Source organism: Mesocricetus auratus, unplaced genomic scaffold (assembly GCF_017639785.1).
Source record: "Mesocricetus auratus isolate SY011 unplaced genomic scaffold, BCM_Maur_2.0 Super-Scaffold_100015, whole genome shotgun sequence".
Lineage (NCBI taxonomy): Eukaryota > Metazoa > Chordata > Mammalia > Rodentia > Cricetidae > Mesocricetus > Mesocricetus auratus.
The window spans coordinates 3,430,724-4,007,439 of NW_024429198.1; the positions used below are offsets into that span (position 1 = coordinate 3,430,724).

Consider the following 576,716-nt stretch of genomic DNA (forward strand, 5'->3'; position numbering starts at 1 on the left):
TATTCTGTTGCTCTTGGTAGAATGAGAGAGATGTAATTTAACCAGAGGAAATATTGTGTGTTGTGGGATAATCTTTTTGTACACTGTGAAGATGTGGTTTTGCCAAAGAACCTTCTGATTGGTTTAATAAAGAGCTTTAGTGGCTAATAAGTAGGTAGGAGAGAATAGGTGGGACTTCCAGGGAGAGAGGGAGAAAGAGGAACATGGGATGAATCTAGGCACTGGGGAGACACCAGTGAGACATGGAGCATAGAATGGAAGAGAGTAAAAGCCAAAACAGGTTGGTTTGAGTTATAAGAGCTAGTTGGGAAGATGCCTAAGCTAAAGGCCAAGTTTTCAGTTAATAATAAGTCTCCACATCATTATTTGGGGAGTGGTGGTCCTGATGAGAAAGTACTACTACAGTTGTGGGCTGGGGAAACTTGGTAGGTACTGAGAGACAGAAATGGAAGAAGTAGGATTGCAATTTTGCTCTTCTGAACTCCTGATGAAAATGGGCATCCTCTGCTAGAGGGAATAGCTCCTTCTTAGCTATAGTGAGGTAAAGAGAGGCAATAAAAACGAAAAAAGTTATAAGGAAGCAAGACAAGAAAGACAGGTATTTTGATTTTATAGGTTAGTCAGAAAAAACTACAACAAGGAGCAGGAAGAGTTACATCTAGGCAGAATGTCTGGCTACAATTTTCATGCACAATGTTATTTCATTAAAAAGGCAGATTTTAAGAGTTTATCATAGATGTTGACCTCATTGTTTTGCCTCGGTAAAGCACCCTGCATATCACCTGCATCTTCCAGATGAAGACACCAAAGTGCAGAGACCCATGGGCCCAGTCGTAAGGTCTCTTCATAGGCAAGCCAGGATCTTTTCATGACACCATACCCTCTGCAAATCCCTTCTATTCACAGATCATCAGTCATTCAAAACAGTGGTTTAAGGTTTGTGTTCCTACATTCAATCATTTGTTTTCGCTTCAGCTTCATGCCTTTATTCCTGAAAGGCACCTCTGGAGATGAGTACAAAACAAAACAAAATCTTGATTTCTTTGACTTGAAAAGTCTGGGACTACACTGGCATCATTTTAATCCCAGTATCCCATAATTCTAAAGTCTGGTACTACATTAGTTCATGGGGTACTTTTTCAAGTCCTCATCCCAAAAAAATCACAGTGATTATGATGAATGGTGTTCATGCCAAATTCATTAGAGATTGAAAACAGGGCTATATTTTAGCTCTTTTGGAGGCCAAGAGAGAACTTTGATATTTTTTGCAACTGTGAAAAAAATCTTTCAGCTGTGCCAAATTAACTCAAAACATCTGAGCGTTCTGCCTCAAAGTTAGACATGTTTCTGTTAGCCTTTGTCTTCTAAAGGGGCTCTGTTTTCCTAGATGTTGTCACTGGAGGTTGGGGAGCTGTAGAAAGGCTGAGTGGGGTGACATTTTCTGGGTGGGCTGAAAGCCAAACTATTGTTCTTGCTGTGTCTCAATAAAGAAAGGAGAAGTGTTTACTGAGTAACCCTGGAATCTGCCAATTAGCCTGGAATTTGAGGGATTTTCCTGCTGAACCTTGTGGCAGCCATCTAAAGCTGGAGGCACAGGTGAAGATGTTTAACCCTTCAATGGAAGGTAGCTAGCCCAGAGCATCAGCCTGGATTGATATCCTCCTTCATTCCAATCCATCCCTGATGTGTCCTTACAGAGCAGTTACCTTCCCCAAGATAGATTCTCTAGCTGACCTGGGAGGTCACATACAAGTGCCTACACAGGGCAGCCTGAGGGCAACAGTTTTAGAGAGCAGGTCACAAGTTCAGACTCTCGGGTTCAACACCAATGGTGACCTCTTAATATTTCTGTGGGTGGTGAGGGGAATTTGTGTTTTAATAATCTGAGGTGATCTTTATGAAAATAGTAACTTGACAACCCCTGCTACATAACCCTACGGTTATACATAAAATACATATGCTCACAGTGACATGAAAGAAAATGGCCCCCATAGGGAGGTGTGGCTTTGTTGGAAGAAGTGTGTTGAGGTGGGGGTAGGCTTTGAGGTCTCTTTTGCTCTAGCTATGCTCAGCGTGATACACAGTTCACTTCCTGTTGCCTGTGATCAAGATGTAGAATTACCATGTCCTGCCACAATGATAATGGACTGAACCTCTGAAACGCTAGGCCAGCCCCAATTTGTTTTCCTTTATAGGAGTTGCTATGGTCACGGTGTCTCTCTACAGCAACAGAAGCCCTAACTAAGATGAACTATCACAACAGAATCCACCTCTTCTAGAGCCACAAATAGAAATGGAGTGGCCAGGTGCCTGACTCCCATGGAATTTCTGGGGAGAGAGGAAGACAGACCCTTGAGGACCTGACACCTGCTGGGACAGAGGAGACCACACTCATCAAAGAGATAAAGGTGGACAGGAAAGTGAGAGAATGGTGCTGACTGGGTGGTGGTGGAGAAAGTCATGATGTAGCAGTTCCCAAACTTGACCTTGAGTGTAGGAAGATGCAGACAGCTAACATTCTGCAAGGAGAGACTCAGCTCTGAAGATCTGGTGTCTTACAGGAGGTGGCTGACATGCTAATGAGATATTTCATTAAGGAGTTGCCTTTCTGGACCTCAGTAGGGAAGGAGGCATAGACAGTAACTATTTGGAGGCAAATCGTTTTTTTTTCTCTTGATAAGAAGCAAATAAGTAGAGAGCTGATGAAAAGATCTCAGGAGGAAGGGTATTCAGGCTTTCAATTTCTGAGGTAAAAGAGAGGTCTGGAAACATATTGGGGTGGTGAGTATTATGGGTCTGGAGTTGTTCAGAGATTCGCTAGTCTGTCCATGAATAAATTTTAACAAATAAGAGGCTTTATTAAATAGTGGCTGGGACCATAGATTCCGAATTACATTAGTCAGGGGATTATAAAGGCAAAGCTCACAAGGTTACATACTTCTAGACTTCTGTCCAATCAGGGGCAAACATACATACTGACACACTTTCTGTATTCATGTGATCAAGCACTTATCCTGTGCAGTTAGGGCAACCAAGCTTGCTTTCAGAAGTGGAAATACGAAAACACAAGGCTTATTATCTTATATGAACAACAGTTTCCAGAATTCCAAGAAGTTATCTGTTCCTGAGCAAGTGGGACTTATGGGTTAGAGATAATTTGCTTTACAGGTCTCTTAATCAAAGTAGTTTAAAACATAACATTGGCGTGTGAGAGAGTGAGGGGGGTGAGGGAAGATGAGCTAAAATCTAAAGGTTACGCAGAAGGGACAAGGAAGCAACAGGAAGGAGAATGTTCTGAGAGTTTCACAAAAGCCAGACAAAGAAGCAAGGGTGCTACCAGCCCGCCATCCTCTTCCCAGGATGGGACCTGCATTAGAATCCTGAACTTCCATCATCTTCCCCACAGAATTTCATCTTCCAAGAACTGTAGCCACCCCGTTTGAGGCTTGGTACCCTGACCAACTCTGGATCGCGTATAGGGAGAGCTGAATGTGGCTGCCTTTTAGCAGACATCATCAGTTGCCAGATGGTTTTGGAGACTGCATGGCTCTGACATAGCAGCTTGACACTGGTTTGCAAACTTCCCTTCATGGCTTCCAATTACCAACTTTCTTATCTCTGGCTCTTAGCTAGCAGAAGGAAGCCAACATGTAATGAGCACTGGAGGTCAAGCCATTGTTTGACCTGGTCCTCCTGAGGGGAGGAGGGAGGTAATGGAATCGTAGCTGGCTTTGGCGTATATAGACGTGCCTTCTACTCCAGGAGTTCATAGCCTGACTGTAAAAGCCCTGAAGGCTGTGATTATCAGGCTGGCCATAAATGGGACACACTGTGGCTTTGTTAGGGACTGTGGGGAGTTTGGGTACAAGTTTTTTTCTTTAGAGCCCCCTATGAAAATATTTGGGGAGTCAACGATGCCAGCTCAGCATTCCTCACCACAAGGCCACACTTCTTTTCCTTGAAGATATGTGTGGTGGCATTTTTACCTCATTGGCCACAGACAGTTTCTCAGTAGCCCTCACAGATCTGGTGGGTCGACTCCTGCTAGCGGGACACAAACCAGATGGTGTCCATGTCTGAACAAGTAGCCTCTTTCTCACACAGACTGAGCTTCCCGGTTGCAGGGGAATGGGGGCTGGGGATTGTTGGTTCCTGGAAGCTCACAGGGAGTCCTCTAAAGCGGTGGGATCTGTTTATTTAATTTCATTTTTTAAATATTTTCATAGAAATGAGGATACTGCTCATATTCAGAGCCCCACTAGTTTCTCCCAGGTCAGTAGAGGTCAGTAGGACAGAATTGGGCAGAAGTGGACCAGTGCCTCCTCCTCCCTTAGCCTGGGGCTGAGGAGCCAGTGGGCCAGTGCCTCCTCCTCCCTTAGCCTGGGGCTGGGGAGCCAGCTTACATTTCAGGTAGACACATCTGGACAGCCCCACTTCAGGCTAGGTGTGGAGTCAGAAATGTCTCACGCAGTCCCCAATCTTGGGAATAACAAAGGCAAGCATCTCACATCTGCTATTTAGATGAAGTGAAGATGTGGCTCTGGTCGGCTCCAGCTTGTATATTGTCACCAAGCTCAAAGGTCAGCTTGAGGAATTGCAGCCTTCAGCAGGCATAGCTCTCTCTTGGCACTGCACGTAGCATCATTATGAGCCTGGCCGGTGGTTGGGAGTCACTCATCACCTGGCTCCATACGATTCACATGTGGGCTCAGAGCTGCTGGTCATATACAGGGAACATACACCTGTTAGAGCAGCTCGGGGCCAAGGAACGTGACATTCAGGGCACAACACTCTGAGCCTTCCTTACTAGGAACCTAACCAGGTCATGGTGTTGCCCATGAGACAGGCCTGCCTGTCATGATGCTCCCTGATTCTTATTTTGCTTCATGTCTAAGGTCAATGCACAAACGTGTAGTAACTGACCATATTGGGCAAGGTGCTGCATGCTCATGTAATCCTGCCATTCCCATTTTCACTGTCTGCTTTTCAAGATGCCTCGGCATCTGTGGTTGCCTTGGACTTTTAGTCTTGCTGAACAGGCAGGTTGCAATGGCTTCATTAGCTGGAGGAGACGGGCAGTGGGTATCTGATGTCACAGAAGCAGTAAAAGGTAAAGGAGAGATGTGTCTGAGGTGGGGTGGGGGTCTGTGGGAAAGATTAGTCCATTGTATTTCATCCTCTTTGACACTCACAGGTTTGAGAGTCACTGTGCTTGTGTCTGTCTCTGAGGAATCAGGAGTCTAAGGCTGAGAAGATATGCATGTAGACCATGAGTCAGAGGTAGGGCTGTGCATCCATCCACACTTACTGTTTATCCTAACCTTGACATCTGCCTGGTGGTAACCTGTGACATTAAATGTATGACTACGAGTCAGATCCTGGCTATGTAAATTGGGCTACTTACTTACCTCAGTGTGCTAGCTTCCCAACTGTAAGATAGGCCTAATAAAAATTCTTGACACAGATGGTCAAGAACAGTTAGGGAGTCGATATTTGCGCAGTCTAGTGTGGGGCATACTATATATGTTCTGTCTAAATAAGTACTAATCTTTGCTCCCAAGATGAACTTGGACACATTGTAGAGATGAGGGTGTGGTGAGGCCATTAGCAGTTCCATCATGCACTAGCTTAAAGGGCAACAATCAAATTCAAGCATTCAGAGGTGATCAGCCTTGTCCTGATTGGGCAGGGCTATGCTGGAATCACTGTCGTGCTGCAGAATTGTTTGTGCACTTTGAGAATCAGAGAAAGCATTTGGCATCGTTTATTGTACTGGAAAATCAAACCAGTAAGGAAGGAGCCCCAAGCCTGGGGGCACATGGCTGGTTTGGCCCATGATGCATGGTTTATAGATCACACAATGCCTCCGATGTAAAAGATGTTAATGACCAACTCATCCACCCAGCATCTCCTTCGCAGATGAGGAAACCAGTGTTTAGAGAGGGAGGCACTAGTTAACAAACTCATGAGGGTTAGTAACCCTCCAGATTGCAGTCTCCTGTCTCATCTCTTAGAGTTCTGGCTTTTAGAGACTGACTGGTTGTGTTTTCTCCTAACTTTGGGCTGATTCAGAGCCAGTTCTAAAGTTCTCAGTGGGTTCTGGTATCCCCAGGAAGTTGGTTCTCTTTTTGTCTGGAGCACTGATGGTATCGCACAGAGAGCAGAGGGCTCTGGGTTCAGATCTCCTCACCCTACCCACAACCCTGTTCCTTCTGGAAACTAAGGAGGCTTGTCACATTCTAGGAGGATCTTATTAAACCAGCACTAATTTCAAAACATCCTGGGTATCATGAGAGTTCAGACAGATGATAAACCTCACAACCCGCGGTCTGTATGTACCTCAGTGGACTCAAGGCAGGGACAGATAAGCAATAAACTATGTTATGATATTTTCTTCTTCAGCAGGACAGTCCCTACCATACCCTCACCCACTCACTATACACACACACACACTCTCTCTCTCTCTCTCACTCTCACTCTCTCTTTCCCTCTATCTCTCACACACACACACACACACACACACATGCCCATTGTATACTCATACTTGTCTCTAAGTACTTATAGAGTTATTCAAATACCAGGGGGAACACTGAGCCCAGGATATTGTTCAGAGTGACAACTAACTTTGAGGTTCATTATGAGTGAAATGTTCCTATTATTCCTGACTCACAGAAAATCTGGTCTAAGAAATAGTAAAGGACATTCCCAGGGTAATACAAACAGACATAGGCAGAGTTTGGGTGTACTGGCTGCCATAGAGATATTTCCTCTCAACTGAAACATTTCCTCTGTAAGCCTGGGAAGCAAGTGAAGTTGACCAAACTCAGGAAGTGAATGAAACCTGCAAGTCTCAGGAAGTTCCTGAAATTGCAAGACTCACAAGGCCCCCTCCCTTAGTTAATATATTTAGTAATTCCTGGAAGGAAGGGTTCTCCCACCATGTGAGCTTCCTGTAAGTCAAGCAGGGAGCTCCAGGGATGTGACTTTCATGGGAGGTTGGTGATGTAGCTGCCTCTGATTCATGCACACTCCTGTAAGTAACTGGGATAAACACACTGATTCAGAGCCTTAACTCGGGTGGAATCTTTGGCTTGTTGTCAGTACCTTATCTGGAATGTAGACACGCTGCTATACTACTCCAGCTAAGTCACATAAACCACTGGTAGAAGCCTGAACAAGGACTCCTGCCTTTCATGCTACGCTCCACCACAGGCAGCATGCCGGTTCACCTGTCACACCAGCTCCACAGTGGCATGCAGCACAGAGACCCTGAAGAGTCACACTAGGGTGCCGTGAGTAGTGAAAGGCAGAGGCAACCAAGAGAAAGAGAGGCCCCATTAGACGTTAAGGGAAGAGGAATCACAATGCCAAACCAACTGAAAAAAGCACCAAGGTAAGAAAGGAACTGCGAGGGAAAAGCAAACAGGAGAAGAAAGAGCAAATGACCCCCTCCAAGTGGGGGAGGGGAGTGGGAGGCCTGCTCTCTGTAGTCCAAACCTTCTTTGAAATAGCTTTTATCTTTATAAGTTATAGCTGGCTGCAGCTGACTGTTTGCACAGTGTGTAGACTGGACAGTTTATTGCTTTATGGATGCAGTAAAACTAATGTGATTAGAGGCAGGAGTGACACTGCTGTCTGCTCCAGACCTTCCTTGGAGCCAGGAATTTTAATCACAGAACAGAGTTCTTCTTACTACACTTAGGCTGGGAAGAAGAAGCAGGGGCAGATGAAGAATATTGAGAGTCAAGGCCTAAGAAAGAGATGATGCGGGTGTTGGGTGAGAGTGGGAAGTAGAAATGGAGAGGCCTTATCAGGTCACTGTGGGAAAGTTGATGGCACAGAGTAGGTCTGACCCCTAAAGGAAAGATGGGGATCTGAAACACATAGAGATGGGAAATGTCTTGAGCACCCTAAGATAGGGGACATTTCCAAAACGATTAAGGAAGTCTGCTTCTTCACAGAAGAACATTCTCATCGGAGCACCATGAAGCGCCAGGTGTCCCCAGCAAGAGAAGGCTGCAAGAATATGAGCGACAGAAACAAGCAGGTGTGGGAATTAGCTCCCACAATCAGAGTGACTGGTCAATTCCAGCAGCTGTGGACAATAGGATAAGAGTCACTTTTACTATGAAGATCTCAGCTGCCAACCTGTCAGTTAAGAGCTATGCTGGATGCTGCAGGCTGGAGGAGTGGACGGTGAATAAGGATACAAAGACAGATCAGATAAAGGCCTTTGTTATGGATTTTATACCTTAGTGTGAGACCAGAACATCAGTTCCCACATTATATGGTGCACAGTTTAGAAAGAGAAAATGTAGCTACTTTAATGCCAGTTTGGACTTTGAGATTTAAGCCCGACAGGAATGTGGAGGGATTCAAGGAAGTTTTCAGATATAAGGTGAATTTTTAAGGCATTTAGAAGAATAAGAATCCTGGTCTGGAAGAAAGGAAGGAATTCCAAGATCATTACTCAGATTATGTAGCTGAAGAAGACTCAGGAAACAAGGAAGTAAAGTTGGCCTGCCTTTATCAGGACAAGGTAAAAAACCTTTACCAGAAGAACAGTGTCACAGAGAGCAGACTGCAGAACACTGTCACACTGTACATACTGAAGAACACTGTACAGACTGAAGAACACTGTCACACTGTACAGACAGAAGAACATTGTCACACTGTACATAATGAAGAACACTGTCACACTGTACATACTGAAGAACACTGTCACACTGTACAGACTGAAGAACACTGTCACACTGTACATACTGAAGAACACTGTCACACTGTACAGACTGAAGAACACTGTCACACTGAGCAGACTGAAGAACACTGTCACACTGTACATACTGAAAAACACTGTCACACTGTACAGACTGAAGAACACTGTCACACTGTACAGACTGAAGAACACTGTCACACTGTACATACTGAAGAACACTGTCACACTGTACATACTGAAGAACACTGTCACACTGTACATACTGAAGAACACTGTCACACTGTACATACTGAAGAACACTGTCACACTGTACAGACTGAAGAACACTGTCACACTGTACAGACTGAAGAACACTGTCACACTGAGCAGACTGAAGAACACTGTCACACTGTACATACTGAAGAACACTGTCACACTGTACAGACAGAAGAACACTGTCACACTGTACATAATGAAGAACACTGTCACACTGTACATACTGAAGAACACTGTCACACTGAGCAGACTGAAGAACACTGTCACACTGTACATAATGAAGAACACTGTCACACTGTACAGACTGAAGAACACTGTACAGACTGTACAGACTGAAGAACACTGTCACACTGTACATACTGAAAAACACTGTCACACTGTACAGACTGAAGAACACTGTCACACTGAGCAGACTGAAGAACACTGTCACACTGTACAGACTGAAGAACACTGTCACACTGAGCAGACTGAAGAACACTGTCACACTGTACAGACTGAAGAACACTGTCACACTGTACAGACTGAAGAACACTGTCACACTGAGCAGACTGAAGAACACTGTCACACTGTACATACTGAAGAACACTGTCACACTGTACAGACAGAAGAACACTGTCACACTGTACATAATGAAGAACACTGTCACACTGTACATACTGAAGAACACTGTCACACTGAGCAGACTGAAGAACACTGTCACACTGTACATAATGAAGAACACTGTCACACTGTACAGACTGAAGAACACTGTACAGACTGAAGAACACTGTCACACTGTACAGACTGAAGAACATTGTCACACTGTACATAATGAAGAACACTGTCACACTGTACAGACTGAAGAACACTGTCACACTGTACATAATGAAGAACACTGTCACACTGTACAGACTGAAGAACACTGTCACACTGTACATAATGAAGAACACTGTCACACTGTACATAAAGAAGAACACTGTCACACTGTACAGACTGAAGAACACTGTCACACTGAGCAGACTGAAGAACACTGTCACACTGTACAGACTGAAGAACACTGTCACACTGTGCAGACTGAAGAACACTGTACAGACTGAAGAACACTGTCACACTGAGCAGACTGATTGAAGGACAGCATTGTGTTTAGCATCCTCAGACAGAAAAGCTGTGTACCTGTAAGCCCTGTGACTATTCCTAAGAAAAATAATAAATCAGACCAAAAGGCAAGGAGAGTATGCTGCTAAGAAACTTAAATTTGAAAAGAGAAAGCAAGATAGAAGTCCATAGGCTCTATAAAAAGAAAAGAATTAAATCATTTGAAATATTCATTAAAAAGACTAAGAAGTCGTGAAACAGGCCAGCTAAACCTAACTTTACAAATTAAGTATCTTCTTCAAAAATACATAACAGAAAAGGTTAAAATAAACATTTTGTCTTTAAAGATAAAAATATTTGACAGAATAAAAGATAAAGCAACAATGAAAAAGACCAGGAGTTGGTGGGAGGACAAGGAGAGAGCTGTCCTGAAGTGTTTTCTAGTAGAAAGTTGAATATGATCCTAGAAGCCTTGGCTACAGTTCTGGAATTGGGAGTCATCCGTGTTGATGGTTGCAGCCAAGGGGTGGGTGTGACTACTAAAGAACAGGTGACAGAAGACGATAGACAGATTTGGTCAGTAGCCACACTGCAGAGGCAGAGGCAACTGTGAAGGATTCCAGCCAGGAGTGATTTGAAGCAAGTTAGATAAATCAAGAGAGAGGCGTCGAGAGAGGAGTTTTAGTGAAGAGGAAGTGGTCAACATTGCAGGTTAGCGGCAAACACAAGTGGAAGCTGACTCAATCATGCTAATTTATAGGGGACTGGGTGTCTGTAGTCTCAGAAATTAAACATATGTATGCATTGTCAATATTGTGGCCAGAAAACAATTAAAATGATAATTCAGAAAAAATAACTAGGTTACAGCTCTGTGATAAGACTTGCCAGTGTGTGAGACTCTTCACTCTTCAGCACCTACAAAAGCCAAAAGATAAAAGAGAGGAAGGCATGACTGATGGTATAGGAAGCAAGGCATTGTGGTTTGGGTAGGAATATTCTTTAGATCAAAACAATAAAATTCCTAATATACCATCATGAAACTCACCTCTCCCGCTTGGGAAAGCAGGTTGGTGGGAGATGGAAAAAGAAATAATGAGGGCGAGAATAATCATCTAATTACTAAGAACTGACATTCTAGCATAATCAGTGGGAATTTTGAATGCCACTACACAAAAGAAAGAACTTTATACAGCTAATGATCATAAAATTGTGGGTGAGACACATTAAAACTTAGAAGGGGGGTTTGTTATTGCTGTTCGTTTGTTTGTTTGAGATAGGGCCTCACATAGCCCAGGCTATCTTCAAACTCTCTATATAGTCAAGGATAACCCTAAGCTCCCAAATCTCTTTCCTCCACTTCCCAACAATAAGGTTACAGGCATGTATGCGACCATGTCTGGTTTGCAGCATTTGGGATTGACAACAGGGCCTCAAATGTAGTAGGCAAGCACTTTAGCACTGTGACAGATACACTACATTCTCTAGTAGCTGAAATGTTTTTGGGGATGTTGTGAAATATGTTTAATGTTATCTCTGAAAAAAGTGGAGTAAATACAGTATTCACAATAAATAATGACTGGTAATGTGACAAACATATACAATAATTGTGTGCTTTCTGCACACAGTGTCTATAACATATGTAAGCAGTAACAGCAGAAGGAGACTGAAGTAAATCAGACCTCTAGAACTCATCTGTGGCTGACAGGAAATAAGAGGGTAAGGCATGGGGATGAGACTGACTGTATCTAGACAAAAGAAAAATAGCACAGACTTGTTCCATTTTGTATATGCTTAAAATGTATCATACTGAAGAGTTTGTTTTTTAAAAAAATCAAAGAATAAACATGAATAGACCATAAAGTTCTTCCAGAACTATCTGAGGATTCACATGCAGTTTAAACATCATACCAAAATTTTAATTTTCTTTTTATATTGAATATCTTCTGGCTTTAAATGTTCCTAGTGAAGGAGTTTTCACTACTTCTTTTTTAAATTTTCATGTGCTGTGTGTGTGCGTGCATCTGTGTGCACTATGTGTCACATGTGTTTCATCAAATATGTATATGCAGGTGTGATGGCTAATTTTGGTGGTCAACTTGGCTACCTCCGGGATCAACTAAAATCTCAAGCTTATGGGTGCTCCTACCTCAGACTACCTGAAAAAGGAAGACCCACTCTAAATCTGGGCCATGTTTGAGTACAAACTGGAGTATACAATGTATTCCAAGCTGTCCAGGGCAATATAGCAAGGTTCTGTCTCAAAACAACAACAACAATAAAAAAACCTCATGAAAACAAAACAATAACAAAACAGAGGAAAAAGAGAGAATACATGGGGGTATACAGTATTTTAAGAGAATTAAGGAATGAGAACTAATTGCAAGCCCATTATTTCTAAGGAGATATTGCGTGTACAGACAGCCTAGATCCCTTCCATACAGCCTGCCACCGTCTTTGCATCCATCCAGATAGCCCACTGCCGTGCTTGCATCCACACAGACCACCACCACCCTTGCACCCACACAGAATCCATTTGTCTTCAGCTCTGCATATTAACTCCTTTTGCCATGTTCTTCGGTGAGGTACAAAGTTACTGGACCCATGCAAGTCCTACAAGTCCTGACATTGCTCCATTTCTTCCACATGTCATCAGCCTCAGCCTTGCAAAATGTGGGATCATCCCCCTTTGTGGGAGCATTGTTTTAATGATGGAGTCTAGGAGTGTAATTACCGAAGGAGATTTGTATAGACATTTGTCAAGACTTCCTGACCCTACATGTCATATGACAGCAATGAAGAGTCCAAGAGGTTTTATTGCCCTCTCTATTTTAGCATAATAAATGTTTTTTAAAGTGCTGATTTATGATATTTTGTCATACTAGCCTACTGGATGATTTGGGAAAGGACATCACTCCTCTTCCACAGACCATCCATTTTCTGACATCTGCAGTCTATCAGGATGCATCGTCACTAGGCAAAGGAGAGCTTAGATTTAGAGTGCTGCATAAAGTGCACACTGTCAGCTACTAGAATAACAGCTTCAAGGACAGCTTTTCCACTTCTTGTCATGCCAGCAGCAAGATGATCCCAAGTCATCTTAAAACAGCAGACCAATCCAGCTAACATTTCAGCATGAAGTAGGGAGGGAACCCCACCATGAAGAATTTAATGACAGTTGATGGCTCCCAGAGGAGGAAAAGTTGGTTACCTTTAAGGTCATACTCTCTGGAAAGTCAACTATATTCCAGTTAATGACCCTATATTCATGTCTATATGGAGTTAGACTCAGTGGGTTACTGAAAAAATAAAATAAAAGGGGACATGAAGTTGGGAGGAGGTAGAGAGGTCAAGGGTGAATCAGGGAGGAGTAAGGGATATGAATATTATCAAAAAACATTGTAAGCTAGTCTCAAAGAATTAATGAAATATCATACTAAAATAAATAAAATTAAAATATATCAGTCCAAGATTACAGTATCTTTGGAGGACCTTATTTTGGACTTTAACCATCTTATCTTGTGTCCTGTTTATCCAGATCAGTCCTAAAGATGTTATGGTTAACACAAGTAAGTATAATTACATCATAACAGATCCCAGACCTACTCAAGACATGGAGGAAAAAAATACATACAGTTGATCATAGACATCCAAACTCTAGACACAAGCTCTACTGAATATGGGCCAGAAGGCCATGGTCACACCTCAGACCTTCCATCTTAGAGAGCTTATGTCTAGTGTTTTTTTTTTCATGCTGTGTGGCAATATGCAGGCTTGATACTTGACCAAAATGTACACATGTATTAAAAATTAATGTGAGTCCTTCTTCACTGTTGAGCTAAGACCTACAGAGCTGGGGGAAAGGAAAAGAAACTTGACACATACTGTGGGCAGTAGAGAGACTTCATTCAGTCTAATTCTGCCCCCCTCAGGCATGGGATACTTGGTAGCTTCAACCACAAAAAGCTACTTGCTAAGGAAATAGCCCAGATCTGATGGTGTACCTTCTCCACCCTATGTAAGCTCATCTGCAAAACAAGTCTTGAGTGGTCTTCTAGTATATAGAAACAGGCTCCTAGGGAACACAGCTTGTTCTTCTGGAGCTATTTGTATTTTTTCTTCCCCATCCAGTCCTCTATCCTTTTCTGTCCTTTGCTCGTTGTCACCAATTAGACACAGTTTTCACCAACATATTTTTCCAGCAAGTGCTTTTTCTCTTGAATACAACAACAAATGAGGTCCTACCTCGGGTGACCTTTCTGTTCCTATTTTCTGGCTGTAAGCAAGATGTTCGGTACAGGCAGGCACCCAAAGTAAGGGCAAACACAAGGTTACCTGTATATTTTCTCCAGGATGCTAAGATGAGAATTCTCACTAGAAGATTTGGGCATCAGAGTCCATGATGTACTATCCAGTTATATAACCCTGTGTCTATTCTCCTCAGTTTGCTCAGGTAGGTTACTACTTATAATGCCTGCACTGCTTGGTTTGGAAGCCCGTCTTGCTGAGTCATCATAAAGATATATAGCACAATAGTATGGCACAAACATATCATGCAAGGTGACTTTTAACAATAGATAGCCAAAATTGTCAACCTCTTTTAAAAATCATATTTAAAACTTTTAACTGATTTTTCTGTGCATTATTACCAGCAGTTATATGGTTACAGTTATAGTCAGCATTCCAAACTCATGATCTCACTGACACAATTGCTTAGAAAGAGTCTTAGATACAATTAAGAAGCAAGGGCTAGAGAGGGGGCTCAAGGCTTAAAATCACACTCTGCTCTTCCAGAGGACTGGAGTTCAGTTCATTGTCAGGTGTTCACAACCAGCACCAGGGCATTGGACAGCCTCTTCTGGACTCCCTTGGAGCTGTACTCACAACTCATATGTGCATAACCACCCACAAACACACTCATGTATACATAATATAATTTCTTAAATTAAGAAGCATACCAAAACCATAAAAGTGTGTATATGAGTGTATTGATTGTGTGTGTATGTGTGTGTGTTATGTGATATAATTATGACAGATAAAATATGGGACATTGCAAAAACAGAAGTAATCAATCATCTGAAGGCATTATGGAAGCTGAACAAAAGTATCATTATTACTCCTCTATGGACTCCCAAGTTTTCCTATATACACAATTTGGAAAGTGGTAGGAATAAGCAAAAAAAAAGTCCCTCCTTCTCGGGTCCACATTCAGATGGAGGAGCAATTATAACCCCCACAAAACAGCTGGACATATCTGATGTGACAGTGTTCAAAGAAAGCTTAAAAATCTGCAAACTCTCTAACAATGGCTGGTTCCAACAATGTCTGGTATTGTTCAAGTGAGATGCCAGAGACAAGAATGAGAACTTGATTGGAGACAATCTAAAAAATGCCTGTAATCATGGAATAATTCCCTGTGAACCTTTGGTCAGAGAGGCCACAGAGGTCTCCAAAACAATACCAATGATTGCCATTGCTCTTGGTTACTCACTATAACTACATGAGAAGTCCCTATTGCTGAAGATGCTGCATACTTGGACTACAGTGCATAGAGAAATTGATCTCAAATGTGCCAAGAAATTTTCTCTTTCCTGACTAGCATTCATAGTACAAGAAGATGCTATGTAAGGTACTGGAGAAAATGTATTAATTATCTTATACAGCACTGAACCTTGCATGCTCCAATAACAACCTGCCATGCAGGATGTGCCCACTCTTCCAACTATAGCATGATTGTTAATAGGGTAACCAACCACTTTCTGATTAGATTTGAGGTATATTTCATTGGAAGGGATTCATGTCTGACACTGTAAATAGGGTCAAGAATCCATGGCTAGGGAGGTCAAAGACCCTAGATTGGAATATACTGTCATTATTTTTTTAAATACTCATGGTATCATACTGCCTTCTAAATATTTATGTTTATATTCACAGACTTAGGCTTCTCTCAACCTTGGTTAGAAAAACTCCTCTTTATGGCGGTCAACAGCAAATACAAAGACTCTTAACTAGTCAAAATGCTGAGATAAATGCTTATGGGTGCTCAGTCTTTATCAGCTCCCCTCCAAGGCTCAAGGAATATTGTAAGTGGAAAGAATGTAAGCACCAGAGTATGGGAAAGGAGCGCTGTGACATTCTGTCTTCTAGGCATGGCATGGATGTTACACTCATGAACTCATAGTAGCTGTAGTTTCTTATTAAGATCTCTACAAGGTCAAGGCAACCAAAATTCCAGCCAAGATGGTGAAGGATCTCATGATGCTTCACCCCTACATGAGGAGATACTAGCAGTTGATAGCTACTGATATATGGGTTACACTAAATGAATTTTGTGACAGAGGAGGAGAAGTTGGGAGGTGGATATGTGGGGAAAGTTCTGTTGGAAATAAGAGAAATTGGTAATGGATATGATCGTATTTCACTGTACATATGTTTGAAATTCTCTAGGAATTTATTTTAAAAGACAAAGTGAGCAGAAAACAATAAAAATAAAAAGAAATGCCTGACACAATGCAGGGAAGTGTACAATGTTGGCAAATGGAAATTGTTTTGTTTCTGTTGGATTTTCCTGTGGGGGAAATATCTGAAGATAACTTGCCCAACTCTTGTGCAGTGCAAGGATTTATTCCAGATACCGAATGTGGATCTGCAGAGTAAATCTGACAAGCGTCACATTGTGGCCATGCGTTACAGACCCCTCGTATCCCACACAGCTTGAATTAGCTTAGCCACAAAAGTATTTTTGTAAGTCAAATACTCTTCTGAAATCCAAATATGCAAACTAAAATTTGTTTTCCTTCATTCCTTAATCGTGAAGAGATATCCAAAAAAAATTAGCAAATTTCTTTGGGCTCGATTTCTCTTTTTAAATCCCCAAGGTAGCTTATTTGTTAACTTGCTCCAGTTGCCTGCTGCTTACATGTATTGCCTCCTTCCCATAAACTCAGATTGGCTACCTGACAGCAGTTCAAGGCCAGCTATTCTACTTGAGAAACTACTGCCTTTGTGAACTTAGTACAAATGCCCTGGTGGACTGAGAGTTAAGAGAAGTTTATAAGGCAGAATCGCTTTCAATCATGGGATGATTTGTGTGTTGGGAGACAGTCAAATCATAGACATTAGTAACAAAATAGCTATTGAGCAAAGGGTAAAAGTGGAATCTGGCACATGGAGAGAATATAATATAGAGCCAAAATGTGAGAGGAAAGTATTGTTGACCAGCCTGTGAATGAGATGAGTCAGTGTAACTTAAACTTTCAGACCCTCTGCAACTCTTTAACTCCCATGCTGCAAACTCTGTCAGTCAGTAACATTGTGTGAGATGATGGTATGGTTTGGCTTAAAAATAAAAGAATGTTGAGCTTATTTCCACTACTCCTACCAATGTCCCTAGAAGGCTTACAAATTGCACTTCTGTTCCTTGGTATCTACAGAAACAAATAAGCAAAAGTTTATGATTTTCTATTTTGATTAACATAGAAAGTGTTTGCTGCTAAGCCTGGCAACTCAATATGAAACTCATTGCCAAACAAGGCACTGTAATACCAAATAGGAAAGATAAATCTCTGAGAACAGAGAGCTCAGAGAATGCTGTCTTTTCCCAGCACATCCGTAAGTGGGAGGTCATTACAGTTACTCAACTATGCTGTTTTCCCTCTAAACATTTGGGACTCCTCTTGTGGAATTATCTTCAGAGCCTGTGGATCCTATTTCGTGCCAGGTCTTCATCCTTTGGGGTGGTGTGAGGGTGGGGGTCAGAAGAAGGGAGTGAATTTAATGATTTCTGGAAAGAGCCATAAGTCATCCAGAGGCTAATCTGGTAAATAATGTGAGTGTATCCATTTGTGGAGAAAAAGGGAAAGGAAAATATCTGTATATCAAATGTAGAGCCTGACATTGGTTCTGTGAACAGACTCCTTAAGGGCAGTCTTCCAAGCATCACTGGCCTATGATTGACATTCTTCTCATAGAATCTTCCAGAACCTTCCATATGGGCTACTTAGAAACATGGGGAGCACTGGATTCATACATGTGCATGAAAATCTGGAGTAGAGTAAACACTGACCAAGGATGCAGAATCAAAATGAAGATTGTCAGGCAAACACACTTTCCAGATATGACCTAGAAAGAAAAGACTTTGCTGTGCATAGGTTCCTTGTTCTTCTGCCTGGAGACTGACTCAGGAACCAATCATTGTTGATGGTCTACCATACATGCACTAGTATAAGGCAATGTCAAATATGACACAGCCATTTTCCAAATAAGCTCTCCCTTCACCTGACCAGGAAATTAAATTCAGGAACATATCTAAAACTCATAATTCATCTCTTTATAATTACTTATTTAATTGATATAATTATATGTATGTTTAAGTCACTTTGTATATCTATAAAGTACATCAGTATTAGTTTGAATAAGTATATTGTGTCATATTTCATATAAATTCCTAATATTGTATTACTTTCCCACTATCATAATCAATTTTATCCCAAGCCACAACATTAAGAAGTTTCTTTTACTCCCTCTTCCTAAAGTCGCATGCTCTCAGTGTCCACCATGCAGCCACTTACTGTAATACTTGAAGAAGCAATCTTTAAAAGCCTCATAACAAGACCCATCTTGAATGTGAGGCTCTTCACCCTGTGGAAGAATAATTAAATATTTATTAAAGTTCACCAGTTCTGCTTGGAAGCATCAGTAGTAACGCCCACTGCGGTTCTGTCAGGTTGACATCCCTTGAAGAACTTTCTTACTCAAAATTAAACGGCAAACAAACATTACATGGTGGGAAATGATAAAATAAAACAATATTCCCTCTTTCCAAAAGAGCAGCTTTGGGAGTAAAGTCTAACCTAGTATTTTTTTCCTTACAAATGCACTTCATTGTCTATTCATCATTCTTACATAGTGCACAGACATTCACAGGTCCTCCACATTGATATAGATATATTCACTCACCCCAGCCATATTCACTTACATAGATAGATTTTAAATCAATGAATAATATGTATTTAAATATCTTGATGATCTGAGTCATTGATTTCAGATGTAACTGCTGAGTATCTGAAAGCCTCAAATTGACGGTATGACAAGGAAAAGGGTAATACAAAATTAAAGTGCGAAAGCTTCGAACACTGAATGTGTTAATAAAGTTCTCACAGTTTAATGTTACTAAAGTATATTAGTGAATTGGGGAAAATATTTAACTCAAGAATACCTGCTGATTTTTAAGGGAGTCTCCAGAATTGGCGCCTTAAAATGATTTTTTGAAAAAATGCATCCAAGTCATTATTCCTCCCAGTATTTAATATTTCTACTGCTCTCTAACTTAGTGTGCAGGTTAGTTTTTATTGCCAACTCGGCAGAATATAGAGACACTGAAGAAGACACTCAAATGAAGAATTCTCTTACTCAGATTGCCCTGTGGGCACATGGGGAAGACACTGTCTTGTTGCTATCTGATGTAGGGGGGGCCCAGCCCACTGTGGGCAGTAACATTCCTAGGTAGGTGGTCCTGGAAGAGCAGCTGAGTAAAGCCAGAGAGCAGGACACTGAGCACTGTTTCTCCATGGTACCTACTTCAGTTCCTGCTTGAGTTTCTGCCCTGACTTTTTGTAGTCATGGACTGTGATCTGCTGCTCACCGTGCTTATCATGGCAACAGAAAACACAGTACAAAACAAGTGTACACAGGGTCAGTGATTTGCCTGTCACTCTGCAAAACTGAGCATCACCCTGTGTTTTTATTTCTACTGAAAGAGTTAAGACTGACTGCCACAGAAGTCAGAATCCAGGGGGGAGGAATCAAATAGAGAAGCATGTAAGGGACAGAGAATTTCTTTCCAGTGTGTTTAACTTTCTTTAGGCACACAGCAGGGAAAAACAAAACACAGTCCAACTGTTTGCCCCTGGAGAAGGGAAAGTACACACTGGATCACAAAGCAAGTATTTAAAAGCTCCGTATTTGTGTCTGTGCAACAAAAACCAAACAACGGAAACTGGCTGAAGGACACAAGGACTAGGGAAGTTAGCCTGCAGGACAAGAATCCATTTAGGTAAATAATGCTACCACTGTGACCAGGGCACCATAAACATCTTGGCTATATGTTTGTAAAAAAGCTACCAAGTTCTGGCATGTCTCTTGATGCTAAATACCACCTAAGCTCTCACTGTGTTTGCTATTGGGTCTGATCCTAGTGTTCTCGTTCTGGTTGGGCCCCAGCCTTGGTGACTATTCTTAAATGTTCAAAATAATCTCTGCTGTTGATTTCTTCAAAGAGACAGCTGCGTTCAGACTGCTTCCCCCATTAACAGCAGCCTGCTGGCCTCTGCATTTTGAGTTTAGAGATAAAGTAATGAGAGAGTCTTTCTGCTTGGAGAGCCCTGGTTTTCAGTTCTCCTCCTGTTTTTGTTACACAGGAATGATAGCTTTCGAGGTAATTAGCCACAGCCTGCTACTGGCTCAGCACACTGAACTAGAGTTCCGCAGAGAAACTGAACCAACATATAAAGAGATTTATAAGGTGCTGGTGCAAAGTTTAGCAGCCTGAGAAGATTCACACTCTACTGTCTGCAAACCAAACAAACACACAGGGGAGCAGATGGGGAGTGCGAAGGCTTGGGCACTCAGAAGAAGGATTCCAGTCTGCACCTGAAGGTGTGAGAAACCAGGGCAAGAATAGAAGATTGATACTGTCAGGCAAAGAGCAAATTCAGCCTCTCCCTGCCTTCTTGCTCTATTCAGATTCTCAAATGCCAGGTTGCTGCCAACCCAAGTCTGTACTCAGTCCACCAACTCAAAAGCTAATCTCTTCTGGAAGCGCACACACACACTCACACTTGCACACATACACACGCAGGGGAGGTAAGAAGGGTGGGAGACAGAGAGAGAGAAATCATACTTAACCACTATTCTGGGCACCCATAGTCCATTCAAACTGAAAAATAAAACTAGCCATCACGTATACATGTAGTTAATGCAATTTGTCATTTCTTCTTCCTAACTCCACAAGCATGTTCTCTCAGCATTTTGGACAATTATGTGCATGAGCTGGGCATGCTATTAAATCCTTTCAAAAGAGCTAAATAAATATATAATAGCTTTTGCTACTCTCTCTTTCTCTTGCTCTCTTCCTCCCTTCCTCCATTTCTCTCTTTGTTTTTCTCACACTATTGTGAGAAATACTGGTGGACTCATGGATTTAAACATGTCTTATATAAAATTTTCTTCTGAGCTGGGGTGATGGTTCAGAAGTTACAAATACTTACTGCTTCTGTAGAGGGACCAGGTTTGGTTCCCAGCACCGACACAGTGGCTCACCACTACCAGGGAGAAACGATGCCTCATCTGACTCTGCAGACTCCTGCATATATGTGCACACACACACACACACACACACACACACACACACACACACACACACACACGAAATAGCTTTTAAAAATATTTTCAGTTAGCACTGAACTTACATAAATATTCCTTTTATTTTCAGCAAAGTGAATGTGTGTGTGTGTGTGTGTGTGTGTGTGTGTGTGTGTGTGTCCCAAGGAGAATATAACAGTGGCATACAAGTTTGTGGAATATTGAGTTGAAATGTGTACTTGTCATTTCTTCCTCTCATTTCTGTAATGTGGCCTAATCACACGTCCCTCCTGTCAACCTGCCCCATCTACATGAAACAGGAGTTGACTCATTTGCCTCTGGGAAGGTCAGATTGGAGCCTGTTACATAACACTGAACAGTTTGAGCCACACTGTGTGGCAATGGAGATGGGATAGCTCTTTCAAATGGATTATCAAACACCGAAGGTCTTGCATATTACCAACCAGTTAAGCAATGCCCACGAGTGCAATGCCTCTTCCTTTGATTGGATTCCAATTAATGGAATAATCTACTTATTAAAGAAATGAGGCATAGATTGCAGAACACCAAGGGACTGAGTCATCTCCAAGTGCTTACAATATGCCTGTTCTTTTCCTTACTTGAGTTGTTAAAACTCTTCAGGGGATGGAGAGATGGTTCAGTGGTTAAAGCATGTGCCACGAGAGGGTGAAGACTGAACTCTGTTCCCTAGAACCCGTGTAGAATGTGGGATGGGCATGGCGGATGCCTGTAATTCCAGTTGAGGAAGGTAGAGACCAAAGGTCCCCCAGTATGCTGGATGTCGACATGAGCCATGTTAGCAATCTCTGAGTCTGATTAAGAGAACCTGCCTTAGTGAAAAAGAATAGAAGAAGAAGAATAAAGGATGTTTCCTGACAGCAACGTTGGGCCTCCACATGTCCTTGTACCTACACATATGCATGTGCAAGCCCCGACACATATGCCCACATGTATGCAAGAATGTACAGACAGCACGCAGAGACACACACTAGAATGACTAAGAGGAGACAGGATAAGACTCTTCATGACCAGTTATGGATGTTAGCCCACAGAGACCCCTCTTGCTATTTGTGTGTTGTCTCCTGCCTGCCCTGTATTGTTTCCCAGCTCCTAGCTCACCATAGCATCTTTCATCTTCACAATCCATCTCCCTCAGGTTTAGAAATGTACAGGTGCCTCTGGGCTGGCAATGATGATGTAAGCCCATTGAAAGCTAATACCATTTAATGAACATCACAGCTGAACTATAGAGCATATGTGTCAGTTGTCACATACACCCCACCATGATGAAAGATGATCATACCACATACCATTGGCCCACACAAAGACCAAAATTCAAACCTCCAAGCATACTTTCCACTGAATGTGTATCACTTTCACACTTTTGTAAAGTCTAAAAATCTAATGTCAGCCATTGCAGTAATATGTCAGGATCCAGGACTGTTTGTAGCCATTTTCATGTCAGTATTTTTTATTCAGATGAATGACATCATCTCATTCGTTTTCTTATTATATCCCTCTGCAGTGTATCTTGAGACTTGGCCATGTTACCCTGACGAATCTTGCTCGTAGCATTCATTACATGAGCTATTCTCACAGGATTTTCCTCAAAGCATATCATACCTTTTTTAAATTGACTTTCCTTATCAGCAGACATGGAAATTGCCTCAAATGCACAAACAACATGGTGAGAGTCCTCTCCATTGTCTTTGAATCTACAAATACTAAATTTCATTACACACACACTTAAAGATTTAAAAAATCACAAAAATGCATATGTGCTTTGACGTGTGTGTGTGTGTGTGTGTGTGTGTGTGTATGTGTGTGTGTGTGTGTGTGTGGTTGCAGGTGCCTACAGAAGCCAGAAGAGGGCACTAGATGCCTTAGAGCTACAGTTACCAGCCGTTATGAGCCATCTGGTGTAGGTTCCAACAACTGAGTTCAGCTCCTCTGCAAGAGTCATGCATGCTCTGAATCACTGAGCCATCTTGTCAGCTGCACATGTGAATATTCTTACTTGCTCTGAAAAGTTGTACCTTAAAAAAAAAGCTTCTCCACAGAATGGGAAGGTCATGATTCACCAGGTTCTCACTGCTGCTTGTTAGTTTATATAATTTTTTTAGCAATTTCCATATGATAAGTAGCATCTCCTTTCTGTTTATTTACTGCTATTACTATTATTTTATATTTTTAAGACACAGAATCTCATTTGCCTCCCAAGCTGGTCTCAAGCTCCAGGCAATCCTCCCGCTCCAGAGTCTTAAGTTCTGGGAATACAGGCATGTACCACTATGCCTGTTTTCATTTTTATTTTAATTTATATTCATTTGGTTGCCAGTGAAAAAGAGCATGCATCAATTACTACCTTGCTGGATCTTCCTTTTCTGATTTTCTTATTCATACCATTGCCGATTTTTTCTTACTATATTTTGTACTCTCCTAGTTTTTGTAATTATGGATTTCCATTTCATCTTATTATCTCATGTGATGAGTTATTGTGCTCATATTTTTGCCTTGTAATTTATTTTCAAAACTGAATTGCCAACATTCCTTTGTATTTTCAAAATTTTAATTATGTGTGTTTAAGCTACTGTTAGTATTTCCTCCCAGACTGCCATTTCTGTTGGTTTTATCAACACAGATTTCCTTCATTTATAATACACTTTGATATCAGATATATCTTCCTTTTATAAGTCTTAAAAATTTCCTTGTGAATATTTTTGTACATAAACTTTAAAGTAAAAATTTAAGATAAGTAATAAGCTTTCTGGTGAGACTTGAACTCTTATTACATTGAATCCAGAGATTAACACCCAAAAGTAACTATATAAAGGGAAAGCAAGCTTTTAACATGGTTTCTAGTGTTTCTCCTTTGGTTTTAGTTTTTCTGGTATGTGCTTTAATTGTTTCTTTTCTCTCTGTAAGATCTTGTGGTTTTTGTTTTTGTTGTCGTTTATGATCACCTTCGTTGTAGTTTTGTTACAAGTACGAAAGAAATCTCCCATCGTATTTTCCACTAAATTATATCTTACTTATAAGAACACCATTGGGTTTTGCATATTGATTTCATGTTCAACAAACTTGCTAACCTTCTTATTACTTTTGCTTGCTTACTGATTTTCTTAGTTTTCCGATGATGCAACTCATAGCAATTTGATCTTCTTCTGTCCCAGGATAAACACATTGACCAGGACCTCCTATTCTTTGTTGATGAGTGGGAGTTACACCCAGACATACATGCCTTTTTCTGATATGAAAGGAGATTTCATCTAAAGATTTAATATGAAATTTGATGACTTCAGGAGATCATTGTTACCATTGAGGAGTTTCACTTTAACATTGAAAGTAACATTATTCTATAGCTGGTTTTCTCTTCTTGTACTGAATTTAGTATCAAGATCACATAAGCCTCACAAAGTGAAGTGCATTCTTTCCATCTTGAAAATCTTACTATGTAAGACAAAGATTAACTGTAGAGCAGCTACCCTGCGCCCAGAAAACCACACAAGAATAAATGACTGCTGGTTCTCAGAACTGAAGTGTTGACTTCTGTCTTTATTTAACACCCTGATTTTATTTCTGAGCAAATCTTATCAGCTCTACCTTTCAAGTCTAGCCAAATACATCTCTACAACACCCATCTCTGCCTCCATCCAAGTCATTACCACCTTGGAATAATGCCACAGTTGCTTACCTCGTTTTCTTGTTTTCATTCTTCTTTGTTATAACTAATTCTCACCAAAAGCCAGAGTCACCCAACACATATATAGGATTATATAGCTTACATTGTTTCCTGTTCAGTCCACCGATGGGAGAGAGATTACCTAAAAACATCATGAGCATGGCCGATGGTACTCATAGCAGAGGAGTAGCATGTGCACGTGCACGCGCAAACACACACACACACACACACACACACACACACACACACACACCACATATGCCCATACAGGCATGCTCTTGACAATGGGTAAAGCAAAAGATGCAACAGAAGGCAGGGTTTTAGTATCTATGGGGCAGTATCTCCCTCTTGGTTCCATAAGAGGATGTGAAGGGTTGTCTGAACAACTCCACACATTGTGAGAGTACAGAGGCCTGCTCCTGGTAGATAACCAGAGTCCAGTTTATGAGAGGCTTGTTTAGGGACTTTTCATGTGGAAACAGAGTGGGAGAGAATTTGGAGACAGGTCCTTTGAGGTCCTTCTATTTCCTTCCCAAATGGTAAGGCTCAGCATTGTGTGTAACCTTATAGTATTAAGCCTAACACCACAGATGCCCTAGTTAAAATGTGCCAGAGCCAACTATAGACCCTGCATAGACAGCTGGTTACTTGTCTATCCTGATGTCCTATACCCCCACCCCAGAAATCTACTTGAGTTACACTTTACTCACTCAGGGACATCAAATGTGTTTTGGCTGAGCTTTAGGTACCAGCTTTTACTGCTTCCCTGGAGCTCTATTCTTCCAAACTTCTTCCTAGCTGATTTTCTCCTTGTCTTCATCTCTCTGCCCACTTCTTTAATATACAAGTGCTAGTGTTTCTCATATGTTCAAACTTTTCCTAAGAAATATCTTTCTATGCATCATTTCTCTTTATTGTATTTTTGCCATGTGTCCAGATTGCTGCTGTTGGCCTGTTGACACTGAAAGTTTCCTATCCTGTGAAAGCAACCACATTTTGCTTATCTCATTCCATAGGACATTTGTTGCCAAAATTTTCTCAATTATAAACAATGCTTCAATGTCCAGGATAGCTTTGCAAGGTCTGCTAGTAAGGACATAATGGGATTTTACCCTAGTATGTATTTAAGAATGTGCAATCAATGATCAAAGGGTAAGAGGGACTTGCTGGAAGCTGGTCTCGAGAGGTAGTGTTGAAAGTTGTACATAGTCTTCCTACTGATGGATAGTGCACAAGCTACTGGAAAGAACTAAGGGGCCCTGAAACCTAAATAAGTCTTGACAAAGTAAGTGTGAACAGTCGTCTCCATGGTTCCCTAGAGGAGCGTCTACTGTTTGAGAGCGTCATCTCTGGATATTGCCACAGGTCACCCTCTGTGAAGCACTGTCACCACTGACAAGGAGCAGCTGTGACAGATGGTTAAGTCTGGAAAATCTTAACCCTTAGATAGTTGGGTTTCCTCCCTGGGCCTTCCATGAGTCACTTTTTACCTACAGGGAGGAAAAGAGAAAAACTGGTCTTTGTTGACAGCTCTCAATGTGTTGGGAGACTAACAACTTCCAATAGGAATTTTTGGTAAGATTTGGGCCCCAGAAATGGTGGTAAGAAACTCAAAACAGCTTCAGAGCTTCTGAATTAATAAAATCCAGCTTCCAGAGTCCCGGTGTAGGGTGTGGTCTAGCAAAATTGGTTTTGTTAGCATGTCTATTCGCTTACCCATCTCTTGGGCTTATTCTATATTCCCTGTCATCCCCTCTCTCTCATTTTCTTTCTCTTTTTCTCCTTCTTGGTCCTCAGTATATGCATCAATAGGACTTCATGGCCACACTTTGGGGGTCATGAAAAGAAGAAAGGTAAGGTCTAGTGTTTCCAGAAACTATTAGAATGCAGAAGAAATCTATGTATACTGAACTAGCTAATGCCCTTGGTCTTGGCTATCGGCTTGGCTCTACAAGGCATGTTCTTGGTGTGATTGTCTGGATACACTGTAGAAATGATAGTTCCTTTCTGCAATGTTATCATCTAGGTCACAGGACCTCCTAAAGATCCAGAAGGGTAGCATTATGGTCTAGCTTTGAGTCTATAAACAAATTGGTATAACATTCTTCAAAATGCAGCATCAAAAACAGACACAGAGGTCAAGGCAATGTGGAATAAGGAACAAAATATCAAATTGCAACAAAAGCCACCGAATCTAGCCCTGCCATTATCTGCTTGATGATCTTAGAACACTGATTTGACTCTGTGGACTTCAACTATTTTATTACAAAGTGAAGACTTGAAGGTAGATGAATATCCATTTTAAGGATCTAACAGACTCCCAGGTAGATGTTAGTTCTGCACTTTCTTGATACCAGAAAGTAATATATATTATGTGTGTGTGTGTGTGTGTGTGTGTGTATGTATGTGTCTGAAGTCACTTGAAGTATAATCCCTTGACATCCAGAGTTTTTTACAGCTGCTGTGTTACTCAGAGTCTACACGATTTCTCAGCCCCGAGTTAATTCCTGAGCAGATAGGAGGATCTCTGTTTTCTCGGTTCTGCAATTACTGCATAGTTGTGGGATGGGACGTGCTTTGGGTCTTCTCCTTTGATGCATCTTCCTGAACCTGGCTAACTTCCCAGACGCGTGCTTTGGGGAACACAATCTTATTGGAATTAGGTCAGCTTTGTCTTACCGTACCCACATTTCATCCTAACTGCCTGTGACTCAGGGAAGTGTGCCCCAGGCCTACCGTTCTGCACCTATTAGGAGGCCACACTCAGCTTAGGGGCTTAACAGAGAAATGCATGGTTTTAATTAAGTATTTTTTATCTAAATAAGGAGTTGAGTCTACTGCAGTAGCTTCCCAAAGGGCATTTTCCATAAATTTAGAAGGAACATTCCATGAGAAGACACTAGTAAAGGAATTCACCTCTTACTAACCTTTGTGAGAATAGCCCACTTCTTGTCTATGGCTGCAACATTTAGCTTGTGGAAACATCAAATTTCCCCCATCCTTCCCAGCTACCAACTTCTATTGTGTTGTAAAATTCTAGTTTGTTTACCTTTTTCTTCTTTTTTTTCAAGAAAGATTTTCTATTCTCTGCCACTATCTTGCTTTCTTATCCTTATTTCATCGCCCTAGTCTCTATAAGTTTCCCTATTCTTCAATAAACATATTTCTATTTGGGGGGAGAGAACAGACTAAAATTTAATTGATTATTCACTAAGCACTAAGTATCATCTGAGACATTTCTACACTTGATACCTGATTTTATAGCTGAAGAAATCAGGATTCAGAGAGATTATAATACTGGCCAAGTCATGATGGGAAAACTGGAGTTGTTCTAGGGACTGTTGATTTATAAGCTCCTCATTGTCTCCACTGAGCCCATTCACTTAGTCTAGGGGTCCTACACCCCAGTCTGCTCTCCACCAGGAGTGTTCTGAGAGTCATTCTTAGCTGACCAACTCCACATCTGTTTCTCAAACCTTCCTATCACCGTTGTAAGCAACTATATCCTTTTATTGAACTTATTTCTGCATATATAATGTGAGTAACTTCTGAAACTTGACATAGCCTATGATAGGGGAAATTTTTGTTTAGATGACACTGACATTCAATAATCTCAAAGCTTTTCACCTTGTGTCTTCATTTTATAGGTGAGAAACAATAGCCTGGAGTGGTAAAGGAAATTGTTCAGAATCATCAATCTTTTTTCTTATAGAGAGATTATTGGATAATAAAAAAATCTTTATTGTTCAGTTTTGCATTAAAGTGTTTTTTCTTAATTTTTAGTTACTATAGAATGGAATATATTGCAAAATTCATATTAACTTTTAAGCTCTTTTTAAATGAGAGTTAAAGCTTTGCCCTCAATGTGAAGGTCCAAGGCATATGGAGCTTCAAGTGTTTCTGTCCAGATATGTGCAGGGCTAGGGTGCTCTCCCAGCTCATTGAATGATGGAGCCAGCCAACGACCAGAGTCTCTTCTTAGAGGCAAGCAGTACATCCCAAAGAGACATCTCTCAAGAAGAGGACTGTTGCTGTACACAAGTTACCATGTAAGGAAATGTGTGGATATACAAAGAAATTCATATGTCTTTTCGACAGAAAACATTACTGATAATATTTCTGACTCAGGCCCAGACAGAAAACACCACATTCCACATAGTAACCAAACATCATTTTAAAAGGAACTGTCTGTACAGGTATAGAATTGGAAGAGCTAATGAGTCACCAAGGGACTCAATGAGTCATACCTTGTGACAGTGAATGGTCATTACCATTTTTGAGGGCTAGAGGGGACAAGAAGAAAAATGAGATGTGCTGGAAACAGCAACAGCCGTCACTTGGGAGAGGAGGCTTCTGCTTAGAATGTGACCATGGGAAGAAGGACATCACACCTCAGCCCAACAGAGATGCAAGTCAGAAATACCTGGTACCTTTCTTTGCCAGACCCTCGCCTCTTACTAGTAACCACCATTGGCCACATCCAAGGAAGCCCTTTGTTATGCAAACTACATCTCAGAGTTCAGGGTAGGAGCAAAGGAAGGCAGAGACAGACTTAGGGGGACAAAGGGGAAGGATATAAGCCAGGATGGCCAATCTGCATGTGCAGAGCAAGGCATATGTTGTGTTTCATTCTTTGTTTTGCCTCAGTTTCCCCTGAATTGTCTTGAATGTGTGACTAATTCAAGCTATCAAGGGGAAATGTATCTGTCACATTCTTCTACTGGATCAGATCAGAAATAACCATTGGAAGGTCAAGCTTAATTCGCTCTGGCAGCACAATTCCCTTAGCTAACCAGGAGGACAGAGCCCATTTTTAAGTCATAGCAATAATCCCCAGGAATTATGTTCTGATCTTTATATGTTTGAGTTTTAGGGGCCCTAGTAAGTGGCATTTCTGTACTTTGCCAACATTGACAGAAGTTGGTCTGCAGAGGACCAAACGTGTGTGTGTGTATGTGTAACATAAATATAAAATACATATTATAAATATTTTAATATGAATGAAGTGATACTAGAAAGCAAGTAGTCAAGGCAAATTAGTTTGGTGGAGCTGAGTTTCTGCAGAGTGACACCCATGCAGACAGAAACCAAGCAGAGAATTTGTAGATCTTGACACAGGGGCAGGGTCTCTGCTGCTAACCTCTAAACAGTTGAAAATACAGGGAGACCCTGTCTCTTAAAACAAAAGGAAGAAACAGTGAGTCTCCATTCTTATCTCCTTGCCTCATCCTGGTTTAAATCTCTTTGTCTCCTGGTGGGAGAGTCAGTTGTCTGCTAACATTTTATGGCATCTGAAAACTAATCAGACAGACCTTTGGTCCATCCATATGGCATTCCCTTCCTGATTGCAACACCAGTGGGATTGAATGGGAGCCATTGGTCTCCCAGGCTTAGGGAATCTACCACTACCTTAAAAAGTTAAAAAAAAAATAACTTCCTAGAACACTTATTAGAAATGGTGATGCTGATTGGTACAAGTTTGGGATGGTGGTGGGGCACCCATGCCTCTGGATCTGCATCTGTCCTCCAGGTGGCAGGAGCACCTTCTAGACTGTTCTGCAGCCTGCAAGAGCTTTGGGCCAAGCCAAACATAACACTATGTACAGGCACAGGAACACTGTGTGATTTTTGATTCCCAGGAAACCAAGTCTTAGTGAAAGTCAATAGCGCTGATATGCTGCATGTAACCCAAATTTGGGTATGGAGGACAAAGATTGGGCCTTGGAACTTCCTCTGGCCAAGGACTCTTAAGCTGTCTCTTGGGCTCTCTCTATGTCATTGTTAATTTGGTTCTTTAGACTCTATTTACAAGGTGTTAGGAAGTCTTGGTCAGCCTAACTCAAGTATTCATGATAGAAAGCTACTCTAGTCTCCCAGAAGAACCAAGAGCCATAAACACCTTCATGTTCATACTTACCAACTGCTCTAGGCTTTCTGCCCCACCTCATGAACAGAATATCACCTGCTTAGCCTCAGTGTCAGGAAAAACCACCATGCCTGTGATTGCTGACTTGACCCTTCTTCCTGGAGGTCTGAAGGTTTTCTGCTACCTTCATCTTACGCCTGGTCCTTTGCAGGTTCCTGCTGCCAGTGATGCATCTTACTCAGCCAGGCGGCCAGGCTAGAAACCCAGGGCTCAGGCCTATCTCACCCACATCCTCATCATCAACAAGTCATTACAATGTTGTCCCCTATTTATCTCTATTCTCCCACTGCTCAGCCTCTTTTGCCCTAACTATCCTACCTGTGTTCATTTCCAATGTGCCTCCAGTTCGACTCCCCTCTGCAGCAAGAATGATTTCTTTCCAGAATGCAAATTCCTTCATTTCACTTCTCTTTAAACCCTTTCATAGCCTCCCACCACTCCTGGAAGGAAAAGGCGAAGTGCACAGACTGTCTCACTAGCCCTTCCTGACTCGGAAGCCTCCTGCGAGGTTACTGTTGTCTTGTTGGCCATTTGTCTCCCACCCTCTCGATTCCTGCCTCCTTTTCACCCAATGTGGGCAAGTGCCTGCTTTGATGTCGCTCTTTCTCCCCCTTTATGCAGACTGAGACTTAAGCTTGAAGCTAGCAGACACTTCCTGGGGGTGCCCTTCCAGACTTTCTCGGCAATCTCACCTCCCCGTGTCATCTTGTCGTGGTACTCCTGGGTATTCTGACCTCAGCAATTTCCACAGTCACCATTTGAACACAGGTGTTGTGTTTATTATTTTCTACCTTCTCCATTCAGATGAGTCCTACTTGGGCAAACATAACCTTTAATTTACCCATAAAAAATAGTATCTGCTACGCCTGCCTTGCGGATTGGTAGTGTGTCTGTAAATGTGTCATTGATTGATCCAGACACCCGCTAAAGCAGGACCTCTTCCCTGTGCTACCACTTCTGTGCTCAGCTCTTCTCCTCCAGCTCAGACTGGGTCCTCAATAATCCAGCTTCCACACGTGGGAGGCCTGTCCTTCAGCTCTACTCTGCATCACTCAGAAGGGGACGCCACTAGAGTGGACTAGGATAAAAGGGTAGAAGTTGCTTCTCAGTGGCTCTACCAACCCTCTCTGCACCCAGATCTACTTTCTGGAGTTAATTACTTTATTCATTGCAGGAACTTTCCTATTCCGAACTATCAAATTCTGCCCCCTGGTTGGGTGATTCATGCCAACTAGTGCTCTGTGGGTTCTTTTTGCTACTGAGGGCAGAACTCGGGGCTGTAGTTTTGTCTTTCTTTGTAGCTCCCCATGAACCATGTTTTTGTCCAGTAGAACTGAAAACCCAACCCTCTGCTTCTGAGCTGACTGAAAGTAAGCAGGTGAACCCGTGAAGCAGTCCCTCCTCACACATTCACAGGTTGGGGAGTGGGCTTTCTCTGATGCACACTGCTTTGCTCAGTGGTGTCTGTGCTTCCTAGAATGTGCAAAACTCCCACGGTTTGCCCACATAGAGAACGCACATATGTGTGCATGTATGTATCCACAGTGTGAGTGTTCGTGATATGAATGTGCACGTGTGTGTGTGTCCATACTTGGGCATCTTCGACAAGAGCACAAAAGCACATGTTTGTGCCCACGGTGTGATTGCACACAGACATGTGCATGTCCCTAGGTGTGAATTTGCATGTGTTCACTGTGAAGTCACATGAGTGTGCTGACAGTATGAGTTCACATCCACATGTTTGCTCATGTGTGTGTGTATGTATGCATGTATTCATAAGGTTTTCATGCATATCTGTTTGCCTGTTCCCTAAAGTATCTAGATCTGAGGCAGGGTGGACCAAGTCTGCATCAGCTTCTCTACGGGCAGCTTGATCAAAGTTTCCAAGGAGATCCTGAAGCAGTCACGAAAAAGCAACATACAGGCACCCAGTGTTGGGAACAAAGGGAATCCTGGTTTCTAGGACCTAAGGTTCATCTTTTTGTTTGGACTAAGTTCATGCTGTGACTAGCTGTTTGCAGCTAAAAAACTATGCATCAGGGACAGTAAGGCAGGCCCGTTGCTCTCTGGCGTGGAGCTCCCTTGACAGCTGACTTACAGTTGAGAACTACTTGATGGTCTAGACGAAACTTTTCAGACTGCAGTTATCTGGGTTCCTTTCTGTTGCTGGTTGTTTAACTCTTTGCTCGGGGGGGGCACTACCCAGCTCCCAAATAAATCACACATGGAGGCTGATTCTTATAAATGCCCGGCCTTAGATTGGCTTATCTCTAGTCAGATTTTCTTAAATTATCCCATCTGTCTTTTGCCTCTGGGCTTTATCTTTTTCTTACTTCTGTATATCTTACTTTTACTCTTACTCTGACTTGCTGTGTGGCTGGGTGACTATCCCCTAGTGTCTTCCTCTCCTTGTTCTTGCTCCTTCTCCCTCCTCTATCCTCTTGATTTCTCCTTCCATTCATTCTCTCTGCCTGCCAGCCCCACCTAGCCTTTCTCTATGCCCATCTGTCAGCTGTTCAGCTCTTTATTCGACCAGTCAGGTGTTTTAGACAGGCAAAGCATCACAACTGCACAGTTACAGATGCAACATAAAAGAATGCCACACATCTTTGCATCATTAAAGCAAATATTCCACAGCATAAGTGAATGTAACACATCTTTTGGTTTTTGTTTTGGTTTTGTTTTTTGAGACAGAGTTTCTCTGTGTAGCTTTGGTGCCTGTTCTGGAACTCACTCGGTAGACAAGGCTGGTGTCAAATTCACAGACATCTGCCTGCCTCTACCTCCTGAGTGCTGGGATTAAAAGTGTGTACCACTATCACCCGACTATACTTTCAGGGATCATTTTTATAGTTCATAACATATCTTAAAATAATATTCCACAACACCTTTCCCTTACACTTTTTCTCTCTCTTTGACCCAGGTGGGGGCTTGGTTTCCAGTCTGGTGTCTCTCCCAATATCAATTTCTCCTGCTCAGTCTCTGTCCGTTTAACGCTAGCTCATTGGAGGCCAGACTGATATATTTTTAAAGTTGTATCCTCTGGAATAGTAGTAGTCAGTTTTAGTACTAAAGAGGCCATGCTTCTTGAGATTTACTGACATTGAATCAGGAAAGGAAGAAAAAACATAAGCCAGGTAGTGGTGGTGCATGCCTTTAATTTCAGCTTTCAGAAGGCAGAGGCAGGCTGATCTCTGAGTTGGAGGCCAGCCTGGTCTATAGAATGAGTTTCAGGACAGTCAGAGCTACACAGAGAAACCCCGTCTTGAAAACCAAAACCAAACCAAACAAATAAAACAACTGCTGTATCCAGCATATATGGGTATCAGTGAGCCACATGTGATGCATATATATATATATTTATATATATTATAAATTGATTAAAATGTTACTAACAACAATCCCTAAAAGTAATGAAACAGTTTAACCACTGCTAGGGTACAGGACATTAATCCTAATCCTGCTGGATTTCTTCTTAGTTTGAAAAGTGCCTTATGCAGATCTTCCTGCCAGCCCCACTAGGTCCAGTATCTGCATATATAAGAGGGAGGAGAGGGGAGAGGGGAGGCTCCCTCAGCATTTAATCCCAGCTCTTCATACTCAGGACTTTGTGGTTTTCTCTTCTTCCTCAGGATCGGAAACCAGAAAGGAATGTTTCACATGACAACAGAAGGAAGAGTAAATAAATGGTGGGTTTTAAGGTGGAATGATCATAGCTGTGTTATAGAAATGAAAGAGGTGTGTGGTTTCACCTGTACATCAGATCAAGTTGCAATCAGAATGACTCAGTTACCTATACATGAAAGAATTTGTACTCATACAGATTGTCATGGTCAACATCTATAACAGAGTGCCTTAGATGGAGCAATTAATAACAGAAAGAACTTTCTTTCCTACTCTTCTGAAGCCTGGGAGGTGCATAGAACTCTTATTAACATCTGCCAGTAAGCTCCCACTGCTCTATGCCATGGCAGGAGGCAGAAAGGAGACAGGGAAGAGCACACAAATCTTGCCCAGAAGAGCAAGGAGGGGCCTGTCTCCTAATCCCTTCTCTCAGTAACTACCTCATTCCTATGATAATGACGTGAATCCACTCAAGAGGACAAAGCCTTACTTTCAAATCACTGTTTGTGAGCTCTGGAGTCATGTTCAAGCTACAGCACATATTCTCGTAAATGACTTTTTAATCTAGGAAATGAGTGTTCAATTATTCTAATCAGACAGTGTGTGATGTTATTAAACATGCAGCCTTCTTAATTGAACCATTGCTTCTGCTAAACACTATATTAACCACATGCTTATTTCATTTAATTATTAATTTACAGAAGACAACATTAAGTCACATGATAAGGTTCTGTACATTAAAGAAATGACTTTGTATGTTCAGAATTTTTTTTCTACCTGAGTTGATGCTTCTAACGCATTGAATCCATTGTCTGATCAGTCATGTGATTCTAAGAAGGAGAATACATGAGCATATCTCAACTAACCAAAGTCTGGAAGGTTCAAGAACTGATTCTCATAGGCTCTTCCCTTGAGAAGTGTCTCTCCCACTCTCGGCATTCCTTAGTTGCCTGCAGTTCTTTGTGTAGGGTTGAGGTCTCATGGACTTTCTCCCCTTCCCAGTGGCATGTCTGTTGTTGTTGTCCTCGTTCAGCTCATGGTGAGGCAGTCATGTTGGCGAGACTTTATGAGTATGGTTTCTGAAATTACTAGGAAACACAGTAACAACTTTTAGTGGGGGGCATGAATTTGAAAGAAAGAAAGGAGGTGTGTACCAAAGGGTTCAAAAGGAGAAAGGAAAGTGGAAAATGGTACAATTATATTATAATCTCAAAAGAATTAATTAAAAAGACTTGGCTCTGGTCACAGTGTATAATGGCAGAGGCAAGATTCTACTAAAGATTGTACAGTTACAAAGACTTCTGTTCCTTAGAGTAGCAGATGTCAACTGTAGGATTAGCTGTTTGATAAACAACCAAGGCCATTAGTAAAGAGATAGTTATGTGATCTGACAACAGCAAACAAAACAAAACAAAACAAACAAACAAACAAAAAACAGTGATTCAGCTGTTCAATGACCTTGACAAAGCAAACATTTCATAGAAGGAATGAGCTTGCCTTCTGGAAGGCACAAGTTGGTTAAAGATATCAAACACTCCCTCAGATGTACTCTTAGGAGTAAATAAATAATGGAACACATTATCAACCTTGTGGACCATGTAATTTCTCATATCAAACTGACACCTTCCTTCCTTCTTTCCTTCCTTCCTTCCTTCCTTCCTTCCTTCTTTCCTTCTTTCCTTCCTGAGACAATATCTCATTATGCCTCACAAGTTGACCTTGAACCCATAATCTTTCTACCTCTGCCTCCTAAATGCTAGAATTATAAGCATGGACCACTACACCCAGCAGTCAACTGATAACATTTCAGTTCTCTTAGGGGCACAAGAATCACATTATCATATCTGACTTATGCTTCCTTACTTCCTTGTGACCCCAGAAATTCCAAGTTGCAAATGAGCTTTAAAAAAGAAAAAAACCCTTCACTTCTTTGAAAACTATTCTCCCCTTTCCGCCTGTTTTCTCTTTGAGAAATATTTTGGAAGAGTGTATTTTGCTACCCCTATTTATAGCTTTCCAGTTTTGGCAGGTATGGGAATGTTTCTAAGTGGTTTGTTTTCCTTGCTATATCCAGTGTTGATTTAGGTCGCTTTTGCCACTGAAACAATTGGAAGCACTTTCAAGGAAGGCAAAGTCTGTGGGCCACTGATAACATTGTGAAATCCAGATAGTTAGAGTTTCTTTGGGTACTCAGAATGGGTAGAAAATGTTAGCGCTATCATTACTCAACAACATAGTTATCTTTTAGTCCGTGTGTCTGTCTGACATACATATTGTGGAGGAAGTCTGCCTTGACCAAGGTAGAACAAGGATTTTCTGAATGTATTTCCAGTCACTGTAACTCTGGGTTTGAAGTCAGGGCTGAAAGTACCTTCTCCCTGAGCCCACTTTTAATGCTTGAGCTATAACCAAGTTCTACTTTGGGCAAAAAGCAAACATCAGAGCAGCCTTTGTTTGGAAGAGATACCTAGAATGTCTGGCGTTTGTTTCATAAATTGCTGAACTAAATAAATATAATTGGAAGCCACTAGAATTATAGGCATCTTCCCATCTGGCATGTTTTTATGGGTGGTATATTTTGTTTTCTGGAAATTTCCACCCATTCACTCCCTATAATTTGTGGGGCTTGAGAAAAGTCACAGTTTGCCCCCTAAGTGCAGAGGACAAGCTGGCTTGGGGTCATCTCGCTTTCTCTGACCTCTTGGTTCTCATCTTTGGTGCTATTGGGAAGATGACCACAAGACATACAGACCCAGCACAGAGATAGACCTCTAACTTCAAAGGTAGCAGGAAACACTGCAGTGTCCCTGAGCCTAAGTGGCTTCCAGTCAACCTGTCCAGGGACAAGAGAAGAATGTGGTTCCTAGGCCAGTGGGCAGAAACCTGTGCCAAATCAAGCCTGATGACCTGAGTTCAGTCCCTGGGATTCATGTTGTGGAAAGAAAGAACCAACTCTGCAAGTTGTCCTGAGACCTCCACGGGTGTCTCGTGTCTCGTGGCAATCCTTCTCCTCAGTGCCTCTCCCCTCCGCACTGGATAAATAAGGCCTTTTGTTTTCGTTTTAAACTCTGGAGGTTGCCTGTCTGCCATTTGTGCCTTCAATAGATGGACTAGAACAGTATCACAGTTCCAGAAGATACTCGGGAGGCTAGGCCCCACCCATTAGTAAGGGCTGCAGACAAGGCAGTCAAAGAAAGCACTTGTATGTGTGGGAGGACGGCCCTTCGCCCAGTCAGGCCAGGTCAATTCCAGAAGCAGATCTGAGGCATGTCCAACTCCACCTCTCCTTCCCCTCCTCTAATCATCAGTTTGCTTCTTTCTTTTTCCATGTTCACTGAGATTTATTTCTTTCTTCCTTCTCTTTCTTTTGCTAGGCTCTCATGTATCCCAAACTGGCCAGGAACTTGCTATGAAACACTGGTAGTTTGAATGTAATTGGCCCCTCTAATCTCATAGGGAGTGGCACTATTAGGAGGTGTGGCTTTGTTGGAGTGAGTATGGCCTTGTTGGAGGAAGTATATCACTGTGGGGTTGGGATCTGAGGTTTCCTATGCTCAGGATACTGCCCAGTGTCTCAGTCAACTTCTTGTTGGCTTCTGATCAAGCGGTAGCCAGTAGCATATTTACCTGAGTGCTGCCGCTCAGTGATAATGGACTTAAGTTCTGAACTGTAAGAACCACCTCAATTAAAAGTTTTCCTTTATAAGGCAGTAACTAAGGATGACCTTGGACTTTTGATCTTTCTGTCTCCTGTTGGAATTAAAGACATACAGCAACATACCCAGCTTTATGAGATTGTGTGGTCTGAACCCAGGGTTTCACGAATGATACCAAATGAGGTTCTCACACTGTAGTCCAAACTGGTCTGGAACTTTCCACAACCCCCCTGCCTTAGCTTCCTTGGTGCTGGGAGTACAAGCATGATAAACACATCCAGTTCCCTCTTTCCAACTTTTAAAGTGAGTGCATTTTGAAAATTTTTCCAGTTTTGTTGTGGCATAATTAAAAAATAAAAACTATACAGGCATGTGATATGTTGTTTTGATATGTGTGTGTGTACCTTATAAAATCATTAACTCAAGCAAATCGTGGGACACTGGGGTAAAAAAATCTGTAACCCCAGCACCCCTGAAGCAAAGGCAAGGACATTAGGAATTCTAGACTAGCCTGGGGCACATGAGATGAGCTTCAAGCAGACATGAATAAAGGAAGCAAATTAATTAAAATATCCACCACCTTATATTCTTCTTTTTATTTTGTGTCTGTTTTTACTTGTTTATTCCTCTGTGAGTGTGTGTGTGTGTGTGTGTGAGTGTGTGTGAGTGTGTGTGTGTGTGTGTGTGAGTGTGTGAGTGTGTGTGTGTGTGTGAGTGTGTGTGTGTGTGTGTGTGTGAGTGTGTGTGTGTGTGTGTATGCATGCCATAGCGCACATGTAGAGGCCAGAGGACAACCTGTGGGGATTGTTTCTCTCCATCTATCACGTGATTCCTAGGATTGAATTCAGGTTGTCAGACTTGACAGCAAGCATCTCTGTCCACTGGGCAATCCCATCTGCCCTCCTCTTTCATCTTTTATTTTTAAAACATTTAATTGATTAATATTGTAATATTCCCCTTTATAATAAAATAAACACAATACTTTAATAAAAGGTTTCAATATTTTAAATTTGAAAAAAGCTCGAGTATAAAGAGTAGCTTACTGAGGTCCCTTTCCCATCACCCGGATTCAACAATCAACAAGTTTTGACCCAACTGTTCCATCTTTCTGTAGACCATCTCTGTAGACTTTCCCCTATTCACCAATGATTTGACTGAGCAAGCGTCCAAAGGAATGACTCTCACTGCTTTTGCTTTCTAAGTACCTTCTGCCTGTTTCTCTCTTTTTCTCCTTGTCATACTTTTTTAATTTTAATTTTAAATAGCTTGTTTTACATGTCAATCTCAGTTCCCTCTCCCTCCCCTCTTCCCGTACCCCCCCACCATCCCCCCCATCCTCCCACCCTATTGCCAATTCCTTCCGCAAAGGGGATATCTAGAGTCTATCATTTCACTCAGGGTAGGGTCCAGGCACTTCCCTAAGAGTGCAGGCAGAGAGAGCAACAGAAGTCCAGTCAATTATCTATACACTCATTTGTTTCTCCATGACTTTGTGTATTGCTTGAAGACAGAGGATCAGAAATCTTTTACGTGAGAACTCACTTAGCAACCAAGAAAGACCAAGAAAGAGTTAATGGAGATTTTTTTAAGAAAGAGAAAGAACATAAAGTCTGGATTTGCCCTGGTAAGGATGTATAACTAGTCTCTTAACTGGACCATGTTTAGGCCTTTAGTGCTCTCAATATTTCTGCCAAGACACTGTCCTTTCAATAACTTTGGGCAAATCCCATTTGTCCATAATCCCTGTAAAGAAGTAAATCTCTATACTGTGACTATGCTCTTCTTATGCTTTCTTAATCCTAGTTCAGATACATGGAGATCTGATGTCACCATTTTCCAATTCTGTCATTCTATGAATATGCAGCCCATACCAGTGGTGGTAGTGGTGGACATGGGCAGGGGAAGGGGAAGGCCCATTTAAGCAGTCATAGTGATAGCAATTTTCTATTAAAGGTAACTCACAATCTTGTGGATGTTGCCTGGAACTATAGAATAGTTGGAAAATCCTACTGCTTTAGTGACTATAACAGAAATGACCTCATGCTTGCTAAAGATTGGGCATACTGTGCTGAAAAGAGTGGTTTTGATGCAGAGGAGGGTGCTACTTAAGATGTAGCAAGATTCCCTCAAGGGGAGGGAAGTTGGAAGTGTTGATCGGTGGCCATAGCTACAGAGAAGAATTCCGGGAAGGGAAGAAGAAGGAAAAGCACCATTACATCTTACTCTAAATCCAGATGGTGGGGCAAAGTCTATGAGTCTTCCCCCTCCACCAGTGGAATGTGACCATTCCATAGGATGAGGGACATCTCACCACTAAGAGGCTTTTCATTCAACTAAGCAGTTCTGGTTGGCCTGACACGTGTTGGTCATGAACCTTCAGCTGTCTTCCTTAAGGAACTAAGTGAGACTATGCAGAGGGTGTGGCATTTGCTCCGGGGTCACGATGGCCATTTCATTTCTTCCTAGAATAATGTATTCTTTGCTGGTTGGCTTATTTTTATGTGCACTCGACCTTAGCTGCAACCTTGAACAACTAAAATAGAATGAACTCACTCTAAGCTACTTCAAAAACCTGGCCTTAAAAGTACATAAAAATAAGACAAAGACAGGAAAACGAACTAGGCCACAGCTTCAAGCAAAGACTCACAGAGCTTCTCCTCCGGCTGAGTTAAAATATCAGCGTCGTGCATATTAGATTCCGTCCTGTGCTTGATTATTTCTGCAGCGAGTGCCGCCTCTATCGATTGTTAGAGTGGAATGTTGAAGAGCATTACATTACAATCTGTCTCTAAATGGCTTTTCAGAAATTTCCTGTAACTCAGAGGCAGAAATTATGCAGGGAACTGACAGTGAAGAGAAATTAGACAGCCGAACTGCAGCAGCCCTTTGCATACAGAAAAGGAGTAGAGCAGGAGGAAGGGAGTGTGGATCGGCTTTCTTAGTAATGGAGTTCAGCTTGGGCTTATTATTATCCCATCACCAGAAACTGTGCTGAGTCCCATAGGAGGGCAAGTGGACAGGGCTTGTGGCTTTGAGGAGCACAGCATCCTAAAGATACCCGGGTACCACAGCCCCTTGGATCATGAGGTTCCCCTTTTCTCACTTCCATCCACAGCCTCCTGTATGCTTTTACCTAAAACTCAGCTCCTCCATGGAGCACTTCATCTTCCTTCATGGATCTCCACCTCTCTGCAAACATTGTCTTCTTATACTGCTGGGCATCATTTGCATGTTCGTCTCTAATAATTTCATGCACACTTATTATATTCTGTAAGAGACTAAGGGCAGGGTATGTCTTACATACTGACTGTCTTCCAAAGAGAATTATAATAGGGCATTATGTATCAATTAACTGCTATCCACATCCCTGACCCGGACCATACGTTAATTAATTGAAACGATCTTTGCATATATGTCAGAAGCTCCAACTCAGCTCAGCTTAAACTTAAAGGGGATGTGTTAACTCAACACAATCACAAGTTCTAGCTGTAGGTCTGATTCAAAGTGAGATTCAAAGATACACTTGATGACTCAGTGGGTAAAGGTGCTTCCTGCCAAGCCTAACAACCAGGGACCCACATGGTAGAAGGGGAGAAGTTACCCCCACAAGTTGTCTTTGGACATCCATGGAAGCAGTGGCATGTCCATCCTCCCCACCCCACAAAATAATAATAAGATAAATGTAATAAATTTCTCTTAAAAAATCATCAAAGCAAGGTTCAATCTAGTGCCTCAGGGATGTAAAAAAAAAAAAAAAGATCCTAGTTCTTCCATCTTTCTGCTTTATTAAGTATGAAACTGGCTTATTCCTGTGATTCTTTTGGCTGCAAGCTGGCATCTGTCAAATCCAGGGAAAATATGTCTACCTTTATCCTCGGCTAGATTAAAGATAGTATCATACTCTCCACAATCCCTGCCACCACCCTCAGAATCATTCTGCGTAGGGCATCTGGAGTTATTTGCTCGCTCTTAATGCTTCTGTGGTTACAAGTGGGGGCGTGTGCTCAGCCTAGCCTAACTGCTGTGGAACTGCAGATCCCCAAACCAACACAACCAAGGCCAAAGTAGTGCATGGCAGCTTGGGAGATACCTGGAACCAAACCGTCTGTGTTTGACAACTCCCACAGTCTGCCAACTACGGCACGTTATATAAGAAGGAACTGTTCACTCTCTTTTAGTTGGTTTAGGGAAAATCAAAGAAAGTAGACCATGATCTTGGCACCAACCGGCATTAGCAAACACTAGAGGCAAATGCTTGACAAACAGTTAAGGACAAAGCTGAGCTATGAATAAGGAAGCCTATGGCTTCATCCATGCTCTCAGATTCAAACACATACCACATGAATAGTTCATTCACCTATACATGGAAACTAGCTATTTTACATCCATGCACACCCTCTTAGTCTATATTCAGTCTGTATAGCAGATTATCTCGGGTGCGGTATTTTATAACATAAGTGAATTTACTCTCCACCATTTTGGAGACCCGTTCTCATGTCACTGTATCTCTAGAAGACTCTTGGGGGTGGTAGTTCCCTGCTCTTCACTGTCCATCACACAATTTGGACTTCACAAGAAAAAAAATGCAGAGGAAGAAAGAAGAAATTTTTAAAAAGAAGAGAAAGAAGGCAGATGGAAGGAAATGGGGGGGGGAGAGGGTAAAGGAAGAGGAGAAAGGAACGAAATGTATTTAGTTTCTAAATTAACTCAAACATCCCGGTGATGCTGTCCCTCACTCAAACTAGGGACACATCCTAGACCATGCTTGCAAGTTCCACACTAGGAATGTAAAATGAAGAGCTGCCATTGTTTGCTGGTCACCCGTGCAATTGCTACAAGTACTGTATATTCCTGAATGGGGGCCGGGTCCTTGAGGAAACGTTTTCCCCCAAATGTGAAGCCTTTAGGTTCTACAGAGATGCCTCATCATGAAGATGTCACTTCCGTATTCTACAACAAGACCCAGGGTCACTCCTGCTCTCTGCTAGAAGCCTTGGGCCAGCAGAAAAAGTAGAATGTGATTTCAGTCTTTGTGACGGACAAAGCAAAGCCAATGAAAAGTGATGAGAGTGTGCAAAGAAAGTCTTTCTTTCCCCAAAAAATGTTTTTGCAGAGTCAGTTTAGAGAGATGACTGAGTTGGAAAAGTACATGCCACACAAATGTGGGGATCTGCGTTCAGTTCCCACATAAAAGCCAGGCATAAAGTACCAGTACGGGAAAGGTGGGCACTGACAGGCTGGTTTTTGGAGCTCATTGTCCAGGTGGTGTAGACAAATCAGTACGTTTTGGGTTCAATGGCAGACTCTGCCTCAGAAAATAAAGTGGATCTAGGATGATACCTGACGCCCTCTTCTGGCTTCCACATGCACACATACGGTGCACCCACCCGCATGAACACATGCCTACATACATATCACACACAGAAACACAGACACACTCATGCGCATGCACGCACGTGAACACACACACACACACACACACACACACACACACACACAAAGACATTTTCAGGATGGTTAAATAGCAAAGTTCCCTTGGTCTTCTAAGATAGTCCAGTTCTCCACTTACATTTCTAGAATTGGTCTGTTGTGTTCCAGGGGGCAGATTCGATCTTTGGCAGCTTGTTTACGCTTGGATAAGAACACAGTGTGCTTGCTTCACCTGCTCAGAAGAACACTTTAAACAGAAGAGCACTGGAGCATGCCTCTCTGCAGTGCCTTGTTCAAACCACTTGTTCAAACCGCTGTGCTGAAAGATCCCTGAGCTGTGAGTGGTGCTTGCTCTGTGGAAGGAATCCTATCAGGTGTGAGATACAGATGGCACTAAAGCCAAAGATGTTACTAACATTGTTTCGTCTTCAGTAGGACTTGTCTGGGCGGGAAGAAGTCTCCTGGATGGAGAGCAGCTGCATCTTCTGGAGCCTTTCAGGCCCTGCCTTGGAGCCTGTGCAACCCGAATCAACCAAGAAGCAGTCAGGGACTTCTGTAACAGCAGGTATATTCTCATCAAGTACCCCAGCAGAAAGCAATTTGCACATTCTTGGTATTATGGCTTTTGAATGACTGCTAACTACTTTCTTTCCAAAATGCATACGGAAGCAGTACACCAGAATTGCAAAATCAGAAAATTCCTTTATAGCTAATGTTCAGTCAAGATAAGCCAGAGGTCTTTGCAGCAGCTAGCTGCTAAAAGATTATTGAAGGCTTCACTTTTTTTTTCCTTTTTCAGTTAGTGTTTAAGTTGTTTCAATGCAAAGGACAGAAGATTGAGCTCAGGTCTTATACATGTTAGGCAAGTGTTTTGCCTCTGAACGATAGCCCCAACCCTGACTAAAAGGTGACTTAAGAATAAGCGGTTGTTTCTGGAAGGTTATAAGCTTTGTAAAGTAGGTCCTAATGTGTTTTTAAGTTCTCAGAAAAACCACCACCAACAAATTTTCATGACATGAAAGTAACTGCACTATTGGCTTGCAAACACTTCATTCCCTTTGTGCAATTGTCTTGTCTGCATAGCTATAACACAGTAGAAATCTCGTCAACCAGATCTATTCCTCTATGGGGCATGACTCTGGAACCCAAAATACCCAAACAACTCCATCAGGTCAAGTGACAAGACTGGAAAAGTAAATTAACAAAACAGCTGATCTAAAAAAAAAAGGAAGGGAGGAAGGAAGGAAGGAAGGAAGGAAGGAAGGAAGGAAGGAAGGAAGGAAGAAAAAAAAGGAAGAACGGTCCTGGAATTGTTTAGCTCAGGGAGAAATAAATGTTGTGAGCTGACCGCTGATTCATTAAGTATTCACGTATGTCTTGCCCAATGCATGTAGGAGGAAAGTGTGCATATTAACATGGAGACCTTCCAAGATCAAAATCGATTTCACAGTGGTTGCGAACTGTTGTTTCTGTCTGGGGATCACTTATGTAAAACCATGTCTGACACTAGAGGAAGGATGATCCCTTGGAAGGCTTCATCTTACTCCATTACTTCTCTTTGCATGGTTCTCCTGTTTTGTTTTTAATCCTGAGAATAACATCCTTTTGAGTAACTGTATATTCACCTTGCTTTTCCTGTGAGAGTTCCAATGTATGATTTTCTTTGTCCCCTGTAATTATTAATAGCCCTGTTTGATGGGAAGTGGGGTCTATGGTTGTTGTAACAAGAAACACCACAATCTGAGTTTGGAAATTTAAATGGAGCCAAAGGCTAAACTATTTTTGTTAAATGTATTGGCTGTATGTGTAAAAAGTGAGTGTATGCACATGTATGCGCAGGAATGCTCACCTATGTGTGTAAGCATGGGCAATAGAGGTCAATTTGGGGTGTCTTCCTCCTTTACTCTTTAAGAAAAGGTCTCTCAGTGAACCTACTCTTTAAGAAAAGGTTCACTCAGCTAAAATGTCTGCCCAGTGAGCTCCACCTCACAGGAGTGTGATGTCACACCTGACTTTTACACTGGTAGATGGTGGAGGTCCAAACTGGTCCTCATTCTTACACAGTAAGTGCTTTAGCCACCACCCTAGGTCCCTAAAGTGGTTACACTTGAATACACACACACACACACACACACACACACACACACACACACACACACACACACACACCAGCAACAACAACAACATTTAAAGAAAAAGAGACCATGGATTTGGAAAGGAGTGGAGGTAGGGTACATGGGAGTGTTTGGAGGGAGGGAAAGGTTTGGGGAAATGGTGCAAATTTTTTAAAAAATAGATGGCTAGAGTAACAGCTCAGTTGGTAAAGTGCTTGTGTCTGAAGTCTGATGACTGGTATTTAATCCCCAGAATTCATATTTTTTAAAAAAATAAGCACTAGACATGGTGGCACAAACTTGTGACCCCAGTGCAGCGATTGCACAGACAGGTGGATCCCTGTGGTCACTGGCCAGGCAGCCTGTTCAAATTAGCAAGTTCTATGCCAGTAAGACACTGTCTCAAAATACAAGCTGAACAGCACCTACAGAAGGACATCTGACATTTTCCTTTGACCCCCCACATGTGCTCACACAAGTTCATGCATACTTGCACACACATACAAATAGTTCTTCAGACTCTATTAGTGGGAAAAGTGACCTGAATGTGTGACTTTTTGACCTGCAAATGTATATGACTCTATGACATCACCCAAAGCACCGAGAGTGACGCAAACAACCACCACTCACAACTTGCATCCTCACTGGAATTGGCAGCAGCAGTAACAAGCTTATGTCTTTGTTCAGAGTCTACAGGGACTGAGAGCTTTAACCTGCCATCTGAGAACCCAGAAATCAAGGTCTTGGCTGTGACTCTGGGGAAGGTGGTGTGGCTAGCAACATGTGATTAAGAGAGTTGGCCTGGATTCTAGAACCCAGTCACCAGGAAGAGCAAAGCACAAGGGGCCATTTTCTAACCCAGCCTCAGTTGGAAGGTGGCACAAGGACTGCCTCTGGGACTACGGATGCACAGCTCAGGTCACCAGCACCCAAAAACCATAGGATAGGCTCTACTTCCCTGGGGAGCTGGCTGTTCAGTTGAAGACAGATAGCAGGAATGGCGGGTGTGGCCCTTAACTCTCAGTGGGAATGACCACAAACCCTGTCAGAGGAAGGGCTGCTCCTATCCAGGGTTTCTATATCAGAAATAAAATAAAGCCAGACAGATGAAGGATTTTTTTCATTTTCCCCAAGAAATAATTGATAAGGCCCTCACCCATTTCATGTGTGTGATCACTGGACACAAGGAGCAGTGGGTGTTGGCACAGGATGGCTGGGACCTTAAATTTCCTTACTTTTTGAAGGATTCTGAAAAAACTATCTGAATTATAATATTCCAGAAATGACACACAAGGTGGAAGCTTTTAATCTAGATTTTTATAAACTACTTATATGCACATACATAGGCAGCACTCAGTTAATAGATAACTAATGAATAAGAAGGAACAGTCTTCTATGTTTAGAAAACAAATATGTGGTCATTCAAAGCAGTCGTTCATTCCTCCCTGCTTTGTTCTGGATTTGTCCCAAGACTTGTAGTCACTAGGTGTTTAAATATATAAAGATGGCACAATAGGTTCTATTTCCATAGAAGTCAACTGGACTCTAATTAATATACCAGAGCTGAGTCATTTTGTTTTTTCAGGCACATGAATGGAAATGCCATCTCCCTTAGCTGTGACACACTGCCAGTTAATTGATGTATAGTTACTTCCTCCCTGCCATCCCCCCACCCCGCAGGGATTAGAAAATAAACAGTATTCAAAGTTAAAACTCCCAGAAACCCAAAGACAACTCATAAGGAACAGAACAGCCTGGGAAGTTACCAGCCTTGCCCAATGTCAAGAATTCAGGCATCAGACATTTTCCCTCTCATAGTTAACAAGGGGATCTCTCATTTTAATGCAACTGTGTTCCCCTCACAACCTCTCCTTCTCACCCTTCATGGTTCTTATTTCAGTCATTCCTACTCATCTCCAAGTCTTCAAAACCATCAAAGAGCTTTATCTACTTAGTATCAGGTAATATGAGAGGCAGCAGAGGGGAACTCCAGTGATTCCAGTGGAACTTGCCCTACCCAATGTGTTACTCTGTATTCATCTTTCCCTGGGCTCCAAGTACCCAAGGAAGAAGTATTTGTGCTTGGGTTTCAGGACCATTTTCTATTAGGGCAAAAGACTCCATCTGTGAGGGCCATTCGTGGATGTTAACTTGACTACATCTGTGATTAACTAAGTCCCGCCCCCCATGGCTAGGCACACCTATGAGGGACTTTTGGCTTAACTGGATCATCCTTCCAGTCTAGATTTTGAGATGGGAAGGCACACCTTTAATCTAGACCTTTTGAGGTGGTAAGTCCACCTCTAGTCTGGCCACACCTTCTGCTTCCTCTTACCCTCACTAGCAAGTCCATTTCCTTCTTTGGCATTAGAGCTTACTTCTTCAGTATTCTGCCATATACCATCTGAGACATCCAGCCTTATGGACTGAACAATTACTGGATTATTAGACCTTCTGTACATAGGCAGCCATTGTTGGACTAGCTGAACCACAGCCTGTAAGCCAGTCTAATAAATCCCTTTTCTAATGTGTCTATAGAGAGATTCATTCTCTAAGTTCTGTTACTCTAGAGAACCCTGACTAATACACCATTCTTCCCCTATCTTTAGGAAGTTGACCCTTTCATGACCTCTATTTTTTTTCTGTATCTTCTACTCACAATAGAATGTCTGCAGATCTCTCCTACCTTTATGAAATTAAAACAACACTTCTCCCATGTAACATTTTTCCATTCTTTTTTTTTCAAGACAGGGTTTCTCTGTAGCTTTGGAGACTGTCCTGGAACTCACTCAGTAAGTAACTTTGTTTGTTCAGAGACAGTGTTTATTTTATGTTTTAAGTGTGTGTTTCTTCACACACATCTAATCATTTATCTGTCCTTTAAAATTCTTCAGAATCTCTTCAATATCTTTAGGGTGAACCTAGTAAACCTGCTTTGGTCTTTCTCAGTCTGTCCTGACCAGACTCACACGTTCTCATCTCCTAACCCTTCCTGTAACTTTCTATAGAAATCCCAGAGACTCTTCACAATTACACAAGCAAACTTCATTCTTCCTTGCTTCCACATCTTAAAATATGCTATTGATTTTGCTTAGAGCACATTCTTTTACTTGTCTTACTAATCAAATTCTAAGACTTTCTCCCAGACTCAGTTGTTAGTACTCAGGCATCTGTACTGGCCTGTCCTTGGGGGTTCTGATAGGATACGCTCTCAGCTGCAGCCACTAAGAGCACCACCTGTGCACATTTACTATTTTCCCATTTATTTATTTATTGGTTTTTTTTCTGAAACAGGGTTTCTCTGTATTGTTTTGGAGGCTGTCCTGGAACTTGCTTTGTAGACCTGGCTGGCCTCGAACTCACAGAGATCTGCCTGCCTCTGCCTCCCAAGTGCTGGGACTAAAGGCATGTGCCGCCAACGCCCCACTATACTATGTTCCCTTTTAAAAGGGCCCTCTCTCTCTCTGTTCTGCCTCCCTCTCCTCTCTCCTCTCTCCTCTCTCCTCTCTCCTCTCTCCCTCTACTCCTGTCCCCAGAAGCCATTCTACCCCCCTTTCCCTTTTTACAATCCTTTTCCCTTAATAAAAATAAAGGAAAAAAAAAACCTCCACTTGAACTCTTTTGCATAGTGTCTTTCTCTCTCCAGTCACTTTTTAAAATTAGAACATCAGTAAGTGTATCTATCACTGGTGTTAGTAACTCATGTTTCAATTCCGTTTACATGGCTGTTTGAGTTCAAGGTGAGGCTTACTTTGCTGGGTCTGTTTTCCCATTGTATAACATGTGCCTACATGAGCAATAAATTCACTTGTTGGAGGATTAAAAGAAGTGGGAGATCTCATTCTCCTAGGTTTCAGGCCTTGTACCTACCTAAGTCAAACTCAAGATATGGTTTGTTCTATCAAGGCTGAAGACATTTCTCCTAAGCCAACGTGCCTACCCTCACAAAATGAGGGGTATCGTTGTGAGTCTTTAAAATAAATGTGACTTCTATTGGTAGAAACATGTTTGTTTGGCCTTGTTGGTAGTCATGGAAATGAATTATGACCTTGGGTTAAAGGATATCCCTCAGCCAAGGGGATGTGGCATTAGCTGGCTGGGAGAGAGGGTGTCCTGGAGCTGGTGTCCTATTCATAGCTGGTGTTGACTCTTCCAGGCATCCTCCCCCTCTCTTGTGGCCCTTTGATGACACAAGCATTGAGGGAAGGTTTGCTCTTCTATTTTAGAACATCTTTGTTTCTAAGTTAAGAAAAACATTTGTTGGGGGCTGGGGGGAGCTTTGCTAAGGGCTCACTCTCTTGGAGGTTTCTGGGTCTTTCAGGACATCTGTGCAGCCCTTTTGGGCTCAGAACAGCCTAGGGTTCTCTCATCAAATGGCAATATGTTCAACAGTAAGAGGCCATGAATATCTCTCTTTTTGCAGTCCCCTGGAATAAGGTTAGCTCTCTACTTTCAGAGTGAAGATTAGCAGAGCTTAGTAATTATTTAGGAATAGAATCACCAATCATAAGCTTAGATGATTGATTTTGAATAGTATGAAATAATTGAAAAATCACCATCATAGTGTTCAGTGCTCCAAGATTCAAGAAGAACCCAACCAAGGGATACAATGCCAAGGCATGAGCTTTTTAAGCACACTGATATCATAATTTTTCAGATAACTTCTAGGGCTAAAATCTTAAAATAGAAATATTTCATTTATAATTAGAATATCATTACAATGATGAGTGTCTTCATTGAAAAAGCCATTAGAGTTAAACCATATAATAAGAAGAAAAATCAATGATTTTCAGGTGGTTAAATTATAATCACTTCCAAATTCTAGGTATGTATAAATCATGAGCCCTCTTTAGACATGGAGTTTACTATTAAGCTGATATGAACATTTGGTAGAACCATTAGTTTAAGACTTCTAGGTGTTTGAAACTACTCTACAGCAGCTAATTTCTCAGGTAATCCCAGAAAGCCTCTGCTTTCTGGTATCTTAAATGATGTGACGATGAATAGGTCTGTCATGCACAATCTACAGAGAATGGAAAGGATGCTGTATAACTTTTATATAAATGACATTGTAGTTTCTATCTCCCTCTTCGCCTATTTGCTTAGGGGGCAGCCAAGTGCTTTGTAATGAAGATGCTGCTAGACACCCATGTGAATGGTTGTGGGCCAGTGATTGAGACTTCTTACCGCAGGCACTGCCAAACTACTAGTGAAATAAATGAATGACCCTTTGGGGAGAATGTAGCAGGAGTGTTGGGAGGGTGAAGAATATGGTCAATATTGATTATGTGAGAAAATTAAAGAAAAAATAGGAGCTGAGCTGCAACAGCAGCAACATCAGAAAAAGACAAGCGAACCATCTTGGAAAATTGTTTCTCTGCTCCCACTCCCAACCTTCAGAATCTCTCGGGCTTGGCCAGCATCTTCTCTTCAATGGTGTGAGGGTTTTCGAACTACAACTAACTAATCACATTGCTTTTAAACCAGTGACCCACAGATGGTGAGATAATAAATGATCGTTATTGTTTTAGCCACCAAGTTTGGGGGAATTTCTCACACAGCAACAGACAAAACTTGAGTGTGAATGAGAATGAATTGAAGGTCTAATGTTATGATGGAGTTGCTTATGTAGGGCTAAGAGCCATCATTCAGCTGCTAGGAATACTTTTTATTAAGAATGTATAAATGTGTCCCTTACTAGAATCTGCCTTCACCTGAAGGGACAATGATCAGTTACTGTCAGGATTTAAAAAAAAATTCTGGCTCCATTCGATTTTCCCCTCCCCCAATTCTACTTTTCTTTATTCCTTAAGCATCTGCCGCTTTGGTGACTAACGATGTTGAACACTTCTTGAAGTGTCCATTGGCCATTTCTATTTCTTTTAGAACTGTCTGTTCAGTTATTTGGCCCATTTAATGGACCATACATTCTAGTTTTTGTGCATGTGTTTAGTTTTTGCCATTTTTTTTATACATTGCAGATACTAACTCCTTATTTGAGGTATAACTGGCAAAGATATTCTCTTGGGTAGTAGAGTGCATTAGATATGGTAGTGGGAAGGGGACTGTTGGAATAGAAGGATAATAAGGAAAGTAAGATACAGGGAAACAGGAAGAAAGAATGGAAGAAAGGGTGGGGAGGAGCAACAAAAACTGTGTATGAAAATGCCGTAATTAAACCCATTTGTTGCAAGCTGATTCAAAACACAACAACTGATCCCTTGAGTATGGCCCACAGAAAAACATTCTGCATGCTCTCCTTCTTTCATAATCTGGTTTCCAGGATGCTCAGCTCAAACACTTAATACCTGGAATGGACTGAGTGGACCTTGAAAAAGGAATGCAGCAAGTGGTCTGGTTAGTTGTCAGAAACTTGGAAGAAAACAACTGAAAGATTAAGGGCAAGGATGCCTTTGGAGGAGGTGTCATCAGGCCCAAGGAGATGATAGCTCACACGATGACTTTTTATTAATGCCTAGAAGACACCAAGGAGATAGCTCACACGATGACTTTTTATTAATACCTAGAAGACACCAAGGAGATAGCACATGATGACGTTTTATTAATACCTAGAAGACAGCATATGCTATAGAAGAGGTTCCAAATTATAAGCACATAGGCTAGTACACATTTGCTAGCTTTACCCTTTTAAATGTTTATTATTATATGTAGATGAATGTGGGTATCTGTGAATGTGTCATCTACATGTGGGTACCAGGGAGGCCAGAAAAGTATCAGATCCCTTGGGACTGGTGTTAGAAACACTTTTATGATCCCTTTGACATGGGTCCTGAGATCCATATCTGGTCCTCTGAGAGGGCAGAACTGAGCCCTCCCTCCACGGCCTGTTACCTCTGTGATTTTGAACCTGTTGTAAAGGATTTACGGATAGTGTGGCTGTGATGCCGGAAGTGAAGACTCACACACATCCCTGGTGTCAGACTGACAAAGCTGCTGTTGCTGCCAAGTGTCCATTTATGACCAGACTCCAGAAACGTGAACCAAATACACTAGTTAAAATAAACAAACAAGGCGGGGCATTGGTGGCACACGCCTTTAATCCCAGCACTCGGGAGGCAGAGGCGGGCGGATCTCTGTGAATTCGAGGTCAGCCTGATCTACTGAGCGAGTTCCAGGACAGCCTCCAAAACAATACAGAGAAACCCTGTCTCGAAAAACCAATAAAGAAAGAAAGAAAGAAAGAAAGAAAGAAAGAAACAAACAAACAAACAAACAAACAAACAAAGAAATAAACAAACCACCCAGACTCAGGGATTTGTCACAGCAATGGGAAACACAGAGTGGAACAATTGTCAACTCAACATTCAGGAAAGAAAAAATTGTCAAGTTTTGAGGTAGGAAAAAAGGGAAGTTCTCTGAATCATATTTTTAAAGTCATTACACAAAGCATTTTTTAAACTCCTAAAATCATATTTACAAATGAGCTCAATGGCTTCCTGGAAGAACAGAGTGTCTACTTGATGGGTCCCAGGGCACGGTGAAAGCAAAGTGGGGGAAGGGAAGTCCTGGCCCTAAGAGGATGACTTGACTGGGGTGTGGGGTCCACTTCCCCTATGCACAAGGGACAGAGACCAGGACAGCGGGAATAGATTCACTGTCTATGGCTTAGCTGTGCTGAGGTGGGTGAGCAGCAGGGACAGTGTGGGACACTGTGCTCACAGTGACCTTACCGCTTTCATTGCTGCTATCGTCGCTGATATCGCCATCATACAGAATCTTGCTTGCTATAACTCCTGTGGTTTGCGGATTTACTGTTTGTCAATTTCCCAGTAGGTTCCTGAATGGCTTATCGTCTCTTCAAGCAAAATACTGTACAATACAACTCTTGTACTTTTGCAGAAAGAGAAATATCGGTAGGAATGAGCAGGCTGTGGGTTCAGAAGAGAACGCCTTCTGAACTGATTGTGAAGGGTACCTGGAGTCTATACCCATCAAGATCAGCAGGTGCGTGGTGTCTTCCTCCACACCGCATCCGTTCTGTGTGCCGGCGATGGCACATCCCTCTGCTTTATCTGGCTCTTTACTCTAGGAGGGAACTAACGCTGAACAAAGGGAATTGCCACACAGGGAATCCAAGCTGATAGGCTCCTTCGGGCAGGCCTCTGGGAGCAAGCAAAGAAGTTGTGGAGTTACTTCCCCATTCATACCTCTCATAGGGTAGCCGCCCGCTGGCTGCATTTCCGGTGTGGTCTCAGCATCCTCCTGATAGCCCTGCTCTCTAAACAGAGCCCCTCTCCACTGGTCCCTCTTGGCTAAGGGTGGTAACTCTCCCCCGCTGTTGTTTGCTCTGAGATATGTTTTCCCTATCTCTTGTCCTGAGCAATTTTTTTTCTTTCTTTCTGGTGCATATTACCATAGAGTGGGAGTGGGGTCCTAAGACCTTACACTTGAAGATCTAAATATAATTTTGATTTGAATGAAGGAGGAAATAAATGTTCCACTTCTCTTCCAGGCTAAACACCCTGACTGGGCAGGAGATGTGGGCAATGGAGAACTGAGGACTCCAAGTTGCTCATAGGGAGGGGCTGAGCCGAAAGCTTTACAGAGGATGGCCAGGTGTCCCAACCAGACCAGGTCTATATCGGAGACTCTCTTCTTCCCACCTTGCCTTTACTCCAGTGTGGAGCTCCACTTCCTCAAGGTGGACCCACACTGCTGGGAGCTCTGGGAGGCAGGACCCAAGCGAGGCAGGCCCATGGGTCATTGACAGGTATCTGTCTTTCTCCTTCTGTGAGACTGCACAGGGAGAAAAGGACTGGGGAACATTGGAACATTCCTCCCACAGTAAGCAGCCCAGACCAATTTGCACCCAGCGGCTGAGCTGTAATCTTTTCATTATGCTTTGCATACTTGCAACCAAGATTTAAACTGCTCTGGTACAAATAAGATTGCCATCGGCCTGACAAAGGGGGCTTTTAAAAGCATCAGTCATTCGGACAAAGTGCCATTTACAGACCCTAAATGTCCTTTAACAAGCACAGCCCCCTCCTGTCTCCTTAGCTGGAAGACAGTCCCCAAGCTTAGTCATGAGAAACACGGAAGCCTCTTTCCATGCTTTCTTCAGAGCGGAGCAGCCTCAGCTCCTTCTATCTGCATGGCTTGGGGAGCACCAGCCTGCTTGAGCTGTTCCTGCACATACCAATCTCAGCTGCCACGTTTAATTTTCATGGCCTTAGGGCCTCCTGGGCTTTTTCTGCTTTTCTCAAGTGAATGAAAATAACTAAGGGACACAGAGAATGTTACCCTGATTCCAGTGTATATCACTTGCTGCAGATATGTCTGCTCATGCCCATGAACAATTGTTTATTTTTTGGCACATATTAATTGCACATGCTAGTGGGAGTCACTGCGATGTGTCTGTACATGCATTGAGTATATTCAGCCACCCTTCTTCCAACCCACACTGCCTCCCTCTCTACTGGTACAGTTTTCAGTCCCTAGTAATTATGAAGCTATTTTCAGGTCAGTTTTCTTATTTTTCAGTTTCCACATATGAGAAAGAATATGTAATACTTGTCTTTCTGTGTCCGTATTCTTAACACAAGAACTTATGGTTTCACCTATTTTGCTGCAAATGAAAGGATTCAATTTCTTTATGACTAAATAATACTCCATGGTAGATATATACATCTCCTACACCATTTATCTGTTGCTGGGCATCTTGCCCAATTTCCTATCTCAGCTATTGTAAATAGTGTTGCAATAAATGTGGCCCAAGCCCATTTATTTCAAAGAAAAGATAAAACATAAAGCAATACACTCTCGTATCTGTTTCCTAGATCATTGGGATTGAATTAAGATGTTGAGTTAGGGCAGAAGAAGCAAGTTAAATTACGTAGAGGCTAAGCGTGTGGCCAGAGGTAGACATGTGTTATGCTTCGCTTCCATACAAGGATCCATTGAGAGAAAAGTATCCAACCAACAAGGCTAGACTACTTATTGAACTTGGTGATGCAAAGCCAGGTCTCACCAGGATGAGCTGCTGTGACAGGAGAGCCGAAACAATGGGGACAGTGTGGTCCTGTTTCCCCCAGTGGATGCACATCTCAAATCTGAGCTAAACTGTGTCATCTTGGCACTGTCCCTTTAGCAGAGCAACTGCTACTGACAACTGAGGTGAGCCTGCAGAATCCTTAGGTTACCCTCAACAGGATCCTGTAGGAAACCCCTGCGGGGTCCTCACTGGCCCTCACTCAAGGAGTGGGGCTGTGCCAAGCCCAGCTGTCACCCCCATGATGCTCTCTGAGGTTCTTTAGGGGCCTGTTCTGGGGAGGGGCAGAGTCAGAGGGTGCACTTCTGCCGCTATCCTAGCCAGCTCTCAGCCGCCAGGGTCTCTCATGTCATAGTTTAGCTGTGAACACCCAAGATTTTCTTCCTGTGCTGACCACAGTAGCTGCTGGTGGTCACGCCGCTTTCTGGCATAGCCAGGCAGCAAGCCAGCCACCTCAGAGTGGCAAGAGGAGACGAAGAGGAAGGCTGCCTTTCCTTCACGGCCGAGGAGGGACTGTGGGTACCCACTGCCTGGACGCTAAGGCTAGAATCAGGCTGAACAAATTACAGGGAGTGATTCAGGGACAGGGCTGGGGACACAGGCCTCAATCCAGACCAATGTTTTCAGAGCCTCTGTTTTGTGAAAGGTACTGTAGTCAACTTGCCTTTCTCTTTGTGAGTGGATTCACTTGTGGAAATTTCTGAAGACAGGGGAGGAGGGAAAAAGGGAAAGAAAGACAAAAGACAAAAACTGGAGCCTACTGAGGACACCACAATCCCAGACCTTTACTTTCCTCAAGAATTTCTCTACAATCCCTACCAACATTTTGGTCCCTCATGTTTTTCTCTTTATGATGCCAGGATGACAGTCATGGAATTCTTTAGTTTTCGCAGAGGCTTGCCTCTGAGGGAAATCACCCACTTGCAGCCACTGGATAATATTTACCAAGCAGCCTTGTGCTGGGAACTCAGGAGAATCTGGTCTTCTCGGAAGTGAATCCATGCGTGGGACTTCAGGGGTTATCTGAATGCTGTGTCTCAACAGAAGCACTGGATAGAAGAGAAAAGAGACTTCAAATATTGCAAGAGAGAATTCTCTGGTGAGGATTGGTGGAGAAGGGAAATGAAGCAGAGGATTGTGGGAAATGCCGTATGAGAGAAAAGATTTTGAGTGACTTGATTGTCACTTAATTGAGTATATCTTGATCATCAGTAACTTCTTGCCTTTCACACACATTATGCTCATCTATTCCCTCTCTCTCTCTCCCCTTCCCCCCCTCTCCTCTCTTGTTCTTTCTCTCTCCCCTCCCCACTTCCCTCAAACAACATGTCATCACATCCCTTTATTCAATGTCCCCCTGAAGCATCAACTGGTCCTCCATCACCTCTTGTCTTCATACAGACTGTCTCAGCATTACCAGGCCACACTGATTCCCCTTCCCAGAAATGTCTGCCTACATATAGTCAATATGATATGGTTGAGTACTTAGCAGTTTCCATCAATTTGAAGTTATTTTGTCCCTCTTTCAAATGCTAAGGTCTGTGGGCTAAAGATTCTTGCTCTCTTCCCATAAGGCAGGCATGGGAAGATGCAGAAAGTCTGTTTGCCTCTCTGCTTTGGTGTATGGAATGTTCAGAGCTTTGTTTCTTCTTTCAAACTGTCACCAAGTGTGTTCTCATGTGGGTAGGCTTTTCAGTTCTTGGCCATTTCATTTGCATAATGACTTTTTGGTGTTCTCTCTTCTGCCCAGTGGGTGAGAGTTTGTTCCTCATAAAATGCTTGAGGAGAAGAGCTGCATTGCTCTTAAAAGACAGAGGGGACTGGGGGCCTACTTTAGGCACAAACATTTGTATGTGCTGTGAGGATAAAAAGCACTAAACTTGGAAACTGCTATCTGTACGAATGCAAAGGAACACAGGAAGATTGGCGATGTCAACTAACAACATCAGTGAGCCATTCTACTGGAAGAGCTGGGGGGAGTCACTCAGTATATGGGAACCCAAGGTCTTTGTTCTGGGTCACATCTCTCCTGCTAACTTCTATTATGTGTTGAAGTTTTAAGGTTTCTCCCTTAGGGTCATGGAGGAAACAGAGGTGATTAACAAAGGCTGCAGTTGTTAGTGGTGCCATCGTCCTGCCTAGAGACTCACGGGTGAGAAGGTTGACAGTTAAGTGTTCACGGCAGAAGTCCTGGGTATCAAGATCCCTTTGCTCATCAGTCCTCCCTCTCTGCAACTGGGTTCCAGGACTTCAGTTCAGTGTTTAGTTGTGAGTATCTGCCTCTGCTTCCTTAAGCCACTGGATGAAAGCTCTAGGATGTCATATTAGGGTGTCAGAGAGGAGGCCTCAGCAATCTATGGGGCCTCTGGTAGTAGATCAGTATTTATCCCTAGCATAGGAATGGACTTTGGGAACCCATTCCCCATAGTGGGATACTCTCTCAGCCTAGATACATGGGGGAGAGCCTAGGCCCTGCTCCAAAGAATATGACAGACTTTGAAGATTCCCCCATGGAAGGCCTCACCCTCCCTGGAGAGCAGAAAGGGAACAGAATAGGGAGTTAGTAGGGGGCAGGGGAGGAAGGGAGGGAGAGGGAACTCAGATTGACATGTAAAACAAGCTTGATTCTAATTTAAATAAAAATATAGAGAAAGGAAAAAATATAAATCAAGATTCAGGATTGAGTATTAGCCAAGTCTCCACTGCCCTGGAAATAAGCACAGTGAATGTCTGAAGGCACCATGGACCCCAGGAGTCTTTGAAATGCACAAGTGTTTTCCCCCTGTTTGTGTTTTATTCCAAATGATAACCCATGATATCAATTACTGAGCAGAAAGCAGCTGGAATATATCCAAGATTATCCCAACAAAGAACAACTTTTCACAGGAGAAATCATCTCCTTGTGGTACAGATTTTCAAATGGAAGCTCAGAGAAGTTGAGCAAACTTCATGAATTCCACACATATTGATTAGGAATTTACATTCTCAGACTTAGCATTGGGAAGTGGCCGAAGTGGAGTCCAGACCCAGCTGAGTATGGGTGTAGAACAGAGTTCTTTCCAGGGAATGGAAAGAGGAGTATGTCCAAGGGATGAAAAGCCACTTTTGTCTCCGTGTGAAGAAAAAAACTGTGGCTTCTGGAAGCCCTTTGAGTACCAAGACAGGACTGCTAATGTTTACCAGATGATGGTGAAACCACTGGAATGTGCCCACTCTGTTGTTTCAAAAGAGAAAGAGATGGTACAGAGGCTGAGGCAGGAGGATCGTGCAGAGGTTTAAAGTTAGCCTGAGCTACACAGCAAGTCCAACCTGGGCTACACACCCACACTGAGAGAGAAAGAGGGAGGGAGGGAGGGAGGGAGGGAGGGAAGGAGGGAGGGAGGGAGGGAGGGAGGGAGGAGGGAGGAGGGAGAGAGATTCTACCCTTTGTTTAGTGTTTTTAACTTGAGGATTGAATTTGGGAAGAAACAAGCTAGTCTACTTTGTCTAGAAGTACTATTAGCTGTGAAAGGCTCTACATCTAGTTGATTGGGCTCAAGAAATTAGCAATAGCATCGAGAAAAGGACTTATATGGACACCTGCTATATTCAAATACAGATTGTTTCCCCAAAGGTCCATATGTGAAAGTTTGATCCCTGGGGCACTGGTGGGAGATAATGTGGACCTTACAGGAAGTTTTTAGGTCATTGGTACATGTTCTCAGCACAGATGATGGGTCATCTGTCTGTCCCTTTCTCTTCCCCTCTTCCTCCTCCCCTCCTCTCTATACAGTCTCATTATACAGCTCTGACTATCACTGATAGTCAGACGAGATGTCCTTGAACTTATAGAAATCTACCTGTCCATGTGTGTCTGGAGTGCTTAGATTAAAGGCATGTGCCAAGTTCTTTGTCTTAATCTTAACTAGTCATTAAAATGTACAAAACTCTATTTAAAATTTCTCTTATTTTTGGATCAGTTTTATTTCTTGTCACTCTGAGGCTAAATATTTTGTAACATAAATAATTATGTAATAAATAATTAAATCTATAGCGGAAAACAAAAACAAAACAAAACTACGCTTCCTTTTTAGGTTGCTCTCCTGGGGTATCGTAGGGACAGGAGCTCAACCAATATAACACAGAAACTGTGTTCACTTCCTGGGACTCCAGGCTCTTGCAGGAAACCCCCCAGCCCCACAGTCTACAGGAGTCAACATCACCACCCTCACTATTACTTGCTGAGGAATCTGTCCATGCATGCTGCTACCCTCAGTTCAGACAGGGGCTTTTCTTGCCTGTATTTCTGTAACCACTAGAGCTCCCCGAAGACTCGGGCCTTTCCCTTCCCAATCCATTTCCTACACAGCTACCAGGAAAATACTTGGGATTTGTACATATGTAATGTGCATTATGTAAATCATGTCCCATTTCTTCCTTTGCAGCTTGCCATTAATTACTCCAGTATAAAACTCAGACATTTATCACCAAATTAAATTCCCTGTAATCTTGCCTGGGGTTGTACAATGATAGAAAACAGATCTAATTTAAAAATTTCTAGTAGCTGTATTTTAAGAGTAAAAGAAATGCGATAAGATGATTTTAGTATATTTTACTTAATCTAACTTAACCAAAATGTTATCTTAAGTGCAATTAGTAGTCTTAAAATTAATTAATAAGTAATTAAAATTAAATAATTAAAATTAATGAGGTGGCTGCAGTCTTAGGGTTTTTTGTTGTTATTGTTTGGGTGTTTGCTTTTGGTACTTCAAGTTGATCATCAAAATATGCACTCTAATTTTTAATCACAAAAACTGTCATCAAAGGGCTGGGGAGATGGCTCAGTATATAAGATTTCTTGCTCTGGGAACATGTGGCCCCGAGTTCTAATCCCAAGCACACACAGCAAAAAGAGTGGGGTACAGCTGCTTGCGCCTGTAAAACCAGTACTGGAAGAAACAAGTGGATTTCATGAACTCAGTGCCAGCCAGGTTAGCCTAAACCTCAAGCTTACAGTTCAGTGGGAGCCTCTGTCTATAGGGAATAAAGCAGAGGGGAATTAACACACCCAGTGCCCTGCTCTGCCGTCCTCACTGTACATCTCAAACACATGCATTCCTCACACAAAGTTATGCTGAGATACTTCATCGCGCTTAGACCTCCTAAAACTTACAGTTGAAAGAGTGATAATAACAGCAGGTACATAAGTACAAGCCAGGAACTAGTCTGTGTTTCTGTTAGTTAACTAATTTTTAAGTGTTTTATCGCGGGAAAACAATCCAGAAAGTATACCCTGCAAGTTCTCAATTTTATGGGACTGAAGATCAAGTCATAGGCAGGTTCAGTAATTTGTCCAGATTCACAGAGCTAGGAAGGAACAGAATTGGGGTTAGCACCCAAATAGACAGGGTCCAGGACACAGTTCTTTTTATTTTCGAGACAGAATTTCTCTGTAGCTTTGGAGCCTATCCTGGAACTCGCTCCGTAGACCAGGCTGGCCTCGAACTAACCTCCCTCTGCCACCTGAGTGCCTGGATTAAAGGTGTGCACCACCACCACCACCCAACTTTGAACATAGGCTCTTAACCAGAAGAGTAAATGCCTCAGATGCCTGAAGCCCCAAGATGCTTCCTCTTGTGTCCAGATTCAGCAATTTCTCTCTGATGGGGGTGGCTTGGGAATCCTCTTTCAATCTTTTGGAGAATGACAGTTCCCACACTGCTGCATTATTTTTCTGGTAAATGTTTTGTACTTATCTGCGTGGCCGGTAGAAGCAGTATATTATTAACACAATGTCAGGGTTCATGATAAATTCCATGGCAGAAAAAAATGTGTAATCAGGCATGCTTATCAATATACTGTCACCCCTCCAGAAATCTCCAAGCTGTTTTTAAGTTAATACTCTCCCTTTGGCCTGCCTGAAGCACTTGATGAACTTTCTGGGTTACATAACTCGGTGCAATCCAACCCCCTCCCCCACCCTCCTCTGGACATGGGGGACATGGTTCTCAGAGTGCCTGCATGGAACACTTCCTGTCCTTCCTGGATAATGAAGAATGGTCCTTCCAGGAAACATCTTTGTACGGTCTGACCTTAAGAGTGCACTAAGTCAGCCTAAGAGTGGGGTGCAGTTAAATATGATTGAAAGTGAAAGACTAAAACCATCACAAAAATATTACAACAGGAAATGAAAGAGAATGAAAACTATGAACAAGGCAGTTCTTGCTGTACTTTGACCTCAGAGGGAAGGTGTCCAGTTACATGGGAAGGTAAAGGAATGCCATTGCCACAAATCACTCTTAACATCCACATTAGCACGATTGCCTTAAAAAAATGAATGAGAAGAGAGAAAGCTAATTGGATTCTGGTCCGAACTGATTCGTATTCTGTTCACAGCCAGAAAGAAAGATTCACACACAGCTGCCATTGACATCTTAATGGTCCTGGTGAACAGTAACAAATGGTGAGGTCTAACTACCAGGGTGAGTCAGCTTCTTCATTGAGCCTCACAGATAGGGGCCAAGAAAGATTAGCATCTAAGACAATGATACCACAGTCTGGCTTTAGCTCTGCTATAAACTCTAAGCAGAAGATTTGAGCATATCTGGGACCTCAAAGCCATGAGAGGACAGCCTGTGACAAAAATCCAATGACAGGGTGAAAAATGGATTTTTAGAGAAATAATATATGGGTGGTGTTGTGAAAATCAGCTCCTAAGCCTGGGGTGGAAGCAGATTCTTCCCTGTTCTCCTAATGCACCTCCATGTGCCAAGGGTACTCCATTATCCACATATACTAAGGGGGAAGAAAGAATAAACATTTGGCATGTGCAGACCAGACTTCTGTTTCCAGATGGGAGGGTGTGACAAAACTACAATTACCTTCATTGATAAAACAATTCCAAACCTTAAACCAGTCCACAAACACTCATCATCAAGCAAGCCATTGTCAGTGAGACAGGAAACAGTGAGTCCAGCAACCATCTCAACTCAACAGAAAGGAACTAAAAGATGGGGCAGAGCTAGGTGGCTAGCATTCTCAGGAAAGAGTACTGGAGTGAGCCACGGAGCACAAACCTCAGAAAGAATTCCCTTTTGGGTGAGTATGCAACGGAGAAGAGCAGGTGTGCGGGACTGCTGCAGGCTGAGGAAGTAGTAGTGTTCTTCTCACAGATGGCCAGATGTCATGACTGCTCTTACAAAATGTGCTGACACAGTCCTGATTATAGAGATTTACATGGAGTAATATATGGGTCTCTCTGCAATAGTGGAGAATAATTATCTCTTGTTATTGAACACTGAACACTTCTAATCCCACCTAAAAATACTAAAAAAATATTCAAAATACCAGGCTTTTCCTCATAACACTAGAGAATAAACTCAGAACATATCTAAGGGAATACAAAAATATTTAGCATCTAATCAGGTAAGAATTGTAATGTCAGCATCCAATAAAAAACTATACCAAGAATAAAGCAAGTTTTTGGACCATGAAAACAGCAAAACCATGGGATTGCTATCCAGTCTATCTGGGGTGCTTCAGACTCAGTGACAGACTCCATTCAAAAAATTAAATACATAGAGAAACGATTGAGGAAGGCATCCTGATGTCAACATCAACCTTTGGCCTTCATATAGGTTGACACGAAGTCACACACACACACACACACACACACACACACACACACACACACACACACACACTAGAAGTGGGGGAGATGGAGGGGAAGACGTAGAGCACAGGGAGCAAAGGCAGAGGTTTTCAGATGTTTCAGAAAGGTAAGATTCAACTACATTTTTCTTATAATAAAATCAGGTGCATGAAGAATTGAAAATGGCATACCAATTACAAGAATTTTAGGGTGTACATATTAATATCAGATAAGATAGATTTAGGGTAAAAATATGACCTATGATAAAGATGTTTCAGAATGATAAGTGAGACAATTCACCAGGAAGACATAATAATCCAAACTCTTACACACCTAATTAAGTACATTAGAAAATACATAAATCTAAAGTTTATAAAATCCAAAGAAAATCAGATAAACTCACAATTAACCAGAGTCCAGTCTCCCTGAGTCAATAACTGATAGAATGAGTAGTCAGAAGACCCTGAGGAAATGTACCAACCATGTTGACCTCAGTGACATTGATAGAACATTTTTCTTACCAACAGAATGGTTTTTTTTTTCAAGTGCAAACAGAACATTTAACTAAGTTAGCCTATAAAAAGGTTGGCCACAAAACAAGCCTCCATAAACTGCATATTTCATGATTATAATGGAATTATATTAAAAACACAAGTCAGTGATAGAATACCATTGTAAAATCCCCAAATATTGGAAATTATGTAACACATACAAAGAATTTATGAAATTATGTAATACACATGAGTCAAGAATGAAACCAAAAGTGTTAGAACGTATTATATGTTGAAACTGGTCACGGTTTCTTACTCCTTTTATCCCAACACTTGGGAGGTTGAGGCAGGAGAGCAACCCAGGCTACAAACTGAGTTCCAGGCTAGCCTGGAATATAGAGTGAGACCCTGTCTCAAAAATGAAAGAGAAGAGAAGAGAACTGTGTAAGGAAAAAAATTAAAAGAGCTGATCAAATGTGAAGGATGTGTTGATTCATGTTTTAGAAGGATTTTTCTTGGAAAAAAAGATTTTCATTAAGTGTCTCAACTTTCACCTTGAGAAAGAAAAAGAACAAATGAAATTCAAAATCAAAATAACTTAAAAAGTTGGGCATATGGCAACTGATTCCAAGATTTAGTATAAACCTATAGTGATGCAACATTTTGTGTTGGTAAACAGACAAATAGGCAACTAGAACCAACTAAAAAGCCCAAAATAAATAGGAAAAACTAGACCTCTCATACAGTGCTCCTAGGATTATAAAGTGGTACCACCATTTTAGAATATAGTATGACAGTTTCATAGAGGGTTAAAAATCACCCATTATATATGCATTCAGTAGACTCGTATCTAGCAATAAGAAATGGACTACTGAATGAATTCATCACTAAATTGAGTTAAGACAAAAAAGATACATATATACATTATATATACACATTAAATGTGCTGGAGGTTTTTGTCATCTTGATATAAATAGAGTTATCTTGGAAGAGGGACTTAGATTTAGAAATTGCTTTATAAAGTTGGCCTATAGGCAGGACTGTGGAACATTTTCTTGATTGATGATTGATGTAGGAGGCCCCAGCCCACTGCGGGCAGTACTGCTGGATCCTGCCATGTACACATACTAACCAGTACACATATGCACATACACAGGTGAAACCATCAAACAACAGCCTAATAAGTATAAAAATCTCATACTCTGAAGTTTTGTTCATTTGTACTCTCATCCTTCTTGCATCGGGCTATCGCTTGTGGTCTTACTTCAAGCCTCATTTCATCTGCTGTCTGTTGATAGGTTACAGAACGAGTCAGTAAGCAGTGTTCCTCCATGGCATCTACTTCAGTTCCCTCCTCCAAGTTCCTTCCTTGACTTCCCTTGATGATGGACTTGGAACCTGTAAGCCAAAAACAAACAAACAAACAAACAAAACAAAACAAAACAACAACAACAACAAAAATACCTTTCTTCTCCAGATTGCTTTTGCTCATGCTGTTTATCACAGCAATAGAATGCAAACCAGAATACATCTACATCTGTATCTATATATTTCAGTACCATGAGTGTGTAAAGAATCTACATATTCCCAGGAACACTGCTACCCTTGACACTTGAATGTAGACATTGTTTTTTTTTAATATTTGAAATCTATTTATTCAGGCTTATCAAATAAATCCCATCATCTATATTCTGATGTCTCTTTTGGTGTCAATAAGATGTTGCTCAAATTTCATTTAATATGTTCAAAAAAAAGTAAAAATCAGACCTGTGATTCTAAGTCTATGAATAGTGTAACACTTCCTGTTTCAAAGGATCCCTTCTTCAATGATGAAGGTGAACATCACCAAGTGTCATGATAAAAATATGTATCTGTTACTGTTAGAGTCTGGGATGTCCCCCAAGACCCACAAGTTAAAGACTTGGTCCTCAACTTGATGTATTGGCGGGTGTTGAAACATTTAGGAGGAGTCCCACTGGAGGACCTAGGAACTTGGGGGCATCCTTAAAGAGGATTGCGTGTCCCCAATCCCATGCTTTATCATTATTTCATTTCAGACATGAGATAAATAGGCTTCCTCTATCACAAGCTCTGCCATGATAAAGGACATACCATAAGCCTACAAGCCACAGAAGTAACTGGTGATAGGCTGTTAGCTATAAAACTACAAGAAAAAGTAAAACTCTCCTCTTTTTAAGTTATCACAAATGTATTGTTACAGTAATGAAATGACAATGTAGAATTCTTGAAATGTTGAATGTAGACATTGTTAGGGACAACCTTAGTTGTAAACTTAATTTATAGATGGGTTTCTGAACCATGAACCTTTGTCAAGTGCCACATCTGGTTTCTTTAAGGGTTTCATGAGTATCCTCCATAAAATACAGTAAAAACAAACTAGAATGCTAATGCGATTCAGAATTGTTTGGGCTCTGGAATGAGACTGAAGGAGGCTTCAGCTAAGGGCATCCAGGAGGCAAGATAAAGGGCAGGATGTTTGCAGCCACTGAGGAAGTAGAACACTGAAGGTCTTCCTGAGGCCACAGAGGGGAAATTCAGCAAGAGGGTACAGCCTAAAGGCCAGGTCAGCGGGTTCACAGTGGTCACAGCCCAGGAGACATCCCCACCCTGTCAGGGAATTGTGCTTCTAACGATGTGGATATCACTTTGCTTCATTCTATGCTATCATTTGAATTAGAGATATCCCCCCAGAATGGCTCATGCCTTGAGCCCCCAGTATAGCTATTTCAGGGGTGGTTGGATCATGAGGGCTCTACCTTCATCGGGGGATTAGTCTACCACTGAGCTCATGGCTTGATGCACTATTGGGAAGAGTTAGAGACCAGGAGACGGAGTTTACTGGAGGATGTCAGTCATGAGGACACACTTTTGGAAGGTGTATCTTGTCCCAGACCCCTTGCTCTCACTCTTATTTCCTAGCCTCAGAAGGTGAATAGTCCTCCCCACAACACACTTGCACCATGATGCATGGCCTATCACTGGCCCAGAGATACTGGGTTAAGTGTCTATAGACAGAAGTACCAGAAAATATGAATCCAAACAGACCTTTCTTCCTTGAAGCTGATGCCCTCAGGTCTTTTGTCATAGTAACAGAAAGCTAACATGATTATTATCATGATTATGTTGTGTACTAAGTACTTTACAACTCATAAATTCTTCATGCCAGCTTCATGAGGCAGGTCACCAGGCAGTTTGATTTTGGTTGCATGTATGCAATTTAATTGATCAGGGTTCTTCTTTTTGCCATGTAACAGTGGATGTGGCAGCAATGGGCAGTTCACTACATCGGCTGCTCACAGATCAGGCCTTAGCTCTATGGCATGCCTGGCCACTCTGCCTGTTTCCAGGCACGAAGAAAGGTGGAAAGCAAAGCACATGTTAGTTGACCCTGTCTCTCCAGCCCAACTCCATGATACCTACTTATATACAGTTCACGTGCCAGAACTAGGTCACATGACTTGCTAGTCTGGGAAAGAGTGTCTCCAACTGGAAACATCCCTGATCTGAACAAAATCACAATATTGTTAGAAGGAAGAAAGGCAGTAGTGCCACTGAAGGGAAGCCAACATTGATGGCAGAGGGTAAGCTTCCCTTTACAGATTGAAAAAACTGAGGCTGAGAAGATAGTATAGTGACAACCGATAGAGGTGAGATTTGAACCAAACCACTGGCTGTAAGCTTGGTGTGACTCCCCCACTGAAACAGAGGTGGCAGGTGTGCCGGGTGCCATATCTTTGTCATACGTGCTACTGTCATTGGTAGTTGACAGCAGTAGTTCTCAACCTGTGGATCATGACCCCTTGGGGCTGAATGAACCTTTGACAGGGGTTGCCTAAGACTATCCAAAACCACAGATATTTGTATTATGATTCACAATAGTAATACAATTACAGTTATGAAATAGCAGCAAAAAATTTATATTTGGGGGTCATCACTACAAGAGGAACTTTGTTAAAGGGTTGCAACATTCGGAAGGTTGAGAACCACTGGTCTACAGAAACAGATACTTTAGCCCCATCTTTTGTTTGGTTTGGTTTTTTCGAGGCAGGGTTTCTCTGTGGCTTTGGAGGTTGCCCTGGAACTAGCTCTTGTAGACCAGGCTGCTCTTGAACTCACAGAGATCTGCTTGCCTCTGCCTCCCGAGTGCTGGGATTAAAGGCAAGGTCCACCACCTCCTGGAGGTCCCATCTTTTGTAACAATGACAAATATCCGTCCATTGTTTTCCTCCCTGCAGTGAAGTCAACAAACCCACCTGTTTTGTGTATGGTAATAAAGTCAGAGTTACGGGAATAACATGGACTTTATCACATGCTTTGACATTTGCTGAAGAGGTGCTGGGTTTTCCCTTTCTTTAGGATTAGGAGGGAGATCTTAGCTGAACTTTGTTCTTAGAGTAAGGTTACAGCTGTGACAATCACTTCAATTCTGGGTTTAGGATCAGGCATTTGACATGCACACTGTTTCTATATTAATAGGTGACAGCATCCTATCACCCTATCACAGGGCAATGTGGTTTGCAGAGTTTCCAGCTATTTATTTATATGTGAGGGAGAGAAAGGGGCGGGGGAGAGTAAAAGAAATGATGATACCAGTTTCCATTTCCTCTCTTCTTAGGAAAGATACCAGAAGCAAGATCCCATGAAGTCTCCTCCCAGTTTCATGTGGGTAGATCGAAATAGGCACCAAACCTGTTCTGCCAGCTCCAGGCCACTGGGCTGGCACAGCCACACTGTGGGCTCAACTCCAGTTCCTTGTCTTGATCTAAGACCTTGTCTCCTTGGTAACCATCAATAATGCCAGATCCACAAGTACTTTCAAAGTTACACTTCTGCCATCGTCCCCAGAGCCCTGAGTGTAGAGATAATGTTGCTACCCTCCTTATTAGGGAACTGAACAGGTTCAGGGAGTTGAGACATTTGGGAATCATGTATGAATAAGTGTAGGTTTGTTGATGTTCAATAAAATAAAATAGCTTCCTTCTTAAAGGATTAAGATTATTATTAAGATTATTTTAGACAGACTCTCATATAGACAAACACCTCTACTTCCCGAGTGCTGGGGTTACAAGTGTGCACCACCAGACCAGCTTTATATATTGCTAAGGATGGAACCTGGGGCTTCATGTCTGCTGGGTTAGCACTCTTCCAATGGAACCATATTCTTAGTCTATAAGATGATTCTGAGTTATTCTTTACAGATACAAATAAACCTATAAGCATGAGAGAAAATATGATGATGCTAAAGTCACTTTGCAAAATACAGAAAATGCCATTCCAGAATTTCCAGAATTAGAACTACCTCTCCCCCTCAGTTTATAATGTTGGTGTCCATACTGATCAGATTGGCAAAGTGGGTAGAAAGCATCCCTTCATTTGGTGTCTTCTATGAAATTTTTCAAAGTTTCATTTGGTTGAGTTTAATTTTGACCTTCATTATTTCCTTCCGTCTGTTGAACAGGCCACACAGAAGAGATCTTTCTTGTCTCTGGTTTGGTCCTTTGGACGCATGGGCAGCAAACGTTTGTATGTTTTTAAAGAGTAGTTTATTTCACCCCATGTGAACTTGACATTTCACTTCTCATATAAATAAATTGCAAACAGGGAAGTAGTAATTTAACCCTGTGCCAACCACAGTAGCTAGATGCAAGGACAGAGTCTACAAGTTTCCAAAAGAGCCTGGTTTTGTAGGAATGAAGGCCCGCCTTCAGAAGCACAGGGCTGAAGCGGTTCAAAGAAGTGACAAAGGACAAAGGTATTTTTCCGTTCATGTTCATGGCCCTCAATTGTGGTTCACTATAACAGTAATGAGACCTTTTTGACATTTTGGATTTACCTAAGTAGTGTAGGCTAGAAGCCAATAATCCTGGTTCTAACTTTGTGGTCCTTCCCTCTGTCCCTCCCCTTGCTGCTCCTCCATTTCAGCACACACAAACTTACTATTGTACACTTTTATACAAACAGCCTAACCTTTCTGAGAGTTTTTTTTCTCCTCTGAGAACTATTGATACTAGTTTGCTCCCAGAGATTGACCTGTGAGTGTGTTTTGCAGAGTCTGGACTAGAGTTCACCGACAGTAATCATCAGCACCCTCCCCGTGTTCCTCCTCCCCTCCTCAGGCCTGACTTTGTGTAGGGTCAACCTGTGGAGACAGGGCTCTGTGCTTCAAGGACTCCTGAAATTGCCATGAAATTTTTGACATTGTTTGAACAAGGGCATCACACTCCCATTTTACTCTGAGTCCTCCGGCCTCTGTTATGAGTCAGCTTATCCTTTTTATTCTTTCTCTCTGTTATTCAGCCTGTTCATCAGCTGGGTATTCTTTTGGTTGCCTATGCCAGTCCAGCCAGCCAGTGGCCTGGCGGGTACTCTGTCTATAAGGGGTGCTTGTGGCAGCTAAACTATTTTCTTTGCTTTAACCCACTTCTTTCTTGCAGTTTGTCACCAGGATTTTGTTTAAGGAGCATGTGAGTTGGTTAAGACGTAACTTTCAGATAAGGAGAGAGGACTCAGGAGTTAAGAGCACTTGTTTCTCTTGGAAAGGGCCTGGCTGTGCTCCCATCACTCACAACTCAGAATGTCAAAGCATTGTCACATTTTATTTCCACATTCAAACCCCTGGTTTTCCCCTACAATGGCCAAAGTCAGGTTTTGTAAGGCCTGAGTTCAGAAAATTCAGGGTCTCCCTTTAAAATGTAAGGCCTGCCTTCAAACAAGTCAGAAAACAAAGTATGAATGTAATGTTTTACTATGCTTAAACACAGAAAGATAAGTCTTATCTTTTTCCTAGATGTAACAAGAGTGTTACTTGTGATACAGGGCTCATCCCATTTGACAGGTCACCAAAAAATGTTCACTGACAGAATTACATGCTCCCTGGCACTTGTGAATTACCTGAGGTAACCGTGTGTGCCTTCATTAAGCGATCATCTTTTCAATAGTACCGTCTCATCATTTTCTTGGATGACTGCATAGCACTATCTTCTTTTGCAGAGTGCTCAGTAACTGTGAATGGAGACAACATTTATACCATGTTCCCACACAATAGGTCAGACAAAGCTAGGTGGTTCCTCTTATGAAAGGGTGTCAATGGGTGATCTATCTGCTTGGGAATTCCTAAATGGGAAAGAACTTAACACACTCCACAGGGACCTCTTTCATCTACTGATGGGGAAGCCTCGGGGAGTTAAAATGTTACAAATGAAGGAACTTAAAAACCTTCTAAAGAAGTATTATGCACAGACTAGAATCCAGGATGCTCAGATTTAAATCCCAAGCTTACTTCACTACAAGAGGAGGTGTTTGTGTTTGTAGGGAAGGTATTCAAGGTGAAGAGATTCTTGGACAGTGGAGAGGAATTTTGTTCTGTTGTGTTCATTTGTCAAAGCAGGGAATGATGGCAAGGTCAATGCCAGATTAATTTTGCCGTGTAAAGACTCCATTGTGTGGAAACAGGGAGTCAGCAGGTAGAATTAGGATGGTCATATTTCATGGAGATGGTATTTATGATTTATTATACTACCCCATTATTTTTCACAAGCCATAAATCACCCGAGGCTTCAAACTGGGATTGTTTTCTCTTTCTAAAGGAAAAAAGGAAGCATCTGTTTTTTCTGAATTAAGTGGCTAGCATAGATTGCTTGATTATAAATTTAATTGTTTATTTGCTCTCTGTTCCTTGTTTTAGTAAATATTGTTTAAGACTCAATCCCAGTCAAGATAAGAAAACTCTGACCCGAAGCACTGAGTCCTGTTTTCCTAGATGACCTAGTCTGACTACAAAGTTAACTGAGTGTCCTGCTGGAGGCTGGCTGTCCTAAAGGATGTGTAAATGGCAAAAAGACTAAGAGGGGTAAGGTCAGTTCTTTGGGGAGGTGTCTCCTCCACACCCCACTGAGCAGATGGCCAGGCCACAGGGTATTAGCTCTGGCTCTGCCACTCTTCTCTGGGGATTAAGACAGAGACCACAAGGTCCTCACCCAAGGCTGATTTAATTTGCATTCTAGACATGTGGGGTTTTTTTTTTAAGTTAGTTATATGGAGATTTTCTTTAAAGTGGACATATAAAATTGTGCGGTTCATTATGACATCCTCACACATGTATATTATAGATTTTGATCATATTCACTCCCCAGTAAATTTCTTGTCCTACCCTTCCAGTTCACGTTAGTCACTATCATTTCCCCAGAGGCTCCTTTCCCTTTCGACTTTCATGGTGTGTGTGTGTGTGCGCGTGTGCGTGTGCCTGTGCGTGTGTGTGTGTGTGTGTGTGTGTGTGTGTGTGTGTGTGAGGCTCCTTTCCCTTTCGACTTTCATGGTGTGTGTGTGTGTGTGCGCGTGTATGTGTGTGTGTGTATGTGTTTGCATGCATGTGTGTGTGCTTGAGTTGTAGAGTCCTCATATAAGAGGAAAAAATAGGATATTTGTCTTTTTGGATCTGATTTATTTCATTTAGCATCAAGATCACATGTTCCATCCGGTTCTTGCAAATGACATAGTTTTATTCTTCTTTGTGACTGAATAAAACTCCACTGTAAATATAAACCGTATTTTCTTTATCATTTCATCTGTTGATGGGTACCTAGGATGATTCCATTTCCTGACTACTGTGAAAAGAGTAGTAATAAACATGGATACACATGTTCCTCTGTGGTATGTTGACATAGACTCCTTTGGTACGTACCCGGGAGTAGTGGAGCTGGACTATATGGTAGTTCTATTTTCAGTTTTTTAAAGAACCTCCATATTGATTTCTGGTATTTTTGGGTATTTTTTAAATGGTAAATATTATGAACCTTATCACAGCCAGGGCTCAGACCCTCCCACATGAGTGGTTCTTCTGCCCAAGTAGAATGTTCATTTCCATCCTTCCCAGTGAGAGAAGGACCACATGCAATGTGGGAGGAGAGGTTTCTCAAGATCCTGCTGTTTTCTTCCAGCACTGGCTCAGAAGTGGGGATGTGAACCAAGGAATCTAGGTGCATGCCTGGGGACAGATTGTGTTTTGTTCTCTTCTGTTTGTAATTCTGCCAGAGACGTGGGAAAAGAGCAAGGACCTCCACTATCTCCTTGGGCTGAGTACTGGGTCATTGTTGGGGCTGTCTTGAGCCATGCAACGTGGTTAGCAAAAGTCTTGTCTCCTGCCTGTCAGATGCCAGGAACATTCCCTCTTCAAGCTGTGACAACCAAGTAATGTGTCTAGACATTGCCAGTGTCTCCTGGGCTGAAGGGCAGAAATTGTTGTCTTGAAGTTAAAAACATTGGGGCTTGATAGTGAGGTGAAGGTTCTGAGAAAACAGGGCAGGGGCCTGGAGAGATGGCTCAATGGCTAAGAGCACTGGTTGCTCTTTCAGAGGACCCAGGTTAATTTCCCAGTATCCACATGGCAGTTCTGTCTTTAATTCCAGTTCCGGGGAATCTGACACCCTCACACCAATGCGTATAAAATATAAATAAATAAATAAACAAACACACAATTAAATAAAAAAACTAGGTAAGGTGGGCCATGCTGAGGAAGACATGGTAATGTGAGTCCCATCAACCAACGTGGTCTAAAGGTAGTAAGTGGCCCAGTAGAGTGTGACAGGGACAACCTTACCTGGTCATCGAGGGCTCTGGATAGACAGGCCATACCAAAATGACAGGGGATCAGGAGACAAGGAGGAAGGCAGAATCAACAGAGATGCCACAAAGAAGGAAGATGTGGACCAGACTTTGCCTGATGCTCTCTTGCCCTGGGAGGCAGAAGACTGTGAAAGAACTCAACTCCGCTTTTGAGGGACTAATCAAATGGAGCCCTGGGGGTCTAGCTATCTGGTATCGGTCTGTTGAGGATAGCTCCTGGGAAATGCTATTGCAGTTAGGAAGTAGGACACTAAATCAACAGAGTGAGGATGGAAAGACGGCTCAGCAGTTAAGCGCAGGCGCTGTTCTTGCAGAGGACTTGAGATCCGTTCTTTGCACCATGTCAGGAGTCTCACAACTGCCTGTAGTCCCAGCCTCAGAGAATCCACACCTCTCAGCAGGCGCCTGCACTCATAAGCACAGACGCAGACACATAGCTTTAAAAATAAGGGGAGGAAACACAAGCGAGTTCTGCTCTTCTCAAAAACAAGATCTATTTGACAATATACTTAGCCGTAGGTGTCAAGACTGGACTTTAACAGCTGGGCTGGATGAACCTAGTCATATTTACCTAGCATTCTCTCACTCTTCAATGGAAGCGGAAAGGGAGGGCAGAAAGGATGAGAGCGAGCAGTTTCCAAAGCCCCTGAGATTAGTCACTACTCCACAATCTAAATCACATAATTCTTCCATTTAGGCTTGGAAAGATCCAGCTTTCTACCTGCGCCTTTGTACAGTGTTTTCCTAAAGACAGACACTGGCTGTGTCTACCCAAACAAAAGGTGTAAGGTTTCTGGCCAAACAATAGATAATAAACCTTTTCTAAGCACATGCATGATAGAGTCTCTCCAAACAAAGCTGAGGTACTGTCCAGAGTTGGCTCACTGCCTTGCAACTGCTACCTTTACACAGATTCATCAATGTTAAAGCAGAAAGTGGTGCCGGATGTTATCTGGTCCACCAAACTTCTATTTTAATAACAACTGTGACCTCTGAGCATGGCGCTTGGTCCAGTCTCAACTTTTCATTGAGCATGGATCTAAATGCAAAGGACTTGCAGAGTTAAGCTAACATTAATCAAGAGAGACTCTATGCTCCCATCTCTGCTACTGAGGTATGTAACCACCACCGGTCTTTGACCAGCTAAGGAAATGTACTGCTCACCCAGAATCTTCAGGTGTTTCAGTGGAAATGAACCAGTTGCCCCTTGGAAAAAACTGTTGAAAGGCGTTCAGAGAACCCTACACCTCTGTCTAGCTGGTGACATTCCAGGTCTCCTATCCGGTTGCCAATAGGCTGCTTTTTAGATCAGTTCGGCTTTCATGTACTTTTTTCTTGAGGTCATAGAAGCTGAAGGTTGGAAAAGCAAATAGAAAGGGGGGGAGAATAGCCCCATATTTTCTTCAGCTTAGCAATAAGCAGGAAAGTCAAAGAACATTTTCTTAACAATGAGATCTCTGTAATAATACTGGATAGAAATACAACAGGCACTGGCAGGAGTCCTGACCAACAGACACCCAAAGGTTCTGTGGTGGGTGGCTCCCTTTCTGCCTCCCCTTCCTCCACTGTGTCTGAGGCAGTGGGCAGTAAAGCTGATATCACCATGACAACATGATGCTTTTACGTATTTTAAAAATTGTTTCCAAATACATAGATTATATCTGAGAGAAGATCCTCTCAATACAGAGGCATATCTTATATCTTGAGAGGCAGACTGAAAACTAGCCTCAGTGTGATTCCAAGCTCGCTGTCATCCCTACCCCTGCACGCAACCTTGTACCTTGTATCCTTGGCCCTGCTTGTCTTCAGACAGTGCTGTCTCTAATCCTAGCAGTCAGTGAACTTTAGGGAAAGTTACTGGTTTTTTTCTGGGCATTGTTCCCTTTGTCTGCCAAAGGCACAAGAGGAAGTAGGTCACCTCTAGGGCCTCCTTCCACAGCATTCAACAGTCAAAATGAGTCAACTGCATGCGCTAACCCACTGTCCTGCTCCCTTCAAATACAGGTCTCTCTATCCTGCCAGAAGTAAGAGTATATAGGAATTTCCCTAGGGCCAGGCAAGAGAACAGGCTGTCAGTGTGTGGGGATGGAGTAGGTGATAGCAGAAAGAAGTTTTAGAAAGCGTGAGTGGAAGTAGGAACTTAGGAAAAATTCTGAGGTCCTTGTTTGGAGGGGCAGTCAGTTCTTCAAAGTGATAAGTGACAAGACAACAGTTGCAGCCACAGAACCCCCTCTGACCTCTGCAGGGCTACTCCTGAGATGATGACCTGAATCACGGGGCATGGGGCAGCCACGGGCTCTGCTGGTGATCTGGAAACATGTCACTGGATATTCCCAAGATGGTTCAAAAAAAAAAAAAAAAAAGGAAGAAAGAAATGAGCATTTGAATTTAAAAGCTTGGTAAGTGTTAAACAACAAAGGAAGGCAGCCCAAAGTATACTGATTGTGGTAAGGTGTGGTAAGAACATATTTACACAGATCATTTCTGGAATATTAGCTAACAGTTTGGGGAGTGGGACTCTTTGTGGAGAGGACAAGGGAGGAAGGACAGAGACTCATTGTTTACTGCAGTTAGAAAGAGAACCGTGTCAATTTCATTTTCTAAGGATTGTCAACACGCATGCTGGCTGACCTATGAATTGTGGTATGTGGCATATGAGCTGCTTTCCAACCAGTCAGTTATGGGGATATACTTAGTCATTCCTAAGTCACACTTGTCCTGTGAAAGAACGTGTCCCTGGATAGAGAGAGCTTGCATGTGGCAGTGGGATAGACCCTAATCTGGAGCCTGGTTCCACACCTAAAGTGAGTCTATGTAGCACTGAGCATTTTAGTCCTGGGTCCTGCTTTTCTCAGCAAAGCATGCAAAAATGATACCCACTTTGTGGATTCATTATAGGATGGGACCAGATAACAGAAGTGATAGCATTTATTGAGATTCCATCTCACTCACTCTGAATGCTATCATAATGAAAATGAATAATGACAAATGCCGACCAGAACTGGGGAAAGTAGAACCCCTCTTCACTGCTGGTGAGAATGTAAACTAATGTAGCCACTAAGGAAATCACTATGCAGTTCTCTCAGGAAAGCTAAACATAGGAATACCATGAGATCCACCTATACCACTTCTAAACATAGACTGTTAATCTTAAAGATTGGAGGAGAAAGACCATCAGCAAAAATCACCCTGGCCAATTAGTTAAACAATTAATTAAAGCAAACTTTCTTATTTGTATACATGGGCTGCCTCTCCCCTAAGACAGGGCTCCAGGGTCAGCATCAGGAATTATATAAACAAGGATTTTATGGCTCAGGGGCAGGGGATTTCCCCATTCTGGCAGGCAAAATGGGCGGAGTTAGAGGAGTAGAACATAACAGGTGGTCAAAACCGGGCAGTCAGAACAGACAGGCGATCATACAACCTTTTAAAACAAAGGTAGGGTGCAAAATGGTTATAACCAACTTTTTGAAAGAAAAACATGATTGTCATTCTTGGAACAGGCAGTACAAAATCATTTGTAGTTAAGGTTACAGGTAGGGCATAACCCACTCCTTGAAAAACAGAGATTTCATTATGAACAGGAATGAGCCTATTTTTTTTATAAGATGGCCTTTAAGTCTAAGATGGAGACAGGCTGACTCTTCAATACCCAAAGGACCCCAAGTTGTACCACAGAGATATTTGCACACTTATATTTGTTGTTGCACTATTCACACTAGCCAAGGAATAAAACTGGCCTACATGCCCATCAGCAGAGGAATGGCTATACAGAATGTGCTACATATACAGAATGGAATTTTGTACAACCATAAAGAAAAGTGAAATCTTGACATTTGCAATAAAATGAATGCAACTGAAAACAATTGTGCTAAGCAAAATAAGCCAGACTCAGAAAGAATAAAAAAATATTGTCTCTGATAGGTGGTACCAAGGTTTGTGGTGTGTGTGTGTGTGTGTGATGTATTTGAACTTAAAATGGTTTGGATAAATGTTCAATAGACTAGAAAGGGGTGAGGGCAGAGGAAGAGACTATAAGGGAGGTGAGAAATAAAAACACAATGGAATTGTTTACATTAGGAAAGCAGAAGTTAGGGTTAACTGGAGGAAGAAAGGGAACCAGCTGGTGGGGACAAGAGAGAGGGCATTGGGGGAGGGGACCGATAAGAAGTGTGAAGATGTCAAGACGAAGTCATCACTTTGTGTCCTAATTTTAAAAGTTAGTTTAAAAATATGAAAGTAAGAATCATAACAGCAATGGCAGCAATTTTTATGCCCTAGATACACAGATGGTGCACTATCTACATTATCTAGGCCAGGATCCTGGCTCTGCCCCAACACCAAAACTAATAGAGATTCATTGGTAGATTGATTGATTTCACTGACACTTACATATATTTGCCACGTGCCAGGTACTCTTTCAAATTCTACAGTAAACAGTGACTCGTAAGAATCCTAAGAGATATGGCCTGAGGTGTTATCACACCCATTTTACAAATGATTTGTCCAGATTACAAAGCCATGGTGGAATGAAGGCAGAATTCCAGTCCATGAAATGAGGACAGTCACTCTTATATAGAATCCACCTCTGCAAAATTGGAAACGCAGCCCATCATCTTTCAAACAATTGGCTTTCTGAGGAGGAATGTGCTGAGTGTATACCTCAGAGAGGTTTCTTCCCTCCTGCCCATGGCTCTGTGAACAAAATGGGAACTAGACCATCCTTTGGTTTCTGGAAAGCAGCCGTGATCGATCAGCCCCAGAAGCTACAGAAAACCTCCACAGAGTTTCAGCACACAGGGTTGCCTCTGGTTACATTCTGCTGCTTCTCTGCAGCCTCAGATGAAATAGGAAGAACTCAGCTGTGCTTGGTAAATTACTGGGTGCACCGAGAGAAAGAGGAACATCCACTTCCGTTGTCCAGGATAAAGGAAGAGGCAGGGTAAAGAGTGACTGCACAGGTAAAAGGTGTGGTTGTAGAGCTGGTCTGCTCAGGAGCTGACCACGGGTAGTGAAGCCTGAGGGAGAACTTGGAAGCATCAGCAAGCAACTTATGCCAAGGGGCAGAAGCCAAATAGTGTGCCCAGCATGTGCTTAAATTGTATCTAGTCATGGGCAATGAAAAGACACTGAGCCATGGAGTAAGATTCTCAACTTCTCCCTTGAGAAAGAAAATTCTAGAACAGCTTGGAAGACCAACTTGGGGGCTGCAACACTGGACATAAGTGACTGAGTAGGAAACCACTGCTGTGTCTAGATTAGAGATGACAACAGGCAAGAAGAAATGGGCAGTAGAGAGATCAAGTTACAAGTTGTCATAGGCAAATTGACTTTCTGATAAAAGAAAGTGGATGAAGTTAAGAGGACCCCAAAGTTTGGTTTATGTTGGAATAACAAAGTGGAGAACGGTGTTGTCATCCAGCAGAGAGAGCAGAGCAGCAGGACTTGGTATGAAGAGCCCAACTTGAGCTAGGTATCTGGGGTGCATCTATAGATGCACTTTCCTGTATGAAGGGCTGGAGATACAGATTTGTGAATTGTCGGTCTGAAAGGACCACCTCAAGCCCAAGCATTGGGTGAGATTATCCATGGAAATGCAAAGAATGAGTCAGGTACAGAACTATCAAGAGCAAATCTCAACCGAAATCCAAGGGAAAAAACAGAAGTTCCCCTGAAAGGATCCAGCAAAGCCTCATGGAAGACCTGTCTGGAAATCAGCACGTACATATCAAGCCTGACTCCATAAAGAGTACACTGACATAGGCAAGAGCCTTGCGTCCATCAGAATCAGGGAGAGAGTTCATGAGATGACAGTGGATCTCCCTGCACCTGGCCCCTGGCCCTTCCCAGATGGCCCCAGTCCTTAGAGACTGTATCCTGCTTGATTGTTTCCTCATCTTAACACAGGCTGCTGTTTCTAAAAGTCATAAGGGCTGGGAATAGAGCTTGCAGAAAGGAGGGATTCCCTCATGGTTGCATCCAATCCTAGCATATACCAAAGCACCCAGTTCATAATGCCACTGCCTAAAGGGGTTTGGTTCCTACACATGAATTGGAGAGAGGAAGAACACAAGTCAGTAACTTACGTTTTAGTTCAGTTTCTCCTGTGGCCTCCCACGCTACCTCTCACACCAACTAATGTTTGCATCTTACATCAACTCAGGGCCCTTTGTTACTTTGTCCAAGTGTGGCTTGGAACGTGTTTCTTTCCAAGTTCCAAAGGACTGAGCTCCAAAAAACTAGGAAGTATTTCTTGAGTTGAATGTTAGATTTGGGGTTATCCTTATACTGGCCACAATTGAGACCACAGATGAGATGTTCAATGTACAAATTGGAAGGGGGGAGGTGAGGGATGAAGAGAAAACAGGACAAAAATTTGAGGGAACTCAACAAAGAACACAAGTCAGCAAGGAGTTCAAAAGTCATCTTCAAGAAGACTGAAAAAACCCAAGAGCTACAGATACCTAAATGGAAACAGAAGATCAAAGTGCAAATTGACACTGTGCAAAGTTCTAAATGACATACATTGGCACAATAGGCCTAGTGGACGCAGGATTGTGGAAGTCTCTGGAAGCTTGCTAAATAGACATTGCAGTCACACAATGAGTGTGGAAGTCTTACAGTTAGAAAGCAGTAGGAAATCTCGCTCCATAAACATGATGATGGTAATCAAGTGCTGAGACAGCTTTTTTTTTTTTTTTTTTGGTTTTTTTCGAGACAGGGTTTCTCAGTGGCTTTGGAGGCTGTCCTGGAACTCGCTTGGTAGTACAGGCTGGTCTCAAACTCACAGAGATCCGCCTGCCTTAACGCCACCTTTGCTTCCATTGTTCTTTGTCCAGGGAGCATTTGAAAAGTGTGCTGTCCTGGGGATGCCTGTCCACTCCTTCTTGTCTGGCCTTAGTCAAGGTGAGCTTCAAGACCCAGAAGGAAAGGAGCACAAAAAGGTCCTATTCTTCCTCCTCTGGAATCCATACTCTTTCTCATGTGACAGGATCAATAGATAACCCAGAGGGACTGGATTTGACTGGGACATTCTCTCAGGCTTTTGGTGAATCCTTCACAAGGGTCCAGCATGTACTAAGAGTTGTACTGAGAATAAATGCATGCTCAAGAGTTCTCCAGGAACAAGAAAGTGGGTTACTTTAGCAGAGTGCGAGCCTGTGTCCTAGGAGTAGGTCCTCATGCCCCAGGAGTGAGCTGTATGGTACTCCAAGCAATCATCCTGTAATAAATGTGTTGAACAAGGACAATTCCAGATGAGCTGAGGAGAAGCAGCATTGCCTGGTCAGTGTCAGGAGAAGCCTTAGCCTGTGGCTATATCCCCTACAGATATAGCCATAGTAGACAATCCATTGTTGAGACTCTATTCCCAAGTAATTCTAGGTTGTGCCAAGTAGATAATTAAAGCTAACTGTCATATTATGTATTTCGGCATAGTTGTAGCTAATACATATATTCTTTATTCTTTTCACCTGAATCTAAGATCCAGTTTTTACCATCTTGGGATTTATGACCTGGTAACATCCATTCAGAATGAAGTCCAAGGATTATTGACCTATTTCCACCCACCTACTACTGTGCTAGGTACCCAACTTGTCATGTATCACTTTCTAGCTGGATTCCTTCTTCATCCCTCTAGGGGGTAAAGATGCTGAAGAAATCTGTTGAACAGGAATGTCCCAGGCTATGAAAGAATATTTCTCTTGTATGCCCCGAGACAGCAGCAACTACCCCCCACCCTGCTAAAAACAAAATGTGTCCAGGCTTTGCAGTGACCCTGATGGAATGCTTTAAGCCCTGGTCTCCTACTTCTATCAGGCAATAGTTGTAACATCTTTTCATCCAAGGAAGTGTTCTCATCCTTCTTACTGCTGCAACCCTTTAGTTCCTCATCTGGTGACCCCCAATCATAAAATTATTTCTTTGCTACTTCATAGCTGTCATGTTGCTACTATTACGAACCATAATGTGCAATCTTCAAAGGGGTCATGACCCACAGGTTCAGAACTACTAATCTAAGACGCAATGCAACCCTGGCTGAAAGGAAGTTAGGTAGGAAAATCCTTACCTCTTACATTGCAATCCTCTTGCCCTACAAGCTCTTTCTGTGTCTTTTCATTATAGAACATTCAAGTCTCCATCCCTGGCCTGTTGGTCCTAAGTTTATAATCTCATTAGGACTAATCCTGTTTACGGCCATTCCCTTGGCAGAAAAAAAATCTCGTCAGGACTGACCCTCTTTCCTTGCCACCCACAGTTCTGGTTGCTCCATTGTTCCTGGGGATCTGGCCTGGCTGTGGGTTAAGCTTTCACTGATAGGGTTTATCCTGTTTACAGGGTGTCTGCAGAAGGACCTCATCAAATACTTCCATCCCTTCCTTGAATAAATGGTTCCCTTTGATCTGCGCAGGGCAAAATAGTGTTTATCAAAAGCTTGGCTTCCTCTAGCTGATGTGGGGACATCCTGTCCCAGAATGCCTCCCCAAAATAACACTTTCTAAATTTCAGAATATCCACAGGTTCCTCTTTCTTAGTAAGCATTTTTTCCCTGCACACTATCTCTTAGGGCAAGCAAAGGAAGGGCTGGGTTTTAGTTTTTGAAGCTGAAAGTCACACGACAGGTTGCTGTCAATGCCAAACAAGAGGACAGGGCTGATATAATGTAAATATTTATAACCAAAACAATATACATGAATTCACCCTGGCAAGATGAAATTCCCTCAGGTACTGTCCATTTAAAATGACAAGTTATCTAACAAGGTGAGAGAAAGGTCATTGCTGTTAGTCATCTGAGTAACAGGGTGGGTGGGAGCCAACTCGATGATGCGTGTGAGCAAGTTAGCGTTTAAGACGTTACCTGGAAAAGAAAAGCATTTTAAACCAAGTGTTTCCTAAAGTGTGTTCCTGGGTCAACAGTAAGTCCAGGGAACTCCTCAGAAATGAGGGTCCTCAGAACTTACCCTAGGTACTGAGTTGGAAACTCTGGAGTAGAGGACCAGGATTGTTATAGCTAAGTAGAGCCAGTCAAGATACTGTCCCATCTACCATGGGCCCATTGTCTCCTCCACAAGGTATTCAAACAATTTGTAAATCACTTTCTGAGAGAAAGTTTCCCCTCTGGCTATCCTAAGCTTTAGACTTCCTTTCTCCACACAAGAGATTCCTGGGAGGCATGGGTGGGTGGGTAGGGGGAGATTCCAGTTTCTTAGAGTCCATTGTTTCAGTGGTGTGATAACCAAAAAGTAGGGAAGGAGTGTCTGTTTAGAATATCTTCATTCCTGCTAGGCTAGTTACAATGAAACACAGAGAGATAGGTGTGCTTGACCGAGCCCTCTAGGTGATACTGACACTCTTTCCCAACCAAAGAGAGAATGGCTTTGCTAACAGCAGCCGTGGTCTCAGACCCCCCCATGGTCCTCATACTCCCATAATCCTCAGACCTCCATAGTCCTCAGACTCCCATAGTCCTCAGACGCCCATAGTCCTTATACTCCCATGATCCTCAGACTCATAGTCCTCAGACTTCCATGGTCCTCAGACTCCCATGGTTCTCAGACTCCCATAGCCCTCAGATTCCCATCGTCCTCAGATTCCCATCGTCCTCAGACTCCCATAGTCCTCAGATTCCCATCGTCCTCATACTCCCATAATCTTAAGACTTCCATAGTCCCCAGGCTCCCATAGTCCTCAAACTCCCATAGTCCTCTGACCCCCATTGTCCTCAGACCCCCATGGTCCTCATTCAAACCCCATTCTGAAGAAGCAGGCTCACTTGGTCTAAGGTGGAGTTCAGCAATGTGTGTGAGTAACCAGATGCCTAGATGACTCAGAGACAGGTGGTCAAAGACCAAGCTTGGGAAGCCCTGGCCTATTCAGAATATAGTAGAAATTTTCCATCTGACTTCAGCACCCTTCTGGATTGACTCCCTCTCATGGCTGGCATTGAGAGGGTATCCTAATTCACAGCTCACTTCCCACTTGTTCTGTGAAGCAGGCTGCTAAGGTTACCTATTGTGGCAGGTGATTCTTTTTGGGATTACTAGAAGGCTACGCTGGCCCCAGCCACTCCTTTCACAATGACATCTGAAACACATTGCTAACTCCTAACCTGGGCTGGGTGCTAGCCGATGGTCTGGAAGGCAAAGCTCTTTATCCCATGGCTTGTTCCTTGAACCACAATCCAAGACTCAGCTTGGTTTTCCCAGGAGTTTTGTTTTGCATAGCTGATGCATTCCAGTCATTGCTGGGATGTGTTTCTCTTCTCCTCTTTCCCTTCAGCTTCTGGACTGTGCCATATATACAGGCTGCCCCTGTAACTTACTCTAGTCCTTCTCCTCTCCCCAAACCTGCCTGGCCTGCAGGATCCTACCCATTTGCTGCACAGAACCAGACTGGCTGAGACCCCAGCAACGTCAGATCCCAGCTCAGAGAACTCAGCCTGACAGATGTGACCTTCTAGGTATGGTATGCTGGTCTTTGCTTCTGTTTGCCTTTGAACTTCTGTTTACAATTCTTGCCAGTTTTGAGCATCTCTAGAGATCTGATAGTAGTTCCTCATTTTTTTTTTGTCCCACAGAACAGTATTCTTTGTGGGTTAAGTGTTGTTAGGCAGCCCCTTTCTCTTGTCATTCCTTGGTCTCCCACAGAGATTGTCAGCACTAGGGTAGAGACCTTCAGTAGTAATATGGGGGGGTCTATGTACAGTTTTACAGTCTGTGCAGTGCACAGGGAGATCAGGGGAAGAAGAAAATGGGAATGACATTCCAGTATGCATTCTGCTCACAAGGGTGAGTGAGTGACACTGTGGACACCTGGAAGCAAAGCACACTGTTTAGGTTGGTTTTTTTCTCTGACAAATATTTACACAAATGTAAGTAATAATGTTAGGTTATCAGTCGAAACCGAATTACTACATCTTGGTGTCATGTTACTGTTTGTGCAAATGTGTAAATTTTGAGTGCCTGAACGTATTTGATGGAAAATTGTTAAGCCATTTGTGATTAATAACTACTTAGAGCAGTTTTAGCCTTTAAAAAAAGAGAAAGTGTAGAAAGATCCACATGTCTGCCCTCCACCCCACCTCTGTGTCCTCTAACTATTCACAGCTTGCATTAGTGTGATAGGCCATTGCAGGTGACAGTATTAGGGAGGTTTTTGGAAATAATGACCACAGTACACATTAGGATTCATCTGTGATGTACCTTCTGTGGGTCTGGATGCATGTATGATAGCAGGTGTGTACCATTACTGAATCACAAGGAATAATTGATGCCCTAAAGACCCCCTTGTTCCACTTAAGTCATCGCTTCCTTCTTCCTTCTTCTCTCCTCCACAGACCCTGACAACCACTTACCTTTGTACTGTCTCCATTGTTTTGAGAAAGGTACACTTTCTGTGTTTTTTTTAAAGAGCATCTACAGCCTAAATGTCAGGGATGCTTCTGCCTAGAGGGGCATCCTTTTAAAGATTTGCACAAAGGCTTATAACAGATAGCCAAGGCCTTTATTCCCGGTCCAACCTAATTCGGGATCTTCCTAGGGATCAAATCCAGCGAAGCCCAAGTCTCTTACTCCCCTTTGCCAAGTACAGCCTTTTCTTGCTAAACGTTGCTGTCCAAGTCTGAAATAGTTGGTACAACAAAAACATCAGCTTAACGACTTACACAATAACCATAGTTGTGAAGCTTGGAGGCTCAAGATCAAGGCACCAGGCAGGTTCAGTGTCTGGTAAGGGACCTGTTTCCAGATTCATAGATGGTCATCTTCTCCCTCTGTCAAAAATCATAGAAAAGGGAATGAGGGTATTCTCTGAAGTTTCTTTTCCGATGGAACTAATCCTTCATCTCACTTACTCATCTCCCAGAGGCCACACCTCCCAACACCATCCCACGTTGGCAGTTAGGATTCCAACGTGTGATTTGGGAGGCACCCCGCCCACGGCTTGTCATTCTGTGCCACTTCTCTCTAATGCCTCTCCCAGGTGACTCCCTTAAAGGCTGAATCTTTTCAACATCTGTACAGCCCAGTGTAGCAGCCACTAGCTACACAGGACTTGTATGATAGGAATTGAATTGCTAAGTTCTATTTCATTGTAATGACTTGAATCTAAGTAGTTCATGTAGCATACAGCTGCTCTATTGGACAAGGTTAATATTTTAACTATGCCATACCCCTCACAGTGTTAGAATTCACAAACTTTCCCCCAACCTTCATATTTGATCTCCTCCATCTCCCTCAAATCTTTCCTATTTAGAAAACACACAATTGCTCCCAACTCTACAGTAAAAGTATTTCCCATGTTCCATTTCTGTATCAAATGGGTACATACACTACTATTTCACCCATGGTGATGTGTCTTATAAGATTTCTTTAATATGTGAGGTCGAAGTTACTTTTCTACACCTGTCTTATGTTTTCTTCTGTTGAACATTTCTATTCAAAATGCTATATCACTAGTTATATAACTATGCTACTTAATCATTCAGGGACTCAGGTTTACCCTTTATAAAGTGCAAAGTTCTGACAATACACATATACTTAGTCAACTTTGGAACTTTCCTGAGGTAGTGTTAAAAATAATGAGTTAAACAAAACTAATTAAAACAAACTTTGGTCATACAAAATAGCTCGCATAATCCCACCCACGCTCGCCACCCCTTTTGCCTGCCTAGCAGTGTTTTTGAGGAACACAGCAACTTTCCTGAGACTAAGACCAAAACAATATTTTAAGAAGCAGTAACATCCAGTTTAGAGTGAGTCATGGCTCCTGACTCTGGTGGCTACCCTGACCACAGACATTGGTGAAGAGTCTATAGGGTGCCCTGGAAACATCTGCACAAACCTTTTATTTCCAAAGCTTTGAACAGAAATAAACACAGTTGGTAAGCCAAGCTCTCCATTCCACAGAGCAAATAAGAAGTTAAAGCATAACTTGAGTCCACAGCCCAAGTCCACATGCCTGGCTCTGGCCAGCATGCCTATGTGGGCTGTCAGCTCTCTGTCTTACACAAGCCGTAGGAAACCTGTGCACAGAAGTATGAGCTGGGCTAAAGGAGGCACCATTCTGCACCTTTTACTGTGCCACTGACTGCCCCTTCAACTTTTTTATCTGAATGATTCACTAAGAGCAGCCAAATGTGACAGCCAAGCTGAAATAACTGATTCCTGACTTTGGAGGGTTTGAACAACTTTCTCCTATTGCTTACTCAGGCTTCTTCTTTTGCTAAGACGTGACCCTCCTGCCCCTGTGTAAAATAAGAACAGTGTTATCATGAAGATAAAATGAACCCAGAGCAGGTTCCCAACCCACTCCACATATACAGAGGTGGAGTTGGGGGTGGGTGTATTGAAACCTTCAGAGGCCCTGAAGGTTAAACATTTAGTCATCTTCCATCACCTTTCAAGTACTGTTTGTCTTTGATAGAGTTGAGATTCCCACACAAACAGGAATTATCTCAGCATTTTTTCAGCATTTGCACTCCTGTCCTCATAGGGCCTGGCACAAAGTAGGGATGAAGCAGAAAGCTTTGAATGACACATATTGGACATTTACGTTCACTGAGTTTGAGTTTGGCTCCTTCAACAAATAACTTGCCTCCCCATGCCCAACTTTCCTCTTTCTTAAAAAGGTGACATCCAGTTGTTTTTACAATGGTGCATGGGTCTCTAGAACACAAGGAGAATTTGTTTCCATTGTTTTTTTAAGGTAGCACATCAGAAGGGGTTTCTTCGTGTCATTTTCACATAGACTTTGTTCTTATCCACCATTCCTCCTCCACCATTCTCCCCTGTTCTCCTGAATCCATTGTGCTGGTCTCCTTCCCCCTTCAAGATGTCTCCTTTCCACTTTCCTACTTACTAATTACACATGTAACAGCAGTTAACATTTAGAATACACAAAGAACTGCAAAGCTAACAACAAATGAGTCGATAAAATGGCTTAACAGACTAAACAGACAACATTAAAAGTAGGAGCACAAATGGCCAAAAATACTTGAAAAGTGTTCAATATCCTAAGCCATTAGGGAAATGCGAAAGGAACTGCCTTGAAATTCTATCTTACTCCAGTCAGAATAGCTGTCCCCAAGAAAAAAGTAGCCAACAAATGCTGGTGAGGAGGTAGAAAAGGAGGAACTTAATTATTGCTGATGGGAATGTGTTGTTGTAGACAAAAATGAAATCGATATGGCAGCTCCTTGAAAAAACAGAACTGTCACATGATCCACCTGTACCATTCCTGGTTACATAGCAGAAAGACTCTAAATCCTATCACAGACACACTGTACATCCATGTTTATTACTAATAGTCGCTATTAATTAATAATAATATTTGATGAACTATTCACAATAACTCAAAAAGGGAATCAGCCTTTGTGTCCACCAACAGATGAATGAATAAAGAAAACATGATACATATACACAATGGAATTTTATACAGCCATAAAGAAAAATAACATCTCGACACATGCAGAAAAATAGATGCAATTGGAGGGCATTATGTGAGGCAAAATAAGCAGGACTCACAAAGACAAATACTGCATGTTTTCTATGCAGAACCTAGATTGGAATGTTTGTGCATGTGTGCACGTGTGCATGTGTGGGTGAGTACATGTGCTTGTGTGCACGTGTGTGTGTGTGTGTGTGTGTGTATGTTTAGATTATGAAACTAGAAAGGGGATCTTGACAGGGAAGAAGAGATCTTAAGGGTGGGGTGGGAGAAAGGGTAATGAGATATGTGTGGTATTTCAAGCTGTTTTCTCTTCCTCATCCCCCTGTTAGCTTGTCATACTTCCTCTCTCACCTGTGAGACCCTTTCCACTCTCTGACTAGTCTTCCCCAAACTTCCACAGTTAATAAGTTCCCTGGAAGATCTGCCTCATGCCTAACAGTCAAAGAAGGAAATCTGTTCTCACATGCACATAACTCATAAATAGAAAATGAATGTCTGAAAATCATCCTTGTATTCTGAGTACAGGAAGGAAAAAAATCACTGAAAGTCTTTCAGACTAATTCTAGATCCTGCATGCACAAAGTCACCTCTGGTAAACTAATGGATGAATTGTGTCACCAAAAAATCACCAATATCTGAGAAATCATTAATATGAGTGCAACCTTCTGGGGTTGTGAGAATTTGACAAGGTAAATATGAAAAGGACCAGTTAAAAGAATTTCCAAACTGTGAAAAGTGACAATTTCTCTGCTCCTAACATGGCAGTTAAACATCATTGTGACTTAATTTTTAATCACCTAGGACACAATCTTTTAGGAATATCTTAGAAATTGTTTCCAGAGAAGTTTAACAGAGGTAAGCCATACTGTACCAAGGTAGTACTACTTCTGCTGTAGTGCTGGATGGGGTTATGGGGTGGGGGAAGAAGAAAGGAGGAGAGAGGAAAACAGGAAAGGAGAGGAGAGGAGAGAGAGAAGAGAAGAAAAGAGAAAGAAGAGAAGAGAAAGAAGAGAAGAGAAGAGCAGAGAAGAGAAGAGAAGAGAAGAGAAGAGAAGAGAAGAGAAGAGAAGAGAAGAGAAGAGAAGAGGCAGAGCAGGGAAGCTAGCACCAGTGTTCATCTCTCTCTGCTTCCTGACTGCAGATATGATGTGGTCTTGAACTCCTGCCATGCCTGCCCATGCTCTCAAACCATGAAGCAAAACAAAATCTTCTCTCCTTAATTTGATAGTGTGGGGCATTTGTCACAGTACCAAGAAAATGCACCAAAACACTTGTTCTCAAACCTTGGTCCATTCCAAGTTCCAAATTGATCTAAGAGGTTTAGCAAGGGACTTTTCCTCTCCCTGCAGACTCCCTTATGAACTGATGGGTCTGCCTCCCTCTTGGGAACTGCAGAAGAAAGAGGAACTCTATCTCTCTCTCTTGCCACCCCCCCCCTGCCTCCAACACTGTCTCTCTTTGCCTCTTAGAAAGGCCTACTCTAACTTGTGGATTAAATTTTATACAGCGGTAATTCTACTTCAGTATTTGTCATATGCTATCCTTTAATGGAATAAGGTTGTGAAATCTTATGCTTAACCCTGGCCTCACTTTTTAAAAATTTAATAATACCATACTTGAATTTTATAGCATTTTCAGGAACAGATATTTTTTGGCCTTTTGAAATTGAATAATTTGTCATTTGAGAGCTGACTATTGTAAAATTGAATTATCTTTAACATACAGAATTACTTTAACCCATTTAATTGTGTTTTACAGTTAGGAGACAGTCACCATGTCTATAGTTCTTTGAAATATAATGAAATTATATTTCATTGCTGTTTCTTGTTTAAATGTGATCTAACAAGATTAAAAGCTAACCTCTAAAAAAAGTGAGAGAAAAAGTTAACACTAGAACCAACATTCCAAAGAACACAATTTCAAAACTGAGGTCAAGTTTAGGGAGTCCCTCGATGGTAGCATCCTGTCCTGTGGACAGACCATAAAAATGCATTAGAAGTGATAGATAGGGGCTTCAAAAGCAAACAAAGATCTCAGAGCATTTTGCAGTGCTTTGGGAGGGGAGGATTCTGGTATTTTGAAACAGTTTCTCCGTGTAGCCCTGGTCATTTAGAACTCGCTCTGTAGACCAGGCTGTCCTCAAACTCACAGAGATCTGCCTGCCTCTGCCTCCAAAGTGCTGGGATCAAGGGTGTGCCTTCTCCAGCCAGTTTTTGCATTGCTTCTTAAAGCACTGCTTTCTAGTTCTAAAGGAAAAACTTCAAGTTTTCATCAGCAGATCTCAGCGTGCCTCTTGTCCTGTTGGGAGTGACTCTTTCCTGAGTATCAAAAGGACCAGAGCCAGACTGGTCAGATGGTTCAGCATGTAAAGGCATTTGCTGACAATTCTGATGAGCAGCATTTGATGTTCAGGCCCTGAACAGTGAAAGAAAAGAGCCAACTCCCAAAAATTGCCCTCTGACTTCCACACATGTACCAAGGCATGACCCCTCACACACAACACAAAAAAAATCTAATAACTTTTAAAGGACAAGGTCTAAAAGCTGCTTCGTTAAAACATCCAAAGGATCTAAAGTTACACTAGAATACAGATCTTCTGCTGGAGTTTGTTTCTTACTCTTTAAAATCTGAGTAAAATTAAATATCTTTAAAGCTCTAACCAGATGTAGAAAACATAATGAAAAAAAAAGTAATGGAGAGAAATGGGGTTTAGTTGGATCTGAAAAATGAATTTCCTTTCTCAGACACATTGACTTTTATGGGGCTTTTTAATAGTGAGGTAGGTAACCACTCCCAGGAATACACCCAAGGAAATCTGGGTCAGAATGGTAGAGATAGCCCCCACAGCTATGCTCCCTGTGGCCCTGTCAACAGTGGGCAAGTTAGAAAATCAGCCCAGATGAAAACGCTTGGCATATGTGCACAGCACAGCTGTGAAGAAGGATAATTTGCCATCTACAGGAAAGCAGACGGAACTGGAGATCCTGTTAACTGAGATAAGCCACTTTCAGAAAGACAAATAGCATGTTTTCTCTCATTTATACATCCTAGGTTTTATGTAAATACATAAGTCATTACACGCATGTGCTTGCGCATGTGACATGGAAACAGAACAGAGACGGAGGCTAGGAAGGGGATTAGTGAAGCCGTGATTACAAAGGGGAGGGCATGGGATGGATATGGTCAAAACACGTGTGCCTGGATGAACATGTCTTCCTGAAAGCCATCCCTGTGTACAATGGGTATGTGTCAATGTATTTTCTATTTCCTTTTTCTGGGATCAGGGACTCAATCAGAAGAAACTGCTTAAATGGGAAGCCTAGGGAACAGATTCTTGCACTCTGGCCTAGAACTTTGTACCTGGGTGACTTTGGACTAGTGTCTTATTCCTCAGAACGTCAGTCTACTCATCTATATCCAGATGCTGGCATCAGGTTAACACTGTCAGCATTCAACCAGGCAAGAGGGATTTCTTAGGCAGAAAGCTTCCCTTACAACCCCCACTTGCAAGGAAATGTCACTTTTTTTTAAATGTCATTTTTATACAGTATTTCTTTAGATGAAAATAAAACAAGTCTTGAGAAATTTGGAATGGGTCAGAAACACAGATTTCCTCAGACGGACAGATAGCTCAGTCAGTGACATGCCTGCCATGCAACTATAAGGACCTGAGTTTGCATACTCAACACTCACATAAACGATGTGTTGTCATGACCCTATAATCCTAGCCCTGGGGAGGCAGAAGCAGGAAGATTCCTAGAGCTTCCTGTCTAGCTAGTCTTGCTGAATGGTTGAGCTTGATGTTCGGTGAAAGATGATTGAAAGAAAGAAAGAGAGAGAGAGAGAGAGAGAGAGAGAGAGAGAGAGAGAGAGAGAGAGAGAGAACAGAGGGAGGGAGTGAGGGAGAAGGGAGAGAAAGAAAGAAGGAAGGAATAAAAGAAATAAAAAAAGAATATGAATACAGGAAAATGCTCAACATCAATTTCTGGCTAACATAATCACATGTGCACCTACACACACACACACACACACAAGGGTATAGATTCCAAGTTCTATAGGGCCACTACAAAGGAGAGCAAGATCCTTGGAAACCCCACCCCTAGTGTGGGTACAGCCACTCTTGCTTTGGGACAGTCCTTCAATGGATGTGGTAGTGAGAAGGGACCTCGGGGCATGAAGCTGCTCAGAGTAGAAGATGGTGGATATGTGTGGACTAAGAGGAAAATGGTAAGAACGAATCAGGCCCCTAAGTTTAAATTTTCAGTCACTTTTAAGTGGTTTCATGTAAAGTTCCGTAATTTCTCAAAATCTGGGTTTAAATCTGTATTTTTTTCTCCCCATGTACTCACAGCCATCATCAACTTTGATGGCTTTGCATTGTCTTCAGATAAAGCCCAAGACCTGATCTGCACTTACTTCCCCAGTGTTATCTCCCATCCCTTCTCTTAGCTCTTCAGTCCTTCAGGGGCATTACCTGTCACTATGATGTCCAGTAGCATCTTGCCCCTGTGCCTATGAGGATTTTTACTATGTACAGTACCGATTTCTCTTTGCCTGACAGCACTTTTTGTACATGTATGATGTCTGTAGTGTATGCATGTGTTCATGTGGGTGTGTGTATGTGTGTAGAGGCCCGAGGCTGACGTTGAAAGGAAGTCTTCCTGGATCATGGTCTACCTTGTTTTCTTTTTTCAGACAGAGATTTTCCACAGAATCTGGTGGCCATGGATTCACCAATGGCCAGGAATCTGCCTGTTTCTGACCCTATCCCCAGTGCTTGGGTTACAAATTCCTGCCTGGAAACACCTGACTTTTTACATATGAATACTGGGGATCCCAACTTACTTCCTTATGCTTGCTTAGCAAGCAAAATATCAGTTGAGTCATCTCCTGAGCTGCTGCCTTTACAACTCATACTAGCTGGGTTAACATCTTTTCCTTAGGTCTTTTCTCCCATCCTCATCTAGGACAGAGTCTCCTACATATACCTAAGTTCCTTTGATTAGCTCTTACTCTGTTACAATGGTACTTACCCCATCAGACTATGAAGGCTTCAATATCTACGACTAGTTGAGACTGGGCTCCCCTAGGGGACATGAAGTCTAGGTCTTTTTGTGACTACGTTCCCAGAGTCTGGCCCCTGGGTGATCCTAGAACTCACTAAATGTTTGAAGTTCTTTCATCAGGATCTAACATGCAGGGTAGTTCAGAAATAACTCAGTGCATGCTGGCTGCTGTCAATACTACAAAAGCTTACCTGATGAATCTGTTCCTTTTCTATAGTGTTTAGCGAATGTGTTTCTAAATGAGAATGTTAAAGACAGATGAATATACTGCTTTGCACCCAATTCTTCTGAACTATTTGAATTCTGGTGCAGGAGGAGATGAAACAATGTACCCAGTCTAAAATTGGAGCCAGCGCAGAGGATGGCTTTGATGCAATGTGCCCAGTGTAATTGCATGTTTGCAGGAGCCTGGGGCCTGGCTGTGCGCCAGGAGCAAGCATCCATAACCCATCCATCAGTAAGATGTTACCACTTTGGAGAGCTTCTCCATTTTTAACAGAAATAAGGACTTATGACTATAGGAACCTGCATGGTAGCACTTAGAAAATGATTGTGGACGTTTTATATAAAGTACCACTTGCAAAGGATAATTATAAAACCCACTTGAAAGTCTTGCTTAAATCTTCTACCTGAGTAACCAGAGGCAAGTAGCCTCCAGCTAGAATTCTAGGGTAAAACTTTCATAATGGGAGCCAGGTAATGCAAATCTTGGTATAGCAAGCTGTATCCTCTTTCATTGATTTGTTTTATAGGAGTGGAACTGAACCTAGAGCCCTGTGCATGCCGCTCAGCACTCTGACTTCACTGAGCTACACATCTCGCCCTCTCTGACTTCTTATTTTGAAACGGATTTGTAATTTACTTAGACTGGCCATAAGTTTTTGTTTGTTGTGTTTTTTGATACAGGGTTTCTCTGTGTAGCCCTATCTGTCCTGGAACTCGCTCTGTAGACCAGGCTGGCCTCAAACTCACAGAGACCCGCCTGCCTATCTCCCGAACGCTGAGACTAAAGGTGTGAGCCACCACCAACTGACTGAACATTCTCTTAAATAATAAACTGAAAATCTAACTGAGGTAGGTAAATGGTTAAAAATTCTTAATGTTGGAAGAACTTTCATAAGTCAAAAGAACAAAGTTATAATGTTAGTTTGAACTCTATTTTCTGAAGCTCATCCAAAATTGCATGAGAAGTAGGTAATTATGAGGCATTTAAGAAACAAGAAAACATGAGCATCTTCTACCTTTCCCAAACTATTATTCCTTTACTCTGGTAGTCGACAACCCCGGCTTTTCTCTGACTGTCCTTGACTTAGCCTCCCTCAGCAGATTTGGTGGATGAGATAGTCCCGCGTGGATACAAATAGCAGAACATGCAGACAGCCATGGCTTCAGCAAGCAGGGACTGTTTTGAAAAGGGAGAGGTGGTTGTGACCATTGTTACAGATCATGCTGAAATCTTCCATGAGCCTTCCATGGTGTCCTGTCTTTCAGTATGCTTCCAGATATTTGCTCCAGATAATCCTGCCTCATTTAGACAGGAAATCAAAGGCTTAAACCAGAGCCAGAGGCACATATCTATATGAATCATGGTGGCTTAGGAAGTAAACATGTAGCTAGACAAATGCTTAGTGAGAAAATGGGAGGTGTGTTGGATGCATAACCAATGGTGATACTATAGCTGACTTGGTGCTATCATACGCTCCTGGTTGCAGATGGAAGGTCCGGAAGAGAACTCATTGAACTGGGTGAATCAAACATTCTATCTTGGTAGGAGGTGAATGAAAAAGAGAACTGACAAGCTCTTTCAGGGGACTTCAAATTTAGTGGATCAACTAGCAAGAGATCCCATGGGCAATATGGTGCTACGTTGAATAAAGCAGACAGTCATTCTAAGGCCAGCTAGATGCAGGAAGATGAGAATGGAACATCAATTTAGTGATTTTCTGTGTGACCATGTCCCCAGGCCTTCCTGATGTCTAGGTTGGCACACAGCCTTCCTGCCAAGTTGGAACAAGATCTGAAAATCCCTATCCAATTTTTAGGAGCCACCACAACATTTCTTCTTCTGCCCCTAATGGGAAGCACATGGAGATCATTGAACGTTGGGAGCCCTTATGCACTTAAATTATGATTTTTAAAGCAAGGGCTATGATAGAAAACAACCTCCAAACATGACCCTGGCAAAAGCCAGTAGCCTTGCTTATTCTGGCCATGTCCCTCATGTGAACCAGGGATCTGGAAGGTTTATTTTAACTATAACCTCTTTCACCCTTTCTCTCTCTGATACGCATGGTCTCTTACATAACATGCAGTACAGTTACCAAACTGAAATTTTCCTTCTTGAGATAATTAAATAGAGCAATCTGCACTTGGCTTCATTTCTTTTAGAGGATCTGGTTAGATCAGCATGTGGAATAGTTTTTCTCAGATATATAATTGAAAATTCTCCTTGAGTTCTGTGTTTGAGGGATGTGTTTGCTTTTCTGCACCAACAATTAACAAATATTTAAATGTAACTTTTCCTTTAAAATCCAGTATTTGTGACATGTTGCTAATGTTTCTTGCTGCTGTCAGGTTTTGGTTGGTTTTATTTGTTGAGACACAGTCCCAGGTAGACTTCTAACTGACTACATGTAGCTGAAGGTGATCTTGAACTCTGTATCCTCTGGCCTTTACCTCCAGAGTTCTGGGATTACAGACATGCACCATTATGTCTGTCCTGAAAAAAAATGTTTCTCTTAAAGGTAGTCATCTCTTCTTTTTTTAAATAAATTCCATTATTTATATTTGAGGTTTGCAACATGATGTTATATGAGATATATACATGTTAAGATGGTTACTTCAATGAAACAAATTTAACATATTTATCATCTCACATTGTTGTTTTTGTTTGAGAGATGATAGCAGCTCAGATCTACTTATTTACAAAATCTGTAATATAATCTTATTTACTAACTATGATTCTCAAGTATAATATGCTTTATTAACAACAGTTCTCATGTTGTACATTAGCCCTTGACACTTGTTCATCTTATGCCTGCTCCATTGTTTCTGCTGACCTATGTTTTCCCAGTTCCTTCTACTTAGTCCCTCATTCTATTCTAGTGGTGTGCTATCTTCTCGGTATGCATGTGATCTTCACACCTCAGATTCCATGTGTATGTGAGACCTTGTGATATTTTCTTTCCAGTTTGGTGTCCTTCATTTAGCATAATGTCATCCGGGTCCATCTATGCCATCGTAAATGATAAAATCTCCTCTCTAAAGGGTAAATGATATTTATATATGTCACAGTTTCTTTATCTTTGTCTATGGACACTTTGACTGTTCTTACGCCTTGGCTAATATGAATAATGCTGTAATGAACATAGGAATCCACAAGGTCATCACTCTACACACTTTAGAAGGGGCATTGCTGGGCCACATTAGTCCCTTTTTTTTATTTCTTTAGGCCTCACCTAGTATTTTACATGGTGACTGAACCAATGAGCATCCCCACCCACAGTTCATCAGCTCTTCTTTTATTCTCATCTTTGCTAACAGTTGACATGAGCCTTCCTAACAAGTGTAAAAGCAGTGTCCCAGAGCAGTTTGAATTTGTATTTTTTTCTGATGAAGACTATGATGTTGATGATGCTTACCATTTTTATATCTTCTTTGTAGAACTGTCTGCTCAGGTCCTTTGCTTGCCTTTTAATTGATTTTCTTTCTGCTTTTGTATTTTAAGAGTTCTTTGTAAATGTTCAATATTAACTCTGTATTGAAATGCAATGTACAAATATTTTCCTAGTCAATATGTTGTCTCTTCATGGTGCTAATCCTTTCTTTAGCACTGCATGAGCTTTCTAACTGCATGCAATCTGATTTATTTATTTTTGATTTTTCACAATAAACTTTCAGTGTGGACTTTTTCCCCCTCTTAAATACTTTAATAAATCTTTGGGAGAACTGGTTCACTTCCCAAAACTCTTGTATGGAACTTATACTTAACCATTAAAGTTCACTTAGAGACCACTATAAATAATCCATTCTCCACTGCTCATGGAAAAAAATGTGCCAGATCAAAATGTGCTTTAAATTGTGTCCTTACAGGCTACCAAATTTGCCAACTGCAAGCTTTGCCTTCAGTATAACAGCAGCTTGATGTAAAGCATTAATTGAGTGAGCACATTACTTCAATGTTAGCTTCTAGCTCTAAGAGCAGAGAATTAGATGATGAAATGTCTTGTGTCAGTGGACATTTGCTCCATTAAGAAAAAACATACACATAAACAAATACAGGTGATCCCAAGTGCACAATGGGGTTATGTCCTCCTAAGCCCACATTAAGTTGGTAACACATGTAACTCTCCAACATTGTGCATTAGTTATATAGTATGCAGTAGAACCACTGCTGTTGACCTTTGGGGTCCACTGGGACTTGGGAATTGTGGTTCACCACCACTGTTCTGCATTGTGACAGCGCCGTACTGAACATTTCTCTTCTGGGAAACAAGTAAAAATTCAAAATTTGGAGTGTGATTATTCCTGAATGATTATCACTTTTACATCATCATAATGTAAAAAAAAATATTCACCAAGTAATCATAAGTCTGGGATTGTTTGTGTGAAGAGACTGTACTCTGTTGGGGCACAATGACAAAAGGACCAGAGAGGTAATGCCTGATACAAAGATTTTTGTATAGTGAACGGAGCAGGACATTCAGAGGAAAACCCAGCAGAAGGTTCAGGGCCAGTTCCCAGAGGAATGACAGGGACTGAATGTAGGACCTGCTGGAGATGAATTGGGAGTAGATTGGATGCAAAGCCGAACCCCTCAGCAGTTCCCTGTAGTGTTTGCTAGGAAAACAAAAACAAACAAACAAGAAACAGTTCCCCAAACAAGATACTGGTGATTCATGAAGATAATTTTTATGGTCTTGTCTGTTTCATAAATCCTCTGATTTATAGCCAAGTTTGAATGAACCTTGTAAAAGGCATGATCTGTCTTCGTTTGAATAGTGTATACACCTAGCCCAGGGCTGTTTGCATAAACAGTACCTTTCCAAGGTGTTTGCTTTTGGTACATAGCAACAGACTTAAGGGAAAACAAGAAAACAACACTTACATTTGGTGGTGTGGAAAGAAAGATGCAAACTGCCTTCTTCTAGTTTTCGCATCTCTGCTGGGCCTGAATGAAGATGTGCAGTGTCACAAAAGTCCGCTGATACAGAAAGTGTTTCCTGCCTAGACAGGTACAGTAGCCAGCCAGCCGCTTTATTCATCCATTCTGTCAACATGTTCTGAGATGCTTGGAACTGAGAAGAGGGAAATCAAGATGTGATCCTTGCCCGCAAGAGAGATGTAAACAGATACTCTTAGTAGAATGTGATAAGCGCTTTATTAGAAGAGGGACCAGAACCTGAGCAAATGCAGACGAGTGAGATAACTTTGCCTACTGACCAAGAGTAAAACCTTAGTGCTAACTAACAGAGGAGGGACATGGGTGGCGTTTCAAACAGAGAACTTGGGAAGCTTATTACATTACTGCCCCTAATTATTTCTTCCACCTCTCTGTGATAAGTTTAGAACTCCCACCCCTGATCAAGGCCGGGCTTGGTCCTGTGATTTGCTTAGGACAAGAAAGCATTAGCTAGAAGAGTTTTGTGGGTTTCCAAGCAAAATGTCAAAATCTATCTAGACTTTCCAATGTTACTGTTTCCTCTCTGCTATAGGAGAAGTCCATTTCAGAAAGGAGTGGCTCATTATTTCTTTCAGAATAAAGACTCTGAAATAGAACTAAGGCAAGCCTGCAGATGTGTAATTAATACAGTAGGAACTAGACCCATATTGCTGAAGATCCATGGGAAGTGAGGATAGTTGTTATAGCAGTATGCCTTAAGAAAGCTGACTAAATGATAACTGGGGAATCGGCATAAGATCAAACCAGGCCCCCTGAATGTGGGTGTTATTGGGCACAGGGTGGGGGCTTAGGGGAAGAGTCTGTGGGGCCTCTGGCAGTGGAACCAGTATTTATCCCTAGTGCATGAATGGGTTTTAGGAGGCCATTCCCTATGGAGGGATACTCTTTCAGCCTAGATACACAAGGGAGAGCCTAGGCCTGCCCCAAATGATGTGACAGACTTTGATGATCCCCCATGGAAGGCCTCACCCTCCTTGAGAAGTAAATGGGGAATGGGATGGGGAGTGGTGAGAGGAATGGGAGGGCAGGAGGAAGAGAGAACTGGGATTTGTATGTAAAGTAAGGTTGTTTTTAATTTAAATAAAAAATAATAAAAAAGAAAGCTGACTAAAGCAGATGTAATAAGTACAAAGGCACGAAGCTAGGGCAGGCCAAAGAGTGTCTGAAGACAGTGAGAAATCTGATTGTGGGCCAGGGAATAAGTTTGGTGTACAGTGAGTAGGCAGTCAGATATAAATCTGGGACTTGAATGTTACAAGGTCTTAAAGATCCTGCTGAAGACCTTGCACTTTCGTCTTTAAATGGTAGAAAGCTACAGAAGCCAAGGAATGACATGACAGGGTTTGTGTCTTTGGAAGACAACTCTAACGGGAGTGAAAAAAGACCTGGATGGTAGAATAAGCTTAAACATTGTTATATTATTAATAACTACTATATATTGCACACATACTATGTAGCCAGACATTTCATACTTGTTTACCAAAGCAATCCTCTCAACAGCTCATTGAGGTAGATATTGTAATGTTCCCTTTACTTTTCAATATTTTTAGTAACTCTTTGAGAATTTAATAGACTGTGTTTAGATTACATTTATCCTGCGCTCTTCCCCCTAACTCCTTTCAAATCCATTCTGTCTCCCTACCTATGCCACAACTTCATAACTTCATGGTTTTCTTTTAAATAACCCATCAACTTCATCAACTCTAATTGGTGCTGCACACAAGCCCCTGGGTGTAGGGTCACTCCCTGGAGCATGGTCAACCTACTAGGAGCCATGCCCTCAAAGGAAACAATGGACTTCTCCCTCACCCGGAAGTTATCACCTGTCTTCAACCACTTCCTCTTCTATGCTAAAATATTGATTGTCTTGATCATGTGCAGGCAACCACAGCAGTTCATGAGTACAGTGGTCCTGTCATGTGTGCTCTGGTCTTCTCAGATCTGGCTCATATCATCTTTCTACTATCTCTTCCTCCGTGGTCCTGAGCCTTGGGAAAGAGATGTGATGTAGATGTCCCACTTATGAACGAACACCCCACTGATACGTATTCTCTGCACTTTAACCAGTTCTAAGTTTCTGCATTAACCACTATCTGCTGTGCACAGAGACTTCTCTGAATCTGTGGATTTAGATTTAGAGGTAAGGTAGATTTAGATTCAAGGTAAAGATTAGAGGGTAGTTGGATACAATGTTCACTTACCACAATAACGGTAGTAGTTTTGCCCCTGGGACCTCAGAGATCCCCAACCATGGGTTCTTTACCACATTTGCAGTGCCAGGCATGTGCTTCCTCCCATGAAGTGGGCCTTAAATTCAGTCAGAGAGCAGTTGGTTACATCCATAAGGTTCATGCAACTATTACCTCTATAGACATATCTTGCCACACCAGTCTTTATTTCAGTACCCAGAGTTCACAGCTGGGTAAGACTACTGATGATTCCCTTCCCCCAACCCCACCTCAACCCAGCAGTCTGCATAGCACCTTCTAGTACAGACCCCACTTCACTCTGGGAGCCTGCACAGCACCTTCTAGTACGATGAAAGCTGGCCAGCAGAGGGGAAGATTTCTGGTCAGTATCGACTTTATTCATGTTCTGTCACCACCACAGGTGCTGCATTGAGCAATAGGGGCTTATCATCAAGTTCTGATGGACACATGATTTATTCCTTAAGAGATAAGGAAACTGAGGCACAGAGAAATTGACTAATTTTCTTTCTTTTTTATTCCCAAGATTAGGTCTCATTCTGTAACCCCAGGCTAACCTCAAACTTGTCTTCTGTCTTAGTCACAGCTGTATTGCTGTGAAGACACCATGACCACTTTCTTTTCTTAAAGGAAAGCATTTAGTTGGCGCTGCCTGACAGTTTCAGAGGCTTAGTCCATTATCCTTATGGTGGCGCACAGGCAGACATGGTAGCTGAGAGTTCTACGTCAGCATCCACAGGCAACAGGAAGACTGAGCCTGACTTGGGCTTCTGAAACCCCAAAGCCCAGCCCGAGTGACACACTTCCTCCAACAAGGCCACACCTAATAGCACCACCCCCTGGTGACCAAACATTCTAATCTGTGAGCCTATGGGGGCCCTTCTCATTCAAACCATCACTTCATCCTCCTGCCTAAGCCTGACTATATTGAGATTATAGGTGGCTAGTCACCATACCTGGCTAGAAGTTGACTAATTAATCTAGGCCACACTATAAGAAGTGGTGGAGAGAGCAGTCTGGCACAAACAGAATGGGTAGCACAGTCTGTCCTTGTAACCATGATACTCTATTTAGGACACCATAAAAATGACATCTGTAACTGAACACGAGGGCATATGGCTCATATTTCCAAGAGCACACAGGCTGTTGGGCATACATTGGCACTTATGAATGATGGAAGTGGAGGGCCTAGAGATAATGACCATTCTTTTGTTTAAGAGGCACAACTGTTAGTAAAACTCTGGTAATAGCAGAAGGAATAATTGCATTTGGGAAACTCTGAGGTGAAGGTATGGCACCAGGTGATGATGACCTTGGAATATGGTCCCCATAGCTCAGGAGCAATGAGCAGTAGGAGACAGAGACAGCTGAGTAAGATGGCCAGAGAATGGATTCCTGCACTATGGCAAAGGCAGAGAGTGGCATCAGAGCAGCAGGGACAGACGTTGGAGGAACTCATTATTGAATCGATCAGGGAGGAAAACCCCAGGGAAATTAAGTCTGAGAGGGTGAAAATTTGGGACAAGACCAAGAAACAGCAGCAGAAATGCTAAGCATCATAGACCTTAGGAAGAAGAGGTGTAAGAGGTGCTTGAATGGAGGGAAAAGAAAGACAAAACTAGCTCCAACGATGTCAGGGGCAGACTCCAGTGTTTCTGTGCCTATTTATAACTACAGAGATGCTTGTGCATTTAAAGTCAAGTTTCCCATAAATGGGGAAACAAAGGTGCACTGCTTTAATTTACAGGAATTGTCTAATTCCAAACAGAGTAATAAAAAGGATTTAAAAGTAAAATCTTTTCTGGAACTATCACTTACCCGGAAGAACTGGCTGTTTAGAATCACCTCATTTGAGCTCTCCATTAACACTATTAAATTTCAACAGCCTGTAGCTAGTTAGCATAATATTAAAGATATTTGCATAGAATTCCCCAGGCTTTTTAGAAGACCTATTAGAATACTAGTTTTTTTTAAGATGTGAGGAACTCAAAGCTACAGTTTGTGGTGAGAAATCCTGTGGAGATTTCTCATATATACACTTATTTGTAGAAGACTGTATTGTGTCTGTAACACAGAGGCTTCCCTGGCTGGGGCAGTTCACATTGTTGGGGTGTATTAAGGTGTTTATTGGAGGTATTCAGCAGAAGCACACATGGGATTTAACAAGCTTAGTTATTTGTTTGTTTTTTCCTCCAATGCAGGACCATGGCCTTTTGTGTTGGTTTACACACTACAGCCTTAGAGGTAGTGCAGTATGTAACTAGTCCTACACTTAATTACCTGACCATTGATTCCCCCTCTTTATGAAAAGTCTTGTGCTGTCAGTTATGTGTCCAAAATATTTGTTGCTCCTCCCTGATGTACCCTTTTCTATAAATAATGTCATCTATTTTTCTTATTCCACTGAACACAAGAGTCGTCTGATCTATTTTGGCCAATGTAAGGTGCTGCTAGCCAACCTCTGCCATTGCTAAGTAGACACCTCAAAACCCGGTCACTGGCTACCTATTCTTTTTATCTTTTGCTCCAAAATTAGCTGTGTGTAGGAGTTCTGGCTTTCTGTTTTGTTTTCATCCAGAATTCTGGCACATCTAACAATGGAACTATAAGCATGCCTAAAAAAGAAACATTTGCAGTTGCTGGCCATTAATATTTTGAGTCAGTTGTTATCTCAGGTATATTAGCCAACACTGGCTAGTACTCATAACCTCCAAATAACCTGAGCTGTTTACATTGGTTCAGTTTCCTAAATGACGAAATATTCTTTCTTTATATTAGGCATAGCATAGAGACATCTGAGAGGGCAACCTGCCATTGAGAAATTGCTTACATCAAATTGATCTATGGCATGTCTTTTGGGAATTATCTTTGTTCATAATAGATGCAGGAGGGTCCAACCCACTGTAGGCAGCATCATCCCTAGGCAGGTAGTACTGGCCTGTATAAGGAGGCTAGTTGAGTATATGTTGCCCTGCAAGTCAACCAAGAAATAGTATCCTCCATCATTCTTGCTGTACCTCTTAGTTGTTAAGTGAGATCCCTGGTTGGAGGTAATGTGATGTAGAATAACAAGCAGGCCTGATTCTAAGCTCTGATTCAGCGCCTGTCCTGATTTTCCTCAATGATTTGCTCCCTAAGTTTCTTTTGGTTAGTATTCATAGCAACAGAATTAAACTAAATCAGACAATGTTAGGTAAACTAGAAGAAAAAGAATAAGCTCACCATATATATAAAAAAACACACACTTGCGCACACACACACACACACACTCACACTCACACACATCACACTGCAATGTTGATTAAAGTCTTATGTGCCTTGAAGGTACCTGGAATTTTCTCGAAAGCAGACATTCCAAGACCTGATTTCTAGACATTATGATTCAGTGGTCCTGGAGTGAGTCCAGAGAATATGAACATTATTTTATTTACCTAATTTGAGATAAGGTCTCATGTATTTCTGGCTGCTGGTCCAAAACTTGCTAAGTAGCTGAGGAGGACAGCCTTGACCTTGAACTTCTGATCATACTGTTTTGCACCTCCAGTGTGCTGGGATTATACGTTTGCACTAATCCTTGTTTATGCAGTGCTAGACATTGAACCCTGGGCTTGGTGTATGATAGGAATGCATTCTACCAGCTGAGCTGCAGTAAAAGTCAAGGAAAGAGATTTTTAAACTAAATATTTTTAACCTGTATAGCTTAAGATTGTTTGTTGAGTACACCTTGGGAATGTTGTTCTAAAGGCACTCAATCTGCTTCATGGCCATAAGACAGCATGCATTTGAGCAAGTGCCATTTGAATGTAATGAGGCCTCTTCTACACATATATATGAAATCACTTTAATTCCATTTTAGCTTATATTCAATACATTTTGGTGTAAAATATTTTACCCAGAACATAAGCCCGTGTTATTTTTAAAAGTGATCCTTAACACACTAAAAAAAATCAGTCTGCTTTTTGAATTTCTTTTACTTTTAAGACTATAATGTAATTACATCATTTCCCCTCTCAAAACCTCCCTTATGCCCCTCTCTTTCAAATCCATGGGCTCTTTTTTATTATTTTTTGTTACATTCATATATGTATACACACATACGTTCATAAATACACCCTGCTCAGTCTGATCAATGACTTGTTACACGTGATGGGAACTTAATTCAGACTGCCTTAAAATACAACTACGTGGTGACAAAATTAAGCATGCCATTTCAGGAAAGTGAAGGTACATGGGCAGAGCAAATAGATAAGACCTCCTTTTGAAAGACCTGACTGAGGGTGGGAGATGCCATGGGTGAGAAAGAAGGCAAGGATGATGTGTAAGTCCTCATATGGGAGAGACCAGGCAGACATTGCACTACCTGGATGTTCTGGGGATGGTTAAGAGATTATCAAGATAAATGATTTGTACTGGAAAGTTCGAGGATGGTGTGATCAGGGGACGTCTGGGAAGCTGTGCAGGAAATGACCAGGGCTATAGGGAACAGGGAGGTAAGGCAGAGTAGTCATCGGTTGAAAGTAGATCTCCACTTACAGTCGAATCTAAGTAGTCAAAGGTGACTTCAAGCATCCCCTTCTATCAATTAGCCCTGTGTTCTTCCACTACTGCCATCCTCTTGTAGACTTTCCCATGAGCAGCAAGATGGCATGGTGGCCATGGTGGTTGGTAATCCTGAACAAGTCTCACTGTTTGGCTCAGACCAAAAGCAATCTTGACCAAATCACTGAGGCCAGCAATGCTCTGTATATTGACCAGAACTGGGCCAAGTGCCCACTATAGACTCAGAAGTGTGGTAATGGGAATAAGAATATCAAAGATAGGTCGGGTGTTGGTGGTACATGCCTTTAATCCCAGCACTCGGGAGGCAGAGGCAGGTGGATCTCTGTGAGTTCAAGGCCAGCCTAGTCTACAGAGCAAGTTCCAGGACAGGCTCCAAAACAATACAGAGAAACCCTGTCTCGAAAAGCCAAAAAAAAAAAAAAAAAAAAGAAAAAGAAAAAGAAAAAAGAAAAAAGAATATCAAATATAAGGTGTGTTGTGACATTCTTTTCAGTAGCTTGGATATAAGTCCCCAAATGTATTAGAAACATACTCTCCAAATTCACACAGTAGTTTGGGAGGTGATCAGGATAAGCAGAGGCCATGAAGATACATTCCCCATCAAGTACTAGTGACTTTATAAGAGGAAGAGAGAACCAAGCTGTCAGATTGTATCTCATGTGCCTGTTGCCTTCTGAGTCCAAGCAGATGCTGGTATCATTGTCTTAGATAGTCTGGTCTCCAGAATTATGAGTCAGATAAACTCTTACTCTTCTGGTCTTTCTATTCTTTCTTTTACCCAATCTTAAGCATTTTGTTGTAACAACAGAAAATAGACTAAGACAGGAGATAAGAGAGAAAAGCAACTATAGTGTTCTCATCATAGCTTCTATCTGGATTAGCAATATGACAGAAAAGCATATGAATGCTGTTTTTCCAAGAAAGATCCTCAAAAAGATGAATTTTTAAATGTCATCCCAAATTATTTGAAGTAAGAAAATGATCCCACGTGCATGCTTTCGGCTGACCATTTGGTATTAGATATCCAGCTTATGTAGTCTTTCCCAGAAAGACCATTTCCCATGCTCTCAGCATTCCTCAGTTTACTGTAGTTTTTTGTGTAGGGTTGAGGCCTGGTGGGCTTCCCCTAATCCACTTTGGCAACACATACAAGTCATATTATACAGACTGAGCTAGTTATATCTAGGAATATATATGTACTAGGAACATGTATATATGTATATATATTATGAACTTATATATACATTAGGAATGTGTGTGTATGTGTGTGTACATGTAACAGCAATGAATAAAGAAAGAAGTCATAAATTTTGAAAAAAAGGAGCATGTGGGAGGGTTTAGAGGGAGGAAAAGGGAAGGGAGAAATTATATAATTATATTAAAACCTCAAAAATTAAAAAAAGGAAGAAAATGACCTCCCTTTTAGGGAAAATACCAGAGAAAAATTTAATATTAAAGACTGCAGTTAGAGCTAATTGGAGCCATGTGAAGTTGCATTTTCTGCTTCAGGGTTGCTAATGATTTTTTTCCAACAGATATGTTGAATGTGAATACATATTAACCTTGTTTTAGATTGACAATGATTTGGTTTGTATGGAAGCCAGATTTTCCTCTCGGATGTACAAATGTTAAGGAGAAAAATGCCCGCAACTTCTTCTTGTCCCTTTAAGTCAGTTACTAAAGGTCAGAATGAGAGCTGTTTGCCACCAAGAGTTCTAAAAATACTACCTAGGAAGGCAGATCCGTGTTCATCATGATTTCTATTGACTTCTGTGCTTTAGACCAAGACTCTCTGTACCAAGTCTCTTTACAGAAAAGCATTTGTAATTTTGTCCATCCTTTCTATCTGTAGTCCATGCTTCTCTTACTTGTCACAGTGGAACAAATTTTGGGTAAGGTGGGGACAAGTAGAGTGACTTATTAATTAGTGGCTCAGTACAGGGGCAACTTGGTGTGTATTGTGCATTCATGAAAGTCTGTGGAGTCATTCTTGAGGCAGCTTGGGGCTCTGTCAAGATCTTGATATTTGAGTTATTTTATCAGCAACTTGGGAAGTTTCATAAAATTAGGGTGTGTTTTTTAAAGGATTTCTTTTCTAAAACTATCTTCAAAACTTTAATTGAAACAGTGGTAATTCTATATATGTGTATAGTGTGTCCTTTTAAAAAGGGGGAATGATCTGAATAAAGAAAATACACTGACAAATGACCAAGTACACAAAAATAAATTCTCAACATCACTAATCATCAAAGAACTGTGTATTATGGGTCTAAGAGATGGCTTGTTGAGCTTGCCACACAAGTCTGACAACTGGAGTTCAAACCCCTGAACCTGTGTAAACAGCTGGTGGTGGTGGTATTTCCAGCACTCTTACAGTGAGACGGGAGGTGGAAATGGGAGAATTCCTCAGAAGCCATGACCCAGCAATCCTGGAGTGTAGTGTATGGTGTAGAAACAAACCAGAAGGAAGAGAGAAAGAACTGACTCCTGGAAGCTGTTTTCTGACCTCCAAACCTATGCTGAAACACACAAGAACAAGAACACTTACACAAATGCGCACGCACACACACACACACACACACACAGAGAGAGAGAGAGAGAGAGAGAGAGAGTAAATAAAATAAAGTACACTTTTAGAGGGTGAAAATATCTTTCTATAAACAAACAGAATAAAAATGCAAATTAAATCCACAATGGAATAGCATCTCATTCCAGTAATTGGGGGGTGGAAACAGGAGATAAAGAAGTTCGAGGACAGTCTTGGCTACTGTCTTAGTTATTTTTCTACTGCCTTGATCAATTGCCATAGCAAAGGCAAATTATAAAAAACAAGTTTTACTTAATTGCTTACAGTTGCAGAGGGTGAGTCCCTGACTACCATGCTGGGAGCATGGTAGCAGGCAGGGAGCCATGGCATTGGAGCAGTAGCTGAGAATTTGCATCTTGTCCCACAAGCATGAGGTAGAAAAAGAGGCTAACTGGGAATGGCATGGACACCTTCTCTAACAAGGCTACACTTCCTAATCCTACCCGAACAGTTCCACTAACTGAGAACCAAGCATTCAAACATATGAACCTATTGGAAGTCTTTCTTATTCAAACTACTACAGCTACATAGTGAGTTTAGTGACCACCAGAGTCACACTAGACTCAGAGAAAGAGGAACTCTTGTACACTGTTGATCAGAATGTAAATTAGTACAGCTCTCTTGGGTAAAAAAAAATGTGATTTCCTCTTTTTAAAACTAAATATAATAGCTTCCTTTGTCAGTGTTCTAAAGATAAAGTGGAACACAAGTGAGGTTTATTTAAGATGTTAAACTCAGCTGAGTGGTGGTGGCACACACCTTTAATCCCAGCACTAGGGAGCCAGAGGCAGGTGAATTTCCGTGAGTTCAGGGGAAAAGCCTGGTCTACAAAGCTAAACAGAGAAACCCTGTCTCGGGAAAAAATGGTAACCTTTCCTTAGTTGTTGTTGGAGCTTGCAATATGAATGTATAGAAAAACAACTCTAGTGTATACAATCCATATACAACTTGTGTCACCATGCACAACAAAAATTCTTAGCCCTTTTTTATTTCTCCCTCTGCAAGGTAGCTAGGGTCACAAGCATTCTGCTCATGACCAAATCAATGAAGAACATATTATGGAATGACATGGTTAGTGTTTCTATTGCTGCAACAAAACGCCATAGCCAAAAAGCAAATTGGGGAGAAAAGGGTTTATTTAGTTTAAACTTCTATATTGTAGTCCAATATTGAAGGAAGTCATTACAGGAGCTCAAACAGGGCAGAAACCTCAAGGCAGGAGCTAATGCAGAGGCCATAGAGCAGTGCTATTTACTTATAGTGCTACTGTCTTATAGAACCCAGGACCACCCACAATGGGCTGGACTCCTCCCCCATCAATCACTAATTAAGAAAATGCCCTACAAGTTTGCCTGCAGCCCAGTCTTAAGGAGGCATTTTCTTAACTGAGGTTCCCTCCTCTCAGATGACTTCAGCTTATGTCAAGTTGACATAAAACTATCCAGCATGCAGAAGCAACTAGGAAGCAGAGAATTTTTTTTGCCCTCCTCCAGCCTACTGTCTCTGTAGGAGTGAGAAAAGTGTAAGCATTTTGACGGCTCAGATGGGGTGGACAGGGATGGATTATGGCACGCAGGAGCCAAAGAATACTGAGTGTTACAGCTCAGATGGAAAGGTATTCTGGTAATTGGGAGTCACAGAACACTGAGTGTTGCAGCTTGGATGAAAAGGTATTCTGGAAACTGGAAACCAAGGAATACCACGGGTCATAGTAAGCATAGCAGCTTACAGCCTTGCTTCAGGGAAAGGTTTCCCTAGTGTATCAGTTCTGCTTCTGCAGGAGAGAGCTTCCCCAGCAAAGTTGTCACAGTTCAGATCCAGTTCCCCCGACACCCCCCACTCTGCCCCCATTCTGTTCTGCCCAGGGTCCTCTCTGCTTCCTGGAAAGAAAGTCTTACCCAAACCTCATTCAAGAGATTTATTGTGAGAGAAGAATCCAGGAGAGTAGCTGCCCTCTGCCAGGATGGCAGAGGAAAGCCCAGCAGCCTGAACAGACACAGGGCTTATATAGGGATTCTTAGGGGGCAGAGTTTTTTCAGGGTGGGGATTGGTCAGATTTCAATCCCTGAGCTTAAGATGGTTAGATCTCCTGCTCAGGGATTGGTTAGTTTTCTGCACAGGCTTAGGGTCAGATTTGGTTTCATGACCAAAGTGTGTTTCTTTCACTGGTCCTTTTTGGCCTTTTGGCTCCAGTTTTAGGGCCAGGATGTATTTCTTCCACTGGCTCTGATTCCAGGGGCAAAGTGTGTTTCTTTGGCACTGGTTTCAGGGCCAGGGTGCATTTATTTGGTTCTGGTTGCAGGGCCAAAGTGTGTTTCTTTGGTTGTGCTCAGGGTGTGTTTCTTTGGCTGGCCCCTTTTCCCTACAAAAAGGCTACCATCATGCATTAGAAAATGTTCAGAGACACCAGGAGGCTCATCAATGTCAGCTCTTTCTGTGGTTTGTCTGTTTGCTTCCTTGCTTTAGCCTGTGAACACTTCTAGAAATCAGAATTAGGAGAAAAGAGAGGAAGGTGAGAACTGGCAGGATGCCATAGCCAGATGTTCAGAAACGAAATCTCAATGGTCTTCTCAACCGGTACTCTTGAATGCTCTGGGCTTTTCACAAAATTCATACAACCTTGAGTATCTGTTTATATCATCAGTGTCAGTTCAAATCATCGATTCCCCTGACAGCCTGACGTATGAGCTTCAATTTTATCTCAGACAAATGCATTGTGGTTCAATCTATTGTTTTGCTTATGGAAGCACTTTGGGACTCTGTCCAGAGATTCTTTTCTAGTTAAAAAACTGAGTGTTCAGTGTTCTGTTTTACTATGTTTCACAAGATTGAGCCTTGGGCTGCATCTGGATTTTACCTCAAGTCCCTCCCCCCAAAAGGCGCGCAAGAAAATATCAGGTAGAAATAGTGGTTACTCGATCTTTTCTTATCACAGACAACTAGCTATTGTATCCAGATAAGTGTGTGCCGACAGGAGAGTACTGTGGTACTTGCCAACGAAGCTGTCTGATGTCATGTCAATGTGTTAAAAATGATGGCCAACCTGGACGCCCAGCTTCCTTCACTGGAAGCTGTGCTGCATGTTGACTCTTGGCACTTAGAGTTGTTTGCTTATTGAATGGTGTCCTGTTTCTATGGCTCCGAGTGCTGGCTCACATTACAGTCAAGTGGGAGCAAGAAAATTCAAGAGAGCCCTGTACGGAAAGACATGCCTGTCACAATGTCAGGTTTCTTGGTAAATGAACAGCGCACAGGGCGGTACAAGCTCTCGGCTCATCCCAGACATCCATGACAGAAAGCCGTGGTGGAGCTAGGGATGTAGGCCCATCATGCTAGAACTGGTGACCATGCTGACCCTTGTCTTTGGAGAAGAACTGTGTGGAGCCCTGCTGTTAGAAGAGGAGGCTCAAGGGTGGCGTACAGACCCAGCGGGAGCTGGGAGAGATAGCAGAAGGTAACAATGACTGCACAGTCTGGGGCAGGAAAGTGCCGCTGCACACATGCAGTCAGCACCAGGAAGTTTAGATAACTCTGGGCCAATGAATGCCTTAGTAGATAGACTGGAGGTAGCTATGGAATGGTGGGAAGCAGTAAGGTTGTCAGACTCATGAGCAAAATACAATGGCATGCCTGTACTAAAATGTCATAATGAGGGCTAGTGAGACTGCACGGCAGGGTTAGGCCCTTGCTGCCAAGCCAGACACCCTGAATTTGATCCACCTGGTGGAAGGAGAGAACTGCCTCGAGTTGTCCTCTGATATCCACATGTTTGCCCTGGCACACATGTGCTGCCCCCACCTCCCACACACAAGTAAATTAATGTTAAAAAGAAATCGTTCCAATGTCATAATGAAACCCCTTGTTTTGTACTCTACAAATTTTGTATTTTTTAAAGAGGCAATAGAATGCAGTAGTAAAGTACTTGTCTAGCTCACAAAAGGCCCTAGATTCAATCACTGGTAAAGCATGAACACACACACACACACAGACACACACACAGACACACACACACACAGACATACACACACACAGACACACACACACACACTAAAACTAAATCTTTCATAAGAAAACAGACATTTTTAAAAATTAAAAAGTGTAGTCAATGGAAGTCATGACATCTTCTGATAGGAAGGGAAAGCCTTATCATGGGCCCTGAGCTTAGAAAAAGCTGTAAAACCAGAGTACACTGATTAAATACTGAGGCAATCTCAGTTACAGCTGTGTTTGGGCTAGAGGCAGGAAGAGAAAGGCCCTGTGCTCACCCATTGTCTCCTGCATGCCTATCAGGCCTGAGCTGCCACATAGAGCTCATTCATTGAGTACCTTACCCAGGTGGTGACAGAAAGAATAGGTCCTAGGTCATGGGGATGCTCAGAGTTGATAGTGGTGGCGACACAGACCAGTTCTCTTTGATGTTCACAACCTCAGGCTTGGTATACTGTCCCTAAAGTGGAGATGGGGAAGCAGGCTCAGAGAGGAAGTGGACGGGGCAGCACAGCTGAGAGACCAGGGTGAGGGTGTGTGCCCCGCCTCTCTTCCTCTTTCACATTCCTCTGAACGTCTATATTCACTGAAGTGAACCAAGAAACACAGAGATAAGTTCAGGCCAGAGAGATGAAAATGGACTTAGCAAGTTCCCCTCCAGTTCTGCTACTCTCTGACTGTCTGGGAGAAAGTGATGGCACTGGACCACTCAGGCAACTGAATGCAGTTTACCCTTCTCCTAAGGACAGGACTGGCCTCAGAACCTGGAACACGATGAGCCTGTAGTTGGAAGGCATGCATAAGTAGAGATGACATGCATGAGGCATGGAGGACAATGTATTTTCTAGTTCCATATACTGACTCATCTCACAAGCCTGAAAAAAATTTGAAATAGCGAAAACATACTGACTTTCTCTGACCGTTATTTCTTAAACAACAATAACATAACAACTATCTTCCCAAAATTTACATTGTCCTAAGCATTATAAGCAATCTAGAGATATATTTAAAGTTCCGTTGTGTGTGTGTGTGTGTGTGTGTGTCTGTGTGTGTAACACTCAAGTTCGATGTCATTTTATATAAAGAACTTAGGGCTCTGTAGGGGATCTGGGAACCAATTCCTGTCAGGTACCAAGAGATGAAGGTTTACATTTTTGTTGGACATTTATGTCTAAGACAGAAAGAACAGAGCTGTCTTGATAAGATGAAAAATAAATTATTATAGCTAACAATAAAAACAATGTATGCAGATACAATAAAAATGAAGGTTAGAATAAGTTTAAGATTGAAAGAAAAATCAAGAGCTCCAAATAGAAAGGTCTACAGCTAAGGGTAGAGATGGGTATAGCCGTTTAAGTTAAGGAGAATGATGGAGGTAGACAAGTTACATTGTAGAAACTACTACATATGTTGGGGGAGGGGTTGGCATAAGGCCTAGTAGATAGTATAAGAAGAAGACATGAGTTTGATCTTACTCTGTCAAATGTGACTATGCACCAAGGGTGTGTTACCTGCTAGCTCATAGCCTGCACTTTACACCACAGAAAGTATAGACTGTGAAGTAGGTTAAATCTACCCATCCAAGGATAGATTGAGTAGCTACCTAAGGGTAGGGTCCTGAATAATCAAAAGAGAAAGGCCATTGTCCCCTTGGTCATTTAGCATGATTTGACCAAAGAAGAACACAGTAAAGAATGACTGTAAATATGATAAAGGCTGAGGGATTCTAGGAAACAAAACAGCTTGAAGGAATCCTGTGAAGGATGAGGGGTTTAGAATGTGTGAGGGAAGAGAGATGTAGTAGCCATATGTGATGGCATGCTCTTCTAGTCCTGTATCTGATGAGACAAGCGATAGGGAGATTCCTGAGGCTGGCTGGCTGGCTGCCATTTTAGTAGCATCAGTGAAATCTGCGTTCAAAGAAAAACCCTGTCTAAAAAATCAGGTGGAGAGCAATTGAGGAAGACATGTGGTTTAAACTGTGTGAAGGGGGAGACTAGGCAGCAGAGACAGGCGGGGCGTTGAAGCATTTTAAGTTGAGGCAGGGAGACAGCTGGAGAATGGAGGTGAGCGATAAAAAAACTGGGTAAGCATGAAAATATAGGTTGATTTGTGAATTTGCATTTACATGTTCATCCATGAATTCATTTGTATATGTACACAATAGGATGGGGGACTACCAAGGAACTCTGGTAATGTTTGAACTTTTTTCAGTGTAACTATCGAACGGACGAAGCTATTAACAGGAACTTACAAGATGTCTTTAAAATGTCTTAAACTAATTCCCTTTATGCTTCTTTTGGTAGATTCCCATTCTAGAAACATAGTTAACATTGGCTGCAGGTTTATGGAGCAGTGGATTCTGGTGTAAGCAACTGTCATCACAATGACCCAGAGAGGTAAAGAGTATCATTATCCCCAATTTTCTGATGGCGAATAGATATTGGAAAGTCCTGGCCTGGGATAATGCAGTTAGCAAGCAAAATCAAGATATACTTCGGCACAGATTCTAACCCACAAGTTCTCAATGACTACTTTTCCAAAAAGAGGTCACAGACAAGCAACACAAACATCTGGCTAGTTTGAATGAATAAATCAATTGTGTATTACACATTAATCTCTCATGAGTTGATCTGTATGACTCCATTCTCTAGGGGTCCATTCTCTTCCAATGAACTAATAAGGCTAGGGTTGCAAACGACAAACCCAGCTGTTGACCAAGGGCTAGACTACAGGAGAATGGTGGGAGTGGAGATTAGAAAGGAAGCAGAAACTAAAATATGCAGATCTTGACAGCAGGCAAATTCATTGAATTGTTTCCTAATGCAGAAGATAAGGATTTGAGCTCCTTTTAGATCTGCTTAGAGAGTTATGTTGAGGAGTAGCACTTTAATAATAATGGTTATCAAGTACAGATAAGAGTCTTACATAGATGGCTTGAATAATTTATTCTCTTTAATAATATAAAAGTTAAGGGAGGCTTAAGCTATAGCAATAAAATAACGCATTAGTAAATAAAACAATACTTTGCTTATGATAGAATATAGACACAGAATTGAACTTGATCTGTAGCTATCATGGGCAACTCCCTACAAGCATGAGGAAAGGGGCTTTGACCTTGTCAAATGCTCTGTCTCCCTTTTGAGATGTTAAAATTTCAGTACATTAAAAGAAATCTTAGTTTCCAAAGTTGTTTGGTCAACCAACTCTAATTAATACATCATCAATAGCATCACATATTAGTTAAAATTATATTGCAGTGCAATACTGTGATGCCTCATATTTGACCCTGGATTGTGAATAACAACCCCGTGGGCAAAGGAGAGAAGGAGACTAGAGTGAACTATTTCTTTGTTTCTTGAGAACACTTCTTGTGTCATGGTAACTGGCTATGGATATGGTAAGCAGGCTCTGAACCTGATCATTGATTTTGTGACAAATAATATTTAATTCTTATCATTTGAAGATCACGACCCAATCTGAACCCATGTTTTAAAGGGCCTTGAACTTGAACAACCCAGTAGACATAGAGAGTCTACAGATGTGACCCACTCAAAGAGCGCTAGGGCTCATTCATTTAAAAAGTTTCCAATTCCTTGTTTACTGTGTGGTACATAAAGGTATAATTGAATTAATAATTGTGGTAATTATCTGTCCTCATGTGAAAAAGTTAATTATGAGAAAAAGAAGATATTATGCCAAATCAGGATAAATTTTAAGTGAAACAATAAGTCTTAGGCATAAACAAAATTTCTTTTTTTTTTGTTCTGACAAGATTTAACAAGTTAGATCTATTTTGGTCCAAATTATACATACTGAAGGAAATAGCATCTTTTGGCTGAAAAGGACAATGTTATTGAGTAATTTTGTCCTTCAAGAACTTGGATAAGTTAGTCTGAATTAGGCAAGTCACTTAATCTCCTTGTTTTCTTGTCCCCTGGACTAAGAAATCTCCAGGGTTGTTTTCAGCTTGCAAGTGTCTATGAATCCATTCATTTATAAATATGATGCTTTGTGCTTTTCAAAAAATTTCCACATTGGAAAACTGCATAATGTTCATTAGAAAACCAGGTCTCTGTCCAGACTGACAGGGCCCCAGGAAAGCACAGAATTCCAGAGTGTTTTGCAAGAATATCTTCACTCATTAAAGAATGTTCCTGAAAGAAAACAAGAACCCTGTGGACAGATTTCCCCACAGAGCAGCTGTGAAAGGGCCCTTCATTGAGGTCATGAATCTCAGCAACAAGAGCACTCAGGGTGAGACTGTGGGTGACTATAACAGTTGGTGACACAGGCAGCTCCTTTATATAATGAAAGGTTATGCCTTCAGTGATCTCTAGGTATAACCATGTTCCAGTCCTAGCCTATATGCTGATTAAGGGCAATCACTGCTCTTACTATTCGACTTGGACTAATTCATTTGATCCTGACTATTACTATTACCATTGTCTTAGAGGTGGGCAAGGTAGAACAATTTGCTTAGGGTTCTAGAACTATTGAATGATGGAGCCAAATTTAAATATAAGTTTTTTGGGTCTAGAATCCTTCTTTTTGGTTGCTCCTCAGGGTATCTTCTAGACACTGAAAAAAATGGGATAGCCCAAGACAATCTAATATACTGGGAGGCTGTTCTGTGCTATGAGTCTAGGGATGAAGTGAGATTAAATAACATGGACATGTTGTTGCTCTTACCACACAATTCACACTGGGTAAAATGCAATAGGGAATCCAACAGAAGCTCGGGCAAAGAGGAAGACAGTATTGGAGCTAGTCTTAAAGAACAGGATTTTGCTAAGTAAAGTAGGAGGAAGGAATCTCAGGTTGAACTCTAGAATTTAGAGTCCTTTAGAATTAATGAGCTTGCCTGTCCAGTTTGTAAGATAAGCATTAGGTGGATGGTGTGTGGACATTAGAAGGTTCTAAGTGCTCTGCTATTATACAGCATAGATTTTTCTGCTACTCTGTGGGCAATAAAGAACCACTTGACTTTGACCACGGGGTGTGACTCTGATGATAGACTATCAGGCTGCAGGCTAAGTGAGAGGAATGAGAAATTAAACCAGGATAGCTTCAGTGACAAATCCAAAAAGTAGCAGTGTGGTACATGCCATGACATGGGTGCCAAGACTTCCCCTTCAATAATAATGGTCTTACTATTCAAGTCACTGGGAAGGCTGCCAACAAAGATCCCTCAGCTGTCAACTCCCTTCACCCAAGGCCATGCCTTCTTCCTCTGAGGGTTTTGCCGGATGATTGATCACGTTTGGGGTGTGAAGGACTCTGTCTTTCATCATGACCCAGGACAGCTCTAAGGGTCATTCCTACTACAAAATTCAAGACTCTGCATATTGCTGATGAACTTTCTCAGCCCAGTCCTGCCCCATTCCCTTCTCCATGGCAGATTATACTTTACTGGGAAAACTCTCTAAGAAACCTCTGCATAAGCTTCTGTCTCAGAAACTATGTGCTAGGAAATTCCACTTGCCTATGAAGGGTTATAACATGTACTACAGCAACAAAACCCACAGGTGAACAGACACTAGGCTGGAATGCAGCAAGAGAAGGACAGGGTTAAGTAATTATGTTGCTCCTCCAAAACACCTATAATGATGCTCATGAAAACCAGCATGGTCTCTCCCTCAGACAACTATGACAGGAACTCATTGGTTTCTCTTATACACCCTTATAACTCATTCTTCATAGACGGACCAGAGGGATTATCTTTCAAATACTCCCATTATGTACAGAGAAAATTAAAAGTCCTTTTCATGCTAACAATGTTCTTCCAGATCTAGTGTCCAGATGTCCCTCAATCTCCTCATGCCTGCTAGGCTCCAGCTAGCCTCTTCTGACAGGTCTAGAACATGCCTACCACTGCTTGTTCATGCTCCAGATAACCCCATGGCTCTTGCTCTCATATCATTTAGCCCTCTTGGCCCCAAACTATTCCATTTGAAACAACAAGCCCTGCCATTATGCCTTAAATAAAATCTACTCCAAAAATTTAGCCCTCTCTGCCCCCAACTACCCTATTTCCTACCGTTACTCCTTAAATATACTTAATTTATACTCCAAAAACACTTATTTCAAGTTGACAATGACCTGCCTTTCACATTTGTGTTCATGTGTCTTGTGTTTATGTGTTGTCTTTTTCTCTCTAGAACTGGTAATGTTGTACAAACAAAGTGCCGGAGTGCAAGAATCATGTCACCCCTTCCTTCTTTTATATCCCAGGTCTGGCACACTCTGAGTTCATGAGCTAGCAAAAAGCAGAGGCGTAGGTGGAGTGTGTTTTCAATAGAGAATGTGGTTCCAACTTGGAACCTACTGAATCTGAACAGTCTTTACAGTGGGTAGAGCTTTGGGTTACCAGAGAGTTACCAGTTCAGGTTGCTTGTCAGAGACAGAGGGGGATGTTCCCCAGTGTGAGTGAACTGTGGACTCCGGGAAGCAATGCACTCGAGCTGCCATTGCAGGCTTGTTCTTTTGAAAAGCTATTTGAATAAAAAGAAAAGATCATATTCTTTCAATAAAAAAACCAATATAGATAGTTTTAATAAAGGAAAAACTAATGACGCATCAAAAAAACAAAACAACCAAACAAAGGAGAACCAAAGGCTAAGGGAGGAGGGAGAGAAGGATCTGAAGGGATTCACTGTCTCATATAACTGCTGTCTGGAGGCTCAGGCTGGATCACATCCTATGGTGATCCCATAGTTTAGCTCTTCTCCGCTCTTCTCTGCTCTGAGTTGACTAAATTAGCAGGGAGGCTCTTTCCAGAGGACCCTTGTGACAGGTGTCTTGCCAGAAAATGCTGGAATTTCTTCAACCACAAACCTAGTGCCTCTTGCTTTGGGCACTATTTTATTTTATCAAAGGATGGTTCATCTTCAGATGATAAATGGTCTTTCCAACCTGCCCAGTGATTTCACCCTTGTGGCTTGGCGTTAGACATGATGAGTGTATTTACACTATGGAAATTGGTCAGCGCTACAAATCAAGAATGTTTCCTTTTGGAGGACTTGTCATTACACACCAGCACATCACCGGTCACATGACCACTACTGAGCCAAGGAATGAGAACAGACCTGCAAGAGTTTCAGGGACTAAGAGTCATCAGGAAGGAGTGGTCTTTAAAGGACGATCAGTATAAGTTACTTGAAAAAGGAAAGAATGGATTTTGGGAAGTGCCCTCCCCATGTGCAATGTTATGTTACTGTACATTTTATTATTGTATAATCTCGTGTTATAATTGAAGACCCACTCTAAATTCTGGCATCTAAGAAGCTTTGCAACTCATGAATTGTTTTTTGTTTGTTTGTGCTCCTCAGTGTTACCTCATCTTCAATTTTTAAGTGATGTTTCTTGGCTCTGGCTAGGTCCCGCCACTCTTCTCTGCCCCAAAGAAACACCCGGACGCTATATTAATTATAAAGCTGTTGGCCATTGGTTATGGTTTCTTATTGCTAACTCTGACTTAATTATTAACCCATAACTACTAATCCATGTATTTCCACGTGGTTTTGGCTTACCAGACCTGCAACTCCTTTGCCTGTTAGATGATGATGGCTGGCTCAGCGTCTCTGCAGAGAAGAGAAGAGAGAGATTTACTGTTTGCCCCTGCTTATATTCTGATTCTGCCCAGCTATGTCACTTCCTGCCTTACCAATCAGCCAATCAGTGTTTTATTCATTAACCAATAAGAGAAACATATACACAGAAGGACTTCCCTTAACATCAATAAGGATCTTTTTCTTCATAAAACTTTGTATAGCTTCCCAATGCCTTTGTAAAGGAGTGAACCAAGATATAATCATAGAAAAGGAAGTAAGGACAAGTTATTAAAACACACATTTACTGCTGTGTTAGCTTAGTTGAGGGGGGTGATTCTTCATGTTTCTTCACATTGAATAGCAATTTCAAAATACCAAAAATGAAGAAATAGCCGATTTTAAAACTATTTTTCTTTTCTTTTCTTTTTTTTTTTTGCTCTTTCTGGGGATTTGAGTAGTATGCCATGGCATACCTGTGGTGATCAAAGAACAGCTTGTAGGAGTTAGTTTTCTTGTCCCACCATATAGGTCTCTGGGGAATCAAACTCAGCTTTGGTAAGTGGCAACCTTACCAAAGGGACCCCAAACTACTGAGTTTTAAACCAGCTGATGTGTCTACAAACATTATTGTAACTTTCAGCCAATGAACAAGGTTTTAAAAAAACTAAATATTATTTTTTAATTTCTGATACCTTAATGACCTGCAATTAACCTTGGGTCATTTGTGAAATCAAATGTTCAGGTTTTAGGCATTTAGACCTAAAACTGCATCCACTGCTGGCAGGAACAGGAAATAAAGGACAGTGATAAAAATAATCAAATTTAAATTAGGGCCTTCTGCATGCTTGTCATATACTCTACTGGCCCACTATATTTCCCACATGGACCACATTTTTTTTATTTTTACTTTTTATGTCTTTTAAAGGCAGAGTCTCATGTAGCCTACACTGGCTTCAAACTCACCAAGTAGCTGAGAATGACCTGGACTCTTGATCCTCCTTTATCCATCTCCAGAGTACTTTGATTACAGGTGTGTGCCACTAACTTGGTCACCATTTTGTTGTTGTGCAGAGGCACCATGGCCAAGGCAACTTATGAAAGAAAACATTTGATTGAAAGCTTTCTTACAGTTTCATAGGGTGAGTTGACAACCATCATGGCGGGGATCATGAGAGAAGGCAGTCAGGCAGACATAACAGTCGAGCAGTACCTGAAACAGTACTTTGAAACTTCAAAGCCTGCCCCCAGAGACACACACACTTCTTTCAACAAGACCACACCTCCTAGTCCTTCCCAAACAGTTCCACCAACTAAGGACCAAGCATTCAAATATGTGAGCCTATGGGGGCCATTCTCATTTATATAACACCACAGCCACCATGCCCAGCTAATCATACCTTAAGAGATCATGCCTCTTACATGCTACCAATTTAAGAGAGTGGGGGCTTTGTCTGTATTGCTTATGTCATGGGCTTGGCATTTATAGTATTGAAAACTAACACATTTGTTGACTATTGGATTTAGAAGTCTAGTGATGCTGCCATGTTTTTATTCTTTGTGCATCCACATGAATATCATCGTTTCTTCCTTGTGTGAAATATGAAACCATTGCCTGTCCATCACAGTTTCTTGGAGTTGGGAACTGATCTTCCCTAGCCTTTCCTCATAACTGTGTAGCTTTTTGAGACTTTTGATTCTTTTAAAGTCTTTCTCCATTACCTAACTGTATTAAAAACAAATCAGGGTAGTGTTCATGCTGGTGCATGGAAGGAATCTTCATGGAAGAAGCAGTATTGAAAACTACACTGACAGAATACTGATAAGGCTTCCTTCTTCAACTGAAATTCCTTTTAATTTCTAAAGGTGAGCAAAAGTGTTGAAAATCCAGTGATCCATATTCAAATGTCCAACAATCCTAGTGCAATTCTGTCAAACTCCTCTGCTGCTAAATCGCTCTGTGTGAAATTAAGACACAAATACAGAGAATAAACTAGTTCACTGCCGGCTTTAGCGGATTTGAAGCACAAAGTATAAAGACAGTTTCAAGTTGAAGAAAGGAAGAACTCACCAAAGGTGAATAGCATCCTTAGAGATCCATGGGGACTCATGGATCGGGGAGGGGGAAGGCCCTCCAGAGAAACTATGCTGAACTCAAAGAAATAGCAGCCCATCTACATTGATGTATAATAATATTTGAACCAGAGCAGGGAGACAATTTAGTCTGTAAAATTCTTGCCAGGCACATGTGGGACCTCAGTCAGATTCCCAGCATTCACATAGCAATGACAACAATAACAAACCCCCTCCCCAAATGACACAAAACAGGCATGGTGATGTGTACTTGTAATCTTAGTGCTGAGGAGGCAGAGGTAGGAGGATCCCTCGGTCTCAATAGCTAGTCAGTATAGCCTAATTGACAGGTCCCAGATCACAGTCAGAGATCTGGCTTTAAAAAGTAAGGTGGACGGAACAACACCTGGGTTTGATCTCTGTTCTCCATACAATTTGCAAGTACCACAAAAACATATAATCACATGTACACACTGAGCTACATACACACACGCACAAGGAATACACAAGAGAAAGCAGCAGACTATTACTATAAAGGTCAAGGAAAAGAAGAAAATGGGTTGTGGAAGGTTGCCATTGCCAAGTTGCCAGAATCTAGAACTGCATTGGAGACACATTCTGAGCATGTCTGTGAGGGAGTCTACAGATTGATTGACTGGAGAGGGAAGGCCCAGAAGACTCTCCCTGGATACAGGCTGTGGTATTCCCTGGGTTTGGGTCCTGGGGTTGCATAAAGAGAAGAAAGTGGGTTAGGCAGCAATATTCATCACTGTTCATCTTGACTGCAGATGCAGTGTGACAGCTGCCTCATGCTCTTGCCACCATAAGCCATAAGTTCCCCACTATGAAGAACTGCACCCCCAACTGTGAGACAAAACAAACCTTTTCTTCCTAGGGCTGCTCTGTCACAACAATGAGACTAGTAACTAGCATGTGGACTACAGAGATGAGCATACCCTCTGGGGACAGCAAGGGCAAGATCCAACCTTACCTGCACAGGTAGCAGCTTGTGACAGCCTGGAGAAGCTAGAAATGCCAGGGGAAGCAAGTGGCCAGCGTAACAGCCATAACTCCACCTCCTGGGGTAGAGTCTAGGAGGCCTGAGGAGAGTGAGATTTAGGTCAAATGCCGCAGTTTGGGTGGTTGCGCGAACTCAGGCAAGTTACTGAGCATCTTTATCTTTGTGAAAAATAAAAACAAAAAGAGCTCACAAACACCCTGTCCCATAAAGCTCAAACAAATAAACAAACAAACAAAATAAAAGAGATGACAAGCTTTCCTACAGTTCATTCCAGGGCTAGAGGGTGGGATGAATTGGTACCCAACAGGCCACAAGTGCAGCATAAATGCTCTTTATTGTTATTAAATGCTTGTTATTATTATTTAGTGACTAAGGGCCTGAGACCTGCTTTTAGCCAATGTCTTCTAAATTACTGTAGATAATGATGATGTTGGAATTTGTTTGCTGTGAATAAATCTTTGCCATTCTATTTTTTTTTGAGCTTGTGACTATTCATGTAAATATGGTAAAAACTGTTCATACATAGGAAAAAATGATAACTATGACAAAAACTATTGCAGGAAGAGAATACCAGGTTAATAAGCTGTGAACTGTGACCTCTCACCCTGAGGTCTCTCATGGGTCATTTTTCTTTCCTAAATTAAAACCAGTGAGGTCAGGCTGGTGGGCTGAATGGAGCTCCATGTACGGTCAAGCTGGGTCCACAATTTGAGCATAAGATTTAACAATTAAACAAAATATTTTGTGCATGTCAGAGAAAAGAAATTCTAAGCTACAGACTTTTCCTTTGAGAGCAGTGACCTCAGTTACCTTATGTTCCAGTGGTGAAATCAACAACACAAATGTCCCTGTTTACCAGAGCTGTCATAGTGATGGCCACTTTTGTTTTCCGATAGGGGACCCAGAGGTGTACTAGATTAGGTACCTGAGGAAATCCCAAGGGGCATTCCTGATATTTAAATTAATTATTTAATGCATTCCTATTTTCCAGCCACCCAGTGTTTCAGTGACCTTGAGTCATGCCTGCTGGCAAATATGTAACCACTGCAAAGTCTCCATGCTCAGAAACTGCAAACAAAGCTCGTTCTGCTGTTTTGGTTTTAAAGAGAATAGTGAAGTCTGTGAATTAAGTGTATTAGTTAGAATAACATACCCAGGGATTTAGGGAATTTGGGTCAGGTTTTATACCAACCCTACTACCTCTTGCTGGTCCTCAGCTCAATCCTTTAATCTTTTGGCTTCTTGTTCCATCTGTAAGAGAGATGCCTCTGGCAAGGGACTGAGTGCAGTAGCTGTAGGAATAAATTAAATAATGGACTTAATATCACCACCGAGAATGGAGCAAATTGCTCTTTTGTGGGATCCATTAGCTCAACTGAGAATATTAGCACAGGATTCTGAGTGTATGATTGATGTAAGAAGTAAGATAGCATCCACTTTCATTCTGTGCTCTGCCCTGCCGAAATGACTCTGGGTAACAGATAAAGAATATGAGGTGGAAGGGAGGAGGCGACAACAGAGAGTGCTTGGTAGCCAAAGAGGGAGAGGGGAGCGGGGAGGGGAGGGGAGGTATGAGCTAAGAGTGAGACAGGTTTGGACAGCAGGAAAAAAGGAGAAAGAGGAGGAGGAGGGAGCTGTGGCGGCTGTGACTGTAGAGGCAGGCCAGACATCACGGTTGCTGAGGAAGAGGAGGGGGGGATGAAGATTCCAATCAGACGGGGGGGGGCTCACTGGAAGCCCGAGAGAAGGAAGAGGGGGTGGGAACAGACAGGCAGGCTTATTCCCCGCGGTTATCCCTGTCACCCTGGCCCCTTTCTCCTTTCCCCCAGTGAATCTCAGTCCTAGGCTCAGGACACTGGCTTTCACAGAGGCTGTCCACTCTCCCCAGGTTAACAAGATGCTTGAGAGGGGCTGGTCTTTGGGTGCCTTGGGGTGAGAGCCAACAGGAGGTGGGGAGAGAGTGTGCAGCAGGTATTTCAGCCACACTCACCGGTCCTCACATCCCCTCAAGCTTTGCCTTCTTATGTTCTACCCTCCCCATCTATCACCTCCGTGCTCAGATAGGCATATTTATTGAAAATAAAAATGCGCTGACATTCATAGCACACATCACGTGCTTTGTGTGAGGCACACATGCCATGTGTTTCTACAAAGGGAGTTTGAAGTGGTGTACAATAAAGACAGCGCATGGTGGGTAGAGAAAAATTCCTGACCAAGGAAACTATAGCAAAAGTAGACACAGTAGCGTGTGGCTTTATAAAAATTAAGACACTTGATTTTTTTTGACAACCCTCTGACATTTTTGCTTTTAGTTACTCTCATTTTAGAGAAGGAAATCGGACAAACTAAGATTTGATGTTATGTCTTTAGTTCAGTGATCAGTATGGGAAAAAAACAAACACAAAACCTTAGGAGATTCATTACTGACTTTCAACAATAGCAATTTCAAACTATTCACCATAAATGTGTGTGTGTGTGTGTGTGTGTGTGTGTGTGTGTGTGTCTGTGTCTGTGTCTGTGTCTGTGTTAGTCATGTTTGTATAAAATATTGGCTTGCCGGGCGTTGGTGGACACACCTTTAATCCCAGCACTCGGGACGCAGAAGCAGGCGGATCTCTGTGAGTTCGAGACCAGGCTGGTCTACCGGGCGACTTCCAGGACAGGCTCCAAAACAATACAGAGAAACCCTGTCTCAAAAAAAAAAATAAACCAAAAAATAAAAATAAAATATTGGCTCAAAACACTGGACTGAGTTCCTCTTAAATTAGACTTTTAGTATTCCTCACATAAAGACCCCTTTGACAAGGTTCCTTACAGATTTGGCACAGGAACAACTTTCTCTTAAATGAGATTATGACTTCTTCCACTTGACAATGACAGTTATAGAGTGAGAGTTATGGAAACTCCCACTTCCCCTACTTCATTCACGTTATGGGGAAGCCTGAAGTTTAGTTTTGTGTTCATATGCTATTATTTGCCTGAACCAGGTGTTTTTACTATCATATTTATACTTCTTAATGTCTGTCTTTCTATGTAAACTGGAAGAAAGCACAGTATAAGCGATAAAAGGACAAACAAAACGCAGTCCAGTCAGGGCCGTGCTATAGATGTATAGTATGCTACATGACACCCCTGAAATCATTTTATCTGAAAGAGAATACATTACAAACAGAGTTCTGGGAAGATCCTTTCTTCCACGGTGTTTATCACTTTTTCTCATGTCCCTTAAATAGCATTCCAAACCACTTTGGGGAAAGAATATCAAATCTAGAGCATATGAGCTGATTACTCTCATATGTCTTCTTACTGGGATCTAATTAAGGTTTGAATCCTGTCCAAAACCGTGCTCTAAAATAAACCAATTCAAACCTACATTTATCAGTCAGACTTAAAATGGGGATGGTTTCACCCATTTACCCATTTGCCATACAAACTATGCTTAATTTGTATATTCTTATCTGGCTCCAAAATTTCTTCCAGGAATACAGCATCCCTTATCTTGTTAATTGACAAGCACTATATACATTAGGTCATTCATCAAGAGAAGGCTTCTCAAGGGCCAAGACGCTGTGATTCAATAACAAACCCCCCAGCATCTCAATTTTGCTGCTGATTTCAGATCCGCGAAGAACAAAGCCTTTCAGTCCCAGAATGTCCGTTTTGGGGATCATCATGCTTTTAAATAAATTCCTATAGAGAAGAGAGGAGGAGGAGGAGGGAAGGGAAAGGAGCAAAAGAACATGAACAAAACAGAAAGGCAGGTAGAATAGGCAGCTGCTGGACAGAAAACTGTAAGTCTTTTTATTGTTATGTATCTTTATTACAAATACATTTTAATTTTTAAATATATCTTGATAAAAGTTATAGTAAAACATTATAAAAGTTGTGTCTAAAACATCCATTCTTTTTAAAATGAAGGATGCTAAATACACAATGAAATATAATGTTAAAAATGAAGAAAATCATAATAATCTGAATTCATTTGAAACACCACGCATACACACACAAGGAAGAAAATGAGTAAGTTGACTTTACGTTTACTTTAAAATGTTATCAACTCTTAAACACAAAGTAATTAAATGAGAAGGAATTCAGCGAGTATGTACACTTCGGCATATCACTGCCTCATTCCTATTCACTTTCAGCTTGCCATATAACCTACACTTCCACTTCTAATTATGTGATTTATCTCTGTTTCATTATTTATTTGACAGACATTTATGGAGCTGTATCAGGCTCTTTGTAGTATACAGTTTAAATAGCAAACGAGCATTATAGCATCTCATGAAAATGCAAATAGTAGATATTATATGGAGTGGTTTTTAAAAACAACCTGACTCCTGAAAAGACATATAAAAATGGGGTTCATCCATGGCATTTACAATATGAGGTGTAATGCCTTTAAGAATCCATACTGGTTAATTTACATCTTTACACAATACATAAAATGAATTTACTCTGGTCATCACTGATTGCAGAATCTTATCAAATGCCCCCAGATGAGTTATGGATTGGTCATATCCAATATTTCTAACATATTTTAAAGCAAATATTATCTACTGTTTTATGTAAATATATGCAGATTAGGTAAATATAAAACCTGTGATTTCTCACAGAGAAGTGTGTATACTGAAACTCTTCCAAGCATTCCTCAGTGTAATGCAGGAATTATGGTATTTCTAACAAGCTATGACAAATTCCCAAGTTCTCACCTGTGAAATGGACACACAAGACAGGTCTTCTGTGGCGCGCAGGCATCTGGGTGGCTTTTCTTGGCTCCTCCACAAGAAAACTGTCCGCAACAGGTTTATGTGATCATGTGCTTTTGTACACTTTGTAAAAGTGAGATAGTTTAACTACCGTGGGCTGAGTCGGAGGTCTCTTTCCAGCTGGATGTCCACTCAGTTCCATGGGGCGCTGAGGGCTGCTGGAGCAGGTCGGACATGCTGTTTTGTTTTGTTTTGTTTTCTTTTTTAAGAGGACCACCCAAACTGCATAAATTTCAGGCCCCACAAAAACCTGCATCTGCCCCTACATGTGGGAACAGAACCCAGTTCACAGGTGTGCTGTGAGGTTTAACTAGTGAGTGCTTGTGGAGAAAGTAAGGCCACAGGGGTCAGCATTTTTACATTAGGGAAAATCATGATGCTGTCATGTTGTCATGGGTTTAATTTTTTTTTCCCCATGGAAAAGGATTCCACAGTCCTGGGCAACAAGGATGTGCCATGAGTTTTCTTGGGCTCTAGATATCTTTGAGTCTCTTTAACTATTTCAAATTTAAGCATTTGTGTTTTGTGGGCTTAAGTATGAAGACAGAAATATTAATGTATACTAGAACACTTAAATCTATTTTCACTTCTGACTTCAAAACAAATGAAAATAGTTTTGTTGGCTGCTAGTTCTGTGAGCTATAGTGCTGTGTCTAATGGAAAAGACAGGGTTTACCAATATGAGTAAAAAGTTTCTCAAGCTCTGGAGAAGAAGGAGAATAAAGAAAAAGCAATTATTGTACAATTTAAATTGGGGGTGGGGCAACACACAGACTAGAAACAGCCATATGGACAGCAGGAGGCAGTGTTCAAAATACACAATTTAATGGAGGTGGACACTCAAATCTTTATTTTTTTGGAAAATATTGTTTAAGGAATATTTTTTTACGCAGTGTATTTTCAGGAGTTCTGTTGCCCATTTTAGAGTTAAATTATTAACAGGGAATATTTTTTAGAAAATAAGTTCATTCTGACAATTTACAAATTGCTCTAGATTCTAGAGTCTAGAATGTCAGACAAAGGTCTCTCACAAACTCCTTGGCCTTGGTGCATCAGATAAGTCACAGATGAAAACAAACTCCCTGTGAAAGGTGTGTCTGCAGAGCCTTGTGACTGCGTGCCAGTGGCTCTGTCTGGCACATTTCTGAACTTCGCAAAATTAATTGTGCTAAAGAGAACACCATCAAACGCGTCCGGCACAGAGCGTAAACATCTTCAAACCACGATTCTGCGCTATAAAACACTCTCCTCCTAATTTCATTTGGTGTATTACTCTGGAGGAACACCGAGGCCAAGTGAAACTGCGGAAATAGGAACAATGCAGGGAAGAAAAAAATCTCACCCCATTAAGGGATCCGTTTCTTCTCTGCACAAATAAGCCCACCACGCCTCGGAGACACGACTAGATGGCTCCAGGATGTTCTCAGAATGCCCCCGTGGGTCCTCATGAGCTGAGAGATCCACCAAGAAGGAAGGGGACCTGAGTGACAGTGCCTCGGCCCTCGGGACAGTTTAGGTAACTCACAAAATCGAGGGGAAAAAAACTAAGCCAACAGACTTTGGCGTCCATGTGCATTTTCGGGGAGACCAGGGTTTCCTTCTCCTTGCAAGGTTTGCAATGCGCAGTGACAACGGTAAGGGAGCCCGGCTGGTTCCCGCAGGGCCGCCAGGGCTCCGCCGGCCTTTCCTGAGGCTTTGCACCGGCAGGGCCGCCGCGCTCTCTCCGTGGCTCGGTGACCTTGCAAGGCTGGCCGCGCGACCCGAGTCTCAGCAGAGGCACCACCCTGGGCGGCGAGCCCGCGCGCGACCGAGCGGCTCCGACTCACGCGCGTCCTCGCGGGCCCGCGCCCGGTGCGCGCGGCAGGGGCGGCGAGGGGAGGGGGTACGGGGCGCGCGGGGCGGGGCCTGGGCGGGGCCTAGGGGCTGCGCCCCCCGCCAAGCTTCTTGTTGGCGCCGCCCCCGGGCGCGCAGTCCGCGCCGGAGCGTCTCGGCTGTGGCCGCGGCCGTTATCGTCGCCTGACGCTGCGGTGGCTCTTGGGGTTCGGAGAGGGCAGCGGCGGCCCGTCGTCGGTGGCCGCTGGAGCGGGCCTGCGAGGGGACAGGGACGCCGGAACGGTGGCTGTTGTCGGCCGACTCCTTCGCGATTGCAGTCCCGGGTTGCAGGGTCCGGGCTGCCCCGGGGCGGCGGCCAGCTGGGATGGCAAGATAGCGGCGCGGGAGCGGCGGGTGAGTGCGGGGGCGCGGCGCGGCAGCCTGGAGCGCGTGCGGGGGGCGCGTCCCCGGCTCTGGGGCAGCGCTGCTCGGGCTCGCTCCCTCCCTGCCAGCTAAGGGTCAACCCTGGTGCCCGCGTGGGCGCGGACTGCACCGCGCCGAACTTGTGCGGCGCGAAGGGCAGTGAGTTCCAAGGCCAGAGGTTACCAGGGTACGGGAAGGACCTTTAATTACCCTTTTGGTGCTGCGACCTGCCAGATGATTTCTTGCCTCTGAACCTCTCTGCGCCTCAGCAAAGTAGCTCCTAGTCCTTTCTGTTTTTACGGTGTGTTGACTGACCTGTCTGTGTTTCTAGGTGCTTTTCGTCCGAAGGCGCTAAACTTATTAAACCTCAAGTTAAAGTGTAGGCGAGCAAAGTTAGGGTTCCCGATTGGTGTTACTCCCGATGTGTTCTCTAAAAGCACAAAGCTGGGATGGTGAGCTCAGACGCGTAGGAAACTGCACAGAATGTGTTGTGAACTTACAGGAGAGCTTGAGTAATGCGATTCTGCCCCCCATCTTCAGCTGCCAAAACACAAGTCTTTCATTTACACGTGGGTTATCCTTGCATCCATTTTTGTTTGTGTGTTTAAAGCGGTCAGAGATTGATAGGACACGTGCACCGTTTTTGACTGACATATATGTGGAAATACGCTCTTTGCATTTACTTTGTGTTTCCATATAGTATTTTTTTATTTTTCAGCAAAACTTTTAAAGTTTGCCAACCAGTTTGTTTTCAGTTGCATATTTAATTCAACAAAATTGCTTAGAGTCAAGTTGATGTAATTTATTTAGCCAGGGATTCAAAAGCGATGCCCAGGCTGGGCTGTAGCGGTGTATGCCTTTAATCCTAACATTTAGGAGGCAGAGGCAGGTGGATCTCAGTGAGTTCGAGACCAGCCTGGTCTACAAAGTGAGACAGTCAGGACTGTTACACAGAAAAATCCTGTCTCAGAAAAAGAAAAAAGTGGTGCCCACATATTTAAAGCAACCCCCCCCCCCCGCCAAAGAAAAACTAAAGCATTTGTTTATTGCAACTGATGCTCTCCCCTTACACGATTATTTTTGACACAGATCTGAAGTCATACTAAACTAGGAGCAGAGGCTTCTTGTCTGAGCCTGGATGAGGAAAGCAATGGTCACCATGGCCTGTGCTTTAAAAACACTAGATCGTGCCCTTTGTTTCTTTCTTGGACTTTTCTGTCTTCCATTGAGGTGGAAACTCGGCTCCTTGGGGGGCTTTACTGCAGAATTGTAAGCGCAGTTTAAACAGGAGGTATATTTCCGAGGAGGCCTGCACAGCTATTTGCTCTCCCAGAGTTGAACTGAGGTGTATTTGCTTTGTAATAGGTGAGATCACAAGCCGCTCTGCTCTAATTAGTGGAGACTTGGATTCTCTTCAGGGAAATGGGAATCGGGCACTGTGCTGTGGAAACGAATGAAACTTTTCTGACTTTTATAAGCTTTTGCTAATGAAGACTCATCCTTGAGGTCAAAGTAATAGTGTAAACGATCCTGTGAAGATGTTATCGCATTAATTGGGAGAATGTGTCTTCACACTGGAGAAGGTTCAATAGTTACAGGCAAGTTCCCAGTAAAAAGCACACCTCCATCCCACCACACCTCCACAGCATCAGCAGGAACCAGGCTTCCTAGCTCTTGTCTGTCTCCAAATGTGGCCTAATGCTCTGCAAACGTTTTGCCCTTTTGTCTTTTGAATGACTGGGATACATTGCGTGCCTTGCTTTGTGCCAGCTTTGCCGCCTCCCCCTGCAGAGTCCTGAGTCCTGATGGTCCTCTCAGTCCCCAGGCACGCTGTCTCACTCTCACAGCAGCTGAGAACTCCAGTACAGAAGAACCATGCCTTTTTTATGTTTCTTCTTCTTGATAGGTATTTACATTCTTCCTGAAATCTCGCTGTGAGATTATTGTAAAGCACTTTTTTTTTGAGGCTTTTAAGTGGATTTCAGTTATTCCCAGGGCCCAGTGAGTTGCTTCTTCATGTTGCAGGAAGTGGATGCCTGCGCTGCCCAGTGCACATCCTTTGCTTTTATGACTCCAAAGTGACCCATAGGGATTTGTGGCATCTTTGCTGTGAAACGAGAGCTTTGATGGTCAGGACTTAAAACCATTCCCTTAATGACAGCTTGGGCTGAGTTTCAACAACAGAAAGTAACAAATGTGCAATTATAAGAATAATCTACTAAGCCAGGCGTGGTGCCTTAAATCCTAGCACTCAGCAGGCCACGGCAGGTGGATCTCTGTGAGTTCTAGTCTAGCCTAGGCTACAGAGTTCTAAGCCAGGGCTATATAACAAGACCCTGTCTTAAAGAATAAAAAATCCCAAGAGCTTGAATCTTTTTGAATATGCATTGAAGGTTCATGCCTCTTATTACACTGACAGAACAGTTTTGTGCTTCAGAAAATCTGCTTGCCATTAGGACATAATCCATGCTTTCTGTGGTAGATCACCACTGACTTCTACCTCAGTGCGAATAAATTGCTCTTGTACCTTTATAGTTTGGGAAAGGATTATTGCCAACTCTTAGGGAAATGATGCTTTTAAAAATATCTGTCCTTGGCATCTCTTAGAGTGATTTTTGAAGCAGAATAAATTGTAGAGGTTAGGTAGTGCTAATGCTAGCATTTGAGCTTGCTGCATTATGTAGCCTGATGTGACCATATGTGGGTGCTGATTTTTTTATTGTTGTTTGTTTGTTTTGTTTTTTTTTCTTCCTTGAGCTGTGAGAATCCTTTCAAAAGTTTAATTAAAACCCAGCTGACTCTGTTAGTATTTAGGGTGTTGCCTTTTTTCTTTGCTACTCAGGACCTAACATTGCGGCATCAGTACAGATGTGTTAATACTGTCCATATTTGTTCTTCATAAGTGGCTGTTTATCAGTTTTCTGTTAATAGTCCGGGCGGTTTTCTGGGAACAGAGAAACAGTTGTGTACAGGATAAACAGACTAGCTGTCATGAGCTTCCATCTGAATTGTGGAGATGAGTAAAACACAAATCGGGGGAACAGAAAAGATGATTTCAGGTAGGGGTAAGGACCAGGGAAACGATGAAATAGCATGGCCATAGTGAGGATGCTGCCTGGGGTGGGGGAGGGCAAAGAAGCCTCCCTGGGGTAGATAGGTTGGAGCTGAGCACTGAATTCTTCTGTTATTTTGGTGAATGGGGAAGTGTAGCTCAAGCAGCAGGCTCTGTAAGTGCCAGTGAGCTAGGTGTGCCGTGTTGATGGCGATGGCGGCGGAGGAGGGGAGACTGCCAGCATGTGCTGGGATTGTGTGCTGCCTTTGGTTTAGAGATACAGGGTAGACACAGAGGGTGGAAGGTTCTCCCATGGGCTGGCTTGTGACTTCAGTTCAGGGCAAGGTCTCGCTGCTTCCTGAGTCATGTGCAGTGGAGGCTCTGCCTGCTGTGGGCTCTATTTGTTGACTAAATGAGCAAGCAAATAAAGAGTTTAAAAAATAATCTTGCCTGGGTTTTGGTCAAAATTATTATGGGGTGGGGGTATGGCTCAAGACAGGGTTTCTCTGTGTAACCAGGCTGGCCTCGAACTTACAGAGATTAGTCTGCCTCTGTATCCTAGGTTGGTGCTGGGATTAAAGGCGTGCGCACAGCCATCATCCAGCATTGGTCAAAATTCTTAGGAGTCTTTATGTGAGATCTCCGATCTCCTCCTTTTTTTATGGGCCATCTCCTCCTTGGTTCTGGCCCTTGACCTTACCGTGTTACAGTTAACACGTTCTCAAATTGTTGCTTTAAGGCAGTCACACTTCATTCTTTTGCCATGAAATCCAAGTCGGAAATGCTAAAAACAAAACAAAGCCCTTTTAGTAAATCGTAGTGATTTCCGAGAGAGGTTTCATCTGAATTTTCATTGTTGATTCCAGCGGACTGGCCATTTGCGTGGGAGTAAAAGTCTCAGACGCCTTCTTGTGTATGGGTGTCTAGGTTCTTCGGGCTTGCGGCTGACTAATGAGCTGTTGAGAAGTGTGTGTTTCTCTCAGGTACTTGATTCTCACAGGAGGAATGTGTGTGTGCCTGCTCTATTTTGGGAAATTGCAGGAACTTGTGGTATTTCCTCTTCCCAACTCTAATCTGTTTGCCATTCTAAATATATGTTCCTTTATATTAATTGAAAGCTTGGGAAATGGGTTTGATGCCAAGCAATTGTTGTAACTTTGTAGTAAGAGTCTTGTCTTTCTGCTGATTGACTGTTGGGCGCCTGTTCCATAGTAGGAGTTCTGTAATCTTGCAGAGTGACAGTTTGATTTCTCCTTGTTTTTTAATTTCCTATTCGGACCGGTTGATACCTGATGATAGCAACTTGCTTCCATGTGAGATAATTGTATTTCCCAACTTGATGTGGTGCAGCCTGTGCAAACACTAAGAAAAGAGTGGCTTCTTAAATGCCTCAGTCGTGACCAGAAAGAGCCCAGGTCATCTTCATGCTTTTTCTTCAGGCAAATAGCCGAAGCTGGGCGTGGGGAGATTGTGAGGAGTTTAGAGGCTGAGAAACTCAAGCACCTTCACGCACTTGCTTGGCAGTGCTCTTAGGAGCTGCAGAAGGACAGGAGATCCGGTTGTCCTACATCGTCTTGAGCGAGACCACATTCGTTTCTTCTAGCCACCCGCGGCCGCTGCTGAAGGAAACTCAAGTTGGTGTTCACAAGTTGATGTTGGAAGATGAGGGAAAATGTCTGATGGCATTGTTTTGTTTGGTTTTCCAGCGCACTTTTGAATGGTGGGAAAATCTTGGCCATTATTTCTTTTGGTTTATAAGGCAGAACCATTTAGAATTCGCTCATGTGTCTAGAGTTGAGAATAAGCGTGCTAAGTGGTAGTATCTTGAAGAGCCACTAGGAGGCAATATTCCTTCCTGAAGGTGTGTGTGTCTATGGTTTGGGTGCTATGTCTGCTACCCAAAGCAGACTTCGGCAAGGAGTCCCTGCATAGGAGAACAGCTGAAATGGTGGTAGCAGGAACATCTGGTGGAAAATAAGAAGCGGTGACAGAAGTAGCGCTTCCCGCTCTTAGTATTAGAAAATGCTAACGGGGCTGTTGAGTTGTGATCATTTTGTACACAGAGTTGCATGGGTTGGTTGAGGTCCAATAGGGTAGGATGAAGGTGAGGATCTATTGCCAGGAGTTACATGCTTTAACCCCTGGGGCTACTGGTAGCATCACTGTAAACACTGAGGCCTGATGACAAGATGCCAGCTGTTTCCACACAGCAGGCCTGGGGACCCGCCACTATGCCTTTGTATTTATAGCATAAGCGTGAATAAGGTGAGAGAACCTTGGAGAAACATCTCCAAAGAAACAACTAAAAGTTGAGAGCATAACTCATCTGACGGGGAACTTTACCTCTGTTTACTTCTTTAAGGTACCTGGGTCACCAGTTTTAGTGTCACTTAAGAAAAAATGGTTTTAGGGGAGAGCCTAGATCTAGATAGAGATGAAAATGTAAATTCTTAGGAAAATATAAAATTAAGGATTCAAACAACCTACTTGAGAGTCAGAGGGCCCTCTGATGGCCAGATCAGCTTCTGGAGTTCAATATGTAAAGAAACTTGAGTCCTAAGGGTGTCACAGTTTGCCTGGGAACAGTCACTGGCAACTGGCATCCTATCCCGCTTGTACTGACTCTTAACTCTAGGACTCTGAGCTCTGCCTAGAGTAGCATCTCACTGAGGGGTTCACCACTGGCATAGCGTCTGTCCCACAGCAGGCACCCCCATATTTGTTGAATAAATAAATATATGAAAGAATTTTGAGGTTGTCAGATTGGTGCATTAGCTGTGTTAGAGTTTATACAATACGAAAGAATTTATAATTTCTTGAGTCTCTTGTTTAAAAAAATACAGTATGCTGCTATTAAAATGCAAACTCCCAATCCTAGCAGTAGCCAGGTTGGCATGTGTGGCTACATCATGTCCCTTGACAGCTGTGTACTAAATGTTCCTGGAGTCACCCTGTCAGTCTGCTGGTACCTGGTACCCTTAACATTTTATCTCTACTGTTTAAAAACGTACATGCACTTAAGGTCGAGCAGTTGAGCCTTGAATTACTTGCCTTTCTTCTAGATGTCTCTTAGCAGTGATTTCACTGTTTTGAAGCCTTATGGCCTGGACAGAATTTGGCTGTTTGAAATCAAATGTAGCATACCCTGCAGTCTCTGGAAATCGTCGGTCCGTGATGCTCCTGGCGGATGTTTAAGTTGTTGTAACTTTCCAGGAGGGCAATTTTGTGTTACTCATCGAAAGCCTCAAAAATGTGCCCTGTCCCTTAGTCAGGCATTTCTACCCCTAGGAATTTAAATCAGGAAGGGATGGGGGAAAAAAAAGAGCATGTATATAGAAACCAGCTCCAGCCGTGGCTGGTCTCCACAGCACCAGTGTGTGGGTGCTCCTGTTGGAGCATGGTCCTTGGGATCACCAACTTGGTAGGAAGTCCATTTAGTGGCATGTGTCAGAATCGAGAAGGGGAACCAGGGGGAAAAGTTGCCGGCAGATGCTGAGGGCTGCTCCCCCACAATATACATATCCCTTTAATTTGCCCAGACTATTTTTGTCACTTTGTTTATACTAGTTTCACACTGGAGACAGCTTCAGTGTCCAGTAATACGATGGATTGTGGTATTCACATGTAATGGAGGAACAGTTACGTGTGTGGGGTTACCTGGTGATGTGGACAGATGCTCGGAATTTATCATTTGACAAATCAGATGACAAGGTGGCATGTATAGGGCAGTCTAAGTTTTGGTTTTGGAATATGTGTGTGCACGCCTATGTGTGTAGTCAATTCCATAACACTTCATGTCAAGATTACACTCCAGACACTAGGTGGGATTGTTTCCGTGTAAAGCAACTGTAGCTCCGTTTTCTCTTTTAACTCCCATGAATTTCCAATATCTGAAAGCATGTGGGTCGGTGCAGGGTAGGAGGAAGTCCCACTTCCGTTCTCAGTTCGGTGTGAACTTGAGTAAGTTCTGCGTCTGTTTGGGTCCCTGTTGAGTGGGTGATGATGCCAGCTCTCGGTGCTTCCAGTGGAGAAGGCTTGCTAACACACCCGGGCCTGACAGGATGACAGCGACAAAGTGTTCTCAGTGCTAGAGAATTTCTAGATAGAATAGTTTTGTTTTGTAAATTACGTGGGTCACAATAACCATTTCAGGGCATCCTGACACAATATTGTTCCTGGTCACTGGGAAATAGTTTGAGTTTTTAAGAGAAAAGCATTTATTTATCTCTGTGTGAGTATGCATGTGTGGTAGTGCATGCCACAGTGCGTGTGTGGGAGAGAGGCCAACTCCTAAGAGCCTGTTTTTCCTCTCACCATGGGGCTTCCATCTTCTTCAGGTCGTCAGGCTTGGTGGCACCTGCCCTTACCTGTTAAGATGAAGAAACTCTTTTGCTGCCAGTTTCCTTTTTTTTTTTTTCTTTTCAATTGAAGATGTGTTTTTTCCTTGTATAGTCGTCTTGAGCAGTCCCGCAATACATACTTTAAGGTTAGTGCTGACTCAGTGGTGGGTGTGTCTGTTTGCCAGGCACTGGATAGGTCCCAGTGCCCCGAACGGACACAGGTGCCCTTGCTCCTTGAATGACACATAGGAGCAACCACTGCGCTGCGGAGCCAGGAGGTCCACGCATTAAATCATAGCCACTGCAGGGTGATAGCAAGCAGCAAATGCTGGTCCCCTGTCCTGTGCTTTCCAAAGAAAGCAGGTGATGTTACTTTTCAGTGAACACAAACACTATGGTCTGCTTGTTCTACCTGCTGGATGAGCCGCGGCTCCATTACGTCACCTTGTTGACATTTACAGATGACTTATGTTGAACTTAGGTGGCAATTTCTTAGGCGACTAGGCTGAAAAATGCTACTGCATCGTCTGTGAAGGGCACATTTCTGCAACTGTGAGGGAGAGCTCATGCTTTTGTGAAATTATCCTTTGTAGTACACTTCCTGGTAAATCTAGGATGCATGGGATTTACGAGTATTCTGAGTGAGAAATTCCAGCATGTGGTCTTCCCACGAGGCAAGGGTAGTTGCGCCTTTGACAGTAAGTGAACCGCACTAGTTCTACAAACTGTGTACAGACAGAGATTTGAATGTTGGTAGCCGCTGCGTACAACATGCAATTTGTGGATCTGCAGTACTGCAATATGCACATACACAAGTTCTATGATGAAAGCGGGGTCTCAGTAGTCAGAAAAGTCACCCTCATGACAAATGTCACCTTACATTTTATTTTCTCATATGCTAAATAAAGGAAGACAATTTCATGAATCATGCACACCATAGTCCTCATAGGAGGTTGTAAACATAGCCGGGAGCCTCCAGCAAGGTCAACATTTTGTCATAGATCATATTTCCATCTATGCCAGCTTTTCCAACAGCTCACTTCACTGCCTGCTCTCCCTCTGGAACCAGTGGCGTTAGCTTGCCTCCCTTGGGGGTGGGGTCACTTCCTACAATGTCTCCTAGTGAGATGCAAGGAGTGTATGACACACTTTTATTTACAAGGCTTTTTTCTTTTGAGACAGGCCCTCACTCTGGAGCCCACGCTGGCTTATTCCCACTTGCTGGGAAGTCCTGGGATTGCAAGTTTAAGGCACCTCGCCCAGCTTTCCATGATCTTCCTAACTCTACAAGAAGAAAGACAACAGCAATGCTCTGGGTAGCAAATGGACTCTGAAATGTAATTTGGAAGTTAATGTCCTTCCATTGTCAGTGTGTTAGGCTTGGTCCCCTGGGCACTGGGATCCCACAGTTCCTTCTGACCACACACCTAGAATGACCCCAAGTCCTGCCACTAAGTCCCACCTCTCAAAGTTCCTCTCTAATTCCACCACCCCCAGAAGTTTGCAACCAGTCACAGTGGACCCCTGGGGGACGTAAGCTATAACACCACAGCTTTCAGTAACTTTCAAATTCTTTCCTAGGTCAGAAATTAAAGACTTGTATCATTTTGTTCCATAACTGAGTAATCAGAAAAATGCTTGTTCATTATTATTAGCTGCTATTTCTTTAATAGGAGTTGTTTTTATTCTACATCTGTGCACTTCTAGAAGTTGACCTATCTTTAGGGTGTGGTCGACACACCATTAATCCCAGTACTTGGGAGGCAGAGGCAGGTAGATCAGTGAACCTCTGTGATTTTGGTTTGGACAGTAAGTTCCAGGTCAGCCAGGGCTACATAGTGAAACTCTTGTCTCAAGGGAAAAAAATAAGTGGAAATATCTTTTAAAATTACACAGGAAAAATACTTATTTTATAAAAATTGAGAAAGCTTGAAGACAAATTCTTTTAAAGTTTCAGTCTCCACCTTCAGAAGTAACGCCATATGATACTATATTATAGATGATAGATTAATTCCTGTGTATATTTAGACATTGTGCTGGTTAGTTTTATGTCAACTTGACACAAGTTAGAGTCACCAGAGAGGCAGGTATCTCAGTTGAGAAAACACCTCCATAAGATCCAGATGTAAAGCATTTTCTTAATCAGTGACCAATTGGGGAGGGCTCAGCCCATTGTGGGTGGTGCCACCCTCTGGGTTGGGCAGTCCAGGGGTCTATAAGTAAGCAGGCTGAGTTAGCTATGGGTAGCAAGCCAGTAAGCAATACCCTTCCATGGCCTGTGCATCAGCTCCTATCTCCATGTGTCTGCCTTGGGTGAGTCCTGTCCTGACTGCTTTTGATGATGAACTGTTATATGGAACTGTGAGTGAAATAGACCCTTTTCCTCCCCAGGTTGCTTTTGGTCATGGCAGCTCATCACAGCAACAGTAAACCTTACTAAAATAGACATATTTAGTAACCATGCTTCCAAGTATGTTAAGCTGTGATTGGAATGTTTACATGTTTTTTGTGTGATATGACTTAAAAATGTAACTTAAATTAATCATCTCCCACGATACATATTTATGCATAATGTTCCGTTTGCAGAGTCACTTATTCAGCTTATTTGACATATTTCCTCTGCACGTTTTTTGTGTGTTTGGCAGTTTTTATAAATGCTGCAGGCTACGGCACGGAGGAAGTGAGTTGGGTCTCACCCTGTGACACGAACCTGCCCATTGGGGAGCACCAGGCAGTGAACAAGAATTACATGTTTCAATATTGATGAGTGCACCAAGGACAGGACACTGGGCACAGTGGTGAGGGGTGGGTGGCAGGACCTGTGGGAGGTCAGTAGGGGACACTTCTTCTTTCCCTGGGTGATGGAAAAGGACTTTCTGAGCAAGTGAGTTCTAACTCAGATCTGAGTCATACACAGGGCCCATGGAGATGTCCAGGGAAGGAGATTCTCTGTAGTAACAATGGCGTATACAGGTTCCTGAAGGGGGTCCAGGCCTGGTGCGTATGAGGGACAGCAGGAGGCCACGGTGACTGAAAGGAGAGAGGCATGTGTGGAAGGAGATTGGGGCCTGTCAGTGCCATGGGAGAGGACGTGGAGTGTGTTTCTAAGAATTGGCCCCAGTTTTCAATCCACAGTGACAGGGTCGAATGGATGCTTTTGGATGGTGACCGTGGCTGCTTTGTGCAGAATGAGTGTGTGTGGAGCAAGGATGGAGGCGGGAGACAGGACCACTTCACAGACTGATAGCAGTGCAGGCCAGAGGCTCACATGGCTGCCTCTGGGGCTAGCAGCGGGCATAGTGGGCACAGTTTGACTTCAGAAAGTATGAAGCTGTAGCTGCCAGGCGTGCTCCGTACAGGAAGGGGTGCATCAAGAAGCTCTAGGGCGCTTTTGTTTGCTCCGTACAGGAAGGGGTGCATCAAGAAGCTCTAGGGCGCTTTTGTTTGCTCCGTACAGGAAGGGGTGCATCAAGAAGCTCTAGGGCGCTTTTGTTTGCTCTGTGTTGGGGAAGGCTGAGACAGTGTCTTGTTGTCTAGCCTTGGTTGAACTGACTCACTAAGGTGCTCCTCCTGCCTCGGTCTCCCAGGTACTGAGATTATAGGCATGGACTATGATTTTCGCAAGTAATTTTTGGGAAGTGTCTATACCCTTTTTTTTTTTTTTTGATAAGGGAGAGATCAGGAAAGAACTCGTTGGGGACTGTGAATCAAGAATCTGCTTTGGGTGTGAGCTCACAGTGTCTAAGACTTGCAAGAAACAAATTGTGCTTACATCTGGATAGAGGGCTGGTGGGAGATATATAGACATCTGGGGGAAAGTCAGAATAATTTAAAAATGGATGCTTGTAGGTTTTACCTAAATTAACCTAAGTTCTTAAGAAATTCCCAAAAGTGCTGCAAGAGGTGGCCAGAATGCTTACAACAGAGGTGGGGCCTTGGGTGAGTGTCCAGGTGATGAGCTCTCTGGTCTTCTCCTGGACAGTGCAGGCACATCCAGAGGCCATCTTTGCAATCTTGTCTAATACCCCTTACAGAAAGGAAATGGCCAGGTCTTGTTTTTCTTTTAAACAGGGTTTGTCTGTGTTGTCCTGGATATCCTAGAACTCACTATGTAGACAAGAGTGACCTCAAACTCAGAGATTCTCCTGCCTCTGCCTCCGGACTGCAGGGGCTAAAGGCATGTGCCACCACACCTGGCACTGAACTAATAGTGAATGTTCAATAAATGCTTATGTTTATCAGATTGATTTGTCGTTGTCATCACAGCCACCGCCATCATCAAGCCAGAGGCTTTCAAGCAAAATTGCATCATATTGTGACTCAGGCCTTGGAGTCACGGTCACAAGCCTGGGTTCCATTTCTGGCTTTGCTCTTTACAGGTCATGAGGCTCTAGGCAAGTCACTTAACTCCTTTCTTCATTGAGTAGCACATGAAAAACAAGCCCCCCCCCAAGCACTGTGAACATACCCATATACTAGAGACTTAATATAGTTGGGTTTCAGCTTCTCCACATTGGCCCACTGGTGGCTGGCGTCATTCTCCCTAACCTTGTCTAAACCATCGTGAGACTGCATCTCACATCACATTAAAGATTTATTGTCCACTAATGTCTTAGTGATTGAATTGTGTATTTACTTCTGTTGAAAGTAGCCATCTTGCTGTTGTATCTTTTTTGTTTTGTCCATTTCTGTGGTCTTGTATATTAAAACTGTCATATTAGTTACATGATGTCGCGCCCACCTCGACCAGCAAGGAAGACGCAATGCCCAGACTCTTCTTTAATCAGTTTATTCAGGAACCTTTGAACAATCTTTTCCTGGGGAGCCCCAGGGAGCCCCAACCCACAGCTTAAAAGCCCTTGGGTGGCCAACCCCAGTATGCCACGTGGAACATGCAGATAGGTCCATGTACGCAGAAGCCTGATATCCAGCCTTAACCAAATACAGGTGTTGTTTATCACAGAGAGCACTTGCTATCGGGCTAGCAGAAGGCAGAAGCCAGGGCCATCTTAAGGGTGCGGCACTGCAGCTCTCTACAGTTCCCCCTTTTTTGTTTTAAACGCAACAGGCAAGAGTAGAGGTCTGATCTCTGACATAGACAGGACATTGTACTGATTTCTCATTTGATGTCATCCACCCAACAAGCATCAGACCCGTCCGATACCCTTTTTTCAGAGGTGGGACTCTTGGGTACCAACCCTCATGCAATCAGACATGCTCTTCTCCGGGTCGCTGTTAGCTGACACAGAGTGCAGTGCTTTGCCTCGCATCCTGAGCGCATTTAATCAGCTCTTAAGGTAGTCAACCATGCCTGGGGGGACTGTCCTGCTTCAATAGCTGTAAAGGCCTGAATGACCATGGCTGCACTGCGTCTTTGTGTGACTCTAATCTTACATAGAAACCACAAGCAAACCAGGGAGACCAACACCAAGAGACCTGTTAATACTCCTATGCCCGCCCACTCCTTAAGATGGTTCATTGCAGAAGTCAGCCAGGACGATAATCCCGATGCAAAGGAAAGGTCCACTCTGGTGGAATTCACATGGACCACTGCCAGCCTCAACTCCTTCAAAGTATCTTCAAATTCAAGTGACCAGTTCTGTAAAAGAAAACTGGACAAGTACTTAGACAAATTTGCAGCTTTTAGTTTTTTCTTTTTTCCTTTTCTTTTCCTTTTTCCTGCAAGCCACTTGCATGGCTGGTAGACTGGGTAGCATTTAATGAGTAGAGGGGTAAAGCGACTAATACCACACTGGCTGTAATAGATTCTAATTAGGGCAGCATTAACAGGCTAAAATAGGCCCAGGTGGTATGAGGCAGCTGGAGAAAGCCGAGTAGCATTAGTAAGGTAGCGGCTCACAGACTCAAGCTAAGTGCTTCCATAGAGACTGGATTTGATGAAGGATTGAATGTGGGGGATAAGGATGGATGAGATCCCTACCATTCTGGGGAGCTGAGAGATGGAGTAGAGGTTAAGAGCACTGATTGCCCTTCCAGATGGACCCCGGTTCAACTCCCAGCACCCCCATGACTGTTTCTTATATGAAGTTGACCGCTTCACTAATTGCAGTGGGAAAAGACATGCCAAAGCCTGCAGTGAGGGAGGGGAAAGCAGAACACTGATCTCAGCTGGCCTGTGCTTCTGATTGTACAGTTACCTTTAATGGAAGACACCCTTGAACAACAGTGGAGGCTTCTGGGTACAGAGAAAAGTACTGCAATGGGCAAATTGGCTACACCTGGCTGCATGGTTTGAACCAACCCATCTGAGCCTGCCCAGCAATAAGCCAAGAGAAGAAACACCTGAGTGACCCTTACATTAAACCTGGAAAAACTCATTTTGACACACGGTACAGGGTTTTTATAGTGAAAAGGCTCCCCCTAGTATCCAAATCTCTGGCGCTTAATTTAAGCTGGAAAATATATCAAAGCCTGGATCGTTCCTCGGTCCCATGCAAAATCAAGATCTTCATACCATGGGGATCATGACAAAAACTCAGAAACCTGTATAAGTCCTTATTTTCCAGTTCTGTAAGACTGCATCATCTTAGCTGTTTCAATTGTTGGAACACCTGGTTCACTGCTTCCGGGGGTCTTGGTTCATCAAACCATAGAAGCCTGGAAGGAATCCTCAGCTTTTTATTTTCTGTAGAAACAAACAAAAATTCTTCTCCGAAGTAACATATCAGCGGCATTTATAGTCAAGTGTACTTCTGTAGCTGTTCCTTCCTTAGCAATCAAAAAACTGAAAAACAATAGTGTACAGTATCCAGACTTTCTGTGTATTTTTCATCTTTATGTGGTTTATTTATTTATTTAAACTTTTACTTTCGGTTCGCTGCTCCGCAAACCATTTGTCCCGCTCTCTCTTTACCTACAGAGAAGAGCAAACCAACCTGATCTTGTTGAGGTCCCTTATTTGTCCCACCTTACCTTGGGAACTAACCAGCGCGCTGCCCTGACTGCAAAAAGTTCTGAGTCTGTTGGAAAAGACTCCCCGTACGGGCCACCATTTGTCGTACCCACCTCCACCAGCAAGGAAGACGCAACGCCCAGACTCTTCTTTAAGCAGTTTATTCAGGAACCTTTGAACAACCTTCTTTTCCCGGGGAGCGCCAGGGAGCCCCAACCCACAGCTTAAAAGCCCTTGGGCGGCCAACCCCAGTATGCCACGTGGAACATGCAGATAGGTCCACATACACAGAAGCAAGCCTGATAGCCAGCCTTAACCAAATACAGGTGTTGTTTATCATAGAGAGCACCTGCTGTCGGGCTAGCAGAAGGCAGAAGCCAGGACCATCTTAAGGGTGCGGCGCTTCGCAGCTCTCTACAACATGACATTTTCCTTAAAGGGAAAAAGAAATCACCATATCGTTTGCTGAGTAAGATGGTTCTGTAAGCTATTTCTGTCTACCGTAGGAGGCATATGTGTTAAACTGCAGGAACACAGGAGGGTTGGGTTTGGGTTGTGAGCTGGCATCTGATGGACAAGTTGGAGTTTGTTAAAGAGATAGAAAGAGATTTGTGAAGGATGTCTTGGGTGGAGCAACGACAGAGGAAAGCAGAGCCATATGCATTTACTGGACTTGAGCCATGGGCAGTGGAAGAAACATGGGGCTCAGGGGTGAAGCTGGTAGGAAATGGCAATGAGCTTGTGCCATGTTCAGATTGGGACTGCCTCAAGGTCAGTGAGAGCCATGGGAGATTTCAGCATAAAAGAGCTGACATTGAAGGGGCTGGGATCATTGCAGTAACTGAGGGCTGAGACGGACTCACTCTGGACGTTTGTCTTGTAATTATGCTGTCCTTAAAAGGTGTCATTTTTGTGCATTTTACCACGGCCTCTAGTGGAAAAACACCCGGTGTGTGATTGAAGATTCTTGGAGCTTACTTATCCACAATCCTTAGGGTGGATGGGACTGTATATAGGCAATAGCTTGCCCCTGTAAAGGGATGGAGTGAGAACATTTAAGAGTAACATTTTTGTTGAATTCCACAGAGACAAGCTACTCCCTGTGTCTAGTCTCAACAAGTTTCATATAAAGGACATGGGCCCACTTTGTAATATGGTTGCCAAAGTAGCAGTATAATAATTTGGGTAATAAATTTGTGTGTTTTATCTGTTGCTATATTTTTTTTAGACTAAAAGTGAATCTTCTAATTTGAATACCCCTAGAGGACAGGATTTCAAACACTATTTACACTGTTTCTTTGGCAGCCGTACTACAATGCAGGCCTTTTTTTTTCTGATTGTTTTCCTCATGGTTTTCGTCCCAGCCTGTGTTTGTTCATTTCCCATGTGTCACCACTGTTGCCGTTTCATTTGGACCCTGAAGTTACCAGTGTTACATTCGTTTTATTGAATTAACTTATTGTATTGGCTTGTTAGCATCTTCATTGCCACATGGGATGGATATGTTGTTTTGTACATGTTTTTTCTTCTACAACTTCAGTGGCTGGAATTCCTTTATCCAGCACATTAATGAAAAATGCCACACACACACACAAAGTTGTCACAGTTGTCTCTGACTCTTTTGTCCTGGTCAACATCATTAAATAGCACTCCGAGGAAGCTGGTCAGCTGGTAAAAGGAGCCTTTAGCTCTGTTTATTCAGAGTGATTGGTTCTCGAACATCATTGGGACATTAGAGAAGGTCTCATTCACCCTAAAACACACTATGTCTTATTCTGCATCTTGCTCTATTAGTTTAAGAATTTGTCAGGCCAGCAGTGCAGCTGGCCACTGTGACCCATTCTCTCTTTCAGATCCCTTTCTCAATACCCCAGATCAATACTTTCTGCACATACTTGCGTCCAGGATCAATATCAGGCCTGTGGGTCTCTGGGGTGGAGATCCATGCCCTGCCAATGCTTAATCCTGACCCTCAGCTTGATGGAACTTACGATCACCTAGAAAGCCAACTCATGGCGTATGCATGACACTGTTTCCAGGGAGGGTTAAATGATGGGAGCAGACCCGCCATGACGGGGCAGGGTAGCACCATGCCTTGGGGTTTGTCCAAATTGGAACGAAGGAAGTGAAGAGTTTTGTCATTTCATTTTAAGGCAGGCATTTTAGCTGGCTCCCTTAGAAGTGTTTTGGCCTGGAAATGTGTTTTGTTTGGCTCGAATGGTGTTGCGGTATTTTCCCCCTACATGGCATTTGAAATAAGGATATTTCATTTTTTTTAATAGCAAAACCCTTCTGATAGGAATGGGGGAAGCCTGATAGAGCCGCAGTACCCGGAGGTGAAGGTGCCTATGCTGTGGACAGCAGCTCCTCCTGCCTCTTCTTTCTGAGTCTGTGTGAGACAGAACAGCAGTTCAGACTTTTGAAAAGCTGGAAGCCCCATAGCTGCGGGATGCACTGTCCATCTCTGGCATGAAACAGAAGTACAGGCTCATCTGTCACCGCACTACCCTTGGCTAGTCACAACCACTTGGGCTGGCTGGCCCCTGGCTGTGTTTGAGTTTGCACCTGCTCAATTATGAGCTCAACTAATCAAAAGTGTACTAAGTGCTGGATGGAGAACACTAAGATGGAAGTAATTTTCCATTTCGTCTCCTCAGTGCAGACTATCGGATCAGGATGTGATTAGCAAGTGCTTGCCGGAGCAGGTGGCGTTTCCCATAGTACACCATTAACCCAATGGGCTAATTCTACCAGTGCTGGGCGCTCTAGGTAGCTGACAAGGTGTCCTCAGAGAGTCCAACCACTGTAGGATTGGGTTTGTTTCATTTGTTTTGATGACATGTAAAGTAAGGACAACCTTGAGGCAGTCCTGTCGTTCCAGAGCTAAGGCCTAACCTTCCAGCTGTTTGTCTGCAGTCTTGTCCCTGCTGCCACCGTTTCAGTGACAGAGTAGGTGCTGGAGCCCTGGACTCCTGGAGTTCTCTGAATCTTCTGTTATGGAGATCACAGCTGAGATTTGTAGGCAGGGCTGAGTTCAGGTTCTTCAGCTCTGCCTTTTCTTAGCTGTGTGACATTCCCTGTGCCTCAGGGTCTTACCGTAAAAAGAGGATAGTGATGCTGACTTCATAGAGTTGTCATGAGAATTAAACCCGGTAGGGTATTTAAAGAACATACAAAAGTGCCTGCCCCTTAATAATGTACACACCGTTCGTCCTGTCTGAAAACTAGGAGTTCCTCATTGCCTGCCAGAGTTAGCCAAAATCAGCATTTGAAATGCATAGAATGATTGCATAATTAGCATTTTCCCTCCCAGAATTTCTGCAGGCCTTTATGAGTGGGTTTAATCTGTGTATTTAGAAAAGAAACTAACAACAGTTTGAGCCAAGGTTGTCATTTCATTTCTAAACGTATGTGTTTACCTCCCTCTCTGGGATGTAAAGGAAAAGTTAGGGAACAGTCAAGATATCTAAGTCCTCACTAAGAACTACATTTGAATACGTTTGGTCCAGTTGTTCAATAAGCCTTCAGTACAAAGTCCATAAATGCTCTTATATGCAAAAGGGTCATAAGGCAATGCTCTGTTCAAAGAGTTTGAAAATCAGTAGATAAGAAGGTAGAAAGGGGGAGTATTATCTCCATTTTTTGTGATAAACTTGAAAAAATGAAAATTAAAGTACAGGTGGTGCTTTGCTTGAGATAGGAGGGTTAGCCTCAGAGTCAAGAAGCATCAGTGGCTCTAGAAAGGAGAGTGTGGAGGAGACTGTGGTGTAGACATTAGATTCTAACTTTGGCTATAGTTTACAGTTCTGTGGGTGGGACAACCTCCTGCTGTTTGCTTGGGGGGGGCTTGAATGAATGGGATGGGGAGTGGGATGGAGGGGAGAATGGGATGGAGATGTGGCTTCTGTGCAAAACCCTGCATCTCAGGAGGAAGCCGAATTGGTGAGATCCTTGCTGGAGATGTGAAATAAATTAAGTAATGGGTTAAGGTACCTATGCTGGAAGTGATGGGGGTTGTGGCTAAGGAGATAGAGGAATAGAGGGTGGGAAAAATAAGGAGTGTTTGGGAGTAAAATTGGTGATCAGGTGGGAGGGACACAGAAAGAGTCAAGAGTGACTGTCTTGAGTAATCATGAATTGGCCCAGGGCCTGAGAGAACTTGTCTAGTGGGGAAAGTGAATTTCCTTGTGTTTCCTTTTGGATTTTTGAGACCTCTGAGGCATCCAAGTGCATGTGCAACATCCAAGTATTTTCACATTTCTTTGGGAACCTACTTGAGTGGATTTGTGTAGATAAGCGCTCACTTGTCTGGTAAATGGTTAGTCTGTAGCTGGGCAGGAGCCAATTCCGTGAAACAGATTTGGAAGTCATTAGCATATGAGTGGTGGTTGAAGCCACAAGAGTGGATAATATTCAGTGAGGGAATAAAGGGTGAGGAGAGCCAGCAATCACCAAGCAAGATGAGGAGGAGCGCTGCAGCCTGCTGGCGTCAGGAGCCGGCCAGGGAAGGGAGGGATTATTTAGCTAACACAGGTGCTTGGAATATTCCGTAACTGATGGGGCGGCTGAGTCTTTAATTCTTGCCACATGCCAATGGTGATTTTATGTGGGTTAAAGCTGCAGTTGATGAAAGTCTTAAATGTCCCTGGTAGGAACAGGTATAGTTTGCATTCTCTGGTCAGGGTGCAGACCTGGAAAGTGTTGTAAAGTATATGAAGAGATATTGTGGGTAGTATAATTCTCCACCAGAAAGAAGGAAATGGTCAATACCCAACTCTCAAGAGAAAAACAAAAGCCAGAATGAGTGATTTAAAAGAAAACATTGTAAATTTCCCAAAACCCAGATAAAGAGGTGTTTTTATTATACAATGAAGGAATTGGCAACTTTACAACCCAAGCATTAGATAAGGTTTTTAAAAGAGAGAAGCCTTGATATTGGTGGGAGAGCACAGAAACAGCTACAGGTTAACTGTCTACAATCAAAAAATCAGAAAACTGAAATCTCTAACCCTGGGAAGTTGAAATGTCACCATGATGCCACAAGTGGGGAATTCTGCGTCTGGCAGTCCACAGACAACACGCAGCCACACCAAAAGCATTGCATAAAATTGCCTTTGAACGGATGGTCAGTATGAATGGTAAAGGAAATTCAGGTTTGGATTTGGACTCTTCTCTGAGATAATTCTTTACACATGCACAAGTACCAAGGCGCAAAGGAAAGAACAGTCCAGACTCTGAAACACTTCTGGCTCTAGCGGGTTGGTTGAGGAAGACTGGACCTGTTGTGAGAAATTGGGCTGCCCTTGGTTGGGTTGAATGTAAGCCTTTATCATGCTTTCTTACACAGTGACAATCGCTTGTAGGAATGTTCTTTAGGTTATTCATTTACTTATTTCTTTAATTCAATGTTAATGTGTTCAGGTATACCTACATGTTCCTCAGGGCCATCCTCCTTGCCTTTTAAGACAGTGTCTGTGACCTAGGGTTCACTGGTGAGGCTAAGCTGTCTGACCAGGCAGCAAGCATCAGGCGTCTTAGTGTATCTGCCCCCACACCCCAAGCAATGAGAGCATAAGAATGCCTCACTATGTGCTCAAGTGGACGTCAGAAACTGAACTCAAGTCCTCATACTTGTGTGACATATATACTTTACTGACTGAGCTGCTATCTCCTCAGCCTTGGTGATTTAATACTAGAATATCTCACTCCTGTAATAAATGAAAGTTCATTTGTTTAGTAGTGGTGTATTAATATTTATTGAGTCACTCCTAGAGCCTTGCTGAGGTAGATGAGTGATGACTGAGTAGACATTACTCTTGAGGGGGATAGAGCTTCCATCCCAAGGGATGCCCATAGGGGCCATGGTTGTGCGGAGGCACTGAGACTAATTGGAGTATGTCATATTTAGGGAGCTATTGTGGTATGGATGAGGCCCACAGCCAACCCTCTAGAAGGGCCTTGTCCATCACATGAACCAGCTGTGTGTAGAGACCCTGGACAGCCTTTAAAGGAGTTTTGAGTACATTCCTGTTTTGAAGTTCTGGAGCTGACTAAGGGACAGAATTTGAATTAACGGAAAGGCCTCACCGAATGAAAATTAACCAACTTGGCATGGGAGATCTTGAAAAATAAAAATCTTGAAGACATGTACTAAAAACTGCTGTTGGGAAATTGAGATAAAGTAAGAAAAAATATTCTATTTAAATCATAGACTAACATGTTCGTTGGGAGATTGAATATTCTACAGTATTCATTCACAAGGATGGGTGTTTTTATAACAAGGCAAACGTTAAATTTCAGTATTGTTGTCCTGTCTGCAGGATGCTGATCAAAGTCTGATACAGTAGACTCCTTAGGCACTCTCATGCCCAGAGTATTTCATTAGTGTTTTCACAATGGCCCAGTCAAAGGAATTACCTAACACTTCAGAATTACTAGGTCAAAACCAACTTAATAGGTATTTATGACCTAGAGCTTCAATAACAGATTGGAGAAGTCATGCGTGCCAACTCAAAAGGAAAAATAATGTCCTTGTTTTGTTCTCCCAAAGCCGTGATTACTAATGTAGTATGTGGACCTATTGGGTACTATGCAGTCTCTGACTTCAGAAACAGACTGTATACCACCCTCTTTTCCATTGATATGTAGATGTTTGGAGGAGATGATCCTTGTGATCCGTCCCACAGTCACCAAAGATATACTGTCACTGCGGGACATCTAACAAGACCAAATGTAGAAACTGATTATGATTAGGCCAAGGTTCTTAGAAGTAGTAGGCAGACACTGCTTTTGCAGAAAGTCAGCAAGCCCCATGATAGCCTTGTTAGCTTGGGAACCACACATCTAGCTTCCATTCCCCGTGTGTAGGCAACGCTTGGGATGTCACATGGCCTAATGATAAGAGCAGTATGTGAACATGCCGTCTGCTCACGGGCCGGACATTGTACATCTTTGACAGGGATGGGACAATGGAAGCACAGGGCCGCCCTTTAGTAGGGACTTAGCAGTGACAATGAACACATCACTCGTTTTGCCAGCAGTTTTATCAGAAGAATAGGAGGGTACGGAATGGACGCAGAGGGAATCCGCCAGAAAGAAAGCAGGTGGAAGTCCAGCGGTGCCATGGCTTGCGGCTCTGGTGAACCCTACCTTGGGATCCGTGCTGGGCGTGGAGTGCAGTTTGAGGCATGTTTTCCTCAGCGCCCCCTCCTCCTTGTCTCTACCTCTCCATCCCTCCTCCCTCTCTCTCCCTGCCACACTTTTGTAAGCCCTGTTCTTCAGAATCCTGCAAAGAATGAGTAATGGAAGATGTGTGGACCTTTGCAGTCTTGCGGGCCTGGATTCACTTTTTAAGTGAAATCTGAAAAGAATCCTTTATGTTTTGAAAAGTGTTCCTTTTAGTTTTCAGAAGTTTGGTGTGCATTGCCCACCAGAGAATCTTTTTTTTTTAAAGATTTATTTATTTATTACATACACAGTGTTCTGCCTACATTCCAGAAGAGGACACCAGATTGAATTGTAGATGGTTGTGAGCCACCATGTGGTTGCTGGGAATTGAACTCAGGACCCTTGGAAGCGCAGTCAGTGCTCTTAACCTCTGAGCCGTCTCTCCAGCCCGCCCACCAGAGAATCTTATTGAAAACATGCACAAGTGTCTCTTGCACAATGTCCCCTGATAGGAGATGGTGCTGTCAAGTCCCTGAGATACCGGGTAGGGCTTGTATACAGACTCACTCTAAGAGTTCCCACAAGTCGTGCCTCTGGACAGAAAATACGGGAGCAGGATGGCAACCTCGCCTTGCTTGGGTGCCTTGTGACCTCTGACCTCTTGTGCTTCTGTTCTGCTGTCCAGTGGTCAGGAGCTCTGCTCGCCCAAGCTTCGAGCTCAGTGTAGTTTCTCCTGTGATTCATGACAAGGGAGTATTTCACTATGATGGAGTTAGAAGATGCCCTGGACAGCAGACTCCATGGCTGGTACTGAGCGGGTGTTCCAAACGCTTCCCGCGGTACCAGGGTTAAGGGCCTACATGCCCAAGGCAAACAGGATGCCAGCAAGATATGGGAACACACTCTGGTCCCGTTTCCTCCTTTCTCTGTTCAGCTTCCTCTCCCTCCACCCCCTCCCAGACGAAAGCAGGAGAAACAGAAACCGACTAAACCAAGTCTATTAGGACCATAGCTGCTGGCTTAAGCTTTACTTTTCTTGGATTTTTTTTTTTTTCTGATTAGCCTCAGCAGTGAATCCAAAACCTCACGAACCCGGAGCCAGAATCGGCGGTGCTGAGGGCAGAGCAAGGCAGAGCAGATGGGCAGACACACCGTTTGTTTCCCTGGGAAGGAGCATGAAGCTTGGGTCACATTAGGGACAGACACAGGCTTGCTTCTTTCATGTGGCAGTTGGATAAATCGATTCTTTATAATAACTTGTCTTAAAAAGAAGGATGTAAGAAGATTTTAAAATCTTTTAAGATGATCATATTGTTCATAGGAAGCAATCTTGTAAGATACACAGTCTGAAGGAGTTTACTAGGTATCTAGAATGCTCCAAAAATAGGAATCAGTTGCCAGTGTTTAAAATTTTGAATGTTTCATAAGAAATCCCAGATTCCTATCCTATCTTGAAAATCTGATGAATTTAGCAAAACATACCTGCCGGCTGCCTCCTTTAAATTGCCCGGGGACTATGGTTCCCACCTGCTTGACCATTTGCCATCTGCTATGGCCACCGGATATTTGCAGTCACCCTGTGGCCGCTTCAAGAGGTAGCTCTCCAAACTTTGAAAGTTAACTCCTGAAATGCTGTTTCAGGAGTGGGGATGGGGTGGGGTGGGGTGCCACACAGAGTAAGTTCCCATCGTGGTTGGCTCTTCCAGGTGAGAGGAGAGAGATGTTTGCTCGAATCATTTTTTCCTGAAAAGTACAGTGAATGGTTCTAGGCATGTCTTAATTCTGATCCTCCAATGAGTTCGTTTGAAAGTCTGGGTTGGAAGGGAAGCTGAGTGTGTTGTTAGCATCATGTGATAGTGTCCACATGGCTTGATCCCAGTGTTCTAAATAAGCACGAACACAAAGGACGTCTTCTTAATTAACCGGCCCATTTTAAGTTGAGCAGGCCTTGTTCTTCTCTGCTGAATCGCCTCGTCCTGGTGCATGGGAGTCCACAGTAGGTGGCTTTACCCGTGCTAGGTCTATGCCAGCCAGCCAGCTACCCAGCCTTATGACTGCCTCTTCCTGCTGGCAGGAATGGAGCATTGCGGCTGAGCTTCAGAGTCTGCCGGGGGCATAAACAGAACTTGCCTCTGGGCTACACAGGGGGAAGCTGCAGCCAGAGGGATTAAGTGATTTGCCCTCAGTCACACTGCTAATTAGTAATGGAGCCAAGATTAGAGTCTCTGTCTGGCAGCACCTGGTCCTGAGCCCTTCCTTGGCCGCCTCCTCCCAGCCCCTCTCATCCCTTCTTCCTGGCATCGCAAGGGAACCCGAGTTTCCCTTCTAGAATAACCAGCCATAAGCTGCTAGTGAGGCATTCTCTCAACATATGTTGAGCCATTTGGTGGGTATAGTTTGTGATTATCTGAGCCATTCTGGCGCAGCTGTGTAATTCTGTAACCTCAGCAGCGGGTGCTGTGGACATTCCATGAATACATTTTCATGCTAATAAGGGTGGGAGGTGACACTGGCATTGACAAGGGACTTGTTAACTCATCTAGAAAATAGCCAAACAGGTTAGAAGTGTGTGCTTGTACCTCGAGTGTGTTTGGGTTATAATTATGTAAGGTATCTGAGATTGATTTTCGTGTTTTTCACAGTATTCAACAATAGCCAAGAAGAGAGTGTTCCTTTTTCTGTCAGTGACAAATGTATTCTCTCTCAGACTTTAGTCACAGAGAAGCCGGCTCGCTTTTCTTTATCAAGTCTCCATCTCTCATCCATTTTCTATTTTTGTCTCACAATTATTCAGTGTTTTAGTTTTTTTTAATGCAGGTGGGAGATGGCTCAGTGGTTAAGAATGCCTGTCATGCTTGCAGACAATGTGAGTTCCCATCTCAGTGCCCACTGTCGTGCAACTTAAAACTGCCTGTAACTGTAAGTCCTGGAGGCCTGACACTCTCTCTGGCATCCTCAGATAGCCATGTGTGTGTGGAAATGCACACACACACACACACACACACACCAATAATAATAATAATAATAGTAATGATGATAATAATAGTAAATCTTTTAAAATGTAACATCACTCGATACTTTCTTAGAGCTATTTTTGTATTCAGTTAGTCCATTCATGGCATGCCTTCCTTGTCTTTTTGACTGTCCCCTTTGCTTACAGGAGACTTTGTGAAGCTTCTGGTTTTCCTCTTTTATTGACTTTCTAATTAAAAAAAGAAAAGACTTGCGAGTGAAATTAACCAGCCATGAGGTCTGTAAGTCTCAGTGAACTTCTATATAGTTAGAGAACTCCGTACCCTATTTTAGAGGTATTTGCAACATCATATTGCTCCTTTATCACTATAGCAAAAAATTGGAATCAACCTAGTTGTCCATCATCAGATAAATGGATAATGAAAATTTGGGGTGTGTATGTATGTTTGTGTGTGTGTAATGGAATACCATTCAATTGTAAAGAATTTTGCTGCTTTCCATGTTGGCCTTGTTTCTTCTGGGAGTAGTTGTTATTTTCCCATTTATCCCAAGTCTCTTTCACATTTTAGACATTGTGTGTATGTTTTGTGGTCCTTGGTTTCCTGTGCACCGCAAAGCTGGGCACTGTTAGATCTGACCAGATGTCAGTGCAGTGGAAGGACTTGTCGGCTGTCAGGTGGGGCTGTAGGGATACGGGAAGGAGTACAGTTATTCTAGTGAATTGGTGGTGGGATCAGCTGTGCGAGCTGCCCTGGACAGTGTTCTGTGTTCTGCAGGAGGAAGAGCCTTCTGTTTGGGATGCAGAATGGGAGCACACCAGCATTTGTCTGGAAACAGATCTTTGAGTCCTTTAGTTATACCTCCAATCTCATCACCTGTTTCTTGATGCACCCAGGGATGGTTTAAATCATCCATCCAGTTACTGTTTTGTAGCCACCAAACCTAGGAGTCACTCTTGTTTCCTCTCTTCCCATCCTCCACACAGTACACATATAGCCCTGACCACGAGCTGTGCTCGTTTCGGCTGCTTTGCTTATGTTTAGTTACTTGCTTCTCATAATAAACTTCATAGGAAAATGCCTCAGCTTTGCAGAGGAGTGCTAGACGCAGATTGGTTGGGGTCCCTTAGAGTATATTTGGGGCCACACAGTAAGTGGGATATCTAGGGCTCAAACCCAGTCTGTGCTAACATCAGTCCGTGCATTGATTAGCTTTCCTCTATTGGCAGTATTGGGTAGAGTGTGCATGCACATGTGTTCAGCCATAATCTTGAATGGGAAGCCTGTTGAACTGTTGACTGGGACAGCGAACACCTGAACTCAGCATCTGCAAGCAGCTTTTGATGTCTGAAAGCCGAGTAGCCGAGTTTGGCTTCTTCACCAAGGATCGCACAGCATGCTTCAGTGTGTGTCACGACAGCTTCTGGTTTTGTGGACCCAGAGGGAGGTGTATCTTCTGAGCCATCTGGACAGCCACTGTACTCCTCTCTCTTCCTAGGACTGACTGCACCACACACGGCGATGGGTGCTTACTCATGGTGGAAAGAGCCATCCTGGATGGTGGACAGTAAAAGGAGGAGAATGACTCCGAACTGGCCATGGCTCCTGTCAGCACTTACGCTTCTGCAAGTGAACGCAGTGCAAGCACATAGTCTGAAGAGAGGTAAGTCAGCCTTGCAGCACATGAGCAAGCTAAGTCCTGTTTCTCTACTGAGCTCTTCAGGGTTTCACTGGCGAACACCCATTTCTCTGCAGCCTTTTCCCCGTGTGCCTCTAGTTTCTTTTGAAAAGCCTCTTTATTGAAGGCAAATGGAAATACTCTTTTACCCTATACAAATAACAAGGCATAATTTTCCCACAGTGGTATGCATTCCTTTAGGATGCTGTTCTGAGTCTTGACAATGTGCAGTTGCTAACCCCAGGCACCATCAAGATCTGGCTGTGTTCCCGAGTGCAGAAAATGCCCACTGTGTCCCGGTAGCCAGCCCTTCCCGCCCCACCCAGCCAGCAGGGCTGCTCTGTCCCAAATGTTGTCACTGAAGAAAGTTTTCTAAACGGACTCGAAACTCTTTTCATGTGTTTCTCGTGTGTAGTTCAGGAATGTTTATGCAGATGCTGCCTGGCTCATTTTTATGAAGGATTTTATCCTGCTGCTCATCAGCTTTATTTTTATAGTATTTACATAATTAAAAAGACCACTTCCCCCAAGCTTACTGAGTAAATAACTTGATTGTGATAACTCGTGGTTTCTAATGTGCACATTTCTAAGGTGTTTCTGGTTTTTTTTTTTTGGTTTTTACGAGACAGGGTTTCTTTGTATTGTTTTGGAGGCTATCGGTCCAGCCTGGCCTCGAACTCACAGAGATCCACCTGCCTCTGCCTCCCGAGTGCTGGGATTAAAGGCGTGTGCCACCACCGCCTGGTGGTGTTTCTGTTTTTTAACATTAATTTGTAATTTATGGCAGCCGTAAATTTCATGCCTGTAATACATAAAGACAATAAGCTTTTTCATAGACATTCTAGAGTATGAGATAATTTTTATACTGTTTTCCCTTTCCCCCTTTTTTCCTCTTCCCTTTTCCATGTTCCTCTTTCCATCCAAACCTGTCCCCTTTTACCCTTCCCTTTCCTCCTCTCACCCCCTTTCCCTTTCCTGCCACCCTTTCCCATCGTATAGGCTCTTTCCTTTCGGCTCCATTCCAGGGTGACTTTTCATTGCGTCGTTCTAATGCCCTTGCCCATGTATTCCATCATTCAGTGTCATTGTATGGGTGTGGTTAAAGACTCCGGGACTGTAATCTTCTGACTTGTTTCTTTCTCATTGTTTAAGCCCACACACAAGAATATTTTCTATAGGCTGATGTGAGTTCATTGTGCTTGCATGTCATGGGCTTCACAACAATGGAAAGATTGATTGTCGGTTCCCATGGAGGGGCAGTCTGGTACAAACAGTGAAAGAGCCGCAGCTAGGCGGGTTTTGTAGTTGTGGTGTATACCTAGAGTTTTTCCGGAATAATTCTTTTCCTTGGGAGTGAAGTGTTAGCTTGTTGTCTAACCCCACTTCTACTACTCGATTACTCCACTAGTTGGCTTTTGTTAGTCCCCCCCCCCCCCACACACACAATTCCTTAGTTGACTGCAGTTCTTTGTCTAGGGGCGAGGCCTCCTGAGCTATCCTTCTTCCGTGGTAGCGTATCTAGTGGTGTCTTCCTTGTTCAGGTCATGCTTAAACAGCCGTGATGAGACCTCGCAGGTGTAGCTTCCGACCTGTCTAGGAGACACAGTTCCACAGCAAACTCCCTTTGCTCTGTCTTTTATATCACCCCACCCCCCTCTTCTGCAATCATCCCTGCGCCTCAGATGCAGTTGTTGTCTGGTAAACGTGTCGGTTCACATTGGGTTCCACAGCTCTTCATTTTCATCAGTTGCGGTTTTCTCTCATGGTCTCCACCTGCCGCGAAGAGAAGCCTCCTTGATGAGGGGTGAGGACTGACTGTGCTTATCTATGGGCATAAGGACACGCATTTAGAGCATAGTTAAGGATTGTGCTGCTTTAGTGAAGTGGTGGTTGTCGGTTGTCCTACATGATCCATGATTTTGGTAGCCCCAGGTAGTTGGCTGAATTTCCAGTGACAGGCATGATTTTCCTTTTGTTGAGTGGGTTTTAACTCCAATTAGAGAGCTGTTGGTTCCTGCCAATATATGTGAGTGTGGGAGAAATAGCTTTACCCAGGGTAGAACATACCAGCTGATTAACCAATGGTAGCATTATATGGACTGAGCAGGTTGCACTTAAGTAGTCAACATACATACATATGCAGCGCACACATATATCTAATAACAGTTAGCAGCAATCGAAGAGAGAGAGGCCATACATTTGAAAGAGAGTAATACATGGGAAGACTTAGAAGGGAGATAGGGAAGTGGGTAGTGATGTGATTGTATTACAATCTTAAGAAACTTAAAAGTACATTCTTTAGCTGGATGGTGGTGGTGCACATCTTTAATCTCAGCACCCAGGAGGCAGAAGCAGGTGGATCCCTGTGGGTTCAAGGCCAGCCTGGTCTACAGAGTAAGTTGCAGGACAGGCTCCAAAGCTACACAGAGAAACCCAGTCTTAGAATATACATACATACATACATACATACATACATACATACATACAAACCAAAAAGCAGAGTTAGAAAAACAGCTATAAAGTAGTATCCTATGAATGAAGTCCTTTCTTCATAGAGAGTGTGGTCCTATGTAGACCCAGTACTTGTCTCGACACTGAGACACTGATGCTCAAAGTGCCCCAGAGAGAGTGACAATGTGTGTTCTGTATCATGTATGTACATGTTGTTTTTCCTCCCTTAGGGTCAGCTCAAGATTTGAAATGTACAACCAAAAACATGCAAGTGTGGGACTGCACATGGACAGCACCCGTTGGGGTTAGCCCTGGGACTGTTAAAGAAGTCTGCATTAAAGACAGGTAATGAAATCCTGGGGTTCCTGCAAAGCTGTAATCCAGAACGTCCTTCCTGGTTATTTCAGAGTGTGACAGTTGTTCCTGAGTGCTTAAAGGACATTTTTACTCAGTCATCTAGTTCTTAAAAATTCTAAGTCGTTCAGATGGAAACAAAGTCTTCTAGCAGAAAAGTTTGGTGCTTTCCTTGTATGCACAATGGAATTGGAGCACTACCCATAGAGTACTGGTCTGCCCAGGGGGCTTCACCCAGTGTACTAATCTGCCCAGGGGGTTTCACCCAATGTACTGATATATCCAGGAGCCATGACCGGTCTATACCATCTGTTTTGTGAGACTGACGTGTGTGTCTTGCAGAAAATGCTACCAACAGTGACACAGATGTTAACTCTCAGGGAAGTGGTCTGCATGTAGGCAGTCCAGGGCCGGCACTTGTCATCTGGTTCCTTTGCCATCTTTTGCCTGGAATCTCCTGGCTCAGGGTGCTACCTGAGTAGCACTGCTTTTGAAGAAGTAATAGTCTGCATTTGAAGAAGAAGCAGGGAAAGGGAGGATGGCTTTATATTTAAAAGACTCATAAGAAGCCCCACAGAACCCCTAGGCTGGCACTGGCCAGATCTTGTCAGATGGTTAATAAGTCTGACTCCTTAAGGGTCATGGAGATAAGTTCTCCTAGCTGGGTGGCAATGTCCAGTAAGCAATGCATCCGTGTTATTAAGGAAGAAGGTGAAATGGGCCTTGGGAGGAAGGAGAAGGTTTGCAACATCACCTTAAAGCTCAAGTAAACTTTGGGTTCTTCCTAGAGCAGAGGCCTACACAGTGTCTCCTGCTTTTTTCTAATTCCAGCAGGACAATGAATCACTTAGCAAAGCCCAGTAAGCCTTTCCCCAAGTTCCAGTTTTCGAACAAGTGGTCTTGGTATAAATGGACATAATGTGTTTAAGCATAGTCATATAGTTCCCTTCTGTGTACATTTTCCAAGTGTTATTGTGAGCAATGGGGTTATTTATCAGTTAAAAGGGATTGGAATATGTTGTAGAAACAATCTTCAAGCCCCCCTATGTTTTGCTCATGAAAATGAAGGACTGTTTTCTGCTTATGTTCTGGTGTCAGCTGAGATCTCCACCCCAAGTTTGTTTTAAGAGGTCATTGGAAGGGAGGAAAGGGGACATAGCCCATGCTGGCCTTTAGAACGTTTGTCTGCGAGACTCTGTGGTCCAAAAGCCAAATGAAGTTCTGTTAGAGAGAACCCTGTGTCCAGGCAGAGCAGTGGCTAAGACAAGATGTGCAGGGGAACCACTGTCCAGTTTTACGTCTTCCACTGGCCTCTGCTGAGTCCTGCCTCTAGCATGAGGCACTGGGTGACTGTCCCTTCGTGTTCTGTGCTGAAGGGGGCAGCATGTGGAGCTGAGACTGCTCAGGCAAGGTTGAGGTGGGATTTGAACAGTGCTACAACGCCAGGGTTCCAGGAAGAACCACCCTGCTTGCTCTGTACTTTCTGGCAGTCTGTCCCTCCCCCCCACTACCACTAACTCCTCTTTGTTTGGTCTTAGCAGATAGTACATAGAACCCAGCATTACACAAAGGCCCAGGCTATCCAGTGCTTGCTATGCTGAGTCAGGTTTTTGTGAGCATTGCATGGTTTTTATCTGTTGTTTAAAGTTCTGTTTCTTTCATCACAGGCTCAACTCTTGTCATCGGTTAGAGTCAACAAACATTAAAATTGCAGCTCTTTCACCTGGCGATCACGAAGTAGCAATAAATTACCTAAATGGCTTTCAAAGTAAATTCACGCTGAATGAAAACGATGTTTGTAAGTATTAAAAGGAAAACTTTGTTTTATTCATTATTATCACTGACACCTGCTGTTCGCTTTTTGAGACAGGAACTTGTGATGTAGCTCAGGCTGGCCTTGGATTTGTGATTTCCAGTTTCAGCCTCAGCCTCCGAGTATTAGGATTAGAGGTGTACATCCCCACGCCAGCTGCACATTAATTTTAAATGGAGCCATGTCACAGTTAATACTGTGGTGCTGGGGAGCTGGCATGAACCCATGATTCTGTGTTGCTTCTTTCATTCACTCAGGGTCCTTGCTGAGGACGGAAGCAAATGTGTCTCCAGCCAAAGTAGATGAAGCCGAGGTCCTCCCCTCAGTCGGTTACTGCCCTAGTTCCCTTTGCCTCGATTCCTGCGCATCTCCCAGCATTTCTCGGGTGTGCTCTGTTCCAGGAGGGTAGCCTCTGACCGCCCCAGAGGTGCCCTGATCCCTCTGTTCACTCACACTTGGGTATGCTGTGGTTCTCTGGTAATTTCCCTCAAATGAATGCATAGTCCAGTGTGTAGCTAGATGTTTGCTGTGTGTCTTCTCCACAGGAAGTGTGTTCTTTGAGAGAAGGGACAGGGACTTCGTGTTCTGCCCTGTGCACAGGCATTTGGCCAGGGTCTCCTAAGTGAGCATCAAGGACATTGGCCTCGCAGGGCAACTCAAGGAGACAGAGATAGAACTTGTCTTTCACAGGTTTCTCACTTGGCAGCAAAGGGGTTTGTTAGTTTGTAACCAATGATAGGATGGCGTCTAAATAACATGGTGAACCTGATTTATAGGCCAGGGCAAGAAAATTAACTCTGATGCATCCAGTTCTGTGGCGTGGTTATGTCTTGAGGAAGATCTCTGTCAGCCTCGGTGTTTGAAAGAATAATAACAAGGCGTCCAGACACAGTCCTTTCTGATTGCTGGCTGAAGGAGGAAAAGCACTTGCATGCAGATCTGACGGTTTCAGTTCAGTCTCCCGAGGTCACTGAAAGGTGGAAGAAGAGAATAGATTCCACAAGTTGTCCACTGACCTGCGTGTGGTGTGTGTGTGTGTGTGTGTGTGTGTGTGTGTGTGTGTGTGTGTGTGTGTGTGTGTGTGGTTGCTAGCTGGGTCATTTTGTAAATTTTAATTCCTTTCTACATGGACAGTTCTGAGTTTCTAGAGAACGAGTTAAAATTGTCCTCAGATGTCTGTTTTAGTCCAAAAGACAGGAGATTGCAGTTCATGGGGCCCTTGGGCAGCTTGCTCTGCTATTATGAGACAGGGGAAGGAAGAGTGGGTTTTTGTCTCTTAAATCCTTTCATTTGTAATCATGGCCTTCACCGTCTCTCAGTGGAAATAAGGATGGTGACCTGTGTTTTGCAGTCACCCAGCTGCTAAAGAGTAAATTACACGAATTTCTCAGGAAAGGAAGGATCTTTTCTTCCTTCCTTCCTTCCTTTCTTTTTCTTTCTTATTTCTTCTTTTTGCTTTGCATATTTAAATGTTTTGCTTGAAAATACTTTCTTATACAGTATGTTGATCATCTTTCCCCTCCACCAAGTCCTTCCAGATCCCACCTCCCTGCTCACCCCATTCACATTTGTTCTCTCTCTCTCTCTCTCTCTCTCTCTCTCTCTCTCTCTCTCTCTCAAACAAAAATCAAACAATCAAAGGAAAAATAAAATCAAGAGAAAACCAAACAAAACTCCCCAAAGCCCACAAAGACAACTGTTTTGGACAACTGTTCCTTGACCTGGAGCCTGCTCTTGTGTGTGATTGATATGACCAATGGCACTCCACTGGAGAACAAAGGTTTCCCATTTCCCATCTGGTATCACTTGCAAATAGCTTCTTGATTAGGTGTGGGACTTTGTGTTCACTTCCCCTTCTCAGTGCTGGGATTCTGTCTGCTCTGAACCTGTGTAGGCCGCATGCATGCTACCACAGTCTCTGTGTGTTCATACATGCTTCAGTCCTGTTGTGTATGGAAGACCGTGTTCTATTCAAGTCAGTCCACCATCTCTGGTTCTTCCAATCTTTCTGCCTCTTTTTCATAGACCCCCTGATCCTTGAGGGGATGGGGTTTGATGAAGACATCCCATTTAGGACTGAGTGCTCCGAAACATCTCACTCTTTGAACATTGCCCAGTTGTGGGTCTCTGTGCTAATTACTATCTACTGCAAGAAGCTTCTCCGATGAGCATTAAGCAATGCTCTGATCTGTGTATATAGCAATAAGTCATATCATTGCTATGATCCTTAGTAGAATAATAGTAGTAGTTTTTCCCTAGGGCCTATGACCTATTTAGTCTCAGGTTCTTTGCCACTTTAGAATACCATGTGTTGGTTCCATCTCATGGAGTGGGCCTTCAAATTCCAATCAGAAATGTGGTTGGTTATTCACATAACATTTGTGCCACTATTACACCAGCCTATCTTGCAGGTAGTTTGCTGTTGTAGATCACAGGTCCTGTATTTGGAAATGTATGATTACTTTTCTCCTCCAGTAGTGTGCAAAAGTATCTTCCTGTACCATAAACACTAGTCAGTTGGGGTGACGCCTCTAGTTGGGTCCAGATCAATTTCCCTATGTTCAGTGTCATAAAGAAGTTCTGTCTTTAGCAATAGGGCCTTACCATCTGCTTATGGAGAGTAACCAATAGAGTTGGCAATAGTCTGTGATGTTTGCGGTGGTGGTGTGGGACTTCTTTGGCCAATGACTCAGTAAGATACAACCCATTTCTAGCATTGGGTATTTTACTTGTAGGCACAATGTGTCTAGTTGGGGCACTGTCTCCACCATTATATGGTGACTCCATTTACATTCTTTTCATATGTGTGTGCATTTTAGGAAGTTTCTACAATAGTGGGTTTCTATGTGGCTCACCATCAAACGCCTTTGGTGTTAGTTGTAGGAAGGAAACATCCTTCATGGGTTAGCATTGCTGCAGTTCGGGATGCTCGTTTCATCATGTTTGAGTTACCACACTGATATCTTGAGTCACACTTGGATGCTGCTAGCTCTGTCCTGGCTGTGCTGGCATCTGAACCAGCCCTCTCTCGACACCAGATCCACCTTGTGCTTCTCGTTTAGTCATGCATTTGCTTCCTCATGCAGCTTCCACTCAGGGTTCTCCATGAAGCATGCTCCATGCCCCTGTAGAGCTGACATGCCACTGACTTTGTTACAGAGCTCAGACTTTAAATCTACACGCTCCAGATCACATGCGGCTCTAAATATTAAGTCTGGTGTGAAACACTATGTTCAGCAAATCTTAGTAAAATCAGATTTTAAAGACTTATTTTTAGGTTCCAAGACTGACAAGTGGATAATGATTTATTCTGCCATTTTCTTGTATTTGACAGCCAGCCAACTTACCCTGAACTTTTGCTCCTGCGGTTTCTCACTCACCATGACTTTTTTTAATAACCCTTGAGTTTCATAAGAAATGAGTAGAAGTGAGAAAAGAAAGGGCATGCTTCCGGACTTCCTCAAACTTATCCTCACATGCCTAACATTTGAGGGAGAATCTTGCAAGAACACCTGTAGTTCTGTCTCTGCCACTGGCGAACTCATATTCCGTACGTGACGTCACAGCGTACCTGTTCCCCACTGATCTGAGGCTTTTGGTCATGGCCTGTGGGCAGGCAGTTTTGAAGACATTGCTTTGCCTGTTACCCTGTCTCAGGATACAGCTTCCCTCCACACGTGCCCGAGTTCTTGAGCAGGTTTTATCTTTTACGTTCTATAATTAAGTCTCAGAGCCCCAACATTCCCAAACCTGCTACTGTAAGCCCAGATGAGCCCTTCTTTCTGTGGGATGCCTCCGCCATGGTATTTTAACACAGCAATGGAAAAGCAGCTAATCCAAAAGGAGCATCGTCTCGCCCCTGACTGCACCTCCTTCCTTCTCCCGAACTCTCTTATCTGACGCCTGCTGGTCCTGGATTTTGCCCCCCTTCTACTTTGAGCTCTTTCCATCTCTGGATTCTGGCTGGTGTGACCAGCTCCTGGAAGGCGCTGTCGTTTGTTGTAGCCTTTATGTCTGTGTGCACATTTCTCAGTAAGCTCCTCGGGGCGCCACACGTTGGTTCGGATGGTTGTTCTCACCGAGCAGGCTGCAGAACCTCTGCCCACCTCTCTCCTTCCTAACTCCGCCATCCACAGCCAGTAGCTGGAGTCTTCCCATGGCTTTTCATGCTGTTTCCTTTCTGCTGCTTCCTGGGAGCTCCTGGGGTCCTTAGGAGAAATCTTCATTATTTCTTTCTCCTCATGGTGAATCCTTCATTCTCCTGATCTGGTCATTTCTTTCTTCAAAGGAGATTTTTGTCTTTTCCATTCTTTGGCATTATAACCCAGAGCCTCTCGCTCTAGCCAAGATTTCTGCAACCCTGCCCCAGCTGACCAGCTTGTGTCTATGTCCGGCCCCTGGACACTGAGCTGAACATGGGCAAGCCAGCCTTTCTTGCCTTCTCTCAGTTAGCCTTCAGCTTCTGCGCTTGATGTCAAAATCTTGGAGCAGCTCTTTGAATTTTTTTTTTTAAAATTTTTTATTGTATATTTAAATTAGAAACAAGCTTGCTTCACACGTCAGTCCCAGCTCCCTCTCCCTCCCCTCCATGCCCACTCCCCCCACCAGTTCCCCCAGCCTCCCACCCAATCCCCACTCCATTCCCCAGGGAGGGTAAGTCTGTCATTTCATCCGGGGAGGGTTTAGGCCCTCCCCCATGTGCCCAGATTGAGAGAGCATCCCTCATTGTGGGTTGGGCGCCCAAAGTCCATTTGTGTGCCAGGGATCAATACTGATGTAGTACCCAAAGCCCCATAGTCTGGGGTCCAAGATCTCCCCCCTTGTTCAGGTCAGCTGTTTCTGTGGGTTTCACCAGCCCAGTTTTGACCCCTTTGCTCATCACTCCTCCCTCTCTGTCACTGGGTTCCAGGAGTTCAGTTCTGTGTTTAGCTGTGGGTGTCTGCCTCTGCTTCTGTCTATCACTGGATGGAGGTTCTATGATGGTATATAAGATAGTCGTCCAAACAGTTATCAGGGATGGGCATTTAATGTAGTCTCTCCACTATTGCTTAGTTTGCCAGTTGGTATCATCCTTGTAGGTCTCTGGAAATCTTTAAGTGAGTGGTGTCCCCGCATATGAGGGGCTCGGCGGCTGATGGGAGATAAGTGAGATCCTTTCCCAGTTGCCTTTTTGTTTTTTGTTTTTTTTTGGTGCAGCCTGCTGACACCCCAAGCAAACTCTTTCACTGCTTCCTTGCAGGTCCCCAACCAGGTAACACTAGCATAACACGGGAACTCTGCTGCTGTCTGCAGTAGGAAATGTGTCATGTCTTTGAAACAGTCAGCTGCCAGTTTTCTCAAGTTTGTGCCATTAATCGCTGGGAGCTGTCTGAACAAATAAAAACCTCTGTGTGCACCCCCCCACACACCAGTGACTTGTTCAGGGGTTGGCTCTTTATGTCCTGTTATTTATTTATGGAGTTTAGAAGTCACTAATAAATTGAAGTACAGTGTGAAAACTACATTACTTACTGGACTAAAAGGTTTTGCTTTTCTTTCCTGTTTTAAAGCTTTAATTCCAGATACTCCTGAGAGTTTGGATTTGTCTGCTGACTTCTCGACCTCCACGTTACACCTGAGGTGGAATGACAGAGGCTCTGCTTTCCCTTACCCCTGCAATGCCACCTGGGAAATCAAGGTCCTACAGAATCCGAGCATGGAACTCGTAAAATTAGTAAGTTGTGGCAAAAATACATTTCCCCGTGATACTAAAGAAACCCACAGCTTTTAAAGTTTTCAAGGTGGCATCCATGAGTTTTGGGGTTACTAAAGAACTAGGTCCTGTATGCTTCAGGGTTTTTCAAAAGTCACTGATGGGATGGCGGGATGATGGGATGGCGGGATGGTGGGATGGCGGGATGGTGGGCTGGCAGGATGATGGGATGGCGGGATGGTGGGATGGTGGGATGGCTCAGGGGTAAAAGCGTGAGCCATGGGAGCCCAAGAATCTGATCCCTGGAATGGTGGGAGGAAGGAACTGAATTGTGGAAGTTGTCCTCTGACCTCCGCGTGTACACTATAGCAAATTCATGCCGACACTTACATTTACAAACAATAACAAAAAAACTAATATTTTTTTTTTAAAAATCACTTGTGTAATAGAAAGTTTAAGAAATTAAGGGAGAACCATTTCCTGATTCCACCACTTGGATACAGTAAATGTCCAGCCTTTTAAATACACATGCCCTTGCAAAAATGAAATAAAAGCTTACTTTCAGTTTATTTTATGCACTCTGTTATTTTATCTTTGTTATTATATGTAAAATATTTAAAGCATTTAACCAAGATAATAGCTGAGAAATCAGTAAGCTTTTAAGTTCCCAGTCTGAAACATGGTTATATGCAGGACTTCTAGCTCTCCCCCAATCCAAACTCGGTATTTCAGTGGTTTCCTATGACTTTCACTTAACTTTATTCTTATTCTAAGACATGAGGAACAGGTAAGAAAAGTCAGACAGGTGACATGGACAAGAGGAATACTAGGCAGCAGCGTTTCATTTAAGGCACATAGTGTACACAGCCATGGAAAATGTCCCATGCACCTGAAGATGGGTAGAGGGAGGCCCTGAGCTATCCAGGACTACCCCACTCCCCACGTCTCTCCTTGGGAACCAGCTTGTGTTTGTGTAGAGACAGGGCCTTGAGGCAATTACAGGGCTCTTGCCGCAACCTTCCTAGTGCTAGATTACAGCTATGTCTAACTCCATTAGCCAATTCTTTCCATTAATTATCTCCATTTTCCCAGATAACATGCTTGCATTGCTATTTCTTCATAGTTTTCAGGAGTGTTTTATTAAGTGCCCCAGTGGAAGATGAGAGTCCTTCTTTCTTTTCCTAACTAATCATGTCTGAGGTTCCCTGGCTTCCTGGCTCCCTGGCTCCCTGCTCCCTTCCTCTCTCCATTCCCATCCTACTTTCCCAACTTCTTTAAATATAGTTGAGCTATTACAGGTAGAGTAATATTCTTAGTAGTACAGTTATGTAAATACTAGTTACAACCTTACCTTGTTACAGTACTACTGATATCTTTTTTTTTTTTTTTTTTTTCTGAGACAGAGTTTCTCTGTGGTTTTGGAGGCTGTCCTGGAACTAGCTCTTGTAAAGCAGGCTGGTCTCAAACTCAAAACTCACAGAGATCCTCCTGCCTCTGCCTCCCAAGTACTGGAATTAAAGGCATGCACCACTACCGTCCAGCCAGAACTTCTTGTATTTTGTTAAGTTTTATTTTTCCACTTAATTAATTCAATACTAATTTCTCTGTGGGTTGTATGAATGTCCTTAAAATGTTCCAATACAGTAGATAGTTTTCTCTGTTTATCTTTGTGTATAAATCTATCTGTGGCCCTCCTCCACAGACATGGATGGCATTTGTATAGCAGAGTGGTAAATTGCCAAGGCAGTAATTTCAGCTTCAATTATCAGAAGATTAACAAGCCTGGTATTGTAATGCAGATGGTGACAATTGGAAGCTTCATCTATTGCTTTGGGAAGTGTGAAAGGCTAGCAAGGGAAACACGGGTACAGCATGCCTTGTGTAGGGTTGCTAGATGTAGTTTACAGGCTGGGGAGTGTTATCAAGGTTTTGAAGGTAGTGTTCCCCTTTTACTCAGTGTGGCTATAGCTCCATCTACATCGCTGAGCATCGAGGGGCTCACTGCAGTTTAGTCTGTTACCCTAGGAACTTGGCTTATTTCTTTGGTTTCTCATTCTATGGTTTTTTTCTTATTTTTTCTTTTTTCTTAGAACCTGTCTTGAGAAAATGGACTGGTTTTCTGGTTGTCTTGTTTTTCTTGTTTCCTGTCTTCCTTTTGCCTTATTTTCCTTTTGTGCCGTCCCTCTCTTTGGCTTTATTTCTTCAAGATACAGTCTTTCCTCTATGAGAATATGGAAATCACTTCTATAGTAATATATATCCTTAGTTGTTTTGTTGGACGTTTTGATGTGTGTCAACATCTGTATGGTATTTCAGTAGGACCTAATTGGACAATATTTGTGTTCGTGTAACTTTCTTGTTATACTCTATAATAGCAGTTCTCAACCTGTGGGTCTTGACTCTTTTGCTATCTCAGGGATCACATACCAGATATCCTACTTATCAGATATTTACATTACGATTCATAACAGTAGCAAATTATAAAGCAGCAACAAAAGTAATTTTATGGCAGGGGCTTACCACAACATGAGGTACTTCATTTAACGGTCACAGCATTTAGGACAGTTGAGAACCGCTGCTTTATAGAAAACAGGCCAATGTACAAATACGGGCAGACCATTTACCTTTATAAGATTACTCTGTGGCTGGTTGCACATAGCCTATGAGGTCTTTTTGTTTGATTTTTGTTTTTCCTGGAGAAAGGCAGAACGTACCACTGTTCAGAAGCACAATTTTGTGTTTATTTTCAGGTATCATTCAACACAACCCTGAGCGGTCGAGATATAGTTCACCATTGGAATTGGACCTCAGACCTGCCCTTACAATGTGCTACTCACTCTGTGGGGATTAGATGGTACATCGACTATAATCGTTTCTCTGGCTATAAAGTGTGGAGTGACTGGAGCCCTCTGAAGAACGTTTCTTGTAAGCTTACCCTTACAGACCCTTGTTCCTCGTGAGGTAGATTGCGGAAGAGTAAGGGTTAGCGTATGCTCTTTCTTTTCTGAATCTCAGTAGTTATCTTCTTCTAAAGTAGCCACCCCAGAACTGTGGGTTAAAGTCTGAGACTGGCCCCAGCAGGCTGTGCTAAGTACCATTTGTCTAGTAAATAGAACTCTCATACCAGGTGTTTGCAAAGTGCTGGCAGAACGAGTGGGGGCCAGGGTCGTCCGTGCCAATCAGATGAGGTCTAGAAAATGTTTGGTGTTCATTGCAGGTGGACACTCTCTGGAGCAACATCAGATAAGGAAGGACCGGAAGCAGCTGGATAAATAAGGAGACTCTAGGGCAGTTGAGCAAGACACTGTAAATATAACTCAGGCCAGCTGAGTTTAGACATAAGAGGGATGCGATGTGAGAGGCAGATGCAGATTTGGGGCGTAGGTGCTTATGGAGAGAGAGAAGCTGAGCCAACAGTGTCTGTTACTCTGGGTGACTGGGGAGACTGTTCTCAGAGAAGCCAAATATAAGAACCAGTTGGGTAGAGAAGGGCAATTTCATCTTTAATATGCTGAGCCTGAAACAGCGAGGTTGGAAATATCAATTGGGAATCCAGAGACATGGGTGTAGCTGGAAATGCCCCTTCGGGAATCACAGATACGTATATGATTTGAAGCGCTTAAATTCTGAAGGTCAGTTTATCTTTGGAAAGGGGAATTGGAAGCTTGGAGGCTTCCTGTTAGAAGCTTTCTTGTCTGCAGAAATACTGAAGGAAGGCCAATAGTAGCCCAGAGAGTTCAGTGTGTAGGAACCCACGAGAGGAGGGAGTTTGGACGATAAATCAGAAGGGGCCCTTGGACTAAACATGTGTCCAGTGATCCACTTCAGTAGATTAGTGGAGGTAGAAGCCAGATGGCAGAGATGAGAGGGGGCGGGTAGAAAGGTGACCGAGGCCACTGTATAAAGATCAGGTGTTGTGCATGGAGCTAGGGTTGGTGACCTTAACCTGCAGAGTTATGATTAAAGAACCAGCTGTCAGGATGTGGAGTTCTTCCAACTTGTTGGGTGGTGAAAAGTAAATCTACTCCAAAAGCACAGGATAGTTTCAAAGAAATAAACCTACGTATTGAGTGATATTTTCTTGTGCAAACATTAGCCTGTGACCATCAATATTGACCTGTGATCTGTTTCTGTCCTTGGCTAAGTAAATAAGGCCACAGTTTCATTTCTTGTCTGTATCATACTCCTTTGAAACCCAAGAGACCTGCATTATTTCCCATCTACAGTATGTTTTGTGGATACTGAACTAGTTTAAGCTCATTTTAGTAGTCAAGTGTGGTGGATTATACCTATAATCCCAGCACTCAGAAGAGATAGGATTGCTGCAAGCTTTAGGCCAGCCTTGGCTTCATGGTGAATTTCAAGCCAACCTGAGCTACAGAAGAATACCTTGTTTCAAAATAATAAAAATAAGGGGCTCTGTTGGTAAAGTGTCTTCCAATCAGGCAGTTCTGTGACCCCAAGTTTGGATCCCCAGCACCTGCCTTAAAGCTGGGCATGGTAACATTTGCAACCCTGGCTCTCCAAGGATGGATGCAGGCAAATCAGGGGAGCTTTTTCTTCAGTCTAGCTTAGTCGATGAGGTCCAGGTTCAGTGGGAGCCCCTATCTCAAAAAATAAAATGGAGAAACATTGAGAAAGATTCCCCATGTCAACTTGTGGTCTCCACACATGCAGACTCCCACATGAATACATGTGTACTTCGCAACCTACAAAAGTAGATAAAAATAAGTAAGTAAAAATAAAAATCATCCTAGGAGGCCAAAAATAAGATGTTCTAAGGAGACTGTTTTGTGTAAAAAATGTCTGAAATCTCTCATTTCTTTCTAGGGACTCCTAATTCTGAGACCAATGTTTTCCCTCAAGACAAAGTGATTCTTGCAGGTTCAGACATAACATTTTGTTGTGTAAGCCAAACAAAAGTGCTGTCGGGACAGATTGGCAAGACATTTTGTCCTCTTATCCATCTTTATGGGGAAAACGTTGCAATCCATATCCGGAATATTTCCGTTTCTGAAAACAGTGGAACAAACGTGGTTTTCACAACAGAAGATAATGTATATGGAACGGTTGTCTTTGCAGGCTGTAAGTATATCATGTCCAATAGTTCCTCTTAGCCTACATTGGTCCCCTTCTAACATAAATTTCTTTCCTGCTAGCTGGTTCTGTTTCTTCTTATTTCCTTTTCACTAGTACAAATACTATACAAAGGCTCTAGAACGCTTGTGTAGAAGCCTGGAACTTATTTCCTACATACCTATTCCTATATAGTTCTAAGTTCATAATAAGGTTGAGACATCTAATAACTGAAGTTTAGTTTAAATTCCTAACTTCGTAGTTGATTCAAAGTCCTTAGTATGTGTAGTATTTCTTAATTGGACATAGCTTAGGAGTATAATGTTCACATTAGTTTCCCATTTAACTAATGTAAACTCATAAGTACTGTGTTTAAATACTATGGTGATTTTGATAGCATACTGTGTCTTTCTCAACACTTAAAGTAGCATGTTTGAGGACAACAACAAAGGGCGAGAAGCCTCATTCTTCATTAAGTCTGCCTGGGATGTGGGTGCCCTTGCTCAGGGAGACCCTTGTTAAGGTGATTGACCACTCTGCAGCCTATAGTATGTCTCGATGTGGTGGCGGACTGCTCTGCCAATGCAGCCTGTCCTTTGATACTTCTGAGCTTAGGACTTTTAGTTTTGACCTTGAACTTTCTACCTCCTCCCGTATGGTGCTACCTATGGCATGATGACCTTGGCTCTGGTACTGTGAATGTTTAAGTTCTGAGTTTTGTCTCTGGGTCTCATATTAAAGGCGTGTGAGACAGCTGAGTAGGCTTTGTTAAGATTCTTCACTCTGTTCTAGTGATTCCTCGTTTATAACTTAGAGATCAGCCTGTATCTGCTATAGGGTAGGATTAAAGATGCATGTCACCATGGCCCCACTGAATAGCTTTTTAAAAGTTTGTATTTTATGTTTGCTGGTGTATTAAAAATGGGTGATTTGTATCTAGATTTACCTAACTTCAATATAATTCCTTGATAAGTTAAATTGTTTGGTAAGAAATTCAGTACATTTCAAACGTTGTCCTCTCTCTTTTTTTTTCTCTTGTCACACTCCTACTTCTTTTTAATTTTGTCTTATTATTTGGACTTTAAGTAGATTACTTTAATATGCATACTCCACATCCTAAAATAATCATCACTATAAATGTATTCCAGATTTTTAGCATGTAATTTTAATAAAGTGGTGGGTAACTTTGCCTTTGGTTTAAGATGACTTTCAAGATAAGCATACCAATGTTTATTTAACTGTATAATTGTAAAACATTCACTAATCATCCTCAGTATTAGCTACAATGTCATTGGAGGAGCCCAGGAAACCTCAGCAAGTAAGGACACTCACCACACAATCCTGTGACTGTGATCCTTGGAAGCCACATGAAGATAGAAGGAGAGCGGCAACTCCACCCAGCCGTCCTCTGATCTCCACACATGCTCCATGGCACACATGCCCCATACACCATGCACACATGCAATATTAATAAAGAAAAGATTTGAAACATTACTGGGATCCCTAGGATGAGTAGAGAAAAATTTGTATTTTGGTTGACAATCTGAAAAATTCAGTTCCTTCAAAAGCAAAATTACTTTTACATAGTTTTTCAGTAGACAGATAAATGGTTTTTAACTTTCACAGAAAATGAAAAATATTTGTATAAATGTTGCATTAGGATTGATCAGTGTCTGTTTGTGTTTGGTTATACATGGTGATAGAGATCGGTTTCTATAATAAAGTGCCAGACTATGGCATTTTTAGATGTCCCTATGAAGTTTTTACACCTTCCTCCTAGAATTGACCTTTTTCTTTTTCCTTTGCCCCAAAGTAAAGGCAGAGCAAAAAGTTTCTGTGAGCATCTGCCACTGTGCTTAGCATGCTCGACGGTTCTTTCCCAGTCACGGTGTGCAAACAGATGGGAGATGATGGTAGTTCCAAACTGTAGATTCTGATGACTTAGCTTGGAAGACTTTCAAGTAAAGCTTATGGAAAAAGAAATTCAATTCATTTCTCAACTTGCTCTTGGGAATTTAAACAGGAGCTGAGTTGAGAGTCACCCTCTAGAGTGTTTCAATCCACTGTTTCTAATGCAATACAAACTGCAACAACACATCTTGCAGAAACAGTGATAATTGCTGCCCGTTTCAAAGGAGGAAATGTATAAACAGCTAACTATTTTAAGGGAGTTATGCAAAATCTCATGTAACACACTATAAAACTGCAGTTTAGGGGGGAGAATAAATGTAACTACTTTGTTTTCCTTTTTCCTTTTAGATCCACCCGACATTCCTCAGAAACTGAATTGTGAGACACATGATTTTAAAGAGATTATCTGTAGTTGGAATCCAGGAAGGCCAACAGGACTGGTGGGCCCGCGGAATACAGACTACACTTTATCTGAAAGGTAATGGTAACCAGGAAAGGGTGTTGGTGGCAAGAGCCTTGAGAGGACCCGTTGAGTGACACAGGGGAGTCTGGTACACTGCTGTCATGCCGTGCACACGCTGTGTTGGAATCATATGTACTGATCCTCGAGCAGGTGCAATTCTGTGACTCCTCTGTCTGAAGCCCAGCAGAAGGGCCCCAGATAAAGTCTGTCTAGGTGGTGGCTTATGCCTGGCTATTTCCTATATCACACATCGTTTCCTTGAGTTTGTGATCAGTCTGTAATTGGGAACAAAGTTTTTATAACAATTAGTAGAAATCTGCCCACGTTTTCCCCTTCACAATATTTACATCTTTCTGTCCTGAAATTAATTTTCTTTGTAACTGACAGCATTTCGGGAAAATCCGTCCCATTTAAAAGGTTTGAAACTCTGACAAATGAAAGCTACCGTTTAGCCTTCCAAATGCTTCCAGGCCAAGAAATCCATAACTTCACCCTAACTGGTCGCAATCCACTGGGACACGCAGAATCAGCAGTTTTCATCAACATAACTGAACGAGGTGAGCCGCTGTTGCCAGCCAGAGTCTATAAATAACCACAATAAAAATAACACGTGACATGCCTTGGGATTCATGAAAAGTGACTATGGGGATTAGTGTGCATTGGTTATTTTCTTTGGAGTTTTTTCAATTTTGTAATTAATTAATAAATTTTATAATTTTATTTTAAAGCATTAAAATGAGTAACTTCAAATTTGATGGTTATTTTGATTTGAAAAAAATTGAGTCATTTAGATGACAACTACATACATGACTTTGTCTACTCATTCTTGATTTCTGAACTTTTTTTGACTAGTTCTTGAGAACATTTACTTCGAAATATTTTTTTGACTCAGAAGTTATTGCAAAAATAATGAATTACAACTTTAATCCTCCTGCCTTTCCCCAGTGACGACAATAAAACCAGTAAGGTGACCAGTGCATATCATTCTCTAGGCTACTAACCTAAGTGACTCTTTTTGCTCGGTTTTATGTCATTCACTAGAGCATGTGTTCAAACGTGCTGAAGGGACAACACGGGGGAGTTCCTTCGTATTGCCTGGGCAGTGTGTATCTCAGTGACTGATGGTGGTTACCTGTGTCTTTACACAGATATATCCTCTCGCTGTCTGTCTCTGTTTCGGTCTCTCTGCCAAATTGCACCAGCTACCCCTTCCTCATCCCCATTTTGTCATTTTGAGTATATTTCAAACGAAACTGCAGTGTATAACCATTTGAGACTGGCATTTCTTAGGATAGTATCCCCAAGAGACATTCATTTTGTTTGTTATTAGTTATTAACTTCTTTCTATACCAGTGATTTCTGATTTTTTTCCCTTTGGCCAATAATACACAGCTCAGAATAGAAATAGGATATGTTTAGTCTTTTTGTGGTTGCCCCATCAGCTCAAATACACTAACTTCATGCCAGGTTCATCCATATCCTCAGACCTCACGGAGACTGGAGGAAGAAAGGATTAAAAACACATGCTTTATCAATCATTTCCTGTCCCGTCCTAGAGTCAAAGGCTACCTTTTGTAGCTGAAGGTATTGCTGGCATTTGTCTGCCTTCAGCTTTTCTCTCATCCTCCCTGTGTGTGGTTTCTTCCTTGGCGTCTCCGAGTTAACAGTGGCTGTAAGCCCCCCTGCATCCCGAGCCACACTGCAGTCCCGTGGCAGTCAGCAGCAATGCCACACACATACCTGGGACAGATGGCTGTCAGTCATTCTTCGTATTTGTCATTCTCTGTGTACACTACAAGTCTCTTAAACTTTGATCTTCCTGCCACCTGGCATTCCCCGCATCAGATGAACAGCCCTGAGCACAGCTGGTTCTTTGAGAGCGTTGGTATGATATCAACAGTAAAAATGAGGTTCCTGGCTTCCATACAGACGATATTGATTTGGGGCATTAATAATACCCCGTTAATCTTCTTCCCCCACCACAAGCCCACTTACTTCAGTTCTGGTTTGTCTTACTAGGGGAAACCTTTTCACCCTAAACATTTATAGGCCTTAATCTTTGTAATTCCGTTTACAGTCGCTCCTCATGTACCTGTTTCATTGAGAGTGAAGGACATCAGTTCGACAGTTGTTACACTTTCCTGGCATTTGCCAGGAAATTTTGCAAAGATTAATCTCTTATGTCAAGTTGAAATTTGTAAAGCTAGTTCCGAACGAGAAGTGGTAAGTAAAATTCTCCTATAAACTTTCCTTCTGGTTATTATAAGCAAAACACCCAGTTTCAAAAAATAATTAAACAAACTGATGTGTTTAAACTCTCAAAATATGTATTACAGAGATTTACTAAACCAAGAAAGACCTTACATACAAATGTAATAGCAGCATTGTAATTTGCATTTGAAACAATTAAAAAACTGGACAGTAAAGAATATAACTTCAACCTATGCTGTTCAGGATACTGTCAGGATTAGTGTATGACAACCTGCTTGTATCTTGGTACGCAATAAGTTTTGTGATTAAGAATTAGCTTTGACTGTAGCCTTTGACTAACTGACACAACAGAATAGGAGGGAATTTTAAATTATTAAGTATATCAGTGGAAGTAAGTTGTAATTGGTAGTTATAAGTTAAAACATAACTTTTAAATACATTTAAAATAATTAGGTTGACTTATACTGTACCCTTTTGTAATTTGTGGTTGACTCTGAAATAAATGGTACTGTAGTTGAACATTAATTTGGAAATTCACTGGTTTCTGTAAAAGCATTCAGAAGTGCACAGTGTGACTTGCAAAAACCACTTTGTAACAAGCAGCTGAGAGTTCAGAGATTTTCCTGGCACATTCATCTTCAAATTTATGTAAAAATGCTTCATTTTAATTATTTATTTTCATTGAATTTTTTTTTGTCTTTTTGCTATATGCTCAGTACTGTCCTAGAGGCCTTAGGTGATATAGATACACACACACTTGCCTCTAGGATGAATTCCAGTATCCAGTATTAATTGATTATCAAGATAATATCTGTATAATTTAACTGACCTTTATTATTTAGATTTAATAATTAGATTAAAAATGCATCCCGATATTTTATTGGCTGTTATGTGTTAGGTCCCAAGAAATTTCTTTTCTCAAAGACTGTCATTTAGACAAAAGCCAGCATTCTCTTGGGGACTTAAGAGACTAGTTCCTACTTAGGAATGTATGGCTCCTCCATTAACCTATGCCTGCGGTGCCTATTAGCATATCAAGATCCTTGCTAGCCTCTAGACTTCACTCAGGCCCTACTCACAAGTATCTATTACAGAGTCATCCTGGCTGGCTTATCCCACCCCTCCCGTAAACCTCTCTAGCCCCTGAAGCTTCCCTTCCCCCAGCTTCTCTTATTCCTATGTAACCCAACCCTTTTGGCTGCATGGTCTCTTGGGTTCCCATGTGTTCTCTGGGTTCCCTCTCTCCTCTCTTCCTCTCTTGTCCCCCACCCCCATGGCGGGTCTCTTCAATCTAGCTGTGTTCCCCTCGTACCAACAGTGAAATCCTTCTCTTCAGCCATACCTAGGAGCGGTCATGTGCTCACTTTTATTTGCTATGGAGTACTATGTCTATTGACATAGTACTCCATTGTTCTAATTGTAAACTGGTGTGACATTTGGTGGGTTTATGTTACAAGTGTAGACTGGTTTTACACCAAAAAGTACAATGTGTGTGGGCATATTATGCATTTATACACGCATGGCATTGGCATACACACAGAAGCACCCATATATATTTACTGGTTTTCAAATAGCGGAATGCCACAATCAAAGGAGCCGAGGAGTCAAGTTATCTTGTTGCTGTGGACAAATTAAACCCATATACTCTGTATACTTTTCGGGTTCGTTGTTCTACTGAGACTTTCTGGAAATGGAGCAAGTGGAGTAATGAAAAGAGACATTTAACCACGGAGGCCAGTAAGTGATGCTGTGGCTAACTACTAATGGGGAGATGGGAGGATACAAGATACCCAGGGACAGTCACATGACCACGAAGGTGATTTTAACCCATTTTCTGGGTTCTGTAGAAGATGAGAGCTTAGCTTCATTTAGCATTTCTCTGTGGCTTCACTTTATAAATGGAAGCCATATTTTATGGATAATTCTAGGTGTCCTAGAGTGGAGTTCCAAGCACCCCCATTAGTCACCAATACTGTCCATGGCCTTGCAGTTTGTGTCTTTAAATTCTGAGTTGTAAATCTCTTTCCTAGTTCCTTCACGGGGACCAGATACTTGGAGAGAGTGGAGCTCTGATGGAAAAAACTTAATAATCTATTGGAAGGTAAATATCTATTGTTGCCTTGGGTGCTTAATTTTTTCTCAAATGCTTAATTACAAATGGTAACTTCATTTTTGTGAATACTTTACATTTTATTTGTGTATGTAATATTCAGCATAATAAATGGTCCATAAAATACAAAGCATTGAAATGCATACAAGGAGCCGAGGCTTCCCAGACTGGCTAAGTTTGCCATCTGCCAACCCGTGTTTCCCATCACTCCTGATTCCCCAGGCACTGGAAGAGGGTCTTGTCTCAGTCTTGAGCACCCTGAATTGAGCCTGTGAGGCCTGTAACACCATGTGTGCCGAGAGTTCCGAAGAAAACTTGCGGAAATTGTTTCCTCTACCTTGTGGGTCCCAGGGATTGAACTTAGGTCTTCAGGCTTGGCACCAAACACCCTTACCTGCTGAGCCGTCTTGCCAGCCCTTCTTTCCGTTTTTGCGTATTTCCTGGTGTATTTGTAGCAGTCATGCAGTATGTAAAAGGAGAAAAGCATATGTATGCTAGAACACCATGCCACACTGCTTTGTTTCCTCCAGTAGATCAGTCTTACATTTTTGCTTCTGGAAACTATAAAAATAAGCAGTTTTCTATTACTTCACATTCAAATATCTGTGGACTTTCAAATCTTAGTAAGAAGTGTGGTTCTTTTTCAGTATTTCATGGCTATTTTTTCCCAATGGCCTCAGTGGATTTTAAAATTTGAGTTACATACTATTGATAGCTTCATATTTTATTGTCACTTTTATTGAGAACTTAGCCCCGGTTCAGGCATGATGACCTTGCAACTTTCGAAAATTTTAATGACAGAATTTGTTTTTCTGTTTTTTGTAGCCTTTACCCATTAATGAAGCCAATGGAAAAATACTTTCCTATAATGTATCATGTTCATCAAATGAGGAGACACAGTCCCTTTCTGAGATCCTTGATCCTCAACACAGAGCAGAGATACAGCTTGAAAAAAGTGACTACATCATCAGTGTGGTGGCAAAAAATTCTGCTGGCTCATCACCGCCTTCTAAGATAGCTAGTATGGAAATCCCAAATGGTGAGTGCCTGGGCGAACTTCCGGGAGCAATGGAAATGGAAACCCTTGGTGTTGCTTGCTCTTACATGGTCCAGCCATCCTCATGTAGCCTGCTCCTCCCATCCTATTTGCATATATGCATATGGAGGGCTGAACACACGCTACACATTGGGAGATGCAGTCAGCAGTATTTTTTGCTATTTGGTTCAGGCTAGCCTCGAACACATTAGATAACCAGGCTGGACTTGAACAAGGCAGTCTCCTGCCCCAGTCTCTTACCTTAGGACACCCAGGAGGGTGTCCTCAGCATTGACTTGAAGCGTATAAACGTGTGAAAGGTAATAATTACTGTATCTAATTTTACTTTGTCATAGAGCATGAAAAGTTCTGGTTGTGGATAGTAATCTTAGAAAGAAATGCTTTAACTGTTTGCTCAAAGATCATTTAAAAATATCTTTCCAAGACTAAGAGTTTCTGTTGCCACTCTATTTTTGCAGTCTGTTGGGCAGGGAAAAAGATACTTGTTTTGATTGGCAGCTTATGGTAAAATGGTAAAATTGTGTGTGTTTTTTTGTTGTAATTGTTTATAGTCTTCTTTATAAATAAGGCCTTGTATAGTCCAGGCTGGCCTGGAACTTGCTATATAGCTAAGGATGACCTTCAACTCCTAATTCACCAGCCTCCAAACCCAGCATAGAAATTCTTCATATTTATAAGAAAAATTTTAAAGGCTAAAATAGATCATTAATAAGGGTTTTGAAAACCCAAAATCCACATGATGTAATTTAAAAATTCTAGTGTTTTCCTCTAAATTGTACCTAGATTGCCAGTGACTTGCCACAAAATGCTTTCACATGGACTTACTATAGTATATATTAAGTGCACAAAGCAGGACATTTGAACTTGATGTTTTTACACATACATACATAACACACTTGGATCATCTTTACCCTTTGGTATCCTTTACTAGGCCCATCTCCCCCTGCCTTCCTCTTCCTCAACGCTGGGCAGCTTTCAGTTCCTTCCTAACTCTTTTGCTGTCCTTCCCCAGTATGGGGACAGCTTTTTTGAGGTCACTCTGACAGAAAGAAAAACAGTCTGGTTAGGTCCCTCGAGTGTCCCTCAGCGCTTGGTTGAGGTGGTTTCTTGATGCTGACCTGGTTTGTTGATTTGTCCTAGGCACTGACCACAGAGCAGTATGAGGCAGGAATGTATAGCAGGATTGTTTCAAAGACTCAGCCACGCCCAGACCGAAGCACAGCCCTAAACCTAGGCAATGGATGGTGTGGCGTGTGCAGGGAAACGGTCAGAACAAGGCGTCCAGTGACCCCTCATTTGGACCTTTGCAGACTGCAGTTGTGTTGTGTCGTCTTTAGTTACTGTGCTGTCTAACCGGAGCGTTCTCATCTTACCTATTTGTGTGTCCTTGAGAAGGTGGTTTATGATGTAACTGCAGTCACAGCTTGCACAGTTCCATCCAGCGGGCCACAGCTCTGTCTCCCAGGTCAGAGGCTACACAGCCTCAGCTCACATTTACATTGCAACTCTGGAAACTCATGGAGCCAGAAAGCTGTCTTACATCCGAACCCTTCTGTATTCTACACCAGGGGCTCATCTAGTATTCAGGAGTAACTACTTTATGAGCACACATTTATTTGGAAATACTTCCCGTATATGACTTTTTTTTTTTAAACCAAACCCTTAAATACAGATTATTTGGAGAGGTCATTCTTTTTTCGTGTCTACCCCTCCTTTCTTGGCCATACTATGCTGCCCTCCACCCTGGTCCCTCACACCTCACCTCTGTCCTGACTTATCCCTTAGGCCCAGCTCTATCAGAAAAGAAAGCAAACTTGCCACAGCCACAGTGTCTGCCCTCACTCCCCAGTGTGCACATCCCCCCACCCCCCAGCACCTCAGGGTCTCTGGAAAATGTCTCTGCCCACAGTGGCCATCCCATCGCGTGGTTTTGCTGCATTAGCTATTCTCCACTCTCCGCACCGCCTCGTGACGGTCCCCTCAGCCCAGTGTTTGGGTTGGGATGCGATGCGTGAGTCCTGGAAAGCAGATGGTCAGCTCTTCATTTCTGGGTACTCTGTCCATCCGCATGCTCTGTGTGACTCCTTTTCCCATGGAGTTCTGCTCATCATGGATGTTGAACGCAAGAGTTAATTGTTTCCTGGCCCTTCCCCAGCGTCCTGCCTCCTCTCATTCAACACATCCATGCTCATCCCAGTGCCAGCCTTAACCCCCAGTATGTGTCTACCTGGTTCTAGAAGATTCTCTATTCTCTCCTCAGCTTCCATGCAGTTTATTTTCTGGATAAAGGTAAATGCTATAGCCATTCCAATAAGGTTAACACTGCAACACGTCTTTGCTAAACATCAATATCTAGTTCAACCACTATTTTAGAATTCACCTACAGTGAAATAATTTTTGTAACTACTGTTCATTTTCTTGAGGCTTGCCTTCTGGTATTTCTCTGACTGCTGATAAAATGTCCTTCTTTTCTTGCTGAAGATGATATCATAGTAGAGCAAGCCGTTGGAATGGGAAAGAGGATCTTCCTCTCCTGGCATCCTGACCCCAACATGACCTGCGACTACGTAATTAAGTGGTGCAACTCCTCTCGTTCTGAGCCCTGCCTCATGGACTGGATAAAGGTTCCTTCAAACAGCACCAAGACTGTAATAGAATCTGGTAAGAAGAATTCATGACTCTCCAAAGCCTTCAAGGGTGGACTTTGCAAAGCCACACCTTGATGTGACTAGATGCCTGGGCAGGCATGACTTGCTTTCACTTAATTCAGTGTAGCTTGTGGCATGTGTATGAAAAAGACTAACCTTTGGAGTTGGGTTTTCCTTGTCCAGGAACTGACTCAGATTGGTCATCAAAGAGCAGCATAGAGTTGCATTTGGGTAAATTGTGGTTTTTGTTTCTTGAACGTAGGGCCTCAAACTCAGAGGTCACCTGCTGTTTCTGCTGAAATAAAAAGTGTGCTCCACCATACCCAGCATTGAAAGTGCTCTTGAAAGTATTGTTTGTAATCTGAAAATTATAGATAAATAGCAGATACTGGAATCAATGGTGGTATGCTGATAAAATAGACTTCAGTAGGGATAACAGTTATGTCAAATATGAAACAACACAGAAAATACTTCCAAACGAAGAAGACAACATAGTCAGTGCCCCTTTGCCTTAGTTTGTCCAGCATGCAGGCTATTGAGGCCTTGCTACCACCATCAACACTTCCCTGATACGGGGACAGAGGGCAGCTATGTAGAAACAGGCACGGAGTAGGTTCAGCTTCCTCACTGAGCAACTCATTGCTGGTGAGCCTGGTGACATGAGCCACCCTTGGAAGGTGCAACTTGAGAAATGTGGCACCCAGGGAAGCTTTGATCCCACAGACTAACCCTGCAACTCCTTTGGAAGCAGAGGCCTCCCTCCTTGCTCTGCTGTCATGCCTTCTGCTGAACTAGTGTGTGCCTGCACCTGTGGGGTTTCCTTGGGCCAGTAGGAGGTCTGTAGGTCATGATACTTCTTGAGACATCAGCTCCTGGTCCTTCCTCAAGTGTTGGTGAAGTAAGCTGGAGAGTAAGGGCCCCAGTTGCTTCTGTCCCTAAAACAGATTCTGCTTGTTTACTGTTTGGGAACACTGTCAATGGGTAAAGGATTCCCCTCATTGGTTAACTACATACGGATGAGTTCAGATAATTTCCCTTCGCTTGGACACTTCTGCAGTTGACTAAAGTCGGGATGGCCTCCTGAGTTACTTCCTTTCTCCTCTGGCCAACTTCCGCCCTCCGTCTGTCTCATCCCTGCACCTGCCCTCAATTCCTCTCCTGTGGGACTGTCTTGACTAAGTCTCACACTGAGCCTCTGGTCTCTACTCTCCCTCCTGGGATTTCAGAAGTGGGGTGTACTAGCACGGGGCAGTGTGGGCAGGGTCCCTGGGAGAACAAATTGTGACTGAGGTCCCTCAGGAGAGGGAGAAGCCTCTGTAAAAACTGCCACTGTGTATGAGCAGGGTCTGTGCAGTGGCTGAGAAGACAAAGGCACAGAGTACTTGGGCAAATGCCTGGCTCACACAGTTAGGGTGCAGTGGAGCCAGAATTCAAATGCAGCACTACTCTGAGCTTCAAAGGCTGGGACTGGGCTTTTATTTCCTGCTGAGCTTCTGGGCAGAACCCTTCTCTCATTCTCCTGTGCTGCTTCCTCTCCTTCAACTCGCCACTCTCTTTTACCATGTCTGCATCACCCATCCGTCCCTTTTAAGTGCATACTCTACTCAATTTCGATAATACAGAATTTTACCATAAGACGGGGTATGGGTCTACATGCAGTACAAAACCGTAACCTCAAGTATACCTTTCCCGCAATGAAGAAAGGCACAAATTGGAATGCACTTAGCGGAGTTGAACTTTCCATCAATATTTACTTAGTACTTGGAAGCACAAAGCAAACACTTGAGAAAAAATAGTATCTGGAGAAAAGCTAGAGACAAAACTTCAGTTCCCTTTCGAGCATGCAGTTTTGAGGTCGACGATGTCACTGTGACCTGTGGAGTTTAGGTGTTCTTTGGGCATGCAGCTGAAGGAACCGTTCAGTTAGCCACACTGGAATGGTTGTTCCACATAGCAACTGGTACCTCCTGCATTGTCAGGACTTTATTAAGGCATTATCTTCTTCCAAGGTGAGAGAGCCTCTTGACCGCTCTCCACCATCCTCTTCAAAGCTCACTTTGAGTGGCTTGTTGCGATCTTCATGGACTCGAATTAGTATTTCCCTTAAGGTCCCACACATGAGAATCACGGTTACTCCTGCTCTTGTGTCTTCCCGATGCTTGCCAGCCTCTCCATGTGGGGAATGTGGCTCTGTGCACTTCTGTGTTTCTCACGTCTCACATGTTTTGTTGAGAGGTGTGACTGATGACATTAAAAGGTGCTTCATGAGCTGAAGAAAGAATCAACTAGAAGGGGATGGGGTGCACACCAGGGAGGTTGGGGCAAGAGACCCCAGGATTAGCGTGTGAAGATACCATGATGGTTTAACTTCATGTGCTAACCTGAAAAAAAATAATTTTTGAGCAAAGTAAAGATACTTCCTTGTGTGTCTTGCTCAGTGAGTGTTAGAAACAGAAACAGGCTCCAAGGCCTGGCTCCTTTCTTTGTCCCTGAAGCTTTGAGCTAGAGTAGAGTTTTTCATGCTCTGGGACTAGGGGAGAGATGTCTTTCTTGCTCATAGGAAAGCAAAAGCATTTGTTAACACACTGTGACCACGCAGCAGCACAGTGAACGGACTGGATGGCCTCTGGGTGAGCCTCAGCCATCTTTTTTCTCCTCAGTGTCATCCTGTGAGTGAGCAGCTTTTCATTATTTTAAAAGGGAAGGTGTTCAAGTTTTGTTTAACACTCCTAAGTTTTTACCAACTTAATTTTAAAAAGTATCAGTGTGTTTTTATAATAAATCTGTTTGCAGTTATATTAGACAATTTTAGCATGTTATACATTTTAATGCTTCTAAAATAAATAGTATATACACTTATGAAGGTCCATTAATTTTGTTCATTCTACAGATCAGTTTCAGCCAGGAGTAAGATACAATTTTTACCTCTATGGGTGTACTAACCAGGGATACCAATTGTTACGTTCCATAATTGGATATATAGAAGAATTAGGTAAGTTAAATGGGTGAGTTATTTGAAGTTTGGCTAACATGAGAAATTATACATAGGCAAGTAGCAAGAGTTAGTCTCCAAAATATATTGAATTTAGTTATTTAGATAAAATAATTTCTAACACAAAATTAAAATTTTTTATCACTTATTCGCCACCTACTTGTTTATTTCACAGTTTCAGTACTGACATTGAGAAAGTTAAATCATGACTATCAAAGTACTTGGTTTGTGTTTACAGAAGAGAAGCTTAAACTTGGAAATGTATCTAGGACTAAACAAATAGGAGAAGATGTATGAAGTCTGTTTGAGTGGTCACTTAAAGAGGTGGCACAGGTTATCCCCTGGGTGTGTGTCGTGTGTGAAGTCTGTGATTCCTTCCTGAGCTCTGCTGGTCATTAGTGTAGAAGTGTTGTTCCATTGCCTCTGGAGTTTATGACTGAGCAGAGAATACAGGTTACTGCCAGCGTTAGGTGTTTCTAAAGCAGGCATCTCACAAACTGTCGCTGCCACACCCTTCAAATGATTTCTTGTTTTGACAGCTCCAATTGTTGCACCAAATTTCACTGTGGAAGATACGTCTGCAGATTCGATATTAGTAAAATGGGAAGACATCCCTGTGGAAGAGCTTCGTGGCTTTTTAAGAGGGTATTTATTTTACTTTCAGAAAGGAGAGAGAGATACGCCTAAGACAAGAACTTTTGAGACAGGTGAGTTGAATGCTGCTTTGGTTATAGTGCATATATATATCGACTTTCACGAGCCATAAAGTAAAGGCTGATGCATAGCTAAATAATGGTTTCTATAACTGTCTGAAAAGGTGTACGTAGTTTGAACCCTTTCATTGTACGTCCCACAGAGCCGCGACCATTTCTTGCTTTAGTGTTGCGTGTTGCATACCTTAGCATATTACCCATTTTTTAAATGTGGATTTGTATTTAATAACAAAAGAGGTAGAATAAACACACACACACACACACACACACACACACAGAGCATGAATTCAGAGAATGGGTTCCGATCCCCAGTCATAATCAGGAATCAGGATGGTGGCAGACTTCCCTGTCAATAGATACAGACGATACCACAGAAATGCCTTCAAAATACTAAACGACAGTTATTTTCTGACTAAAATTCTGCACTTGGCCTCTCTGCCCCTTAGTAGCAAAACAGAATGAAGATTTTTCTAGGCGACCAAAGCCGTGAGTGTTTCATTCCCCTGTACTGGCTTTCACTGGGATCTGCTAGGAGGAATGCCTCACCGTGCGGAAAAGAAGTGAGGGACTCCCAGAAAGGATGGGGGGTAGCATGAGAGGCAGCTAAAGAAGCAGCACCCATTGGGTGGAAGCAGGACAGGGTGGGGCTGAGAGTCGGTTGCTTCCGCACATGGAAAACGTGCTGAGCATTCACCAAAGCATGTGGGAAGAATTGAGAAATTAGTACATAGAAACTTAGAATGCTAAGCAAAAGAGGGGTGGAAAGCAAGTAAAATAGGAAAAGAAGAATGCAGATATATCAAGCAACTTTTTAAAAAAAAAATCAATGTGATGGTAGCAATGTGAGCACTGAATTTGCCCACCCACTCTGGTGATGCTGCTCTGGGAATGTGGTAGGGGAGGGGCCAGGATGGCCTAAGGATTAAGTCCTCAGCCATCCTTTTTAAACACAAAAGACTACCTAGGCTTGCTGTTGTGAAATCCACGTAAACTCTTAAAGAATGGATGCCTGATTTCTAAGTTTCTAAGTGGCTCCGGGGCGAGGGAGGAACAGGAAGGAAACCACTTCATTTTTTGTTTTTTAATTTGAATTTCCTTCTTTCCTTCCTGCCTCCCTTCCTTCCTTCTTTTCTGTTAATTTTTGACAGTTATATCACTTGATCTCTTGGGAGGGGGGCTGGCATTGGCACCAGGACTTAACCCAGGGGCATGAGCTGGCTTTTTGGAGCCCATTTCCTGTGGTGGGATACCTTGGTCAGCCTTGATACAGCTACAGCGGGGAGGGGCTTGGTCCTGCCACAGCTTGGTATTCCAGACTTGGAAACCCCTTGGTTTTGTCACTTGTGTTTATTACTGCTTGGGCTCTTTCACCTCTCATCTTGCATTTTTTGGTTGAGACTTTATGAATAGCCCTTGCCTTTGAAGTGACCCAAAGGCAACCTCACAGTGTCTTGCTGTTGAGATTTCCCACCACGTGGGTCTTTTCCTAAGGAATGAGGTCATGTCTACTGCTCTTCACCTTTGCCCCGTCCAGCCTCTGCTGATGCTTCCGAGGCATCTGTGTTGAGTGCAGGGCTTTCCCTTAGTCACAGATAGGGAAGTGACTTTTATGGCCTGCCCTTGTATGCCAGGCATTGTTCTAAAGAGAACGTCTAGAAACTTTACCAATCACTGCGAGCCAAGCCATGCTATTCCCTTGCAGAGTCAGGGAAGCCCGAGTTTAGGGTACTTTAGATGGTGTGACTGGCAGGGACAGAATCGAATATGACCCAGATCCTTTGCTGAATGTGACCAGCAGCCACACTTGTTTTCCAAAAGGTGCCTGGCTGGATGTCTGAGTGTTTAAAGTGGTCTTAGAGTGAGTTAGGATATTGTTCGTTTCAGGTCATTCTGACATCAAACTAAAGAATATCACTGACATATCACAGAAGACTCTAAGGATTGCCGATCTTCAGGGTAAAACCAGTTACCACTTGGTCCTTCGAGCCTATACGCATGGTGGTCTGGGTCCTGAGAAGAGCATGTTTGTGGTGACCAAGGAAAACTGTAAGTTTAACACTGCCCTAGAAACACCTTCGACACTGAAGTGATAAACTCTCTAGCATCTGGGGGCTGCCCAGGCATCTTTGTTCCAAGCTCTAAGTCTTGGTTCTCAACCTTCCTAACACTGTGACCCTTTAATACAGTTCTTCGTGTTGTGGTGACCCCCCAGCCATAAAATTATTTTCATTGCTACTTTATAACTGCAACTTTGCTACCGTTATGACTCATAATGAAAATAACATTTTTGGAGGTAGAAGTTTGTCAAAGGGGTTGTGACCCAAAAGTTGAGAACCACTGCTCTAAGGTTTCACAATTTATTGCATTTTTATGTTAGAAAGAGGGGAGTAGCCAAGCGTTGGTGGCGCACGCCTTTAATCCCAGCACTCGGGAGGCAGAGGCAGTCAGATCTCTGTGAGTTCAAGGCCAGCCTGGTCTGCAGAGTGAGTTCCAGGATATCCTCCAAAACAATACAGAGAAACCATGTCTCGAAAAACTAAAAAAAAAGGGGGGGAGTGTTAAAAGCCTATGAGAGGACTTTTTGTTTTGTTTTCTTGTCCATTATTTCAAATTACTTCCTGATGAGTATGTAGAAATTAATTAATTTAGGGATGCACCCAAAATCTAGAATCCTAAACACATAGGGGATTTTTTAAAAATCCAGTTTAAATATTTTCCCAAGCTAGTTTGGTTTTAATGTGTCTAGGGAAATGTGTAAGAAAAATTCTGTAAACATTAGTAAAACACTACACTTGTAAACCTGAGATGGCCGTAGACAAGGGCCGGAGCCCTTGCTGTGCCTCACCATGAGAGAGCTTCCGCTCAGCTTCAGTCTTCCCTCTACCAGGAGGGGGTCCATGTTCAGATCTGAAGTACCACGTCATGAGGCTGTGGCGTGCACTAAAGTGGGGTTTCAGTGGGAGGTGACGCCGCCCCCTCCCCCAATGCAACTTGCCAATGTCTGGTGATATTTTTGACTGTCATAACTGGAGTGCTGCTGGCATGTCTTGGTTAGAGACCAGGATGTGGCTAAGCCTCCCACAGCGCCCAGGATAACCCTTCCCACCCCTCCTCACACCAGAAACATCTGACCTCTGTGTCACCAGTGGCAGGATTGAGCAATTCTACTCTGTTCTTTGGTGTTAGATTTTTTTTTGTTTCTTCGAATAATAAATTTGAGGTGTATTGTAACTTAAGTTTATTCTGTACCCAGTACCCCAGTGGTGATTTTCAATATTTATAACTGTTTCTTTTCAGCCGTGGGATTAATTATCGCCATCCTCATCCCAGTGGCTGTGGCTGTCATCGTTGGAGTGGTGACAAGCATCCTTTGCTACCGGAAGCGAGAATGGTAATGGTACCTGTGTGTTCACCTGTTTGTTTGTTTGTTTACCAACTTCACTATTCAGTCATGTTGTGCTGATGGGTCAAATACGCTCTTTCTTACTCAGAATGTCAACTTCAATGCCAAGTAAGAAATTTTATTGAAAATATTTAAGGCCTCCTTAGAGTAAAAGAGCACATTCCCCTATTGTCCTTACTAATAATTTATAGTTTGTGAGTGTACCCCAGTGAGAGGGGAACAGGAAGCCAGGAATGGGGAAGGAAGAGATGGGCAGGAAGGCTGTCTTGTGAGGAGCCCCGAAGAGTACCGAGAGGCTAAAGAACATTCCAGAAAGAATGGTTTCAGTGAGGCTCTGAACTGGGGCCGCTGTAGAAGCGGGTGACAGGTGCTGGTGTGAGGCTGAGCCAGATCAGCTCAGGGAAGAGCCCTGAGCACTGGGTTGGCAGCCAGGAGCTGTCTGCACCAGGAGTGGACAGAAAACTAGAGTCAGCACAGAGTACTACCCTTTCTTTAAGATGCCACTGTTTATGACAGAGAATATGTGTCCTAGCAATCCTGGCTTCTAAATGCAAACAGTAATACTTGTAAATAGAGCAGCCTATTTTGGCAACTAATTCCAACTTTAAAACAAGAATTTCAGTTTGAAAAAAAAAAAAACAGATGCCTGGAGGCAGGAACATTCAAACTCTTGTCAGTATAATCACAGTTCTTCAGGAATTCCAAATAATGGAGTCCTTGGTAGTTAGTTCTAAGTCTAAAAATACAGGGTGTTGAGCAAACCTCGTTTCCCCTAATGTTGAATTTTTACCTGAGATTTGTAGCTTTTTTATTTTCTTTAGCTCAACTGGCAATGTCCTCGCCATTCATGGTTGTCACCTTTAATACTTAGTTATTTTTTTAACCTGGTATGGTGACTCATGGCAGTAATCCCAGAACTAAGGAGTTGGAGGCAGGGGAAGTGCAAGGTCAGCCTGGGCTACCTGAGACTCTACCCCCAAAAACAAATAAAAACAAGAACAACAAAAATGAAAAGAAGCTGGGCGGTGGTGGCACGTGCCTTTAATCCCAGCACTCGGGAGGCAGAGGCAGGTGGATCTCTGTGAGTTCGAGACCAGCCTGGTCTACAAGAGCTTGTTCCAGGACAAGCTCCAAAGCTACACAGAGGGAAAAAAAAAAAAGAAAATACAATTAATTTTTTAAAATGTAAGTGCTCACTGTACTTATCCACCTTAGTTAAGCAATTCTGTGCCAGTCCAGACCCTGTGACAAGCAGAGGACCTCTTATGTAGACCCTGCTTAATCGGGTTTGCAGTGAAAATTTGGCAGTATTTCATGTGACATGGTCACAGCCATCATTGTGAATTATTTACTTTCATTTCCTTGAGTCAAATAAGGCTCTTTAGCCCCAGCACAGTGCAGTGGTCAGCAGCCTGCACGCTGGAGCCCTGTGTCAGAAGCCCTAGCGAACGGCCCCACGGTAAAGCGTTTCCATCTGGGTCTCAGGTGCTCACTGACATTGCCATAGAAAAGTCTCCAGCCACGCCAAATAACTTCTTCATTTTGTTATATGATCGATGCATGACAGTTACTAAATCTTATTCATTCTTTGTTTGAAGGATTAAGGAAACGTTCTACCCTGATATTCCCAACCCAGAAAACTGCAAGGCCTTACAGTTTCAGAAGAGTATCTGTGAGGTAACTGTTCCTTCCATGTGTTTGTCTTTGAGGACAGAGGGGCCCCTTCCTTCTGTCTTTTGTGAGAAGCTTGGGATGTGTAAGTGTCAGCCTGAGGAAAAAAAATACAAAGAAGGCAGCGTGCTTTAACATCTGTCAAGTGTCCAGAGTTCCTCATCTTCAGTGTTTACGACATGTTTTTTTTTCTGCTATGAATAGTAAGGAAAATATTGACGTAGAGAAAAAAAAACTTAGCTTTGCTCTGGATGTGGGCTCCAGAGCTGTAGAGGCCAATGTTTATAAACAGACACGAAGGGGGAAGAAAAGTAAAACTCGAGTCTTCCTGTAAGAGGAGCCCCTACTGAAGCATGCAGTGTTGTCTTAACCACTATTCCAAATTTATTTCCAGGGAAGCAGTGCTCTGAAGACACTGGAAATGAATCCCTGTACCCCAAATAATGTCGAAGTTCTGGAATCTCGATCAATAGTTCCTAAAATAGAAGATACAGAAATAATCTCCCCAGTGGCGGAGCGTCCTGGGGAAAGCTCCGAGGCAGACCCCGAGAACCACGTGGTTGTGTCTTACTGCCCCCCCATCATTGAGGAGGAAATAGCGAACCCTGCAGCAGATGAAGTGGGAGGGACTTCCCAGGTCGTGTACATTGACGTTCAATCCATGTATCAGCCTCAAGCCAAACCAGAGGAAGAGCAGGGCATTGACCCCGGGGTGGTGGCAGCCTATAAGCCCCAGATGCGCCTCCCCATTAACTCTGCTGTGGAAGACTTTGCAGCAGCGGAAGATGAAGCAGATAAAACTGCAGGTTACAGACCCCAGGCCAATGTGAATACCTGGAATTTGGTCTCTCCAGATTCCCCCAGGTCCACAGACAGCAACAGTGAAATTGTCTCTTTTGGGAGTCCGTGCTCCATCAATTCCAGGCAATTTTTGATTCCTCCTAAAGATGAAGACTCTCCTAAATCTAATGGAGGAGGGTGGTCATTTACAAACTTTTTCCAGAACAAACCAAACGACTAACCAGTCACCCTTGGCCACTTCAGTCTGCCATCTCAACAAGCTCTCATTGCTGGTGTCCAGGCAGTAGCCGGGGCATTCCTGGAGGGACCCTGCAAATGTTGAGAGTCAGGGACCTTCACTCCGGGCAAGTGACACTACAAGTGTTAATGTGCTTTTAATGTATCCTAAAAGTCAAAGTACAGTGACTCAGAAACCTCAGCCATAGAAACTCAAGATCTGAAGCTGGTTTTGATTGAGCCAAAGAATCCTCCACAAGGATTTCACGACTAACTTAACTCTGCCTAGTACATATATGCAAAACAAATCTCACAACTGTCTGTTGTTAGTGGTTTTCTCATCTTTGTATGTTATGGAATTCCAAGTGGATTTACAGGCAAGGAAGAGAAATGTACAAGTCAAAATAACGTTAATTTGCCTGACATTTACTGCAGTCCAGAGGAAAACCAAGCACAGATATTTTAAAACTTTTATGATGTCTCTATCCACAGCATTTACGAAAGAGAACCTAGTTTTTAATGTAGCAGCAGCTATCTGGTGTTCTGTTTGGTAGAGTGTGCTGATGTCTGTGCCTATCTGGTATTCCAGTTGATGGAGTGTGATAATTTCTCTGCCTACTGTATCATGGTTATCAAACAGTTGTCTCAGGGGTACAAACTTGGAAAAACAAGTGTGACACTGACCAGCCCGAATCAGAATCACATTGTCCTGCTTTGAGTGGGACGTGAAAGCCTTTCTCCTATCACGTAGCTTCTGTTGCGCAGCCGGTTGTCCTCATGATGGAAATTTCTAGAACTGTCTCCAAATTTTCTCTGTGTTTTTGCTTTGTGTTACAGTGTCTGCTTTGTAAGAACAAATTCAACATTATTCACAAGTATATAATTGTAATGAGTTACTATGTAAGATGACTACTAAGAAATAGCTACTGGTGCATGCCGACCCCATCACTCTGATAAGGCTCAGTTCCCGTGAGAAAGTTCCCCATTAAGATGGTGATGATCTTTGGGGCCTCTCAGTAGCTTTCTTTTCTGCTCATGAGTCACAGCCCCTCCTCCCTCAGGCAATTGGTGGTCCAGACTCTTCAGACCCAATCTTCAAATCCATATAAGCTTAAACCTAAAGAGAGATTATTTCTCCCCGGAGCAGTGAGTAAAGGGTGATTTTAATAGAAGACATAAAACTTATGGAATCGGAGGGTAGTGGCCAGTGGTTGTTGGCGTAAGTCATGAAGAGTGGGGTCCTGAACACAGCACCCTCCATCCCCCTCGGTTTCTCTTCAGCAGTGTGCAAAGTGAATGCGGTTCTGGGAGGAGCAGGGTAAAACCCTAACAAGTACTTTGTTAACAAGTACGTGACAGTTGGAGACACCTGAGTAGAAAACCTTGGTTTTGTGTCATCTGAAGTCCCCCAAATTTTGCAGATAATGGATTGGTTTGTTTTTTATTTTATTTTTGTTCCTATTTCATTTTTTTATTTTTACTTTTTGTGTGTTTGCTTTTTGTTGTTTGAGACAGGGTCTCATTATGTAGCTCGGCTGTCCGAGAACTCACTGTGAAGACCAGACTGGCCTCAAACTCACAGAAATCCACCTGCCTCTGCTTCCTGAGTTCTGGGATTAAAGGCGTGCACCTCATATTTTATCTTTTAAAAAAGTCATGTGAAAAAAACCGTAGGATGACAAGGGACAAAATCTAATAGTCAATGCATGATCTTGTTTTTAACCCTAGGATTCAACTACATTTTGGAGCTTCATTATATGATGGTATGTGGAATGAAATAGAGTTAGTTGTGCATTTATATAGTATATAAAAGGTAGATAATAGCTCTTAGAAATTTTCGGTAATGAAAAATACTCCAAACAGTTTAATTTGTCTTCGTGTGCCCTCTCTGGCTCCTTTGTCGACCCAGCCACTCTGCGCTCCGGCTGTCTCCTCTCCCTGCCCATTTTGTTATTGCTGTGCTCTGCTTGCCCTCAGTTCATGCCTCTTTCCCCGTTATAGGCTTTGTATTCCATCCGGTGAGTGTCTGGGAAGGTAGCAGCTTCTCGTGCCGAACTCCATTAATCTGAGAACACAAGGAGAGGGCAGAGAAAATAGACTCATCCTGTCATTAAAACATGTGCCCTTCACGTGGGTGTCTAGAGGGACGGGCACTTAAAATGCTGCTCATCTCACACTGCCTCTGAATTCCATTCTCAAGGGCCACTGGGCTGCTGAGAAGAGGGGTGCCCGTGGATTATTTTAGGAAAATGTGTTTCGGGACTGAGGCTAGGGCGGATTGCCTGGTCTTTTCCCACTGAATTGAAGACAGCTGCATCTCCGTGCAGTGTTACTACCTCTGCAGTTCCTCCTGAGCTGAACATACAGAAGGAGCCTAAGCAGGGGAGAAAGGGACATACAGGACATGTTGTCACCCTTTTGTAAGCCTGTTTCACCCAGATTTCCTTGTGAGCAATGGAGATCGGGTTATCATAATATTTGTGAGTAGCCATTTTCAATCATACTTAATTTAAAGATACCCTCAAATGCTTAACCAGGCTTTTGGCATGAGAGCTGTGAGCTGTGTATTGCATTAATTACACCTCCCGAACCCTCCCAGCTGTTGAGCCAGCGGTGTCCTGGGTTTGGGATGGTTGTCCTGAGAATCTAGAAAGCTGTATTTCTATGTGTGATAGAGGTGCTTTTGTTCCTGCTGCTGGCAACAGAAGCAGCCATTCATTGGGAAGCTCGAGGGAGGAAGTGTCAGCTTCATTTTCCATATTGGCATTGCTCTCATGGGTCATGGAACTTGAAGGATTGCACTCAGAACATCCAGTACCATCGTACTCAGAGATGGTAGAAAGTCACATTCTTAGACCTCGCAAACTGAAGTCGTGTTGGAAAGGTCTCCTGTCCCCGTAATACTGCCTGTATTTATCGAATATCACAGTCCTTCCCGTGTTAATTAAATGTAATTTAGTGAAAGGCTAGAGAATGTTCCTTCCTGATGGGAATTCAAAATCAACATCATGGTATTTTTTCAGTTAAAGTATCCTTAATATGTCAATATGCAGAAAATATTTCTTACTGCTTAGACACTTAATCTGGTGAAACTTGTTTGTTTGCACTAAGGTAATTTTTGCTGTTTTCTGTTTGAAGCTATGTTAGAGTTAGAGAAAGGCCTTTTTAAAGGATTCTGGAAGTGTAGTACTTTGTTTTCCAAGTGAAGTATGGGGGAGGGGTCACAAGCTGCTAATGCCAGGCACACGGTGAAAGCCCATTGGCTGTGTTGATGGAGTCCCTTTCTAGTGTTACAATTCAGCAGAACTGTGCGGAAGGCTGATAAAGATTAAGATGTGGCTCGCATATATCTGAAAGATTTGAGTATACTCCGGGAGCGGCCCCACAGTTTGAGGAAAACCCAAGACTCACCAGACATTTCCTTAGACCCTGTCAGCATACTTCTGTGTGGAGTTTGCTTTTATCTAACAAGTACAAAATTTGGAGAAGTGTTTGTACCAATCTAGCATATGTTATGGCGAGCAATGTGTGTGAGCTCAATTGATTAAGAGAAGAACTCACTCTTTGTAAGATATCTCAAGACATTTCCTCTGAACAGATATTTCTGAAACGGTTTCATGCTATCACATCTGCCTTCCCTCTTGTATTCGGAACCAAAAAAATTGCAGAAGGGAGGGGAAAAATGTAGCCAAATTTACAGGGCGTTAATCTTTTAAATCTAGAATATTCTTCAAATTCATTTAGTTTGAATCATGATTCTGTCCCTGTGCTATTTATACAGGTTAAGCCTCTCAGTTTACTAGGGTTGTTGGAATTTTTTTTACTCCCTTTCAATTACTGCTTTTATCTTGATAATTGTATGATCATGCTGATTATAATACAGATGAATTATTTCTAAATGCAGACATAAAAAGATAGAGAATAACATTCAGCTGAACAATATCAAGTTTTGTTTCATCTTGTTAGAGCTCCTGGGGTTATAATTTGGTCTAGAATATCCACCTTTCTAATTATGATATTAGATTATGACTGGATCCCATTATTTTTAACCAGAGTAGTACCTGTTCTCCCTGCATTATGAATGATAATTTTGTCCAAGGTGTAAATAGAATTTGCTTAAGTTAATTTTTAACTGTGGTATACTTTTATTATAAATAGACCATAACTGATTGCACAGTAACTGAATAAAATCCATAATAGTTTGTACTAATTTTTGCTTGCTGGAACTGAATACTTTAAAAATGAAAAAAATGCTGAGAAAAAATGATAAGGAAATTAATGTTTATTACATTCATATGTGTCTTCAAGATCACCTTTGTATTGGTCAATCAGAAATTTAAAAGAAATCAAACTATTATAGGCTTTTCGATGTACTTATGCCTAAAATATTGGGTATATCTAATTGGCTGGCTACTTAAGTTTATTCTATTTCCTTATATACATTTTTATTTTTAATTATTCCATTTTAAATGGGCAGTTTCAACTTCTGCACTTAACTTCCAGGTATTCCAGTCGCATATCTTCAAATATCAAAATATTTTTAGGTGACAGTCCCATCTACCTTAAGTCACAGGCAATTTAGTACTTAGGCAGGTGGCCGTAGAACAAAATGCTGAGTAATAGTTTTCAGATGATAGTCTAGTCTAACCATTTGATCTAAATGCTGTCACCCATCTTCTCCTAGTAGGTTGATTATTAGCCTCTAGTTCCTTCAGTTTAATTTCCCTTCTAATGTTTTATTTAAGAAAGTATGAAGTACCACGTTGAAGCATTGGGGAATGAACCCTGTCCCCCTTGCGGTGGGGAAGGTATTATGGGATACCCTGGGACAGAGCAAGTGCTGAAATACATCCCATTCAGGGTTGCAATGCAAAGATGGTTCTAAACAGATATCCTGAGTCTGAGATGGTTCCAACTTGCAGGCGTGTTCAAAGGTAAAATAAGCCATCTAAAAAATACTCAGTGTTCCTAGTGAGATTTTTTTCAAATTTATCTTTACCAAATCTTTCATTAATTGGTCATAAGCCATTATCCCTGTAACACTAAGCAATTGCCTTTTTTTTCCTTTCAGATTTGCATTACAGTGCATTACTGTTTACAAAATATACATACTGTGAACAGATATAAATTTTTGTCTTTTATAAGGTTTGTGGAATGAATGTTTTTTTAAAGAAGGTGTTATGTTAAATATTTTTAGATTTTTATAAATAGTAACTGTTTACTAACTTTTGTTTGGTCAGGTGTGTATGTGTAGCTGAGAGAAGATATACATTGCAGTTTCCCTTTTTCATTTCTTGTAAAGTTACCACTACAGACATTTTTGTGTTAATACAAATGACCGGTTATAATGTGCAATACCTGATATCATGTTTAATCCTATAAGGAACTTTTTAAATATCCATATACAGGAAGTAAGTCTGATTGATGTATGTCTCTGTCATTCACTGCGACTCACAGAATTCTAAGTTGAGTGTGGAATAAAGTAACACTCACAGAGATTGAAATACTTCCAGCCTTGTGGAATTTTGGATATTATATTGCTGTTAGAATGGGAAAATCAAACATTTTATATCATAATTTCAGAATTTAACTTCCATGTCTTTTGGGAAACATGATTATCACAAGAACATAGAATATGTAAATAACCTATTATTAAGACACTACAAATATAAAACTAGTATCGCTTGGCTGTTAATTCTATAAAGATGTTATCTATGTCTGTTTTTAAAACATGCATGTATTTAACAATTTTATCATAGTATTGTCATGGAAAGAAATAAATATATTTTCTTACATCTTACCCTGGTGACTTTGGATATTATTGGGAGTCTTTTTCTCTCATGTCTCAAACATGTAGGAAAATTGGCTTTCACTTTGTTTTACGTTTTGTTTTGTTTTTGTTTTTACTCTATCCCATAAAGTTACAGTGATGCTAACGCAGTCACAGAAACTTTAGCTTTGGTATTTGATGACATTGCTATGCTATTGATAGCACCTTCTATTTGCTCTGTTAAACTGGTGTTGTATTTATAGAGAAAAAAGTATTTATTGGGAACCTTATACTTTAATAAATAAATTTTTTAGAAATCAAGAACCCAGCATTAGCAAATAATAAGATCATTGCCAGGTATGGTGGCACACACCTTTAGTCTCAGAAAGAACTAGGGAGGCCGTGGCAGATGGAACTCTTGAGTTCAAGGCCAGCCTGGTCTACATAGTTGCAGGCTAGCCAGGGCTACATACTATCTCACAGAGGGAAGGGAGAGAGGGAGAGAAGGAAGGAGGGAAGGGAGGGAAGCAAGGAAGGTGGGGAGAAAGGGAGGGAGGGAAAGAAAAGAGTTGGTCCTTAAAGCAAGGGTTTTAATTTATTGTCTCCAAAGACAGACAAATATTTCAGGAGTTTCTGGGAAGGCATTAAAATTTCAACTTACTGAATCTTGAAATACAGTCACTGACTTAGCAAAACTCTCTCATTTTAAAGCATGCAGTGCCATTAGAGGCTTAAAGAGAGAAATGAAATTCTTTGTCCTGTGTAGCTAGCTCAGACTTAGCATGAGCAGTAACCAGAGCATGAATGGGCCTGCCTTTAGCCTGTAAAAGTGCAAGTCAGTTGTAAATTAGTTGTGAAACACATGTTAATATTTAAGTGCTAGGAAAGCTCACACATATGGTCTGTACTTTGGGGAATTCTCAATGCAGAACTTGTTCCCAGAAGGTGAGTGCTGGAGCCAAAATGTATACTGCCATTACGTTCAGGAACTGAAAAGGCTGAAGAGAAGAATGGTGGGCTTATTAGGAAAAAGAAACATGAGATGGATGAATAAATATGGTAATGCATGATATCCAACATCACAGTCCAACGTTGCCTAGCAAACCTTGGTCCTTGACAAAAGAACTGTAGAATTCATTTTAAATGACCTATACATTTGACCCAGTCCCCTTCTCTATGAATGGCTGGCAGTAAAACTGATTTCAAAACATTTAGTCTTTATAACCCAGGGAAATTGAGATGATGAGAGATGACTTGAACTGATTCAAAATTAAATTGGAGATGATTTGTATTCTTAGAAGATCAATCTCAGGTTGTGGGAATAAGAAAAGCATTGGAAAATGATTTTGATAAGCTGTCAAATAGAAATAATGTTAGAATGAACAAAACCTCGGTGCATTAATCTTTCTGGCAGCTAAATGCTTGAAAGGGAGAAATAATTTTAAGTTCCAGCTCAGATTTAAATCAGCAGTCCCCTTATGGCCCCAGCCAGCCTGTCACCACTGCAGACATGTGTTGGTACACCAGGCTGCCTGAGAGGAAGACTTAACTGACCTCTTTCTCTCTCTGTCTCTGTCTCTCTGTCTCTGTCTCTCTGTCTCTCTCTCTCTCCCTCCCTCTCTCTCTCTCTCTCTCTCTCTCTCTCTCTCTCTCTCTCTCTCTCTCTCTCTCTCTCTCTCTCTCTCTCTCTTCCTTACCATCCCCCATCCCCCTCAGAGAGCTGGTGATGCCTAGGAGACTCTGGAAGCAGTATTGAGAGTGGATGGCTCGCCCTCACACCTGCTCCAGTCACAGTGCAGACAGCTTGTACTCCCATCAGAAGTGAACCAAGAGTTTTCATTTCCCCAGCACCACAGATGCCATAGGCTGGGCTTGGTTTCTCTGTTTCCAAGATTGCTCTGAGAACTGTTCCCGTGTGTGAGGCTACACAGTCCTATCCAGGTTTCTGAGCTCACCGCTGGTCACCTGGACATACAGAAGGATGCTCTCTGGCATCCCAATCATCTTAAAACCTGGGCCTCAGTGCACATGAGAAGAATGCTAAGCTATTATGGGCTAAACACATCACATTCCCTGCAGGATAGGTGCTTGCTTTCGACATGACCCTCTTTCTGGTCAGCGCTGCAAAGGTGTAAATAGTTGTGTATTAGTTTATACACACATTCCCTTGTACTGCTCAACATCCCAGAAGCTGACAGTGTACATCAAAAGCCTTAGAAGAGACCATGGCATCTGTTTCATTGGAGGGCTGCTGGAGCCCCATTCTCCTTAGGTAACTTTATCCACCCTCACGTCTTGCTTGCATGGCATTGGGTCATGGGAGCTTCGGCCAGGGTCCTTGGGTCCTCAGTCCTTTGCTTGCTGAAGTCCTTGCATTTCCTGAGGCACCACACACCTTTCCAAGGCCTCAGGGAGCTTCATATGGAAATCAGATAGGGTGGGGAAGCCCTGGCAATCTTACACAGTCACAGCTCAGTGCAGTATCACCTACATGTAGAGGCTTGGCAAATCTTTGAGTGTGCCTTGAGGAAAGGCATAGAAGGAGGTCAGTGTCTGGTTATTTTAAACAGGGTGAGTTCTTTGGAGCAGTCTCCAACCATAGGAAAATGAAGAATCCTCATGAAACTTCTGTCCTTGGACTAAAAGTGCACTGTGATATCTATAGGCAAATATTGATTGGATAAATCAATGCTAAAGAAAAATCAGATAAAAGACACATAATCTTGGGCAACATTGACCCTTTTTTAACATTTTACTTTTTGTCATTTTAAACATGGTGTATGTTCTTTTTGGAAACTTGGTTCATTTATTTACTGAATCTTGAAAATCTTATCAACAGTACTTTTAAGACATTGTTCTGTGGATGCATAGAATGTTAACAGACAGATGATACATGGATTATCTAATTGTATGTATAACAGATTTCTCTATATTATCCATCATTTTACAAAATGGCGAGAGACCGTGAATGTCAAAAATATGTGGCCTAAGTTTGGTCAGAGTTAGAAATGATACTTGATTTTCATACTGGTAGCCACTCACATATGTAAGAACTCTCAAAACCACTTTGCCATAACTAGCTTTATAATTAGTTTTATAACTAGCTTGATTAATGAAGATTTGTATCTAACACAGAGTTCTACTCATATGCTGCTTCTTCTAGAAATGGCCAGTAGACTCAGAGATCAGGACAACCCAGGACTAATGCTGAGTAACAACTGGAAAGGGCAACTTCATGACTCAGTTTCCTTGGTCCCCAGGGTACTATGACAAGCCACTGTGCTCCACCCTGGGTATGCAGTCATTGGAAATTCATCCTTATACTCAAAGAAAATAGATTTTTGTCAACTATAAATAGAAGTGCTAAAATAGATTTTTCTCTATGAATATGAAATTTCCCTAGCATATGAGTCTTTGACTCATTGTTTAGGGAAGTAGGCAAATAAGCAGGATATTCTTAGTATGTAAGAGTAAATGGTTATCTGCGGGCAGGACTCCAAGAAAGCTCCTGAGATTCTTGTCGCCTGGCCTGAAGGGTTCTTGTCCCAAATTGAGTAAGATGAAACATTATTCCTATGGTTAGGTTACTAACCAGCGGCCTTAAAGTTAGCAAACATCGGCATCCCAAGTTCCTAGCTGAATAAGGGAGATACTACAGGAAAGACAAGACCCTTCCGCAAGGTACGACCTCCGCTGACCTTGGGAGGATGGAGTGGCTGGTGGACATATTGGGTTATGCTGAGCCTCAGAAGACTGCTACCCTGAAGCCGCCTTTTCTGTTTTATCATCTCACCAGCGTCTTGTGAACAAGCTTTCTGCAAATGTTTATGAGATGATTTTTGCTTTGGTGAGGATCTCTGAAGACAGGTCTACATGCTAGTCCACTGAGGGCCCAGCAGACTGCTCACCCTCCTCAACCTGAGGCCTCCCAACAGACTCTCAGGGGCCTTGGTTCCCAGGCAAGACAGGATGAGGTCAGCAGGTGAGACCTCCATCCTCAGCAAGTGGATTTACCCCACCAGCTTGCTGAGCAGGCTGGAGTCAATCGTCACAGATTTCTTTTGTGTCTGAGGTTGTGTGACTGTGACCTGGATAACCAGTGAGCATATTGTCTATTAAGCAGTGCCTCCATTTTACACCTCCTTCACAGAGTTTCCTCTGACGACCCCCTGCCCCCAAGTTTAGATAGAACATGGAATGTCTGACACAGGCACTGAGGTTATCACACCTCTGTGACCCCTTAGCCTCTCCTCCCATGGTTCTATCTGATACTTCATTTTCTCTGACTCTGCTTTCCTTAGCCCAGCTTCCTAGCAGGGCTTTCCTCGGCTAATCCTCTGGCCTGGGGCCCCTAGATTTGTTATTAAATGAGTATAAATGGCAAATTCCTTGAGCCTCCCTGGCCTCCCTTCTCAGAGACATTCCTATCCAAGTCCTCTCGCACATCGCCAAGTCAGAGCTGCAGCCCCTTAGTATCAGACTGTCCAAGGCGGCTGCAGCCCCAGGCTGGGCCTCCCACTTAGAAGTGAGCAGCTGGGACCATGGGGGAGACCACACTACATGTTGGGAAACTTCCGTGCCTTCAGACACCCTTTGGATCTTAAACAAAGCAGGACAAGAAGATAGATGAATAGCAAAGATTTCCTCCCAATGCTAAAGACTTGATGTTCCTCTCTGTCTTTCCAGGAAAGGACTAGTGCTCCTGGGAGCCACACACTTTCTAGGACAGATGCTTCAGCAAGGGAACACAGCAAAAAGAGGTGAGGCAGAGAGGCGTTGCCTGCTGTCCCGCCTTGTGCTCAAAGCCAGGGCGAGGCCGGGACCCACTGCTTAACCAGAAATAGTTTCAACAACTCCCCTGAGTTTGGGAAGCTATTTCTAGACATGAAGGCAAAGGAGTAGAGGGAAAAGAATTGAATCCAGAACTAACTGCCTGTGGAGGGGTCTGAATCCCACCCGGCTGGAAGAGCTGTTTTCACCCCTGCCACAGATAAGCCCTGAAAGAATTCACTCCACAGAGCTATGACAACAGACAAGGCAACCCTCAGGAACTGACATTTGCTGAAACCTTCCTACACTGTCAGGACTGTGGACCCCAAGAAGTCCAAAATTAACTCTTAGTAACCCTAAGGTCCTATTCCCAATGCAGTGTCAGACTTGTGCCCTCTCACCAAAACCTGACAAGGCACCTATGGTAGTTACTTTTCTATGGCTGTGATTGAACACCATGACCAAAAGCAACTTGGAGAGTAAGGGGTATGTCAGAGCTGGTGGCTTCTCATCCAGGAACTGCAGAACCTGGGTGCAGAAACTAAACAAACCATGGAGGAGTGCTGCTTACGGGCTTGATCTCCATGGCTTACTAAGCCTGCCTTCTTACAGCACCCAGAACCACTGGGCCAGGAGTGAGGCCATCTACAATGAAGCTGTGCCCTCCGACATCAATCATCAACCCCCCCCAAAAATGTACCACAGGCCAATCTGGTGTGGTAATTCTCTCAACTGAGATAGCCTTCTCCCAAATGACTCCAGTTTGTGTCAAGTTGGCATGAAACTGGCCAGTACATCACATATCATTTTGTATAGCCTTCATCTTCCCAAATCAAACAAGCCCACCATCCTAGGAACACGACTGTTGAGATGAAACACAGGTCCACATTGTCCAATTGGATTAATCGTACATATGCTAGCCTCCATGCAGTCACCAGTAATCGAGAACTTCCTGAGGACAGTCTGGCACCTCCACCAATGTCTGCCGTCTTTGGAACCCCCAAGCTTGGCCTTTTATGCACCCCTCATGAGCGGGGCAGTGGCTTCCATCAGGCCCTTCCTGGTTTAGTCTGTTTTATGTGTACACCCAATTACAATGCACTAGAAAGGCAATCTCGGGGTTAGGACCCCCCACTGTGGAACTGGGCTGCAGCCACACACATCCTTCACTTGACATTGTGGTTTTGATCCCTGCTGCTGTCTCTCTTTCCCTGCTGGGCTCCCTCAGAGTGACAGTTCCAGAGAACCGTTGAACCTCACTCCATTCCTCTTGGCAGAGAAAGCACCCTGGCACGGGTGGGCCAGGCTTTCACACACTTGCATCTCGTGGCCGGCTACTGTACATTCCTGGGCTGGGCAGAAGCGGCATGAGGCAGGGGTGGGAAGGAGGGAATGGGAAGTAACTAACGCTTTGTCCAGGTCCTGGTGTCCACACACCCACACTTCCACGTGTCCACCTATGCTCCTTACACTTGCAAATGTGGCTCTCGGACTGTGTGCGTGCGGCAACAGCAGCTGGAGCTCTGCAGCCTGCCCCTGGGCAATTCCCTCCCAGCCCGAGCAGCCCAAGGGGGCAAGGGCCAGTGCTCGGGCCACTACGAGGGGCTGCAGGCCCCTCCTTCTCGCTTTCCTTCCTTTGGGAGTTCTCAGTGCTAAAAACAAGTTCTCTGAGAACCATATTTTTCTGGGTTAAAGGTGAAAAATGCAGCACTTCCTCCAAGTGGGAAGCACTCTGCCTGCCAGCTCTGGGCATATGTCCGAGATCCTTCCTCCCACTTGGAGAGGCGGGCGGGAAGGGAGGAGGGGAGAGGTGGCTGGCGGAAAGCAGAGGAGGGAAGTCGGAAGGAAAGGCCAGTTACTGCGGACCTGGTGCAGTTGGTGTGTGGAAACCAGTGGGCCTGTTTGTGTTGGAGCAGCTCAAGACCTGAGTGGGACTGATCAGGAAATGAAAGGCAAATAAGAAGGCAGCGAGCAGGAAGCCAGTCAGAGCGGTGACAGACACGCCTGACAGGATTCTGAGGGCAGTGCAGGGACAAAGACAACCCCACAGACTTGCCTGAGGGAGATCTTGGAGGTGGGTCTAGAGAAAATATACAAGGTTATTAAGCCCACTTTAGTAGAAAAAGCAAGAGTATTATTGGCCTGCACCCTGCTCCCATCACCCTTGCTTAGGACCTGTGGAAGGTTCTGGAGAGGTTTCTCAGATTCTGATTAAGGAAGCTTTCCAGGAACTATGGCTTCATAGTACCCTTTCTCCTCAGATGAGCTTACACTGACCCCCAGTTCCTGACCACTCCCCGAACCTTCCTCCTGGCCAGAATCCCAGGCAGACTTCTCAACCTGTCTCTCACCACAGCGGCTACACAAAGCCACGGCTCCAGTCCTGCTCCCTGTCAGTCCCTCCTTAGAAAACCACAGCAACTGTGTATCAGGAAACAGTAAGGGTAGCAGTCGATCAAGACAGAGGCACAGAAGACAAGGTGAAGGGAGAGGCCTACTTGAATTGAGCCTGTCCAGCCACTACTGATAGCTTTACCTAGCTCTGCTGTCCTCGGTCCCAATGCTTGTACAGAAGAAGAGTGGTCGGGATCCTTCACCTCCATGGCACGTCTTTCAGAGACATGATTTGCTAGGGTAAATGGACTCATTAATGGCCCTGATGATGTTGTATCCATTATAACTCACTTAGTAGGTCTGCTCACTATGAAGAGGAGGTCCCTTTTCACTGTGGGAGGGAAACTGTCTCTTTATTTCTTGTATCTGTTGCCGTAACATGCAGATGAAACAACACATCTCAGTTCTGAAGCAGGGCTGCAAGAGATCTGGCCCAGCTCTTTAGTGTTCTTACTCTCCCCCACTGTCAATGAGACAGGTGTGTCTACACTAGCCAATTGGTTCCAGCAAGATGAGGGTACGTACAGCAGATCCAAGTCACCTTACCATCCCGTCCATCCTGCGGATGAGGAACTCCAGCAAAGACTTGGAGAGCCACCTTGTCAAGATCCCCAAAGTGGAGTCTCCAGACTGGCCACTCAAGGCACAGGAACAACTGCGGTGAACCGTGGGCAGGGGTGGGTCATGCATGTTGGTTGGGCAGTCTTGTTGTGGTAAGAGGTAATGGCTACACTTAGAGACAAAGGAGCATACCCGCTAGTCCAAGCTAAGCTCTTCCCAGCTCCCCCGCCCATTAGTACAGAATGAGGTCTATTCTCTCAGCCAGAGGTTAAAGACTTGAGCCTCATAATTGCATCTGCTGTAAAGTCATTCCACGGTGCCTGGGTTCTGTTCACAGAGAGGGTGGGAGAGCCATGATCCTCCGTCTCTTACCCTGTACTCAGACCCTGAGACCCCTTGCTTGAGTCTTCTACTTTACCACTCCTGTACTTACCCTTACTGCCTGTAACCCATCACCCTGCCACTGTCACCACCCCACTTAACCCCACCCAGAGAGGTCTTCAGAGTCAACACACACTCCCAGGCCCTCATCCCTGGGTCACTGCATTTTCCTAGGGTAACACTTGCACAGAACAACAGCTCGTCTGCAGGACAATTCCTTGGCCTCCATTCAGCTGGATATTTTGCTAAAATCACAAGGATTATCTTTCTTCCCAGAGGAAATCTATTCAGAATGTGCCCTAAAAACAACTCTATTTTATCTTGGGAAGCGGTGGCCCTAGGACTCTCCAGGAAAAGGTGAGGGTGACTGAGAGGCAGTGAGACCCACAGTTTACTGCATGCCTGCTTTTTCAGACTGCATTCACCAAGTAACCAGGGCAGGAGACCAAGATCACTACGACTGCTGTTATTAATATTAATCCTTGCCACCAAAGGCTCCTAAACACAAGAGGCAGAAGGTTGTGGCATGAGGCAAACCTCTCTGGATTATTTAGCCATCTCTTAGAAGTCTTAATATGCCCAAAACTGTGCTTTGCACAGGGCTCAAGTCTTTGCCAAATGGATGCTGCACAAGCAGGAATAGAGTCATGCCCGAGACTAATTATAGCTCTCTCAGGAGCTGGATCATATTTCCTTCCACTGATGGGGGCAGCATTCATCTCACCTTTCCCTTAGTAAGTCCTGTCATGGGGACCCGCCAGGCGTCTGGAGTCATGTGTATACATAGCACAGATCACAGCTGATGGGACAGAAAAGGAAGCGCCCTTCTCTGTTCGGGTCCAGATCCCTGGATCCTGCTGGGGGCGTATCCCCAAGTCCCACACAGCCCTGGACTCTTTAGTAGCCTTGTTGTTCCTTTGTAGGTGTGGCCTCTGCAAAAGCAGTCACATTTCCACAAGTGAGTTCTTCCTTGTCCCCTTTATTCACATTTATTACAGATACTTTCCCTCTCTTAAAACAGCATGGCAGTGCCCCACCTCAGTGACACGTCCCTTTTAGTCTCTTCACCTTGGACCATCAGCAAGCACTGAAAGAGAATGGTCACCTCCTCCAGTGGCCCACCCTAGTCACTCTCCATCACCCCACTGACACTGCAAACGGCCCGATCCTATCTCATTTGCAAGAAAACTACCAGGAAAGTGTGCCGTAATTAAGATCATCCACCTTAACTTGCAAAAGCACACCTTAAGTGTGGACAGTCTGCGGCTATAAAAATAGACACATACAAAAAGTACAGCTACAAAATCGGGGGGGAGCCCACTTTCTTCAATTTGCATCATAAAAAGGATTTTTGCATTAGAGGTAAGCTTGGGAGAGGGGGCCACAGTAAGATTATGATTCTATGTTTAATTCCCCCCAAACCTTTATTTGTGTGGACTAGCGAGAGCACATTGAGTGAGCCAGTGAGGAATGGAAGGGGTTAATCTGGAAGTATGCAGTTCAGGGTCACACAGTCATTCTGCTAGTGTCCTAAGTCAGGGAAGGGCAGACATATTTTAATACTGTTCTGTGGGGGTTTTCTCTCTCTCTCTCTCTCTCTCTCTCTCTCTCTCTCTCTCTCTCTCTCTCTCACTCAGTCTTGCTCTCACTCTCTTAACACAGCATAGCCATTGAGCTACAGCAGTCTCTGGAACATGATGTGATGTGTGATCTCTCAGACTCTATATATTGAGCGACACAGTCCAATGCTTCCTATCCACAGTAGTCCATTGGGTTTGGCCCACAGAGCATTTGCAGAGAAGGCCATCCAGGGCCTCCAGTCTTATGTTCCATCAGGGTGTAGTTTGTCCTTGATTACAGGAAACACACCTGATTCCTAGACCTCTGTGTGCAGCATCAGGCAGGATCTCTGGGCCCCTGGGATGTTGCCCCTTGGACAAGGCCAGCCGGTGTTACTTAGCTCCACAAGTGTTGATGTTTTTCCCATCCACAGCATCTTCCACAAGGGAAATGTGGTAATCGGTGGACAGCGTGAAATGAGAGATGCAGCCCACGAGGCCTCGCATGTACTGTCTGTTCGTGTGCAGAGCGATTTCCTTCATTCCACCTGCAAGGAGGCAAAGAGAGAGGGAGAGAATGATGCAAGAGAGGTGTCACCGGTTGGAGATTCTTTATGGTCACTTGAGTGTCCCCTAGCCAAAGACTAACTGTCTAGTGCATCATATGTGTTAGGTTGATTTTGATCACCGAATATAAAAAGGCTAATCTCAGATGTGGTTTCTGGCTCAACTGACAATCTTAAAACCCAACAGCTCTGCAATAGATTACTGAGGTGTTGTATAATGTCAACAATAGGTACTGTCTTGGCTGCTTTCAATTAAGCTCACTTAGAAAACACAAAAGATATGAGTTCATGCTTTTTGTCTGCGTAACAGATTATTAGCCATTTATAGGAATTCTACTCATTCTATTCTGAGAGAGGACACGGAGCCGGATCCTCCTTCCTCAGAGAGAACTCATTTGGTTATATTTAGAAAGTTCCTATTCTCTAAACAAGGAAAGCCTGATTTTCCTGGTGGATGACAAGAACACAAAGCAATGTGAGTGAGACCCTTCCTGCCTCCTCAGCCGTGGGTCAGAAGTTCAGAACATGGAAGAATGAACTATTTGGACAGCTTCCTGGTTTCCAGGTATTTGGTTGACCCTGTTGAGTACACAGCCTAGGGACAACAAATAAAGGTCTAATGAGGAAAAGCCCTGACAAAGTGAGCTTTGGTCAAGGTCACTTACCCACATACAGAGCCCCATTGATGTTAAGTTGCCTCATCATGCCAGGTGACTTGCCTGTTCTGGCCCCATAGTCATCCACAGTAATCTTCCCAGATTGGCCATCCCTGCAAAGCAAAGTAAACTGAACCCGAACGAGATAAGCTATCATGTTTGGCGTTAACTCAATCATTTGGATTTAAAGGTATAAAAGTATCTACCATGTGCTAAATAATGAGGTTGTGAAACACACACACACACACAATGCCAACTTTTGCCGTCCCATGAGAAGTGGGACCAGTCCTGGCTCACTTCTTAATATCATCTATTCATTCATTGAGTTTTCAAGAATTTCCTCCTGCTGTGTTCTCTGTATTTCAAAAATGAGCTTTAGACCTTCATACCTGGATGCTGTCTATAATGGGCAATGTCACAGTTTGTCTGGCTTGCACTGCCTCCCATCCCCCACTACTCTAAACTATTCCCACTAACCTGATTTCATCAGTTACAGCAATTTTTAAAAATTTTTTTATATTTGTGAGTTAAAGATATAGCTTTTAATCAATGATATTGTAGATTAGAAAAAACAATAGTCACCTTCTGAGCTCCATAATGCATAATTCATTCTGCTTATTACTCATTGTTTGTTTTTTTACCTCCCCTCTGGGTAATGCAAGACAACCAAGGCAAGGTGTTAGTTTTCCTCAATGATATGTCTCAGGTGTCTGGAATAGTGTATGGCTCATAATAACAGACCACTGAGAAAGCCTTATATAAAAATGTAGTAATTAAGATGAACTTCCAAAGTTATTGTGGAAACTGTTATGCATGCAATTCACAAAGCAGAGTACCTGACACACATCTTGCTCTGTTGAGGTTGGCCAAGGGGCATGCTGCTATGGTTACTCATGTATTATCATATGACTGTTTTTATCCACAAAAATGAAAAATACAGATCTTAAATTTCTGTGAATATGAACTATTACAAAGCACCATTATCTGGCATAAGATATTGGATAAATGAGACCTTTCTTCTACTTTATTAGGTATCATGCTTGCAAGACCAGAGTTATCCAAAGCAAGACAGTGTACAAAACAGCTCACCTCCCCTTAGAGATTTCCTCTTTGTTTATTCTGCTGTCTCTGACCTTTCATAGAGAATTAAGATATCAACCCAGTTCTGTCTTACCATATGTGATAGCTATAGCCTTGACCCGGTTCCCATGAGGCCTGTCTGCTCACAACTCACAGATACTCCAACTGATTCAGCTCCTGGTCTCATCTCCTATCCAGCCTTTATACTGTAAGACACACTAAAGATGAGATCAATGGTGTCAATAGGAGGCGCTATGTCTGCTAAGCTATTTACACACGCCAAGCTTGATGTTCTGGTGTATTTCTCCCAAACAGCTGAAATCCCTGTGTGTGGGCTGCATAATGGCATGAGACAGAAATATTTTTGATCTAGGTTCTGCTCACAGCAATTTATACAGTTTTGGGAAATACATTTAACATGTTTCCTTAGATGTCCAGGAAGGGACTGCTGTCCCCACCATTGTGTATCTTCATATACATAACCAAACCACAATAACTATGCAAGTTTAAATTCCTCTACAACATGTGACTATTCTACCAACCATTTTGACCCAAGGTTATAAGCGTATCCCCTGATGTTGCTGGGGCAGCGGTTGGGATTCAATGTGGTTGGAGTTGAGAACCAAAGCATTTCACATTCCTTTGGACATGCCTGTGTGCAACCTCCTTTCTAAATGAGTGAGAGAGGAATGAGCCATTCCCAAGCTGAATAATTTTAGAGTATTTGCAAGTCAGGTTGGACTCTGCATTTTGACTGGTTTTCTAGAAAAAAAATTGAGATCCAGTTCTGTAAATATGCATTATGGAAAGCCATTTGTTTTCCCAACAACTAGAATTGGGACTTTGTTAAATTGCCTACATATACATCTGAGCTTTGTGGGCTGTCTGGCAGCAGATGTTTTGAACATAAGTCTGCTTTTGCATTTTCAACACCTTCTAAGGTTCCAAGGCAAGCACCGTGGTCAGGGCAGGGGCTGAATAAAAATGATCTTAACACAGCCTACATGGAAGCAGAAGAAGAAGAAGCTGACATTGCTGAGACCTTATGGCCCCAGGCCTCACATTGACCTGCTGATTCCATAGCAGGGGTCATAGTGTGTATGCAGGAACTGCAATTGGAAACTATTTGGCTTCTCTTAACTTTGGACTCATTTAACACTAGTACTGGAACTGCTGGTTTAGACTTGCTTTTTAATTTCTAAAAATGTATTGTTAGGAATAAGGACACATGTGGTAAAATTGTAAAGACATAGGGATAATCTGCCCGAAGTTAATAAAAAATCAGTATGGCAATTAGCATTGAGAGTGCATGGTTATGTTATGTGGGCTGGGTTAACATACATGATTTCTAATGCCCAGATAACATTCTTTTAAAGGTAAGGACTGTCTATGCAGGGACATTTAGAGCATTCTTTTAGGTCTTCATGCTCCTCAATTTTCATTGTGTGAGACTTTAATACCCTACTCCAATTTAGCCACTAATTTAGCAACAAATGTTACCAAGGATGTGTACCAAACTGAACTCTTAAAAATTGCTGGTAATAATGTAAAGTAATTCAACCACTTTGGAAATCAAAATGGAGATACTCAATAAGTCTAATGATCCAGCTGTACTACTCCTTGGTTGTTGGGGAAGTCCTGTTATTTGCCTGTTATTTGTCAATAAAGTACTGTTGAGCCTATAGGAATCTAGATAGGTGGGGCTAGGAGTCCAAGAGGATTCTGGGAAGGAGAAACACAAGAGAGTTCGAGATGTAACCACATGGATAGGAAGCCCGGAACTATTCTCCGGTAAGAGACATACTTAGATTAACAATTATGGGGTAATTACTTAAAGCAGAGCTAGCCAGTAAGAGACAAGCAAGGCCAACAGCTTCATAATGAATACAGCCTCCTGTGTGTTTATTTGGGACTGATGCGGATCTGTAACCAGGCGGGCGGGAAGGCTTCTCTCAAGGAAAAGGTTTCCCATAACACTTGGTAAAGCCCCAAGGACTCCAACCCTGTGTGTCACAGGGATAACTGTATGTTAATATCTATTGCAGTGCTGTTCATAACAACTAAGTTACAGAAGCAACGCAGGTGCCAGTTACCAGAGTATGGTTATAGAAAACGTGATATATATGATTTGTTTCAGCCATAAAGAAAGAACAAAAGTTATATTGTTCAGGAAAATGTTATTAATCAAATCAAGCTTGTCTCAAAAAGACAAATGTCATGCTTTTTTTCTCTTTTGTGTTTTTTTATTTATAGATGAGTAAAATCACATAAGTATATGTGACATGGAGGTAGAAATGAAATTGCATAAGGAATCAAAGAGAAGGGTAGGGATGATGGACATATGGCAGAGATGCGCTCGGCACACCTTATATACTTGTGTTCTTATGTAGAACAATGTGGTGTTAAGTGATTATACACAATGCCGTTTGTTAAGTGTTTTCTCCAGGCCATCTTCTTCTATTCAGAGCAGATGTAGGATTCAGTTCCTGCCCACTGGTGTCAGCAGAGGGCTTGGGTGGGATTTGGTGGTAATATGAGGATGCCAGGTAAAGCTGGCTTAGAGGACAGTAGGACTGAAAAGAAGCTAGGTACACATCCACCCTTTTGTAGCCTGGCTCTGCCTCCCATTTGGTGGGTGCTCACCTGACAGCCTTGACTCGGTGCCACCGGCCATCACTGAAAGAACCATTCACCATGATGGAAGCCACACCACTGCCCAGGTTGTAGCTGAGGGTATTGGGGAAGAACAGGGAAAGACCAATGAGACACAGACATTCAGGAAGCTGCCCATTCACAAAAGCTCTCACCGCCAAAACTCGCCCAGAACGCAAAGTCCTTAACTCGAAGTAAAAAGCCTGGCACGAAAGGTGGTCACTTTCCAGGTTCGTACATGAATGAATGAATGAGTTTTTAAATTTTCAATTGTGGCAGGATAAGCATTACACTTACCGTCTAAGCCATTTTAAGTGTACGTTTTGGGAGTGTTAGGAATGTTCGTGTGTAATTAACATTTACGGTACTTCCATCTTGCAAACAAATGCTGCACAGCTCTAGCTTTCCCTCCCGCAGCCCCTGCGCACCACTCTGCCACTTGTTAGCTTTGACTAACATAGACGCCCAGTTAAGTAGATCACATTTGGCAGCTGCCTTTTGTGAGTGCCTTTCTTAATAGTGGAAGGTCATCAGCGTGATTCATACCCATGTATGGAAGCATCCGTAGCTATAGCATTGGCATGAATGAGAAGAGTTTGTCATCTGTACTGGTGCCCAGTGTTCCTCTGAAATTTCTGTCCACCATGGACTGTATAATGTGTCCTTGCTTGGAAAGAGTCTGGTGCAATTAGTTAAAAGTGAAGCCACACTGGGTTACAGGGACCATCAATCAATATGACTGGTATGGTTATGAGAATAAACTTGAACACAGAGACGCATGGAAGGAAAGGGTATGCAGTGATGAAGGCGGAGGCTGTAACTGTGTATCGATTAGCTAGTAACACCAAGGACTGCCAGCCGGCACCAAAACCTCAACCAGAAGTAGCAAAAGAGCCTCCCTCAGTCCTGCCAAGGAAGCAGTGCTGGCAACATGTTGAATTTTGGATTCCTGGTCTCTAGAACTGTATAAACATTGATATTTTTAATGTTATAAAATTCATGGTAATTTATTGCAAAACTCCTAGGAAACTGTGAAACATTTTCACTTTAACAAAGAAAAAAAACTTTATTGAAGAGTAAGCTGAACTCTGAAGAATTGAAGAGACTTTGTCTGAAACCACAGAGGAGAGACATGAAATTGTATTTCTTAAATCCTCTGTCCCACTTCCTTTGATATCGGTTCTACCTTGTAGCATTTTAACTCCCAGATACTTTGAACCCTTAAGGAATCAGAAGACGTGGGTATGTTTACCAAGAGATAGCCCTCTTGACCCCTATTCACTCAGTTATTCTACTTTAATTCAGTCCAGCAAATATTTAGTGAGTGACTACTCTAGCCTGGGCAGGGAGCCAACTGCTGAGACTTTCCCTGGACAACACAAGCAGACCATGTGCTCAGAGCTCCAGAGAGTGGGGTCCACAGGGGCAGCTTTGCCCTCCTCATTAAGGGGGGGGGTTGTCTATACACAGTAGGGGGAAGAGGAAGGCTCGAACGAAGTGTTTGTTCCGTCCAGAGCACTCGAGACCTTTGTTCTGAGAACAGCACGAATAGAAAGTGCTTGATTTTCTCAGAGAAAATTCTACAGCTCACTCATTTCATAACAGAGTTTCAAAGAAACAGCATGGCCGCATCCCTGGACCGAGAACAGAAGCTGTGGTGACCAACCACGGGACAAAGCTGCCACGCAGACCCTAAAATCTGCACCACTTTCCAGCCCACGCCCCCACATCAAGTGTCTCCTATAAAAGAGCCAGAAGGTGAGCTTTCTGAGGATTCGTTTTGGAAGAGCCAATTGCTTTTTGAAGAAAAGAGTGAGTGTGGCCTGTAGGATGACTTAGAGGGTAAATGTGCTTTCCACGAAGGCTGGCAGCCAGAGTTTGAGTCCCAAGACCCACACAGTAAAAGAGGAGACCCAGCTTCCACAAGTTGTCTTCTGGCCTCCATATGTGCACTGTCACTCTCACACACACACACACACACACACACACACACACACACACACACTCACACACACAGAGGGAGAGAGAGAGAGACAGAGACAGAGACAGAGAGACAGAGAGAGGTACACAAATGTAATAATTTTTAAAGAGGAATGAACATGAAGCAGGATTGGGGTTTGGTGAAGTTACTGCATGTGGCTTTGCTGAGTAGCATGGGTGACATGTCATGGATCCTCAGTCTTGTCAACTTACCAAGCTTGTGACCTTAGGTGACTCACCTAATTCTATCAAGTACAGGTAAGACACTTTCCCCGAAGGACTACAGAGAAGGTTAACAGGACACACAATAGGAACTAAACAAATAATGTCACCATACCAAAAAAGTTGGTGACGCTTATTTGGGAGGTTGACAATGCACCCTGAGGAGAGGAGAGCCCTGTGGGGGAGTGGACCCAAGGGGCTAAACATGTAACTAAAGTGACAAGAATGCCCAGGTCCTATAGTCAGGTGATCTGTGTGAACCTGCAGGGAGCCAAACCTGAATGTGCCAGTCAGCATGCCTGTGACTCGAAAGTTTTCATTGTATTAGAACCAGGTGGGACAAGGTGAACGTTGTTTCCCCGAGGTCAATACCTTTCTTACTCACTTACAGGGACAGCATGCTCAAGGGAATCAAAATAATTTGGCGGACAAAATTCCACCATCACGTAAGACAGGGCAACTCAGTTGGTGTCTTCTAGCCCTGACTCCATAATGTCGAGTTGGTGCCTTCCAGCCCTGACTCCATAATGTCGGGCCCTGCAAAGAACCACCTGTTCATACTCTCCCTGGATTATTTGTTTAGTATGTACACACACACACACACACACACACACACACACACACACACACACACACACGCGCTTTGTCTGAGACAGGGTTGTCCTCAAACTTACTATGTAGCTGAGGCTGGCCTGGAACTCCTCCATCTTCCTGTTTCTGCTTCCCAAGTGTTGAGACTCTAGCCAGGCACCCACATACCTGGCTCTCCATATTTTAAAGTTCACCAGGCTGTCCACTGAGAAGACGTGCACGGCCTTGAAGCTATGCCTTGCTTTCAAGTCATAAAGGCAATGAATGAATGCTGGCCCAGTTGCTGTGTCAACATTACTTGACTCTCACTACTATGAATAGGTGATCCTAAACCACCTGGCTTGATGTGCACCAATGTCTCACCGGATAGCCAGCAAGGTGGGCAACCTAGGAGTGGCTCTCAGTCCGGCCTTTGGAAACTAATTGGCCATTTTCAGGCCTTCATGTGGTGACACTTTCAGTAATGTCCCTTTTAACCCGTGGTGAAGAGTACTTCTCTAATGTCAGACGTCTTCCTTTTTTCCTGGTGCCTGAAAGTGTTATGTGGTCACAATAAGTGGGAAAGGGCATCACATGATGTTTACAAAGCTTCCTGGTTGGTTTGTGCCCCACGCATGACCGACTAGAATGAGACAAACTACAGTGAAGTTGAAAGTCACACTCATTTCAGATGAGCACTTGGATTTCTCTCAGTGTTCAACTCGGCCTCTAAACTAAAGGTGTCTGTCTTGAGAGCTCCATTGCCCTGTTCACTTCTGCTCTCCGGCAGAAAATTCCATGGCGAGTTAGAGCAAAGGATCTGAATGCGGGTGAGGGGAGACAGTCAGAGTGCATCCTATTATCTCACAATTCTCTCCCATTTGTGTTAGAAACACTGTAACCTTGAGAGTGAGCTTGGGCACCCTGCAGAATAGTGTACACTCTAGCTAGTCAACCGTGACACAACTCCCTCAAGGCCAGAAGCTTTTGTTCTGATTTCCTTGTCTGTTTTTTGAAACAAGGGCTCATGTAGTTCACACAGCCTAGAACTCATTATCAATCTGAAAATGGCCTTGAATTCTTGGTTCCCTTGCCTTTACCTTGGAAGAGCTGGGACAATAGCTGTATTCAGCCACACCTTCCCAGGTAAGAGCCTGATCTTATACAAGTAACAGCAGCAGCAATGACTACATTTTGTAGAACTGCTGTACAGGCCTTCTTTGCTAGGTTATCTCACAGAGGCTGTGGCTTGCAGAGTTCAGAAACACTCGATGGAGGTAAGAATCTGTATTCTCCTTATCACTGAAAACTCATTGACGTGCACTTGGCCCTCTCCAAGATTCAATTCATTTCATCTTCACAAAATCCTTCCAACCAGCCTTTTCTTTCGCAGAAGCAGGGCTGAAAGAAGGCTGAGACCACACAGCCGTGGGGACCAAATGTGTGCAATTTCGACGACACTTGAGACCCTATTCCTCAGGGTGTGCTTTCTAGAACACTTGGGGTGCTTGGTGCCAATAGGAACCCAGTGTGCACCCACACTAAATCCCTCAGATCCTGGGGGTGGGCAAGCCCTGGAATAATCCACCCTTGTGACAAGCTCCCCAGTGAGCGTAACTCATTGTGTGCTGCGATTTTTAGCCTACCTGCCTATATCTTGATCAGCTTGCTCCCAGCCCAGCCGAGACTTCCCTTGCATCTGTGTTGGATGGATGTGCGAGGATGGAAGGATAACCACCCAGATGAAATTGCCCAGTAAGCAGCAATGCGTGGCTCCAGATATTGGTGCCAATCCATCCCCGCTTGGGACCTTGTGTATACAGAACACAAGAGAGCCCAAGAACAACTTCAGCAACTCAAGAAGGAAAGGGTAACCTAGGGTATGAGTCCAAGATGCAGCAAGCAATTAGGAGTTGAGGGGGGCGCTGGCAGGGGCTCCTCCAGGGCCTGCAGGGAGAGCTGAGCTGGTGGCAGCTGGTGGCCAGTTTTCTTAGGTCTCCGTGCATTGAATTCAGCTGTCAGTTGAGGGGGAGTGGGGCCTCTCTACCCTCCACTTTAGCTACTGTTTCAGTTCCCTTTTCTGGGTACAATCAAGTACTTGAGGCCTGGGTGAGGTTAACCACAGGAAAACCACAGAGAAATGGCTTTGAAGCAGCCAGCCGACAGGGTGGTAAGAGCTCTTCCTCATCTGACCGTGGGGCCAGTGAGGAATGGGGAGCAGGGGTGGGGTCACAGATGAGGGGAGAAGGCACAGTTGGAGAGGAGTTGCCCTCCCTTGTCAGTGTTTGCTCTTCAGCTACCTACCACTGCAATGGCCCCCGTCACAGGACAGGTGTGACACTAGAGTCACATTGCCCTCCAAATGCCTGTTCTTCAAATCAAGCAGCATCACTTGATTATCCTCACCTGGCTGGCAGTAACTCCACGATGCCCAGCACACACAGCTGACCAAAGCCCTGGAATTTAGTCTTCACCATGTCTGTAGGTCAGTGCTCTCTCTCTCTCTCTCTCTCTCTCTCTCTCTCTCTCTCTCTCTCTCTCTCTCTCTCTCTACTGTTCTTATTATTTACTGAACACTGGGTCCTCAGCCGAGGGGGGGTTGATAGAGGAGTAAAAGCTTAACAAATACCCCTTCCCCCATGGGGAAAACACCCAGAGCCAGAGCAGAGGCTTGCAGCAGGCAACTAACTGAACCTCCTGGTGAAATGGTCACAATGCAGCCAGGTAAGGTTGGGCCCTGGAGATTGACATTTCTAACAAGTTCTCCAAGGGTGTGGCTGGTTGGTGACAAGCACCTTTATCTTCATGTCTTGTTTTTTCATATTTCACAAGTCAGCCCCTACCCTTTAACAGTGAGCTCTCCCTCATTCTAGAAAAGAGAAGATCAGGGAAAAAGTATACAGGTAATTCTTCAGCCACTGCATAGCCATCCAGTTAACAACTTGGAGAGCAATATAAACTAACTTGAAAGAAGTCAGAACTGCAGGGCAGGAATGGTAAATACTTTTAATCTCAGCTCTAGGGAGGCAGAGGCAGACAGAGTTCAGTGAATTTAAGGCCAACCTAATCTATATAGAAAAGTTCCAAGTCAGCCAAGATCCCCCAGTGAGACCCTGTTTGGAAAACAAAATAAAATCTGTTCACACAGGCAGGCATATGCACAAATAAAAACCACTGAAAAAATTAACTTTTATAAAAGGAAGTCAGAGCTTCTGGGACAGCCTTGTTAGTTCCATTCAAGTATTTACGAAGATCCAGGTGTTAGGTTGCTCCATGGAGCTGTGAATCTGCATTTCCTTCTCCTCACAGCAGAATACCACAAACCAGCATGTGCCCTAAGGCTATGGAACTAAGTCAGGCAGAAGGAACTTAAAGCCAAGGCTCCTGGAGTCAGATTTTCAGTATCACTTCCAAGACTTCTAGTCCAGAAGTGGGGACTTCTAGTCCACGGTAGGGACACTTTAGAACATGGGCACAGAATGGCTCTGCAGAGGGCCAGATAGTAAATACTGAGACTTGCAGCAACAGTTCCCTTTGAAGCTTGTCCAGTGTGCTACAGCAGCCTGGACACAGTAAGAGACAATATAAGGATGAATGAGTATGACAGTAGTCCAATAAAACTTGGAGCATATTGGCAACATTGGGGAGTGGTGTGAATTTGCCTCACAGGCATAGATGTTGCTGATTGGAAAAAGGGAGACTCAGGTGAGGCCTGGGCCTTCGGTTACTGCCAACTCCAACATGGTGTGTTTGGGGTGACTCCTGCAGTCTTCAGCACACTTTGCACTGTCTGAAAAGAAGCTTCAAGATGAAGACAGAGCTTGGGAGGAAGTTACCTGAACACCAGGGCTCCATCCCGAAGACCCAGGGAAATGAAGTCACTGTTAGGTCTCAAGGGGCTATCTCCTCTCCACAGCAACAGGCCATCCCTGGCGGTTGTCTTAAACCTCATGAAGGCATTTGATCTTGATCCTGACACCCTGGAGGAAATGCACAAGAGAGTCCATGAAATCAACCACCAACATCTGTTTTGAGTCATCCCTGCCTTCCCTAAGCAACCAGATGTGGAGATAAACTTCCCTCTCAGCATCTGCATGCACTGGGAAATCAGAAGGGGTACTACCCCTACTAGTCGCATCATTCATAAAAGTTCTGGATGCTCAGCAGTGTCTGACCCTACAAGGGGACAATTGCAGAGTAAGACTTTTGGCCAATGTCACAGTCCCAGGCAGGCGACCTTACGAACCAGACTTTTTCCTTTCCTGCCCTATTATTACTCGATGGCTCCTGGGAAGCTGTCTCTCATTTCCCAGCTGAAAGTGGACTTCACAGTTGCCACAAGGCTCAACTCAGCAGTTTCTTTAGGCTCTAATCATGTCAATGGAAGACCAGCATGGGCAGCAATGACTGTCCTTCAGGCCACTCTGGAGGGGAGAGGACACGGACAAGGCTGGGGATTTCAAAGAAGGCTACTTGATGGAGTGGCTATTGGTCTTGGAAGGGTGACAAGACAGAATCCTAGGTCAAAGCACAGGAAGCTATGAGGATAATGGGTGTCAAGCAGGATGGCTTCTGGGCTACACGCATCTCTGGGAAGAGGCTCCTGGACTTCTATGTGCCTGTCATTTCCTGAGGCCAGTTTAGAAATTCATCTGACTAAAATTATCAGCATTCATCTGATGTGGCCTGAGGGTCTCCAGCAAAAGGTGAGGCAGAAGGAAACGTAAGTTAATATTGCCATTAACAAGACGCTATTAGAACCTAAAATAAGGCTCCTGGGGTTCAGATTTTCCCAAGCAGGCCAGTGCCACTCCATGGCTTCTAGACAGTAGCAGCACACTAGAACAAAGGACACAGACTAGTTCAACTCGTTCCTTACCCATTCTGGCAAGAAGAGTGGGGAGAAAGTGTTTTTCTTTCCATTCTCCCATCAGTGGTACCATCACCCCGCCTCCCTCATACCTAGCTCCGGAGCTGTACAGTGCATTCACTAGTGAATGCTGGTGGGACTTCTGTCTAGGCTTGCCATCGCCGGGTCTGGGTAAAGGCAACAATCTTGTCTTCGTCACGCAGGAGGCCTACCAGGCCAGCTTCAGGCAGCTTAGCCCTGACCAGTTTCCCGGGAACCTTCTAGTCTCTGACTTTGGTTCCATGTCCCTTCCCTCCCTTGGCAATGTGGACTGTGGTGAATCAGTCAAGCCAAGTCTGCTTTTCTGATCGATGCTTGGAATAAGAGCTGACTTGTAACTTATCATCCAGTTTACCAGGAGGACTCTGGGGGAAGCTTCCTTCTCTTCAGTGAGAGCCCCTTACACTTCCAGATTGACAATTATCCTACAAGTGCCCTATGAACAGCTAGGGAATATGTTGAGGGTAACAAGGCAGACGTATGAATGAAGTTTGAGGTCTTTCTTTGAGGACACAGCACATTCTCAGGATTAATCCTCCCAGCTGAAGACTGCACTTGTTACAGGCTTAGGGCATTTCAAGCTGTTTTATGTTACTTGCACCTCTGAAGGCATCAAACTGAAACAGCTCTTGAATACTTCCGTTTGTGTGGCTTCACACGGGTGTACATACATGTACCTACCTGCACACATCAACACATGCACTCCAGCAGAGGCTCCAATTTGAAGCTTCTCCATCTCCTCCTGCCACCACAGCACTATGGTTCATGGCCTTTGGCTAATCACTAGTGGCTGACCCTTGGACCCGTTACTTAACGCTATGCTTTGGGGGGCACTGAGTGACCTATCATTGGTAGGGAAGGACTAAAGAAGGAAGAGGGTGTACCTTGGCTGGAAATGCATCTCACTTAAATCCTCATTCCAAGGCAACAAACAGAAGCTGTAATTAGGGAAGTGAAGAAGGGTCTACCTCCTCCCACAGAACATGCCTCTCAATCCCTCCTGAACAGTCAGTCCATCAACCTGGAACCAAACTCTTAACTCTATGAGACTATGGCGGCCATCCTTATTCAAACCACTACAATAGTCTGATATGCCCACAGTCACCCAATGACCCAGAAAATGATCTTTCAATCAGTTTTGCTTCTCAAAACCCTAAATTCTGACCTAAAGTAGAGTGTCTTTAGGTTAAAGAGTTGTCATCTGTTACTATGCATTCAATCTAAAGGGAAAGGAAAATTCCAGAACAATTTTGCTGGTGATTGATTGGTGAATGAACATCACCAATGACAAAGGACCAAGGGACAAACTGAAGCTGCCAACAACAAGCTTGACTGAACAGACAGTTCTCTAAGAGCCAACTTCACTCTTGCCACATATACAGGCTGCTTGAAATTCTAGCCCATCCCTGCCTCCAGGGAACAAAAGCTGTAACTTGGGCATTTGTATCATGCATTCTGACCTTGTGTCCTGCTCTTCTGCCAACATGAGGAGAACCCAGCAATCTTCCCTGTACAGACAGAGCCTCAGGAGGACAGCCGACCTTTGCTCAAGAAGACATAGGTACTGGTCTAGCATGCAAGGGCTCCGAGCTATTTGATTGGGAACAGCTGAGTCCTTCAACAACTGGCTCCAGGCAGATCTGCAGGCTATGGCACCCAACAGTATAGAGCTAACAGCTCTGTTAAGGTCAGCGGTGTGGGGTTTGTCACCACACTCTGCCTATGGGAGCATCTAATTCCTCTGCCTCACAAACTGGAACATTGGAAACCCCAGGGGCAAGTCACATTCTTCCAGGCCCTTTGGCCAGAAAGGTTTGGAGTGCTTACAATGAATGGGGTTGTTTGGGAGACTTGTGTTGTTCTTGTCTCTATGTTTATTTCATGTGCCCCTCCCCAACCCCAGCCCACAGGGAGAATTATTGTCTGTCATGAAAGATAAGGATAAACTCCAGGAGTGATGCTGAGAAACTGACATCCAGGGAATAAGCAAGCTGCTGTGCTGGCCCATTACCTCTTGAGGATATTTGGATTGTCATAGGTCAGGTAACTGCGGCCGATAAACTGTGGGATCTCGATGGCTTCTGTAATAGCTGAGACAGAACAGAAAATGGAGGTTATGAGGCATACGGCCCTCTTGACCTCTACATTTTTACACATGTCAGTAACAAGGCAGGAAAGCTATCCATGGAATGTAACGTCTGACAGCTCATCAGCCCCTTCCTCTTGGCTGTGCATGCACTGGCCTGGCTCACAGCAGCCTGGTCCAGTGGCCCCCAATGGTTTCTCCCCTCTCTCCCATCTCTGGGGGCTGGCAGTCGGTCACTGTCACCAGTCTTGGCACTGCTGAGAAGGCTTTGCAATGTGATGAAACTTCAACTGTCCCCAGCGCTTCTTGGTAGCTGGAGGGGAGCCATGTGGAGAGCAGCTGGGGATAACCCCAGAGTTTTGCCAAGGGAGGCAGAGAGAGTTCCCGTGGGGTCGTGGGGTTCTTTACTTAGGGCTCATCTACCGAACCCCTACAGCTCTGCTGTGTATCAGCTCTGGCGCTGCAGCCAGCCACGGGAGGTCTTACAAAGCCCTCGTCCCGAACTCATGCAGAAACACAGAGTGGGGCAGGCTTGGCTATTCCCGTTTCAGGACCACGAAAATGAGAGTCAGAAGGGCCCAGAGCAGCCCAAGCTCCCCGGCTAAGACTGCAGCAGACCGGGAACCGGAGTGGCTTGCCTCTTTCTGGCTCCAGCCCAGCCCTTTCTTTCCAGCATTTTAGAAGTGAGTCTCCTTCCTCCCAATTTCTCGTGACTTGCTTTCCCCAAGGAATCACCCTTTCCTACACATCAAAAGAACAAGGCACGAGAACAGGCATGTGGGCTGTCACAGACTGGGATACGCGGAGGGGGTTTCTGCTGGAGAAGTAACCACACCACCTCTTTGGAAAGATACAGGGGAAACAGCTCAAAGAAACCGAGGTAGAGTGAATCTCACATTCAAAAACAAAACAAAAGCATGTAAAATGAAAGGGTAACTAGCTGATGAAACAGTTACGGCTTCAAGAAAACACGTGGTTGCTACCAAGAAGATGTGACATAAGGACTCCACACCCAGGAAAGAGAATGCATCGTGTGATGCTGTGGACAGTGGGGGAAGAGTTTAAATTTGACTTTGAAACAAAGAGAGAGAGAGACTGAGAGAGAAATGTTCACAGACAGTCAGCCACTGGGCCAGGAAAGGGAGACACACGAACTGGGAAAGCTAGAGAAGTGAAGCAAAAAGAGGAGGAATGAGCCATGGTGATGGGAGCCATGCTGATGGGAGCCATGGTGATGGGTGTGGAGGGAGAGTGCAAAGTGGAGGAAGAGGAAGAGGAAGGAGATGGGGAGGGAGAAGGAGGGAGCTCTTGGTAGAGGGACCAGACGCTTATTTCAGGAACTGTGCTGATAAGGAAGTAGGAGAGTGCCCAAGATGTCTGGCATAGGACCAGTGCCCAGCTGACTGGCATTGAACCAGGGCCCAGCTAGGAATCTGGCCCTGGCCTAAACATAACCAAGAAGGCCCCAGTAGGCTCCGCTCACTCCAGAGTGAGAGGTACAGCCAGGTCCCATTGCTGCTGTTGTTGGCCCTTTCTGTTGGCCTGAGTCCAACAGCCATCCTTCTCTTTGGACTTCTTAAAATGGTCATGATGTTTCTGTCACAAGTTAGCTCTACAAACAGAGCCTCAGGAGATACCTGTATGTGGGAGCTAAGTCCAGCTGCCTGACAACTAGAAGCCTCCAGTGCAGCACTCTCTGACACACAACTGGGAGAAAGCCAGCTTGAGGTCCTCCACTCTTGAAGGCAGATCTATGGGACCTTGGTTGGTGTGTCTGATGTCCCCACCCCATCTCCCTTCTGCCTGCAGTTGGCTGCTCTGAGCTCTTGGCCTGGCCAGAGCCGGCAGGCTCTGGCAGGAGCCCAGGTGGTTTGGGCTCTCCCAGGACTTACTGTACTGTACTTACTATTGAGGCAGTAGTTCCCACACTCTGCCAGGTGCCAGCATGAAAGAGAAAGGGAGAGTCAGCACTCACAGACATTGTACTCTGCATGGCTCACTGGGAACCAGACCAGACTGCTTCACAAAGCCCTTTTGTGGATCCAGAGGAGAGCGGAGGATGGGTTGCTGCAAGAGCCCCCGGAAGTTTCTTCGGGGCATGACTGGTGTTGTTCCCCCCTGGGAGCCTATTGCAGTTGAGGGTTACTGAGAACTAAGGATACCATACGTTCATCATAAGCTCCCAAGACTCCACCTTCAACCCTCCTTTCTACTATGCCTGGAAAAACGGCTCGCTGCTTGTGACTGTTCTTCAGCGTCAGGCCACGCATAATCAAGGGACAATAAGTCAACCAGTCACACGTTTGCCCATTGCCCTTTGCAGGAGTCTGTAACCAGGCCTTCTTGTGATTAACTAAGAGCAATGTATTCTCCAGAGACCACACCAATAGGGACTGTGACAATGCCCTCGATTTAGTCAGTGCACACAGGCATGCAGGTAAAAAGCCATTCCATTCAAAAACACCAGCTCTAGGCTTGACCATTAAGTCCGTTTCCCAACCTTCATGGTTTAAATTTTATTATAAACAAGTTTATATTTAAACCTAACCTTCAGACCTGGCCTTTCTGTGTTCTTTCTTTTGTGGTAATGGCCTGGCTCATGTATTAATGAAAATGTCTTGGCCTCCCCTCACATGTATATGCTAAAGCAGGTGTCATCAGGTGATACCAGAACTGTCAAAGAGTCCCATTCCCACCCTGTCCCCATCCCCCACCCCTCCCCCACTCCACCCCCACCCAACTATAGACATGGGAGGAGGGGAGGGAAAGGGAGAGGGACCTGGAACTGACTTGTGAAGCAACCTTGTTTCTTATCTAAATTTAAACTGAAAAATAAATTTAAAAAAAGAAAGTACTGTGTACCTTCACATTGCATGTGAGCAATCTGAGACTTAATGCAAAAAAAAAAAAAAAAGTGGGGTTTCTATCTACTGAAGCAGTTTTCTCACACAATGAAACAACAGCAAAAAGATTATTTTTTAATCACCCAAATCAGCTCTAGCAATATACAAATCTGCTAAGTTCGGCATAAAACATCCAAGTGCTAAACTTGTGTTAGATCAGCTTTGCTCAGGCAAGATGGATCTTTGAAGACCCAGCCTTGCTCAGGAATGTTATGCCTTAGGCTCAGTCTCTGCCTTCGAAGTTGCTTAGCTTTGTGGGATGCCGAACAGTCCACTTGCTATGGAGAAATGGCCCCATCTAGTGGTCAGCCTGACTCTGCGCCACCTGACTCCAAGCCCTTCCCAGGAATGTAGGACAGGGGCCACAGCTAACAAGCTATTATTTGGGGGGTAGGGGTAACCTGTTTGCTATGGGTTAGGAGGACCCCAAGACAAACAGCTGTGTCCTGTGTTCACCCCCAAGGCACTTCAAATATAGCAAAGGTTCTGACGAGTCCCATGGAAGAGGTAGCTGTGTGAATTAATTTAAAAAATTAACAAGCCCCCCAAAACACCTATGTAAAAGATTCTACAAGGCTGACTGATGGACAGATCAGAACTTCTGTCTGTGGACAACTGAAATGTTGCAAATCCAGAGTCAGATCATCTTGTGTTAACTCTAGCCTCCTTAGTTGCCACCCATCATCCACCCTGTCTGACCTAAAGTCTTCGTGGCTGTCACAAGAAACCTTGGGATGCATTAACAAAGCACTAGCTTCCACCAAGCCAGGAGCTAAGAATGTCATCTAACAGCAAATGAGACCTAGAACATGAGTTTCCCCATAACCCACCTGTCTTATGTTCCCACTGATGAATTGTCATAATACCTCAATTTATCACCTATTTTTCTATAACTATAGACACTGGAGGCAACCATTAGACCACTGGATATTAGGGTATTGGAGGCAATCTGAATCTGCATTCCTGGCAATCTGAATTTGTGTTTGGGCAATCTGAACTCATGAGTAATGCCACTCATATTTGGCTCCAGAATAAACCATTTCTCATTCCTTGTAACGTTAGAACTGTGTGTTGAATTAATAGCGGTTGACTGTTTAACTCAGATTTTTCCAAATGTATCTGACCACAGATCCCAGCTCCTGTCTTGTTCATGTGTAAGCATGTGATTGTAAGTTCTGATATGTGCACACATGTCTGTACTTGTGTGTGGAAGACAGCAGTTGATATCCGGTGTCTTTCTCAGTCATTCTCCACCATTTGTTTACTTACTGATTAACTCTCTCTCTCTCTCTCTCTCTCTCTCTCTCTCTCTCTCTCACTCTCTCTCTCTCTCTCTCTCTCTCTCTCTCTCTCTCTCTCTCTCTCTCTCTCTCTCTCTCTCTCTCTCTCTCTCTCTCTTATTTTTAAGACAGGATCTCTCATTGAAGTCTGAACTCACCGAGTCCACAAGAGCAGGTGTTCCCATGTTCCAAGTCCTGGGGTTTTTATGGCACATGCTGTCACACCAGGCTTTTTACATGGACACTGGGAGCTGAACTCAGGTCTTTGTATTTACACAGAGTACTTTACCATTTGCCCTGACTCCAAAACCAATTCTCCAAAGGAAGAGGCCACTCCTAGAGTAGACACTCCTTCGAATGTCACCCATTAGCTCCTTCACAGCATGCTTGTTAGAATTAGAGTCTGAGATTGGTAAAGCTACTCTGCTTTAAAAAAATTATGTATCATGCTCTGTCAGGCAAACTCCTGAAGTCATTTAAGTCTAAAAAATACTAAGCTGTTTAACTAGCAAATCGGAACCTTTCATATTTTCCATGGCCACTGCAAATAATGCCCTTACATGCCATGTATAAAATATGTGTCTGTAAAATTCAGTTTTTTGTTTGTTTTTTGTTTTTTGTTTTTTTTTTTTTTGGGTAAAAATCGGGCATCTGTAACAAGTGAAAACACGAGGAAGCAAGAACCGAGGACAGGGCCTTTCACAAGTTCTCTGACTTATTCCTTTCAGGCCTGTTGGCTTTAGTCAAAATCTAGTTCTAGGGCGGGTGAGTCATTCTGGCATTAGAAATAAGATGGCCTATGTAGCCCAGCATATGGGCATACATGATAGGTACATACAGGCCACTCCTAGATGTCTAGACTATGGCTTCTGTTTCCCTTAAGGAGGTATAGGAAGGGCCAAGTAGCATCTTTGGTTTGTGGTCTTCCCATCCTTTCAGACAGGGCCCATGATGATTCACAGCAAATACTAGAGAGCTAGCTTATTTCTCTCATCAGTAATAATAGTGGATAATGTCAGTGTGGTGTCAGTTGACAGCCTTCTAAATGTTCACACACATTACTTCATTTAGTCTGTACTGCAGTACTTGGTGAATGAAGACCTTTGAGACCCAGATGGGTTCAGTAACATGGGATAGAGCACTGGACAGAGGTTGTGCATGCTTTAGCTTGGGGAACTAATGCATTGACATTTGGGCAACATTTCTCTTTACCGCATCCAAAGATTATCAGTCCACAAGCAGAAGCACTCCTTTGCCAGGGTATTGTCAGAGTAGCTCAAATGAAGAAGTCCTTTAGTCCTTGCTGTGTCCAGGTTAAGCTTTTGGAAAACAGCCTATAAGAGGATTCTTAGGGAAGGGTCAGGGTATGAGATAGAGAGGCCCTTTACCTACTCTTACAGAGTTACTTTGAGACTGAATTCTTCTTAAGCAATTATAGTAGCTTATATGATGTAATGGCTGCCTGATATGCTACTGAAGTTGTTGATCAAAATGACCAGTGCCTGTATTGACAGTTCTCCCTTTAAGAGCACTGCTCTTACCATACCTGGTGTAACAGGTCTGCAATACCAGTATCTTGGGAGGTTGAGGCAGTAGGTTTATAAAATCAGGGCCTCTCTGGACTATAGATGAGTTCAAGGCTACTGAGACATTCTTTCAAAGCAACCAAACAAACAAGCAAACAAAAAACTACAGAAGGGGCTGAACATGTATTTCAGTGACAGAGTGCTTACTGAATGTGTGTGTGGTTCTGGGTTCACATCCCAGTACTGTGTGGGAGAAACAAAAAAGAATGACTCCATAATTCAGCTTATGGCCTCCATGCCCTCTAGGAAGCCAAGTTAAGACCCCAAAGGTACCTTTCTGGCAGTTCAGGCCTTCGAAGCCCAAGGGACAGTCACACTCATAACCCTCCTTCCTGGGCCGACAGCTGCCCCCATGGGCACAGGGGGCCCCCACGCAAGGGTGAGCCGCGTTATCCACGTTCACGCCAGATATAAAGTCATGCTTCACGTGGATGGTCCGGTCATTCAGGATGATCTTAGGATAGAGAAACACAAAGAAATTCAAGACTGGGGAAAAGAAACTTGCAGTTCACCAACCTGAGGCACGTAGACCGAAGGAGGTTAACCAACGAAAGAAAGTCTGCATGCTTATCTGGTTGTCCTTCAAATAAAGAAGAACTGAAGGGTTGAGTTCGGCACCTGGGGGAGGCTGCTGTTGTGATAAGTTACCTCCAAAACGGAAGCATTCCACCCTGCAGGGACACTCCTTAAGTTAGGAAGTAAACGACTCAAATTGGCTTCAGGAAGTCCCTGAAACTGATCAGATTTACTAGGGCTCTTCATCCTGACAGTATATGAGTAGTGAAGCCTGCTTAGAGACAGACAAGCCAAGCCACAAAATGGCTCTCAGACTGAGCTGCCTGGGAGATGCCCAGGGTTAGCAGTCTGGAAGAGAGGGAGACCAGACAAACTACACAGAAGAGGGTCAGACCAACTGAGCCCCGGGGAAAGGAAATTCCAACCTGGTGAGCCACTTGTAGGCTGTGCTGCCTGCTGCAGGTTTCTGGCGCTGTCACCCATGCTGGGGTGGGCTTTGGTGATGCAGCTGCTTTTGAGTGATGTCTGCCACTGTAAGTGACCCCTCACTCATATTCCTATAAGTCCCTGGTATTCTTCCTCCATATTCTGTGTGATGTCACCTTCATCAGAACCCAGGACTCACCGATTCTCCCACCCACTACCCTTGTCTTTCTTCTTCAGCATCTCTGAGTTCCCTCCCTCTCCATACCCTCAAGCTCAGACTCCCCCTTTGCTCCGCTGCACACACACTTCCTGAGGCAAGTGACCCTGTTCTTTCTTTCCTGACAGATGGCCCTAGGCAAAGCAGTATGTTACTGGGAAATGTTACTGGGTTCCTAGCCTCCTCCCAACTCTTTAGCCCTGACTTAGCCTGCAGAATGTCCATGTCCACTGAGCTGCTGCTGCTAGCTTTGCAAAACCAAGAGACACAGAAGTACCCTGAGGGAGCCCCACCCCCACCCATTGCTTGGGGTGTTAGGCTAGAGGAGGTGCATCCTCAAAACACTCTCCAAGAGGTTGGGGAAAAGCTTCTCCAGGTCCTGAATCTGAGAAACCACTAGTGAGGAGCCTGACCCTTCTCTAATCTCCCTCTTTCATGCTGCAGGTGAAAAATAGAAAACCCAGTATACGTATACTCCAGCCAGTACAAGCCCGGCACTTTTCTCATTCTGGCTGGGACACAGCGGGTGCCTCAGTCACAGAACAGGAAAGACAGCATTTTCCAGAGGGCAGAAGAGAAGGGCTGTGTGCTTGGTGAGCTAGAGTCCAAGCTTGGGGAGGGAGAGGGTGGTGTAGGTGAGCTTTTCCATACCTAGTACCTATGCAAATGTGACCAGGGCCTCTCGTGAAGCACCGAAATCTGATCTAAGATACCAATAATATTGTAGCTCCGCAGCAAAACTCCTTGGTCCCCATGCCACCCGTTATCACTAAAGGGAAACACGATGAGGCTAACCAAGGATCCAAGCTCACTTTTCTTCAGTGCTGGCAAACCCTGCAAGTCTGGGCTTTGTGTCAGTCTGCAAGTCTGTAGCCAACAGAACATATCCTCGTGACCCGAGGGCTCTTGGGCATCCCCAAGCGAAGGGATAGAAAGATACGTGGGAGTGGGGTCAGCATCTTCCGCTAGCCAGGCAGCTCTTCACTCTTCTGGAATGTATCTCTGGAATCTGAGAGCTCCGTTATACGATTGATGAGCAATGATGGCTCCAGGGTGGGTGGGAATAACAGTTGGCTCTCACACGGAACAAACTACACAGTAACTCAGAGAACAGCCTAAGCTGAGCTTGTTCCCTCCCTCTGCTCGCCTCTTTCCTGGTTACACAAGTGTCTGTTACCTCTCCTGAGGGCCCTAGGAAAGTTCAGGAATTTCTGCTAAAAAAACAAACAAACAAAAAACAATTCACTGTGTCTTCATAGAATCACTCTGTACTCAACAGGTGTGTGGACAATTAGCCTGTAAGCATTAACAAATAAATCATAACCATTTCAGCATTTCCTCAAACCATCTTTCTAAGGTACGCAGATAACTGATTACAACACTTAACACTACGTACAGTCAGAGTGACATCAAGCCCAAGGAAGTGAAGTTGTACCTTCTGGATGCTCCCACTAAATGGATGGAGGATGCCCGAGTTCTTCTTGACATCATCGTAGTTTGGGACTCCGCCAATAAAAATGTCCGTATTACACTTAATCTGGGTGAAGCCTCCCTGCCAAGACATAAAAAACAGCAAGCATCAGACTAACTTTAGGACAGATAGTGACAACAGCCTCAAGAGCCATCATAGAAACCTGGCTGCACATTGACTGTACCTTCATACTGTTTTATGTGGCAACTGAACACATTACTTAATGCTCTGTTTCATTGTGTGTATAGGATCATAATACAATATCCGAATCCCAGGTACACTGCAATGCATGTATAGACTACATCACAGTCCACTGGTGAGCAGTACTCATACTCCACCCTCAGGAAAACCGTCTCAACGGAAAACAACGGTCTCATTCACACCAGTGTTTGAGAGAAGCAAGTGTGTCCTTACCTCTGCCATCCCCTCTACTACCTTCTGCTTGTCCACCTGTAAAATACCATTCTTCGCTGTTCGAGACACACGCAGCTCATGCCATTGGCCGAGTGTGAGAGGATCCTCACTCCTGTCAGAGAAAATGTGATGTTAACATTCTATGTCCACTTGACTGGAAGAGGAAACCCAGATGACTGACCCAGTACTTTTGGGGTGTCTCTCTGAGGAGTTTCTGAGAGATAAGCCTTTGAACTGATGAACTGAGCAAAGAGGACAGTCTTCACCAAAGCTAATCTGTGTGGGTTCAAACAGAATGAAAAGACAGGAAAAGTGTGGGCTTTCTCCCTTTGCTGGAGCTTGGTCATCCATCTTATCCCGCCCTTGCACAGTAGCACTACTTCTGGTTCTTCAGACACGGGTAAGAACTTGTATCACCAGTGTTCTGTCTCTTGGCTCTTTGGACTCCGACTGGGACTTGTGCCATGAACTCACCATAGGCTTGGGCAGAACTACACCATAGACCTTTCTTGGCTTCCAGCCTCCCTGAAGGAAACTGTGGAATGCTTTAGTCCCATGATCACAAGACAAACGTTTTCCTGCATTTCTGTCTATTTCCCCATTGGTTCTGCTTCTCTGGAGACTCCTGACTGATACAGAGGGAAACTGAATGTGAGTCAGTGTGCCACGGGTGTGAACCACCATACCACCAGTGCAGCTGCGATGAAATGGATGCCAGCCTAAGGCACCCACCTGTGTCAGTTATCTTTCAGGTTGCTCAAATACCCAACAAGAAGCAGCTGAATGGAAGGAGGGTCTGTTTTGCAGTTACAGGAAAGATATCAAGTCCTAGTAGAGATGGAGTAGGTCATCTGACATCCCTCAGTGAATGACTGTGACGTGGAAGAGTAAGCCAGACCAACCTTTTCCTCCACAGCTGTTTTCCATCATGGTGTTTTGTCACAGCAACAGAAAGCAAACCAGAACACACAGCAAGCATATTTACCAGGTAACCCATCTTGTGAGCCCTGCTCGGTTTTTGAGACAAAGTCTTGCTATATAAATCTCACTAGCCTGGGACTTACCTGTGTAAACCAGGCTGACCTCATATTCCCATAGTTCTGCCTGCCCCTGCCTCTTGAGTGCTAGGATTACAGATGTGCACCACCATACCTGGCTCATTTTGAAAAATTTCATAATAGAATACTTGGGAAAATGCTCCGGTTTGATTTGGAAATGCCACCAAACATCATGTATTAAAAAACTTAATCCCCCAATGCAACACTGAGAGTTGTGAACTTTGACAGAAGACTAATTAGGTAATATGGCCTTTGCCTCATGAGTGGATTAATGTCATGATCTCTTGGGATTTTTCATAAAAGTCTCAATTTTAGTCCCTTCCTTTCTGCACGCTCATGCAGATGTGTTTTCATATTCATCTATCTCCTCTCTTGGGGTGACATAGGAAGGCCCTTGACAGAATGTATGCTATTTGATCTAGGATTTCCTAGACTCCATTCGTTTCTGCTCTTCACACATTCTTCCTGTTTCCCATACTCTGTTAGAGCAGCACACAAAGATTCAGGACAAGGAGAGACAGTCTGTGTTTACTGGTGCTTTGAGTGGGATGGCAATGGATCTAAAAGTTGAGTTACTAAGTCAGGGTGGGAGCATTCGATTCTGAAATGATACCTGCAGGAGTTTCGCACATTACTTTTTAGAGTGGTGGGTGCAGAAAGAATATAATTATTGCATTTCTATTTCTAACAATGTCTAACTCCTGGCCTTCACTGAACCTCTCAATTACCTTTTGGTCCTGTATCATCTTTAGAAAACTACAAGGAATACCAATAGCATGGTTATTAAAGGGTCAGCACCCCCTAATTTGATTCCTCTGCTCCAGCAAATGCTTTTGTGATTTGTCCTTAGCAATTAGAATTTAATCACCTTGGCTAAATCAATATGCAATAAAGAAACAAGCAGGCCTTTTTAAGTGGTCTATTTCCATAATGACTAACAGCACACTTGTCATGTTCCTGTCCTGCAGAGGTCACTGGTTGTCAATCCAATACCTTCTTCTGCACAGTTATATTGATCAGAGGCATCAAGAATGCATTCCAATTGTCTTGATGTTTGAATCAAGCTCATAATGATTTTGACCACAATACCCTTTTCCTAAAATTAAAATGACTTGGCCAGTTCCATAATTTCCTATGCTTCAGGCTTTCACCAAATGTCCTCAATTAAGTGGGGATTCTTTGAAATTTCAAAGCAAGTAACTTCCCAAGAGGCATGTGAAATACTAACAGTTATCCATGCTGTCAGGCTGCATGGAGCAGGGCTGGGATGGGAGGTCAATGGTGGTTTAATCTTGTCTTATTTTCACTCAGGATCCGAGAATTGTTTTCTCTTATCACCTTCCCTGACAGGTAAGAAAAGGATAACTCGCACTGAAAAACAAAAAAACCCTAAAACACCACTTACTGAAAATTGACATAGACGTATGAAAAAGAAATGGTGGACATCTTAGGCTCTAGCTGCCAGTGACCCCAAAGTGAGATCTGTCACCGCAGAAGGGCAGGTGTGCAGGGCAAGTGTTCAGAAGGAGTGTAAGGCAGGCCTATGCCTCCAGATCTTGAGGTCATACTTTACCTGAAGGGTTGATTCAAAGTGCAAGGTGATTACCAAGGTGTCTTCCTCTCTAAACTTGACATATAGTTCTAAGTGAATTGCTTATGCTGTTTTGCATAATCATATGTAAATTGAATTAATTAAATGCTCACAAAAGTTGTCTTGAGATATAGGATGTTTTACATCACTAGAGGGAAGAGAATGTTTGTCCCTTCCCCAGGCTTGGAGGTGTCAAATGATGTAGAAACTCGGCCACAAGGACAAAACAAAAATTCCTTTGACTAACAGTTGAAACTTTATGGAGATAGCATTTCCCGTCAGCCATGAAAAAGTAGTCATCAGTTTAGGGCAATGAGTGGTGTTAACATCTCCCATACACGCCTTCTAAAAATGCCAGGCTAGCAATATGAACAACCACTGAGTACAGACACAGTTTCCTTGAAAGTAACAACAGACTGAAAGCCCGTGGCAGGGTTTAAGCAAAGTCCCAGGCAGTTTCAAACAAAGAATTAGACAAACATAGCAGTGGTGACCTCTGCTTGAAGGTTAAAAGTACTCTAAGAGAAACATAGTAAGAGGTCATGCTGTCAAGCTGACGTCTAAATATTTATGTTTGCACCCACAGACCTCAGTTGCTCTCAACATTGGTCAGAAAAACTTGTTCTGCAGTGTGCAGTGGTCAATGGACAGATGCATAACTGATCAAAGTGCTAGAATAAGATGATAAGGGATTAGCTCAAACAGGCACCTATATCATTCCCATTCCCACCCTCACTCACCCACCCCGCCACTAGGGCTCCAGGATCAGTAAAGAGGAGGAGGCAGAGAGACTGTAAGAGCCAGAGGACAGGGAAGAATGCTATAGTAAGCTGTCTTCTGGACTTCATGTGGCTATGGCAAGTGTCAACTCAGCAAAAGCTATAGTTACCTGCGCAAGATCAAGCCTGCAAAATGCTGGCAAAGATGTGGAGGGTGATCTCCAGCTCCCAAGCCTCATCAAGGAGCTATTGGCAGTTGGTAGCTACCGGGAGAGGGAGAATCATCCTTTTTTTTTGGTGTGGCCATGGTAGGATTCCCAGGACTCAGTAGATAGCCCTACCCCCACAATATATAGGTAGCACTAATGGGACTTAGTGAGTTACTAAAAAACAAAAAGATATGAAGTTAGGAAGGAAATGTGTTGGAAAGAACTGAAGTTGTAAACAGGGGAGTAGATACGATTATATTTCACTGCGTATGCGTACAGAAGTCTCAAGAATAAAGACAAATAACTGCTCATATTTTAAAAATAGATAAAACACAAATTATTATTTTTGAGGTAGGAAGGCATAAACAAGAAAAACATTTGTATCTACCAAACAAGGCTCCAAGGTCCATGGAACCACTGAAGAGGTATTTAACAGTTCAGACTAGAAAACAACATGAAAGTTTTGGCTGCTCCAACCAATCTGCCACGGATGATCAAATGCTTTAGAAGTCCCCTCTACTGAAACGCTCATATGTCCTACTCCATCCAGCATTTGTGGAGGCACCGTCTGGTCCCTTCATAGGAAATGAGCATATAAGACAATTGCCAAGTTGTGAGTTACAACCAGGAAACTAGTTCAAGAAAAAATGTGTAATTTGATCTTTCTAACATACCCATATATGTGGTGCATTGTGTGTGCATGTGTATGTGTGTGTATGCCCATGCATATTGAGGCTGGGGATTGACATCAGATATGCTCCTCAAGCACTATCTGGCTTGCTTTTGGAGACTGGCTGGCCAGTGAATTCTGAGGACCGACCTGTTTGCCCCCACGTGTTGAACTTTCAGCTGTGTGCTGCTGCTCCTGACTTTTGACACGTGTGCTGGAGATCTGACCTCAGGTCCCCATTCCAGTGCAGCAAGCACTTTAATGGCGGAATCATCTCTCTCCAACCCCTATTAATACTTTTTCATAGCCAACATTTATTTGTTGAATGCCCAATATATGCTGCTCTGTGTGAGGGATTGGTTGTAGTCCCCTGAGTGACTGGCTACTGATGATATTGCATGCCCTCAGGGGAAAATGGAGGCAGGTTGCTACCATAGGTAGCAAGTCCATTTTCCGTCATCTGAAGCTTGGAATTAATACCTGTCTGATAGGTATTTTGTGAAATGAAGGAAGAGGGGAAGAAAGGATGGATGGATGGATGGAGGGAGGCAGAGAGAGAGAGAGAGAGAGAGAGAGAGAGAGAGAGAGAGAGAGAGAGTGTGTGTGTATACAATCTACAGGTGGTCTGGCATAGTATAGAAGCAGGGCACGCTTGCACAGATGCTGGCAAACAGGAAACAGGAAGAGAGTGGTGGGTAGCAATTTAGTAGTCACAGTAGTAGCTGTGGCTTTGGAGAGGAGGAAGTTGCACAAGGCTTTGGCCCTCACCTGAGAACTCCAGTCCCAGAACCACAGTCAAAGCGGAATTCTACGTGGCCCCCAGCCATATTGATGGACAGGAAGTCCTTGCTGCCCGTGTCATAGCTGTACAGGAGGACACCGTCCGCCGAGTCTGGCCGAAATGTGATCTCAAACTCCGTGAAAGAAAGATAGTGCTGGGGCTCCAGGGGCCAGGGTGTGGCAGCATAGGACCTCAATGACTCTCTGAATTGAGGGATGGTCAGGGCAAATGCTGAAAGGCAAGCAGAGTGTTAGACATCCCAGGGAGGCCCAGACCAGCCAGTGGCCTGCATGGAGCTGTGCTGCTTTCCTCCTGCGCAGGGACTTACCCACATCTCCTAGTTGCTCTGTGAGTGGCAGGCGGCATGGCTGAGTTCTGGCCAGGGGAGTGTGGGTGGAGTATCATATGGCCCCTCAGGCCTGGTCCCTAAACCTTTCTTCTTTTCCTGGTGCTTATCTCTTCTCCTACCATGCTTGTTAGATAAAAGACTCTGAGGAGGTAAAACTTTGCTCCTTGTATGAGTTCATGAAGCAGAACAACCTCTAACACTACCAACCTGAGGTAACATAGCAATTGAGCCAAGAATCAGCCCCTCTTATGTGAGGTTAAAGAAACCTAAGATGTCTTTGGCTAGCCCTGGCTCAGTAACTCTCTTCCACAGACATGAGATTTAAGGAGATAGTGAAAAATATATTTTCCCTTGTGTAGTATCTTAGTTTCAAATATGAATCATTCATAGATAAATTTGACTACTTGAGTAATCTTAGCTCTAATTTTATTCTCCTTTGTTTTAAATTTTTGAGTTCTGGAAAAATTAAAGCAGGTTCAAGGCTTCATTTTCCCCCAAAACCTTTAAAAAGTTCAGTTATTGTTTCTGAATATTTGTATGTACCTATTGTGTGTGGCAGTATATTGCATATATATGTACATGCATGGCTGCATACATGTGTGAGCTTATATGATGTGGTCAGAAGAAAGAAATGAGAACATGAGCACATTTGTCTCATGATGTTGATGTGTGTGCACTTTCCCAATATTTTCTTGGAAACTCAGATGTTACAAAGAGCCTGGGGTTTTAGTACATGTAAGTCAGTCTTATACAAACCACACCAGCTCAGGCTTTCCAGGTGCTATGGGGAAGACCAGAGGAGCCAGCTCATGCTTAACTTATTGAAAGGAGCGTATCTGTGATTGGTTTAAAACTTTGGCCCTCTGAGACTCTCCATCCCTCCCAGCAAAGCAACCTGGATCCCGTAAGAACGTGCAGGATTTTGCTGGATGGGCACTGATGGAAGGTTACATCCACATGCATCAACACACTGCCAGGGCCCACCGTCTCACCATCTTCACAGTGTCGGCCTCTGAAGCCCAGCGGACAGAGGCAGATGTAGGAGTCGGCTTTGATGGCTGCACAGGTTCCTCCGTTGATGCAGGAGGCCTCGTCACAGATCCCACTGCTGCATTCCCCTGAACAGAGCGAGGGTCACAAAGCCAGGTCACCAGGTGCAAAGCCAGGTCACCCAGCATCACACAGGGCCTCCAGTTCTCCTGTCCACCCTTGCGTAATGGCCCAGCTCTCAGCAGAGGGGAGCCTGCTCTTCTTCACTTTCCTCTCATGTTGACTGGTCCCCTGGAAGAGCTGGAGACTTTTTCAGACATGATGAACACAATAAATCAAAGGACACATTTTATAACCACCGAGGGGGATGATGGAACTGTTCCTGCCTTTAATCCATCTCTGCTGTTCCCGAAAGTGGGAAGGACAACAACTCCCCCAACATCACAGTGCTTATGTTAACAGCATCCTGATCATGTGACCCCAATTAGCTTAAGTGCTACTGCCTCGCTGGTTCAAAACTCAACCACCCAAGGCAAGCCTGGAAACAGCAGAACTCCATCACTGAGCATCTCTTCTGGGGCAGGACGAGGGGAGGTGCCACGGTGCCTTGGCACATGCTCCAGAACCCTGTTTCTCCTTCCACAGTTAGTTTCAAGAGGGACAGAAAGGTGCGTCATAGTAGAAACACTGCAGGTTAACCACAGGATGTGTGTGTGAGAGAGAGAAGACACACACACACACACACACACACACACACACACAGAGAGAGAGAGAGAGAGAGAGAGAGAGAGAGAGAGAGAGAGAGAGAGAGAGAGAGAATTGTGTCTTTTTATCAAACAAGCAGAGTATTCTAGAAGAACTACCTTGTCATTTTCGCAGGCATCATCTGACATGGAACTCACTGACTTGCTCTAGCTGCCTGTCTCCTGCATGCCTCACCACAGTCTCTCCACAGACACTAGGTGAGTACAAGCCACTTTTGCCAGGGAGCCAATGCTCTGTCACACTTAGCCTGATTTGGTAGCCAACTACCAAGCGATGATCAGGCCCCCTAGATCTGGCTGTGTCACCCCAGCAGGGTCAGTCCCAACCTTACTCCCTGACCATAAAAACCCTGGGGCAGGGCCGTGTGCTCATTTTTCTCACAGGACTGGGATGAGAAGACCAACTTCAGGTGGTGAAAACAATTAAAAAAAAAACCCTGGCTGGTGGAATACCCTGGTGGATCGGTCTCTGAGAATTCCAGCGGCTAGCCACTGGGTCAGTAAAACTGACTGAAATTTCCTTTTGGTCTCAGCTCTGAAAACATGACCCCCAGGAAGCGTCTGGAGATACCCGTTTTTGTGTGAACGCTGGTTTGAAGTCTGAGGCTATTTCAGATTCATGGGGAGGAGAGTAATATCCAAATCTTTCTGCAATGTTAACTTTTTTTAAGAGAAGAGGATAGACGTAGGGCATGAAAGCCAGCTTCCTTGAGGACTTCCATGAGACTGCTCTGTGAATGGCATCCCAGGTCTCTGATGGGGAGGGAGAGAGGAAGAAATCCCATGGGGAAGGTGAATGGGGACCAGGGAGGACCACAGTAGCAGAAACAGAGGTTGTGAAGAATCAGAAAGAGGAGAAGGGCTTCATTATGGAGGCTGGGGGTGGGGGGTGCAGAGCAGCCAGCTCACTCTCAAAGAGGGAAGAAGAGAAGGGCAGAAGAGGAGTCCCCTCTGGTGCCACCTAAACTTAAAGACACTGTCGACACGTCATTGGTGGAGTTGGACTTACAGAGAGAGCTTCCCTGAGTTCCTGGAGCTGTTAACAGTAGGCCTATGCCTAGGATGGTGGAAGACACGAACTGAGGGCGGAGGTCCAGGGGCACCCTGAACAGCCCGGTTATTATGAACTGATAAAAGAATACCGTGTTATAGACAGAGCTCTGTCTCCCAAACACACAGGCTGAAGACCTAACTCTCAACATGACTGTGTTTGAAAGGAAGACCCCTAATATTCCATGAGATCACGAGAGGGAGGCACTAATATGGTCTGACCCACATCCTTAGGAGAGAAATTCTGGACACCTGAGACACAAGGGATGTGCACAAAGACTGACCATGTTTGGGAGATATAATACCAGTCAAGGAGAAAGGCCGAGGAGAAAACAACCTGGACATTGACCTCGCAGCTCTTTCAACCATGAGGAACGGATTCCTGTTCAACCCACATAGTCCATGACATTTCGCTGTCATGTGTCAAGCAGACTCAGGCAGCCCCTGAAGGAAAGAGTCCACTCTGCTGCTTTCCAGGGTTGAACAGATGTTCTTGTTGCTGTAAACCAAACCCAGCTCTGCGGCCACCCTGGAGAAGCACCTCACTCTGCCAGCCCCCATTATCCGTCTAAATAGTGGCTGTCATGATATTTTCTCCCCTCTAAAATTAGGGTAAATGAGAGGGTAGACAAGAAAGTATTGGACACTGTGGTCAAGAGTTACACTTTAGGTCTGCAGAGATGGCTTAGTGGCTGAGAGCACTTGCTGCTCTAGCAGAGGGCCCAGCTTCCATCACCAGTATCCACAGGGTGACTCACAACCACCTGCAACTCCCGTTCCAGAGGACCCACACCCTCTTCTGGCTTCAGTGGGCACCAGGCACACAACACATCCACACGTGCATGCCATCATGGATGCATCAGGGTGAAAGGTCAAAGTGCATATTTTCTGCCCAATGAGCTCAGGTTAAGATGCTTGCAAGACTCAGCAAGTTTGGCCTGAGGATGAATAAGATCACAGGGCACAGACTTGGGCTCATCACTCCCGAAACCCTGTGTGAAGCAGTTGTCCCATTACTCACCCCAACCAGAAGGGAAGTCCCCAGGTTCAGGCTAGCCCCTGGGCACTCACCTACATCTGCCCCATTAAGGGCTTTTCCCAGTGGCCAGGGTCTCATGTCAATCCTCTTCCCATTAACAGCAAGTGACTGCACACAGCCTTGGAAGCCACGGTTTGTCCCTGTTGCTCTCACCAGCCAGTAAGCGCTGGGAGCGCCACCAAGGTACAGAGGTGTCCGGAAGGTAATTTTACTGTACTGGCCCTTTAAGAAAAACAGAATCTTTAGCTCAGTTTAAAAACAGAAAAACCAAAACACAACAGATTGCATTGAGGTGGGTGGCTAAGATGTAGATTAAGACCTTAGGGATTCTTTTATCTGGGTTTGTCTTTAGGACACGGCCCTGTTGGGTAATGAAATCCAGTTACTGACTACTGTAGTGAACCCACTGACTCCTTAGAGGGCTTCACTTCCAGAAGCAGTGGTTTTGGAATGGCTGCAAAGGAGGGAGGGAGGTCAGATCCAAGCCAACCTAGTCGGCTTTGAAGCAGGCTGGCATCCAAACACAACAGCCCTCTTTCTGGTCCTCACATCAATCTACTGTGTACCTTGGGTGGGTCACGAGGCCATTCTGTGCATCTAAAGGTGGCAAGGCTCGTGGGGGAACATCTGCCTGAACATCTGCCCTCTCACAGTCCCAGGCCCCTTCATGCTAATACTGTAAGAAGAACTGTTACTGGGATGTATCCAACAAGTTGTGTTATAAAGTATCTTGAAATTTGCTCCTGGGTTTGACTCCTTTTATTATTATTTTTAGTTGTTACCTTGAGTCAAGGAAGCTTCTAACAAACCAGCAGTCTGAATTGTAAGTTTGGAGGTTACACAGTACAGGGCTGAACATGAAGTGGGGGGAAATTAAGACAATCTTGGTTGTTCTGTATATGGTACACGAATACCTCATTAATCTAGATTAAATGATAAATGTGGGAGCTGGGGGAAAGTGCAGTCCTAGAACTTATAGAATGTCCCAAGTCAGTCCCTGACTATAAAGTGTACCCTTAAAGTGGTTGCTTCCAGCAAGTGGGAATCTAATCACTGTTTGATCTCTGCCAATGACCAGGTACGAAGCACATGTAAATAGGAGTCTGAACCCCTCAGTACTCAGAAGGTTTTAAGCATTGTCCTCTGCAAGCTGCCTCCATCATATGAATCAAATACTCTCTTGGCCTGTTCTGTCCAGATTCTCAGAAGTCAGTTCTGGACCCCATCCTCACTGTTCTGTTCTGATTTTGTTTCCTGTGGGGCCAGAACAGGGAGCCTAAAACTCAGTACTGTTTCCTGAACACTTTCTAAAAACACCCTATGCACAGGACTTCACCTTGGGCTTGTTTCTGGGAACCATCTTAAAATAGGATTACTGTCTCCTAACAGTAGTTATTCCGCAGTCCCCAGATGACATCACATGCCCTTTGCAGTTAATTTCTATATCTGATAAAATCATAGGATACTGGGTTCGAAAAATTATGAAGCCTCATATAATCCATTGGTTGCTGGATTCTTTTTTTTTTTCCTTTTCAACTCTTTTTTTTTTTTTTATTTTAATTTTAAATAGCTTGTTTCACATGTCAATCCCAGTTCCCTCTCCCTCCCCTCCTCCCGCACTCCCCTTCCACCCTCCCTCCCACCCTATTGCCAAATCCCTCCACATAGGGGATGTCTAGAGTCTATCATTTCACTCTTGGTAGGGTCAAGGCACTCCCCTAAGAGTCCAGGCTGAGAGAGCATCTCTCTTTGTGCCATAGGCACATGAAGACAGATTGTATACCAGGGATAGACACTGATCCACAGCTCAGAGCCCCATAGGTTGCCCAGGCCTTCTCACTGACACTCACATTTGGGGGGGTCCAGATCAGTCCCATTCTGGCCTCCCCACTGTCGGTCTGGGGTCCAAGAGCACTCCCCGATTTAAAATACTTTAAAATTTATTTTACATATCTACCACAGTTTTCCCTCCCTCCTCTCCTCCCTTTCCCTCCCTCCAAATTGCTGGATTCTATGCATATCTCTCTTAACAGCTTATACATGCTACTCTTTTAATATGCCCTGGAATACAGACACGCTGCTGAGACAGTCTGCTGGAAGACTCCCTGAGGCTCTCCCAGAAGGCTGACCCTTCTTTCCCAAGCATCTTTCTTTCTTTGACCTAGGCCAATAAATAAATAAACAAATAAATAAATGAAATAAATCGCTATCCTGCCTTCCTCTTTCCTGCTCCAAGCTAACAAAGCTCCACTGAATCAACCAATCACTGAAGACATTGCAAGCCAACTTCCTGCTTGGGTGGCGACCATGGAACGTGCTCTTATCTCTTAGAATGTCCTCACATTCCTTCAGCAGGCTAGAGTACTTCAGAACCACTGAAACAGAAGATAGCTGTTTCTCTAGATGCCACATCTCCATTCATTCAGATGTATGCTTCCTTAGCTTATTGGGGTACTAAGTGACCCTGTTAGCCAATCTTTATTAAAGAAAAAAACAAATAACAAACAAAAAAATCCTTGCTTTCAACCATCCTATTTTCATGATAGTTCTTTGCACTCCAGGTTGAAGTCTTTATTCTTATCAAAATTCATTTGATCATTTCATGCTATTGTATTAGAATCATGGAACCTGCCTTTTCCCCCTCTTCAGCAATGGGCATAAGCAATCTCCAGGTACTATAATTTGCTAGAGTTGGATCATCACCTTTTGACCCAAATAAATAAGATTTTCAGGGATGGGCCTTTATTTATCATGTCTCGTTTGTAGCACAGCAAGGACCTGGTAGTGGGGAAGATGCTTAGACATGGCACCAAGTATCCCTTCCTGCTCTTTCCTTTGGAGAATAGAGACTCTAGGTTTGGCTCCTTGCCAGGAACTAATTAAAACCCTTTATTCTAAAAGATAATCTTCAAATTACTGTGAGCATAACAGGCATGTGAGTACCTCAGTGACCTGCAGAGTGACACAAGAGGTAACTAGTTAACCTCCTCCAGCAATGATGCATCCCAATAAGGATAAATGGATTATCTCAGTATATGGAACAGGATAACCCAACTCTTTTGAGGCTATCTGCTAAAGCCACAAGATCACAACACTCAGACCTTCCTTTGTATCTGATGCTAATGATGGCTTCTTTGCTTCCCAGATGGGCTTTTCTTGACCTCTGGCTTGGATAACCTTGGGCAAAGGTAACCATTCCATGCACACATGGTTTGTGCACCCACGGCATTGAACCCACAAGTTCAGGGCATCTCCCCAGTAGGGCTGTATGGAAGGTGTGTATAGAAGCTCAGATGGGCAAAGCTGTGGGGACCCCACCACAGCTCTACCGTGTGCCCTATGAAAATTCAGCCTCCCAGAGCTTTCCAGCCTTTCTCCTTGCACTCTCTGCAGCAGCCTCCTCTAGAGGACCAGATGAGGGTAAGGACTCACACTCACCTGGGACTGGCCTGTCACCGGGGTGCCATTATTCAACTGCAGCAGCCCATTCAGCCCATCTCTGTACAGTGTCACTGTGTGCCAAGCTCCAAGTTTGATTTTGGTCTCACTTATGATGACAGCAATCCCAGTTCCACAATTAAACCTGGGGGTGAGGGGAAGGGAGGAAAGGATCTAGAATAAACCAGTTCATGTTTTCAGACTTCACATCATCACTTCTAGGACAATGGCTCCTCTCTGGTTTGGGGGTGTGTTTGTGTGTGAGGGGGGTGCAAAGGTTGTCTTTCTCAATTGCTCTCCATCTTTTGATGCAGGGTCTCTCTTATTTGCGACCTCACCACGGCCTCATCTTCTCAGTCACTCAGAAGCAGATGGGGTGTAGGACCCTTTGTCTCTTCTCCAGAGACAGCAGAAGCTCAAAGTCCACGTGAGTACAATGATTTTGAGCATCATTCTGTCCCCAGGCACTTCTCTGAGGAACCTCGATGCTCAAATGATAGGTCTTATGACATTAATAAAGTGTAAAAACTCAATCTTCAGGAGTTCTGGGAAGCAGGCTACCCTGCCCTCTGTGTCCAGGGCCCCCACCCAGGTGAGGTTTTCACAGGAGACTCTCACTCAGGCCTGGGCATGGAAAAGAGGAGACACACACTGAGATGCCTGCAGTATTCTGTCTCTCTTCCAATGTCCCCATAGACCAGGGATTACTGTGCCTGACAGGGAAAGTTTGGGTACTTTTCTGCTGACTTGAGACTAGCCATCTGGCCCCTTCCACCAAGATCCCAAGACTACTTCCTGTAGGAAGCATGATGGGGTGTCTATACTGTGTCACCTACAGCCCCTTTCTTGTGACCTTTGGCTTCTGACCCTCACTAGTGTGGGTGGCATGGGCAAGATTCATGGAGGGAGATGCGCATCACTCAGGTGGAGTTGTGATACTAAGGAGCTCTGGAGCCAAACGCTGCCACGCCCCTGAGTGTGTACCTCATCCATGAGTGCTAGATCCCGTGAGGTTAGAACCATTAGCCCAATCCTGGTGCCTGCTACCATGTATCCAGGAATCAAGTCACCTAACAAAGCACGCTTGAACATCTTCGATAGAACCAAAAGAGCTTAAAATATTTTCGTGTGTGTTTATGCATATGTGTGTGCTGGATGTCACAAGCTAGATGGACCTAAGAGGTTAACATCCCTTCCTTCATGCTTTCCACTGTGATTTAAAAAAATTTTTTTTTCAAGATAGGTTCTGTCTCTGAGCCCAGAGCTCACTGACTGCACACTCGAGGATCCACAGACCCTGCTTCCCGGTGCTTGGAGGTTATCGTTGAGTGTTACTATTGGTGGCTTTTTACATGGGGGCTCAAACTCAGGTCCTCATGCTTGGCACAGGAGGCACTTTGCTGACTCAGCCATCTTCTCATCCTCCCAAAGTACTTTTAATCCATAAACAAATAACCCGTTAGGGTTGGTATATACATACTGGACAGTCATTGTGCTAAGCATAAGAGAGCTCATGTGATCCCCTCCCCAATCCTTGGAGGAAAGGCGACTCCCATAGCTCACATCATCTGCCAAAGGTCAGGCGCTAAGTAAATGATGGTATCAGGAGGCTAGCAAGGATACCCTGGATGGCGTCAAGGCTAATGCCTGTCATTCACTCACTGACAGACAAGTGCCCTCACTCTGCCTCCTGAAAAAGCAAAAGCTAACTAAAAGCAGCTTCCAAAGAATATGGGGGAGGGGAATGACCCCAGTACAGGAGGAAAGTCAGGGTTCAGCCCAACCCCAGGGAAGTCCTGGTAGGTTTGAGCCTCTGTCAGTCCTTGGGAGCCTGTGGCCCCTCCTTATCCTCCACGGCTGTCAGCCATCTTGTCTCAAGGAGACTCTGAGGAGATCTTGCCTTCTACTTGCGCTTCAGAAAAGAGAGGACTTGGCCTTTGCCAAACTGCTGTGAACCCACAGTGGGTGTTCGACACCTAATTGGTGTCAGAATAAGTGAATGAGGCAACATTTCAAAATTCAAACTTCAAAGGTTACCCAGCTGTTACAGCTGTCTAGGACTTGAGATATCGGGCCCGGCTGGTCTCCTGCGTACCATTCCTTTAATGACTGGAATTGTGTGGGCTGTATTGTGTACGATGCGTGTGGTAAAATTTTTAAATTTACAGGACTTGGGGCATGAGTTACCTGAAGTGGAGGGAGCGCCGGATGAGAGCCAGGGACATGAAGTCACCTCTGCCGTGTTCACTCTCCCCACAGTAGAGCAGTAAGCCGTCCTCTGCCTCTGCCTGTGGACACACAAGCAAAAGCCACATGAACCACGGTCACTTCTTCCTCATCTGTAAACACTCATGAAGACAAAGCATGAATGGTCCCCTCTGCCATCCTACTGATGCAAGCACGTGAATTCCAGGGAGTTCCCACACATCCAGGCTGGTTCCTTCACATGGCAAAATATCAGTGGTATGAACAGAGGACCAGCTCTGAGGTGAGGAAGGCTCCCGTGGGGTTTCGTCATGTTTAGCCAGTGACTTTGGGGCAGCAAGTGCTAGGGTGATGCTGTGTTGTCTGCTGTGTGACAACTGGCAAGCTGAGGGGGAGACTCTCGATCTCTCACTCTCGCTCTCTCGCTCTCTCTCTCTCTCTCTCTCTCACTCTCTCTCTCTCTCACTCTCGCTCTCTCTCTCGCTCTCTTGCTCTCTCGCTCTCTCGCTCTCTCACTCTTGCTCTCTCGCTCTCTCGCTGTCTCACTCGCTCTCTCTCTCTCTCACTTGCTCTCTCTCTCTCTCGCTCTCGCTCTCTCACTCTCGCTCTCTCACTCGCTCTCTCGCTCTCTTGGACAGTAGGAGTGGAGCAGGCACTTGCTGTTGGGGTTCTTTCCCCTCGGGCAGAACAACTGCAGTGGTGTCTAACCTGTCCTGTGTGAGTGAGTGCTTCCCCCCTCTTTTATCCCTAAGTAAAGACATTCTTGAGAGCCTTTCCCAGACTCTCATAGATTCACATTACAGAAGGCCCGTGTCTGGCCTGCTTTTTTGCTTGGCTTTGCAGATGCGCCTACAAAACTTCCATAAAAGCCCGTGTCCTATGGTCTCAATCACACAGCACCTTGTTTGTGCTCATCTATTTCTACTGTCCCCGATGAACATCCTATTTCCACTCTTCCTCTCTACCTGGGAAACACGTGCATTTGCAACTCTCCTTCTGTCTAGGCAGTACGAACGGTCCACTGAGTAGTCACTTGGATGTATTAGCCGAGGGACAGGCCACCTCCCACACAGTTAATACTATGGCAAGGTAACGATGGGATGCAACTGGTCCTTTTGCTTCAAAGAACCACATGCAGCTCAAGGTGCCAGCTGGATGATTGGGACCAGTGAGAGCTCTCTAAAGGGGCTTGGGGAACGGAATGCATCATTGGTCCTGAAACCCTGCCCCTGACGGATCACCCTGGAAGTAGCTTCTCACTGGAAATCTAATCTTCTGTTGTTTGTGACATGCAAACCCACCCTCCCCTAGCTGTGTACCTGAGCATTGTAAATGTACCTGCCCCGGCTGGATTTTGTGAGAGATTGCAGGTCAGGTTAGGTGTGCCACACTTTTTTGCTTCCCCTCTTCCCTCTCTCCCTTTGATGTAATTAGACATGTTTAATAGACACTCATCACATGATAATAGACACCACACAACAGCTCCTCTTACCCTGAATTCCAGAGTGATCTGAAATGCCTGATAAGAATTCTTCAGGGGCTCAAAGGTTACGTAGGAGTGACCAAAGAACTGAGGATACTGAATAAAGATATCTGAAAGAAAAGGCAGAGGGTGACAGATTGCTGTCGCCTCATTCTTTTCGAAGCAGAAAGCAACACACACCATTGTCTGCATATCACCCAGTTAAAAACCTCATCTAGTCGGCTCCACCTAGCTACCTTCCCACCTCCCTTTCTCTGCCTCTCACTCTGACTGCTCTCTGGATCAAGGAGCTTCTTCTGAAGTTCTTCAGAAGAAAATGCATTTTGAATTTGGGTTCCTGCTTCCCAGAAAAGAAACGAGTAGCTTGAAGTCCAGCATCACTCATTTTCACGCTGGGCTTTTGCAGTACCCAGGTGACTCAACCATCAGCCCTCCCTGCGCTTCTGGGTGTTCTGGCTATCATTTTGATAGAGATGCGATAAAAGCAGAGTTCACCTCCCTGATTCTGTTGAGATGATTTCAAGGTAGCCGCTCCAAAGGACCTCACACAAGACACAAATAGAAACAGGCTATGGCCTCAGGAAGGCAATGGAAGATGCTTCTCCCTTTCCATGGGGCCTGGACAGGGGTGGGGGTGGCTAATTTACTGACCAATCGATAGAGGAAAGGCTTATATTACCAAATGCTATAAGGACTGTGTTTATATCATACAGCTATAGGTTTAACCACGCTGCATTCATTCCCTTTCCAGGGCCTACCTTCTGAGCAGCCCTCCCCTCCTTTGCCCAGGTTGCAGTGGCACCGTGAGCCTCCCCAGGTGTAGTCATTGACACAGAAGCTGTCAGCTGAGCAGAGAGTCTCATCACAGGACACGTCAAAGAGCCTTGACATCATGGCCACACTGTTCTTCCCCTTCCGCTGGGCAGGGGTGTGTGGGATGGCCACTGTAGTTTCAGGGAGAGATGCTGAGGTAGGTTGTGCACGCCTGGAACCCATTACTGGGTCAGAGAGAGAAATCTTCTTGGATTCCATCAAGAACTTCCTTTTCCCAGCTTTGGTAGCAGGAAGTGGTTTAACCTAAGTTTGAGAGGGAAAGGACTTAGCATAGACATGGAGTCATCTTTATACTGCATAATGCAGTTCTTGAACCACAAGTTCACTGTTAACATCCCAAATCCTAGGGTGTCAGTGAGACAGAAGCACTAATCCCAGTTCACAGGGGAAGACCTTGAGACACAGGGAGTATTCCATGACCTCTTCATACTAAACTTTTACAAGATGGATGGCTTTGTCGAGGAATCATTGGTTTTCTTATACTTCCCCATTTTACAAAATTCCTGGGTGGTATATCTACATTGTTTTGGTAGTTAGAAAGCTAGTTGTAGACAGAAGCTGTTCACAGGATGACAGTCTGCTAGGAAACTCCCTAGTACTGATTTGTGTGCCCTCCCCCTTTGTTTCCCCTCCCCCTCCCTTCCCAGAAATAAATGCTTGCTGAGAGCAAAGGGGTTCATTTCAGCCTGAAGTTCCACGCCCACGCTCTGTGGCTAAGCTGCTGCGGCCAGCAGGGAAACAAAGCACATTGGAGGGGACACCAGAGGTGATGATACCTCCTCAAAGGACACGTCCAGATCCAGCTCGTCATCAGAGCCATCATCATCTTCACTCACTCCCGTGCTGGTGATATACTGAGGTCCATAGCGGCCACTTCCTGCCTCCTCGGGGCCTGCACAGGGAAAAAGTACATGGACCGTTGTCACCTTGTGCCTTCTTGGTTCCAACATCCTTTCTTCTTCAATCATTTTTTAAAATAATTAATTATATTTTTTGTTTTATGTGCATTGATGTGTGGGCATCTGGTTCCCTGGAACTGAGTTACAGACAGGTGTGAGCTGCCAAGTGGGTGCTGGGACTTGAACTGGGGTCCTCTAGAAGATCAGTGAGTGCCCTTAACTGCTGAGCCATCTCTCCAGCCTCCTCTTCTTTAATTATTAAACTTTCAAATTACTTTATAAAACATGTAATTTTCTTACAGGTATGCCATTATACTTTGTTTTCATTTATCCTCTTACTCCCTCCTGACTCCCCCCCTTCCTACTACCAGACCTCAAAATATACTTTACTAAGCAATAAATCAAGGCATAGAGTGTCCATGGAAGGTTCCAGAAATGAGAAGTTACAGTTCAGAGTTCCTGGCACCGAACACCAGCCCCTCTGTAGTGTTCAAAATGCCCTATCTCTCACAGGCTCCTGATCACTCACCAGCTCATGCTAACTGAGAAGAAAATAAACACAAATAAAACCAGACCCTGCATGATTCCAAGAAACCTAGGGATGGAATCCTACTGTTGTCTCCTGACAGTGGCGAGAGATGGAGTTGTTTCCTCGATCTTATACTCATGAAGCTCCCACCGATTTTGTTTTTCATTGCGTGTAGGATGTAATGGTATGCTACTGATAAGAATTCTCCAAGTAGCCTGGGGTTGCTATAATTAAAGTGCATAACTTATCTCTTTCTACTTGGCACTTCGTTAATTAAGAAAAGAGAACATTAAATAGCAGACATTTATTAGCACCATAATAGTCAAACCACAGACTGAATGCAAAACAAATTCTGGGTTATTCCACATTAAGGAAAAAGAAAGGATAAAATGCAAATTTTGTTGGTCAATCAAAGGATGACCTTTATTTTATAAAGTCCATATCTGTTTGTGTTTAGAAAGACATTATGGTTTTTCTGTACATCGTTTCTCTGATGATCAATATGATATAGTTTAGAAATATCTCTTGGTCATGTGAGATGGGCACAATAATCTGTTGTTAGGAAAGTCACTTAATCTTGTTAGATCCCATGATTCTCAACAAAATAAGGAATGAGGGTTTGGAAGATAGTTCAGTCAAGAAAGTGCTTACCATACAAGCACAAGGATCTGAGTTTAGTTTCCAAAACCCACACAGAAAAAGTTGGAAATGGTGGTGACCACTTGTAATTCGGGTACTGATTAGGCAGAGACTGGCAGATAGATCCCTAGGGTTCACTGGGCAGTGAGCTGACTTGGTGAGTTACAGGTTCCAGAGAAAGAGACCCTGTCCCCTGTCTCAACAAATGAGATGAACAGTGCCTGAATGATGACATCTGAGGTTGTCTTCTGGCATACAAACACACACACATACACACACACACACACACACACACACACACACACACACACAAATAAGGAATGCTATTAGATTTCATGACCATCGAGTTCCTCAGATGCTGTGACACTAGAATTGACACTGCTGACACAGACATGCTGCAGACATCTGCATAACAGCTAAGGTTTGAAAAAGAAACAACTGGAAGCTTTTATTTTCAAGGATGAAAAGAGTCTGGTGTGATCTTGTGTGCTCTGAGACCAGAGCATTGTGTTCAGGATTCTAAGCTTCCATGAAGCCATGTCTCGTCACATTCACAATCATATGGTATGGGGCCTCAGGGGAGCCTGTCTTAACAGCTCAGCAAAAGGGAGCATTCATGGGGACACTTGTTCCCCACTCATGAAATTTCCTTTGGGAAGATGAAGTTTAAAACGTAGGAGTGTTGAGTTCTTTTCCAAGTTATTCAAGAGATAGGGATCAAGTCGCATTTGGCCCACACTTTGGAACTGAGGAATCCTGGGAGGGAGGAGGAATTGGGGGTAAACTGGGTCCCTTTTGTATCCTTTCTTCACTAGGTCTAGGGGAAAATAGTGACCTAGGTAGGTAGAATGGTTACAAATGACCAAGCAGGTGATTGCACATTCCATACCAGGAAGAGGGTCCTAGCAAGCTTGCCTTGACTCTCAGAGAAAGCTTGCCTTTTTACTTAGCCTTTATCAGACATAAAGATGCCTATCTGCTAATAGCATTAACTTACCTCTGAACTGAGGTAAGAGAAAGGGTGATGCTAATAGATCTGTTAAAAAAATAACTCTGAAGCTGGGCGTTGGTAGCACATGCCTTTAATCTCAGCACTTGGGATGCAGAGGCAGGAGGATCTCTGTGAGTTTGAGGCCATCCTGGTCTACAAGAACTAGTTCCAGGACAGCCTCCAAAGCCACAGAGAAACCCTGTCTCAAAAGACCAAAAACAAAACAAAACAAAACAAACAAAAAAACAACTCTGTTGCCACTGGAACAGAAATGGCTTGGGGAAAAAAAAAAGGTTGGTCTGTAAGAGGTAATAGGTTACAGAAAGAAGCTGGGACACCTCAATACAAATGCACAAGGGGGTCTGGTTAGGCTACAGCCTGGTTCCCTTCACAGTCTTTCCAAGACCTTTTGTGATTTCGTCTTACTAGTCAGAACCTTGACCACATTCCAATTTATTCATCCTCCCCTTGCACCATCCACCCTGGTTCTTCTTTCAGATTTCATGACCTTTTATGGTCAGGAAAATACATGTTTGTACACCAACAGGAAGGATCCAGTGGGAAAGCAGAGTGGTTGGGGCTGTGTGGGACTGGAAAGGGGAAGCCTTACAATGCTGACACATGTGTGCTCTGTCTCCAACTGGCTCTCCACAGACAAGGCTGTTAACATTTAGGAGTCGGGAACCAGAACATGAGATGCAATGTGCTTGTGTGTGACTCTCAGTGTGGACGGGAGGGACAGATGTGTGTACCTGTATCTACCCAGCAAGAGGACTCATGCTGTGTGTCCTGTGTCTTCTGTGGCCCATAGTCTGACTTTTGCAGACGGTCATGCAGTTCAATTCTCTTTAGGCATTCTGGAGGGCAAGTTGCTCAAACTGAGGGCATGAGCATCCCTCCTCAGGCCTCTGATACAATGATTGGAGAAAATAATTGGCAACACTAAGTTCTGTATTTGATGAGATAGTGGTTCAGTGTTAAAAATGAAACAAAGACATTATCAGAGATGGTGTGTCACTGATAGACCTTTGATGTTTTACTGGAAAAAAAAACTGCTTAGGAGGAGGTGGGGGGGTGAGAGGGAGGAGGAAGAAGAGGAAAATATAAAACATGAAGACCATCCAGACAGGAAACTGGTGAGTAAATGAGCAAGTCTAGACCAGCATTGTAGTCTTTTTCAATTATTAAAATTTTTATTTGTATTTGGCATAGACTAAATATTATTATAACTGTAATTCTTGCTTGATATCTGTTTTGTTATATGTAATTTTATAGTGTTAAAGTTAAAACATTCCTTTTTAATTAGACACAAAAGGGGAAATGATGTGAATGGGATGTCTTCATGTATGCTTCGAATATCTGTTGCTTTTATTGGTTGATGAATAAAACTGCTTTGGCCATTTTTGAAAATTTTATTTCATTTTACATTCCAACCTAAGTTCTTCCTCCCACCCCTCCTCCTATCCCCCCAATAAAAAGAGTACATCTGTGATATGTACCCATGGTGCTACATATCAAAAATTTGCTCTTTTTTATAGTTGAGTAGTATCATATAATAAAAGATCATTCATCCATAAAAAAAAGCTGCTTTGGCCAATGGCAGGATAGAGTATACCTAGGTGGGAAAGTCAAACTGAATACAGGGAGAAAGAAGGCAGAGTTGAGGTAGACACCAGCAGTCACTGGAGGAGTAAGATGCCAGAGCATTACTGGTAAGCCACTGACCATGTGGTGATACACAGACTAAGAGCTATATGTAAGAGCTAGCTAGTAATAAGCCTGAGCCATCAGTCAAATATTTATAATTAAAAATCTTTTTTAGACAGAGTCTTACTGCGTATCCCTGGCTAACCCAGAACTCACGACATAGGCCAGGCTGGCTTTAAATACACAGAGTTCCACCTGCCTCTGCTCCTGAGTGCTGGGGTTAACACCTTCTAGTTTTGTAAAAGTCTGAAGATGTGGCCATTAGACGAGATAGGACATAAATACTGAGAAGTTCCATGGAAGACAAGAAGTACTGAATTAACCTCCTAGATCTTTCATCATTTAAAAAGATAGTAACAGGTACTGATTAACTTCAGACTATTAAGTCCAAAAGCTAACAATCTGTGAACAGTCAATAAAAGAAAACATCTTTTCATCCCAATTGACAGAAATAGTAAATCATATAGACTAGAGGAAGAGAGCAGAAACAAAAACCCCTTCTTCAATTAAAATATGGGGAAGGGGGCAACCCAGAATAACTTGAAAACACAAACTAAGATTGAAGGAATGAATGAAACATGCTGGTAATTATAATAACTGCAAATGTAATAAATCTGTCATTTAAGAAAATGTTCATTGGATGGAATTTTTAAAATTTGAGCTATGTGGTGCTTTCAGAAATCACCTCATCCATTTTCCTATGTCTACAGGAAGATAGAAAATAGAAGAATTTCTCTGAGTTGGCTGGTACTTGATGTAAACATAGGTCATCACAGTGTACTCCATAGCTACACATAATGATCACATATTACCCTATAAAAAGGTACAACCTAAAAGGTAAATAGATAAAAAATACTTGCTGACAAGGGTAAAGAAAATAAACCCAAACGTGAGCTGAATGAAAAAAAGTTTCAGAAAAAAAAAAAAACGAGTCCTTCATTCAGATCCAGGCTGACAAAAGATTTGCTGTCTAAAAACCTAGTCTGGGATTCAGGAGGATGGTTTCTGTGTAGATAAGAAGTCTTGTAAGTCAAGAAACACATAGGCCCAGAAAAGAAGATGTAAGTAGTACATGGTATAGCAAATGGAGGCTCTTCCATTAGAGGGGCTGAATTAAAAAGAATTAAGACATTTTGGTGGGGTTGGGGAGATGGTTCAGTCCATAAGATACTTGTTGACCAAACATAGGGACCTAAATCCCATCTACAGAAGCCACATAAAAAATGCTGTGTCTAGTGGTACAAGCCTGTAAAGCCAGTGTTAGGAGCGGGAGCTTTCTGGCCAGCCTAACTGGTGAGCACCAAGATCAGTGAAGGACATTATGTTAAAAAAAAAAACAAAACAAAAAGATGGTGGGCAACATCTGAAGAATGACACTTGAGGTTATTATCCGACCTCCACACATACCTGTAATTATGTGTACCTACATATGCAAACACACAGAAACATAAGTAGACTTGTGTATGAGTGTACACACATACACACACTCACCATGTAGCCTAAGATGGCTTCAAACTCACGGCAAACCCTCCTGCTTTAGCTTCTCAAGTACTGGGATTACAGGTGAGAACTAAAATACCTGACTACATGCCTCATCTTGGTATGATTTTATCCCCTGTATCTATTTGATCTATTATCATTCTATTATACACAGAGAGAGATACATTAGAAATATCAACTTGAACTGTGGCTAAAAGACACAATCCTGCTCTTTAACTGCACAGTGGATTTGATGGTGTTCTCTAAGATCCATATGAGGGACCAGAAGAATGGTCTAAGGACCTGGTTAGTAGTGTTTTCTAAGATCCACATGAGTGACCAGATGAGAGATCTAAGGACCAAATAGGTCACAAAGCTTCTGATTTTTAAGGGTTTTCTTTCTGTTGAGTTGAACAGATCTGCCAGCCGTCAGCTACACTTCAAATTGACACCTTCAATTTTTAATTAGAATCAGTAAAAGGGAATCTAGCCATGCAAACTCTAATTTTCCATGTACAATAAAACCACTTTAAAGCTTGCTATTCATTGCTATGCTCAAAATTTTGCAAGTTCTTCCCTATAACTGCATCTAGAAAAAATATTCTCTTGGTCTAAGAGAAAGCTTCAAACTTAGTGACATCTGGAGCATAGTCTCACTCACAAGCTAGGCTGGCCGAGAACTCACTATCCTCAAACTCAAGGCAATCCTCCTGCCTTAGTCTCCCAAGTGCAGGAGTTATAGGTGAAGGCCAAAATGTCTGGCTGCATTCCTCATCTTGGTGTGATTTTTACTTACAGTATCTATTAGATTTATTTTCATTGTATCACACTTTTGATTTAGTGTGTGCACGTGTGCACTTGCTTGTACTTGCTTGCATGTGTGGAGCAAAACGGTATTTTTGGGTGTCTTTCTTGTTCACCACAACTTTTTCTTTGAGCCAGGTCCTCTCACTGGACCTGAAGTTAGCCATTTTGGCTAGACTATCTGGTCAGCGAGTCTCTGGTATCCACCTGTCTGTCTCCCAATACTATGGTCATAGTTTTATGTAGTGCACCAGGTTCTCAACCAATGCTGAAGATCTGAACTTAGGTCCTCACTTTGCACATTGAGCCATATCCCCAGCCCTTTCACTTGAAAATATAATTCTGAAATTATAATATAGTTACAACATTTCCCCCTTTCTTTTCCTCCCTCCAAATTCTTTCTTATATTCCTCATTGCTCTCTTTAAAATCAGTGGTATCTTCCTTTATCAATTGTTGTTACATGCATCTAAATATATTCACATATATTCCTAAATATGTCCTTCTCAGTCTGTATAATGTTTCTGGAATGTGTCTTTTCAGGGATGGTCATTTGGTATTAGATAACTAATTGGTGTGCTCTTCCTAGGGGAAGACTATTTCTTCCATTTTCAGCATTCTTTAGTTGCCTGGAGTCTTTCCTATACATAAAGGGGAAAGAGATCTTAATATTACATTAAAAAATAAAATTGTATATATTTCCTCAAATAATTTTACACAGGGGTTAAATATTAGTGAATTAGCAATAGAGTAGATTCTTGGTGTCCATTGACAGTCAACCTATAGGTGCTCAGGTCCTTTATATAAAATGGCGCAGTATGCACATACACTTTACAAACAGTCTTGTGTGCTTTAAACCACCTGTGGAGTCCCTATAGCACCTAATTTGATGGAAATGTAATAGAAACCCTGCTGTATTGCTCAGATGTTGTGTAACTATTTCCCCCGAATTGAAGCATCTCCTCCTGGAAGGGGGGAAAAGCCAGGAGTAACAAATCATTCAGGAAGTAAACAAAAGTTAGAGCACCTAGGAAGCTCAGGAAGTTCCCGTGCCCACAAGCCTCTCTCCAAGGCTGTGTCAGCAGTAAGGACGGCAGAGGGAGAGCACACTCTCCAGGGGAGATTCCCACAAATTGTGCATGGAAGCCAAGGGCAGAGCTTTTGTGAGTGGTCATGCAGATACCTGCATTTCAGTTGTCCAAGTTCCTATTAATAGCCCTTCATATACACTCCTATAAAAACCCTCAATACAACTGACAGGTTCCCTAAAATAGCCTGGGATGGAATCTTTTTTTGGAGGGGAGGGGGGGTTGCCTAGATGCTCTATCTCAGGTCAATAAACAATTGTTCACTTCTCATGAGGAAAGTCACACATTTGAGAACAGTGACAAGAAAACAAAGTATTTGCGTGTTTAGTACAGATACAATTCCCCCAAATATTTCCCATCTACTGTTGGTTGAGTCTACTGGTAGAGATCTGAAGATTCTGAGGGTTTCCTGTGCATTCAAATTCCTTGAATAAAGCCAAACTTACACAGCTACAAGCAACAAGTTCCCACCTTCTTGGTGGAGCAGGATGGTGGACACTAACCTGGGAGGGTCCTAGCTGCAGCCTTCACTGGCAAAAAGCACGCTTCTCTGTACATGCAAGCAGACTCAGTTTTACACTAGGGAAGAGGTCTGGCTCAAAGCCTCTCTCTGATCCATAACCATACCCAACAGGAATTGAAAACTCCAGACAGTTGTGACGAGAGCAAGCCAGCCTGTCTCTGGGTCACGAGATTAATCTGTGCCCAAGGAACCTTTTCAAAAAAGAAAATAGAAACAAGAGTAATCTACTCTCATGTTCAAATAAGTATTGACATATTGATTAAAGCAAGACTGAGCCAGAGAGGAACTTAAGGTGTGGCTCAGGGCTTCTGAGCCTGACCCATCGCACAATCACAGCCATCAGAAAGAAAATCATGAACTGCCAAGACAGAGAACTCATCATCTGCATGACAAACAGAGTCCACCACAAGTGGCTCTCTGATGGAAGAGTTTCGATAGGGTTTTGAATTTTTTGTCCTGAGAAAATGCTAAATAGCTGAGATTTGGTGGGTGAGGGAAGCGGATATGAGAACAGTGCACGCAGCAGAATCAGCCGCGCTGGACGTGGACCATTTAAACATGAGGTTGAAGGGAACTTCATTCACGTTAGCTAGGGGTGTGCTTTCACAATTGTAGCTGTGGGGATGGTCTCTAGCTTCACCCTTGGAGTTCCTATACCCTCTTTCCCCTGAACAATGTCCAAGCATACTCCATCGGACCGTCTTTAACAATGAACCACAGAGCCCTGTCCAGCAGGATCTCATGTGCTTTATCCCTACCCACAGGGGGAAATCCAACTCCATTTTTATCAGGCACCTCCAACATCACCTCACTGTAAAACCTCTGACAAACCACTTCCCAGACCCTTCCCTACAAAGCAACACTGCCTCCTCGATGCTCCAGGGTGTGCTTGCTGAAACCACACACAGTGTAAACACGGGCATTCAAGGTGTTTTAGATGCATCTAGTCACTGGACTTGACCATAAACTCTTGGCTTACTAGCTACTTCAGCTTCCTCCAATAGCCATTTGTCAAAAAAAAAGTGTGTGTGATATTCACAGACAAAGCTAATGTTCCCTTTCCTTTAAGCCTTTAGATGCTAATATATAGTTTTCTCCAAATTCTACTCAATTTCTTGATGTACTTGATTCAATATTATTCAGGCTACAGATTTATTAGAGGGCTACAAAAATAGTTCAGTGGGCCATAAGAAATGTTTTTAAAAATTGAGTCAAATGACTTAAGAATATAAAGTTCTGGGTTCAGCAGAACTGAGTCCAGCAACACTGACCCACCCACACACTTTTTATTTTTAATTATGTGTATATGTATGTGGTGCATGGGAATGTACGTGTGTGTGTGTGCGCGTGCATGTATGTGGTGCATGTGTGTGTGCTTGCATGTGTGTGTGTGTGTGCATGTATGTGGTGCATGTGTGTGTGCTTGCATGTGTGTGTGTGGAGGCCAGAGCAGCTGTTTATTAACCTCTCTTGGATTCATTGTTCACACTTAGGGTCCTGTATTGAACTACACAGTGTCTTCCACCTTACCATAGGATTCCTGCTGGAGTGCATGAAGCTTGTAGAAGAACGCAGTGTGTGCTTGAGTCAGGAAGTGTTCCTCCACACTGGTGTGGAAATGGAATCCCAGCACTTCTGCTTAAAGGAAGTAACTAGAGAAGCATCCCAGAAAACTGGTAAGGGAAATCTGCTTAACACTAGGGATGTGACAGCCAGCCCTACCGCTCCCAAAGGGAGCCAGTGGAAGATGGATAGGAAGCTCAGATGACAAGTGACACCACCCTTGCATGTGGAGTCCAACCATGCATACAAATGGGTTCTGCAACAGGGGAGGTCAGGACACATTAGAAGCCTCTAAGTGTCTGGTAGGTTTAGAGCCAGACATTCACCTGCTGGTGTCTTGGTACTTCATCTTAGTCTTTCCCCTTAGCACTTACCATTGCAGACACATTACCTAGGACCGCAACAGTATATGTACTGACTTTAGTTTTCACTTATTGATGAAAGCAGATTCTCACACATGAAAACTCCACAACGGCAGAAACAGGAATATATTGCTTATTGCTAATACCCTCCACCTAGAAACTGCCCAGCATTAATCAGGCCTTAAATACATAGCTTTAGAATTGTGTGGATGAGAGGTTAAACAGGCAAAGTAACTATCATAGGCTCACAAAGTAAATGCTATGCTTTCTTGAGTAAAGTGATTTTAGGATGACTTTAACTGGTGGTGTTGCATGAAGAAAGGGAGTGATGATAGTCTGTGATTATTAGATTTTATCTTGCTTCTAATGCATTATTTTCATTGTTTCAACACTTGTTAAACATGACAACCTTTAGTATATTTTACCTCAGAAAGAAAAAAAAAACCTATGTTGTCAATGTATCATTAAGATGGACTTGATGGTAAGCTTGTGTGTTTTTCTTTTGAATTAAAAGCTAAAATATAGATGTGTTACTCTCTTCTGCTGTGGCTGGGACTAGCTAAGCCTAGAAGAAACTCACCACCAGGACAATCTAATGGAATGCCTATATTAGTCTTTATTCAATTCAGTCTTCTCTGATGCTCCTGACTCTTTATGTTCTGAAGTCTGTGGTCTACCGCCACCTGCTGGATGATGTGCAAACTACCGCCACCTGCTGGAGGACACCCTCCAGAACTGTTGGCGGTCCTATATCCCAAGTCTTGGAAGTCTCATAGCCCCTTCCTGGCCTCTGCAATGCCTTGATGATCAAGTGATCAAAACTTTGATGGGAGAAGCAGTTTGCTGGGTCAAAATGGAGATGTAATTAGGTTTTTTTTTTAACGTGGTCTTTGCTGGAGTTAAAATTCAGTGGTGGCTGACACTAGTCCACACTTGATAAGCAGCCGGCATAACCAGGCACTTAGGTCCATGCTGTCTCAGTTTCCCAAAGAATAGGGAAACAGAAATTAGTAAAGGAAAATGAATTAGCTTACAGTTTGGCATGCTGAGCTGAGGGGATAGTGATCTAATTACTTCCCCACCAGGACTGTGGTCATCTATATTTTAATTCACAGGAAGTTGTGAGACAAAGGCCAGAACTTGTGTGACTTTAACTATGAGAGATGTCAGTGGGTCTTCACCTGGGGGTGGGGAGGGGCAACCTGGCCCCAGAGCATTGTCTCCCTTCTTTGAACAGCGTCAAGTTTATGTTCAAGTTCAGAACAAAGAAAACGTCCTACAGACTCCCTGTGCTCCTTCAGTCCTCTCGCCAGCTTTTCTTAAGTACGCACAAGGCAGCGGTCTTATTATATCTTTTCTTCTGTCCTCCTGGTCCCTTTCTCTACTCCTGCTCCTTTCTGGTAGTCCTCCCTCCTCCTCTGCTTTCACGCTACATGCTGACATGAGACATGACACACGCCCTGTGTTGACATGCCACCTGTTGACAGGTGACAAAATACCTATCAAAGGCAACCCAAGGAAGGAAGGACTTTGCACTCATATTTTGGGACAGCATCATGGTAGAGAAGCGACGGCGGCAGGAACTTGAAGCAGCCTGTCACACTGTCCCCACATACAGAAAGCAAAGAGCAGTAAAATGCTGGTGCCCAGGTCTCTCTCTCTCTCTCTCTCTCTCTCTCTCTCTCTCTCTCTCTCTCTCTCTCTCTCTCTGTCTGTCTACTGGGTGTAATACAATGAATGCATGCCTGGTGCTGGAAGGGGCCAGAAAAGGACATTAGATCCTCTGGACTAAAGTAACAGACAGTTGTGGGTGCTGGGAGTTGAACCTGGGTCCTCTGAAAGAGCAGCCAATGCTCTTAACCACCGAGCCATCTCTCCTGTCCCTGTTTTCTCCTTTTGATTCAGTCCAGGACCCTTACCCATGGAACAGCACATTAAAGGTGGGTCTTCCCATGTCAATTAGCCTAATCTAGAAAGTCTTTCACAGACATACCCAGAGGTTTATCTCTTTAGCGATTCTGGATCCTGTCGAGTAGACAATATTAATCATCACACATGCATTCATTGACCTTCTCCTTCCTCCTAAGGTCTCTTCATGGCCCCCTTCTAGTTTTACATGCGTGCTTGCACTCACTCACACACACACACACACACACACACACACACACACTCTCACACCTCACATATATGACCTCATGTAAACAGATTAAAATTTACTATCTCTTCTTTGATCATAGATTTGGAGCTTGGTGGATTCACCAGTGAGTACACAACTGAAGACAATGACACCCCCCCTCTTAGTAGCCAATAGGTCAGCATGAAGGAGTATGACATCATGAATGCCTTACCCATCCATGATTGTGGACAGGGCCAGTTTTGAGCAGGACCAGTATCCGTAACCTCAGCTGCTGTGCATTGTGATCTCAATGGCTGTCATACTGAGAGGACAGCATTTTGCAGTCCTCCCCTCTCCATCAGCTCTTCCATTCGCCCCACCCACTCCCATAAGGTTTCCTGAGCTTTGCAGGGGGTGATAGAAATTTCTTGTTTAGGGCTGAAAGTTCACTGGTCCTCGAGCAGTTGTGTATCTCTGCACTCAATATCACTTATCCCAAAGAAGAGTTTCTCAGATTACGGTTGAGAGTAACACTTGTAGGTGGATATAGACAGAAATTTAGAAGGAAGTTTGATGTGCTGTTGATTTAACCAAACACCAGTAGAAAGTTCCTTTCTAAGGTCTATAAATGTTTCTGGCTGGATTGACAGTATCAGACACGGGTTCCCTCCTTTTCAGTGGGTCTTAAATCCAAGCATAAAGGATTTGGTTACTCCAATGATTGTTCCGCTATTACACAAGTTAATTTCAGCATCATAGAATGAGTTTGGTAGTACTCTGCTCCTTTATTTTATAGAACAGTTTGAAAAGTGTTTGTGTTATAGACCTTTAACATTTCCTTAAAAGTTTGGGGAAAATCAGCAGTGAATCTGCCTGGTTCTGGGCTTTTCTTCATGGGAGACTATTAATTATTGCTTCAGTACTGTTGCTTGCTAAGAGTTTGAGTTGTTTACTTTTGGTATGTATGTATTTTGCAAACTCTGTTTATTATTGATTTCTCAGCTTTTAGGAATATAAGGCTTCCAACTATTCCTTAATGAAGCTCTGCATTTCATTGGAGTTGGTTGCATTATTTTCCCCTTTCATTCCTAATTTTATCAGTTTGCATGTTCTCTCCCTTTCTTGTGATTTGTTTGGTGAGTGGTTTTCCAACTCTATTTAGCTTTCAAAGAACCAAAGCTTTGATAGATTATATATCTTATTCTTTGAACCATTTTCATGAAATGATGATCTAACAATTGTTATTGCTTGTTTTGTACTGCAGTTGGGTCTGGCTTCTCATTTTTATAGAAACTTGACATAAATTATTAGGTTATTTATTTGAGACTGGTCTAGTTCTTTGTGATATAAACATGCATATCTACACACTTTCTTCTTAGAATACATCTCATCAACCCCTAATACTAATAGTGAAGGAAGAAAATAACTACTGTAACTACCAATAATCCCATCAACCAGAACAACAATAATAGCACCATAGTATATAGCAAACCCTTCTCAATCAACAGCCTTAAATGCAGATGGGATGACTCAGTTAAAAATCAAGCTCCATCCACCTTGGCATGTTCTTTAGTGTTCTTATTCATTTCATTTGGGCCACTCAGGTTGATGATACTTTTTGAGTGTAGCTGCTGACATCATAGGAGACATAATTTCACAGCCAACTCCCTGTAGGAATACACATGTAAATATGTATACGTATGTGGATGCAATAACAATGAAAAAAAGGCCATGAATTTGAAGGAGATTGGGGAGAGGTATATGGAACTGTTTGGTGGGAGAAAAGGGAAGGGAGAAATGTTGTAAATAGATTATAAGACCAGGAAAGAAACCAACCAATATCCAACTGTCTGTTGTCTCCAAAATCATATCTCACTGGCAAAGATACCCACAAATGTCGAGTCCAAGCATGAAGATCAATTTACTAAGCATATGGAAACAGAAAACAAACTGGCATAGCCATTCTGGATCTGAGCTCCAGGCTCCTTTGACACTCTCCTCCCTCCGTGTACACAGTCCGTGTGACACTCTCTTCCCTCCGTGTACACAGTCCGTGTGACACTCTCCTCCCTCAGTGTACACAGCCCGTGTGACACTCTCCTCCTTCCGTGTACACAGCCCGTGTGACACTCTCCTCCCTCCGTGTACATAGGCCGTGTGAAACTCTCCTCCCTCCGTGTACACAGGCCGTGTGACACTCTCCTCCCTCAGTGTACACCGCCTCAGCTGTCTCGCTGGACAGGGTGTATTAAATTTCTGGGAACAGGGCTGCTGCCTGGCCAGTGTGTCTCCTGCTTGCCATTCTTGTGGTACCTACATCCAGGAAAGAACAGACCCTCTTTGATGGCTGTCACTGACCCCAGGCAGAAGAAGAATGTGGTTTGGCTTATTTGCAGAGAAAATCTGTATGTGGGCGTATTTCTCTGCTCTTTGGCTTTTCTCTCACAGGGATAGGACCTTCCTTTCTTCATCTTGACTCTTAGCTTTTACCAAGTTGTGAAAAGGTGGCTTTTAATTCTCCTTACTATCTCACTCATTTGTAAGAGAAAAGCCTCGAGGGGTCTTGTGAGAGGTTAAGATCACCAGCCATTCCTTGCAGGGAGGAGTTCCTCTTCTGTAGGTCTAGTCCTTTGATAGCTGTACCGTGGCAGCTCTTCGCTTCTAGCTCAGATTCTTACAAGACTGTTAAACACACTGACTTTGCAAGTGAAAAAGTGTGAGAGCCAGATAAAGGGAGACTCACTTTATATTATCTCCTCTCCCAGGGGTGTTTTAGCATGAGGTCACAGTCACGAGGCCACCCTAGAGAATACCAGCAGTAGATCTGAAGTTAAAGGCATGTCCTTAAGCAGATGATTCCATTTATCCTTTGTGGGGTGAAAGGGTTTTGGGGAGATGCCTCAGCAGTTAAAACCACCTTCCATGAAAGAGAGGAGCCCAAGTTTGGTCTCCCAGAGGCCAGGTAAAATGATGAGTGGGTGTGGCAGCTTGCCTATAATTCTGTCCTGGGAATTAAGTGACAGGGGATCCCTAGAACAAACTGACTAATAAGACTAGCCATACTGAGTACACCTGGGTTGCCTTGAAAGAGTTTGTCCCAAAGAATAAGATTGAAGACTGCAAATCATCCTAACATCAACCTTGAACCACCATAGGCAAACACTTGTACATCCACATGCATGTGAACTGTATACACATGTGCATGTATACCACACACATACATACATGAAAAAGAAAAAGAAAGGGGTGGGATCAAAGGCACTAGCAAGAGATCTGATTTGGTTGCACTTATAAAACAATCTAAATGATTATCAACAGAAATCTCCTTATATACATACAACAGAACTTCACAATAGAATACTCCTCTTTTCCTTCTCTCTCTCTCTCTCTCTCTCTCTCTCTCTCTCTCTCTCTCTCTCTCTTCCCTCCTTTTGTCTTCCTTTTTTCTGTTTTTTTTTTCAAGAGGTTTTCTCTGTGTTACAGCTCTGGCTGTCCTGGAACTCGCTTTGTAGATCAGACTGGTTTTGAACTCACAGAGATCCACTTGCCTCTCCCTCCTAAGTGCTGGGATTAAAGGTATGTACCATCATTCTTATTGAGACAGGGCTGTATTTATTTACATACCAGTATTTTTTGTAGCAAAGGAAAAGTGTATGTTCTATGACCCCATCATTCAATTAAGAATTCTAGCAGACATTCTACAATAAAATCTTAATAATTGTCTTGAGATACTAAGGTTAGGAAAGATTTACAGTTTGTACAGTTTGGTTTTTAAAAATATTTTATGTTGCTTGTTTTTTTCCTACTAATCACCACAGAGCACAAGCCCTTTGTTTATATTTAGACACATGGAAGCTATTTCTGTCTGGGGATTAATGTGTTGATTTTCTTAGCCTTGCTCAAATGATTTTGCTAAAAATCTAAGTGAAGACTTTGCACTCTGTTGGTCCAGTGCCTCCCAGAATCCTCATGTCTAAGAAACAGGCAAGTTCAGTGGCTTTCAGTGGCCTCAAGACCCTAGCCAGCCCCAGCCTGTTTAGGTACTCCCTCCATCCAACCCCTCCAGATCATGATGGATCCTCTTCCCTGAACACCCTGGGGCCAGTTCTTAAGAAGAGAAGCCCCTAACTAAAGGATCTAGAGTGGAAAGCAACCACCAACTGGTTTCCACGAGATCTGCCAGCGAGTGACCTTGAGAAGACTGCTGCATTCACAGACCTGTTTCCTTGTGTGCAAGGCAGAGGCAGTCACTCTCCAGCTCTGTGAGCATAAAACCTCAGTACACAGAGGCCTGGCTGTTCATCATTGCCTATGTTCAGGGCAACTTACTGAATACATGGGTAGATGACACACCTGTGCCCTAAATTTAAAAGAAAGAATCAGACACACACACACACACACACACACACACACACACACACACACACACACACACACACACGACAGGCACCATTCTGTTGTTCTATTTGAATATACCATTCCTTCAGGTGGTGGGTCCCTCTCTGTGTCACCAGACCCAAGTACTGCCCTGTTCCACTGTGCCCTGTGCCCCGGCTTTCTGGTGTGTTCAGGTACCAGGTAGCCCCATCAGAAGAATAAAAGAGGAAAAGGGCTCGGGTATTTATTTACCATAATTTCTACCTGTGAGCCACGGTACCAGTCTCACATGCTGTACATGGAAGCCACGGCTCTTGCAACATGCCTCCATCTTCCTAGGCGTCCAGATCACGTGTCCCCTCTTGGCTTTCTTATTACTGTGCAAGCTTTTGCAAACAAGCTCTTCTTTACACTTGCTTCAAATTATTCAAATTACCTGTCTCTTTATTTCCTGCCTAGGAGACTGGTGACACCTAAGGTGTGTGTAACTATTTGTTTAGAATTCAGTTAGGTCATCAGATAATGTTTATCAGACATCATGCCCCTCCCACATGTCTGTCACTGTGTCAAGGTTGATCTGTATATCTCTAGGCTGTGTTAAACTGTGGCTGGAGAGCAGGAAACCCAAATTAGTACGCCAAAGAAACTGTCTAGCGGTGAGACTAGAAGACCCTCCCTACCATGGCTGCTGCGTAGCAGATAAAGCCTGCATTAAAAAACGCTCACTACACACACATATCCTGTGAAAGTCCCAGTTATGGATGCTGTGGGTTCCATTGAGCTTTCTCACTCAGTGCTGGTCCACTTTCTCCATTAGAAATGCGCTCTTCCTTCATAAACTGTCTGCTTCTACCATTCTTCACATGTCCAGGATTCACAAGAACCTGGAAATCCTGGCAGGTGCTCCCCAGACTCTGACGTCTGCTGATAGAACCATATTAGTGGCCCTGACTGACCATCAAAGAGCTTAAATGGAACCAGAACTCAGATCCTAAGAAGTGATTGGTATGACACTGCTCAGGCAGGACAGGAACCCCAGAGTAGCAGCTCTGAGAATGACCTTGATAGAGGCCAGAAACACCAGAAGACAGTTCTGCTTCCTGCTCCTTGTTGGGTCTTCTCCTAACTGTGATCTCTGACTAAAACCAAAATAGGACGAAGTGACGGACACTGAGAGGAGGCACCCGGTGTTGTGGTTTGTATAGGAATGGCCTCCTAGACTCATATATTTGAATGCCTGGTCATTAGGAGGTATGGCCTTTTGGAGGAAGTGTGTTGCTGGAGGAGTGCTTTGAGGTTTCAGAAGCTCAAGCCAGGCCCAGTGGCTCACGCTGTCTTCTTGCTGTCTGTAGATCCAGATGTGGACCTCTCAGCTACCTCTTGAGCACCATGTCTGCCTGTGTGTAACCGTGCCTCTTGCCATGGTGATAATAATGGACTAAATCTCTGGAACATAAGCAAGCCCCAATTAATTGCCTTCCTTTATAAGAGTTGCCGTGGTCATAGTGTCTCTTCACAGCAATAGAACATGACATTAACTAAGACACCAGGACATCTTTCTATGTTTCTGCCAGAAGCTCTTTAAAAAGCCTGTAGACTAGCAGTCTGATAGGGATACTGCTAGCACCCATTAATTCCCCCCACACTCTCTGTGCTATATGAGAGCTCTGTTTTCCTTTTTTCTCTTAAGCTCTTGCCTATGAACCTAATGAATTTATTTCTAAAACTCAGCCTCTGTGGTTCACAAATTTCCCACTTTTAGCTTGCAAGATGAGAACTAGGTGGCCACTGACTCAATGGAAGTCTGTATGAGAGTGAACATTCAGTCCCTGAACTCCAAGGCTGAAGTCTACCCCAAGGAGAGAGGAATGAGAAGTATCTCGCTGGAACACAGAGGCGCCCCACATTTCCCAAATCAAGACGATCCCAACAGGAAACTGTGTTGTGGTTAAAGCCATAGCATGGAGCTTTGGGAAATCATATTTTCTTATCGCTTGCTTTAGTTAGTCTTCTCTCTCTAGCTAGAGGGTAAAATATTGGTGTGCTGATTATAAATAAATGTATGGTAGCCCGCACAAAGGCCTCCAAAGAGCAATTAATAGGTATCAGGTATTTAAACAGCCAAGTGAATCATTCCCTTCAAAGCCAATAAAGTTGTGCAAATGGGTGTAATTCAGATTTACATGAATCCAGGCATTAGCAAATCAATAGGGCGATTACTGCAGCGGGCACCCTGAATGTAAAATCACATTTGCAGTTATGTTTATGCGAAGATACACACTTAAAATGCAGGTTCATCTGCGCTAGGAGCGAAACCAGTGATTTGTTCCTTCTCCAGTCTCCGCTTCCATCTTACATTCTAAAGATTTACAAATCCATGGAGCTCTAATTTACAGGCCTGCCCTGCATCCTGGAGAAAAGCCCAGCAAAGCAACCCTCCACTCCCTCCATTTTGCTTTCTTTTTCAAACCAGGCAGTGCAACCCCTTTCTGCTGCTGTTGGGTTGAGGCTCTCGGGTCTCTCATTTAGGAATATTCTTCAAAAATTAAATTGCAGAGTTCTCTCAGGGGAACAATTCCATTCATGTGTGCTAATTGGCTCCTTCCAAGCTTGACAGAATTGCTACTTTTAAAAAAGGGACTCCCCCAAATTCCCAAAGACTGTTAAACTTTTGGGGATAGATCCCAGAACTACAGTATAGAGCTCAACAAATGAGTCTACGAGACAAGGATACATCACCTCTCTTGTTTATGGACTGACAATAGTTTTGGCATTTTTAGATAGAAGGGAAATTTTCTTAAAATAATAAAATGTTGATGATACACAAACATCATAATAAATTCAGATTTCAGTGCCCATAAATTAACTTTTATTGGAGCACACTTATGCATATTATTTATCATATATATATTTATATATATTGCTTTGTTTCTTCAGCAATAACTGAGGCTGAACTCTAAAGCATTTACTAACTTGACCTTCATAGAAAAATTTACTGATCCTTGTCTGAGTTCCTTGTCTGAGGAGATTTAAAAAGAAAACAACAAAAGCTAGAGTCACAACAGTATAATTCTGTGCTCTGTTGGGTCTTAATTCACCTGGAGGATTTTTGTTTTGTTCTGTTTTTGTTTTTGAGGCAGGAACTCTTGACTAGGTTGGCCTAGAAATCTTTATGTAAGAAGGATAACCTTCAGCTTCTAATCCCCATGCCTCTACCTCCTAAGGGCTGGTATTACTAGAATGTGGCATCACACCATTGATGTGGCTCAGGGGAGACACACTCACAAACTACACAATCACTCTTCCAATTAAGCTACACCCCCAATTGCAGCCTATCCTGGTCTGGAACTCAGGACCCTCCTGCTTCACTCTCTTTAGCATTTACTCCAATATGAGAAGACTAAAGCTATAGTATCTTACAGAGGCATGAGATTTTTTAAATCATTTTTAGAGCACACAGTGCCTTGTACCCGTGCAGTTTTAGCTGTCTGGTGTCCTCAATTGAAGTTTGATAGACTTAACCAGTCTACTAAAAGACTTTCAGGGAAAGACAACCTAGATATGTCTCTCATTGACACTTTGACCTGAAGACTCTTGAGGAACATCAAAGCGGGGAAGTCCAGCTTTGTCCAGAAGGACCCCATCATGTATCTCCTCTCCAGGATGCCATATGACTACCTCCTTTCACAATCATGAAGATTAACTCTCCTAACAAGCTTATTGATCTCACTGGGGTTGTGGGGTTCACTTCTTGAAGATGGAAAGTCTGTAGACCCTTTCTCCTGTTATTGTGTCTGCAGACTCCATTATGGAAAATTTAGAGGATAAAGGAGAGTTCCCACTCCTATACCCACCAAAACAGACCCCAAGGATGTCAATGTCCCTAACTCTCTTCTTCCATTCCTCAACTTCTTGGTTAAAGAATTTTTTTTGTTCTTGAACTTGTGTTTCTGAGTTCTGGAAACCTGATGTTGTTTTCAAGCTCCATGGCTAGAGCCCAGGATTTGGAGTCATGACTGAAAAGCTAGTAGACTCAGTGAAGGCTATTTTTGACATTTTCTACCCTTCAGTAATTATGTGTGGAGGAAACAGTCATTGCCATCACTTGAAGACACAATCTCCATTCCATATGCATTCTCTCAAAACAATCCAGAGAATTAGATATTACTACCTTCACTAGCCATCACTATACCTGCTGGTCATAGACACAAAGAAACTAAAGAAAAGGGAAATTATGAGACTATGAATCTACAGATCCTTAAAGGTCAGGGTTGTCTACCAGATTTTGTCTTTTGTTTTTTCTAAAGGACCACAACTCAAGAGGCAGTTAAAGGCCCACGATTGACAAGGATTTCTCATACACATCAAGCTATGGAGATTCTGGAAGGTGATGTCAAGGATTTCAGAGTAGTTCCTGAGTGATTCCTTCTGATGATCCTCAGAACATGTTCATCCCTGACTCCATGTGTTTCCTGCTGCACTCTTGCTACAATCAAAATGGAAAATTTTACTTGAGACTGGGAATAGGCCACATCTGTTCTGTGGTTATACATGTAGCATGTACCTGGAAACCTTAGCAGACTGGAGCTGGTCTCCGTGAAGATAGTTGGGAAGGTAAAACTAAGGGTCCCAGTCTCTGAGCAGAAGTGAGCAAAAGTCAGAGACACACAGAGACAGTGAGCCATCGAAGATAGAAACAGATATCACCAGACACTGGGAAGGATGGGGAGGATGTGAGAAGTATTTACTGTAGAAGTCTGACTAATTGTAACCATGTGGATCTGTCTCAGATAACTGGGAGAGGAAGGTCTAAAACTGCAGAAAAACTTGGATTGGGGAGAGGGCAAAAACCCAAACAAAACATTTCTACAAGGTCTTTGAAGATCTGAGACCACTGTGAGACTTATTAGGACCAGTGGCAAATGAGACAAAGAAACATTAGAGCTTCTTCTGATGGTTAAGAAAGATCATAGGGGAGAATGGAGGGCTTGGTTTGGAATAGGATGTAAATATTTCTCCTACTGTCCCTTCAGCAAGACTTCTTTTCCATCCCTAGGCCTTGAATTTGAATTTCCCTGGGGTACTTTCTCTCTCTCTTCCCTTTATCCTGCCTTCTTCTTTTATCCTATTTACTTTTTCCTTATTTCTGTCACATTGTAGTTCTGGAGATTTTGATGTTTATGCCTAAGATCTTTGCCGCTTGGAGGCTCACTTTGGAACCACGTGGTCTTCTAGATCACCCTTGCCTGCCTCTGCCTTGACATCAGTCATGCAGTCACTTAACCTCCAAAACAGCCTCTTGGCTGGTTAAGTCACACTCACACGTGAACTCAATAGCATTTATTGAGTGCTAACATGGTGGAGGGGGTTGGACAGTCAGCATTGACCAAGACTCTCCAGCCCCAACAAGGAGTTTATTGTCAGGGGAGACACACATAATGGGATACATACAATAGTTTCAGACAGTGACATTGCTAGAGAGAAAATGAAGCAGGGGCGTGGAGATAGCAAAAGCCCAAGGAAGTGAGCTATGACCTAAACACAGAATAGAGAGGGCTGTCACAGTCACCGAAAGATCTGAGAAAAGAGAGATCCATGCAGAGGAAACAGCAGGTGCCAAAACCCTGAGGCAGTAGGAGCAAGCTGACAATTGGCAGGGACAAAAAGAATACATCTATGGGAGACTACCCTGAGGACCCCAGATCCACTTCAGTAAAGAATTTATTGATTCTTTCTTTGACTATGTTACAAGGATGGAACATTAGAAATTAAATGATTTGGGGTGGGAAGGCCATTCCTCAGGGGAAGTTTTAGGATTGATTATACGTGTATTGGTTTTACTTAAATGTTTGTCTATGAAGAAAAGAATGAATACATGCACTTTGTTTCTGCCCTATCTACTGTTCATGTCCTTTCTTTCCTGTCCCAATGCTTCCTGACTAAGCTAAGAATGGAGCTCAGTGGGTAAGCGGCCACCAGAAGGGGTGTGTTCACATGCTGCAAGACCCCCAGCTTGCCATACCAATTAGTCATTTACAAGATCAAAGGCAAAGTATAGTGCTGTTGGTGTTTCTCTCCTGGAATTAAAAAAAAAAATACAGCAGGATGTGGATAAGAAGCCAGAGAAGAGAATTTTAGTCTTTTAAAAATTTATTTATTATTTAATTTTCCGTCGTCTCATGGAAACAACAAGGGAACCGAATTGTGAGAAGCCTGAGGTAAATGCAGGAGAGTGCGTCGTCATTAAGAGTGATCGGAAGAACGCTGCTTCTCCAGAGAGGACCAGATATTGAGAGTCTTAATTATTTCTGTTTTCTTCCCATTCCATTTTGTGATTGGATGAGGCTGAAGTAGGTGAGGCCCATGCCTGTCAAGGCTCCACCCAAACCATGCTGTCTTCGCTTTGGCTGAGCAGTGGCAGGGCCCTGGCCTCCTCCCATCACTATCAGACAGATCCAAGAACAGCTAAGATGTGCCAGTTCCATACTGTACAACTATACTTCTGCAACATTCTCAAAATAATAATAAAAAATAAGAAATGAGATGCATGGTGAATATAGAAGTGGCTGTCAGGGAACACAGACTGCAAATATGACTACAGGAGATACAAAGAAGATGACTTGTTTTATAAAGAAAGGGAAAAAGGAACTAAATGCAGCTGTTGGAAGCTGGATTCTGTGTTGCCAGCACCTCCCTAGTCCTCAGTTTCTACACAGACCACCCTTCCCCGCGCCACTGAGTTATTGACCTGAATCTCTGCTGGGCTACTGTGAGCTAACAGAAAGAGTCCATCCATTTGAGTCATATGAAGTAGCTATGCCGTCAGCAAGCCCAACTTTAAGTCCTGCCTGCATAATTATCAGAGTTGAGAACACTTTTAACCTTTCAGAGATGCTATCTTTCTCCATCTGTAAGAAGTGGGGGCTATCCCTCCCACCCTGGGTTTCTGGAAGGAATGAGTGGATTTCACATAATTCAAGTGGTCAGCAAAAGGCCTGGTTTACAGCGGGCTTACCAGTGTCAGCCCTAACCTAACACTTCAAATTCATTAAGACTCAGATAGTGCTAATTGGTAAGTGTGTGACTTTTGCATGGAAAAGGAAAATGTGTTTTGGAAGCAATATAATTTAAAACCAATACCAATTAAGAACAAGAATGTGTGAGAATAAAGGTTTCTTTTGGACAGTAGTGTAGCCAAGAGGAAAACAACCAGAGCATTACCAACAGCACATTTATATGCTTCCAAGCCATGGCTCATCTGATAAAGTCTACTCCTGTTATCCTGATTTGAGTAGTCACACATATGTAGGAGCAGCAGATCTCTAATTATTTAAGGATATTTGTTAATGTGACAGGCTGGGAACATACTTCAGTTTCTATAGTGCTTGTTTTGTTTGAGGAAGTCCTGGGTTTAATACCCAGCATGGCATTAATACCTAGCACTCAGGAAGGGGATCAGAAGTTCATGGTCATCCTTAACTACATAGGGAATAGGAGGCCAGCCTAACCTATTTGAGATAAGGTCTCAAAACCAAAACAAAACAGACATCCCAAACAACAACAAAAAAAACTATCATGAAGGTTCACTGAGGCTTGGGATTTTTTTTTGTTGTTTTATTTTTTGCTTGTTTGTTTGTGGGTCTTTGCCATCCTTCTTTGCACACAATTACTATGAAATTATAAAATTTCACTTTCCCTGGGAGTCAAAAATAGAATAAAACATCCCACATTTGTAAAGTGTTTTTGCATCTCCCACCTTATTTTGTTTGCTGGTTTGCATTTCCTCCACCTTTTCCATTAAAACTAGAATCGAGAAATGGAGGAAAGAATGATCAGAACCTCAAAGACCACATCAGTTATTCACTTAAAAAAAAAAGGAAATTCTAAAGGGATGGATGGTCTACCCACACACTCATCTGTTCCTTAAGCTAATGTGCACTCCCACATCCAAGGTCATGGTCAGCCTGAGCCACACACATCATCTTTCTTCACTCTGTGGACAGATAGAGGCCATGGAGCAGAAAAGCTTTGCCTCAAGGGCTGGGGAGGAGCAGTGAACACACACACCAAGTGCCAGAATGCATACAAGAGACAGCCTAAGTGTTCAGAAGTACCGTGAGCCCCTAGCTCCCGTTATCTATACTTTGACCAATTTAGGATGACAGAGGAGAGCACATTTAGCAAGCATGGAAGGAGGCCTGCCCTTGAAATAGAGCTGTTAGCATGGCTTGTGGAAAGAAGGGTCTTCATTTGAAGAGTCTGCTTGGGCATCTTCTCCATTCTGATGAAAAGGGAAACAACTACCCCATTGTAGCAGTTGTGTGGTGGGTAAATAGGAAGATAAGGAGTAGTTTTAGAGGTGAGGTCTCCCTGCATAGCCTCACAATTCAATTTGAAGAAGGGAACCCCACCATCGAAGGTTACAGGATAAATACTGTGTATAGAAGAACACGAATCGCAGGACTGGTGGATCCTAGCGGATCTCTTCCTGGAAATAACATTAGTCTTGGAAGGCATCTATGTGGGGATTTTATGGGGGAGGGGTTTATTCAGATCCTAACAACAAAAATGGGGCTTTGTGCAAGCCAATGGGAAACCAACTACTCAGGGTGGACTTCCCTTTTGGAACCCACCTCTTGGGTAAACTAGGCCTGCAGCAGCTGTAGGACTCTTCTGGAAGAATTCCAGGGCTGAACTGCAAAGATGTAGAGCTTTCAAGACCCCTTCTGAGACCTCACTACCCATGGTTCTAGGTTTATATAAATGTGACCCCACTTTCAAAGTACAAAGACTTAGAAGCTAGCCTGGGCTGGATTTGGCATGCTTCCTTGAAACCTTCTAATGAAAGTATAACTTTTGACATCATGTGACAACTTGCTTAACCCCAGACCAGAGACATGCTTTGACTTTGAAGAAAATCCTCAGTTTATTTGCTCAACATTACCCTAAGTGTCCTCGAGATCCCCAGAGGCACCTTGAGAATGTACACAGTTAGCTTAGTCTCCCAAGTTGTGTTAGCATGCCAGCATCGGTTTTGAGAGTTGTTGACCACCACTTAGAGGGATTGATGTGACTTGAAGGTCCTTTTGTTTTGTTTGTGTTTGTTTAAGTATCCTGGGTTGGCTTTAAATTAGCACAGATCCTCCTGCTTCAGCCTCCCAAGTGACAAGATTACAGGGGTCCACCACACTCAGCTGAAAGTCCTTGATTGGCAAGCAATCATTGACCCTGAAGAGTCTGGGGTAGGGGGTCTTAGTCCCTTCCCCCCAGGGTTCCAAGATGAGCTCACCTTCTCAAAAGATGAGAGGCAGTCAGAGATGATACATCTCATTTGCTATGTGATCTAGTCCATGATTGTGAACAAAAACCAACCACAGACTCCCCAAGGACGATGCAAAAATAAACCTTCCCTGACTGCCTAGGAACAGAAATAGCCTGTGTCCCTGTGGAGAACTGAACCTTCCAAGTTCTGGGAAAACTGCAGGAGGAAGCCTGAGGAGAGTCCTATCCCAGGCTGTTCGTCAGTTGGGCATGTGAGGCTCTGAGAGTTGACCATAGCGGCACAGCTGTCCATGATCTGCAGGACAGTTACAGCACTCACCCAGGGTTCGGATGGTGTTGCTGGGTAGGCTGCGTGGGCTGAAGCCATGGGCATTCATGGCTCTCACAGCAAACCGGTAGTTGGTATCTGGATCAAGGCCTTTGATAACCATGGAGTCCATCTGCAGTCGATCTTGGATTATGGTCCAGCTCTTGTCAAAATCTGGCCTTTAATGATTAAAAATAAGAAAAGCAACAGCTCAGAAATACCATAGGGAAAAGAGGCTAGCTGGCCACCGGGAGCTAACACCATTTTCACTCTTGAGAACAGAGCTCATAAAGTGAGTTAACATTTCCTATATGAAAGTGATCCTGCTTTCAAACCATAACGTCACCAGCTGTAAGCGTCTGCCAATAAAAGCAAGTAGATCATCTTTAGGGCCAGCTATAAGCACTGCTTAGAGGCCATCTACTTCTGTCTGCTTGGCCTTGACCAGGATGAAAAGACCCCCGTGTGGGAGAATTCATCGGCAAGAACTCCACTGTTCCAGATGGTCACTAAACAAGCCTCCCCTTGGCAGTCTCATTCCTAGAGGTCAGGAGAGCAGAGCTTCCGTCTTTTTACAATCTGCTCATGAGTAAACAAATACAAGTTTTATAGGGTGACTGATGTCATGAATTGCCATGGGAACACCCATGATGACTACGCTCACAGACATTCACAGTCTTTATAAACTACGTCTGTGTCAATGTGTTGAGTTTTCACATGTCCTTCTGAGGGCCTTGCGGAGAAAGTCGATCTTCATTTAGACTTTCAATCAATGAAGCAGCGTGCACAGAGCCAGTGTAACCTCTGGAGTTGAATAGAGTCAATTTCACATCCGAGCTCTGCTACTTGCGAGCTGCTCCTTAACATATTTGCTTCTCAGTTTCCCCATCTGTAAAATGTGAATAACACTGGGACCTAGATAAGGGTACTGCCATGTAGATGACATGAAATATATATTCTTAGCGTCCCCTCTGGCATCCTGCTGTAAATACATGCCATCCATGATTGACAGGACTTATTTGCTTCTGTAGTTAAGAACTCATAGTTGCTTGCTTACTGCACATTCCATACTGTACTCCTTACCCATGTGGCTATCGAGCCCTTGAAGCTTAGTCAGCTTGCATTAAGATGTACTATAAGTGCAAAAGGTTTTTTAACAAAATGAAAATTATCTCATTTGTAAACATAAAATTTATTATCTTTATATTGAATTCATGTTGAATCAATAATATTTTGGATATTACAAGTTGAAATATTCTTATTAAAATTCATTTTCATGAGCTGGAGAGTTGGTTTGGTGGTTAAGAACACTTATTTTTGCAGAGGGCCTGAGTTCAATTCCCCGCATCCACATCGTGGTGGTTCAAAACCACTTGTATGTGATTCCAGTCCTAGGGGATGTCAGGCACACAAATGGTACACACACATGCATGCAGGCAAAATGCTCACAACACATAAAATAACAAAATAAATATATCTTTAAAATGTTTAAAGTTTGCATTGTCCTTCTACCTTCATAATGCCACAATTAAAACATAAACTTCATATAGGCCTATGCTATGTCACTCTTGGACAGAGTAGCTCCTCTATCTAGATTTTCTATCTAGAGGGGAGGAAAAAGATCATGTAGGTAGTAAGAAACTCAAAGTGAAAGTTGGGAAGGACAGTGCCTAGCTGGGGGCCTAACTGGAGGGTTTGTGTTAATGACTGCTAATACCAGTACTGACAACATGTTTGGAAGTGCTATTGTTCTGATTCCTGAACTCATTTTCCACTTCCAGCTACCCTCTGTAGTAAGCACTACATCAAACATCTCAATTTTTTGCTTCTGTTTTTAGTATAAAAATAGAAACTAAAGCTCTGAAAGGGCCAGACACTTAACAAAGTCACAGCTGAGAACTGTTAAAGCCACCTTGGGTTGAAGAGATGAGGTTAGATTTAAAAACTCCATGCTGGATTAAAATCTGTGGTGATGGTGGGTAGAGAGCAATTATAAGACCTTCAGCTGGTTCCCTGGTCCTCTCTGGTGTTATACCTCCCCTATTCACAGGTGTTTAAGGAGTACAAAAAAAAGCATGCTTGCATTTGCCTTTTGTGAAGAGCATATCAGGAAAAGAAATAAAAGGAGAAGCCTGGATGGACTCCATTTCTTAAATGAACTTGCCTGGTTTTTCACCAGTGAGATTTACTAAAAGTGCAAGAAGTAGAGACTTCCTACTTCCCATGCCAAGTAGCTAAGAGCTGACAGTGTCTGTCTGTTCTGGAGACAAAGAAAAATCACAGGGTACCTACTGGAGGAAACAGGGTTCAGTTCTTCTCTGTCTTGTCCTAAAGGTGGAATTCTTCTCTAAAACGATTTTTATCATCAAAGAGCAAAGCTGAGTGAGTGAAGGAAACTCATTTGCAAATTCACATTAGCACAGAATCACTTCACAGAGGAAAACCACTGGAGATACCAAAAAGTGAAGTCAGGAGAGATGTAGGCTTTAGATAAAACTCTCCTATTATTGCTAAGCTTCCCTTGTGCTATTTCCAGAGGAAAGAACTCTAATCTCTTCTCTGGGTGTGCTGTTGTTTACCCTGAGCTACTTGCAAATATCTGCCGCCATCTTCATCTTCATGCAAAAGTTGCCGGGGTAGGAGAGGAAGGGAGGATTATATATTCGTTGCTCATTTCATGCACACACACAAAAGCCTACTTCCAACAAAAATTATGGAAATCATTAACATTTACTTTCACAATCTATAGTTCACAGAGATTGAATAACAGTTGAAAGCCTTTAACACTTTGCCTCTGGTTTTGTACTGAGTTCTCCAATTCATTGTTTCCAGGGTCTCTTGAGGTACAAAGTACAAAGGTGAGGTTGAGAGAGATAGCCTGGCAGGGGGATTGTCTTAAACCATCCCCAACAATAGCTTTATCTTCTTCCACTGGAGGGAATTTATCCTAACTACAATGTTTGCAGTCAAGTCACCATAGCAACACTATCCTGGCACTTTCCCCAACAATGAAAAGGCCAGAGTAAGAGAAGTTGCCCGAGTCTGGGTGTGGAGGGCCAGCCATCAGCAGGACTCATCCTGTAGCACTTTCCAAGAAGGAAGGCCAGGAGATAAATGGCTTACCTTTGGAGTGATTGGGCAAGAGTGTTTGGGCAGGACACATAAGAGTCAGCAATGGCTACTCAAAAATTCAAGGAGTCAATTCAAATAATCAGGGTATACTCCTTCAGTGATTCGCTTTACTGGGAAGAATCACTTACCACTATCAATGTTAGGATCTAACCTGTTGAGTGTTTCCAGAAATTGTAAGATTCTGTATTTGAGCCTTTATTTTACTTTTCTAAGTAAAGCCCCTTAGCTTCAATCATATCTCAAAGCTTATGAGCCAGATCTACCATTCTACCTTAGTAAACATGGGAAGAGAAAAATTAACCTAAAGATACAGAACCATATTTTTCTCTTATTTCTTTGCTTGTAATATTTTGACCACATTGCCCATTGCTAATCAAAATGTTAGTGAACAATCATTTTCTTGATACCATGAAATTCTACAGGTGACTGCCTTGGCAGGAACTCTGATGGGAGTTATATTCTGGGAGGCTTCTAAGGGAGTATAAAGACAGCCTACCTTGGGGAGCTAATTATGTAATTGGGGGAATAGTATATCTGGGAGTCAGTACAGGAACAGAACGTCGAAGAATCATCAGGAAGTCAATGCAAAACAGCGTATTTTAAGAATTGTAGTTGAAATTTTATTTTATTTGTGTGTGTGTGTGTGTGTGTGTGTGTGTGTGTGTGTGTGTTCCACCTATATGTAAGTGTCAGAGAGGCTAGGAGAGGGTGTCGGATCCCTTGGAGTTGGAGTTTTAGGTGATTGTGAGCTACCAGGTGTGGGTGCTGGGAACTAAACAGCAAGCTCTTTGAATGGCTGCACCCAAAAACTGTATCTAAATAGTTCGATATAAACTGAACTCTTGAGGAAAGTCCATGAGGACCAGAAAGAACTTAAATAAAATTACAAAAGTGTTTGGACTTGAACAAGTTCAGGGAAATAGAGACTCCTTCAGTGGAGGAGAAATCCAAGTAACATCGTATGTGTGATATATGTTAAACACAAGTACATGCGGGTAAGTGGGATAGCCAAAGGAAAAATAAGACCCCGACACGAATGTCCATCTAATCTATGCAAAAGATGGGCACAGTTCAGGAAAACATTAACTATGAACAGGTAAACAAGCCTATGGCATCTTTCTGCATACACTGCCAAGGTCTTCTGTCTCAACTTCTACTTAACCACTGATCAGCACTTGTTCCTACCAGCTGAGCCCTTGGCTTATCAAAAGTCAATTGAGCTTATCTCAGAGCTTATTGGTGATTTATTCATGCATGCTTGTTTGGGAAAGGGATCCTGCTCTGTAGCCCAGACTCTCCTTGAATGTTGATTTTCCTGGCCCAGCCTCCAGAATGCAGGAATTATAGCCATGTGCCACCATATCTGACTTCACTTTGTGACTTTTGTGTTTACTATAATTACTAACATCAAGTATAAAAATGAGTGGTAGTTACATTATCTTTTAAGGATTTGATAAATCTGAAACCTAAATAATTTATTTTTGAAAGAGGGAAAAAGAAAGATTTGGGAAATTGTAAAGTTATAGGGTTCTATACTCAGCATTGCAAATGGCTTTAAGTTTTTGGCTCTGTTGAAGAAATTATTCACACAGATGAGGCTTTTGAAGTCCATAAGAATTTCAATGTAGCAACCCAGTCAGGGACAGACATTAAAATGAACTACCATAGCCTTACTTTAACAGTGTGCATTTATAGAATTTATCTTTAAAAAGAGTGGTTAAGGTATTAGCATGATTTTAAAATATGAGTTCTAATTTTAACTGGTTTTTAAAAATCAATCTCTCACCAACAATCTCAAGGCTATTCAATGAAGACCTCTAAGAAAGTAAATGGGTGAATGCCATGGCTAATTTCTATTATGAACCTTATAGAATTCTGAGTTACTTGTCCGTGAGTTTCTAGAGAGGTTTAGCCGAGGTGAAAAGAACTATACTGAATGTGGATGGGGTCCCAGCTTAAATAAAAATGAAGTAAATGGAACAACAACCTTCATCTCCCTGTGTTTGCTGTGGATGCCATGTGACCACCTAGTCAAGCTCCAGCCAGCGTAACAGCTGTCACCACCCTACCTTCAATCCCATGAAAGATTGTACCCTCAAACTGAGAGCACAATAAACTTCCTTCCTTTAGGAATTTCTTTCATAGCAATGAGAAAATCAACTAATATGATGAGTGTGTACATATAAACTGACTTATGCCAAAGATATGCAGGTGCTAGGGTTTAGGCACCCCCACACACATGCACACGCACACAAATATGCACACACACACACACTCACACTCACAAGTCTTCAGGGGTCTTTGCAGGATGGAATCAGACCAACACAGTATAAAACTGGACTGCAAACAACTTGAAAAATTTTACTGAAGGTCTTGTGAGAAAATGAGAAAGAAAAGATAATTAAAATTTTCGATGTTTTGCCTCTAAATATATTGAAAATATTTAATGATTGTTGTTTTAATGGATTTATAAAATATTAGCCTGCCTGGAATACCCACATGTCTCAGAGAAGTTCAAATGGGCAAATGGACAAAAGAGAATGTGGGAGGTGGGTTTCTAAGGACAGGATAAGTGGTTAAGAAGAATGGTGGGAAGAATTCTGAAGGGTATAAAGAAGGAACAGCTTTATATGGTTAAGTAAAAAAAACATTAGCAAAGATCTTAGTAGCTTGAATTCAAAGGAAGAAAGAGTCATATTTAAAACAATGTGAAGAACTTTAAGAAATACAGATATTTGTCTGGAACATGGTCTCTCTGTACTGGCTAGTTTTATGACAACTTGACACAAGCTGGCATCATCGGGGTTTCAATTGAAGACGGAGCCTCAACTGAGAACATGCCTCCCTAAGATCAGGTTGTAGGTAAGACTCTAAGACATTTTTTAAATTAGTGACTGATGGAGGAGGGCCCAGTTCAACAAGTCAATTCAATAGACTTAAGAGGGGAAACTGTAGAGTAAAAATCTACAGCAGTAAAGGCACTAAACTGGATTTTCAAAGTGCTCACTATAAACTCTGAGGGTCATTGCTATTGAAAAGGCCTGCTACTCAGAGGAAGAAGGAAGTGGTTTTCTATGTTGATCACTCTGCACACCCAGGCAGAGTTCAAACGGTGGGCACTGCTTGATTTAAATCCACAAGATGTAGTGAACATAGGAGACAAGAGACTGTACTCTGTGATGATGGTATAAACACTTCTGGGCTGTCCCCAGGAGAACAGGAAGTCCAATGGCTTCTTACAGAGACACCAATGGCCATTCATTAGAAGGAAAACCTTTTGGTGTCAATTAGGAATGGTCAGGAATAAAGGTGTATGCCTTGGGAGGGATGGTCTCAGCAGCAATGGCTGTACAGAATCAGAGGAGGGTGACCATCAATCGTGGAACCTTAAGTAATAACTGACTTCTACAGCAGGGTAGGCAGTGGAACTTAACTTTATTGCCTCTGACCCATTCCATATTGATTCAGAGAATGGTTTTTCTATGGTCCACAGAAAAATATGCATGGGGTACTGTGACCCTATAAACATCTTTCTCTCTATCTTTCTGTCTCTCTCTGTCTCTGTCTCTCTGTCTCTCTGTCTCTCTCTCTCTCACACACACACACACAATTAAGACAAGTTTCACAACCAGTGTTTATGCCTATGTGACATTCTCTCATATTTTCTTTTTTATTCTATTGCAGCCTCCTTTTGAAAAATGGTAGGTCAGGATCTCCCCAGTTAGTTCAAGTACCTTCAAATCCATCATCTTTTACAGTTTGAGAACTGGTATCCTTGAAGCTGAGGTGAAGGTGAAGCTTAACCGTCTTACAGACATTCACCAGGTAACTGGGCTCAAGGTGGCCACATCACACTAGGAAAATGTGTTTGGGAGTAGAATTTGTTGGGGGCAGAAAGCCACACTCCAGGGGACATGGTAACACAGGAACAAGGACCTGAAGAGTGGAGGCCACCCTCTGGCCAGAGGTGGAGGGGAGCAAACACATAGTATCACCGGATATATGTGCTTCTTTCAAAACTATGATGGTCCCCAATTTAACATTTAATATTTGCTGAAGGACATTGGATTCACAATGGCCTAAGAGTATCTCCAGCTCCCGCTTTGTTCTCCACGAACAGCTGCTCATGAACCAATGCCATGGGTGTCAGAAATCTCCCGGAGCCTGGAACCCAGTGGTGCTAGTACAATGATCATTACCTTCAGGTGATATCACCTTCCTTAACTTTCTGTCTTTCCTTCTAGACTGCAAGTTCATGGATCATTGGGACTTTGCTCTATGTTCCTTGAGCAGTCTGCTTGGTCTTTCAAAAATGCAAATACTGAAATTGCTTCCCTCCTTAAAATTTTCTGTGGTTCCCTTTTCCCTTCAGGATAAAAAGCAAACTCTTTCTTAATGCCTTTCTTGGTCTGACCTGTGCTCACTCTTCTCTCACCACGCATAGCTCCAGGCTTCCTAAGCGATGCCAGGAACATTTTCTTCTTGCCTCCAAGCCATTGCTTAAGTGGCTTCCTCTAGCCTAAGCCTTTCATATAGCTGCCTCCCTCCTCTTCCGTAGTTATCTCCGCTGTGTCCTTCCTAGCTACTGTGAGAAGCCTGCCCAGACGCCTTCAAAACTGGGTCACCCACAGATATGTGCAACTTCGATGTGTCAATTAAAACTTTCAAGATTAAAAATAAGTTTAGATGCCAACCATGCATTCCCCAAAGCCTGTGTCCCTGCCTCTGCCGTGTCACTCACCACTCTGGACTATGCTCACCTACATCTCTCATGACACCATCCAAACCCTAACCCTTGCGTCACAGCTTATTCACCTCTAAATCTCTTGCCCATGATCTGTACATGTGCGTTAATAACCGGGCTCATATGAATAGATGTTCACATTTGACTCTTAATAAGGGTGCTTGAAGAAACTAAGATATGTTAGGAATAACATCAGCTGTCAACCTTTATGGGAACACACTACTGAAGTCTTACAGACCACAGCTGCTTTCCTGTGGCAGTGGTATAGGAGAGTAGTTGAAACAGACGTCATATTGCTGGTGAAGCAAAAATGCTATCTGGTCCCTCAAGAAAAGGCTTGCCAAGCCCTGACCTATAATTATAATCTTTAACCTTCTATGCCACTGTGACAATCTGAAAAAGCCCATGTACCCCTTCTTAGAATGGTTTTATGTGCGCACATTTAAATATAAGACCACAATCAATATGTTGACAGCAATAACCTAAGAAGTAGGTTTTCATATGTACTACTTTATTGAAATGTGAAATAAAAGAACTCAGTAATGAATTTCAGTCACTATAATAATTTCAGTGTAGTGGTAAACATAGCTGCGTTTTTGAGATATGTGCAACAATTGCAATGCGATAAGAAAAGACCAATCTAATGGTGATGAAAGTCCCACTGTGTTTTGGACTCATCATAGATTTATGAACACAATGCTGAGTTTCACTTGCCAAAAGGAAGAATATAGTTCTTTTCCAGCCAAGTACAGAGACCCCTTGAAGTCTATCTAAGGGGCCCTTTAGGAACCTGCAGACTGCAAGATAAGCCCTTGGCTCTATGGGAAGAGACACAATCCCATAGATTCACGAGGGCCAACAGCACAGGAGTGAGAGAAAGCCCCATGCACTCATGCAGCTTCCACTGCCCATCTTCCAAGCTAGTTTTATGCAAATTTTGCTCCCCACAAAAATGAACTATGTGTGAAGTCCAAACCACATTAAGTCATCACATTAAAAAAATCTTTTTGACCTTCAGCTCTCTCCGCTGCTCTTTATTTACATATTGGTCTAAACTAATTAAATGACAAACGGATGGAATGTGGCAATGATAAACTTGACTGGCAGTTTGTCCTAGGTGGGCCAGAGGAGAGCATGCTTTTTCATTGGCAGTTTACGAATGGCTCCCACAGCTGCTATACCAGAAGTCAATTTATATGAACTCTTACCACTCTGGCCAGGAATTCATTTGGAACATTCAGAAGGAAGAATTGAAGTTTGTAGGGATGTACCTGTAGAACTCGGGGTCCTATTTCTGCAAAAACATTTCACCCTTTCACCTAAGCCTGAGGCCTCAATGGCTAACAGAATTTCTAGGACCATGTGCCAGTCTGCAAGGTACTTCTGAGACTCTCAATTTAGAAAGTAAAGCAATAAAAAGGAATTCTTGCTTTCACAAGGCATCATTTATTAACCTGGAGTCTCAGCTGACATCTAAGCCAGCCAGGCTTCTTTTCTTATTGCTAATTTTGGTCCTTTTGTCAAGGAGGTCTTACACTAGATCACCCTAACTTCCTAAATACTTTCTCCCAAAGGGGTGGGCATTTTCACTGTTTTCCAGTCTCTCTAAATTGATTGTATTACTTCTTTGGGACTCAGTATATAGTTCAGAAACAGGGTGACTTACTCAACTGACAAGAACAACATAGTAAACATAGTAACAGAGAATACAAGAATTTTCAAATGTTTTCAATACTAATATTTGAGGGCTAGAAAAACCAGCACAGGGGCACAGGGCTATATTCTTCTTAAATGTTGCAGCAATTCATCCGGTACTGCTACAAATTTTATTCATGAGTAAAGTTCCGAGAGGAAAGCTGGTGGTTCACCTGTCTATGAAGACTGCTAAATCTTAGGTTTGACTCTACCTGGGTGAAGTTGCAGCCAGAGCCTTCAAGTGAGTCACAAATACTGAGATTATTTGAAGCTTCACCACACACTCAATTGATGGCCTTCTTTTTACATTTAGTGTGCACTTGCATGCATGTGGGTGTGTGCATGCATGCATGTGATGCATGTGTGTGCATGTGCACATGAGCATGCTCTCATGACAGTTCACACAGGGAAGTCAGAGGACAACTTGCTGGAGTCAGGTCTCTCTTTCCATCATGTGGGTTCTGGAATCAGGGTCTGCAGCAAGCTCCTTTACCTGCTGAGCTATCTCATAAGCTCCTGCTAACCATTGTGTGGTTAGAAGACAACAGCAGTACATATCTTCCAATGGTAGCTGGACAGTGGAACAATGAACCAAAGGGGCTGGGCCATGGGTAGGAGGAGCATATGCAGATCCAAGTTGGGTCTTTCTGGCTTTTGTATCTGCAGTTGGTGAGGTAGGATATTGGCTACCATAGTGGCATCTGATACTAGTGGCAAAAGAGTCCTTTAGCCACATTTCTCTAATGCTTTTTACATTGTCTCCTTAAAGTCAAATGGCTGGTACTGTAATCTTTTCTAAATGGCTCAAGGTAAAACATAAAAAGTCTTCTGTGGATCCCTCTTCTAAGTTCTGAGAGACATCTTTTGTCTTTTTCTTTCCCTGATCATCTGTATTTCCTGGTTAAAGAAAGTCAGGCTCATAGGGTTGCCAAGCTTGCTCAGGGTTACAGCTAGTGGTTCCACCCAAGGCTACAAGTGTTCAAATCTTGCCCAGCACCTATATGACATGTAATACTGTGGAAGAGCCAAGGTTACAGGAAAGGCTCCATTACCTTTAGTAACACATTCTCATAGTTCTCCTCTCCCTGTCTCAGACTCTCCACTTTCATTATGGCTTCCAAGTAAATTCCTTGTACCCCAATCCTTGTCTCAAGCTGTGCTTAGAGGGAACTGAAAACTATGGGAGTTGTTTGAGGCTCAGGAGGGAAGGGTCATGTCTAGGGCCACATGGAGACAGCAGAGTTAAAGGGGCAGCATTCTCTTCTGGGTCTTCTAGTTCTAAAGACAAATATTTTCATTTTCCACTTCCAGTGTAAAGGCAAAACTGAGAAACTGCTATTTCCATCTTTTATCAACATATCAGACACAGACAGAGTTGGGAAAATATATGTTTTGGTGCAAAACTAACAGCAAATAAGAACCACCATCCTGCTGGGGATTATACAGATGATCTGCTGGGCGATAAAAAATTGCATTTTGCAAAGTTTAAAGTGTTACATTTTGTTCTGTTGATGTTGTCTAATTTATTTGTGGGAGTAAATCATGTGTTAAATTCCCCCTAGGCCTTTTAGAGGAGAAAAATGGAGTCTGAGAGCTCCAAGTGTTGCTCATTTAACTCCTATTAGACCCGGGATTAGGATTGTTTCTATTCTAGGCTCACACCAGGCTTTGCCTACCAGGTATGTTGAGAGACAGGATTATGTGCTACCCTCTGGGAGGAGCCTTGATCTCATCTTTGCCATAGTGTTCCTCCTGCCTCCCTTCCTCCTTTCTCTCCTCCTCCCTTCTTTCCTTCCTCCTTTTTTCTTCTCCTCCTTTACTCCCCCTTTCCTCTCTTCCTGCCTTACTCACTCTCTCCTTTCCTTATTTCCTTCCTCATTTTTTCCTTCCAGGTTTTCCTATCATCCATTTTCCACTTCCCAAGAGTTGTTCTACAGTTTCCCCTTGAGGGTTTCCCACTCTTGAACACTTAGCCTACACACTCCAGGTTTGAAATCCCTCCTCTACCACCACCACCACCACCACCACCACCACCACCACCACCACCGCCGCCGCCGCCACCGCCTACGGTTGCTTTCAGAGCTTACAGTATGACCAGTGCTTGGTTAGTTGACACATTCTCTTTACACTGGCCACGGTGATGAGCTAGGAAAATGAAAAAGGACCCAGATTTGGCTAGGCAGAATGCACATAAAAATTGTGCTGGGTGCAAGAATACCATACTCTCTTGCTAAGCTTGAAGACCACAAAACTTAAGGGTGTGGGAAAGCCTGCTGGGAAACAAATCGATAAAGCAGAGAGATGGATGGGCACAGACTACTGAGAAGGCATGGATGTAGTTCTCTCTGAATTCAGACTTGCCACTGGACCTTACCGTCACGGATGCCGATACAATATTGCTTCAATCTTTTCAAGTTTCTGCCACTTGGAATTCAGCAAGCCCCGCCAGAAAACAAGATCTGAAGACATAAATGTCTGTTTCCCACAGCCCAGGAATAAACTGGGAGGTCAGGACAAAAAAATAACTCATCAGATCTTGACAGGACCCTTTGACCCAGGTTCAGAAAGCCCGAGGAACAAGGTCCTGCTGATCTCTTTATGAATCCACAACATCAAGGCCTCAGAGGGGCCTCTCATCTTTAATGTAGGACCCACTACTTCCCTTCACTCAGCTTCCACCCGGAGTCAACTGGAGACTCAAACTCAGGTCAAAGACCTTGCATTGGGAATTCCTTTTGTTCACCTTTTCTTCTCTAAAGGAATAAATAAAATTGTACTGCAGCACCGGCAATCATTAGTTCCATATGAATTTCCACAGTCCACCAAACTAAGTAACAAGAACTTAAGATGTAAAAAGAAGGGAAGAAAGTTGAACTCAAGCTCAGAAATTTGCCCCAAGGTAATATGGATCTGGAGAGCATGGTGTTTGTATATAAAGAGTTCTTCCCTCTGAGAAAAGCCATCAAATATTTACTTCAAATACAATACTTTAAAGTCAGAAGGGCAAGTTTCAAGCCTGAAATGCAGGCCAGCTTGTTGGTAACATTGCATAAAAATTTCCAGGGCTCAGAAGAGTGGCAACAAAAGATGTAAGGTAGAGGGGACAGTGTTGCCAATGACTATTCATCAAAGATATATGTTGACCCAATTACAAACTTTTTCCTCAAGACTTTGTACCACCTTAAACCCACATTGACTGAAGTCAGATGAAGATCCGTGCCCTGTGTAACACCATATGGGGAGTAACTGTGGTCTGTGATATGACCTGTGACTCACCTCATGAACTCCACAGAGTAGGACTGAATTGGGGCACTTCCTTCATTTTCTCCAGGTTTCCAAGAGAGAGCCACTTCAGAATTAGAAACCACAAGGACATGTGGCTGCTGGGGTGCGTCAGGGGGCAGACAGGAATCTAGGTAGGATGACAAACACAGCTAGACTTGGCTGGTGGTCTCAGCTGATGGAGAGATTGGATACATCACAAACAGGTTCACATTCTACTACTGAAACATTTGTTTGGTGTGGCCTCAAAACCCAAGGCAAACAAGCAAGCAAAACAACCCACAGATGCTTTATTATGTAATAGCAATGGACATTATGTGTCCCCCTAGAATCTTCTGCCACACCCCATCTCCTATCAGTTGCTCATCTGTTTCCATGTTGTAATTGGTGCTTTGTGTGTGTACTAAGAACCTGTGATAGGGCATGTGGGATGTGCCCTCATGTGTAAAAAAAGATCCCATCACCTGGTACATGCTACTGTGTACATGTCCAGATTTCCATACCTTCAAGTTTTAAGTACACTATTGTTTAGGTCAGGAGGACTTTCCAACCATTCTAAACACTTCCTTTAACACAGGCTAGAGATTGAGTAATGCCACTTCTCAATAGAGAGCACAGTGCTAACGGTAACCACACTGGACCTGACATTGTATTCCAGTGTCCACCTCTGCATCACATGGATGAACAGTTGCTGGATATTTTCCTTCTCTCTCCCCTTCCTCACTGTCTCAATTCCTACTCACCTGTTAGTCTTCCTTTTTATTGTCTCAATGAGTTCTTCCTGCATCCCTATGTGTAAATCCCTGCAGCCTGTGGGTACCACATTTAAAAGGATCTGTTACTATATGCTATTCAGTCAATATCTTGCCTTACCCTGATGAGTTCTGAGAGAGCAGAGGCATGCTTACTGTGGTCACCACTGGCCTCTCAGAGACCAAGACAGTATTTGGCATATGCTGTTTGCTGAATGAATGCATAAGTAAATGGAAGCCCTTTCCCATTAATAATTAATTTGAGCCTAATTTTACCTTGAGACAAAGTGGTCACATGCCGAGGAAAGCTAAGTCTCCCTTTGCCAGTCTGGCTGTAAGCAGCTATGCTTACTCGATATTCAGTGCCTGGCTTCAAATCTCCAATCACTTCTTCCTGTCAATAATCAAACAAGAAAGGTTCCAAATGTGAAAAGTTCTACTTGAACACTGTAGACCAGTAGTTCTCAACCTGTGGGGTTGCAACCCCCCTTGGGGGGTCACATATTAGATACCCTGAATATCAGATATTTACATTATGATTCACAACAGTATCAAAATTACAATTATGAAGTAGGGACAAATAGTTTTATAATTGGGGTCACTACAATATGAGGAACTGTGTTAAAGGGTTGCAGCATTGGGAAGGTTAAGAACCACTGATCCGGACAGTTTCTGTAAGATTTATATCTTGAGATCTTTGGGAATTTGCTTGGGACAGAGACTGTTTGCTCTATCTAGATTTTGGTCCTGTTACAAAATCTTCAAAAAGCAAAACATCGTAACGTATTTCTCAAGTCCAGAGGGCTGATCTTCATTAGGAGCTACACGGAGCCCCAGAGTTGGAGCTTATTCACACATCAGATGCTGCTCTCAGGCTGCTGCAACTCAGGATGGGATTTTCTAGGGATACCTCTGGTTCTCTCTTTCCATTTGCAAATTGCAACAGTGAGGGACCAGTCACATGACAGACTTGAATTTTGATTTTTACCCACAGAATAAAGGATGAGAATTTTGGTTCTCAAAATTTTAAAGCAATGGAATCACCAAGAAAACTTTCTTAAGTTAATTTATGGGCTTGTTCCCAGAGTGTCTGATTCAGGAGTGGAGCATGAGGAATGGCCTGAGAATTTGTTGCATTTCTGACACGTTCCCAGATGATGCTGATAGTGATGCTGATGCTGGATGTTTCCTCCCCCCTGAGAACTACTAGAACTAATGATGGATGTACATGTGAACTTCCTGGCAGAGCCACACTAAATGGAAAGCCCTAGCTGAAGAAGAGTTGCTCCTTCAGCTTTGGGAAAAGACACTTGTCCCCAGCAACTGTGTTAAATGGGAGGTGCAGGTGCCTTTATCAGAGAGAAGCCATGTATAGTGCTGGCGAAGGGGACCAGCTTGGAGACAACCTGTCCTGGCGTTGACCCTGGTTCTTCCACCCCTTAGTATCTGTGCCATTCACACCAAACCTCCTGAGTCTCAGCTTCTTTAGTAAAGGGCACACAGCTGCCTTTTATGATCATAGCATTAGGATTGTTTGTGTACCACTCTGCAGTTGGGATGGAGGACATGTTCAAGAAGCAGGCTGTGATACCCACTGTCCAATGTCTGGAATGACTCTCCTCTGCTTACTTAGAATCATCATTCACTTCCAGATTCCAACTCTTCCCTTCACAACTTTCTGGACCACTCAAACCTGGTGGTCACACCTACTGAATATTTTGTCACTAATTTGGCCCTTATATACATATAGCTTGAACATTTCTAATTCAAAACAACAAAGTCCAAAGGTTTTTCTAACACTAATATGGCATCAGAAGCAAAAAATTGTACATTTGACTTCATGTGACAAGTCATACAAAACCACTTGTGAACTAAGAAAATTGTGTGAAATTATCTTTAAACTATGTGATAAAGTATAGATGAGACATAAGTTTGATTCATGTTTATAGTTGGGTCCTATCTGAATTTTATCTCATCATCATCATCATCATCTCTCTCTCTCTTTCTTACACACACACACACACACACACACACACACACACACACACACACACATAAACATACACACCGAGTCCAAAAATGTTTTAAATCTGAAACTCTGATCTGAAGCATTTGAATAAGAAGCCACCAACTTGCACTGCAAACTGTTACCGTTTCTCAAACAAGGCTGTTAACCATTGAACTATTTGAGAGCTGGGTTCACATCTTAGTTTTACTCACATCATAATTATATACTTAAACATCATTTTCACTAAGAAAAGTTAGGAGGTTAAAAATCCTTCAAAAGCATTCAACTAATAGTCATGAAAACGTAAAGCACCAATTGTTAATCCCCTGATTATGCATACCTAACCAACTCTCAATTAATCCTCTTTCTACTAGGAAAAAAATTAAATAAAATCACTCACTCCCTTCATCCTTATTCCCAAACCAGAAATTCTTGATATTTAGATATCCATTCTCCTCCCTTCCCACCATCCAATCAGTTATCACTGTAGCTGATGACACCTTCTTCATTCCACTGGAATCTGTCTATGTTATTTTATCCCAATAGCCGTTAAAGTCTAAGCCCTCATAATGAAGACAATGGGCTGATTCTATCTACCATACATACTGACTGTACTCCAGTTTGAACCTCACCCACACTGATATGCTAAAGTTACCTTCCTAAGTCTCAAATTAAATTCTATCACTTTACACTTTAAAATCCCTTAGAACAGCATATGTGTGTCCCCCTTGGTCATCCTTCTAACATCATCCATGCCATCGCCCCTTCCTGCATTCTACATTCCAGTCATACCTAAGAACTTGGCAGGGATCACACTTATGCTATTCATTTCCTTGCCTCTGGGCCTTTGAACCTGCTACTCCTCTCCATGAAATGCCCTTCTCCCTACTCTTGCCTGGCTCACCCTGGCCATCCTTCATGACTCAACTGAGACATTACCTCATTTCTCTACCCCATCCCCCAGTCTAGTTAGATGCACCTCCTCTATGTTTCCTTGGTGTCCTTGGTGGGCCTCAGTCTTAACACTACTCACCTTGTATTGTAATTGCTTGTTATTTGTCACCTTCTCCCCACCCAGTTAAGGATGGGATACAACTTTCTATTCCCCTAGTATCACAGAGCTTAGCATTGTACTGCCAGACACACATCCAGTGCCCATATGGGGTTTTTGATGCATGAATAAGTGAACTGAAGTGAAATGAAAGAAATCAAGAGCCAAGATATCCCAGAGAAGTGGATTACCTCATCAAGAAAAGAGTTTCAACTACTGACCTCTCCATCTTGATCAATAGTACCTTCTATGGCTTGAATGCATTCCCCTCAAGGTCATGTTCATATTTAATATAGACCTAAATCCTTAGTACCACAGTACTATAGCCAAGTCCTAGGTGGTTAGATCATGAGGACAGAGCCCTCAGGAATGGATTAATTCCATTACTGTGGGAATAAGCTAGTTATTGTAGGAATAGGTTAGATGTTGAAGGAACTGGCTCTTGAGAGTGGGAGCAGGAGGCTCAGAAATTCAAGGTCATCCCCGACTACATAGGTAGTTTGTTTGCAGCCAACCTGGGATACAGCTACCCTGTCTCAAAAATAAACAAATAGATAAGTGATAAATAAATATGTTAAAGTATAAATAGAAGTGAGCTGGAAACTCTCACTCTTGCACATTCTTGGGTTCCTTCACCTTCCACAACGGGATGACGCAGCTGCAGTCCCTCAGCAGATGCTGAACAGTATGACTGTGGTACTCTTGGGTATTCTGCACTCAGAAACACAAAGCAAATACATTCTCCTCTTTATAAATTGCCCATGAGGTTCTGTTGTAGCAGCACAAAACAGGTTAAGACAGCACTCTTGCTCCAAGCTCTGCAGTCAGCAACTCTGAAGACACGACTGAATGTCCTTTGCCTACCTCCACGCATGTCCCCAGCCTTGACCCCATCTTCTGTTTCTGTCTCAACGTCCCTTGACTCCTTGTCTGGGTCACTGCTATAGCAGTTCACAAGATGTCTGCTTATAGTCTTCCCTTTTGCTCTTTTTCTCTCGCTCTATCCTACACACACCTTCACAAAGGATTTCTGCTGAACAGGAGGCCAGTGTCTATAGTGCCCTCCTGCCCTGCTTCCTAGAATCCTAATTCTACCTTCTATCCCAAGGGTTAGGTCAGGATGAAAGGTATAGAGTCTAGAGGCCATATGTAGGTCCAAAACCTCAGTTTTGCTCTTCTCCCAACTGATACTCCACACTTGTCCCAATGAGCAGAAATACTCTCAAACCAAATGAATGCTGTACAAGTTTTCACTGCAGGATCCCGTTTCTCCTGGAAGTTACCATAATATAGGAAAATAGAGGAAAATCATGTAATTTTATAGATTACCATTGATTTTTCCAGATTTGATACCAAATTTAACTATCATTAATTACCATTTCTGGATGTTTTATTTACCCTATGTGTTTGTCTTTGAGCATATACCCTTATTCAATTCAATTTTCTCAGGACATATACTTAGGAAGCAACAAAGTAAGGATCCAAGCCCTCCTCACTATGACTTCAAAACCTGAATTTTAAATGAATCCCGTCTTTACTGAAAAGTATTGTGATGTTTAAATCAATAATAAGTACTTACAAACACTGAAGTCTAGATTATTATGTAACTACAATCATGAATGTTCATAGACCAGAAATATAAGTGTATCAGAAATACAAACCAAGAAAATTTGTATTTGTGGAAGTGGGCATATATGCATTAGCAAGCACTCAAAGTGCTCATTAGATATGGGAGACAGCACTACCCTCAAATGGGGAGACAAAGGCCAACTGTTTCCAGTCCATCATTTCTTATGCTGAGATGTCAGCCAGATGGCCTAACTGTTAGAGGGTCAAGAGTACTGAGAAGCTGGGGTCATGAAGAAAGAACTGGATTCAGTGACTTACTGTCATTTCTTCCACTGACACTTCTCCTCCCAAATAGAATTCCTCAGAATATTGTAACTTGTGAGAATCCGTGGGATGATTAGTAAGATACCAGACAATTCTACAGGTCTTTACATGTCTGCCCTTGGGTGTACTATAATTGCCATTTCAGTCTTTCACAGAACTGCAGAAAATGTTGAATATGTTCTTCTCTAAATAAAAAAGGCTTTGCTGTCTTCTGTCGCTTTGTCTGAAAACAAGCTGAGATGTTCCTCTCTCATGCACTTCTTTTGAAGATGCTTTCTGGGAGAAGCCAGAATGAATCCAGCAGCCTCCCCAACTCCTTCTCACCAGAATGAATCCAGCAGCCTTCCCAACTCCTTCTCATGAGAATGAATCCAGCAGCCTTCCCAACTCCTTCTCACGAGAATGAATCCAGCAGCCTTCCCAACTCCTTCTCACCAGAATGAATCCAGCAGCCTCCCCAACTCCCTCTCCACTTATTTCTTGTGTTTTTTTTTCTATTTTTTATTTTTGGCAAAGTTGGGTGCTACAAGATAACCCTGACTTTTATTTGCCTATTATTTTCTGAAATGCAAACTCACTTTCTAAAGTTGCATCCTTTGTAACTACAACACCAATAACATCTGACAATGAATCTCTGTCCAGTGACTCACATCTGTAGGAAATTTTAAAAGGCAAGTCATTTATTTCACTGAGCTCAGAGAGAAAGTTCAGGTAACTGAACAATGTATCTCTTCCCCAAGACTCTTGCCCTCTTCACAGATTGCCATGGCATCGCACTTGCATCTCATGCCTGATTTAGCCAAATGATTTTATGTAGCATTTTGGAATTTATAAGATTTAGGCACACCAGTGCATCTTTCGATCCATACAATAGCTTTGAGAGGTCAGTACTATCATCATCACTTTATAGATGCTGAAACTGGGTCAATCACCATGAAGCTACCTCAAGCAAAAGTGAATCTAGCTCCCATTATAAAACGTTCCATGACTTACTCTTTCCAAACTCCTCTTTGCCAGACATAGCACATGAATATCTATAGTTAGCTTCTGGTTGTCCAAAGTTCATTTGCCTTCTGTATCTACTTCCCTAGTAAGCCCTTCATTCACAACTTGAGTTATGACTCTATTTCTTCATATTCACTCACTTCTCATTCATAATAGAATCTCTGCACTTCAGTTGGGCCATGGCAAGAGATGTCCAACCTCCCTTCCTCTGGCATAGTGACATGATGAAATCAACCCAATAATACGGAAATGAAAATGAAAAGCCAATTTCTGAGCTATCCCTCAGAAGGAAGGTTGTGTGGTCCCTTCCCTCTTTTCCTCATTCCTTGGCTGTAATGTGACTGTGGCAGTTAGACACATTTGACCATGGGGATGAGGGAGCAAAGGGTTGGCAGAACAGTGGGGTGGGAGGGAGTAGAGAGAGAGCTCATCAGTACCACCTGTACAGTCATGAGTCTCAAGGGATCCAATGCTCCCCCCCCAGACACACACATGCATGCATGCATACGTGTGCATGCGCGCGCACACACACATACACAGAGCTCATCAGTACCACCTGTACAGTCATGAGTCTCAAAGGATCCAATGCCCCCCCAGACACACACATGCATGCACACACACACACACACATACACACACAGCGAGACAGACAGAGAGAGAGAGAGAGAGAGAGAGAGAGAGAGAGAGAGAGAGAGAGAGAGAGAGAGAGAGAGAGAGAGAGAGAGAGAGAGAGAGTCCTCTATGGACCAATGTAGCTCCAGTCAGGAAGCTAATTTACCCCTGTTCTGTCAAAGAGATTCTGAAAAGCTCAGTGACCTTGGTGAAGGTGACCTCTGCTCAGCTGATCAGAGTGAGAGCTAAAAACAAATACTCCGATTTCTAAGTTTTCTCTCTCCAACTTTAGATATGGCCTGAACAGAATCTGTATTCTGAACCAGGCAGACCAGTAGAGTCCGAAGAGCTGCCCAGAGCCTCCAGGTAAAGTGACACAAACTACTAAGATAGCAGAAGAAGCCATAACTTTCTATTTCTGTTTTATCTCCTCTTTGAAGACTCTGTGGGATTTTATAATGTACATAATATATTAGTATAGCCCTACATGTATAATTTATAAATCCATAAATATACATATAGTGGTGTGTGCTCAAACACTTAACTGAGGATACGCAATTGAAATGTAAGAAAATCATCAGTCTCACCATTACTTTCTGTTTTTAATTCTCAAAAATATCAAATATCTGTTGCTGGTTTTCATTATTTTGTTTTCCCAAGTGAAGCTGCAAGTCGTCTTTCTAAGACAATAGATAAAGTGGGTGCAAAAGTCCAACCAAATCCAGAAACATATGGAAGAAGACGCATAAATCCACAACTAACCAGTGGGCCAAGCTCCTGGAGTACAATTGAAGTGAGGGAGGAGTGATAATATGAACAAAGACCACGGTGGGGAAACCCATAGAATCAGCTGACCCGAGCTAGTGAGAGATCACTGACTCAGGTCTGACAAATGGGGAACCTGCATAAGACCAAACTGGACTCCCTTAATATAGGTGACAATGGTGTGACTGGGACAATATATGAGGCCACTGGCAGTGGGTCCAAGATCTAACACTAATGCACAAACTGACTCAGTGGAGCCCATTCTATATGGAGAGATACCTTGCTCAGCCTAGACACAGGGGTGTGGGGGTGGAGAGGTGCCTTGGTCCTGACTCAAATTGATGATGGGACAGACTTAGTAGACTGCCTCTGGGAGGCCTTACCCTCTCTGAGGAGAGATGGGAGGAGGGGGGAAGGGGAAGTGAGAGGAGAGGAGGGAGAGGCAACTGGGATTGGAATGTAAAAAGTAAGTAAGTAAATAAATAAATAAATAAAGACTAACCAAATCAGAAGTTTCTAGAAAGAAGACTATCAAACAACCTCTAAGAATTCCACATTGCCAGCTAGGTTACTTTGGCCAAATTATCTTCTGTATTTCCCCCTTTCAATGTATCATTTAAATCATTTGTCAACCTAGTTCTCTACTAGGCATTCAATCTGGGAAATCAAGTCAGTTTAATTTTGGTCATGGGGTCTGTATCACCATCAGGAAAACTCTGGGGCAGTTAAAAGTAAGGATAAGAGAGGTTCAGGGCTGCGGGGGCATGGCTTCCCCCAGTATGCTGTTAATGAGTTAGATATTTTCTCTTTTTCAATCAGCTTCCCGTAATCTTAGAACAGAGTTCAAATGACTTCAACCCTTTAGCCTTTCTTTGCCATGTGAGATAATACATCAGGCACAAAGACCCCAATTCTCCTTCCTTAAATGATTAAAATCCCACTTGCTAAGCAGAGGATTAGTTATCTACAGTGGACCTTATGTAGGACCGAGGTAATGCAGGAAATTCAACATTTTGGTAAAGAGGACACCCTTTTCCTGGTCCTGGGTTTGGTTGAGATTGAATTTCCTAAAGACATGCAAAAGTTGCCTGATGATCAGGAGGTTCCCAAAGAGAGGGAAAGAAGGGAAACCAGAAGAGAACTAAAGAGGAAGAGGAAATTCGCAGGCTGAATGTAAATTATATTAATCACTTCAGCAAGAGTGCTAAAAAGTGCTATAACCACTGCCTCATTTAATTCTCACCACATCTACATGCTACAGGTTGATATGCTAAGGTACAGAGGTTCCAAATTTCCTCTGCTTGGGCACATATAACTTCTCAGATACATTTTGTACCATCTTGGACCAAAAAGAACACAAAGAAGTTCCATTTACTAAGTAGTTTTATTCAGATTCTTTCTTAATATTAATTCACAGAGGTGTTACTGTTTTCCTTGAAAGATCATTATTATTATGAGTGTGTTTGTGTGTGCATGCTGTGGCACATGTATGAACATGTATGAGGGCAGAACACAGCTTTGTGAAGTAAGTTCTCTCTTTCCACCTTTATGTGTTTTAGGAAACAAACTCAGGTCATCAACCTCTTTTACCCATCAAACATTCATGCCAGCCCAAAAGTTTTAAAATATTACACAGTGCTCTTATAAGGTTTGCTGAAGACCCCTGAGGTACTCTGACACACAGTTTGGGAACCCTCGCTACTATCTGTGGCCTCGGAGAGCTTTAGGATCCTTATTTTGTTGGTGGGAGGCTGAGACTCAGAAAGATTGCGTGGTTGATTTTTTGCAGTCCCGGAATCTGAACTCATGGAGAGCTATTCTGCAAGCCTTCTCACTCTGTTCTCTTGGCTTATTGTGTTTATGCATCATCATTAATTCTATATATACTCTAGTACTGTATATTGAACAAGTGTCTTCACCCACACCAGAGCATATAGGCACCCAGACGTATGTGCATACACACATGCCTATCCCTAAGGCCCAAGCCATTTCCTCCCATTGGGAGGTTATTCCTTTGAATCAGACTTTCTAGAAAGTTCAGTCTCTATTTTCAGCCCCAAGTTTTATCTCTTGACTACTTGTGTCAATATTTATCTTTCACTTTCAAATCCTGCCTATTAAATGACAAGTTAATGGCATCTGGTCTTATACTATTCTCGAATTGCTTTATCAGGTATAAGTTTTGGTTTTTTTGGATTTGTTTTATGTATTGGGTTTGAATGCTGGGACCCTCCCATGCTAGTCAAGTACTTGCCTCAACCACTTTTTTCTTTTACCTTTTCCATTTTCTTTCTTTCTCCTTTCCTTTTGAGACATGGCCTTAATAAGTAACTTATGGTATATCCTTGAACTCACTCTGTAGCCCAGCAGGCCTTGAAAGGATATTCTCCTGCCTCAGCCTCCTGTATAACTGGGATTACATGACATCAGGACAGGCTGAATTTTTCTAAGACTGAAGGTTGTCCCCAAATGGGGACTACATGTTATCTTGCAGTGGACACGCAGAAGCCACTACACCAGTTGTTATAACAGCAAGATGTTGGAATACTAGAAATTGACAGGACTCCCTAATGCCTGGATGTAAACAACAGGGGGTGTATAGTCAGCATCAGAGCATCAGGCATGACGTCTAACATCTTTGTGAGACTTTATGAAGAGTTCCGTTTGCCCTCATTGCAGTCTGATCATTGCATTCCTTCCATGGGACAAAGACGAAGCTTAGACAAAGTTACTTTGGTACACATTCTAACTCCAAATGGGAGGGGCAGGTCCAGAAGCACTGTGTGTTATCTTGTGGTCTTCTACTCTACACCTGCCTTAACTTGGCTTCACTGAGCCACAAGCACAGCCCAGGTCCCCTGCACAGGGTAGACTCTGGGTTTCAAAGGTCCATGTGGCTGGTACCTTGACTGTGAGCTTCGAGGTACACAGTTCTCTCAGGTGAGGATGCTGCTAGGGAAAATGCCCACTCTTTTGCTGGGTCAGTGAGTTCATGGAATGTTCCAGATGATTTCCTAAATGAAGGTAACCCAAATGAATGCTGTCCCCAAACAGGGACTACATGTTACTTTGCAGTGGACACACAGAAGTCACTAGGCCAGTTGTTATGCCAACAAGATTCTGCAATACTAGAAACTGACAGGACACTCTATTGCCTGGTCCTAATCTTTCATTTCAGGACTGAGAGAACCACAGGCTGGGGCCAAGGGCTTCAGAGGCTAACAAGTTTAGGGCTGAAGGCTGTCAGGAAGATGAAGGTAACGTGAAATGCATAGCTAGTCCTTCCAGGCCATGAGAACTTTAGAAGATGAGCCAGATCTGTGGCTCAGACCACCACACAAGGTGTGCAGCAATGCTGGCTCTTCCTAATATATGATTTGGGGGAGTTACTTCATCTTTCTATTTCAGCAGTCCTGTCAGTAGAATGAGGTCATGGAAGAGTTGTGAAGATTAAAAAGAAAAACAAACATAAAGCAGGAGGGACGGTGCTCGGCAGTGGCAGACACTTAATAAGTAATAACGGCTTATCGAAGATGACAAATAGGTTCCGGGCTGTGCTGTACTCAGCAGGCACTTATTAAATGGGAGTGACAGACAGTGCCACCACCACCATCATGACAGTGTCGTTTTGTAGGAGCCGGTGTCATGCTTCATGGAGCGATTCCAAAGCTCCAGCCTGCAGATGAAGGCACAGAAAGGAAAGGAACCAGAAGAAGCCAAAGGCAAAAAGTTCACCCAGAGAGACCCTGACAGGAAGCAAGAGGAGCCCACAGATGGTGCTGGGCTGGGAAAATAAAATAAACAACAGACCACATGAATATACATTTCAAATTACATCATTTCTTCTGCATCATGTCTCCAGCCGGTTGGGAACACACAGATGTGTCACATTTATTTATAAAGTTTTATTGAGATTACAAGAATGTCAGTCTTGAATTTTATGACAAAAATAATAGTGGAGGTGGGAGGCCTTTTGGTGGCTGTTTTCACTTAGGGAAGAATGGAGTGAGTCTGGGATGGACCCTTTCATCAAATGCCTGCCTTTCTGGAGAAAGAGATACCATGTCACCGAAGCAATGCATTCAGGAAACACCCGAGGATGCTAATACAAACCTTTGCTATTATTATACATCAGGAGGTACACATAGCATTTCCCTAAGGTCCCAAACCCCCTGGCACCTATGTGGAAGTACTCACAGTGATTAGGGTATCTTGGCCAACAGGTACATTATGTGACCGCTCTTGGAGGGACTTATCTGAACCAACCTCAGAGAAGAATACCTTGAAGAGAAGGAGAGACTCTGATGAGAATAGAGGCAACATTTCCCTAAGATCAAAACTTCACAAACATTGAGACAGGTTGTGTGTACTGAAGTATGTCTCCTTGCCCCATAAGTACTAAGTCCTTGAGAAAAAGTACCTGGTAGGGCCATAAGCCTGAACAAGCTTGGAGAAAGACCCCTCCAGTGAGGAAGGATGGGTAGAGTTGAACTCAGCTTGCCCCATTCTCCCCAAATATAACCTTTTTGGGGCACTCATTTCCCATGTTTGTAGGTGAGTTTCTGCTTTGGCCTGTTTTACATAACGTGACACAAGATACAGTTATTTTGAAAAGGTGAACTGCAACTGAGGAAGCATCCCTATAAGATTGGCCCTGGGCAGGCCTGTGGTGCATTTTGTTGTTTGACGATTGATGTGGGTGGGCCCTGTTCGTTCTGGGTGCTGGTTATGGGTTATGGGATATCTGGAAGAAAGCAGATTGAGCAAACCAGTAAGCAGCCCTCTTCCATGGTCCCTACTTCAGTTCCCAGCTCCAGGTTCCTGCCCTGCTCAAGTCCCTGCCCCGAATTCCTTCAGTGATGGAGGGTGACTTGAAAGTTGCAAGATAAAATAAACCCTTTCCTCCCCCAAACTGCTTTTGGTCATGGTGTTTTATTGCTAAGACAGTCTCAAAATATATTTCTACTTTAGGGAGACCAGAGGGCATGGATCGTGAGCAACAGCCTCTGTTCTTCGGTGAAGGAAACAAAGACATTAGGGGGAGTGGTGGGACTCATGTGAAAAAGCAGCTTTCTCTGCGTTCCAGAAGAAATGGTTGACTCAGGGAAGGAATTTTGGGGGCTTGGTATGGCCAGTTCTCTCAATGTCACAAAAATTTCAGAAGTCTTAAATGTCCTGACTTCTAGAGTTACCCCATCTCTAAAATCACTCTTCCAAGAAAAGCTACCTAGCTTGTAGTCTTTGGTGGAAAAGATGTAGTCACTAACCATTCCCCTATTTTACCTGTGCCCCCCTTTAACTCAGATCCTCACAGTGAACCCCTATGACTTTCTCTGCTTCTGCATTATTATCTAAATTTGATGGCATGCGATTGGTAACAGAAACCACATATCCTACTTGCTTTGTTTTCCCTTTGTTATATAGCAAGAAGACTGGAAAAATCCCAATTTATTGATGGTGCTACCAGCTCACAAGAGGAGACTGACATAGTTATTAACACAGGAGGATTTATGTAAGGGGTCACAAACAGGGTGAGTGCCTAAATGCAAAAATCAAACTCTAGGTTGCTTCAAAACCTGGAGCATTTTGAGTGCTGATATGACACCAAAACATAGAAAATAAAAATTTTACACCAGACTTCATGTGATAAGTGAAAACCTAGATGCACTAAAATTATATAAAATTGTCTCCTCTATGTGAACCATTTATTAGATTTGGGGTTTAGCCTTGAACCCTAGACCCAAGATATCTAATTATGTATTAAGCAGATACTCTGAAATCGGAAGGGAAAAAATCCCCAACCCAAAATATTTCTGATACCAAAAAGATAAGGAATACTCATCCTGTTCAGGAGGTACAAACATAGTGAGAATGGACGGTCACACACCACACACACACACACACACACACACACACACACACACACACACACACTGCAGAATCCATCATGCCATTGTACTCACTGTGTATCCAGTGATGGGTCTACCAGAATGCTTTGGTGTTTTCCACTGGATGCTGAAAGCTGTGCAGTTCAAGGTTCCCAGCTTGATCTCAAGAGGAGGCCCCAACTTGCCTGCCCAGACCAAAAAGATTGTGTTAGAAAATCCATGTAGCCCATCTTCAGTATTATTTATACAAGACTCCAGTGTGTGCTTATAGATGAAGATCATAGTTAAGGACAATGTAGCACCCTACGATCCACCCCATCTGTTTCAGACAATCTCCTAGAACTGGACTCCCAAACCTGCCACTTGATACCTTTGATCCATTCTGTAACTTGTGTTCATCAGAGACCCACAAAGTGAAATTTGCAGCTCACAGTTGGGATGGAGCAAACTCTATGGCTTTTTCATGAGAATTTGAAAAGGGCTTAAAAAGATGACCACTTTTTAGTCTACTTATAACATACATGTGGTATGTATGTGTGTGTGTTACATACATACATCTGCTTATATAGATGATATAGTCAAATGGGTTGGGTTGTTTTGAAAATATATGTGGTCTGTGATGGTTAGTTTTAATTATCACGTTGACACAATCTAGAATCACCTGAGTCTCAGTGAAGGATTGTCTAGACAAGGTTGGCTCACAGGTGTGTTTGTCACTAATTGTCATAAGGATGTTAATTGAAGGAGGAAGACCCATTCTCTATAGGTAGCACCACTTCCTGAATTTGGACACTGAACTATGTAGAGCAGAGAAAAAGGGGACTAGAGAGATGGCTAGAGAGTTAAGAGCACTTGTGGTTGTTCTGACAGAGGATCTGGACTCAGTTATTGACACCCAAAGAGCAACTCACAATTGCCTGTAACTCCAGTTTCCAGGGATCCAACACCCTCTTCTGGTCTTAAGGCATGCTTTATGCATCTGATGCACGTATATTCATGCAGGCAAACACACATACACAGATAGATAGATAGATAGATAGATAGATAGATAGATAGATAGATACATACATACATACATACATACATACATATGTACATACATAGATGATAGATAGATACATACATGATTGATATACATACATAGATACATACTAGATAGATAGATAGACAGATAGATGTTGAAGAGTAGAGAGAGGTAACTGTGCACAAGCTTGCATGCATTCAAAGCCCTCTGCTTTTTGACTATGAATGCAATATGACTACCCTATGCACTGACAGACCTACAATAATGGACTGTAACCTGGAACTATAACCTAAAGTAAATCCTTTCTCCTCTAAGTTGCATTTGTCAGGGTGTTTTATCACAGCAACAAGAAAAGAAACTAGGATGCTTTTTGTCTTAAGTCATCTTATGACCATCAATAATTTATTTTATATTTCTAAAACAACATATGAAAGTTGTCAACATTTGGGACACATACATGCACACAATTTTATTATTCAGAAATGAGTCTAGTTAACATTTTAGTAGATCCTCTGTTGGTCATATGCAATTGAAACAATTTATTCTCTATGTGCATGATACATATAATTTTAGTTATATATCATTTTGTTTATAATTTAATGATTATGTGTGTGCACACATTCATAATTTTATATTTTACTTAGTTTACTGTCATTAAAGTCATTATTTTTAATGACTGCAAATACTCCCATATCATACTCATTCCATAATAAGCAATATTTTTCTTTCCAGTATCATTAGGCACTTTATTTTCCATAATTTACCATTTTAAAAAACATTCCATGAGGGCAGAAACTAGCTCTTTCCTGTTCAGCATACAGAGTAGGATATAATCAGAGCTCAGCAAACATCTCTCAAGTGAATGAATGTTATAAAATCTGACTCTCCTTGCTGACTGTGGTGGCACACGCCTGCCTTTAAACCCAGCACTCAGGAAGGAGAGACAGACAGATCTCTGTGAGTTCGAGGCCAGCCTGGTCTACATAGCCAGCTCCAGACCAGTCAAGCGAGACCCCATCTTGACTTTTTTTTTAAATTGTCATTTTCCTAGTATGTCCAGATGTGATTTTCTTTTAGCCACTGCTTAGAATTCTGTGACTTTTCAGATAAATATTTACAATTTACAGAAACCTAATGGGTGAATCTAAATGGGTCAATTTCTTACTTCTAAGGCTGTTCATCAATGTTCTTATCTCCCCTCACAACTAAGATGCTTTTATTACTTGAGTTATATTAATGGTATATTTTTGAAAGGCTGAAGAAATTGCTCAGTTAACCTTGTGTAAAATATTACATACATGTTTTTGAAGTGTCTTCAGGCATCTCTCACATTGTCATTCTCATTTTTTCTTAAGTGATTAAATAATTAATGACAGAACTCAAGGTTTTCAGATGGACTAACTAATGGAATCTTGATTCATTTAGTAGGAAAGAGGAGACCAGGAGGCAACCTCCATTTTCCCGTAGGCACCTACATTCAGGAACTTAATCTCCAGTGTTCTTTCTGCCTCTGTGTGGATCATTCCTCTCAATATTGCTGTCAACCTATGAAAAACTTGAGGCTTCCTTCACTGCTTTGGCAGTTCTGGGGATAAAACCCAGGGCCTTGAATATGCAAGGAAGTACAAGACCGCTGAGTGACAGCCCAAGTTCTAAAAACTGAGTGATGTGTTGGGCATGATGGAGCACGGCTTTAATTCCAGCACTAGGGAAATAGAAACAGGCAAATCTGTGAGTTCAAAGACAGATGAGACAACAGAATGAATTCTAGGCCAGCTAGAACTATATAGTGAGGCCCTGTCATAAACAACAGAACAAAACAAAAAAAACTTTACAAAATTAATTTTAAAATTTAAATATTTTAGAATTTTTGGACATTTTCCATTGTGTATTTAAATTTTTCTCATTGTTTTATAAGAACTCTGATAAGGTAAAGAATTAGCCATTAAATCAACTATATGTTCTCACTATAATTTTATAATTGGGTCTGACTGTATAATTGCCAGTACAGGCCAGATTCACTGCTTAGTTAAAGGTCTATGATTAGATAACATCATTGGTGGCTGGAAATGAGAACAAAGATAGTGGAAATGGTTTAATAGTCCTTCAGGAAGCATTAAGATAACTAACAGCATAGCTGCATCTGTAGTCATAGGAATAGGACTCTTCCTATGCAGTGGTAAAAGTTAAAATTGATGGAGGCTAGACACTTGCTTAGTTCAGGAAAAGGGGAGTCCGTCATCATATTCCTCGTATGTCTTTAATAGTTTAGTCCAAACTACAAAACGCCCTAAAATCTTTAAGAAAAAAAGATAGTTAAAGAAGTTGGTAGAAGGCCAGAGAATTGTAGCATAATAGCTTCTATTGACTTTATGATAGGTAGATAATGATGGAAATAGATATAGATAGATAGATAGATAGATAGATAGATAGATAGATAGATAGATAGATAGATGGTAGACAGAAAGAGAGGAGGAAGAAATGAGGCCGGAATTCTACTCTACAGCAGAGATTCAGTACCAAGAAGTCTTGACTCCCACTGCTAGTACTGGCATCATCATAGCTGCTTCCAGATATCCAGGAGATCAATGGACTCTCGAATGATGACTTCTCATATTCTGATGACCTGGCCTGGCTGCAAAAACAGCAGCAGGAAAGTAACCTCTGTCTCTTTCTTGCTCTCTGTATTTCCCAAGAGCATGTTTTATTGGTTGAATCAAATTTATACCCAGAATGCTGGCTTCAGGGGAACTGTGTGTGTGTGTGTGTGTGTGTGTGTGTGTGTGTGTGTGTGTGGTTTGTTTGCTAGCTTCCAAGCCTTTGCATTACAGTAACAGCTCCTATACAGAAAGTGGAATGGATGGGGAAAATGTCAACATACAGCACCCATCTTGGTATCATAAAAACATAAATTTCAGCAATCTGTCCTTTTCACTGTCATATTCTCTGGATAGAATTTACATCAAATCTTGCTGGGCATTGGTATGACTCATATTTCATTGTCCTTTTCACTCATTTCTTTGTTCTTTCAACACATCTAACAACTATAAATTGTGCTTCCTAAATGTGCAAGGGACTGGGCCAGCCAATGATGTCACAGTAAGGATAAAAAGATTTGTAGGCCCACAAACAAGTTAACAAAACATTGCAATTGGGTTTAGCGACCATTCCTGTTGGGGAATATGTAGCAATTTTGTTGCACACAGCAAACACATCCCTGGCTCTACCTGGTTTATAAGAATGAGGCAGGCAAAATATCAGTGAAGAAAGTATCTTAGATAGAAGAAGCAACATCTAGTTTTCCTACAGTGAGAAGAGTGTCTCCATTACATGTTCACCAATCTGGGATGAACAAACTGGGAAAGAGGTGAGGAAGAAATCAGGATGGTTGCAGGGATTCTGCCTGGGGCCGCAGAGAAAACACAGTGTGTGTCTCCCAGTGAGCTGGAAACATGTAAATGACCTTTTGGTGTCCCCTATGGAGGTAGGTATGTGCATGAAAGGTAGCTATGTTAGACATCTGGACCAAACACCAAAAATATTCCAGACAAGGCTGTGACACCTGGGAAATTGAATTATAGAATGTACTTGGATTTCAAAATCATATTTATTTTTTGGGCGAGGAAATGTCTAAGCTTAAAGGAGGCTAAAAATAAATCAAAAGAAAACTAGGTGATTCTAAATCATGAAACTTTCATGATGCATTTCAAAAATTACAAAAGGGAAATTCATACTAGCAGATTGAGAGGTAAATAATTGCTGCTAAGTGGCAGGCCATGGGATATCTTTATTATGAAACTCATAAATATTGATGAAAAACATACTGAAACCTTAATAAATAAGATATGAAGAGAAAACTCAAACAAGAAGTATAGCCAGTAAACACTCACCGGGAAATATTCAAGTTTGTGAGTTATAAAAGAAACGATTTTAAAAAAACTGAAATGTTGGTTTTGCCTGTTAAATTAAGCTGGAGTATTTAAGTGAGAGTAAGGAATGTTGAGAAGAGTACATGCATGTACTACCTTCCAGGGATCAGGCATGGCAGTGCAAATTAATAGACGGGCATGTTTGCAACATCAGTGATATCCTCATCCATGACTGTCCTATCTTTTGGCTCGTAGAAGTGTGATGATTCTGTCTGAGGGGGGAGTCTTAAAGGAAGAGAAGGCTGTACCAGCAAGATGCTTTACATACACCTGTTGGGGGTATAGAGACACCATAAGGATCTAAATGTGCTGAAACAGGACAAGAGCCAGGTCACTACATCACCCAGGTGGACTGTGGACAGACACTCATACGGGATTGCATCCAACGTGCCATCTTGGACTGGATTCTCAAGAAGAAAAAAGACATTAGTGGAGAAACTAGTACATCCAGATAAAGTCTGTGACTTCCTTTATACAATTATGCTTTCACTAAACAAGATTTGACAAAAGTGTACCAGCCACGAAGAAGCTAACATGAGGAGGAATGGAGTCAAGGTGTGAAGGCATTCTCTCCACTGGCTTTGGAACTCTTCTATAACCCTGAATTTATTCCCATCTAAAGTCATATATAGAGAAGAAGGCAGGGATCACATCTTGTTCATGCCATAATATACAGTGTAACTTTTACACTATATAATTTTACACTATTTTTTAAAAATAATATAGTGTAAAATTTAAGAAATGTGCCCAGATGACCATAATACTTTGATTACATTCCTATGATAGATTTGTTCGAAAAATAACTTGATGGCAAGAGAAAAAGATTGATTGTGACATTTAGGCAGATGAGATTAAAGACTATTTACTTCCCTGTTTTCTTCCATTTTACAAGCTTTACACAATGTTATCATATTGGCTTCTCACATTTTAAAGAAATTCCTTTCAAAACGTATTTTTTTTTCATCCAAAGGCCAGAACTGTGGGGTTAGGAGTCAAGCCATGACCCTTGGTTATGAAGGAAATCTACAAGGTGGTGCTAAGTTTGCAGCAGCCAGTTAGAGCAAATAGAGCGGCTGCATGTCTGCAGTCTACTTTCCTCTATGTAATGATAAGGCTAAATATAGCTTGCAATTAATAACGCAGATTAGCTCTCAACAACAAAAGATAATCATCAGCTTATGTATTTATGCCTCATGTCAACCATCACAGCCAACTCAAGGTAACCAGGAAGGAGGCTGTTAGGGGCATAAAAGTGTCACATGGAATTGCCTACTGTGACTGAACCCCTATCAAGGAGTGGCTGGCTGCAAAGGACACAGACACCCTGCCTCAGTTCCTCACTATTCAGTGGCTGGCTGTAACTAAGACGGGAGCTTCCATGATCTTTTCTACTCTGTTCTAGATTCACTAAGGAAGTCTGGTTAGTAATGAGGTCTCACAAATATGTCTGCCTCTTCGGGCTCCTAATCCCAAGAGAGAGCTGTCAACATAGGTGTAGGAGAAACTATGGTCAGCCTACCCAAGCTACAGGTGAGTAGGCCAGCATACATGGCAGGCACTTCTTCCCTGAGCCAAACCTGCCTCTACTCCAGAGACTGCTGACAAAAAGATACCTGGCCAGAGACACCAATGAGGACAGGACAACATAATAGAGTCAGCACCCTGAGCCAATAGGACCTTGGGAGGGGGTATAAAGGCAGGCCTAACTTCCTTTATAAACGAGTCTGCAGCACAACTTGATACTCACTGACTCCCAGTGCCTGAGTCGTTGGTGCTGTGTCTTCTCACCCCCTCCCACAAGGGGTGTCTGAGGAGGGTCACCCACAGCACATAGGGATTCATAGGAGCTGAAGGCACGGAGGATAGCTTGGTTGAGTGGCACTGCGGTAGAGCAGCAAGTCCCATGCACAGGGTTGTGGCTTCAGACCACCTGAAAATTCTAACTGGAATTTATGGGTCACTGCTTCCAGCAACCTGTCCACATAACTGTAACATATTTTCGTCTGAGGCTGCAGAGATGGTAGTAGTTCAGTAAGTAAGAGCACTTGATTCTCTTGCAGAAGACCAAGGTTCAGTTCCCAACACCCACATGGGGCATCTCACAACAACCTATAATTCCAGTTGCAGGAAATCTCATTCCCCCTTCACGCCCCTATAGGCACCTGCATTCATATGGTACACATACATACACTCAGGCACATACATAAAAATAAATGAATAAATAAATAAATATGAAAGATATTTTTTCTTTCTCCAAACAACTAGCCATCCATATAACATTGAAATTATTACTACTTATAATTTTATGTTTTTCATATTTCTTTAAAAAATAAACAAATACAGGTAAAATTCCATGTTTCATTCCTGTCCCCTTCCTTCCTCCCTTCCAGAGACAGTGACTATTCTGGTAGTATTGGTCTTTTCTTCATGTAAGTCTGTGTTTTATATAGTTGTTGATTGTTTCTTTAATCTATTTTATTGGAAACAACTAAATTATCCATCAGTAAAGGGCTAGATACCCAGGCAATGACCCAGTACCATACCGTGTAAACATTCACTTGGGAGAAGTCAGAGGAAGTGGAGAGAAAGAGCGGTAAAAAGAGATTAAAAAGTTTTGGAAAATTTAAAGCACTGAAATCTTTTGTCAGCTCCTATTTTCCCTTCATCGCTGGCTAGACATCATATTTTCTTGGTTTCTAATGCCCATGTGCATGGTTTCCAAAGGTTTTTTGTTGTTATATCCAGCTTCCTTTGTCCTTCTAGCTAGTGTTCCTTCCTTCAACTTTCAAACATTTGCTCAGCATCAAAGAGACAAAGATCTCTCTGCAAACCACCATGTCTCCCGGAAGTTAATTCATCTCATACCAGTCCTGAGTTGAAGTGGGCATTAGTTCTACTTTTTGGATGAAACCACGAGTTTGTGTGGTCTAGGGATGTAAGATCTTACCAGAGACAGAAAGAGGTATCGTTAGGAATAAAGTCTCACTCAGTGCTATTTTCTGACCGTCTCCCACCTCAGGTTGTGTGATTCTGTGCAATTCCTGACTCTGCTGCCCCCCTTCTTCTCCCTCTCCTCCCTGCCCATCCCTTCCATGTATTTTCTGTGGCTCTCTGTTCTCCTCCTCTAGCCCAGCTCCTTGTGCCCCAGGAACAGCTCTCTGTGCCCCATTAAACTAGGACCAGAAACAGGTGGGCTTCTGGCTTTATCATCTTTCTTTCCAACTAGAGTACCTCCTAAGTTCCTGGGACTTAACATCATTTCTCACCGTGACGTCTAGAACACAAGTTCACTGTCCCCATCAGTCTTTCTTTATGGAAGTCTTAGAGTTCCATCAACCCTGTTCCTTGGAGCAGCATTGCTAACTGCTCAGGGCTGTCAATGGTCAGCCACCTCTTTGCTACCCCCATGATAAGTTTTTCTTTTCATCCCTATGAAATGTGTTAAGTGAGGGCAGCCTTTTCCGCTTTCTTTTCATTCAATAAGCAGTTGTCTACAGTGTGGTTTCGGCCAGAGGATGGGACTCTAGGGCTTGTATGCAGGACACACAAATGGCTGCTAGTAGGAAGAACGGGAGACTTTCCAAGCGGTGTCTGCATCCTGAGCATGCCACCTCTGTGTATCCTTTTGACTTGTTCTGGAGGGCAGGGCAGATTGTAAGGTGGTGTTCTTTGAAGCTGTATTTTCTGCACAAGAACATTTCTTACATAGAAATTCTGTGACTCCTGGGATATGGAAGGATAGACTATAGGCAGGTGTTACCCTTGGGACAGAGATAAATCCCACTCAGAAAAGCATGGTGGATCTGTAATGACCAGAGAAACCATCAACCAAAGGGAAGACACAGGCCTGTATCAACTTCACAGGCAAGAAGGCATCTGGGTAGGGTCTTCAAATGAGCAGAGCACAGTAATCCCTTCCCTAAAGCTCCTCCAGCCACAGCAGGGACTTTCTCCCTATCTCTACACTCTCTGTGTCACCAAAGCAGAGGTCAGACTTTATATGTAAGGCATACAAAAGTCAGTGCTGGCTCTCCATGAAGCAGCAAGAGCTGAGAGCTTGTCTATCATGATGAAGACACAGACCAGTTCTCCCTAAAGCCCTCCCAACAACAAGTGGCTCACATGTGAGACAAACAAGACTCAAACAGTTAAAAAAATAACATTTCTGTCTCAACAGTGATGGTGATAGATGAGGAAATTGTGTTGCATATAGAAAAGAGATGTTGAGGAACCAGGATAAATGAGCACCATCCACTAATAAACACAGCCATGAAGCTGTGTTCCTGTAAGCTAAGAGCTGCATCTCCAAGGGTATAACTAAATAAAAGCTACTTCTTTGCCGGGAGGAGCTGTGTTTCTGAGATTCCTTCTCTGGAAAGAAAAAAATTAAAAAAAAACACAACACCACATACAGACTGTATTAGGATTTCTTTTTTTGCATTAGAAACTTCTAAATAATTAGATCATTTTCTTATGGTAATTTTATTTTGTAAAATACTTCAACTTACTGAACAAAATTCATCTCTGATTCAATTAGTTTTACAATTCAATTCATAAAAACACTTCAAAATGCAAACCAAAATATGGTCTGTGACAGAAATACATGGCCGGCTCTCCAGTTATTTGATTTTCGTGGAGTGAACCACATTATAGTCACTGATGCAGTGAAAAGTGCCTGGCTAACTAAAAATAGCAAATTCTGAATAAGAAAACAAACCTACATTTGTGTCTTTTGAAGCGTGCTCTATTGTTGCTACTACATTAGTACAGTGGCGTTGTAAGGATGTGACTAAATCCCCACACAGAAGATGTTTCCAAGTTAATGCCTGCAAGGCAGCAGAAACCTGTGTCTTGAAAGCATAGAACAGTGGTTGTTCTTCTCAAGCCAGGATTTGGCAAATGCCCAGACACTGGATGGCAAGAGGTCTTGTCTTTCAGAGCCCTAAGGGCCTCATTGTGAGGCAGTCAACAGTCAGGCTCGCCTTTGAAGTCCACCATTATGAAGTCTCTACCAGAATTCAGGCCATCATTCTGGAGTACGGGTTGACAGGTTTGGATATGGGCTGAGGTATCCTCGAGTACACATGCACATGCATGTCCTCCACACAGGAATGGGAGTGGAGGCTCCAGCTAGCTTCTCATGTTGTCTAAGAAAGCAAGCACTACTCATGCCTCTCACCATACACATGCATTTACACACACATAGGCAAGCACACATACATACAAGCACACACATACATAGAAGTACACACACACATTACACAGATACACATAAATGCGTATAAGCAACCTGTCCACCCTTTCCTACAACTGGAAACTCATTTATCAACTGGGGAAGACAGAGAAGTACAGACTGTGATAGTCGGACAAGATTGTGGCATAGAAGCTTTGCTGACAGGCAGTTACAACCTACAGCTAGTGGGCCAAACTCACCCTAGGATAATTTTGAATGTGTCCCAACACAAAATTATGAACTTATTCAAAACTTGGAGATTTTTTTCCTCAGTGGCTCACAAACACACCAAATGCCCAATATTGAAGGCTGGAGCCCTCATCTTCTCCCTCTGTACCTCCCCTTTCTCCCATGTACCTCATCTTCTCCCTCTGTACCTCCCCTTTCTCCCATGTACCCATAGCCAGGACACCAGAGCACACTGTCAAGTCCCCTTCTCCTGCTCCAGATGAACTCTCTACAACACTCCTAACACTCATAGAATGGAAGTTTCATGAGGCCAGGGGCATTTGGGCCTCCCTCTAGCCTTCTTGAATCCTGTATGCTTACCACTGTTCCTGGCACAGAGTAGACATGGTAGGCTAAGTAAAGAACCGACTGAGTAAACCCATGTTCCCTTTTCACTGCATATGAGACAGTAACCAGCTTCCTTTCCATCTATGCTCACACCCCTAAATCAATCACAGACCTGAATGTACTCCTCCAGGTACCATGAGATCATAGCCCACTGCAGGCACGTATAGAGCCTCTCTCAATGCTGGAAATACTATCACAGTTGAGGTTGGAGGACCTATGCTACCAACTTGCTGAGATTGGACTCTGGTTCAGCATCCTTCCTTCTCAGTCTAAAGACCTCGAGTTCAGCTTCATAAGTGCATCTCCCTCCTTCTCTCCCTCTCTCCCTCTTCCTCCCTCCCTTCCTCCCTCCCTCCCTCCATCCCCCCCATGTTGTGTGTGTTGTAAGAGTTGGCTCTTCCTTTCTACCAATTGGTTCTGAGAACTGAACTCTAAACAGGGCTCACCTTCATGAAGAAAGCATTGAGAAGCACAGGGAAAAGGCAAAGTGATGTGTTCCCTGCTGTGTGCCCATAGCCACAGGCATTAAAGACGCCTTTGGAGGGACTGGCGATCATAAGTCTGTGACATGTAACTAGCTTTCATCTTCTAATGGCCTCAGAGAAAGTGGTCCACATCTACATATCTATAGGAAACTGCTCTTTCTGGAATGTCCCTGGCTTGCTACTAGACAAAGCATCTTTGGGGACTATTGTGCCCACAGGCAGGGTCTTTGCAGATAGAATGTATCCATTAGAATGTTAAAGGTCATTACTGCAGGCCAATCCAAGGTGAAGGGTCCCTGAAGAAGCCAAGACAGTTTGTTTGCATAGCTTCAAAGTATCTTACCAGAAATGTTTACAAACTGATGTCAGGGTTTTTCACATTCACAAATTCTCTGATAGTCTTCCTTTTACAACATATAGTCTGTCATAGTTCATGAAGACAGCCATAACAAAATACCATGAGCTGGGTAACTTAAACACAACAGAAATGTGTTTCTTGTAGTTATACACTGGGGATTCTATGGTTAAGTCATGACAGGCATGGTATCTAGTGAAGGCTGTGTTGTGATTCATCATGACACCTTCTTGCTGGATCCTTATATGACAAGAAGGAGACTGATGCATTTTTCAAGCCTTACTAGGGTTTCTATTGCCAACTGTGAGAGCTCTACCCTCATGGCCTGATCACCTTCCAGATGTCCCACCTTCGAACACTTTGGGGACTCAGTATTAGCATATAAACCTGGGGGAGTCAAAAATTCACTGTCCAGTAGAGTTAAACCCCTCACCAGGGCTGAACCAGGCTAACCATGTGTCAGCTACGATAAAATGAGTTGAGAAGACTATGCCACATTTGACAAACCTAAATTAAGTGTCACTATGAGAAGAATAACCCATTTGAAAAGCATCAATGTCCCAAAAGACAAAAACAACTGAGCATCTGCCACTGATAGCATTAAAGAGATGTGACATCAAAAGGCAGAGTGGGATTCTGGATTGGATCCTGGGGTAGAAAAAAAGAAAAGGTACTGGGAAAAAGGGTAGAGTTTGAATAATAATTTACTGTAGTTAATAGCATCGTATTGATGTTAATTTCTTAGAGCTGATAACTGGTCACCATGGTAATGTAAGACATTTACATTAGGAGGTGCTGAATAAAGGCTCTATGGAAACACTACTGCATAAATCTGAAATTTATCTGAAATACATACTTGTATAAATTGGAAATTGCTTGAAAAGAAAATGAGAAAAGAGAAAAAGCATCATTCTTTTTCTCATCACAACCCCAGGAAGGGACCCTTGTTGCCCAGGCAGAAGCCTTCTCACCTGGCTACCTCCAGCATACAGTCCAAGCTGGAATATCAATAGCACAAAGGCATCCAGCACAGAGGCAGAAGGAGCTCCTAAGGCAACATCCCTAGCTAAGGAGCTAATGGCAATTGTTGGCAGAGTGAGGGGCAGAGGTGGTGGGGATGGGAGGAGTTACGTTTCCTCCTATATGCCTGCTGGTGGGTTCTTCATGACCCAGTGGATGATCCCATAGGCATGCACATGTGGGCAGCACTAATTAGACTCAAAGAAGGAGGACATGAAGATGTGATGGGTAATCCTGAGAGCACCTGGAGCTGATGAGGGCTGGACATGATGACGATACACCACATGCATGTATAACAATTTCAAAGTTTTAGTTTTAAAAAGTGTTTGTAAGAACACAAAACAGATCCATTCTCCAAGTGCCATGCCACTCACAGCAGTAGAATGCTATACCATTCCTTTGAAAGAGCAGCTTTCCTTCTTTTTCCTATTTAAAACCAGTTGCACCCCCTTTTTACACCCAACACTGGCTCCTGGTAACACATGTAGCAATGGAGGAGGTGTGTGTGTGTGTGTGTGTGTGTTGACACAGGGTCTCACTATGTAGCCTTGGATTGTCAGAACTGACTTTATAGACCAGATTGGTCTCAAGCTAACTGAGATCCACCTGCTGAGTTCTGGGATTAAAGGGGTGAGCAACCATGCCCAGCCCCCACATTCAACCTTCGTGGTTTTCCTAAGGCATATCCTGGCCAGTCCTCACTTGTAGCCCCTTCCTGGCAAAGCCAGGATCTTCAAGAGCACAGAGCCCAACCATCAGTAAACCACGTAGTATGACTTATTATGCACAATTGCAAAGGACTTAGAATTCATTGTCTTTTGGAGAATAAAGATTACAGTCATTTAGACTGAAAAGGAAAGTGACCATCTCCCTTTACCCAGAAAGCTGGTGGATTTTAAAACTCCTGGTAAGTTCATGGGTCTGGTCCATGAACTTGTTAAATATGATCTCCTGGAAACTACCTCCATCAATGTCACCTTGACATTTTGTGAAGAGTGTACTCAAGCCCAGAAGACACACTTGGGAAAATAGAAAATAGAAACTCCTGGACCAGAGATTCTGTGTGGAAAGAGACCTCCATGCTTACTGTAGCCCCTCCCTACCAAGCAGTTCAGCTACTGGGAGCTTCAACAGATGACACACAGCTGGGCTGCAGCTCTCTACCTACTCATCTGCACACAACATGTTGTGCATTTCCCTTTTCAACTCTCCAGATTAATCTGCCATGCAGGCATCAGTATACCTATTTTTCAAATGAGACCCCCCCAAAAGCAAAAATTGACAAGTTCAAGATCATAGAAGATGAAGCCAAGATTTTACCACAGACTCTCACTCCAAAATAGATATTTGCAATTACTGTCAGGATCATGTGATAAAATAATACCACAGGAATGTTGCAAAGAACAGATTTACTATATGGATTGCAACTGCCAGCAGAAGTCATGTTAAATATATAACTTATTCACTTGGCCCATTGACCAAAGAACACTGGTGTTTTATTCCCCACCTCAGATTTGGAGTTCAAAAGCAAGACTTTTCTTCCAAAAGAGTAACAAGTGGGGGTCAACTTAATTGGACTTCATGCCAACGAAGTAATGGTAATTACGGTGGGTGGAGTCATATTGAGAGAATGTGGGTTTCAGAAGGTCACAGAATGTAATGAAAGCTTGCGACATAGAAGAGATGCTACATCTTTTATAAAAATTGTCTAAGTCAGAAAAGCATGGAAATGAAGAACAATAAGAGTACAATGAGCACTTAGCACTTAGGCAGATACAAACCTTTCAGATATATTCACTCAACAATCCTCTAACAGCTGTAAGGCAGGCACTATCTTACTTTAGATATGAGGAATGTAAGAAACAAAGAAGTCAAGACACTGTTCTTAAGTCAAGAAGTCAGACAAGCAGTGTGGTGGTTTGAATGACCCATGTCTCCGTCAGCTCAGATGTACGAACACTTGGTTTTAGTTGGTGGCATTGTTTGGGGGAAGTGGTGCAACTTCACAGGAAGTATTACATCACTAGAGGTGGATTTTGATCATTTAAAGCCTTGTCCTTCAAATTTGCTCTCTCTTTGTTTCATGTTTATAGTTGAAGATGCAATTCCTAAGCTTTCTGCTCCTGCCATCATGCCTGATGTTTGCTGCCATTCCTCACTGCCACAATGGAGCCTTATTCTGCTGGAAGTGCAAGCTAAGGTAAACGTTTTTGGCTTTAAGCTGTTTATTGCAGCAACGGAAAAATAACTAATACAAGCATAGGCATTCTAGAGATCAGGTACCAGGGAATGAGGTACTGGGCTTTGGGGGGTTTTATGGAACTTGTTTGTTTTGTTTATTGGTTTATTTGTTTGTTGCTGTCTAACAAGGGATGGATACTACATAGACATAGGCACCAGAGAACCCCATCACCTCTGACTGGAAGGAAATAAACCTTTGTTAGAAATCCCAGAGAGAACTTGGTGTTGTTCTATGCCTGAAATCAGAGTTCAAAACAATTGCAGTTACTCACCCAAAGAACTGGGAAAACATATAGCCTATTCTTCAAAGTCAATAGACACTTGAGGGACCAGATTCTGTGCTTAAGTAATTGGTATGTGTTTTCTCCACCAGTCTTCACAAGAACCCTATTTTGCACATAGGTTGGGGGAGATACAACAGCTTGCTCACTGGATGACATGCCCCCCTCTCCAGCTATGAGCCACAGATTTGAGTTAGACTGGTTGTACCTAGAAACTAACCTTGTCTTCTTGCTAGTTGAAGGGGGCACCAACTTCGGATATATCATGTCATCTGTGTCATGTTTGCCCCATCAAGGGCAAGAAAGTCTTTCTTACAATTAACTGAGAAAATATAATGGGACTATCTCAGACATTAATTTTTTAAAGACAATGTGAGCATAATAATATACATCTGTGAGACGAATGATGTTATCGTCTATGATGGGCAGAAGTTGCAGAATATTAGACTTAAGTTCTCAATGAGAAAAAAATAAAGTCAGCATAACTGAAATGATGGGACGGGAGGATCTTTTTATTTTCTGACACAAGTAAATCATACCATGGTATCAGAAGAGAGGAACCATTAAGACTGAAATCACTGTGATGATAGCTCCCGAGTTAGAAAATCAATATCCAGTCAATGAGATGTGAGAACTACACTGCTACTTCAAAGAGACACAGTCAAGTAAATTACAAGGTTAAATCACCCTGCGTGCATCCTGGTGTCCTAGCAGGTTATCTATCTTAATTATCTAATTTATAAGTATCTGACTTAATTCATGATATACCAATGATTAAGTATTTTGACTCAACTTCTGTTACCAGTCAGCATAGGCTAAATGGTGTTGCTCTAACAAATGAGTCACCAAGTATCATGGCTTACAGCAAGAGGAAATCGTGATCTTTTACAATCACTGAGGGTTGGCTATGACTTGCCTCCTATTCTGTCCCCACCATGGAGCCCAAACCTATATTTGGAGCAAAGTGAATCATGTCCTCACTTTTCAGGCTGTTTTCAAGGAGTGACATAACTACAGCTCATCTCTCATTGAACAATGCTAGTCACATGATTCATCAGCTTTGGTTGGTCACCATTATTAACAATAACATCCTATCAAGGTTTGAAGATGACAAAACATGGGAAAATCAGTCAGATAATTGAACAATTGTGGGAGCCACTTGAGTCCTGTACAGGTGACCAAGGGTTTGGAAGCTCTTCAAAGACACTCTGCACTCCTAAGTATCTGTTTTCAATAAACAGCAATCGTTCTGTGGCCTTCTCAGGCTAAAAGATGAGCAAGAAGAATGAAACCCTGAGGCGTTTCTAAGTATCTGTTGACCGTACCCTCATGTTCACATGATGTGCTGGCTCTGCTGGGCATTCTTGAAATAGTGGACTTAAAAGGTCCTTCAACTATAATTAAAACACCACGGAACTGGCATAGGAATGGACAAGAAGATCAATAGAACAGGATGGATAGCCCTAGAACATATAAAAACTTAATTTATGATAAGAAAGGCATCTTGGATCAATGGGGAATGGAAGAATTATTCCATGGATGGCATTAGGATAGTTGGTTAGCAAATTAGAAGAGAAAATCAATCTCCAACCTTAATTCATACTCTACACTGACAGAACTTTAACTCCAGATGGATTAAAGAATTTGAGAAATAAACATTTGTAAAGTCATATGACAGGGATATTCTCCACAGTCACCTCCAGACAGTCCAGCAACATTACATGTAAGTTTTCACTCCTATACAAAATCATACACAAAATAAACAGATTATGCAACTATTTTTCAAAACATTTCTTATGTGAAAAGAATATCAAAGATGAAATACCACCTAGGGGCAAATATTTACAAAGCTTTGAATATTAATATCATTTAACGCCCAAGGAGCTCATACAAAACACAACAGAAATATGGTAAGGTTCACAGAGGGAGAATGGACAAAGGACTTAGACAAATTACTGGAAACAACAGAATTTAAACATACATACAAAAAGTATTTAAAACATACGAGTAATTAATGAAGGACAGTTCTTACTGAATCCCTGGAGGCCACTGCTTCCTGGAATTGAAACAGGCACTGGTCAGTTGGCTCAACAGGTAAAGGCACTTTCCACCAAGCTGATGACCTGAGTTCGATTCTCAGCACCCACACGGTGGAAGGAGAGAATGAACTACACAAAGTTGTCCTCCAGCTCCCACATGCTCACACACACACACACACACACACACACACACACACACACACACACACACACACACAAACTAAATGAAACTAATTGGGTTCTGGATTATTTTGTTTTTAAGACACAAACTGTCACTATGTAACCCTGCCTGGCATCAAATTTGTTATGCAGACCAGGCTACCCTTGAACTCACACAGATCTTCCTTGTGTCTATATCTGCCTCTTGAAGGCTGAGATTAAAGCATGTGCCACCACGCCTGGCTGAAACAAATTTTTAGTAACGATAAGTTCTATAGGAGCATTTTCATACATTTTGATTTGGTATAGTTATTTTTGTGTTTGTGGTGGGGAGACGGAACTCAGAGTTTTGTGCGGGTGGGACATGCCTTCTTCCCTGGGCAAAGGTCTCTCTGTAGCTTAGGCTGACCTCAAAATTGCTTTCCCCCTCCTTGGTTCCCAGTGCTGAGAGTATGGGAAAGCACCATTTTGCATAGCTTGGTATAACTCTTAAAAAGTAGATAGACAATATCAGATCTTAAATATATACCAACATGCCCAAATACTCAGAATTCTCAAACTCTGAAGAAATAATCTTGTGTGGAAAAATAAAGTTTTTTTGTATAAACATGCTCATCTTAATACAGTTGAAAACAAAAATTCAAACAAGCCAGACAAGAATGTGGAAGTGGATTATGGTCACATATGAGTGCATAATGGCCTGTCACTTAAAGGATGCTTATCACCAGTTTGTAATAAGAAGGTAGACATGATTCTTTTCTAATGTATGTGAGCAAAGCAGTCTCTGAAGTGAATGTACACACAACACATGACTGTACATATCCCACATGAGAATACATATAACACATCACATGAGTGTACATACAGCACATGACTGTATATATGCCACATAAATGTACATATAATACATGACTGCATAAATGCCACATGAGTGTACATGCAACACATGATTGTACACACAACACATGACTATAATGAAAGACCCCGGCCCAGCGCAAGCAGCTGAGGCTTATGGAAAACTCCTTTCCCCCACAGCTCAGCCATTTTTTATCAGGAGGGAGCTCAGCTCAAGGTCTTCGCAGCTGAATAGTCACTACTATCTCTGTCCAGATAGGGGCACAGGTGTCTATGGTCTGCATAGCCAGCCCAGAAAGATTGGGCAGGCACAGAAACCCTTTGTTCTTCAGATAGGGCCAAGGCCGAGAATTGAGTTCTGAGAGAAACCTTAATTGCCTCTCTGTCCAGATGAGAGAAACCTCGTTCTGAGCCCCAGCCTCATTTAAATTACCCAATCAGGGTCCCGTAACTAGGCTTCTCGCTTCTGTACTGCGCTTTTTGCTATAAAAGGACCCCTGAGTCCCCAGCTCGGGGCTCTCAGTTCCCGAGACTGAGATGCCCCGGGTACCCGTGTATTATCAATAAAGCCTCTTGCTGTTGCATCCAAGCTCGTGGCCTCGGTGTTCCTTGGGTTCGGGTCTCCCTCCCGTGAAAGTCCCCCGCCTGGGGTCTTTCAATAATATGACACATGACTATACACACAATACATGACTGTACATATGCCACATAAATGCACATAAAACATGACTGTACATATGCCATATTAGTGTACATATAATACATGACTATCCATATGTCAACAAGTATATATATAAAACACATGACTGTACATTCAACATATGAATGTACATATGACACATGACTGTACATATGCCCCATGAGTGTACATACAACACAAGACTATACATATACCACATGAGTGTACATACAACATATGACTACATGAGTATACATACAACACATGTCTGCAAGCAATACAAGGTTATACATACAGCACATGAGTATACATGCAATACATAGCTATACAGACAACATACAGCTGTACAAATAACATACAGGGACATACAGCACATTAATGTACATACTATACATAAGTACATGCACAACATAGAACTGTACATAAAATACAGAAGTGTACAAACAATGCATGATTATACAAATTAGAATAATTTTTCTGAGAAAGGAATCAACAAAAATTTTATTTAGAGTTTCTTCAAAGTGGTCACATTTTCTTTCTACTTCTTCAGATATTTGAATCTTCATTTTAAAAATGAATCTATGTAGATCATTTTGACAGAGAAGCATCTTTTTATATTTTATTTTTAAATTTAAGTTTAAATTAGAAACAAGGTTGCTTCACATGTCAATTCCAGGTCCCTCTCCCTTTCCCTCCCCTCATCCTGCGCCCACCCACCAACCCTCCCAATATCCTCTCATTTCCCCAGGGGGGATAAGGCCCTTCATGGGGGTGTCCATAGTCTATCATTTCATCCAGGGCAGGGCCTAGATCCTCCCCCAAGAGTCCAGGGTGAGAGTGCATCTCTCATTGTTGGATGGGAGCCCAAAGTCTATTTGTATAACCGGGATAAATACTGATCTACTACCCAAGGCTCAATAGATTACCTAGGCCTCCTCACTGACACCCACATTCAGGGGATCTTGATCAGTCCCATGCTGGATTCCCAGACATCGGTCTGGGATTCAAGAGCTAACCCTTGTCAGCTGTTTCTGGGGGTTAAACCAGCCCAGTCTTAATGCCTTTGCTCATCAGTCCTCCCTCTCTGTCACTGGATTTCTTGAGTTCAGCTCAGTGTTTAGCTGTGGGAGTCTGCCTCTGCTTCCATCAGCCAGACTCTCTGGCCATGGGATTGTAGGCTGGCACTCCTGAGATCTATGTCTAAAATCCATATATGAGAGAGTGCATGCCACATTTGACAGAGAAGCATCTTAACAGCTGATCATAATGGAGTGTTGAGGGTGTCCATCTCAGGGGTCCCTTCACACGATGATGCTGCTGTTGCTATTTATCAGTAAAGACAAAGGGTACGATCCAACACATACTGAGTGCCAGAATATTCTGAAGGAGCCCATATATTTAGCCTCTTATTCAGTTTAAACATTCCTCTTTCACAGATAACCCAAGACACAGCACTTGAGTGGCTTTTCTGAAACCACTCAGCTGATGAATCAAGACAGATTGAGTCTAAAGCCAGTACTTAGAAGCACACTATACAGCTATCATTCCATTTATTCCACACAACAACCATTGTTGTTATCTTACACATGAAAGAAACCGAGACTTTGATATTTTTAGTGGCTGTGGCAATGGGACTAGTAAGAGTGGAGCTTCAGAGAGCTCAGACATCTAACTTTGAAGTCCATACCCCCCAGCCCCAACCCCCCCAACCCCAACCACTGGATAAAACTGCCTTGGTAAAGAAATGCCACACATTTCATTGCCCTGGTGCCCTTTTATTACTTAAGAAAATATATGTTCAATGGCAATACTCTCTTCATTCTATTTCTCTGACTTTTGTGTGTTCTTTCCTTAGCCCTAGAAACTGTAAGATTGCCAGCTTTGCTCCAAGCTTGTGATTGGACAAAGATCTTGGGTAATGAGGGCGCTGTAAAAGACTTTCAATGTTTTATAAATACTGCCATTTCCATTTTTTGATGCCTTTACTGGCCAAACAAAAAGCAAACCCCATACTCTAGAAAAGTCTGTCCATCGATGGGTAAGTGAATAAACATAATGTGTCACATACACACTAGAATACTACTCAACCTGTAAAAACAAAGGAAATCTTGCTGTTGGAAACAGCACATAGGAACTGGAAGACATTGTGTGAATGACATAAATCAGGCAGACGGAGAAACACCATGTGCTCTCACTCATGTGGAATGTAAACATGAAGACTTTGTAGAAGCAGAGAGCAGAGTGCTGGTGACCCTGGATAGAGGCTGGAAGAAAAGGGAAGATGTTAGCCAAAAGCTACAGCACTTTAGTTACAGGGGGAATAAGGTCAAGACACTTCAGTGCAGTGATGAGAGTTAACAGTATTGTATACTTGGAAATGGGTATTGTAGAACAGCAGGAGGGGAAGGGAAGGGAGGGATCCAGAGGGGAGGGAGGGAGGGAGGCAGGGAGGAAGGGAGGGAGGGAGGAAAATAATAGCAGCTGTTCTGCAGTGTGTAGCTGCCCAAGAAGGACATTATCAAGTTTCTACAGGATCATGGTTCAGATTTGTTTCTTGCAGAGAATAAATTACTTGGAAACATTAAAAATGTAGCTAAGACTGCTTATAAGGACCATTTGGTTTTAGCATAAAACCATCTTTTTGAAAGTTAGTGTTTCAAGGGTACTGAGACTGTTAGCGTCTGGGCAAGTGAAAACTGTGGAGCTTAATGATGAAAAACCCAAAGAAACCAAGTCTGAAGAGACTCTTGATGAGGTCCACTGAAATAAACAAAATCAGGTCTAAAAAAAAGGAGATAAACAACTTTCCCAAAAAAGGAGACATTCACTGCTGGTATACAGGGACACTCCTGGTGGAACTGTTTTTTGATAGTGTTCAAACAAGTTCAAAGCAAAAGAAAATGCTAAGCCCTTAAGTTTAAAGGTCAGAGTAGGCAAGGTTATCGGAGGATGGGATGCTCCTGACTCTAAGCCACGGAGGAAAGGATCGGCTGGAGATTGAACCTGAATGTGCCTGATTGAAAGCAAGGACAGCCTGATGCCAAAATTCCACCAAATGCCAAACTCAATCTTGAAGAGGGATCAGTAGATACTGACTGAAACCAGTGCTTCTGATCCAAAGACATCAGCAACAATAAAGACTTGGCCTTGAAACTTAATGTGACTAATGACAGCTAGTTACTATTGTCAGGGAAAAGTCAACTGGAAAATTTGAGGAGTGAAAACTTGTTACTTAATCTTAACTTTTGAGAAATGTAATCCCTTGGAAGTTCCTTTAAGTCTCAGATATTTTACTACACTGTGTAAAGTATTAAAGAGAACTGCTTTTTCTTCCACCTCATATTATAAATGAAAAGGCTCAATAAAAATGTCATAAATTGTTTTGAAGAACAATAAACAAAAATCAGGGAACTGCAGCACATAAAATATGACCACATAAAATAAGTCTGCTTTATCTGTCCATCATAGGTTAGGGAGAGCTCATAGAAAAAAAAACACTTAAGAACCCTCTGAAGTCTACTTGCTTCTGGAGTCCATCTTCATCTTCATCATCATCATCATCATCACCATCATCATCATCTTTTGTATTACTACTTTTATTTTATTATTCTAATAGTGTTGAGTGTTGATTCCAGCACCTCACATACTAGGAAAGGCATACACTACTGAACTACACATTTCTAGCTGCACATTTCCCAAAAATTCAGTTTATGTACTGAGTCCTTAATAAAATTTAATTTCAAACCTTGAAGTGACCCCATAAGGCAAACATTGAATACCTTGGTTTCTAGATGAGGAAATCCAAGGGAGTATAAGAAACTGGCTTAGGGTCCCAGGCTAGAAGAAACCAGAGACAGCTAGTTTCAAAACCAGTAGTCTGAACCACGCTCATGCTACAAGCCAGCCCTCAGTATGGAGAGTCTCATGAGCAGACAGTATCCAGTAAGAACTTGACAATATGTGTGCCAGAACATGGCCCTATTGATGGGTGGGGCTTCCTAGGTCTGGGAAGGATAGGAAGAGAGGTAGAAGCTAGGTTGGCTGCTTGCAAAATGTTAATAAGAGCTTTGTGGCTGTACATTTTATACAGTGATTGCTAAATCTCCCAGTTAGCATCTGTGAGAGGAAGAGGCTTTCCAAGGGGTTGCTTCAGTACAGAAGGGGGAAAAATCTGCTTATTCCTAAGGGATGGCTTTCCAAGGGCATTTTTTCTGGGAAACTATTTTTCCCACACAGAAATAGAGGGATTGAATAATTGGGCCTCCTGAAAAGCTAAAAGCAACTCTGAACCAGAAACCACAGCAAGTCAGAGAAGCATCAAGATGGCAGTCATGGTCTGGGAAGGTCACATCCAACTCTAAATATTACAGGGCAACAAGATCAGAGGTCCAGGTAACTGTTGGCTGAATATTAGAAAACCACAGGCAGGTGTATGGCACATGCCCGAAATGCTATCATTCAAGAGTCTAAGACATGAGAATCCTGAGTTCAAGGTCAGCCTGGGCAACATAGCAGGACCCTATCTAAAACAATGACCTTACTTCTGAATTCATCCACTCTTAGGTGTCTGATCCCTTGAATATCTAAGATGTTTAGAACAGTTTTTCTTCAACTAGGCAGAAACACAAAGTTCACTGCTAAAAGAAGTTCCGAAGGGACCAGAGCCAGTTTTTCCCCAAGTTCAGTTTGCTAAGACCTCTGCCCCATGTTACCCCACCATCCTGTGTTTACTAATGTCTGTCTTCAACCAAACCCCCCTGAAGTACCTTCAGTCTAGTAGCTACAAGCAGGAACTGTTCTTACTATTTTCAGTCAGACAGACCCCTGACACAACAGACAGACCCCTGGCACTTCAACCACAGATGCTGACCAGATGTCATGAGCCAATCATAAAATGATTCCTGTATCAATAAGGGTCTATACCCAATCATTTCTAAGTACACTTAACCACAGCTGGAATTCCCCTAAGCGGGCTTAAAAGGGATTCCTTACCCTCCCGCAAAGTGGAAGCGATTTTTGGTGGGCCCCAGCATACTGGTTTTTCTCTAGAATAAAGCTCCTTTCTGCAATTGCACATCAGATGTCTTCTGGTCATTTGGAGTGATCTAAGGACCTACAGTACCTACAAACATCAAAAGAACAAACTACAAGCAGCCATGTTTTCTCAAAGCTGCATGAAAAATACAACTCAAAGCAGATTCCTGCCTACATCAGGCAGTAGGGCTAATGGACAAGCAAGCAGAAAGAGCCGTTTAGTTATCTGTTACTAGTACACAACCCCAGGATTTAATGACTGAAAACAACCTCACTTATCCACCATCGCTCTTTAACTGGGACCAGCCTGTAATTAAGCATCACGGCTAGACACTACCCATCATCTGCAGGACTTGTCCAGTTGGGGCTGGAGGATCTAAGATGGACTCACACGGTGGAGAGCCACGTCTGCTGTTGGCTGGGATTTTAGCAGGGCCAACTCCTGCTATCAGTGGGCTTTTGGATTTTCCTGTGGGTGGCCTTCCACACAGCAGCCAATTCTAGGAAGGAGTCTAGGAAGGGTGTGAATACCAGAAGAATGGACCCTTCATTGGAATCACTGACATAGTAGACTGCTACACAGCTCATTTTTCTTCCCAGGGGAGAAATAGCTTGCTCAGCAGAGCAACTACAATGCATGCATAAACAGAATAAATGAAACTTGTGCTATGTGGAAGCAAAAAGAATGTGAACTATACCAGGACAACAATAGCAGCAACTGCAATTCAGAAAAATGGCTTTGAATATGAGATACTTAGGACTTTACCTTTCCTGGGAACCAGAGGGCCAGGCTAGGACACTACCAGCCAGTGCACTGGCCTGAGCTAAGCAGGCATATGGTCAAGACTGTGAGCCTTAGCCAGGCGATGGTGGCGCACACCTTTAATCCCAGCGTTCGGGAGGCAGAGGCAGGTGATCTCTGTGAGTTTGAGGCCACTCTGGTCTACAGAGCGACTTCCAGGACAGCCTCTAAGACAAACCCTGTCTGGAAAAACCAAAAAAAAAAAAAAAAAGACAGTGAGCCTTGTTGGACCCACCTGTCTTAGATGTGAAGATGTGACCAGGTGCAAAAATGTTGTGTGTAGATATATGGGTTCCCCAATACCCTGGGGCTACTTGAAATAGCATTTTGCTTAAGAACATTGTGGAGCTTCAAAAGGATTTCTGTTCTCCATCCCCCTATCTTGCCCACATACCATGGTGACAGAATCTCATCCGTCTAGGATCTGAGTGCATTTTTGGATGTGTTTCTTCTATATTTCACCATCTTCATAATCTCTATTTCCTCCAAGTTGCATCTTCTTTATTAACTATTTCTAATGTTTTTAATTGAAATAGAATGTTTTCACATTCCCCCATGCTTTTTCTCCATTCAGCCCCTCCCGTGTGTCCTGCCTAGAGCCTCACCCCCTCACACTCTCAAGTTTTTAGCCTCTTTTTCTTTATTATTATTAAATACACGCACACGCGCACACATGGTGTAGTATATGCACAAATGTTTTTAAATACACGCTGCTGAGTTTGTTTCTATTGTTGATGTGTATATGGGTTCAAAGATGACCCACAAGGGGTCCATCCCTGGGAAGGACTAATCCTCTTTATCTCGCAGTCAATGGTTGCCTGTTGTTCTTTGTCTAGTGAGGGTGGGACATTTATGTTTGGGTACCAGAGACATTCTTTACATGCTTAAGCCATCTTAATTTCATCTTGTTAAATGTTCAGAAATCTAACACGCATTGCAAGCTGTGTGGGAGTCGACTGTGAGCTTGTCTGTAGTGGTTCTGAGTTTTCACTGCCTGCATCATTGGCTCTTGCATCTCAGTCAGGCCAAACCCAAGGGAAGAACCTCATATCCTACCTGAAGGATAGAAGCATCTGTCAAAATTCTGGGGGCTAACGAGAGAAGGTCCAAGATCTTAGCAGTGGATAGTTTATACCTTCCACTGAGGCACCCATATCCTCAGCAGCAGTGGCTGCCATTTGTCCATGGGACTTCTGCACTCCTGGTCCTTTTAGAAGTGAGGCAATTGCCTGGCTATGTAGAAATGAGAAAGAGATGTGGAATTCTGATTGCTCCTCAGTCACACTTTCAACCAGGATTTACTTATCTCCCCTGCACCTCCAGCATCAGCAGATGATGCCAGCATCTGTGAATTTAAGGGTTTGGGGTGCATGTCTGTTACACTCTTGGCTCTCCTTACTGTCAGTATTGGGTGTTGCTCTCCAAAATTTTATGATCATTGCCTCTGTTTGCTTTTGGTAACCTACCTGCTTGTTTTGAAAAAAAAATCAATTTTAGTGGAGTTTCAAGTATACACAAAAAAATAACTGCACATTTAACCTCTACTGCCCCAGATGTTTGAGCTAATATTCTTTATGCATTAAACAACCCCAAAGAAAAGGTAAAGAAGCCAGGAGGTGGTGGATCTCTGTGAGTTCAAGGCCAGCCTGGTCTGCAGAGCAAGTTCCAGGACAGGCTCCAAAACTACAGAGAAACCCTGTCTCAGGAAAAAAGGGGGGGTGATAAACAGTAATAACCCTCATCCTTCACCCTCATCCTTGTTGCCTGGCAATTCAGCTCCATTCCCACATTTGCACAGCTCTCCCAGTTATGGTCGAATCTTCAGTGTCTCCCACTGGCTCATGTGTTGAACACACTCTCTGGCATGCGGCAGTACCGAGTGATTGTAAACATTCAGGAGGTAGCATCTAATTGGTGGGACAGGTTCGTAAGGACGGGCCTTTAAAGTTTACACCCAGACTCTGTGGCCTGTCAAAGTTTCTCTTTCTGGTTGCCATGATGTGGACAGCTGGGATCACACTCCCACCACTATGAACAGAGTTGCTCTGTAATGCCTTCTCCATGAGACTCCTTGAAACCATGAGTCAAATCAGTTTTTCCCACTTCCCTTGTTTCTGTCAGTTATCGTGGTCTCAGTGATGGGAGAGTGACTAGTCCTCTTCCCTTTGTGGCACTTCAGAGAGCCATTTGTTAAAGGGAGTTGTGCTTGACAGGTGGACCTTATCCATTCTGTCCCTAAATGTCTTTTTCAAATTTTTCTTCCTGCCATATAACACCATCTCTGAGTGGCGTTCTCATGACCACAACTACCCTCAGCTCATATTTCTGGTGAAATTTTCTACTTCCTGGTGATATTTCAGCTTTCTGTGAGTGGCTGCTTGGCTGCCTCTCTCAATAATTCTTTACTGATTGAAGACTAGGGAAAGGACCATGGTGAACTCGGGAGGAGAAGTCAGATAGGAGAAGCGTTTTTCTCTTCGTGGTAGCCCTTTCGAGGGGTGCTGGGCAAGCCACAGGAACAAGGTATGCCCTCTCTGTTCATCTGGTCCTACTGTGTGCTTTCCAGTCACTGTGAAATGGTAATGACAACCCTTCTGTTCTTTCTGCCTGTGGCTGTGCAGATGTGTTGGGTGACAGCTGCCACACTATGTGTGAGCTGTTATCCACAGGCCTGAGGACAGCCCGGAGCAGTGAGGCTGGAGGTTACTCACAAAGTCCCCACTCAGACTCGTACTGTTCAGGGCTGAAATGAACAAAGCTGCCCTCTCTCACCAGGTGTATGGGGAGCTTTAGAAAAACACATACTGTCCATTTGACAGGTGCTTGAACAAGGGGAGAAAAGGCCTGTTTCCTGGGCACTCTTTCTGGATCTTAGAAACCTAAAACATAAACGTCTCCAAGAAATGGTCTCAGCTTTCACAAGCCTGAGTAAAGCAGTGCTTTTGAACTGCTGAAGAAGTGGAATGAAGATAAAGTTAATTTCAACTTTAGCAAGAATCAGGAGGGACATTTACGAAAGCCCTGCTTCATGTCAATAGACGTTCTTTCACAGAATTCCTACAAGAACTGCATAAGATACTCATTGCTCATTCCCATCATGCAGCACGGGCTCGGAGGCTTTAGAGTAAGACAGTGGCTGATATCACATTTGAACATAAACTTGCCCAACTGCCACGTCTGTGCCGGGTCCAGCACTACTTCCTATAGAAACTGACTTTACATCTTTAGTCACCGTCTACATGTCTAGTTGAAGGCGAACTAACTCCTCAGTCACAAGACTAAGCTGGACTTCTGTTGCTGACAAAGGGATAAGGAGATTGATGTCACACTTGTCAGTAAGCAAGCTGCCGAGCATAAGTCACTTAGTTAACCCAGACCCAGATGGTGACTTGTTCTCTCCAGTCCCACCTATTTTAATTAATGTATTATTTCCCATTCACATGTTCCTCTTGCTCTCACCCAGCCCTGCTTTCAGAGCCCCATCACCCAAGCTGTAGTGCTTCCTGGAGCTCTCTGTTAGTCTTAGCATTTAAAGATGCCTCACTAGTACTTAAAGACCTGGCTGCGGATTACTTAGGCCTATTGCTGTTTCTGCCATTAAAGAAAAGAAGCCCCTGACCCTTTTTGTCCCATCCACTACTATCCATCCCACCCCTACTTTCTAGAAACAGTTCCCCAAATCATCATCTAAACACCACATTGTCAGCACCCCATCACTCCACCCCTCCCCCAACCTGCCCTCACACTCTCTGCATTGAAGCATCACCCTATGTGCCACTGAGGTGCCTGGCACAGAAGCCCCAGTGGCGTCTGCCTTGCACTCCATCGGGCGGTGCTCGTCTTCACCTACTTGACCTAGCAACGACATTTGTAAGTTGGCTTCTTGTCCCTCTGATCTATATCCTCCACTTGGTTTCTGGCTCCCTGCTTCCCCTTAAATTTACCCCACTCTCTCTGAGAAGCTGTGATTTGGTTCCATTTAACTCTCTGACTCCCCAGGGCTTCCACCTCGCATTCTCTTCCTGGGTCATCTTGTACATACTCAAAGGACTTATTCTAGTTTCACTCTCTGATGCTGTGATGAAATAACCTGACAAAAACAAGCTAGCACAGAACGGATTTATTGTAGCTCACAATTTCAGGCCATCATATGGGGAAGCCATGATGGCAGGAACCTGAAGTAGCTGCTCATATCTACAGCCAAAAGCAGAGAAAGAATGAATGCAGGTGAGCTTGGGTTCGGTTCTCCTGTTTCATACAATCCAGGACCCAACCCCAGGGAATGGTGCCACCCAAAGTGGACTGTGTCTTGTCACATCAACCAATGCAATCAAGACAATCCCCCACAGACATGCCACAGGACAACCTAATCTAGATCGTCTCACAGTGATACATACTCTTTTCCCAGGTGTTCTAGATTCTGTCAATTGATAATAACTAATGCAAAGCTTTCCAGACCATTGTTTTGCCCAGTTTCTTCCCTGAACTGCAGGCTCACAATTTCAACCCCCACCCTTAACAGAAGCATCTAAGATGGGACCCCTGATGTTCTGACCATGGGACCCGCTTTGCCCACAGCCTTCTTCATTTGAATCAACATTAAGTTGCTCAGGCTAAAATCTTAGTGACGTCTTTGATTCTTTCTTATCATACTCATACACTGACCCCTAATGTCTCAAGAAATGCTGTTGGTTTTACTTTCAAAATATAGCCCCAGCCCAAGTATATCTTGCCACCTCTGCAGCAGAACCTTGCCTTGCCCCTTGCCCTCTCAGGAGTTACTGCAATGGCCTCCTGATGGCTTTCCCCCTCTCTGCTTTCAGCCTCCTAAATCCTAGTCTCAGCAGAAAATAGCCAGAATTGGGAGGCAAAAAAGAAAGCCTGTGAGTCTGGCGCATGGCTCAGTGGTAGAGCACTTTCTTAGGTTTTGTTTTCAGTTTCTAGCACTACAAAACAAACAAACAAACAAACAAACAAACAAACAAAATCCAGAAAGTCTCACAAGTCTGTGACTGCTCTGCTCAAAGCCCTGTTCTGTATTCCCACATGACCTTGATTCCAGATGTGGTTATTATCTCTCTCATCTCCTCCACTCAGCCTAGCTCCAGCCCAGTCAGATGACCCCTCAGTGCTCCATGATACTCTCATGGCCTGCCAGCTACACTCCATCCTAGAGCTTGCTGACTACCCATAATTTTCACTGGTAATCTCCTCGCTCCCTTTACCCCACTGAGACCAGCCTGACCACTGTGACATTGTTATGAATATCTGTCCCTGCCCTGTACCCTCAGCCCTTCTGTCAGTCAAGTCAGGGTTTCTTGTGTTCTATAGAAGATGTACACACACACACACACACACACACACACACACACACACACACACTACCTCCCCTCCCCTCTCTTACACATATACATTTACTTTCAGCTGGTTTAAAGTCTCCCTTTCCTCTAGAATATAACTATTTGTTTTTGTTCGGAGGTACCAAGCACCTACAACAGTGTCAAGCACATCACATTCGCTTAATAATGCAAGCCAGATCCATCCTGATGAACACTCATTTAGGATAATGGCTATATTTGCATGTCACACCCGAGCCTTCCTTATCTGACCTGCCATGGTGTCTTAGGGTTTCCATCGCTTCAACAAAACACCATGACCAAAAGCAAGTTGGGGAGGACAGGGTTTATTTGGCTTATACTTCAGCATTGCTGTTCATCACTGAAGGAAGTCAGGACAGGAACTCAAATAGTGCAGGATCTGGGAGGCAGGAGCTGATGCAGAGACCATGGAGGGGAGCTGCTTCCTTCTAGAACTCAGGACTATCAGCCCAAAGATGGCTCCACCCTCCACGGACTGGGCCCTCCCACATTGGTCACTAATTGAGAAAATGCCTTACAGCTGGATCTCGTGGAGACTTTTCCTCAACTGAGACTTCTTCATTTCTGATGACTCTAGCTTGTGTCAAGTTTACACACAAAACCAGACAAAACACACAGTATCCTAGATTTTGAATTCAAACTTGCTCTGCTATCCCTAAGCTACATGGTACATACAGATAGTTGAAGGTGCTTTGCAAGGAGACAACAACAAATAGGCATAGGGATACTGCAGCAGAAGCATGGATTTTGCACAGGATAGGCACCCGAGGAGGCCAGCTTGTATGCATCCATATTTTCTATGTTTCAGAATCGATACCACATTCCAGAGCAGATGATCAAGGCACAAGGCCTCCTCATATGCCCAGGACCTGTCTCTGCCACTCACAAGCTGCAAGTCCTAAAGGCAATCTTTCTCTTTCCAGTACCTGTTTCCTTAACTGTTAAATGTGTGTCTTCATTGAGCTTACATCTGGCTTTATTTTAAAGATTTGCAATTGAGGCTTATATTAGACAATACGAGGAAGAGGAAGTTTTAAAAACTGCCTGCTATACAACATTCAGGGGCTAGAGAGATGGCTCGGTGCTTAAGAGTGCATACTCTTGCGGAGGACCTAAGTTCAATGCCCAATTCACTCTAAAGTGGTTCTCAACCCACTGTAACTCTAGCTCCAAGGGAATCTGAAGCTTCTGGCCTGCAAGAGCACCTGCACTCATGTGCACACATCTACACACATACATAACTAAAATTAAAGTAAAAATCTTTTTTTAATTGAATAATTTGGGCTAATAGGTAATTTGTTAGTGGTCTGGAAATACAGCTTAATCAACAGAGTGTCTAGCATACCTGGGTTTAGTTGCCACTCACATATATGAGGTTTTGTGACACATACACATAATCCCAGCACTTGGGAGGTAAAGGCAGGGAGATTAGGAGTTCAAGATGAACTTCAGCTAAATAGAGAAATCAGGGCCAGTCTTGGCTCCACATGGTAATGTCTCAAAAATAAATAAATAAATAAATAAATAAATGCTTCATGCAAGTTTGTTTAAAAGTACAAACACATTATATGATAAAAGCACATTTATATATTGTTGTTCATTTCTGATAATTTAATACAAATTTCAGCTTTTATATCCACAGATACTTAAGGAGTGAGGTAACAGAGTACTTAATATATGACAGAGGTCTTAGTGCCATCTCAAACTCCTACACAGACATTTCCATGAGTGACTTAAAGTCTAGAGATGGTACAGAGAGAGGGCTGTGCAATGCAGTTGGTGGGAAAGCCAACATAACAAGGAGTGAGTGGGACGGTCCCACAGCTGGGATGTCAGAGCCCTGGAATGGAGTCCTTGGGAAATAAACTCTATAGCTTACTTTGACCTTGTTCAGATAGAGCTGGGTCATAGTCAGTTAAGGCAGTTAATGATGCAGACTGTTGTCCAGATGGAAATCGAAGCAAACACCCAGGAGAGTCTCTCTGCCAGCAAAGGTTCGTGGGCCAAGCATGTGAGAAAGCCATTTCCCTCCTTTTCTATGCAGATAACAACTCTTAGTTCTGGGACTTCATCCATCTGGCTCTTTTCAAGTCCTTGAAGGCTGATTTTCTCAAAGCCTCTCTTCCTATGTGGCCACACCACATACACTGAATCCTGTCTGGAATGCCCTGGAGAGACATTGTCACTGAAGCATGCAGGGGTAGCAGATCCCAGCTGTTGTCTGTCCTCCTTGGTCACTTCTCTTTACCGAATGACTTAGGACCTGGGGCTGGAAGCACCCAGAAATAGTTCGGAGTCTTTGATGGGAGGTTCTCAGAGCCCAAAGTGATTGAAGCTTATCCTTGGAATTGTTATTCCACAGTATGCCTGGAAAAGACAGTGCTAACCACACTGATGAATGGTCTGGTTGGCTCTTTGCTTAAGAAGTATGAGTTTAAAGGCCAGATAATTACTACATAGGACAGATTATGAGGCAGAGCAAGTTTGGTTAGCACTTTTAAAAAGAACCTAGAATTCTTAAAAAGTTTCTTTCTCCTCCTAAAACATACAATGGCAATCCTAATGAGGTCTCCAAATAATGGGGAAGACAGAGCCCCACCTGGCCATCTCTTGCCATCAAACAAAGCTTCCAGGACTGGGACCAGGTTACATCCAATCAAGTGGTGAGCCAAAGAAGTCCCATGAAAATCCTCAAACAGTTCAGCCTGTTGACAAGACAATAGGTTGCTCTCCACAAACTGACAACAAAACCCCATTGCAGAGAACAACACCCAAACAACTCATTGAACATGGAAGGGTCAAGCAGGTGCCTACATAGAACCTTTACCCTAGCGTCTTTGGTACAGGAAGGTACTCTGCAGGCTACTAAAAGAGAAATGTCAGCACAACCCACTCACAAACCCTTTGATCTACAATGTTGTCCTTCCTACAAAATATGCTAAGGCAATGATGGCACAAAGCTTGTCAGAGTAACCAACCAATGTCTGAGTTGACTTAAGGCTCACTCCATGAGATGAAACCCATACATAACACCACTTGGGTAACCAAGAACCAGAGACTAGATAGCTCAGAGTCCTAAGGTAGAACCAAATGATACTGACCTAAGAAGGAGGAAAAGGTGAAGGAGGAGGAGGAGGAGGAGAAGGAGAAGGAGAAGGATACAGTGATAGAAATAACGCCTGATAACCTTCTGCTATACTCATAGATCAGTGCCTTGCTTAGCCATCATCAGAGATGCTTCCCCCTGCAGCAGATGGGAACAAATGCAGAGACCCACAGCAGTCAGGCATTACATAGCAAGAGAGAGAACTCGAAACACACAGTTCTGTGTGGAATGTCAATCAAATCCCTCCCCTCAGAGTTCAGGGAACCCTAAGGAAGAGGAGGCAGAAAGAATGGAAGAGCCAGAGTGATGGAGAACATCAGGAGAAAAGACCCTCTAAATCACCTGAGCAAAGTTCATTTGGACTCACAGAGCCTGAACTAGCCAGCACAGGGCATGCATGGGTCAGTACCAGGTCCCAGCCTGTGTATTCTAGCTTTCAGGTCAGTATTTTTATGGAACTTCAGAGTATGTGAATGAGCATGTCTCTGATTCTTGTGCCTACTCTTGGGCTCTTTTCCTTCTCTTTGTTTGTTTTGTCCTAATTTGATGTGTTTTCTGTTGTTTATATTATATTTTGATATGCTCTGTTATCTCTTAGAAGACTGTTCTTTCCTAATAAGTGACAGAGAGTGGATCCAGATGGGAGGGGAAGCAGATTGGAACTGGGAGTAGAGGGAGGGAAAACTATAATCAGGATATATTGTATGAAAAAGAATTTAATTTTTAATAAAAGGGAGAAAGGTCTCTTTCTATTGTTGAAATGGTTTTGATTTTTTTAATTACAAATACACCCCAGAAGAATGAAAAGAAATAAAATATCACATGCACAGTTTCATACTAAATAAAACTATGCAACTTGAAATTTATTGTCAATGAATAAATATTTTAAAAATTCTGGGTATTACTATGTTTTTGACACGTAACATCTTCACTTACTTTTTAAAAGGATAATTCTCTGATAGTAAAATAAGGTATTATTTAACTTATATGATTATATTCATTTTTCTAAATTGTTCCTCAAATACTTTCAGAGCTACAGAAAAGTTACAATGACAATAACAATAATGGTTCTTATATACCCTTTGCCCCAGTATGCCTATACTATTAAATCTTACCATAATGTTATAGTAAGTTCCAAAAAAATTGACATTGTCTCAAATTTTGTCAGTTTTCTGCTAATTCCTTGGAGAGGTGTTGTTTGTCCATCTTTGTTTCAGGACTCCGTCTGGAGTTCAGGGTCCATTTAGTTCTTTCTCTTTAACCCTCCAGTCTGCAAAAGCTCTAGTCTTTCCTTGTGTCTCATGACTTAGACACTTGAACAGCACTGGTCAATTATTTTGTAAAATGTTCTTCAGTCTGTTTTTTGTATGTTTTTGTTATAAAATGAGATGAGATATGTTGGGAAGGAATACTTGAGAAGTTCTGTGCCTCTCTCAGGGCCTGGCATAAAGGAGCACATCATATCAATGTCTTATTCTTGGTCCTGTTAAACCTTGCCTATTTAAATATGATGTATCTGACAAATGTTCACCATAAAATTATTATCTTTCCTATGTACATGATAAATACCCTCAAGTGGGGTCTTCTTTGATGCTGTGGGTCATTCCCTTTCTCTCAAGCTTTTGCCCACTAATTTTAGTATCCACTAATGGATGTTGCCCGTATCGACTACTATTGAAGCATTTGCCTAGTGGTGATTTTTTTGTTTCCCACATTCCCTAAACATTTTCTAATTGAAATTCTTCTGTGTAGAAGGCACCATTCTCTGTAAGTGGGAGACAGTTGAGTATAGACAAAGGACTTCAGCATATTTATTACTTTTGCATCACAGTGACCAAATACATGACACATTCAATGTAAGAGAGGAGGGCTTTGTTTTAGCTCAAGGTGAGGTAGAAGACCATGTTTCAGGGACTCATGGAAAAACTGTCTACATGATTGGATACATGAAACAAAAGAGAATGGAAAGGGGTCATGACAAGAGTAACTCATGTTTTCAATATGTCCCAAATGTAACTGTTCACCACATCTCAATAAAGCTGTGATATTATGATCTGTCAAGGGATCAATCCATTTTACATCTGAGCCCTCATGATCTAACTTTCTCTGGAAACACCATCACACACACACACACACACACACACACACACACACAGAGAGAGAGAGAGAGAGAGAGAGAGAGAGAGAGAGAGAGAGAGAGAGAGAGAAGAGATGCTGTACTAATCTTTGAGTGGTTTCTTAATTCAATCAAGATAACAAAATTCACCTATACGACTGGCTTCCTCTTGGAATCTGAATTATTTAGTAAGTCAATTTTATCATCATCATCATCACTGTACTCATCAAAAATTCATGTTTGTCTTCTGCAGATCAGCTTTTTATCTTAGTTTAGAAAGGTTAAAGCAGTAAGTCAACAGAAGTTCTTTCTTTCTGCCTAGTCCTCCCACCTAGATACAGGATGAAGATAGCTTTTCCTTCTTATGTGACCCCATCAATATATTTCTCATTTTTTTGTACATTCTTTCAAAATCATTTCATGGCTGGGAGAATTGGTAACCAGCAAAACACACGCACGCGCGCACACACACACATCTATATTTCTATATTTCTGGCTTATATGATTATATTTTCCTTCACAATGTACTTTGTAGAAAATTATGCCCTTTCAACCCACTACCAATTGATAAATGAAGCTTGCTTAGTAATGGAATACATTTTGCTGTACACAAGCACTATTTTTATACCAGAAATGTGGAAGACACATTTTACTAGTTGCCTGATAACTATTACCATAAGCATGTTTGTAATGTGATGCATTTTGAGGTTAGAGGGAAGAACAACAGAAAAAAACTTCATATTAAATCCTACTTTTATGTTCCAATTTTAAATGAAAAACTTGAATCAATTTTCTCTTTTTAATCAATTGTTTTCTATTCTTTTTCATTTAATGAAATAATGGGGCTCTTTTAACATGCATCTGGAAGAATAAAAGAGACTTCCCAGACTAGTCACTTCCCTAGCCATAGCTTATCTATCTATAGTTTATTTTTCAGGTGGATTTAAAAACCTTTCAACAGATGCATTATGTCAAACAGCCATTCATTCCAATGTCCTCTCTGCCTTGATTACTGCTGCAAACCTGCTTTTCTTTCCAAGTTGAAAGGAAAGTGGGAATCAGTCTGCCTCAAGATTCAGCAATTCCACTCTTAGGCATATACCCAAAGGATGCACATACATACAACAAGGACATCTGTTCAATTATGTTTATAGCAGCACTATTTGTAATAGAACCTGGAAGCAACCTAGATGCCCCTCAACTGAAGAATGAATAAAGAAAATGTGGTACATTTACACAATGGAGTACTACTCAGCAGAAAAAAAACAATGGAATCTTGAAATTTGCAGGCAAAAGGACGGAACAAGAAGAAACCATCCTGAGTGAGGTAAACCAGTAAAAAAAAGACAAACATGGTATGTACTCATTCATATTTGTATATTAGATATAGAGCAAAGGTTTGGCAGCCTACAATCCACACCTCCAGAGAAGCTAGGAAACAAGGAGGACCCTAAGAGAGACATACAAGGTCCTCTGGAGAAGGGGAAAGGGACAAAAATCTCCTGAGCAAATTCGGAGCACGGTGTGGGGAGGGAAGAGGAAGTTAGATGATAGAGAAGGGGAGAAGAGGAGGGAGGAGGAGGACATGAGGGAGCAGGAAGATTGAGTCGGGGGAAGAAATAGAGGAGAACAAGAAAAGAGATACCTTAATAGAGGGAGCCATTATAGGTTTAAAGAGAAATTTGGCACTAGGGAAATGTCCAGAGATCTACAAGGATGAGCCCAACTAAGAATCTAAGCAATAGTGGAGAGGCTACCTTAAATGCCCTATAATGAGATTGATGACTACTTTATATGCCATCCTAGAGTCTTCATCCAGTAGCTGATGGAATCAGAAGCAGAAATCACAGCTAAGCACTGAGTCTAACTCCTGGAATCCAGTTGTAAAGAAGGAGGAGTGATGAGCAAAGGGGTCAAGACCAGGCTGAGGAAACCCACAGAAACAGTTGACCTGAACAAGTGGGAGCTCATGGCCCCCACACTGGCAGCTGGGAAACCAGCATAGGACCAAACCAGGCCCGCTGAACGTGGGTGTCAGTTAGGAGGCCTGAACAGTCTATGGGGCATCTGGTAGTGGAACAGTATTTATCTCTAATACATGCATGGACTTTGGAAGCCCATTCCACATAGATGGATACTTTCTCAGCCTAGACACATGGGGTAGAGCCGAGGCCTGACCCAAATGATGTGATAGACTTTGATGATTCCCCCCATAGATGGCCTCACCCTCTCTGGGGGGCAGAAGGGGGGATAGGATAGGGAGTTGGTGGAGGATGATGGAAGGATGGATGGAAGAAGGAACTGGAATTGATATATAAAATAAGATTGTTTCTAATTTAAATGAAAAAATCTAGAAAAAAAGTAATAAAAAGTGAATTGAGAAGCCTTGACCACTATCATTCTCAAAGCTTCCTTCTAAAGCTGCTTATCTAGACAGCACTTGCTTTTTTATAACAAATCAAGGTTAATTTTAAATTAAAGCACTGTTAATATTATTTCAGCTCCAAATTTTCATTCATGAGACCTTTTTCTTTAAATACTAAAACCACACACTCTAGAGCTTACCTCTCACATGATGAAATGCATGTGAAAATTGGTACCTGTTGAGGAACACTACTTTTCTTACAAGGGGCAGTAGGGATTATGTGTAGAACCAAGACAAGCCCCTGAAACATATGGCCTTCTCTTTTCACAGTAGAAATGTCCTGTAGGACAGTATCACCTGTGAGCATTGTCTACTATATCACTTCAGCCTGGTTGCTCACTGCAGAACTGTACCATTCATTGTGCTCACGGATAGAACCTCATCCTTCTCTCCAGCACAGAAGTGCAAGTCTCTTCCCACTGATGTTTGCTTGTGTATATAATTCGTTTGGAGTCGTGATAAGTGAGATATATATGTTTCGTCACTTCTTGTGTTTAAGTTTGAAAGCAGCACTTGCTTTGAGCAATGAGACATTGGCATATCTGATGCAGTGAGAGGTTTGAGCTTGAACTTGCTTCCTGTGTTTCTGGCCTTTTGTCTATGAGAAGCTGCTGTTCTTTGAGTCTGAGTCCCAGAATGTGAAATAGATCCGTGTAGAAACTGTTATAAGAGGTCAGTTCCCGAGGGAATCTGGCCTAGTTCAGCCCTAACCAACCTGATAAAACCTTAGTGAGAAGGAGGGATAGGTCATTGAGTTTGTGGTGATAGTTGCCTGATCCAGTAACTTTTAAAAGAAAGAAAGATGAAAATAAAAGTTGCGGAGTGAACAAACACCCTCAGTGAATGTGGCATGGGAGTTCTGGGCCCTCTGCTTCTTAAGGTCTCAATTCCCACAAGTATCTCCCTGGGTCAGGATCAAATCCCAAGTACAATTATCTTTTGTGTTGAAGGAGAAATATGCTGCTACAAGTGACTCCTTAAATGAAACACATGTCAGACACCAACCATCTATATTATACCTTATGAGACATCAAAATAAAAAGAGATTTTTCAAAAGGAATGTTGGCTTCCTTATGTAATTCTTATATAATCAGTGGGCTTAGGAAATAACTCAGTAAATCTTACTGCTCTATTTTGTATCTGAAGAACTACATTTGAAGACACTTTGAGGAGCTGGTCAAGGGCAGCTACTAAGGAAAAATATGTTTGTACTTGCTTCCTGTGTGGATAAGTGATTCCTACTAAAGTGCTTCAGAAATGAAAGAAAATTGACAGGAGGAATTTCTGTCACTCAATATGGTGCCAGCACAATGATCAGCGTCTTAAAAAGACTTCTAAAATTTTGATGTGTGTGACTGAACTTAGTTTTTACTATAATTCTGTGGGTTGATGGTGCTGTTATCTTTATTGAAGTCCTGGAATGTAGGAAGATGTGTCTTAAATCAGGCCATTGAGATGGGAGCTAATGCTCAAACCTAGTCCTCCTGGTTCAAATCCTGTGTTCTTCATACTTGAAGATAATTCTCATACATCCCAGATTAGGAAGCAAAAGATCTTTATAGTTCAAAACATCAGATGAAATAAGGGTTAAAACCAAAAAGACTTCATTAGACTAAAAATTAGTCAAGCTCTTAGTCAAGAGCCATCTAGACTCTTCCAAGTAGAAATGAAAAACATATGGAGTATGAGGCTCAAAGGCAGAAACAAAAGCTTCACCCTAAAAACAAAAACAGGAAGCAGGAAAGGAGATTCCCAATGTGCCACTCTACAGAGGGCAGTCATGTCTGTCATGGGCAACACAGGGAGACAGAAAACATGGCGGCCATGCTGTGTACTCCATAGTGAGACACAGAGAGAATGGCAGTCATTTCTGTTATGGGTTCCACAGGGAGACAGAAAACATGGCAGCCACGCTGTGTACTCCACAGTGAGGCACAGAGAGAATGGCAGCCACGCTGTGTACTCCATAGTGAGGCACAGAGAGAATGGCAGTCATGTCTGTTATGGGTTCCACAGGGAGACAGGAAAAAGGGCAGCCATGCTGTGGGTTCCAGAGTGAGATACAGAAAGCATGGCTTTTATTTATTCTACCTGTTTTTAATATGGCATCCACAAAATCACAGTAAAGATTAACTCCTCACACACACCATATAAAGTTGAAACATAATTTGATTCATTCATAAAGATCTTTTTAATTAATCCTCCCATCCCCCATCTCAGTCCCAGCCAATCTGTCTGTACATACATGTGCACAAGATACTGCTAACTAGAACATTTGTCTTTGCATAGTGCACTTACATTGTCAACACATCCATGTGTGGCAATTAGTTAATGTACCAGCTACCTCTGTACGATTTCAGTATGGGAATAGTCATTGTTTCACTAACTCTGAATACCTAGCCAGAACACAGCAGAAAATAGAGGCATCTCTATGCTTTACAAATGGGAAGGATTTCAACACTTAGAAGATGAAAGAAAACTTTGAGGTTGCCTGTACTTGCAAGAGACCCTCAACTGGGCAGCTGTTGCTCAATGTTTTCTTTCCAGACTTTCTATGTAAGCAGTGGCAACAAACACAGAAAACTCAACAAAGCCATTCTTCAAACAAACCCTGATTCAGCCGTGTAAGAACAAAGAGACACTCAATGAAATCCAACAAACTGCGAGTCATTTAAAGCAGATAAAAGAAAAGGCATTTTTAAAGCCAGTACATAATTAACGTACAAACTGACTGTGCATGAAATTGTTAAGGCAAGTCATTTGATAATTTTTTTGATGAAAGGATTTATTAAAAATATGATCTGCTTCTGCCCTTGTGGGCAGAAGGGTCACTTATCTTGGTTAGAATGAATCACTGTGTCCAGACTTTGTGGGTTGTTGTTGTTGGGTTTTTTTGTTGTTTTGTTTTGTTTTTGTATTTTCAAGACAGGATTTCCTGTGTAGCTCTGGCTGTGCTGGAACTTGGTCTGTAGAACAAGCTGGACTCAATCTGCTTTCTTCTGTCTCCTGAGTGCTGGGATTAAAGGCATGCAACATTACCACCAGGCCAAAATCTTTATAAGAAGAGGTTGGGTGTGGTGGTGCACGCCTTTAATCCTAGCTTTCACTTGGGAGGCAGAGACAGGTGGATCTCTGTGAACTGGAGACCAGCCTAGACTACATAATAAATTCCAGGCTAGCCAGGGAGACATAGTGAGACCCTGTCTAAAACCAAGTTGTGGCATGCACAACTCAGAAAGACAGTTCATGGATGATGCCAGGGACATGTGATCTGCTGTTGTTTCTCATTGTGGAACTTCCGTGTGTGACAGAAGTCTGAAAAACACAACTGGCATGAGACTATGACTTCAAAAGAGAAAAACCCCATGGAGTTTCTTACTCAGTCTATCCAGATTTTTCTAAATGAATGAACAGCAATTCTAGCTATCAATTGAGAGTAACTATGAGCCAGTTCCTAGCTCCAGTTCTAGCCAAGCAAATCCAAAGGCTGGTGTCACTTCCTGATTATCAGTGATCCTTGTTGGCTGGGTAAAGTGTTAAGTTCCCGGGCAGGGTGCCTGGAGATTATTGGATTGTGTCTGTCTTGTCGTGACACCTGCATTGACCAGAACGTCTTCTTTCTACTTGTATTTCTAGTGGGAACAATGGCATACATTTCCAGCTACACCACAAGAAAAAGAGGGTCTGCCCCACACTCTGGAGACTGCTGCCTTCCTTGGTGGTTAGCTTCCCCTCCTGTCCCTACTCAGGAGTGGAGACAGCGGGTGGCAGCACAGGTGGCAGAAGCCAGCAGAGTAGAGAAGCAGATAAATAGCACAGGAAGCAGAGAACAGAAAAAACTACCTCGTCCTTAAACCCAGGCTGCACTATGACCTTGGGTCACATCACCTTACAGGGCCTGAAAGCAAAACGTATGTACGAATGTATTTATTCTGTATTTTTTTCCGAGGATATTAAGAAAACGTGCTCCATGCCTACAAGAGGTTCAGAATCAAATCCCAAAGAATGAGGGAAGCTATGCAGGAGCACAGTTGGCTATGAAAGCTGGCAGAGAACTGTCCCTGTTAGCTTCCTGTCGACTTTACACAATCTAGCCATCCAGAAGAGGGGCAGCATCTATGACATCGCCTGGGGTGACGGCCCTGAGTGGTATAAAAAGAAAGCAACTGGGCAGACCGTAGTGTGCAGGTCATGGTGAATAGACTATGACAAGCAACCTAGTAAGCATCACTCTTCCGTGGCCTCTGCCTCAGCTCCTGCCTTCAGCTTCCTGTCATGTGTTCCTGCCCTGCCTTTCCTTCGGATAAGGACTATAAGAGAAAATAAGTCTTTTCTCCCCAAGTTGCTTTAGGTCATGGTGTTTCTCACAGCAATAGGAACACAGCTGGGACCAGGACAGAGACTCCATGTCTGAAGAATACAGAAGTTGTGTGGAAGAGGGACATCTGGGCAGAGCAGAGTTCAACAGTTTGGTCCATTTAATGTTGTCTAGACGGTTGAATTGTGTAACTTGTAAGGAAGGTGAAAACAAATGTTTACTACCAGCTTTTGCTTTTTCATGGTCTGAGAGAGTTTTTCCATAAGTAAATCAATACTTTCCCTGAGCACTTTTGTGGAACTAAAGGTCTTCTCTGTAAGCTGGGGTGAGTCCGGTATCTTCTGGACTGAAGAACTATGGCTTCAGGAACTTAAAACTCTACTCTCAGTCCTTAACATGAATCTATTCAACCAGATTATTTGATGTTATAAAGTTCTATTAAATAATAGTCTGGTTTTCCTAGGTAAAGTACAATTGTGAAATGAAGGTTTTCTACCTGACTAGGAGATGAGAATAGTCTATGATGAGAATAGAGAGAGATGAGAATAGAATATGCATAATAGATCATATCAAAATGGAAGGCCTTTCTCTCTCCTCAATATGTCTACTTTCCATTTTCCAGTTTTGAAACTGACCATAGTTACAGCTATTTAACTAATTATATTGCAAGTGCCAGACGATGTCAGGAGAATTGGACAGTGCATTAAGACAGCCTTACCATGTATTTAAGCCCTTTTTTCTTTCACAGTTTTATGAAATCTGTAGACCATCTAACCTGTGTGGTGAATTTTCATTTATACGAAACTACATTAATAAAGATCTATAATGAGAAATTAGACTGAAAAGCAGTTCATAATGTACCTTTCAGCTTTATAATTAGTTCTATAATCTGTAATCAGATGATTTAAATCTAATAGAGTTAAATTACAAAGTAAGTAATTTCTATTTCCAATAGGAATCGTTATATCTTTGGAATTTTCTGAAGCGCTAATGAGTTTTAGAAAAATTATTGTATATCTTATTCACTTTCTTCCCATTAGTAAGCACAATGCCTGGCGTATGCTACTTGCTAAGTAAACAACCACTGGACAAATCGATGATTATGTAAACTTGAATGAGCGATTAATAAAATCATATTGATTTGCCATTGCTCCCATTCAGAGCCTGAATGACACTCACTTCCCTATCTTCTCAGAGCCCGGATCCATTTCCTTCTGCATTACAGCTGGATGCTACCTCCATCCCATCAGTCACTAAATAAAACACGCATACCACCAGGTAAAGTGTGACAAAGACGACTGGTCACAGAGGCAAGAGATGGAGAGTCCAGTTCTGCCAGGCCTGTTAGCCTTTCTGAATGTGTCATATATGAAAGAGGGTTGCATTGAACCTACTTCCAGCCAAATCCTATTCACTCATGACACAGGTGTCATGCAGGACAACTCATAAACTCCAAAAGACAAATGATTTAGCCCCACTTTATAAATGAAAAGGAAAACTGAGGTTCAGGAAGATTGAGGAACATAACCAAGGTCAGAAATTCAGGAGGGATGATTGCAAAACAGGCCTCATTCCAAGTCTACTATTATGATGGTTCAAACAAGCAGCAATAGTGACAGGGTAGATAAGTGTTCTTTAAACTCTGAAGCATTTTACAAACACACACTTATCATCGCTATCATGATGTGCCAAAATCCAATGTTATGGAAATTGTCCTATCAAAATCTCCTCTCCAAAACTGATGAATACCGCCAGACCACTGCGGTACAGGCTCTTCCAGATCTGCTCTGTTCAAATCCTCAGCCTCTTCTAATTGGACATCACTGTCTAAGCACGTGGTCTCCAGTCACTGTCTCATGGGTACGGAGTCTCTGTTCAGGAGGGATGGTTGCTCGCCATTTTGTCTGAGATCTGTATGAAGTACAGGTGGATGGTGCTAAGAGCGCAAGACTCCCGTTCAGTCTGATGAGGTTGCTTTCCCAGCATCAACTGTCATTGATGTAGGTGTGTTGGAGCTTTAGGATGACATGTCGAGGATTTCAAAGGCTTGGTGAACACTGACTCAGGGCTTCCCAGACCTTCATTCGGGACTGAAATTTTTACTCTAGCTACCAATGCAAAGCATTCCATCCTTGAAGAACTGGGGGTCTTGGGAAGCTGAGCTCATATTACCTCTCACAGACTGATATGCTTAGCTGAGGACCTGCCATTTGTGCTTACTGGGTGAACTGTAAGATGTAAAAGGTATGACTATCAAATTGCTCATGTGGGTGATGTCACACTTCCCATGTACTGCACCTGCAGTTCTGGAGAAGCAGAAAGGAGACATGGCTTAGAAGAACGGTGCTAGTGGAGTCTTCCTAGGGTCAAGCCCTGGTTTTGTTGCTTAACCTCTCTCTGTCTCTGTCTCTTCATGGTCATCGTGAGAGACTATCTGCTTCAAAGTGATGTTAATAGGAACAAAAGCATTATTATATCAAACCTAGTGAAACGTGTTCTGTATGTAATGGAACTGTATAAATGTTTGCTTTTTATTAAATCTCAAGTTTACTGATCCCTATAATTTGTACATGTGTGTTTCATTATGGCAAATACAAGTTTTAGGGCTGGCTGGCTGGAGGGTTACTCTCTGGAGAAGGGTTTCATTGATTGAAACTCCACCAAGGCAAACTAGTCGACAATTTAATTAGAGTTTGGCCTAGGACTGTACACAGATTACCCAAGTATAGCATGAGTGTGAACAAGATGAGGGAAATTGATTTTTGGCAGATCAAACAAAGTCACACAGCTTTAGCTACCACTAGAGGCAAAAGTTATTCTTTGAACAGACAAGCAGCATCCATTCCATTGTCAAGCACACTGGTACTGACACTGACCTGGGCCAATGTCTTCTAGAGGCCTGGCCTGACTGCAGGCCCCCACTACTGCTCATCTCTTGTACCTCAGCCTCTTCCTGCCCCACCTCCAGTCACGTGAGACTCCAGCCAGAGTCACTCCTGACTGCCCTGGTTGCTGTTGTAATCACACGACCTCTTCTTTTGTTAAGCAGATGAAATACAAGTATGATCAAAAATACAACAAAATACCTGGGCTTGTTTCTGTGCAAGCTATGATGACTGCCTTAGAATAAGCCCTTGGAGATGATCCGTAAAAACCATTGCCAAGACACTTATTGGCGGGAAAGTCTAAAAGCACCTTGGACTAGGATAAGGAACTATGGCTACAGGTGACATCTGAAAGGTGACCAACTGGGGAACTCTAATTTGCAGAAAACAATGAACAAACAGCAGCTTTGCCCTACACCCAAATCTCACCAAGAGGATCTCCTATTACCATTTTTAACTGATAATAAAATGTAATTATATCTATAGGAAAATCATCCTTATTTCAATTAACTGATGAAAATGGGACTGGATGAGTTTCCATTTTAATTATATGAAAATAATTGCTCTTGAGAAAATTGAGTCTGATTTTTTTCTTTGTAATGGAGTTATTTTTATTCCTTTAAAACATGAAAATATGAACTGGAGAGATAGTGCAGTGACTTAGAACAGTTGTTACTCTTACAGAAGACCCAGGTTTGATTCCCAGCACCCACATGATAGTTTACAACCATCTTTAAACTCAAGTTCCAGGGCATTCAGTTCCCTGGGATTCAAGTGATGCACATACACCCTCACATAAAATGAAATATATAAATCTATTTAAAAAAATTTTAAAGCATAAAATAAGGACTCTAGGATATAGACTAAGCCTATAAACCTATCTATGTGTATGTTAAATAAAGTCATTTATTGCTTAGCAACTCTGTCTAATGGTATACTTTTTTTGATGGATGTATACCTTAAACTTCTCAAGATTATTTGTATTTAGAGTAAAACCCTCCACAAGTATCCAGTGTTAACTCCCTGGACCTAGTCTAATGCTTAGAACATACCCTAATCACTGCAACAACTTAGTCTTTGTTGATGTTTGAAGGCTATTGTAACAACTTAGTCTTTGTTGATGTTTGAGAACTCAATTAAACTATTCACCAGGAAATGAGTCTTTCAGCAGGAAAAGAAGGTGTTAATTAGATTACTGATAAATTAAAAGACTGTTAAAGGAGCAAACAAAGGTGTCAGGCCTTCCAAACTGACACCTGACCACATAGGGCTGGCAGGCTCCCTGCCATCTGCAGCAGGGGTCTACAAACTATAGCTCTTGGTCAGATCTGACACTAGCCTTCTCTTTAAAAATAAAGCTTTATTGAAACAGTAGTATCACATATGTGACCTAGGTCTGCTTCTGGTCTACAGTGGGCAGAGATGAGTAGTTGGACTGTAAATCCAATAGACAGAAAGAGTAATCAATAAAATATTTACTGCTAACCTTGGTTCTAAAGGACTTGGGTTGCACAAGGTGATAATCTGGGAAAGATGACTGCAATTGTGTTCTTAAAAAAATTTCTGGAACCTTGTCATGATGAATTAATTCCTCCTCAAGGTTATCCACAACATTGAGAAGCAAGCCAAGTGATTAACTAAGCCACTTCCCCAGTCCTATGACACAAATGTCCCTTTTCCCAGGTGCTTTATTTGAGAGTACACTATAAAGATAACTCTAGGGGGAACACGCTTCTCATTTGTGTCCTCTCCAACTGTAGGTCTCTGTGGCTTAAAAGCTTGTGTCTTTCACAAGCCTGTAGTTCAAAGCTTGCAAGAGATGGCCACGAAGGCAGTCTGATGGAACTGGAAGTCGCGACAACCTTTGCACAGGTTGTTTCTCCAGGTGTAAAACTATTGTAGGAGCCTGGGTTAATCGTTTGTTACCTCTATATACATAAACAAAGACTAAACTCTAAAGTGAAGAACCAGTCAATAAAAGTAAAATCTGCATATTCATTCTCCATCACAGAGTCCTACAGGTAACTGTAGATAGAGCAGCAGGCCCAGGGTCAGACAACTGGGTCCCAGAGTAGAGTCTACCCATGCTAGTATGATGACCTTAGGCAAAGGATGTATCTTTTATGGAACACAGTCACCCTAAACTCCCTCTTCCCACTTAGAATCCTGGGGTTCTGAAATTCCAGTTGTATGAGCTACACTGTTAACTATCATTGCCTCTGACACAGTAAGCATTGTAAAAATATCAGTTATAATTTTCTGTGAAGGTATACCTTCAAATCCAAAGGTGAATTCTTACCTATTGTAGCAATCAATGATATATGAACCAACTTCTCAACAAGACATGTCTTAAGGAATGAAACCTGAAGTCTATTGACCTAAGAACAAATGAATAAAATGTCTTGTTTGTTTTGGTAGATGTTGATGGTAGTTCTCAGATATAAAAAACCAATAGTTCACATAGAGAACTTGTGGCTCAAGAACATAGCTGTTTTGTACCATGGTGCAGATATCTTTCTCTCCTGAAAAATCATGATGAAAGTTGGAACTTAGAAATCAGAATTTGGAGTTCCCAAATATCAAAGACTCTTTTCATGGATGCCTGACATAAAGACATTTAGAAGTATGTAAACCGTTTTGTTCCTACATATATATACATACATCTGCAATATGTATACATCTATGATAAAGTTTAATTTATAAATTAGGCATGATATAATGGAATAATTTTTAATAATCTGCTGCATAAAATCTGCCAACATAACTACCCAGCATTTGGGAGACATTAGTAAGTGAAACAGGCATTGCGTGAATACAAGCACTGTGGTCTTAAGATAGCTCATCTAAATATATGCGATTAAAAGCTAACGGGTGGGTAGCTTACATGGCATGGAAACACTGGACAGGGCATGATTTACTTCCCGAGCAGCAAGAGCTTTAAAAACATAACAAACTGTTCATACCTGGAGATTTTCATGTACCATTTTTGGACAGATGAGGACTATGAGGCCGGGAACTCTGGAAGGTAAAACCAGACGCAAGGGAACTACAACATCTAAAGCTTTCTTGTGATGCAGGAGACCGGAGGGTGACTTCTATTCAGATGGTAAATGGCTTTCAGTCCTGCATTTCCAAGCTGAACTAGTCAGCTGGTGGTGCTCTAGAAATGTTGCTTTCAGCTTCCTCACTTTATAGCTTTATGGCCCGTGTCTAGCTACCAGGACCTGCAGCATTTGCCTGAGGGCTTTCTCAAAAGACACTGAGAAAGGATCTTTTTTTCACATAAGCCAAGCATAAAGGAAATGCTGAGGAAGCAGTGCCCCTGCTCCAGCAGCCCCACTTCAATGTCTGCTGGGACCATTCTGAACTCCCCAGCTTCCTGCCTCTTGGGTATCATAACGGAGTCATGTTCTAGATTTTTCCCCATGAACTTTAGCTGAATTATCCCATGTACAGATTACTTGATAAGAGATTCCCACTCACTCCCTGTCCTCATTTATTTTCTTTACACCTTTCAAACAAGCTGTAATAATTCAACTCTTCCTCTGAAATCTGGTCTCTGCTAATCTAATCAAAGACAATGATGTGAAATAATACATTCTTCCTTAGTTTTACTAACAAGGGTGTTCAATTCTATTACTCCTATAAAAACTATAGCCAAAAAATCAGAACAGAAATTTTAATATATATTAATATATATACATATATATAATATGGAATGGAATATATATTATATAATGGAATCAGTGAGAGGCTTAATTTAACCAGAGGTAGGAACAAAAACCAAACAAACCTAAGCTTACTGTCTTCCCCACACCCAGGTTGGTTTGGAGACTTTCCTAAGAGGTAAAGAGTTATCTTCCCTTCATTTCACATGTGGCCAGATGCCTCTTAACTAGTAGAAAATTTCCAGCTGTTTTTTACTGGAATACAGACAACAATAAATGACCTCATCTTTTTGAAGAGGTATAGTGTATAAGATGTAATCTATTTCTGGTCTCTCTTCACAGAAAATCCCTAATTCTTTTGTAGGGAACCCCCTTTTCCTATCCTAATTCTCTTAGTTGCTAAGAGACTCAAGATCCATTAGGTCATCTTCTAGATGTAAAGGTCAAATTCCCCCCTCTGCCAAGTCTACTAGAGACACACATACTACCACTGGCATCAGGGGCACTGAGAGAGAGAGACACAGCAAAGTGACACAATGCTATGATCACTTGTTAGCTACACTGCCGTATTTAACAGATGGAAACACAGAACATCAAGTTTAACTTCAGCACCAGACAAATAATTACTTTTATGGTCTGAGTGTGCCACATGGAATATTCGGGAACATCTACACTAAAAATTATTTATTTGATATAGTACATGTGTGGTTTGAAATTCAAATTCAACCCTGTATTTTATCTTGTAATGCCAGCTAAAATGCCTCATTTATCATTTAGTTTAATTCTACATTCATCAAAACTTAGCATAATATATGTGACAAGAGCAGTTTTTTGTTTTTATTTTATCATGATAAGAATACCTAATATAAGATCTACTCTTTTAACCGATGTTTAATTGCAAGATACGTATTGACTCCTATAGGCCCAAGGTTGTACAGAGATTTCTAGAACTCAGTGGTGGAGTTTCTATGGAAAACTTTGAGACTGCCGGATTGAGTTGTTAGTCCCTCACTGCCACAGGTGTGTCACAACCAGCTCTTGCCCAAGTGGCTGTCAGATACTCACCCAGCAGACAAACCCAATCTCCGAAGATGAAAGTTTCCAATTAACTAATAGTTACTGCATGGATTTAAGACAGGTGGCCTCCAACTAAATCAGACCCGCTCCTTGGAGAGTTGTAAATGTTAGCTACACACAAATCAGAGCCCTGTGGGTATACCCTGGAAGGGCCATAGGGGAAAGAAGGCATTTATTACAAGGCAGGGGTACCAATGGTATCAATCAAGGTCCCAGCAGGAAGAAGAATTTACTTAATATTTAAAAAGGCTTTAATTAAGAGACTACTTAATTAAAATATAGAGCCATGAACAGCTTTAAGGAAGTCTAGGTGCTGTTTCTACCCACAGGGCTGAACACACCAATACAGAAAGTGGTGTTCCTGGAGCCCACGGCAGTCGAGCCACAGAATGGTAGGAGCTCCAATCTTAGGAAAACCCAGCTGCTGCCAGTTTAGCCACTCAAGCAAGGAAGCAGGGGAGGGGTTCCACCAGGCTCTCTTCCCCTCTCAGGTACAGTCCAGGGAGTCAGTTGTCTGGAGCACAGGGCAGGACAGAGAGAGCTTGGGGCATCCTGATGAATAAGGGAGGCACAGGACAAAAGTCAAAAGCCTGAGGCTGGGAGATGGATCAGTGCTGAAAGTGCTGGCAGTGAAAGCTCCTGAGGACCTGAGTTTGGATCTCCAGAACATTCCTGTAAGCCTAGCACTGGCGAAGCAGAGATGGAGGGCCCTTAGAACTCGGATGGGGGACTTCCTTCCGTGTATATGTTTCTCTTATTGGTTGATGAATAAAACACTGTGACCAACAGAGGCAGGGAGATAGGCAGGACTAGGAGATGAGGAGAATTCTGGGAAAGGTAGGCAGAGAAAGCTCACTAGAAGGACGACATGCAGCCGCCAAAAGGAGTTGCAGGTCCAGGCCTTCTCCGGTAAGACAAGACCATGTAGAAATACATAGATTTATTATAGGGTTAATAATTAAGACAGAGCTAACCAATAAGAAGCCCTAGCCATCAGCCAACAGTTCTATAATGAATATAGCGTCTGTGTGTTTATTTGGAACTGAAGGAGTCATGGGACCTGGCGGGACAAGAGAATCTCTGCAAGAGAACTTGCTGGCCAGCCAGTCTGGCCAAATCGGTGAGCTCCAGATTCATTGATAAGGTGGAGAGCAATTGAGGGAGTCATCCAACACGTACACATCTGCATGCAGACACATAGGGATACATCACCCACCCACAAAGCAAAAAACCCACTCATGTCTGTGCAGAGCCAACCATGCTAGAACCTCGCTTGTTTCCTTATTTCATCAATTTACCATGAAAATATTTAAACATAAAGAAAAGCAAAAGTATTTTAGAGGGAGCACATATATACCACTAGGACTCTATATTAGTATTGTACTACCTGTCCAATAGTCTGTCCAACAGTCTGTTGGGAAACCCTTTTATTTCAAAGTCAGTTTCAGACATCAACACATTTTCTCTTGCTACCAAATCATTTGTGTCATTCATGCTTAATTTCAACTGTAACGTGACTCATTTGTAACTCTCCATTATGCATGTGTGTGTGTACATTATCATATGTTTGTTGATATACAGATAGAGCAAGATATCAGCTAATTGGTCAGTCCATTGGGTGCTTTCAATCAGGCTGCCCAGAAGCATTCATTTCAGAAGGCTCTATGTCCTCAGCAGACAGACAATGAAAAACACCTTTGTAAAAATTCCAGCTTTTGGCCGCTTTGCTTTCCAGGGTTTGCAGAATTGATCTTTGGAAGCAAGCCAGGGTCAGCACAATAAAACCGAAGATGAATGTTGAGGAACTGGGGTACTGTTTTCCTCACGACCTTGTAGTCAGACCTCATTATGGTAGACTGACTGGTTTTAGTCCATCTCCAGCAGCTTGACCTTTTCCATCAGCCCATTCCCATGAAAGCCTCATTTTCCTCTGTTTTTAAAGGCAGATGGGACTATTCCAGCCTGTCCTAACTCACTGTCCTCTGATGTCTAAGTACATGGTCCTGCCTTGGCTGCTCGAGAGCACACAAGGTGAGTCTGAGCCCACACGGGTTATTTCAGACCATGCTTGTCTCTGGCTAGCAACAGAGATGCCGTTCACAGTTTAGACTCAATCAGGGTCTCCTTAAAACTCTGACAACTCCAACAGCCCCGCAGCAGGCAGAGGTGGGATTTAAATTACCTGCTGCTGCAGACAGACTCCCCGGGGCATTCCCTTCTCTAAATCACACTGCAGTGTGGGTTTCCAAATGTCTGCACAGGTTGAGCAACAACGTTAGCACACAGAGGTGACACCTTTTCTGTATTGCACTTGAGGAAGGAAATGAGTTTGGGAGCTGCAAGAGGAACCAAATTAATCACACGATGTGAAAACGCATTTGCCCAGAAGGAGGCTGTTGTTTCCCATCTCACAGCTGTCGGATGAAGGGCCAGCCTCATTCAAGACACTCCATCAGGCAATGGCGGAGAGGCAAAAGCAGAGAGATTGGGATGCGTTTCTTGACCAAGTAAAGAATAGGAGATATGAGTCAAGTACACTGAAAACAAAAGACCACCACAACCAATGTTCCAGGCAGACTGGGAGAGCAGCCTGAAAAATCTCAGACTAGGAACAGTTGAGTCACACTTCAAAGGTATTTCCTTGGGAGAGATGAGGGAGCGGTATTTTAAGAGTCAGGCCAACATGTGGACAGCATTCAGCACTGGAAAATGAGGAGAGGGTCTATAAAATAACAAGCAGTCCTATAAAATAACAAGCAGTCTAGCTTGCCTGGAGAACAGGCTGTAGATTGAATTCAGTGAGGCCACAGGAGAACAAAGGCAATGTGATCAGATCACAAGCCTGGAGTGTCCAGGGTTAGACTCTAGAAGGCTGAGGGGCACAGAAAACAAACAAGCCAGCAAAATCATTAGATACAAGAGTCCAAGGCCAGAATTGGATTTGGAGAAAATTATTTTGATAGAATACTTTTAAAATCAAAGATGCATGCCAATAAAGCCAACACTAAGAAGGAGCAAGAGGGATCAGAAGTTCAAGGTGATTCTTAGCTACATAGTAACTTTCAGGCCAGTCTAGAGACAGTGTTTACCAAAGACACAGAACCTTCAAGTTAGAGATTCAAAGCATTAAGAGCACAAGCTGTTCTTCCAGAGAGCCAGAATTTGGATCCCAGAATCCATGTTAGGAAGCTCACAACCATCTGTAATTAGAGCTCCCAGGGCCCTGACACCTTCTAGCCTCTGCACACAAGTGTACACCCATGCAGATAAATGAAGACAAAAATAAATCCCTAAAAATGAATAGCATGTTTTAAATTTATTCTGTTAATAGACGGATAAAAATAATGTAGCCTTTGCTACTACAGTGGCTCAATCCTTTCTTCCTGATCTTATCCAAAGTCCCAAAATAACATTAATGATTTTTATTAAATTTGACTATGACTTCAGGTCTTTTGTCAAGGACATGAACTTTATAACTAATCTAGACATCAAAACTCATCATTTGGGGCATATATCTTAAAAATCAGTGATATGAATTTAAGGCAATAGAATTCTTTCATTTGCGTTTTCATGGGCTGCTAAGCTCATTTATATAGCTATGTCGATGTCATCTAAATCTGAGGTTGTGGCAATATGGAGAAACTACCATCTCTGCTACTATATAAACTCTATAAAGCATAATGAACCTAATTAATGAACACCAAATGTTTAGGCATTTTATAGGTTTATCTAAATAGCTTTATTCCAGGTATTATGAAGCTTAAATTTTAGATGAGAAATGCAAAGAATGAAAAAATCAAAGTATTCATCTGGAATCAGGCAACAGTAAAAGTTGAAGCTAGGATTCAAATGCAGCCTTATCCAGTTAGAATCTGTCATTTCTCTGTGTTCTGCATACGGCTTGTAACTGGAGCTTATCCATTACTTTAGAATAGTCATTAAACAACCTAATGGTTTATTTATTTCATGACACCAATTAGAAACTCTCAGAACATCAGAGGAAACCTTGGCACTTGAGTGATAACCCTTGACATATTCCACCTTGGAGGACTAACAAAAATATTGCTTACTACCAAAAAAGGTGGCTGAATATTTGAGGGATGAGAAGCTTCAAAGCTAGGCAGTTATCTGGAGGGTCCCCGAGACACCAAAAGTTCCTCCTATCAGAGACGCCCAGAGAATTTAGGGGCTATCATCTCACACCAGCCAACTGAGGGCATGACAGTCCTCAGTCATTCCAGAGTATCTATGGCAAGCACACAACCTCTTCAAAGACGGCTGGATGAAGAGGAAATCTCACTGGTGAGAACCCTCAATGGGCAATGGAGACACATCTTACATTTGCCTGGGCAGAGATAAGGGAGAAACAGTTCTAGGTCATATCACTGTGAGAATAACATTCAGCATTGGGAAAGCAAGTAAGTCTATGAGATGGCAATCCATCCAATAGAGTAAGGCTCAAGTCTGCTTTCACGAGTATCACTGTTATCTTGTTTATTGACTACAGATACACCTCTGGGCTGACCAGAAGCAACAGGGCTAGACCATTGGCCAGCCTAGGTTCATGTCTTGGCTATGCCATCTATTCCTAAGTCACATGTTCTGATTTCCTAATGGGATGAAGATGACAAAGCCATAATGAAATCATCTTTCTGAATGTGCTTAGGAAAGCCATCCAACCAAATGAGTGAATTTATGTTCAGTAGGATCCATCCTCACTGTCTGCATTCTTGTCAGAGCAGGGTGTTATATCTCAAAGATGATTGCTTTATTTTCCTTTTTTTAATTTTAGAAACAATCTTATTTTACATATCAATCCTCCATTCCCTCATCCTTACATCCTTCCATGACCCCCACCGACCCCCCAACTCACCCCTCACCCACTCTGCAAGGATAGTGAGGCCCTCTATGGTGAACCATCAAAGTCTGTCACATGATTTGAGGGAGGGCCTAGGCCCTCTTTCTTGTATCTGGGCTGCAATAGTATCCCTCCATAGGGAATGGGCTCCTGAAGTCCATTTGTACACTAGGGATTAAACACTGGCTCCATTGTTAGAGGCCCCATAGACTGCCCAGGCCTCCTAGCTGGCACCCACATTCAGAGGCCTTGGTTCAGTTCAATGCTGGTTCCCCAGCTTTACGACTGGGGTCTCTGTGCTCTCATAAGGTCAGGTCAACTGTTTCTGTGGATTTCTTTTAAGAAGCATCTTACTGATTAAATTATCTACCACAAAGAATTCTTTTGTTATGGAACACAAATAGAGAAGCTTCTAGAAAATTGGTGGGTAGGGTCACTAAAATTTTAGTCTGTACATTTTAGTACCATTCGTTTATTTTTATTTATTTATTTTATTCATGTTTTATTTTTAGTTCATATATTTTAGTACCATTTATTTGTTTAATGTATACATGTAAATAAATGAATGTGTGCATGTGTGTGGGTGCCAGAGGTGGCCACTAGCTGGGCATCAAGTCCCACAGGGCCTTCCGTCTTTACCTCCCCAGTGCTAGGAGGTACACACAGCTTTTAAAACATGGTAATTTATCATGTTTTTATGGCAAGGACTCTACCCTTTGTGGTGGTTTGAAAGAAAATGACTCCTAAAGGGAGTGGCACTATTATGAGGTATAAGTATGTCCTTTTTGAAGGAGTATGTCACTGTGGGGGTGGGCTTTGAGGTCTCATATAAGCTCAGGCTATGACCAGTGACATTTCACTTACCGTTGCCTATGGATCAAGATGTAGAACTCTCAGCTCCTTCTCCAGCAACCATGTCTGCCTGCACGCTGCCATGTCCTACCATGATAATAATGGTCTAAACCTCTGAAACTATAAGCCACCCATTAAATGTCTTCCTTTATAAGAATTACTGTACCCATGGTATCTCTTCACAGCGATAGAAATCCTAACTAAGATATCCTCTGACGCATCTCCCCAGCCCCAGGAATCCACATGCTAATTCAAATTTCCTCAACCCATGAGTCGCAACCCCAAGGGCCATCAGAAAACACAGATATTTACATTAAAATTCATACCAGTAACAAAATTACAGTTATGAAGTAGCAACAAAAATGATTTTATGATTGGAGATCATCACAACATGAGGAACTGCATTGAAGGCCACAGCATTAGGAGGGTTGAGAGCCACTGCGCTAATCATAGGTGACTACTATAAAGGGATATAGCTATCACTTCTTGTAAAGTGTAAGAACATGTAGTATCATACAACATATATTCACTTAGCTTGAAATGTTTTGAGATAGCAGAAGGTGGTAGATTCTATGTCACTGATTGATGGGAAACCCATAGGCTGCACTTAGAGTCAGGCTTTCTCTGAACCAGCTACGAGGGCAGAAAGGAACCTAGATGAGCAGAGTATTTCCACTCTGGAAATCAAATCACTGTAGCTTCAAGAATTGTCAGAGCAATAGCGTTCCCTGGCCAATGCAGTTCCCTACATATATGGGGCTTTGTTCCACATGATCTAAGTGATTGCTTGGCTTTTAGGGTCTTTCCTTAGACTTTTGTGGCTTGTGGCAAATAAGACAGATGGTAACTCCACAGTTCAGATATGGTCTGACTGCATCTCCCTAGGGAACACGTGTTGCCATTTAACCCCCACTGTGAGACATAAGGAGGCTGGAAATTTCATCTGAGTACAGTGTTCAGAGTTGGGGCCTTTGGGAGATGACTAGGATTAGATAAGGTCGTTGGGGTGGAGCATTTATACTTAGGTCCTGGTGCCTTTATAAAAAGAAACAGAGACAAGGGTACATCCACACACTCCCTTCTTTATGCTGAACGTCCTCTCTGGACCACCTCAGGGTTCTCACCAGCAAGGAGAGCAGCTGGTGTAGCCTTATGATCTTGAATCAGCACCATGAGCCCAGATAGATTTATAAGCAGCCACCTTAGCTACTCTTTCCTTTGTAAGTACCCATCGTTGGCTACTCTTTTCTTAAGTACCCATCCTTGGGTATTCTTTCCTTTGTAAGTTCCCATCCTTGGCTGCTCTTTTCTTCCTTCACTCTGATGTAGTAACAGCGCATGGCCTCGAACAGTAAGCACTTGTGTTACAAGCAAGGTTGGACATGACAGTGAAAGTACACTCCAGATCAAATCCATCCAGGGGTGAAAAAGATGCAAAAACTGTAGATGACCTGTTTCTACAAATTTGGTAACACCTTTCCTTGGTCCTTGAAGAAATTCACAATAGTGCCTCAGAGACAAATACTTTTCTGGGTTCAGGTTCTTCCCATGTACCCAACTAAAATGCATTTCCGGGAACCCTTGCAATTCAGCTGGGGCTATGCGACCATGGTCTGCCCTTACACATAAAACCTCTCCCACAAACCTTCATGCTCCTCACTGCCCTCCTTGGAGGTCTGTCTTGAAGAATGTGGCATTATAAGATGGAGATATTAAACAAATGATGGGATCTTCAGGTCACCACACACGAAGGAGTCATCCAGGGGGAGCAGCCAACTAGAAATGCACACACTGGACTTGGAATAAATGCAAAATAAACCAAACTTTGGAGCTGTTCATCCATTAGCTAATGTTAATTGGCCTGGTTAATGCAAGCATCTGCTTGCGTGTGCTGCAACAGACACATCACTAACAATAGGACAAACAAACCTGGAGCAGACAAATGAGTTTGTTGTTACATGAAGAAAACACTGGCCTGGGCTTGCTGGATTACATCAGAGGGACATACACAAACTTCCTTGCCAATCGTATATTGCACTAATGAAAACACATCTAACACTGATGAACAAACCCTTTAGTGTGAACTTTGGTTTGTTATGATGTGTGTTTTTGTTTCATTTTGTTTTGTTTGCTTTTGAGATGGGGTCACTATGTAGCAGCCCATAATGGCCTAGGATTTGCAAGCCTCCAGCTTTCACCTCTGGAGACCTAGGACACAGACATGCACCACCACACACACAGTTTCTTCTGCGAATTTACTTCTGCAGCTGTCTTTGAGAGTGGACTTCACAGTAAAATTGGTGAAATGATAAGTAACCAGCCCCGGGGCATAGATGCCTGCCTAGGGCAGAGGCAATGTTCCACATTTAACCATGCTGTGACACTATCACCAAGAAGTGAAATTAATGCACATGCTTATCCTTGAGTGCTGCTTTCCTACCTGTGTTACAGCAAGCATTATCTAAACGCCCTTAGGGTAGAGATCCAAGCAATTCATACTGCCACTGTTTATATGGAAGTATTTAAAAGATAAATCACAGACATGTAACAGCCTCCTAATTCACAACCATCGGCCATCTTATTTATTTCTCTGCTCACTCCAAGAATTACGAGCAAAGGATCATGGGACCTATTCCTAAGTGTAAGATTAGATCAATAAAATTAGCCATCTGTCCAAGGAAGGCTTTAAATGCAGGTTATATTTAAGTATTATGTTCCCAACTGCCCAGATGTTACAGAAAAGTGCCTGCTGATACGGCTCCTCTTGCACAGTGTAAACTGTGAAAGGCTAATATAAACTTATTGCACCAAGAAAAATAAATAGCATTAACATTGTATTAAAACTGATTCAGGATTTCGGGGTGCCCTGTCAGCAAATACAAGTGTTAAAATTTAAATTACTCAGAATTTGCAGAGTCAGATAAGAAACACATCTCAAGTGTCATTAGGGGAGTGAGAAGGGAGAGATCTAGAAATAAAAGCAGATGAGAACAGAGCCCTGGGAAGGGCAACATTGCCAGGCCTGGCTGGTGAAGTACCAGCAGTCACTGCAATTACTCTTAGCCGAAGCAGGCAGATTTCCTTCCTATAAACTGATTCCGAACAAGAGGGTTTGGACTTTTTTCAGATTCAGGAATTTTTGCATACATATAGTGATTCTTGCTGGGGACGAGATCCAAGTCAAAACACAAAAGTCTGTGTTTTACAAATGCTTTGCACATAGAGACTACAGGTAATTCATGGAAAATCCTAAACAATTTTGTGCATGAAACTTAAGTTTTGCATATCAAGTCATCTGTGGGTTTTTCCACTTGAGGTCCCAGGTTGGTATTCAAAAAGGTTTGGGTTGCTGGGCATTGGTGGCTCACACCTTTAATCCCAGCACTCAGAAGGCAGAAGCAGGTGGATCTCTATGAGTTTGAGGCTAGTCTGGTCTACAAAGTGAGTTCCAGTACTACCTCCAAATCAATACAGAGAAACCCTGTCTCGAAAAACAAAAACAAAAGAAAAACAAAAACAACAACAAAAAAGGTTGAATTTGGGGTTTCAGAGTTTGGATTATGAATGTTCAGCCTGGAATGAATTCCTTACCCTGATGCAGTACTTGAGCTCTTTCAAAGAACTGGCCTGCTTTACTTCTTTTGACTTTTCAAAGTAAGGTGGCAGTAGGGTTACCTGGAGGAAGTGAGGGCTTCTTGTATCCAGGGAAATGGAAGAATCATTACAGGAAGATCATGGGCCTGGGCTGTCTGTGTCACTGCTAACCAGTGCTTAAGACCCCAGTCATTTCTTAGTGCCTGGCTTCATTTAGACTTGTGCTGACACCGGCCACAGATCAAGCACCACAATATTCTTTCAGAAACAGCTTCCCTTCGAGCATCACCCCGAAGATTCTACTGTTTTACAGAGGTCATCTGCTTAAAGGAAACATGTGCTCTTGGCAGCCTAATTTTTCAAACAAGAAATCAAGGTATGTGGCTGAACAGTTTTTGATTTGTAAGTTATTTATAAAACATCTGATGTGTTTATAAGACTCTACAAATTAAATCGAACACAATGATACATTAACATGTATGGGAAAGGATAAAAAAGAAATGATAACACAATACTCAAGTTTGGTGGGACACTTGTAAACACATGTGCATATATATCCTTTCAGGGTTTTCCTTCTAGTCCAGATTAAAGGTTTCCTCAATTTTGCCTTGAAGCATCGGTCAGTCCTACCTAACGCTTTGGTACGTACACTGCCTCATTAGTCATCTGAGAGAGCCTATAAGGTAGGTCCTTTCCTTAGCAATATTATCTATTCTCTTATTAGCATCAGATAAGGAAACTAGAGAAGGGCTGCATAGTTTCCATAACGTTCCAAATGTCACCAAATAACCAATAAGAAAGCTCAGAGCCTGGCTCCAAATTTGCTGAAATATTGAAGTATGTGCACGCCAGGAGCCACCCATGCAAGCCAAATGGCCCAGCTTCCTGGAGGGGAGAGAAGAATGGAGGGTGGGGATTAGCTATGTGGAATGAGGTGCGGCTGTTAGCCTTGCTGCAAGGCTTCCCTTCTACAAGCAGCCACCCACCCCTCAGTGGACAAGTAGGGAAAGAGGGTGCAGATGGTTTGCCTCCAAAGGTGTCCTTCACAGACCTGACGTCCACAAGTCACTCAGGAGTCTGACACTGGAGGATTACCTCTTTAGAGTTAGCCTGGGCTATCTACCAAGGCAGATTCCGTTTCTAAAGCGTAGTACTAACCATAGCAACCAAAGAAACAAGAAGATAGCAAGTCCCCAAACCAACCTCCAGATATCCCATTGATTAATTTAGTTATACCTGCCCAAATGCTGCTGCTAGCTGGCACTGTTTGATGTGGAAGAGATAAACAGATACTGTGAGTGCCTGTGTGTGTGTGTGTGTGTGTGTGTGTGTGTGTGTGTGTGTGTGTGTGTGTGGTGGGGGCGGGATATGAAGAAGGGGAGGTAGAGGCAGAGGAGCCCAAATTCTCCAGGTGTAGACTGTGAGCCACCTGTTGTCAACTCTCCTGAAGTTCTTGTTTCAAGACGGATGCCTGGGATGTATTCTAAAAATTCATACTGCATAGTTGAGGACTTGTACAGGCTCCTGCCCAAGGCCTGAGATCTGCTCCAGTCAGTTCTGGAAGTATGCCCTCTGCTGGCCGTCCATGTAATTTTTTACACCTGGGACTCCCCTCTTCAATCAGCAGTTCTGCTTGGAGACAGTATATGCTGGTTTATGTAAGAAGGTAGAAGCCACACTTTGGGTCCTTCTTCAAAATGGAGGTACACAGCCAGTGGACTCAAAAATAGGTTTGAGGGACTTCCTCTACAGCCTGCACCTTAGGCTCTGCTATCTATATTCCCTCAATTTCCCACCCACCCACCTGGTCAGAATCTATAGGGAATCCCCAGTAGGTGCAGTATGACATATTATTAAGCGGAAGGGGCTTAGCCAGCTCAAGCACCCAACCCATCAAGATGTCATGATCCCAGGTGTGGTGGTACACACCCTGAGTCCCAGAAGGGAGGTGAAGGCAGCCTGATAGTTACATGAGACCTGTTTTCACCTAACTAACAAAACAAATAAATACATATGATATCTTTCATTTGTTTAGCTGGAAAATACTACAAACCCACTTAACCCAGTGAGTGAGATATGGGGTTACAAGATACCCATGGGACAAACTATGTGGAAGCTAAGGTCCACTATAACCCTCAGTTATATGGGACTGTGACTTTCATAAATCCAGCTTGGAATGGCTGGATACTTTCAGGCCATATGAAACCACTGGATGAGGGAACAGAAGAAAATCTATAGACTACTAGTCCCTAAGGAATTCTAAGGTTATGAAATGCTTAGTTATGAATATATATGCATATATATATATTCCTTTCTAGATAAGTCACTCAAGGGAATGTACTGCCTTGTATTAAACCACATCTGCTCCTGACCTTAATTTCTCTCCTTTGCTTTACTTTGATCACAGATAGTCATGGAGGAAGAGAGAGAAAGACAGAGAAAAACAAGAAGAAAGAAGTGTTTCTTTGTATTTATTAGACACGATAGAGAAATCTGTGCAGAGGGAGCATTACTAGCTATGAACTACTAGATATCACACATACATGAGCACACACACATGTGTGCATATGACATATCCCTGTGTATTGCTATCTATTATCCAGCTACCCATACGCACAGAAAGGGGGGATTTATATGCTCAGTTTCTCCCCCAAGAACCAATACAACCTCACTGTGATGGAACAGAGTTGGCTACTAAAAGGAAATGGGGGGGGGTAAGTTCAGAAGAGATGAGTCCTCTAAATCACTGGGAAATGTTTAGAATACTGCCAGTCTCTTGGAGGCTTGATGGGGGTGGCACGGGGAAGCAGGCCAGGATGATCCCCAGTGCCTTAGCCTTTCTGTGTTATCCAGCAGCTGCAGAGACTACCTAGAGGGACCTGTATTTGTCACCCTCCACCAACAAAGTAACTGCCTGTGAGCTACCTCTCCCCTTCCAGGATTCTGTTTTCTCCTTTGTGAATTTCCTTAGATCTTCATTGTAATCCAATTATACGGATGGAGAAATACTGAAGAAGCAGGGAGGAAGCGATGATGGGCGTGTCCCACATTGAAGATAACTGTGGAGAATGCCAGCTCCTCTAGGAAAACCTTGGACCCTGAACCCCAGCTTTACCTCCTCCCACTGGCCTTGAGGCCTCAGGCAAAAAGGACAGGTCAGAAGGGAAAGCAGGAATCACATGCTCTCTCCTTCCTGTCTACTTTGGACAGATTGAATAATACCATGTGTTTTGTATCAGTAGAGAACAACTCCACGCCCTAGGATTGGGAATACTAGCCTTTAACCCATAAATCTTCAGGCTCCCAGTATACCCATCCTGACTCTTGGCACCAGGCCACAGCAGAGACATCCCTAAGCACTGCGCTGTCAGATCCTGCAGAGAGACAGCAGACCCAGCCCTTATCTATTGCAGGAGGATGTGAGCAGGCCTGGATGGCATCCGCTACTGAGAGCAGAGGCATAGCAATCCACTAAGCCAAAGACCCACGCTCCACCACCAAGCACAATACTTGTATAATAAAATCAATATATCCACAAATCAGAAATGAAACGTTTATTTAAATATCACACCTCATGGCCTGGCATGGTGGCACACACTTTAATCCTAGCACTCAGGAGGAAGAGACAGGCGTATCTTCATGAGTTATAAGCCAGACTGGTCTACATAGTGAGTTCCAGGACAGCCTCTATGTTCCAGTCTCTCTGTGTAGAGATACCCTGTCTAAACAATTTTTAAAATAAATAATACCACACCTCATGCAAAAAGGTAGCTCAAAATAATTTGTAAAACTAAATGGAAAGTTAAAATCTTCTATATAAGGAAGGACATTTTTGTAATCATGGGTTAAGTTGTCCTAAAAGGAATATTCATTAAAAAGAGATAAATTGGACCCATTCAAATTCAAATTTTCTTCTTTTTGAAAGATACCATTAAGAAAACAAAAGGAAATGGCTGAAGAGACAGGCCAGTCAGTTAAGAATTTGCCTCGCAAGCATGAAGACCCTAATTCAGTGTCTAGAATCCATCTAAAAGTTCTGGGCACAGTGACATGTACTTGTAATCTCAATGCTGCAGAGAAAGATACAGGGGGACCCTTGAGGACCATTGGCCAGCAAGTCCAGCCTGATTGTTTAGCTCTAGGCCAATGTGAGACCCTTTTTTAAAAGAGCAGGATAGAAGAATGACATTAGAGGTTTTCCTCTGGCCTCTACAGGCATACTCATCCACACACTCCTGAACACACACATATACCCACCCACACATACCTGCACACACACACATATACCCATCCACACACTCCTGAACACACAATATACCGATCCACACATACCTGGACACACACATATACCCACCCACACACTCCTGCACACACACACATATACCCACCCACACACTCTTGAACACACACATATACCCACCCACATACCTGGACACACACATATACCCACCCACACACTCCTGCACACACACACATATACCCACCCACACACTCTTGAACACACACATATACCCACCCACACATACCTGGACACACACACATATACCCACCCACACACTCCTGCACACACACACATATACCCACCCACACACTCCTGAACACACACATATACCCACCCACACATACCTGGACACACACACATATACCCACCCACACACTCCTGCACACACACACATATACCCACCCACACACTCCTGAACACACACATATACCCACCCACACATACCTGGACACACACACATATACCCACCCACACACTCCTGCACACACACACATATACCCACCCACACACTCCTGAACACACACATATACCCACTCACACATACCTGGACACACACACATATACCCACCCACACACTCCTGAACACACACATATACCCACCCACACACTCCTGAACACACACATATACCCACCCACATATACCTAGACACATACACATATACCCACCCACATACTCCTGAACACACATATACTCACCCACACATACCTGCACACACACATATACCCACCCACACACTCCTGAACACACACATATACCCACTCACACACTCCTGAACACACACATATACCCATCCACATACTCCTTTACACACACACACACACACACACTCCTGGACACACACACACACATACCCACCCACACACTCTTGGACACACACACATATACCTACCCACACATACCTGGACACACACACATACCCACCCACACACTCCTGCACACACACACACATACCCACCCACACAAATATATGCATAAAAAGGCAAATAGCACCTGGGACATTCATGATTTTAAAACATATCTGGACTATATCAAAGACTGCACTCAACATATACAAAGAACACTAAAAAAAATCAGTAAGAAAACAAACATCTCATTTTTTTTCCAGAAAGATTCAAAGAAACTTGAGGCAAATGACTCATGAAAAAAAAGTTCAATATCATTAGCCATGAAGGAAACAAAGCTTAAAACCATAATGAAATATATCATTGTTCACCTACTAGAATACCTGAAACAAAACAAAAACGAACAGGGAAATTAACAAAGAAACAGCCGTGCACGGACTGGTAGCTTCAATTTTCCACTTGACACACCCCAGACTGACCTGAGAAGAAAGTATTAGTAAGGCATTGTCAGCACTGACTTGGCCTGTGGGAATTATCTTAATCAATACGGTTGGTGTGGAAAGGTTCAGCACACTATGGGTAGCGCCATTCTCTAGTTAGTGGGATCATGACCACAAGAGCAGGGAAATTACCGCACAGCAAGCTGGCAAGCTAGTGAACACTCACGTATCTGTTTCTCTTCACTCTTGACTGGGCTGCTTCAAATTCCTGTCACTTCCAATGATGGACGGCAACCTGGAATTTTGAGCTACACCTTTCCTCCCCTAATTTTCTTTTTGTCAGGTTTTGGTTTGGTGTTGGTCTTTTTCTCCCAGCTACAGAAATGGAACTAGAACATGTACCAGATGCTGTAGGGAATACAGGATGAGCAGAACTTCTATTCGTTGTTCCTAGGAACATGAAACAGTGAACTCACTCTGAAAAGCAATGCAGTGTTTTCCTAGAAAGACCAGCCTACTGGAAGAAGGAATCCCACTTGACTCCTTACCAAGAGAAATAAAAGCATATCCACCCAGAGACACATATATGGCTGCACGTAGCAGCCTCAGTCACCCGCAGCCTGAAGCTGAACCCAAAAAGCCGTTCTCTAGTGAACAGATAAACAAAGTGTGATCAGCTAAGATCTATACAAAGGACTACTACTAACCAATAACAAAGGAACAAGCCACTGATAGGTGCCACCACACATGGATTGATCTTAAAAGTTGTGCTGGATGTGAGAACGCAGACATGAAACCTGACACATTCTGGGAGAATTGAAACTATAGGGACAGAAATCAGATCACCATTTGTCAGGGACTGTAAAGGGGCAGGTTTCCTACTAAGGAGCACAAGATTATATTCTTGAGGAAAGAAAATAGTCCACATATCTCAAAACAAAAGGCCATGAGAGGGGGAGCTATGCAGGTGCCTCGTTGGTAATGCGGGAGAGAGAATACAGGCCCCTTGGGCAGTTACTACTGGCTGAGACTGAACTGCGAAGGATTTCATTACTGGATATGTTTGTTAGAGCTTATCACACTATCCCTGAAAATGAAGAGCTTTTTGTAAATGTCTTTATATCAATAGTTGCCTAGAGATCTTCATAGTGAAGGGCAGGGTTACAGATCTGCCTGTGGACTACGGGTACACACCCTGCTTGTCCCCATGACTGTAGGATTCTTCCCTCCCCTCCCCTGAAATTTCTGCTGAGAGGCAGAAGCAAGAGGCAGCAGGCCTCTGGTGTTGGGGGTCTTCACAATACCCCAGTTAAGCTTTTGGTGTGAAGTTGGACAAATCACTCCGTCCCTCTCAGTCTCATTGCCGAATGAGGAGTTTTCACTTGCTTCCAATTTGTCGCAGAACAGGAGTGAAACCTTTTCAGCACATTGTGCTTGTACGACAGGGAGGCCTGGGGTGGAGTGTTAAGGTGTAGACATAGGGGCTTCCACCTTCTCATTGTTCTACCCCCAAAGGGACTCCAGTGTCCCTCTGGCCCCCACAAGCGTTAATGCCCAGACGTCTAATAAAAGCCAGCAAGAAGTTCCTCACTACTCTGTAAGGTTATGCATACTCTTTCTGTATGAGGTCAGGGGGCAGTATCATTCTGCACCCCACATCAGTAGTCGAGGTACTATTTTATTTGGAGGCTGTGTCATGTTCCGTGGGCGACACAGATCTCCCACACAGCAAGGCCAGGCCCTCTACCCAGGTTGCAGGACTCTGTCCCCAGAGAACTCAGCCTTGAAAACACCCAAGGCTACATAGTTCTGCAAACAAGACAGCTGAGAGCTGGCAAATAGCAGGGCCTAAATTCCCATTCCACCACTTAGCCTCTGAGAGGCCTCGGGTGAGATACTGAGCTTCTCTCTAAGCCACAGTTCTCCCCTCAGTGAGACAAAGAAACAAGGCTGCCGGCTTGATTGAAGAAATCAGTTCTCAGAACAGTGTAACAAGCAGTTAATTAGTGTCAGTTATTATTATTTAATTTGACTTGGTTTTTATGTACTGCAGTGGCAACTGCTGCGAGCCTTGGCGTATGTGACACTTTCTTTCCTAATGTTCGATGCCAGAAGGTGCCACACCTTGGGGTGAGGGGGCAAGGTGTTCTTTTCTACCTATCTCTTTCTAAAAGAAGGGAGGTAACCTTCAGGTTAATTGGAACTCAGGACTTCCCAACTGAACTGTACTTATCAAAAGTGGATTAAGCAGCAGCATAAAGAGGAGTAGATAAACAAAACAGACTGCTTTGGAATGCCCACATGATCTCCACACCACCTTCAAAGTGCTGCACACAGCCAATTTCTGTGGGGGGGACCAAGGTACAAAGTCACTCCCATATGGATGGGAGCAGGATTTGCGGGTGTCTGGGGGAGATTACAAATGAGCTCCTTGCTGTTCACATCTGAGCCAACTGGGGCACATTCAGTTTTTAATCTGGACCAATTTTACGGATCAAAAACTAGTCTTTCCATGGGATGTAAATGAGCCCACAAGGAAAATTTCCCCTGAAGTTTATGAAGTAGCTGTCATTTCCACCCAAGCAGCTTTTCAACCTGAAAGCCATTGTCTGGGTAAAATTATGAAGGAATTAAAAAAAATAAAAAAAGCTCCTTCTAGACTGCAGTTAGTCAAAATGCCCCTTCCCTCTTGGTGGGGCCAAGAATATTGAAAAGGAAATTTTTCGAAATCACTCCCCTCAGTACTTCAAGTAAAACCAAAGAAACCAACATGATACATGGGTGACATGAATATCTTAACAAGATACTGAGTGAAACAGGAAGAAAATGTTTTTAGGAGAGGAATGACCAAAAATTAGGAAATAAAGGGGAAAATGGGGCAAAACATGTGTGCAATTTTAAACAGTGGGCTTTTGTGCAATAATTTTACAAGATGCTTAAAGGGCTTGATGTTTACCCTTGGAGAACTTGTATGTCACTCAGGCTCAGAGCCATGTATGCATGCATGCATGTGTGTATGCATGCATGCATGTATGTATGTATGAGCCAGGATGTATGGATGGGCTTGGAACATGTGGCTAGATGGTTTCATGTGCAGAAACCTACAGAATGCAAGATCATAGTGTAGTTTTCTTGAGGAAGAAAGTTCAAAGGAGCCTCATATTGAAATGCTGGAAGGTGTATGAAGATGTGAGAAGACAATTTAGCAGGAAACTACCTTGCCTCCCGAATGAACTGGGCAGTGTGCCGACAGGTTGGTTCTGAACCTGAGTGGTGCGAAGCTGAGACTGTTTCTAAATTTCAAATTAGGTAAGGGGAGGATACAAGTGGCCACAGATGCAGCCTGAAAACTGAGGTAGCTTCTAGGATGAAAGGCAAGGGTCCTACCGCTCCCCACAGATCCCTGGCACTAAAGAAATATTAAAGCAGCCAAATGGGAACCTGCTAAGATTATTTTCTTTGCACTCGGATAATTTTTCCTGGTTTGCCTCTTTCTTGTAGAAACATTGTGAGGGGGAACTCTGTTTTCTCTAAGGTTTTGCAGGCTGAATCCAAATAGTTAGATTCTTTGCCATTGTTCAGAAGACATAATTAATCCCATAAGACAACCCCCATTTGCAAAGTAAGCTAAGAAAAAGCAGATTTTTTCCCCGCAATCCTAAATATGGTCTTGCCAATGTTTGGAACTTTATTATTTAGAATGTTCTACTTTTCTTTATAACACAAACAAAATCAATGTAGATTAAAAAAACATACTTTTACCTAGAGGAAGTGTGAGTGTTTGCGGCTTCACGTTCTCTGGGATCCTTTGTACTTGCCTGCCTACAGCGCAAACATCTTTGTTTGAACAGCCTAGCAAAGGCAGGAGTTCTAAACAAGATCAGATTAACCCACAGAGTGCTCCTGTCTGTACAGATGGCCCCAGGGTGCAAGAGTATCCTAACAGTGGAGAAAGCCCAGGTCCCTACCCAGTGCTTGGACAGGACCAGAGCCAGGAAGGGGGGCTCCAGGCAAACCTTCAGACACTCAACAGGAAATGGCTGGGCTCTAGGCAACATGAATCCAATAAGATGTTCAAAGAAACAGGAGGAGCTGTTGAAGTCCTCTGCGCTCTCTCTGAGCCTTCAGTAACCAAGACAGAGTGATCGCCGCCCCCAACTTATAGCACTCCGTGGTCCCATACAGAGCCCACTACCTCTTCTGGCTCTGGAAAAAAGATTTTTTTTAAAAAACAAGAATCTCCCTGGAATCGACTGAGCTGGGGAGAGCGAGACTCACCCTTCAGCTGAGGTCTGAGCACAGCCTAAGCGTGCTGAGCCCATGCGGGCCAGCGGAGAGAGCAGTGTGGAGCTGCCTGCTCTGCGATCCCACCAAAGACCGGGACCGGGGTGCTCCGGGCACCATTGCTCGGGGTGCACTGAGAGTTTTACCTGATTTTCGCAGAGCGGTTCGGAGTGACACGGCGCCGGGTGGGAGGCTGCAGGCCAGAAGCAAGAAACGGAGCAAGAAGGTTGGGATTAAATCCATCTCACCGACAGTGTCTCCAAAGTTTCACCAAGTCCCGGGCGCACAGGGAAAGGGCGTCTCCTGTGGGACGTGGGGACGCCGGTGGCGCGCGAATGAGAAGGTGGGGGACCCGGGGAGCTGAACCAGGAGTCACTGGGTAGTCCGATGAGGCAAGGCAGCGTCTGGGAGGCTGGCGTGCTGGAGTAGAGCGGGCTCGCGGCTGCAGGGTTTTCGGGGCTGGGGAGTGGACGCTGGCGGCCGAGGGGAGGGACGCACTGGCCGCCGGAGGGAGGGCGGCTCGACCCGCCAGAGATGGAATTACAATCTAGTGGAAGAGCGAGGGGCAGGGTCTGAATCAATTCACTCCTCGCCCACCTCCGGAGCAGACAGCCCCCAGCTCGGCCCTTCCCCGCGGGTGACCTAGATTGGGGGCCTGGGTGGGACCGACTTCGACATTCCGCAGGAGTTCCTTGATTCAGACTAGGGACTCACGGTCCTGGGCTGGGTCCTGACCCTGAACTCAGGGTGCCTCGGTTCCACTGGCTGGACTTTTCTTCCCCCACGCCCCTCTGTGTCGCTTGCACCCAGTTTAAGTCACTTTTCCTAACACCTCAAAGGTTATTCTACTCTGCTTGTCGCTCCAGAGGAAGCGCAAGGGAGGGGCTGTAATTTGCAAGTGGGAACAAGGGGGGCAGGGCTGGCCAAGTCTGGGGTGCTAAGAAGATAAATGGGATTTAAGGCGCACAGATGGAGAGCTGAGGCTAGGCCACTCAGACACAAAGGCTAAATGGAGATTAGGGACTGGTGACCGGGGAACAGGTCCCCTCATGGTGGCGGATGACAACTTTAGACCCTCCAGAAAAGAGATCAAACTACCAGGTAATCCTGGCAACTCTGTAAAAGGGGCATTTGCCGACCGGGCTGGGGTTGGGGAACAGGAGCAAGGAGGAGCTAACACCTAGCTCCCCAGCTGAGGACAGACCTCCTCCCCTCCCCTCTCCTCCCCTCCCCTCCAGAAGAGCGCAGCTAACTTAAGTTCCCAAAGGTGCTAGCTCAAGTGCAAACTAACATTCTGACTTCCAGGCCCTCCTGGAAGCAGATACAATAAATAAACTAAGAGGAATGCACTAAAAAGGAAAACGGCCCTCGCCAGTTCCCGGGGAAAGATCAAAGGCCCTGGGAAGCGCCCCACAGATGAAAACTGCAGTCGCTGACTGTGGTCTGCGGGTGATCGCCACGCCCCACCTGGCAGAGCACCATCCTGCCCCTTGTTAACCTTTCCTTAGAAGAGTCAGTGTTGACTGAGGTCCCTACTCCCTGATTTCTATTCTTGATCCCAACTGAACCTAATCCTTTTATCAAGGTGAGAATATATTTCCTTACCCTTTGGCATTTTCAAGTGTGTAAATGTCCCATAAATTCAAAGTCCGCCTCAATTTGAGCATCCGACCGTCTAAGTCAGGACACAGGAGTTTCTCCTTTTACACTGAACTAGTGCTGGAACATCCAGACTGAACTACACTTCTGAGAAGTCTGGCAGGGAAACCAAGCAAGGTGACTCTGCAGAGATACTTTCTGTCACTACAGTAGACCCTTAGGATCATTGAGGCCACTAGAGGTCATATCCCCTGCCTCCATGCCACACTGGAATCTGCTTTCAGCTTTCTCGGCATGGCATGCCACCCCCATTTGAATCTTTCTGCATCAGCTCCCATCAGTAAGGACTTTGGACATCCGAGTTCTAGGGGTATCCCAGACCAAGCCAGTGCCCTATTGTAGACACCTCCCTTTCTGCTCTTTCTTACTTAAAATGACTCCCTGGTGCATAAAATTGAATAAATGATAACCATGAGCATAAGAATAACAACTTAATATGTCAGTGTGCATGATCTGTATTTATTATCTGTATGTAATCTTCTGGGTACAGGGCCCTCTTTGAAGTGTTTTTTAATCCCCATAGCAACCATACCAAGAAGGTGTGGCTATTAGTCCTATCCCCATCTTACAGCCAAGGCTATGTAAGCAGGGAAAGACTTCGTAACCACCCAAATCCACGTATCTTCTCTCCTCAAAAGTGCAGAACTGAGACTAAATCTAAACCCTCTGCCTCCACAGCAGGCAGACTCTCAAGGGAATCAGGTGGAGGACAGATCCAACAGGGGACTTGGGAGTTTCTTCCCAGGCTCTGTGTGGAGTGTGTGTTTCCCAAATGAATGGATGGTGGCCATAATTTTCAGAGGGGTTGTTGCTGTTTGCAATTTGTTTTGTTTTTCCTTTCCAGACAGCTTCACCATGTAGCCCTGGTTCACCTGGAACACACTGCACAGACCACAATAGTCTTGAAATGAAAATCTTCCTTCTTTAGCCTTCCTGAGTACTAGAATAAGGACAGTTTGTGCCACCAGGCCAAGTTCTACTTTCAATTTTGTATTAGCTGGTGAAACAGCACCATGGAATCCCAGCCCCCATTTCCCCATCCCTGCACACCCCATTATATAACTTGTCTATTGTTAATTTCGCAAACACAGGTTTTTAATGTACTGACTGCTCTGCTACATAGGAGCTGATGTGTCTTCTTAACCATGTAGTCTCCAACTGTTCTAGATGATCATAGCCGATTGAGGAACTAGGTTTCTTTCTTCAAAGTGCCCCTTGTTACTTTCTTGCAGGCCTCACCTTTGAGTCATGTCTTATTTCTGAGGGTCTCTACATACCCTGGGTCCTGGGGCCACAGACAAAACTTTCTTCACGGGGACTGTGACATATGTAAGGTCAGCTTCAGAAAGAACCCTTTCCTTTCCTTTGCAGTTAAAATCACGTTCCCTCAAGGTTCACTTCCCTTCCAGATGGATCATGTAAATCTAGCTAAAGACAAATGAGACACTTGGCATTCATCCTCCTCCTGCCTTCAGCGATGGGGATGAAATTAACAATGGCAAAAATTACTTTGAATATTTTGTTGCTAAAACATGTGTACAAATTCTCTGGTGATTTAAACTCAATGATGTAACCAGTCGCAAATGGCCTTCCCTGCTTAGTGCAATATCGTTAGAAGAAGAGTATGGCTTCTTCCCCATGAATAGACGCGAAGAAAACAAAGAAAAACTTATCAATTGTGAAATGTTTGATAATTCCTTAAATGAAGGTGAGAGAAGCACAGAGGGGAAAAATCATGTTTTGGCTCCATTAACTTAAATGAAATGAAATCTGAAATGTTTATTAAGTAGGTTGGATAGTAACAAAGTGTCATTTTTACATTTCCTCCCTGGAAAGCCACAAGGTGTCTACAGATATCTAAAAACGCCAAGAAAATCACATATATTTGTGTTCATCTCTAACAAGAGCACTTTCTGCATCTTTATTAATCCACAGACCCTTCCAAGTCAGCAGACCTGCTGCCTCCTCACTAACATCTGAAAAGTATTCTATCGTGTGATGTCTGATTTGTTTGCTCCTTTTTCTATTGTTTTTCCATTGTATCACGATAAACAGCATTGCAGTGAATGACCTTGAATGTGGTACCATTTGCTCATGCTATTATAGACTGTAGAGTTCATTTCTAGATGAGCCCTTGCTCAGTCAAAGGTAAATGCTTTCAATTTTGATAATTTGGCCAACAAAAATTGTACATAACTGTAAATAATACATGAGCATGACTTTTTACAAACTCATGCCAACCTAATTAATGTCTTACTAAACTTATATGTGTGGAAAACATGTGGCACATATTTTATTAACACACAATGTAAGTATGCAAAAGACAAGTATTCAGCCTGAAGAATTTTATATAGGAAGACATGCACATTGTAACACCACCCAGATCAAAAAGTAGATCCTTCCTGATCACACTTGTTTAGTCTACATTCCCGAGGTGGAACTCAGACATCCCATTCACAGATAAAACTACATCATCAAACAACAGAATTGCTTCCACCATCTCTAACATCCATTGAGAATGGGTCACATTATGTGGCAGCCTCTGTGATAAGAGTGTAAACAACATAGCACAGAAAACACAAACAAAATAGAGCAAAGGTGCAATACAAATGGACTCAGGAGAACTCATTTTTACTGGGAGAAGGAAACAGTTGTACAGCCAATTGTTCCTTAAAACTGAGTACTGGAGGCATAACAGTACAAGCACCATGCTATGGGATGACACATACTACTGCAAAATGCACAGTCATATTTATGGACAGAACTATGTCCCTCTGAATTTAATATATCAGTGTACCAAATTCCCATGTGACCATTCATGGAGAAGAGGGTTTTATAAGACAGTTAAGGTTAAGGAGGTCACAGGACTAGGCACCTAAATCCAATAATACTGTGACTGTGATCTCAGTACTCAGGAGGCATGTTTGAGGGAGCCAAGTCTACACAGCAAGTTTTAGGTCAGCTATAACTACACGATACAAAGAAGTGCCCCTCCTTTCTCTTCCCTCCCCTTCTCTGCTCCCCTTCAGTCGTTGCTTGTTAGAACACAGTGGGAATGTGACCACCAGCAAAACACAGTTGGCCCCAGAACCCAACAAAGCTGCCCCGAATACACCACTACCGTTTAAGCCTCTCAACATATGGCACTCTCTTACAACAGGACAAGAAGACTAATAATCATCAGTCTCATTAAAGTGTAACCCATGATTATGTCAATAATGGTATTTCCCAGGAGCAGTCCCTGGACTTATTCCTGGTGAATTTTTATTAATGACTAGTACATCTTATAACCTGATTAAGAATTATTACCAAGGTCATGAACACTTCATTCTATGCTTTCTTCTGAAGGGTTTTAACTTGTCTTCCACATTTAGACCTGCATAGATGGAGCAAGAAGAAAGACAATGCTTGTGGCTTTTTCAGTTGGATGTTCCCTTCTGACTGAAGTGTGGGAAGGTCCATCTCCACACAGTGTCTTGGGCTCATTCTCAATGGTAAAACTGGGACCGCCCTTCTCACCCTGGACCAGCCAATGGGCATGGAGGATACAGGACCAACCACCCTCAAATACCTTACTGGTCAGACTCTGGGTGTTCTGGAGACTTCCATTGTTTGAAATATATACCTCAAGTTAATGCATGTCTTGTTTAAAGAGCATGAAATAAAGAACTTTTATCCACTTGTCTCTTCACAAAATAGGCATACTCTTCCTGCAAAGTACCATTAGCATAATCACAATGACTAACTTCACAGTACTTTAGCTGTCTCTTAGGACAGCAACTCCAGAATCTACAGCAACTAAGATAGTCATGTTAACAGTGATCTGGAAAGGGGAAATACGTAGTGCATAAAGTTCAGTATGCAAGGTCTGGATTCTTGGTGATAGCAAAACCCTGGTAACAACACATATACCCATCCTAGACTGAGAGACCGAGAGCATACATTGTGGTAAGCAGTGGAACCTGTGAACATTTTTAAAACAAAAACAAACAAATGAACATAGTGGCCAAAACAAAATCAGAGGAAAAGTCAGATGTTAGTGAATGTGATGTGTGTTCATGAGTCTAGAGTGAATACAGGAGATTGGTGTTATTTATTTTGTTTTAATGCTGGTGATTTAATCAGTGGAATACCTTTGCTTGGGTCTAAGAGAAAATACGAATGGCTTTTAAAAGGCTGGAGGGCAATTCAGGTAACGGACTTCATAGGACAGGAAGAACAACACTGATTGTAATACCAAGAGAAAGATTCAGACCTGAACATCCAAGAAGGAGGAAATGAAGCACATAAGATGAGCACTCCCAAGAGGGAGGTGGGCAGGAAAAGCAGACCTCACAAACTATGTCATCCTGTCCAGAGCTGCCAAATTAAACATGCAAGAAAGAGACACAAGCTGCCGTCTTCTTGACAGCACAGAGAGCTGGTGTGTGAACGGATTGTAGATGTTGGGGATGCTTCAAGGACATCCAGCCTCCCATAGATGCTAGCCACATGTGGCATAGCAAAACAAGGAGGCCCAAAGTTGTCACATAACACCACGTCTCTTCCTAAAGGCATCTATGTGGAGAGCTGGCTTGCAATTGCAAAATACAGGGTTCATTTGTGAAAGACACCACATCTCAGAAGTCTCTACAGACATGGGGTCAGGAGATCCGAACTCGCCTCCCAGGCCTGTCACTAATTGTCAGAGGGAGTTTAGTGATTCCGCTGACCTCTCAAGACCTTATTTTTCTCTTCTATAAAGTGAAGACATCAGAAAAATGATGTATCTGTTCAACCTAGACATTGCGGTCTCAGCTTCCACAGAAGACAGCCCCCCACCTCCACCCAATCAGTCAGATGTCACTTGTTAAAAGCAAAGGAAGTCCTGTATGAGGTTTATTTTCAGAAAATCCCTTAGGTTTGGAAAGCCACTCACTTGCCAAAAGTAAAATGAAATAAAAATGAAATGGAATGAAATGCAGTGTATAGCGCGCGCACACACACACACACACACACACACACACAGAGCAATCACAGGACCAAAGCCATCCCATGTCTTTGCAAAGACTGTAGGAAGGCAAATCATAATTTCCAGGCAACCCATATCCAGTCCTCCCACACAGCGGAAATGAGAGGCTGGGAGGCACGAGAAGGGAAGGTGGGAAGGGCAGACCTCCAGGGTTGGAGGTGAGCCTAGGAAGCAAGAGAATGCAGACTCTGTTTTTGAGTTATTCAGCAATGATGCTAATAAATATGGATTTTCTGATGCTCAGAGAAAAACCTGTGAAAAGAATTAAAAGTGCATTCTGCAATCTGAGATTGATTTTATTTTTGTGTATTTCCTAAAAGGAGGACAATAAGGACTAGGTGACAGACTAAAAGAATTGGAAGGTGCAGCCAGCCTTCTGTGGCCACTGCTTGAGACTCACCCATCCACAATTGGAAAATACTCCCCTCACCCCCCAAAACTGTGTCCTTTTAAAAATCTACAGACTTCTTTGTTATTATTGTCTAAACAATACCTTATGTTTTATAAGTAATCAAGAGATGATTTAAAGTATATTGAAGGATGTGCATTTGATTATGTGTGTTTACTGTGGCCTTTTAAACAAAGGACCTGGATAATTATGGGATGTCTTGGATCCCACCCTTCACAGATACTGAAGGAAAAGGGATGATGACTTGGTCTGAGGAGTGTTACAAAGTAGAAGCGTTCAAAGGAGAGAAAATAGCTAGATTCAGGGAGACTTACATTGTACCAATCACAAGGGGAGAGGGGTGTTGCAGCAGAAAGGTTCAAGGGATGTTGTGTGGCCTTGTTAGAAAGAACAACCATATGTCTTTTCAAGAAACTTACTTAGCCAAGGGAGCAACAGAGTATGCCTGAGGTTCATGGTGTTAAATGAAATGACATTATGAAGAAAGATCAGTGGTCAAGGATGAGAAAGCTGGCTTTAGTTTCTGGCCCTGAACAATGGGGCATAAATTATATTTTCAAAGATGTGTTCACAGGACAAATGGATGCCCTCTGCACACCACACAGTGGACACTCACTGAATGTTTGCTTCATTTTATTCCATCAATGTCACATTTCCCAGTGACAAAGTTGAGTCGACCCCCAGATTGAAACCCCAGAAGCACTGAGATGACAATCAAGACCCGAGGCCAAAACAAAGAACCAAATCACTCACATGGACCTGGAACAATGATGAATCAAAGACCGAATCTTAAGACAATGAAAGACCTTCCAAAAGGGCAGTGAGATAATGGGTAAGGGTTCTCCCAGGTAGGAAAAGTGACTGGTCCATTTAAATGGGGTGTGCACACAGAACACACCTACAACTACAACTGGCAGGAGACACTATCTAGTCCCAGCTGCTGCTTGCGAACACTAGGCCCACTCACATTTTCCAACAGCCTTAGTGCCTCTTAATACATCCAGTATGTCTTAATTTCATGTTCTCTGTCCTTCTGTGTTGTTTGTTACTTATTATAGGGCCCTGGATGAGTCACCTTGCTTCTCTGACATAGTTTTCTTAGGCTAAACTGGTGGGACACAATATCCTTCCCAACTGGCACATTCTTGTGTCCCTGTTAGGGCAGGGTTGTCTCCAGCGCTTCCTCCTTGGTTTTGCCTAGACTGCAACAATGTGTCCCAGGAGACTCTACTAAGGCTCTCAGTTCTGAGTTGTAAGAATAGGTCAGAGAGTTTACTGATTATATGATAATAGATAAATTATCCACCAAGACGTTTAGAAAATGGAGATGGTTCTTATGTATGGGGAGTGTCCCTGAAAATGTTTATTTGGTGAATAAGGAGATGGTCTTAATAATTATCTGGCTCTAAGCTCTTTTGTAATGTTGAACTTCATTATACATGTACATGAAACTGTATCATTCAAACTATCTTCCTTCATTGGGGTGAAAAGTATACTGTAGCAATAGAAAAACTGTACTCAAGGAAGAAAGCATATGCATGTATGTATGTATGTGTAGTGTATAAAACACAGTATGTATGATATATGTATATATTGTCCCATGTATGTGTACCTCTATTTATATATATTATTATTCCCTGTGGACCTGTATGTGCATGTAGATGTATTTGTGCAACTCCTCAGCTTTCTCCAAACACAGAGATCAAGAACATATATGGAAGGGACTTAGGACAAAGAAGAGACACTGAAAGCAGGAAAACATTAGAATTGAAAAAAAACAGACATGGACAAGGTAGAATATTGTCACATATGTCCTGTACAGATATTCACATTTGACTGCCTACTTCTCCCTCGCTGGATGTTTACTCTCACTTTTGCTGCCTTTGAAGAAAACCCCTTGCTGTCTTGTTTGTGTGCCTTTTTGGTTCTTTCAGAAAGATGTTAGCAACCTGGAAAAACCTAGTTCATGTAGTGACCACCAACATCTGTACCTCACCAGAAATACCAAAGAAAATCTCTTCTTCCCATAATATTTGTTTGGCATAAAGAGTGAATCGTAATAGATAGTTATCTCTAAAGATCACCTGCTGGGACATTTAAAGACCCAAGAAGCACGTTTTTATATTTCCAAGCTATCTATGAATCTATCTTATGTGTCAGAGTCATTATTAGCAGAACTCAGTATGTTTGTTCAGGCTTAAAAGCTAGCCTATCGGGAACAGGGGGAAGAAACTGTAGTGATATTTTATCCTCAAGCATCCAGATTAAATTGACTTACTTTGCAAAAATAATTTGGTGTGAGAAATGAATACATATGAAGCAGAATTTGGGATCTGAACATTTTCTGAAATTTGATGTGTGGGTAAGATTCACTGGAACGTAAATTGTTTGTGCCTCCAAATTTATTTATTGTCAAGGCATTACTTTGCATTATATTTTTATTAATAGTACATTAATATAACTATGGGGAGTGGCTTTTTTATTTTAAGGTAACATTCTCTCCAACCCCAGTCCCCCAACTTTTGACTGAAAATGAATCCCAGTCTTCTTAGAGGCACTGTTAACACAGCTTATACTTCCCAAATAACAATCTAATGTAGCAATAGCTAAATAAAATTAGTTTAAAAGCTAAAACTCTATTAAACAGCTGTGTCACAAACCAAAAATTTATTACTCTGGGGTCTAGAGGTGTACTGAGTGGACAGAAACAGGGAACAGCCTTTATAGCTGGCAAAATTGTGACATAAGCCTGTGACAGGCCAAGCACTGGAAAAGGGGCCCCGGGCTCTGCTGATGGGTACCACAGCCCTCGTCAGCTCTGGCACACCTTGCCTCACCACACTTCCCTCAACTCATTCTATTCACAAGGCAGCAGGAAGAAGGGGAGAATGCCACAGTGGACCCCCAAAGAGGAGCTCCAGGTTCTGGTCCTGGCCCAGCTCCTTCCCCAAACAGTTTTAGTGGATGAAGGTCAAGCATGACCATTGGCCTTCAGGGCCACCTTCCTACTGTGCGCCTTCGTCACTTCCCTAGACTCTTGTCCTTTCTACTTCAGAAGGCTCCTGTGTGAATTGCTATGCCTACTGCTGCATATTAGAGAGTTTGTAATAAATTATTTATGCTGATTAAAAAATACTATTTTCAAGCAAAGTGTAAATGAGAGATAACAGTTTTGCCTTTCTAAGGGCATATTTGCATTTTCACAAGAAATCAAAGCGAGGAAAGAAGGAGATAACATAAGATGCAAATAGATGGCTCTAGATCAGGAGTTCAAAGCCACTAGGGAACTTCTGAGAGCAGAGATTCCAATCTAATCATTTAGGGGCAAGGTCTCAGCATTGGAGCGTTCTTCTTTCTTTTTTTTTTCAACTCAATGTGCAATCAGAGTTGGACACTGCTATTCTGGAGCGCACATGGCATGCTGAAGATGACCCTGAAGGCTATTGACCAGTTGGATCCCTGCATCTTCCAGGAGGCTGCTGTGCAGCAGCATTTTTCAGGCTTCCATGCGAGCTCCCATCTCTTGGGATCTTATTAAAACTGAAATTCTGACTCAGTAGTTCTGGGTGGTTCCTGGGATTCTATATTTCTCACTAACTCCCAGAAGATATCAGTTCTGCCTTTCTGAAGGCTACATAGGAATGGTGAAATGTAGAGATGACAACAAGGGTCCTGTCAAGTCTGAAGATTCTGTGGCTCTATGAATCGAGAGCCTCACAGCTGGAGAAAATATTTTTCCACAGAGGAGGCCTGGGTGGTTGAACTAACAGGATGCGTTCCTATAACTCCACTGCTTGTAAGGGTGAATAAAGGTGCCAGAGAACAGAACTCCCTCAATCAAACCATTGGGGGAGTTTGGTAGATAACAAGCCAGTGAAAAACAAGTGTTCTTCAACATTCAACATGGTTGTTCACACTTCTAATTTTGGCACTTTGCAGGCTGAGGCAGAAGCACGGCAAATTCAAAGCCAGCCTGGTCTACACAGTGAGTTGCAGGACAGACAAAGCTATATAATGAGACCCTGTTGAAAAAGAGAAGGAGGAAGAAAACAGAGATAGAGAAGAGGGGGAAGTTAAAGGGGAGGGAAGAAGAGAGATGGGAGGACAGGAAAGGAATGGGAGGAGATGAGAGGAGGGAAATAGTCCCAGGCTCAGAGGAAAACTCAGCTCAGAGGACCAATGAACCTACTCCCAAAGTTAGCCTGGGGTGTAGACGCTTGCATGGTGGAAGCTGGAAATCTACTCAAAAGATTAAGGTGGGAAAGAAGGCAGGGGCACAACATGTTAGTGTTTGCTGAGCAAGCCTGATGAATGATTTAAACCCCAGGACACGCATAAAGGTAGAAGAGAAACAACTTCCCAATGTTACACACACACACACACTGTCATGTGCAACCTCCCACATACATCATATACACACAGTGACATGTATATCCCCCCACATCCATCACACACACACACACACACACACACACACACACACACACACACACATGCAAGCACACATAGTGAATAAGTGTTGAAAAGAAAGTAGTCAGAAGAAACTCAGGGCTACCAAGGCAATTAGTTTGATTCTGCAAATCCAATGGTAGTGGGAGAAAGTTGTCCAAAGACAGAGCCTACTGGGAGAATGGGAGATTACAGAAGAACAAGGGTTTTCCTCAACAAAAGTCTCTAAGTTTCACAAATAAAGAAAAGCATACACAGGTAAAGTCACTGACCTCAGGTCACAGAACTGGTGACAGGAGTGGTCAGGATCCTGAGAAAGGCAAGTGGGCTCATAAACCTCGGAACCTCTCCATGGTGTTAAACAGGCCATCTGTGACAGCACGATATGGGGATATTTTGAGATGTGTTCTCTGGATAAGTGATCTAAGCTTGTAAATGTTCCATGTTCTTTCCTTGGTGGGTACTTAGATCTATATGTATAGAAAAAAATCAAACATATCACTTCTACTCTCAAACCTGGGTGGGCACAGGAGGTTATTTATTTACCAGCCAAAGACCCAGACTTTATCATGGGAGCCATCATGATCTCAAAACATTAAACAGCCAATTGGATGATATTGATATGAGTAAAGAAATACCAAGAGGAGAAGCAACATGCATCCCAAAGAACATGAGGACCAAGCAGGCTCCTTCTCAGGATACCCTGGTGTTTAAAAAGGAGAGTCTCACTCATATACACATTCTTAAAAAGGATCTGGAGCAAATAGAGGTCTTTATTTAACCCTGTGTAGATTTGGAATTTAAATCAACCAATACGTAATGACATCTCTGGAAAGCAGGTATATTTTTTGTCAAAAGCAATTCCAAATTATCTGTTTGGTCCTGGAAGAGGTAGTCAAAATGGAAAGACTAGCACATGCCTGCCCAAAGAAGCATGGTATCCTAGAGACCCAGCATCCTTTACCGTTCAGAGCCAAGGAGAGGAGAGTTTCTCTGAAGTCAGCCGAAGGAATGGGGCATATTTCTGTCTGGAAAGGGGCAGGTGCCTCTCCACACAAAAAAGAGGCAAGTTGAGACATTAGGATAACTGAAGTAGGAGGGAAACATCCTTAGTAAGAACAAGATAAGAGATGAGGACACCAATTAGTGGTTGCAGAAGTTGTGAGTAGGAGTTATATGACAGAGGTATGGATTCGTGGGGCTAGGGCTAGCACTATTCTGTATCTGGATCGTGGTTGCCTAATTGTATGTGTTTTTCGAAATGTAAAGAACTCTATGAATTGTAAGTATGTGTTAATTATAACTTAACAAACCAAGGTTTTGAAAATTGTATATTGTAGCCTTTGGATTTTATTTTGTCTATTTTAATAAATAATTAATAATTAATAAACATTATTGTGTGTGCCTATGATGTGTATGTGAGTGGCAGCCCAGGAGTCATGTCTTTTCTTCTATCATATGGGCTCTGGGGATCAAACTCAGGTTGCTGGGCTTGGAAACAAGCACCTTTATCTGTTGAGCTATCTCACTGGCCCAATGCTACAGATTTTGAGATGACAGAATAAGGCTGTGGGTGGTTAAGTGGTTTCCCAAGAAAACAGTGAAGCAGAAGCCAGTTCAACAGGATTGTATGCTCTATGGAGAAAACAGAAGCCCAGAAGTCGCAAAAGCTATAGGGACGACCAGAGCACAACATGAGCCCTCAAGTGATAACATTTAATGTACGTCACCAAATCTTTTCCTAAGCATTCAATGAAAGTTATTCTCATGCTATTTTTTTAGGTTGAAGGGAAAGATATGAACAATCAATAAATACAGTGAAGGCTATAAATGAAGATGTCTTATTTCTGCTTGCCAGGCATTTATATAATTGAAAAACAGTATTATGCACTTACAAATTTAACTTTCACAATCCATCTTCCTTTCTCTTTACTCCCTATCCTTTCATACTGGAGTCTACTCCATGTATTTTAAAGAATATTGGTAATTATCATGAGTTTCCAATGTAATGGCAACAAGATGCTTCTTAATCAGAAAAGGACTAGAAATCCAGGTGTCCATGTAACTAATTACCACATTAATTCATCTTGAGGGCTCCTCATTTCCCCCGCCATGAGTCATTGATACTTTGCTGGCTGCAGATGAATTCATGGTCTCAGGAACAGAGAAAGCTCGGTAGAGTTAATTCTGCTCTCGAAGAAGCTCAATAAGCCCCCAAGAAGCTTTTGAAAAATCAAAAAACCCTTAAAAAGGCCGTTAAAAGTAGTTTTTCATGTTTGGCCCAACAGTGAAAATGCTTCTTTGGAGCTAGCTGAAGTGCGAGCCAATCAATACACTATTAAGACGCTGACAGCCCTGAGATAGGATTACATGGCGAAGAAATTGTGAAACCTTTAGCTTTTTTTCATTTTCAGCAAGAAGAATTGAGGGAAGTGGCTTTTTAAAATTTATTTTTATCTGAATAGCCTTAGGTAATACATTCTTTTCATTTTAGATTAGTCAGTTCACCCTCAGTCCACAAAGGACTGAAGATCAAGTTCCCTTTCTATCTCCTTTGGAATGGGACTTACTTCCGTGTCTGAGTAGGCTTTCTGGTTTGAGAGAAAGTTCCACTACTTACAGCCACGAACAGAAGGTAAATGGATGGACAAACTTGTGTTTCAATAAAACTTTATTTGCTAAGACAGACATAGGCTATATTTGACCTGTGTACCATAGCTTGACAACTCTTGGCTTAGTGTGCGGAAAAAATGCCTCTTGTCCTTGACTGAACACGGTTCTAGAATACATATCCATCATGCAGTAAGATGGGCTCCCAGATAGTACTAAATCAACTGCTAGTTTGGAAATTTCTAGTAGTGTAAAAGCTGTAGGTAACCTGAGCCATGCCACTGTGACATGGTTACCTTGGTACTATGTCCAGTCAACGGGAGCAAAGATCCAGCATCCTGGTGTACATGCTGTTTTGTGTCTTCTCATCGGGATTGTGTGGTGTAGGGGTTTTCTTGTACTGCTTATATCATCTGTTATATGACTATGGGCTTGCACATTTGAATTCCCTACCCCACCTCTTCTTACTTTTGGGATATAGCTGATATTAATACAAAGAAACTGGAGACGATATTGTCACATTTTTCATGCTAGCTCAGAACAAAAGTGGGAATAGAAAGGAGAAAGAATGTCACCGATTAAGATAAAAAAGTAACTGGCTCTCAGAAGAGTATGCATACAGCAAGGCAAGAGGCTTACACATGGAGTCATGACCATGAAGGCCCCAAGTCACAGAGTTTGGCCTTCAGTCACAGCAGACATTATCTCTGCATGTCTTTGTGGCTGGCAGACCACCCCAATGTAATAGCCCTTTCAATCAGTAGAAGACTGTTCTTTGATTTGGGACAGCAGTCACTTGTACAAAGCCCCTAATTGTTGGCCCCTTTGCTTCTTGGAGTCATGGTGAATGCTCACAGCAATCTCTTCACTTCTAGCTGCTGAACTCTGGGCAGACACTCCTACATCTCTGTTGCAGGGACTGCAAAAATTAAGTAAAGCAAGACATACAAGTATGAAGTGTTTATTATAACCCTCCAACTATAATGTAACTTCTGTCCCCTGGGGGGGTGGAGAGGGTCTTGGCTTCCTTTCATTTATTATTCTTTTTTAGAAATCCTTTTAGTCCTTATTTCCCCATTGTGCCTTCACTGGCAAATACAAATGTTTTAGGGCTGGAAAGAACATTCAAGTTCATTTAACCCCAATTCTCTGGTTTTAGTTTTGAAAACTGGATGCTTGGACACACTTGAGCAGTTATTCCCTTATCTGCACATTTCTGAATGTACTGTGGCCAGGCTTTAGAATCAGTAGCTGACAACAGCCTACCTGAATGCTTTTATCTATACGAACAAAACGTGTTTGAAAAAAATAGTTCAAAACTACAAGAAAATAAGAGAAGGCAAAATTTCAACATTTTGCACCACTATTATACACGCATTTCAAATCAAAATACTTTTTTTCCAGTTTCTTGCAGTAGGGTGTGAAGAGCCCACTCACTTCACGAAATAACTTCCAAAAGTGTTTTGAGATGGTCATTTGTTCCGTTGCTTACCTAATCAACACATTTATATAAAACAACCATTGTTATGTTTTCCTCATAGTGATTATTTATAAGCATTCAGCCCCGTAAATCAGGCCACTCACACTATCAAGCCTCTCTCTTTACACTTCTGTTTCTTTGTCCATATTAGGGGAGTTGACTTAACATCATTTGACTGTTGAACAGTGTTCACTTAGCTTGTATTCCACTAGGAACATAATGCAGATTGTGGTGGACATGGCAGTGAGCAGGCTCATAGGTGAGGGTCCTCTGGTGAACTTTCAACAGCTAGTATTTGTTTATGCCTAAACACATGAGAATCTAGTTCATAATCAGTCATAGGTACTGCCTTCATATTCCTTAGGATACCTGTGATGGTTGCTCCCCACTGTCAACTTGACTAGGTTTAGAGCCAGTTAGAAGATTCATCTCTGGGCATTCCTATGAGAGTGTCTTCAGGGCCATGTAATGAGGAGGGAAGACCCTGAATGCAGGCAGCACCAACTCCTGGGATAATGTATCAAGCTGATTAAAACGGGGAAAAGGAGAAAGCACAAATAAGAGCGTTTATTGCTTGCCTCATCTTGATTCCCAACATGATGTGACCAGCTGCCTCATGCTCCCACCACCATGAAGTCCCTGGGAACTCAAAATCTTTTTCCTTAAATTGTTTCCTGCAAGGCACAAAAAAGTATCTAAGATGATAGCCTGTGAGGCATTGTTCTTATCCAGTACCACACCATAAGTGGAAGAGGGAGAGAGCAAGCATAAGTCTTCTCAATCAAAATTTCCTCACTGCTCTCCCCTTCTCTCCAACTCCATAATGAGATTTTCCAGCGTCCTCTCCCCTCTCTTTTTCACTTCCTGGCATCTTCAGACAGAGCAGCCTTAATGTTGCCAGGGTAGCCTGGACTCTAAATCATTAGCCTATCCTTTCCAGACATTCTTGCTCCTCTTACCTGCCCACCATAATCCCTAATCCTTTGCATCTTGCAAATGCTTCTTTATGGGAACTGTCTTGAGGTAGAAGCTATTGCATCTGCTTAATCTTTCAGCTAAGACCAATGAGGCAAAGGAAGTTGCTGGGTACTCTCATCACTAGAATTCTTTGGGGGAAAATCCTTTCCAGTGGAGAAGTCTACTTATTAATCACTGCGAAAGACAGTTTTATAAAGTTATAATAACTCATGGTGTTTATCAGATTAAGATGCTCATGTCTTCTCTCCCTTGGTATTCGCTTAACATATATATATATATATATATATATTCTTACATGTGTAAAATGACCTTACTACATAAGGACAATTGAAATACTATAATCATAAGAGATAGGAATCAACCTAAATATCCATTAACAAGAAACTAGTTAAACAGAGCATGGTGTATCCATAAAATGGAATATTATACAGAAGAGAAAGGAAGGTTTTATGGATGTACTTATATGGAACGATCTTAAGGATGTTTTTGCTAAGTTTTTAAAAGTTATTAGAGGGTATTCAACTATTTATATACAGAAATTAACATACATATAAAAAGGAATACATCCCTTGAAATGGTGGCAATCTTCACAGGAGGAAACTAAGTTTCTAGAAGAAGGGAGAAAATCATGCTTGATACCTCACTGATGCTCTTTTGTGTTTAGATACTGCATCCACTCTCTCGTCTATTCATACAATAGATCGATTTTTAATTAGGAGATAAGATAAGATATTCAGCCTACTCACTGACAAAGCCAACTTGAAGTATGTTAGATGGATCCTTGCAGTTTAAGTGTTGGGATCCTAGAGTGCAGAGATTTTTTTCTGTCCATGTGCCTATGGAAAAGGCTAAAGTCAAATAACATTGAGTCATTAGCAACTGACACGTAGATGAGATGGAGTGAGATGCCTGTGAGATATTGGTTTGGATTCCTGTGGTCCTCAACCTAACTGAGCTTACAAATTCATTGTTCTTCAGAGATGTACACGTGAATACACGGGACACCGTCATTAGACCTCTGATGTTTTCTTAAACAAATCAGGAAAAGAAAAGGAAAGAAAAAGAAAAGGCCATTGCAGCTAAACTTAATGAGAAGCATATGTGTGGCCCCGGATATGCACCCTTCCTAACTGGGTTAATTACTGATTTTGATGACTACATGGAAATACTTTTCTTGTCTTAAAACCAGGGCATATTTATGAAGATCGGATTATGTTTTGAAGGAAACATTCGTTTGAAGGGAACTGACAGGGGGCTATTTATCAGTCTCTGACAGAGATGGCTAACTTTCTTAACCATGGCTGTGGGGTATGTAGGCAGGTGTACTCCATGCCAGCTTTCAGAACAATTAAACAACTTGTCCATGGACCACACTGGCTTTGTTGTTTGTGTCCCCTCACAAGCCGAACTCTGACCTACTGTGGGAGTGCTCAGTTGAAAGATGTTGGGGAATACGGTGCTTTCTCTCTGCTGAGCCAGCAGAAAAGCTGTCACTGAGGACCACAAAGGTCAAAGCACAGTCATCTAAGTGCTTAAGAAACTGTGACACATATGCTTCTCCATTAGAACACCGTCCCGAAGTGCAAAACATCCAGCAAAATGTCAGAGTAACGATGCCTACATAGTGTTCAATGCTCTCAATCACCAGAACAAGATGTGAAAAATAGCTGTTATTTCTAATGGTGACAAACCATAATTGTGCATTCTGATTTTATTTTTGTTCATGACTGAAGTAAATCGCAGTTTTCTAGAAAGCGTAAGTATCCACCATTTTCCCCATCAGGTGACTCAGATTCTATCCATAGACTTTTCTTGGGTTTGAGGTCCTTGAATTAAAGCCTCCCTGTCCATTTCACTCCCTGCCATTCCTCGACTCCTCTGCTTCCAGCCATCTACAAGGGGACAAGAAAACCATGAATACTGTCCATGGGGATTCAGAGGCAACAGCAGCACTGTATGTTGACTGCTGCTCTCAATCCACAGATCAGAGCGCATTCTCGGGGTCCTACTAGCTGCAAGGGAAGATGGAAACTGAAGCCTGACAGTGTATCAGGGAAGAAAGGGAAATAGTTTGGTGAATGCTTACACAGTCTCTACCCTGGGAGACCGTCCTGAAACGGCACTTACTGTGCATTCAAAAAGGAATGTTCTTTTATAAATTACAAGCCTCTTTTGATTTTTATGAGAAATTATTTCATAGTAAGTGAACCTCAATTAAAAATAATTTAAATTTGTATTTGGTAATTTAGCACCAAAGAAATGGTTTCCTGGTACCGTAACTATTTCCTGAAATTCTGAGTCCTTGAGGGAAGGTCCTCTGCATGGTTCTGGTGATCCTCTGCTGCTGGTGATAGCTGCTCACCTGAGCTGCCTTTCCTTTGGTTCTGTTATCTAGTCCTGCTCTGTGGCAGGACCTGCTGGTGACAGGTCACAGAAAAGCTTGTGCTAGAAACTTGACTTGTTTGAAGACAAGACACAAACGTTTTCCCTTCACATGCTCACAAAGAAGAGAAGTTTGTGCTTTGGGTCATGGACTGTTTACATCTTGTGTCCTTGGGAATTCCCTTAAGCTAATTATGGACAGTGTGTGATTCCATCTCAGAAAGTATATGAGGACCGAGCAGGGCCAAGGGCACAGACCAGACATCTGTCCCATACATTCAGATGCCAGTCTCCCCTTATCCTTGTTGCAAGAAAGCAAAGTTCGTTCCACTACAAAACCCTGGTCCTGTTGCATTTGTTCTTTTTTTTTTAAAGTAAATAATTATTTCAGTCTTGTTTCCACTCTACTTCCATGCCCTTGGGACTAGTTGTATGGATCAAGGGCACCCCTAGTTTCCTCCCCCTACCCTTTTCAGTCATTCCTCCTATCGTATTTCTAGTACTTGGGACTCCAGGCTGATCTGCAGAACTACCCCGTCCAAGGCCTATAGCCTTCACAGCTGGCTAGGATCCAGGATCACCCTCTAGCAGAGACCCCACAACTGACATACTTGGATGAAACTCAGAACCATTTGCTTCCAGGGAACCTACAGCCACTGCCCTTGGTTAGGATCCAGTCGTTTTGTCTAGTCCTTCCCCATTCCTTCTATTCCCTCCCCATTCTTTGGTGACTCCCCACTGACTCACCAAAATTCTCTATAGCAGAGGCCCTACAGTCATCACACACTAGGTTAGGAACCAGACTGGAGCAACAACAACTAAAGAACAGAACAAAGTTCTTAACAAAGTTAAGACCAGATATCTACACCAAGAAATACCATGTATGTCAACACACCGAATACCCAGACTCCAATACAAAAACATAAACAACCAAGACAATATACCTCCTCCAGAAGACAGGAACTCTATTGTAATAGGCTCTGAGAAAAGCAATTTATTTAAAGCACAAGAAAAGGACTTCAAAATAACAAGTATGAATATGTTTAAGGACCTTAAAGAGGCTATGAATTAATGCTTTAATGAAGACCGTGAAATGATACGATAGCTAAAAATCATATAGTGACCCTTATATGGTGATGGCAGGTAACATCAGTACCCCACTCTTGCTAATAGACAGGTTATGCAGATAAAAACTAAACAGAAAAATGCTGGAGTTAAATAAGTCAAATGGACCCAGCAGATATTTACAGAACATTTCATCTAAACACAAAAGAATATGCCTTCTTCTTAGGAGCTCAAGGAACTGTCTCCACAATTGACTACATACTTGGACACAAAAATGTCCCCTCAGATATAAGAAAATTGAAATAATACCCTCCATCCTATCTGACCACAATGGATTAAAGCTGAATGTCAACAACTGTAGGAATGGCAGAAATTATATAGCTCATAGAAGCCAAACAACTCACTACTGACTGAAAACTAGGTCAAGAAGGAAATTTTAAAACTTTTTAGAATTTAATAAAAATGAAAATCAACACACTCAGACATGTGGGACACAATGAAGGCAATTCTAAGAGGTAAGTTCATACCACTGAGTGCTACATCAAATACCAAGAAACCTCTCATATTAATAACTTAGTGGCTTGCTTGAAAGCTCCCAAAAAGCAAGAAGAAATAATACTCAAAGGAGTAAATGTGAAAAAATAAAAATCTGGGTTGAAATAACTGAACTAGAAACAAATGATGATAATGCAAAGAATCAATGAAATGAAGAGTTGGTTCTTTGAGAAAATCAATAAGATTAACAAACCTTTAGCCAAATTAAACAAAAGGAAGATAAGCTCAAATTAATCATATAAGAGGTGAAAGGGGAGATGTTACAACAGATACTGGGGAATTGAGAGAATCTTAAGGACATACTTTAGAAATCTGTATTTCACCAAAATTGGGAAAAAACTTTAAAAAATGAACAAATTTCTTGATATATACAATCTACCAAACTTAAGTAAAAATGAAATAGACAATTTAAACAGATTTGTAACCCCTCGAGAAATGGAAGCATTAAAACCCCTGGACACCATGGGCTTCGTGTAGAATTCTACCAGTCCTTCAAAGAAGAACTGATGTCAATGTTCTTCAAGATATTCTTCAAACTAGAAACTGAAGGATCATTTCCGAATTATTTTTGTTACCCTGATACCAAAACCACATAATGACACAACAAAGGAAAATCATAGACCAATATCCCTTATGAACATAATTGCAAAAAGCCCAGAAATAAGTTACATCGTGCTAGTCTTTTGCCTAAAGGGTTCCACAGATTCCTCTACCTAAACATCACAGGCTATTGTCAAGGCTATTGGTTACCCTCCCCAACCTGATATAAGTGGCGATTGCTGAAGACACAAGTTACTTATGTCGTTGAACATGAACAAATTGAGCGCTTGTCCAACTAGATGCTTCACTCCTACTGACTAGTGTTGATGGCGTTGGAAGATACTTTGCAGACTATGGAAGGAGAAAACAATCATCAACAGCATCCAGTTACAAACCCTGTGACCTACAACAACAACCTGCCTGCAGATACACTGGTACTCTAGTGGTACCATGTATTGGGAGTAACCCACCACTTTTTGATTGGATTTAAGGCACAGTCCATGAGACAGAACCTATATCTGACACTGATAAAATGGCCAAGAGCCTGAAACTAGATAGTTCATAGGCCCAAGGGGAAGGAAATCTGTCACTACTACTAGGCTAAAGGAACATAGCAATGGAATGCCTCCTAATGATACGTTTCTATACCCATACACCAGTGCTTCACTCAACTCACATCTGAGAAGGTTCTTCTTGTAGTAGACAGTAATTAACTCAGACACCCCCAAACGGACAGTGCAGAGAATGAGAGACTCTGGAGCACTCAGCCATAACAGGATGTCTTTGTCTCCCCCCAACTCCCAAGGTTCAGAGATCTATTCAGAAAAGGAGGCAGAAGGAAGAAATGTAAGGGCAAGAAGTGATAGATGACTCCAAGGAAACACTTGTGTCCCAGACACCACAGAGCTGATGGATATATGAACTCACAGAGATTGTGAAAATATGCACAAGACCTGCACGTGTCCCAATCAGACAAAATCCTAGGACGGCAAGGGGGAAGTAGACACAAAATTTCACCTCTAACCAATAAGCTATTTACAATTGATATCCACTGGGAAGAGGGAAGTCAGGTTTCTCCAATAGAGTACCACTGGGGGTATCAATCACACTTCAGGACAGGCCCCATGTCTTGGTGGACAACACAAAAGGAACTCCATGTTTTTGTGAATGTTTATTGGGAATTGAACTCAGGTCCTCTAGAAGAGTAGCCAATGCTCTTAAACATTAAGCCATCTCTCCAACCCCATGTTCTGTTCTTATCCCCACTGTCCTCCTTGTACAGGTCTCTGAAGACAGACTTCTTGGAGCTATCAAAACCACCTGAGCCTTCATTTTCTTCACATCTTAAGAGATTCTTTATTTTAACTCCATTCCCTCTCCCTACATGCTCCAAATTTGCTCAGGAAATCTTGTCCCTTTCACCTTCTCCAGAGGACCATGTATGTTCCTTTTAGGGTCCTGCTTGCTTCCTAGTTCTCTGGCAGTGTGGATTGGTAATCCTTTACTCTATGTCTAACATCCATATATGGGGGGTGGGGAGGACATGAGGGATCAGGAAGATTGAGTTTTGGGGAAGAATAAAGGAAAAGCAAGAAAATAAATACCATAATAGAGGGAGTCATTTATGGGTTTAAAGAGAAATTTGGCACTAGGGAGATGTCCAGAGATCTACAAGGATGACCCCAACTAACAATCTAAGCAATAGTGGAGAGGCTACCTTAAATGCCCTTCCCCTATAATGAGATTGATGACTGCCTTATATGCCATCCTAGAGCCTTAGTCCAATATCTAATGGAAGCAAAAGCAAAGACCCACAGCTAAGCACTGAGCCTAACTCCTGGAATCCAGTTGTAGAGAGGGAGGAGTGATGAGCAAAGGGGTCAAAAGCAGGCTGAAGAAACCCACAGAAACAGCTGACCTGAACAAGGGGGAACTCATGGACCCCAGACTGATAGCTACGAAACCAGCATAGGACCAAACCAGGCCCCCTGAACATGAGTGTCAGCTAGGAGGAGTGGACAGTGTATGGTGCCTCTGGTGGTGGATCAGTATTTATTCCTAGTGTGCTATTGGACTTTGGGAGCCCATTCCACATAGAGAGATACTCTCTCAGCCTAGATACACTGGATAGGGCCTAGGCCCTGCTCCAAATGATGTGACAGACTTTGAAGATTCCCCCATGAAAGACCTCACCCTCCCTTGGAAGCAGAAAGGGGATGGGACAGGGGGTTGGTGGGGGGCAGGAGAGGAGGGAAGGGAGAGGGAACTGGGATTGACACATAAAACAATATTGTTTCTAATTTAAATAAAAAGATAGGAGAGAAAAAAGATATACTTTATTTTAAACTGTGTGTGTCACACATGTATGCGCATGCATACACGTGCACATGTGTGCAGGCTCATGAATGATGGTGGTCATAAAGTCCAGTGGCTTCTGGAGCTGGAGTTGAAAGCGGCCTAACTTAAATACTGGCTACCAAACTCAAGTCATCTGGAAGAACAAAAATCTACTCTTAACAGATGGAGTCCCAACACTCTTTTTTTTTCTGTTTTCAAAGATGACACCTCTCTCAAACCCTGATAAATCCCTAATACATTGTGAATGAAAAGAATTACCTGAGTTCAGTTCAGTAAAGAGTCTGAGAAGAGGAGCAGGCTGAGTTCACACAGGATCTCCAGCCCTTTGCCTCATTTCAGTGTTGTGAGTTCTTCAAGAAATGTGCTCCAAGTTGTATGCTCCCTGTAGGCTGGGTTGTGCCATCCTACACAAGGTGTTCTAGTTGGGGCTGCTATTGCTGTGATGAAACCCCATGACCAAAAGGGAGGAGAGGGTTTATTTGGCTTATTCTTCAACATCATTGTTCATCAATAAAGGAAGTCAGGGCAGGAAAGAAACCTAGACACAGGAGCTGATGCAGAGGCCATGGGAGGTGTTGCTTCCTGACTTGCTTCCCCTGGCTTGCTCAGTCTGCTTTCTTATAAAACCCAGGACCACCAGCCCAGGGATGGGCACCACTTGCAATGGGTTGGGCCCACCCCATCAATCACCAAATTAAGCAAATGCCCTACAGGCTTGTCTACAGCCTGATCTTCCAGAGGCGTTTTCTCAGTTGAGTCCCCTCTCTTCTCAGATGACTTTGGCTTGTATCAATTTGACATAAAACTATCCAACACAGAATGGGATAGTGTGTGTGGTCCCTGGGAAACCACCCTCTCATGGCAGATGGAGGAAAAGACCAAGAAGTTGGGGAGTTTGTGATGGCTGCTGACCCCACTTATTCTCAGAACACATTTAATTCTCTTCTTTGGCATGCCCTCCTTGATGGGTACCACTGTCTACCCTGCATTAATGAGCATCCTGGCAGGAGGCTGCACTGGAGAGCACAAGAAATCAGACTTTATACCACCAGCATTGATTCAAAGGGTTGTTTATTCTACCTCAGTAGCATCCAGGAACATCACAAAAATGGGAGCCTTTTTATTTTCCTCGGTGATTCTTATGGGATTTCAAAAGCATGCTTATTCAGCAGTCAAGGCAGCAAAGCAAACAACCTCCATTAAAACTTAAATAGATTTCACCTAATTATTGCGCCATTTTTTAATTTCTAAACTCGGAACCTAAAAACCATTCCACCGACACTTTTCCCAGGAACTGTAGTAGAAATATTGTCTTAATTCTGCTTCCAGTGAGTGATATTACAGACAAGGAGCCTCATTTCCCACCCATTGTTAGGAAGCAAGGCAGGTCTTTCTTTAAGCATGGATGAAGCAAACACAGAGCATATACACAGCACAGACTGCACTATGCAAGGAGAAGACTGGCCTGGGCACTGTGCGTTTGATTTAAAGAAGTCATCTGTCAAATACTGGAATCTGTGTTTGGAGTGCTGGGGCTTGTTAGGGGCTTTGAGGATTTCTAAGGTCTAGCTGTACATCCCCTCAATAGCTGTGGTATTCATAGGACTGGTGGGCTCACTAACTAGCATAAAGCCTGACCAACAAGTTCAGTTATTCAGTAGCTGGCTTCCCAGCTTTTGAATTACATAAAACCTCCTTGGGTTGTTTTTTCCTCTTCATTAGGATATCCCCCCAAGAAGGTGAGCTTGTAAAATTCAGTGCTAGCTTGTTCCGAAAGTTTAGTAGAGCAGGCATTGATAATTCCTGGGGGAAGGAAGGTGAGGGAAGAAAAAACAAAACAAAACAAAAAATTAGTTTACTGTATATTGTGATTCTTTTTAATTAAAAATGGTTTCAGCTTATAACAAGCAATCGAATGATTCCCCTAAGTACCAAACAATCCCAAACCCAGTATTCAAAATACTTTTTATCCTCTCTGTGTCTCCCTCTTCTCTCCCCCTCCCCTTCCTTCCTCCCTTTATCAAAATGTATTTGTTTTCTTGCAAAACATAGATGTATTGGCTTCAATCAAGTCCATGTCTTATCTTCAGAACCAAAAAATCATGAATGTTCATACGAATTCTCTGAGATGATCTTCACATGGCGGTCAGAACCCCAACTAATAAGGAAATTAAGTGTCAGAGATGCAAAGGTAGTGGTTCTCAACCTATGGGTTGGAGCCCCTTTGGAGGTATCACATATCAGATATCCTGCACATCAGATATTTACATTACAATTCATAACAAAGTTACAAGCATGAGGCAGCAATGAAACAATTTCATGGTTGGTGGGGGTCACCACAACATTAGGAACTGTATTAAAGGGTGGCAGCATTAGGGAAGTTGAGAGCTGCTAAGGTAAGGAATGTGTCCAAGGCCACATGCCCAACTAATAAATAGCAGACCAAATAGATATTCTCCTCCATCATGCACTCTAACTCTCTGGAATCTTGAGCTCAAATAACTCGTTCATCTATTTTATTTTATTATTTATTTATATTAATCTTTGGTTTTTCAAGACAGGGTTTCTCTGTGACTTTGGAGGCAGTCCTGGAACTAGCTCTTGAAGATCAGGCTCGTCTCAAACTCACAGAGATCCACCTGCCTCTGCCTCCCAAGAGTTGGGATTAAAGGCATGCGCTACCACCACCCAGCTAAACCCGTTCATCTATAAGTTGCTTTGTTCATGGCATTTTATCCCCAAAATAGAAAAGTAACCGATAAAGTCACATTATTTAAAATATGTAGAGCCAAATCTGTGTGGTTCAGACCTATAATACCTGTTACTTGGAAGGCAGAGGCAGGAAGATATCAAGTTAAGGGCCAGTGATAGGGCATGTTCTTCTGTATATGTTTCTCTTATTGGTTAAAGAATAAAACACTGATTAGCTGATTGGCTGGACAGGAAGTGACATAACTGGCCAGAATCAGGATACAAGCAGGGGACAAACAGGAAAACTCTCTCTTCTCTGCAGAGATGCTAAGAAGTCATCATGTAGCAGGCAAAGGAGTTGCAGGTCCGACATTCCTCAGTAGGCCAAGACCACGTGCAAATACATGGATTAGTAGTTATGGGTTAATAATTAAGACAGAGTTAGCCAAATAAGAAGCCCTAGTCACCAGCCAATAGTTTCATAGTTAATGTAGTGTCTGTGTGTTTATTTGAGGCTGAGCAGGGAGACAGGATCAGCCAGGCCAGACAACTCATATTTACTGGCCAGTCTAGACTACTGAGTATCAGTCTGTCTCAAAATATAAAGTAAAATGATGGCTGGGACTATAACTTGATGATGGAGTACCTGCCTAGCATGTGTGAGACTTTATATCCAATTCCTAGTATCACAACAATACCAACAATGAAAAATATATAGGATTGGACACAATGAGTATGACCACCTATGGAACAGCCTGCCATTCCTGTAGTGTTTCTATGATTCTATATTGCACACTCAAGTTTTGTTCTAGTAAAATTTTTCATTGATCCTTTTCTAGAGGTCGGTAGAAAATTCTAACAATTAATGATAGATGAGACTGTAAGTCTCTCTTCAAGTAGGAGCATGATTTGACAGTGACTAATTGTATCTCCAAGGCTTGTCTTTTTTTTTTTACTCTTGAGACACTTTTCAGCAACATCTTAGAGCCCAGTGGACTCTTACCAAACAAAAGGTTGTTGTTTCGCTTCAAAACGTCTCTCTGCTGAGTCTTTCCTAGGATGTAATGGGAAGGGAGCACATCTTCCTGTAGAATTCAGCTGATTTGCACATGTAACAAAGAGTAAGAAGCACAGGTTTCCACACAAGTTTATAGATGAGAACCCAGAGCACTGTTTGTATTGGGGCCACTTGATCTCACACCCCATCTGTGGTTTCCATTAATATCTTCTTTGCCTCCTCTCTGAAATTCTTCATTATCAATGGATCTTTGTTAAGAACTCTCTTCCTCAGCTTCAGGCCATTTTTGCCAGACAGTTCTATATTCTCCCACTCCCAACCAACACCCTTTACTTTTGCCAGGCCACTGAAAATTTAACTTCCTGCCGCTGGGCAACCATTTCAGGATGCTAAGAGTCTAGCTATACCCACAAACCTCTTAGGATATTAAGAGACTGGTAATACCTCCTCACTTGCCTCACAGTTCCCAAAATGTTAGAAACTCTCAGAGCTTGGTGCTGACAGATAACAGTCTCCATGGCAGCAGTCATCCATCTGCCTGTCTCCTTCAGATATCAGTCTTCTCTCTCCCTGGGGAGTGCTGATGCTTACTTGAGTCTATATCATTAGGTCACACTGTGCTCTTATCCCAAGTATGTTAAACAAAGACCTTCTTTAGCTTTGATTCTGAATGTGTGTTGGCTATTTATTGGGGTGTCTCTGCCAGCTCTCCCACCCCATTCCTTCTCCTATGCCCTACTCCTTTGGGTGGGCTGCACATTGGCGGGCTATTAAACAACTTTAACACAGTTGCACTTTGTTTGTCCATATCTATGCCTTTGGCTGTCTGAGAGGGGGTATTGTGCTAGGCTGGACTGTTTGATTGGAGGAACCATTTAGACTTTGGGGTGTAGAATAGTTAAATATGATGTTTCATGGAGTTGAAAATTCAAAGGCAACTAGAAATTACTGTTAATGCTCGTGTATGTGTGTGTGTGTGTGTGTGAGAGAGAGAGAGAGAGAGAGAGAGAGAGAGAGAGAGAGAGAGAGCCCCCACACACAGAGGCATACATTGGCATGGATAGGGAATTTGGATCATTCTAAAGTGAGACTCAGCTCAGATCTCCATCTCAGCTTCATCACATTGGAATTTTAACTTTGAAATGGAATCCAACCAGTAAACATTTCAGTTTATAAAGAGGAAGACACAGAAAAATGAAATATTTCTTGGAAATACTCATGAGCCTGAGTTAAAGCTGCCATAGGGGGCTTCTTAAAGTTCTAGCATCTTCTCTTCATAAAGGTTCTTTATGGTTCTCTTCATGTTGGCTCCCCCAGGATGAGGTGCTCCTCTTTCCCAATGTTCTTTATTCTTGAAATATTCTTTCTTCCTGAAACAGAGAAGGAAGCATGTGACTATGCCAATTGGGATCAAGATAGGACCGTAATGCAGATGCCTCACTAAAGCACCTTCTAGCAGGAGAGAGTGGTCCTACGAGATCATTCCTTGATGGAGGCAGGGTGAGGAAATATAGTCTATTGAAATAAATACTTGTTGGGAAGCTAGGAGATCACAGTTCTGAGGTTGGCTCTTCCATAGCCTAAAGGATCTTCATTCAGCCTTTAATTCATCATCTAAATATCTTTTTTTCATATCTAAATAAGTTGGATTCAAGTACCCATTTGGGACCAAGTCAGATTTTACTACCATTTTATATCTAATATTTCATTTTCATTTCCAATTCATCTTGTAGAGGAAACTAAATGTGTTTTCCTACCTCATGGGTCCTATAGGAAATCGTTTTCTAATGAATTGAAACATGTTTTCTCGTTTCATTTTCACTTGCTGTTAAGTTTACGCTTCTCCTGCCAGTGCTTTACAGTGAGATGGTTTAACTACATGTCTGGTGCCTTCTTTTGATTGGCCCCTTCCCCATACGCCATGTCTTCCAGCACTCCACAGAATTAGCAGAAGGAATTGAATTGCAGAATTTCAGGCACAGGAGAAATGAGGTTAGGGGACACACAAGGAGCAACAAAAACAGAAGGCAGACCCTCCTTCAACATCTTTCATGTGTCTGCTGATATAAATGAAGCTTGCCTGCACTGGAGAATACTATGGGCTAAAACCCCCACCGGCTAATGTTTTGGATGTGATAAAAAATAACTTATTTTCTTTACTATTTGATGCCTTCTAAGTTTAAACAACTAAAGCAAAAACCAGAGTTTGAAGTTCTGTGTTTTCGGATGGATGAACTGAGCACAGAGAGTTTAAGCTTAGAAACCTGGGTGGCATTTAAGCCTCTAAATATTAAACCAGAATGGTTCAGAGCAAAGCTGGTAGGTCAGGAAAATGAGTTTCTGTCAGAAAATCTCTCCTTGCACCAGAAGCACACCAGCTATCTAAACCTTGCCTTTCGATTCAGTCAGTAATCATGACAGGGTTGGCTGCATCACGAACAGATGTTAAGATAGCATGGTAAACTCTTAAACACAAGCTTACCTGTGATGTGCTGGATACCTTCTACTCTTAGACACACATCTGGAGAAAAATGTCAGTACTTCATCCAACGACTTACTAGGTGCTAAGACCATTAATAAATATGTAGTTCAGTTTTGTGTGGAAGGGATAGTATGTGTTAGTATTAGTATACAAATGTGTGCTTGTGTGTGTGGAGGTCAGAGGTCAACCCAAGGTATCATTTCTCAGACCCCATCTACCTGGTTTTTTATTTTATTTTGTTTTGTTTTTTGTTTGTTTGTATGCTTAATACAGGGTCTTACATTTGTTTGGAGCTTCTTAATTAGGCCAGACTGACTGGCTAGCCATCCTTAGGAATCCACCTGTCTCTGCCTTCCCCAGCGCTGGGATTACAAGTGTGTACTATCCTACTCATCACTGGTGTGGTGAGCATTTTACTCACCGAGCTATCTTCATTAAGTTATAATGAAATTATATGAAACTGTAATCTTTATAATAATGTAAAACAGCCAACAGTGTGCTCACGGTATATAAGTGTGCTGATACTTTTTACAACACACTAAGCCCTCGTTGACAAAAGAAAACATGTGCTGCCTTCTTTGGTAGTCATGAACGGAATGCTCTAATGAGGTCCTAACCACTGGCGGATAGGATCAGAGCTGAATCCTTTTAAAGGTAAGGAAGTCATGAGAATGAGGCTCTCATGGGTGGGATTCATGCCCTCATGAGAAAAGTGAAGGGAAAGTTGGCTTCCTTTCTCTGTCCTCCATCCTGATAGAATGTAAGAAAATAGACTTCTAGAAACAATGAAAAGGCCCCACAAATAACCTAATTTTACTCTTATTCCAGTCATAAAATTATAATAAACTTTTTTCTATTACTTAAACCATTTAATTGATGGTAATTTGTTATTGTAGCCTGAAGTTACTAAGTTGATAATAATGAAGGCAACAGGAAATAGAAGTATATTGGAAGAAATTTAAGCCATAAACCTTCTCATTTTTCTAGAGTCCTGCTATGTGTTAACTACATGAATGCTTTAAAATGTATCATCTGATAGATGATCTTTGGCTGCCCGGAGGATCCTTCCTTATACAGTTATTCCCAACAAGACATGAGATTGTGACACTCCTGAAGACCTCTTATCCCATTCTAGTATAAGAACACTGTGAGTTCAAAGGCCTATTCCATCTCATCCTACCTACTTACTTTCCCTCTGCCGTAACCCTAGGAAATTTAGCCTACATCTTGTGAAAGCCTGTTGCTTTCTATTGATGAGATGGTCAGAGAATGTAAAACAAGAAGGTCCTCACTCTGAACAATTCCCATGCACATGTTATATTCTTCATGGAAAATGCCCACAAGGTCCTTCACATGTGGATAAGTATGTTGGATAGTATTCCACAAGAAGACTGTGGACCGGAACCAGTAGATGCTTAATGTGCATTTTCAGCTTCTGATGGCAGCAACAATGGCACCCAAGACCCTCACGTAGTTTCTTCATCAGTAAACCACTATGATTTCCAGTGTGACTGCTGCTTGGCTCTGTCTTTGCTGGCCACCCACACTTTAGATCACTGGTTCTCAACTGTCCTAATGCTGCGACCCTTTAATACAGTGTCCCTCATGTCATGGTGACCCCAACCTCAATATTATTTTTGTCGCTACCTCATAGCTGTAATTTTGCTACTGTTATGAATTGTAGTGTAATTATCTGACATGCAGGAAATATGATACATGGATCCTGTGAAATGGCCTTTTGACCCTCAAAGGGTCACAACCTGTCGGGAACCACTGCTTTCGAGTAACCTGTGGCTTATCTTAAAAAATATAATACTGCCGGGCATTGGTGGCACATGTCTTTAATCCCAGCACTCGGGAGGCAGAGGCAGGTGGATCTCTGTGAGTTCGAGACCAGCCTGGTCTACAGAGTGAGTTCCAGGACAGCCTCCAAAACAATACAGAGAAACCCTGTCTCGAAAAACCAAAACCAAACCAAAACAAAACAAAAAAACAAACCACTAAATCCTTAGTCTAGAACAATGCAAAATATTCTCCATCTTGTCAAACAAGGGTATCCCATGTCCACATGCTGTGAAAGTTTGTAAATGTGACCAAAGGACCATTTCACACATTCTCTGCACTGTAATCTGAAAGTGCAATCTGAAGTGTACTGACTGAAAATCAGATGGAGAAGAATGAATGGGAGGAGACTACCAGTTATGTTTACTATTAAAATAAGTTACATTCCAGTCTTTTTCATATGTTGTTGATTTTTGCACTGAATTAACAAAGTGATGTTTTAGAAAACATCTTCCATTTACTTTCTAAAACTTTGCTAACATTTGGATAAGTGTTTTTCAAGGACCTGTGTATTAGACACTGGGTCATCACCTTGTAGTGCTGGTAGGGGATTGTAGAACTCAAAAAAAGAGGCAGGAGCTAGTGGGAGGAAGCTAGGTCATTAAGGGCATGAACTTAAAGGGTCTATCAGGGCCCAAGCTCTGCCAGTATGAGCTGTGAGCTAACCAACATAAACTTGAGGCTCACACTAGCCCTGAGTATGGGTATGCCTGATATTCAAACTTGTGTCAAAGTGATGTAACTTTGTTTGTTTTCTCTCTTCTTTCTTCTTTCCCTTTCAGTCTTCCTTCCCATAATGCTCTTTGAGCACTGTCTGTTTTAGCTCCTATTTTTAAGGAATGTCTAGGCTAAAGCTTTCCCTAAACCATTAGGTTTAGGCCCAGTCACTTGCCTTCCAAGGAAGATGACTCTATATTTATGATTTCTAGTAATTTATTGTACCCAGTTTCTAAATTCAAGGACCTACAGGTATGCTTGTGCATGGGCATTTCCATAAGGGCCTTTGGAACCCTCACCAGAGGTGATGAGCAGGGATGGAATATGGCCATAGAGCATATATTTAGGGTTATAACTGTAGCATAACTATAACTGAAGTAACAGCGAGGTGGGCTTGATTGCTACCATGTCACTCAAAAGGAGCCTTGTCCCTCTCCTGTGTCTCCATAGTAGCCTTAGACATGACTGACCTCTGACAGAAATCACGTCCCCCTCTCTATGTCATGGAGTGACATCATCCTGAGGCAACATAATGATGATGGTGCTCAGTGGGAGGATCTGAGGTCCTTTTATTCTTGGGACTCCAGAGTTCTCATCTTAGGGATGTTTGATTCAATAAGATGGGGTAGGTAGCAAGTAGCCCTACATCTCAGTGACTTTTAAATAAGTATGTTTAGTGTTCATGCTCCACGAGGTTTGATATTTATTCTGTTTTCATTTCTGTTTTTCTGAGGAAAAGCAGCTTAGGAAAGAAATGGCATACAGTTCAGGTTAAAATCCATCGCTGATGGGCAGTCAAGGCAGGAGGTCCAGCAGCTAATCACTGCACATCCAAGGTCAAGAACAAAGACGAATGTGTCACTACTAGCCTTCTCCACTCTTGCAGAGTTCCAGGGCCCACCCCATGAAATCATGTTGTTCATAATGGACTGGATCTTTCTACAACAATTAACAATCCAGACAGTCCCCTAACAGACAGGCCCACAGGCCACCAGGATCCAGACAAGTTCCTCAATTGAGCACTTTTCCCAGGTTATGGCAAATCAACATTTAAAGCAAACCTCCCCAGTGTTTGAGCACTGTCCGTTCTCTGAGGCCCAACAGAGGGGCACCCACTTTGTAGAATATTTCTGGTTAGTGTAGATGAGGGGAAAATGCATGAAAAGAATGTGGAATATGTGCATGGTCTCTTGGTTTCCTAAAGTTGAGCCAGAAGCCACACATACTACACTTTGCAGCAATGCACTCACTAAAGTAAGTTCTATGACCATGCCTACAATTCTACCATGCTCCCGCAAGGGCAGAATGTAAATATTTATGAAAAATCCAAAACGTTAATGCAAAACATCAAACACTGTGATCTTAGTAAAATCCCAAGCACGGATCCTGGCATTTAGCAAAAGCAGTTATTACTATCTATGTTATTATCATTATCACCATGAAATGATAACCTGAAATCACATAGCTAGTAGGACACAGACAAGAGAACAATACTTATTGCATCTAGAATTGAAACTCTTTTTTCTGTACTCCTTTTACTGCACAGGAAAGACATGACCAATCCTAGCTATTATAACTCTGCCGTCAGCTCGATGACCCCAGGGAGTTTTGTCTTGTTTCTTTCTGGGTTACTCTGATGACTACCCTTCAAACCAACCTAGGAGACATCTCTGGGAGTGTCTGGGAACGCATTGCCAGAGAGGTTTAGGTGAGGAGGAAAGACCCACTATGAATGTGAGCAGGTTCATCCCACCAACTGGGGCCTCGGGTTGAACAAAAGGCACAAGGGAGAAGACATGAACTGAACACCGGCTTTCCTGTCTCTCTGCTTCTTGAATCCAGATGCACTGTGAGCAGCTCCCTCACACGTTTGCTGCTGTGCCTTCCTGCCTGCATCCTTTCTTAAAATGTGAAGCCCAATAAACCCTTCTCCCTTAAGTGGCTTCTGTGCACTATTTTCTCATAACAATGAAATGAGTAACTGCTGCAGTTACCTTCCAAATCAGGAATCAGTAAACCTTGCAGTGAAGGGCCAGTTAGTAATCGCTTTACATTTTCCAGACCATAGGGGTCCCGTCACAACCACTCAACTCTAGCACAAAAGCGGCTACGAACAAAACAAGCGACTGGGTACATACAGCTGTACCCTTACATCTTCCCCTACAGAAACATACATTGGCATGGGTTTGACAAGAGAGCATGCACTGGAGGAAGATTGATTAGTGGGTAGTCTGATAAGAGTTCCACAAGGAATCTGGTCCTCTGTGACTCAGTTTCCTCTGTAAAAGCCTGCTTTATAGGATTATGGTGAGGCCTAACAGGCTGATACAGGAGTGCTCAGATCACAGCAAACCCTGAATTCCCCTCCACAGGGGCTTATCTGCCCTTCCCTGAAGATCAAGCAGTGTCCTTATTCTCTTGGGACTGATATTCTGATGCAGTGAGGTAAAGAAAGAGACAGGTATGAGAAAGTGACAAGTACTATAAAGGAAAGCAAAGCAGGAAGGAGGAGGCAGAGGGGGAAGGCAAGCCAGGTAGATAATGGGCGAACAGGGCAGTCTCAGGGCGGGAGGGAGGGTGGCTTGTTTGTAAGGATTAGTGAGAGATAAGCGGAGAGTCTGGGCATGTGTGAAAGGCAGGTTAGGGATCACAGAGAGAAGTCTGCATCTAATTCTGTATGAGAAGGGAAAATTTGACTTTTAATTAGTTTTCATTTGTGTATTGTGTGTGTGCTTATGCACATACCACTGTGGTTATGTGCAGGTCAGAGGATATCTTGTGGGTGCCTGTCCTCTCCTCCAACCATTGTGGGTTCTGGGGATGGAATCCAAGATGTCCGGCTCAGTGGCAAATATCCTAATATCCTTATATTCTCTCTCTCTCTCTCTCTCTCTCTCTCTCTCTCTCTCTCTCTCTCTCTCTCTCTCTCTCTCTCTCTCTCTCTCTGTCCCTCCCTCCCTCCCTCCCCCCTCCCCACTTGTTTGCTTACCTTTTCTTCTCCACTCTTCTTTCTTCCTTCTCCCCAGTCCTCCCTCTCTTGCCTATGGTCCTCTCTGTTCTGCTCCAATAGAGTCCTCCCACTCCTCGGCAACCCTTCTTTTAACTGACACTTGACTCTGTTGGAAGTACCCAAACCCCCTCCTTATTCTCCTGCTCTGAGAGGTGGTTGGCCCAGCTCGGCTTTCCAGTAGGACTTAACCTAATTCCTCAGATGTGAAGCAGACAGAAAAGGGCTTAGTGAGAACAAGATGAGAATTAAAGCAGAGACCATCAACAACATTTTGTTGTTATTTAATAAACAGGATGCTGAAGCACTGAAGACACACACCAGCTGTCCTGCAGTGCTGTGGATGTTGCAGAGGACACATGGATGTGGGATGACTTTTTCCCATGCTTTCTGAGGCCTGAGTTTATGAGTGGCTGTGTGTTTATTCCAGGATTGGGAATATAACCAAGTCCTGGTTACCAGGGTTAAATGATGGTCATAAAGATTTCAAGCATCTGGAAAAATCGAAGCATGAATTTTGCAGACACATTTTTAAAGTAAGTTATTGAACAAATATTATGTATGTGGATGATGGTAGTTCTATGAGTGCACAAATCATACGGAGAGGGGAGAATGAGAGATGAGAAAGAGTTTGTGAGAGGAAGAAATAGGATATGGGAAGAGGAGGGGGAGAAGAAGAGTGTGCCACGTGACTGCCAAGCTAGCACTGTGTGGCCATCCACACTCAGCGTCTCTGTATAAAGCACAGACACTGCAGCTTTTAGCCCTAAATGCTAGAAGACTGAAATTCTCCTCTGTTCAGAAGAAAACCACTCAACACCCCTAAAAATGTCACTGACTGGGTTGATGCTGCACAGCAAGTCTGCGATACAAGGCTTACTCGTCTGGCTTTCCTGTCCGCCTCTCCTCCAGCCAGGAAACCGCCATCCTCTCTGATTCTGTGAATTTGGCTGTAAGTGGAAGAAGCATTTTAAACAATTTGCCAGCAGTGGCTCTTTTGTGCTTCTCGGATTCTAAAATGATACCAATCACCTGGAGGTATGACCCAAAAGCAGATTCCGACCCAGTCGGTCAGGAGCAGGTCTTGACATTCTGCAAAAGAGTTCTAATAGTTTTTCGCTTAACAGTAGGCCCAGAAGCTTTAGTTATATTAAGTATCTATCTATTCTATTACAATGAATGGCAAAATTTATAATACAATTTTAATTTTTAAAGAAAGGTTTTATGAAGCTTGGGCTGAACTCAAACTCCCTATGTAGCTGAGGATGACCTTGAACGTTTGATCCTTGTAGATACCGAGATTACAGGTGTGCACTACTGCACCTGGTTATTTTGCAGGGCTGGGGATCACTTGCACACAGGGCTTCCTCCTCACGCTATGCAAGTTCTCTACCAACTGAGCAACATCCCCAGATCCCCAGTCCTCCTCCTCCTCCTCCTTCTTCTTCTCCTTCTGATCTTTCAGTAAATAAGTCTTTTATTTAAATTAGAGACAAACTTGCTTCACATGTCAATCCCAGTTCCTTCTCCCTTCCCCCTCCCCTGCCCTCCAACCCTCCCAACCCCACTTCCAATCCCCACTCCACTCTCCAGGGAGGATGAGGCCCTTCATGGGGGAATCTCAAAAGTCTGTCATATCATCCAGGGCAGGGCCAAGACCCTCCCCCATGTTTCCAGGCTGGGAGAGCATCCTTCCATGTGGACTGGGCTTCCAAAGTCCATTGGGGATAAATACTTATCTAATACCTGAGACCTCAAAGATTGATGAGGCAGCCCCTCACTGACACCCATGTTCAAAGGGTTTGGATCAGTCCCGCCTCTCAGCCATCAGTCTGGGGTCCATGAGCTCCCCCTTGTTCAGGTCAGCGGTTTCTGTGGGTTTCATGAGCCCAGTCTTGACCCCTTTGTTCATCACTCCTCCCTCTATGCAACTGGGTTCCAGGAGTTCAGTTCAGTGTTTAGCTGTGGGTGTCTGCATTTGCTTCCATCAGTCACCGAATAAAGACTCTAGGACGGCATACAAGGTAGTCAGCAGTCACATTATTGGGGACGGTCATTTAAGGTAGCCTCTTGCTTAGATTGCCAGTTGGTGTCACCCTTGTAGAGCTCTGGAAATCTCACTAGTGCCAGATCTCTCCTCAAACCTATAATGGCTCCCTCTATTTTAGTATCTCTCATCCTGCTCTCCTCTATTCTTCCCCAACCTTTCTTCTCCTCCATGTCCTCCTCTTCTCCCCTTCACTTTTCCCCAGCCCATGCTTCTTAATGAAAGGTAGGAATCATTGGAAGATCTCTGCATTTTATAAAAACAGAAGAGAATTTAGTCTAAGTTTTCTGGGCAAATTTACCTGATTTGGAAAAGTGTTAGGAAAGGAATTAGCGTTGACTTATGGGTCCTAGCTCCTGGAACCCAAGTGATCTCTTAGTTCTTCAGTTCTTCAAGCTCTGACCCATAGCCTGAGTGAGCAGAAGGCCTGGGTATCACAATATTTGGACTGAGTCAGGACTGTACACAGCAGCTTGTTGGAGTTTCTTGGCTTTGATTGCCATCTAGTGGCCAAAAGCAAGAGAGAACCATTTCGTAAAAAAAAAAAAAACCCTCTCTCCCTTCTCCCCCCACCTGTGTGTGTGTGTGTGTGTGTATGTGTGTGTGATTGTGTGTGTATATGTACGTGTGTGTTGTATACATGTGTGTGGGTGTGTGTCTATGTGTACCTTTGTAGAGACCAAAACAAAACATTGAGTATCTTCTACTGTTCTCCACGTTACTGTTTTAAGAGAGGGTCTCACTGACTTGAAAGCTTGCCATTTTGGTTAGACGGGCTGGCAATCCATCTCTCCGATCCTTCATATCTCTATTACACTACACTGAAGTTGAAGGTGTATTCACACATGACCAGATCTTTACATGGATGCTAGGTATTAGAATTTGGGTCCTCAGGTCCTCACGCTTGCAGAACATTTACTCTGGCTATGGAGCCGTCTCCCAGTCCTTTTTTCCAACAAAGAAACAAATAAGTATAGCTTTCAGCTATGCCTGATGCTATTGTGCTATTCTAATTAAGAATGATTATGTTGAAGTATTCTTTCATATAATGTGTAGGTTGGAAATTAAGATAAACTCAGCTCCCACTTTCTTTTACATATGTAGATAGATAGTGATACAGATCCCCCAAATTCTGGTTTAATTCATTGCTCCTGTTTCAGCAAATATCCTGTTCATCATCACTGGTGGCGGTGTTAGTGGCATTGGAGATTACAAATTCAGAATTTCGCACATGCTAAGAAGCAGTCTAGCCTGAGCTACATTGCTTCTGAGTTAGGTCTTGCTGCAGAGGGCAGGCTATTCCATAGTTTGCTGTACAGCCTAGGATGGTCTCGACTTCTTGTCACCCCCACCCTGATTGCAGCTGTGTACTATTATGCCACCTCTCGTCTTTGCTATGTGACTGTGGACAGGTCACTTGAGCTTAGAACACCTTGAACTCTGAATGTGTAAGATAATAATTAGCCAATTCAGTAGGTAGTAGTAGAAGGTGCTTAGAGTCTACGTCAGGTATATTAGTCAGAATTCTTTAGAGAACCAAACCACCTAGAAATCTTTTTAAAAATGTTTTCATTAATTCTTACTTTTTTGTTTTTTATTATATTTTTATTTAAATTAGAAACATACTTGCTTCACATGTCAATTCCAGCTCCCTCTCCCATCCCTCCTCCATTACCTCTCCACCAGTCCCCCAGCCCCCACCCAATCCCCACACCATTACCTAGGGAGGGTGAGGCCTTCCATGGGGGATCTCCAGAATCTGGTGTAGGGCCTGGGCCCTCCCCCATGTGTCCAGGCTGAGAGAGCATCTCTCATTGTGGGATGGGCACCCAAAGTTCATTCATACGCCATGGTAAACACTAATCTACTACCCAAGGCCCCAGAGATTGCCAAAGCCTCTTCACTGACAACCACATTCAGAGGGTCTGGATCAGTCCCCTGCTGGTCTCTCAGCCATCAGTCTGGGGTCCAAGATCTCCCCCCTTATCAGGTCAGCTATCTTTGTGGGTTGACCCCTTTACTCATCGCTCCTCCTCTGTCACTTCAGTGTTTAGCTGTGGGTATCTGCCTCTGCTTCCATCAGTCATGGATGAAAGTTCTAGGGTGGTATATAAGGTAGTCAGTCCTCAATTTTATTATCAGGGGAGGGCTATTAAGGTAGTCTCTGCACTATTGCTTAGTTTGCCAGTTGGTGTCATCCTTGTAGATCTCCGGAAATCTCACTAGTGTCAGCTCTCTCCTCAAACCTATAATTATTTAACTTTTTACACTTGTTACTCCCAGCTCCCTCTCCCTCCCCTCCTCTCCCACCCCCCTAACTCCCACTCCATCACCCCTCCGCTCCCCAGGGAGGGTAAGGCCTTCCATGGGGGGATTTTCAAAGTCTGTCACATCATCCCTGGCAGGGCCCAGGCTCTCCCCCATGTATCTAGGCTGAGAGAGTATCCCTCCATGTGGAATGGGCTCCCAAAGTCCATCTGTATGCTAGGGATAAATACTAATCCACTATCCGAGGTCCCGCAGATTGCTGAGGCCTCCTCTCTGACTTCCAGGCTGAGGGGTGGGATCTGGATCAGTCCCATGCTGGTCTCTCAGTCACCAGTCTGGGGTCCATGTGTTCCCCCCTTGTTCAGGTCAGTAGAGTTACTGATTTTTTTTAGTTAATTTTGTATCCTGCTACCTTGCTGAAGGTGTTTATCAGCTGTAGGAGTTCGCTGGCAAAATTCTTCAGGTCACTTATGTAAACTATCATATCATCTGCAAATAGTGAAAGTTTGACTTTTTCCTTTCTAATTTGTATCCCCTTGATCTCCTTTTGTTGTCTTATTGCTCTAGCAAGAACTTCAAGTACAATATTGAACAGATATGGAGAGAGTGGACAACCTTGTCTTGTTCCTGATTTTAGAGGAATTGCCTTGAGTTTTTCTCCATTTAGTTTGATGTTGGCTGTCAGCTTGCTTTATATCGCTTTTATTATGTTTAGGTATGTTCCTCTTATCTCTGATCTCTCCAAGACATTTATCATGAAGGGATGCTAGATTTTGTCAAAGACTTTTCAGCATCTAGTAAGATGATCATATGGGTTTTTTTCCTTTTGCAGTTTGTTTATATGGTGGATTACATTGATGAATTTTCACATGACAAACCATCCCTGCATCCCTAGGACAAAGCCTGCTTGATCAAGTTGTATGATTTTTCTGATGTGTTTTTGGATTCGATTTGCCATATTTTATTGAGTATTTTCATATCAATGTTCATAAGGGAGATTGGTCTGTAGTTCCCTATATTAGTTGTGTCTTTCTGTGGTTTGTGTATTAAGGTAATTGTAGTCTCATAAAAAGAGTTTGGCAGTGATCCTTCAGTTTCTATTGTGTGGAACAATTTGAAGAGTATTGGTATTAACTCTTCCTTGAATTTCTGGTAGAATTCTGCATTGAAACCATCTGACCCTGGATGGTTGGATGACTTTTTATGGCTGCTTCTATTCTTTAGGGGTTATAGATCTATTTAAATATCTTATCTGTTCTTGACTTAATTTTGGGAAGTGATATCTATCCAGAAAATCATTCATTTCCTTTAAATTTTTAAGTTTGTGGTGTACAGGTTTTCAAAGTATGACCTGATGATTCTCTGGATTTCCTCAGTGTCTGTTGTTATGTCCCCCTCTTCATTTCTTGTTTTGTTAATTTGCATGTTCACACATTGTGGTAAGTTTGGATAAAGGTTTGTCTACCTCGTTAATTTTCTCAAAGAACCAACTTTTTGTTACATTTATTCTTTGCATTGTTTTCCTAGTTTCTATTTTATTGATTTCAGTCCTCAATTTTATTATTTCCTGTAATCTACTCCTCCAGGCTGAGTTTGCTTCTTTTTGTTCTAGAGTTTTCAGGTGTTCTGTTAATTCTCTAGTTTGGGAATTCTCCAGTTTCTTCATGTGGGTACTTAGTACTATGAACTTTCCTCATAGAATTGCTTTCAGAGTGTCCCATAGGTTTGGATTTTTTGTGCATTCATTTTCATTGAATTCTAGGAAGTCTTTGATTTATTTCTTTATTTCTTCCTTTACCCGGAGTGATGCAATTGAGCATTGTTCAATTTCCATGAGTTTGTGGGGTTTCTGCAATTTGTGTTGATGTTGAATTCTAATTTTAAGCCTTGGTGGTCTGATAAGATACAGGGGGTTATTCCAATTTTTTGCATCTGTTGAGGTTTGCTTTATTGCCAAGTATGGGATCAATTTTAGAGAAGGTTCCATGTGGTGCTGAGAAGAAGGTATATTCTTTTGTGTTTGGATGGAATGTTATATAGATGTCTGTTAAACCCAATTGGGTCATAACTTCTGTTAGTTACTTTGTTTCTTTGTTAAGTTTCTGTCTGGTGGACCTATCCAGTGGTGAGAGTGGGGTGTTGAAGTCTCCCACTATAAGTGTGTGGGGTTTAATGTGTGATTTGAGTTTTATTAATGTTTCTTTTACGAATGTGGGTGCCTTTGTATTTGGGGTATAGATGTTCAGAATTGAGACTTCATCCTGATGAATTTTTCCTGTGATGAATATGAAATGTCCTTTGTCATCTCTTTTGATTAATTTTAGTTTGAAGTCTATTTTGTTAGATATTAGGATAGCTATACCCGCTTGCTTCTTATGTACATTTGATTGGAAAATCTTTTCCCAACCTTTAATTCTGAGGTAATGCCTGTCTTTGAAATTGAGGTGTGTTTCTTGTATGTATCAGAAGGATGGATTCTGTCTTCATATCCATTCTGTTAGCCTGTGTCTTTTTATAGGTGAGTTAAGACCATTGATATTCAGGGATATTAATGACCATTGATTGTTGATTCTTGTTTGTTTTGGATTTGTTTTTTGGTGGTAGTATTGGGTGTCAGGTTTTCTCCAATTTCTGGCTTCTGGTAAAGTAAGATTATCTATTGACCATGTTATTGTGAGTGTAGTTAACTTCCTTGGGTTGGAGTTTTCCTTCTAAAACTTTCTGTAGGGCTGGATTTGTGAATATGTATTGTATAAATATGGTTTTGTCATGGAATATCTTGTTTTCTCCATCTGTAGTGATTGGGAGTTTCCTGGGAATAGTAGTCTGGGCTGGAATCTGTGGTCTGTTAGTGTTTGTAGAACATCTATCCAGGACCTTCTGGCTTTCAGAGTTTCTGTGGAGAAGTCAGGTGTAATTCTGATAGGTTTGCCTTTATATGATACTTGGCCTTTTTCCTTTGCTGCTCTTAATATTCTTTCTTTATTCTATATGTTTGATGTTTTGATTATTAAATGGCGAGGGGACTTTTCTTTTTGGTCCAGTCTATTTGATGTTTTGCAAGCTTCTTGTACTTTCATACGCATCTCCTTCTTCAGGTTTGGAAAGTTTTCTTCTATGGTTTTGTTGAATATGTTTTTTGCATCATTGAACCGGGCTTCTTCACCTCCTTCTATACCTATTATTCTTAAGTTTGGTCTTTTCACAGTGTCCCATATTTCCTGGATATTTTGTGTTAAGGATTTGTTGGATTTAAGACTTTTTTTGTCGACGACTCTATTTCCTCTAGTTTATCTTTAGTGCCTGAGATTATGTCTTCCATCTCTTGTATTCTATTTGTTATCCTTGCATCTGTAGTTCCTGATTGTTTATTCAGCTTTTCTATTTCCAGCATTACCTCAGTTTGTGTGTGTGTGTGTGTGTGTGTGTGTGTGTGTGTGTGTGTGTGTGTGTGTGTGTTTTATTGTCTCCATTTCAGTTTTCAGGTCTTGAACTGTTTGAATTCTTTTTTCATCTGTTTGATTGTTTTTTCTTGGCTTTCCTTGCTTTAAGAGATTTGTTGATTTCTTGCATTTTTTGTTTGTTTTTTCTTCCATTTCTTTAAGGAATTTTCTCATATCTTCTTTGAGGGCCTCTATCATTTTCATGAGGTTTCATCTGCACTGGGATGGTCAGGTATTCCTGGTGTAGAGTCCTGAGACTCTGGTGGAATCATATAAGTTTTTCTGTTGTTGGATGTGTTCTTATTCTGTCTTCTTCCCATCTCTTCTTCCAGTGGGTGTAGGGGGAGTCTCTCCTTCTCCTGGTGGATATGGGTTCAAGGTTCTATCCTCTCTCTCCCCACTCTCTGTCCCTCCCCCAGAAAGTGGAGGGGGAAGACCAGAATGGCGGCCGATGATAGTGGCTGCTTTCTTCTGCCTCCAGGTCCCTCTGCGGGGTTCTGTGGCAGGAGGGGCCCACATAGAAGTCTTAAATCAGCTTATGCAATGTGATCAAAATAGTCCAACTTCCTGCCTCATACCACAGAAGCTGAGAACCTACTAATTTCACAGTTGATGAGGCCAAATGTATCAGCAGTCATAGTCTGCTGCCACCAGCATGGAGAGTTCCTGGAGAGCTGCTGGTCCACAGTCCACATAGAAGCCCAGAAAGTCTGATTCTTATGTCAGCAAAGAAATAAACAGCAGCAAATGATAGATTATCTCATCAGCCAGAAGGAAAGCCAAGTCAGGAGGAGGAATAATCTTCCTCTTTGGACAGGTGCCACCCACATTGGGGCGGGTTTCCCCACATCTATAAAGCAATTAAAACAATACCCCACTGATGCTGCCATAGTTTGACCTTATGTAGACAACTCCTCAACTGAGGTTCCATGCTCAAGCTGCCTTTTGTGTCCCTACTTGTGACAAGTTGACATTTAATATCAACTATCATACATATGGGGGTGTGTAGAGCAACAGCAAGAGAAGGAAACATGGTAGCAATGTTATTAGCTATTGTATGAAAATAATACCTATCAGAAACACCCTTGACACTTTATTAGTTTCAAGTGAAGAATTGTAAAGATGAGATCCAAAGTGAAGGTTACCCAAAAACATATCTAAATTCAGGTCTAGACAAGCAGAGGTTTTCTAGCTTTCAGCTGTGAATTTTTCAAATTATAGCTGTCTTCACAGTAATGATTAGCCCAATAAGCCAAAGAAAAAGATGCTGTCTTTTTAACAGTCAGTTTTCACTAGATCAAATGCAGTAACAAGCATGCCCGGTCTCAGTGTGGTTTGCTCTTTGCTCCCGTTACTTGACCTCTGTAGATTGTCTGAGCTGAGGATATTCCCACCATCCATGGTAGTGTGGAAGAAAGAGTTGTATGTTGACGGTGGATTCAGTTGCTTCTTTGTTGTCTATGAGTTATGAATTGAGGTAAACAGAAATATTGCAGATCTGAGAGGCAAGCTAGCAGAGTGGCTTACTAGGAGAATGCAGGACTGTTCATGCCTGGAGGCTGTTCTTTAACTCTAGTCTAAACTAGACTTGCTTGATCCACTATGTGACTCCCCTCAAGAATACTGAGCCTTTGTGGGTTCAGGTGTGAAGTTAGGGCAAGTTTGGGTTAAGGTAAATAAAACCTTTGGAGAGAGTGTATGAGCAAGATACGAAAATAAGAATGTTCTTAACTGTTTTGGTCAAAACACACCCCTGTGTAATGGCACAGCACTTTACAGATGGGGGCACAAAAATTATGAGTTTCAGGTTAGTGCCAGCTACATAGTAGCTTTTTGGCAAGCTTAGGCTACATGGGAGCTCTGTCTCAAGAGACAAAAGAAACAGACAAACAAGAACTCCTAAGCCCTTCCCAGTCCGGAGGGGTGGGGTGAGGTCAGACTGCTTATCCCAACCTTCATCCCCACTATTCTACAGAAAAAACAGAGGCGTAAAGCATAGAGAAGCGTCCTCAAAATTATAAGGAGATGATGCCCTGGAGACCTACCCACTGTGATAACCATGCCTGCTTTCCCCAGTCTGCTTTTTCATCTCATTCATAGCCACGGCCCCAAGAGGGCGCCTGTGCAGCCCGTTTCTGACATGAAGGTTTTATCCAAGGATGCTGTGAGATGTGTCTTTGAATTAGGTCCAGGCTCAGGAACTCAGACTATGCTGGGATGTCCGGCCAGTTCTTCACCCCTCCCTGTAGTCGAAAACCTTTATTATGTGACTTTTCGTCTCTCACTAGAAATATTCTTTTCTGATCCTTCACTTTGACTTGGCCATGTGAGTTTTTTTGCCCAATGAATGTAGAAGACATGATGAGAGCCTGAACTGTGCTTTTTGTCTTCTATCAGAAAAGAATGGTTACTGGCTAGTTTTGTGTCAACTCGACACAAGCTAGAGCCATCAGAGATGAGGGAACATCAATTAAGAAAATGCCTTGGTAGACTGGGCTGCAAGCAAGCCTGTAGGTCAATTTCTTAACTGGTGATTGATGGGGGAGGACCCAGACCACTGTGGGTGGTACAATCCCTGGACTGGTGGTTCTGGGTTCCATAAGAAAGTAGGCTGAGCAAGCCATGAGGAGCAAGCCAGTATACACATTGCTTCTTGCCCTCTGCATCAGCTCCTGCCTCCCCCTGACTGTTTGAATTCCTGTCCCAACTACCTTTGATGAATAGTGATATGAAAGTGTAAGCCAAATAAACCTTTTTACTGCCCAAATCTCTTTGGTCATTGTTTTTTGCCATAACAATAGCAACCCTAAGACAAATGTGCTCCAAGAATCCCTCCTACTTAGGAAGGGATAAAAACAAAACAAAACAACAACAAAACCAATTAGAACTGGAACAACTAGAACCAGTTTTCTTTGGTAGAGCCCAGCCCAGCTTCAATCAACCAAAACTGAAAGGTCTGTAACCAAATCTTCAATCAACCCAAAACACTGTAACCAAATTAATGTCTATGCCACTGAGTTTGTGGCTATTATTCCATGGCCAATCACTTGCTACACAGGGGTATCCTTTCAAAATTTATAATACTTATGTCTTTTCATCTTTTAAAGATAGAGCATTGTAAAATGTATGGATAATCGAGGAGCTCCCTCAGCCATCATATTAAGCTTTGCTGAGGTGTATCTCTGTTTCCAACACAGACCTTGCTAGGTGATGAGGAGAGAAGATTTTGCATGTAGACACAGTCTAACTCTATGACAGGAAGTGGAAGAAATTCATTTTTTGTTTTGTTTTCGAATAGGGAAGTTTATTTGGCACACCGGAAACAAGGTAGATTTCAGGAAAAATCTTAGAGCTCTCTTCATTCTCGGTATCTTTTAGAACTGAAGGAAGATTGGTTTGTGAGAAATGATCCAACGTTATTTTAGAGAAGGAATTTCTTATCTAGAGTTTTGGTCTATTGATGGGAAATGAAAAGAATAAAGAGGGCAGATGGGGATGGAGGAGGAAAGGAGGTAGGTAGGAGGAGGAAGAAAGCAGGTGTTGAGAAATACAGTGGGGAGCTGAAACTGAGTCCCTTCCAGCAAGGAAAGAACAGTTTCACTAGGAAATTGTTGTAGGAATTCAGTTTGATAGCCAATTGTGTGGGACAGCTTGACCCAATGGGCATGGTCTTTCAAGAGAGCCCACAACCAGTACAATTGACTAGACTGAAGTCCCACAACAAATTGTAATTAGGGAGTGGGTATGAAGACACTGGTATGTCTCTATCCATGAAATTCATAGCACCCTCTCTCTTTCTGTCTCTCTCTCTGTCTCTCTCTCCTTCTCTTCTTTTTCTTCTTCTTCTTCTTCTTCTTCTTCTTCTTCTTCTTCTCCTTCTCCTCTTTCTTCTTTTCCTCCTCCTTCTCCTCCTCCTCTTCCTCCTCCTCCTCCTCCTCCTCCTCCTCCTCCTCCTCCTTCTTCTTCTTCTTCTTCTTCTTCTTCTTCTTCTTCTTCTTCTTCTTCTTCTTCTTCTTCTTCTGCTTCTGCTTCTGCTTCTTCCTCTCTCTCTAGACCCCTTCACCTGTTTTGAGAAACAAGTGTCTGATATTGCATACAGCTAATTGTTAAGCTCAACAACTGGGATGGACTCACCTCTAAGACTGAGGCTAAGCCATCAATTCAGGGTTTGCAGAGCTGGAGAGCTGACTAGTCCCTCTTCTTCCCAGCATGTCAGAACTATGTGTATCTGATCATGGTTGGTCCAGTCAGTCAATCACCCCACCATCTTTACCTTTTTTTCTGTCAAGAAATACTCCAAACCCTGAGGTAGAGCCATAGACAGCATAATGCCACAGCTGTCAGTAGAAAACTTGAGAAGGGTAGAGGTCAAAGTTTCCTTAGAAGCCTTCTCCAGGTGCTTTCTATTTAAGAAAGCCCATTGAGGCCACCAAATCAATGTTTTCCAAAGTTGTAGAGCTCTGAGGTGATGTCTCCTTTGTTCACTTAATTTCCAGGGTGGAGAATAAAGGAGTCATGTTCACATCAAGGTTAGGTATTATCTACAGGCAAACCTAAGCACACTGAGGTGTTGTCTCAAATAAACCTAATATAACCCAAAAAGGTTGAGAACAATATTACTAATATTACTAATACATCTTCTGTTTGTAGGCATGCTACATTCAAAACCTTCTAGGTACTATGTGTCTCATTCTGAAAGTTCTTGGGATAAAGGGAGCCCATGCTATATAATTTATAGCACAAGCAGTTAACCCTTTCTTCGGTCTGATGCACTCCATGTCTGCTGCATAATTTTGAGGTCACTCCTGGTGGTCAGGTTCTTTTATTGAGGTGGATGGCTTGCTTTGTCAGGCTGTCCTTCCTGACCTTCCCTCAGCCCCTCTACTAATGAGGATGTTGAATATCATTTTGCCACTGTCTAGCTCTTCAGTATTGGGAAACTGCAGTTGTCTCTGTCTCCATATCCTGGAAACAAGGCAGAAGACAGAGCCCACTTCAAAGGTGACTTCAAAGATTAAGTGACAAATTAAATGTATGAAGTAATTCCCAGTACATTATTGTTTAGTAACGATTGACTACTGTTCATTTGTGAGGCTAGACAAACAAAGCTAATTATGATAACAATGACAGTAATAACTATCTCTGATTGAGGACTTATTATATAAGCACTTTGCCCACATTTAGAGAGGCAAGATAGGTGGTGACTAAGATAAACCAAGTTTCTAGAGTCAACAAACAGTCAAAGATGGCATGTGGATAAGACCAAATAAACAGACTTAATGTGTGAAACTTTGTATGAACATATTATTTTTAGAACTAGACAGCAAAAAATAACTTCTTACTGGCAGAATTTAGCAAATCAATAGCAATGTGGCACAGGGAACTCCATTTATGACTAGACCTTTCCAGTAGGCTTCAAATAACATGACACACAGATAGCCATGGAATTATTATTGTGCAGCTTAATATAAGATGAACTATTTGGGGCTATATATGTAGGTATTTGGAGACAACTACTGAACAGTGAGGAAATGAATATCCTCCTAAATTAGGGCACATATGCTAGCATTAGTCTCCCAATTTGAGTGTGTGCATTTGGGGTGGGGGTCTGCTTCCTTAACAGCAATTCCTGCCACACCAGCGAAAAGCCAAGTAGCAACCAGATGGGGAAAAGTAATAACCTTAGCCTTGCCTGGGTTACATTCAATTTATGTCTGTGGCATTTCAGTTTTAAGTCACTAAACCTTGGTCAGAGTCTCAGGAGAACAAGACAGTACAATTCCAAAAAGCAATCAAAAAGTGACTGCCAAGTTATTGGGAGGTTCCATGGTGCATTTCTAAGCCAGTGCTAATCTAATAAATGTACATGCAATGAACTGTGAAATTGGGAACATGACTGTCCACATCCTCTAAGCCAAAGGGATAGAATGGCCATTTCTCCCTTAATTTCTTATGAAAAGGAGATCACAGATAATCTGTTATTTCATACCTTTACCAAAGACATGAAAAAGTCTGCATTTCTCACACTGTGTGTTAGGGCTGATAAAAAAAGAGGAGACACCCACAATACTTGACTGGCCAGAACCCAAGCTCAGGTGAAGCGTTTTGTATTGCTAATGTGAGTTTTAAATGGGGTAATATGTGTGAATACACTTCAGTAAATTGAAAAGCACCATTTAATATGGTAGGAAATGGAGTATGGAAATGTTTTCAAATTAGTTTAACAAATATTCATTTACAAAGATTTTTTTCAAATAAGTTTAATCATTTCTATTCTGTAGCATAACAGAAGCAGTAGAATGATTGGAAACCTAAATCACTATGAGCCAATGGGCCACCATTTGGGTCATTCATTCAAATCAACCATTTGCTTAGAATCTTATAGTGCTGACCTAATGGTTATGGGGTTAAGATCTGGCCATAATATACTTAAAAATCTAACAGAAGTTGGGTGAGCTAAACTAAGTAACTTTATGGGAAATGAGTTTAAATTTGTTAAGTAATTAAAAACAGTTGAGAGTTTACATCTGGGTGAGAGATAAGACATTTGGAGAAGGCATTCAGGACTATCATTAAAAGGGGAGCCATCTCTGTTCAGGAAATCAAGAAAATAGATACCAACCTAAGTATTTCTAGCAGGGAAGATTTAATTCAGGAAAGTAGTTACATCAAAACTAAGTAGTTCAAGAAAGGAACCACAGGAAGTCAAGCAAATCAGTCTGTGTGCTGAAGGACAATCTTCTCTGTAGGTAGAGAAATGAAGAGAAGAAGGTTATTTTGCCCATAGGCAGGAGCTCATTCTGTGGCACTACTGTACTCAGGTACCATCATGTTATTTGAAACTGCCAAAAAGTTGTTTGAAACCTTTCTGGAAACGGAGAAAGGGCCCCACAGCAAGGGACTTTCTTGTAGGAAGTTCTGCATGCCATCACTGGTTTGCTTAAGGTTTGAGGACTTGAGGCTAGGGTTATGACTACTGAGGGGACAGCAAAACCTGGAGTTGAGACAAAGATAGCTCCTCCATGCTGCACCTGCTGAGGGACATCAGGGCTTGTCTATTGCCATCTACTAGGGAGATATCATCGGTACCTAGGAGCAAGCAAGCATCCTTTATTTGAACATCTAGCTGTTTTTAAACAAGTGGTCAGTACTCTCAATGCCAGAAGCCAGTCAAAAGTAGCTTGCAAGGGACTCTGTGAATGGTGTTCCGAGTCACAGCACCTTCACACTTGGAAGAATAGGCACCAAAAGCCAGCAAATACACCAAGGAAGGGAAGAAGCCAAGGAGAAAAAAAAGGTGACTTTTCAAGACAGGTCCTCACGTGTTTGAGGGCTTAGACCCCAGCTAGTCAAATTGTTTGGGAAGGATTAGAAGGCGTGGCCTTGTAAAAAGAGCTGTGTCACAGGGGGCAAGTATTGAGGTTTCAAAGACCTGTTTCTATCACCAGTTAGCTCTCCCTCCCTCTCCCTCCCTCTCTCTCCCTCCCTTCCTTTCTCTCTGCCTCCTATCTGCCAATAAAGATCTCTCAGCTACTGTTCCAGCACCATGGCTACCTACCTGCTGCCATGTTCCCTTCTGTGATAGTCATGGTTTCACCCTCTGAAACTGAAAGCACCAATAAACTCCTTCATCTTTAAGTTGCCTTGGTCACGATGTCTCTTCACAACAATGGGAAAGTAATGACACCTGGTTAGATGTGCAGAAAGATGGAAAGGAGCAATCCCATGTGAAGTACCAGACAGGTTTCTTATTGGAAGTATTCTAAACCTCTGAAGAATTTTAGGGAAACAGAAAGCTTGGAAACTCAAGCGTAGAAAATAAGAATGGAAATGATAGACATTCAAACATGCAGCCAAAAGCTCCTACCATGGAAACAAGATGGCCAGCATGCTAAATGAGTACCATGATCTAACAATTACTACCCATGGACCCCAGCCCAGGCTACTTTGAATTATATTAACCTTCCCCAATCTTCGTGGTTTAAAATCTTTAAAATTGTCATGATCTGATCTCAGGACAGGCGTGTGCTTTTTTCCCCAAGAAGTGGTGAACAGCCTCCACTTGGGCTTCTGTAGTGAGAATAAAATCTCTGCCTCCCAGTGGAAAGTTTCATCAAAAGGAAGACATCTCCCTGCTGGGTTTCCCCCTCCAAAATCAAAAATACTTGTTATATTTTAGCCTTTGGCAAAGTGTGTCCAACAGTGGTTTTATTTCATCATTCTCTATTTGCAGAAAGTGCCTGAGGCCATTGATTGGACAGAACACTTTGTGTAATTAGCCCCTTGGATTTTGCTGAACATTTCAACTTTGCTGTCAGGGCAACCTGTCTCAGATTGCAATGGGGGTACTATTCTGAATTATAGAGCAATCATTCTACTTGAAAACCCATTTCCCCCAATATTTATTATCTAGAAACAGTTATGTGCATACCTTAATGACAATACATAAAGATGGAGAATGAATTTAGCTCATATTGTCTCAGCATTTAAGAGGCAGAGGTAGGAAGATCAGGAACTTGGGAATAACCTGTGCTACATAACAATATCCTGTCTCAATCAAAGAAACAGATAAACATACACAAAAGCATTGGGTGGACAGACAGAGAAGAGAATGATATTTTAAAAATGAGAAGAGCACAATAAATCCATATCTCAATGGTATCCATGTGTTAGACAATTAATTTTATACTTATGATCCAGATATACAAAAAACTATTTGGGAAAAAATACAGAGAAGCTCCTTGGGAAATTGTTCTTGCTGTCTAAATGAAGAATACCAGTACAGAACACATCTTTGCCCTTTGGTTTCCCACAATGCATAAGCTTCTGGCTTCCCATTATTGTGTTAATCTTCTCTCCTCTCTCAATTCCTGTACAATATCTAAGTTATAAGATACTTCCCCAAGGGGCTGTTTTCTATACTTCTTCAATGCTGAGTATGTTTCCATATCTATATATAGGTCCTCTGAGTAATGTCATTTTGAGGGATGGAGTGGGGAAAGGTGTTTTTGTTGTTGTTGTTGTTGTTTTAATTTTTTATTAAATAGCTTGTTTCACATGTCAATCCCAGTTCCCTCTCCCTCCCCTCCTCCCGCACCCCCTCATTCCCCCCAGCCTCCCACCCTATTGCCAATTCCTTCCACATAGGGGATATCTAGAGTCTACCATTTCACTCAGGGTAGGGTACAGGCACTCCCCTAAGAGTCCAGGCTGAGAGAGCACCCCTCTTTATGCTATGGGCACACAATGTATGTTTGTATTCCAGGGATAGACACTGATCCACTGCTAAGGTCCCCATAGGTTGCCCAGGCCTCCTCACTGACACTCACATTCGGGGGTCCGGATCAGTCCCATGCTGGCCTCCCCGCTGTCTGTCTGAGGTCCAAGAGCTCTCCCCTGTTCAGATCAGCTGTCTCTGCTGGTTTTGCCAGCCCATTCTTTGCCAATTTGCTCATCGCTCCTCTCTCTCTCTGTCACTGGGTTCCTTGAGTTCAGTTCAGTGTTTAACTGTGTGTGTTTGCCTCTGCTTCCATCAGTCACTGGATGAAGGCTCCCAAATGGTTATAGACATCAAGTTCATTATCAGGAATGGGCATTCGAGTTGGTCTCTCCACTATTGCTTAGCTTGCCAATTGGTGTCATCCCTTTAGATCACTAGAGGTCACATTGGTGCCTGATCTGTCTTCTAACCTATGATTCCCTCTTCTCCCTATTCTACCACCCCCACTCAACCTTCCTGTTCCCCCATAACCTACTCTCTCTTCCTCTTCTCCCCTCTCTTCTCAGCTCCCACCCCCGCCCCCGCCCCTCGCTGTGTTCCCCATCTGTTCAGAGGATCTTGCCTCATTCCTCTTCTCTTGGGTACTATGCATATCTTTTAGGTTCTTTCCTGTTTCCCAGACTCTCTATCAGCGGAAGTGCAGACTGGCACTATCTTAATCCATGTCTAAAATCCATATATGAGTGAGTACATACCATGTTTGTCTTTTTGCGACTGGGTTACCTCACTCAGGATGGTTTCTTCCAGTGCTATCCATTTACCTGCGAATTTCAAGATTCCATTGTTTTTTTCTGCTGAGTAATACTCCATTGTATAAATGTACCACGTTTTCTCTATCCACTCTTCAGTTGAGGGGCATCTAGGTTGCTTCCAGGTTCTGGCTATTACAAATAATGCTGCTATGAACATAGTGGAGCAGATGCCCTTGTTGTATGAATTTGCCTCATTTGGATATATGCCTAAGAGTGGAATTGCTGGGTCTTGTGGTAGATTGATTCCCATTTTCCTGAGGAATCTCCATACTGCTTTTCAAAGTGGTTGTATGAGTTGGCACTCCCATCAGCATTGGAGTGTCCTCTCTCCACATCCTAGCCATTCTGACAGGAGTAAGATGGTATCTCAGAGTTGTTTTGATTTGCATTTCCCTGATAGCTAAAGATGTTGAGCACTTTTTTAAGTGTCTCTTGGCCATTTTAGCCTCCTCTATTGAGAATTCTCTATTTAGTTGTGTACCCCACCTTTTATTTGGATCATTTGGTGTTTTGGAGACTTGCTTCTTGAGTTCTTTGTAAATGTTGGAGATTAGCCCTCTGTCAGATGTGGGGTTAGTGAATATCTTTTCCCATTCTGTGGACTGCCTTTTTGTCTTGTTGACTGTGTCCTTTGCCTTACAGAAGCTTTTTAGTTTCAGGAGGTCCCATTTGTTAATTGTGGATCTCAGTGTTTGTGTTCAGGAAGTGGACTCCTGTACCAACTCATTGAAGAGTATCTCCCACTTTCTCTTCTAAAAGTTTCCCACACACCTATGAACACTTGATTTTTTACAAAGAAGCTAAAACTATACAATGGAAAAAAGAAAGCATCTTCAACAAATGGTGCTGGCATAACTGGGTACTGGTATGCAGAAGACTGCAGATAGATCTATGTTTATCGCCTTGTACAAAACTGAAGTCCAAATGGATCAAAGATCTCAACATAAATCCAACCACACTGAAACTTTTAGAAGAGAAAGTGGGAGATACTCTTCAATGAGTTGTTTTGTTTTTTTGAGACCAAATCTTGCTAGGTAACTCTGGCTGGCCTGCTACTCAATATGCATTCCAGATAGGCCTTAAACTCATGGCAGTCCTCCTGCCTCAGACTCCCAAGTACTGGGATTAGAGCCATGCTCTACCAAACTTGTCTCCGTTTCTTCTGCTTTCTCCCCTGACAAAAACAACTCAAGGAAGGAAAGGCTTATTGGGTTCACAGTTCCAGGGTACAGTCTATCACAGAGATGGATTCATGGCTACAGGGGCTGGTTATGTTGCAACAATGGTCAAGAAGTAGAAAACATAGAATGCCTGTTGCTTCTCAGCTCCCATTCTCCATGTATACAGTCCAAGATCCCATCCAAGGAATGGTGCTATTCACAATAGGTAGTTCTTCCCACATGAATTAGTATAATCAAGATACCCTCTCCCAAGCAAGTCCAGACGCCAACTTCCCAAATGATCCACGATTCTGACAAGTTGACAGTTGTGCTTTCTATCACAATACTTAAGCTCACTCAAACGATTTAGTTTTGTCAAAATTTCACCTTGACTCTAGTGGGAATAGAGTAAGACCATTGAATAATTCTTTCATAGAAAGTAACCATTGAATCCTGACACAAAGATAAGAAAGAGCCACCTGCTTGAAAACTGGACCAGCAGCAGAAGCAGACAGTCTTGTGGGAGATAGTCTGTGAGGTGGAGAAGAAAGAGATCCTCAATTAATCTTCCCCTTTCTTATACCTACCAGATGGAGCTAGTTATGGTGGGGTGCATGAGGCTAAAGCAAGAACATTGGAGTCTTTGGGTCAGGGGAACTGAAACATGGAAAACTGAAGCCTCAGAAGAGACTGGAAGGGGGAAATCAGGAATAATATCCCCTATACCATCTCTTTCCACGGTACAGCACAAGCCTATGCATTTGATGGCTAGGTTGATCACGTCACCAATTATAGTTCTTTTGCCTACTTGAGTCAGCGTGAAGACACAAATGTCCAGGTGCACATTCAGTGTGCAGTGCAATGTGATTACTGTAGATTCTCCTCAGAGCGGTACTCTCCCCTTGCTCTTTAAAACCCTCTGAGATTATTAGGGATAATCGGTAGAGACGGGAAGTAAAGTTTAACTGTCCCCTTCAAATCCATACTTCACCTCTGCATTCATGCTGTGGGGCAGGGGCAAAAGCACAGTGTGCTTACCGACGATTGGCTGTGTGAACATTCTCATGAAGAACATCACACCTTTTATGCTATAGCTGAGTATTACACAGACCGTCACACTGATTGGAGCATGCCTCTTGCTTGTGGGTAAGTTGATAAGAAAAAGCAGTAGTCAGCTCTGTCTGAGCAATGCTGCAGTAACAAGCAACAGAGGTTTCTTTGCAACTCACTCTGTGTGGGACCATGACAACTCTGCTTCATGATGTGTTCACTCCAGGACACAGGCAGACAGATTTTCTCTGCCCAGACATTGTTGGTTACAAGACAGGAAAAGTACTACTTGGAAATCATTCACTGGCTCAAAAGCTAGTGTTTTAAAGTGACACATACCTCGACTAACACATTTAAATTTTTGTCTTATATGGGCTTAACAAGTGTGTGTGTGTGTGTGTGTGTGTGTGTGTGGTGTTTTGTATATGATATATATGTATGTATATATAAAACACTTTGTTAGAGAAATATGTATATATATATGTATATATATATATATATATATATACTTCCAAGCATGGATGGAACATATTCTAGCAACCAGTCGAGTCTCTTGAACAGCTGCTGTTACTTTATTTTCCACTGTGAAATGAATTCCTTTTAGCCAAAAGCACTACACTGTGGTCTATCATGACTCACAAAGTGTGTCCATTTGTGATAATCAATTGCAGAAGTCAGCAGTTCAGAAGCTACCAAGAAAAGCAAATGCAAATTCAGGGAAGTATACATTCCAGGGAAGACCAATCACTAGCCTTTTCATCACAGAGCAGGTTCAGTGTGGTCAGCCTGGACAGGTGTGGGGTTGATATTTCAGGGTTGACGTGCATAGCCTCCATGACAGCTATGCTTACTCTGATGATAAACTTCAATGTCAGCTTGATAGGACTGAGACACCCTATGATATTAGTAAAGCGTATCTCTGGGTGTGACTGAAGGAGTTCTGAGATGACTAAGGACAGAAGACACATATTTAACATCAGCTTTAACATTCTATAGGCTAGAGGTCCAGATGGAATGAAAGGAACATGGAGAAAGGCTACCAGTATTGACATCCTCTCTCTCTCTTCTTCTTGGATGTCTCTGTGTGAGCCACTCTGCTCACACCATCCCTGACAAAATGGACTGAAGCCTCCTAAATCATATGTCTAAATAAATCTTTCTTTTCTCTAAGTTGTTTTTCATTATAGTAGTGATAAAAAGTGATATTATAATCTCAAAAAAATGGAAGTGTTTGAAAAGGTGACTAATGGGCTGGGGAGATGGCTCAGTGAGTGGTAAAAATGATCTGTGCAAACTTGGAAACTTAAGTTTAGATTCCAAGAACCCATATAAATTCTGAACACAGAGTATAAGAATCTGCTATTGCAGCATTTCCCTAGGGAGAGATAGACCAGCTGGAGTTCAGGTGAATAGTTCTGCATTCTAACACAAAGGTTCAGGAAATCTTGACTTATGCAAGGAAGTTTAAGTTTCTGAGGAGGTGACTCTACAGCAAGACCCAGCAGGAAATCACCCAGGCCCTTAGAATTTTAAGCGAAGCTAGAGTCTCTTCAACAAATAAGGGCTCTCCAAGTCAGCTCAAAAGTGACTCTGGCAGTTCAGCACAGATAGAGTATTCATCATATCCAAACTCTGGAGCTCTGCCTAGCAGTTTGTCTTTGGTACAAGGTGTAAAATATTTCCATTTGCCTTACCTAGAAAGCAAAGACTGACATGACCCCAGACCACCGACCCCTCAACGGAATTTTAAGATGGAAACCCTGGTATTTGAAGAAATTTATTTTTATCCTCTTATCTAAGCTTTAGAATGCTTACTTATTTCTTTTATCCAGGTGTTTTAATCTTAATCCAGTGCACTGCTAAATGTGGGTTACAGATATTAATGCTTGAGAAGTAGAGGCTCATATTTGTTAAATAGCTAGTATTACTTTATACATAGTGACCTGTTTAATTGTCACAGTAGCTCTGTGAGACACATACTATTATTACCCTCATTATGGAAATTCAATATGCCTGAATCTTTCAAATATGATCAATCAGTATGAAAATCTTCCTCTTGCTCCTACAGATGACAAAATATGCCAATTTTCTTTGCTTTGTTTGCTTTCTTGCTTGTATGTTTTATATAGGGTGGGCATATTGCAACAGAGTCGTCCAAACATCATCTTTGGACTCTTCCTACCATGAAACACGATATTCTATGAATGACAAGATTCTCCTGTCAAAAAGTAATTTTAACTATACAACTAAAGGATTGTGAAATAAGAAGAATATACTTAGTAAGTTACGCTGGAGGTTTTGGGACAAATATCACCCACCCATGCCTCATAAGATCCAGTTTAATGTATAAGAATTAATCAGCTTAGAGTCACTGTCATAATAGTGTTTTTCCCCAGAATTCAGTTATCTTGAAGACCATGTTAAATCATCTTCAGTTATCTTTGGAAAGCTTGGAGTACAAGGCACCTTATGCTCTTGAGGAGTTCTTGCACAGTCATGACTCAGACTCATTTAACTCCTTCTAGTACAGCACATGATTCTACTGATCCTCTGCTTTAGTAACGTGTCTTAGACACATAGTCACAGACTATAAATTATAATTAAATTAAGTAGTTTATTAAATAAATAACTTAGAAAGTTTTAAATGAATATAAATATAACTAAATTAATAATTTATTAAGTTAATAATTAATTTGTTTGGCATCTGTGCTGGCTACTTTTATGTCAATTTGACATAAGCTAAAGTCATCCGAGAGGGAGAAAACCCGATTAAGAAAATGCCTTTATGAGATGTGACTGTGGGCAAGCTTGTAGGGCATTTTCTAAATTAGTGATTTATGTGGGAGGGACCAGTTCATTGTGGGTGGTGCCATCCCTAGGTTGGTGGTCCTGGTTCTATAACAAAGCAAGATGAGCAAGCCAGGATAAGCAAGCCAGTAAGCTGCACTCCTCCATGGCCTCTGTGTCAGTTGCTGTCTCCAGGTTCCTACCATGTTTCAGTTCCTGTCCTGACTTCCTTAGATGATGAACAGTGATGAATAACCATAAAGCTAATAAAAAATCCTTTCCTCCCCAAATTGCTTTGGTCATGGTGTTTCATCATAGCAACAGTTAACTCTAAGACAACATCATATCAGATAAAACTTGCTATTAACTTTTTGTTTATAGGAGAACATAAGAGGTTTAATTCAGTTGATTAAAAATACTTGAGTATGAGATTTTTGCTTTGTCACTAATTTCTATAGGACAGAATATTCCATATTAGTCTATATATAAGAGCAATGAGCCAAACAGCCTGCTTCATTCACCACTTAGCTCATAGGAGGGTCATCCGTGACAAAGAAACTTTAGTTTCCTTTTTTTTTGTTAGTACTGAAGAAACCTTCAAGACTGTGGCCTGAGTTCTTTGAACAGAACACATAATTCTTTGCAAGCAGCATTACTCTACATCAAATAGGTAAATTGGGACTCACTTGGATACACTATCCCCTCTGTGTTTATAAATGCAAATTCTATCACTGAACTGACACAAATGTAAAATCTATAAAAAATAAGCGCTGGTAGTTTTATGCCAGTTAAATTCTTCAAGTTAAGTTCTCCATTATCATAGCTGTCACTCCCATCCCTGCCAATAACTTGAACATGTTGACTTTGCTGAGTAATGATCTGGGTTCAATATGGGCAGATGTGGTTCTGATGCATAACTAACTTCCTAGGTGAAAGTTTACACTCCTTCAGTCCATAAGGCCACTGATGTTTTCATAGGAAACAGGTTGAGAGGGAAGTTGGTGTTTTAATATCCTTGCTTTTTAGGCATGCATTTATACTATAAAAAATTTCTGTCAAATCATCAATCTCACAGCCATGTCCTGGCTGGTCTTACATAAACTTGACACAAACTAGAGCTAACTGAAAGGAGGAAACCTCAATTAAGGAAATTCCTTCATAAGATCCATCTGTAACTCATTTTCTTAATTAGTGATTGATGGGGGATGACCCAGTCCAATGTGGGTGGGACCACTTCTGGGCTGGTGGTCCTGGGTTCTATAAGAAAGAAGGTTGAGTTAGCCATAGGGAGCAAGCCAATAAACAGCACTCCTCCATGGCCTCTGCATCAGCTCCTGCCTCCAGGTTCCTGCCCTGCTTGAGTTCCTGTCCTGACTTCCTTCAATGATGAACGGAAGTGTAAGCCAAATAAGCCCTTTCCTCCCCAACTTGCTCATGGTGCTTCACTGCAGCAATAGAAACCCCAAGAGACCCCTTAAAACTAATTTTAGTTATATAGATCCAATAGGACCCTGTTGGATCACTCATCTACCCAAAGAACTCTAGAATCAACGGGTTTCTGACAAAGATCCTTACTAAGTCATTTCCATCACCAAGTCAACGAACCCCCAACCCATTTCTGTTGAGTAAGTGTTTCTGCTTTCTTTCCTACTATGATCTTGAATCCACATCAGAAAACATGGAATAAGAGGCACATTGTGTTCTTGAGGAACTATTGCAGAATTCTGCCTCAGTGGCACCTAACTTCCAGTACTTCCCATGGCTCTCTCGTTACTTTTTGCCTCAATGTTATTTCAAAAGCTGTACTTTTACATAGTCCTGAAACATTGTTCAGTGATTATAGATCTTCCCTCCAATAATATTTCCAAAGGCCACAGTGAAAGTCTTTCTGGGTCCTCGCTAGAAACTTGGAAGAAAGGCACCAGTCAAGCATGCAGAGTATATACCAGCATCCCCATCTCTCAAAGTCTTCTAACTTCTTGGTCTATTTCATGTTCAGAAGTTTATTTCATCCACTATCTATTGGTGGCTTCAGTCTGTTAAGCAAGCCAACAACTAGGATCAGTTTCTGATGCCTGAACTAAAAGTCGCTAGTGTACTTATAGTGATAGGTTCTGTCTAGGCCAAAGTTATTCCATTTTCTGCTTGGACAAAAAAAGAAAAAAAGAAAAAAAGTATTCTTATATGAGTTTTAGATTTTTTGTCAGATAAAACTAGATAAATGCCACATTGATTCTGTCTTGCCATATGAGCTTGTATGTAGATTTGTCTGCCTAGGTGAGCCCCAAGGGTGTTGTTAATTTGAAAAGGTAGGGGACATCAACATCTGCTGTTAGGTTCCTTGCTCCTACCCATGCCTCTGTGAATGATTCTTCCAGTAAGATCTCATGAGTTTATCACTTTGGAATATTTTAGCTGGCACCATATCACTTCATAATTCATAATATAAGGTACATATTTTGATGGCCTGTGTCTAGGTCATCTGCAACCACAGTAGATTTGTGGCATGGGGGAAAGGACTGTATGTTTCCACAGTGTGAAGTCATTACTGCTTCACACCAGTATCATCACTCAAGGATTTCTCCAAAGCAGAAATTCTCAGTAATTGTCACAGTTTGGATGAAATGTTCCCCCAGGGGTCCATTTGTACAAACACTTGGTCTCCAGTGGGTGACACTGTGCTGGGGAGCTGTAGCATCCTTTGCAGTAGAAGCCCAACCAGTGGCAGTAAGGCTCGGTGGAGGGGATCTAAGGGTTAAAGACTGGCTTCCGTTGCAACCTGGGATCTCTGCTTCCTGACTGCTCTGGTGATGTAACCACACATCTCATCATTTTATTTCTGCCATCAAATCTTTACTTCCAAGACAGTCTGTTGGGCCTTTCGGTCATGGCAATAAGAAAAATAGCATACAATAGTAAAGGAAAAAAGGAGAAATATCCAGAATGTTGTAGGATTATTACATAGTTCTTCTTGGACACTAAGAGGGTCTGTGTAAGGAAAGGAAATTACTCTATTAAAGCAGGCATGGGTCTTATTCATTGAGAAGGGCTTAGATGTCACCAGTGTGTGACTTTTCCTGGAGAGATAAGAAAAAAATGTTTGTTCATTCCAGATAGAGTACAGATGAAGACCAATAAAACAATTCCTTCCACCCAAACCAATCAGTTTACTATGGACACTTACACTTACATGAGCATGGGCAACTAAGGCAGCCAACCCAGCCTTGGTAGTCATTCATGAGAACTGTGTTCCTGAAACTCCCTGAACAACCTGCAAACATCCTGGCAAGCTGGAGATTCTCTTCTCCCTAGCAGTTATTGTTCATACAACCTTGGCATCAGGAGGGGCCTTGTGAATTTTGCCACTTTCTGAACTTCCTGGGCCTTTTAAGATTCCTCAGCATCCTAGCTTTCATGAGCATTCCACCACATTCTAGGAGATGTACTGGCTGGTTTTGTGTCAACTTGACACAAACTAGAGTCATCAGAGAGGAAGGAGCCTTGGTTGAGAAAATGTCTCTATAAGATCCAAATGTAAGGCATTATCTTAATTAGTGATCAATGGAGGAAGGGTCCATCCCGTGGTGGCTGATGCCATCTCTGGGCTGGTGGTCCTGGATTCTACAGGAAAGCAGGCTGAGCAAGGCATGATAGGCAAGCCAGCAAGCAGCATTCCTTAATGGCTTCTGAAACAAGTCTTACTTCCGGGATCCTGCCCTCTTTTAGTTCCTGTCATGACCTCCTTCATTGGCAAACAGCAATGTGGAACTGTATTCTGAATAAACCATATTCTTCCCAACTTGCTTTAGGTCATGGTGATTCGTTGCATCAATAGAAATCCTAAGACAGAGGGAATATTTCAAGTCAGAGGAAATAGCTATACAACAGGCAGGGGAAAAAAGGAATATCTATCTCATGGATAGTCATTGACAGTCCTGAGTGGAGAAACGATGTGTGTGTTTGCAAGATACATCAGAGACAAGAGTGAAATTGAACACTAGGGGAACACTAATTTTCTGTTTGTTTGTTTTTTTTAGCTTTGTGAAAGTAAAACTTTTGCATTTGTTTCAAATGAAGAGTGGCAAATGGGAAGCATATGACCCATACCTGCGATTGACAATTAACTAATAATAATTACTGCTAATAACATTATTTCCAGATAAGACTTGAAGGCATTAAGTAAAATGGCCATATCCATTTAGGTAATGCATAATGGAGCTGGAATTTGAACTCATGTCTCACTGGTCCTTGTAGAAGAGGACAGATGTTAAAGCTGCTGCAAATTGACTAGGTCTGGGGACCGAGGAGAAGCATGTGGTAGCATTGAAAGCTCTGAGGTTTTGAGTTGGAATCACACAAATGGCTGTCTGGGGTCCTGAGGAATAACCAGATATAATTAGCTACACCAGGTCCTGGAGACTACAACCTGAATCCCAGAGCAGGGGCAGCGGTGAAGAGGTGGATTAGCAAGAGCACCATATTAAGGCATCAAATTTGCTAGCAGATAGGCAAGTGTATTTAGAGACAGACACCCAGTGTGTGTGTGTGTGTGTGTGTGTGTGTGTGTGTGTGTGTGTGTGTGTGTAGCTTCTGCCCCTTTTAAATGACTGTTAACACATTTTCCAATGCTGCTTTTTAAATTATCATTATTTCAGATAAACCCTTCCAGAGAAACTTACAAGGAACCAGACACATTTTCTGTGTCTCTCTACTCACTCTTTTAGATGACCTAGACTAAACTTGATTCATAAGAACACTAACTTCCCTGCTGAGAGGAGTTTCTCTCTGCCAAGTTTCAAGCACATGATATAAGAACACAGACTGAGCATGCTCAGGAGTGTGCCGCTCTACGTGATGATGGGCCTTTTTTATATGAATTGTACAGATATATAATGTGGACTATCAATATGATTCATTTAATATATATTTCCCTAATTAAAAAAAACAACCTTTTCCCTTAGAGAGAATTCCTTTGTGAATCAGCCCTGGTGCTTTCCATGCCCATGAAAGCAAGGAACGCTCTGCTCTTCTATCTTTTGCTTGTGTTTCTTGGCTTTGTCCTCACCAGGGGCCGAGCCCACCACGTTCAGTCACACATGGGAACAGCGCGCGTGGATGAGAGAGTTACTGGACGTGAACAAACCCTGATTAATTTAGAAAACATTTCAGACTTGCTTTAGTTACAAATGACCCAAAATGTGCTTCTGCATCTGTTTGAGATGATAGTTCTCATCAATTGAGTGCTGCACAGCAATTTCCGTGACAAGAAACACGTAGACTTGTTGGACAGCTGGACACACAGGGATAGATCATCAAGCGGTCCTGGAAGTGGGTCTGCATTTCTGAGTCCTCACATCAGCAAGTTCTTATAATTTCCACATTTCGTGCAAGTGGAACGTGCTGGCAGGGTGTGAAACACTGCACACACACACATGCTCTGATGGGGAACGGTTTGCTGTTGGTGTGATTTATGTCTTGTGTGCACACAACTTCCTGTTCTTCAGGAAGAGGGTTCTGAACTCCAATGGCGAGTGGGTCGTCAGGGAGCTGAAAGCCAACCAAACTCCAGGGCCCAAATCTCCCTAGGTCATCTACTTGCTACATGAGGCTTTGGCTGGGAACCCTGTAGGGACAGCTTCCAGAGTTGGATCTGAAGCTGTGTTCCCTTCTCCCTTCCTGTCTCCCACTCCACAGGAAGAGGCAATATCCACCTTGTCTGAGGAATCTTCGGTGTCCAGTGCTCACTGCTCTAAATGTAAGCACCCCAGGCTCCTGAGGCCTTAGGCCAAGCCATGTCATAACTAGGCCAGAAACCGCCATCTTTCTACATCAAAGCAAAGAAGGGAAACGTCATAGCATTCATAGATAATTGAAAACAGCTGAATTTTAAGTATCTTTTTTTGCACGCAATGTCCAACAGTGTAAGAACATACTCTGATTAGATTAGAAAACATTTTTATCCTAACTTAGTTATAAATGACCAAATTGTGCTTCTGCATCTGTTTGAGATGATATTTCTTGGGAATCTAGGACTGCATAGCGAATTCCGTGACAACACATAGACTTGCTATTTGATAGTTGCATAACTGTATGCTTTTTGTGTCTCATCTCACCAGAAGGGGGGAGTGGAAAACAACCAAATGCAAACCACAGCAAACAAGGGGGAGAGAAATAGTTAATACACCACCATGTGTAAACTGCCCGAGTGCCTGTCAGTTTCTCCGAATTGTCTTTGCCTAGAGCGGTTCAACTCAGTGTGCCCTGAGTAGCAATGCTCACTAATGACCAGCAGAGGACAGCCACAGTCTCCTAATACACTGGGAAGGCTCTTCCTGCCATCCCTACAATAAGCACAGGAGAGCAAATGCCGTCCTGCTTGTATCCATAACTTCAACAGTTTCTCCCTATCACGGGATAAGTCACTGCACAGTGGGAATATCTCAGTTTGTGCTCTGTAGTCAGACAACTTGGTTGAAGCACATTTCGGCCATGTCCTGTGTGGCCTGGCTGCACTTAGTTAAACTCACAGGGAGATATTAATAGCATCTACTTTACATATAGGTTTATTGTGAGCATGTAGCAAATTAGTATGCCTTGTACTTTCGGAACAGCTCAGCAAACTGATATATTATATGTGCTGTTGTTGCTATGGTATTACATCAGTCCTCTTTGTTTATGTTTCAGAGTCCCAGATGAAGTATCCAACAAGGAGACATCATGACTCAAGAAGGATGAAGTTAAAGCCTGGAGGATCTCAGACCAGGCTAGGAATCTCTTAAGATAGGAAGAGAACTGCTCTTCCTACTTGAGTTCAAGCATGATACAATTAGTGAGGATGGGGTTGGGAGTGGGATGGCATCCTGAACCCTGCCCCCTGGAATCCTCTCTGCTCAGTCTGGGTCAAGGACAGAGAGAAGACATGAATTCTTGGTTACCACATAGCCAGCATGGCAGCAGCTCAGGCAGTAGCCAGTGTCCTGGCTCTGGAGGAAAGTCACGAATGTGGTAGGATGGAGTGGTGGCCAGCAGATGGGGTAGGGTGGGGCCCACATCAGGAAGGGAAACTCTCTTCTAGAGATGCTTCAGAGACCTCTGGCGAGGAGTCTGAAGTTAGCTCTAGTAAGTTGCTTATGGGCAGGAATCATATCTTAGCTACATCCTTGCCGACCTGACTTCCACGTGACCCTACCTGGCTAGTGAAATACAAGTCAACGAACACTTCATGTTGTTTTTCTCCTCGGACCCGGTAGCTGATGGCTGCCCATGTTCTTGTGCTCCTATGTGGTTACAATTGGTGCGATGCTGCCCTCCCTCCCCTGCCCAGTCTGGCCTGTAATAGTGTGGGGAAGAAGCACCACTTACACACAGTGAGTGCTGGGGCCATGCTGTTACCGCAGCACAGCTCAGCCTGTACTGTCTCGCCTCTTTGTGGCCCTTCCCTACACTTAGTGTGCCTTGCCACATCTCTCAGGACACTCTGGCAAGTACTATGCTGGGGATGTGCCATCTCTGTTTCCAGGGGGGTGAAACTGGGATTCCCAAAAGCTCAACTACTCCAGGTTCCAGATCAAAGTGACAGAGGTACTCTAAAAAAGAAAAAAGTGACAAAGCTGGGACTCGACTTCTAGCCCCAGGACCTCAGATCCTATGCTGTTCTTCCCACTTCCTCTCCCTAGCCTGGAGTCGCATCCAGTACCCACCCACACTGAAGTGACACCCTGAAGCTGGCATACCTAGCCATGGCCAGAAGCAGTGTCATGTTTGTCCTTGGAATGATGAACATGCAGGCAAAGATGGCTGCTTCCATAGGCACCAAGGTCAGTGAAAGATGAGGCACGGAGAGTCTCGGGACCCGCCATGGCCTGGAAGCTCTCTTGCCACAATTCAGAAGCAAGCATCAAGCGCATCATGGTTTTGCCTAGTGTTCAGCTACTGAGGTCCCCATGGCTCCAGTTCACCTACCCATCATGCCCTATCTACCATGTCCCTAACGACAACCATCCTGACCTTGAGTTCTCCCCATCTTTACACCCAAACTCTCCTCCTGTCCCATTTTCCTGGCCTCAAGGCTCAGTCACTTACGGCTGTGCTTTGCTCGTGGTAAGTCAGAGAAGGGTTCCAGCTAGACAGTGGCAAGGCTGGGGTCTGCTGCTGACCCTGTATGCCATGCTTGCGTGTTTGACCTAGCTTTCTGCATGTTGTGTAGGGCAGGAAGACTTCTGAGGGACTCACAGGCTAGAGGACAGGGATGGCAGTACTGATGACTTTGTTACACCCTGCAACTGGCAGCCAGTTCCACCAGCCAAGGATGGCTTTCTGCATCTACCCATCCTCCACGGCCCACTTTGAAGGGATCAAAGAGCCCTGTGCGTTTTTCTAATCTCCCTAATCCCTGTCACTATTCCAGCGGGGACACAGGTATCATCACTGCCATTTTTCAGATGAAACGAAGGCCCAGACACTCTTAGTGACAGACCCAAGGTCACCCCCGCCTGCCGATGGCAGAGATGGGAATGGAACTCCCAGGCCATCAGCCTCCATTAGACCCTGCTGTTGCGCTAGACTCCCCCTGCACTTTTAATTGAATATCAGGTTCTTCTTCGCTTCCTGCCCGAAACACAGCAACAGCTGCCACTTGCCCTCCTGAGCCGGCTGGCTGTACTTCAGTGGTGGGTGAGGCTATGCTGGGATAGAAAGTGGGCGAAGCCTTTCAGGATAAAGGGGCCATCAACGCGGAAGGTATAAAAGAGATGGCCTAGCTGTACTGCTTTTCCTGACTTGCAAATGACATCATGACCATGGCGGGGACCAGGCTAAGAGGGAAAACGGCTTGGGAGGGTGAGTATGAGAGTTGAGAGGAGGGAACATGTGGGGGGAAAAAAAGAAAAAAGAAGAAGGGAAGATGCACTTAGCATTGGATAAAAACTTCTTGGTTAAGAAAAAGGGCAGTGGGGGCAGGGGTGGGGGAGAAAAATATTAATAGTATAGGCCCTGAGGTGTGACAATGGTGGCCTAGGTTGAGATTCCTTAAGAAGAGGCTGTAGAGTTCTAGCAGCACTTGGAAAACAGAGGACAAAGATAGTCTTCCTCCTATTCATTCTATTGCTCAGCTTCTGTGACTGTGGCTCAGAAACTCTGGGGTACACAGGATTGCCTGGGGTACACGGTGAAATCAGTGGTGCCCAACCCTTTTCCTAGGAGGCTGGGGCCCAGGACAAATCATGAGTGATGTGTAGGACCATACAGGGGAGGTGATGAGGGGTCATGCAGGGTCAAGAATTTCTATACCTGTCCCTAAGCACACTACAGAAAGGCCCTTTCTTGTGTAGAATCGATGGTATGGGCCCAGGAGGAGAAGTCCCTATGAACAGCATCTGGAGGTCCTGACTCTTTGGCTGCTTTTGTGGAAGCCATCACCAGAGCATTTCCTGCAAGCAGAGTGGGGCTCCTCCTGAGGTTTCAGTGCTCAGAGGAGATGGGAGGAGAAGGGACTCTCCCGTCCTTGGAAATCTGAGCGGTTTAGTCTAGGCCAGGAGGAAATTGAAAAACTTCCCAACCAAAACGTTGACTTCCCGAAGAGATAAAAAGAAGCCCAGGGCCATAAATCTGGGCCAGCACCCAGGACCTAGAGGTCAGGCCAGAGGCCAGAGGGGAGTCAGCACATTCAAGGGAGGGGAAGGCAAGACACAGGCCCCTGGTCATCAGCGTCCCTTGCTGTCAGGCCCTGGGAAGCAATAGGCACACAGCAGATTCTCAGTGCCCAGGGCTGGGATGTTTGTGTCACCCACATACAGGGTGCTGGAGGAGTGTTCAACCTAGGTTTCCTGGGCCAATTGTCTGCCTCTCCTGCAAAGTACCATTCTTGCTGGAAACCAACTTAGGCAAGTTCACCTAAAATGATTATAAATCATGAGAGAAGACAGAGGCTTATGAGGACCCTCATGGAATCAGGATGCCTAGTGGACCTAGGGTAGCTCACCTGCATCCCAAATTGTTCAAGAAGTCTTTGAGGAGACAGATATAATCACCGCCAGCCACTCACTAAATATTCGGGAAGTCCTGAATTATGCCTCGGATGCCTTTAGCTGCCATTGGAAGGGTTTCTCATTTTGATGTGATGGGTAACATTCTCTAGGTTCCCTCTTGTCATTCACCTAAACTTAGAAAAATACACAGAAAGTATCCTGGACCTGGTATCTCAAACCTCAGATACTCAGGATGCTGAGGCAGGAGGATGACAGGATCTGTCTGAGCTACAGAGAGCTGACACTTGCCTGGTAACTTAGTCTCAAAATACAAAGTATCTGGGGATGTTGTTCAGGGGTGGAGGAGCACTTGCATAGCAAATGGAAGGTTCTGGGTCCAGTCCCCAGCTTGACGTAATGGGGGGGGTTGTTGAAAGAAAGTGCTTTATTCTTCCCTGCTCGTTAAAATAGGGAGGAAGCAGCTTCCCATATTCCTCCATTTTAACAACTTTCTACTGTTCTCATTGATGTAAATAGTTACCCAACAAAGAGGGGAAAGGTTGGAAAATGTTTAAATAACTTGAAGTTTGCTCTCATGCACATAGTGTAATGTTAGACAAGTCCTGTAACCTTTCCGGACCTCAGCGTTTTCTCCTCATACAGAGCTGTTATTTCGTCTGGTAAGCAAGTCAGGAATTCGTTTGCCTCTGAAGAACTTGGAGTCCAAAAGGCAGCAGGGGCTGTGCAGTCTGTTAATGTGTAGTCACTCACAACACAGCCAGACTCTGTTCAAAGGCCTGGGGAAGTTCTGATGGCCACAGATGTAGGTAAACAGAGGAGGGACATCCTTAAACAACAAAGACCTCATCATCTTCCAGAGCAGTCGTCTTTAAGGCCTCTGCCACATTCTGAAATGCTACCGCAAATGAAACAAATCAGGACAAGGTGGAGCACACATCACCTGCTTTGGGTCAGCCGGAATGAATCCTGTAACCTGGGCAAGGCATCCTCCACTAGGTGCTTGTTTCCATCGTGTTCTTGTTTAAGTTGTGGGAAAGCAAGCAAACAAACAAAAATGCAACACAATATAAATATCCCCCAAGACTTTTAAGTGTATGGCATTGTTAATACAACACTTAAGTACATTGTATAACAGTCTGAAAATATTTTCATCTTGCATTATTGATATTCTGCCCCAGAGATGGCGATTCTTCACTGGGCCTTCCTCTTAGCCCCTGGCAGGCCCCACCCACCTGTTTATGTGAATTTATTTGTATTACACACTTCTCAGTTAAATAAAGCAATACTTGTTTTGTGATGGCTTATCTTACTTGTCATAACATCCTCAAGATCCATCGATATTTTAGCACATGTTAAGAGTGCCTGTTGTATTGTACTGTATTATTTTATGTACATTGGTGTTTTGTCTGCATGTTTGTATGTCTGTGTGAGGGTGACAGATACCTCTGAACTGAAGTTACAGACAGTTGTGAGCTGCCATGTGGGTGCTAGGAATTGAACCCAGGACCTCTAGGAGAGCACCAGTGCTCCTGACTGCTAAGCCGTCTCTCCAGTTCCCAAGTGCCTTCTTTTTAAAGGCTGAAAAATATCACACTATGTGGACGTAGCATTTTTTCTTTATCATCCATCCTGGCTAAAAGCGGTCTCATGCAGACATTTCTCTGAGACTGTATTTTCTGTTCTTTTGGATGTATACGCAGACGATTGTCAGACTGTGTGATATACCTGTTTGCATTTTTTTTGAGAAACCTGTATTGTTTCTCATCACATGGCACAGTTGTTACAGTCCACAGATCTTACAGGGGGTCCCAATGACTGTACACACTCATCAGTACACATGCTCTGGGTTTTGATAGTGGTTATGTTAGTGAGTATAAGTATATTGTTCAGTCTGCATTTTCAGGATCATCAGTGCTGTTAAACTTATTTTCATATGCTTTTTAGGCCATTTGTGAATCTTTTTGCGGGGAGTAAATGTCTATTCAAACACTTGTTCATATTAATTAGGCTATTTATTTTATGTTAGTGACTATAAGTAATTATGTCTCTATAGAGTCTGGATGTTAACCCTTTACTTAACACACAGTTTGTGTTTTCATGCCTTTTACTATTTCCTTCTCTGTGCAGTTCTTAGGTTGAGCATTGTTCGGCTGTCTGTTTTTGTCTTTGTTATATATGCTTTTGATATTGCATCTAAGTGATCATTGTTTGCTCCAATTTCATCAGACATTCACTTCTAGGAATTTCATAGTTCAAGCCCAATGCTCAGGTCTGGAATTTGTTTTCAGTTAATTTGTGCATATGGTATGAGATGAGTCCTTCATTCTTTTTCATGAAGCTATCCAGTTTTCCTAACACAGCTCCATTGGTCCATGTCTGTATTTATGCCTGTTCCATACTGTTTTAATTACTGGATTTTAGTGATATATTTTTAAATCAATTAGTGTGAGGGCAACAGCTTTGCTATTTTCTCAAAACTGTTCTACTTACTGAGCTTCATTAAGATCCATATTAACCTTATTTTTTTTGCTTCTGTAAAATAATGCCATTGGGATTGTAGTAGGAACTGCATTGAATTTGTGGTTTCTTTAGCTCCTACAAAGATGTTTAACAATATTAAGTCTCTCAGTCCACAAACACAGAATGGCATACATGTTCATTTATTTACAATTTTATTTTATGTATATATGAGTATTTTGTCTACATGTGTGTATTATACCACCTGTATGCCTAGTACCTGTGGAGGTCAAAAGACATTGTCAGAGCCCCTAGTACTGGAGATACTGATGGCTGTGGACCGCCACATTGGTGCTATCAACTGAACCTGGGTCCTCTGCAAGAGTAGCAAGTAATCTTAAACACTGGTCCATCTCTCCAGCACCCAATCCCCCCATGTTGTATGACTCAAGTCTGTAGTGTCTTCAGCAACAGGTGCTTTTTGTCAAGTTCTGGAGGACAAACAAGAGCAGTAGTAATGCGCTGTAATGTTTGGGGAGTCTATGGGACTCCGCTGGCCAACAGATTTATTTCTGTAGTAAGAAGTACATGGTGTGGTAGATTTATTTCCAGCTTTTTGGTGACTTCCCTAGTGGCTGTACCAGTTTGCACTCCTACCAGCAGTGAATGAGAACTTTCTTCCATGCTCTCAATAACATCTACTATCATTTGTTTTTGTTTGACATTCTGACTGGATAAGATAAATTTTCAAAGTAGTTTTCATTTACATTTTCCTGATGGTTAAGGATGTCGAACTTTCTTCCTTCCTTCCTTTCTTCCTTCCTTCCTTTCTTTCTTTCTCTTTTATTATTATTTCTCTGCTGTTTGCATTTCACCTTTGGAGAACTCTCTCTTTGGTTACATGCCTCTTTGTTTTATTGGGTTGCTTGTTTCCATGATGGTTTTAGTCTTTTGAGATCTTTGTATATTCTGGTTCTTAAGCCTCAGTCAGGTGTACCATCCTGTAGGCTGTCTCGTTACTGTCCTTTGTTGTACTGAAGCATTTTAGTTTTATGAGGTCCCAGTTATTGTTAATCTTAATAATTGTACAATTGAATCCTATCCAGAAAGACCTTTCCTGTTCTAATGTATCAGTATTTTCTTCTTGTCAACCAATGCTGATGACATGACTGTACATGATAGGGTAGTACACAGTTTGAGTACAATGTAAGTTCTCTCCCCCATGAAAATATGATCCCAAGAACAGATGAAGGAAACAGTCCACTATTCTATTCTAACTGACCTCTACCAGGGTAAGAAGTTGGAGGTATGTACTAGAAATCTCCTTTCACAAAAACCAGGAGTTGGGAAAGATTTTATTTTCCTGTTTCACTTCATATGAGATCAAATCACACAGGAGTTTTCTGGTAAGAAAACACCTTCTCAGAGAGAACACCCTCTTACTGGATCCTCACACTAAGGAACAAGCCACCAGGTCCCTCAGACCTTTACCTATTTTTAAATTTTCTTTAAAAATTTTGCATAGGGGCGTATATGCGTATGTGTCTATATGCTGGGGGTCAAAGGTTGACACAGATGTCTTCCTCTGTCACTCCTTATCTTCCTCTTTCTCCCATTCCTCCTCTTTCTTTGCCTCCTCGTCTTCTCCTCCTCCTCCTCGTCTTCCTCCTCCTTACTTTTCTTCCTCTTCTCCTTGACACAGGGTCTTTCACTGGACCTGGAGCTCACTGATTAGCTAGAATAGCTAGCAGTGAGCTCCTGGGATCCTCTGTCCCTGCCTCCCCAGTACTGGGATTACAGGTTTGTGCAATCATACCTGGATTTTTCACATGGGTTCTAGGGATCCAAACTCACCTGTGTGTGCCAAGAACTTTAGCCACTGAGGCCTGGCCCCAGCTCCCCTCGGGCCTTTCTAATTAGAGCACTGTGGTTGGTTGGTTTTGGTTGTCAACTTGACACAATGTAGAATCATCTGGAAAGGGATCTCAATGAGGAATTGTCTAGATTAGGTTGGCCTGCAGGCATAACTGTTAACAGAGGTGGGAAGGCATCATTTCATGGGCTCTGGACTTAGTGAAAATGAGAAAGCAAGATGAGCGTGTGTCCATCACTCTTTTGAGCTTAACTGTGGATGTAATGTGACTAACTGGTTAACATTCCCTCTACCTTGATTTCCCTGAAATGATGAACTAGCATGGAATTGTGAGCTAAAAGAAACACATCATCCCTTGAGTTGTTTTTGCCAAAGTATTTTGTCATAGCAACAGGAAAGAAAACCAAGACACATTAAGTCTGTTCATAGGGGTCATGCTCGCATTCCCCAACCTGATAATAAAGGCTCATCTTTTGATTTTTATCACACTGGAGATTAAATTTCTACCTGTGAAATTTGAGAGGAAACAACCATTCAAACAATAACACTCATTCTCTGGGATTCAATTCATTCATTCCTTCTGCACAAATGTCCTTATGTATTCCCTTAATGTTACACTGAACAGAAATGGCAGCTCCTACTTTGTGTTTCAACTTTTCTTCTAGAACTTTTATTCTTTAATTCACCTATAGAAGATGGAGACCACTGTTCACTCAACACAAAGCTTTTAACACAGTCAGTCTCAGGTGGCTTTTTGTTGAACAAGTGATGTTGACTACTTTCAAGACACACAAGTCCTAACTACCTGCTCTTAGTAAGGTCTCCTTTAATTTCTACATTCATCCTCAGAGACATGTGGTGCTGTTAGATATCACAAAGATGCAGTGTGTATCCTTCCCTTTCTACACTCCTATGTCTACTTGGACAGAAAAGGCTGTTCCCAAGAATAATTGAATGTGTAGAGATGTCTAATACAAATACTGTTCTGTATCCATATAACATTTTAAAAACTTACACAGTAAAGTCTGCTCCATCTACAATTAGATCCTACAACCGCCCTGTGAGTGAATCAGGGTGGGCTCATGAGGTCCACTTGAGAGTCATGAATTGGGCTAGAGGTGATTCTCTCAGACACTTACCTTAGATATGTCTCTCTAGATCTAAACCTTCTCCTGAGGATTGAATAATCAGCATAAAGGAGAGCAAAGGAGTTTTTCTTTTGGTGGAATATATAGTATTTATGATAATGTTTAGCAATGGCTAGATAATCTGTAGCTCATATCTGCCCATCATGAAAGGGCATAGGCATTTGAAGGACCCAGTAATCTGCCACCTTTAGAAGGTGCTGTGGGCTTGAAAATGCATTATGACCTGTATGGTGGCTTGAAAGAAAACGGCCCCCAAAGGAAAGTGTAACCTTGTTAGAGTAGGTATGGTCTTGTTGGAGGAAGTGTGTCACTATGGAGGTGGCTTTGAGGTCTTATATTATGCTTAAGCCATGCCCAGTGAGACAGACCACTTCCTGTTGCCCACAAATCAAGATGTAGACCACTCAGCTACTTCTCCAGCACCATATCTGCCTGCACCCACTATGTTGCACCATGATGATAATCGACTAAACATCTGGAACTATAAGCTGCCACCCCAATTAAATAATTAAATGTTTTCCTTTATAAGAGTTGCCATGGACATGGTGTCTCTTCACAGAAAAAACAAAAAACAAACAACAAAAAAACGTAACTAAGACAGCCTGTATCCCAGGTTTGATGAAGGATGTGGGTACTGATTCTATTGTGAGGATGTCCCATGTATATGACTCTGGTTGGAATACATCTTCAAGTGTGGTGAAAGAGGCAGAAATAAAAGGAAGAGACATAGAAGGCAAGCTGAAACCTTCCAGTCTATATCTACACAGTTCAAAAACAACGAAATAGGAAATTTTAACAGCTGTAGAGGTTATAAACCCTGAATTTGAAAATAAAGCACATAACATGTTCAGAACAGGATTTAAACAACAACGAAAAACCAGACATTTCATGATGAAATTGAAGAACACTACAGATGAGACAAAAACCTTCAGCTGAACATGCAGACATTGGGACATAAGGACAGGGGCCACTTAAAAAAACACAAAAAGCTGCATCCTTGAAGACTAAGATTAAAACAATGCTGAGTACCTCAAAGGGTAAACCAGAGCTTGGGAGTGGAGGTCACAAATTTTGGGTAATTTTAAGGACTTTCCAATATCAAGAGATCTCTAGCCTGCCTCGTTCTCAGTCACTAGAAGATTCTAAAGGACTCTGAAGAGAAGGGAGATAAGATGTGGAAAGACTGGATGGCTTGGGTCATGCGGATGACCCGGGACTATTTGGGAAGCTCAGATGTTGGAAAATGGGCTCTGAATCATGTAGGGAAATGCAGGGGAGAATGATGCCCAAAAGAAAATGTGATCTTACTTGTAGTAGTGACTTATTTGGGTCTGTCCCCGCACTTCCCCCTTTTAAAATGAGTCATACTCCTTTCTTCTGATTCTATTCCACAGCATGTTTCTCTTTCATCTGCTTGTCCTTTTATTATCTAGATCTTTCAGTTGAGCTATTCACCATTCTGAAAACTACACAACCTCTTCCAAAAGAGACTGAACATCTAACATAAAAACACATCAGCCGGGTGGTGGTGGTGCACACCTTTAATCCCAGCACTCAGGAGGCAGAGGCAGGTGGATCTCTGTGAGTTCGAGGCTGGGCTGGACCAACAGCCTCCAAAACAACACAGAGAAACCTTGTCTTGTAAAAACCAATAAATAAATAAATAAATAAATAAATAACACATCAGCTGAGTCCAGAATTGAAGGGTTCCTTGGAGACATGGATTTCTGAGCCCTGACACCTACTTCATTGTTGTAGAGGGCAGAGCAACTCACATAAAATCACAGCCTAAACTGATAGATTATTTCATGTTTTACATAGTTCTTTTGTATAGACCAACTTTCTTTAACATTCCTAAAAACTTAAGTTAGTTATCATCCCCAGGAAATCAGGGGTCAATTCTACATAAGTTGTCCAAACACAAAACTATACTATGCTGCAGATCAAATGCTGAGGCTCTAACTCCAGAGCTGGTTCTAATATTCCAAGTTGTCTTTACTGAGGTGGGTCTATCTCCTGGGTATTGCATTTCACCTGGCTGGACTTCTGTGTTACTCTGGAGTGGCTCTGCATGTCCTTAGAATTCCCCAGATAACACTCAAAGGCTAACTCCATGGAACTATGGCCAAGGGCAGGTGAAGAAAGGACACCTAGAAATGATCACCGACATTGATTAAGCAGGTTGACTGCCAAACAAGAATTAGTCTTGACTTTGCATGGATTAAACTGGCTAACAGTGGGCTGGGGGTGAAAGTCCTCAGTCAATACTTCTTCCTTCCCACTCCTCCCCAGCTCTAGCTTCTCTGACCTCTTGCCATCTTTACCATTCCAAGTTCCATCTTGACATGAGAGAGGAACCCTTCCACTCCTTCAATGGAGGTCTGGCCAGATGACTCCATTTCACATCCTAGTCCTCCCAGTACTCCATTGATGGTCTCTACACTATCCATTTTGATGGCACTTAGAATCATCTGAACATCAGATATTTTAATTTCTTATTTGTGAGCTGTCTATCTCACTCAGTAGGATATAATATCCTTAGATTTTCGATTTTCATGTGTGTGTGTGTGTGTGTGTGTAGGATGGGAGACAAGTATCATCCATAGGGAAACCACCTACATTCTTTGACACAGCGTCTCTCATCAGCAAGGAGTTTACCAGTTATGCTAGACTGGCTGGCCAGCAAGCACCAAGGATCCTCCTGTCTCTGCCTCTCCAAGTCTAAGTCACCACACGCAGCATTTTTGCATTGGTTCTGGGATAGAAGTCAGGCCTGGCCCTTGTGCTTCTAAGACAAGATGTATACTGACTGAGCCATTCCCTCAGGCCCTCCTTAGGATTTATATGCTTTGTTTGCTTCAGGTTTTCCAGAAAATGGTGCTTGCCTTATGATGCTCGTGCTGATGTATTTGATGAATGAATGAAGGAATGGATGCTTTCATGTATAGCATTTCAAGAGCCCTCCAGATTCAAGCTGTATGCAAGCTGCTTTTAGAACACAGAGACAGACCTCCTAAATGTGGAATGCTAAAAGTGAAATTCAGAAACGGTTTTTTTCTTAAGTTATTACAACGTAGTGTCACCTAAGATCAAATGGATGCGTGTTGCAAGGGGAGGGATCTTGAGGTAGATGTGGATAGATAGATTCTGAGAGCACTAGTAGCTAACTAGGAGCTGTTTGAGGCTATGTGAAAACAGATGGGAAACTTTGCTGAGTTCAGGTTTACATGGAGAGATCTGGAGCAGGAAGAGAGGAGAAAAACCTACCCATCGATTGTGGACCCTTGAGGACCTACTTTGAGGCCAAGTCCTACTGGTTCAGAAAACATCTCTAGTCTCTAATAGAATCCCAACAAGTTAAAAATTGTGGGTGAGCATTAAGGGAAGCTTAACAGGTGAGTATGTTGTAGTCAGTTCAGTGGCTGAATAGAGTAGAGACTCTTTGGAGGAGGTGGTCCTGAAGCTGGCCTTTAAGGACAAATGAGGCTCATAGCTCCAAGAGGGAAGTGTGCAGAGCAGCTATTCCAACCTGTAACAGTCAGGCTGGATCTGCAGGAACTGGCCAGGGTGCCACACACATAGCTGTGCTAGCAAATCTAAAAATATCCCCCTCTCTCTATTTTTTACTTTACATCCTGATCTCTTACTTTTCTTCTTGCCCCATGTTCTCTCTTCTCTGAGGATCCTTTCCGGGCAACCCTTAGACTTCTTTACTCATCGCCCCTGGGAAGTCTATGGCCAGCAGGGAGGGCCAGAACCTTGCTGGATTCCCTGCTATTCAGGTACATGTTGGCAACAGCTCCAAAGCCCCCCACCTTCCTGAGCTCAGTTCTTTCAAATGCCAATTAACAGGTGTCAGAAGCTGGTCCTGACCCCTGTCTACATAACAACCCAACTGTTTTGGCTCTCTATCCGCTAGCATAAATATCATGGTGTTTGAGCCCTTGGGGCCTGTGGAGTTTACAAGTATGCTGTCAAGATCTCTTCATTGGGCTGGTGCTTGAAGTGCTGCCAAGACGCGAGGGGACTCCTGCGCTTTCATGTGTTCCCAAGCACAGGCTGCCCTGGCTCCCGGAGGAGCCCTCTGGGGACCAAGTGTCGGTGTGAATCTCAAACAGCAAGCTGACATTCCGGTTGGGAGTGTGACAGTGCATGCCTGGGTGATGATGCCAGGGTGGCAGGTGACACTGGTCCACCACAGAGGGGGAGAGTAACTGGAGTGGCTTCTGGTTACATGTCCTCAGAGCTCTGAATGATGGAATCGGGGTCTGGGGAACAGTTATAAAATGATGTTACAAAATCCGGATGTGCTGATCAAATTGAGACCACTGGGATGGAGCATTTAGAGCACAGATGATACCTCTGTTCCCAAAAATGGCACTGGACTTGGGTTAATCTGGGATTAATGACTTTGCAAGCCAGAGGCACAGACCACAGTCAACCAGCAAACACACACACACACACACACACACACACACATGCACAAGCAGTAGTGTGAGCACACACAGGGAAAGGGTGGGCACACATTCCACATGCCCTCGAAAGCTCCAGAGGAATGTCTCCTTCAGGGTACTCTCCCTCCCCTGGCCTCCTCTGTGGCTGTTCCCTTCTGGGTAAACATCTGAAAACAGAGGGGCTGCCAGGGAGGAGAAAGAGGAGGAGAGGGTGGAATGGGAGGGGTGGGGCATGGCGACAGGAAGAGCTCAAGAGATTCTCAAGTTGGGTGACTACCAAGGTTGGCTTGTCCCAGAGGGCAGTTGGGCCTCAGCCTGGTGGATGGTGGAGAAGCAGGCACAAGGCTAGCTCCCACCAGTGGTGGCAGCATCTCCCTGCCTTTACCACCCCCTTGGGCTCTATTCAGAGCCCAGGTCTGGGAAAGTTTGTTAGGGTTGAACTTATGTTCTTTCCAAAGATAACAGTATCAGAGGGTGTGTGCATAATTCCTGGTCTGGATTAGGATCTGCTCATAAAGTTAGAAAGAACTCACATTAAGAGGTCCAGCCAGAGGCTCAGGGTTAGTGTAGTCCTACAAACCCTAACACAAAAGAAATGCTAGCCTGATTTCCCTAGTTCTTTTGCTGTTTGTATAGAAGTCCAGAATATTCTAGATTTTAGGTATGTGGGTATCTAAGGTATGTGGGTATCTAAGGGAAGCACTTAAATAAAGGCTATCACACATGTTCGATGGCAAAGCATAGATCCTTGGTCCCTACTATTCTATCTGCTGTATTATCCCCCATCTCTTCATCTTGTCCATACCTAGGTGTTTTATGGAGATGATAGTTTACAGTACAGTGTGTCCTTGGGCATATTTCTTCCAGCCAGGGTTAGATTATGAACGCCTTCGTCAGCAAAGGAGACAGCCCTTAATTCCTGTGCTCTCTGACCTGATTTAACTTACTGAGTCTGTGTATAGTGCCTTCTTCATGCACTTTTGGGCACTGTCAACTTGGGGGCAAATGCAGTCCACACAGAGGTGAGCTGTCCTAAGAAATGTCCAGATGAGCATAACATGACTCCCAAAGATGGAGTTCTGCCCCTCAGATGTCAGGATTTAGACGTCATGTGCCTCTATGTGAAAGCCAAGATGACTGTAGAGGTGACATGGGACATGTTCAAAGGGTGAAGTCAGGTCCTTCAAAAAGAAATCTTGTTGAGTAGAAACAGAAAACAAATCATTTGCCCCAAATTAAGAAAGCTGTTCATTTCTCTGCTGTGTGATGGCATGGGATTCTGTACATACAGAGATATTGAAGTCAATAAAGGTTCTAGAAAGTTCTTATGGGCCATTGTGTTTTCTTTTGTACAGTCAATGACCCTAATGTGGCCAAAAGGGAATGCCAGAGACAAAAATCTTTGTCCTTTCTTGGGAGGGCACACCGGGCAGACATCTCGCTCATCATAATCACTTTTATGTGTAACTGGACCTTCCTTCATCTGGTAGTTCGAACTGCGGAAGGGCGGTACAGATGAGAGCTGACAAGATCTGCGCCTGGCATGCGTTTGTGGGGAAATTAAAAATAAAATCAATCTCATGTGAAAAGTGCGTGGACTGGAATTAGCCGTCTCCTGACTGGTCACACACTGAACTCAGTGATGAGTAGGACAGAAAGGTGAGACAGGACAAGTCACTGGGCTTCGCCTGCTGCCAGGCCAGGGAGCCTGTCATAATTTATAATGGATTATCTTAGGAAACAGATGAGGATGGCTTGTGTTCAAGAGCCAGGAAAGACTAGTTTAAGGGGGGCATGTCTCAAAATGCATGACCCATTGTTATTTATTCCACGGGATATTTAATGTCTCAACTAGGTTTGAATGAACCTGTAAGATCCTCCACTGTAAATGTGGGGTTTGGTGGTGGGCAATATCATCAGAACAGGGAAATGGCACCATTTTCTCTGCTGTGGTTGGGAGGCTCACATTAGCGTCAATCACCATAAAGGCCTGTTTCCAAATTCTAATGGAATTTTTATACTTTAAAATTGAATTTCAATGACTGGAGCTTCAAACACACACACACACACACACACACACACACACACACACACACACACACACGGGGGGGTTGGAGAAGAGACTGAGGAGAAAGGAGAGAGAGGACAGAAAGGGGAGGAGAGAGGAGAGAGAGGAGAGGAGAAGAGACAGAAGAGAGAAGGAGAGGTGAGGGCAGAGGAGAGAGGAGAAAGGAGGGGAGGGAGAAGGGAGGGGAGAGGAGAGAAGAGGAAAAGGAGGGGGTATTATTTTCCCTCTGTGGACTCTCTTTCTTTGCATTGTTGCTCCTGTTGTACACTAAGTGTTGTGTTGTCAGCTGCTGTTGCTCTGGACCAGCTGCCTTTGGTTGTGTGGCAAGGACAGTGGGAGAAGCTCTGTGTTGTTCTCCTTTGGTTAACATGACTGGAAGTTACAGCTGTTTGCTTTTCAGAGGCTCTTTGAGTGGCTGTCATTCTGCTGGTGAGACAATTCAGAATAGGAGAGATTACAAGCATTTTCAAGGACTGCCCTCTACTAAGTGGCCTTGGTGAGCTTTGAATAGGAATCCTGTGACTTTACCCTTGGGCCTAAAGACCCAGCCAAGGTCATGTCCAAATGTTGCCATCACTGGGCAGGAGGTAAAGTATCAGAATATCTGATACAGGGACAGACGGTCTCAATCCTGAGTTCACCCTCCCTAGTGCTCAAATCCAAGCTTTTTTTTTCTTACACAATATGAAAAAAAAAGCACTTCAAACTTTCAAAGGTAATAGCAATTAAACAACTTAGTCTCCATTGTCAGCCTCATTTCCCTGCTTTTACTAGGAAATCTAATGGGATGTTTTACAGGGATGACAAAGACAGATAATGAAAGTCAAACTTGTGCACAAAGCCTCCTTGAAAGCTTCATAATTAATGGTTTGGCATTGTTCTCTAATAACAGGCACCTTTTTAGTGCACTAAAAGAAAGGCACAAACTCTGAAATATAATTGCATTCCAGCCATGCTTTGTGTGAACACAGCCCTGAGTTCTCTGTTCAGGGGAGCAGCATTTCAAGACTGTAGCAAGCAAGCCCAGAGGTAGGTGTTGTTCAGAGCATTGGAGATGAGAGACTAACCTCACATCTGTGTTTCAGGGGTGGCTTTGGTAATGTAAGGAAGAATGGACAAGAAGGCTGAGGATAAAAATGTAGTTATAAGAGATGGAGATGTATCTCAGTGGGTAGACTGATGGTCTAGCATTCATGAGGTCCTGGATTTGAGCCCCAACACTACCTAAACCAGGTATGTGACTTAGGTCTGTAATATTAGCACTATGGAAGTAGAGGCAAGAGAATAAGATGTTCAAGATCATCCTCCAGTACATAGTGAGTTAGGTTAGCCTTGGCTATATAAGACCCAGAGGGGAGAGAGAGAGAGAGAGAGAGAGAGAGAGAGAGAGAGAGAGAGAGAGAGAGAGAGAGAGAGAGAGAAAGAGAGAGAGAGAGAGAGAAGATATTTCTACATGAAACAACTGTTTTCAGCAATGGGTATTGCGTGTATTTGTGTTAACATTACTCATGTGAAAAAGTTTTAGTGTGTTCCTCAATAACCCTGTGTAATGCAGGAAAGATTAAGCCACTGTATTGGTAGATTTCCAGTATAATGTGTCCCAAGGGAGTTTTATTGATATCTAATGCATGGATTCAGGGACAGAAGAGAGAAGGAAAGTGATGAAGTATCAACAGGCACGTACATGTGCCCAGGGCTGTGCTCAGCATGGTCTCCATCCTTTTAATCCTTGTCACAACCCTCTGAAGTATTCTTCTCTTTTTAGAGATGAGGAAATTGAAGCTAAGAGAGGTTGGGTTACCTGCCAAGGGTTACATAAGCAGTAGGCAGCCTAAGAGTCAAATCCATGTGGGTTGGACTCCCAAGTCAAACTCCTTGTCCCGTTAGAATGTAACTATCCTAAGAAAAGTGGCATAGGAAACTCAGTCAGCCATTCCTGCTGTAGAACTTTGTCCTGTTCTTTCCAAGATTTTTGATTGAAAAGTCTGAAGATTAATATTTTACAAATAAGAAAGAGTGCAAAAGAAACCGAGGAGTGACAGCAAAGATGTGTGTCAGTCACTTCTCAATTTTATTCAGGCCCCTGAATATTTTGAGCAGCCTAAGAACAAATAAGGGGCAAGGTGTGGTGTGTGTTGAAGGGAGGGAGATCTGAAAAGATGGGAAAGAATGGGAATGCTGCTGGGACCTATGAGCAGGCTGAAAAGGGGAGAAAGACTGTTATTTTTTATTTGTCTAGCACAGTTCAGGATACAAGAGCAGCTGACCCTGAGTTAGCATGCATACTGATCATGACTATGCACAGGCCATGGGATGAGTAAATAGAACCAATTCCTCAAATCCATTTACTGGGTCTGACACTCTTGGCCCCTGGACTGTGTCTAATATGGTCAGAGCAGAGTTTTCCACTCGCCAGAGGTGTCACTTCCAGCGTGCTGTTAACCCTCTCAGGTACTCTGTAAAATCAAACCTACAAGCCGGCCTCACTGGATCCTTGTAGGAATTCCACAGGACAATGTGCAGATAGCGCCTGCAAATGACACCAAATGTACCATGTAACCTTCTTTCACAAAACTTTTGATTCGGAGGCTCTAGTCCATTAATAGAGCCTTCAGCTGCTCCACAATATGAGCTGAGGGGTGGAAAAGAACTCTCAACTCCTAAGTCTCTCTCCACCCCAAGGCTATACTATTTTACTCTTTTGTGTTTAAGATACACTCTTGCATTAGTTGCTCAAGCGTCCTTTTATTAATTCCTTTGGGAAGTAGATTAGTTATTTTTCTCACTATGTGGCAAAATGCCTGACAAAATCAGTTTGAAGGAGGAAAGGTTCATCTTGGCTCACAGGTTTGAGGATGCAGCACAAGATGATGGCAAAGCCATGGCAACAGGAGCCTGAGGAAGATGGTCCCATTATATCCACAGTCAAGGGAGCAGAGAGACATGCTTGGTGTTGTTTAGACTGCTTTTCCCATTTTAATTCAGGACTCCAATGCATGGGATGGTGTTGACCACAGTCAGGTAAGGTCCTACCTCCTCATTTAAACCCTCTCATAGACAAGTCCAAAATTGTCTCCTAGGTCATTCTCAAACCCATCAGGTTAATAATCGAGATTAGCTCTCACAATAGGGCCCACGTTACATAGGTGCAGGGATTGTCTGATATTCTTGAGGACAATGCTTCTACTCAGGCCTCACCCCAGTCAACAATTTAGAATCTAGAGGCAGAGTCTAGACAGTAAAGATATTTTTTTAAACTGGTTCTATAGTAGCCGTGGCTGAGAACCCCCACATTAGTCTGTCTTACAAATGCTACATACCAGGAAGGCAAGAAACACAACACAGGGGTCCCAAGCTCACCAATGAATTTCTGACTGTAATACTTAACCTACAAAATAGTTGCTACTGTTATTATTGAAAATAAAATATGCTGAAAGTTTTGCTTAAGTGAGGCCCAGGGGTAAGGTGAGGGGTCAGGGGCTGAGTTGAGGTGAGGTGAGAAGTCAGCGACTAAGAAGTGAGGTAAGATATGATGAGGTGAGGGACAAGCACCTAACAGGTGACGTGAGGTGTGGGACCTGAAGCTAAGGGGTGCAGAGAAGGGAGATGTGCGCTAAGGAGTTACCCTTCTTGGAATTTTCTTGTGCCTAAAGATGTTTCTGCAAACATGTCTTAGAAGGCAGTCAGAGGCCAGATAAGGACTTAAAAAAAAGTTCAAAGTAAAACAATACATAGGGTAAAAGTTTCAATTAAACATCCTTTAAAAAAATCTTTCTGATAGTCAATGTTTGAAATCCCCATATGTAGGCTCTTCAAATCTCACACCCATGGTTCATTAACCACAGGATGTCATAGGAAGTGGGGTCCTTTCCAACACTTTATGTAAGGCCTCTATGATCTTCAGTTTCATGGCTAGGAAAGTGGGCATAATAGTATCACTCATCAAAAAGAGTTAAGAGTTAAAGAATTTGCCACAATGTAGTAGGCGACTGCTGCCTGTCAACACGTTTTCAAAAGTGAAAAATCAGGGTAGTGACTTCTGTGTTTCAGAAAACTAGTCACAATGGGACTATCAGGGAGAGGTTAGGTGAATTCGTGGGCCCTCAAAATGGGAAGGGAAATGTTGTGCCTACTCCAATTTGGCTAGGAAGATGGGTGGCCAAGCCTGGAGATCAATGTTTGAGAATTCTGGAAGAATGGAGATAACACTAGCCTTACCTCTTTTTTTCAAAGCATTTAGTTCTGGTAGCATTTCAGAAGAAAATATACTCACTTTCTTATGTCCTTGAAATAAACTTTCTATCCAAGTTTTGATAAAGCCTTGAGTTGTGTTAGATACATTTTATCTTCCTAGAATTCTATTTCGTTGTGTTTATGGGCTTTTAACTACACCTCTTGGAATCACAACAGCATTGAAATGTTATTTCTATGGAGTAAGATGTATATTGTTAACATTTCATAATCTTCTAGAGCTTATATTGTATGTTGCAACTGTGTAGGTCAGCTTTTCCTCACTCTATACTTATTCTATAGTCAATGGTCCTATTCTAGCCACATGTGTTTTGTACCCCCAAATTCAAAACTAAAATGTAAATTTTGGGAGGACAGACACACCTTTTACAGAAGTTAGAATAAAGAAATAATGCTTTTCTAGATATGCATCACTTCTTTTTTTTTTTTTTTTTTTTGGTTTTTACGAGACAGGGTTTCTCTGTATTGTTTTGGAGGCTATCGGTCCAGCCCAGCCTCAAACTCACAGAGATCCGCCTGCCTCTGCCTCCCGAGTGCTGGGATTAAAGGCGTGCGCCACCACCGCCCGGCGATATGCATCACTTCTGATGTGTCTTATTCATGCATTCCTGAACATTCAGATTCATTGCCTAGATCATTTTCTCCTGACAGACTTGCTCATTTCCCCTCCAAAGCACCCACTGGCTAATGACAAATTACCTTTTTCAAAGTTTCTGTTCATGGAATGTAGATTTCTTACCCAACAGGCTTGCTGCTGTTCACCAGGCATTTTCTGGACATGGTTATCTTTGGTTTCTTGTCTCCATGGCTTCAGATGGATGGCCAATGTCATTTGAAACATTATCCCCAGTTCATAATGTGTCATTTTCCTTTGGCTGTTGTTAATAATTTCTCTTTACCTCCAGTTTTTAGAAACTTTGTAGATTTTGGCATGATTTTCCTTTGATTTATTCTACATGGAATTAACTGTGAATGTTTTTGTTTGTTTGGTTTTTTGCTTGTTTGCTTGTTTTTCTTAAGATTGTAGACTTCTTTTGACAAATCTGGGAATACTTTAAGCATTTCCCCAGTTTTTTTTTATCCTCTCCCTACTATGTTTCTGAAACTCTAATTACAAATCAACTAACCATTTAACATTTTCCCAACACATTGTTGACATTTTCATTTTCTTCTATAATAATTTTTCTTCTTACTCTAAAGATTGTATCATTTCCGCCAGGCAATGGTGGCACACTTAGGAGGCAGAGGCAGGTGGATCTCTGTGAGTTAGAGGCCAGCCTGGTCTACAGAGCGAGTGCCAGGATAGGCTCCAAAGTTACACAGAGACACCTTGCCTCAAAAACAACAACAACAACAACAACAAAGATCATATCATTTACATTGATCTGCCCTCAGGTTTCCTGGGTTTTGCTATCAATATTTAATTTTGAACTCCATCTAGTCTGTGCTCTACTTAAATTTGAAACAGTGTGGTTTTAAATTGTAATTGTGTTTGCTTTTCTACCAAGATGCCCTTTATTTGCTTTACTTTTAAACATTTTTGTATCATTAGACTTATTAATAGTCACTTATTTAAAGCTGTTTCTGCTATTTCCACTAGCTGAGAATATCCTTTTTCTTAGTAGCAGGCCTTATTTTCCTGTTTTATTAAATGCCAAGTAATTTGGTTTATGTATTGAATGCAATGTCAAGTCCTATGTACACTCTACATCCCATTATGCAATCCCAAAGACTGTTAATGTGTTTGGTTTAGCAACTATTTTCACTGGATCCCAACTGCAAACTCTGTCTCCTGGGGAGCATCTCAAATCTCGGATCTATTCTTCAGGCTTTAGATGGGACACTCGGTGTTTGTTCTTTGTATTCATAGTTCAGGGGTCAGCCACAGAAGAGAGTTTACATATGCGAGGATTGGTTGTCTCAAAGAGCTCCTTATTTTCTCATGTCTGTGGCTGCTCTGAATTCTCCTGTTCTGTAACCAATGCATTCGAGGCTTTCCCTCAGAGCTTTTGCTACCCTATTTGGGACAGAACAAAACTTGTCCTCAGAACAGCAAGGAAGGAAGTTCACCCCACACTGTTCCCTTCTTCTAAATGTCAGTGCAGAATCTGCATTTCCCGTGCTTGGAGCAGTTGCATTTTTATTTTGTCTGCAGTTTGTGCTGGGTCTGATATGCTCATTTATTCATACTGGCAGCAAGACTAGTCCAAACAGTTGTGTGTTTGCATTTGGGCTGGAATGAAGAGATTTGAAGTAACTTTATAATCTTAAATCACTGTGACCAGGGAGATGTGTGCTCAGGCACACAGAAGCTTCAGGGTCCTAACCATGCCTACTGACTGATCATGCATGGTCTTACTGGCCATGGACCACTGTATTTGCATCTTACAACAATCTCCCATCCTTTTTTTTGAGATTTTGTGCACATCTTGTTCTAAATGGCACACTTAAAGGGCTTGCTTGAAGACTGATTATAAGAAATTGGAATAACGGCTTTTTGTTATAACAAAGGGCAATAAGGCTATGATCGATGAGACTGGCAGATGCAATGTTTCTCCAAGAGAGAGTCAACAGGCTGGAGCAGAAGCATCTCCAAATAGAATTGTGTCCATGGAGTTGACATTGAGATGGCATCTGCAGCAGAAGCCTCCTCCTGTGATAGAATTTTTCCTCCAATATAATAAAATATTGGCTTTTGGGGGCACTTGTAAAATCTGAATATTGTTACATAGTAGCCATGAAATGTCACAGTAATACTTAATCAACACAGCTCCTGAGTACTTCAACTCAAGAGACTTCTAAGTAAACCATCACTATACCGGCTGTCCCTGATAGCAACAAGCATTTGGGCCCCCACCTGGCTCATTTTAAGGAAGGTCTGCTTCCTGGACTCCAACTAAACTGGCTTACTCATTGTTTCTGTAGTATGCCTGTGGTTTCAGAGCACAATGTGAACAAATCCCAGAAAAGACTCTAAGACACATTGTAGACTAGACTATCAGTAAAACATTTTATCTGAGTGGTATGAGAAAACGCATTTCTCTAGGCAAATGATGGATGAGTTGTAAACTTGAGTCATCTATACATGTGTTTTGCCTCTAAGAAGCTCCTTAGATATAGTAAGCCTCATGTTTCCCTCAAGTTTTATTGCCTATAAACCTTAACATAAAGCATACTTGAAAAATATTTCTTGACGAATGGGGCATACAGCCAAGTGGTAGATTATACTAGCTTAGCATGCATAAGGCCCTGGATTTGAACCCCAGTGCCAGGAAAAATGTTTTTAAAAAATAAGTAATAAACAGTTTTTCTGGTTTGTTTAGTTTCATATTCCCTATTTTTCTTCTTTCCATTATACCATATTTCTAGATTTTCATATTTATTTAATCACCCAATTTATTTCCTTCTTCTCCATTCCTGTTGACAAAACAAATTTTAGTCTCAAACTTTATAGAGAAAGCAAAGTTTGATGATCTATGTGATCTAGAATCAAACAAAGTATGATCGTGGTGACATGTGTTTTAGAACCCTGTGGTGGCAGTCAGAATAGGGCCCTGCAAGGTCTATGTTATGATTCCCAGAATCCAGGAATATGTTGTCTAATACAGCAAGAAGAAAATTATAGGTGTGATAAGTTAAAGGCCTTGAGATGGGGGCATTACCCAGGATAGTTCAGGTAATCCCAATGTAACCCCAAGTGCTCTGTTCATGCATGGCTCCAGGGACTTGAAACTGACTCAAGTGATGAGGGAATAAAGGAAAGACAGACGTGTGGACAAAGTTGGGACTGGGTGGTCTGGGCTCTCTGCTGGAGAAACTTCAGCACCCCAGAACCTCAGTGTGTTTGTTATACAGAGTTGAACAGAGAAGCAGGCTTGTTGTTTGCAATTGAACAGTGAGGTGGGGTTATTGATCAACAAAGAGACAAGATTATTACAGACAGATCAACAAGGAGACAGGCTTACTATCTAAGTGGTATATTCAGAGGCCTTTTTCTTGTGAATCATTCCTTTCAATAAGACAGCTTGGTACAATTGGGTAAGTTTGGGGAGGGGAGAAAGTGACATCTAGGTGCTGTAACAAATTTCCATAAATTAGATGATTTTAAACAAACTCATCGCTCCTTAGATCAACAAGGAGGCAGGGCTTTTGATAAGCAGCTGAATAAGGACAAGTTTAGCTAATGTTAGTAAGACTTGTCTTTGTTGAACCTGAATACTAGGGGAAGAAAAGCTACAGTAGACATTTTCTGCACATGCGATCAACATCCTCACATGGACCAAAGGAGCTTTGCCATTTCCCTCTCAGACTCGCCCTCAAGGAAAAGTCTTTTCCATGTTCCTCATGGATCTGAGGCTTGGGGTCCATGCCATGGCCATGTCAACAGCTCACATTCACTCAAGACTTTACTCACTCACAGCTTCCTCCACTCCCAAACATAGTGTGATTTTATCTTAAGTGTGGAAGACAGAGACAAGATAGTGTCTTAGACAACAAGACAGGGTAGTGTCAGAATGATGTTATGTGACAACAACTTGGTTGACCATTCCTGATTTGAAATACTGAACTGGCTTTGAGATCAGAAATAGAAGCAATGCTATGAACTGAGAAGCAAAGGAAGCATATTCTATGTTAGAATTCCTACAAGAAATACAGACTGCCTTTGTCCTGACTCAGACTTCTGACCTGCAGGGCTAAGGGGTGATAAATTTGTTTGGTTTAAAGCCATCAAATTTATGGAAATTAGTTACTGCACCTCGTTGTTACTTTTCTTCCTAAAACTTACCTAATTGTACCAAGTTGTCTTGTTGAAAGGAATGATTTACAAGGAAAAAAACTCTGAATATGCCAGTTAGATCTTCACACACTTCTTCTTTGTTCTTCATTTTAGTTTTCATATAAAATCCCTATGATGGCACAGGGCTGGCACTGGATGTATCAATAAGAAATTATTTAAGTTAAAGCCTTTGCATTTTCAAACAGATAGGTAGGATACATAGACAGATGGACAGACAGATGGATAGGTAATGAACAAACAGAATTTCATCTTTGTTTTAAGGGACTCTAATAAAACAAATTCACAATGTAAGTAATGATTTAAGGAGCATCGTTTTAAAGACAGGTTCTAAGTATCTAAGTATGGTGGTGAATAGACAGCATCACGTCTTCTTTGTTCTTTCATTTAGTTATGACCTGATGCTCCCTCCACTATAATCACAAAGCCCTAGTTGCTTGTCCTCAAGGAACCATGAGGAACACTAAGAATAAATCATGTCAGAGTAACTGTTTAATGTATTTTTACCTGGAGTGGTAGATGAGGGCAGAGCTACATAGTATATTTTGATTCTAATAATGCATTTGACCTGCATTTTAGGGTGACATTCCTTTCAGTGTGATTTATGCATAAAACATTCAATCCTTGTTAATTCATGAGAACTGAGATTCACTTTCTTCTCAAAAACTCAAAATTCATGTAATATAAACCCATCTTATAGTACAAGCAGAGTTAAGTAACTAGACAATGTGACAATGATTGATTTTTATTTCCTAAGGGGTTAGAGGGCATAAGGAAGGCACAGAGTCAAATGATCAGTCTCACACGAATCTTCAGATTTGGTCCATATGTCACGGTAGTTCACTCCCATTCCCAGAAATGCTCTTGGTATTCATTTGAAACATTATAAAGCAGTTGAGCTTTGGAAAGTCTGCACATCATTAGTCAGCAGATGCGTGGTACGGTAATCATCACATGAGCACAGCCTATCACAGACCAGCCCTCCTGGAAAAGTCAAGCAGGGGGAGAGAGCCCCAGTGATGGGATGCATCCTCAGATAGCCCTCTGACCAGCAGGTAGTTTGTTTTAAAAATCTGGATTCCACCAACTGGTATTCGTTGGTCAGGAGCAATTTCTCCCAACGCTGCTTCCATGACGCAAGCAGACAGACACTACTTTTGTTCCATCTCCCCCCACGCCCTGAAAAGTCACAAATGCCTTCTTGATGGGTTGGCTCCTGGCACTGTGCATCCCCCACGGCTGACTTCCTCTCTGGCCAGCTGCCTCTGGTAAACATCACCAGGGTGAGCAAGAGGATGTGTGGGTACAGAGTACTGATATAGGGCTGTGATTATGATGGTGCTTTTGCTCATCACTGTCTCAAATTGCATATTGTATTGGGATAGTTATTATTTTCTATTTGGGGAAGAGCTGATCTGGACTCACTGCCTGCGGACCTTTACTATTTTACTTTGGAAAATGGAGCAGACTGGAGCCTTCTATGACTGGAAAATAAGAGATTGGATTCTGGCCCATTTGTAGCTCCACTTTTCTCTCCTGCCTTTCCCTTACAGACTTCAGCTCAAATTAGTAGATGCAGTGTTTTATGTTGTGAGAGAGTTTTCTCAAAAAGGGATTATGGAATGAAGATTGGTTGAATAAGGGAGTGGGGGGAAATAGATGATAGGTAGAGAAAGGGAAATGACAAGGGAGAGTGAGACTTAGGGGATGTTTCCCAGATGCTCCTTAAACCTGATCCTGTAGAACTCGATGAATTTCATTATGAATCATTGAATAAGTAGGTCTAAACTTTCACTCTCTTTTTGCCTCATAGAGAGATGTCAACCCTCACACCTGATCTTCAATTTCTAGGCAAAAAGGTTTTCAATAGTGACCCTAGTACAAAAGCAAGGGGATGGCAAACTAAAATGGTCACATGGATCAGAAAGGCTCTGAGCATCACAATGGATGCTACACTGCTGGGCAGAGAGGCTGTTCCTTCAAGGGTATCTATAACTATCAGTGCCTATCTGAAACCTTTCTGAATATGATTCTGTGAGCATGATACAGAAAATTCACAGAATCAATTCATTCATAGAGCAACTTGTATTATGTACTGAAAATCTAATCTGGCAGTACATGTTAAGAAATCTTAAAACCACTACAATTGCTAGCATTTGATTTTGCTCCTTTCCATGCATCTCTTGGTCATCAGAGTCAGTGTCCCACTTCTTTATCCTCACCCATCCTTTAAATATAAGCCAATACACACTCTGATGCAGACTTCCTTGATGCCGTGTACTGGCAACACCGTGACTTGAATTCTCACCAATTAATGGGAACTCAGGTCTATCTCATACTAGTCATTCTTAAGGTGAAAGATCCTGAAGGCAGCAATGTTGTCTCATAATTTTTGAGTTCTCATCCTCTAGCATTCAGTAAATTGTTTTACAACACACTGTGGGGCATTCATAAATACTTCCCAATTGGTGTATAGTCAAACTGAATATCCAGTTACCACTTCATGATAATCTTAATAATCTTTCTTTCCGGGCGGTGGTGGTGCACGCCTTTAATCCCAGCACTCGGAAGGCAGGGGCAGGCGGATCTCTGTGAGTTTGAGGCCGGGCTGGACCGATAGCCTCCAAAACAATACAGAGAAACCCTGTCTCGTAAAACCCCCCCAAAATAATCTTTCTTATGTTCCTTATGATAATTATTGACCATATCTAATCAGAAACGTATTTCAAGGATAAGAGACAATTCGAAAATGACATTACCCCTCTTTGTTGAGTTTCAAGTGACCTTGATGTTACTAAAATTTGACAAGAATGACAATCCCATTTGAACAGAGGTATGAATGAGGCTCTAGACATGGATATAGCTCCATACGTAGATATATAGACATATATGCACATAGACAGTGCATTTATAAATACATGTACACCAGGCAGGCAAGAGGTGGAGAGAATACTGGAGGAAGTCAAGAGATGCTAATCTCCCTATCAGGTTTGTTCCCAACTCTACATGGCAGGTTTGTGCTTCAGCCAAAAGAGTTCCACTAGATGTTCTCTAAATTCCCACCAGCTCCAAAAGTTCTATTAGTTGTTTTCATTCTTTGTGAAGGACTAGAATCCAAGAAGAGGGACAGAACCTGTGCTTCCTCACTAGGCACAATCAACAGATGTTCACACTAATGTCATTTCCTACATGCACCCCAAATTTGGCTTATGCCTCACCCAAAGTGAGAAAAATATATGGAAGGATTATTAACAGATAAAAGGAGAGACATTGACAGAGATGTCATGGAAAATGACGCAACACATTCATTTACCGAGGATGTACCACAGAGCAACTTCATGTGAGGACCTGGGCAGGACATCTGGGGAGGCAGAATCCTTCATGTTACAGTGGCCAGAGACTCCTTTTCATAGCATCATAGTCAGCCAAGGGAAAACTCTAGAGGTGATTCTGATTTTCACTGACATAGACCCTACTCTAAATGTCTCATGATCATCAGATTTTTTTTCATCCACAGTCTGAGAATTCAGCTTGTCTTTTTGTTGTTCTTTTCCAAGAGAAAGTATTGTACTCAATGCAACATTTGTGATAGTCATTTTGGGCTCAGGTATAAACTGAATGATCTTAGATGACACAGCCAACCTATAAAACTGTCACCTCTGCTTAGAGTATTGCAGTCCTGTCCTACTTCCAACTTTTATGAAGACATTAATATATTGGGAACAAAAATGTGTACATGACAAGGTAGGGACATAGATCAGTAGAATGCTTGACAAACATGCATAAAAACCTGTTTCAATCTCCAACACTGTACAAAACCATGGTGACTATGGCATGGTGATCAGGCATAGTGGAGCACACCTGTAATCTGCATATCCAGTAGGTACTGACCAAGCAGTCAGAAATGCAAGGTCATTCTCAGTCACACAGTGAATTGGAGTTCAACTTTGCTGTATGATGCCATGTCTCAAAAAATAAAAGTGGGAGGGGCATGAGACTGTATAGTACTGTGATGGTTTGTTAACAACTCAACAATAACAACAATCAGGTACTTGAAGTTGTTTTTTCACCCTCAGAAAGAAATACATGAATTTGTTAACTTTTTTCAAGTTATCAAATGCCTTTTTTTCCTGTAGTACACAAGTTTGAGTTCTGAATTTTGAAGAAATAATTAAACTACTTGTACAGCAAATTGCTGTACAGATTTATATATCATGGTTTTATGTATTAGACTTACCAAACACCGATATACACTTCCATGGAATAAGGAGGGCCATAGACTCAGCTTCTTTAATAAGGACTAGTGAAAATCTTCTGAAACACTTCTCCTCTAGGTCACAGAGTGTGCTGTCCTGCAAAATGCTGATTCTAAAAAGGCTAGAGTAACTGCTTACTAAATCAAACCTTACTCTAAAAACCAAGATAAAAAAGAAGTCTTGGATATTTGTCAGTTTTAATACTTGGGAAATCAAGGAGACAAATTATGTTGCCACTAAATGTAAAGAAGATATTTACAATGCCTTCGGCTCCATAGCATCCATACACTCAGCACTCACTGGAATGTGCCAAGTGCTGTCCCCAGCTCCTGCAATGTACTCCATCATTGGTAGACTGCACTACTGCTGACATCACAGAGCATAAAACACATTAAAGAAGGATAGCATCAAGTTGAACAAAGTCGTCTTTGAAAGGCTACCTTTTGACATCAGGTTAGGCAGTTCTTTCTGTTTGCCATCTGCTAACCTTTAGATTCTTCTCATTGTTGATAAGGCCAGTAGCCCCGTGAGCACCATTTTTCCTCTGTCCTACATAAAGGGCATCTTTGTTTGCCTCCCAGTGAACTCAGCACAAGCCCACGGAACAGTGAAACACCCGGGATGGAAATGAGGTGTCTCCCTGAATGCAGACTCCTTCATTGGCCCCCATTTATCAAAATCAATTGGCTGAGTCACCAGTGGATGAAGTCCATCATTGTTTTCCTGTTTCCCAGAGTCATCCACTGAGTCAGTGCGTGAACTGGGATTAGAACTCAGCCTTGTCCTCATGGGAGCAAACGGTTCTACTATATTTATCTGGGGTCTCATGATTCTTAGTACTTTTGCTCTGCCCTCTAATTTGCACTGTGCCTTCTGTAATATCTAAACGGGAAGTTGCCAGCTGAAATAGTCATTATCCGGGAAATCTATTTAAACATGTTTATAAGGTCAGATAAAGTGGGTGGTGGGTATGCCAGACAGAAAACAACAAAAGCTTTGGCTTAGTTTATCCAGTGAGACTAAAGTTAATGAACGAACTATTTTAACACAGAACTAGTCCGTGGTGGGAAAAGGCACACTAATCAAATCCATAGTAAAAAGCAGGAGTGAGCAGCCAAACTATTCAACCAGCCAAGGGATTTCCATTTCAGAAGGTGGGCTTGAACTTAGAGGATTTTTAACACAATGGATTGTCTGTTTCGGGTAGTATAGTGACAGAGAACCCAAGCAAGACTTTAGAAACACAAACATTTTAGTTAACTGTATCTCATTCCTATCAGGCAGACAAGCTGGCATAATCTGGAAAGGGCGGCCAATGTCAATCAAAACCCAGCAATAACACAGTGAACGTGATTGAACCGTAGAGAAAATGAGAAAGTTGGGTGGAGAGACCACAGGGCCGCTTAGAACCAACCTGGATTGCTATGTGCTGAAGACCCCCCCAGAAGCCACAGTTCATGGTCTGAGTAAACCACTCCCTTAACATGACCTCCAGATTCTGCCCAGCTGCTCTTAAGCATCAAAGAGGAGGGAGTCAGAAAGAAACAATTGAATATTCAGTGTCTTTAAACACAGACCCATGAGTGCTGTGACTTGGCATGGCCAAGGGGCACATAGTCTGAGAAATGCTTCCCACACACCAGCATGAGCTGGGATGCTAATTCTTGAAGATGGAGCAATTAGGCAGATTTTATCCACTGAAAGAAACGTGGTTACTGTTGGGAAATCTGACGCCATGGACAGAGAGTAATTAAATCATAGAGAAGGGTTAGGAGTCCTTTTCTTATTATGAATGAAATTAATATGATAGTCTCTTTTCCATACAAAATTCATATTTTCCCCTAAATCCATTGCTACTTCCTGTCTTCTTCCCAGAGCTTGACTTGGTTTGGGCAAGGATCGCATGCCACTTGTCTTGATGTCCCTTTCCATCTCCACAATACTCTGCTTTTTGCTTCTTCTGAATCTTTCATTGTCACTTCTAATGAGAAAAACATTGCTAGAAGAAGGAAAACAAGGAGTCAGAGAAATGAGGGAAGTCGAGTGAAGAAAGGAAGAGTGAGACCATGGAATGGTCAGAGAAGGCAAAGGCTTCTGTGGCAATGGAAGCGGACTTTCCCAGGGCAGTGCTGATTAATACAACAGCCACTAGCCGCATGTGGCTATGGATACTTGGAAGGTACCAGGTTGAACCTGGACATGCAGTAAGTACAAAACACACAGCAGATGCACCAGAAAAAATTGTAAAGCATCTCTTTCATTGTTTTATATTTATTACATGTTGAAATGATAATATCTTGGCTATGTAAGGTTAAATAAAACTCATTGTAAAAAATTAATCACACCTGTGTCTTTCTTAAGACATTACAAGGTAAATTAGAATTACGGATGTGGGTCACATGTTCTTTCTATTATACAGTCTTCTGTTGTTTTCCAATTCAATAAGAAGTGGTGGGGTTGCATTTTACTCCTTCCACTATTTGAACCGCTCACAACCCCTAACTTCTGGCTCTAAAGAACCAAGTCCAGACATCAGTGTGGACCTTCCAACAGCAATGGCAGTGCCTGTAGGGCCTTTTGGTAGCAGCTTTGACTTCTGAGAATCCACGTGGCCCTGCAGGAATCACCAGGAAGGGCAGGTACTCCACCCAACTGTCTATGCTTCTGACTGAGTCTCTCTCCACTCCAGTACCAAGGACTCTGCCATGGTAGGAGTATTTCCTCCCATACTACCCCTCATCATAGTATTGACCCCCTCCAGTTACTTTACAAAAATAGACTTTTCTTACTTGTGAGAATATTTAGCATTATTTTGGGCAAGCTATGAAAGTCATTTACAAGTCAGAGGACAAGGAACATCAGAGCAACTATGGGCCGCACTGATGTTTAGGCAACTGTGCACCTTGGAGGATGGAGTGAAGCTCAGAATAACTAACAGATGGTTTCAGGGGAGGAAAAGAAGAGAGGGAGGAGAAGTGGTCCAGCAGACACAAACCCAAGGCCCCGAGAAGGGGCCTCATTAATGACAAAGATGCATTCTGTACATTTTGCCAAGGCATTCAGTGGACGGCCCAGACACCCAGTCAGGAGTTACACATGACCCATAGTCTGCTCTGCGTTAATGTCTGTCTTCAACAAACCATAGACATGCCACATCTGAGCTAATCCTCAGCAAGGCCACGTGGAACAATGCACATCTTCTCATAGCTGTCCTTGGGAGGGTTACAAATGACACAAATTTGCTTCCTTGCCTTTACTCGTACCATCTATTACCATGTCACTTAATCTTGAGTGACAGAATCTCAGTTGATGTCCACATAAAGGCCAGTGGGACCTCTGAGCCAGCTTTTCAGGACTCACCCCACGTTGGAAGGCTCCTTCAATGTTATGCTGGGTTTGTCTTCTTTGTAAAAACCCGGAGAGTGGCACTATATCTCCTTACTTAAAATTTGTGCCCTGGTGTCTCCAGAGGTGAATCAGAAATGCATACAGTCACGTAGCTAAGCCTGTCCACCCATTATCTCTGCATTACCAAACTCACCTCAGCCGAAAGATTCACTTCAGCTCCTCTGTAGTTATGAATGCACTCCAAGATGCAAGCGATGTTTAGAAAATCAGACTCCAGGAACTAGAGAGACACTTAGCAGTTATACTAGTGTTATTTTGATTATTTAAAAATATTTGTTTCCAGAAATAAAATTGCTAATTAAAAAATAAAAAATTCATATCTAAATCTTGGCATTAAAAAAATTAAAGGAACAGGAGGGACCAGGTGGGGTGAGGGAGAAAATACTGGGAGAGACAACTGAAATCAGGGGCATCTCTGGGATGAGCAAAGACCTTCAGTGGAAACTCCCAGGAACCTACAAGGGTGACCCTAGCTAAGACTCCTAGCAATGGTGTATACAGAGCCTGAACTGGCTATCTCCTGCAACAAGGCAAGACTTCCAGTAGGGGGATTGGGACACTAGCCCAGCCACACAACCTTCAACCTAAAATTGTTCTGCCTACAAGATGTGCTGGGGAAAAGACAGCACAGAAATTGTGGGAGTGGCCAACCAATAACTCATCCATTTTGAGACCCATAATATGAGAGGGAGCCCACATCTGACACTGTTTGGAGGGCCATAACCCAGAGGGTGGATAGCCCCAAGACCTAGGACAGAGCCAAACAGGACCATTGGAAAATAAATAAATAAATAAAATGATTCCTAGTGATACTCTGCTATACTCATAGACCAAAGCCTAGCATGATCATCATCAGAGAGGCTTCATCCAGCAACTGATGGGAGAAGATGCAGAGACTCACAGCCAATCATTAGGCAGAGCTCAGGGAAGCCTGGGGAAGAGAAGCAGTAAGGGTTATAGGAGCCAGAGGGGTCAAGGACACCACAAGGAAAACCACAGCATCAACTAATCTGGGCTGATGGAGACACACAGAGACTAAACCAACAACCAGGGAGTCTGCACCAGACTGACGTGGGCCCTCTCCATATATGTTACAGTTGTATAGATTTGTCTTCTTGTGTAGCTACTAACAGTGGGAGCAGGGGCTACCTCTGACTCTGTTCTCTGCTTTGGGGATCCTTTCCTTCTATCCAGTTGCCTTGTTCAGCCTTAATAGGAGAGGAGGTGCCTATTCTCACTGCACCTTGATATACTATGGCTGGCTGATATCCATGGGAGAGCTGCCCTTTTCTGAAGAGAAATGGAGGAAGAGGAGTGGATGGAAAGGGAGGTTGGAAGGAGAAGAGGGAGATGAAACTGTGGTTGGGATATGAGAATAAAATAATAAATAAATTAAATAAAATAATAAATGAATAAATATAAAAATTAAATGACCTATGCTTTAGAAAATATGTCATATATCCTTATAAATTATGTATGTAATAGGTATTTATGTTTCTATAATGCATATAGACTAGGGATTATATTCTTGTCAACTTAGGATTCCATTTGGGTTGCTGCAGTTGATTATTTCAGGGAAATTATCTTGCCAAATTAACTCTTATCAAACTCCCAAGTCCAAAGGCTGTGCATAGCAGTTATGTCAAAGGTGCCACACGCCATTTAGCCCATCCTGTGATTTACTTACAGCAATCTGGATAGCAGCTGCAGTTGACGAAGCCCAACCCTGTAAAGAAACCTCACCTGGACTCTTCATTAGCATACCGCCTGATAGAGATCAACTTCTTCCTCGTGGGCAGACAAGGCTTCTTTTCCCAAAAAGCTCACAGACAATGCCAAGGCATTTCTGAAAACAGGTCATGAAATTTCAAGAAGCACTAAATTGTCCCCATACTCTAAAGAGAGCTTGATTCCAGATCTGAGTAAAAGAAGCAATAGGGTTTCTGCCTGACATGGATGTGTCTACAGATCATCTCAGCAGAGAAGACGAATACACTCTACAGTAAAATTTTCACATGTAGGAAACTCAGCCACTGGCTCTTTCCATGAACTATGTCTTCAAAGACACAACACCAATTTTTCCTCTCCTAATTGCTATTATAAGGCAATAAATCTCTTAAATGGAAATAATACAGATATAACTGCATGGCATATGTAGGCCATGTGTTTAGCAAATCCATAAAAATGTTTAATTTATGGTTTGATGAAAGGAACGATAATCATCCAAGAGCATTAATCATTAATTTAGGAAATGCAGGCTTTGTGTGTTTCTTATTTCAAAACTAGAGCTGTGCTTAGTAAATATATGTTAAAGAAACATTCATTCAGTGACTACTTGATGAGAAGCTACAATGCTGAAATTTAAATATGCCTTCTTTGGCCAAACTGGCATATTGTGAATGATATTCAAGTGCCATGAAGAATATACATGTCATACCTTGAGCTGCTCTAAAACAAAATATTCAAGAAAACCATTTGAAGTGAAGGTATTTTATACTAAAAGAACAAGCCAACCTTTTTGGCATCTATGAACGCCCCTAAGATGTACAGAATGCTCGTTAAGGTAAAAATAATGAAAACCCAGCGAGACTACTGTAAGTACACTGTACATCTCTAGTGAAAAGTCCAGCTGGATGAATTCACAAGGAATTAGAGGCAAGGGGCTTAGGGATAGCTCAGGTGAGGTTGCTGATTGCCTTCCAAGCACGGGGACCTGAACTGCATCCCCAGAACCCACATAAAAGAAGCCAGGCATGGTGTTGCATACCTCACGACAATCCTGGTACTTGGGAGGTAGAGATAAGTGGATCCCAGGGACCTTTTAGCCAGCTCTCTAGTCTACCTGACATATGGATAGTTCAAGACCCTGTCTCAAAAACAGACAGAAACAAACATAAAGGTAGATGATGATGGAGGAAAGCTATCTGATATTGTCCTCTTGCTTCTATATATATAGGGAAACAAGGACACACAAGCACACACAGGCAGACACACACACACACACACACACACACACACACACACACACACGAAAGTATGAAGCTATCAGAATCAGCTCTTCCCCATCTCCAAGCCCATGTGGTTTCTTGTTCCTCCACCAGTGGTCCACTCAGCCCTGCCAATGAAGGAGAGCTATAAAACAAATATGTCAAATGTGCAACCTCTACAGGGGCCTTCTCAGAGACGGAGAAGTTTATTCTTTACTTGAAATGGACAAAACACATTCAGTTGTGAGCTTTACAGAAAGATAACAGTCCAGGCCAGTGGGTGGGGTGGCTAGTGGGTAACTGAGGTCGCTGCCAAGCATTACAACTTGAGTTCGATCCCTGAAACCTACATGGTGGAAGGAAAGAACCAACTTCCCCAAGTTATCCTCTGACTTCCACTATTTTCATGGAGACACAAATGCATTCTTGCGTGCATGCATACATTCATACAACAATCAACAATCCAGTCCTGAAACTCACTCACCTTTACAGGGAAAACAAACAAAAGCATTTAAGTCTCCTGGCTAAAGGCAAAGTTGGAATTCACACTGAGCCCATATGGTGCTGAGAATCGAAGCTACTGTCCAGGGCAGGGCAGGGCAGGGACATATTCTCTTTAAGAGTCGTATCATGAGTCAACTTAGTTCCTCTTTCTACCTGAGAGTTCATGCATGCCCATTCTTCACTCTGACTACTCATCTCTCCTTGTGGCTACGTCATTCCATCCACAGGAACATCCACTAGATTTGAATTCAAGCCCACGACATCCAATCACCCCATCTTCCCACATTCAGACCATTGATTTGCATCAATTTCTAGTTTTCCAGCATCATTTTTGGGATCCAATTATATGTCTCCTTTGAGGCCCTTTCCTTGACTCAAAGTTAACACTGACCTGGCAAACACAATGCAGTTTCGCTCCCAGACTTCTTCCTATTTAGGAGACCATGTCAAACCTTGGCTTCCTTGCTCCATTTTTTACAAACTGGTCTCTAAAAAAATTACAAAGCTCATGAATATTTAAAAGACATGTGTAAACACAGTTCATTGCATAGAGCCTCCCTCCCAGACGTAGAAAACTGACTTCACTCTTCTGTTCTCAGCACTATAACTTCTTTAGTGACATGACCCTCTTTCAGGTCTGAGTTTCTCAGTAACTTTCTCAGAATAACACTTAATTTGAGCTTGTATTAAAAATGCTACTTATCCAGCTCTTTCAAGATTTTTATTTTTTTTAACACATGTAGAGAAAAACTCTTCCTTTACGCTGGCAACAATTCTAAGAGAGAAGCAGTAATAGAAATACTATAATTATAATAAAATACAATTGTTAATAACTATTAGATTCTTGGGAAATTTATCCATTCCACCTGAAAGATGAGCAAACTGAAGCCTAGAAGAATCGGCTCTGTAATATAGTCATAGCCTTCCAAATAAATACGCCCTGGTCTATAGACTGAATGAAGACATTGAGAAGGCCGAGGCTGTAGCTTGACCATGGAATGCTTGCCTGGAACTCACAAGGCCTCCACAAACCCCAGCACTTAAAAAAGTTAAATTAAGAACTAAAAACTAAAAAAAGGTGGTGACTCATGAGTTCCCTAACACCCCATCCAGCACTGATATTTCACTTTTTAATTTATGGCCTTAGGTTAATTAATGGCATTTTCTTAATGGAAGGCAAAGCATACTGATAAGGCAGAGGCCAAGAACTCAGGCAACTTCTCCAGATTCTCTGACGAGGCGGTGACAACGTCACGGCATAAAACAAAACTAAGATGTTACAAAGCCAAGAGAGCCTGAAGCTGCTGAATTAGAGCTTCGACTTCTCAGTTCATGACAGTCTCCAGAGTGAGTCCCGGGAGACAATGTAAATATCCTGAAGGTGAAACTCCACTTCCATTGGCAGAATCTTAGCAACAAGTGGAATATTTGAAGCGGAATGAAAAAAAGTTTATCTTTCAAGCTGTAAAATGGTCATGTTGAAAAATTCCATCCGTTTCCCAGCCAAGGGACCCAAATAGAGTTACAGCTGCAGGTGGGGCTGGGGCAGATTTTCAAAATGGAAAGGCTTTTCCTAGAGATGTGTTTTTGCAAAGAGCCTCTTTGGATCGTGGCTTATTGTCCGTGCCAACGATGCACACTCAGCTTGCTGTAGCACGGGCCTGGACTGCAGTGGTGGCCAAGCACTCAGGAAACAAGGATGCCTGCCACTAGATAACTCATTCCCCTGTACCAGCTGGGAATTTAATCCTTAATCACCTTTAAATGAAAAGCATAGACTAAACTCCACAGAGCTGGACTGAAGCAGCCCTGCCTCAGGGTCTGTCCATATTTGGCAAGCCAAAAGACCTTTTTAACCATAGACTGAAGATGGTTAAGGGGCATTTTTATACAAAGTTAACCGTTCTTTATTTTGTCTTTTGTTTTTGAGACAAGGTCTCACTACTTAGCTCAAGCTGGCCTGGAACATGCTATGAAACTCAGACCAACCTCAAACCTTTGAGCCTCAGCCTCCCCAGTGCTAGGATCATAGGTACACACATCACTCAGCTACTAATGTCTTAATGACCATGAAAATAGCTCACTGCTGTATCGTTTATATGTTATTTGTCTATTCAAGATACACAATTCAATAGTTTTGTGAAATCAGGACCTCAATCTTATGATAGGACATTTTTATTACCTCCAGAAGAAACTTGGTATTGGGCTGAGTATGTAGTTCAGTGGTAGAAATGCTTTTCTGGAAAAAGCTAGTTTAATAACTAGCAATACACACATGCGCACGCACACATGTGCACACATACACCCACCCACCCACTTCCCCCAACTCCCCCCCCCCACGGAAACCCTTCTCCAACAACATCACCCTCCATCCTCCACCCACCCAAACCCTAGCCCTAAGCAACCACTAGCCTTTCTGTCTTTATATACTTGTCTGATCTGGACATTTCATAGCAATGAGATCAGATAACATAAATAAGGTCTTTTGTGGATGGTTTCTTTAATTAGCGCAATGTTTTCAAGGCTCACCCATGTTTCAGTGTGTCTCATACTTCATTCCTTTTTATTGTCAAATAATGTTCCATGGTGGAAATATACCACATTTTGTTTTTCCAGCATTGGTGGAAGAACATTAAGGTTGTTTCTACTTTGGGACTGTTGTGAACAATACTGCTAAGAATATTCACATTCCTTATCAATGCTCTCCTTTAATTTTCTTGGATGGCTAGGAGTAGAACTGACAGCTTAGAGTTACATGGTGACTCTAATTATCATTTTCAGGACTCATCAAACTGTTCCCACAACATCCAAACACTTTATTTTCCATCAGGTATAAGACATTTTCGGTTTCTTACATTTTGAGCCAATGCTTGCCCTTGTCCACACAATGCATGGCATGTTAACACAATAACACATCTCTCCCATTGCTCTTCCGTGTAGGTTCCACAGATCTGGAAGTTGCTCACACTTCTCTTTGATGGTCCCTCTTTGGGGGCTCCCAGGGTATCTATTTTACATATGTTCAGTCAGACAACCCCAAATATACTTGGAAAATACTCTCAATCATTTTTTGTGCTGTGATATTTCATTTCATTGATGCAGCCAGGTCTCACTAATACTTTCCCTTGGCCTCTTCTTTGAAGAGTCTCAGGACCCAAGGGTCTCTTGAAGATTTATGCCAGGCTCCCCAGTGTAGAGAAGACTTCAGGAATGGCAGTAGTAGCAGTAGCCAGAAGGGAATTATACCCACTGGGGTCTATCACTGTGATGCCACTGTATTCTTCCTTGTCCACGGGTTTTGGTGACATTACATGGCTCCTCCTGCTGAAGTACTCAAGGAAATCCCATGTGTGTGTGTGTGTGTGAGAGAGAGAGAGAGAGAGAGAGAGAGAGAGAGAGAGAGAGAGAGTGTGTGTGTGTGTGTGCGTGTGTCTTTGTCTGTGTGAGTGTGTGAGTGTGTGCCTGTGTCTGTGTGACAGTCTGGGCTGTCAAATAATGCAACCAGGATAGGCCTTTCTGGGAAGACAGGCAGATGCTCTGGACTGAAAATTTCCCAAATCTGGCATATTCTACACAGACAGGCACAAAATACTTGTTTGTTTTTATTGTTGTTGCTGTTTTGAGAGAGGGTTTCTCTGTATATCCCTGGCTGTCCGGGAATTCTCTCTGTAGTTTTTTTAGCAGCTGAAAAAAGGCATGTGAAAGGCAGGAAAGGCACTCTGATAGCTTTTGAGAGGTGGGCTGTGGGTCAATAGAAGCATGGGATTGTGTTACTGTTTACCTTCTGAATTCTCTGCTAGAGTGACAACTGTAAGGCAGGAGAGCTTATTGTTTAACAGATCCTCACATACTCTCAAACTCTTGGTACAATCTGTGCAGACAGACAGACAGACAGACAGGCAAGCAAGCATATATGCATGCAGGAGCGTGCGTGTGCGCGCACACGCGCCCGCGCACACACACACACACACACACACACAGAGAAAGAGGCACAGTCAGTAACCTTAGACCACACACAGGATCAATGCTTCCCTAACCCAGACTCAGACCTGCAGGGAGATGACATTTTCAGCAAGAGACAAAGGCAGGAAGGCAGTGTGGTCCTCAGTTGTCTGTGTGTGTGTGTGTGTGTGTGTGTGTGTGTGTGTGTGTGTGTGTGGTGAAGAGGCTCAGACGTCAAAACTATCTGTGTGGGCTGGTGACCTCTAGGGGTCAGTTTCCTCTACTAAACCTGAAATACTTTTGGATATAATTTGTCCTACCAGACCACAAGTGCCCTGGAGCACCTAGTATTTGGTATTTCCATCAATTAGTGGTGGTTAAAAAATACCCTTAGGAGGATTGTGGGACTCAAGAGATGATTTTGCAAAGAAAAAAAAAAAAAGCAACATATGCCCAGTTGGTGAGCAAGTAAGCAAGACTTTTACTTTCTTTAATTTAAGGAACGTTCAATTTTACATAGTTCCTGCTCTGAATCGCCTGGCTGGCAAAGGTAAGAACAATAGAATGGGCTGCGGACCTTGTGTTATTGTCTGTTCAGGACATCCTTTCAAGTGTTCAGACAGAATTAAAATCAATAGTCCGTCATCTCAGTGGAAGCAGAGGCTCTCAGAATGGCCTCCTTCCAGGGCTGCTGAGAAGTCTGCACAGGACCGTAACAATGACAGGGTGATTTCACGAAGAACGGTGCTCACCAAACACACAAGGAACCCAGGATTCACTAAAGCAGCCGTGAAATGGCCAGGTTTCACAGCTGAGCTGGGATGACACTGTGTAAGGGCTGAAGGCATCCCTGTGACAGACTTGAAGGAGGTCACAAATTAGGTCAGGGCCCAATGAAGGTAGGGAACTGAGGAGATACAATAAGAAAGATAACACCAAAAACGCCTGCAAAGTCAGATCAAGAAGAACCAGGCTAGCGCCTATAAGGAGATGGGGGAAAGAAAGATAACACCAAATATGTCTGAAAAGGCATAAGAAATAGTATAGATTTTTATTTACCTAAAAGTGTATATAGTACATATGAATGTATGCAATTGCAGATACATAGGTGGTTGAAATGAAGTTATTCCACTTGGGCTAACAATACTCCCCCAAAGTCATAGACTATCTAACAAAACCCAAGTAATAAGAAACTCCCTTTTGAGTTGTGGGTCAAGGGAATCCAAGAGACCTCCAACACAATATAGGTTATTATTGTTGCCCTTGGTTGCCTCCCAAAGCTTGAAGGTAAGTCCCTATAGCTGAATACATCATGCATTTCAGACACAGGACTTGGAGGATCTGAACTAGATTTGACCTGAAAATCTCCTCACTGTGTACTAGCCTTCATAATACCAGAAGGAGCTATGCAAACTTCCAAAAGAGGGAAGTAAGCAATGGTCCCACTCAGCTTTAATGCCCATGAATGATGACAATGGACAACATGGCATGGTAGCCAAAAGGATACAATAGTGGCACTCGTATCTTTATGGGAACCAATAGCTGTCTGTGTTTGGAGGCCAGAGAACAACCTTAACTGTTTCTCTTCAGGTTCTGTCCACTCTCTCAGTGACTTGGTGCTCAAATGGTAGGCCAGGCTGGCTAGTCAGTGAGCTCAGGGATCAATACAGCTCTATCTCCCTGGGATTACAAGTGCACATATTTCTACTTTTTTCCTGAGCATGAAAATCAGATCTTCATGCTTCAGGGCTTCTGTTTACTTTTTATTTTGCAAAGCAAGCTCTTTGTAAACCACCCTTCCAACTTAGCATCAGATGCTTAATTTTCATATAAAAATAACATGGGAACCTCTCTGGAGTCTTCCCACATCACAGTTTTGGCCCCCCTATGTCCTCTGGTTGAGGCCCAACTCCTCCCCCCCATCCCCTCCTGGGTCTGCTCAGAGTATAGTGGACCAACCCTGGAAGCCCAGACTATCTGGGATCTGCCTGTATTGCAGTCTTGGTCCCACTACACTCTCTGCTTAAGAACACGAGGAGAGGCTAGACCATCCAGAGTTGCTGACATTGAAGTCTTGACCCACCCACATTCACCAGGAGACAAAAGGAAAGGGAGAGACCCCAACTGTACACACTGGAAGAAAGAATGGGAAAATGAAAGTATAAGAACACATTCAACAACAGAAAGACCCCATATGACACCACCAGAATCTAGGGATTCTACACCAGTAAGATCTGAACATTCCAATGCAGATGGAGCAGAAGAGAAGGACCTTAAAAACAACTTTATGAAGATGTTAGAGACATCAAAGAGGAAACAAGAAAATCCCTTAAAGAAATGGAAGAAAAAACAAATAAATAATATAGGAAATGGAGGAAAAGACAAACCAAAAATTAAAGAAATAAACAAATCTCTTAAAGAAAGCAAGAAAAGCCAAGAAAAAAAACAACAAAACATGTGAAAGGAACAATTCAAACAGTTCAAGGCTTGGAAGCTGGAATAGAAGCAATAAGGAAAACACAGAATGAGGGAATTCTAGAAATATAAAAGATGGGTAAATGATCAGGAACTATAAATGTAAGTATAACTAATAGAATACAAGAGATGGAAGAGAGAATCTCAGGTGTTGAAGACTGACTAGAAGAAATAGAATCATTGACCAAAGAAAATCTTAAGTTCAAAAAATCCCTAACACAAAATATCTAGGAAATAAAGGACACTGTGAAAAGGACAAACCTAAGAATAATAGGTATAGAGGAAGGTGAAGAAATACATCTTAAGGGTACAGAAAACATATTCAATGAAATCATAGAAGAAAACTTCCCCAATCTAAAGCAGGACAAGCCTATGAAAGTACAAGACACAGAAAACAAAATGGATTGCACCACAAAGAAGTCCCCTCACCACATAATAATCAAGACCCCAAACATACAGAAAAAGAAAGAATATGAAGAGCAGCTAAGAAAAAAGGTCAAGTAACATGTAAAGGCAACTTATGAGAATTACACCTGACTTCTCCATGGAAACTCTGAAAGCCAGAAAATCCTGGATAGATGTTCTACCAACACTAAAAGACCAAGGATGCCAGCCCAGACTACTATACCCAACCAATCACTATAGATGGAGAAAACAAGATATCACATGACAAAACCAGAATTAAACAATATATGTATATTGTTTAATATATGTAACTCCAACCCAAGGAAGGTAACTACATTCACAAAAACATAGGCAATAGATAATCCCACTATACCAACAGCCAAAAGAAAAAGGGGTGAAAATCCACACACAATAACACCACCAACAACAAATCCAAAACAAACAAGAATGAATAGTCAATGTTCATTAATAACCCACAATATTAATTGTCTTAACTCACCTATAAGAAGACACAGGTTAACAGAATGGATTTGAAGACAGAATCCATCCTTCTGATGCATACAAGAAACACACCTCAACTTCAAAGACAGACTGTACCTCAGAGTTAAGGTTTGGGAAAATATTTTCCAATCAAATGGACCCAAGAAACAAGCTGGTGTAGCTATCGTAATATCTAATGAATTAGACTTCAACCTAAAATCAATCAAAAGAGATGAAGAAGGTCATTTCATATTCATCACAAGAAATCTCAATTCTGAACATCTATGCCCCAAATATGAAGACACCCACATTTGTAAAAGAACATTACTAAAACTTAAACCACACATTAAACTCCACACACTTATAGTGGGAAACTTCAACACCCCACTCTCACCACTAGACAGGACCACCAGACAGAAACTTAACAAAGAAACTAACACGTTATGGCCCAACTGGATTTAACTGACATTTGTAGAACATTCCATCCAAACACAAAAGAATATACCTTCTTCTCAGCACCACATAGAATCTTCTCTAAAATCGACCACATACTTGGCAACATAGCAAACCTCAACAGATACAAAAAAATAGGAATAATCCATCAGACCACCAAGCTTTAAAGTTAGAATTCAACAACAACACAAATTGCAGAAACCCTACAAACTCATGGAAATTGAACAATGCGAAATTGCACCATTTCTGAGTCAAGGAAGAAATAAGAAAAAAGAAATTAATGACTTCCTATAATTCAATGAGAATAAAGACACAACATATCCAAACTTATGGGACACTCTGAAAGCAATGCTAAGAGGAAAGTTCATAGTACTAAGTGCCCACATGAAGAAACTGGATAGCAGTCACACTAGAGAATTAACAGCACAACTGAAAGCACTGAAATAAAAAGAAGCAAACTCACCCCAAAAGGAGTAGATGCCAGGAAATAATCAAATTGAGGAGTGAAATCAATAAAGTAGAAACAAAGGAAACAATACAAAGAATCCATGTAACACACAGTTGGTTCTTTGAGAAAATCAGCAAGATAGACAAACCTTTATCAAACTTACCAAAGGCAGAGAGAAAAGATGCAAATTAACAAAATCAGAACTGAAAAATGGGACATAACAATAGACACTAAGGAAAGACAGATAATCTTCAGGTCATACTTTGAAAACCTATACTATACAAAATTCAAAAATTTAAAGGAAATGGACAATATTTTGGATAGACATCACTTACCAAAATTAAGTCAAGAACAGATAAACAATTTAAATTGACCTATAACCCCCAATGACATAGAAGCAGTCATCAAAAGTCTCCCAACCAAAAAAAAAGCCCAGGGCCAGATGGCTTCAGTGCAGAATTCTACCAGAAATTCAAAGAACAGCTAATACCAATAGTCCTCAAATTGTTCCACACAATAGAAGCAAAAGAGTCATTGCTAAACTGCTTTCATGAGGCTAGAATTACCTTTTTACCCAAACCACACAAAGACACAACTAAGAAAGAGAACTTCAAACCAATATCCCTCATGAACATTGATGCAAAAATACTCCATAAAATACTGGAATCGAATCCAAGAACCCATCAGAAAAATCATCCACCATGAACAAGTAGACTTTCTCCCAGAGATGCAGGGATGGTTCAACATATGAAAATCCATCAATGTAATGCACCATATAAACAATCTGAAAAAGAAAAACCACATGATCATCTCACTAGATGCTGAAAAAAACCTTTAACAAAATCTAACACCCCTTCATGATAAAGGTCTTGGAGAGATCAGAGATAACAGGAACATACCTAAATATAATAAAGACAATATACAGCAAACCAACAGTCAACATCAAACTAAATGGAGAGAGACTCAATGAGATTACTCTAAAATCAGGAACAAGACAAGGCTGTCCACTCTCTCCATATCTCTTCAATACTGTACTTGAAGTTCTAGCTAGAGCAGTAAGACAAGAAAAGGAGATCAAGGGGATACAAATAGGAAAAGAAGAAGTCAAACTTTCACTATTTGCAGATGATCTGATAGTCTACATAAGTGACCCGAAAAATTCTACCAGGGAACTCCTAGAGCTGATAAACACCTTCAGCAAAGTGGCAGGATACAAATTTAACTCAAAAAATCAATAGTGCTACTATATATAGATGATAAATGGGCTGAGAAAGAAATCAGAGAAACATCACCCTTTACAATGGCCAAAACAACATAAAATATCTTGAAGTAATACTAACCAAGCAAGTGAAAGACCTGCATAGAAGAACTTTGAGTCTTTAAAGAAAGAAATTAAAGAATATACCATAAAATGGAAAGATCTCCCATGCTCCTGGATAGGTAGGATCAACATAGTAAAAATGGCATTCTTGCCAAAAGAAATCTATAGATTCAATGCAATCCCCATCAAATTACTGGACAATTCTTCGCAGACCTTGAAAGAACAACACTCAACTTTATATGGTAAAAAAAAAAACCCAGGATAGACAAAACAACCCATACAATAAAGGAACTTCCAGAGCATCACCATCCCTGACTTCAAACTCTGCTATAGAGCTATAGTAATGGAAACAGCTTGGTATTAGCATAAAAACAGACAGGCAGACGAATGGAATTGAACTGAATACCTTGATATTAACCCACACGCCTATGAACGCCTGATTTTTGACAAAGAAGCTAAAATTATACAATGGAAGAAAGAAAGTATCTTCAACAAATGGTGCTGACATAACTGGGTACACACATGTAGAAGATTGCAGGTAGATCCTTGTCTATTTTCATGCAAAAAAACTGAAGTCCAAATAGATCAATGACCTCAACTTAAATTCAGCCACACTGAACCTCTTACAAGAGAAAGTGGGAGGTACCTTTGAATGATTAGTACAGGATATCACTTCATGAACATCACTCCACTAACACAGACACTGAGATTAGCAATTAAGAAATGGAACCTCCTGAAACTGAGAAGCTTCTTTAAGGCAAAGGACATAATCAACAAAACAAAATGGCAGCCCACAGAACGGGAAGAGATATTCACCAATCCCATATCTGATCGAGGGCATTTTTCCAGAATTCAAAAAGAACCCAAAAAACAAAAAGAACACCAAAACACCAAACAATTCAATTAAAAAGTGTGGTTCAGAACTAAATAGAGAATTGTCAATAGAGGAATCTATAATGACTGAAGAACACTTAAGAAAGTGTTCACCATCCTTATTGATCAGGGAAATGCAAATCATAACAACTCTGAGATACCATCTTACATTGGCCAGAATGGCTAAAATCAAAAACATCCACGACAGCATGTGCTGGAGAGGATGTGGAGAAAGGGGAATACTCCTTCATTGCTGTTGAAAGTGCAAGCTTGTATAGTCACTTTGGAAATCAGTATGGCGGTTTCTCAGGAAAATGGGAATCATTCTACCTCACAATCCAGCAATTCCACTCTTGGACATATACCCAAAGGATGCACATCTGTTCAAGTATGTTCATAGCAGCATTGTTTGTAATAGCCAGGATCCGGAAGCAACCTAGATGCCCCTCAACTGAAGAATGGCTGGAGAAATATGGTACATTTACACAATGGAGTGTTACTCGGCAGAAAAAATGGAATCCTGAAATTTGCAGGCAAATGAATGGAACTGGAAGAAACCATCCTGAGGGTTTCACAGGAAGGCAAGCCTGGTATATGTACTAGCTCATATGTGGATATTACGTATAGAGCAAAGGACATATTTATTTATTATATATACAGTGTTCTGCATGCATGTATCCCTGCAGAACAGAAGAGGGCATCAGATCTCACTATAGATGATTGTGCGCTACCATGTGGTTGCTAGGAATTGAACTCAGAACCTTTGAAAGAATAGCCAGTGCTCTTAACCTCTGAATCGTCTCTCCATCCCTCTTTGGAATATTTTTAAAAATGGATTTGAATTTCAGCCCTCAGGAGGTTGAGATAGAAGGAAAGTTCTCAGTTCCAGCCCAACTTGAACTACACAGTGAGACACTGTCTTAAGAAAAACCAAAGCAAAACAAAATGAAACCCAAAGTTGAATTGAATTTTTTTCAGCTGCGAATTAAAACCCAACCTCTGAAACAATTTGATTTGCAAACAATTGGTACTTCATATCTGAAGTCCTGCTGGTAACTTAGCTTTGACCTGACTGCTAAAGAGGTAAATAGCATCACATGTGCTGATACTTGTGGAATCTACAGAGGTTCACAGAGGACCTAACCAGTGACATTCCTACTCATCACAAAACATTTCCTCATTCAGTCACGCTGGTGGGGATGGCCAAAAGCCTTCTGATTGGAAAGAATAATACTCCAGTAACACACCAAAATGTTCCAAAGCATGATGGAGTATTTCAGAAGTGGGTTTTCACTTCCACATTCTTTCAACAGTTCAGTCAACTTCTCATAAAATTAATAGTAAATACTTTCTTTATAGTGTGTGTGCGTGTGTGTGTGTCTGTGTGTGTGTGTGTGTGTGTGTGTGTGTGTGTGTGTGTGTTGGTATTTAGGTCTCATTTGTTCTGTGTTATTGAATACACTGCCTTGGAAAGTGCTCAGCTGTAAATGCCATTCTTTATAAACATGAGCCGGGCAGCTGATACATGGCTTTGCAGACCACTTTGAACTGCAGTTTGGTCTCTTTCTGCTGCCTTCCTTGCCACAGAGCAAGTGTCTGAACAAATACTGTGGAGAAGGTCACGGAGTCATGGAGGAAACAGCATCTCTCCCAGGAGGCATGCTGCTGCACATGAGGGCAGTACCAATGTGGTCATGCATCTTTCATTAACCCTCTCCCAACAGCACCCTGAGTACTACTAGCCCAGTAGTACAGACTGCAGAGAGACCATTCTAGCATCTCTCTTTACATCACAACACCACAATTAGGTCACTAGGTACCGAAACTGAATTGTGAAGCAGACCCCCTCATTCTTCAAGCATCAGGCTCTTCAAGCTGAGCTGGGGTTGGGGACAGAAATAGAGGCCATTTCTCTGTAGTGTTCTGAGGATGGCTCTGAGGCATGGTGGGATCTGGCAGCGGTCAGGATAATGTTTCAAAGTATTCACACTTAACAGAGTTGGCTTGTGGTAGCTCATGGGTGGCCTCCTAAAGATCAAGGAGGGAAAAGGTGTAGCTCATGGACAGTACTGTGTCAACTGCCCCAACTCCAAAACTCTCATATATGCACACACACACACACACACACACACACACACACACACACACACACGATTTCCTCTTTTCCCTTAGAGAAGAGACTATTTGGAACTTACATGATAATTTGAACCTAAGCATGATTCACACTCATCATGGTCTTAAGCAGCCCTTAGGCCTCTAGAAAGTCTAGCAATGCCAGGCACTAGAGACAAACATTGGCCAGGTGGTCTGCGCAGACAAGACATGCCCTAGGTGTAATGTTTGCCCTGTGCCATGGAGGCATTTTCCCAGGCCTTCCCAAGCGTATTTTGTTACATTTCTTTTAGGGAGGGTCTTATGATGTAGCCCAGGCTGGCCTTAAACTTTCTACATAGCCCAACATAACCTTAAACGTCTAATCCTCCTGTATGGGATTGTGAATGTAACATACCATCCACAGTTTATACTGTAAAAGAACTTGAAACCAGGGCTTTTTGTAAGTCCTCCATCAAGTGATGCGCACTCCCAGCACCCTATTTGTATATTTTTAATGTTTAATATTGCTTCTATTTAATATTTTTACAAAGTTACAAAGTTATGGCAGATGAGAGTATTTTTTCAAATTTACGTAGGTGTCCTGCAGCTTTATTTCCTAGATTTGGCAACTCCATGGAGAAACCACTCCACTAAAATCCTGGGGGAGTTACCCTGAGAAACTCATTCTATCAAATTCAATTCTTGTCTCAATCTCCGTTAATTTTTTTTCAGTCCAGACCTCTGAACTTGAGTGGGTCAAATCTGTTGGGGGAAATGTAGCTACTTTACCAGCCAAGAATTTTAGTTCATTCTCTTCTGTCCCCGCTATTTAGGTTGGATTTAATAGTTTGGCATTAGTCTCACTTATAGATCACATATGGGGCAAATTAATATTGACACACATTTGTTGCTAATAAAACGATCCCAAACTCCTTCATGTTTTCTTCCTTGCATTGTTTTGAAAAGAATAAAATTAAGACAAGCAGTGGCTATAAAATAGAGAACTGGGACCCACAGATAAGCCAGAAGGGACGTGAGATGACTGTTCATAGATTGCTGGTTCCCACGTGGACTCCAGGCAGTGGATGTTACAGAGAAGATGGTGAGGTTAATGCATGGAGTGTGTTCCGCCAAGGAACACAAACGTCATGAGAAACCTTCAGGGATGTCTGGATTGGGACCCAGTTGGCTGGAGGAGTGGATAGGAAGGGGAGTTCAATGATAACCTTGTTCTATAAAGAGCCTGGAGTGCAGCTGAAGTCGGAGCCAACCTCCAGAGGATATCTGATAGTTTTGTCATTTTTCTCCTCTTCACATCTCTTGGCCTGCTTCCTACCCCATCTTTACAGTGGCGCAAGAAACAACAAAGTATCTGTGTGTGAAAGGGGGCTGAAAGGATACAAGTTTGAATTTTCAGACTGCATGTAGGCATCAAAAAAAATGAGGAAGTCACCATGTTAGTGCACACCTATAATACCAGCATTTAGAAGCCTGAAGTAGGAGAATCTTAAGTTCAAGGCTGGTGTGGGTTGCAGTACAGTTCAAGGCTAACCTAGTGTATATAGTAAGGAGAGCTGAGAGAGAGACAGAGAGAAAGAGGGAGGGGAGGAAGGAGGTAAGCAGACAGGTGGAGGAGGGGGCAGAAAGTAGAAAAATATCAGGTAGGAAAGAAAGAAGCATGAATGTCAGCATCTTTCTAATAAGATCCTAGAAAGAAAAATGAGGAAATAGAAGAGTTGAATGACATGATTAGTGAGTGTTAATATGTATTAAGATGACACGAGAAGTGCTATCATTTTATATTAATGTCCTTGTTACTGTGACAAACTGCCTGATAATAGGAAGCATCCTAAGGGAAGACGGGTTCATTCTGACTCATCGTTCAGAACACAGTCCATCGCAGAGCAGGAGGGGCAGCTTCAGGAAACTTAGAAGCACTGAGCTGGCCCTACCTCTTCCCCAACTCTTGTCCATCCTGACCCAGGAGGGGTGCCGTTCATTTCAGTGTAGCTCTCCCCTTGTTAGTCACGCCTCTCTGGAAATGCCTTCAAAGATATACCTAGAGGGTGCCTCTTAGCTGATTCTCAATTCTGATAAGTTGGCAATGATGATTAATCATCATCCCCCCCGCAACAATGGGTGACTCCCAAACACCTGTAACTTTATCTCCCAGTGATTCAATGCCCTCTTCTGGACACATATTCACATGCCATACTCGTTCTTTTGAAAACACAAGAACTTCAAACCCCAACAAAATCCTATATATGACTCTGGAGGCTGGAGGGCTCAGTGGTTAAAATCACTGCCTGTTGTTATAGAGGACCAGGGTTCAGTTCCCAGCACCTGTCCAGACTCTTACAATCATCTGCCATCTAGTTCCAAGGGATCTGACTTTTTCTGGCCTTCAAAGGCATCAGGCATGAACATGGTGCACATACATACATGCAGGCAGGCAAAACACTCATACATGTAGAGTGAAATAAAATAGATCTTTAAGAAAAAAAACTGGACACATTCTTGACTGCCAAAGGGGGGAAAAACAGTGTCCAAAATATTTCAAGACATAGGCATTATTTAGACTAACGTCTCTGACCATAGCACAATAAAGTCAGAAATCCGAAAAATGGCAGGTTTTCAGGAAACAAGCAAGTTCTCTATGTCTGGAAAGCAAAAAGTGAGATACCGTAACTAAATAGTATTTGGCTTCAAGGGAAAAATCGAAACGGTTCTTACAACACAATGCTGAGTGGCAAGGAATGCATTCTGACCCAACACTGGGGGGTTGAAGGAGTAGAGTGGGATGGGCAGGCCACCGAGGGCACTTTGCAATAACCAGCGTCTTTCTCCAGCTCTGACCACCAGGCTGCACAGGATGGCTTCAGGGAAGCCAGACTTCTTGCAGGCTGTTATACAACTTTTGCCCCCCGCAGAAAGCCCAGCCCCACCCCTGTCTAAGTCCTCAAACTTGCCTGAATTCGGGTTTTTGTTTGCTTGTTCATTTGTTCTTGTTTTCTGTTTCAGCTTTCTGTGACAAAATATGTATCTACAGCCATTGTAAATGTCCACAGTACTGCCCTTATCCTGGGCCCCCCAGATCTTCTGGAGCAATCCAACTGGGCTGGGCATCAAAAGATAGTGGCATCCAAGCTGTGTGTCCCGCGTCCTTCCCGCTGGCACAGGAAGCTGGAGGCTCCACTGTGAGACCAGACACATGTGACTTCAGAGCCTATCTCCATGATGTGCTCCTGAGGTCCACCGTTTTCTAAGGTCTTCATGGTTCTGAGAACAAGGTACAGCACTGGCAATGTTTTGAGACCTCAGGCTGAACAAACTCGAGTCCTTTTTTGTATGTATCAAACCTTTGGCTGGACAGACATTTGTGATAAACACCAGGAATTAGAAGAATCCAGCTATGAAAACATACAAAACAGTAAGCAGCAACAGGGCTATGCTGCCCTGGCCGTTACCATTTGGTCCTTAAGGCCCTTCTTCTCTTTGTTTGCAAACATAATTAAAGAATTATTAGAGGCTTGGTCTGTATCTCTGTATGTCTTCCCCTGATGAAAGTGATCATTTTAAATTTTAAGGGCCTAAAAACTGCTTTGACTCAAATTAGGTTTATTTTACTTTTTCCAGAAACATAAAAACTGAAGACCTCCTGACTTAGCACATCAAGAGTTACTTAATCATAATTGAAAACCCCATAATGCTGATATCTTCCTTGGCCTTGCACTCTGATAGGGAGTATCTCTGTGATGGGTTTATTTCTTTGCCTACAGGAGGGAGATGTTTTTCTTTCCCAAGTACTAAACAACCAGCAGCTAATAAAAGATGGTGTCTTGACTCCCACACAAGCCAAAGAGACTTTTTAATACTTCACAAATCACAGTCTTTTAAATTATGTTTGATAATGGGAAGGGTTAGGGTGAGTACATAGAGCACTGACAGCCTCCTCCTCCTCCTCCTCCTCCTCCTCCTCCTCCTTCTCTGGAATAAGATCCAAATCCTGGATGCATGGAGGAGGCTGAGGTGCATGGAGTAGAAACAGAAGCTATTCCCCTATCTCTGGAAGCAAAGGGTTGCTTTGCAGCAGGTGGCTGTTCATACCTACCGTGGGGCCAGTGTGTGTTGAAGAAGGAAGGGTGCATTTAAGGGTTCATGTGTCATGATCCTTTTCCTTCAATGACATAGAATCAAAGACTTGATTCCTAGAGGGCAAATGCCAAGTGTCTCATCCTATTGCATTTGCACACCCTTAAATGATTTTTTCTTTTAAAAGGAAATTAAGATGACAACATGAGACATAGTTTTTATATCTACTGAGCTTGGGGAAAATGGAACGTATATTGAATTATGTATATGTTAAAATATACATTTAGATATGCTCCACTTGTAGAGTGCTTCCACCTTCTTCCAAAGTTCTGAAATGTTCATATCTTTGACATTTCCACCTTAGAAATTCAGTGGTAGGAATTAATCTAAAATTCAACCACAAAAAATACCATACCATTTATAATACAAAGAAATTAAAAGTGAAAGTGCTGAAAGGTTGAGAAATAGTTAAGTAAATCATGTTTCACCGACACAAATAAAAATTGAGAAGCTATCTGGACGGAAGGCTTCAAACACAGTTTAGTGACATAAAGAATGACCTATGCTATAAAATGCCAAATGAGAAGTAAAAGCATATAAAATTGTAAGTGTGTTATGTTCTCAACTACATTTTTATGTGGTAACAACTTTAAAACAGAGGGAGTAAGACAATAGTACAAAAACAAACACTGTCTATAGGATGAGGTCTGGAGCTGTTTTCGTTTTCTTTATATTCCTTTCAGTTATTTAGTCTTGAGACAGGGTCTTATGTAGCCTAGGCTGGTCTCAAAGTCAACTATGTAGCCAAGGTGCTGCGATTCCAGGCTGCACCGTAACACCCGGTTTTGCCGTACTGGTGCTGGGAATCCAATCCAGCTTTGCGGGTGCCGGGAAAGCACTCCACCAACCCAAGTACAAGCCCAGTTCCTTTTCAGTTTCTCATTCAAGTCCTCCGGATTGCTTCCATCTGTTTGCCTGTGGATTGATTTGCTTTCTTCTGATGCTGACTTAACTTTTCCTTAGTAAAAGATGAGCTAAATTGATGAATGTTCATTTAAAAGTGCTGAAGTTCCAGCAGGTCCCTGACATCCTAATCCATCTCCTCTCACAAAGGACTTAGTCTTAGCCGAGCAAACTCAACCCTTCTTAGTACTAGGGCTAGTCCTGGCTTCAGAGCAAAGGGCTGAACTCTGCTCCATTCAGTTTGGGGTCTGAGCAATAATCGGCTGTCTCCCAACCTCTCAGACATCACCATCATGAAACCCCAGGGACGTGCTCTGTTCTGCTTTATCAAATCTCTTACTCTCTGTGGCCTGGACTAAGGTACCACACCCTCCCCCAAGAGGCAGCTGGCCTTGTCTCCTCTATTTCCTTTCCCCTCTCCCCTACCTACAGCAAGCTTATGAGTCACTAATAAGATTTCCAGGTGTGGCTTGCCTACCTGTCAGATTGCTAGTTAGACTACCAGGAACTTTAAAATGATAGCCATGCCCAGGTGAGTCTAATTTAATTCAAGAGCAGGGAGGGGGAAACCTAGATTGGGCATTTTTAAAGCTCCCTGGGTGGTTTTAACATACAGCCCAGGTCCTGACCACTAGTCTAGGGTTTCTATGGACTAAATGGATGTGGTGGAAGCCTGCAGTGAGCTTTGACAGAACAAATAAACTGATGACTTAACATCTGTGACAGAGGCCCAGGCATTTCAGGCATGGGTACGTAGCTCTTGTGTGACTCTACCCCTTAGTTATGATTTCTGGTGAGTTTACAGCAGGCTCCATGTCATATTTCTGAAAGCCACGGCCAGGCCCATCTGACTCTCTCTCTTCTTACTCTTCCCTATGCTCTGCTGCATATCAACTGTCCGTATCCACACTAAATCCCAGCTGGATAGAGATAATGATAACTCATTCTATCTATCCCTCATATCTAAGCCTTTGGGTCAGGGTGAGAAACTTGCAAGCTGTCAAAAGTCAGACTTGCAAGGGAAATGCAGAGGTTTCTGGGTTTGACCTTAGAAAATCAGTGCATTCAAAAGCAGAATAGGGGCCAGTGAAATGGACCAGTGGGCATTTGTCACCAAACAGGAAGATCTGAGTTTGGTCCCCAGCCCCACATGATGGAAGGATGAAGCATCCCCTGCAAGCTGTCATCTGACCATCATACTTGTGCTCAGGTTAAGTACATACATACCCACATATGCATACACATGGATGCACACAATAAATAACATGGATGCATACAATAATATATTTGTGTTGACATCGTTCTATAATTAAATATAGACCAGCTCCTTTAGAAGGTCCTCCAGGCCAAGCACCTCAGCTAACCTTTGGCCTATCTGGACTGCTCATCTGTAGTTTCTTGTCTCCTGGCCTTTGATCACCCTTTGTTGTCTAGGCTCTGCTTATCCCCATTGTGGTCTATGGGAATTCTGTGAATTCTTTCAGGTCAGCTCAAAGACAAATTTACTAACACTTTTATTGATGTCCCAGCTTGGAACTACATCCCTTGGGTGCTATTTGGCTTTAACTTTCAACATTGGCAATTGGGCCTTAAATCCCAGGAAGCATTGCTGGCCTCCTTTGCTCTACCTTCCCTTACAGCCCCAGAGTCTTCAAGTAGCTATATGTTTGTGAAGGGTAGATGTTTGTTCATGTTTTCAAAATTGGGCCTTTTTGCATTGTTTATATTTTATGGCCCTGATCCACTAACAAAATGCCTGAACTAAAGGAAGTTTATTGTCAGCATTTATTGAAGAGAATTGTAAAACATGTATAGATGCTCTCATGTCTATTCCAGGCTGAAATAGACTTGGGGTAATTATCTGGGAACTATAAATAGGGTGTGAAATTGGACACTTGGGACCAAACAGACTCTTTGAGATCCAAGTGGTCTGACCTAGGAGTCTACCCTGAAGAGACTAATGGAGTTGATCTAAGACATCCGCTGTTCTGTGTGTACCCATTCAGAACTTTCTGGTTATGAGTACTATAAAATCCACTTCCACCAGATCTGGACAATGGAGGAAATGCTATGCCATCTGGCAGTGAATGAGACATCTTCAACGTTTGTTCCTTGGGCCCAACAATGTCACTGAAGGTACAGTTCTAGCCTGGACCCCTCTGTTGTCCACATGCTGGGTTGAAACCTAACGTCCATTTCTCTGGCAGGCATATGATAGCTGTCAGAAGCTTCTGGGAAAATGTGTAATTCTGTATTCATATTCCTGGCAAGCCCACCATAGTGCAAACCTCTAGTACACACCATTCATTAAGCTGAGTTACACACAAATCAAATGATGGCTCATGGCTTTTGGCAAGGAAATTACTCTTTCCACAATCTCTCCAAATGGGGTCCACAGAAAAAACAGGAACCATCCTCATCAGTTGTCTCTCAAAAAAAATCTTAATATGTGTGTTTGTGCCAGCTTGGCTCTGCCCAGAGAACCAACTGCACCAAACATGTGAGGCTTCATGTTTGGAAGGTCCTGAATTACTGTGAAGAGCCCAGTGGCTCACATACTCAGTGTTCAGAAGGTGGTGTTTGCTCTGTGGACTGATGGCATGAACACACATGCAAATTCCTGTACCTAAGACTGTGCTGTGTAATGCTAATTTGCCTGCTGTGTCACTGCGGATGTTATTCAGTCTCTGCTCAAAAGGAGCCAACAGTCCGTTTTCTTTCCTACCCTCCCTTTCATTCCTGAAGTGGCTGAGCGCTTCTTTGCCATTCGACAAAGCTCTTGAGAGCATGTGCTCCCAGACAACATCCTTGCTCCTCCTAACATGGGCTTATCAGATCACATTTAATCCAGCAATACATGTGTACAGATCAAAGTGCTGGTAAGGAAGTTACACCCATGTTGCGAGGACATCTTTCTAAGTGGCCAAGGTCATGCCAGTGAGTGAGGAGGGATACTACAGTCTGATCAGAGAATGGCATGGATACTCTAATTGGTGCCAGTGACAGGCACATTTAAAAGACTAAATCTTCACAGAGCTAGCTAGCACTACTCGTCCAGGAAGACATATTTAACCTCCTTATAAATGAATCATGTATTTATGTTGGAGCCTGGGTGTGTTGAAGTAGAATTTAAAAGTGATTTTCCCATGTGTAATGACATCTTTGACCTCCCAACAAAGTCCATACTTCCAGTTTTACTGGAGTTAAAAATGTCAGATGAGACTAATGAGAGCCAAAGTCTGGGCACCATCATTTATAGGTTATTTTACTTTGAACGAGTAAGTCCCTTTACCTCTACAGTGTTCGACTCCATTAATCAACAGCAGAGTCCTGACGCTATGTAAGAAATGCGTGTTACAGGGCAGATCCTGTGAAAGATGCTCAGGCTAGAACCATGAAGGTAAGCAAGTTCCTTGCCAGTAAAGTGAACTGGCAGCCTAGATAGTGTGAACCTTCCTCGCAGGGTTAAGGACAGCAGATAAATGATGTCCTCGAGCCTCTGCAGCAGTTACTTGTCAGCAACAGGTCAAGATGAACTCAAGGCTCATCACAAGCATTGCTCTCCTCTTCTACTCAGTGCTGGGGCTGCACAGTCTAGGACCTACAGACCTCTGGCTGCAAGCAATTCATCATTTAGTTTATAGATTAGTAGGTTATAAATATCTTATCCAAAATAAGTCATATATTCCCCTTCCCTTAAAGTATATACCCAGAAGAACAGGTGCTGTTCGTCTCCTTCCATATAAACATCAGAGCCTGACCCTGTAAGTTCATTAAAAAAATAACCCAGTGGTGGGTGGTAAATTCCTTTTGGATTCTGGCTGTTCCTGGAGTTGTTCTTGGAGTGATCGGTGGTCATTTAGACAGCAGGGGGAAATTTGACCATACTGGGGGCCGTCTGCTGCTATAAACTTACGATTAATGGTGCCTGTGGCAGGAACACACAGAAGTAGGAATGGGGTAACAGCAGGAGAAGTAGAGTCAAACTATTAGCTCAGCTAACTTTACCAGAAATATTGTGGTATGTCACCAGCCCCTCTGAGCGTCGACTTCCTTATCTGGAAGATGGGCACACCTTCTTCTCAGAGTCATTAAAAAATGCGAGATAATAGATGTGATCTGTGCTATACATGTGAGCATTGTGAATTTCAGGGCTTTTAAGGTTTTTCTTTCCTTACAATGGAGCAAAATAAGAAGGCGTCTCAAAATGTAAGTGGGCATTAATTGAAGTTATTGCTTCAAACTGGATGGTGTCCCACATGTGACAACATCTAGTTCACTGTTTCATAGACACCTAAGATGTACAAGGACTCACCCAAGAGAACAGTAGTACATGTATAACCACAACAACAATAACAACAAAAAGAAAACTCAAAATCACTATAAAAATGTCTTTTTAAAACAAAGGTTAATCATCTCAAATGAGAAGTATAGATTATGGATTATTTTAGAAAGTCGGCATTGTTAAGACATGGAGCCCTCCTTCATGTTGGAATGGTGGCTCCTCCCCTTCATGTTGGAATGGTGGCTCCTCCCCTTCATGTTGGAATGGTGGCTCCTCCTCACAGCCCAGAGTTTCCCTTCCTTATATGAGGTGCTCCATAGGAAGGGGAAAGTTTGAATGGGAGGAGAGACAAGTGATACTTTCAGTAGATAACCTCTTCCCATTGCTCATAATTGACCACCTGCCCATCTGCAACCTAACTGGCAGGGAGAGAAAGAACGATGTTTATCATTACGTAGTTAAATGATGCACATGTTCTGTTGTCCTGGACCATCTCCCCAAGCATGTTGCTGATGCTGCACCTAAGTAAAAGCAGAGTTCCTATTACTAAGGAAAAAAAAACAAGGATTAGCCATAGGGTAGGCAAGCAACAGACTCTGCCATCCCTGTGAAAACTTGTGTTAGAGGTGAGGATGTAGAGGTAACTAGTCACATATGTTTTGTATATGTTTGTGTGAATGCATGTATGTGTATGTGTGTGCACGTGGGCATGTGTGTATGTGTGTGTGTGTCTGCATGTATGGCTGTGTACCACATGTGTGAAAGTGCCCATAGGTATCAGAAGAGGGCATCAGATGCCCTAGAACTATAGTTACAGATAAATGGTTGTGATTTCTGAGAATCAAACCAGGGGTTTTTGGAAAAGTAACCAGTAAGCCTAACTACTGAGCCATCTCTCCATCCCTTTAACTGTGATCTTCACAATGCTTTCCAATTACAATTATTTAACATTTAATTATTCAAAATCTATTATAATTTTCTATACTTGGTCTCAGTCAAAGCCTATCAATTATTATAATTCTAGAAGTTTTGATTGCTCATAGAGATTTGGTTTATCTGTGTGATAGTTAATAATATTCATTGTCAACTTGACTTAGTTTGAATCACCTAGGAGACCAACCATTTTTGAAAGGGTGTTTCCAGAAAGGCTTGACGGAGTAGGAAGAGCCGTTCTACCTCTTAGACAAGGATGGGATCCTGGACTCAACAACAGGCAAAGAGGAGAAAGTATCCCCACAGCAGAATCGTCTCCCTCTGCTTCCTGACTGCAGATGCAATGCAGATAGCTGCATCTTAGTCTTCCCACCATGCCTCAATCGCCATGTTGGGCCACATCCTCTGACGTGATGAGCCAAAAAGGCTCCCTTCTGTCCTCAAGTGACTTTGGTCAGATATTTCTCTCCACAAGAAAAGCAACTAACTCAAATGCTACTTAAGAAAAAAATTAGCTATAAAGATAATTTTTGGCAATTTAAATTCTTCTTAGCAGATCTCTTCTCACAAGATCTCCTCAAAGTATGAATTTCCTTCAAATAAGGAAATCTAGTAGTTAGCTTTTGTTGAGGACTTACCATGAGCTTGGAACTGTTTTACACTCTTGGATATATTAGCTGAACAGATTTTCCAGTATCCTATGAGGCAACACCATTATTCCCACTTTTCAAATGAGCCAAAGGTGCACAGAAATGTGAGTAACCTCTTCAGGTACACACTGTTAGCTCAGGCAATGCTGGGCTTGACATTAGATGTTGAGGAAACAGAGGTAATGTGTGGACAGTCATGCTTTTGGGTCCAGACCATGAACCAAGTCACCTGTGCCTCTAAGCTTTGGTTTGTCACTTCTAGGCCCAACCTGTGCTTCCTAAGTCAGAACCTAGAGGAGAAAGTGCTGTTTGCTTGCTGACTAAACCTATGGCATCTCAGGGAGCAGCAACGATATGACTCATCATGGTGCAGAGCCATCTTCATCACACTACAGACTTCTGATTGGTGGCCAGCTGGCTGGGTGCTAGCCTGACGGACAGAGGGAGGGAACACCCATGAGGGTTGATGTATAGAAGTTCAGAATATACAGAACTTCAGCAAGTTCCTGCTAGAGTACAATGTCCCCAGAAGGACCCTGGGATCTAGAAATTTCTCAGAACCCAAAGGGTTTAAGGTGCTCTAGCCTGTGTAAAAGTAAAATGAGAAACATTAAAGGAAATCCAACAATGCTCTCTTTCTCATCATTGTGAATCAGATGTTGCTGCAGGGGAAATTGGGTCCCATTTTGGGGTTCTCAGTCTCATTAACAAAATAATTTAAGAGTGGACTCAGATAGAAGCTCAAGAACAGTTTTGCTAGAGTTAAGAAGAAAAGCCCCAGGGTCCCAGGAGTGAGCTGTTACACCTCAGCATCTGCCCAGAAGAAAATGAAGGAGAGAAGGGGAAAGTCATGCCATTGAAGCCGGTGTGGAAGTCAGACACATGGCCCTAAAACGGTGACAATAGTGGGGAGGGGGTGCTTTAGAGAAAGACTAAGGAGGCCCAAAATGTTGGGAGAGGAAAATTCCAAAGTGTTAGACAAAGCATGCTTAGAAAAGAGAAACAAGAAATGGAAAGCTGGGATTGTTATTATTATTTTGTAATTCAAAAATGTGAGTGGCTGCATCATAACTGACAGCCCTGAGACCAGTTAAGCTACTGATCTAGGGGCAGGAAGGAATAGCATAGTGTCTTATTAAAAGACTAGATATCCCATACAACCTTTTTGGGGGGATGGATTTGGCTTTTTGAGACAGGGTTTCTCTGTGTGGCTTTGGAGGCTGTCTTGCAACTCACTCTGTAGACCAGGCTGATCTGGAACTCACAGAGATTTGCCTGCCTCTTGCCTCCTGAGTACTGGGATTAAAGGCATGTGCCGGCCACCACTCAGTGGTCCCACCCAACTCTTTGGCATGATTTAAGGTTGCCTAATGGTCTGGGGCAATCTTTGGGCCAGGCGACTGAGCCAGCTCAACAGGAAAGTTAGGTTTCTACCCAACTCAGGGACTTTATTCTTATAATCAAAAGGAGGTTTGTTTGTTTGCTTTTTACTCTGACAGGGTTACTTAGAAATAGCAAATATCAGGCTCCAAGAGCACTGGCTTTACTTCATTTCTAAGGTGCCACATTGCTCTATCACCGCCATCGGTTAACGTTTCCATGGTAGTAAATTAAGGCCAGTGTATTTATATGGGATGGGAAAATTTCCTGCCTCAGTTTATAGTTAGGTGTCAATATGATAAACACCAGGATAAGAAGACAGATATGAGACAGATCCCCCCCTCTCTACACACACACACACACACACACACACACACACACACACACACACACACCAGAGTTCTCCTGTGGGAAGAACTCCAATCCTTTTCTGCAGAAAGAGTTACCTGCTGATAGCTGGGACAAAGCACAGACTGCGTTGCTCTGTTCCAGAATTGAAGGCAAGGGTTGTCACATCTGTAGAGCGATAGATACTACTGCAGTCACCTTTAAGAGGGCACTCATACGATTTGAATGTTATCTCAGACAGCTGGGGCAGAAGTACACAAAACCCAGAGCACCTCTCTCCTCACACTGGCGAGGCAGTGTGAAATGCAGCAATACCTCCCATGGTGGACAACAGAGCGGCTTCCTAGCCGCCACGTCCTAGCCATACCATACGATACCGCTCCTGGAACTGACTGCACAAGCCACCAACATGAGAAGGACAAGGTGTTCATCATCAGGCTGTCTAAAGCTGTGACAACTAAGACAAAGGGGAAAGAGTTTTAAGCTGCTTTAAATGCCAGGAAACCCGCTCTGAGAGCAGCAGGGTCTTTATTAATCAGAGTCAGGGTTTGCCATAAGAAAGAAGCCCGTTTTCATCAATCTTTAACTTAATGTGTCAGGAAACTGGATAGGTGACTTTGTTTTTAACTTTTCATAAAGTTTCAATAAATCAGGTTCCAACTGACTTGTAAATTTCTAGGCAATTCCCATATCACTCCCCACTCTCGGCCTTGGCCCTCTGCCCCCTTCACTGGCGGAAACCACACAAACACCACCACAGAAGCAGGTTCCTTTCAAGGACAGGCTGCCGCATTCTTCAGGTGACTGAATCTGCTTGAAAAGCCACCATTGTCCAAGCCAGGCATTCATGCCACCCAGCTTGACCAGGTCTCCCCCAGAACTGTCAGTTTCAGCCCATGGAGGTGGGGGGCAGGCTTGGAGCTTACCACCAGGAGGTAACAGCTCTTGTGGGGGCGGGGTGAGGGCAGGTCACTAATTCATTTGGGGGGTTGCTAACTTTGAAGCATGCTGAAGGCTGCTTAACTGTTGACATTTCGGAGGGGAAAGCACAAACACCCAGCTTTCAAGCCCTCAAATTTTTCTTTTAAGAGATAACCACTTCTGACTCAAAAGACAAATATTAAATATAAAAAAATATCCAATCCAAACAAAAACCGGAGCAGCCTTTTGGCATCCCCCACGATCTTGGTGGTCTCCAGGTGAAAGAAAAGTGGAGTATGTGTGAGGATAGGTTTCCCACTTTGTTTTAAAAGTTCCCTTTCCCCTGCCTCTCAAAGGCTAGCTACTTAACACAAACTCATCGGACCAAAGCAAATCCTCTTTATAAGTGATGGACCGATGATGAGAGATACATAGAAAAATGGTTCATCAGCATGGAGCTTCAAAACAAAAGAAATCTACTATTCCTGGATTCAGCAGGGGGGAGAATCTGCTTAAAGAATTTCAACAATGAAATGTGAAACCATGGTACTCTTGCACATTTTGGAAGCTTCTTGCTAGCTGACTGCTTCATGCACCTCTTCCAGCTAAAAATTACAGTAGAGTGGTGCAAAGAGCAAAATTGATATTGCATTTTTTCATTCCAAATGAAGATTTTTAGTCATAAATTTAGCATCTACCCTTGAAAGATAAGTGCCAAGACCCGGACTTTGAGTTTTTCCTCCTGCCAGCATCTCTGTTAGAAACTTCTATCTCTTATTAATTTGTCTTTCTGCTTTCAGCCTGTGACCTACCCATTTGATGACAACTGTACCCAGCCATCAGCTCCAGGCAGGGCAGTGTTTCCTCAGTTCTCTGGGGAGGCAGGGGGACACACCCCTTCAGTGTCAAGTAACAGAGAGAAAGAGAGGGAGAGAGATTGAGAGAGAGAAAGAGAAAGAGAGGGAGAGAGAGGAAAAGGGAGGGAGAGAGAGAGAGAGAGAGAGAGAGAGAGAGAGAGAGAGAGAGAGAGAGAGAGAGAGAGAGAGAGAGAGAGAGAGAGAGAGAGAGAGAGTTTCATCTTTCTGCAGTGGCAGGATACAACCTAGACTAAAAGAACAGGATCAAAGGGTCATTCCAATTTCCCTTCCACAGTGAATGTGGCACTGAGCACTATCATTCTTGGTCTGGACCACATGTAGCTTCTCTGTTAGTTGTACTTGTCCAGCTGGTGGGAGACCAAGTAAATGGTCAGTTTCCCAAAGCAGAAAAACCCAAGGCGGCACATTGTGTGCACAAACAGTCATGAGCAAGCGAAGAGGCTCTGTGCAGGTTTCTCATTTCCCAGGACTTGACCCATGACAGCCACCATCTTCCCCATAAAAGGAACCAAGGGACTAGAAGTTTGACTGATACAGGAAGACTAAGAGAGAGAGGGGCCATGACGAGGTAATAAAGATGGCCAGCTTCCAAGACAGATGACTTTCCCTCCTCCAAGACGGCTGGTTCCTCTCACCCTCCTGACCTGAAAAGACCTGCAGCTTATAACAAAGGCCTGGTGGGCTTCTTTTCTCCTACCAGTAGGGCACCCCACCCCCACCTCACCTTGGACTGGCAGAGTTCAAGGCAAGCCCCGCTGGGATCAGGGCATGCTTATACAACAGTTGTGGGCCAATCAGCCATCCTGTCTTTGTTCAAACTGACCAATCCTAAATTAGAGTAGGGAAAAACGTGAATCTAATCTCTCCTACCTATGCCCTTTCCTATTCTGCCATTCTTACCCTTCAGCTCCTTGGTTTTCTTTTCTATCCCAACCAGGTCTGTGCCCCAACTAATTTATTTCTGTAGTATCTTGCCCAGCTCTCTAGAATCTTCCATAGATTTGTTATAATTCCTGACTTTTGGTCTCCATTTTCCATTCCTCATCCAGAACTGCCAAGTCTCACTGTAGAAAATCAAATCCATACAAACGCTTGTGTCTAGGAACACTCTTAATCAAAGTAATCTGCAAGGACATTCACAAGTGTCCTATTGTCTCCCTCTACTAATTAACTTTACTAGGTGCCATGTCCTTTCTTTTATTCCCATGATAATTTTTCTTTTCAGGTTCAGTTCCCATTGTCAAGGACCAGTTCATTTCTTCATTGTCTCTGCATAGACTTCAACCTGTTCTTTTTTCCATCCAATACTGAAGTCATTTGAATATTTCAAGGTTTCAGTAGCTTCTCATTAGCTGCTGACTGAAAGGCAAAGATCACTACCTGGGACCAGCCCACCACAGCATGCCTCATCCCTCACTATTCCTTGGCCAACCTGGGAAGGAAGACTCGTGACTTCTGCCCTTCCGCACTGTTGCTCTGCTCCCACCCCTTTCTAGTTAGCTTTTAAAACTCTAACTTCTTTCTAGGCTCTCCTCAAAGCTTTCCCCCTCTCTGGCCTGTTTTCTTTCCTTCTGTTAGGCTCTACCTTAAGTTTTCTGGCTCAATGGGAGGGAACTAATCCCATTCTGCCTCAGATGGTTTACTTATATACTTATCTTTATTGGAGGCATCTTGAAGAGCCTTATTTTTAGCTCTGTTTCCCCACAGAGTTTGTAAAGTGCCTTCCATAATATAGGAGCTGAATAAATATTTATCGGAACCAGCAAAAAAAGAAACAGAGAGACAGAAAGACAAAGACAGAGACAGAGACAGAGACAGAGACAGAGAGAGGAGAAAGAGAGAGAGGAGAAAGAGGGAGAAAGAAAGAAAGAAAGAAAGAAAGAAAGAAAGAAAGAAAGAAAGAGAGATGAGGGAATGAATGGAGGAAGGAAGGAAGGAAGGAAGGAAGAAAGAAAGAAAGAAAGAAAGAAAGAAAGAAAGAAAGAGAAACCAGTTAAACCCAGCATTTCCATTTTCTTTCACTCTGTTCCTTATTGGTGGATTAATTGGTGGGTTACTTGCAGACATCACACACACACACACACACACACACACACACACACACAGAGCGAGAGAGAGAGAGAGAGAGAGAGAGAGAGAGAGAGAGAGAGAGAGAGAGAGAGAGAGAGAGAGATGATGCTCTAAAAGGAGAATTCTTAACTTGGAGGTCTCTAAGCTCATAGTTGAAAGCGTGTATGATTACCTCCAGTTGGTAAATAAATTTTGAAAAATACTGACAAGCCTGGTTTGTCACTTCCATGAGAAAAATCTCCTCCAAATAAGGAAGCTCCAGGAACAGCCAATCATAGTTCTGTCACCATCATGGCTGACCACATAAAATTGTATTTAGTGCAGAAAGGTCTGGAAGTGAGGCCATGATCTTGGTGCTGTCTGACATGTCCTGACCCACCTGTCTAACCCCCACCATTTTTATGTGCACATATTTAAATAGCACATTGTTTTCCCCAAACTTGAAATGAATTCCAGAGTCCTCCTTTCAAAGTCATATTGGGTCTGGTGAGAAATGATGGTGGGATCAGGGACCGCTATTATTTACTTCTTAATTTAATTTCCTGATTCAGTCTCACCTCTCCCCACTCACATATATGGTCCAAAGGTATTCTGAAAGTGGCGTTTCCTTTATTTATTAACTTATTTATTTGGTAGCTCTTATACTGGTGCCATGTTGCTTTGCTACATAAAATAAATATTGTTTTTCTATGTCCTTTGCTAAACCCCACCGCAGCTGACACAGAAAATGACACTTTTAGACCCAGAAAATTGTATTAAACACTACAGCATGCTAAGAAGTTCATAGAAAGAGCAATGCTATATAAAATATCACTGATATATAATCATATAATACTATCCTGCCAACGTTCATCTACGAGAGCCAGAAGGGCTCAGCATTGTGGTGAAAATCTATAACCCCAGCACTTTGGAGGCTAAGAAAGGAAAATCTAGTTTGAGGTGAGGTTACAAGTTAGCCTAGGCTACATCATAAGGCTCTGTTTCAAATACCCAAAACAAGACTAGGGTGTTGCTTAATTGGTGAACTGCTCACTTAGCTCACACAAGGGCATGGCTTTGATACCCAGCACTGCTTAATCCATTGTGATGGTGAATGCCTAGAATCTCAGTACTTAGGAGTTAGGAGTGAGAAGTTCCAGAGGTTCAAGGTCATCCTCGGCTACATGCAAAGTTTGAGATCAGTCTAGGCTACATGAGACTCTGTCTCAAAATAAATAAAAGAATAAGTAAATAAAAATAAAAATGATACAAACAAAAGAAATAAGGAAATATAAGAGAGACTTTCTTAATCCCATGGTTTGTGGTTATAGCATTTAAAATGGAGCAGCTCCATTAAGAACACTATCTTAGTTAGGGTTTCTGTTGCTGTGAAGAGACATTATGACCATGGCAAGTCTTATAAAAGGAAACATTTAATTGGGATGGCTTACAGTTCAGAGGTTCAGTCCATTGTCATCATGGGGCCACATGGTGGCATGCAGACAGACATGGTGCTGGAGAAGGGGCTGAGAGTCCTACATCTTGATTCAAAAGCAACAGGAAGTGATCTAAAACTCTGGGTATGGTTTGAGTGTGATTGAGACCTCAAAGCCTGCCCCTGCAGTGACACACTTGCTCTAACAAGACCACACCTACTGCAACAAGGCCACACCTCCTAGCAGTGCCACTCCTTTTGGGGGCCATTTTCTTTCAAACCACCACACTGACTTATGTTGTAATGTTGTAAAGTACTTTAATAAAAAACGTTTCTATCCATGATTTCATGTAATTGTCATCTTTCCTTCCTACTTGTGTACCACTATCCTTTCGAACAGGATTGAGTCCCAACCCATATGTCACTTGGCACACTGGAGAGAATCAGAGCTGAGGGGCCCATGTCCCAAGTCTTAGACCCATTATCTTGCTGTTGCATTGCACAACCCCTAAAGGGCTCATGTGTAGCATTAATTCCAAAACCTGCCTTCTAGAAATGAGAGAGCAAGGGCACAGACTGTCCCCAAGCCCAGCGGAATAGAATAGAATATCTGTGAGAACAGGGCTGCTAAGACTTAAACCCAAAATGCTCCTTCCCCAGACTTAGGTGTTAAATGCTTGTCCCCAGCTGGTGGCATTCCCTGGGAAATTTCTGGAAACTTCAGGAGGCAGAGCTTATTAGACTACTGTGGGCAGGCTTTGAAAGTTAAATCTGGTTCCTACTTGCTGCCTTGTGCTGTTTCCTGATCTACTGGGAAGTGAAGTCTTGTGTGCTTTCTGCCTCAGAGGATCAGTTTACCCTGGTGTCCGTCCTCTTTCGTCTTCAGCTCTCATACCACTCGCCACTTAGCATTATGGTTGTCCAACTATACCACTCCCTCCTTCCCTCTCACCACACACACCCACATGCTTGACAAGCGTAGGGTTCCTATACTTCTGAGTTCTTTCTACTTCTAACTAGATCACCTCTTTTCCTAGCTAGATAGCATTTACTCTGTAGGATTCAGGCTGTCTCCAGACACTTGGTAGCCTTGTGGCTCTAACATTGCCTTTATTCCATGTCTCGCTGAGTCCACCCTGTCCCTTGCAGAATTCACTCACATAGCTTGTCTACACCCTCTGTGCTATGAACCAGAATGCAGGTGATTAAGGATCTCCGATAGTCCTTAATGACCCAGAGCTGATTAATGTGGCAGCTGCGAACAGGGGTTGTCATTAGTCATGGTGACTCAGATAAGGTATCTTAGGCAGAAAACAGTTGGCCAATTGCTGCAGTGAGGAACTCTGGGAAGTGAACCTCCTCTTCATCATCCCCCCCTTGGTAATATTTGTCCAGCTTCATTTTTTACCTTTTCTTCTGTTTTCCTCATAAATTCTGCCACCTCTGGTAAAATACTCTCGCTTTATAATCTGATCACTTATATGAACAGTAAGGATTTTTCTTTATAACTTATTATCATTTAAGATGTCTTTAATGGCAACTTGGTGAGCAAAATTTCTTTTTACTTGTAAGACTGAAAGTCAAGCAGTTGATGTCTCACCCTGGCTTGACATTTCCCTTGAGAATACTCCACAGACTGTGATGTGCTGGGTAACCATAACAAAAATATTCGAGCTGTGCCCTACTTGACACTGTGTTCAAAAAGTGCTTTTTGGAAAAGAGTTCACAACATGGAGCTTGCTAAACCCTTGATAAACTTCTTTAAAGACTGGTAATGGCTTTCTCCATCTGTCCATGAATATACGTTTATAAACACATTACACATTGTGGGGACTTTTCAAAAGCATAAATACTTTTAAAACAGGCTTCTCTCTCACTACTCTGATTTCACTAATACCATCTCTGCCTAGGCCACTCAACTATGTGCATGAACCTTGCTGCCACCTCCAGCACCTATAATCAGGCCACCGACATTGAAGATACTATGTGTGCTGAGTATGGGAGCCGCCGCCACATCCTGAAGGCACCGTTGAAACTGTTTCTACTGAGGGTGTTGAAGCCACTCCCAAGGTGGTTGGAAACACCCCTGGCCAGCAAGAATCTTTGCTCTATGTCCCCAGATTTTTGACTCCCACTCATCTCTGGGCTCAGACTGAGGTATGATTTCATGGGAGTCTTGCCTGATAGATAGCTGCTACTCCGTAAAGGATGAAGCCGCTCTCTCTCTCTCTCCCCCTCCCTCCCTCCATTTCTCAGTCTCTCTCTCTCTCTGTGTGTGTATGTGTGTTGTGTGTTTCTTTCTAGTAAAAGATGACATTGTATGACTTCAATCACTCTTACCATACTTAATTTTGGAGACAAGGTTTTCTCGATTAATCTGGAACTCTCAGATTCAGCTAGATCGTCTGACCACCGAGCCTTAGTGATCCTTCTGCCTTTCTCTCCCTGGTGTTAGGATTACAGATATGTGTCAACCACACTTGGCTATTATTTGGGTCCTGGAGATAAAACTTGGATCTTCATGTTTATGCCACAAGCACTCCATTGGCTATCTCCCTAGCCTTAGAAGGGCCAGGTTTCTTAGCAGCCCTACTCATGGTCCCACTTCTCCCTCAAATAAATTCTTTCCCGTGCAGACAGGATCCTGTAAATATGCCACAAGAGGCACCATCCAAAGGATGCAGCCTGGCATAAGAAATGCTGCACACATTATGTCTGATCCAGTGAATTATAGATGGGGACATTCAGCCAGGCATTACAAACAAACTCAGTCTTGCCACATCCCAAAGCAGTCTTGAAATGTATACATGGCTTTTATGAAGACCTTGATTAAAGGACAGTTTTATCCAAAACACTATTTTCTTTAAAATAAAAAACCTACAGACTAGAATACTGTAAAGCCTTTGAGCAGGTGGCTCTAACGGAAAAGAAGCAAGCATAGAAAATCTGTACAAACACAGGGTTTGTTCCAGATAACCTCAAATATTAGGAGAATTGCTGAGTGACCATTTTATGGTACTGGTTTTGTCATTTTACTGGACTTTTATGTGCAGATACCAGTTTGGTGCTTGGGATTATAATCAGAGACCTATTGGACCACTGGGAGATTGGAAAAGCTCAATGTGGTGATTGAATGGCATCAGAGACTATATAAGGAAACATTCAAGGAGAAGATAAGTGCCTGTATTTACATGAGCTATATTTAGCATGAACTCACATGTGAAACGTATATATGTACATGTATACATATATACTAGCTACTGATAAACAAATTCTTGGTTTTTACATATGAAATCTATTATGTTTTCTTCTGTGGAAGTCTAGACATCAAGGGCCAGAAGGGTCCAGGACAAACCATCTAATCCATTTGCTTCCATTTAGGCAAGTCTTGTTCACCACACATGAAATCCTAGATGGAGCACTTACACAGTTCTGTAACTTGACAAATGTCTGGCATAACCACACAAACCATCAACTTCTCCAATGTTTATTCTTACTGATTAGCATTGCCTCAGTGTTTCATAGGCATGCAAAACTTCAGCTACACAGGAACATGTATTGAAATCCCAATGTGCAAACAAACAGGCTTGAAAAATCCCATGTGCAAATAAACAGGCATGATAACGTAGGACATTTGAAGACATTATTGCATCTTAAAATTCATTCCATTGCATATCTTTCAGTACACATACATATGCATAGGGAAATCTACACTTAATGAAGATTTGAGAGATCAAGATGGAAGGCAGGTGCTCCACGGAGAGTCTCCAACATTGCAAAAAACAGTATATGTTCTGTAATGAAGCTTTGTTGGCATTTAGAGCATCTAAAGGGACAGTGGCAAATGAACATCACATAATAAAGTGAGTTCTAATCGTAAGGTTCACTGAGTACAGTACAGGGTGTCAGGTCCCCTAGAGGGTTTGCGAAGAAAGCATTATGGGAGCTGTGCAGAACCAAATTAGATGGAGAAATGGGGTGCAGTAGAAGGAACCAGTTAAGGGTATATTACAGATCCAGACATTCTAGGACAATGGCTATGGAAACAAAGAGGAGAGGAAACTCCACTTGAAGGCACTCATTACCTGATTAAATAGAGAGAGGCCAAGAAAGGAAAGTGCCAATGATGACTCCAAGTATTCGTGCCTGGAAGAGTACGAGGGAACAGACTGTAGGGTCACCAGTCCAGAAGAGAATGTTCCAAGTGTGCTTTGGGGTGCTTATTTTACAGAAGATGACATACAGCAGAGAGTTGAAAGTGAGACCCACTCATAAAGACTGGCAGGGCATAAATTTGGAAAATGCCTCTCTAGGTAATACTAACTGTGTATGTGACTGAACTGGAGGTTTATGCATATATAAAGAGAGTAGATGGAAGGAAAAGGAAAATGAAGGAATGAGAGAGGGGGAGGGGCTCAACATGATCTTTGACAATGTTTCATTTAGAGGGGTATGAACAAGGACGCATTATAGTGTGGGCAGTGAGGGAGGGCAGTGGATCATCAAAGCAGTTTTCAAAGAAGCCAAGTGCGGAGAAAGAGGTGGGACTTCCAGGTTTCCAGGTAGAATGAAGCCATCCCTAGAACATGTTGAAATCAACAAAATGATATATTAAGAAAACATACTCCCGATTCTTACAGTAGAGGGCAAGGTCTTATGCTATAATCTTCAAAAAAATATTGCCTGGTGGAAGATAAAGAAAATTCCACATAAGTAACACAGCTCATTATGAAAAAGCTCCTAACTCTGTCTCCTCTTTCAGAAGCCACATGAGATGTATTAGCCAGATCCAGGGATATTATGTAAACATCCCTAATTGATAACATAGTGTACTGAGACACTAACTGTACAAACAGAAAGTCGTAGACAGTGCTGAAACATAGTGAAAATGAGCATTCGGTATAATACCATGGAATCAACCTCAAAAGACTTTTTAGACAGATCAGCACCAAGTGGATGAATGATCAGTGTGAAAATTAACACCTTGGAGACCATCTACAGACACCACACATATCACACATATCACACCACATAAAACATGTATACCATGATATACCATATACCACACACTGCATATTATAAACACCATACTACACACATAAACTATACATGCTATGTATATATGTGTGTCTCTCTGTGTGTATACAATACCATGCACACATTCATACTACAAATGTACTATACATACCACACACACACACAAACACCATGCACAACACACACATCACACACACTACACAGACACAACATATTCCAAACATATATCATATACTCCACAAATATCACATACAATATATATGCTATCTCATACACCTCACGCATAGGCCATACATACCATGCCATACACCATATACATATCATATATACTGCCCACACAGAAACCCTGTATACCACACATACCAGAATACCATATTCTATACCACACAAGACCTATGTATCACATACACTACAAATATCAAACACCACAACACAACACACATATACCAGGTATACCATATACAATATGTTTAGATTTAAAAATAAGAAACCAATGTATATACAAACAACTGCAATTCAGAAGGAAATTCTTTACAAGTTCTCTGCACAGACTTGCATACACAATCTGATGGAAGCATTTCTCCTGCTGAGGTTGCTCTTTCCAAATGACTCCAGCATATATAAAATTGACAAAGAAATTGTCCTCTTACAACCCTAGTTTCAAGTGAGTGTTTTTGTTTGTTTGTTTGTTTTAAATCATGGGCAGGTACTACATTTTATCAAATTCTTATTCTTCATCTATTAATACAATCTCAGGATGTGCCCCCATCAGTATGGTAAAATGCTAATAGGTTTTTTAATAGAGTACCAGAGTTGCACCAAGGCCCCTTGGTCATAGTGTTTAATATGATATTGTTTGTCTTTGCTTAGAAGTTTTTCACTGATGTTTAGAGAAAGGAGATTCTATTGTTTCTTCTTTTATCTTTTGGATGTTTTTTTAACTTACATTAAGATATCTCATTATGGATTTGAGTTCCTTAACAAATGTGAGATTAGCCATAGTTTCTACTTTTCTTTCTACTGACTTTAAGGGTTGTCTTTTCAAGAAAACTATACATTATTCTAACTTCTCAAAGGTACTGACACAAAATAAGTTATAACATATTTATTATCATACTGTTAGTATTGTAAGAACTACACTCATGTTAACTGATTTGTATTTCTCTGTTATTTCCTTGGAGGGATAGATGATTGATAGATAGATAGTTAGATAGAAAGATAGATAGATAGATGATAGATAGATGGATGGATGATATAATATATATATATGATGATAGCTATATAGATAGATGAATAGATAGATAGATGGCTAGATAGATAGATAGATGATAGACAGACAGATGATAGATAGAAGATGAATAAATATAGATGACTTATTTTTGTGGGGCTGGGAAGTGAACCTAGGGACTTGCACTTGTTAGGCAAGAGTTCTACCATTGAGCTGCATCTCAATCTGACACCCTCTTTTTAAAATCAGTTCCCATGCATTTGTTAATTTTATCACAACTTCAAATAATTAATTTTTTTCTCTAGTGATGGTCTCTGTTGTTTGCTTATTGTCTAGACTATAGAATTTTGTTCCTTTGTAATTTTCTTCTACATTTTTGGTTTTATTATTTCCTTCTACTTTTAAATGTTCTCTTAAAGAAAGAATGAACATATACATAAAGAAGGAAGGAAAGAAATGTTCAATTATGTCAAATCTGCATGTAAGTTAATAGAAAATATCAGAAGGTTATTCAAATAGGCAAATAGCAGATCATTAATGACCTTTAAGAGGTTTTTATTGTACAAAACTTGGTGTCAGGCGTACTGAGTTATACTAATAGAATTTATTATGGTTTTTGACTATCCAATATGTAAACTCAGTTCCTTGCAAAAATTCTTGAGAATTCACACTTCTAACACCACACACACACACACACACACACACACACACACACACACGCACGCACGCACACAGAGACAGAGACAGAGACGAGAGAGAGAGAGAGAGAGAGAGAGAGAGAGAGAGACTGATTCATGAAGTAAGTGAAAACCCTGTTAGATTCACAGAAAATTCCACAATGTCACTTTCCCAAGAGACAAGGTGTGGACCCACAAGCCAGGCTCACCAACCAGACATATACCATAAATGGAATGACCCTGGTAAAAGCACATGATATCTGTGTACTTGCAGAGCAGGCAGTAGGAACTGCAAAGTCCAGAGTTTCCAGAAGTTGTCTCAATTCCTGGCTCTGTCGGATGGTTGAGGAGTCACAACTATTGTCTTAGTCAGTACTCTATTGCTGTGAGGAGATGCCATGACCAGGGGACTCTTACAGGAGAAACATTTAATTGGGGCAGTCGCACAGTTTCAGAGATTTAGTACACTATCATCATGATGCAGAGCATGGATAGCAGTGCTGGAGCAGTAGCTGGGAGCTACATACTGATCCATAGGTAGAGAAAGAGTGCCTAGGCCTGGCATGGGCTCTTAATATGCAAAACCACACCTACTCTAACCAGGCCACACCTCTTAATCCTTCTAATCCTTTCAATAGTGCCATTCCCTTGTGACTAAGCATTCAAATATATGACCCTGTGGGGGCCATTCTTATTCAAAGCACTACAACTATTCAGCCCTCAGTCTCCATACCTTGTCTTGGTTGAGATTCTGTGAACTAGACTCAAATCTGTTCTCTGCTGAAAGCAGCCATCCTTAACTCTACTGCTTACAAACTGATGTCATGAATTAAAACTCAGCCTCATAAACTTATCATCAAATGACTACAACATTGTCAGTTTTGTACTTGAACATGTTCCCTTAGAGGTAGCCTGTGCTCTAGAGGATAGCCCTACATCTGTACACACGATGGGAGCACTAAGAAGATTTGGTGGACTTTAAACAGAGAACATGAATTGAGAAAGAAAAAGTGATGGAAGACATATGAGAGGCATTGGAAGAGGAGGTTTGGGGGAGCAGATTCATTAAAACACGCTGTATTTGTGTGTGAAATTCTCAAACAATATATAAGTAAAATAAACATCTTTTCTCTCAACTTCCATCAAATTAGATTAAAAAAACTGATCCCTGGGTTAGCATAGTTATAGTTATTTATAAGACACTACACTCTATACACAGTATCTGCAGAGTAGCTGGTGCTGTATAAGCCAGGTCAAGGGAAATGAAAAGTTACATAAGCCCCTAAGACATTGACTTGCTCTCATTTAAAACTGTTTAAATCCTTGTGTCACGGGCCATATTGTTAATGAGAAACTTTGCAGTGAAGGCAAACAGTGTAGCCTTGACCTGAAGGATTTTAAGTGAAGCAGGCCTGGGTGCTAACTCCAGAGGAAGTAGGGGTTAATATACAAGATTTTTTTTGTCTGTTTGAGAGTTAGACCCCCTTGAGCTTGTTTGTAAGATAACAAGTAGGAGCTAGTAAAGAAAGCAATTTGAACAGAGAAAAGCTGTTGATACAAGTGCTTTGAAGAGCTCAAGGTTCTGGGTTGGAATTATCTTTGGCTGTAAAATGAGGAAGCCAGACAGAGAATTTTACATGTCAGTTACCGCCAGGCATAAAGAATAAGAAGTATTAGGCAGGTGTAGGAAAGTTCCTGTTTAAGTTAAATCCATACATACCCTGTACCTTGTCATCATAAAATTGAATTGTTTATTGAATAAGGCAAGAAGCTCCCCTGTGATTTTCTGTTTCTAACCACGTAAGTTTTATAGTTATCTTCCCTGGAATGTAAACCTTACCTACAAAGCCACAATAACTGCAGGGCTTCCTCTCTGCGGCTGTTGTAAAAATTGTATCTGGCCACATTGTGTTTATTATAAGAGTAATTTTCACTAGTGTGTGTTTCTTGTAGCAAATGGAGATTCTACTCTTGTAAACTACAATGTGTATATCAGCTTGGTGCTGAAGGCATCTGTAAACTTGCTAACCATATTCTCTCACTCACTTGCTTCGACCTACTCAGCAGATCTTTTAGTCCTCATTCTTTGCAAATCTGTTTATATACTGAAATTTGTGGTTCTTGCAGAGTCTTTCCTAAAGACACCGTGAGTTTAGTTCCTTCCTCTCTTCCCTTTTCTCTGCTCAAGCCTAGAAGAACAATGGGATGAGAGACCAACCAACCAAAAGAGATTTGGAAGGAGAAAACAAACGGGAAATAGACACCTCTTTTCTTAAGTTAATTTTTGACGATTTTCTGCATCTATATAATATCTTGTAAACTTATTACCCTAGTAGCCCTTTTTGTCCTCTTCCCACTTCTACAGATCCCTTTCTTCTATCCAACTATACCCCCTCTTACTTTCAGTTTTTCCCCTTTTTTTGTGCAGATCATTTCTAGAAGACAACATTTTCTGAAATTCCTCCCCATCTTCCAGCATTCATAATCTTTCCACTTCCCTTTTCATGCTGTTCACTAGTTCTCCAGGCACAGGTGCTATAGATGTCCTATTTACAGCTAAACACCCACCAGCCATTTATTCTTAGCATTTTGACCAGTTAGGAGTCTCTTTTGTCCACTGCAAAAAGAAGTTCCTCTGCCCAAGGACAGCAGCATATGTCTAAGAGAATAAATATAAACATGAAGGAGGTGGTTTGTGGTCTCCACTTCTGAAGGCTGGTGACAGGACAGAGAGATAAGATAGCAACTCTCAAGGGAAATAGTTAAAGGGAAACACTCCTTTAATTGGGGAGTGCATGCATTTGTATGGGAGGTGAGAAGTAGGAATCCATTGAGAAATATTGGAAGAGTCCAGAGACAGAGAGTCATCAGACAAGATCTTGGAGACACTGAAAAGATATGGGAGAGAGGACACAAAATACAAAGTCAGTATTGGAGGGATTAGGGACACTTCTTTATTTGTAAATGAAAAGGAAAAGAGAAGTCAGTCTGAGGGCTATGAGAAAACAGGCTTGGAAACTGCTTAGAGAATTGAACTACAGGAGCATGTAGAGATGAGTAAAGGCAATAAATGGAGCCACAGAAGGACACACACGGAACTCCAGTAGACTCAACAAGTGGATCCTGGCTACACATGGGGGCAGGCAGTGTAGAAAATCATTAATGTCCATTTAAATACTAGGGACACTGGTCTTTCCATGAGGCTACAGAGCTCACAGAAAGACCAAAGAGAAAAAAGGACCACATAGAATATCAAAATGATAGAGCCAGGTGTCAGGAGTGATGGTGTACACCTTTAAGCACCATACTAGGAAGGCAGAGGCAGGAGGATCTCTGTGGATTTAAGTACAGTCCAGTCTCTGTAGTAAGTTCCAAGGCAGCCAGGGTTCCACAGTGAGACCCTGTCCCCACTCCCCAGAAAAATGTCAGAACCAGAAGAAAATGAGGATCATATTCCTAATAGCAGACCATGACAACCCATTGGATGTATTCAGTGGTACTGCAAGGTATTCCAATAACTTGAAAATGTGGGAAGTCACAGTATCCTTGATGGCTTGAGTTTTGAAATCAACACACATTAGATCAGAGTAGAAATGTACAATATCACATTGGTTGATCAGAATTGCTCCCCATTATTGGAATAGATGGTATAATCTGACCAAATATATTTTCATATCTAAGGGAAGCATCTATTGGGCTGAGATTCAGAGAAAAACAAACAAACAAAGCCTGCAAGGAGGAGAGAAAGCCCTGAAGGAATGAAATCCTGAGCTAATGCCTATTGCTAACACGAGCTGGTGATGTAAAAAAAATTCTAGGCTCACACCCATGGAAAAAGACACCCCTACCCTGGAGTGAAGCTCATAGGAAAGCAGAAAAGCCTCCTCTGGTCCATGTCTGGGTGGTGATAGTATGTGCAGAAAATGACCACCCTAGCTTTCTCTCCCCACATATTTGCGGACTGAAGACAGCTCTCCTACAGGAACTACTTCTACTGAGATTGGCTTGATCCATTTTTATACCATAAATTGTGTCTCCCTGTTTCTCTGTATGCAGTAACTTTATATGCTAAGCATCTGGGATGCTAGTTTCTCCAGCTGAGAGCCGGGTCCATCTGATCCCAACTTTTCTATGTATCTCTGTCTTCTCTTCATTCCCTCCCTGTCCCCAGTCAGTCCAAGTCCCCAGGATCATGCAAAAGACACAGCAACTCTCTCTCGGAGGGGAAGTTCTTTCTTCCTGTGTCCTCGGAGTTTTCTGGTTCATTTGGAAAGATCCACTTGAAAATGTAACAGGTGATCTTGGCATTGTACCTCACCTGTTTAATGTCCATGTAGGTAGTAGTGGTTTAAATGAGAATGTCCCCATAGCTTTACATTGCATTATTAGCCCCCCGCTGATGAACTGTTAGAGGGATTAGGAGGTGTGGCCTTATTGGATTAGGTGTGGCACTGAGGGTGGGCTTTGCAATTTCAAAAGCCCATATCAGGTCCAGTCTCCTCTCTCTCTCTCTCTCTCTCTCTCTCTCTCTCTCTCTCTCTCTCTCTCTCTCTCTCTCTCTCTGTCTCTCTGTCTCTGTCTCTGTCTCTCTCTGTCTCCCTCCCTCCTTCTCTTCCTCCCTCCCTCCCTCCCTTCCTCCCTCTGTCTGTTGCCTATGGGTCAGGATGTAAAACTCTCTATGTGCCATATTGCTCCCAACCATGATGATAACAAGTGTAAGCAAGCCACCAATTAAATGCTTTCTTTTATAAGAGTTGTCTTGTTCATGGTGTCTCTTCATCACAATAGAATAGTGACTAAGGCTTAGGTTTTCACACAGGAAGAACACAAATGTCCTGGCTACAGTGACACTATGACATGTGAGAGACCAGAAGAGGATGCCCAGGGATCCATCACTTGGAACCTTGTGTCAGCCAGTATGCCTCATAAATTACAGGTACACACACCTGACCACACTCAGGCTTTATTTTGATGCTGGAAATTTAAACAGGTCCTTAGTACTTACACAATAAATGCTCTTGCCCACTGAGCTGTCTCCCCAATTCTTATGCTGGTGTTTTCAATGAATATTATGGGTTAAGATATGGGAACAAAGGAGAATAAAAAGGCGATTTCTTTAAGATAAAAAGTATGAATGGGAGACCCCAGATTTTTTCCCAGTTGTGCAATAAGAGATTCATGCAATACAAGTCAGTTTTGAGTATGAATTTTGCTAATAAATTCTTGATCTGGTCATGATCAGGCAGCTTATATAGACTGAGGAAGTAAGTAGGGACTAGGCCTCCAGTTCCTAGAAAGGCAAGATGAGAGAACTGTACCTCCCAGGAAGTCACAGGAACTAGATGTATGGAAGTAAGAAGGAAGCCTGGTCCAAAGGACTCAGCATCTGGTAAAGGTACAGAGTAGCAAGACAGCTAAACAGAGCACCAGGGACAGAAATGTGTACTTTGAAAGGATGCGGTTAGTAACCATGACACAACGTGTCAAGTCTGGTATAGGCTTCTCTGTGTATGGAAAATCTGTTTTTCATAATTTCATGAAAGGGTAATTGAACAAATCTGGAAAACATGAAGGAATTTTGAACTGAATTTAAGTCAGATTTAGAGAGGTGTCCCTCATGGTGGAAGATCAGGCTCAGGGGTCAGAGCAGGGCAGGGCAGGGCAGGTGGACAAGTGGGGCTTCTGGCTGCCCCTCTACACTAATGCTCCCAATTCTTTCAAAGGGAACCTTCCTACTCCCCTTGAGGGCTCATAGTCTGTCATCAGTGCTACTGCTGTAAAAGACACGGAAGATCCACATCAGAGACCACACCAGCCCATGTCAGTAGGTCTTCTACCTGCATTTCACCACCACTAAGCCTCACACAGTAGGGCCTTGGATCCAAGTTCTGTTTCTCCTAACAGGACTCACTGCACCATGAGTATAGCCCAATGACTACAGACTAGACTGGCCAGCACAGGGCTCTGGTTCCTGCCTTGTGTCATTAAGGTTAAACGGCAAACAACTGTTTAAATAGTACTGAAGTTAGCAGCTGAGAGTGTTCTAGAATTGTTCTCACCGCAGAGTAATGTGATTAGGAACCAAGACTCTTCCCAGATTTCCATGTTGCTCTTCCTAATGTTGTGTTGTTGTTCTCAAGACCTGCACTTCACAGCCACAAGATAGATATTGTTTTCATGTATGGGGGGAGGAAGGAGTATTGCAATCCCCTGGTTGTAACACCACCGTTGATGCACTAGGTCAGATCAGGCCAAATAAATTAAATTCAGGTTTAATCTGGAGCAGAACAAAGGAACTCATGTGTGACTCTTGGGAAAGCAAGGAAGGAAACACACAGCAAATATAGTTACCAGATCTTATATAGCCTGTAGATGTGGTCTTGAGTACCCACAGAGAGGGGCTGGATTTTGACAGGTTTTCTCAGGTGTTGAGTGTGGAATGGGGGGGGTGAGGTGAGAGTATGGAATGGGGTCCTTAGCTGGAGATTCCCAACATCACAACCTTTGGGGGTGTATATATGGATGGCAGTAGAGCTTCTACCTAACCACTCAGATTTTTCTTTTCAAAAAGAAATGTTTTACAGAACCACACACCCACAGAACTACTATACCTACCTCTAACTAACCCCATAATATATCTGTGAGAACTGGATCTATCCAGATGCCAAGGAAGTTTGAGAAGGTGTGACAGACACTTAACCTCCATCAGGAGAAGCAGACTTGGCCTCAAAGCAAAGACAGTTGACTATGGGTATCTTTTAATCTTTTACAGGGTGCTATCATAGAGCAATGTATCACTTCCAAAGTTAGTGACTAACAAAAGCATCCTATTTTTTTCTGTAAACTAGACTGGGAGGTTCTGCTGTGTTTGGTGTGGCTTGACACTTGCTCTTGCATATGCGATCAGTTGGTGGTAGGTGTCTAGGAGCTATCCAGTATAAATGGGTCCCAACTGTATGACATGCTACAGTGTAGTAGTCTAGTAGACTAGTCCAGGCTTGTTCTGCCAGTAGACAAAAAGGAGCTCAAAAGGAAAGCAAGTTCTGTTGAAGCCAGGTACCTCAAAGTCACCCTATCTACTGGCTGGGAAGAAGACAATGTCAACTTTGATTCCAGGGGAAAGGAAATAGACATCAGGTCCCAAAAGAGAATTGACAAAGTCACACAGAACATTCATGAAGGTGAAGAAGAACAAAGGCTATACCTCACAGCAGTCAGTGAAGCTTGATGTGATTTCATATACAACCACAGACTCTCCACTAGATACACAGTCATGGTGTGTCACTCAACCTCTCAGGCTCAATTTCTCCATGTGAAAAATAAAGACAATAAAATGGAACTTAGGGGCTGTAAAATTGTATACATAATTGCATACTTATTGATAAATGTCAAATAGCTCATTAACATGTTATCATTTGGTATATTGCTCTATAATAGTCAATGTTGGTCCTCATGAATATTGTCATGATGCATCATCAATGACCAAACTAAGTCTTACATACAGGTATAAAAAACAAGAAGTATGATGCTTGAGACCAGCATGAATTTCACCCCCATGTTTCTTCAAGTTAACTTTGTTACTCGCCACACTTCTCACAGATTGGCCAGACAAATGGCATTATCTTCTGATCTGTTTAGCTAATTCTATTTGTTAACAAGAAGCTTAATCAGTTGTCCCTCTCCCCTAAAGGGGTCCCTAAGATGTTCACATGTCAATGCTGTTGTTATTTCAGTTACACACACTCTAAAATCTTTGTTTGTCCTCAATAAATTGGGGGTTCTTTGGGCAGATGATTTGTTTGGATCATCCAGGATGTGCCTGAGGGAGTGAAGAGAAAGAGGAGAACATTCCTTGACTGCCCTAGCAGTCAAGGGAGCAGCCCAAAGTAGAGGGGTGAACTCAAGTTAGCATGGCTATGTGTTTAGTTCTCTGCTCTTGCCAGGGCAAGATAAATGAAGCACCAGAGTACTGACCACCCATGTTGGTACAAGACAAATTCATTTGACCTTGACCCTCCATTAAGAAGACACTGCCTGCAAGGATTTCCCAACTCAGCATCCACAAACAAATATAAATGCATGCCCATATGCATTTGTAAGGAGATACCCGGAGGAACCTAAATATTTCATGAAACAGTACATGCTCTTGGATATGTCCCATCTTCTCGTGGTTTCTCTTCTGCTTAATCTTCATGATCCAAAAATGCTGTGATGACCAATGTTGATAGAAAAGGTTATTTTCACAACTCTTAGAAAATACTGACTTATGCAATATTACAGAAGAATTTTGTGCATCATCTTTCTATTTTTCATAAACTTCACCTCTTGCCAGACTTACCGAAGGGGCCATATCAGAAGATTCAGTGACTGAAGCTGCCCTTACGCTGGTCAAGAGGGATCTGTAGGAAAGTGCCTGGGTGTCACATTGGACTTGGCCATTTATGAACTTTATGATGTTCATGCAGTGGACTCTTGCTGTCCTGAAAAGATAGGGATGGCCCATCACCACTGTGTACATGGAAGTAAAGTCACTTGCAGCACCTAGTCCAAATGAAGTTTGACATTTTCTCTTACTGTGCCCTTATGTCAGTCTTCACCCTTGGCAAAGCTATTTCACCCAACTTATTTCTAATGAAGAACTCTCTGGCAGGTGATCTAGGATCAGATGCAACATAAGACTTAACATGGAAAGGTTAGCATGCTAGGGTGACCCCAGATAAGGCTGACAGAGATGCCTCCACCTCCTAATCTCATGCCTTTTTGAATTTTCAGAGATAGTCCCTTCATGCACACTGAACAATATATTGTATATGTGTACCTCATTTTTCTTAGCCATCAACCTACTTGTGGACATCTAGGTTGATTCCACTTCCTAGCTATTATGAATAGAGCAGCAATGAACATGGATAGGAAGCATCTCTGTCGAGGGGTACAATTTTAGAAGTGGGATAGCTGGGTCATATGGCAGTTCTGTTTCTGTTTCCTTGCCTCCCTCCCTCCCTCGCTCCCTCTCTCTCCCTTCCTCTCTCTGTTCCTTTCTTTCTAGAAACCCCACATTGATTTACAAAGTGGCTATGCTAGTTTACACTCCCACCAACAGTGTGTACTTCTCTTTTTACCATATCCAGGGGAGCATTTGTCATCATCTGTGTTTCTGTTGATGCTCATTTGGTGTGGGATGAGGTAGTATCTCAAAGTACCAACCTGTGGTCCCCCAGTAGCTAAGGAAGTTGAGCAATTTTTAAGTCTTTCCTAGCCATTTGCAATATTTCTTTTGAGAATTTCCTGCTTAGTTCATGATGTATTTTAATTGGGTTCCTAGTTTTCTCTTTTCTAAAACAATTATTTTATTTTTTAATTTAAATTAGAAACAACTTGCTTTACATGTCAAGCCCAGATCTCCCTCTCCTCCTCTCCCACCCCACACCAAACCCCCAACCTCCCCCTCTATCCTCCCTCCTCTCCTCTCCCCAAGGAGGGTGAGGCCCTCCATGGGGGATCTCCAAAGTTTGTCATATCATCCATGACAGGGCCTAGGCCCTCCCTCATGTGTCCAGGCTGAGAGAGCATCCCTCCATGTAGAATGAACTCCCAAAGTCCATTTGTATGTCAGGGATACATACTGATCTACTACCCGAGGCTCCATGTATTACCAAGGCCTCCTCATTGAAACCTACATTCAGGGTTTCTGGATAAGTTCCATGCTGGCTTCTGAGTCATCAGTCTGGGGTCCATGAGCTTCCTCTTGTTCAGGTCAGCTGTCTCTGTGGGTTTCACCAGCCATGTCTTGACCCCTTTGCTCATTACTCATCCCTCTCTGTTTCTGAGTTTCAGGAGTTCAGTTCAGTATTCAGCTGTGGGTGTTTGCCTCTGCTTCCATCAGTCACTGGATGAAGGCCCTAGGATGGCATGTAAGGTAGTCATCAATCTCATTATCGGGGGAAGGGCATTTAAGGTTGCCTCTCCACTATTGCTTAGATTGCCAGTTGGTGTCATCCTAGTAGATCTCTGGAAATCTTACTAGTGCCAGATGTCTTCCTAAACCTTTAATTGCTCCCTCTATTATGGTGTCTCCTGCTCCCCCATGTCTTCCTATTCCCTCCTCTTCTCTCCCTCTCTTTTGCCCTGCTCCCTCTCCCCCACCCCAACTCATGCTCCCAATCTGCTAAGGAGATCCTGTCCCATTCCCCTTCTCCAGGCTCACAGCAAATCTCTCTTAGGGTCCTCCTTATTTCCCAGACTCTCTGGCAGTGGGATTGTAGGCTGGCAATCCCCTGCTCCGTGTCTAAAATCCATATTAGTACATACCATGTTTGTCCTTTTGTGACTGGGTTACCTCACTCAGGATGGTTTCTTTTAGTGCCATTCATTTGCCTGCAAATTTCAAGATTCCATTGTTTTTTTCTCTGCTGAGTAGTACTCCATTGTGTAAACATACTGCATTTTCACTATCCACTCTTCAGTTGAGGGGCATTTGGGTTGTTTCCAGGTTCTGGCTATTACAAATAATGTTTCCATGAATATAGTTAAACAGATGTCCTTGTTGTATGAATATGCATCTTTTGGGTATGCGCCTAAGAGTGAAATTCTTTAGGAACCTCCATACTGATTTCCAGAGTGGTTTTACAAGTTGACACTTCCACCAGCAGTGGAGGAGTATTCCCCTTTCTCCACATCCTCTCCAGCATAAACTGCCACTGGTGTTTTTGATTTTAGTCATTATGACAGATCTAAGATGATATCTCAGAGTTGTTTTGATTTGCATTTACCTGATGACTAAGGATGTTGAGCACTTTTTTAAGTGTCTATCTATCAGTCATTTTAGACTCTTCTGTTGAGAATTCTCTATTTAGTTCTGTACCCCATTTTTAATTGGGTTATTTGAAGTTTTAGAGATCAGCCCTCTGTCAGATGTGAGGTTGATGAATATCTTTTCTCATTCTGTGGGGTTGCCATTTTGTCTTGTTGAGTGTGACCTTTACCTTAAAGAAGCTTCCCAGTTTCAGAAGGTCCCATTTATTAATTGTTGATCTCAATGTCTGTGCTACTAGTGTTATGTTCAGGAAGTTGTCTCCTGTACCAATTCATTCCAGGGTACGTCCCACTTTTCTTCTAAGAGGTTCAGTGTAGCTGGATTTATGTTCAGGTCTTTGATCCATTTGGACTTAAGTTTTGTGCATGATGATAGATATGGATCTATCTGTAGTCTTCTACATGTCAGCATCCAGTTATGCCAAGCAGCATTTGTTAAAGATGCTATCTTTTTTCCATTGTATAATTTTAGTTTCTTTGTTAAAGATCAGGTGTTCATAGGTGTGTGGGTTAATATCAAGGTGTTCAATTTGATTCCCTTGGTCAATCTATCTATTTTTGTGCCAGTACCAAACTGTTTTCTGGATGATAGCTCTATAGTAGAGCTTGAAGTCAGAGATGGTGATGCCTTCTGAAGTTCCTTTATTGTACAGGGTCATTTTTTGGCTATCCTGGGTCTTTTGCTTTTTCCACATAAAGTTGAGAATTGTCCTTTCAAGGTCTGTAAAGAATTGTGATGGGATTTTGATAGAAATTGCAATTGAGTCTGTATATTACTTTTGGTAAGATGGCCACTTTTACTATGTTGATCCTACCTATTCAAGAGCATGGAAGATCTTTCCATCTTCTGGCATCTTCTTTAATTTCTTTTTTTAGTGACTCAAAGTTCTTGTCATACAGATCTTTGACCTGTTTGGTTAGAGTTACCCTAAGGTATTTTATGTTGTTTATGGCTATTGTAAAGGGTGATGTTTCTCTGGTTTGTTTCTCAGCACCTTTATTGTCTATGTATAGTAGGGCTTCTGATTTTTTAAGTCAACCTTGTATCCTGCCATTTTGCTGAAGGTGTTTATCAGCTGTAGGAATTCCCTTGTAGAATTCTTCAGGTCACTTGTGTAGACTATCAGATCATCTACAAATAGTGAAAGTTTGGCTTCTTTATTTTCATTTTTATCCCTTTGATCTCCTTTTGTTGTCTTATTGCTCTAGCAAGAACTTCAAGTACAATATTGAAGAGATATGGAGAGAGTGGACAACCTTTTCTCATTCCTGATTTTAGAGGAATCACTTTGAGTTTCTCTCCATCTGGTTTGATGTTGGCTGTCAGTTTGCTGTATATTGCCTTTATTATGTTTAGGTATATTCTTGTTATCCCTGATCTCTCCAAGACCTTTATCATGAAGAGGTGTTGAATTTTATCAAAGGCTTTTTCAGCATCTAGTGAGATGATCAAGTGATTTTTCCTTTTCAGATTGTTTATATGGTGGATTACATTGATGGATTTTCGTATGTTGATCCATCCCTGCATCCCTAGGATGAAGCCTACTTGATCATGGTGTATAATTTTTCTGGTGTGTTCTTGGATTCAATTTTCCAGAATTGTATTGAATATTTTTGCACCAATGTTCATGAGGGATATTGGTCTGAAGTTCTCTATCTTAGTTTTGTCTTTGTGTGGTTTGGATACCAAGGTAATTGTAGCCTCATAAAAAGATTTTAGCAATGATTCTTCTTCTTGTATTGTGTGGAACAATTTGAGGACTATTGGTTTTAGCTGTTCTTTGAATTTCTGGTAGAATTCTGCACTGAAACCATCTAGCCCTGGACTGTTTTTTGTGTTGTTGTTGTTGTTGGAAGACTTTTGATAACTGCTTCTACTCCATTTTGTGTTATAGGTCTATTTAAATTTTTTATCTGTTCTTGATTTAATTTTTGGTAAGTGATATCTATTCAGAAAATCGTCCATTTCCTTTAAATTTTTTAATTTTGTGGAGTACAGGTTTCCAAAGTATGACCTGATGATTTTCTGGATTTCCCCAGTGTCTGTTGTTATGTCTGCCTTTTCATTTCTGATTTTGTTAATTTGCATGTTTTGTCTCTGACTTTTGGTTTAGTTTGTATAAAGTTTTGTTTATCTTGCTGGTTTTCTCAAAGAACCAACTGTATGCTACAATGAGTCTTTGTATTTTTTCTTTGTTTCTACTTTATTATTTTCAGCTCTCCTCCTGGGTAAGTTTGCTTCTTTTTGTTCTAGAGCTTTCAGGTATTCTGTTAATTCTCTCTTGTGGGTATTCTCCAACTTCATGTGGGCACCTAGTCCTATGAACTTTCCTCTTAGAACTGCTTTCAGAGTGTCCCACAGGTTTGGTATGTTGTGCCTTCATTTTCATTGAATTCTAGGAAGTCTTTGATTTCCTTCTTTATTTCTTCTTTTACCTAGGAGTGATATGATTGTGCATTGTTCAATTTCCATGTGTTTGTAGGGTTTCTGCAATTTGTGTTGTTATTAAATTCTAATTTTAAGTCATGGTGGGCTGATAAGATACAGGGGGTTATTCCAATATTTTTTATATCTGTGGAGGTTTGCTTTATTGCCAAGTATGTGGTCAATTTTAGAGAAGATTCCATGTGGTGCTGAGAAGGAGGTATATTCTTTTGTGTTTGGATGGAATGTTCTATAGATGTCTGTTAAACCTCATTGGACAATAACCTCTGTTAGTTCCTTTGTGTCTTTGCTAAGTTTCTTTCTGGTAGTCCTGTCCAGTGGTGAGAGTGGTGTGTTGAAGTCTCCCACTATAAGTGCGTGGGGTTTAATGTGTGATTTGAGTTTTAGTAAAGTTTCTTTTACAAATTTGGGTGCCTTTGTATTTGGGGCATAGATGTTCAGAATTGAGATTTCATCCTGATGGATTTTTCCTGTGATGAATGTGAAATGACCTTTTTCATCTCTTTTGGTTAATTTTAGTTTGAAATCTAATTTGTTAGATATTAGGATAGCTACACCCACTTCTTAGGTTCATTTGATTGGAAAATCTTTTCCCAACCCTTAACTCTGAGGTAACATCTGTATGCAGCAGAAGGATGGATTATGTCTTCATATTCATTCTGTTAGCCTGTGCCTTTATATAGATGAGCTAAGACCATTGATATTGAGGGATATTAATGATCATTGATTGTTGATTCTTGTTTGCTTTGGATTCGTTTTTGGTGGTTGTGTTGTGTGTGAGTTTTTCCCCTATTTCTGACTTTTGGTAAAGTGAGATTATTTATTGCCTATGTAGTTAATTTTCTTGGGTTGGAGTTTTCCTTCCAGAACTTTCTGTAGGACTGGATTAGTGAATATATATTGTGTAAATCTGGTTTTGTCATGGAATATCTTTTTTTCTTCATCAATAGTGATTGAGAGTCTAGGCTGGAATCTGTGGTCTCCTAGTGTTTGTAGAATATCTACCCAGGACATTCTGGTTTTCAGAGTCTCCATGGAGAAGTCAGGTGTAATTCTGATAGGTTTGCCTTCATATGTTACTTGGCCTTTTTCCTTTGCTGCTCTTAATATTCTTTCTTTATTCTTTATGTTTGGTGTTTTGATTATGTCACGAGGGGACATTTTTTTTTTTGGTCTACTCTATTTGGTGTTTGGTAAATTTCTTGTACTTTCATTGGCATGTCCTTCTTCTGGCTGGGAAAGTTTTCTTCTATGATTTTGGTGAATATCTTCTGTACCTTTGAGCTGGGCTTCTTCACCTTCTTCAATACCTATATTTGTTTTTCAAATTTAACTTTTAGTGATTCTTTGTGGATTTTTCATCATGCATCTCGATCTTCCTCATATCCCTGTCCCATTCCATCCACCATCTACCCTCCCAGGACAAATTAAGAAACAATTTAAAATAAAAAGAGAAAAAACAAAATGAAAAATATGTTTGTAGAAACTGTAGTTTGACACAGCGACTCACACAGTCCTTTAGTTCATATACTGTTACTTGCAAGTGTTCATTACTATGAGTCCTTGATCTGGTTTGAGGTCCCTGGTTTTTGCTATATCATCAATACTGCACCCTCCCTTGGGATTCTCTTGGATATCCTGTTGCTTTCCTGTGTCATGGAGGTCCTACATAGGTCAATAATGGGATGGGCCAACTCACAGCTCTGGTTCTGAGTTTGGATGTTTGCTGGGTTGGTCATCTTCCAGTTCTCCCTCATCCTCATCACCAGGGTGACCTCTCCAATACTGCCTCAGATAGCTCACCTAATATAGTAACCATCAAGGGGCAGGGATGGTTCTCCCAATCTCATGTCCTTGGGGTCTGCTCACTCACACCTATAACATCAGGGCCGGTTCTACCCTGTTGCCTAGTCGAGGTATAAGGGCTATTCTGCCTAGTGCTGCAGCTATTGAGGTATTTTTCTAATGACCTCAGGGACAGTTCTCCCACCCACCATAGGGCATGGAGGAGGCTTTGCTCTCTTGCCCACACCATCGTATCATAGATAAGGGGCGGGGCCTCATCCCTCACACCCACATTCTTGGGGAGACTCACCCACATCTCCATCAACTGGGTCAGCTTTACTGTGTTGCCCAGGTTAGGCTCAGGGCCCACTCCCCCTAGTTCCAATCTGGTAAGGAGCAGGGGCAGCTGTCTTGTACACCACACGATTCAAGGGGCAAAGTAGGAGGGAATTTTTTCTTGTCCTTCACAGCCAAATGACAGACAAGGGGTGCAGGGCGAGCTCTCCCACTCTCACAACCTCAGGTCAGGCTCAGCTGTGCCCCCACAAACAGGGTCAGCACTACTATGGTGCCCAGGTGAAGTGCAGGGCCTGATCTTCCGAGTGCTGTAGACATTGAGGGCTGAGGGCCAAGGGGTGGCATATCTCCCCTGTCCATGCTGTATGTCAGATGAGAAGTGGGGCTAACTCTCCAACACTCACATCCTCAGGGTTGGCTCACCCACACCATCACCAGCAGGGTTAACTCTACTGAGTTGCCCGGATGAGGTACACGGCCTGTTTTCCCAAGTGCTGCAAGTGGTGACGTGCAGGGTCAACTTGAGGCTCTGCTGACCTCCGAGCCAGCTTTCCCGCATGCCACTTATGGTGAGGGGTGGGACAACTCCCCCTTGTTCACACCACCATACGGCAGATGAGGAGCTGGGCCAGATCTCCCATGCTCGCATTCTCAGGGCCAGCTGGCCAGCATCCCTGTCAATAGGGTCAGCTCCATTGTTTTGCCTAGGTGAAGTGCAGGACCTGCTCTCCCTAGTGCCATAGGTGGTGAGGGACCAGGTCAGCTTTCCCTCCTGCCACAGGAGGGAGAGGTGGGTAAGAGGGCATCTTTCTCTTGCCCTCCCCAGCATATGGCAGACAAGATGAGGCTGGACCCGGACTTTCACGCCCTCCCATGCCCCTGCCAACAGGGTCAACTCTGTCATGCTGTCCGGATGAGGTGCAGGAGTAGCTTGCTTTCTTGGATGAGGAGCAGGACCAGTTCTCCCTAGTGTTGCAGCCAGTGAGGGACAGGGCCAACTCTGTGCAGCCCTGTCCTCTCAGCCTTCAGTGGTAACACAAGCCAAGGACATCAACACAAACCACAGCTGCCGCAGGGCCACAGGTGCAGACATGGCCCTTGGCCACAGCTCAGACATGAATAGCACCGTGGTTCTGGGTGGTAAGCAGGTCACCCATATCAGCCTGCAGGTCTCACTGCCTTCACCTCTTTAGATCTGCCTCTCTCCACGGGATATGAACCCCTCCCTCTCTCCCATACTCCACCAAATATTTGCTCACCGTAATAAAGCTGATTGGGCACCAAACAGGCCCATGTTTTCTCTTCTGGCCCAGGGCAGAGAGTCCCAGACTACTGTGTGGACCTTTGTCTACAGTTCAGTCTGGCTCTGTGCAGGTCCCTGTCTTCTCTTCTGGGTCAAAGTATGCAGCTTCAAACAAAAGTCCTTTATCTAGATATCTAGACTGGTGAGGTGAATCTTCTGAGAGAGCATACTGGTGTCCAACAGCCTGGCTAGACAGGCTCATGGGTGAATTCTTCCTGCCCCAGGTCTAGAGACCTGGGTCTGAGCTGTGCTGGTCCTCTGGATTCCAACAGACCTAGCTGGCTCTTACTTTCTTAATGTTTCTCTGTTTGGGGATTTTGTTTATTTGTTTATCTGTTTGTGTTTCTTAGTTCTTTGTATGTTCTAAACACTAATCTTTCATATATGTAAGTAGCTGGCAAAGATTTCCCCCCATTCTGTCTCTTCACTCACTTCGCGGTTCCCTTTGCTCTGTTTTCTGAGTCCCCCTAATCAGGTGCAGGTCTCATTTTCTGGGTTTTCTCAGGAAGTCCTTACCTATATCTGAAAGCAGAAATGCACTCCATATTTCCTCCAGCAGTTCCAGGTTATCTGCTCTTAGGTTGAGACCCTTGACCCATTTGGAGTTGAGTTGAGGGAAGAATGAGAGACTCCAATGTCATTTTCTGCACTCTGAAATCCAGTCTTACCAGGACCATTAGTTGAAGATGCTGTCTCTTCTGCAATGGGTAATGTTAGCATCTTTGTTAAAACTCAAGTAATTGTAATTTTATAAACATCTGGGTCCTCGATTCTAATCCATTGATCTATGTGTCTGCTTTTGTAGAATTACCAGGTTGTTCTTATTATATAACTCTGTAATATAACATGAAATCAGATATGGTGGTATATCCAGAAATATTCTTTTTGTTCAGCACTGCTTTGACTGTCCTTTCTCTTCTGTGCTTCCATATAAATTTTGGGGTTATATTTCTATATCTGTAAAGAATAGCCCTTGATGTTTAATTAGAATTGCATTGACTCTTTAGTTGCCTTTGGCAGGATGGCCATTTTCTCAATATTAATTTTTTCAATCCATGAACATGGGATGTCTTTACATCTTCAAGGGTCTTCCTCTGTTTCTCTCCTCAGTGTCTTTCATTTACTTGGTTAGGTTTATTCCAAGCTACCATGTTTTTAATGGCTATTGTGAATGGTATTATTCGTTGGACTTCTCTTTCAGTAATATTTGTGCAAATAAGATAAAGGAATCTTTCTATGCAAAGGCAGTCTTTCCCCAGACACAGAGCCCATATGACGCTGAGGGCTGTGAGGCCCTAAATGCCCAGTGCACTACTGTAGTATAAGGTCTATTCTGTCATCCATGGCTTTTTAACTAGATCCAGGCTGAGTGATAGTTATCTCAGTACCAATGCCTCTTCTGGGTTTGCCCTCCAAATCCCATGGGATGTTCATTGACTCTTCCTAATAGATGCAAATCTAGAAATGTTCAAACAAAATTTGCTATAAAATAGCTGTATTAGTCAGGGTTCTCTAGAGTCACAGAATTTATAGAATGAATCTCTCTCTGTTTGTGTATTTATATAAACATATACAGTCATACATGCATATATGTATATACACACACACACACACACACACACACACACACACACGGGGGGAATTTTTACAGACTGCTGCCCAACAATGGCTAGCTGTGAATGCAAAGCACAAGTGTCCAATAGTTGCTCAGTTCCATGAGGCTGGGTGTCTCAGCTGGTCTTCTGTATATGGTGGAACTATATAGTCTAATAAGAATTAGACTCCACTGCCAGTGAAATAATGGATGTGCTGACAAGACAAGGGCAAGCAAGCAAAAGATGAACACATCCCCTTCTTTCTTCCATTGCCTGTCCAGCAGAAGGTGTGTCTTCCAGTCTCAAGGTCTGGATTCAAGGTGTCGTGATTCAGCTTCAAGATCCAAATCAAAGGCATGTTGTCTTCTTGCCTCCAGACCACAAGATCACAAGTGTGTCATGTCCTCCATTTCTGGATTATACTTCATTCCAACTATAGTCAAAATGACAACCATGAATAGCCATCACAACAGCCAACATTGTTTTGATCCCAGATGTGATGGCAGGGAAAATGTGCCACTCAAATCTGTTTCCTGGAACATAATTGGCAGATGACTAGTTCGCCACCCCATTGTTATGCCTTTACCACACTTCTACCATGCACTCCCGTGAAGGAAGCTCCCATTTAGAAAACATATAACTGAAGGGTGGCCTATTGGCCTAGATAGAAATTACTGGAACTGTGCTGCAGCAAGAGAATCTTCTTGGCTGTCTCTGTTCTTTCTCTACCTTGCTCCAGGTGCAGATCTGGGACATAGTCTGAAGAGTTCCCGTCTTTCTTGCTTCTTCTCCCTTCACCTTACATATCGCACCCTGTCTTGGGATCTTCTCATCAGATCCAGAATACAGCACTAGGTCTGATGAAGAAGAGGCTAACCAGTTTGTTTAATTCAGACTTAGGAAAGAACCCAGAAGCAACTATAAAAAAAGAAAACGCAAGATGCGCTTTCTTCTGTAACTGATAAAAAAGTACTTAATAAATGTGGGCTAAGTACTGCATGAGTGAAAAATGCCCTGAAATAATATAATGCTCCCTAAATGGCTTGAATGCCAATTGGTTCATGGGGAAAGTCAGGGACTTAGGGATAGCTAACTATCTATAGAAGTGAACTGGGTTCCTTGTGATGTTTATTTTGTTCTTATTTTATGCCTCCCACTACTTTCTGTTTTCTTTCTCTTCCTTATAAAATTTCCTATGTGAGTACAGCACATTTCGGTCCTATCTGCTGCTTTCTCCCTCACTCTAACACCTCTATACTCCCCCTCCAATTCCTTACCTCTTTCATTATCTATACTTCCTACTGACTTCAATTAGTGTTACCCAGATTCTCGTATGTCTTCCCACTTTTTCACACTTACCAGCAAAGTCAAGGGAGGAAGCCCATGACTGCCATTGAATCATCAAACAACCTGGGGACACCAGTACCACAGTGTGGCACAGATACACTCCTAGCTGTTCCTTGTCCTCTAACACCTCCTGAGCAAGTCAAAGTCCTGCGAGGCAGTTGGATGTGGAGCTGGGTTCCTTTCCACTTGATGGGGCTGTGTTGACTTGGCCTGTCTGGAGACACTTCTCAGGAAGTTACATGGAGCTCAAAGCTGACCCAGGGGACTATTAGAGACAGCTGCCGTTCACCCCCAGCTAAGCTTTTCTATTTCCATCCTCTTGTAAACTCTCTTGGGTCTCTGCAGCCAAAAAAAACCTAAAGAATATGAAAGGTCATGCTGACTACATTTTTTTTAAGTTTTGATTTTCACATTTTCTAAGTTTTGCTATTCATTCCTGTATTTCTTTGTTATCAGCATCTCCATGGCTGTGGAGCTGAGGTCTTCCTGATGCTGAGGAAGCTGCCTCTCCCATAAGCAATTCCCAGAGACAGCAAGTGACTCCTCTGTGAGTACACTGTAGGCAACAATACATAGACTATATCCCAGAACCTACTCCTTTATAAGTCTTTATGGGTAATGCTCCATCCTACTATCCTGACTACCAAGGGCCAGGCACTAGGGAACTAGGGACCATCTCCAATGGCCAATACCAAATTTTCCCAGACTAATTTAATCTGCCTTGACCATTTCTTCCCAGACTGTAAGGCATTCAGACAGACAGACAGATGCACCCAGAAGCCCTTGTCTATGTGTTACCCTCATCCTCTCTGCTACTAGACTTACCCCCATGTTTTTTCATGTGTCCTTGGATGGAATGGTACAATCTTACTTCTTGGGAATTGTAACAAATCAACATCAGCTGCCGGTTGGACTGTTGGGCTTACCATACCAGAATAACAAAAATAAATGAATATGGGAGAGACTTCTATGTAGGCATATCTATAGTAACAATAGCAAGTCCCAAACTTCATGTTGGGTATTTGAACAGCCTATACGTGTTTATGTTTATATGTAAGCATTTGCTTGACTATTTGAAAGAATTTTAAAAGTGAGTGCATGCATGTGTGCATGAGTGCATGCTCGTGCACGTGTGTGTGTGTGTGTGTGTGTGTGTGTGTGTGTGTGTGTGTGTATGTGCAGATGCCTGTAGAAGAAGAGGGAGCTGGGTGTCCTGGAGCTATAAGTAATTACTGTGGGTTGTGAACCACCTAATGAAGGTACTGAGAACCAAACTCAGGTCGTCTGCAAGAGCAGCATAGGCTCTTAACCAGGAAGTCATCTCTCATGACTCCTCCCAGTCATTTTCATTCTATTGGTGACTGTCTTAATTTTAGACTCAAAACTTGGGCTTTTGTGACCAATAGCAACATCACAGAAGGAAGCATCCACTTTCTGTGAGGCTGAGCCTAGGGATTGGTGGCTGGAGTGCAGGCCAGAAAGCTCTAGACTGCTTCAAGGAACCCTCAGAGCACAACTAAAAACAGCAGCCACAGCCTCTGACTCCCCTTAAGTTCTTCCCTATGGGCCAGGCACCTTGTAGGTGATTTTTAATGCATCAACTCATTTAATCTCCATTCCAGAACTGAGGTTGAGGCCCAAGGAAGTAATGATTGTCTGTTCTATTTCACAGTCAATCTGAAGTTAGCAAGCTAGAAATCATTTGTCCTGCAATGTTAGAGCTGCAAACAGCCTTCAAACTCCACAGTTCCTCAGGTCACAGATGTAGTAACTACCTTTCTGTGTCCCTCTGTATTTCAAAGTTTTGCTGTTTTTTGAGCCCATATTCCATGTAAAGCAAATTTAGGTTGATTTTCTAGTATTGAGTTCTGACTCCTATGACCTCTAGCCTAGCAATGTCGTGTAAGGGAAGTGACACCTACTATAATAATCTCAACCCCCGTAATCCATCACACATCCTTCAAAAGCACTAAAAGGAAATGTGTGACAATAACCAAACATACCTAGTGTATATCACAGGGCTTGCCTAAATATTTCCCATTTATGCTATTTTGAGAACTGGCTCCCATCCCAGTTCCGACAACAGTGTTCAAGATTAAGTAAAAGAGCATGTGAGTATAGTAAATGAAAGTAGGATATCCCTCCCCAAAGGGATGTAGTTATGAGCTTACTCTCTTATGTGTGTGAGATCCCCTTTTTGAGCATTTAAGAAATATGGATTTTGCAGTTGTCTCACTTATTGGAAAAAAATGTGTGTTCTATTAGGTTTTTAGAGGACAATGGTATGTCAACTCTAATCAGCCTCCCTCCTCAAGATTCTGCAGAAGCCAGCCCCAGGAGCCCTCCTCAAACTACCTCTCCCATAGCCCCCGCCTTGAGCTTGGCACAAGCACAAACACTTTGCTGTTCTCTGCCCCTGTTGGAATAATAAGGCAAGGGTCCTAGACAGTAACAGTCACCACAGAACTGTCTCGGTGCCAGCTCAAGGGGCACTAGGAGCTCAGCTCCTGGCCACAGTCCCACTGTTTTCTTGGACTGAAACCCTTCATGGCACAGCTCCATCTATGGGCGTGGCCCATCTTGAGAACAAACCCATCAGCTGATGACAACCTGATGCAGCCGTTGGGCTGGGATGTTCTGAGCAAAATGATAATCAAATCTGAATGAATTGGATGAACCATCTTTGTTCCCATCCTGCATGCTTCCTCACCAAAGGAAGAAAGCTTGGGACATGATACTTTCCATGATGGAACAGCTGGCTTACATCTATGAAATTGCAGTTTTAAATTAATACATTTTATATTTGCCCCATAAATTAAGAAAAACAACAATGCATTGAAGAACTGGAAAGAAGGTTTGGAGTTCTTTTAAATTGTGTCCAAGGTTCTCGAGTCTAATTTTGGAGACGGTGGGAATCTCAGACTACAGTATACATCAAGCAAACTCATTGAATTCTTAGTTGTATTTGTGTCTTGGATTCTACCAATTAGAATCATTTCTTCTAACGTTTCAAACATGGTTTTGAGTTTTATTTCAATCTGCAAACGTTCCAAAACCCCATAAGTAGAGGACTATGTTTTATCTTTATTGAATGTCCTCTCGCAGTTGTGGGGTGACTGAATCAGCTCTTTCCTGTAGTCACTCACTACATTATTTTGTCCACTTATTAATTAGGCTAAGACTGTAGTGATGTGCCTTGGTCAGCCCCACTCTCCTTCCCAAACTATCATCTGTCTCCAGAAGATGAGAGAAAGCACTGAGGTAAACATGCAGGCTATGACTCAAGCTTCATAGATTGTGTGTATTCAGAAATCATGATGGACACTCCCTACAGCAGTGGTCTGGCAAGACAAACCAAGTCAGGGATAGGCAGAACTCTGATGTTCAGCTACATACTTGGTTCTCAACTCCATCTGTGGGGGCAACACTGAACAACGAGGACTTTCCTTTGGGAAATGTGTTTACAGCTTGCTTGTTTCATTTTTTTCAAATTATACAAACGTGGCCAAAAGTTGAACCCACATTGTGTAGAGTAGACCAGGAGGAACTAGCTGTCTTAACTGAGAAGTATATGCCAGACCCCAAATCCTCATTCCTATCTGCCTCCACCCTGAGAAAGAGGTGGGGAGTAGCTCAATTGATTTGGCAACCACTCTTCATGCATTTTTGGAAGGGAATATGAAACATGATATATGTGGAAATTGTGTGTGTGTGTGTGTGTGTGTGTGTTTGTGTGTGTGTTGAGATTCACCCCTCTCCCTCTTAAATGATTTTTCTATGTTTGAGATTTCCAAAATACACTGGGATAGGAGAATACAAATCATCCTGAATCTGTTTATGTACTTGGTCCTAGAATTCTTCTACAAATTGGAGTTCCAAAGCATGTCTCTAACTAACAAATTGAAAGAAAGGAAGGAAGGGAGGAAGGAAGGAAGGAAGGAAGGAAGGGAGGGAAGAAGGGAGGAAAGGAGGGAGGGAGGGAAGGAGGGAGGGAGGGGAGGGGGAGAGAGAGAGGAGAGAGAGAGAAAAGAAAGAAAGGAAGGAAGACAGACAGAGAGACAGAAAGAAAGAAAGAAAGAAAGAAAGAAAGAAAGAAAGAAAGAAAGAAAGAAAGAAAGAAAGAAAGAAAGAAAGAAAGAAAGAAAGAAAGAAAGAAAGAAAGAAAATCTTATTCTGCCAATGATATTTGAAGCCACAAAGCAGTTTGGGAGGTCAACCTTGAAAGAGGAATGTCCTCCCTCATACTCAGTGTCGCAAGTGTTCAGATAAGGGCATGGTGAATGAACACAAGGAAAGCTTGTTTACCTCCGATGAGGAGTTGGAGGGAAGGAAATAAAGCTGCGATCTGGACGAAGACAGGATTAGCAGGAGCCTGACTCCTTTGATGGAAGGGCTTAACTAACAGCACAAGGAATTGAGAGCCTATCCCGGGAGGAGCTTGCTGGCTCGCCAATGTCCTCACAGTGTTTTGCCAGATGGAGTTGCCCAGCATGCCACTCTAAACACTTCATTTAGTGTGATGTTGCTTTTGTAAATTTGGGGTTTTGTTGCTGGGCTGTCACTCATTTTAGATCATAGAATTTATAGATTTTTGTATCTTTTCTTTATTACCCAAATAATGTGCTGCAAAAAAGGAAGATGATGATAAACAACATGGAAAAGTGATGATTTTAATTGTAGTCCCTGGAGTTTGCTACTGCTTAACTAAACAATATCAGAAAGGCAATGATTTGTAATGGTAGCCCCTGGGAGTCAGTTACTCCTGGGACTATGTTTTCAGACATTCATCTCTGGAAGACTGGGTATGGGTGACCCAATCTTCTCCAGTCATAAAATGTAGCTACTAAGAATGAAAGCACCTGATGTACCAGCATTGGCCTTGGCTTGGGTGTTTCCTTTAAGTCTCTTGGCTTCCATCTCTGATGTTGGCCTTGGTAAGAGCAATTGGTGAATGGCAGCTTCATCCCTATCTGGCCACCTTAAACTTGCTTAGCAATTGTGTGAGTGGAAGAGACCACTAGATCTAATTAACAATAGTGTCTGTACCATGAACCAGATGCAGTCAGATCTCCAGAGATCTCTGAATAATAGCATACAAGTATATATAAGCATTATATATATAATTTAGAGTAAAATTAATCTTGAAAAGGTCTAACATACAAATATTGTAAGTATATATGTGAGAGTAAAATGCTAAAATAGCTAGAAATTATTTTTTAATTGTTAATTTTATGTATTAAAATGTTTTTATAAACTTTCAAAAGATTAAATTAAGTTTGCCAATATTAAACTATTAAGATATTAATAAATAATAAAGTAGCTAGATAATTTATGATCATATCCTTTTCAAACCAAAGTACATTTATAATAATTTACATAATAGAGCAGACTTTAATTCACCTATCTGATTCTAGTTGACTATGAATTGTTAAAGAAAAAGTTGTTTTTGAATTTTTTTCCTTTTTTGAAAGTGAAATTAAATTATCATGCAAACTATCACATTAAATCTTGCAAAAAGAAAAATAGTTCCTAAATCATAGACCATCTTATCCATAGTCACAATATTTTAGCCAGAAATGGTAAGAAATTTAGAGTGTGCATTTTTGCACTGCCTTAATTTTCAAATAACCAGTGGCAAGAAAACACTCAACAATGACAAGTCTCAACAACCTTTGACATTATAGAGGCTATCATTTAAAATAAAAGCAATCATCTTTTTGTAAAAAATAAAGTAATATGGTTTCACAAGGCTGCTGTGAGGAATACATGCAATAATGTACGTAAAGCACTTAGCATTATATATGAGTTACTTTTGTGTCACTTTAAATAAATACCAGATATAAACAATCCACAGGAGGAATGATTTGTCTTGGATCCTAGATACAGAGAATTCAGTTTGTGGTTGCTTGACCCTGAGAAAATTATCATGACAGAGAAAGCAAATGACAGAGAAGCTTCTTGACTTCAGAAAGGACAGAAAGTAGAGAGTGAATCAGAAAAGGGCCCAGAAACAAGGATCACCCCAAAAACCTACCCCTATAATCCACTCCATCAACAGACCCCACATCCTAAGTTTCAGTACCTCCCACAATAGTGTTACCAAGAGAAGCCAAACACTCAGTACGTGAGCCTGTGGGAGATATTACACATTCAAATCAGATAATATGGTAAACGTAATCCTCAACTGGCTATTGGTCATGATGTTTATTATTACCTTTATACTATCATAAGCCCACCACTGAACAAACAAATATATATTGTCTTCAGAAAACAAGGAAAATAATGGAAAAGGAGGACAAAGGTACTTTTCTAGTAAAATTATAAATGTTTACATGTTTTCTGTTTTCCATTGTATAATTTTGGTTTTTTTATCAAAAAAATCAGGTGTTCATAGGTATATGGATTTATGCCAAGTGTTCTATTTTATTTCATTGATCCACATGCCTGTTTTTATGCCAATACCAAGCTGTTTTTATATAGTATAGAGCTATATACTATATAATACAGCTTGAGGTCAGGGATGGTGATACCTCTGGAAGCTCCTTTATCCTGTTTTTTTTCCCCCTGTGAGTTGAGTATTGTTATTCTGAGGTCTGTGAAGAATTGTATTGTGATTTTGATGAGGACTGCATTGAATCTGTAGATTGTTTTTGGTTGATCCTACCTATCCATGAACATGGGGAATCTTTATGTTTTCTGATAGTTTCTTCAATTTCTTTCTTCAAAGACTTAAAATTTTTGTCATACAGATATTTTCTTTGTTTGGTTAGAGTTACATCAAGATATATTATTTGTGGCTATTGTAAAAGGTATTGTTTCTATGATTTCTTTCTCAGCCCATCTATCATTTGTATAAAGAAGGGTTACTGATTTAATTTTGAAGTAATCTTGTATCCTGCCACATTACCGCAGGTGTTTATCAGCTGTAGGAGTTCCCTGGTGAGAATTTTTGGGGTCATCTGCAAATAGTGAAAGTTTGACAACTTTTTCCTTTCCAATTTGTATCCCCTTGATGTCCTTTTGTTGTCTTACTGCTCTAGCTAGAACTTCAAATCCTATATTGAATAGATATGGGGAGAGTGGACAGCCTTGTGTTGTTTCTTATTTTAGTGGAATCACAGATAAGGAGATCTACAGCCAAGCACTGGCCAAGTTCCAAGAGTCCTCCTGAAGAAAGGGAGGGAGGAGGAATCATATGAGGGAGGATCAAAGTCATAACAGGGGGAACCCACAGAGACAGCTGACCTGAGCTTATGACAGCACATGGACAGTCACCAGCAGCTAGGGAATCTGCATAGGACTAACCTCTGCATGTGTGTGACAGTTGTGTAGTTTCGTCTATTTGTAAAGCTCCTAGCAGTGAGATTAAGACCTGTTCCTGGCACTTAGCTGGCTTTTGGGAACCTGTTCCTCATGCTGGATTACCCTGTCCAGCCTTGATGCAAGGGGGTAAGGGGACTCGGTTCTATCACAACTTGGTGTGTCATGCTTTATTCAAGCCCACAGGAGGCCTGCCCCTTTCTGAATGGAAATAGAGGACAGTGGACAGGGAGGGGTAAGTCAGAGTTGGGGGAACAAGGAAGGGGACAGGAGAAGAAGAGGGAGAACTGGGGTCGGTATATAAAATAAGTAAAAAATGTTAAATAAACTTAAAAAATAAATGCTTGCATGGTAATAGATAATTAATAGCATGTAATATAGTGTCATTTTAGGGTTTGTTTGCTTCTTTGCTTGTTTTGGAACCAAGGTCTCACTACATAGCCCAGACTGGTCTTGAACTCTTTTCCTCTGCCTCCCAAATACTGGAATGAGAGGCATGGGCACCATACACAGGCTTCTCAAAAAAGTTGGATTAGTGAGGAATAAGAATCCATGCTATCTTCAGTCTGTATAAGACTGGAGCTTTCACTCAAATAAACATTGGAATAAAGGCTTCACTCTGAATTAATGAAGAGGCTAGTTTCTCATTCAAGTTTTCTCATATTTCTTTTTCTTGTGATAACTGCATGTTTATATCCATGTTAGAAAAGGGGGGATACTTTAAAATTAGCAGTCCATCCAAGCAATAATTTGATTTTGTGATATCTATGTTCTTTGAAAATATATCCTACCACAGCACAATTATTCTCTTTAATAACATATATAACACACATTCACATATGAGCATGCATGTGCATGCAAAACACTCAAACCACGAGCAGTCATTTCTTGACATTTTAAACTATCCTTGACAGGCTCAGTTCCAACTAATTATATTGAAATGTCAATAAATTAAGTATTAAAGACACAATCTGGTCTTTTTGAACTTAGTTACTTACTCTTTTAAAAAGTAAAGATGTGACAAGGAGCAGTAGAATGCTCCCTTCCCTCTACCAGACGGTCTGATTATCTCTTCTCACTTAAACTCAAGTAACATTGTTCATCATTTGTGTAAAAATAAGTAAAGTGTAATAAAGCAAAAATTACAAAATGAGATAGCAGAGAATTTAACTTGCATGGTAATAGTGTGGTTGTGTGTAGTGGCATCTTGCCTTGACAGTGAAATTGTAGTAGTAGCCACACCCTTTGGGCGTGGTTTCAGGTGCAGGCATGACCCATTAAGGTAGAGGAGGTCCTAACTCCTGCTGTCTTGGATCCAGAGAGCAGAGAGCATCAGAGGGGCAGAGACTGCATCTTCTGGAGCAGGAAGACCAAGGCGGTTATTTACTTTTATCTGTGTAAGTTCTTCCCTAGTAAGCACCTATTTATCATTTAGCTTAGGTCTGGTGAACTCATTTAAACCTCCGCCTTCACTTATGTATAATCTATTCCATGAGGTTTTACATTTTAGGTCATTTAGACATTTGTGACTCTCTCAACCCTGAGTCATCTTGGGGATGCCAGTAGCATTTGAGATGTTGTGCCAAAGAATTATCAAGAACCTAAACATCAAAATTACTCCCATGTGAATGTGAAACTCAATCTTCTTGACTTTTGAAGGAGAGATGATTCCCTTAGAATTCCACCATTTTCAATACCAGTAATTGCACACTGAATCAAAAGACTGATGAAGAATGGAAATGGATGTCTGGAGATAATTTAAGAATAGCTTAGGTAACTAGACCCAGTCTTTGAAGAAGTCTCTAGGAGAGGTCTCAAATGATCTTGAGTCTTGACCACAATTCCTTGGACACCACCACAGGAAAAAAAACACAATTTATGTTTACATGGCATCTGAGGAGTCAGCTTGACGTGATTTTTACAGCCATTTTCACAAGTGATTTAAGCCACTAATTAATTGGGAAATGTTCAGTCCCCATCCAGTTCAGTTATCTAGGGCAAGGAAAGTAAACATGTCAACGCAATCAGCATAGGAAGTGTCAGAGACATCCTCTATGGCTTTGTGGAACATATTTATTTGCTGTAATGTAAATGACACACTTGCCATAGTCAACTTGGAGGTAAAAAATAAGTTTATTTCCTACTTGGTCTATGGTCCTAGGTTTTCAAGCTGATTTAAGACAGGGCTATGAAGTCCAAAGGCCTTTTTTAAGGGCTTTAGAAAATAAAACAAGTAGATCAACGTGCAGATTAAAAATAGACAGTTATATAATGGATGGATGGATAGATGATGGATGGATGGAGATAGACAGACAAAGAGACAATACACACAAGTGTCATCTAAAGATTAGGCATGGGAGGTTAAATGATACAGAAAACAATTTAGTTTTTTCTTCCCCCATTGGAGCTTCTACTCTAATGATAGAGACGACAATAGGTACCTAATCTCACAAATAATACTTAAGTTACCATTAAATCAAGTGCCTTAAAGATAGAGAAAAATATGAGGAAGCAAAACAGTCGGAGTGGTTGGGAAAGGCTTCTCCAAGAAGTGGTGGTTGCGGTGTAGTTGGAAAGGTTCTAACGAGTGAGGAGAAGGCATGAGATGGTAAGGAGAGAGAGGAGTCCACAGGAAGATGATATGGCAGGAGGAGGCAAAGAGGGTAGGATGGAAAAGAAAGCTAGCAGAAGGCTGAAGAGCAGGGGCCAAGTGTGCAAGGCAGAGCTAAGAACACGCACCTGCTGTGTCTTGTCTGCACCTTCTCAACAGTGCACCACAGGAAGGGATCGGGAGTGTCTAAAGAGGGGTGTGACAAGGTTAGAGTTACGATTTCGTTACCACCAGCCTGTATGAGTGTGGGGACTCAACCGGAAGGACCACCCAGGGACAAGAGGGGAAGCAAAATATCCAGAGAAAGCGACTGTTCTTCTCTGGTACTGATGCAGCATGGGGTCAAGATGCTGTCAGTGGAGACAGGTCACAGGAAAACCAGCAGGAATTGAATCGGGTTTAAAGAAAGAAAGAGGCAGGTCAGGCTTGTACATGAAAGTCCACTTCTTTGGATTGTGGCATGGAAGGGGCAAAACAACAACACTTCAAATGCCAAATGCTGCTCATGACTCAGGCAAGTGGTATTCAGAGTCAGGATCCAGAATTCTGAATACTCTATGGTGTTCAGAGGCCTCACACAGGACTTTCAGAATTAATCTATAACAAAACTCTTGGAAACTAGAAAATAAAAAACTGCGGAGCTCTATATTTGATTAAGACATAGACATAAGGGTGATCACCTTCATTATAACAGGAGAAAATAATAGAGAAGCTAAAAACGTACATTTTTCTTTAAAGCACTACATACATACACACACACCTAAATAAAGCAACCATGGAGATAAACACAACAAAGAAGAGGGTAAAGGGACAACTGTTTTCATACTCGGGGCAACTTGCCTAGCATGTGCTAGGTAGACAATCAGCCCCTAAACGTGAATAAAAGTTTGTTGGGATGCAGAAAAAAAATCAGCTGACCTTTTAACAGCAGTGCAGACTCCATAAAATATTGGAGTCTGGAAGAGTCCCAAACACAAAAATAAATTTCTCAGAACAATTCTCTACCCCGGGAAATTCGCCAACTCAGCAGCAGTTGGGGCAGTGCTAGAAAGCAGGGAGCTGTCTGTTGCTTCTCATCCTTCACACTAACCAAGTCCCCGAGCATTTCCCAGCGCTATCTCAAGAAAAATCTAAGAAAGCTGCCACTGATTATTCTCTAGTTCAAAACTTCAACAGACCAAAAAGATGAGCGCTGCACACCACCAGCAAGAAATTTAGGGTAAGTCCAAAAGGACAAGGGCAGTCACCATCACCTCACCGGCAAGAAGGAAATTGAGACTAACTAAAGTTGCATCTTGTTACCGGCTCGACTAGACTGTCTAGGTAGGCTCTCAGAAAAATTCTGCCTCCTAGACAGTGGTCACAAAGGCCTTTAGTCCCAGCACTTGGAGGCAGAGGCAGGAGGATCTCTGTGAGTTCCAGGCCAACTTGGTCTACAAAGCAAGTTCCAAGACAGCCAAGGCTACACAGAGAAACACTAACTCAAGAACAAAAACAAAACAAATCAACAAACAAAATAAAAATCTGCTTCCTAAGTTTTTTTTTTGGGGGGGAACATAACAAAAAATCTACCATATTGGTTTAATGTCTACTGGTCACTTGGTAGAAATGTCTAAAATACTATGAAAATGAGAACTCTGAGACACACAAAGAAGAATGGAAATGTAACCTATAACCAAATAAAGTAAACAGTCAGTAGAGACAGACCCCTCAATGACAGAGGTTGGAATCAAGAAGACATCCCTATACTGCTTAAATATGCTAAAGGTTTAGGAGATATGACTGAACAGAGAAACAGAGAGGAATTTTATCAGAAAAAAATAAAGTTCTAACGAAAATGTAGAACAGAAAAACATCATGTCTGAAACAACAACAAAAATATGGAAAAAAATAATCTGAGTAGACTGAAATAAAGGGAAGACCAAGAATACAAGGATAAATCAATACAAAACAGTCATTTTGAAGTACAGAAAGAAAAAAGGGGTTCAAAGTGCAAAATATACCATCAGGGACACTTGAGTTAATAGAAAATAATGTCCCATATACAGAGAATTATATATGTGTAATTGTAACCACCACTGCATTTTCTCCAAAGTCTAATCTATTAGAAGTCAATTATAAAACAATAGCCTCAAAGACATATGACATTAGGCAGTAAGCCTCACACTTCTAAAGAGACATTAGGTTAAAGAAGAAGTGACAGTAAACTTTCTTAAAGGTCTAACCATTTATTTGTTACTTTAGAGACTTGTTTTTGACTGGACTTTGTAGAAGCTCTCAGCGAGGACAGTCTATGTCTCTTGGCAATTTGTTCCTGGTGTTTTTCTATGGCTTCCTTCATCTCCTGGCCTAAGGTTTAGCATATTCTGTAGCATCTTCCTTGGTTTTCTTAGTGGGTTGTTTCTTTAGAGCAATGTGTTGGCACTTGTTTTGAAGGACACATGGAATAACAAGACACTGAATCTCGGCTGCCTTGGTCCTGGACTTCTTAACTTCTTTGTTTAAGGACTGTCTGACAACATATTGATTGATATTATCTTTTTTAGAGAGGTTGAAAAGCATTTAATAAAACAATAACCAAGTTGAGAACACTCAGATTGGTGCACACAATGCCTCCAAGGAACAGACTTGCATTTCCTCTCTCCAGCTCTTGTTCTGTAACAAGAATGCCCCTTATTCAAGAGAAGGCACACTCTGCTAAGGGTCAAGACATTTGCTTCATGGGAAAAACCTTGCTTGTCATTCCCGTCACTGACTGGGACCACACAACCCTTACACTCTTCACTCAGAGCATCTGCAGCTACTCCTGTGGCCATGCACATCTCATAGAAAGCATGAAATTTGCACTCATCATCCATTTCAGTGAATTTCTGACAGTTGGTGGCTGGGAGGGAGACGGTCCCCTTAATCTTGGCATGGCCAACTGCCTAGGAGGTGTCTCAAAAAAGATCAAGAAGTGAGAATAAACTTAATAAAATATTTTGTTCTGAGTAGCAATGAAACCACAATGTATCAAAACATGTGGATGTATTTGAACCAGCATTTAAAGCAAAAGTGACAGCTTCCAATGTTTATAACAGAGTATAAGAATGTGCAAAGCCATGTTGGGTATTGGTAGCACACATCTTTAATCCCAGCACCCGGGAGGCAGAGGCAGATGGACCTCTATGAGTTCAAGACCAATCTGGTCTCCAGAGAGAGTTCTAGGACAGGCTCCAAAGCAACACAGAGAAACCCTGTCTCCAAAAACAAACAAAAAAGAATGTGCAAAGCCAAGAATAAAAAAATAAGAATAAAGCCTAAAGATTGAATAAGACAAAACAAAGCTTCTTGCAAACAGTGTAACTGCATTGCATAGCAAATCCAAAGTAAACACCAAAGCAATGGACAGAACTACCAGCAGGCAATGAATGAAATACAATGGTAATTTTAAAAATTAAACTTGTGCTTCTATATTCTATACCAACAACAGACAGATGAGAGAGAGACAGAGACACACAGACCGAGAGAAGAAGAAAAAAATTAAGTAACATCTACAACAGCATCAAAACATATCAAATACCTAAAGGTACTGTTTTAATCTATGTATAAACTATTCCTGTAACTACAAAATCAATGGAGAGAAAAGATTTAAAACCCTGAAACAAACAGAGAGACATACAAATAGAGAGTTATTTTATGTGTCAAAAAGGAGGATTCATTATTGCTGAGGTATATTTTTATACAAATTAGTATAAAGATTAAGCATATTTCATCAGAATCCTAGAATATTTCTTTAGAAATTTTAAGGCTTGTAAAAGCTGAGTTAAAAGAGTGGGTCAACACGAGGAAAAGCAAATAGATCAATAAATAAAGAGTCTATAAAAGACCAGCAAACCTATATCAATTGATTCAATGAGTTGGTAACAGGAGTGATATGACAACAAATGTTTTTAGAAAAATTAACATCAGTATAGGAAGGAAAGAAAACTGTTGGTCTCCTACTCTACAGCATTCAAAAATTATTTGAGGATGGTTATGAATCTAATTTTGAAGTTTTAGTAAGGGGAAAAAAGTATATTTTCATGACTGGAGAGTGAAGGACTTTTGTCGGAATACAGAAAACAAGAGTAAAAAGCGACAGTCAACTTTGGCAAGATTAAAGGCTTCTACAAACCATTGGGAAGGTGAAATAAAGGCAAGTTGTGACTGTGAGATAATGCTTATGACATATATTCATGAAGAGAGATTTATTTCCAGAACATATAAAGCTCTATAAATCAATACTTTAAAAAATTAACCCAGATACAAAGGGGGAAGTGTTTTGAACAGGTATTTCCCAAGGAAACTGTTACGAATTCCCAACAGACACACAAAAAAGATGATTAACACTAGGTTATTGGAGAAATGCACATTAAAACCATAGTGAAGCAATGCCATCTGTCACACCGAATGATGACAAGAGTGTAGAACAACTGAAACTATCAAATATTATTGATAAGACGGTGGAAAGACAGCACCCCTTTGGAAAATCTTTGCAAGTTTTTATATGAATTCTATTTTGTGACAACTCACTCCTAGGAACTATGCTTCAGCTATAAAATGCTCTGTGTATAAATATTCATAGCAGCTTTATTTGAAATAGCTCGAAGCTACTTTTAAAGTGAAGCTATACTTGAAAAAATAAGTCAGTTGTGAAATTTTCATAGATTGATTTCTAGTCACCCATAAAGATGGTAACGGTAGACACAAGAATGGGAATAGATACTGACTGACAAGCTCAGCCAAAAAAACGGACGTTCTATTGACATTCTTTAAGAATCACAAGGTGATGGAAATTAAAAAGTTTCCTCCCTAGGGATGAAGCAATGGATGGCACAGGGGTGTTCCAGTGTTTTGGCTTCTTTGGACCACATTGGATGAGGAAGCATTGTCTTGTGTCACACATTAGATACATAGAAGTTCTATCAAGCACCTTTCTAAAGCATGAAATCTATCAGTAACACAATGCATCCACACATTTTTCAAAGCCATTGAACTATAAATTTAAATCTATACATTTTGATGTTAGTAAATAATATCTCAATAAAATGTGTGTGTGTGTGTGTGTGCGTGCATGCATCCCCTCAGATAAAGAAGTACATTTCAGTCCATGAAAAATACACATTAAATTGTAGATTCTATTCTCAATCCAGAATATTAAATGTATTATAAAAACATAGTCTCACAATACAAAGGAATAATAACACAAAATTAAGGGAACTAGAGACGTTTTACATACACACACACACAATGTAAACATACATACACACACAGAGACTCATACACACACACTAACATAAATGAAAATGCATAGATATACACACAAACACACACACATGCATATTTCACATTTAAACATTCAAATGATGGAAATATAACCAATTAATATAAGAATGCATGAATTTTTTTGTAAGTGCGCCTTATTTTCTTTATTCCATTTTTCTGTTGAGGGACATCTACAGTGCTTCCAGATTCTGGCTATTATGGATAGAGCAGCAATAAACATTACTGAGCAAATGTCCTTATGGTTAGATGGATCCTCCTTTGGGGATATGCCCAAGAGTGGTATTAATGATAAGTCAACTATCAGTTTTCTGACAAACTGCCATATTGATTTTCATAGTGGCTATATAATTTTCTACTAGCTCTAGCAATGGAGGAGTGTTCCCTTTATTCCACATACTTGACAGCATAAGCTGTCACTTATGTTATTGATCTTAGCCATTTAGAAAGGTGTAAAATGGAATCTCAATGTACTTTCTAACTTGCATTTCCCTTATGGCTAAGAGAACTTAAGGCATTTTTCTCTGAAAGAAAAGACTAAATACTTGCTTCTTCCTTCTGCCTTTATTCAAGCTGAGTTCCACTAAATACTGCACAGTGATGAATCAAAGTGCATGTGGGCTTGATTAATGTGTCAGTTGATTTGGTTCCTGGTAAGTCAGTCTTCCTTCTTTCAGAAGTCTTCATATCTAGGTGTCTTCACACACAAAGACAGAGGGAACCCCAATGTCTCTTCTTCTACAAGTAATAACACTTATTACTTACAGAGTCATCTAAATGAAACACTTTCCAAAGGATTTATATCCAAATGCTATCAAAGTGTGTTTCAGACCTCAACAGATGAATATAAAGGAACATGGATATTCCAGTCTGAACATGCCCATTGGTATTACTATCTCTGGCTTGGATGAAATTAATAAGAATGCATGAATGTAGTTGCTTAAAAATAGCAAGCATTCTCTCCTTAGCTCTGTGACCCTTATTATCCCTATTATTTCACAGAGTTTTCACATCAGAAAGTGCCAGCAAGCAAGCAGTTATCACATCTCTGTGACCTGGATTGGTATAAAGTAGCAGGAAGCACAGAGTTCATCAGTCTAGAGAGAATGCAGGCTTTGTCTGCAGGCACTCAAATCTAAAATGCTTTTAACCACAGGCCTGGCCAATCCAGCATGTCTGAGGTTGGCTGGGCCTGCAGGCCACCACTTTCAGGTCCTCCTTCAACACTCTTCCTTGAACACAGTTTCAGGTCCCTCATCTTCCCCTGGAAGTATCCAGTTTGTTAGTGTCCCTCTTAAAGTTCCCTTAGTGGGCCAGCAATCACAGTCTAAGGGGCCAGCACACAAGGGACACTTGCTACCTTCTTCGTCAAATGACTCTCTAAGCAACCTGTAAGGCCTGAGGCCTCTCAGTAGATGTCAAATTGTTGTTGAACCCAAGGGAATCTGCAGTCAATATGTCTTCTTTTCTCCATGAGCTGCTGACAAGCCACTTAATTATAATAATAGTTAAGAAACATCTTACACAAAGATTTCTGGCCTTGGAAAAGCCCAGAACATACATTTATTTGGTGCAAGTCTTGACAGGAACAGGGTTCCCTATTTACTAGGGTCTCCCACAGGCAGATGAAGCCCAGAAAATCAATTCAAGCACCAAGGAATGATCCAAGCAGTCGCCCTCTTGACCACAATCAAAATATAAACTGACCCTAGCCCTGGACACACGTTAGAATGATCTCCAGCCTCATCCCTGCATACTCAGACTATCAGCAGGCTCTCCAGGGAACATCTCATTTTTACAGACCCAGCTTGGGGATCATTGTCTTGAACAACTATACCAACATCACTCACAAATTCTGGAAACTCTGTAATGAAGCTACTTAAATGACAAATGTACCTCAAAGTTTCAGAGTCACACATCTAGATCAGGTTTGACAAACCTTTTATGAAAAGTTCACCAAATAGAGGAAATCACATGGCTACTCAATAATAGTTTAAAATGTAGTCATTTGTTGTGAGCTGAACTATGTCACTCAGAGAAGATGTAGACATACTAATCCTCTGTAACTAAGACTGTGGTCTCTAGAGGGGGGAACTTTTCTCCATCCTGCTGGTCTCAGTGTACCAGTTTTCTTTCTGCCCACTGGGATCTCGCCACTTATGAAATAGCCATTTTGAGGCTTAGTATCAGTTACACTTGTTTAGCCAATGGCTTAGGCTTCTTGTTGTTGTCTTTCTCTTATGAATTAACCCATTTCTAATAATCTGTGTATTGCCTTGAGGCTGTGGCTTACTAATGATGCTCAGGCCTGTTACTCCTTCAGTGACTACATAGCATCTCCTCAACCCATATTCCTTCTCTCTCTACCTTTGTTTGAAATTCCTGCCTAGGTTTAGTCTGCCTGGCCATTGGATGAAACAACTTTATTCTTCAACCAACAAAAGCAACACATATTTACAACATACAGAAGGACATCCCACATCATCCGTATTATTCTGTTGTGTAAACCACAAACTCTGTGGTACTTTTCTATGGCAGCCCCAGAAAACCAATTATATACACTACTTATAAATGTGTATTTGATAAATATGTATCTTAGATCAATAACCACATATACATGTATGCACACACACACACACACACACACACACTAACTGAAACTTTGCATATCCAGATAACACATATTTGTTTTCTCATTGTTGGTGAGGTGGTTAGTGTTGCTCAAAAACATGAAAGAATCTAGAATCACTTATGGGATTGGCTTCTGCTTATGTCCATGGAAGACTGTCATGATTAAGTTAATTGAGGTCTGCTGTGGGTGTAACCATTCCCTGGATGGGATTCTGGACTGTATAAGTGGAAATAGGGAACTGATTAGCTCCATTTCTTATTCTCTGCTTCTGATCATAGATACAATGTGAATAGATGTTTCAAGTTCCCACCGCCTTGACTTCCCCACCATGATGGACTGTCCCCTTGGTCTGTCATCTAGAATAAGCCTCTTTTCTCTTAAGGTGCCTTTGCGGGGGTATTTTATCACAGTACATATATTAGGGCCTCTGTAGAATTCTGCTGGCACAGGCAGGTGGCTCCTTCAGATCAGTACAGTGCAGAGGTAGCAGTGTTGATGGTATTCAGCCACTCCTCTCCTTCTAAGAAACAGACACAGCTGATGAGCATCCTGCTTCTAGCTTCCTGAGCATATGGTACTACCTCTGTTCCTCTGATACCCAAACTTAACCACATAGCCTCTTACTAGAAGACTGTCATTAGCTAACTCACCTCTGTTGCATGCAACCCCAAGCTCCAATAATGTCAACACAGCACAGGAAGACTGGACACACCTGGAGAGCTTCTGCAAACTTTGTTCTCCTAGACCCCACACCTCAGACTCCAACATGCTCACTTGAGAATTATAGGTTCTACACAATAGAAAACCAACCATTGCCCTATTTAAACAAAGACTTTCAATGATCTATATACAAAAATACATTAACTTATTGATATAACCCATGGCCTGTACTTAAAATGAATAGATTTGATAAAACTGGACTTAGACAGTAACAAATCTGAACTAGAAGTATAGCTAGCTCAGTGGAGGAATGTTTGTTTTGCCAGGTTCAAATCCCAGCACCATAAGAAAAACCTGGTTAAAAAGTGAAAAATCAATAAAAAAATCTTCTGATCCTATATGCTGCTATATTGAATTTAACTTTGTTTTCCTAAACTAAACAAATCCTTTCCATCGTGTCATCTCGATGACACTTGCCTCAAGTGCTGGGTTTTGTCTCTGAGTTTTTCAGGTGGTTTTAATAGGGCTCCCAGGTTGGCTTCCACAGACGTGTACAAGTACCAACATATCTGTTACTAATCCAGTTTCACCTCAGGAAGCACTCTCTATTGGGTAGAAAGACTTGGTTCCAAAGCCCAGTCTAGTCCCCTCCAGCCTAAACTCTTCTGCCCCTGGATGAGTCCCAGAGTGTAGCTGCCCAGACTGCACAGGGCAGTTGGGCTGAGCGCAGTGGTTAAGCAGTCCAAGACGCACAGCCGAGGAAAAACAAAGCTGCTTCCTCTGCCGGAGTCCTGACAGCAACCTTAATGTGGAAAAATGCACTTGTGGCAATTCTTCCATCCTTTGTTGAACTTAGCTGGAAACAGCTCTGCCAAGTGCAGAAAGGCTGGCCCTGGGCAGCATGGGCCACATATTTCCACAGTCTACTCCAGCATAAACAGACCACACTTGTTACTCTGTGGAGAGCCAGGAACTTCCCTGCACGAGGAAGACAAGGGCAGCATCTAGAGAAATGGCAAAGGTGACACTTCTACCCATTTTCCTCTTCTCCTAACCCTTTAGCAACACACCTCCCTCTGCCTAGAGTGCAGGGCTCTCAAAGTCCTCTGTGGCTTTGGGCATCCCGTCCTAGAATATAGTGTTTGACAATGAGCTCCAGGCGCTGATGTTCCAATTCCTTGAGGAGTCCTGGGTTTTCAGGATGGCAGGGAAAGTGAAGGATGCGTTTCCTATTCCCGACTCAGTAATAAATGAATCGTCAAAGAATGTTTGATCAGTACAGAGACAAAGCACTCAGGTTCTGCAGTCTGCCTGGATTTCAATCTGACTTCATCGTTTTGTGCGTCAAGAAACATCCTATAATTAAAAGCATAAGAGCCCAAGTCTCAGAGACTGAAAACACAACACAGGTTCTCTTCTCATTTCTTCACTGCCACACCTGAGGCTGAGATGCTCTGTTCCGTGCAGTCGTTGAGGTACTTAGCCTCCTCCCATCTGTGGCCCTGCAAATAAATATCTAGAGCCTGGAGTCATGGAGTGGTGGCAGTGAGCTTGGGTGCTTGTGTAACACTGTTTCAGGAGTCATTGTTCGGTTATCATCGTCTCTCCTATCTACAAACCAGATTGGGGAATGTCTTCTATTTGTGGAAAACTAGCTATGTCTTCTGGCATGGCTGCTTACGTGAGAAAGTTACTCAACCTGTATTTGAGCTTCTTCCCCTATTAACTGAGTGTGCTATTTGGGGTTCTACAGAAACACAGAATCTTAAGCCTATGATCTATCAATGTCTGTCTGTCTGTCTATCTCTCACACTCACTCTCTTCTCTGTGTCTCCATCTCTCTCTGTTTCTCTTCCTGTGTGTGTGCAAGTGTGTGTGTGTGTGTGTGTGTGTGCACATGCAGATGATCTTTGAGTTCACTTATGGTGAAATTACTCCCCAGTAGCAGTGCTATAAGCTGAAAGTATGTCAAGTCACAAATTCAGTTAATGTAGGCAAACTTCTGAGCATCATAGCTGCACCTCATCAACCTTGAAGGTACTCTGAACACTGCATCAGTCTGTCACTAGAGCATAACATGAGAGGACACTGAACTTCATATTGCTGGCTCAAGAAAAGATAAAAATTTTAAATTTGAAGTCAGCTTCTATTTAATGTGCACCAATTAATGACAAAGTCAAAGGGGTGATCCCCTGGAAATTGGGGTGAGAGAGAGAGAGAGACAGAGACAGAGAGACAGAGAGACAGAAGACATTTTAAGAAGAGGTTTATTTTAACTGTATCACACATTGTTGAGGCTAGGAAGTCTAAATATACAGGGCAGATCAGGCTGGAGGCCCAGGGAAGGGCTGATGGCATAGGTTAAGTATAGAGGCAGAATTACATCTTGCTCGGGGGAACCTTAGTTTTCCTTCTCTTGAGGCTTCTAACTAATTGGACAACGCCCATCCATATAACCTATTTACTCAAATTTTATTGACCACTTCCAGATCTGTTAAAGTAGAATTTTCTTCCCCTGGGCAGGTGACACATTTCTACCAGCCTGATACAAAACTCTCTGTACACTATAGTGCCAGAGAAATAACACCATGATGGGCACCAGGTAAGCCTGATGGGAATATCCCTGTGAACACTGCCCTTTGAGCCCCTGTCACTTACATGGTTTTTGAGAGTGGATCTTGGTGAACTGGGCTCACCCTTTAAAATACTATTTTTCAAGAAAAGACAAACTCCACAATTCAAGAAACAAACATGTGCATGAGCTTTCGGAATGCTGCTGTTTATAGAAGATTTCCTGTGAGACAGAGCGGACACCAGGGCAGGCTTTGGGCACAGCTGGGAGTCAGGAAGAATATGTCCTCCCATTCCCTTTGTTCTGGGGCTGCTCTTTTTCTATTTTATTTTTAAGGATTTTTATTTAATTTTATGTGTACCTTCTTGTCTGTATGTGTACCATGTGTGAACAGATGGCCCAAAGAGGCCCGAGGAGAACTTTGGCTCCCCTGGAGCTGGAGCTGCAGAGGCTTGTGGGGTACCCCACGTGGGTGCAAACTGAAGTTAGGTTCTCTGAAAGAGCTGTACACATTCTTAATCATCCAGCCTTCTTTCTGCCCCCTGTTTGTTCCCTCCCACACCACCTCGATTGCTTTTACTTAATTGTTCATACTAAATAAGTGCACACATATAAAAACTGAGAGTCTGAGTAACTGACTTCATTCTGCCCTAACTACTTCACTTACCCCAGATATGTCTTATTCTTTGGTTTCCTCTACTGGGAATTGAGGGGGTTAGATGGATCCCTGGTAGGGTTCACTGTTTTTCAGTCAGGTCTCTCTCTCTTCCACGCATCCCCTTCCCAGCCACCTGTTGATGAAGACTTAGGAAGGACTTCCTTTCTTCCGAAGTATCATTTCTAAAGTCTTAATGAAGGAATATAGTGTCCCCAAAGCCTTCCACACAGAGAAGGATTCAGTGCTAACGCTGGAAATTCAGCCATAAACCAGTCTGTTGGAGACATATTTGAGGAAAACTCCCCTCTGCTGCTCCTTAAATCATTAACTTGGGACACAGTCTTCTCCACTCTCCCCCAAGATAACCTGGTGTTATGTATCCAGCCCCCAATATTTGAAGAATGTTTGCAAAAGCTGGATGGATCATCATGGTAACTGGACCCATGTGGTAGTCAGTGGGAGAAAGTCATTGCTCCCGAAACCCAAAATCCCTTAGAAGGCAGATTATTTCAGCTGTTTGAGCTAGGGCACTTTGTAGTGCAGTTGGTAAAGAGCCTCCTACTCAGCCAAGAGCACGATCCCCTCTCCCCAAGGACACTCTTGACCCCCACAGAACCTTTTCTCCCTGACCTGTGCGCTGGCCAGTCAGGCTCTTCTGAAACTAGATACTGCAAGGTCAGACTTATGCATAGCAGAAAAGGCTGCTGTTGCCCACTAATCCAATGAAAGGATAGCTTTACACCGGACTTAGGGCGTTCCACTCAGCCCATAATGCCTGCATGTGTCTGCGGCAGCATTGCTGCTAAATACCCAAGACAAATCTAAGCCTGCTGAGTAGTCCGCCCACTCTCGTCAACTCTGAACAAAGTAAGCCATACTGTGGAGCACACCAGGCCTCACCATTCTGTGACTGACAGTTCTGTCCAGTTTATGTAACCCCTGTAGTAGGTGACCTTGGGAGACTTGTCCAAATCCCAGGAGACATTCTGCCTTGGAGTTTCTATCAAGAAGATCATCACATTAGCAGTCAAGCATTTCTCCCTTTTGTTATCTTCTTTCTAAAACACAACCGGAAACAACACACATCAACACAGATCTTTGACACAGCAGTACCCCAATTTGATTCTTCTCCCACTAAATTGAGGCTCATGGTCCTCATTTCACATGTGAAGGAGCAAGATACTAGGATGGGTTAGTTACTGCTGTTAGCTGAGTTATGTTACCCCTGCCCCACCCCAAGACATATGTAAACTCCTAATCCACAGTGGACTTGAAGACAGGGTCTTCAGAGGTAATTTAGGTGAGGTGAAGCTTTAAGAGTACTAATGTAGTGTGAATGGTATCTTTATAAGAATAACAGAAACAAGAGGTTCAAAAAGAACTGGTGTAATCTTTCTGCTTGAGCCCAGAGGTCATTGTTGGGCACAAGACACAATGTGGCTATCCACAAGCCGGCACATGCTGCCATAGCCTGGAGTCAAACTGGCCAACACCTCCCTCAGTCTTGGACTTTCAGCTTCCATCCTGTGAGGAAATAGGCTCATTTAAGATACCTGGTCTCTGAGAGTTGGTTCTGGAAAATCCAGTGAACTACAGATAGGGGGTGGATAAAGGTGAACCCCCTCAAGAACCCACATGCTTCCCCTCACATGCCCTGCTTCCTATCTCAGACCATGCAACACTGGAATCTGAACGATTGCAGGCTTCTCTAAAATTGGGAAAACATTTCTCAGAGCCACACCACCTTCCCACATTCAACTCCAGCAGTAAGCTCTCTGCACTGGTAGTGCCCATCATTATGCCATGAGTGTGTTTGACTGGTGACTCTGTGATATTCACTCGACCTCATGCATGAATGTGAATCTCCATCTCTGGCCTTAATAAGTTTGGAGGCCATTTTAACATTTTATTTCTTAATGAGCTGTCATTCCATGTATCAACTTGTAAGAACAAAGATGTAAACTTTCCAATTAACACTGGAGAATTACAAGCTTCTGAAAATGGTTAAAAATTAACTGTAAATCTTTTCTTTAGCACTATTGTTGTTAAAATTGGAAGAAGATGAACAAAAAAGGCCTCATTGCTTTACAGATTCCATAAGCATTCAATTTATTTCTATTGTATCCTCCTTTGGTCAAGATAGAAAATAGTTCAGAATATTATTTACTTTATAATGGATAACAATTATGTGTTGAGAAGTGCCAGCCAGCAATCACCTAGACTGGGGAGAAGGAGTAAGTAAAGATAAAAATCAATGTGTTTTACCATTTGTAATTGTCTGGATATGAAGTATGCCCCATGAAAGTCTCCTGAGTTCAAGGTTTTATCTACAGCTGGTGATACCAGTAGGCAGTTATTGGGTTGTGGAGGAAACTCACCTAATTCAGCAATTAGTCCAGTGATGGACTTAGAATGTAGTAAGAGGTGGTATGGAGTGACCTGGTTGGAAGAAGAAGGACCTTAGAGTCAAGCTCTTGAAGGATGCACACATTATCTCCCATCACTTCTACTCTCTCTGCTTCCCAGTGGCTATGAGGTCAGCAGATTTCCTCTGCCACATGTCTTCCCACCATGACATTCTTCCTCACACTCACTGACTCAGAAGGGATGATGTCACTTGTTCATCAACTGTAACCTCTGAAACCCTGAGACACAAGAAATATTTTCTCTTTACACTGTTTGCTCAGGGGTTTGTCACAACAATGAAAAACTATTTTAAAGATAAAAAAGTGTACACACAATTGTCTACAGGTATCTCCACAGATATGCATTTGCCCATGAATGATATCTATAAGGTATTCTTGAAATGGTTCATAAAATGAACCAGACAATACTGGGTTTCCTTAGGGAGAAGAACTTAAGAGACTGGAGAGAAAACAAGAAAAGCACTTTTTAAAATGTGTTCTGTGAGCTTTATTCTATATTATTTATTATTGTGGTGAAGTATGCAAACCTTAAATTAGCTTCTAAGTTAATTTTCCACATTCATTTGACCACATAACTAGGCCCTAAATGACAATACAGAGTCTTCTCAGAATCCAGAACCTCCTTAAATTCAAACGATTCTCTGTATACTCATTCAGTTAATAACCAACCTCCAAACTATTTTAGTGCATGTCTTACTTCTTTCTCTGGGTAGTATTCTTATTAGAATTATTCATGTTGTTACACATGCCTGGTCTTTCTGATATTATGTAGTATTCCATTGAGTGACTACATCACAGTTTGTATATCTGCAGATGTATATCAACTTGTTTTCAGTTTGGGGATGTTATGAAATCTGGCTGTAAGTGTTCTGGTAATACTACACATCTAGAATTGCTGAATCACAAGGTTAAGGTATATTTAACATTAAAGATATTTCCAGGAAATTTTCCCATGTATTTATACCAATGTACACTCCCAAATCTGCCTTTGAGAGTTTCAGTCATTGTCCAACATCTTCATCAGCATTTGGTAACATTAGAAGGAGATTCTCAACAAGAATCTTTTCAGTGCATAGTCTCCTTTGATTCTAGATTTTGTATATAAATATATTTCCTATTCATAAATAAATAAAAATTTTATTAAAAGCATAACAAAAATGCTGGGAACACATTCTATTTCTCTTTCCTTTATAGAGATAGATGGCTTTCAGACTTCAGCTGTGACATGCAAAAAGGCAACCAATAAAATGATGTTACCAGGGCATTTACATACATTACAGTTGTCCTTTAAAATGAATCAATAACTTCCAGAGAAAAGAAATAGGACCCATGCTTATTAGCAAAATTTCTAGTGTGTGAAAGCTTCATGAAGAACTTACAGTTTGGAAATCTAAATGATGATGTGAGGTGTCCTCAGCCAATGCCACCTCTTTGTGTGGGTTTCTATTTAACTCATTAATAAAATGAGATGTACTTCCCAAATGAACTCAATCAATGTTGCCATCACCTACCTAGTAGATATGGGATACACACAACAATGGAAACAGTCTTTACTTTCAGGAATCTCATAATTCCAGTGAAAAAGAAGAAAGATGGGAGATGTATAGTTACAACCAACTGTGAGAAGCACTATAATTCATCAAAATACACCAAATATACCACAAGTACCAAGGAAGTATAACCAGATGCACGGAGCAGAAAGATTACCAGAAAAACACTGTTGAGCTGCATATCTTGTGGTTTTAGCCTACCTTCACCCACACCCTCCATGCTAGAGAATGGAACTCAGGGCCTCACATTATTAGCCAGGCAAATGCTCTACCTCTGAGCTACAGCCCTAGCTCTGAGCTGAGTTTTAAGATATCAGTGAGAATTGTTTTAATTGTAAAAGGGAGAGTGTGTTGACTATTCCAAGCAAACAGAGTAGCATATGCAAGGCCATGGAAACCCACAAAAGGACATGTGCCTATTATTTTAATACTGCTGTATTGTTGCTATACAAAGTATGTTTGGGCACTGGAAATGGCTCTGAATGTAAAGGCACTTGCTGTGCCAACCTGAATCCAGGTTCAATCCTGGAGAACCCAATCCACAAAGTTGCCTTTGACTTCCACATGTGGACCATGGTACTTGTGCTCCCTCATCATGCACACACACATGCAATAGTGATCATTAGCATTTTAATTAAAACTTTGAAAACAGTACATTTGGGGTGATAAACAAGAAAGACTAGAGAGATAAATGGGGGTGTCATTTCAGTTTTTGCTTCTAAAAAGAAGGAACTATTATCTTTATCTTGAAAGTTTTGGTAAAACCCTGGAAAATCTTAAGCAGCGAAGTAATGTGATTTTTCAGAATGAAAAGATGATGGGAGTTTTCATATACTGCTTATTTGGATGAAGAGTCAGAAAGGAAAGAAATAAGAGGGAAAAGGGAAGCCACTGGGAAATGAGAATGTCAAGGAAAAGAAAAGGTAAAAAGAAAGACAGAGAAAGAAATTGGACTGGACCCACTATTTTAAAGACTTATTATTTTATGGGTATGTTTGTAGACCTGAGTATATATATGCATGTTACACATATGCAGTTACCTGTAATAACACTAACTACTAATGGACATACATTTCCTGCCATTGGCTAATGCTATACCTAGATACATATCCTGGCAGTATGACCATATTCCCACTAGCACATCTGAACACCCAAATACTAGAAACTACCCAGAATCCTTCAGGAGTTGAGATGAGAGACAAATTATGATATACTCACAAAAATTCAACACTTCACAATAAGAATAAATGACTTAAAACATACAAAACTGTGGATGAATTTCTTGAACATGACTGTGTATACAAGATGCAAATATGTGGATATCTTATTTTTAGTGATATAAAGTTCAAAAACAGACAAAATTAATCTACATCATAACAAATAAGGAGAGGTTACTCTTGGGAGTAGAAACAAATTATATCAAGGAAAACGGGACTTAAGGGCAAAATAAACAAAGATATTCCGGTGCCTTGTAAGTTAGGTCATTTTAAAGGGATTTTTATGCAACAGGTGCTGAACACTATCTTGTAGTTGGGGACAACAAGGACTATTGAAAGAAGAGGATTTGAGGTAGGACTTGGGCCTCCCTCACAGAATATAACATTTCTAGTAAGTGACCCATGCCTTTGAGTTAACTTGCCCTAATATTTCCTCTGCTGCGAGGTACATGATTTAGAACAACACCTAAGCAACAAGGTTCAGAGGGAACTTTGACTCTGCCTTTTGCAGGTGAGACTGGCATCCTCCCTGACTGCTCAACTCCCAAAAGATGCTAAAGACATGAGAAATGTCAAGTACTTTACAAAGTCATCACTCTTGGTTAATGGGAGAAACCACAGCAAGCATAAGGGATTAGGAACCATGAAAGAAAGATCTAGAAACCTCTCTGTGTCACTGCCAAGTCTGCTACTAACAAGAAGTCTCTCCCAAGAGGACTGGAGTGGACATTAGACTTGGTCACACCAAGGATGGCCACTGCCGCCGGGCGGTGGTGGCGCACGCCTTTAATCCCAGCACTCGGGAGGCAGAGACAGGAGGATTTCTGTGAGTTCGAGGCCGGGCTGGGCCGATAGCCTCCAAAACAATACAGAGAAACCCTGTCTCGTAAAAACCAAAAAAAAAAAAAAAAAAAAAAAGGATGGGACCTCACTCTGGTCATCTTGACTGATCACTGACATCCAGAGAGAGAGAGATCTTGAGAAAGATATAAGCACCCTGTAGGATGATCAGCACTATAGAGTGACTTCTCATCTCAGGAAATGGGACAGTAGCTGAGGCCCATTAATTGTGTACAAAGTGTCCAGGCAGCAGGAGACAAGCTGGGGGCTGGGAAATGTAGGAAGGCTGCATGAAACCAGTCTTCTTCCAACTCTTTGACTAAGTGCCAAATGCACAATGATGTATTTATGTCAGAACTACCCCACTAGTGCACCAAATTGGAGTCATCACCTGCTATAGTTTGAATGTCACTCACTCTCACCAGTAATAACTGGAGCTTAATTCTCACCTGGTAGGCACTGACTAGGTGTGATCACCCTTATGAATGGAATGGTTTAGAGCTCACAGGAACAGATTAGTTCACTTGAGCATGTCGTTAGAGTGAGGCTTGCCACTAACACATCATTTTTGTCTTCTCTTGCTATGTGACATCTCTCTTTCTTATACACTGGGCTTTTCACCATGTGGCCATCAGTAGAAGACACTGAAGTGCTAGACTCCAGCCCTGTGAACTAAGTAAACTCTTTTTGCTTCATAAAGTTCTCAGCCTTGGGTATTTTGTTATAGAAATGCAAAACAGACTTAGATATAATAAGTTGCAAGAGATGCTATTACTGTCCTATTACTGGAAGAAGAAATATATCTATTAATTTGTGAGACTAATTCTGATTTCAGAACACTGTACACATTTAAATTTCTGTTTAGAGTAAATGGGCTATGGATCAGTTTATATTTTTTAAATTTTATAATTACATTCATTACCCACTGAGCTCATGTCTAGCCCTCAAACAAAATCTGAAACAACAATACCAAGCATTATTATGAAGCCCTTTTGGTATTAATAGACTTGGTATTTAGAATTCCTTTCTATTCTGTTCTACATTAGTCCTTTCCCAAACACAGGCCATGGCCCTTTAAATTGCTTTCATAATCTATTAATGAATTTCAATCTGTACATTGAAAAGTATCACAGTGATAGTCAAAGCACAAGACTTATACATAGCTTTACTAAGAACCTGAGGCATGTCAATGAGACTACTGGTCACACAATAGGTCCCAAATGGTAAGTACTTTGTAATGTATTACACGGATCTCTGTGCTGAACTGCCTGGAAACCCAGGAAGGACCAACACGTAGGCATTGCTATGGGAATAATGCAAGACACTGCTTCTGGTGGTGTGCTTTGCTATAATTAAGCCATGAGACATGTCAGCCAGGGCATTTCTGAGTGCTGATTACAGCATACCTCCTGTGTGTTGTAAGGTATGTGTCCAAAATTAGAGTGACTGAAAGCCTGTAAAAAAATATATAGCAATCCTCCTCTGAAGCACCCGTGCCTGGGGTGGAGGGCTACTATTTGTGTAAGCCTGGTTAAGTGGGAAGTACACTAACTTTCATTTTATAAGGCTCTACATAGCCAAGTACAACAGCCAGTTAGAACACTACTGTGGCCCCAGCTTCCACAACTTAACGTTCAGGCTGTGAACGACCCAACGGCCTAGGGAGAAGTCAGAGGAGCAGTGGAGCTTCACTTGCACATTGCGTGAGCCCTCTGCTATGCACTGCACATCATGTGGGCAGAGATGTGCCTGTGTCACACAGACCACACAATGGAGCTCCAGACCGGCTGACATTGTGTCAGGAGCACAGCAGCCGAGAACCTACGGGTGAGGTCACTTATCTTGTGCTGCACCGAAAGTGAAGACCAGCCCAGAATTATCCACCAAAACAGAAACAAAACAAAAAAACCCCTGAGTTTTCCCGAAGAGTTTCCAGGATCATACTCTTTCTAGCAGCTCTCTACACACCACACGAGCTTACACAGAATTAGCCTGAGCAAAGAAAAATATGTCTTACTCTTCTGTTTGTTATGAAGTTCCAAAGTTTGTTATGAAGTTTCGAAGAAAAAAAAATCTGAACATCCTCCCATAGGGCAAAGGCATCAAGGAAGACAGAACACACAGCAAGAATAAAATTGTGGTCTTAAACCCTGGAGCATCACAAGCAGAAGAGCTTCTCTTGGTCTCCAAGACTATTCTGCTTTCCTTGGGAGATCATGCCTACTGCTGCGCTCTCATGGAAGTTAGGATCTTCCGGATGTTTAGAGCCACAGCACCAGACTCTTGTGGCTGCAAAGAGTTGTGGTACAGGCTATTCAGTGCACAAGGGCATCCAGCCAAGAACATGAATAATACCAAGTCCCAGCCTTCACTCCTCTGTTCTAATCTTGGGTCAGAATGGCTTCTGTAGTGGGGAAGCGGCACCGTATGGGTTTGTGAAGATGTCCTATGAATGTAGAGAAAGGGAGTGCAATGGGCATCAGATCTACCTACCACAACTCAGCTTGCAAGCCACTCACTGCCTACCCCATGAAATAATTTGGTGTTTTAATACAGGAAGTGGAGCATGAGCCCGGTTGTACAGAGATTCATGATATATCTGAAATGCAGCTCCAAGACCCAGTTACAGCCTATTGTTTAGAAATTGGACTCTTAGGGGAGTGCCTTGACCCTACCAAGAGTAAAATGACAGACTCTAGATATCCCCTATGTGGAAGGATTTGGCAATAGGGTGGGAGGGAGGGGGGGGGAAGGGGAGTGCTGGAGGAGGGGAGGGAGAGGGAACTGGGATTGACATGTAAAACAAGCTATTTAAAATTAAATAAAAAATGATAAAAAAAAACTCCTCATGTAACTTGATGAGAGCTGAGGGCTAAAGAGGTCAAACTAGAGAAAGTAATATGTTTTTATACCTTAAAGTATGTTCAAACTAGACTGATGGTCATTAAAATGGACTGTAGCTTGGCAGAAATCCGCTCAGGGCCTCCAGCTCTGACCTCAAATCCTAAATAACATAAAGAATATTTCTCCCATCTGGAAAACTGTGAGTTTCCATTATCTAACCAGAAGATTGGTTGTTTCAGTTATTAATCAACTCCATGGATCGCTGATAGAAAAATCAAACAGCAATCTCGGTTAGCATAGGCAGTCCCTCTTCTAAGAAATGCCAGATTGGAAACTGCATGTTGAAACTCCCCAGTTATGCCCTGGCCCAACTTCCAGCAAGTTCTCTCGCTGCTTTGTTACAGGACTGTGTGGACTCGTCCAAATGGAAATATGTACTGCTTAATGGATCCACCCTGGTCCTTGTTCCTCTGCTTCTCTATTTTCCCAGGGGAACAACATCATCCCTTGATCATTTTTGGGTGGCTGTTGATAAACTTCCTTCTCCATGGAACTTTTCCCTGTTCCCACAGTTGGAGCCTGGCTCTTGGTCTTTGTGATTCTGACAACATGCTTATGACTGTTTCACTTAGAAGGTCTCATCCAGCCTCTTCTGTCTGACCCCCTGCTCCCTACACACACACACACACACACACACACACACACACACACACACGCACGCACGCACGCACGCACGCACGCACACGCACATGTACACGCACCATGGCTGGCTTCTCTTCTTCCTTCAAGAATTCCTTGTCAAGATTTCCCCAGAGATACTCTCTGCCATTCCTTCCTTATTCACAAATATTTCCCATTCCCAACACTCCTATTACAACTTTCATAATATTCTCAATTTATTGTTTACCTGTTACTCATCAGTCTCTCCTACTAAATTTTAATCTCCAGTGAGGGCAGGCTCCTAATTTGTTTTACTCTTCCTCTCATTCCTGTCACAGAGTAGGTAGGTACTCAAGCATTTGTTGAATGAATAAAGGAAGGTGTGAAGAAACCTCATAACACTTAGTTTTTACTTCTAGGTAAAACTTTTTACCTTGATGTCCAAACCAGTACACATTTACGGGTGAATGGAAATGCTAATTATTAGTTATAAGATGAAAGAATCATACGTCATGTCATATGATCATCATCCATAGTATCTGGTCATTTTTTCAGCTTTAACAATTAAGCTCACAAGGTTCACAGTGTCTTTGAACAAACAGCTGTTTTTGTTGAGATTTCTCCTCTTCTGGATCAAATATTTTCCTTGGTGTTTACATAGGACAGCTTCAACCCTACCAGTGACAACTGGCTTCCAGAAGACAGAATAGGGATAGGGAGATGGCTTGATGGGAGGTAAATCCCCCAAACCTACTTAAAACCTATACAGTAATGCATACCTGTAACCCTAGTACTTGTATAGCAAAATGTGAGGCTGAGATAGGAGACTTCCTAGAAGCTTGGGTGCCTGCCTATTTGTCTGGTGTAAGCAGAGGCAAATAACAGAGAGACCCTGCCTCAAACTGCATAAAAGGTAAAAAATGATACTCAAGGTTTTATATATATATATATATATACATATATATATATATGTGTGTGTGTGGGTGTGTATGTGTGTGTGTGTGTGTATAATACCAGGGCATATTTGTGTTTGCATTAACACACATGAATACACATACACATAAACATATGTAAGTTTTTTTTGAAGTTGGAATATTCTTCCTTACCATGGTCTTAATCATGATATCAATGATAACGATGGCCTCAGTGAGCTGGAAGAAGTTACTTCATGTCAAAGTTAGTGAATGACCACTTAAATATTCAATCAAATCCTACTACAGGACAAGCAGTGTCCGTGCCACATTTAACAGGGCAGGCAGGTACCATTGCCATGGCTCCCTCTAACCTGGGACAAGGAAGAAGAGAGACATCAGAGAAAAGACTATCTTGGGAGGATATTAGTCATTTCTCTTGTTGCTATGGCCAAACACATGGAGAGAGGCAAATTAAGGAAGAACTTATTTTGGCTTGCGGTTTAAGGGCATACAGTCCATCATGGTGGGAAAGAATGGCAGCAAGAAAGTGGGGTATCTTGTCACAGTGTGTCCACACTCAGGAAGCAGAATGGGATGAGTGCTGACACTTACTGGCTCCCTCTTTACCCCTAGTGTTCAGTATGGGACCTCAGCCCACAGAATGGAGCTGCCTACTTTCAGAGTGGGTCCTCCCTTCTCTTCTATGGATTCTGTCTCACAGGTGATTCCAAATCCAGTCAAACCAACAGTGAAGATTAGCCATCAAAAGGAAGAAGAGTCCGTTGATTCAAACCCATCTACACCACAATTGGGAAGAGCAAAGATATTTGCAACTAAGAAAAACAAAGAGTGGAAAACAAATGCTTCTGGGATATATCCTTCTGATTGGGCGTCCTCAATCTGCTTTTCAGCTGTGTAACTGAAAATATTATACTTGGAGCATCATCCATATTTGCCTAAAAGATATAACCATTCTTAACTCTATACAAGTGAAATGACCACTATAGTACCCATCACAGCACTGATGAATGCTAGTAGAACTTGTCATAACATAATTATTGTATTTATCAAGTCCTGTAATTTTAAACAAAATACTAACATCTTAATATAGTAATAAACTCAAATCCTAGTTTCCAAATTCTACTACAATTTACTACCCAGGTGGCCTTTGGGAAGGTATTTAACTTCTGTCAGCTTCAGAACTCTCATCTGTTAGTTGAAAATAAATGAGATCCAACACAAAATATTTCCCCTGAAGATTATCATATAGTATTACATAACAATATGCTCTGGAATAGAATTTTCTAGAAGTACAGGTGCTAAAGCAGAAACAGCAGATGGGAGTAGAATCTGTGGAGATGCTTGTAGGACCCACACAAGAGTTCTCAGAAGAGATTATCACAACGTCATCCTCCATGGTTCTCTTTTTTTTAACATGCATCCCTTCGCTCATCCTAGACAGGGTCTCGCACAGGCTTGTCTAAACTGCTGGCTAGCAAACCCTAGAGTCTTTTTCTCCGCCTTCCCAACACTGGTTTATAAGCATGTGTTGATGTCACCAGCTTTTACATGGGTGCTGGGATCTGAACCCAGGTACTCATGCTTACATGGCAAAAATCTTACTGAATGAGTCATCTCCCAAGCCCAAATTTTATAGAGTCCATCTTCTAACATTCACGTTCCCATGTTTCTCTTCTTAATAGTAACTGGGTTGGTGACCATAAAGAGACAATCCCAACAGCCTAGAAGGCTTTTCTGATCACACATGTTATTAGGTTAACTAGGAATGTCTTGTCCTTGCAAAAGCTGTGTGTCTGTTTTAAAACAATGCTGCTAATGACCTTCTTGGGCGTCTGACTCATTCTATTCGGTAAAACTTCAAACATTAAAAACTCGTTTGTAAATTCCAGTTTTAATGGCATGGAACACAAAGTCCATCCCCTTCAGCTGAGCTCGTTCACTTTGTGATAAAGCTCTGCTGGCTGTGGCATTTGATGCCCTGGGAGCAATTTCATGCATGCAGATACAGGCACATGCACAGCAATAGGCTCAGTTCTAATGGCCACAGAATTCCATTTGCTTGTAAAAATAGGTGATTTTAAGTGTCCAGATTGGCGACCCCTGATTGATACCAGTTGATGTGAGAAGTGCTTTTCAAAGTCAAAATAGTCCCTGCTTCTGTGAAAACCAAAAAGGCCCCATTTGGGTGCCAAACAAATAACTAGACAGGGTCCTTTGAGATAGAAAGAAATGCCATTAAAGGCTGAAGAGGAAGCATAAGGAGGCTTTACTCAAAAGTTGAAGCAGGGGAACGGGAAACGGAATGAGATAAGAGAAAGAATTCAGGTTTCACTGGGTATCCCCTATTTTATCTGCTCCCTACTCCCTAGCCCACACTTTAACGAACAGCAAGGTAGCTCTAGTTTACCACAGCCTGACTGAAAAGCCAGGAAGTTGCAAGCAGCATTCAGGTCCTTTTGATAGGGCAAACATTACTATGAAACGATTAGTCACTGAAAACCAGACATTTTGTAAAAAACGAAAGCCTGTACAAGGTGGCCTCTCCCTTCAGGGAGATTAGAGTATGACAGAAAGTTAGAACAAACCTGGAAGGGAAGAGGGAATGTCACACTAACCAACTCGATAAATTCCTGTCTGAGAAAACCATGGTCAGGCCCGGCCACACATCAAATCACTTCAGAGCTTCAGAAAAGTCACTACACTCCCAACTTTCCTGTTTGTGAAAAATGGGGTCTGGAAGATTACCCTTGACATAGACACACACACACACACACACACACACACACACACACACACACACACTAAAAAAAAAGAATGTTCTCCATGTGCTTAAGTATATGCTATGCCATGGTGGATGGGGAGTGCTTTCCCAGTGTCTCATGATTCCTGTATCCCAGAATGGTTCAGAAAGGCTACTTGTATCTTGCAGCTGAATGGGAGCATTTTTCCTAGAACCCATTTTACTTCCAGCCTTACCTAAGTTCCTAGTTACCCCTTGGCTAATATGTTTTTGTAGCCTATGTCCTGAAAAAAGAATCTAAGTATACAGCCCAGGTAACCCTTAAAGCCAGACTAGCAAAGAAAGTCACCTTAGTTACCATCTGCTCAGAATGACCCTGAACCTGTGGTTAGTAAAGCCCCTAACCCAGAGGGATCCATTGTTGTTTGCACATTTCCCACTGGTAGAATTCAGGAATGAAAAGCCCAGTCAATCTTCCAGCTTCCCATGGAGAGATAAATAAAGTGAACTCAGTGTTTTCATTATTTTCATTATATTTATCATCGTGGTTAGAGAGGGGTCAGAAAGCCATGGCCACATCTTCCCCTGCCTGGCTATTATTATTACCCAAAACACAGCAGAAATCCAAAGGGATTTCTCAATACTGTCCAAACAGCCAAGATAAAAAGGACTGTGGTCCTGGGTTCTCAGTTCCAGCATCATTTCTTAGGAAATAGGTTTGCTGGTTTACTCCCTGTGTCTCTTCTGAAGGTCCATTATCTTTCACTGCACACTGAATGGAACCTTTTTAATCATTTCAACCATTTCATGCCATTCAAAGTCTAAAATAAATGGCCCCCGATTTCCAATTCTGAGGACATGTGGCTGTGGGTCATGTTGCCCTGCAGAATGTCACTGATGTGTAATGCAAATTCAGGTTATTATATGTAACTGTTCATCCCCCAAATTCCAGCTCCATCTGGGATCAGTTCAGCCCATATTGATGACATTCTTCTTTGGGGACTCTTGTCCAGGGCTACTATTCTCAGTTCAACATTCAGAAGACCCCACTTCTGCAGGAGTGCTAAGTTGAAAGCCATGGTACAAAATCAAAAGTAGGATAGACTCAAACAGAGCCAATTGCATGTATTCAGAAAGTATGTGAAGAACCTTCTTTTGTGTTAAATAAAATAGCTGAAGTCATGCTTTTTCATACAATCACCTGGACCTAAATTCAAGACAAGTCAAACATCTGCCAAAGCAATCTGAGTCATGGTGAATATTTCCTGTCTCGGTGACCAGCAGGCCATGTTAAAACTAGCCCCAACTTTGTCTGGAAGGCTTGTTCCACTTCCCTCATGAAGGATAATGTAAGAATTCCGACCAATGATGTAAGGCCATTTTCCCCATTAGTCAGGGAGCAACCTTGCCAACTGGGAGTCCTCACATGTCTTGCAACATGCTGTCATTGGAAGGGAGACGTCAAACTCCAGAGCAAATGGAAATGTATTCTACAGGCCAAATTGCACTCGTCCCTTGCATGGGGACGGTCCCCAGACTTAGCAGCATTAGAGCACATCTGAAGTAAGTCTATTTCAGTTGTTACCTGAGGTCATGCTAGGAAGAATACTCAAGCAAACAAGCCTTCTCCCCCTACCACCATCATCACCATGGCCCTGATTCTGCCTGCCTTTACTTCCCAAGGAACGGCTGACTTCCTCCTCATCACCATCAAAGGACAAGTGAGGCTGTGGACTGCTGGGTACCGACTCCTAAGTAAAGTAACAGAAACTCATCTGCGATTTCCCTAAGATTCTCAGGAAAATGGAGGTTAACACGTAGCTTTTCCCCCTGAAGAGCAGGATGAGGTCAAAGGGCTGGAGATGATGCTTCTTCCTCCCAAACTTCAAAGTGAATTTTCTTTAGGATGTTAAAGAAGGGACACTAGAATTTAGGTGGAGCCCTGAAGGTTTCTGAACTGGTCTTGGGCAGCTGGCTTCTCTTTGTCTCTGCAGTCTCCCAGTTTACATACTCTGTTCACTGTCCTAAAGTACCCCATAAAACTGACCTCCTTTTCAAATTCTCCTATGACTTCCTATCACCTGCTGATAATATATCTCTTTGCCCCTCACTCCTAGTCCTGAGCCATAACCCTCTAAGTTGCATTCTCAGATTGGATTTTATTGTTTTCAGAAAGCCCTTCAGCCTTCACTTGATGAGAGTGCCCTGGATCCCTTCCACTCTTACTTCCTAAGTTTGCCATTCTAGATGAAAGGGAACCCTGTACTGTTCTGACTCACCTCATCCTATCAACTGAGGGAGTCCTAGCTTCCTCTAAGATGCTGTACCCGTTTGAGGGTCTTGGGCTGCAGTAACATTCAGGGAGCTGGGTGGTTTTATTTTATAGCAAACATCACAGACACCCAAGGCTCAAGTTAAAACCCAGACTTCTGATCCCAATACCCCCATCAGTAGCGAAGGAACAGATAAAACTCTGAATTTCCAACACATTCTTCCCAAGTGCTGTTGGTAGCTAGCCACACTTTAAGGACTGCTGGCTTACATCATTGGAAATGTATTGCCTCACTAGAAATTGGTTGTGCTAATTCTCAAACTTGTCTGTGTAAGAGAGACAACTGGGAGACTTTGTTTTAATCCCCAATGATCACACATTCCAACTTTACATTGGGATGAAATCAAGTCAAGAATAGCACAACCATGTTTAAGTCTATTGGTCTAACAGTAAAGAGGTTGTACTTGTTTGGTTACTCCATCAATTAAACAACATCATGGTGGACCATGCTTCTCTATCTTCTGCCTTCCTCTGGCATCTGCCCTTGATAATTTTTTCCTCCTTCATCATCACAAATTGCTTACACCTATGCAACCTTCACCTTTCCAAAACCTGCCCAAAGCTTAGAAGGAAAGCAGGAGGTATACCCTGCATGTGTCTTGACCTGAACTGAATCACATGACTAGGTCTAATCCAGTCACCAAGAAGGGAATGAAGTATTTTTATCATGCTACTGATTCTTAGCCCCGGAGAACTCTGAAAACTGCCATACACTGGGACACAAACTCAATCATTTAAAAGGGCAAGGGATGGGACTCAGATGTGGGGACTTTGAAACTGCTCCCTGGGAGATTCTAAAGAACAGGCTGTTTAGAATCACTGGCCTTGACCAACTACAATTCACTCATTACAACACTGATGATATCCACCCAGCGAGAATTGTCAGTCCTGGAAAGAAAGCACACAAGCCCTTGGGATGCTGATATACACAACAAATCCCAAGTGTCTGGAGCTCACACCCCCATCAAGATCAAACTCTGTTCTATGTTGACAAGTACTTATCTCTGTACCTTACACAATGTAGGGATTCAGTATAGGTTTACTTGTTAACTGCTTGGCTGATCTGATGGGACAGCCACTGGCTGGATGAAGTTGCATTGCCAGGACATAGATTCCACTGAGTACTGTCAGAAGGACTAATTTGTCTTCTTTTGAAGCAGAGAGATGACACTGAGTGATGACATTGACACAAGGACTCACTCTACTCCTTCATGAGTATATATGCTTCTTGACCTTGCCATGGTTTTATGTGACAGAGAAATTCCACAATCCTGGTATAAACACATAGCCTGACCCAGACCATGCCAGAACAACACTTTATATGTGCCTGCTTTTGTTCTCAATATAGTAAAGCCCAAAGTGTGTCCCTCAAAGCCCACACAGGGAAATCATCACTGGGGCTCTTTTAGGTGCTGCCTAATTGAGGAACTCTGCCCCCTCTTCAGCTGAGCCTGACATTTCCCTGTTGCCTTTACAGGATAAGTGGTAGAAGACAAGCTGAAGAGACAAGCTACCACCTTTACCTTAATAGAGTTAACAGGGAGAGGGCGAGACTGATTGCAAATTTTAGAAGCTCAAACTCTGTTATTCAGCTAAACCCTGTACAGAGCTTGACTTCTCATTCATAACTCCTACAGCAGGAAACAACGGCTGGGTAAGAGGGATTGCCCCGTGGAGGAATCATTGGCAAGTTGACCTGTAGGTTGTTTCACACTGGATAGAACAAAGAGGAGGCTCTACAAGCAAGGTAAGACAGTCATTTTGGAACTGTTTACTTCAAGATGGGAGATACAGTGCTTGGTAATTAATCTCCCCTTCCCTGCTATAAAAAGACATTACATTCTGTTACCCAAAGCCCCATTCTTAAGGAATGTTGCTGCTTCTTATTTCCTTCGTTTCCAGACTCACAACCAGGCTGGCCATCCCCTATTAATTAGCTGAATCTTTGTAACTTACTGGTGGAGGGCCTTGTATGCCTTTATTTATAGGACAATCTGAGTTCCAGCAAGTGATAGTATGACATTCACTGCTGTGACAGGCCCTGGAGGACCACTGCTCATGCATCTTTTAGTCTAAATTGAAAATCCTTGCCTCCTTACTACCTCCATGAGAGATTTTGCAAACCTGTAATTTGAGGGTTGACTTTTGAAGGACTTGGGGGAAAAGTGTGAAATAGTGAGATCGAGTTGAAATCAGCACATAAACTAACACTCTCCCAAGAGGCAGGAATACCCCAGTTGATAAACTTTGGAGGCTCCTGGCTGGCAGTCAACCGCATAGTGTTGATTTTGCCTGTGTATTCAACAACCTTATTTAAGAGTCCTGCAAAGCCAACAGAGTAGCTTTATGAGGGCAAAGAAGAAGCTAACATTTGCTCTGCCGATTGCCGGTTCCTATAAATCTTGCAAAGACCCTTGCCACACTGTTTATAGAGAGACAGCATTCAAGCGCCAACATGAGGATCAGGTTTCCTTCCCAAAACTTCATTAAGTTATAGAAAGAGTTCAAGTCTAATTGTTACCCTTTCCCATGAAGATTCTTTGTAAAACGTGAAACACCACCATAAGGGGCTGAAGAGGAGAGCACTGGAGGGTGTTTGTTCCTGAGCCCAATGTCAGTGCTGCTCATTGGCTAGGGTGACAGTCATCCATTTAGGCTCCAAAAGAAACTAGCATTTCTCCCTGAAGAATTCTGTGCAAATATAAAATGACATGGAATTTACCTCAAACATTAAAAAAACTGTAACAAACTTCACTCTTCTTTCCTTAGTAAATCCACTATTGCTCAGGGCTCTGGGAGAGGATGGGTTCCATAGCTGAAGATTTTGGGTTTCTTAGCCACATCTGCTTGGTGGACAGATGGCCCATAAAGAAAGGTGGTTATTCTCTTACTTCTTGTCTCAGGAGGCAAGAAGAAAAAGTAGCAAACTTCCCAACCACCCTGCCTGCCTGGCTAATTAATTCCTTAAATACCTAAGTAGAGGAAGCAGTTAAAACCATACCCAAAATATTGAAGGAACTTGAAGGCTTTCTATTCAGGCTATTTTTTAAGGATTTGAAGCAGAATAAGCCTCCCTTCCCTCACACACCATGCACCTCTTTCCCCCTGATTGGCAGGTTTTCAAGAAGTGTTTGAAGTAAGTGCAGAATGACACTCCAGTAGCTTTCTGAGGGATCTAGACAGGAGTGGCCTGGTTAGGAAGGCCCTGGAAAACAAGACAAGGCTAAGCTCAGCCCTGCCACTCCCAAGTGCTTACAGGTGACATGTGAATGACTTGCTAAATTTTATTCTCATCTCTCAGTCTGGAAAGCGTATGACACCATAGATCCACTCAAGGTTTCCAACACAGATGACTAGTTGGAGACTGTCATTAGGAAATGTTGACTTCTCATGAATCCGGCTTCTCAGACTGATAGGCTCACTGAAACCTCTCTGCTTGCAAAGTGTTTCCCAGGCCACACACCCTAAGCTCTGACATTCAGACGTTTATTTGTCCATTTGTTGTCTTGTTTTTCAGGCTTTTTTAGTTTGCTAGTTCTGGAGGGACTGTGAATGTGTAAAATGAAGCCCAGTCATGCATTTGCAACTTTCCTCTTGGCAGAGAAGCCCAGGTGTTAACTAGGACACAACTGGAAAGTTAGCACCTTAACTTTCTCCCCAGTTGTATCTTCATTTTACCTGTCCACCACCTTTTGACTTTGTGAGCCAAGATGAAGAGATTCAATGTGCTAATTGGAAAAGTCTTTTTAAAGGTTATATAAACAAAAATTTTATACATTATTACTTGTTTGAAGGTCAGATGTTCTTATTTTGGCTGACTATAAAGTCTATTGCAAATGGACTACTGTCACCTTGAATAATTCAGCTAGGAACAACCTTCAGGTTTGTTTGAGTGTGCCCTTTAACTATTGTCACCATGTCTTACATTTGTCATTTGCAGTTTGAAGTTTGTTCCGAATAAATAAGGGCTGCCTTTTCTGCTGGCACTCAGTGTTCTGCTGTTCCCTCCTTATTTGATTTGTAGGGCAGAAACCAGCCTCAAGGCGTATAGCATCAATTTTGTTTCAATGATGTTTAGAGCAGAACAAGGCACCAGGCCAGATTATTTGGTTAAAAGAATTCTGTGGAATTTTGACAGGCAACAGGTACACAGTTTTAAAAGGAAAACAAATAAACACCAGGAAGGTGATCAATCAAAACTATTTTTAGAGAAATACCTTTATCAAAAAGAGGGGAATGTGAAAGAAATATGAACATTGTCAAAATCAAAAGAGTCACTTCGCCAACTCTAAGGCAAAAGAAAGAAAGAAAGAAAGAAAGAAAGGAAGGAAGGAAGGAAGGAAGGAAGGATATATAAAGACAATACAGGTAGGAGGTATGAAGGCATATTTAGACATGATTGTTTGATAGCAACCACCTCAAAGGGGTCTATTAGAACTATCAGATGGCATAGAGATATTCCTATGAATGTCATATGAATTCAAAAGACATTTCTAAAAAGTGTACTGCATGACAATATCAGCTCCACCCTTATGATTCAGCACTATGGCTAGGTACTACTGTTTCAAAAACAACTGATATAACCCTCATTTTTGTCTTAAAAACTTTTCTTGCCTCAAACTCCCATAATATGCCGAGAGTTTACTGTGGTTTACATATTCCCACTGCAAATGCTCTGCAATTTCCAAAGAAATGACAGTGTTCTTTTGAGAATCTCTGATTCTTTTTCATTCAGGTTGATATTTCTATGTCATTGTGACATTTTAAGTCAAAAGGGCATCACATCCATGCTACCAAGAATCACCACTTAGCAACACAATACACCAATGTCTTGTCATCATGCCTCCCTGGTCACCTGGCTAGCTGACAGCTGCTCCTTATTGCCACTGCCTAGCACTCTAAGTGGTAATCACACCATATGTCACTTAGCCTGGAGGGAGGAAATCTTAAAATTTTGTATCTAATCAATCCCAGTTGAATTAATCCACTTTTATAACATTGCAAAGCTGAGATATCAGTGTAAGTCATGTATGATATATTGCTTGTGCAAAACTTTTAAATGCCCAGAAGCAATGTACATTGTTATATGTAGTACTTACATGAGGAAAAACAGTAGCAAAGGTGCATGGAAACTATAGCAGTTTAAAATGATATTGTTTGGTTTTTCATAGGAAGGAGAAAGAATACAACAGGCGTTAGCTGAACTGTTTTGTTTATAAAGAAAGAACTGAAGCAAATGAAGTAAAACTTGAACAATTGTTCAATCTGGGTGATGTGTGGACAGGTTTCCTTTACTATTTTCTCTGCATCTGGAATAGTTAATGTTGTATGATATATAGAAAATCTCACACATTTAGAAGAGACCATCAGGCACGAAAATTTAAGCAATCAGGACTGGTGGGAAAATGTAAACCATTGCAATTTTATTCTTTAGAATTTTCGCATTTATCAGATTTCCCAATGAAATATTAAATAAAAACCAGAAAAATGTCTTCTTGGAACCAGTCGGTGCTTGGGTGGAGAGGACTGAGGTGGGAGGTGGAGGGTATGCGTGTGTGACATTGATAACTCTGTTGTTTGAAGCAGTTTCCTCACCTGCCAGGTAGTGTGGAGTCATCTTCAGATGCAGGACACATGTTCCCTAGAAGTGCCTATTTTTTTCTGGTAACCTTTTGGCACAGGCACCCAGGCCTTACATTCAGTTGGTCCAGTTATTGTGACTAACTCTTCCTGAAGGAATGGCCGGGGGCAACTGAAAAGAACATGCCTTCTCTGGTGTTTCTCTCTTCCCTCATCTGCTGTTTGGAGTATCCTGAAATTCTCTATTGAGATTTTTGAGTCATTATACATAAGGAACCTAGGCTGGGTTCCAATGTTTTATGAAGTAAGGGAGAGTACCCAATCAGAAATATACTCACTGGCTTTTGCAAGAACAAGGCAAACTTCTGAAGTTGTGTGTTACAAAGGCACCAGTTGATAGAGGCTCATTCCTTAGGATCCCTTCAAGCTTTGACAATCTGTGACTGCTAAGAAGTACTTGGTCCATTCATTTGCCTCCTTAAAAAGTACACTCATCTCAGAGGCAAGCTAACAAAACCATACATTCTCTATATATCCAAAAGGAAGAGATTAGTATTCTAATGAATGCGTTGAAAGGATGATGAAGAGCAGAGCCAAGATAAATCCGAGGAGGATTTATCCTATCTTTGATCTCTGTGTAGCTCTCCAGCCTTACATGGCACAGGCACTTACCTAATCAATTCTTTTCCAGTGAGTGCCTGAATGCATGGGATGCTGCTGTCAATAACAGAAACTGTCTGCGGTTGGGAAGAATGCTCAATCCAACTGCATCTTCCCAGACGTAACAGCAACTGTCTTAGACCTCAAACTGGTGATTGGCCCAAGTTGCATGTGGATCAAGGCAGGACTAAAGACTGTTCATATTGTTCTATTGACTCTGAGTCCAGTCCAGCAGAGATATGGGAGTCTCTGCAGCCACTTTTAAAGTCCTATCAAAAGGTGGCAGCAGTCACAACTTCAATCAAGTAGCCATCTTTGAGGCAACTGAATGAATTGCTGTTCCCAAAGCTTAGGCCCTGACAAATCCACCCTTCTATCCAGTCACAGAAACCACAGTAGCTGCAGTGGTATCTGAAGAAGCCACCACATATGATTCTGGAGGACACCATGTTAACCAAGACGGCTTCAGAAGTCTTTCTTTCAGCCATGACAGCTCACATGTCTCTCTCTGAGCTGTCATACTACGCTCTCCAGATGTTTCTTCCCAACCTTGGAGATGTCAATCTAGTCTAGAAAGAAGTGCCTCCTATACTCATGACAGGCAGCCAGGGCAAGTAGACTCAGTGAACCTGGACAGAACTCTGTAACTAAGCAGAGAGAGACCTTACAGTTGGTGAACAGAAAACTATGCACAATGCACGTGTCACCTAACCTTCTGTGGTTATATAAGCCTTAAAGCACCACATTGTCCCCACCTGCCCACCCTCCCAGCACAACACAAGCCCCAATAAAGTGTGGGCAATCCATGCTTTTCTCTCCAGTAGAGTAGGCTGAATTAGTTGTACCAAGAGTGGATGACATCAGAGGCTGCTAACTAGAGTCTCGAAAAGCTCCTAAGAGCAGCTAAGGAATAAAAGCTATAGAAGGTAAATGGCTACAGAGAGCAAGGAATTCCAAAAGGAGCTGCAGCAGCAACTGGCCCTTGTCACTGGATGAGATCCAAAGAGACCCCAGGAACTGCTTGCTCTGGCTGTCAAGCAGTCATCAAGAGTGGCTGGGAACTGAGCGGCTGCCCTCAAAGCTCATAGATGTAATAAGTACTGAACTCTGCCTGTCCATGAATTCTGTATAAAATGAGCAGAACCCTCAGCCAAGCAGTGACAAGATGACCTGAGCACCCATGGCTTAATTGTCTCGTCTATGAGGTGAGGGTAAGCATCAGGCAGGCCATGGTTGTAATGAAGAAATGGAGGCTTCTCAAGCTGAAGGCATGGCACAGAGGGACACTCCCTTGCATGCCGTCTCTTTGAAATCTACCCCACCCTGACAGGGAGAGTTTTAGAAGACAGTTCTCCAGTTTTTTGTTTGTTTGTTTTAAATTTCATTCAGTACTTTAAATTTATTTATTTTTATTTAATGTGCATTGGTGTTTATCTGCATGTATGTGTGTGTGAGGGTGTCAGATTCCCCCAGAACTGGAGCTACAGACAGTTGTGAGGCAGCATGTGGGTACTGAGAATTGGACCCAGGTCCTCTGGAAGAGCAGTCAGTGCTCTTAATGGCTGAGCCATCTCTCCAGTCCAAGTTCCCCAGTTTTTATTAGGAGAACTGTGGCTTTGTTAAAATCCACATTTGGGAAACACTGTCCACACACACACACACACACACACACACACACACACACACACACACACACCCTACTTAAAGGGAAATGGAATCTGTCTGGTTTTGATTCAATTACACCCAACTTGTTAGCATTGTTTTATAAGCACCAGCCTGTATCCTCACACCCCCAGGAACTTTGTTTGAAAGCTCCATTTTTAAGTCTAGAATGCTTATTTTTTTTCTTTTGCTTCTTTCTCTTCAATTTGCTGAAAGGAAACTGAACTTTAGCACCAGTTTAAGTTTAGATTTATTCTTAGTACAAGACTGACTTCCAGTGAAATTGGTAAAAAATAGACTTCACCATTCCTGTTTTTAAAATTTCAGCTCAATTTAATTTAACCTTGAAAAGAAAAGGAAAAAAAGACTTCCGATTGCAAGCCAAGGGAATGTTTGCATGTTCTGGCACTGTTTTGCTGGATCATGGAATTGTCGCCTTGTCAAAATTCTGGTTAGCCACTTGAATGAAAAGCAAAGACATTTACTACAAATTTGCATGGTAATGCCTTTCTGTTGACCCAGTCTTCATCTGACTTGGTAGAGGATTTCGGTGGAAATCACTAAGCGGTTTCATTCTCAAAGACAGACTTGGGAAATGACATGCAATTATGCAAACCTATACTCAACATGAGAGAAAACAGAAAGGAGTTGGACACTCCTCTTACTTTAGAGGGCTTCCAGAGTTTTCTACTGAGTAGACAGCATCCTTATTCCCTGACATATCATCTTACCCATCAAGCCCCCAAAGTAAACAGCACCACAAGACAATGCAGTTTCCGTTCCATTGTGTAGTAATAGGCTTCATCTGTTATTTTGAAGCTAACAATTGCTCATTGTCTGTGCTTCAGCAAGGTTTAGAAATCAATTTTTCTCACTGGTTCCTGGGAGGAAAGAGACCCTTCAAGCAGAGGGAGTCATCCCCACATGTGGAGCAGCCATTCTACTTGCTAAGGTTGTATATTTTGTGTGTATGTGTGTGTTTTACTGGGAGATGAGTTCACAGCAAGCACAGATTTGTATGTCAATCTCAAAAGAGAGATGCTGGTGCTGGCATAATTGGAGACTGGCATGTAGAAGAATGCAGATCGATCCATGTTTATCGCCATGCACAAAACTTAAGTCCAAATGGATCAAAGACCTCAACATAAATCCAGCCACACTGAACCTCTTAGAAGAGAAAGTGGGTGGTACCCTTGAACGAATTGGTACAGGAGACAGCTTCCTGAACATAACACCAGTAGCACAGACAGTGAGATCAACAATTAATAAATGGGACCTACTGAAACTGAGAAGCTTCTGTAAGGCAAAGGACACAGTCAGCAAGACAAAAAGGCAGCCCACAGAATGGGAAAAAATATTCACTAATCCCACATCTGACAGAGGGTTGATCTCCAAAATTTACAAAGAACTCAAGAAGCAAGTCTCCAAAACACCAAAGGACCCTATTAAAAAGTGGGCTGCAGAACTAAATAGAGAATTTTCAATAGAGGAGTCTAAAATGGCTGAGAGGCACTTGAGAAAGTGTTCAACATCCTTAGCCATCCGGGAAATGCAAATCAAAACAACTCTCAGATACCATCTCACTCCTGTCAGAATGGCTAAAATCAAAAGAGAGATGCAGAGTTTCCTCTCAGATTTAAGTGGAAATATGTGCAGTTCATTCAGGTGCCCTTTCTGGGCACATACGTTAAGTTTGGGCAGGTTTGAATTAAGTACTCATTTGCAAAGAAGGAGCATGTCTTTGCAATTTCACGGAGATTAGCCCTTCCCATCTTCTAGCTACCTACCTCGACACTGTCTGGAAGATGATGAGTAAATGTCAAACTGATGTGTTACTTACGCTGTATGTGCATATGTGGGTGTGCATATATGCCTGTAAGTGTTCCTGGTTGAGTGTACATATTTGTGCATATAAATATGGAGGCCAGATGTTTTTTTTTAAGTCATCACTTCTCTGGAGTCATCCACCTTGTTCTTTTGAGACAGGGTCTCTCTGTGGAACCAGAGGCACACTGATTAGCTCGGCAAGCACACTCCAAAGATCTGCCTAAGATTATAAACATCTGCCACTACACCATCAAGCTTTTAAAAATGTGGGTGCTAGGATTGAACTCAGGTTCTCATGCTTGCATGTCAAGTATTTTGGGTTATCTCCTCAGCCCAAGAACTGCTAATTTGTATCTCGTTTGACAGCTTTTTGAGCCAAGTAAAGAAGACTGGTACATGTCAAATCAGTTTTGTGAGTATCTATACCCATGTTTGCACATAACCAAAAGAGCCACAGGACATGCGGATGGAGGTGGTAAACATTCTTTGGAATGGTTCCTTGTTTATTTTAAGTATGTCAGTGGAGCCCAGCAAGGGCCTGCCTACTCAAAGCAAATTATATAAAAATGACGGCAATGGAAATTCCCCAAATACTAACAGAAGTGAGGTCTGGGAGGGGCGGAACCATATTTATGCTCTATTTGTTTTCTTTCCTTTTCTGAAGTTTTATACAACAAGTTTGTGCATATTTTAAGTTTTGTTTACAATGAAAGATGAGCATATTCTTCTTAAAAATTCAACCTATAAAGAAGTACATTGAATAAAATGTGAGAGTTCTTTCCATGCATCCCTTAACCTACAGGCAGTTTTGTGCATAAACTTCCACATTCTGGCACAGATGTCTAACTGAACTCCATAGAGGACCTAGAAAAGATGTCTTCCTCTATAAAGACGCTATGCAGATTCATTCTGACTTCTTTGGCTACTCATATATAACATTAACATTCCCAGTGCCCTCACATCCCTCTGGCTGGCTGAACATACAGTGGGTTCCGGCAACCTGAGATCATCCCCGATAGAAGATTCAGGTCCCAGCAAGGGAGGAGAAGGCTTTGTCCTAGATCAGGTGTATGAATATGAGCAAGAAATCAGAAAGACAGGCGTGGCTTGCTGATAGCATCTCTTCAGGTGGGGCCTCTTCGGATCCTGGCTGGCTCCATCTCATGGAACCCAAGGGATTGATTGCTGGTTAATGGCTGTTACCACTGTCAAGGGATGTGTAGCCACTATGAGACGGCTCCATCCGTGTGAGTTATTGCCATCTGTGACTTAGAGCTGCCTCCTAATAACAGATAGACTTGAATTAAATGTGAGTGTGTACTTGTATGAACTCCATCATCCCAAGAGAGTGCCTTGAATTTACCCATATCTAGATGAAGCTAACATTACTATACTCTTTTAGTTCTTTTGTAGTTGATGAAGGACCGACAGTTACAGTCGATGACAGTGTTCCAAGTCCAATTTAGTTTGTTTTGGAAGAGTAGGCATTGTAAATTTCTTTATTCTATATATTTTGGGAATATAGACAAAGGTAAAAAGAATGTTATTGGGCCATCTTGTCAAAACACCATATGATTTCCATAAATTAAAACATGTTAATGTTCTGAAAACAGGTATCAATGAATCTATAATCTTTTTATGTTAAAGGATGGTGAGTTGCCTCATTTAATGGCAGTATATGACATCAATCAGTAAATTAAATAATAGTTAATTTAATTGCTTCCCCATTGACAGAGTTCTTATAATCACTGCTTATGTGAATTTTTTGTAGTCATATTTATGGAGTGAAGTCAAATATATAGACTAGACAAACATTGCTCGAGACTGCCAAAGAGCCTCTAGGAGAAATGCGTTAATCCTCACTATCTCTAGCAATACATGACAATCCCTTCTTCCCCACACCCGCATGCTCAGTGCTCTTCATCTTTGCCAGCTGTGCCAGACGTGAGCTCACTGCTTTTTCATTCTGTATTATCCCATTACTAATGAAATCAGGCATTATTCCTCACATTTGTACATTTGTGTCTGCACTCTGTGAATTGCCTAACCATATATCCTATATCTAGCCTGGGGTTCTAAGGGCCCTAGAGCTTTAAGTGAGAGGAAGGCAGCAAAGTCATAAAGAAAAGGTAAATTACAGCAACTTCATGAGATTCTGGCCCCACTCTACCAAGACAAGACACTGGAGGTTCCATCACTTAGATCCTTTCATTATTTTTTCCAAAGCTCCACAAGCCTGAATCTGAAATGGGCTGCCTTCCCACAATGAACACATATTAGTAAGATTCCAACACATTCTTTGAATTTGACTGACAGCATCAAGTGACTGCATCTATGCTTCCTTCGTCCTTGGCCTTATTTTTGTACATATTAAAATCATTAAATAAATATTGGGTTTAGAAGAAGACTATTATGGAATATCTACCAGTCATGGCAAAATGTCTTTAGAAGGGTTGGGTATTCAGTGAAAATATTCCACTTACAGGGTATGAGGTATTTGCCAAATATCCCCAAGGTAATGCATGGAAGAATGGGCAGATGGTTTGAGGCATATCAGGAATAAGATTTATAAAATAAGATTAAGGTTCTGTTGGAAAGCAATTGCAATCATTGTAAACAGATGGAACACACCCGCCTTTTGCCATGGGGCAGAGGAGAAAAGGAGCTTGCATTGCCACCTGTGAATTAAAGTTGGCTCACCTAGACACATGGCCTCTGAAGCTTATACAGACTACATCCTCTCGTGTGCATCGCACGATGCCTTCCAGGTATGTTGAAGCAGGGAGACTGCATTCTAATTCTAGACAACCCAGTCACATTGGCCCTGTATTAGCTAGGTTTGGCAAGTTCATCTGCATCCTTTTTATGTGAACAGAACAACTTCAGTATTTGAACTGTTCATTGAGAAGACATTGGAGAGAGCTGGCCTGCTGATTCTAGGATGTGTATTGGGGATTACAGGAGTCAGAGTCTCAACAGAAGAAACAATGGATTATCTATTTCCCTTA

At 42.5% G+C, this 576,716-nt stretch overlaps 2 protein-coding genes, 2 long non-coding RNA genes and 1 pseudogene across 11 annotated transcripts; 2 read left to right on the forward strand and 3 right to left on the reverse strand.

Moving 5' to 3' along the window:
- Positions 1-79,512: 79,512 nt before the first annotated feature.
- LOC106021771 lies at positions 79,513-119,877 on the reverse strand. Of its 3 annotated transcripts, XR_001196944.3 has the most exons (5): positions 112,013-112,147; positions 100,529-100,634; positions 98,253-98,442; positions 85,294-85,401; positions 79,513-80,853 (listed from the first exon to the last, which is right to left on the reverse strand). It is a non-coding gene; the product is annotated as an uncharacterized LOC106021771 (long non-coding RNA). The 3 variants fall into 3 exon arrangements; XR_005881655.1 differs by lacking the exons at positions 79,513-80,853; positions 112,013-112,147 and adding an exon at positions 119,201-119,877 and having other exon boundaries at positions 85,115-85,401; XR_005881654.1 differs by lacking the exon at positions 79,513-80,853 and having other exon boundaries at positions 85,115-85,401.
- Positions 119,878-129,047: 9,170 nt separating this feature from the next.
- Lifr (LIF receptor subunit alpha) lies at positions 129,048-196,820 on the forward strand. 5 transcript variants are annotated; one of them, XM_040757586.1, is made up of 21 exons: positions 143,973-144,103; positions 154,990-155,164; positions 155,259-155,423; positions 158,120-158,234; positions 159,911-160,041; positions 165,606-165,769; positions 168,499-168,673; positions 170,579-170,833; positions 173,084-173,213; positions 173,586-173,755; positions 175,276-175,421; positions 176,984-177,146; positions 177,440-177,510; positions 178,345-178,558; positions 181,058-181,237; positions 184,115-184,216; positions 184,756-184,923; positions 186,814-186,975; positions 188,227-188,320; positions 189,931-190,009; positions 190,398-196,820. In XM_040757586.1, the coding sequence occupies exons 2-21, from the start codon at positions 155,104-155,106 to the stop codon at positions 191,022-191,024; spliced, it is 3,372 nt and encodes a 1,123-aa protein (XP_040613520.1). In that variant the 5' UTR covers positions 143,973-144,103; positions 154,990-155,103; the 3' UTR covers positions 191,025-196,820. The 5 variants fall into 5 exon arrangements, with proteins under 5 accessions (XP_040613522.1, XP_040613520.1, XP_040613519.1 ...); XM_040757585.1 differs by having other exon boundaries at positions 143,973-144,090; XM_040757588.1 differs by lacking the exons at positions 143,973-144,103; positions 154,990-155,164 and adding an exon at positions 129,048-129,307.
- Positions 196,821-205,859: 9,039 nt separating this feature from the next.
- Egflam (EGF like, fibronectin type III and laminin G domains) lies at positions 205,860-370,294 on the reverse strand. 2 transcript variants are annotated; one of them, XM_040757592.1, is made up of 22 exons: positions 369,646-370,291; positions 300,737-300,846; positions 298,971-299,054; positions 287,716-287,833; positions 286,682-286,817; positions 273,847-274,013; positions 247,946-248,061; positions 247,094-247,412; positions 246,345-246,445; positions 244,835-244,935; positions 242,648-242,792; positions 239,242-239,431; positions 236,359-236,484; positions 235,005-235,248; positions 229,990-230,101; positions 229,540-229,656; positions 227,219-227,399; positions 221,102-221,180; positions 218,018-218,161; positions 211,401-211,484; positions 207,687-207,790; positions 205,860-207,003 (listed from the first exon to the last, which is right to left on the reverse strand). In XM_040757592.1, the coding sequence occupies exons 1-22, from the start codon at positions 369,740-369,742 to the stop codon at positions 206,849-206,851; spliced, it is 3,030 nt and encodes a 1,009-aa protein (XP_040613526.1). In that variant the 5' UTR covers positions 369,743-370,291; the 3' UTR covers positions 205,860-206,848. The 2 variants fall into 2 exon arrangements, with proteins under 2 accessions (XP_040613526.1, XP_040613527.1); XM_040757593.1 differs by lacking the exon at positions 211,401-211,484 and having other exon boundaries at positions 369,646-370,294.
- Positions 310,529-322,636, forward strand: LOC101822640 (annotated as a pseudogene).
- Positions 370,295-394,049: 23,755 nt separating the features above from the next.
- LOC121144339 lies at positions 394,050-404,933 on the reverse strand. The gene is made up of 3 exons (XR_005881680.1): positions 404,735-404,933; positions 396,690-398,074; positions 394,050-394,798 (listed from the first exon to the last, which is right to left on the reverse strand). It is a non-coding gene; the product is annotated as an uncharacterized LOC121144339 (long non-coding RNA).
- Positions 404,934-576,716: the final 171,783 nt, after the last annotated feature.

What these genes read in the sequence shown, in the direction of transcription:
- Lifr (XM_040757586.1), top strand. Translation starts at nt 155,104, where the DNA reads ATGTCTGAAAGCCGAGTAGCCGAGTTTGGCTTCTTCACCAAGGATCGC. An exon ending in GAAGTCTGCATTAAAGACAG is followed by an intron (nt 158,235 to 159,910) that starts GTAATGAAATCC and finishes CTTTCATCACAG; the next exon opens with GCTCAACTCTTGTCATCGGT. An exon ending in ACTTAATAATCTATTGGAAG is followed by an intron (nt 177,511 to 178,344) that starts GTAAATATCTAT and finishes TGTTTTTTGTAG; the next exon opens with CCTTTACCCATTAATGAAGC.
- Egflam (XM_040757592.1), bottom strand. Translation starts at nt 369,742, where the DNA reads ATGGATTTAATCCCAACCTTCTTGCTCCGTTTCTTGCTTCTGGCCTGC. An exon ending in GCCAAGATACCCTAATCACT is followed by an intron (nt 287,834 to 298,970) that starts GTGAGTACTTCC and finishes GATTATTGACAG; the next exon opens with GAAGAAGTGATTGGAGATTT. An exon ending in CAACACCATCCGAACCCTGG is followed by an intron (nt 248,062 to 273,846) that starts GTGAGTGCTGTA and finishes TTCCCTGTGCAG; the next exon opens with GCCCCGAGGAGGCAGGAAGT.